At 47.0% G+C, this 471,407-nt stretch overlaps 1 protein-coding gene across 6 annotated transcripts; it reads right to left on the bottom strand.

Annotated features, from left to right (window-relative positions):
- Positions 1-376: 376 nt before the first annotated feature.
- NUMB (NUMB endocytic adaptor protein) lies at positions 377-255,802 on the bottom strand. 6 transcript variants are annotated; one of them, XM_063947663.1, is made up of 11 exons: positions 255,720-255,802; positions 89,969-90,110; positions 78,140-78,214; positions 66,919-66,951; positions 51,799-51,873; positions 37,788-37,928; positions 29,655-29,859; positions 21,098-21,412; positions 19,612-19,752; positions 13,016-13,183; positions 377-2,496 (listed from the first exon to the last, which is right to left on the bottom strand). In XM_063947663.1, the coding sequence occupies exons 2-11, from the start codon at positions 90,092-90,094 to the stop codon at positions 1,781-1,783; spliced, it is 1,995 nt and encodes a 664-aa protein (XP_063803733.1). In that variant the 5' UTR covers positions 90,095-90,110; positions 255,720-255,802; the 3' UTR covers positions 377-1,780. The 6 variants fall into 6 exon arrangements, with proteins under 6 accessions (XP_063803733.1, XP_063803732.1, XP_063803734.1 ...); XM_063947662.1 differs by lacking the exon at positions 255,720-255,802 and adding an exon at positions 255,545-255,690; XM_063947664.1 differs by lacking the exon at positions 255,720-255,802 and adding an exon at positions 255,279-255,370.
- Positions 255,803-471,407: the final 215,605 nt, after the last annotated feature.

The following is a 471,407-nucleotide window of genomic DNA, read 5'->3' as shown; positions in this document are numbered from 1 at the left end:
GTGTTGGAGCAGCTGTGAGGGTGTCCTATAGGATGCCTGAGCTGAACACTCGGTTTAAACATAAAAACTACGCTAAATATAACTAAAAAGAACAGGGGAACCACCTAACACAACCCCCCCCTAATAAAATGGTGCCCATTCCTGTTCCTACCAAACAAAAAACTGGTCTGCCGGTGGCTGAGTAAGGAGAGGGGGCCTGAGCATGTTGGGAATAGGTTTTTAACAGTTTGGTGCACAGACTCGGACTCCAGGCATTACCCAGTGTCCCTGTGCCCCCTAGTGGACGAAGAAAGAAACTGTTTTTGTTTCCAGATTCTCACAAGGTTTCCCATAAAAGCAATTTTGCAACCACAGAGGGAAATTTCTGGTAGACAAATTCACAGGTACACACAGTGCATTTTATTTCACAGGTTAAAAGCAAATGACAAAAAGACTACAGACAATTTAACCAACAGCTTAGAAAGGTACAAATAAGTGATACAAAAACTCAGGAAGCAGAAAGGAGGAAGTAAATTATTTTCCACCACCAATGTTTATTCTGTTAAAGTAAACCAGTACAAATATACATATATATGACCAAGACTGAAACTTACAGATAAAAGATGATTCTCTGTGAATTGAGGTATACAAGAAGCAATGAAAGAGGAGAACATCGAAATAGTAGAAACAAAAATAAAAAAACTGAAAAAAAGGCTTTATAGGTAAATAGATATACTGTGCATATTTAGATCATAGTGGTATTAAAAATCTAAACTGCATATATTAATATATATGACAAAATATATATTAATATACAAAATATAAAACATACGTATAAAACAAAAGACCAGCAGTTTGTCAAAAGAAACAACACTTATAAAGATTATATATATATATATATATATATATATATATATATTTATATTTTATATGCAAAATTTAACTGTGGAAGGACAAAAGAAGACAGACGGTCTGCAATGGCTCTTACACCACGCAAATACTGATCTGTAATTTGCTGTTGTTTTCAGTACAATATAGATATTCCACTGCTCATGATTGTTTAAACAATGTGCTACTTATAGCTGAAGGAGACACAGCAAATTAAGATAAAACCACAGGCAGTCCAGTTATGTTTTATATAAGAATTAGCAGCTAATCATATTATATACAATTACTAGCAACTGAACCCTCTTTTTATTTTAAACTTTGGCAAAATTACTTACAAACTTATACAACCATTAATTAAACCAAAACTATTTAAAATATCTGTAATGCATAAAAATAAAGATTTTGGCTTTATTCCCTTGTCTGCCAGTAGGGGGCGCTGCAATCCAATGCTTTGAAGTGCACTGACACCCTTATTTGTCCAGCAGCTCAGAGTTTAACATGTCCCCCCATAGAACCCTCAATCTTTATATGTACATATATATTCTCTAATATTGATGTGGAAGCTCAGGCACTACTACACTGCTTTGCAGAGTCATATCTCTGGTATGTAGCCATGTTTCTTTGTTGCGTTTTTGTACAGAAAATACATCCATATATTTATTTTTTTATTAATTTTCATGACCACAGCAGAAATTCTTCTGATGCACTTTGCTAGGGAAGCCTACGAAGGATCTGGAGAAAGAAAGCCCACGTCTTTTCCCCACATGTCCACTGAATGTAATCTTTTGAGGAGTATTGCAGCTTTCAGTCCCATCATTGGTCCATTTCATATATATCCTATATAAAGATTTTAGGAGAAAAGAACTTGTGTCCTTAGACAAGTTCCCACTACAGACCCACGCATACCACTTCTTTAAAGTTCTATCTCAAAGGTCTTCTGGAGATCACCGGAGAAAGGATTTGTTGGGGAAGGGTTTCCACAAGCTTTTGATTTACTTTCTAAAGCGGCCCACTGGGCTTCAAAAGGATCTATAGTTGAAGATGGAGGCCCTTGCTGGTGCCTGGCACCCAAATCCCAACCACTGCTCTCTACACCATTAAATGCCATTGAACCATTTTGTTGCTTTGGAGCTGGTTTGAAGAAGGGACTGCTGGTTGTACTATTTGTTTCATAGTTTGGGAATGTCTGCTGCTTCCCCAGACCTGGAGATGGTTTCTGCTGATAGACTTGTGGGTGACCCGCAGCTCCAAAAACATTAGCTACCATCTGTGAAGGTGTGATGCCAACAACTGGAACACTGGAAGCTGGGTAGCTCATTCCGTTTGCGATGGTGTAGGGTTGCTGCACAGGCATGAAGGTAGGTTGCAAACCAGGGACTACAGCGACGGTCACAGGTGGTGGTGCTATGTAAGTATTTGCTGGGTAAGGTTGGGTGCGATTTGGTACACCAACAACAGACTGTAGTAGAGGTGGAGGGGCTTGTAACACGGGGACAGGGGCAGGAACAGGTGATTGCCTTTGCTGAGCTTTAACGGTCTTGGAAACCTCTTCGAGCCAGCGGTCTGCCTCTGAAGGAGTTCTCTTGTGGTTTGACTGGACTACAGTAGATGTAGATGCAAAGTGGCTCCCTGCAAAAAATAAGACAAAATGCTGAACAAAGGGAAACCTAATAATGGCGGAAGTCTCAGAACATTAGATTAGCTTTTTAACCGGAAGTTTACATGCCACTTTTCACATGACCCATCCATTTATCTTTGTCTCACTCTCTCAATATAGCACATTGAGTGTTGAAAAAAAAATATTTATATATATATATATATATATATATATATATATATATATATTGCAGAGAGCAATTGCTACTCACTTACAAATTACACATTAAGCACTGTACAAAAATCATAAAAAATAAAATAAAAAAAGAGGCAGCAGTATAAATACTGAAAAGCTTTATATTTATCAAGCTAATTACTCGCTAATTTTATACATTTCTTAGCATTTCATTAACTACTCCTAATAGTGGAGAAAGGCAGTCATGCATTGCAATGTGAACAGTAGGCTATATGAAACAAATCACGGGTAAGCAAAATAGTTTAGTATCATTTAAAAAATCTCCAATCCATACCTGAAAAGCAAACTCCTCTACCCACAGTAAGAGCCTAAGAGCTTCTATCAAGAGAATGTTTTTGTTATATCACAGATAACTGCACAAATCCCAAAAACTCACAATGAATTCTGAATGCAATTAGCAGCTTTTAACCCTTTTTGACCCCATGTCCATTTAAATGGACATTATTAAAAAATGTATTGCGTAGACTGTATTGTGAGGATGGTTTCCATTCAAATCCTAATGTCCATTTAAATTTACAAAAATACTGTGAAAATTTCCCAGCAGATGGCAGCACTGGCTGCTGCAAGTTTGAAAAATGGCTTCGCCCAGAAAGATCTGAGTATCCCATGGCAAAACAACGTACTTTATCAATGGAATTTCGACAAAATCATTATGTGAACAGTAACTGGAGTTGCTAGAGAATCAAAACATGAAATTGAACAAATATCGCAATGTTTTGATGTATGAGCTACAATGCTAGCAAATCGTTATCCATTGGCCCTTGGGTCTAAATGACCAAACCGTTTTTTGGGGGAGATACATAGGGTCTCATTTGTCTACTTTACCAGTGTCATTACTGGGATACACCGGAAGCATGCAATGGATCATTAGTGCAAGACAGGATAAAATGAGTGATACTATTTAGAGATTTACATAGTAACAACTGGGAGCATAAAACGGACACATAATAAACCGAACTAGTAAAAACACAACCACCTAGCTGCAAATGTGGGAATAATACAGACACCTAACAAATGTGGGAATAAAGCGGACATAATAAATAATAGTGACAAAAAGCAGCTGGATGATACAGTGGACAAGGGGGTAGGGTAGAAACGTTGGGAGGCCAGGACCTGCTCGCAAGAGCTAACATTCTAAAAGGGAAAGGGAGGTAGGGAAATGTAATGCTCACATCTGCATGAACTCCATCCAAATTTTCAGTTTGGGGTGAAAATTTTATGAGGTGTGTACAATCAGTTTCCGTATGTGCAGTGCATAGGTATAGTAGACACAGTTTGATTGGTTGTGAACTGTAATCTATGACTAAAGTTCTTGTGAAATGCCAAAGGCACATAACCGCATATAGGGGGTAATTCCAAGTTGATCGCAGCAGGAATTTTTTTTAGCAGTTGGGCAAAGCCATGTGCACTGCAGGGGGGGGGGGGGGGGGGGCAGATATAACATTTGCAGAGAGAATTAGATTTGGGTGGGTTATTTTGTTTCTGTGCAGGGTAAATACTGGCTGCTTTACTTTTACACTGCAATTTAGATTGCAGATTGAACTCACCACACCCAAATCTATCTCTCTCTGCACATGTTATATCTGCCTCCCCTGCAGTGCACATGGTTTTGCCCAACTGCTAAAAAATTTCCTGCTGCGATCAACTTGGAATTAACCCCATAAGCAGCACTGCACACCGAAGAAGTCAGCATGTTCACTTCTTTCACCAACTAATTTTGGAGCTCAAGAGGCCACTGGAGAGCCATGAACTTCTATGTGGTCTGCAACAGCAAGATAGTTTTGACCGGCTGCGGGCTGCTATTGGAGAGAAAGCACTGCTGTGAACCACTGTTTTTTGAGTGGTTTGCAGAATTTTGGAGCAGGAGACGGTCCCTGGAAGATGAGGAGAACTGCAGCCAACTTATGTCTGAAATCACCAAGGACAACGTTGCTGCTGTGCAGGCCATAGTTGAAGTGGATGTCAGGATGACAGTGGCCCAGTTAGAGAAGGAGATTGGCATCTAATCAGGATCCATCGGCTTGATAATCCACAAAAAGCTTGGCCTAAGCAAAATTTCTGCATGCTGGGTGTCTTATCAGCTGACTCGAGAGCAGGAGGCTCAAGTGACTTGGTGCCGCAACATGCTGGCCAGGTTTGATGGCGGTCGCTCAAACTCGGTCTGGGAGATCAGTGGTGATGAATCCTGAATCTACAGCTTTGACCCTGAGACCAAACAACAGTCAGTGGACCTATGGTTGGAGGTGCGCTGCCACAGAATTTTCAACATGAGTGCAACGTGGCCAAGCAGATGGTGGCGTTTTTTTTGTGGGCAAAACTGGTCATATAGCTACTGTACCACTCGTGCAGCAGCGCACCGTCACTGGGGACTGGTACATAAACCAATGCCTGCTGCAAGTGCTAGAATCCATTTCCAGGCGCCCTCAGAGAACTTGTGGTGCGGTTCTCCGTCACGACAATGCACCTGCCCACAAGTCCAGGAAAGTGGTGGATATCTGGCCCATGAGTGCATCCAGGAGCTTGGTCATCTGCCGTACAGTTCAAAAATTGGCCCGTGCGACTTCTCTGTGTGGCGATAAAACAAGCACAAGATGTGTGGTATCTGATGCGAGTCCCCGGAAGCTGCAATGGAGACCTTCATCCAGCATGTAGAAGGCCTGTTTCAGACTGGTGCAGCTGCTTCACCAAGTGGTTTGAGCGCATGTAGCTTTGCATAGACTCCACTGGTGAAATACTTTTAAAAAAATGTAATGTTCACTTTGTCTGCAAATATAATACTTTTTGTGCACCTGGAAACTTACTGCACAACCCTAGTATTTATATCTTTAATCAAATACTGTACAAAAAGTAAATGAATAATAAGAATTTACTCACCGGTAATTCTATTTCTCGTAGTCCGTAGTGGATGCTGGGAACTCCGTAAGGACATTGGGGAATAGACGGGCTCCGCAGGAGACTGGGCACTCTAAAAGAAAGATTAGGTACTATCTGGTGTGCACTGGCTCCTCCCTCTATGCCCCTCCTCCAGACCTCAGTTAGGGAAACTGTGCCCGGAAGAGCTGACACAACAAGGAAAGGATTTGGAATCCAGGGTAAGACGCATACCAGCCACACCAATCACACTGTACAACTTGTGATAACCATACCCAGTTAACAGTATGAACAACAACTGAGCCTCCTTGTACGGATGGCTCATAACAATAACCCTTTAGTGAAGCAATAACTATATACATGTATTGCAGAGAGTCCGCACTTGGGACGGGCGCCCAGCATCCACTACGGACTACGAGAAATAGAATTACCAGTGAGTAAATTCTTATTTTCTCTGATGTCCTAGTGGATGCTGGGAACTCCGTAAGGACCATGGGGATTATACCAAAGCTCCCAAACGGGCGGGAGAGTGCGGACGACTCTGCAGCACCGAATGAGCAAACTCAAGGTCCTCCTCAGCCAGGGTATCAAACTTGTAGAATTTAGCAAATGTGTTTGAACCCGACCAAGTAGCAGCTCGGCAAAGCTGTAAAGCCGAGACCCCTTGGGCAGCCGCCCAAGAAGAGCCCACCTTCCTTGTGGAATGGGCTTTTACGGATTTAGGATGCGGCAGTCCAGCCGCAGAATGTGCCAGCTGAATCGTGCAACAGATCCAGCGAGCAATAGTTTGCTTTGAAGCAGGAGCACCCAGCTTGTTGGGTGCATGCAGGATAAAGAGCGAGTCAGTTTTCCTGACTCCAGCCGTCCTGGAAACATAAATTTTCAAAGCCCGGACTACGTCCAGCAACTTGGAAGCCTCCAAGTCCCGAGTAGCCGCAGGCACCACAATAGGTTGGTTCAAATGAAACGCTGATACCACCTTTGGGAGAAATTGGGGACGAGTCCTCAATTCTGCCCTGTCCATATGGAAGATCAGATTCGGGCTTTTACATGACAAAGCCGCCAATTCTGACACACGCCTAGCTGAAGCCAAGGCCAACAGCATGACCACCTTCCACGTGAGATACTTTAGCTCCACGGTCTTAAGTGGCTCAAACCAGTGTGATTTCAGGAAATCCAACACAACGTTAAGATCCCAAGGTGCCACTGGAGGCACAAAAGGGGGCTGAATATGCAGCACTCCCTTAACAAACGTCTGAACTTCAGGCAGTGAAGCCAGTTCTTTTTGAAAGAAAATAGATAGGGCCGAAATCTGGACCTTTATGGATCCTAATTTTAGGCCCATAGTCACTCCTGACTGTAGGAAGTGTAGGAATCGACCCAGCTGGAATTCCTCTGTAGGGGCCTTCCTGGCCTCACACCAAGCAACATATTTTCGCCATATACGGTGATAATGTTTTGCTGTCACGTCTTTCCTAGCCTTTATCAGCGTAGGAATAACTTCATCCGGAATGCCCTTTTCTGCTAGGATCCGGCGTTCAACCGCCATGCCGTCAAACGCAGCCGCGGTAAGTCTTGGAACAGACAGGGCCCCTGCTGTAACAGGTCCTGTCTGAGAGGCAGAGGCCATGGGTCCTCTGAGATCATTTCTTGTAGTTCTGGGTACCAAGTTCTTCTTGGCCAATCCGGAACGATGAGTATAGTTCTTACTCCTCTCTTTCTTACTATCCTCAGTACCTTGGGTATGAGAGGAAGAGGAGGGAACACATAAACCGACTGGTACACCCACGGTGTCATTAGTGCGTCCACAGCTATCGCCTGAGGGTCCCCTTGACCTGGCGCAATATTTTTTTAGCTTTTTGTTGAGGCGGGACACCATCATGTCCACCTGTGGCAGTTCCCAGCGATTTACAATCTGTGTGAAGACTTCTTGATGAAGTCCCCACTCTCCCGGGTGGAGGTCGTGCCTGCTGAGGAAGTCTGCTTCCCAGTTGTCCACTCCCGGAATGAACACTGCTGACAGTGCTAGCACGTGATTCTCCGCCCATCGAAGAATCCTTGTGGCTTCCGCCATTGCCATCCTGCTTCTTGTGCCGCCCTGGCGGTTTACATGGGCGACCGCCGTGATGTTGTCTGACTGAATCAGTACTGGTTGGTTTTGAAGCAGGGGCTCTGCTTGCCTCAGGGCGTTGTAAATGGCCCTTAGTTCCAGTATATTTATGTGTAGTGAAGTCTCCAGACTTGACCACTGGCCTTGGAAGTTTCTTCCCTGAGTGACTGCCCCCCATCCTCGGAGGCTTGCATCCGTGGTCACCAGGACGCAGTCCTGTATGCCGAACCTGCGGCCCTCGAGAAGATGAGCACTCTGCAGCCACCACAGCAGAGACACTCTGGCCCTTGGGGACAGGGTGATCAACCGATGCATCTGAAGATGCGATCCGGACCATTTGTCCAACAGATCCCATTGAAAGATCCTTGCATGGAACCTGCCGAAGGGAATTGCTTCGTAAGAAGCCACCATCTTTCCCAGGACTCGCGTGCAGTGATGCACCGACACCTGTTTTGGTTTCAGGAGGTCCCTGACCAGAGATGACAATTCCTGGGCCTTCTCCACCGGGAGAAACACCTTCTGCTGTTCTGTGTCCAGAATCATGCCCAGGAAAAGCAGACGCGTCGCAGGAATCAGCTGCGACTTTGGGATATTCAGAATCCAGCCGTGCTGTTGCAACACTTCCTGAGAGAGTGCTACGCTGACCAACAACTGCTCTCTGGACCTCGCCTTTATGAGGAGATCGTCCAAGTACGGGATAATAATAACTCCCTTCTTCCGAAGGAGTATCATCATTTCGGCCATTACCTTGGTAAATATTCTTGGTGCCGTGGACAGGCCAAACGGCAACGTCTGTTCCTGTACCACAAATCTGAGGTACTCCTGGTGAGGTGGGTAAATGGGGACATGCAAGTAAGCATCTTTGATGTCCAGCGACACCATAAAATCCCCCTCTTCCAGGCTTGCAATGACCGCTCTGAGCGATTCCATTTTGAACTTGAATTTCTTTATATAAGTGTTCAAGGACTTTAAATTCAGAATGGGTCTCACCGAACCGTCCGGTTTCGGTACCACAAACATTGTGGAATAGTAACCCCTTCCCTGTTGAAGGAGGGGGACCTTGATTATCACCTGCTGGAGGTACAGCTTGTGAATTGCCGCCAGTACTACCTCCCTTTCCCTGGGAGCAGCTGGCAAGGCAGATTTGAGGTAACGGCGAGGGGGAGTCGCCTCGAACTCCAGCTTGTATCCCTGAGATACAATTTGTACAGCCCATAGATCCACTTGTGAGCAAACCCACTGGTTGCTGAAGTTTCGGAGACGCGCACCTGGCTCCGCCTGTGGAGCCCCAACGTCATGCGGTGGACTTAGTGGAAGCAGGGGAGGATTTTTGTTCCTGGGAACTGGCTGCCTGGTGCAGCTTCTTTCCTCTACCCTTGCCTCTGGCCAGAAAGGATGCTCCTCTGACCCGCTTGCCTTTCTGAGGCCGAAAGGACTGCACTTGATAATACGGTGCTTTCTTAGGCTGTGAGGCAACCTGAGGCAAAAAAAGTAGACTTCCCAGCTGTTGCTGTGGATACGAGGTCCGAGAGACCGTCCCCAAACAATTCCTCACCCTTATAAGGCAAAACCTCCATGTGTTTTTTAGAATCAGCATCACCTGTCCACTGCCGAGTCCATAAGACTCTCCTGGCAGAAATGGACATTGCATTAATTCTAGATGCCAGCAGGCAAATGTCCCTCTGGGCATCCCGCATATATAAGACAACGTCTTTTATATGTTCGAGGGTTAGCAAAGCAGTATCCCTGTCGAGGGAATCAATGTTGTCTGACAGGGTATCAGTCCATGCTGCTGCAGCACTACACATCCAGGCTGAAGCAATAGCAGGTCTCAGTAGAGTACCAGAGTGTGTATACACAGACTTCAGGATAGCTTCCTGCTTTCTATCCGCAGGCTCCTTTAGGGCGGCCGTATCCTGAGACGGCAGTGCCACCCTTTTAGATAAGCGTGTGAGCGCCTTGTCCACCCTAGGGGATGTTTCCCAACGTAACCTATCCGTTGGCGGGAAAGGGTACGCCATCAGTAACCTCTTAGAAATCACTAGTTTCTTATCAGGGGAACTCCACGCTTCTTCACACAATTCATTTAATTCATCAGATGGGGGAAAAGTCACTGGCTGCTTTTTCTCCCTAAACATAATACCCCTCTTGGTGGTAACCGGGTTAATGTCAGAAATGTGCAATACATCTTTCATTGCAGTAATCATGCATCGGATGGCCTTTGTAGACTGTACATTTGTCTCATCCTCATCTACACTGGAGTCAGACTCCGTGTCGACATCTGTGTCTACCATCTGAGCTAGCGGGCGTTTATGAGCCCCCGACGGCTTCTGAGTCGCCTGGGCAGGCGCGGGCTGAGACCCCGGCTGTCCCAAGGCTGCTGCGTCATCGAACCTTTTATGTAAGGAGTTGACACTGTCGGTTAAGACCTTCCACATATCCATCCAATCAGGTGTCGGCCCCGTCTGGGGCGACACCACATTTATCTGCCCCTGCTCCGCCTCCACCTAACCCTCCTCATCAAACATGTCGACACAGCCGTACCGACACACCGCACACACACAGGGAATGCTCAGACTGAGGACAGGACCCCACAAAGTCCTTTGGGGAGACAGAGAGAGAGTATGCCAGCACACACCACAGCGCTATATAACACAGGGATTCACACTATAAAAAGTGATTTACCCAATAGCTGCTTAAATATCTTATTTGCGCCTAAATTTATGTGCCCCCCCTCTCTTTTTTACCCTTCTTGTATCAGGATACTGCAGGGGAGAGCCTGGGGAGCTGCTTCCAGCGGAGCTGTAAAGGGAAAATGGCGCTGGTGTGCTGAGGAAGAAGGCCCCGCCCCCTCAGCGGCGGGCTTCTGTCCCGCGTTTTCTGTAACTTAATGGCGGGGTTTTTTACACATATACAGTTAACTGACTGTATTATGTGTATTTTATGCCAAAAGGTATTATAATTGCTGCCCAGGCCCCCCCCCCCCGCACCCTACAGTGACCGGAGTGTGTAGTGTGCTGTGGGAGCAATGGCGCACAGCTGCAGTGCTGTGCACTACCTTAATGAAGACAGGAGTCTTCTGCCGCCGATTTCATCGCTTCTCTTCTGTCTTCTGGCTCTGCAAGGGGGGCGGCGGCGCGGCTCCGGGAACGGACGATCGAGGTCAGGCCCTGTGTTCGAACCCTCTGGAGCTAACGGTGTCCAGTAGCCTAAGAAGCACAAGCTAGCTGCAAGCAGGTAGGTTTGCTTCTCTCCCCTCAGTCCCACGTAGCAGTGAGTCTGTTGCCAGCAGATCTCACTGAAAATAAAAAACCTAACAAATACTTTCTTTTCTAGCAAGCTCAGGAGAGCCCACTAGGAGCACCCAGCTCTGGCCGGGCACAGATTCTAACTGAGGTCTGGAGGAGGGGCATAGAGGGAGGAGCCAGTGCACACCAGATAGTACCTAATCTTTCTTTTAGAGTGCCCAGTCTCCTGCGGAGCCCGTCTATTCCCCATGGTCCTTACGGAGTTCCCAGCATCCACTAGGACGTCAGAGAAACAGAGGTTTACACATCAAAAATTGTTTGGAGAACCCTGCCTCTTGGTGACCATTATAATATAAGTATCCAACCTTTGTGATGTTGTCACACACCTACCAATATGACCTTTCTGTGACTTTTCTGTGGGAAAAATGTAATTATGAAAATGCATGAGTCAATCAGCCTATTCAAATTACAAAAATAGGAGCAGATTTAACAACTGCTTATATTCTAGTCATCACCAGTTACTAATCTTAGATAGTGCTCCAACTAATCAGCTCCAGTCATGTGTTTGAAAAAATTGGATTTTGGTACTTACCAGATAAATCCTTTTCTTTGAATCCACAGGGGGCACTGGAGTACACTGAGGTACCTTTGGGAGTATGGAGGGGGTGGAGAGTTACTAATTTAAATATTTAAATGTGCCTGTCCCTGCTAACGCCCCGTCCATATCCCCAAGAGTACTCCAGTGACCCCTAGTGGATGAAAAAGAAATGACAGGAGCTGAATGGTTGGAGCACCATATTTGATTAGTAACAAATGATAACAAGACTATTACTTGTTGATAAATCTGCCCCATAGGTCATATCATGTTCTAAAACTTTTCTCAAGGGAAAAACTCTTAAATACTTTTGACCTATCCAGATATTCACACTCTACTATTATGGTTTAAAAAAAGTATATGTAAACCCTTATCATGGCAATAACTGGACAGCTTTGTAGAAATAAATTCATAATGGGGGTCATTCAGAGTTGATCGCACGTAGCAACTTTTTGCTGCTCGTGCGATCAACCTGACGCCGCCTATGGGGGGAGTGTATTTTAGCATAGCAGGGCTGCGAATGCTTGTGCAGCCCTGCTATGCTAAAAATGTTTCAAGTAAAACAAGACCAGGGCTGCACTTACTCACCCAGTGCGACTGATCCAGTGATGAAGGTCCCGGTCCTGATGTCAGACATCCGCCCTCCAAACGCCTGTGTTGACTCACCGCGCCTGGAACATGGTGAGTATACACCCCGGAATGCCTCCCGCCTGCCCGTCTTCTTGCAATCGCCGCTGCGATCACATTTCTCGCTGGTGGCGTTGTTGCCCGGCGACGATCATCGCCAGAAAATGACGCGCATCCGCACCGCATGCGCATTTTCGACCTGTTTGCACCGCAGCGAAGAACCGCTGCGGGCGAACCGGGCGGAATGACCCCCAATATTCTTTGAAAGCACAGCAGTTGCAAGGAAATACATGTAAAATGTCTCACAGGAGTAGAACACAAAGGCTATTTATGATCCCCCGTGATAAATCACAGGGAACATCTAGCATGACTGATCTCTGGAGAAACATGCTTGAATACAAGACAACAAATCACAACACTCCCTGCAACTAGTGTGTCCAAGAAAAATGCAGAAACTATAGTGTAATCTCAGAATATGAGGTTTTGTACAGAAGCGCTTTGTGGGAGAAAAGGAGGCCAATGAGCTTATGCTTCTAAACCTGCGAATTCCAATCCTTAAGACTGCAATTCTCCTCTCCCTCAGCTATATTTATGTTGGTAGCTGGACACGGTCAGGGATTCAGGATAAAATATGTTTGTCAAGTTATTGTTATTAACATCTGAATTAGTCTGATGTCCATGAAGTAGCAGATTTCTTGAGACCACTGTATCACTGGTCAATAAGTGGATTTCAGTCCTGTGCGCACTGCAGTGCACTGCATCTGACCAATATGAAAAACTCTTCAGCACTATCCAAGCATACCTGCAGTAGTGAAACGCTAATCTACCAACTGATGTTCTCTTACCGACTACAGTGGCCACAGGCGGCGCTCCGGTGCTAGCAACCTGTGGAGCAGATGCTGTAGGAGCACTTGCCCATGGATTGGTCTCACGAACAGGAGCTGCAGTGGGTGCCACAGACACTTGAGCAGATTTAGGAGCAGGCAACGTGAATGCAGAGGCAGTACCATTTACTGAAACATGACAATGAAGAGGTTAGTTCATGCAAACGACAGAAGAGACTAATGCCCAGATTTATCAAGCCTTGGAGAGTGATAAATAGCTCGGTGATAAAAAACCAACCAATCAGCTACTAACTGCCATGTTACAGGCTGTGCTTGAAAAATGGCAGTTAGAAGCTGATTGGCTGGTACTTTAATCCCATGCAATTTATCACTCTCCAAGGCTTGATAAATCTGGGCATTTAAGATATCTAGAGAAAGCAAGTTATAGATGTTGGTACTGAAAGTCTTCAAAGATGTGAAGTAGTTCAGGTTAGATAGCAAGGTATTACACGTGATACATGCGTAAAAGGACGTGAGCGCAGAAATGTCAAATAGCTAGCCACAAAAACATTAGTAAACACATGGTTACAGAAAGTATAATTTTTTTATCTATATACACTATGTACATACACACAAACACACATATATATATATATATATATATATATATATACACATATATATATATATATATATATATATATATATATATATACATACACACACATATACACATATGCACACTGTCTGTATCGGTATACATAGATACAGCTAGAGATATAAAAATATCTATATAAAATTATTTTTATTTCACCATCTTCAAGCTGTTTTTGTCAATATCTCTGTAACAACGGGAGGGAGCAATTGGGATGGCCATATCAAGAATATGAGAAAAACAAAACACATAACCAAGAACATCAATAGACTGTATACTTAGAATGCAGTGTTTCAATTTGGACAAATATTACTTTATGAACATGGACACACTGGAAACGACATACCGTGTGTAACATTTTGAAGCTATATATTAAATCAAACACAATAATCCTGTGCTGAATGTTCATACACTCATTGTTGATATGAGGAACACAGAGAAAAAAGCAAACAAAAAGGATTTTAATTACCTACCGCTAAATCCTTTTCTCGTAGTCCGTAAAGGATACTGGGGTTCCATTTAGTACCATGGGGTATAGACGGGTCCACTAGGAGCCCTGGGCAATTTAAGACTTTAATAGTGTGGGCTGGCTCCTCCCTCTAAGCCCCCTCCTACCAGTCTAGGAAACTGTGCCCAAGGAGACGGACATACTTTGAGAGAAGGATAGTGGTGAGATTCCGAACCAGCACACACAAACAGAGGAAAGCCAAGCTAACCAAACTTGGAACAGGAACAGCAACAGCTGAACCAAACAACAATACTTAACTAAGTAACAGTGCAGGAATAACGAAGCACCGGGCGGGCGCCCAGTATTCCTTAAGGACTACGAGAAAAGGATTTACCGGTAGGTAATAAAAATCCTATTTTCTCTTACGTCCTAGAGAATACTGGGGTTCCATTTAGTACCATGGGGAAGTACCAAAGCTCCCAAACCAGGTGGGAGAGTGCGGAGGTTCCTGCAGTACTGATTGACCAAACGGATGGTCCTCAGAGGCCAAGGTATCGAACTTGTAAAACTTAGCAAACGTGTTCGAACCTGACCAAGTAGCTGCTCGGCAGAGCTGTAAAGCCGACACCCCCCCTGGGCAGCCGCCCGAAGAAGAACCCACCGACCTAGTCGAGTGGGCCTGAACAGATTTCGGAAACGGCAAGCCTGCCGTGGAATAAGTATGCTGGATAGGGAGTATGATCCAGCGTGCAATGGACTGCTTAGAAGCAGGACACCCAATCTTATTGGGATCATACAGAACGAACAGCGAGTCAGATTTCCTGTGATGAGCTGTTCTCTTTACGTACACCTTCAAAGCCCTCACAACATCCAAAGACTTTGAAGTAGCAGAGGTGTCCGTAACAGCCGGAAGCACAACAGGTTGGTTGATGTGAAACGCGGATACCACCTTCGGAATGAATTGCTGACGAGTTCTGAGTTCAGATCAGTCCTCATGGATGATTAGGTAGGGGCTCTTGTGAGAAAATGCCCCTATCTCCGACACATATCTCGCTGAGGCAAAGGCCAACAGTGTGTCTTCCACATAAGATATTTATCATCTACCTCCTGTAACGGTTCAAACTAATCCGATTGGAGGAACTGCAGCACCAAATTGAGATCCCAAGGTGCTGTAGGAGGCACAAAGGGAGGTTGGATGTGCAGAACACCTTTCAAGATCGTCTGTACCTCAGGAAGAGAAGTCAATTGTTTCTGAAAGAAAATGGACAAGGCCGAAATCTGGACTTTTATGGAGCCAAGACGTAGGCCCACATCCAAACCAGACTGCAGAAAGAGCAGGAAACGTCCCAGATGAAATTCCACAGCAGAATATTTTCTGTTCTCACACCAAAAGACGTATTTCTTCCAAATCCTGTAGTAATGTTTAGACGTTACCCCCTTCCTGGCTTGGATCATAGTCGGGGATGACTTTATCAGGGATGCCTCTCCTGGCAAAAATCATCCGTTCAACTTCCATGCCGTCAAACGTAGCCGTGGTAAGTCTTGATAGACCAACGAAGAGGTAGAGGCCACGGATCTTACAGGAGCATCTGCAGGAGGTCCGCGGACCAGGCCCTTCTTGGCCAGTCTGGCGCAATGAGAATTGCCTGAACCTTTTCCCTTTTTATTCTTTTGAGAATTCTTGGGATTAGAGAAAGTAGAGGAAACACGTACACCGTCTGATAGACCCATGGAGTCATCAGAGCGTCCACCGTCACTGCCTGTGGGTCTCCCGACCTGGAACAATACCGCTTGAGCTTCATGTTGAGACGAGAGGCCATCATGTCGATCTGTGTACATCCCCATAGAATTGTCAAGCACCTGAACACCTCCGGGTGAAGGCCCCACTCCCCCCGGGGCAGGTCGTGTCTGCTGAAGAAGTCTGCTTCCCAGTTGTCTACTCCCGGAATGAAGACCGCCAAAAATGCCACAACGTGTTTTTCTGCCCAGAGGAGAATTCTTGACACCTCTGACATTGCTGCTCTGCTTTTCATTCTGCCCTGTCGGTTTATGTAAGTCACTGCCGACACATTGTCCGACTGCACCTGAATGGCCCGATCGTGAAGAAGGGAGTTGTATATGGCCCTAAGTTCCAGGATGTTGATTGGAAGGACGACTTCCTGACTGGACCATATTTCTTGAAACTGCACAGGGGGTGCCTGCTCCCAAACCTCTGAGGCTTGCGTCCGTGGTTAGCAGAATCCAATTTTGAATCCCGAACAGGTGAAAAGTCTGTAGCCACCACAGAAGGGAGATCCTGGCCTTTGGCGACTGACAGATCTTCTGGTGCATGTGAAGATGCGATCCGGACCATTTGTCCAACAGATCGAGTTGGAAGGGTCGTGCATGAAACCTTCCGTACTGAAGAGCCTCGTAAGAGGACACCATTTTCCTCAGAAGGCAAATGCATAGGTGCACCAATATCCAGGTTGGCTTCAGGACATCCCGGACCATCGACTGGATTACCACTGCTTTTTCCATCGGTAGAAAAACCTTCTGCGACTGTGTGTCCAGTATCATTCCCAGAAATGGAGCCTCCGAGTTGGCTCCAAGTGAGATTCCAGAAGATTTAGAATCCAGCCGTGATCCCGGAGAAGTCTGGTTGTGAGGCCAATGCTGTTCAACAACCTCTCCCTGGACGGAGCCTTTATCAGAAGATCGTCCAGGTACGGAATTATGTTCACTCCCTGCCTGCGAAGGAGACACATCATTTCTGCCATCACCTTGGTAAACACCCTCGGTGCTGTGTAAAGACCAAAAGGTAGGGCCTGTAACTGGTAGTGACAGTCCTGTAGTGCAAACCGTAGATCAGCCTGATAAAGCGGCCAGATTGGAATGTGAAGGTACGCATCCTTGATGTCCAGAGAGACTGGGAATTCCCCTTCCTCCAAACCTGAGATCACTGCTCTCAGAGACTCCATCTTGAATTTGAAACACCCTTAAGTACGGGTTAAATGATTTTAGATTCAGAATCAGCCTTACCGAACCGTCCGGTTTCGGTATCACAAACAAGTTGGAATAATATCCCTTGTTTTGGAGATGAGGTGGAACTGGAAAAATGACCTGCGTTTGTATCAGTTTTTGAATGGCATCCTGTAAGGTTATACTTGCCTCCTGTGAAACTGGTAAGCCTGATTTAAAGAATCAGTGAAGTGGGAATTCCTGAAACTCCAGTCTGTAACCCTAATGACCCAGGGATCCTGGCAGGATGTCATCCAGATGTGACTGAAATTTTTTAGGCGGGCTCCCACTTGCCTGTCTTCCAGGCATCGCGGTCCACCGTCATGCTGAAGGCTTTGAGGAAGCAGAGCTGGAGCTCTGTCCCTGAGAATCAGCAGTTGCTGGTTTGCATGGTTTACCTCTAGCGCATCTGTTGGCTGTAAAAGATCCTCTGGTTTTGCCCTTAAAATTGGCGGTCCGAAAGGACTGTAGAGTAAGTCCTGAGTAGGTCTTCCTGGTTGGTGGAGCTGCAGAAGGAAGATATGTGGACGTACCAGCAGTAGCTTTGGAGATCCATTTATCTAGTTAGTCTCCAAATAAGGCCTCTCCTGTGAAGGGTAGGCCTTCCACGCCTTTCCTGGAGTCCGCGTCCTCAGTCCACTAACGTAACCATAAGCCCCTGTGTGCCGACACTGCCATAGCCGTGGCGCGTGCATTAAGCAAACCCACTTCTTTTATGGCTTCCGCCATAAAGTTCACAGAGTCCTGTATATGTTGCAGGAGTAAAACCATCTCACCCCTAGTGAAAGAATCCAACCCCTCAATTAGGTTACCTGACCATCTAGCAAAGGCTTTAGTAATCCACACACAGGCTATAGTGGATCTCTGGGCCACCCCAGCAGCTGTGTACAAGGATATGAGTGTAGTCTCAATTTTACAATCAGCCATGTCTTTTTAGGGAGGCTGCACCAGGGACAGGTAATACTATTTTCCGTGACAACCTGGACACTGATGCATCCATTATCGGTAGATTTTCACATTTTTTCCTATCCTCTAGAGGAAAAGGAAAAGGTTAGAGCAACCTTTTAGGGATTTGAAATTTCTTATCAGGATTAACCCACGGTTCTTCAATTCCTTTGACATAGGAAAAGTGACTGAGGTTTTCTGCTTAACATTAAAATAAGATTAATCACACTCCTCTGCCACTTTGTCAGGAATGTGCAGAACATCTCTGATAGCTTCTATAAGAGCCTCTATTCCCTGTGACAGAGCAGCGTTCCCCCCTTCTGAATCCACCTCTTCCTCATCCATGTCTTACCCCTCAGAGTCAGACTGCAGGATATGTGCTAGAGTTCATTTTTGTGGACAAATGGCAAGGGACTGAAAGGGGTTAAAAGCACAATTAGCCCACAGAGAGCCCTTCCAGGGAGAGACAGAGTATTTTGGAGCCACACCACAGCGCCTTTATCGCCAATGCCAAGCTTAGCCGGGTCGCAGACTAAGTACCCAAGATTGGGGTCTTAGTACACTAATATCGCTCCCCCCCACCCCCCGCTATGTCCCCCTGGTATTGCTGAGGTAATCTGGAGTCGCACCGGAGGAGCTGCGCGTCCCTTTCAGTCAGCGTCTGTGTCCACTGCAGAGGGAAAACGGCGCTGGTGAGCTGCTGTATTCGCTCATAGTGAAGCCCCGGCCCTTTAATGGCACGCGGTCATTCCACTTTTTTTTATAATGCCGGAGGTAAATTTGTGCTTAAAATAGAGCCAAATCCGTTTTAAGGCTGTGTTTGTCAGTGTGGGTACTGTGTACAGTGTACGGAGACACAGTTGTGTACTGAGTCTGGAGACGTAATACGCCCCAGGTTAGAATCCGTGCGTCTCCATACCCTCATGCCGCTATAATGGCTGGCGACACACTAACCGGGACGCCGGCTTAGTACTCACCACTCTTCTTTCTTCTGGCTCTGTTAAGGGGGCGGTGTGCTGCGGGAATGTACGCTCACCACGGTGGGGCTTGTGAATAGTTCTCTCAGAAGTTAGTGTCCTGTCAGCGGGGAACAGGACCATTAACCTTTCAAGAGGTTGGGCCGTTCCCCCCACTAAGTCCCACTAAGCAGGCAGACTGGTGCCAACCAGCCCTGCCTGAAAATAACAAACATATAAAATAAATGCAGAAAACTTCCATAAGTGTGACTGGCTCCTCCGGGCACATTTTCTAAACGGAGCCTGGTAGGTTAAAGATGGGTTAGCATAGTTTTCCTCTGTGTGTGCTGGTTCGGAATCTCACCACTAACTATCTATCCTTCTCTCAAAGTATGTCCGTCTCCTCGGGCACAGTTTCCTAGACTGAGTCTGGTAGGAGGGGCATAGAGGGAGGAGCCAGCCCACACTATTAAATTCTTAAAGTGCCCATGGCTCCTAGTGGACACGTCTATACCCCATGGTACTAAATGGATCCCCAGTATCCTCTAGGACGCAAGAGAAAGAAAAAAATTAAACAAAGCCACAACATGTACAAAGCTTCTACAGTACAGACCTTCAAATGGTGGAGACTGTGGCGTGGTGGGTTTGGGCATGGGCGCTGAAGTGAAGGGGTCTTCAGGTGGACCACTGAAAGTGTTGGTGATTTGGGAGCACAAGGCACTAATGCTGTCAGTCTCCCCTTCCATCTCTGCTACTGCAACACATGTAACAAAGAGAGCTTGGATAAGACAATGAACAACAAAGGTGACACAAACACAGTCATTAAATAAAACAAAGTGAAATAAATTATACCAAACTTATTTTGACTTTCTTTTTTATAGATGTTCAGAGTAGAGAGGCTTGGTCGGGATCGGTATGTGATCCCGCTGCATGGGATGCTGAATGTCAGTATATCAATACCAGAATCCTGTGTGGCAGAATGTCATCAGGGGGGCGAAAGCAATGATCCCATTGCGGGCTCGGTGGCTCGCCACAGGTTCTAGTCTCCCTCTATGGGTGTCGTGGACACTTATAGATGGGGAATCACCTACTTCGCTGATATTCTGGTGGCAGTATGGCGACCCTGCCGGGATCCCGGCATCGGTATTAAGACAGCCAGGATCGCAACGAGCGGTATGCTAACTGCATACCACTTGGTGACCTAATATCTAGTAAAAGTTACTAGGTCATTTCTGTATTTGTAGAATTCAATTCTTTGTAGACATACAGTATAGAGAGAGTAGCCGTCACATGACAGTGCGTAGACTGTGCTGCACAAGCCTCACCAATGTTACATATTCATATGGAGGGCAGTGATTTATTTGTGGATATTAAGGGGCAGATTTAACCACGAGTGATATTCTAGTTATCACTCGTTACGAATGATAAATGGTGCTCCAGTTAATCTGCTACTAGCTGTCATTTGTTTGAAAAATGACATGAGCCGACTGGCTCGGAGCACCATTTAATATTTGAAACGAGTGATAACAATATCACTTGTTGTTAAATCTCCCCTACGGGTCCTCATCAGTTTACAGAGCCTCCAATATGTTCAAAAGGAATGCGTGTGTAGTCTGGTCTCAAAGAAATGTAGAAATACTTAAGAGTATGTGCCAGTAACGGAGATACACTAAGGCCTGCATCACAGAACACTGCCTGCAAACAGTTTATAAACCTAGCAATCTGTTCTTAAATAATAAGACTGGTAAGCAATATCAAAAGGTAACTATGTAATAATCAGCATCAGCAAATCACTGTTTGTTAAGTCAAACACTTTCTATTTTATCAGTTAAAAATGTTCAGGACCCCCAGTAAACTAAACAAAAAGCTGGGGTTATGTACACACAGCTGTCAAGCATCTTCCACATATTCATTTTGTTGGCAGGTAAAAGGGAGATCTTATTTGTACTGGTGTCAAACAAAATAAGAACTTGGTGAACACTAAAACTAAATGACTTTTGTGGATGCCAACGGAGCCTCTCCCAAGCCATAAGCTTCATGAAGTGACATTGCCCAAAGATGAGAGTTCCTGGGATCTGGATAACGTGAGCCGCTCTTACCTGGGTTAACAATTTGAAAGTCCGTTTTCCGCTGCACAGTTGATGGTAACTCATTGATTCGTAAGGAAAGCTGCCGCTTGAAGGGAGACATTTTTTGACTGAGAGCAGGGAACCCCCTGAAGGAGCCTTGCCTGGCCAGTTGTTCTACAGGCGCGTGCCGCCGTGGAATCATGTGCGGGTTGTTGAGATCTTTGCTTTCTTGCAGCATATGGACTTCAGACGTTGGTGAGGATGGCAGTGTCGGAGTAGGGGGCAAAGTCACAGTGACAGATGTAGTAGCAACCGATACAACCACCTTTGGTTCAGGCTCTACAGCTAAATACAGACAAATACAGATTTGGAATCAATGCTCTGCCCCGCTGCAGTGTAAGCCTGTGTTACAATATTTATTTTTATAGAGAAGGGCAATCAACAATTTGTAGAATTACACAGCAATGTATAGATTACTACTAATGCAAGCTAAATATATTTCAACTACTGTATAATAACACACATAAGAAGTTTAGCACAAGTACATCATTTAAAAAAATATATTATTCATGGTTATATTTCTTAAAAAAAAAAAAAAATGCCCCATACTTGACGATACCCATTTCTAAAAGAAAATGCATCAATTTATAATCTAATAAATAGCGGGCTCCTCTCCCAGACTCAATCTATGTAAGTACAGGAGAAGGTTAAAAGCCTCAAGTGGAAATGCTGAAGATCAAAATGACAAAAAATAGGATTTAAATTACCTACCGGTAGTCCGTAGAGGATACTGGGGTTCCATTTAGTATCATGGGGTATAGACGGGTCCACTAGGAGCCATGGGCACTTTAAGAGTTTGATAGTGTGAGCTGGCTCCTCCCTCTATGCCCTTCCTACCAGACTCAGTCTAGGAAACTGTGCCCGAGGAGACGGACATACTTTGAGAGAAGGATAGATAAAGATAGTGGTGAGATTCCGAACCAGCACACACAGAGGAAAGCTATGCTAACCCAACTTTAAACAGAAACAACAACAGCTGAACCAACAATACTTACCAAATAACAGTGCAGGAAGAACGAAGCACCGGGCGCGCGCCCAGTATCCTCTACGAACTACGGGAAAAGGATTTACCGGTAGGTGATTAAAATCCTATTTTCTCTTATATCCTAGAGTATACTGGGGTTCCATTTAGTACCATGGGGAGGTACCAAAGCTCCCAAACCAGGTGGGAGAGTGCTGAGGTTCCTGCAGAACTGATTGACCAAACTGAAGGTCCTCAGAGGCCAAAGTACCGAACTTGTAGAACTTAGCAAATGTGTTCGAACCTGACCGAGTCGCTGCTCGGCAGAGCTGAAAAGCCGAGACACCTCGGGCAGCCGCCCAGGAAGAACCCACCGACCTAGTAGAGTGGGCCTGAACAGATTTCGGAACCAGCAAACCTGCCGTGGAATAAGCATGCTGGATAGTGAACCTGATCCAGCGTGTAATGGTCTGTTTTGAAGCAGGACACCCAATTTTATTGGGCTCATATAGAACGAACAGCGAGTCGGATTTCCTGTGACGAGCTGTTCTCTTTACATACACCTTCAAAGTCCTCACAACGGGGGTAATTCCGAGTTGATCGCAGCATCAAATTTGTTAGCAGTTGGGTAAAACCATGTGCACTGCAGGGGGGGCAGATATAACATTTGCAGAGAGCGTTAGATTTGGGTGGGTTATTTTGTTTCTGTGCAGGGTAAATACTGGCTGCTTTATTTTTACACTGCAATTTATGTAGATTTCAGTTTGAACACACCCCATCTAAATCTAACTCTCTCTGCAAATGTTATATCTGCCACACCTGCAGTGCAAATGGTTTTGCCCAACTGCTAAAAAAATTTGCTTCTGCGATCAACTCGGAATTACCCCCAACATCCAAAGACTTTGAAGTAGCAGAGGTGTCCGTAACAGCTGGAACCACAATAGGTTGGTTGATGTGAAACGCCGACACCACCTTAGGAAGAAATTGCTGACGAGTTCTGAGTTCAGCTCTGTCCTCATGAAAAATTAAGCAGGGACTCTTGTGAGACAACGCCCCTAGATCCGACACACGTCTTGCTGAAGCCAAGGCCAACAGTGTGACGGTCTTCCACGTAAGGTACTTTACGTCAACCTCCTGTAATGGTTAAACCCAGTCCGATTGGAGAAACTCCAGCACCAAATTAAGTTCCCAAGGTGCCGTGGTAGGCACAAAGGGGGTCATTCCGAGTTGATCGCTCGTTGCAGATTTTCGCAACGGAGCGATTAAGGCAAAAATGTGCATGCGCTAAGTATTTTAGCACAAAACTTAGATTTACTCACGTCCGAACTAAGAATTTTCATCATTGAAGTGATCGGAGTGTGATTGACAGGAAGTGGGTGTTTCTGGGCGGAAACTGACCGTTTTCTGGGAGTGTGCGGAAAAACGCAGGCGTGCCAGCATAAAACGCGGGAGTGTCTGGAGAAACGGGGGGAGTGGCTGGCCGAACGCAGGGCATGTTTGTGACGTCAAACCAGGAACGAAACGGGCTGCGCTGATCGCAGTGTAGGAGTAAGTCTCGAGCTACTCAGAAACTGCTATTCGCAATTCTGCTAATCTTTCGTTCGCAATTCTGCTAAGCGAAGATACACTCCCAGAGGGCGGCGGCCTAGCGTGTGCAATGCTGCTAAAATCTGCTAGCGAGCGAACAACTCGGAATGACCCCCAAAGGGAGGTTGGATGCGCAGAACACCTTTCAAAATGGTCTGGACCTCAGGGTGAGAAGCCAATTGTTTTTGAAAGAAAATGGACAAGGCCAAAATCTGGACTTTTATGGAGCCCAGACGTAGGCCCACATCCACACCTGCCTGCAGAAAAAGCAGGAAACGTCCTACGTGAAATTTCACAGCAGAATATTTTCTGCCCTCACACCAAGAGACGTATTTTTTCCAAATACGGTGGTAATGTTTAGACGTTACCCCCTTCCTGGCTTGGATCATAGTCGGGATAACTTTGTTAGGGATGCCTCTTCTTGCTACAATCAGCCGTTTAACTTCCATGCCGTCAAATGTAGCCGTGGTAAGTCTTGATAGACAAACGGGTCCTGTTGCAGAAGATCCTCGAGAAGAGGTAGAGGCCACGTATCTTCGAGGAGCATCTCCAGGAGGTCCACGTACCAGGCCCTTCTTGGCCAGTCCGGTGCAATGAGAATTGCTTCAACCTTTTCCCTTTTTATTCTTTTGAGAATTCTTGGGATTAGAGTAAGTGGAGGAAACACGTACACCATCTGATAGTCCCACGGAGTCGTCAGAGCGTCCACCGCCACTGCCTGTGGGTCTCTTGACCTGGAACAATACCGCCTGAGCTTCTTGTTGAGACTAGAGGCCATCATGTCGAAGTGTGGATATCCCCACCGACGTGTCAAGCACCGGAACACCTCTGGGTAAAGGCCCCACTCCCCCCGAGTGCAGGTCGTGTCTGCTAAGGAAGTCTGCTTCCCAGTTGTCTACTCCCAGAATGAAGACCGCCGACAACGCCACAGCGTGTTTTTCTGCCCAGAGGAGAATTCTTTACACATCTGACATTGTTGCTCTGCTTTTCGTTCCACCCTGTCGGTTTATGTCCGTCAATGCCGACACATTGTCCGACTGGACCTGAATGGCCCGATCCTGAAGAAGATAAGAGAACAGCAGAAGGGTGTTGTATATGGCCCTGAGTTCCAGAATGTTAATTGGAAGGGTGACTTCCTCACTTGACCATCTTCCTTGAAACTGCACCCCCTGGGTGACTGCTCCCCAACCTCTGGGGCTTACGTTCATGGTTAACAGGATCCAGTCCTGAATTCGGAACCTCCGACCCTCGATGAGGTGAGAAATCTGTAGCCACCACAGAAGGGAGATCCTGGCTTTTGGCGACAGATGGATCCTCTGGTGCATGTGAAGATGAGATTTGTCCAACAGATCGAGCTGGAAGGGTCTTGCGTGAAACTTTCCGTATTGAAGCGCCTCGTAAGACGCCACCATTTTACCCAGAAGTCGAATGCATAGATGCACCGATATCCGGGTTGGCTTCAGGATATCCCACACCATCAACTGGATTACCAATGCCTTTTCCAACGGAAGGAACACTTTCTGCGACTCTGTGTCCAGTATCACTCCCAAGAATGGGAGCATCTGTGTTGGCTCTAGGTGAGATTTTGGAAGGTTCAGAATCCACCCGTGATCCTGGAGAAGTTTGGTTGAGAGGCCAATGCTGTCCAGCAACCTTTCCCTACACAGCGCCTTTATTAGAAGATTGTCCAGGTACGGAATTATGTTCACTCCCTGCTTGCGAAGCAGAAACATAATTTCTGCCATCACTTTGGTGAATACCCTCGGTGCCGTGGAGAGACCAAATGGCAGGGCCTGGAACTGGTAGTGACAGTCCTGTAGTGAAAACCATATATAAGCCTGATGAGGCGGCCAGATAGGAATGTGAAGGTACGCATCCTTGATATCCAGAGATACAAGGAATTCCCCTTCCTCCAGACTTGAGATGACCGCTCTGAGAGACTCCATCTTGAACTTGAACACTTTCAAGAACGGATTCAAGGACTTGAGGTCAGAATTGGTCGTACCGAGCCGTCCGGTTTCAGTACTACAAACAAGTTGGAATAGTATCCCTTGTTGTACAGATGAGGTGGAACTGGAACAATGACTTGAGTCTGTACCAGTTTTTGAATGGCATCCTGTAAGGTTATACTTGCCTCTTGTGAAGCCGGTAAGCCTGATTTGAAGAATCTGTGAGGTGGGAGGTCTTGGAACTCCAGTCTGTATCCCTGGGAAATAAGATCTATGACCCCGGGATCCCAGCACAAACTTGACCAGATGTGACCAGTGATCGCAAAAACGCGCCATGGCGCGTTTTTTACCCGATTTTGAAGACCTGGGACTCCAGTTTCTAAAGTGGGTGGGTCCCCGGGGACGCGCTCTTCATCAGCCAATCCCTAAGGGGGATTTGCATGATTGATCGATGCTGGCCCCGACTGAAAGATAGAAAGAGGAGGTGGAGCCTTTCCCCTTCTCTATGGCGCCTCTCCTGTGCATGCTGCTGCTCACGGCAGGTGAGTGAAGCAGGTGCCGGTGGTGGCTGGGCTAAGCTGCTGAACAGGAGGGTTGCCACAGCATCTGGGGGGTGCTGGCGATGTGGCAGAGTGCAGGGATCTGCGTCCGTGATTGAGCAGGTAAAACAGGGCTTAGTGAGAGTGGCTTCCCGCGGTGCCATCTGAGGCGGTGTCTGCGCTGCCACACTTGCTAGGACCCTTCAAAGCAAGTGAGGCAGCGCGGCCACCGCCTCAGACGGAACCGCGGGAAGCCCCTTTCACTAAGCCCAGCTTTACCTGCACGATCACGGACGCCGGTCTGGCGTCTCTGGCAGGAGGGAGGCTGGCTATGCGGTGGCTGCCTGCCTGTGTCTGCTGCGGGTGATTAGATGGGCTTGCTTGGGACTAGAGCTTATAGCCTTCGAACGCTGCTGTGGGGTCATAGGAAGGGGGGGGGGGGGGGGGCTGGTGACTGGAGTTGTATCTGCAAAGGGAGACACTTTGTCTTAGTGGGTTATACTATACGGTCTCTGATTTGGCATCATAGCAGCATACCTCTCAATAGGACGTGTATAAGTGCTGTACCTGGCGCATTGTGTATAACGTGCTCTACCTGGCGCATTGTGTATAACATGCTCTACCTGGCGCATTGTGTATAACGTGCTCTACCTGGCGCAATGTGTATAATGTGCTCTACCTGGCGCAATGTGTATAACGTGCTCTACCTGGCGCAATGTGTATAACGTGCTCTAACTGGCGCAATGTGTATAACGTGCTCTACCTGGCGCATTGTGTATAACGTGCTCTACCTGGTGCAATGTGTATAACGTGCTCTACCTGGCGCAATGTGTATAACGTGCTCTACCTGGCGCAATGTGTATAACGTGCTCTACCTGGCGCAATGTGTATAACGTGCTCTACCTGGTGCACTGTGTATAACGTGCTCTACCTGGCGCAATGTGTATAAAGTGCTCTACCTGGTGCATTGTGTATACCGTGCTCTACCTGGTGCATTGTGTATAACGTGCTCTACCTGGTGCAATGTGTATAAGCGGCACTACTATGTGGTGTAATGTGAACTGGCACTATTCCCCATGAAGCCACGCCCCCCAAAATTTTGCGGATCGCCTTGTCTATACTTTAATATCTGGGAGGTGGAGCACCAATTCACTTTCTGCCAAAGGGCACCAAAATGTCTAGTTACAGCTCTGGTGCAGGGTGTCCTGCATGCTACACAGCCCAGCAGCACTGTCACCCCAACCCCCCACCTTGCAACACTTTTGTAGTGTCCAAATAAGATAAAGATTAATAAGAACCTTCAGTCCGATGGGACCCAAAAAAGGACCGGTAGGACCCCAATTTTTAAAAGTGAGGGGTCCCTGGGACCCACTTTTTTCGGGCTCAGCGCGATCACTGGTGAATTTTAGTCGGGCTCCCACTTAACAGCCCTCCAGGCCTCGTGGTCCACTGTCATGCTGAAGGCTTAGGAAGCAGAGCCTGAGCTCTGTTCCTGAGCACCTGCAATTTGCTTGTTTGCATGGTTTACCTCTTGCACCTCTGGAAGACATAGAAGCACCTCTGGATTTTTCCCTTAAACTTGGCTGTCCATAAGGACTATAAATTTGAAGCTGAATAAGCTTTCCTTGCTGGGGGAAGTGTGAAAGGAAGATACTTAGACTTACCCGCAGTAGCTTTGGAGATCCATTTGTCTAGTTCGTCTCCAAACAAGGCCTCTCCTGTGAATGGTAGGCCTTCCACGCCTTTCCTGGAGTTCGAATCAGCAGTCCACTGGCGTAACCACAAGCCCCTGCGTGCTGACACTGCCATAGCGGTGGTGCGTGCATTAAGCAAACCAATCTCTTTTATGGCCTCCAACATAAAGTTCGCAGAGTCCTGTATATGCTGCAGGAGTAAAACAACATCCCCCCAAAACAAGGAATCTAACTCCTCAATTAGGTTACCTGACCGTTTAGCAATGGCTTTTGTGATCCACGCAAATGCAATAGTGGATCTTTGGGCCACCCCAGCAGCTGTGTACAATGATATGCGTGTAGTCTCAATTTTACGATCAGCTGTATCTTTTAGGAAGGCTGCACCAGGGACAGGTAACACAATTTTACGTGACAGCCTAGAGACTGATGCGTCCACTATCGGTGGACTTTCCCATTTTTTTCCTATCCTGTATGGGAAAAGGAAAAGATGAGAGCAACCTTTTAGTATTTTGAAATTTCTTATCAGGATTAACCCACGGTTCTTCAAACAGGGTATTCAATTCCTTTGACACAGGAAAAGTGAGGACTTCTTTTTAACATTAAAATAAGATTCCTCACACTCCTCTGACACCTTATCAGGAATTTGCAGAACATCTTTGATAGCCTCTATTCCCTGTGACAGAGTACCATCCCTCCCCTCCAAATCCACCTCATCCTCCTCCATGTCTGACCTATCCGAGTCAGACTGCGGGATATGGGCCAGAGATCATTTTTGCGGACAAATGGGAGACGCTGGTTTGGGGACTGAGTCTCTATTCATAAACTCATCCCCAGTCTGTCTTAAGTATTGCGTCTCTTGCGGGACAGCTTTGTAGAAATATTTGAGATCATTCCCTTAATGGAAGTAACCCAATCCGGTTCAGCCGCACTATTCTAGGAAGGTGCATTGCCCTGAGTACCCAGTAGTGAGCCCCCTGGTGAAGAGGAACACTCCGCTGTACAAGAAATACTTTTTGCCGGACATAATGTAAATGTGACAACACACACACACAGGAAAAGGTTAAGCACAATTAACCCACAAAGAGCACTTCAAGGAGACACAGAGTTATTTGGAGCCAGCCCCCACCGCGCCCTTATCACTAATGCCAAGCTTAGCCGGTACCCTGATAGGGGACTTATAACACTAAGAATTGCTCCCCCCCGTTATGACCCCCTGGTACCGCTGAAGTAATCTGGAGTCTCTCTGGAGGAGCTGCGCGCCCCTGTCAGTCAGCGTCTGTGTCCACTGCAGAGGGAAAAAGGCGCTGGTAACGCTCATAGTGAAGGCCCTGCCCCTTCAATGGCGCGCGGTCTTCCCGCTTTTTTTATACTGGCTGAGGTAATCTGGTGCTTAAAATGGAGAGAAAACCGTTTTAAGGCTATTTTTGCCAGTGTGGGTACTGTGTACAGTGTACTGAGACGCAGCTGTGTACTGTGTCTGGAGACGCATTCCACCCCGGTTAGAAGCCGTGCGTCTCCGTACCTTCACGCCACCATAATGGGCGGCGACCCGCTAGTCGGGACGTCGGCTTAGTACTCACCACTCTTCTTTCTTCTGGCTCTTTTAGGGGTGGCGGCGTGCTGCGGGAATGTATGCTCGCCGTGGTGGGGCTTGCGAATAGTTCCCTCAGGAGCTCAGTTTGCCGTCAGCGGGGAACAGGACCATTAACCCTTCAAGAGGTTGGTCCCCCCCCCCCCCCCCCCCTCCAGTATCCTCTAGGACATAGGAGAAACAAATGAAAAGGAAAAGTCACTGACCTTTCTTAGAATCCTGTATCTGCTTCATAACCTCCTCCCGCTCAGCCTGTTCGGTGGCTGTGGTCACTCTAAATGAGCCCTCTCGTGTAAAAGTGGTCCTGCTGGCATCAAAGGTGGCAGTCACCCCACATTCCTTTTCTCGCTTCTGCTTTCTCTCCAGACAGGCAGCAAAAGCACATCCAACAGCATGGCTTAACCTCTCCCCCTGTAAGCAAAAGATAGGCATCAGCTGGACAACCCCCCATAAATGTAAGTCCTATAATGCATTGTCCTAGAATCAGCATTACATTGACAAGAAAGGTTAAATTAACGATTTCCTTACGTTAATTGGCTTTTTACAAAACGGACACATACATTACCAATGCAAATTGTTTCAAGCTACCTGTGCATTAATTGTTTTCTGAATATGGTTAATAAACATAGCCTACTGTCACAGCATGGTAATAAGCAGAATGACAAGCTTCCAGACCTGTTTCTTTAGACATATGTAGAGTCAAACTGGACAGATCCAGCTGCTTAGCAGTCTAGGAGAATGCCCAGGTTCCCCAATTCACTAATGTGGATTCCGTAACACCTGAATATACCAAAATCTACCCTCTCCTCCTCCCATGACCTCTGGCCATCTTACCCTCTTTAGAAGGTTTGATAAATTTCCCCGCCTGTTTGATTCCCAGTGCTGTCACCTCCACCTTTGAAGTACTGCTAGAATCTATTTGTTACCCAAGATGCTACCAAAACTCTTATCTCCCACCTTGACTTCTGTAACCTCCTGCTGTCAAGAGGCATTCCTCTTACAGATCTATTCCAGAATAATCTCTTATTATTGCTAGAGCAAGACTGGTCAAAAGAATTGGTAATTAGAACCCTCAAAATACATTGTATTATATTTAAGTAATTTAACATAAATGGAAATAATTCACTTAAACATACATATGTGCAATCATAACTCACGTTTAGTTATCAAACTTAAAAACTAGTGCATCACAACAAAAATATGGTATCTGTCGTCAGGAATGTCAAACAAGGGTGGAAATCGCCCCTCTAGTGCAGTGTTTCTCACCTCCAACTCGCAAGTACCACCTACAGGTCATGTTTGGAGGATTTCTCTGGAAGCAGGTGGGATAATTACTAATCCAGCAATATAGATAACTTAAGAAATCCACAAAACATGACCTGCTGGGGTTACCCGAGGCAGTGGCGTATCTATAACGGGTGCAGGGGTGTCCACACTGCACATCCATGTTCTTAATACTTACCTCTCCAGAGTCATGCACCGACAGTGCTCTACAAATAACCGGAAAAATGTCACGGTGGACATTTTCCTGCTGATTTGCTTATGCACAGTACAAAAATCGCATACTGCCCTGCGCCACCAGCTAGAGAGAAGGGTCCAGACAGAGACAGCGCATGGGTCCCCTGCTCTCTTGATACGCCCCTGACTTGAGTAATGGAGTTGACAGTTAAAAGGACAAAAAAAATAAAATGAACCTCTTTATGACTATGTATGTAAACCTGGAGGTAGAGACACCTTCTGCTTGGACTAGCACCTCACCCACCTGCCCTTAGGTGTTTTAATCAGAAAGAGACCTTGAATTTGCTGTCTACATATTAGAATGATCACTATGATAGGTAAGACCTGGAAACATTTATATAATACAGTGGTTCCCAAACTTTTTTGAATCACAGCGCTCTAGAGTATCAGAATTTTTTTTTTCCCGGCACCTCTAGGTCAAAAGTTTCTTCCTGATAAATTTAGAAAGAAATATTAAAATAAGTAAATTCCGTTTATATGTCATCCTTGGGGTCAACTGTGTAGTGATGGACAAGACTTGCTTCTGTTTGTCCACATATGTTATGATTGCCAGCCACCAGCTGTGGTTTTGCCAATTGCATTGACCAGAAATAATTTAATTGGTCCTGGGCACTCAGGGCACCCCTGCAAGTGTTCCGAGGCACCCCATGGTGCCACTGCACAGAGTTTGAAAACTACTGATACAATATAACAGTATTAGGGATGTTAGGGACCCACCTGATGAGGTCACCGTGATGTGGTAGCTGGGCCCACATTTCTTTGCAAAAACTGTGCTAACAACCTCAATTTCTCTTACGTCCTAGAGGATGCTGGGGTCCTAATTAGTACCATGGGGTATAGACGGGTCCACCAGGAGCCACTGGCACTTTAAGAGTTTGAGAGTGTGGGCTGGCTCCTCCCTCTATACCCCTCCTACCAGACTCAGTTTAGAAAATGTGCCCGGAGGAGCCGGTCACAGCTAGGGGAGCTCCATAGGAGTTTCTTTCGTTTTTATTGTATTTAATAGAGTTTAGGCCCAGGGAGGCTGCTGGCAACAGCATCCCTGATTCGTGGGACTAAGGGGGGAGTAGTGTCCGCCCTGAGGGGTGCGAGCCACTATCTCCGCTGACAGGACACTGAGCTCCTGAGGGGACAGATCGATCACCGGGGGGATGGCTCACCCCAGCAGCATGCCGCCACCCCTTCACAGAGCCAGAAGACTTTGGTGGCGAGTGAGTCACTGTCCCCCTGGCAAGCAGGGAGCCGGTGTGTAGATGGCGACAACAGGGTGGGAGCCGGGGCTCAGCGGTACATGGTGCGGCGCTGTGAGGGGCGCCATGAGCCAGCGCCTATACCCTAAACTGGTCACACAGCGTGTCGGGGACACCGGATCACCGCCAGCAATTCACCTCAGGCTAGTATAAAAATTCAAATATGAGCGTGAGCCAGCGCCATGGAAGGGGGCGGAGCTTCTCCTCAGAGCGGACCCAGGAGCATTCAGCGCTATCTTTCCTGCATGCAGACGCTGACAGGGGAAAGCTGTCCCTCCACATCGACTCCAGCTGCCTTGTAACGGTACCAGGGGGTTGTAAAAGGGAGGGGGCCTGTGATTAGACTGTGTAACCTATTAAGGTACACAGTTAGCGCTGGTAAGGGGTGTCCTTATCTCTCAAGGCGCTGTGTGGGGGTTGGTTCCAAACTCTGTGTATCTCTTGGCATTCTTAGTGGGTGAAATCTGTCTGCCATTTCCCTGTGTGTGTGGGGGGGTGCTTGCTGTCTCACATAAGCCATGTCTAGGGATTCTGTGTCATATGCTGCGGAGGGTATGTTATCTCAGGATGATCCCAATTCCATGTAATCAGGAGTGCTCTAATTTAGCACAGATTCCATCAAGAGATCCGGAGTGGTTAACCTCTATCAAGAGTATGATTTCTCAGATTTCTACTAGAGTAGCTCAAAATGAAAATGCAACTCAGGTTTTACAGACCTCTATGGCTGTTTGGTCCGGGTCGGCACCTTCAGGGCCCCCTGGCACTCACTCTCAAAAACGTGCTCTTGCCCAGATTATGCAAGATGACACAGACACAGACTCTGACACGGTAGACGGTGATAGGGACGTGCTGAGGGAGGAAGCATCTCTTGCAAAAGGGGTGCAGTTAATGATTGAAGCCATTAGAGATGTGTTAAATATTGTTGACACAATACCTGAGCAGGTTGAGGAGGCTTACTTCACCGATACTAAGAAAGCCTCATTAACCTTTCCTTCGTCTAAAGAATTAAATGCTATATTCGAAAAATCCTGGGAAAACCCAGAGAAAAAATTCCAGATCCCTAGAAAGGTTCTGGTTGCATTCCCCTTCCCTGAGGAGGATAGAAAGAAACGGGAAACCCCACCCATAGTTGATGCATTGGTATCCAGACTGTCAAAAAAGGTGGTTTTACCTGTCTCGGGATCTCCCGTGTTGAAAGAACCGGCTGATCGCAAAATTGACACTACGCTCAAATCCATATACATGGCTTCAGGGAGCGATATTACGGCCTACTATTGCCTGTGCATGGATTTCTAATGCTATAGTAAAGTGGTTTGGCACGTTACTTGAGGAATTGGATACAATGGATAAATGTGACGCTGAATTGTTCTTACGTAACATACAGGATTCTGTAGGATTTACGATGGAATCCATGAAGGACCTGGGTTCGATGGCTGCTGGGATATCTTCCATGTCGGTCTCAGCTCGTAGAGGGCTCTGGCTGTGCCAATGGTCTGCTGACTCGGAATCCAGGAAAGGCGTGGAGAACCTACCCTACACAGGTCAGGCCCTATTTGGGGAAGAGCTAGATGCGTGGATCTCCAAAGCAACGGCGGGTAAGTCACCCTTTCTTCCTTCAGCTGCGCCTGCCACGCAGAAACCTTTTTCTTCAGCTATGTCACAGTCCTTTCGGACTCCTAAAACGAGAACAAAAAAGCCGCATAACCCCTTCTTTAGAGGAGGGCGGGCAAAATCCTAAAAAACCTGCTGCTGGTACCGAAACCGGATGGTTCGGTCAGACCAATTTTGAATTTGAAATTGTTAAACCCCTATCTGAGGGAGTTCAAATTCAAAATGGAATCTCTGAGAGTGGTGATCTCAGGGCTGGAGGAGGGGGAGTTTCTGGTATCCCTGAATATCAAGGATGCGTACCTCCACATTTCGATTTGGCCGCCGCACCAGGCTTATCTCAGATTTGCACTGTTAGACAGTCACTATCAGTTTCAGGCTCTGCCATTCGGCCTCTCCACAGCACCGAGGGTGTTCACCAGGGTGATGGCGGAGATGATGGTTCTCCTCCACAGGCAGGGAGTAAACATAATTCCATACCTGGACGATCTGCTGATAAAGGCAGTATCCAGGGTGAGGTTGTTACAGTCGATTACTCGTACGACTCAACCGCTCAGGAATCACGGATGGATCCGGAACCTTCCGAAATCACATTTGGAGCAGACAAGGAGATTGTCTTTCCTGGGGATGGTCCTCGACACGGAAGTGCAGAGGGTGTTTCTTCCAAGGGAGAAAGCGTTGGTGATACAGTCTATAGTCCAGGATGTCTTGAAGCCTGCCCAGGTATCGATTCATCAGTGCATTCGCCTTCTGTGGAAGATGGTGGCCTCAAACGAGGCTCTACAGTACGGATGAGTCCATGCTCGACCCTTCCAACTGGATCTCCTGGACAAATGGTCGGGTCTCATCTGCACATGCACCAGAGGATACATCTGTCGCCGAAGGCAAGGATTTTGCTCCTCTGGTGGCTGCAAATGCCTCACCTTTTAAAGGGCCGCAGGTTTGGAATTCAGAACTGGATCCTTCTGACCACGGATGCAAGTCTCAGAGGTTGGGGAGCGGTCACCCAGGGGGAACCTTCCAAAGAAGATGGTCAAATCAGGAAGCCATTCTTCCAATAAATATTCTGGAATGAAGAGCCGTGTACAACGGTCTTCTCCAAGCGGCTCATCTTCTACAAGATCGGCCCAGTCGGACAATGTGACGGTGGTGGCCTACATAAACCGATAGGGAGGAACTAAGAGCAGGGCTGCAATGTCAGAGGTGACAAGAAACCTACTCTGGGCAGAAAGGCACGCGATGGCACTGTCAGAGATCTTCCTTCTGGGCGTGGACAACTGGGAAGCAGACTACCTTAGCAGACACTATCTCCATCCAGGGGAATGGGGCCTCCATGAGGTGTTCACAGACGTGACTAGTCGTTGGGAGCGTGCCTCAAATAAACATGATAGCCTCCCGTCTCAACAAGAAAATTCGGAGGTACTGTTCCAGGTCCAGAGACCCACAAGCAGTGGCGGTGGATGCCCTGGTAACTCCGTGGGTGTTCCAGTCAGTATATGTGTTCTCTCCACTTCCACTCATTCTAAGAATCCTAAAGCTCATAAAGAGAACAGGGGATCGGGCAATTCTCATTGCTCCGGACTGACCAAGGCGAGCTTGGTAGGCGGATCTTCTGGATCTACTGTTGGAAGAACCGTGGCCTCTTCCTCTTCGAGAGGACCTTCTGCAACAGGGGCCGTTCGCTTATCAGGACTTACCGTGGCTACGTTTGACGGCATGGCGGTTGAATGCCAGATCTTAGCCCGTAAGTGTATTCCGAGCAAGGTTTTTACTACCCTGATGCAGGCTAGGAAAGGGGTAACGACTAAACATTACCATCGCATTTGGAAAAAATGTGTGTCTTGGTATGAATCCAAGAAATTTCAACATGGACGGTTTCTCCTCTTCCTGCAAGCAGGTGTGGACATGGGTCTGCGCTTGGGATCCATAAAGGTCCAGATTTTGGCCTTATCTATTTTTTTCCAGAAACAATTGGCTGCCCTTCCGAAGTTCAGATCTTTTTGAAAGGGGTTCTGCACATCCAGCCTCCCTTTGTGGCGCCGACGTCACCCTGGGATCTTAACGTGGTGCTGCAGTTCCTGCAATCGGATTGGTTTGAGCCTCTACAGGAGGTTGAGGTCAAGTTTCTCACGTGGAAGGCTGTCACATTGTTGGCCTTAGCTTCTGCTCGACGTGTGTCGGAGTTGGGGGCTTTATCCTGTAAAAACCCCTATTTAATCTTCCATGAAGACAGAGCTGAGCTCAGGACGCGTCAGCAGTTTCTTTCCAAAGGTGGTGTCGGCTTTTCATATCAACCAACCTATTGTGGTGCCACTGGCTACTGACTCCTCAATTACATCAAAGTCCTTGGACGTGGTGAGGGCTTTGAAGATCTATGTGAAGAGGACTGCTCGTCACAGAAAGTCGGACTCTCTGTTTGTCCTGTATGATCCCAAGAAAATTCTAAGTAGACGATTTCTCGCTGGATTAGGTTCACTGTCCAGCATGCGTATTCTACGGTAGGATTGCTGTGTCCTACATCTGTTAAGGCCCACTCTACTCGTAAGGTGGGTTCTTCCTGGGCGGCTGCCCGGGGTGTCTCGGCTTTGCAGAGCGGCTACTTGGTCAGGGTCGAACATGTTTGCTAATTTCTACAAGTTCGATACTTTGGCCTCTGAGGACCTAAAGTTTGGTCAATCAGTTCTGTAGGAGCCTTTGCGCTCTCCCTCCCGTTCTGGGAGCTTTGGTTCATCCCCATGGTACTAATGTGGACCCCAGCATCCTCTAGGATGTAAGAGAAAATAGGATTTTAATTACCTACCGGTAAATCCTTTTCTCGTAGTCCGTAGAGGATGCTGGGCGCCCCCGTCCAGCGCTTCGTGATCCTGCAGTGGTTACTTAGTTCAGTACTGCTTGGTTCTTGGTTACGTACTGTTTGTTACTTGGTTAAGTAATCTTGTTCAGCCGTTGCTGAGTTTTCTAGCTGGTTAGCTTGGTTTGCCTTGTATGTGTGAGCTGATGTGAATCTCGCCACTGTGTAAAATCCTTCTCTCGAAGTTGTCCGTCTCCTCTGGCACAGTTCCTATACTGAGTCTGGTAGGAGGGGCATAGAGCGAGGAGCCAGCCCACACTCTCAAACTTTTAAAGTGCCAGTGGCTCCTATTGGACCCGTCTATACCACATGGTACTAATGTGGACCCCAGCATCCTCTACGGACTACAAGAAAAGGATTTACCGGTAGGTAATTAAACTCCTATTTTTAGTGAGCTGATATAGGCCCTACTGTATCCAGTGGATCTCCTTACTACTGTACATGGTAAACAATGATCAGTTCTAACAAGTAGGGATCCAACCAGGCTGGAATGGTTTCTAAAGTTTGGCACAGCATGTTGTGTATCTGTATTTATGTGTGAGGTTTAAATTGAAGCTCGGCATACACTATACCAACTTTAATCCAATTATCCAACTAGTTGGTTGGATGGAATGAAAATCCGGTAATGTTTGGGAACAAATGACTATCAGTAATTGGTTTTCACATGCCGGAAAACGGTCGTTCTGTCAGTTAATTGCATAATGCATAATTTAAATGCATAATAAAATAATAAAAGCATAATTTAAACAACTTGTCTCAACATCAGTTTTTGTCTGTTTTTTGGGGTTTGGGACCAAATATCTGATTTGCTCCCATACATTACCAGATACCCCCTGGCATAAAGCGATCAATCCATCTCTGTGTTGGTGATTTACACTAAGTAGTGTATTAGCACTATTTGGCACAATGTGTCTATAGCAGACTCTGCATGAGACCTCTATGTTGTGCAACGCTTTTGTAGACACACAGTGGTCTTGCACAAGCAATAAACTAAATAATTAAAAACAGAGGGGAAAAACAACTAACCTGTCATTTCAAACACCGATTAGAGGACGCACTATTATATAGCTTTAAAGAAATCACAGCATTAAGTAAATTTTGATCAAACTAACCGTGTCCTTAACGGCCATGAAGCAGTGGCAGATCCATCTCCTTGTTGTTCCGTCACGACAGATGTATGAGAACGCCCGGTCAAAATTTCTATCTGGAGCGCAGAAGGACACTTTCTCTATAGTTTGATCTACCAGAAGATCCTTTATTCGGAAGATAAAGAGCACATTAGAAAATAAAAGCCCCAATATTTTGTCATGGTTGTAGAACGTGCATTTGAAAAGGGAAAGCATGTCCTATTTATGTGTATAATTCCTTTTCCACTTGTAAAACAATTACACATTTCTATTGGCTTGTAAGGCACAGAAGTGCTCTGCGTCACTGGACAGCAGGGGAAACAGAGCATGCATAAACCAGGGATATACATGGTAGAAAAAAATAAATGCAGATGTCAAAATGGTAGGAAGGGCAATTCTTGTGAGTGGATTAAAATCTAGTGGGGTAGAGTGTAGGTATAGAGGGGCACAGTGTAGCTCAGAGTGGAGATTGGGAAAGCTGAGCAGGTGCACCAGCGTGAGCTGTAAAAGTGGGAGCAGGGTCAGATATCAAAGAGGTGGGCGCTCAGAGCACCTATTGGTCTGAAGGCTGGTGGAAATTCTTATTGAGCATATAAAGAAATCACTTAAGTTAATTGGCGGCAAACGAAGTCTTGTGGATTGTAGTGAGAAGTGGTTATTAGAGAGAAGGAAAGACCCATTGGGTGGAAGTGTGTGTGAGGAAGAATATTGGAGCTATGTACTAGAACTAGGTGGTACTGGTGCTCAGGGTGAATTTGAATGGACTTCTATAAGCTATGGGGAGTCAGTGTATGTTATTTCACAATAGTGCGGCGGACGGAGCAGGGAAGTAATCAGTCTTCCTTCAGCATATGACAGTGAAGTGGGGACTTATGTGAGGGAGATGAGAAATACAGAGAAGAGCATTGGTTAGGTAAGAAAAGGAAGAATGCTCGCAGTATGCTGAAAGAAGAGGCCACAGATGTGAGGAGTAATGCTGAGGCACCGGTGCTTGTCCTACAGGTGCTAACCATACAGCCCACTGGTGGCAAGCACTTATCCCGAGAGACAAAACAAGTGCTGGCAGCTGGTCCAATGCAGCACCGGCCAGACTTTATTCACACCTGCTTTATAGGACACATTTGTATAATATTACAGCTTTTAAGAATTTCTGAAATATATCTTCTTTTGGTTTTGCCACGAAGCATAAAAAATACACACTCTTTTTCAGTCAAGCCGCAACTCAATTCAAGCGTAACAAGGTTTCCTACATCAAATATCTGTACTCTCCAGATCTATTTATAAATAGAGATGAAGTTGAAGTGCATGAAATAGCAAGCTAGGTACTTACTGTAATCTGCCTGATGAACCCTAACACAGGTGGCATCAGGTCACTATGACACCATGCAGATGTCTTTGTCAAACGCACATGTGAAGGGGAGAACTGTAACTTCCATCCAGCCCCATCTACTCTTCTTGAAATTACAGTTGGTCATTGCTTGTTGGGGGAGACTGCACATACACAGTGGTGGTAGACAACACACAGCGCATCCATGTGTAAAACAGGCAAATATGATATATTGTACCAGCTATACTGAGCAGTTTTAGGTTATGTACAAGATTTTTACTGAAGATGTTAATGAGAATCTAACATCGCAAAGCCAAACATAACATATGTGTAAGCTTTCCTGAGGTATGGAACATAATGTGTTATGCGGATCTAGGCAGAATGGATTATCTATTCGCACTTTATAAATGTAAAGCAGACTTTATGGTGACAACATCTAGGATTCCTGCTATGGCTTGTCTGAATGATAAGTGTAACACAGAGTTCATTTACAGCAGAAAAAATATTGGGGAAATCCTATTAGCAGCGGTACTTTACCGCTGCTAGTAGGTGCGCCGGGGTTATCCAATTAGCCCGATGCCGGTGTCCTTATCCCCCCCAATACCCGCATTTACTGGGGATTATGCTTTGTGTGCCCCATAATCCCAGATAAACAGCTGCGAAAACACACGGGATCGGGAATTTATGCCCGATCCCATGTGTTTTTGTGTGATTACAGGTCCAATTTTGCCATTAAAAACAGCCTCTAATTGAAAACTGCGATAATGACCATTGATCATTAATCACAATATCCGGCCGTTTTTAGTGGCAGAAAATGCATTGGGGATAACTGGATACCCTCCCTCCTATGTTTATCGGATAAACTGGGAATTATCTTTGTGAGTAGCGAATTAATTAATGAGATTTATATAGTGAATGGTCATTAGTATATTTGCCTAGCTCATGGGTCTTCAACCTGTGGCCCTCCAGGTGCTGTGGAACTACACATCCCAGCACGCCCTGCCAGAGTTGTGCTACAGCATGCTGGGATGTGTAGTTCCACAGCACCTGGAGAGCCGCAGGTGTAAGACCCATGGCCTAGCTGCTAGTCGCTTGGTGCTGTCAGCATGTCCTTTTACAACATGCATAAAAAATGAGCTAGCATCAAACAGGAAACAAACATTGGGCTATAAAAGTAACATTGTGTAAAAGAAAACAAAGTAAACACAAGTTGGGTTTTACAACTATCAGTAACAACATCATAGCAGGTAATGACAGTCTCACTTTTGCTAGTAAACATCTGACTTCACCATGAACACTGGTATTGTACTGCATACTTTTCTGGGTATACATACCATTTGACTCACGGGGGTACATATCAGATCTATGCGATGTGCCATCAGAAAGGCGAGTGAATGCCAACAGCAGCAGCACAACCTGCTCCAACATCACGTATTTTCCATCGCACCTCCATGGAAGTATGCAGGCTGTATGGGTGATGTGTGCACCGCATATCAACCGTACTTCAAATGAGGTCATTTGGTAGAAATTACTCTGACCCATGAAGTCTTATCTACAAGCTGGCATAATTAGCACACAAATGAGACTTGGATCGCATCACACCACAGCTTAATATGAATACAGTGATTCATCTTATCAGTTTATGTGAAAGGTGCATTTAGCTTGTGCTCTACCTCCTGACTGAACAGTGTTTAGCAGAACAGAGCACAGCAGAAAACGCACTGTAATGGGAGGGTGAAATTCTTGATGGCACATAGACAGACATACTTCAAACTGTGCCTGTGTTCTAGTAACCCACCTGCACTGCTCTGAGGGGTCATGTGAACTGTCATGCCTCCTATCAATTACACCTTTTTAGAGCTCTGTACAATGGTCTGTAGGTGAAGCTGTACCCCCTTTACAATGTCTCTCACCACAGAGACAAGCAGACGTTGCACAAACTATTGATTACTACAGTCAGGGGAAAGATCGATAATAATGTCACTGTGTAACAGAGTCTTGTAGCTGTCTAGTTCCCGGTGATGAAACGCACAAGCTGTGGCTCTCTGACCGGAAGTGAAGACAGATGGCTGAGATATGCAATAAGTACACATCTATAAGCAGGTGAATTTCTTGCTCCAAACAAATATTGTTACTTCTAGTGTGGCTGTGAGATATATATATATATATATATATATATATATATATATATATATATATATATACACAATAATAAGAATTTACTTACCGATAATTCTATTTCTCGGAGTCCGTAGTGGATGCTGGGGTTCCTGAAAGGACCATGGGGAATAGCGGCTCCGCAGGAGACAGGGCACAAAAAGTAAAGCTTTAGGATCAGGTGGTGTGCACTGGCTCCTCCCCCTATGACCCTCCTCCAAGCCTCAGTTAGGTACTGTGCCCGGACGAGCGTACACAATAAGGAAGGATTTATGAATCCCGGGTAAGACTCATACCAGCCACACCAATCACACTGTACAACCTGTGATCTGAACCCAGTTAACAGTATGATAACAGCGGAGCCTCTGAAAAGATGGCTCACAACAATAATAACCCGATTTTTGTAACTATGTACAAGTAATGCAGATAATCCGCACTTGGGATGGGCGCCCAGCATCCACTACGGACTCCGAGAAATAGAATTATCGGTAAGTAAATTCTTATTTTCTCTATCGTCCTAGTGGATGCTGGGGTTCCTGAAAGGACCATGGGGATTATACCAAAGCTCCCAAACGGGCGGGAGAGTGCGGATGACTCTGCAGCACCGAATGAGAGAACTCCAGGTCCTCCTTAGCCAGAGTATCAAATTTGTAGGATTTTACAAACGTGTTTGCCCCTGACTAAATAGCCGCTCGGCAAAGTTGTAAAGCCGAGACCCCTCGGGCAGCCGCCCAAGATGAGCCCACCTTCCTTGTGGAATGGGCATTTACATATTTTGGCTGTGGCAGGCCTGCCACAGAATGTGCAAGCTGAATTGTATTACACATCCAACTAGCAAAAGTCTGCTTAAAAGCAAGAGCACCCAGTTTGTTGGGTGCATACAGGATAACAGCAAGTCAGTTTTCCTGACTCCAGCCGTCCTGGAACCTATATTTTCAGGGCCCTGACCACATCTAGCAACTTGGAGTCCTCCAAGTCCCTAGTAGGCGCAAGACACCACAATAAGCTGGTTCAGGTGAAACACTGACACCACCTTAGGGAGAGAACTGGGGACGAGTCCGCAGCTCTGCCCTGTCCGAATGGACAACAGATATGGGCTTTTTTGAGAAAAAAACCACCAATTTGACACTCGCCTGGTCCAGGCCAGGTCCAAGAGCATGTTCACTTTTCATGTGAGATGCTTCAAATCCACAGATTTGACTGGTTTTAAACCAATGTGTTTTGAGGAATCCCAGAACTACGTTGAGATCCCACAGTGCCACTGGAGGCACAAAAGGGGGTTGTATATGCAATACTCCCTTGACAAACTTCTGGACTTCAGGAACTGAAGCCAATTCTTTCTGGAAGAAAAATCGACAGGGCCGAAATTTGAACCTTAATGGACCCCAATTTGAGGCCCATAGACACTCCTGTTTGCAAGAAATGCAGGAATCGACCGAGTTGAAATTTCTTCGTGGGGCCTTCCTGGCCTCACACCACGCAACATATTTTCGCCACATGTGGTGATAATGTTGTGCGGTCACCTCCTTTCTGGCTTTGACCAGGGTAGGAATGACCTCTTCTTCTTGAATGCCTTTTCCCTTAGGATCCGGCGTTCCACCGCCATGCCGTCAAACGCAGCTGCGGTAAGTCTTGGAACAGACATGGTACTTGCTGAAACAAGTCCCTTCTTAGCGGCAGAGGCCATAAGTCCTCTGTGAGCATCTCTTGAAGTTCCGGGTACCAAGTCCTTCTTGGCCAATCCGGAGCCATGAGTATAGTTCTTACTCCTCTACGTCTTATAATTCTCAGTACCTTAGGTATGAAAAGCAGAGGATGGAACACATACACCGACTGGTACACCCACGGTGTTACCAGAACGTCCACAGCTATTGCCTGAGGGTCTCTTAACCTGGCGCAATACCTGTCCCGTTTTTTGTTCAGACGGGACGCCATCATGTCCACCTTTGGTAATTCCCAACGGTTTACAATTATGTGGAAAACTTCCCCATGAAGTTCCCACTCTGCCGGGTGGAGGTCGTGCCTACTGAGGAAGTCTGCTTCCCAGTTTCCATTCCCGGAATGAAACACTGCTGACAGTGCTATCACATGATTTTCCGCCCAGCGAAAAGTCCTTGCAGTTTTTGCCACTGCCCTCCTGCTTCTTGTGCCGCCCTGTCTATTTACGTGGGCGACTGCCGTGATGTTTTATCCCACTGGATCAATACCGGCTGACCTTGAAGCAGAGGTCTTGCTAAGCTTAGAGCATTATAAATTTACCCTTAGCTATATTTATGTGGAGAAAAATCTCCAGACTTGATCACACTCCCTGGAAATTTTTTCCTTGTGTGACTGCTCCCCAGCCTCTCGGGCTGGCCTCCGTGGTCACCAACATCCAAAACTGAATGCCGAATCTGCGGCCCTCTAGAAGATGAGCACTCTGTAACCACCACAGGAGAGACACCCTTGTCCTTGGATATAGGGTTATCCGCTGATGCATCTGAAGATGCGATCCGGACCATTTGTCCAGCAGATCCCACTGAAAAGTTCTTGCATGAAATCTGCCGACTGGAATTGCTTCGAAGGAAGTCACCATTTTTTTTACCATGGCCCTTGTGCAATGATGCACTGATTTTAGGAGGTTCCTGACTAGCTCGGATAACTCCCTGGCTTTCTCTTCCGGGAGAAACACCTTTTTCTGGACTGTGTCCAGAATCATCCCTAAGCACAGGAGACTTGTTGTCGGGATCAGCTGCGATTTTGGAATCTTTAGAATCCACCCCTGCTGTTGTAACAGTATCCGAGATAGTGCTACTCCGACCTCCAACTGTTCCCTGGACTTTGCCCTTATCAGGAGATCGTCCAAGTAAGGGATAATTAAGACGCCTTTTCTTCGAAGAAGAACCATCATTTCGGCCATTACCTTGGTAAAGACCCGGGGTGCCGTAGACAATCCAAACGGCAGCGTCTGAAACTGATAGTGACAGTTCTGTACCACGAACCTGAGGTACCCTTAGTGATAAGGGCAAATTTGGGACATGGAGGTAAGCATCCCTGATGTCTCGGGACACCAGATAGTCCCCTTCTTCCCGGTTCGTTATCACTGCTCTGAGTGACTCCATCTTGATTTGAACCTTTGTAAGTGTTCAAATTTTTTTAGATTTAGAATAGGTCTCACCTAGCCTTCTGGCTTCAGTACCACAATATAGTGTGGAATAATACCCCTTTTCTTGTTGTAGGAGGGGTAATTTAATTATCACCTGCTGGGAATACAGCTCGTGAATTTTTTCCCATACTGCCTCCTTGTCGGAGGGAGACCTTGGTAAAGCAGCCTTCAGGAGCCTGCGCAGGGGAAACGTCTCGACATTCCAAACTGTACCCCTGGGATACTACTTGTAGGATCCAGGGGTCCTGTACGGTCTCAGCGTCATGCTGAGAGCTTGTCAGAAGCGGTGGAACGCTTCTGTTCCTGGGAATGGGCTGCCTGCTGCAGTCTTCTTCCCTTTCCTCTATCCCTGGGCAGATATGACTCTTATAGGGACGAAAGGACTGAAGCTGAAAAGACGGTGTCTTTTTCTGCAGAGATGTGACTTAGGGTAAAAACGGTGGATTTTCCAGCAGTTGCCGTGGCCACCAGGTCCGATGGACCGACCCCAAATAACTCCTCTTCCTTTATACGGCAATACACCTTTGTGCCGTTTGGAATCTGCATCACCTGACCACTGTCGTGTCCATAAACATCTTCTGGCAGATATGGACATCGCACTTACTCTTGATGCCAGAGTGCAAATATCCCTCTGTGCATCTCGCATATATAGAAATACATCCTTTAAATGCTCTATAGTCAATAAAATACTGTCCCTGTCAAGGGTATCAATATTTTTAGTCAGGGAATCCGACCAAGCCACCCCAGCTCTGCACATCCAGGCTGAGGCGATCGCTGGTCGCAGTATAACACCAGTATGTGTGTATATACTTTTTATGATATTTTTCCAGCCTCCTGTCAGCTGGCTCCTTGAGGACGGCCCTATCTATAGACGGTACCGCCACTTGTTCTGATAAGCGTGTGAGCGCCTTATCCACCCTAAGGGGTGTTTCCCAACGCGCCCTAACTTCTGGCGGGAAAGGGTATACCGCCCATATTTTCTATCGGGGGGAACCCACGCATCATCACACACTTCATTTAATTTATCTGATTCAGGAAAAACTACGGTAGTTTTTTCACATCCCACATAATACCCTCTTTTGTGGTACTTGTAGTATCAGAAATATGTAACACCTCCTTCATTGCCCTTAACGTGTGGCCCTAATAAGGAATACGTTTGTTTATTCACCGTCGACACTGGATTCAGTGTCCCTGTCTGTGTCTGTGTCGACCGACTAAAGTAAACGGGCGTTTTAAAAACCCCTGACGGTGTTTTTGAGACGTCTGGACCGGTACTAATCGTTTGTCGGCCGTCTCATGTCGTCAACCGACCTTGGCGCGTGTTGACATTATCACGTAATTCCCTAAATAAGCCATCCATTCCGGTGTCGACTCCCTAGAGAGTGACATCACCATTACAGGCAATTGCTCCGCCTCCTCACCAACATCGTCCTCATACATGTCGACACACACGTACCGACACACAGCACACACACAGGGAATGCTCTGATAGAGGACAGGACCTACTAGCCCTTTGGAGAGACAGAGGGAGAGTTTGCCAGCACACACCAAAAACGCTATAATTATATAGGGACAACCTTATATAAGTGTTTTCCCTTATAGCATCTTTTTTATATATTTCTAACGCCAAATTAGTGCCCCCCCTCTCTGTTTTAACCCTGTTTCTGTAGTGCAGTGCAGGGGAGAGCCTGGGAGCCTTCCCTCCAGCCTTTCTGTGAGGGAAAATGGCGCTGTGTGCTGAGGAGATAGGCCCCGCCCCTTTTTCGGCGGCCTCGTCTCCCGCTCTTAACGGATTCTGGCAGGGGTTAAATATCTCCATATAGCCCCCGGAGGCTATATGTGAGGTATTTTTAGCCAAAAAAGGTTTTCATTTGCCTCCCAGGGCGCCCCCCTCCCAGCGCCCTGCACCCTCAGTGACTGCCGTGTGAAGTGTGCTGAGAGGAAAATGGCGCACAGCTGCAGTGCTGTGCGCTACCTTAAGAAGACTGAGGAGTCTTCTGCCGCCGATTCTGGACCTCTTCTCGTTTCAGCATCTGCAAGGGGGCCGGCGGCGAGGCTCCGGTGACCATCCAGGCTGTACCTGTGATCGTCCCTCTGGAGCTAATGTCCAGTAGCCAAGAAGCCAATCCATCCTGCACGCAGGTGAGTTCACTTCTTCTCCCCTAAGTCCCTCGTTGCAGTGATCCTGTTGCCAGCAGGACTCACTGTAAAATAAAAAACCTAAGCTAAACTTTTCTAAGCAGCTCTTTAGGAGAGCCACCTAGATTGCACCCTTCTCGGCCGGGCACAAAAATCTAACTGAGGCTTGGAGGAGGGTCATAGGGGGAGGAGCCAGTGCACACCACCTGATCCTAAAGCTTTACTTTTTGTGCCCTGTCTCCTGCGGAGCCGCTATTCCCCATGGTCCTTTCAGGAACCCCAGCATCCACTAGGACGATAGAGAAATATATATATATATATATATATACACACAATATATATATATATATATATATATATATATATATATACACAATATATATATATATATATATAACAGATATAGACAGGGGTAAGCGCTGGTTATACTTTGAGATAGCAATGAACAATAAAAAATCACAAATGTGTTTGTAAAATCAAGTGCATAAAATGAAATGCTTGGAAAGTCACTAGATCCTCCTTCAAATTTCCACGGACCGCTGCTCCCCTTTAATCAATCCGATTCCCACGGATGTAATGTATCTGTTAAAAAAGCATATATAGGGGGCGCTCCATAGTGCATAAAAGTATTTAATAAAAATAGACAGACGTACAGAATAAGATTAAACTCGTACCGCAAGGTAACCAGTGTGGGCTGGTTACCACATGATTTTACAATAATCTCCCGACAAAGGCTGGAACCAGAAGTCACTTAGTCCGTATTGGAATCCTCACCCCGCCGTTAGCTGCTGCCTTTTGAGGGCCGCGAGTAGGAACACATCAGCCGTGGACTTCAGGATTCAACAGCCCCAGCGAGTGCATGCGTCAGTAAGCTCCGCCTTAACGCGTTTCGTCATCGACTTCGTCAGAAGGCTGGAGTATCTGACGCTGTGATCAACTTTTATAGATCAAGCCCGTGAAGTTATACATAGTTGTGCATAATTACAATTCATTTGTACCTAATAAACGGCATTGGACGCCTTAATCAGATCCAATCCATATTAGTTTATTAAATATTGATCAATAGAAGATTTTTATCAATAGAAGATTTTTGTAGAGTGTCACTTACACTCCGATGGTATCTCCAAGGTGGTATATAAATATATATATAGTTATAATTAATTGAGGATAAATAGCATGCGGCCACTAAGATTGATGTAATTAGTGCCTCCAAGCCGTATTTTAGAATAACATTCATTAATACCATAAAATGCATATTATCTACAGATATTCCATTATTATCCTATAAGCTAGATGCAAAACCTCTTAGCTAGTCAATATATATTTTTATTTTTAATAAGTGTTTTTAATGATTATTTTTAATGATTATTATTTTAAATAATGTCTTTCAATTTTTATATTTTATTTATTATTTTATTTTTTCTACAAGTATATTCCTAGTCGACTAGTTGAGAAAAGGTGTTATTTCAAACCCTTCATTTAGACCCTTTGGTTTAATGGTATTAAGGGTTAATATCCAAAAGGTTTCCCTTTTTTCCAAATCTTTCTCTCTATTACCTCCCATTTTATTTAACCTTATATGTTCTATACCTTTAAAGGATAACTTTGTGGGGTCACTGGCGTGACAATCCTGAAAATGTCGCGGAATGCTATGATTGTTAATTTTATTTTTGATGTTTCTAGTATGTTCTAAAATACGTATCTTCAGCATCCTTTTAGTCTTACCTATGTATTTATAACCACAGGGACAGGTCAACATATAAACCACAAAGGTGGTGTTACAATTAATGAAGCTCTTTACATGGAAAGATTTACAATTATTACTATCCGAAAAAGTGGTCTTGTTTTTATCCATTAGTTTACAAACTTTACATCCTCCACAGCTTACTGACGCATGCACTCGCTGGGGCTGTTGAATCCTGAAGTCCACGGCTGATGTGTTCCTACTCGCGGCCCTCAAAAGGCAGCAGCTAACGGCGGGGTGAGGATTCCAATACGGACTAAGTGACTTCTGGTTCCAGCCTTTGTCGGGAGATTATTGTAAAATCATGTGGTAACCAGCCCACACTGGTTACCTTGCGGTACGAGTTTAATCTTATTCTGTACGTCTGTCTATTTTTATTAAATACTTTTATGCACTATGGAGTGCCCCCTATATATGCTTTTTTAACAGATATATATATATATATATATATAATTTGCAAATGGTCCCGGCACTCCCCTTGAAGTGTAATAGCTGCTGCGGTGCCCTCCTGGTGGAAACTAACTTCCACTAAGTAGTGTATCGATGTGGCGGCGGCACTCAACCAGACTTCACAACTGCAGTTCAAAGATTTATTGCGCCGCAATAAATCTTTGAACTGCAGTTGTGAAGTCTGGTTGAGTGCCGCCGCCACATCGATACAATATATATATATATATATCCTCAAAATAAGAGCACGGTCTCCGCCTCTTTCGGGGTCCGGCACCCAATCAATCATGCGGCATATAGACAACATGGCTTAGCCTGCAGTGAAGCTTATATCGGATGTTGATCAGTTTGCCAGTGTGGGGGTGATCAACATCGGATATAAGCTTCACTGTAGGCTAAGCCATGTTGTCTATATGCTTCTATGCCCATGTGGCCTGGCATACGTTGGGATGACGACCTGCACATTTAGAGAACGCATGGCAAATCACAGGAGTTCGATTCATCAAGCAATTACATCTGGTACGTCTGATAAACCGGTTGCACAGCATTTCCTTAAAGCGGGACATCAGGATTCAGCACTTAGATGTCGCATGATTGATTGGGTGCCGGACCCCGAAAGAGGCGGAGACCGTGCTCTTATTTTGAGGAAATTGGAGGCAAGATGGATCTTCAAATTGGGAACTCTAGCCCCCAATGGGCTAAATGAGAATAATCATCTAGGGATTTTTCTTAGATAATGGACATGGTTTTTGTCCTCCGAGACCAATGCACTGTGTAGGGATTATGAAGTATATTTTTTATATATATACATTTTTTATTATGTATTCATATATGTATATTTTTTATATATATACACATATATGTATGTTTGTTTATATATATATATGTGTGTGTTTTGTTGTTGTTCTTTGTCATGATTGATTGTCGTCCGTACCTTACCGGCTCCTACTACCCGCAGGCTCTAAATTGAACAACTATAATGGGTCCCCTATAAATCACAATGATTATGTGATTAGTCTTTAGCTTAGAATTAACTCTTATGCTATGATCTCTAGTTTTGATCTCCGAATGCGTGACTGATTGGCTGCTTAGTATCTGTCCCATAATGCTATGGCTAGGTTGTCGTATACTGTGGGTCTCGGGCGCGGTTGCTTGGCAACCACCGCGAGACGATATATATTTCTTTTTGCATTTGGGATTGCTTTAGGGAGGCGTCCGGCAGGTTGCTTGGCAACCGCATGAATGTGTCACCTCCTCCTATCACGGAATGAGTGCGGGGTGACGCTCGGATGGTTGCTTGGCAACCAGTCCGACACGTCACTTCCGCCCAGGTATTCATTGGCAGCCGGCGGATATGGGACGGCCTCGTGGCGGTTGCTAGGCAACCGCTATGGAACGTGATGTTCGTCTGTCTATGCCCGTCTAGCGTGGGGGTGGATTACGACAGGCTCTACTTCTCACGGTAATATGTATAATACTGGTGATATTGGTTGACAAGGGAGATATTTGCACTAGGACATATGCACATTGATATAATGGTTGTTCCTGTATATAGTGATCTGAACATAATGGGCTAACTCCGCCCACATGATGACGCAATTTTGGCGCGTTTTTTTTGAATGGTGGGTAGATAAGGAGCCGGTGAGGCAGGGTCAGTTAGGCTGCTGGTATTCTAACTGTGATGTGACAGCTTTCTGATGTTCTTTGTGTCCCCTGATGACGGTCTGGATATGACCGAAAACGTTTGGGCTTTATACAATCATATTGGACTGCAGTAAACAGTCATGTTGTGCTGTCTGGAGAATAAAATTTCGTTTTGATATTTAAATCAAGAAAAGACTGGCGAGTGCTCCATTGCCTTTTTCTATATTTGGATTCCCTGGAGGGGATCTGTGGATGACACCCCAGCTGCTGCATTGAGCATTTAAACGTGAGTGCGACCTTCCTCTTTTATATATATATATATATATATATATATATATATATATATATATATATATATATATATATATATATATAGCAGAAAACTATTTGTAAAGTATACAAGTCTTATATGCACACTAGACTTTTTATGTGGGCTGTCCTAATAATAACAGGAACTTTCCTGAAGTCATGTCACAAGCATATAAACAATTGGCTGGCTGTATTATGAATATCAGTCCAGAACATACAATGGGGCAGATATATTAAGCCTGTAGAAATGATAAAGAAATGATATGTGGAAAGTGATAATGCACCAGCCAATCATTACACTTTTGAAAAATTAGTTAGGAGCTGATTGGCTGGTGCGTTATCAGCTTCCACATATCACTTCTTTATCACTTTTCCAGGCTTAATACATCTGCCCTTTGAAAAAGCTGCAGGACCTGCAGCGAAACGCGTCAGTGCCATCCTGGTCACCGACCATTATGTTACAAAACAAGTGCCCGGACCATACTGGACGTTCAGATTCAACACATGGTGGATATAACAGGCCTACCAGGGACTCATTCCGCAAGCAAAGCTCCGCACATTGGTGAGGATTGAGACTATGATATCAAGCTCATAATTGAAGAAATTTCCTTTGGGACTTTCTCCCTCCAGCGGTATAAGAAGAATAACTTCCCATTGGGACTGTGCAATCAGCTCCTAAGCCTTTTAAGTCTGCATATACTGTTGTCCAGTTATCACTAAAAAGGAACGGACACTTCTATTTTACGTTCATTAATTTTGTTGGTGATCATACTGATTTTTAATGGTTATTTTATCAGAGTTATAATAAATGTTTTAATCTGTTTTCATACAATCCATCTCATCTTGGTATCAATTGTATTTAGCGCTGCTATTTTCTTTATATTGTTTTGTTGGTTTTAGGTAATAGGATTGACTAATCCTATCTTTTAGCAGCAGCATTAGAACATCAACCCTTTTTGCGCCTGAGCATTAACCTTGGTTAATTTCTCTTTGTTACATCTGCCCCAATGACTGCATGCAGTGTGTAGTTGACAGCTACACTTTAATTCCCAAGAGCAAAGAGAGAAAAAAAAAAAGTTGGTACCTTTGTTTTCTCATCCACAACTCGGAGTCCATCAGCTGACACCCATAGGACGGCCTTGATTGCCTTCTTGCCTGTCTTTAAAGGAGGGGGAAAAGAAAACACTTTTTTACAATGTGGTATTCAAGAGAAAACCTCTCTCTCTCTCTGTGGACCCAGAATATAAACAACCTATCAAAACAAGTCCAGTATAATGCAAGAACGTCTTTGTACTCCAGATCCATGCTAATTAATTCACCAAAGCAGGAGAAAGGGTCAGAGAAGCACGGCAGGTAGAAAGAACAAAAACCTAAGGGTCAATTTTGGAACAGGGAGATACTTGAAACAAAGACTACAAAATACACTTATGTGAGGATGGAAAGAATTCTGCATGAAAATTCTTTACCTGGACTGGAGAACCTACCAAAAAAATTAGGAGGAGACTGGCACACATGAAAGAATAAGGAGTTACACCACTAGTACCCTTTATCTGAAGAACCTTTGGGTAACACACTGTAAAATGGCATCTAGGTAACACATTCCGGTAGTGGTTTATTGGGTTTACTAACGTTACCGTATATTTTTACACCAATTGTCAGACAGAGGCTGGGGTGCATCACAGTACACATTTCTTCTGACTCCAATATACAGATCTTTATATCTTACCATAGCATTTGCTTGTCACCTTGTAAGGTTATTTTGGTTACTATAACGAATTGGCATTAAATAAAGAAATTCCTAAGATTTAAAAACTAATTTTTATTTGAATTATCTGAATACAATTCCCCCCCCATCTTCCCCAATCATGTACAACAGAAGTACTAGCTCTTTCACTCTCTCATATGCTGGTTAGTGGCTAATTTCCCATTAGGCATGTGAGGCATGTGCCTAGGGACGCCACTTGTTTGGGGGAGGCACTTGGATGCTTATGTTGGTACTGTCAGCCCAAAAAGTACCAGCACCTGCATGATATTTCCACTGTACTGTACCAAATGCCATCTTGAATGGAGTGTAAACGGCTAGGACATGCACGTACTGCCTCTGTAAGCTGTTCTACTTCGTAAATATGTATACATAATAAAAAAAATAAAAAATGAAAAAATCATAGTGTCTTTTTTAAATTATTCTATTAAATTTGCTTTCCTTAAATGAGGGCTTATAGTCAAATCAATAAAAATAATAAAATGATGGAGGTGGGGGGCGGCAATCACTTTTGTGCCTATGGGCGCCCTCACCCCTAAATCGGCCCCTGATGCTGGTAAGTATATATCACGCAGTAAATGAACAGGTAAATACATCAAGAGTTGTTTATTTTCACCTACTTCGCCAAAGTTCAGAAAAAAACAAAACCCATTGCCATACATCACTCTGCTAACTAACGTATGTGTCTATATACATGTATTTATAATAAGGACTGGAAGCCAACATATCGCTTCCTTCTGAAATATTAGCCATAGGCTTCAAGGCAACAGTATCAGTCCTGGACAAATTGTCATGTAAAAGGGTAATTTGTTCGGCCTCTAACTTCTATATCCAGCCTCCCACGTCTCTATGGTGGACTGCTGGGGATGAGCACATTCCCCATGGTCAGTTAGACAGCAATGGAAGGGATGGAGGTACGTGCTTTCAGCAGTATTTGAGCTGATCCCCTTCCCAAAGGCACAATAGGGAGGAACCCAGGGATGCTGTTAAAGATTCACCAGGGTCAGTAGTAATATGCCAAAGTAAATTGGCGTTTTCTCTGACAGTTTAAAATTTGATTGACTTAGAAAATAAGAATTTACTTACCGATAATTCTATTTCTCGGAGTCCGTAGTGGATGCTGGGGTTCCTGAAAGGACCATGGGGAATAGCGGCTCCGCAGGAGACAGGGCACAAAAAAGTAAAGCTTTACTAGGTCAGGTGGTGTGCACTGGCTCCTCCCCCTATGACCCTCCTCCAGACTCCAGTTAGGTACTGTGCCCGGACGAGCATACACAATAAGGGAGGCATTTTGAATCCCGGGTAAGACTCATACCAGCCACACCAATCACACCGTACAACTTGTGATCTAAACCCAGTTAACAGTATGACAACAGAAAGGGCCTCTTAAAGATGGCTCCTTAACAATAACCCGAATTAGTTAACAATAACTATGTACAAGTATTGCAGATAATCCGCACTTGGGATGGGCGCCCAGCATCCACTACGGACTCCGAGAAATAGAATTATCGGTAAGTAAATTCTTATTTTCTCTATCGTCCTAAGTGGATGCTGGGGTTCCTGAAAGGACCATGGGGATTATACCAAAGCTCCCAAACGGGCGGGAGAGTGCGGATGACTCTGCAGCACCGAATGAGAGAACTCCAGGTCCTCCTTTGCCAGGGTATCAAATTTGTAAAATTTTACAAACGTGTTCTCCCCCGACCACGTAGCTGCTCGGCAGAGTTGTAATGCCGAGACCCCTCGGGCAGCCGCCCAAGATGAGCCCACCTTCCTTGTGGAGTGGGCTTTTACAGTTTTAGGCTGTGGCAGGCCTGCCACAGAATGTGCAAGTTGAATTGTGTTACAAATCCAACGAGCAATCGACTGCTTAGAAGCAGGTGCGCCCAACTTGTTGGGTGCATACAATATAAACAGCGAGTCAGATTTTCTGACTCCAGCCGTCCTTGCAATGTATATTTTTAAGGCTCTGACAACGTCCAACAACTTGGAGTCCTCCAAGTCGCTAGTGGCCGCAGGCACCACAATAGGTTGGTTCAGATGAAATGCTGATACCACTTTAGGGAGAAAATGCGGACGAGTCCGCAGTTCTGCCCTATCCGAATGGAAGATTAGATAAGGACTTTTATAAGATAAAGCCGCCAATTCAGATACTCTCCTGGCAGAGGCCAGGGCTAGTAACATAGTCACTTTCAATGTGAGATATTTCAAATCCACCTTTTTCAATGGTTCAAACCAATGGGATTTGAGGAAATCTAAAACTACATTTAGATCCCACGGTGCCACCGGAGGCACCACAGGAGGCTGTATATGCAGTACTCCCTTGACAAAAGTCTGGACCTCAGGGACAGAGGCCAATTCTTTTTGGAAGAATATTGACAGGGCCGAAATTTGAACCTTAATGGATCCCAATTTGAGACCCATAGATAATCCTGATTGCAGGAAATGTAGGAAACGACCCAGTTGGAATTCCTCCGTCGGAACCCTCCGATCCTCGCACCACGCTACATATTTTCGCCAAATGCGGTGATAATGTTTCACGGTGACTTCCTTCCGTGCCTTAATCAAGGTAGGAATGACTTCTTCTGGAATGCCTTTCCCTTTTAGGATCTGGCGTTCAACCGCCATGCCGTCAAACGCAGCCGCGGTAAGTCTTGAAAAAGACAGGGACCCTGCTGTAGCAGGTCCCTTCTCAGAGGTAGAGGCCACGGTTCGTCCGTGAGCATCTCTTGAAGTTCCGGATACCAAGTCCTTCTCGGCCAATCCGGAACCACTAGTATTGTTCTTACTCTTCTTTGCCGTATGATCTTCAATACCTTTGGTATGAGCGGCAGAGGAGGAAACACATACACTGACTGGTACACCCAAGGAGTTACCAGTGCGTCCACAGCTATTGCCTGTGGATCTCTTGACCTGGCGCAATATTTGTCCAGTTTCTTGTTGAGGTGAGACGCCATCATGTCTACAATTGGTCTTTCCCAACGGTCTATTAACATGTTGAAGACTTCTGGATGTAGACCCCACTCTCCCGGATGAAGATCGTGTCTGCTGAGGAAGTCTGCTTCCCAGTTGTCCACGCCCGGGATGAACACTGCTGACAGTGCTATCACGTGATTCTCCGCCCAGCGAAGAATCTTGGCAGCTTCTGCCATTGCACTCCTGCTTCTTGTGCCGCCCTGCCTGTTTACATGGGCGACCGCCGTGATGTTGTCCGACTGAATCAACACCGGCTTTCCTTGCAGGAGAAGTTCCGCCTGGCTTAGAGCATTGTAGATTGCTCTTAGTTCCAGAATGTTTATGTGAAGAGACTTTTCCAGACTCGTCCATACTCCCTGGAAGTTTCTTCCTTGTGTGACTGCTCCCCAGCCTCTCAGGCTGGCGTCCGTGGTCACCAGGATCCAATCCTGAATGCCGAATCTGCGGCCTTCTAATAGGTGAGCCTTCTGCAACCACCACAGAAGTGACACCCTTGTCTTTGGTGACAGGGTTATTCGCAGGTGCATCTGCAGATGCGACCCTGACCATTTGTCCAACAGATCCCTTTGGAATATTCTTGCATGGAATCTGCCGAATGGAATTGCTTCGTAAGAAGCCACCATTTTTCCCAGGACTCTTGTGCATTGATGTACTGACACTTTTCCTGGTTTTAGGAGGTTCCTGACCAGATCGGATAACTCCTTGGCTTTTTCCTCTGGAAGGAAAACCTTTTTCTGAACCGTGTCCAGAATCATTCCTAGGAACAGCAGACGAGTTGTCGGGATTAAATGGGATTTTGGAATATTCAGAATCCACCCGTGTTGTCTTAGCACCTCTTGAGATAGTGCTAAAGCTGTCTCCAGCTGTTCTCTGGACCTTGCCCTTATTAGGAGATCGTCCAAGTATGGGATAACTAATACGCCTTTTCTTCGAAGAAAAATCATCATCTCGGCCATTACCTTGGTAAAGACCCGAGGCGCCGTGGACAATCCGAACGGCAGCGTCTGAAACTGATAGTGACAGTTTTGAACAATGAACCTGAGGTACCCCTGGTGTGCGGGGTAAATCGGAACGTGTAGATACGCATCCTTGATGTCCAAGGATACCATAAAGTCCCCTTCTTCCAGGTTCGCTATCACTGCTCTGAGTGACTCCATCTTGAACTTGAACTTTTTTATGTAGAGGTTCAAGGACTTCAGATTTAGAATAGGCCTTACCGAGCCATCCGGCTTCGGTACCACAAATAGAGTGGAATAATACCCCTTTCCTTGTTGTAATAGGGGTACTTTGACTATCACCTGCTGAGCGTACAGCTTGTGAATGGCTTCCAACACCCTCTCCCTTTCGGAAGAGACGGTTGGTAAGGCAGACTTCAGGAAACGATGAGGAGGATCCGTCTCTAATTCCAACCTGTACCCCTGAGATATTATCTGCAGGATCCAGGGGTCTACCTGCGAGTGAGCCCACTGCGCGCTGTAATTTTTGAGACGGCCCCCCACTGTCCCCGAGTCCGCTTGAGAGGCCCCAGCGTCATGCTGAGGTTTTTGCAGGAGCCGGGGAGGGCTTCTGTTCCTGGGAAGGAGCTGCCTGTTGGTGTCTCTTCCCTCTTCCTCTGCCTCGTGGCAGGTACGACAAGCCCTTTGCTCTCTTATTTTTGTAGGAGCGAAAAGGCTGCGGTTGAAAGGTCGGTGCCTTTCTCTGTTGGGGAGTGACTTGAGGTAAAAAAGTGGATTTCCCGGCAGTAGCCGTGGCCACCAAGTCTGATAGACCAACTCCAAATAACTCCTCCCCTTTATACGGCAAAACCTCCATGTGACGTTTTGAATCCGCATCGCCTGTCCACTGTCGTGTCCATAAGGCTCTTCTGGCTGAAATGGACATAGCACTCACCCGAGATGCCAGTGTGCAAATATCCCTCTGTGCATCACGCATATAGATAAATGCATCCTTTATTTGTTCTAACGACAGTAAAACATTGTCCCTATCTAGGGTATCAATATTTTCAATCAGGGATTCTGACCAAACTACTCCAGCACTGCACATCCAGGCAGTTGCTATAGCTGGTCGTAGTATAACACCTGCATGTGTGTATATATTCTTTTGAATAACTTCCATCTTTCTATCTGATGGATCCTTAAGTGCGGCCGTCTCAGGAGAGGGTAACGCCACTTGTTTGGGTAAGCGTGTGAGCGCCTTGTCCACCTTAGGGGGTGTTTCCCAGCGCGCCCTAACCTCTGGCGGGAAAGGGTATAATGCCAATAACTTTTTTGAAATTATCAACTTTTTATCAGGAGCAACCCACGCTTCATCACACACGTCATTTAATTCTTCTGATTCAGGAAAAACTGTTTGTAGTTTTTTCACACCATACATAATACCCTGTTTTACGGTATCTGTAGTATCAGCTAAATGTAACGTCTCCTTCATTGCCAAAATCATATAACGTGTGGCCCTACTGGAAAATACGTTTGAATTTCTACCGTCGTCACTGGAATCAGTGCCCGTGTCTGGGTCTGTGTCGACCGACTGAGGCAAAGGGCGTTTTACAGCCCCTGACGGTGTTTGAGGCGCCTGGACAGGCATTAATTGATTGTCCGGCCGCCTCATGTCCTCAACTGACTGTTTAAGGGAAGATAAACCATCACGTAATTCCACAAATAAAGGCATCCATTCTGGTGTCGACCCCCTGGGGGGTGACATCTGCATATTTGGCAATTGCTCCGCCTCCACACCAATATCGTCCTCATACATGTCGACACCACGTACCGACACACACCGCAAACTCACAGGGAATGCTCTAATGAAGACAGGACCCACTAGCCCTTTTGGGGAGACAGAGGGAGAGTCTGCCAGCACACACCACAAAGCGCTATATATACAAGGGATATCCTTATATTAAGTGCTCCCTTATAGCTGCTTTAATATATATATATATAGCCATTAATGTGCCCCCCCTCTCTGTTTTACCCTGTTTCTGTAGTGCAGTGCAGGGGAGAGACCTGGGAGCCGTTCTGACCAGCGGAGCTGTGACAGAAAATGGCGCCGTGTGCTGAGGAGATAGGCCCCGCCCCTTTTTCGGCGGGTTCTTCTCCCGCTATTTTTCCAGTCAGGCAGGGGTTAAATATCTCCATATAGCCCCTATGGGCTATATGTGAGGTATTTTTAGCCTTGTATAAGGTTTATATTTGCCTCTCAGAGCGCCCCCCCCCAGCGCTCTGCACCCTCAGTGACTGCCCAGTGAAGTGTGCTGAGAGGAAAATGGCGCACAGCTGCAGTGCTGTGCGCTACCTTATGAAGACTGAGGAGTCTTCAGCCGCCGGTTTCCGGACCTCTTCACGCTTCAGCATCTGCAAGGGGGTCGGCGGCGCGGCTCCGGGACCGGACTCCACGGCTGGGCCTGTGTTCGATCCCTCTGGAGCTAATGGTGTCCAGTAGCCAAGCAGCAAATCCACTCTGCATGCAGGTGAGTTTACTACTTTCCCCCTAAGTCCCACGTTGCAGTGATCCTGTTGCCAGCAGGACTCACTGTAAAGAAAAAAAAACCTAAACTAAACTTTCTCTAAGCAGCTCTTTAGGAGAGCCACCTAGATTGCACCCTTCTCGTTCGGGCACAAAATCTAACTGGAGTCTGGAGGAGGGTCATAGGGGGAGGAGCCAGTGCACACCACCTGACCTAGTAAAGCTTTACTTTTTTGTGCCCTGTCTCCTGCGGAGCCGCTATTCCCCATGGTCCTTTCAGGAACCCCAGCATCCACTTAGGACGATAGAGAAACAAGAATATACTTAGACGTTTTTACCATCAAAGAAGGGACTACTAAATAGTAGTTTAAACAAGATACTCGTACGTTTCTGTTGGAGTTGCCACTAATTAAGGCAACAAATAGAGAAAAACACACAGCAGTGCTGCTAAGACACAGGATGTGCACACCGTATAATAAATAAACCAATTTAATGGTAAGAGAACAACAGGAGTATTCTCAACAAACAACATGTAATAAATACAAAAAAGTTGGAAAAATGAGTATATTTTATAAACTATACATAAATGTTCCTAAAAGTAGTAATAAGGCAGACAGTCTGTAAGGATAGCAGCACATTGGACTCCACGATGATGTATGATATAATTACCAGCAGTACACGATGATTAGCTCGTTGCTGTGGGAGGTCTCATTTAAGTCCGTCAGTCTCACCACAGTTAAATGCAACTTGCCGGAGTTCACTTGATCCTTAGGCAGGAGAGTGTCTGGATGATACTCACAATGGGGGTAATTCCAAGTTGATCGCAGCAGGAATTTTGTTAGCAGTTGGGCAAAACCATGTGCACTGCAGGGGAGGCAGATATAACATGTGCAGAGAGAGATAGATTTGGGTGGGGTGAGTTCAATCTGCAATCTAAATTGCAGTGTAAAAATAAAGCAGCCAGTATTTACCCTGCACAGAAACAATATAACCCACCCAAATCTAACTCTCTCTGCAAATGTTATATCTGCCCCCCTGCAGTGCACATGGTTTTGCCCAACTGCTAAAAAATGTCCTGCTGCGATCAACTTTGAATTACCCCCAATGATGGATCCTTATAGACGGTCTGCTTTATTAATACTTTTAGCAACATTTATGTATAGTTTATAACATACATCATTGTTTTTACTACTTTTTGGTATTTATTACATGTTGTTTGTTGAGAATCTTGCTGATAGTCCATCTCACAGTACAATATATATTACTTTGTTGGAGGTGTTGGTATGATGTCATTAGGGGTAAGCTATGTCTAGACTCTATATTGCAATGTGGAAGTCATGGTACAGCAAAATTACATTTAGGTTACAGCATCTGTAAAAAGACCTTGACTCTATTATATGATTGTGTCCCTATGCAAACCTTTATGTTCCCAGCTACACTACAAAAGGCAGATCAATGGTAGATGCATAAAAGTATAATACAACAGTAAAACTACAAACACCTGCGCATTAGAGGAAAACTATGAAATATATAACCTTATACCTAGATGCCATTTGTACAGTGAACGCAGAACCGTCACCATAGCTTTGTTTTAACAGCATAATGCTCAACAGTGAAATTCCTGCAGCTATACAGAGATCAGCGACACACGCATACTGCTCTCTAGGCAGAGACCCAGAATTACTCCCATTCTCCATTATGATGAAGAGGCGATAGAAAGATCTACTCTAGATTTCAGGCAACAGCAATTCCCAAATTGATTCAGTGCATTTTTGCTAAGATGAGACAAAGGTGATTAGAAAGAATTTAGACTGATTAATTATGTGTCGATTATAAAAGCAATTAGCAATTAACCACAGACTAATTATGCACAAATGTTTTCCCATTTATACACGCCTTGTGATGCATGTGAACCAGCAGTGATATTTATCCAGACACGATTATTAAAATGAGTAACACCTATTTCTGGGCAGCAGTACACTTGTACAGCTAGATGGGGTGCAGTGCTACACGGTTAGCGGGATGTGTGTCCATGGACAACTGCCTGTAGTGAGGCTGCACATCTGCTCAAAACCCTAAAAACATCTGCACAACTACAACTACTAAAAATCTTTTAGGATCAGTAACATTGCTTTCTATCCAGAACCTCAACAAAAAAAAGAACAAAAATGAAACTGACAAGTTAATAACACACACTCTAAGGCGCCCGATGGAACAGTTCCCTTGCTTCCCCGATTGGGCGCTAATGCCATGGGTGCCCATTATTTCTGCTTGCTCACTCCTGAGGCGGGGAGCAGAAATGAGTGAAAAGTTTGGCTTTTGGACGCATTTCGGCACCGCGATCAATAGTTTAGATGGGTTTAACCTCTTTACGAGTCTAAACCTGGCCCATTTGGACGAGACATCTGCAGAAAGTAACTGGCGCCCAGTTACTCGTGCCTGCCCACACAATCAATTAAATATAGCCCCATCTAATATAACAGGAGATCAGACTCGTGTGTGCACAAAAAAAATTGAATCACCCCGTAAAAAAGGTCAATTACGAAGGAAAGAAGACTAAAGCGAAACTCATTCCAGGACACTGTTCTGGCAGAATGCCGACTTCATTTACATAGATACCCATTACCTCCCTTTGATACCAGACATCATGTGAGACCTGATCCGATGAGGTAGGCCATCCCACTTGGAAAGGATTAACCTCTGCAGAGGGCGGGAATGAAATTGAGCATAGTCTACCATGTCGAAAACTGACACCATCAGGCCTAGTACTTGTATCGCCGAGTGTATCGACAGTCTTGGGCGAGAGAGGAAGTATCTTATCTTGTCCTGAAGCTTCAGTACCTTCTCTGGAGAAAGAAACAGCCGTTGACTGTGTGTGTCCAGCAGTGCCCCCAGGTGCACCAGGTTCTGAGCAGGGACCAGCTAGGACTTCTTCCAGTTGATGAACCATCTGTGGGCTTGTAGGAAGTTTACAGTCAGTTGCAGATGACTGAGGAGGACATCCTGGGAGTTTGTCAGGATCAGTAGGTCGTCCAGATACAGCAGGATCCTTACTCCCTGGCGACTGAGATGAGCTGTCATTACCGCCATAACCTTGGTGAAGATCAGAGTTGCCGTGGCCAGTCCAAACGGCAGAGCCTGGAAATGATAGTGAAGGTTGCCAATAGCAAACCGCAGATATTGCTGATGCGATATGGCAATAGGTATATGCAGGTAAGCATTTTGTATATCCAGGCATACCATATCATCTCCGGGGTCCATGGCCAGTACAATTGACTGCAGTGTTTCCATATGGAACTTGAATACTCTCACAAACTTGTTCAGTGATTTGAGGTTGAGTATAGGCCGGAAAGACCCATTGGGTTTCGGTACTAGAAACAGGGTCGAGTAGTATCCTCTGCCTCTCTAGGATAGAGGTACCGGCACCACCACTCCTGTATCCAGGAGGGAACTCACAACTATTTGAAGAGCTTGCGCCTGTAAGGGATCCAAAGGGATAACCGTTGTGCAGAACTGGCGAGGGGGATGCCTCTTGAAAGAGACTGCGTACCCATGAGAGACAACTTCACTCACCCATGCGTCTGAAGTGGTCTTTAACCAGACCTGGGTGAATCGCAGAAGTCAGCCTCCCACCTGGGATCCCCCAGGGGTAGGCTTGTCCCGTCATGCAGGCTTGTAGTGTTTAGAAGCAGGCTGATGGGATGCCCAGGATTGTTTAGCCTTGGGCTTTGTGGTTTTGGAAACACGAGATTGTCTCAGTTATGCCTGACCTTTTCTCTTGAGGCCGAAAGTGGAGAAAAGTGATACTTTTTGCCTTCTGTGCAGAAGTAGTGGTGTTAGGGAGAAAGGCAGTCTTAGCAGCCGCAAAGTCAGTCACAATTTTATTAAGGTCTTCCCGAAACAGGATGTCTCCCATAAAAGGTAGTACCTCCAAGGTCTTTATGGAGTCCAGGTCCAACTTCCGTGACCTCAACCACAGAATACGGCGAGCCAGGATGGACATAGTCAATGCCTTGGCCACCAACACACCTGCCTCAGAGGACGCCTCCTGAATGTAATAGGCAGCAGTGGTCATGTGAGACAGGTACTGTCTGGCAATGTCAGAGATATCCTGAGGCAGCTCTTCCTCTAATGCCTAAATCCATGCTTCAATTCCTTTTTGCAGCCCAAGAGGCTGCTATAGTGGGTCTATATACAGCACCTGTAAGGGAGTAAATAGACTTCAGACATCCTTCAACACGCTTATCTGTCGGTTCCTTCAGTGAGGTGACAGTGGTGACAAGCAGAGTAGACGACACCAGTAGACGGGTGACATGGGAATCCACCGGTGGTGAATTTTCCCACTTGTTACACAACGCTGTAGGGAGAGGATAGTGAGCTACCATCCTTTTAGACAGGGAGAATTTAATTCCTGGAAAAGACCTGGGTTCTTGTCGTATGTCCACATGATGGTCAGAAGTAATAATGTTTTAGATACCTTCTGACGTTCAAACCTATCAGGTTTCTTAGACACCGTAGTGGAATCCTCGTCATCATCAGTGATTTGTAGGATCTGATTAATAGCAACCACTAAGTTAGGGACATCAACCGGAGTAGTGGAATCCTCATCAGAAGCAGCGGTGTCAGTGTCTGACGGAACCAGTATACTGCCCCTCTTCATCAGAAGAATCTTCTGAGAGATTAGTGGATTGTGAGGAGGAAGTAGCCCGCTTAGATGACCCCGTGATGCGAGAGTGACTTTGGGGCAGTTTTAGGTCTAACCAAGGAGGGACTCCATTGCTGCAACTGGGTAGACAAATTATCCGCCCAAGGCGTATTTACCATAGGGACAATATGTGACACTAATTGCACAGGAGGTCCCAATAGGTGGCGTAAGAAGTGTCACAAGCGTATTGAGCATAGTTGAGAACTCCGCCCAAGGTGGCTCCTATTTGGTTACCGGAGCCGCGGACTGACTGGGACATTACGGCACATAGTACACAGACCATCGTACAAAACTTCCCCCGCAGGCAAATCCTTGGTGCATGCGCCGCAGGAGCGTTCTCGGATTTCCTGCCCTTTGTGTTAGACATTATTAGTGAATGCAACCGCAGAGAGTATTAGTACAATACAGCCAGAGTACAATACCTGCAAATAAATTCCTTAGTATGTGACTGCGTACACAGTACACAAACAGCAGTGAATAAGTCCGGTATTATGCGACTGAGCCCGCAGTACATAACACCAGCGAATAAAAATCCGGTATTAGGTGACTGAGTACACAGTAGAGCACACTTTAAATCTGTAAATACTGTGAAGCACTATATATGGACCCTGACACACCTAGTCCCTTAGGGTACAGAATACAGTGATAGATATAGCTGGGATACACTCAAAGTGAAATCCACACAGCAGATACAGGCGCACACAGTCACAGTGACAATGCAGATAATTATTTTAGTAATACAATAAAACTGCACTGGTCTAGTATATATTATATATAACAATGGTGGTCATTCAGAGTTGTTCGCTCGTTGCCGTTTTTCGCAACGGAGCGATAAGGTGGAAAATGCGCATGCGCACGGTACGCAGCGCGCATGCGTTCAGTAAAGATTTACACAAGCTCCAGCAACGTTTTTTCATCGCTCGAGTGATATTAGTGTGATTGACAGGAAGTGGGTGTTTCTGGGCGGAAACTGTCCGTTTTCAGGGAGTGTGCTAAAAAACGCAGGCGTGCCAGGGAAAAACGCAGGAGTGGCTGGAGAAACGGGGGAGTGGCTGGAGAAACGGGGGAGTGGCTGGAGAAACGGGGGAGTGGCTGGCCGAACGCAGGGCGTGTTAGTGACGTCAAACCAGGAACTAAACAGACTGAGGTGATCGCAATCTAGGAGTAGGTCTGGAGCTACTCAAAAACTGCAAGGAATTATTTAGTAGCAGTTCTGCTAACCTTTTGTTCGCTATTCTGCTAAGCTAAGATACACTCCCAGATGGCGGCGGCCTAGCGTGTGCAATGCTGCTAAAAGCAGCTAGCGAGTGAACAACTCGGAATGACCACCAATGCACGGTCTGAGACCGGATGTATATATCAGAATACTCGTACACTATATTCTGGCACAGGTACATTTGTTCTTAACGAACGCTGTCTTAATATTGACATATGGAATACTTAAGTGCTTTTAAAACCACAGCGCTGATGTACAGGCGGGTTTACAAAGGAGACCATGCCCTGCAGTTCCAGAGACCAGTCGCATCTATTTTAGAAAATGGCGCCCAGCATCTCAGTCAGGGAGTGAGGGAGAGTGTGAGGCAGCTCCAGGGCGGGAACACCAGCATTAGATGGCACTCTGGGCCAGGGGAGAGGCTAACGGTCAAGCCCCAGTTCCCCTATGCTGGACTTCACCACCTGGTACTACGAAGTCTTATTAAAATGGATATTAGTATATCCGCCCTGTACTCCTATGCCCTGGTGGATATAGTGGGGCCCTGCTCGGTGACAGTGTCCACGCCAGCATCGCATCTCCCTAGACTGCGACAGGAACGCAAATTAGTGGTGGGTCCCGCCTGGGGAACCCTCTTACCTCCTCCCCGTAGCAATCATGCGAACCAGGAGAGCGTCTGCGACCAAGTGCATAGAGCCGGAGCATCTTCACTGCAAGTAGCCCGGGACAGGCTGCGGGAATATGCGGCGCCGCTTGGGAGGTGATGGAACTGCAGCGCTGAAGTGTGACCATGACATACAGTGCTGACAGCCCAGTTTTGAAGACATTTTCTGTCACAAAAAAAACCTTTCAGGGCTGCCCAGTGCAGCCCTCTTGTTAGTGACTGCTTCTACAGGCACCAACTCAAAACTGAGCTCACAGTGCCTGGAGGCTGGGTTATAGAGGAGGCCCCACAATGCATCCTGGGACAGCCTAAAGCTTTAGCCTGTTGGTGCCTCTCTGGATCAAGATCCACTCTACACCCAATGTTTCCCTGTGGAAACCAATGTACCCTGCTGCAGAGAGAGTTTTTTTAATTTACAGATGGGAGTTACAAACTTGCACATACTGTACCCGAAAACATACTACTTGCACTTGCTGGCTATTATTTTCCCATCATTTTAAAAAGTTTCAGCACGTCACAGCACGTAACTGCCTCCAACACTTTACTTCTGGCCCCTAACAGCCTCCTACACTGTCCTGCTATCTGCAAAATGATTTCCCCACTCTCACGTACTACGCTGACTGCACAGTTAACATCCGATATCTAGGCTAGGCGCTTCTAACTGCACTGCGCAGATATCTTGAGCGCTGAATCTGCCCCGAGCAACATTGGTCATTAGTGCGGATTCTACGCACACACAGAATGTGGAGTAACTCAGGTAACATAATAGTGCAAGCTGTAGCATCTAGGTTTCTTTCCTTATGTTAACTGCCTAGATATCCTGTAAAACTAAAATGTGCAATCTTCTGGTAGACATTGAACATGCAATTAAAAAATTATATTATATTTTATATATATATATATATATATATTTTTTTTTTATATATATATATATATATATATATATATATATTTTTATATATATATATATATATATATATATATATATATATATATTTTTTTTTTTTTTATATATATATATATATATTTATTCTTTTTTAAACTGGGCAATTTAATCCTCAGCGATGTGCTACCGGACATAGGGCTATATGGCCTTGCACTTTACGTTATGCAAGTCTTCAAATTACTGTGCAGCACTATGGGGTTGCGATGAAAAAGGAGCGAAGATACAATGCCGCAATGGAGGCACACCTTGGCACATCGGAGAGAACTGAATTGCCCCCTCAAGTGTAGGAACTTTTATCCCCACATATCTAGGTCAAATGACAATTTTAAAGAACAGTGGCCTACACCCGATACACAGCTAACCTCAACATTGCAGGAATTACAAAGTGAAGGCATAAAACATCAAATGCTATGTAGAGACCGTTCTATACCAGTGTGTAACTCCTTATACATGTAATCACAAATTGCATTGGAACTTACTTTTGCAAAGAAGCCTTTGAAGAATTTCCTTTCCTGGAGGAACAGGGGAGGGGACAAGTCGAGCACTATTATTGCTGGAAGCTACAAATCTCCCAAAGTTTGAAATCATCATGCATCAAGAACAGCGCAGGAAGTATTAGTAAGCTCTAAGACATGGAGCAAGCAGTTGGCATTGCTCCCTACGCCCAAGCACGGGAAAGAAGGGGTTACATAAGGTTGCGTCTGGGGCAGGCAAAAACTGCCAAAAGAGAAAGAAAATATAAGTGGCACCCTGTTATTTCCCATGCAAGAAATAAACCAATCTCTATACTGTAGCTAAGTATTCAATTCTTTTCAATAAGAAACTTGGCATTTTGTTATAGGAGAATGTTAAGTTTTGTTCTACATCACTTGTTACATTGTGTCAGAGAAGATACATTTTTCCGTGGTTTACCAATATAGGATATTCATGCCAACTTGCTTAGAATTTAAAAAGGAACCATTCAATATATTTAATGGGGTATAGTACGGTATGCTTCTCAAATCCAGTTTCCGGGACACACTAACAGTGCATGTTTTCCATATCTCTTGCTGGAGCACAGGTGTATTCATTACTGCAGGTCTTCCAACTCCAGATCTCAGGGACCCCTGTCAGTGCAGGTTATCCAGGTCTCCTCAATGTCACACCACCTGTGAATCTCATAAAATGTGTCAGCCAGTAATGAATACACCTGTGCACCAGCAAAGAGATCTTTAAAATGTGAACTGTCAGCGGTCCCTGATGACTAAAGTTAGGAAACACTGCATTTACTGGCCGACACATTTTAAAATAGGTTAGTTTTAATCATTCCTATTGAAATTCTGTGATGAGACCTGAAAAACAGGCGCTGTTAGCTTGTCCAGAGGACTGGGTTTGAGAAGCCAATGAACAAAGAATTGGTTCCCTTCAAATGTGCAACCTGGGCAGCCACCTCTAATAAACAAAAAAACAAACAAAACAGATACCTGTGAGGTGATACCCACACTCTGTCACCCAGTTTCTCGTCATTATATGAATTCATAATTTACAATATGCCTCATCGGTCATACTTAAGTAACTTTGATGAGAGATATATGTAACGTAACGTAACATCTGGTCCAGGGACTGAAATGGTATGAGAGACTGGCCTTATCATGAAAAATGATGCAGACACAGTTTGGAAGGCAACATGATGTTAATTAAGAACTTGTTTTTGTTATTTAAGTCATTGCATCTAAGCCCTATTTATGATCTATTACACAAATTTTGGCCGAAGAGAAATGGTTTTATTATTACGGAGCTGTAAAATTGAGCGGGCCGAAAAAAGCAAGTGTGAAACTAACATACTAGCTTCAATTATATACGTTTAAAGGGGGTAATTCAATCACCCACGGCAAACTACCGCGGATGAAAAAGAAAGGTAGCCTTGGCCCTTTACTCCAGTGGCTACTCAATAACTGCACTCCCTTTTAACCCGAGACCCTGTTAAACAACCGTTGTTACCAGATCTGTGCTGAGCGTGCGGGGGGAGACGGGGGGGCGCTCATTTCACCCAGCGGGTGAAGTGAGCGACCCGCTAGATTGGCCTGCATGCAGGCCAATCTAGCAGCAGCGATAGCGATGTGCGGGGCCGCGCATCGCTATCGCTGAGGGGGCTACACACGGAGCGATCAGGCTGATATTCTAAGCAGTCTAGTCAGATTGCTTAGAATATCGCTCCGTGAGTACCCCCCCTTAACAAACACTGGGGCAGATGTATTAAGGCTGGAGAAGTGATAAAGCAGTGATAAGTGCAAGGTGATAATGCACCAGCCAATCAGCTCCTGTCAGTTTACATATTAGAGCTGATTGGCTGGTGCATTATCACCTTGCACTAATCACTTCTCCAGGCTTAATACAGTTGCCCCTCTAACATTCTTGTGTTAACAGGGTCGCAGAACCCGTTAACCCACTGATACTCTGGGATTTTTTTTTATCTCTCGCCTCAGTTCAGAGGTGTAAAAAAAAATCCCAGATAATTCCTATTAAATTATCAATTAGCCAGCAGTAAATTACTAGGGCTAATTTCATTACCCCCTTAAACTGTAAAATTGCATAGTATTAATTTGCTGACACAAAGTAACAAGTGTGCAAAACAGGCACAAACTAGGAACAGAAAGCGCTTGTAACCAAAGGCACAGAATGCGTACACTGTAACTCACAGCATCCACGTCCACAGCTACTGTGTGTTACAGAACATTTCTCCTAGTTGCACTGTTAATATATAAACTACATCACCAAGTTCCTGGTTGAAAGAAAGAAGGCGGCAATAGGTTATTTTATGACATATAGCCGGTTACTAAAAAATCAACAACTTGAGACAAGGCAGCAGAAGGTAACTCCATTTATAACTAATTAGCAAACAAATACAGATGGCAACTGCCGGAGAGCATTCATGATGAATGAATCTCCATTAACCGTCCTACGATAAAGCAATTTTCAGCTTTCTGAAAATAAAATCCAAATATGCATTTCAACTAGACACACCCTGGAAGCATTTATGCACTACATATTAGAAACTGGTCAGGAGGTGTGCAATTATTCATTTATTTATTACCACTGCACACTTTGTAATTACACAATTAACACAGGATAATCTGTCTATGACATAACAGTGCATTTAAAAACCGATTTGAATTTCTGGACAGCAGTGGGAGCGAGGCTGTGTAATTCAAACCCCTCTGCATATCATAACAGAATGGAGAACTGTTCTGCAGAGCACGGACTTTCTTTGTTGTACGAGGTAGTGGAAGTGTCGTTTTCCCCTAAATAAGCCAAGACAAAGTGTATATCTCAGATTTAGAGGAATAATAATTACATGTGGACACCTTGGCTTACAATCCTAGGTATTTATTAAATACAAAGCCATATTCATTAAGTAAAAAGCTGCAACATGTAAAATGTAAGTAAGACAGCACCGTGCCTATTCTCAAAGTCATCCTGTGACGCCATCTGGTTGGGAATCACGCTGTGCTCGCCGAACCCTGCTTTTGAGGAGATTAATTCATTCCTCTTGAATGGCTTTGAGCACAGCAGTATCTTAAGGGCTCAGAAACAAGCGGATACAATATACACCTCAGGCACAGAGAATATAATGTAAGTATGTCATGAATCTGTTAGGACATCTAATGAGTAAGAAGGAGCCTTCTGCTGCCAAGTTCAACGACCCTGCAATTCATCACACTCCTATGCAACGTCAGTCTGCAATGAGCAGACGCTAAGGACATTTCACCACATCTTCCTTATTTCAGGGTGATAGTTAATCGTTAATAATACTCCAAAAGCAGCGCAGGAGCGCGGGTTAAAGTGAGATTCACTTTGGAAACAACTTCAGCAGAGTTAAAAACAAAGAAACAAGTAGTCATGCAAGACTGATTATCTGTAAAAACCTATATGCTGGTTAATTGTTTAATTTGTAAACACAAAGGTAAATTAATAATTATGATTCTTTAGTAAACCTGCTAAAAACAAAGAAATATATTAAACATGTCATACATGTATAAGAAGCACAAGACATACATGAAAAAGGAACAGTGCAGGGTGAGAATTGGAATAATCATACCTGATAAAACACATTACTCTGATCCCATCTGCACTTTGCACCCCCCACCCCCTAATAAATCCCTGTCCTCTTCATCTTTCTTTTAGCACTGAGAAGGTGGGTGACTTGGCAGTTTCAAGGCTAAACATATATATTAGACTTATTTCTTCTCCTTGCCCCCTTCCACCAACTATCAAAATGATGGAAACGCCTATCCTTGACTAAGGCACACAAAACTCACATTCCTCTGGTCTCATACACTTTAACTTATTCCTTTACTAAAACCATTTTACTACAACACTTGACATGATGGGTTCGACATCTTACCCAACAGAGAGCAACAGATGACATTCCCAATTCCATGCTAAAGGAGCCTGTTGATTTAGATAATAAGACTGACTGAACAAAGTTTTAGCAAAATCAATAGATGGGTCTTAGAAAGACTTGAGTCCTAGGGCTTGCCCTTTAATTTCATGCTCTTCAACACATGTCCAGCAAATGCAATTATGGGCCTAATTCAGTAAGGATAGCTAATTCTGCTAATTATCAGAATTTGCTATCTTTTGGATCGCATGCTGAGGGCCGCCCATCGCTGGGCAAGGCCGCCCAGCATGCTGACCGGAGTCTCCCCCATTGGACAAGCAGAAATTGCGAAGCGTTTGCAATTTCTGCTTGTTAGCAGAAACTGTGGAAGCCTCCTGCTGGCGCAGCTTAGCTGCGGCCGAAGGAGACTCACCGCCATCTTCCTGATCGCGGCGGCTGCGTTTGACATCACGCAGATGCCGTGATCACTCCCCTGACACGGCCCCATTTGGCTGCCTCCACAACGCTCCGTCTCCTACCTGGAAACTGCCTGATTGACAGGCAGAGGCGAACGGATTTTCTGTGCCCCCCCCCACTCCTCCCCACACAAAATGCGGGCACATGCGCAGGACAGGCGCTGCGCATGCGCCCGCATCTTTTTCTCAGAAACCGCGGTTGGATTGCTTATTGCGATCCAACCTTAATTAGGCCCTATATGCGGATAGTGGGCGATAAGCAAAATGCTGCAGGTTTGAGAATTACAACTCAAGGCTGCTGTAATTTACTGTTCTATGTTCAGAAGCAAGGTGAATGCATTCACAGCAACAATACAATGGGGTTCTACTTCTTACTTAACACATTAATCCCTGTACATTAAACTGGGATTATTTAAATAAAAAATAAAATAAAAAAGGCCTTTTAAGGTTAAATAGAGAAAATAAGAATTTACTTACCGATAATTCTATTTCTCGGAGTCCGTAGTGGATGCTGGGGTTCCTGAAAGGACCATGGGGAATAGCGGCTCCGCAGGAGACAGGGCACAAAAGTAAAGCTTTCCGATCAGGTGGTGTGCACTGGCTCCTCCCCCTATGACCCCCCTCCAAGCCAGTTAGGTACTGTGCCCGGACGAGCGTACACAATAAGGGAGGAATTTTGAATCCCGGGTAAGACTCATACCAGCCACACCAATCACACCGTACAACTTGTGATCAAAACCAGTTAACAGTATGATAACAGAGGAGCCTCTGAAAGATGGCTTCTTAACAATAACCCGAATTAGTTAACAATAACTATGTACAATTATTGCAGATAATCCGCACTTGGGATGGGCGCCCAGCATCCACTACGGACTCCGAGAAATAGAATTATCGGTAAGTAAATTCTTATTTTCTCTATCGTCCTAGTGGATGCTGGGGTTCCTGAAAGGACCATGGGGATTATACCAAAGCTCCCAAACGGGCGGGAGAGTGCGGATGACTCTGCAGCACCGAATGAGAGAACTCCAGGTCCTCCTTAGCCAGAGTATCAAATTTGTAAAATTTTACAAACGTGTTCTCCCCTGACCACGTAGCTGCTCGGCAAAGTTGTAATGCCGAGACCCCTCGGGCAGCCGCCCAAGATGAGCCCACCTTCCTTGTGGAGTGGGCCTTTACAGATTTAGGCTGTGGCAGGCCTGCCACAGAGTGTGCAAGTTGGATTGTGCTACAGATCCAACGAGCAATCGTCTGCTTAGACGCAGGAGCACCCATCTTGTTGGGTGCATACAATATAAACAACGAGTCAGATTTTCTGACTCCAGCTGTCCTTGCAATATATATTTTTAATGCTCTGACAACGTCCAGTAACTTGGAGTCCTCCAAGTCACTTGTAGCCGCAGGCACTACAATAGGCTGGTTCAGATGAAATGCTGACACCACCTTAGGGAGAAAATGCGGACGAGTCCGCAGTTCTGCCCTGTCCGAATGGAAAATCAGATATGGGCTTTTGTAAGATAAAGCTGCCAGTTCTGACACTCTCCTGGCCGAAGCCAGGGCTAGTAACATGGTCACTTTCCATGTGAGATATTTTAAATCCACCTTTTTTAGTGGTTCAAACCAATGAGATTTTAGAAATTCCAAAACCACATTGAGATCCCACGGTGCCACTGGAGGCACCACAGGAGGCTGTATATGCAGCACTCCCTTAACAAAAGTCTGGACTTCAGGAACTGAAGCCAATTCTTTTTGAAAGAAAATCGACAGGGCCGAAATTTGAACCTTAATAGATCCCAATTTGAGACCCATAGACAATCCTGATTGCAGGAAATGTAGGAATCGACCCAGTTGAAATTCCTCCGTCGGAGCACTCCGATCCTCGCACCACGCAACATATCTTCGCCAAATGCGGTGATAGTGTTGCACGGTTACTTCCTTCCTTGCTTTAATCAAAGTAGGAATGACTTCTTCCGGCATGCCTTTTTCCTTTAGGATCCGGCGTTCAACCGCCATGCCGTCAAACGCAGCCGCGGTAAGTCTTGAAACAGACAGGGACCCTGCTGAAGCAAGTCCCTCCTTAGAGGTAGAGGCCACGGATCTTCCGTGATCATCTCTTGAAGTTCCGGGTACCAAGTCCTTCTTGGCCAATCCGGAACCACTAGTATCGTTCTTACGCCTCTTTGCCGTATAATTCTCAATACTTTTGGTATGAGAGGCAGAGGAGGAAACACATACACCGACTGGTACACCCAAGGCGTTACCAGCGCGTCCACAGCTATTGCCTGCGGATCTCTTGACCTGGCGCAATACCTGTCCAGTTTTTTGTTGAGGCGAGACGCCATCATGTCCCATTGGTCTTTCCCAACGGGTTACCAGCATGTGGAAGACTTCCGGATGAAGTCCCCACTCTCCCGGGTGAAGGTCGTGTCTGCTGAGGAAGTCTGCTTCCCAGTTGTCCACTCCCGGGATGAACACTGCTGACAGTGCTATCACATGATTCTCTGCCCAGCGAAGAATCCTTGCAGCTTCTGCCATTGCACTCCTGCTTCTTGTGCCGCCCTGTCTGTTCACATGGGCGACTGCCGTGATGTTGTCCGACTGGATCAACACCGGTTTTCCTTGAAGCAGAGGTTCTGCCTGGCTTAGAGCATTGTAGATTGCTCTTAGTTCCAGAATGTTTATGTGAAGAGACGTTTCCAGGCTCGTCCACACTCCCTGGAAGTTTCTTCCTTGTGTGACTGCTCCCCAGCCTCTCAGGCTGGCGTCCGTGGTCACCAGGATCCAATCCTGTATGCCGAATCTGCGGCCCTCCAATAGATGAGCACTCTGCAACCACCACAGAAGAGATACCCTTGTCCTTGGAGACAGGGTTATCCGCTGGTGCATCTGAAGATGCGACCCTGACCATTTGTCTAACAGATCCCTCTGGAAAATTCGTGCATGGAATCTGCCGAATGGAATTGCTTCGTAAGAAGCCACCATTTTTCCCAGGACTCTCGTGCATTGATGTACAGACACCTTTCCTGGTTTTAGGAGGTTCCTGACAAGCTCGGACAACTCCTTGGCTTTTTCCTCCGTGAGAAAAACCTTTTTCTGAACCGTGTCCAGAATCATCCCTAGGAACAGCAGACGAGTTGTCGGCATTAACTGGGATTTTGGAATATTCAGAATCCAGCCGTGTTGTTTTAGCACTTCTTGAGACAGTGCTAATCCCCTCTCTAGCTGTTCTCTGGACCTTGCCCTTATTAGGAGATCGTCCAAGTATGGGATAATTAATACGCCTTTTCTTCGAAGAAGAATCATCATCTCGGCCATTACCTTTGTAAAGACCCGAGGTGCCGTGGACAATCCGAACGGCAGCGTCTGAAACTGATAGTGACAGTTTTGTACAACGAACCTGAGGTACCCCTGGTGTGAGGGGTAAATTGGAACGTGGAGGTACGCATCCTTGATGTCCAAGGACACCATAAAGTCCCCTTCTTCCAGGTTCGCTATCACTGCTCTGAGTGACTCAATTTTGAACTTGAACTTCTTTATGTACAGGTTCAAGGACTTCAGATTTAGAATAGGTCTTACCGAGCCGTCCGGCTTCGGTACCACAAATAGAGTGGAATAATACCCCTTTCCCTGTTGTAGAAGAGGTACCTTGACTATCACCTGCTGAGAGTACAGCTTGTGAATGGCTTCCAAAACCGTCTCCCTTTCGGAGGGGGACGTTGGTAAAGCAGACTTCAGGAAACGGCGAGGCGGATCTGTCTCTAGTTCCAACCTGTACCCCTGAGATATTATCTGCAGGATCCAGGGATCTACCTGCGAGTGAGCCCACTGCGCGCTGAAATGCTTGAGACGACCGCCCACCGCCCCCGAGTCCGCTTGAGAAGCCCCAGCGTCATGCTGAGGCTTTTGTAGAAGCGGGGGAGGGCTTCTGTTCCTGGGAAGGAGCTGCCTGTTGGTGTCTCTTCCCCCTTCCTCTGCCTCGTGGCAGATATGAATATCCCTTTGCTCTCTTGTTTTTAAAGGAACGAAAGGACTGCGGTTGAAAAGTCGGTGTCTTTTTCTGTTGGGGAGTAGCTTGAGGTAAAAAGGTGGATTTCCCGGCTGTAGCCGTGGCCACCAAATCTGATAGACCGACTCCAAATAACTCCTCCCCTTTATACGGCAAAACTTCCATATGCCGTTTTGAGTCCGCATCGCCTGACCACTGTCGCGTCCATAACTTCTTCTGGCCGAAATGGACATAGCACTTACCCGTGATGCCAGTGTGCAGATATCCCTCTGTGCATCACGCATATAAAGAAATGCATCCTTTATTTGCTCTAAAGACAGTAAAACATTGTCCCTATCCAGGGTATCAATATTTTCAATCAGGGACTCTGACCAAACTACTCCAGCACTGCACATCCAGGCTGACGCTATAGCTGGTCGTAGTATAACACCTGTATGTGTGTATATACTTTTTTGGATATTTTCCATCCTCCTATCTGTTGGATCTTTAAGTGCGGCCGTCTCAGGAGAGGGTAACGCCACTTGTTTAGATAAGCGTGTGAGCGCCTTATCCACCCTAGGAGGTGTTTCCCAGCGCGCCCTAACCTCTGACGGGAAAGGGTATAAAGCTAATAACTTCTTTGAAATTAGCATCTTTTTATCGGGGGCAACCCACGCTTCATCACATACATCATTTAGTTCTTCTGATTCAGGAAAAACTATAGGTAGTTTTTTCACACCCCACATAATACCCTGTTTAGTGGTACCAGTAGTATCAGCTAAATGTAACGCCTCCTTCATTGCCAAAATCATATAACGTGTGGCCCTACTGGAAAATACGGTTGATTCGTCACCGTCGCCACTGGAATCAGTGCCTGTGTCTGGGTCTGTGTCGACCGACTGAGGCAAAGGGCGTTTTACAGCCCCTGACGGTGTTTGAGGCGCCTGGACAGGCACTAACTGATTGTCGACATGAGACGGCCGGACAAACGACTGCTTTAGCGTGTTGACACTATCCCGTAATTCCATAAATAAAGGCATCCATTCTGGTGTCGACCCCCTAGGAGGTGACATCCCCATATTTGGCAATTGCTCCGCCTCCACACCAATATCGTCCTCATACATGTCGACACACACGTACCGACACACAGCAGACACACAGGGAATGCTCTTAACGAAGACAGGACCCCACTAGCCCTTTGGGGAGACAGAGGGAGAGTTTGCCAGCACACACCAAAAGCGCTATATATGACAGGGATAGCCTTATAATAAGTGCTCCCTGTATAGCTGCTTTTATAATATAATTTTTTGCCACTATTTTGCCCCCCCTCTCTTGTTTTACCCTGTTTCTGTAGTGCAGTGCAGGGGAGAGACCTGGGAGCCGTCCTGACCAGCGGAGCTGTGTAAGGAAAATGGCGCTGTGTGCTGAGGAGATAGGCCCCGCCCCTTTTCCGGCGGGCTCGTCTCCCGCTCTTTAGTGTATTCTGGCAGGGGTTAAATATCTCCATATAGCCCCGGAGGCTATATGTGAGGTATTTTTTAGCCAAATAGGTTTTCATTTGCCTCCCAGGGCGCTCCCCTCCCAGCGCCCTGCACCCTCAGTGACTGCCGTGTGAAGTGTGCTGAGAGGAAAATGGCGCACAGCTGCAGTGCTGTGCGCTACCTTTAGAAGACTGAGGAGTCTTCTGCCGCCGATTCTGGACCTCTTCATGTTTCAGCATCTGCAAGGGGGCCGGCGGCGAGGCTCCGGTGACCATCCAGGCTGTACCTGTGATCGTCCCTCTGGAGCTGATGTCCAGTAGCCAAGAAGCCAATCCATCCTGCACGCAGGTGAGTTCACTTCTTCTCCCCTAAGTCCCTCGTTGCAGTGATCCTGTTGCCAGCAGGACTCACTGTAAAATAAAAAACCTAAGCTAAACTTTCTCTAAGCAGCTCTTTAGGAGAGCCACCTAGATTGCACCCTTCTCGGCCGGGCACAAAAATCTAACTGGCTTGGAGGGGGGTCATAGGGGGAGGAGCCAGTGCACACCACCTGATCGGAAAGCTTTACTTTTGTGCCCTGTCTCCTGCGGAGCCGCTATTCCCCATGGTCCTTTCAGGAACCCCAGCATCCACTAGGACGATAGAGAAACTTAAATGACTCAGTTATCCCATTGTAACACTTAAAATTATATAGATACTCTGTGCATGATCAAAATAGTATATTTAAATGGACACAGTCATGGACTGTATAATATTGTGCATACTGTATGAAGATATTACGCAGATTTAGTTTACTTTTTGTGCAGTTTAAATACATGGGCTTAGAGTTTATATGTATCGCAATCGGCCACGATCTGAATGGTATACTGCATCACTGCACATATGTGGCTGTATTATCACCATGTCATCTAAGGGCAGAGCGTTGGGCACCAACTCAATTGAGTTTAAAGAAAGTGAGCCTTTACTTCACCAGTACTGATGTTGTGTCCTAAGGAGACAGAGGACACACATACAGAACATTCATAGAACAAGCCAGAGAGGTGAAGGATAGGACGGTTCATCCCTTACATTCATTACTATAGGTATTAAAAATAGCATGACTGTGTGGGTAAAGAATTACTCAAAGTGATACAATTTTAATTATTTTTTATTTCTTTTAAATCTATTCTCCTTAAAGGGGCGACTTATAGGTGTATTGCACTGTGAGCTAGCATGTTTCAGCTAACCTTTTTCTATGGCAATTTGTATGCAGACCAAAAAGTCTCATATACCGAAACACCTATCCATGTAGGTCAGATCATTTCAGCTTTCTGGCACACATGGATATAGTGTCTAAAGGATTTGTATTAGTGGGAAAGTGGAAATGTAGGTGTCTGAAGCAATGAAATATAAAATACATACTGATTTCAGTCTTTTCACTGCATCTTCACAGATGTGCATCCCCCGTGATTCATCCACCTCCACATGTCCCAGATACTAAAGAGATAGAGCGGGGAGAACCAAAACAAAACAGTTACGATCATTACAGAAAATCACCAATTCAGATATACATTATAAAGTGGCAACATACTATACAGCGCATAGATGGGACTATACAAATAGATAGCAGTGTATAATGGGAAAGATGTCCTGCCCAAATGAGTTTACAATCTTTAGGAGACAGCTGATGCACATGGTACCAAAATATATTTAGTTGGCGGTGGGTAGCGTGTATGTGGCTAGCATTAATGTGGTCGGATTCAGAGATGGACGCTAATGCCGCAGCAGCTGTGAATGTGTACAAATGCTGCAGCCACCTGGATTTGCATTAAAATGCCCACCCATGCCTTAACGGGCATGTCAATTCAGGTCAAGTAGAGTGTGCGCTCAGGGTGCACGTGTCAGGCAGAGGTAGCAATCGGCTGACAACCACATTGTCTGCAGATCAATGTTGAGCAGCGAATGCCATGACGGTACTCATGTTAGTTAATGCACTGTAACTGGGTTGGCATTATAACTCTAAACATGATACGGTTGGATGCGTTCAGCATACCGGCTGTCGGGATGCCGGCAGTCAGGTGACAGACACCTGAATCCCGATACCACACAGGACACCGGCATCCTTCTCTGAATCAAGCCTTATATATGCGCAGACGTCAATGGCTGCAGTCTGCACATTCACATCAAGGATTAGGTTACCAAAAAAAAAAAAAAAAAAAAAAAATAAAAAGATTAGTTTAGATCTGTTGACTAGCATTTATTACAGTACTGTTAGTCTCATTGCTGCTTTCTTTATGTGTTCAGTCACTGGGGTCGATTCAACTGTTTTGGGTGTCTAAAAATCCAGTCTAAAAGAGGACTTTTTAGAGGCTCAAACAATTGTCACAATTCAATTGTGTTTGGGCGCACATGCATGTCTCACACAAACAGAGCAGGGTTAGCCATCTAAAATGGCAAAACCCGTCTAAACTCACTACTCTGAGCGTCCAAAGTGCCCAGTTGCAACACATTATTTTCTCGCACCTCAGGATGCTGCGATAGAAAACATATGTCCTCTGCGGCCACTGGGCGCCCACACGGCAGAACAATTGAATTACTGCCACTGGGCACCCTCTAGTGGCTGCGGTGGAAAAAAAACATTTGAATCTGTCCCACTGGGTATTTCTGCACCTCTCCTGTGTTCGGTTTGTTAATTCTATTTATTTTAAAAGTAAACATAGTAACAATTACGGTAAAGGTCTCAAAGTACGTTTGTATCTACTTGATAACATCAATCCCTTATATAAGAGAAATCCCATAATCATTCATTCAATGGACGATTCACCCTATTTGATCTCCAATAGAAAGTAAGCAATAACCAAAATGTATTTAAGATCACCGTACACACATAAACACACAGATTACCAAGTCAAAAGAATTTTAAAATAACAAATTCATTTTTGGTTGCCATTTTGTTTGTGGAAGTAAGTTTTACAACATTCAGAACTAAGGGCACCGCCGTGAATTTGCAGAGGTTTGCGATCACAGTCGCCGCCCACAGAGTGAAAATTCGCCCAGTGCAAATCTGCGTATGCCGTGTGAAAAGCTTTGTAAACGCCGGCCAGCTGCAAATCTAATGTTTTTTTTTTTCAGTCTGTGCAGTCTGTGCGTAGCCCAGGACTTACTCCTACAGTGCGAAAGAAACAGGCTAATTGGGCCAGAGCAGACGTCCCGCACCTGCCCTGAAAACGCTTGGGAACGCTTGCGTTTTTCCTGACACTCCCAGAAAACGACCAGTTACCACCCCTAAACGCCATCTTCCTATCAATCAGCCTGCGTTCGCCTAGTGATCACAAAAGACGCAGGATTTTTTTTTAGCAGTTTAGCTTTGCACCTGCACATTACGATCCGTACGAATGTGCAGTCATTCGATTACCGCCAGCTGTGTGATTTCGCACAACAGCGATCAAATCTGAATTAGCCCCTAAATGTTAAAATAATGGGCTAATAGGTTGCAAACTTGAGGGAACTGTGGTTGAGAAAACAAATCTAAAAACCAACCAAGTATAGAAGGCAGGCTCTTGTAAGGTATGAACAACATATACAGTACGTGTCTGCATTATACACTGTGTACTGGACTGGTATTCAGGGGGGTGTGGATCATTGCATCGACAGGTCCTAGGTCTATAGGTCGACAGGTACTAGTTCGACAGGATTCTAGGTTGACATGGTCTAGGTCGACAGTTCAAAAGGTCGACAGGAGTTTTCTTGTTTTTTTGGTGTAGTTTTCTCCGTACAGTGACCGGGAAATCGAATTAGTGCACAGTGTTCCCTCGCCATGCTTCGGGCAAGGTGCCTTGCTCCGCTGCCGCTTTGCTCGGCACAGATTACCGTACCAGTCGTAGTCCACGTGGATCGTTAGGTATGAAAAAGTAATAAATAAAAAAAAGTGAAAAAGTCAGGTCGACCTTTTGACCTGTCGACCTAGAACATGTCAACCTAGGAGCCGTGTCGACCTAGTGACTGTCGACCAATAGTGGTCGACCTAAACATTGTCGGCCTAGACAGTGTCGACCTTCAGACCGGATCCCATTCAGGGAGCGTGTTCATCCTTGTGCGCATGCAGTACCAACTGTGAACAGCAGAGGAATGACTAATGCAGTCTCCATGCACAGACAGGACAGGTACATGGTATGTGCACTGCATTCTCCATACACCAGCAATATGCTTCTGCATAGGCATAAGAAGAATGGGTGAATGTCATGCTTGAAAACCAATTAAATACAATTCAGTGCCCAATTTAAAATACTCGATTGGTGCTGCTCCATAAACAGTCTGCGAAAATAAATATTTCCTAAATGTTTAGATAACTTGTAGCACACAGAAACACTGGGGAAAATGTACTAAGGTGGGAGTATTTTAAAACAGGTGATGTTGCTCATAACAACCAAGCTAGTTGTGAAACGTACGTCATCAATTAACAAGCGGGACGTGGGCGCGCATCTATTACGGAGGTGCCGGAATCACACCCGACCCGGCGTCCGGCTCCCGCAGCGGCTCCCTATCAACAAACGGAGACTTAATTTTGCTATGGACCGAGGCGCACGTAGTATACGGAGGTGCGGGAATCCTACCCGACCCGGCGTCTGTCTCCCGGAGCCTTTTCTGCGTAACCATTGGAGAATTTCCCTGATCTTCTTACAGGCACACTATACGTGGCACCAATCAGGTACTCAGGGCTGCTCTCTCATCCACTGTGTAACATCCTTGGGCCCCCCTGCAATGCTCCTATGCAACAGGGGAGGGGGGATGCGAAACGTGGACAGCAGAAGCAGCCCGCACTGTTCTTTCCTTTCAGCCCTAGGTGGACGGCTCTTCCCCGCTCTCATTGTTCCCATTCACTGCCCATTGTGGCACATGGGACAACAGTAGAAAGGGAACCTGTTTCCACACACCTGGGGCTCTTTCCCATCTTTGAGTTTATGTATTTTACAAATAGCATCACATGGATGTACTATATGTAATTCATAATAATTTCACAGAGACCTGCATGGGAATGCCAACTTAATAATGCCAATTTAAAGCCACTTTTTAATTCTTTGGTTGGGATAGAGTGCAATACGCAAAGCCCATTCATTTTAGTCAATCGTGCCTGTATAAAATGGGCTGGAGTTATCAATCAGAGGAAAAATCAATTCTGGTGTGCCGATATATAATCTGAGTTACGAACTAGAGAGGAATCTCAATTATGAACTAATTGTTATAAGCACCTCTTGTTCCAGGGAGAGAAATCTCTAGTTTTATATGAGAACAATTGCACGTAATTTAGTTTTCACAATTTGAAGGATAGGAATCACAGCGGTGTTACGGAGCGAATTAACGGTCATTTCCTCTGTGTTATCCCAATTTGTACCGTCTTTTCTTTTCGTTTCCTTGAAGAGGATAAAGAGCTGCCAATTGTGCTCACACATATGCTTTGATACTAGATACACATGGGTTGCAGTGATAAGAGCTGGTAAAATACTTACCATATATATATATTTTCTATTTTTTTTGACAGCCCTTTCTGTGACACAAATATTTGAGATATCAGCATATATATGTTTTGATACTACATGCACATGAGCTGCAGTGATAAGAGCTCTTAGCTACTTACTATACATCCTTCACTGACAGGCTTTTTTTGACACGAGTACTCGAGACAGTGTATCCATTATCTGGTCTCTAGTACGTACTGTCTTGTCAGCCACTGTTGCAGAATGGTGGACGCAAATCTGTATCAAATTACATTAGCACTGTTACTGCAGTCTTGAACAGTAGACTGGTGTAAAGGGTGACTGTATGTTACAAAACTCTAACACTACCCATTGTGTTCCTCTCCCTTTCCTTTTCACTCCTTGGAATAATACAGGAATTAGTATCCTGGAAAGGCACTAATAGGTGGTTTATGCAGAAATATGAATCCCTCTATCGAGGGCTATTAGGGTTATAATATTATAGAGATTATTACCACATTTTAGTCTCCAAAGGGAGCATAATAGTAGCGAACCAGCACTGACAAATCTCAGCAATATTTCACTCAGCTTATTAAATTGTATAAACCCTTCTTGCCTTTAAATTTTTGGACTTTGCCTATGGGACTAGAGCATCTGAATGATGTCAATCTCTTCATTTTTGCACTTTCAGGCTATCAGATGAAATATTATGCCTGATTATGGTGACTCATTTTAAGTATGGAAATAAAAGTTACATTTTAATACAGTACAATCATTTCAAAAGAGTGCGCCACACACTACGCCCTTCTTTTAGTGATAGGCCCACTAGTGGCTTACACTAATAACCTCTAGAAAAAAAACACTGTAACCCAGTTTAGTGGCGCACCTCCAACCCTAATTCATTTTACTAAGGGCCTTCCCCGGTCCTGATTATTTCTTTCCTGAATGGTTGGTTTTACATCAATACCCTTAAATTAATTCCCCTATACCTGTGCAGTGTCCTTTGGACTTTGTGTCCTCTCCCCAAAATGCTCATAACAACCAATCAGATTCTACTTAACATTTATCTGATGGTTGCTATGGGCAACATCATCAGTTCAAAAAAAAAAAAAACCTCCGACCACACTAAATTTACCCCATTGTTTTTACCAATTACATGTATTTAGATCATCGACTTCGTGTATAGTACAAAGTACATGTTTGCATCGACTGTTCGATATACTGCTGTTCACAACCTGTTCTAGGTGAGGGGTAACCGCTGTATAGTTTGAAAGATTGGAGAAAAATAAATGCACAGGTCCATTCATGATAATCCTATAATCTATAGAGAACTTCTAGAAGTTAAGCTACATAAGCTGTGTGCGTATAGGAATATAAATCAGACAGCAAACAGACAGGGTTGCAGAACGGTAGCCAGAGAATGTGGCAAACACTGCATATAGCAATAAAAGGTCATTAGTTTTGGATTGAGAAAGCCTTTCAAATGTATTTTGGGGTTTATTTATCATCATTTACAAGCCCTTCTTATCGGATATCTCTGTAAAATGAAGGTATATATCCACAAGCTCGCAATAGAATTGGGTCTGGATTGCAGAAGATCAAAATCCATGTCATTGACTTTCTCATACTAGAAAATGTCTGATGCCCGTGGGACAACAAACTAGAGAATCTGCATAATGAGTGCCCCCCCCTTCTCAGCCTCTGAAAATTCTATTGACAAACATCAGAGCCACTTTATATTATGTAAACGCTGCTTAATATGTCATTTTCTAACTATTCTCAGTCAACCTTTTTTTCTTCTTCTATAACTGCAGTATAACATTTCCATATAGTATTATTCTAGTCATCAAAACACTGTTACCAGTCCAACACCCTGTCCTCGCCCCTCTCCAGGTGTTAGACTTCTTATGGGCCCTACACACTGGTCGATCTGACTGAAAGATATGAACGATCTCCTTCATGATTGCAAATTTGTTAGCAGATGGGCAAATCCATGTGCACTGCAGAGGGGGCAGATATAACATGTGCAGAGAGAGTTAGATTTGGGTGGGGTGTGTTCAAACTGAAATCTAAATTGCAGTGTAAAAATAAAGCAGCCAGAGAGGTGAGAGGAGTAGAGAGGTGAAAGGAGTAGAGAGGTGAAAGGAGTAGAGAGGTGAAAGGAGTAGAGAGGTGAGAGGAGTAGAGAGGTGAGAGGAGTAGAGAGGTGAGAGGAGTAGAGGTAGAGGAGTAGAGAGGTGAAAGGAGTAGAGAGGTGAAAGGAGTAGAGAGGTGAAAGGAGTAGAGAGGTGAGAGGAGTAGAGAGGTGAGAGGAGTAGAGAGGTGAGAGGAGTAGAGAGGTGAGAGGAGTAGAGAGGTGAGAGGAGTAGAGAGGTGCTTCTTTAACAGCATTGTGGCGAGGACCATTCAAATTGTTGGAATGGGGTCCACAAAGTTTAGTTATGCCATTGGCAGCAAGTACCAATAAGGTCCAAATTTCAGCTGGTGGAGCACACTGCTTCATAGAAAGCTACATGCTGTACATGATAAGACTGTCAGGCAGCAAAGGAAATGAGACATTATGGACAGAATAGCTGTTTCTTACAAATTTGACTGAAAAGAAAAACTAACAACGTGAACTTTTAGAAACAAATAGTAAGGCAAGTAAATAACACACAGTCCTGATAACAGTGACCATTTATGGCCGGAATAAGAGGTGAATGCAGAAGCGTCTAATGGCAGTCAGCAGTCTGATCATTTATGCAACTGCCTATACAAACTCCTTCCCTTGTGTACATCTGTGCGGCCAAACATGCAAGGACTGAGATGTCCATTATCAGCGTCCATACCCACTAATACCGATTGGCGTGTCCTTAGATGCCACCATCAGTCACAACATCAAACCTTTTACCCGCTCTATGGCAGGTGCAGATACTCTGCCAGTGTATGGCTTCCAATGTGTGTGTCTGCGTACACAACCACTTTCACCGACACGCAGTGGTGCAAGTAGAAATATTTTCTTAGTGGTACGGAGTGCCTAAAATGGGCATGGCCATGTATTGTGAGGGGCGTGGCCACATGCCACTAGTGGGAGTGGCTATATGACACTAGCGGCATGGCCATAAGATACAGCCCCTTTTGTTTGCACTCTGGAGGCAAGGCTAGAATTGTATAGTACTGCCTCCAGTATAATAGAAATATATAGTGATTCCCCCAGTATAATAGAAATATATTGTAATGCCCCAAGTTGAATATATATAGTAATGCCCCCAATAAACCACTTAACTGGCATGGTCAGATTTCATGCAACTGCGCTGTCCCACCCTGTCCCCCCGTTTTTGACAAGGAGATTCGTTCTGCAGATGTGCATAATATAATGTTTAAATATTTTAAAAAATACTTTTTCTACTTTATTAAATAAAATACATTTTAAAAAACAATGTTGCTAACGCTTTTGAAGGGAAAAATTGTCAGTTAAGTGGCTACAATATATGGTAATGCCTCTATTATAACAGGAAAATATACTGTAGTAGTGGCCCTGGTATAATAGAAATATATAGTTCTGCCCTCATAATAATTGAAATATATAGCAGTGTCCACATTATACAACAGAAATATATAGTAATACCCTTATAATAATAGAAATATATAGTAGTGTCCACATTTTATTAAAAAGAAATTACACTGCACAGTGAAGCCAGAGACATGGCCAGCAGCCCAGCCTGTGAAGAACAAAAGCCGATCAATAACGATGCATCACTCAAGCCGAGTGAATGGAAACAGCTGCACTGTTGCACCCAGTAAGGGACCCTGCGGGAAAGTGCAGTCAGGCTCCTCTCTTCACGCCAGCCACAGCTGCCAGAGGAGGAAGTGTAATGTGATGTCATGATGTCACCGTTGGGCTCCCAGTAACCCTGACAAAGTGGGAGGCGCCGTCATGCTGCCAAGCACCATCCTTTTTGCTTTGTGGCGCATTATAAATGTGGTAATGGCGGTCATGGGTGCAAAGTGTGTGGCAGGTGGTACTGCGTACCCGCTGCCAAATTCTTACGGGTACTCTGTACCCTAGCGTACCCGCATGCTTTCACCACTGCCAACACGCCGCAAAACCCCCATTGAGCAGTCCATTTTTGCATGCATTTCTAGCCACCTCCCAGTCACAATACACTTCTCCCTGCGTGAGCCCGAAATAACTGCAACTCTGGACAGGGACAATTGGATTGCACATACAGGGCGGAACTCAATTGTTTTCTTGTGCCCCACCTCCTGTCTAAAGTGATAGGAGATAGCGGGGTGATATTCAATCGATCTCCCTTATCGCGCTGATCGTGTCCATATCAGTCGAGTTTAGCCGCGTAACACGGCACTCCCCAACTAAAGTCATGGATGCATTCGCGAAAAGGCACCCAAACGGGTCACTTCATGCGTTTCAGCTCATCACCCCCGGGGGTAGCAAGCTGAAATTATAATATTGCGCCCGTCGGCAGAAACAATTGAATAACTGCTGGCAATTGCGATCAGAGGAGGGGAACAACTGAATTCCGCCCACAGTATCTAAAAGCAAACAAACCAAAATAAATTGCTGCCGACATCAGCAATATATACACCTCTGAATTAAGCCACTAGTATCAGATTTAATACACAGTGGAGAAATCTCTTATTTACAAACTGGATGACCAAAAAAGCCTGAAAACCACAAAAAGGGATTGGGGATGAACCTTTGCTGTTACTTGGGCATAAAGTCAGTCACAAAGACAGGATTCTCACGTCACCTCCCCAGGAATACCAAGAGACCAGGGCCAGTTCTAACCATAAAGTTCAAACTTTCCTCCTATCTAATTTCAATATTTGGAAGAGATACATTTAGCCCTCCTCCTATCGCATTGCACTGACTGGGAAAATACGTTTCTTTTCCTGTTATTCACTAATGGATTTAAAGGGAAGTGGAAACACCCATCAAGACATGATACTAAGCTGTGGCCTCCCATATTTTTGTTGGGTTATGTAATATATTAAGCAAAGGTTAGGGTGCACGTCACATGTCGTTTGCTATTGTGAAACCTCTGTAATAAAAGATGAGGCACGGGAGGAAGTGGAATGATGTACAGTGTAACTACCGCATGCTCCCACTTGCTCCAGCGTAAAAATAGCTGTATTTCCTCAGAGAAAAGTTAAGTATTTGAAAAAGGATCAGAAAAAAGAAGTTTATCCTGGTGGAGTGCGCTTCCCGTGTAACTGTTGTTGCACAGATCGAAGTGAAAATAAATGCAACAGATCAAATTAAAAACACATTATTACAAGGCAGTGTAACTTCAGCATGTTGTTGTGGCTGTTACGGCTACATATAGGCATATATCTATATATATTATCTTTATATCCATGCATATGTGTCCTCTTGTAGCGTTACTGCTTTTGTTACCACAATGCATACACATTGCATATATCTATATATATTATCTTTATATCCATGCAGATGTGTCCTCTTGCAGCCTTGCTGCTTTTGTTACCACAATGCATACACACTGCGGGAACATTAGGACGCAGGAGGCTGCGTTCATTCTCACCAATGGGTCTCCCATTCACGTGAATGGATCGCGGTTGCGAACGTTTGAACACACCCACGAATCTTGGGAGACGCATGCAACAGCTTAAAAAGGACACATCTGTATGTCTCTTATGTGCGACTAAAACAGGACAAAGAGCAGTTAAACTGAAAAGTTATCTTACGGTTTCTTCCCCCATTTACTTATAACAGGGTTAGTATATAGAATATGCAAAATACATTGTTCTACAAACTGGTTGTTCCACACCCAGCGGCTTCTGTAAAAAGGAAAAAAGGAAACCAGAATCTGATTACTTCTTTATTGGACACTGGCTCGTCCTGCGCCTGCATTTTCCTGGGGGGCCGCAGAACATGAGATCGCCTCTGCCTGTCACTCAGGCAGTGGCGGTCACAGGGTGGGGGGGTGGGGGTGGGGGGCAATGCTCTGTTTCCAGGGAGGAGACTGTGCATTGCGGGGGCGGTGCGGCACAAACGGGGGGCAGAGGCGGCAATACAGGGGCGCGTCAGAGGCGAGATCACGGCGACTGCGTGACGTCACACGCACCCGCCACGATCAATAACATGGCAGCAGGTCTCCTACTGCGCAGGCAGGGGCTATCCTTAGTTTCTCCTAATATGCAGAGATTGCGATGCGTCGCAATTTCTGCATGTGAAACTGGGGGAGGCGTCAGTCATAATGCTGGGCTTCCCCCAGCATGTGATCCAAAGGATTGCAAATTCTGCTAATTAGCAGAACTTGCAATCCTTACTGAATTAGGCCCATTGTTGTGTCCTTTTTCTCCTGCTGTGGATTCCTAGGGCTTGTCGTCAAAACAAATGAATGTGTCAAATCACACAGGCAACCACTGCCAGCTGGTAATGTAATGGGAAAACACTCAATCGTGCCAAGCTATCCTTAAACAGAATTTGGATCACTGAAATGAAAGTGAAATCCATGTTTAGCAATCTTCATAACTCACTCCATTCTTTCTCCAAGACTTAGGAACCATAGACATATTTGTACTTTCCAGCGGTGACAAACCTCAGCCTGAACCTGTTTGGATCCTCCTCTACCGCTTTTTGGCTTCTACTTTCCTTTTGTTTTTTTCCGCTCAATGCTCTTATTACATCCTGCCGCTCAAAACAGGATCAACAAATGTCATGGTGCTTTTTCCCTAAGTGGTTTGTAAACTTTTCACATAGTGCCAACTGTTTCTTTTGTATGATTGATTATCAGTCATTAAAGTTTGTAACTCTTTTCTTATATACTGTGGTAATATGAGATCCACTCACACAGGGAAGTTGTGACTACTTCTACGGGCTGCCCTGTATATACAGCCCAAGTGGGGTTGATGCAATCAAGTCAGGCTGCCCTGAGGAGTCCGTCCAAGTGGGACTGTGTCAGCCAAGTTGCCCAGTGAGCCAGGAGGCCAGCGACCCAGGACGCAAGTGAGCCAGAAGCCCGACGTCCATACCACCAGGGGGCAAGGAGGACCTTGCGATGGGGCGATATGCAATTGTTTGCTCCGGCACTGGGCGCTCTCTGTTTTTCACACTAAATCGCAACGAAAAATACCAGGTTTGGCTGCGCAATATGGCTAAACCAGACTAAAGTATTGGGCGTGAAAGGAGGGGGCAGCAGAAACTACGGGAACCTGCGACACGCATGCCTGAACTTAGCACGGCGCCATTAAAACAACAGTATTCCTCTCAATGTATTATAATGTTGCTAAGACCGGAAACTAGATGGCTGCCATGGTGTCTTACCACCACTACACTGGGGTGAATTCAATTTGCTGACCGTTGATTAACGCTGGGTGCTATTCAATACAGCGTCAAGTGACACTCAATTGTCGGGATTTCCTCGGAAATCCGACACAAGTGCTGGCGCGCGGCTGATTCTGTCGGGAATCAGCATTGCGGCGAGGAGTTAAGTCGGAGAATGCCCGTTCTCCCGATAAATCAACCTGGTAGAACGGGCATTCGCCAACTTAACATGAGCAGAATGAAATAGCGATGGTAGCAGATTCCCGGCGCTATTCAACTGTCGGCAAATTGAATGGACCCCTAACTGGTTATTAGCACATGACTACCCATAATGGAAACCAAACAACATTAAAGGGTAACATTCAAATCTAAAGAAAGTAACTCTGAACACCTCTGGGGCCTATTGTAAGCACAACAATGAAATCTAAGATGCAATAAAGATGAAAAATAAACATCTCTCTCACATAAAGGAGTAGTAGTCATAAATACCTTAACTTGGAAGCTACATTTCCCAGTCCTGACAGATTCTTCATCCGTTTGCCACTGGTGGGGTCGGCTGGCCTCCGGGACATACACATCTTTCTTACGTCGGAAACTCTGACGAAGCTTGTTCATTTTCAGTCCTCACAAGCTGCAGAGCAAACATGAAACACTACATGACATTGCAAATTAGGAAACTCTATTAGCTGCAGTACATTTATCTCTCTGCTCTCTAACACAAAGTATATTTTCATGAATGACTATTAGGAAAAGGGCCTAATTGTGCAGACTATGGACCAAAATAATGTTTAGATTGCTTCATACGCACAGTTATAAAAGTATTTGGGGGGGATAAAAACTATTTGCTCGGGAGACCAGTTATTTTCCCAACATACAGACCGGTCCATGTTATGGCAAAAGAGATCTGGTTGCTCAGCAACTGCACTGAATGATTGGACCTTGTGCAATTTGGTCACCTACGTGCCCAGTGACAAATGGACTTGCTGCTGAAACAGGGGGTGGTTCAAAAAGTCAACAGTAAAAAGCCTGACAGTGTCTAGGTCGCACCCAAATGGTCGACATGTGGAAAAGGTCAACATGAGGTTTTTAAGGTTTTTTTGGTGTCAAATTATAGGTTTCACCACATGAAACCCCAAGTAGTGTACTGCTTTGCTCGCCATGCTTTGGGCACGGTACCTCATTCCGCTACTGCTACGCTCGGCCCAGGTTACAGTTCTCAATCGTAACCCATGTTGATGGTAAAGTATGAACAAAAGAAAACCTTGTTATGTCGACCATATAGTGTTGACCTTTTGATTGTCGACCTAATCATACGTATATTGCAGAAACAAAATCAATGATGGGACAGCGTGTTTTAAGTAGTGAGTAAAGAAAAAGTTTTATACACCTATGCACACTCACACATCCCTAGTACAGCACAGTTTTCTTTTTTACTCCAAAAAGTGCTCCAAAGTTATTTGCGGAATATTTCAATTTTAAAGGAGAAGTGTAAAGATCCCTTCCTCAGTGCTGCAGGCAGAAATGCTGCGTCACCAGTCAGCAGCAGACAGCAGGACCTGCCCACCTGCTTCTCTGTCCCGGCTGCTATCTGCTTGGACTGTGCACAAGCTCGTGGGCTTAGCTAAAGGAAAAAGAATGCTTGACAAATGTGGAAGTGTTATTCAGGACCTCTGTTTACTGCAAGGGGTGTAGCTCACGGTCTATAGTGACTTCATGTTCTGGACAACAGAAAACGGGTTATACTTGTGCAAGGACCTATTAGGATGGGGAGGATGGGGATAGGGGAGCATTTAGCAATTACCAAAGACCTTGCTTAGTAAATAGTTTCACCTTTCACGAATAAATGTAGCAAACCTTTTTTTCTTAAGAACAGAGAAGAAAAGTTACCCATAGCAAACCAGCTTCTATTAATTTATAGCTAGGTAGACATTGTATGGTTGCTATGGGAAACGCCTCCACACTTGATACATCTCCTCTAGGCTAGCTGACTACACTGTCAGATCAAACACACCATTAGACACACCAATTATTTGAAATGGGGTCAGATGTAGTAAGCCTGGACAAGTAATAAAGCAGTGATAAGTGCAAGGTGATAACGCACCAGCCAGTCAGCTCCTGTCATTTTTCAAACATGTAATGATTGGCTGGTGCATTTATCACCTTATACTTATCACTGCTTTATCACTTCTCCAGGCTTAATACATCTGCCCCATTGTCACAGACTGTCAGATGGTGTCAAATTACCACCTGTTAGGCATGCTGAAAGACTGTCATGCCCGACAGATCGATAGTTGGTGCTCAGCTGCAGCCATGCAATGACTGACCCGATACCCATACTTGGCCGATGGGTCTGATATTTGCACACAGTGTATGGCCACTGCAACTATGAACAGTTTTAGGTCTTCTTTAGGCCCGTTTTGAATTTGTAAATGCAAAAAAAAAAATGCAAAAAAAAAAAGGGGCAATCAAAAATAAAACGATTAATACACTCTTTTGCTAGATGCGATTGAGATAAATCTGCACCAGATATGTGCTTGATGATAACACTTTTATCTGTGTATTTTTAGCAGTTTATGTATTGTCTCTGATTTGGAATGTGTGAGGAAATTGCACCAAACTGTAGCAGAATGCAATAAGCAACCGAAAATGATTATGAAATCTACAGAAAGAAATACTGAAATAACACGAATGACATTACTAAAGGGAGTACCGGGAATGTTCTTTGGTGTGAAATTAATGTCTCATTTGAAAACCGTTTATATAGAGAACTTGCCAAACACTCAGCATTTAATTAACAGGAGAATGCAAGACAAAGCTTAAAGAAAAAGAAAGCAGAGAAACGTGTGGCAAATCCGTCTCATAGGGCGACAGTCCCTAAAAAGGACTTGAAGCGCCTCTTTCACAGCAGATGTCTACTGCCAAACTGCTGCTACGCTTTGTGGTGAATATCAGCCTGAATGCGATGAGCTGCATCTCTGTAATGTTGCCTCCGCCAGACTGAAGAGTCGTGACGATGCAAGAGGGATCCATGCTTTTATGCTGTTATCTCTACATCCTCACCCCACCATCTGCATGGGGCCATTGAAAATATGATTCTTCAGACCACATGACCCCTTCCCAGATACGGTCCAATTCCTGAGCAAATTGGGGGCGTTTCACCCTGATCGTAGTAGATAGCTATGGCGTATGGACAGGCCTTCTGCTTCGGTATCCCATACGATGTAGTGTAGTGTGTGGGACTGAGCAAGACGGCCCACTCTCCATTCTGCCTGAGCATCCAGTAGCCATTTACAACTAGCGCTCAGACCCAGTTTTCCGTCTGCTGGTCCACTGTGTAGACTTTAAAAACAGCAGCAATCTTAAGTCATTAGTGCAGCCATTCTGCTAAGGTACAGGTGCTGCTAGTGCCAGCAATCAATCCAGTCATTTATATTGCGTTGTCTACCCATTATTTCCCGATTAATTCACTTCACAGTCACACACACAGTCATGGAGTCACACAGTCTTATTTAGCGTTGGAGCTGAAACCAGAGTTGAAGGGATAAGCTGCATACACACTAGACAACGTCGCTCTGTTAGAGACGTCGTCTAGTGATTCCCTTCCTGGGCCGGGCGGTCGCCTGTACACATATGACCGTTCCTATCGCTCAGGGACGTCACGCAGCCACGGATGCAGCTCCTGCACGACAGTCCAAATAGAGCATGCATACACTACCGACAGCGATGATCGTTGGCGACCCGCGGGGCCGCGCATTGTTCGTCACTGGTGGCATACACACTTGCCGAGAAAATTAGCAATGTCGCTCAGGAAAGGGAAAAATGACAGATGTCGCTAATTTTCTCGGCAAGTGTGTATGCACCTTTACATTTAAAATAAAAAAAGTAAATAACTAAAAAACAAACCTATGACTTCCTGTACCCACCAGCCTGCGATCACTCTGGATCCGAGTGAAACATGCTGTAAATCCCCTACAGTCAATGACTTTTCTGATCCGGTCTGTTCCTAAACAGCAAGGCACATATTTCACAGCTGCTCACACATGCTACAATACTCCAGATTGCAGGAAGACGCTCATTTTTACAGGAAATTTCCAGCATTCTATAATTAGAATGTCAACACTTCTATTTTTAAAACTGCATTGTTTGGGAATTGATTAGTTAGTACCGATAAGAACAGTCGTGCTCTATTTTTCGTCACGCTGACCTTGGGCACAATTAGTGGCACACGCCGTTCTGCCTATACTGTACATTTTCTATTTTGTGATCATTAACTGGGTCAGTTATTTGCTCCAGTGCGTCTTTCATCCAATTACCATATCTAAACACAACCTCCTCTCTGTTAATATGTACGCACTTCATACGCCCTAGGCAGAATAAAAAAAAAGGCTGAGCTGCAAAATGTGTCCGTTCTGCAGGACCATAATAAAGGATCGGAATCTGCCCAATATCATGTTTTAGCTAACTATGCTAAGCCAAGCCACATAGAAGAAGATATTCAAAACTGGCTACTTGGTTATCTAAATTATGGATGAACAGATTCACTTTCTCTGTCTTCTTTTCTAAAAGCCTCTGTCCAGTGAAAGCATACAGTGCATACCTTATGGAAAAAGAGATATGACTAAGGTACACTAAACGGAGACAAAATAAAGATTATAAAAAGAAACTCCTCAGATGAAAAAAATAATATATATATATATATATATATATATATATATATATATATAAAACGAAATAGAGGAGATGGCGCCAAGGGAGTTATATCAACGCCCTACCTAAAAACGGACCCTTACAGTACTCTCCGGATAAATTACGTCAGATAACAAATACTAACATAAAAATTTATTAAAACAACATATAAACCCGACACAAATGTTCATAAGTATACAGAGTTGATACATTTACATTTGTCGCACAATTTGAACAATCAGTTTGTAGTGATGAGGAAAAAGCGTAGATATATCACTACGATTTCCTCCTTCTCCTTATTGTAGATTCGGAGGTAACATCAGATAATAGATAAATAGCCCAATGCGTTTCGTTTTGTTCCAAGACTTCATCAGGGGTAAAATCTCTTCATTTCAGAACATATTGTCAGCACATAAAAGGTCATTCAAAGATGTATGAACAACGTTTCAATATTTCAATGGGACTTGATTGATACAGCGAGGACCATACCTCATATATCATCAGCTTGAGTCTGACATTCAGATATTCGAATATGGGGAAGATTCATATGTGTATAGAATCTAACTGGTTCACAAGCATAAGGAACCTCATCGGTCATCACTGCCCTACTGGAGGGTCTACCACGTGTTCTAAATTGGTTAGACATTATACCCATTTGAATTGCCTTCACTCCTGAGTCTCTGAGTGTCAGGTTCAAGCTGATGACCGATGAGGTTCCTTATGCTTGTGAACCAGTTAGATTTTATACACATATGAATCTTCCCCATATTCGAATATCTGAATGTCAGACTCAAGCTGATGATATATGAGGTATGGTCCTCGCTGTATCAATCAAGTCCCATTGAAATATTGAAACGTTGTTCATACATCTTTGAATGACCTTTTATGTGCTGACAATATGTTCTGAAATGAAGAGATTTTTACCCCTGATGAAGTCTTGGAACAAGACGAAACGCGTTGGTTATTTATATTTATAAGGAGAAGGAGGAAATCGTAGTGATATATCTACGCTTTTTCCTCATCACTACAAACTGATTGTTCAAATTGTGCGACAAATGTAAATGTATCAACTCTGTATACTTATGAACATTTGTGTCGGGTTTATATGTTGTTTTAATAAATTTTTATGTTAGTATTTGTTATCTGACGTAATTTATCAGGACAGTACAGTAAGGGTCCATTTTTAGGTAGGGCGTTGATATAACTCCCTTGGCGCCATCTCCTCTATTTCGTTTCATATTTTCCCACATTTAGTTCCTCCTAACAGGGAACTTAGAGGATACAGGCAGCCATATAATTAATTAATTTTAGTGTTTTATTTGAAATAGCGCAGTGTGTATATATACACACTGCTCAAAAAAATAAACGGAACACTAAAATAACACATCCCAGGTCTGAATGAATGAAATATTCTTATCAAATACTTTGTTCTTTACATAGCTGAATGTGCAGACAACAAAATCACACAAAAATTATCAATGGAAATCAAATTTATTAACCCATGGAGGTCTGGATTTGGAGTCACACTCAAAATTAAAGTGGAAAAACACACTACAGGCTGATCCAACTTTGATGTAATGTCCTTAAAACAAGTCAAAATGAGGCTCAGTAGTGTGTGTAGCCTCCACGTGCCTGTATGACCTCCCTACAACGCCTGGGCATGTTCCTGATGAGGTGGCGGATGGTCTCCTGAGGGATCTCCTCCCAGACCTGGACTAAAGCATCCGCCAACTCCTGGACAGTCTGTGGTGCAACAGACTGGTGGATGGAGCGAGACATGATGTCCCAGATGTGCTCAATTGGATTCAGGTCTGAGGAACAGGCGGGCCAGTCCATAGCATCAATGCCTTCGTCTTGCAGGAACTGCTGACACACTCCAGCCACATGAGGTCTAGCATTGTCTTGCATTAGGAGGAACCCAGGGCCAACCGCACCAGCATATGGTCTCACAAGGGGTCTGAGGATCTCATCTCGGTACCTAATGGCAGTCAGGCTACCTCTGGCGAGCACATGGAGGGCTGTGCGGCCCCCCAAAGAAATGCCACCCCACACCATTACTGACCCACTGCCAAACCGGTCATGCTGGAGGATGTTGCAGGCTGCAGAACGTTCTCCTTGGCGTCTCCAGACTCTGTCACGTCTGTCACATGTGCTCAGTGATAACCTGCTTTCATCTGTGAAGAGCACAGGGCGCCAGTGGCGAATTTGCCAATCTTGGTGTTCTCTGGCAAATGCCAAACGTACTGCACGGTGTTGGGCTGTAAGCACAACCCCCACCTGTGGACATCAGGCCCTCATACCACCCTCATGGAGTCTGTTTCTGATTGTTTGAGTAGACACATGCACATTTGTGGCATGTTGGAGGTCATTTTTCAGGGCTCTGGCAGTGCTCCTCCTGTTCCTCCTTGCACAAAGGCGGAGGTAGCGGTCCTGCTGCTGGGTTGTTGTTGGGTCCTCCACATCTCCTGATGTAGTGGCCTGTCTGCTGGTAACGCCTCCGTGCTCTGGACACTACGCTGACAGACACAGCAAACCTTCTTGCCACAGCTCGCATTGATGTGCCATCCTGGATGAGCTGCACTACCTGAGCCACTTGTGTGTGTTGTAGACTCCGTCTCATGCTACCACTAGAGTGAAAGCACCGCCAGCTTTCAAAAGTGACCAAAACATCAGCCAGAAAGCATGGGAGCTGAGAAGTGGTCTGTGGTCACCACCTGCAGAACAACTCCTTTATTGGGGGTGTCTTGCTAATTGCCTATATTTTCCACCTGTTGTCTATGCCATTTGCACAACAGCATGTGAAATTGATTGTCAATCAGTGTTGCTTCCTAAGTGGACAGTTTGATTTCACAGAAGTGTGATTGACTTGGAGTTACATTGTGTTGTTTAAGTGTTCCCTCGGAAGTGCCACTGCAGGACGGCGTCCGTGAGTGCCTAGGGACACACTGGAGCGAGGAGGGTAAGATGATTATCACTTTGTCTATTTATTGCACCGTTTTCTTTGTTCTGGTTGTCTGAGGAAGGGGATTGTACCCCGAACCGTCACATTAAAGTTTGCCCTGCGTGGCTTGTTCACTTACTCGGCTTATCAAAGTCTCTGAGTGCCGCCCATACCAAGGAATATAAATATAAATATATATATATATATATATATATATATTAACCAAAGGATGAAAATGTCATATATGAACCATATCGTTTGCTGCAATTTTAGATTCAGCATAAGCATGTAATAGTTTAGATAGAGCAATGTTTCCTCAAGGCACACTAACGGTCCAGGTTTTAAGAATAGCCATACTTGAGCACAGGTACCTTAATTACTAACTATCTGTGCTCAAGGCTAGATTTAAAAACTGGACTGTTACGGGTATACTTACTAAAGTGCAGGTTTTTAGGATTGGAGCTGTTGCCCATAGCAACCAATCAGATTCTAGCTATTCTCTTTGGAACCTTTGGCCCTCCAGCTCTTGAACTACACATACCAGCATGCCCTGCTACAGTTTTGCTATATGGCCATGCTAAAACTGTTGCGAGGCATGGTGGGACAGTAATTCAACAACAGCTGGAGGGCCGAAGGTTCCCCACCCATTTTCTAGAAAGTACTAGATTACTGATAAAATACAATGTAATTGGTTGCTATGGACAACAGCTCCACTTCTAAAAAAAAAAAAAAAAACACAGACTTTAGTAACTATGGGGGACATGTACTAAGCAGTGATAAAAGTGGAGAAGTGAGCCAGTGGAGAAGTTTCCCAAGGCAACCAATCAGCTGCTCTATATACTTTTATAATATGCAAATTATAAATGTTACGTCAATGCCGATTGGTTGCCATGGGCAACTTCTCCACTGGCTCACTTCTCCACTTTTATCACTGCTTAGTACATGTCCCCCTAAACCAGGGCCGTAACTACATGTGTGCCAAGTGGGCTTGGCACACAGCGCAGTTGCCCTGAGGGCGCACGGCCAGCGGCATGTAATGAGTCAAATTGACTCATTAATGCCGCCTCTGAAGTCTGCGCCGTGCGCCGCAGCCGCGCTGTGAAGGAGAGATCAGCGCCGGGCAGGTGAGAAGGAGGAGGAGGGAGGGGGACTGGAGCCGCAGCAGCGCTATGTCATTGGTAGTAAGCGCCGCTGCAGCATCCCCCTCTCCTTCCGTATAGGCTGCCCGGCGCTGCTGTGGATGCTGGGATGCGGTTCCTCCATCCCAGCATCCACAGCAGTGCCGGGCAGCCTATACGGAAGGAGAGGGGGATGCTGCAGCGGCGCTTACTACCAATGACATAGCGCTGCTGCGGCTCCAGTCCCCCTCCCTCCTCCTCCTTGTCCGATGCCTGCACAGAGGGAGATGCCAGCACGAGGAGCCTGTCAGCAGGGAGAAGGTAAGTATATCCCTCTCTCTCTTTCTCTCTCTCTCTCTCTCTCTGGGGGACACCGTCTGCCATAATGTGTAAAAAGGGGGCCTGGCTGCCGCAATGTGTAAAAAGGGTTCCTGGCTGCTGCAATGTGTAAAAAGGGTTCCTGGCTGCTGCAATGTGTAAAAAGGGGGTCTGGCTGCTGCAATGTGTAAAAAGGGGGCATGGCTGCCGCAATGTGTAAAAAGGGGGACTGGCTGCCGCAATGTGTAAAAAGGGGGACTGGCTGCCGCAATGTGTAAAAAGGGGGACTGGCTTCCGCAATGTGTAAAAAGGGGGACTGTCTGCTGTAATGTGTAAAAAGGGGGACGCTGTCTGCTGTAATGTATAAAAGGGGCTCTACCTGGTGTAGTGGCGCTACTGTGCAGCGTAATTTGAATAATGGAGACTACTGTGTACCGTAGTATGAATTGCTATTATTTTGTGGCCACGCCCCTTCCCCATGAAGCCACGCCCCTATATATTTTTCGAACGCCTACGGCGCGCACTGCCCCTATCTTGCATGGGGGAGGGGGGGGGGGGGGCGCCAATGTTGTTTCTTGCACACAGCGCTAAAATGCCTAGTTACGGCACTGCCCTAAACCCCTTAGTGTGCCTTGAGTAGCGAGGTTGGGAAACACTGGCATAGAGGGAAAGTGGTCTCTCTGTTTTGTTGGTGTAGAAATCTACTAATATGAATTACTTTAAAAAAAGTAGAAGAGTTAAAATAGTCAACAGAGGGAGCCCATAGCCAAACGCAAAATGTCCTTCATCTATATGGCCTGCTTTAGAAAACGTATAGAAGAGGCAGGAAACACCCAGGGTCCCCAAATGTGCCATCTCTTGTGGCGTCAGCATGAAACCGAAGTCACCTTTACCAGTCGCGTCCACATTCAGTAAGATGTGTGTAGAAGAAAGGTATGCTATATGCAGTGCAGTGCAGTAACACACTTTAAATACCCCTGCGTGCCTTGCACCAATAAGCAGTCAGCCTGTATCAAAACAAAACTTTTTTATTTTACTTTATTTTTGTTTGCCTACCAATTTTCTACTACCGTTTACATGGCATACCTAGCTGTTGGTTATAATGTACAGTATGTATACATTTCATACTCATCTAAAATGTAGAATGTAATTATGCATTTATTATGAAAATGCTCACCATTCACAGAGCCTGATTCAATTAAGCTTGATATTTACCGCACAAGGAAAAGGGCTTGTAACCTTTGACTTTTACACCCAGAGCTATTATTATTATTACTACCAGTTATTTATATAGCGCACACATATTCCGCAGCGCTTTACAGAGAACATTTGGTCAGTCACATCAGTCCCTGCCCCAGTGGGGCTTACAATCTATATTCCCTGCCACATGTACATGCGCACACATTAACGTTAGGGTTAATTTTGTTTAGAGCCAATTAACCTACCAGTATATTTTTGGATTGTGGGAGGAAACTTAACTAACCGGAAGAAACGAGGGCAAGTACGGGGAAAATATACAAACTCCACACAGTTAGGACCATGGTGGGACTCAAACCCATGACCTCAGTGCTGTGTGGCAATAATGCTAACCACTACAGCATCCGTGCTGCTATTCAATTATTTTCTCTTATACCTGCATGGCTAAAGCGCATTAACCCATAGATTCTATGATAAGTGCCTGGAGCTATGGACGGTGACTGCAGTAAGGGTAGAAAACCCTGCTTGCTACAGATTTCACGAACTAGCCACTGCTACAAGTCAGCGGAAATTGGTGAGGATAATGGAATCCTGTCCACCAACAATGTTTCTAGGATGCTTTACTATCTAGGCTACACAGATTATATGAATAGGTCTCCGTTCTTTGCTGAATCTATTTCCCCAAATGCCTTTATTTTTATTTTCCAATTATTGTTCCTGGCCTCACAAACAGGAGCAAATTTGCCAAGAACAGTTCCTAAAAAATGTCCATCTGCACCGTCAGCCAAAGACACTTTCTGGCTGTGATCTATAGAACATGTATTTGGTTCACAGACAACCTGTGTTACCATTACATTTAAAAACGGTTTTATACTGATTCAAAGTAGAATGATTTTGTTTTTATTGATATCAATTCCAATTATAAAGCTCAATACATCAGCAATCAATGGGGTCAATTCAATTTGCAGACAGTTGAATAGTGCCGGGAATTAGCTCCCATCGCTATTCAATTCTGCTCATGTTAATTATACGAATGCCCGTTCTCCCGGACTTAATAGGTTGATTTGTTGGGAGAACAGGCATTCTCCGACTCAACTACATAGAATCAGCCTCGCGCCGGCGACGCACCAGCACTCGTCGGATTTCTGCTCGCACCCCCCACGGGAGAATTCCAGACAATTAAGTGTCACATGGCGCTGTATTGAATAGTGCCGGGAGCTAATTTCCGGCGCTATTCAACTGTTGGCAAATTGAATTGACCCCTTTTTGAGTAATTTCTTACACCGCTGCAAATAACCACCTAAATATCACCAATATTTGGTCAGCAGACAATGGACTACACTACACACTATGCTACAGAGTGCATATGGAAAATACTTAAAAATACAGGAGAACATAAAGCATGCTGTACTTTGCCCCAATAGAAGAATCCACTAACAAAACAAACTAAACGCAATAAGGTGTCGGTTATTTTCTTCACTTTTGACCTGTCGACATTTGAAATGTCTGTATTTTGTCCATGTCAGTATTTTGACCTTAGGTCAATTGTTGTCTGTATTTTTATTTTTGTAGTTATATCATACGAAACACTTATTTTGCTATGATAAAAACTTTACCTTTTTTAGTCATTAATATTACACTTGGTAATAAAAACATGACACTATACTCTCTACCCAGCGAACACCGCACTCTGGCATTAACATGCTAGCAACAAATTTATTCCCGACTGTGGTAGGTGAAGTAATTAAAACTAAAAAAAAAAATTGTTTTATCAGTCTCCTTTTATTTTAGTATGTTACATTTCTTTAAGTTTCTTCTATAAAATAAGTTCAGTCTACAAACAGAAAAAAAGCTAGAATACAGATCACTAACCTTAGCACAAGATATACCAACTAAAGTATATTTGTAATGTGCCTTTAAAGCCTGTTGGCAAACGCACCAAAGTGAAACTGGAACTGCGACATCTCCCGTGTGATGACACTATGTTCAATAACAGCTTACAGAAGTGGAATTCCTCCCATATCAGCACTGCTCATCAGACCCAGGACCTGCTCAGTGGTGCACAATACGCCCAGCACCATTAGCACACAGAAAACATTATTGAACTGCAGGCGAAAGCAGAACATTATCTTTAATACATTTGTTGCTTGGTGTGGACAATATAATGAGTAGAACTCTTCAGAGATTTTACACCTTCAGATACTGGCTCCTCCCTATTTATACATTTCAGGATTTCCAAGAGAGTATATGGGGTATATTCAATTAAAGTCGGATCCATTCAGACATGTATTTGTCGGAATGGATCCGACAACCCCTATTCAAATCTCATCTTAATTCGACTTTTTCAAGTCGAATTAAGATGAAGGATGCAGAAGAGGAGGGGGGGGCAGCCGCGGGGAGACCAGCGGGGACAGCCGCCGGCAGCCAGAGGAGATCAGTGCTACAATAGCGCTACAGATGGATGTCACACAGCTGCCCGACCTCACGGCAGTGTCCACCCGGCTCCCTGCAGCTCTCCCCCCTCTCCTCCTCTGGGTCCGCATCTCAGTCCGACATCTTTTGATGTCGAACTGAGATGGTCGACACAAGCACGTGGATCAGCAGCTATTCCGCCGATCCACGTGCTTTTCGACAAGTCGAATTTTTAAATTTGTCAAAAATACTGAATAGGTTGGAACCCCTTCCGACCTAAAAAAAGTCGAAAACTGCCGTCTTTTCGAATATACCTCTGTGTCTACGGATGGTGGTTACATATTATCAAACATACAAGATTTGACCTAATGCACGTTGACAGTTTGGTTTCAACCTAAATACAATAGATCTTCTATACAGTACCACACCCCACTGCATGCAGCATAGAACATAAGAGGGGGAATTCAATTGTGTGTGCTGCATCTCAAACTGTGGATGAACTAGACCAGCAGAATAAAGCAGATAGAGGCCTTGTACACACAAAATCAAGAACCATGGCACATTTAAAGCACATTTAACCAGTCTACAAAGCCTAGTAAAGTGGGGCTCCAAATATACTGTAATTAAATGGACCTGTACGCAATGTGTTAAAGCTCTGAACAGACGTTTGATGGGGCTGTACATAGGTGGTTATTCAGCATCAGTAGAAGTTTTGATAAAATCGCAAAACTGATACTGTTTAAAAACACATGCTCGGAGTTGCCCAGCACAGAGTAAGGCCGCGCAGCATGTGTAGCGCCGCCCTGCACTGCGACCACATATCAAACGTGATAGGCATTGCAGAAATCTGGAAATACCGGTAGCACCCCTGCATACGCAGCCAGGCTGCGTATGCAGGTGCCCCAGTGCCATGTTTCCCGACGCAGGAATCACAGGTGATGCCACCCCAAAAATGGCCATGACACGCCTGCGTTTCCCACACCACTCCCCACCAATACCACATCGCAGTCCCCGAATGCCTGTCAATCACTATGCGATCACATCATGCCGTGATGCGATCTGCAAATGTGCACAATAGTGATTGAAGCCGAATACCTCCCCAGAGTACATTATCCTGCAGGGAAGCTTAGTGCATACCTCCCCAGAGTACATTATCCTGCAGGGAAGCTTAGTGCATACCTCCCCAGAGTACATTATCCTGCAGGGAAGCTTAGTGCATACCTCCCCAGAGTACATTATCCTGCAGGGAAGCTTAGTGCACTGCTAGAAGAGAGGACAGCATATAGGATGTCAGCTATGTCTTTCAACGTCTGTAAATACAAGCCCTTACGAGCTGACTCAATTAGCAGTGGGTTCAATTGACGTGAGTTACCGCGGTTTAAAAAAAAAAAAAAAAACCCTGCAGCCGTGACTTTTGTTATTCAATTAGAAAATCTGTGTTAAGTTAATATGGGCCTCAATGTGCATGATTCAATTCTGAGAGAGTTGAACAGCGCCGGGAATTAGCTTCCGGTGCTATTCAATGTAGCGCCCTGAGACACCCAACAACAGGATATCTTCTCTCACCTCCAAAGGTGTGCGAGTAGAAATCCTCCAAAAGTGCAGGCGTGATGCCGATTTCTGCCCTTGCTTTATTAAGCCCAGAGTCAACGCAGCAGTCTACCAGGACATATTAGAGCACTTCATGCTTCCTTCAGCAGACAAGCTTTATGGAGATGCGGACTTCCTTTTCCAGCAGGACTTGGCACCTGCCCACACTGCCAAAAGTACCAAAACCTGGTTCAATGACCGTGGGATTATTCTGCTGCATTGGCCAGCAAACTCTCCTGACCTGAACCCCATAGAGAATCTATGGGGCACTGCCAAGAGAAAGATGAGAGACATGAGACCGAACAATGAAGAAGAGCTGAAAGCCGCTATTGAAGGATCTTGGTCTTCAATAACACCTCAGCAGTGCCACAGACTGATAGAATCCATGTCATGCTGCATTGAGGCAGTAATTCATGCAAAAGAAGCCCAAACCAAGTACTGAGTACATATGCATGATTATACTTTTCAGAGGGCCAACATTTCTTTATTTAAAATCTTTTTTTTATTGATTTTATGTTAGATTAAAATTTTCTGAGATTTTGGATTTAGGGTTTTCTTAAACTGTAGGCCACAATCATCAAAATTATAACAAATAAAAGGCTTGAAATATCTCACTTTGCATGTAATGAGTCTATATAATATATTAGTTTGCCTTTTAAATTGAATTACTGAAATAAAATAAGAATTTACTCACCGGTAATTCTATTTCTCGTAGTCCGTAGTGGATGCTGGGAACTCCGTAAGGACCATGGGGAATAGACGGGCTCTGCAGGAGACTGGGCACTCTAAGAAAGAATTAGGACTACTGGTGTGCACTGGCTCCTCCCTCTATGCCCCTCCTCCAGACCTCAGTTAGGGAAACTGTGCCCGGAAGAGCTGACACAATAAGGAAAGGATTTGGAATCCCGGGTAAGACTCATACCAGCCACACCAATCACACCGTACAACTCGTGATACTATACCCAGTTAACAGTATGAATAACAACTGAGCCTCACGAACAGATGGCTCATAACAATAACCCTTTAGTTAGGCAATAACTATATACAAGTATTGCAGACAATCCGCACTTGGGATGGGCGCCCAGCATCCACTACGGACTACGAGAAATAGAATTACCGGTGAGTAAATTCTTATTTTCTCCGACGTCCTAGTGGATGCTGGGAACTCCGTAAGGACCATGGGGATTATACCAAAGCTCCCAAACGGGCGGGAGAGTGCGGATGACTCTGCAGCACCGAATGAGCAAACTCAAGGTCCTCCTCAGCCAGGGTATCAAACTTGTAGAATTTTGCAAACGTGTTTGATCCCGACCAGGTAGCAGCTCGGCAAAGTTGTAAAGCCGAGACCCCTCGGGCAGCCGCCCAAGAAGAGCCCACCTTCCTCGTGGAATGGGCTTTTACTGATTTAGGATGCGGCAGTCCAGCCGCAGAATGTGCAAGTTGAATCGTGGAGCTGATCCAGCGAGCAATAGTCTGCTTAGAAGCAGGATCACCCAACTTGTTGGGTGCATGCAGGATAAACAGCGAGTCAGTCTTTCTGACTCCAGATATCCTGGAAACATAGATTTTCAGGGCCCGGACCACGTCCAGCAACTTGGAAGCCTCCAAGTCCCGAGTAGCCGCAGGCACCACAATAGGTTGGTTCAAATGAAACGCTGATACCACCTTAGGGAGGAATTGGGGACGCGTCCTCAATTCTGCTCTGTCCATATGGAAGATCAGATAGGGGCTTTTACAGGACAAAGCCGCCAATTCTGACACCCGCCTAGCCGAAGCCAAGGCCAAAAGCATGACCACTTTCCACGTGAGATATTTTAATTCCACGGTCTGAAGTGGCTCAAACCAATGTGATTTTAGGAAATCCAACACAACGTTGAGATCCCAAGGTGCCACTGGGGGCACAAAAGGGGGCTGAATATGCAGCACTCCCTTAACAAACGTCTGAACTTCAGGCAGTGAAGCCAGTTCTTTTTGAAAGAAAATAGACAGGGCCGAAATCTGGACTTTAATGGATCCCAATTTTAGGCCCATAGTCACTCCTGACTGTAGGAAGTGCAGAAATCGACCCAGCTGAAATTCTTCTGTGGGGGCCTTCATAGCCTCACACCAAGCAACATATTTTCGCCATATGCGGTGATAATGCTTTGCTGTCACATCTTTCCTAGCTTTTATTAGTGTAGGAATGACCTCATCCGGAATGCCCTTTTCCATCAGGATCCGGCGTTCAACCGCCATGCCGTCAAACGCAGCCGCGGTAAGTCTTGGAACAGACAGGGCCCCTGCTGTAGCAGGTCCAGTCTGAGAGGCAGAGGCCAAGGGTCCTCTGAGATCATTTCTTGTAGTTCCGGGTACCAAGTCCTTCTTGGCCAATCCGGAACGATGAGTATAGTTCTTACTCCTCTTTTTCTTATTATCCTCAGCACCTTTGGTATGAGAGGAAGAGGAGGGAACACATAAACCGACTGGTACACCCACGGTGTCACTAGAGCGTCCACAGCTATCGCCTGAGGGTCCCTTGACCTGGCGCAATATCTTTTTAGCTTTTTGTTTAGGCGGGACGCCATCATGTCCACCTGTGGCCTTTCCCAACGGTTTACACTCAGTTGGAAGACTTCTGGATGAAGTCCCCACTCTCCCGGGTGGAGGTCGTGCCTGCTGAGGAAGTCTGCTTCCCAGTTGTCCACTCCCGGAATGAACACTGCTGACAGTGCTAACACGTGATTTTCCGCCCATCGGAGAATCCTTGTGGCTTCTGCCATCGCCATCCTGCTTCTTGTGCCGCCCTGTCGGTTTACATGGGCGACCGCCGTGATGTTGTCTGACTGAATCAGCACCGGCTGGTTTTGAAGCAGGGGTCTTGCCTGACTTAGGGCATTGTAAATGGCCCTCAGTTCCAGAATATTTATGTGTAGGGAAGTCTCCTGACTCGACCATTGTCCTTGAAAGTTTCTTCCCTGCGTGACTGCCCCCCAACCCCGGAGGCTTGCATCCGTGGTCACCAGGACCCAGTCCTGTATGCCGAATCTGCGGCCCTCTAGAAGATGAGCACTCTGCAGCCACCACAGCAGAGACACCCTGGCCCTCGGGGACAGGGTGGTCAGCCGATGCATCTGAAGATGCGATCCGGACCACTTGTCTAACAGATCCCACTGAAAGATCCTTGCATGGAACCTGCCGAATGGAATTGCTTCGTAAGAAGCTACCATCTTTCCCAGGACTCGCGTGCAGTGATGCACCGACACCTGTTTTGGTTTCAGGAGGTCTCTGACCAGAGATGACAACTCCTTGGCCTTCTACTCCGGGAGAAATACCTTCTTCTGTTCTGTGTCCAGAATCATACCCAGGAACAGCAGACGCGTCGTAGGAACCAACTGCGACTTTGGAATATTCAGAATCCAGCCGTGCAGTTGTAGCACTTCCTGAGATAGTGCTACTCCTACCAACAACTGCTCCCTGGACCTCGCCTTTATAAGGAGATCGTCCAAGTACGGGATAATTATAACTCCCTTCTTTCAAAGGAGTATCATCATTTCGGCCATTACCTTGGTAAATACCCTCGGTGCCGTGGACAGACCAAACGGCAACGTCTGGAATTGGTAATGGCAGTCTTGTACCACAAAACGGAGGTACACCTGGTGAGGTGGGTAAATGGGGACATGCAGGTAAGCATCCTTGATGTCCAGTGATACCATGTAATCCCCTTCTTCCAGGCTTGCAATAACCGCCCTGAGCGATTCCATTTTGAACTTGAACCTTCTTATATAAGTATTCAAGGATTTCAAATTTAAAATGGGTCTCACCGAACCGTCTGGTTTCGGTACCACAAACATTGTGGAATAGTAACCCCGTCCCTGTTGAAGGAGGGGAACTTTTATTATCACCTGCTGGAGGTACAGCTTGTGAATTGCCGCCAGCACTACCTCCCTGTCCGGGGGAGTAGCTGGCAAGGCTGATTTGAGGAAACGGCGAGGGGAAGACGTCTCGAATTCCAGCTTGTATCCCTGAGATACCACTTGTAGAACCCAGGGATCCACCTGTGAGCGAACCCACCGGTCGCTGAAGTTCCGGAGACGGGCCCCCACCGCACCTGGCTCCACCAGTGGAGCCCCAGCGTCATGCGGTGGATTTAGTGGAAGCAGCGGAGGATTTCTTTTCTTGGGAACTGGCTGCCTGGTGCAGCTTTTTCCCTCTACCCCTGCCTCTGGGCAGAAAGGACGCGCCTTTAACCCGCTTGCCTTTCTGGGGCCGAAAGGACTGTACCTGATAATACGGTGCTTTCTTTGGCTGTGAGGGAACCTGGGGTCAAAATGTCGACTTCCCAGCTGTCGCTGTGGAAACGAGGTCCGAGAGACCATCCCCAAACAATTCCTCACCCTTGTAAGGCAAAACCTCCATGTGCCTTTTAGAATCCGCATCACCTGTCCACTGCCGAGTCCATAATACTCTCCTGGCAGAAATGGACATTGCATTAATTCTAGATGCCAGCCGGCAAATATCCCTCTGTGCATCTCTCATATATAAGACGACGTCTTTAATATGCTCTATGGTTAGCAAAATCGTATCCCTGTCGAGGGTATCAATATTATCTGACAGGGTATCGGACCAAGCTGCTGCAGCACTGCACATCCAAGCTGAAGCAATTGCAGGTCTCAGTATAGTACCTGAGTGTGTATATACAGACTTCAGGATAGCCGCCTGCTTTCTATCCGCAGGCTCCTTTAGGGCGGCCGTATCCTGAGACGGCAGTGCCACCTTTTTTGACAAGCGTGTGAACGCCTTATCCACCGTAGGGGATGTCTCCCAACGTAACCTGTCCTCTGGCGGAAAAGGGTACGCCATCAGTAACTGTTTAGAAATCACTAATTTCTTATAGGGGGAAGCCCACGCTTCACACACTTCATTCAACTCATCTGATGGGGGAAAAACCACTGGTTGCTTTTTCTCCCCAAACATAATACCCTTTTTAGTGGTACCTGGCTTAATGTCAGAAATGTGCAACACATTTTTCATTGCCGTAATCATGCAACGGATGGCCCTAGTGGAATGTACATTAGTCTCGTCGTCGTCGACACTGGAGTCAGACTCCGTGTCGACATCTGTGTCTGCCATCTGAGGTAGCGGGCGTTTTTGAGCCCCTGATGGCCTTTGAGACGCCTGGGCAGGCACTGGCTGAGAAGCCGGCTGTCCCACAGCTGTTATGTCATCGAACCTTTTATGTAAGGAGTTGACACTGTCGGTTAATACCTTCCACATATCCATCCACTCAGGTGTCGACCCCGCAGGGGGTGACATCACATTTATCGGCACCTGCTCCGCCTCCACATAAGCCTCCTCATCAAACATGTCGACACAGCCGTACCGACACACAGCACACACAGGGAATGCTCTGACTGAGGACAGGACCCCACAAAGTCCTTTGGGGAGACAGAGAGAGTATGCCAGCACACACCACAGCGCTATATAAACAGGGATTTACACTACACAAAGTGATTTTCCCTATAGCAGCTATAATACACAGTTTTGCGCCTAAATTTAGTGCCCCCCCTCTCTTTTTTACCCTATTGAGCCTGGAAACTGCAGGGGAGAGCCTGGGGAGCGTCCTTCCAGCGGAGCTGTGAAGAGAAAATGGCGCCAGTGTAGAAGTAACTTACTTCTAGAAAAAAATAACTAAAATCAAAACCTTTCAGCAAGATTTAGTGGATTTTGTTACTAATGAAAAAAAGAGTGGAGAAACAGACCAGTGGAGAAGTTGCCCAAGGCAACCAATCACCATCTCCCTTACATTTTATAGAACGTACTTGATAAAGGCTTCCTTCAAAGCCGATTGGTTGCTATGGACAACTTTTACACTGGTCTGTTTCTCCACTCTTTTCACCGCTTCATGAATAGACCCCTAAATTACATCAGTTATATTTTCTTTCTACAGAAAGACTCCCAGAATTTTAAAGCTTAACAAAAAAAGGCACGGTAAATGTTATTCAAGATTTTAGTACATGATCTAAAACTGCATGTAATGGAGTTTATTTTCGCGTGGTTTTGAATATGATATCGTCCAGATGGTGGCCTTCAATCGGGATGCACATTTGTAGTCGTTTTCGGAAGTTTCGCACCACTTGGTGGATCATTTCCGGGGTTTTCGCTGCAATCTCTTGATGAAGGTCACTTTCATCTGGCTACGTTAACAGCAGAATTTTTATTACTGGGCAGAAAACAATCCTCATCAGCTTCATGAAAGGCCTCTACACTGCCCATGGGGCCATCTGAAAGCTGAGGTCTACAAACATCGAACAAGAACCATTAATGAAGTGAGGGCTGCTACACGCTAAGAAATTACAACATCCTATGCAATGGGTTGGGTATGGGATACCAGCAGTCAGTATACAGGCACCGACATCCCAAATGCTTGGACTCCTAACAGGTGCAATGCAGTAAACTAACCCAATCTTAGGTAATAAGCAAAAATGAGATTTATGGTAAGAACTTAACGTTGTTAAATCTCTTTCTGCGAGGTACACTGGGATCCACAGGGAATGACATTGGGGTGTAGAGTAGGATCTTGATCCGAGGCACCAACAGGCTAAAAGCTGTTGGTGCCAATGCCGTCTGGGCCACGCAGGAGCGATCAGAAGTAGGATTCCTCCTTCTTGCTTGAACTTCCTTATTACTCTGGGCAGGTGTGACACCGGAGGGAACACGTATGGCAGCCGAAAGATCCATGGAATTGCCAGTGCATCCAAGAACGCTGCTTGAGGATCCCTTGTCCTTGCTCCGAAGACCGGAACCTTGTGATCGTGTTGAGACGCCATCAGGCCTACATCTGGAAGGCCCCACTTGTCCACGAGGAGTTGAAACACTTCTGGACGGAGGCTTCACGCTCCAGGGTGTACGTCCTGACGACTGAGAAAGTCCGCTTCCCAGTTTAGGAACCCCGGAATGAATACTGCCGATATGGCTAGCAGATGGCGTTCCGCCCACTAAAGAATCCTTGATACTTCCCTCATTGCCATGCGGCTTCGAGTGCCACCTTGATGATTGATGTATGCCACCGTGGTGGCGTTATCCGACTGTACTTGAACAGGTCTGTTCTGTATTAAATGCTGGGCCAAGTTCAGAGAGTTGAACACCACCCACAGTTCCAGAATGTTTATTGGGAGGAGCGACTCCTCCCTGGTCCACCGACCCTGAAGGTAGTGTTGCACCAACACCGCGCCCCAACCTCTCAGACTGGCATCCATCGTCAGAAGGACCCAGCTGGAGATCCAGAAGGGACGACCCCTGCTCAATCGATGGTCCTGCAGCCACCATCTTAGTGACAGACGGACCTACGGAGACAAGGAGATCATTTGCGACCTGATGCGGTGAGGCAGGCTTTCCCACCTGGCAAGAATCAGTTTCTGCAGAGGGCGGGAATGGAATTGAGCATACTCCACCATGTCGAAAGCCGACACCATGAGTTCTAGCACTTGCATTGTCCAATGTATCGACACTTGCGGACGAGATGGGAAGCATCGAATCCTGTCCTGAAGCTTCAGGACATTCTCCTGAGACAAGAACAACCGCTGGCTGTGAGTGTCCAACAACGCCCACAGGTGCACCATGCTCTGAGCAGGGACCAGGGAAGATTTCTTCCAGTTGATGAGCCACCAGTGGGCTTGCAGAAACCGGATAGTCAGATCCAGATGGCGTAGGAGAATTTCTGGGGAATTTGCCAGGATCAACAAGTCGTCCAGATACGGATACCGGATCCTGACCCCTTGATGGCGGAGTACATCTGTCATTACCAACATGACCTTGGTGAAGACACGCGGAGCCTTGGTCAAACCAAAAGGTAACGGCCGAAATTGGTAATGGAGGTTGCCAACTGTAAACCTCAGGTACTGCTGATGCGACATTGCAATGGGAATATGCAGGTAAGCATCCTGTATATCAAGGGAGACCATATAATCCCCAGGTTCCAAGGCTAGAACAATAGAGCGAAAAGTTTCCATACGAAACTTGGAGACCATCACAAATTTGTTCAAGGACTTGAGGTTGAGAATGGGCAGAGAGGATCCTTTCGGTTTCGGGACTAGGAACAGCGGTGAATAGTACCCCTTGCCTCTCTGAGCCAGAGGCACCTGTACTACTACTCCTGTGTCTAGGAGAGACTGTACCACAGAATGAAGAGTTTTTGTCTACCCCTTTTCCGAAGGGACGTCTGTCAGGCAAAATCGACGAGCGGGACGATTCTTGAAGGATACGGTGTAACCTTGAGTGACTACTTCCTGTACCCAGGCATCTGAAGTGGTCTTCAACCATTCCTGAGTAAACCCTAGAAGTCAGGGCCCCCACCCTGGGATCCCCCTGAGGGAGGCCCGCCCCATCATGCAGCAGACTTGTCAGTTTTGGAAGCAGGCTGGCCCGTTTAGGTTTGGGCTTATTGGGTATGGAAATGCGAGCCTGTTTCGGGTACGCCTGACCCTTTGCTTTCCCTGAAGGACGAAAGGAGCGAAAGGAAGTTCTCTTAGTCTTCGCTGTTTTAGCAGAAGCTAAGTCAGCCACTATCTTGTTGATGTCTTCTCCGAAAAGAATGTCTCCCTTAAAAGGGAGCACCTCAAGGGTTTTCTTAAAGTCCAGATCCACAGACCAGGACTGCAACCAGAGAATCCGGCGAGCCAAAGTGGACGTAGTAGAAGCCTTGGCCGCCATAATACCGGCATCAGAAGCCGCCTCCTTAATGTAATGAGAAGCTGTGACAATATATGACAGACATTGTCTAGCATGATCAGAAACATTGGAAGGCAGCTCAGCTTCCAACTCCTGAGCACACACACTTCAATAGCCTCTGCAGCCTCGCTGCAATGTTGAGCCGCTGAGCATACCAGCTAGGGTGTAAATCGCCTTTAAACAACCCTCCACACGCTTATCTGGCAGTTCTTTCAGAGACGTGACGGTAGTTACAGGCAGAGCTGAGGATACAACCAGCCCTGCCACCTGCGAATCCACTGGCGGGGGTTTCTCCCAATTCTTACTTAGCTCCGCTGCTAGGGGATAGCGAGGCAGCATCTTCTTGCGAGGCGTGAATTTCTTTCCTGGATTTTCCCAGGATTCCTGACATATGTCAACTAAATGGTCAGAGTGAGGTAAAACTTGTTTAACCACTTTCTGACGTTTAAATCTGTCCCGTTTCTTAGGGGCAGCATCAGGATCTGGGTCATCAGTAACAAAAGCACAACACCTGACAAGAACCCCCTGAGTAGTGTATTAGCACAGAGTTCCAGAGGTATATGGTAACTAAAAATCACAGAGAAAAATACATAATAAGTACATCTTGTGAAACACCTATATTAAATAATAACCCTGACGCACTTAGCCCCCTCAGGTTACTAGTGTTCACTCTAGCCTTCTTTCACGGGGCGCTGCGCCCTGCCCCATTTCTGAGTGCCCTGCCCGTTTGTGCCCGCCCTGCCGATTACTAAAGGACTGCCTACTCACCGCCGCGCCGGGTGCGCTGTCACTGCCCCCTGCTCCTCCCCGCCGCTCTGTCACATCGCGCTGTCACTGCCCCCTGCTCCTCCCCGCCGCGCTGTCACTGCCCCCTGCAGCTGCCTTAGGCTTGTCGCGCTGATGCGCTGGCTGAAGGGGATCTGGTAAGCTAAGGAGGGCTGGGTTTGCTTCTCCCGCCGAGGCAAACCCAGCCCTACCTCCTCTGTGTGCATGGATCAGTGTGGTGGCCATTTTCAACCAGCTCCGCGGTGTGTGAGGGGGGACCAGCGCGATCAACTCCCGCAGCATCAGCCCCCAGTAAGTAAAATTGGCACAAAAAAAAGCAGAGATCAAAAATGTGCCCTACCTGGTGCAGTGTGTCTCAGTGCTCTCTACCTGGTGCAAAGTTTCTCAGTGCTCTCTACCTGGTGCAGTGTGTCTCAGTGCTCTCTACCTGGTGCAAAGTTTCTCAGTGCGCTCTACCTGGTGCAATGTGTCTCAGTGCGCTCTACCTGGTGCAAAGTTTCTCAGTGCTCTCTACCTGGTGCAATGTGTCTCAGTGCTCTCTACCTGGTGCAAAGTTTCTCAGTGCTCTCTACCTGGTGCAGTGTGTCTCAGTGCTCTCTACCTGGTGCAGGGTTTCTCAGTGCGCTTTACCTGGTGCAATGTGTCTCAGTGCTCTCTACCTGGTGCAAAGTTTCTCAGTGCTCTCTACCTGGTGCAGTGTGTCTCAGTGCTCTCTACCTGGTGCAGTGTGTCTCAGTGCTCTCTACCTGGTGCATTGTGTCTCAGTGCTCTCTACCTGGTGCAGTGTGTCTCAGTGCTCTCTACCTGGTGCAGTGTGTCTCAGTGCTCTCTACCTGGTGCAGTGTGTCTCAGTGCTCTCTACCTGGTGCAGTGTGTCTCAGTGCTCTCTACCTGGTGCAGTGTGTCTCAGTGCTCTCTACCTGGTGCAGTGTGTCTCAGTGCTCTCTACCTGGTGCAGTGTGTCTCAGTGCTCTCTACCTGGTGCAATGTTTCTCAGTGCTCTCTACCTGGTGCAATGTGTATAACGTGCTCTCTACCTGGTGCAATGTGTATAACGTGCTCTCTACCTGGTGCAATGTTTCTCAGTGCTCTCTACCTGGTGCAATGTGTATAACGTGCTCTGCCTGGCGCAAAGTGTAGAATGTGCTCTATCTGGCGCAATATGTATAACGTGCTCTACCTGTCGCAGTGTGTATAGGAGGTTCTACCTGGTGCAGTGTGTATTAGCTGCACTACTCTGTGGTGTAATGTGAATTGCCACTATTATGTGGCCGTGCCCCTTCCCCACGAAAAACAACGCCCCTACATTTTTGCAGCGCGCCTTCGGCGCACACTGTTCATTCTTTGGCATTTCTGAATGGGAGGACCAAGCATTATAGTATGTACCTAATTTTGCCCTTCTAACTCTCCACTGTAGGACAGACAGAGGCTCTAAAGGTCCGTACACACTGGCCGATATATCGGCTGTTCTCTTGAACGGCCAATATATCGCGGGTCCGTCGGCCAGTGTGTACGGCCGATACGTCTGTGAACTCAGTCGTTCACAGACGTATCGCGTCGACCCCGCAGCACAGCTGACGGCCAATATATCTACTGATACATTGGCGCGTCGCTGTTTATGTATGGGGCGGTGGGCCGACCGCCCGTACACATGCTGCGACGGCCGGCGGTAATTGACAGCTGAACTGGACGGGCGTGTGTACACGCCCGCCCAGTTCATGACGTCAGTCCCCGACGGATCGGGCAGTGTGTATGCTCAACACACTGCCCGATCCGTCCATAGATATATCTGCCGATCAATTGAACGGCAGATATATCTTCCAGTGTGTACCCACCTTTAGGCTCCATCAGGAGCTTGCATTGCAAAAGTAACTGACATTTATGGTAGCCAATTTTGCTTGCAACTTAATAGGTTGTAAGCAGAATTCTACTTCTGTAACGCTGTTCCGGAGGCTTCCGCATGCCACTACTCACATGAGTAAGTGCACAGAACGGCAGCATACGCTGCTGGCATAATGCACCACGTATATATAACTAGGATTGAATGCACTAAAGAAAACACTAACAAATAACAGGCAACAGAGGGGTCTACACTCATCAAGCATGTTCTCTTATAATGAAAGCAACTATGAACCAAGCCATGCTAAGCCATAGAGTAAACAGACATCAATATGTATTCTACCGTATTCAATATAAAAATAAGAATTTACTTACCGATAATTCTATTTCTCATAGTCCGTAGTGGATGCTGGGAACTCCGTAAGGACCATGGGGAATAGCGGCTCCGCAGGAGACTGGGCACAAAAAGTAAAAGCTTTAGACTAGCTGGTGTGCACTGGCTCCTCCCCCTATGACCCTCCTCCAAGCCTCAGTTAAGATACTGTGCCCGGACGAGCGTACATAATAAGGAAGGATCTTGAATCCCGGGTAAGACTCATACCAGCCACACCAATCACACCGTACAACTCGTGATCTAAACCCAGTTAACAGTATGATAACCGTAGGAGCCTCTGAAAAGATGGCTTCCAACAGTAAACAACCCGATTTGTTTGTAACAATAACTATATACAAGTATTGCAGACAATCCGCACTTGGGATGGGCGCCCAGCATCCACTACGGACTATGAGAAATAGAATTATCGGTAAGTAAATTCTTATTTTCTCTGACGTCCTAGTGGATGCTGGGAACTCCGTAAGGACCATGGGGATTATACCAAAGCTCCCAAACGGGCGGGAGAGTGCGGATGACTCTGCAGCACCGAATGAGAGAACTCCAGGTCCTCCTCAGCCAGGGTATCAAATTTGTAGAATTTAGCAAACGTGTTTGCCCCTGACCAAGTAGCTGCTCGGCAAAGTTGTAAAGCCGAGACCCCTCGGGCAGCCGCCCAAGATGAGCCCACCTTCCTTGTGGAATGGGCTTTTACAGATTTTGGCTGTGGCAGGCCTGCCACAGAATGTGCAAGCTGAATTGTACTACAAATCCAACGAGCAATCGTCTGCTTAGAAGCAGGAGCACCCAGCTTGTTGGGTGCATACAGTATAAACAGCGAGTCAGATTTTCTGACTCCAGCCGTCCTGGAAACATATATTTTCAGGGCCCTGACTACATCCAGCAACTTGGAGTCCTCCAAGTCCCTAGTAGCCACAGGTACCACAATAGGTTGATTCATGTGAAACGCTGAAACCACCTTAGGGAGAAATTGAGGACGAGTCCTCAATTCCGCCCTATCCGAATGAAATATCAGGTAAGGGCTTTTATAGGATAAAGCCGCCAATTCTGATACGCGCCTGGCTGAAGCCAGGGCCAACAGCATTACCACTTTCCATGTGAGATATTTCAAATCCACTGTGGCAAGTGGTTCAAACCAATGTGATTTTAGGAACCCTAAAACTACATTGAGATCCCAAGGTGCCACTGGAGGCACAAAAGGAGGCTGTATATGCAGTACCCCTTTGACAAACGTCTGAACTTCAGGCACTGAAGCCAGTTCTTTCTGGAAGAAGATCGACAGGGCCGAAATTTGAACCTTAATGGATCCTAATTTTAGGCCCATAGACAATCCTGCTTGCAGGAAATGTAGGAAACGACCCAGTTGAAATTCCTCCGTAGGGGCCTTCTTGGCCTCACACCACGCAACATATTTTCGCCAAATGCGATGATAATGTTTTGCAGTTACATCCTTCCTGGCCTTGATCAGGGTAGGGATGACTTCATCTGGAATGCCTTTTTCCTTCAGGATCCGGCGTTCAACCGCCATGCCGTCAAACGCAGCCGCGGTAAGTCTTGGAACAGACAAGGTCCCTGCTGGAGCAGGTCCTTCCTTAGAGGTAGAGGCCACGGGTCCTCCGTGAGCATCTCTTGCAGCTCCGGGTACCAAGTTCTTCTTGGCCAATCCGGAGCCACGAGTATCGTTCTTACTCCTCTCCTTCTTATGATTCTCAGTACTTTTGGTATGAGAGGAAGAGGAGGGAACACATATACCGACTGGAACACCCACGGAGTTACCAGAGCGTCCACCGCTATTGCCTGAGGGTCCCTTGACCTGGCGCAATATCTGTCCAGTTTCTTGTTGAGACGGGACGCCATCATGTCCACCTTTGGTTTTTCCCAACGGTTTACAATCACTTGGAAGACTTCTGGATGAAGTCCCCACTCCCCCGGGTGGAGGTCGTGTCTGCTGAGGAAGTCTGCTTCCCAGTTGTCCACTCCCGGAATGAACACTGCTGACAGTGCTATCACATGATTTTCCGCCCAGCGGAGAATCCTTGCAGCTTCTGCCATTGCCCTCCTGCTTCTTGTGCCGCCCTGTCTGTTTACGTGGGCGACAGCCGTGATGTTGTCCGACTGGATCAATACCGGTTGACCCTGAAGCAGAGGCCTTGCTTGACTTAGGGCATTGTAAATGGCCCTTAGCTCTAGGATATTTTTGTGAAGAGACGTTTCCATGCTTGACCACAAGCCCTGGAAATTTCTTCCCTGTGTGACTGCTCCCCAGCCTTTCAGGCTGGCATCCGTGGTCACCAGCATCCAATCCTGAATGCCGAATCTGCGGCCCTCTAGAAGATGAGCCTTCTGTAACCACCACAGGAGAGATACCCTTGTCCTTGGAGATAGGGTTATCCGCTGATGCATCTGAAGATGCGATCCGGACCATTTGTCCAGCAGATCCCACTGAAAAGTTCTTGCATGGAATCTTCCGAATGGAATCGCTTCGTAAGAAGCCACCATTTTTCCCAGGACTCTCGTGCACTGATGCACTGACACTTGTCCTGGTTTTAGGAGGTTCCTGACTAGTTCGGATAACTCCCTGGCCTTCTCCTCCGGGAGAAACACCTTTTTCTGGACTGTGTCCAGAATCATCCCTAGGAACAGTAGACGTGTTGTCGGAATCAGCTGTGATTTTGGGATATTTAGAATCCACCCGTGCTGACGTAGCACTACCTGAGATAGTGCTACTCCGACCTCTAACTGTTCCCTGGACCTTGCCCTTATCAGGAGATCGTCCAAGTAAGGGATAATTAATACGCCTTTTCTTCGAAGAAGAATCATCATTTCGGCCATTACCTTGGTAAAGACCCGTGGTGCCGTGGACAATCCAAACGGCAGCGTCTGAAACTGATAATGACAGTTTTGTATCACAAACCTGAGGTACCCTTGGTGAGAAGGGTAGATTGGGACATGGAGATAAGCATCCTTGATGTCTAGAGATACCATATAGTCCCCTTCTTCCAGGTTCGCTATCACTGCTCTGAGTGACTCCATCTTGAATTTGAACCTTTTTAAGTAAGTGTTCAAAGATTTTAGATTTAAAATTGGTCTCACCGAGCCGTCCGGCTTCGGTACCACAAACAGCGTGGAATAATACCCCTTTCCCTGTTGTAGGAGGGGTACCTTGATTATCACCTGCTGGGAATACAGCTTGTGAATAGCTTCCAATACTGCCTCCCTGTCGGAGGGAGACGTTGGTAGAGCAGACTTCAGGAACCGGCGAGGGGGAGACGTCTCGAATTCCAATTTGTACCCCTGTGATACTACCTGCAGGATCCAGGGGTCCACTTGCGAGTGAGCCCACTGCGCGCTGAAATTCTTGAGACGGCCCCCCACCGTGCCCGAGTCTGCTTGCAGAGCCCCAGCGTCATGCTGAGGACTTGGCAGAAGCGGGGGCCTTTTTCCCTCTTGCCCTTATAGGGACGAAAGGACTGGGTTTGAAAAGACGGTGTCTTTTTCTGCTGAGAGGTGACCTGGGGTAAAAAGGTGGATTTTCCAGCCGTTGCTGTGGCCACCAGGTCCGATAGACCGACCCCAAATAACTCCTCCCCTTTATACGGCAATACTTCCATATGTCGTTTGGAATCCGCATCACCTGACCACTGTCGCGTCCATAACGTTCTTCTGGCAGAAATGGACATCGCACTTACTCTAGATGCCAGGGTGCAAATATCCCTCTGTGCATCTCGCATATATAGTAATGCATCCTTTAAATGCTCTATAGTTAATAATATACTGTCCCTATCCAGGGTATCAATATTTTCAGTCAGGGAATCCGACCAAGCCACTCCAGCGCTGCACATCCAGGCTGAGGCGATCGCTGGTCGCAGTATAACACCGGTATGTGTGTATATACCTTTTAAGATATTTTCCAGCCTTCTATCAGCTGGTTCCTTGAGAGCGGCCGTATCAGGAGACGGTAACGCCACTTGTTTTGATAAGCGTGTGAGCGCCTTATCTACCCTAGGGGGTGTTTCCCAACGTGCCCTAACCTCTGGCGGGAAAGGGTATAGTGCCAATAATTTATTAGAAATCAGCAGTTTTTTATCGGGGGAAACCCACGCTTTATCACACACCTCATTTAATTCATCTGACTCAGGAAAAACCACTGGTAGTTTTTTCACACCCCACATAATACCCTTTTTTGTGGTACTTGTAGTGTCAGAAATGTTCAATGCCTCCTTCATTGCCGTGATCATGTAACGTGTGGCCCTACTGGACATTACGTTTGTCTCGTCACCGTCGACACTGGATTCAGTATCCGTGTCAGGGTCTGTGTCGACCATCTGAGGTAACAGGCGTTTTAGCGCCCCTGACGGTGTCTGAGACGCCTGAACAGGCACTAATTGATTTGTCGGCTGTCTCATGTCGTCAACAGTTTTTTGCAAAGTGCTGACATTGTCACGTAATTCTTTAATTACTACCATCCAGTCAGGTGTCGACTCCCTAGGGGGTGACATCACTAACACAGGCAATTGCTCTGCTTCCACATCATTTTCCTCCTCATACATGTCGACACAATCGTACCGACACCCAGCACACACACAGGGAATGCTCTGATAGAGGACAGGACCCCACTAGCCCTTTAGGGAGACAGAGGGAGAGTTTGCCAGCACACACCAGAGCGCTATATATATACAGGGATAACCTTATATAAGTGTTACTCCCTGTTATAGCTGCTGTATTTATATATTAGCTGCCAATAGTGCCCCCCTCTCTGTTTTACCCTGTTTCTGTAGTGCAGGACTGCAGGGGAGAGTCAGGGAGCCGTCCTTCCAGCGGAGCTGTGAAAGAAAATGGCGCTTGTGTGCTGAGGAGAAAGGCTCCGCCCCCTTCACGGCGGCCTTTTCTCCCGCTTTTTTCAGGAAACTGGCAGGGGATAAATGCATCCATATAGCCCAGGAGCTATATGTGATGCATTTTTTTTAGCCATATAAGGTTTTTATATCGTTTTTATTGCGTCTCAGGGCGCTCCCCCCCAGCGCCCTGCACCCTCAGTGACCGGAGTGTGAAGTGTGCTGAGAGCAATGGCGCACAGCTGCAGTGCTGTGCGCTACCTTATTTGAAGACAGGAACGTCTTCTGCCGCCGCTTTCTCCGGACCTCTTCGCTCTTCTGGCTCTGTAAGGGGGCCGGCGGCGCGGCTCCGGGACCCATCCAGGCTGAACCTGTGATCGTCCCTCTGGAGCTAATGTCCAGTAGCCAAGAAGCCCAATCCACTCTGCAGTCAGGTGAGTTCGCTTCTTCTCCCCTTAGTCCCACAATGCAGTGAGCCTGTTGCCAGCAGGACTCACTGAAAATAAAAAACCTATTTAAACTTTTACTTCTAAGCAGCTCAGGAGAGCCACCTAGCTTGCACCAATCTCGTTCGGGCACAAAAATCTAACTGAGGCTTGGAGGAGGGTCATAGGGGGAGGAGCCAGTGCACACCAGCTAGTCTAAAGCTTTTACTTTTTGTGCCCAGTCTCCTGCGGAGCCGCTATTCCCCATGGTCCTTACGGAGTTCCCAGCATCCATTAGGACGTCAGAGAAATACTGTTACTTACACACAAGGCTATTAACCATACTACACCAATATACATCTCTTCACTTATCTCAAAATATCTCCCAACCCGGCCCCTTCGCTCTTCACAAGATCTACGTCTCTCATCCACACTCATTACTTGCTCCAATGCACGATTACAGGACTTGCTTCGGGCTGCACCCACTCTGAGGCATGCCCTACCACATACAATAAGACTCTCCTCTAGTCTTCAAACCTTCAAGCGTTCCCTGAAAACTCACCTATTCAGACAAGCTTATCAAATTCCAGAACCACTCACATTACCTTCATAGCTCTCCTATCCAATTATATCCTCACAGTATAGTCCACACATCCCCCACATATTTTCTTTCTTCACTCTCCTTTCCCCTGAACTTGGTTCATCACTGCTGTGATGTGATATCATGCAGCCCACCAAGAACCTTTACAATCTGGTGAACAACTATGCAATAGATAGCACCTATCCTTGTGTATCAATGCCTATTTCCCCATAGATTGTAAGCTTGCGAGCAGGGCCCTCCTCCCTCTATGACTGTTTGTTTTTACCCAGTTTTGTCTTCTAATGCTGCATTCACACCGCAAATGCCGGGTCCTACCCGGTAAGACAAACGTGTACTTACCGGGTGGGATCCGGCATTTGCGCTCCGTTGCAGGCTTCCCGACCCGGCAATATACCGGGTCGGTTGCCATGACAACGGAGGCAGCAGCAGGGGCGGGGGTGGAGGCGGCGTCGGGAGATGAGCTCATCTCCAGCGCCGCCTCTCCCTATCTTGTGAATGGGAACCGTGTCGCATCGACACGGCTCCCATTCACACCGCACCTGACCCGGTAATCAACCCGGGTAAAACCCTTCTTTTTTACCGGGTTGATTTACCGGGTCAGGCGACCCGCTAAATCACCCAGTGTGCTTTCACATCGCACACTGACCCGGTTCGACACGGCAATATGCCGTGTCGGTACCGGGTTATTTGTGCGATGTGAAAGGGGTCTAATTGTGTCCAGTTGTAAAGCGCAACAGAATTTGCTGCGCTATATAAGAAACTGTTAATAAATAAATAAAAAATATAATAATGTCTAGCAACCACATCCGCCTCTGTTCTTAGAAGTGCGCTTCTTCCACATTGCTGCAAAGCGTCAGGTAAGTGTCATGATTCAGCATACACCACAAGCAGACACACGAACACAAACGCGTTACTTCCTGTGTTTAGGCAGAAGCAAGCTGGTGTGCCTGGAAGTATGATTTACTGGGTTCTAAGTGTGAGACTATTAACCAGACACTGAATCAGCCTGCACCATGCCTCAGAGGGCTAAAGAGCAAGGTCCTCCTGCAAGTTCATGTTTCAAGGACAACCAACCAATGTCAAATCACTAATTTAGTTTAAGAGACACTAAATGAAAATAAATAAAAGACAACAAAAATGTAATATAGCTAAACAAAAAGACAACACCAGGTGGCCGTTAGGGAAATGCTGAGCCAATCAGCAGTGCAGTAGTCCAACAGTTACCTGTACAAACGCACTTCTATTCCGCGTCTGCAAACAAACACAATATACAGAAAATCCCTCATTCCAGGATGCCTTGTCAGTCACTCAGTCTAGTGCTGGGCCAAAGTCTGCCAGCAAGATGTGTGAGCTTGTAGTGCAGCAGCAGCATGGTAATAAACATGTGACTTTACTATTGTTCCAGCAAGCCACAGCTGATTAGGGGCACAAGTCATTTCTATTTCGTAATAACCACTCATGTAGTTTATTAAAGCGACACTACCACTCATGAAACATTTACCCTATGATCCTTCATCACCTTAGCAGGAGTGCTACCATATATGCAGACAGTATTCCTGATTGGAAATTCATGTTTGATAAGCCTCTTCAAATGGCTGCAGCGGGGGTAAATGAGAAATGACACTAATAACCTGCCATAATGTCTCTGCTTAGCCCCCAGTTTTCATATGGAGCAGGGAGAAGAAGAAAAAAATAAGAATTTACTCACCGGTAATTCTATTTCTCGTAGTCCGTAGTGGATGCTGGTAACTCCGTAAGGACCATGGGGAATAGCGGGCTCCGAAGGAGGCTGGGCACTCTAGAAAGATCTTAGACTACCTGGTGTGCACTGGCTCCTCCCACTATGACCCTCCTCCAAGCCTCAGTTAGGATACTGTGCCCGGACGAGCGTACACAATAAGGAAGGATTTTGAATCCCGGGTAAGACTCATACCAGCCACACCAATCACACCGTACAACTCGTGATATGAAACCCAGTTAACAGTATGAAACAACAGAGCCTCTCAACAGATGGCTCAACAATAACCCGATTTAGTTAACAGTAACTATGTACAAGTATTGCAGATAAACCGCACTTGGGATGGGCGCTCAGCATCCACTACGGACTACGAGAAATAGAATTACCGGTGAGTAAATTCTTATTTTCTCTGACGTCCTAGTGGATGCTGGGAACTCCGTAAGGACCATGGGGATTATACCAAAGCTCCCAAACGGGCGGGAGAGTGCGGATGACTCTGCAACACCGAATGAGAGAACTCCAGGTCCTCCTCAGCCAGGGTATCAAATTTATAGAATTTTGCAAATGTGTTTGCCCCTGACCAAGTAGCAGCTCGGCAAAGTTGTAAAGCCGAGACCCCTCGGGCAGCCGCCCAAGATGAGCCCACCTTCCTTGTGGAATGGGCATTGACAGATTTTGGCTGTGGCAGGCCTGCCACAGAATGTGCAAGCTGAATTGTATTACAAATCCAACGAGCAATAGTCTGCTTAGAAGCAGGAGCACCCAGCTTGTTGGGTGCATATAGGATAAACAGCGAGTCAGATTTTCTGACTCTAGCCGTTCTGGAAACATATATTTTCAGTGCCCTGACAACGTCTAGCAACTTGGAGTCCTCCAAGTCCCTAGTAGCCGCAGGCACCACAATAGGCTGGTTCAGGTGAAACGCTGACACCACCTTTGGGAGAAACTGGGGACGAGTCCTCAATTCTGCCCTATCCATATGGAAAATCAGATAAGGGCTTTTACAGGACAAAGCCGCCAATTCTGATACTCGCCTGGCAGAAGCCAAGGCCAATAACATAACCACCTTCCACGTGAGATATTTCAGATCCACGGTTTTTAGTGGTTCAAACCAATGTGATTTTAAGAAACTCAACACCACGTTGAGATCCCAAGGTGCCACAGGGGGCACAAACGGAGGCTGAATATGCAGCACTCCTTTAACAAATGTCTGAACTTCAGGTACTGAAGCTAGTTCTTTTTGAAAGAAAATCGACAGAGCCGAGATCTGTACCTTAATGGAGCCCAGTTTTAGGCCCATATTTACTCCTGCTTGCAGGAAATGCAGAAATCGACCTAGTTGAAATTCCTCCGTTGGGGCCTTTTCGGCCTCACACCATGCAACATACTTCCGCCATATGCGGTGATAATGAGTTGCTGTGACCTCTTTCCTGGCTTTAATAAGCGTAGGAATGACTTCCTCCGGAATGCCCTTTTCCTTCAGGATCCGGCGTTCAACCGCCATGCCGTCAAACGCAGCCGCGGTAAGTCTTGGAACAGACAGGGCCTCTGCTGTAGCAGGTCTTGTCTGAGCGGCAGAGACCACGGGTCCTCTGAGATCATCTCTTGAAGTTCCGGGTACCACGCTCTTCTTGGCCAATCCGGAACCACGAGAATTGTGTTTACTCCTCGCTTTCTTATTATTCTCAATACCTTTGGTATGAGAGGTAGAGGAAGGAACACATAAACTGACCGGTACACCCACGGTGTCACTAGAGCGTCCACAGCTATCGCCTGAGGGTCTCTTGACCTGGCGCAATACCTCTCTAGTTTTTTGTTTAGGCGGGACGCCATCATGTCCACCTGTGGACGACCCCATTGATTTACAATCATTTGGAAGACTTCTGGATGAAGTCCCCACTCTCCCGGGTGGAGGTCGTGCCTGCTGAGAAAGTCTGCTTCCCAGTTGTCCACTCCCGGGATGAACACTGCTGACAGTGCTAGTACATGATTCTCCGCCCATCGGAGAATTCTTGTGGCTTCTGCCATTGCCATCCTGCTTCTTGTGCCGCCCTGTCTATTCACATGGGCGACTGCCGTGATGTTGTCTGACTGGATCAGCACCGGCTGGTGTAGGAGCAGGGATTTTGCTTGACTTAGGGCATTGTAAATGGCCCTTAGTTCCAGAATATTTATGTGAAGGGCAGTCTCCTGACTTGACCATAGTCCTTGGAAGTTTCTTCCCTTTGTGACTGCCCCCCAGCCTCGTAGGCTGGCATCCGTGGTCACCAGGACCCAGTCCTGTATGCCGAATCTGCGGCCCTCCAGAAGATGAGCACTCTGCAGCCACCACAGAAGAGACACCCTGGTTCTTGGGGACAGGGTTATCAAGCGATGCATCTGAAGATGCGATCCGGACCACTTGTCCAACAGGTCCCACTGAAAAATTCTGGCATGGAACCTGCCGAATGGAATTGCTTCGTAAGAAGCTACCATCTTTCCCAGGACCCGCGTGCAGTGATGCACCGATACCTGTTTTAGTTTTAGGAGGTCTCTGACTAGAGAAGACAACTCCCTGGCTTTCTCCTCCGGGAGAAACACTTTTTTCTGGACTGTGTCCAGAATCATTCCCAGGAACATTAGACGTGTCGTGGGGACCAGCTGTGACTTTGGGATATTCAGAATCCAGCCGTGCTGGCGCAGCACTTCCTGAGATAGTGCTACTCCCACTAACAACTGTTCCTTGGATCGTGCCTTTATTAGGAGATCGTCCAAGTATGGGATAATAAAACTCCCTTTTTTCGAAGGAGTATCATCATTTCCGCCATAACCTTGGTAAATACCCTCGGTGCCGTGGAGAGTCCAAACGGCAGCGTCTGGAATTGGTAATGGCAATCCTGTACCACAAATCTGAGGTACTCCTGGTGAGGATGGTAAATGGGGACATGCAGGTAAGCATCCTTGATGTCCAGGGATACCATGTAATCCCCCTCGTCCAGGCTTGCAATAACCGCCCTGAGCGATTCCATCTTGAACTTGAATTTTTTTATTTATGTGTTCAAGGATTTCAAATTTAAAATGGGTCTCACCGAACCGTCCGATTTCGGCACCACAAATAGTGTGGAATAGTAACCCCGGCCTTGTTGAAGTAGGGGTACCCTGATTATCACCTGCTGGGAATACAGCTTGTGAATCGCTGCTAGCACCGCCTCCCTGTCTGAGGGAGCAATCGGCAAGGCAGATTTTAGGAACCGGTGGGGTGGAGCCGCCTCGAATTCCAGTTTGTATCCCTGAGATACTATTTGAAGGATCCAGGGTTCCACCTGTGAGCGAGCCCACTGATCGCTGAAATTCATGAGGCGGGCCCCCACCGTACCTGGCTCCGCCTGTGGAGCCCCACCGTCATGCGGCGGACTTGGAAGAGGAAGCGGGGGAGGACTTTTGTTCCTGGGAACCTGCTGTTTGCTGCAGCCTTTTCCCCCTACCTCTGCCTCTAGACAGAAAAGACCCTCCTTTTCCCCGCTTGTTTTTCTGGGTCCGAAAGGACTGAACCTGATAAAATGGCGCCTTCTTAGGCTGTGAGGGGACATGGGGTAAAAATGCTGACTTCCCAGACGTTGCTGTGGAAACTAGGTCGGAGAGACCATCCCCAAATAATTCCTTCCCTTTATAAGGCAAAACTTCCATGTGCCTTTTGGAATCTGCATCTCCAGTCCACTGGCGAGTCCATAAGCATCTCCTAGCAGAGATGGACAATGCACTTACTTTAGATGCCAGCCGGCAGATTTCCCTCTGTGCATCTCTCATGTATAAGACTGAGTCTTTGATATGGTCAATTGTTAGCAGAATCGTGTCTCTGTCTAATGTGTCAATATTTTCTGACAGTTTATCTGACCACGCAGCGGCAGCACTGCACATCCATGCTGACGCAATAGCTGGTCTAAGTATAATGCCTGAGTGTGTATATACAGACTTCAGGATCGCCTCCTGCTTTCTATCAGCAGGTTCCTTAAGGGCGGCCGTATCCTGGGACGGTAGTGCCACCTTTTTAGACAAACGTGTGAGCGCTTTATCCACCCTAGGGGGTGTTTCCCAACGTAACCTATCCTCTGGCGGGAAAGGGAACGCCATTAGTATCTTCTTAGGAATTACCAATTTCTTATCAGGGGAAGCCCACGCTTCTTCACACACTTCATTTAATTCATCTGACGGGGGGAAAACTACAGGTAGTTTTTTCTCCCCAAACATAATACCCTTTTTTGTGGTACCTGGATGTAAATCAGAAATATTTAACACCTCTTTCATTGCCTCAATCATGCAGTGAATGGCCTTAACGGGCATTAAATTTGACTCATTGTCGTCGACACTGGTGTCAGTATCAGTGTCGACATCTACTTGTGCCATCTGAGATAGCGGGCGTTTCAGAGCCCCTGATGACTTTTGAGACACCTGGACAGGCACGAGCTGAAGACTCGGCTGTCCCACAGTCGGCATGTCGTCAAATTTTTTATGTAAGGAGTCTATACGTGCACTCATTTCCTGCCATAAACTCATCCACTCAGGTGTCTGCCCCCCAGGGGGTGACATCCCTGCTAAAGGCATCTGCTCCCCCTCCACATCATTATCCTCCTCAAACATGTCGACACAGCCGTACCGACACACTCCACACACACAGGGAATGCTCAAACAGAGGACAAGACCCACAAAAAGCCCTTTGGGGGGACAGAGTAAGAGTATGCCAGCACACACCAGAGCGCTATATATATACAGGGACTAACTGAGTTATGTCCCTAATAGCTGCTTTTAAATAAAATATATATATACTGCCAAAGTTAATGCCCCCCCTCTCTTTTCCCTCTTACTGGTACTGTAGATTGCAGGGAAGAGCCAGGGAGCTTCCTTCCAGCGGAGCTGTGAGGGAAAAATGGCGCCAGTGTGCTGAGGAGATAGGCTCCGCCCCTTTTTCGCGGCCTATTCTCCCGCTTTTTATGGAATTCTGGCAGGGGTATTTACCTCATATATAGCCCCTGGGGCTATATATTGAGGTATTTTAGCCAGCCAAGGTGTTTTTATTGCTGCCTCAGGGCGCCCCCCCCCAGCGCCCTGCACCCTCAGTGACCGGAGTGTGAAGTGTGTGAGAGGAGCAATGGCGCACAGCTGCAGTGCTGTGCGCTACCTTGGTGAAGACAGAGTCTTCATGCCGCCGATTTTCCGGACCATCTTCTTGCTTCTGGCTCTGTAAGGGGGACGGCGGCGCGGCTCCGGGACCGAACATCAAGGCTGGGCCTGCGGTCGATCCCTCTGGAGCTAATGGTGTCCAGTAGCCTAAGAAGCCCAATCCGGCTGCAAGCAGGCGAGTTCGCTTCTTCTCCCCTTAGTCCCTCGCTGCAGTGAGCCTGTTGCCAGCAGGTCTCACTGAAAATAAAAAAATCTAAGACTATTACTTTCTAAGAGCTCAGGAGAGCCCCTAGTGTGCATCCAACCTCGGCCGGGCACGAAATATAACTGAGGCTTGGAGGACGGTCATAGTGGGAGGAGCCAGTGCACACCAGGTAGTCTAAGATCTTTCTAGAGTGCCCAGCCTCCTTCGGAGCCCGCTATTCCCCATGGTCCTTACGGAGTTCCCAGCATCCACTAGGACGTCAGAGAAATAGTGGATCACTGGGGAAAACTACTGCAGGGAGCAGAGCTGCCACATTACAAAAATATATATATTTATTTATATATACACTTATACATACATATATATATATATGTATATATATATATATATATATGTATGTGTATATATATATATATATATATATATATATATATATATATATATATATATATATATATATATATACACACTGCTCAAAAAAATAAAGGGAACACTAAAATAACACATCCTAGATCTGAATGAATGAAATATTCTTATTAAATACTTTGTTCTTTACATAGTTGAATGTGCTGACAACAAAAACACAAAAATTATCAATGGAAATCAAATTTATTAACCCATGGAGGTCTGGATTTGGAGTCACCCTCAAAATTAAAATGGAAAAACACACTACAGGCTGATCCAATTTTGATGTAATGTCCTTAAAACAAGTCAAAATGAGGCTCCGTAGTGTGTGTGGCCTCCACGTGCCTGTATGACCTCCCTACAATGCCTGGGCATGCTCCTGATGAGGTGGTGGATGGTCTCCTGAGGGATCTCCTCCCAGACCTGGACTAAAGCATCCGCCAACTCCTGGACAGTCTGTGGTGCAACGTGGCATTGGTGGATGGAGCGAGACATGATGTCCCAGATGTGCTCAATTGGATTCAGGTCTGGGGAACGGGCCGGCCAGTCCATAGCATCAATGCCTTCGTCTTGCAGAAACTGCTGACACTCCAGCCGCATGAGGTCTAGCATTGTCTTGCATTAGGAGGAACCCAGGGCCAACCGCACCAGCATATGGTCTCACAAGGGGTCTGAGGATCTCATCTCAGTACCTAATGGCAGTCAGGCTACCTCTGGCGAGCACATGGAGGGCTGTGTGACCCCCCAAAGAAATGCCACCCCACACCATTACTGACCCACTGCCAAACCGGTCATGCTAGAGGATGTTGCAGGCAGCAGAACGTTCTCCATGGCATCTCCAGACTCTGTCACGTCTGTTACATGTGCTCAGTGAGAACCTGCTTTCATCTGTGAAGAGCACAGGGCGCCAGTGGCGAATTTGCCAATCTTGGTGTTCCCTGGCAAATGCCAAACGTCCTGCACGGTGTTGGGCTGTAAGCACAACCCCCACCTGTGGGCGTCGGGCCCTCATACCACCCTCATGGAGTCTGTTTCTGATCGTTTGAGTAGACACATGCACATTTGTGGCTTGCTGGAGGTCATTTTGCAGGGCTCTGTCAGTGCTCCTCCTGTTCCTCCTTGCACAAAGGCGGAGGTAGCGGTCCTGCTGCTGGGTTGTTGCCCTCCTACGGCCTCCTTCACGTCTCCTGATGTACTGGCCTGTCTCCTGGTAGCGCCTCCATGCTCTGGACACTACGCTGACAGACACAGCAAACCTTCTTGCAACAGCTCGCATTGATGTGCCATCCTGGATGAGCTGCACTACCTGAACCACTTGTGTGGGTTGTAGGGAGGTCATACAGGCACGTGGAGGCCACACACACTACTGAGCCTCATTTTGACTTGTTTTAAGGACATTACATCAAAGTTGAATCAGCCTGTAGTGTGTTTTTCCACTTTAATTTTGAGGGTGACTCCAAATCCAGAACACCATGGGTTAATAAATTTGATTTCCATTGATAATTTTTGTGTGATTTTGTTGTCAGCACATTCAACTATGTAAAGAACAAAGTATTTAATAAGAATATTTCATTCATTCAGATCTAGGATGTGTTATTTTAGTGTTCCCTTTATTTTTTTTGAGCAGTGTATATACATATATATATATATATATATATATATATATATATAATAAGATTTTAAACCTACCGGTAAATCTTTTTCTCGTAGTCCGTAGAGGATGCTGGGGACTCCGTAAGGACCATGGGGATAGACAGGCTCCGCAGGAGACATGGGCACTTTAAGAAAGACTTTAGGTCTGGGTGTGCACTGGCTCCTCCCTCTATGCCCCTCCTCTAGACCTCAGTTAGAGAAACTGTGCCCAGAGGAGATGGACAGTACGAGGAAAGGATTTTTGTTAATCCAAGGGCAAGATTCATACCAGCCACACCAATCACACCGTATAACTTGTGTATCAAGCAAACAGTTAACAGTATGAAAAAATAACGTAGCATCAGTCCAACCTGATGGAACTATAACATAACCCTTATGTAAGCAAAACTATATACAAGTCTCGCAGAAGTAGTCCGCACATGGGACGGGCGCCCAGCATCCTCTACGGACTACGAGAAAAAGATTTACCGGTAGGTTTAAAATCTTATTTTCTCTAACGTCCTAGAGGATGCTGGGGACTCCGTAAGGACCATGGGGATTATACCAAAACTCCCAAACGGGCGGGAGAGTGCGGATGACTCTGCAGCACCGAATGGGCAAACACAAGGTCCTCCTCAGCCAGGGTATCAAACTTATAGAATTTTGCAAAGGTGTTTGTACCCGACCAAGTAGCAGCTCGGCACAGTTGTAGTGCAGAGACCCCTCGGGCAGCTGCCCAAGACGAGCCCACCTTCCTAGTGGAATGGGCCTTGACTGATTTTGGTAACGGCAAACCAGCCGTAGAATGCGCCTGCTGGATGGTATTACAGATCCAGCGAGCAATAGTCTGCTTCGAAGTAGGGGCGCCAACCTTGTTGGCTGCATATAGGACAAACAGTGCTTCCGTTTTCCTGACTCTAGCCGTTCTGGACACATAAATTTTCAAAGCCCTGACTACATCAAAGGACTCAGAATCCTCCAAATCTCGTGTAGCCACAGGCACCACAATAGGTTGGTTCATATGAAAAGATGACACCACCTTAGGCAAGAATTGAGGACGGGTCCGCAATTCCACCCTATCCATATGGAAAACCAGATAGGGGCTTTTATGAGACAAAGCCGCCAATTCCGACACTCGCCTAGCCGAAGCCAAGGCTAATAACATGACCACCTTCTAAGTGAGATATTTTAACTCCACCGTTTGAAGTGGTTCAAACCAGTGCGACTTAAGGAAACTCAACACCACGTTAAGGTCCCAAGGCGCCACCGGAGGTATAAAAGGAGGCTGAATATGCAGCACTCCCTTTACAAAAGTCTGTACTTCTGGGAGAGAAACCAATTCTTTTTGAAAGAAAATGGATAAGGCCGAAATCTGAACCTTAATGGTTCCTAACTTTAGGCCCAAATTCACTCCAGTTTGTAGGAAGTGCAGGAAACGGCCCAGATGGAATTCTTCCGTAGGAGCATTCCTGGCCTCACACCAAGAAACATATTTTCGCCATATACGGTGATAATGTTTAGCTGTCATGTCCTTCCTAGCCTTTATCAGCGTAGGAATGACCTCATCCGGAATTCCTTTTTCCGCTAGGATCCGGCGTTTAACCGCCATACTGTCAAACGCAGCCGCGGTAAGTCTTGGAACAGACATGGCCCCTGTTGTAACAGGTCCTGTCTGAGAGGAAGAGGCCACGGATCTTCTGTGAGCATTTCCAGCAGATCCGGATACTAGGTCCTTCTTGGCCAATCTGTTCTCACTCCTCTTTTTCTTATTATTCTCAATACCTTGGGTATGAGAGGAAGAGGAGGAAACACATAAACCGACTGGAACACCCATGGTGTCACTAGGGCGTCTACTGCTACCGCCTGAGGATCTTTTGATCTGGCACAATACCTCTGTAGCTTTTTGTTGAGACGGGATGCCATCATGTCTATCTGGGGCAGTCCCCACTGACTTGCAATCTGTGCGAAGACTTCCCGATGAAGTCCCCACTCCCCTGGATGCAGGTCGTGTCTGCTGAGGAAGTCTGCTTCCCAGTTGTCCACTCCCGGAATGAACACAGCTGACAGTGCGCTTACATGATTTTCCGTCCAGCGAAGAATCTTGGTGGCTTCCGCCATTGCCACCCTGCTCCTTGTGCCGCCTTGGCGGTTTACATGAGCCACTGCGGTGATGTTGTCTGACTGGATCAGAACTGGTTGGTCGCGAAGTAAGTTCTCCGCCTGACGTAGGGCGTTGTATATGGCCCTCAGTTCCAGGATGTTGATGTGAAGACAAGTCTCTTGACTTGTCCAGAGTCCTTGGAAGTTTCTTGCCCTTGTGACTGCTCCCCACCCTCTGAGGCTCGCGTCCGTGGTCACCAGGATCCAATCCTGAATGCCGAACCTGCATCCTTCCAATAGGTGAGCACTCTGCAGCCACCACTGGAGAGATACCCTGGCCCTGGGGGACAGGGTGATCCGCTGATGAATTTGTAGATGTGATCCGGACCACTTGTCCAATAGGTCCCATTGGAAAGTCCTTGCATGGAACCTGCCGAAGGGAATGGCCTCGTATGTTGCCACTATTTTCCCCAGGACTTGAGTGCAATGATGCACAGACACTTGTTTTGGCTTCAATAGGTTCTTGACTAGAATCATGAGTTACTGAGCCTTTTCTATCGGGAGAAAAACCTTTTTCTGGTCTGTGTCCAGAACCATGCCCAAGAAGCTCAGACGAGTCGTAGGAACCAGCTGCGACTTCGGGACATTGAGAATCCAGCCGTGTTGCTGTAACACCTTCACTGAAAGTGACACACTGTTCAGTAACTTCTCTCGTGATCTCGCTTTTATGAGGAGATCGTCCAAGTACGGGATAATTGTGACACCCTGCTTGCGCAGGAGCGCCATCATTTCCGCCATTACATTTGTGAAAATGCTCGGGGCCGTGGAAAGCCCAAACGGCAACGTCTGAAATTGGTAATGACAATCCTGTACCGCAAATCTCAGGTACGCCTGATGAGGTGGATATATGGGAACATGAAGGTATGCATCCTTTATGTCCAGGGATACCATAAAATCCTCCCCTTCTAGGCTGGCGATGACCGCTCTGAGCGATTCCATTTTGAACTTGAACCGTTTTAAGTATAGGTTCAGGGATTTTAAATTCAGGGTTCACTACGGCTGGCCGGCGGTCGGGCTCCCGGCGACCAGCATCCCGGCGCCGGGAGCCTGACCGCCGGCTTACCGACAGCGTGGCGAGCGCAAATGAGCCCCTTGCGGGCGCGCCACACTATTTTATTCTCCCTCTATGGGGGTCGTGGACCCCCACGAGGGAAAATAAGTGTCGGTATGCCGGCTGTCGGGCTCCCGGCGCCGGTATACTGAGCGCCGGGAGCCCGACCGCCGGCATACAGAAGACCACCCTTAAATTCAATATGGCTCTGACCGAACCGTCCGGTTTCGAAACTACAAACAAGGTGGAGTAGTATCCCTTCCTTCTCTGAAGTAGGGGAACTTCGACCACAACTTGTTGAAGACACAATTTGTGAATAGCATTTAACACTATCTCCCTTTCCAGGGGAGAAGTCGGTAGAGCCGATTTGAAAAACCGGCGAGGAGGCACCTCTTCGAATTCCAGCTTGTATCCCTGAGAAACAATTTCTACTGCCCAGGGATCCACCTGTGAGTGAACCCAGATGTGGCTGAAAAGTCGAAGACGTGCCCCCACTGGGGCGGACTCCCCCAGCGGAGCCCCAGCGTCATGCGGTGGATTTTGCAGAGGCCAGGGAGGATTTCTGTTCCTGGGAACTAGCTGTGCAGCTTTTTACCTCTGCCCTCACCTCTGGCAAGAAAGGACGATCCACGCACTCTTTTGCTTTTATTTGAACGAAAGGACTGCATTTGATAATGTGGCGCTTTCTTAGGTTGTGAGGGAACATAAGGCAAAAAATTAGCTTTACCTGCCGTAGCTGTGGAGACCAGGTCCGAGAGATCTTGCCCAAACAATTCCTCCCCCTTGTAAGGTAAAACCTCCGTATGTCTTTTTGAGTCGGCATCACCTGTCCACTGCTGGGTCCAGAGGACTCGTCTAGCAGAGATTGACATAGCGTTTATTCTGGAACCCAGTAAACTAATGTCTCTTTGAGCATCCCTCATATATAAGACAGCATCCTTTATATGGCCTAGGGTCAATAAAATGGTATCCTTATCTAGGGTCTCAATCTCCGCCGATAAGGAATCTGTCCATGCTGCTACCGCTCTACAAACCCAGGCCGACGCAATTGCCGGTCTGAGTTATGTACCAGAATGTGTGTAAATGGATTTCAAGGTAATCTCCTGCTTGCGGTCTGCAGGATCCTTGAGGGTAGCCGTATCTTGTGATGGCAGCACTATCTTTTTTGACAAGCGTGTCAACGCTTTGTCCACCTTAGGGGATGATTCCCATCGTACCCTGTCCGTTGGCGGGAAAGGATACGGCATAAGAATCCTTTTGGGAATCTGCAGTTTTTTGTCTGGAGATTCCCAAGCCTTTTCACATAATTCGTTCAACTCATGTGAGGAGGGAAGTGTTACCTCGGGCTTTTTTCCCTTATACATGTGTACCCTCGTGTCAGGGACAGGGGGTTCCTCTGTGATATGCAACACTTCTTTTATTGCAATAATCATATATCGAATACATTTAGCCACTTTCGGCTGTAACTTTACATCATCGTAGTCGACACTGGAGTCCGAATCCGTGTCGGTATCAGTGTCTGCTATTTGGGATAGTGGGCGCTTCTGAGACCCTGAAGGTCCCGGCGACATAGGGACAGACACGGGTTCACTACCTGACTGTTCCTTAGCCTCAGCTTTGTCTAATCTCTTGTGCAATAAGTTAACACTAGCACTTAAAACATTCCACATGTCCACGCAGTCAGGTGTCGGCACCGCCGACAGAGACCTCACATTCATACGCTCGCCCTCCTCTCTAGGTGAGCCTTCTACCTCAGACATGTCGACACACGCGTACCGACACACCACACACACACAGGGAACCTCTTTATCTGAAGACAGTTTCCCCACCAGGCCCTTTGGAGAGACAGAGAGAGAGTATGCCAGCACACACCCCAGCGCTGTATGACCCAGGACAAAAACACAATAATATTATGTTTACCCAGATAGCGCTGTTTACATATACAATATGCGCCAATTTTGTGGCCCCCCCCCTCCTCTTTAAAACCCTCTGTCTACCATGGTATAAGCAGGGGAGAGTCCGGGGAGCTTCCTCTCAGCGATGCTGTGGAGAAAAAATGGCGCTTTGAGTGCTGAGGGAGAAGCCCCGCCCCCTCGGCGGCGGGCTTCTATCCCGCTGAAAATCTCAAAATTTGGCGGGGGCTCAAATATATGTACAGTGCCCAGCTGTACATATACTTATTTTTGCCAAAAGAGGTCTATATGCTGCCCAGGGCGCCCCCCCTGCGCCCTTACAGTGACTGCCGTGTGTGAGGTGTATGGGAGCAATGGCGCACAGCTGCAGTGCTGTGCGTTACCTCAGTGAAGATCATGAAGTCTTCTGCCGCCTCTGAAGTCTTCTTTTCTTCTCATACTCACCCGGCTTCTATCTTCCGGCTCTGCGAGGGGAACGGCGGCGCGGCTCTGGGACGGACGGCGAGGGTGAGACCTGCGTACCAATACCTCTGGAGCTAATGGTGTCCAGTAGCCTAAGAAGCAGAGCCTTGAAACTCACAGAAGTAGGTCTGCTTCTCTCCCCTCAGTCCCTCGATGCAGGGAGTCTGTTGCCAGCAGGCTCCCTAAAAATAAAAAACCTAACAAATATACTTTCTGTCAGGAAGCTCAGGAGAGCTCCCTGAAGTGCACCCATCTCCTCTGGGCACAGTATCAAACTGAGGTCTAGAGGAGGGGCATAGAGGGAGGAGCCAGTGCACACCCAGACCTAAAGTCTCTCTTAAAGTGCCCATGTCTCCTGCGGAGCCCGTCTATCCCCATTGTCCTTACGGAGTCCCCAGCATCCTCTAGGACGTTAGAGAGAGAGAAAAAAAAATACATATATATGCTGCAAAGGGTCCGGCACTCCAATTACATGTGCAAAAGTCCCCTGGTGCCTTCACTTTCCAAATGCTACATGTAGTCGAAGCAATGTGCGGCACTCAGGTTTGAAGGAACAAAAAGTCACCACTATCCGTCTATTTCAACGTTTCAATTTACTTGGAAAATTGTCATCAGGATGCTGACAATTTTCCAAGTAAATTGAAACGTTGAAATAGACGGATAGTGGTGACTTTTTGTTCCTGAGTGCCACACATTGCTTCATATATATATACATACACACATATATGTTCCAAAAAGGCTAAAAGAAACCAGTATTCCAGGTCACTCAATTACACTAATGATTTGCAAAGTGGCGACATTACCTGTTATGTCAAATTAGTCTTTGTATAAAGATGGATGCATTTTACTATACTAAGGTAAAATCCATAGTATCACCTGCCACAACCCACCAGGCACCAAGCAGTCAATGTCCCTACCCCAGCGCCCCCATAAAGAATGAGGTGATGTCCCAGACTGGGCACTGGATGGTGCAGAGGAAAGGAACAAGAGTCCAGCTTGCATGATGCATGTATCCCTAAGGTTAAGCATCATTTAGATTAGGCAGAGTTACTTTACAGGAGTTCAGGAAAGAGAGATTGTTGGAGACAGGACACGGTCATTAGGTCGACAAGGAAAAGGGTCGACATGGGTTTTTCACATTTTTTTTTACACATTTTTCATACTTTACGATCCACGTGGACTACAATTGGGAACGGTAACCTGTGCCGAACGCAGCTGTAGCGGAGCGAGGCACCTTGCCCTTCTTAGCGATGTGTGATGGAGGGAAACAGTTTCCTGTGAAATTAGGTGCTGCTAAATGACTGGTGCCAGAAGCCAGAAACTTACAGAGTATGAATGGAAACAATCAGGTAACTGCAGTCACAGCAGAACTAGTCCGCAGAATGATGTGGCGTTACACTTTCCCTTGCTGTAAGGCTAGAAAACAACAACAAAACAGCCCATAGGGAAATTTCCAGGGATAAACTGAAAGGAAACTGTGCAGCTAAGCACTTTGTAATTAGCATTTATAGCTGAAGACACAAGACAGCCTGCCAGGTAATGTCCTGCCTGCTGCCTGTACAACAAGCTCAAGTAGATACTGTAGTTTCAAGGTTTGCCTCCCCAAGGCTAGGACTGCAACAACAAAACCATAATGAATGACAGAGGTGTTAAAGTGCATCACCTGTAGGGAAACCTACCTGTGAGACATAATCAGACTAGGAATTGTAAAGCAAACGGGTGGTGCTATCATTGTGTATCAAACTGGGAAACTAAACAATTGTCACTAGTACAGAGTCTGTGCATTATCCTGTACCCAACTGGAATAGGAGGGCTACACCATGCTGCTGTACGGTGTTTCCACTAATACAGGACATTCATCATCCGCCTCCTATACGGCCCCAAAAACATTACAGATCAAGCAAGACTGGCCTGGCATCCATCTCTACAAATACACCTGCTGATACCTCACATCCTGCGCACAGAAATCTACATTTATTGTTGCACTACACTAGCCTTTCATATCTTTGGTGGAAGGCAACAGACAAAGGGGCCCATTTATCAAACTATTACCACTTTCAGACAGAAAAGTCTGAGTCCCGGCAATTACCCAGCATTTCAATGCCGGGACCTGCCTGACCCTCCTTTCACACAGACATGCAAATACCGGGGCAAGAATTTCGACCCAGTAATTTGCAGATCAACACCAGTATTTTCTGTGTGTGAAAGAGTCAACCCGTGCCGAAATTCCCGTGTCTCCAACCCTGGTAGATTCCAGGGTCGAAGTCCTGGGAATTTCTACCCGGGTCGACCCTTTCACACAGAAAAAGGACCCGTGTTTTTCATGAAATTAGCGGGTGGTACTGCTTCACCCGGCAATTTCATTTTCTGTCTGAAAGGGGTATATGGGAGTATTTCAGATCTGATCATATATGTGCTAAATTTAGCACATCTACTATCATTTACTCAGACATGTAGTCCGCCCCGCATGTCTGTATCTGCACCCCCCCCCCCCCCCCCGCAAGGGTGCAAAAGCTTTGCACGGCGACAATGCTTTTGCATCAGGCAAGTAGATCCCTGCCTGCACAGCTGCTGCGTGCTGGCGGGGGGCTAAATGCTGCATCCCGGGTCGCAGCGGCTGCGTGTGACATCACACGCCATGGTCCGGACACGCCTGTGTTGTCTGGACTGCGCCCCGCCAATAGAGTTCCAATGCCGTTGGCACGCCCCCTCCCGCCCCGCCTCTGCCTGTCAATCAGGCAGAGGCGATCGCAGGCCAGAGATGCTGTTAGCCCAGAGATGCTCCCAGGGCGCGCACGCGCAGTGCGTCCACAGACTGCGATCACTTAAATTACCCCCTATATTTGTGGCTATTTCCCCCAAAACATTCCTTTTCCAGGATTAGCCACAATTATTAAGTAACCATTGATTTGCGAGGTCAGCGATGCGATCGATACTGAATTGTGAAGTCATTGCTGGCGGCCTTACCCTGTGCTGGGCAGCCCCCAACATGCAATTCTAGCCAGGTGCAGTTTTGCTAATTTAACAAAACTGCAACTGAAGCTGAAGAGGGTCTTATATTCTAGACTTATAACCATGATTCAGTAGGGTTTCTGTAGAAAAACTAAATGGATGGTATGCTTAATAAAATATGCATGGATATCATTATTTATTGTAAGCTTGTGGGCAGGGCCCTTTTACCTCAATGTCTATCTATTACCCAGACTTGTTTTATTACCGTTTGTTCTCAATTTTCACACGCAATTGAATATGCCGTGGTATATACGTAACGCAATAAATAAGTTAAGTGAAACAAGCTTTATTTTTTTAGTTTAGTAACTCTTTACCATGGTTTTCTTTGATTTTCTTTCTAGATTAAATAAAATGACAACTGCTCTTACTGTATATAATCATCCAAAAATGAAACGCACCCAATAAGATATATACGAAGTGTAATTTTTATGTAGCTAGATTATAATTACTAAAAACCCTATTTAATTGTTGCTTAAACACCACGTACTGTAAACACAAATGAAACTAATAGAAGAAAATCAGGAGAGAACATAACCAATGCTGGTCTGATTAGATCTTGAAAAGTTGTTTGACGGCAAACATAATTATTATGCAAGGTGTCGCCTACAACAAGATGTGTTCCAAATGTAAATATTCATAAGACGGGGGGGAGGGGACTGCACACATAAAAAGGAAGTGTACCTTTATACGAAACAAAATATTTCTAAATCTGTACATACTCACCTTCTGACCAGCAAAAATCACAATCACACCTTTAACACGTAATGCATAATATATTATATATATTTTTTTTTATTTTTTATTTTTTATATTACTGTTTTGCCGTCTCTTGTAAGGGTATGCGGTCAGCATACCGCACGTTGGGATCCCGGCAATCTTAATACCGACGCCGGAATCCTGAAAGGGTCACAATACTGCACCCGGAATACTGGCGAGGTAGGCGATTCCCCCTCTATGGGTGTACACAACACCCATAGAGGGAGAAAAGAAATGCTCGCCATGGAGCCCGCAAGGGGCTCCATTGCACATGCCCCCCTGCCGGGATTCTGCGGCACGGGATGCCGGTGTCGGTATACTGACAGCTGACATCCTGTGCGCCGGGATCACATACCGATCCCCTTGTAAGATACTAAGACCCAACAGAAGGCCTGGAAGTACATGCACAAACTTGACAATCACCTTTCTTTCTTTTGCAACTATATTTGAAACTATATGAACAGAAGCAGTAGAAAAATAAGAATTTACTCACCGGTAATTCTATTTCTCGTAGTCCGTAGTGGATGCTGGGGACTCCGTCAGGACCATGGGTAATAGCGGCTCCGCAGGAGACAAGGCACAAAATTTAAAAGTTTGACCACTAGGTGGTGTGTACTGGCTCCTCCCCCTATGACCCTCCTCCAAGCCTCAGTTAGGATACTGTGCCCGGACGAGCGTACACAATAAGGAAGGATTTTGAATCCCGGGTAAGACTCATACCAGCCACACCAATCACACCGTACAACTTGTGATCTGAACCCAGTTAACAGTATGATAACGTAGGAGCCTCTGAAAAGATGGCTCACAACAATAAACAACCCGATTTTTTTGTAACAATAACTATGTACAAGTATTGCAGACAATCCGCACTTGGGATGGGCGCCCAGCATCCACTACGGACTACGAGAAATAGAATTACCGGTGAGTAAATTCTTATTTTCTCTGACGTCCTAGTGGATGCTGGGGACTCCGTCAGGACCATGGGGATTATACCAAAGCTCCCAAACGGGCGGGAGAGTGCGGATGACTCTGCAGCACCGAATGAGAGAACTCCAGGTCCTCCTTAGCCAGGGTATCAAATTTGTAGAATTTTACAAACGTGTTCTCCCCTGACCACGTAGCTGCTCGGCAGAGTTGTAATGCCGAGACCCCTCGGGCAGCCGCCCAAGATGAGCCCACCTTCCTTGTGGAGTGGGCATTGACAGATTTAGGCTGTGGCAGGCCTGCCACAGAATGTGCCAGTTGAATTGTGCTACAAATCCAACGAGCAATCGTCTGCTTAGAAGCAGGAGCACCCAGCTTGTTGGGTGCATACAGTATAAACAGCGAGTCAGATTTTCTGACTCCAGCCGTCCTTGAAATATATATTTTCAATGCTCTGACAACGTCCAGCAACTTGGAATCCTCCAAATCGCTAGTAGCCGCAGGCACCACAATAGGCTGGTTCAGGTGAAACGCTGATACCACCTTAGGCAGAAAATGAGGACGCGTCCTCAATTCTGCCCTGTCCGAATGGAAAATCAGATATGGGCTTTTATACGATAAAGCCGCCAATTCCGACACTCTCCTGGCTGAAGCCAGGGCCAGTAGCATGGTTACTTTCCATGTAAGATATTTCAAATCTACCGATTTGAGTGGCTCAAACCAATGGGATTTGAGAAAATCCAAAACTACATTGAGATCCCACGGTGCCACTGGGGGCACAACCGGGGGCTGTATATGTAGTACTCCTTTTACAAAAGTCTGGACTTCAGGAACTGAAGCCAATTCTTTCTGGAAGAAAATCGACAGGGCCGAAATTTGAACCTTAATGGACCCTAATTTGAGGCCCATAGATAATCCTGTTTGCAGGAAATGTTTTCTTGGCCAGTCCGGAGCCACTAGTATCGTTCTTACTCCCCTTTGCCGTATAATTCTCAGTACCTTGGGTATGAGAGGCAGAGGAGGGAACACATACACTGACTGGTACACCCATGGTGTTACCAGAGCGTCCACAGCTATTGCCTGAGGGTCTCTTGACCTGGCGCAATACCTGTCCAGTTTTTTGTTGAGGCGGGACGCCATCATGTCCACCATTGGTCTTTCCCAATGGACTACAATCATGTGGTGAACACTGCTGACAGTGCTATCACATGATTTTCCGCCCAGCGAAGAATCCTTGCAGCTTCTGCCATTGCCCTCCTGCTTCTTGTGCCGCCCTGTCTGTTTACGTGGGCGACTGCCGTGATGTTGTCCGACTGGATCAACACCGGCTGACCCTGAAGCAGAGGTTTTGCCAGGCTTAGAGCATTGTAGATTGCTCTTAGTTCCAGTATATTTATGTGAAGAGACGTTTCCAGGCTTGACCACACGCCCTGGAAGTTTCTTCCTTGTGTGACCGCTCCCCAGCCTCTCAGGCTGGCATCCGTGGTCACTAGGACCCAGTTCTGTATGCCGAATCTGCGGCCCTCTAACAGATGAGCACTCTGCAACCACCATAGCAGAGAGACCCTTGTCCTTGTCGACAATTTTATCCGCTGATGCATCTGCAGATGCGATCCGGACCATTTGTCTAGCAGATCCCACTGAAAAATTTGTGCATGGAATCTGCCGAATGGAATCGTTTTGTAAGAAGCCACCATTTTTCCCAGGACTCTTGTGCATTGATGCACAGACACTGTCCCTGGTTTTAGGAGGTTCCTGACGAGTTCGGATAACTCCCTGGCTTTCTCCTCCGGAAGAAATACCTTTTTCTGAACAGTGTCCAGAATCATCCCTAGGAACAGCAGACGTGTCGTCGGGATCAGTTGGGATTTTGGAAAATTCAGAATCCACCCGTGCTGTTGGAGCACTACTTGAGTTAGTGCTACTCCGACCTCCAGCTGTTCTTTGGATCTTGCCCTTATCAGGAGATCGTCCAAGTAAGGGATAATTAATACGCCTTCTCTTCGAAGAAGGATCATCATTTCGGCCATTACCTTGGTAAAGACCCTGGGTGCCGTGGACAATCCAAACGGCAGCGTCTGAAACTGATAATGACAGTTTTGTACCACGAACCTGAGGTACCCTTGGTGTGAAGGGCAAATTGGGACATGAAGGTAAGCATCCTTGATGTCCAAGGACACCATAAAATCCCCTTCTTCCAGATTCGCTATCACTGCTCTGAGTGACTCCATCTTGAACTTGAATTTTTGTATGTACAGGTTCAGAGATTTCAGATTTAGAATAGGTCTTACCGAGCCGTCCGGCTTCGGTACCACAAATAGCGTGGAGTAATACCCCTTTCCCTGTTGTAGAAGGGGTACCTTGATTATCACCTGCTGAGAATACAGCTTGTGAATGGCTTCCAATACCGTCGCCCTGTCTGAGGGAGACGCTGGCAAAGCAGATTTTAGGAACCGGCGAGGGGGAGACTTCTCGAATTCCAACCTGTAACCCTGAGATACTACCTTCAGGATCCAGGGGTCCACCTGCGAGTGAGCCCACTGTGCGCTGAAATTCTTGAGGCGACCCCCCACCGCCCCTGAGTCCGCTTGTAAGGTCCCAGCGTCATGCTGAGGCCTTTGCAGAAGCCGGGGAGGACTTCTGCTCCTGGGAAGGGGCTGCTTGCTGCAGTCTCTTACCCTTTCCTTTGCCTCGGGGCAAATATGAATGTCCTTTTGCTCGCTTGTTCTTATAGGAACGAAAGGACTGCGGCTGAAAAGACTGCGTCTTTTTCTGCTGGGAGGGGACTTGAGGTAAAAAGGTGGACTTCCCGGCTGTTGCCGTGGCTACCAAATCCGATAGACCGACCCCAAATAATTCCTCCCCTTTATACGGCAATACTTCCATATGCCGTTTGGAATCCGCATCGCCTGACCACTGTCGTGTCCATAGACTTCTTCTGGCAGATATGGACATCGCACTTACTCTTGATGCCAGAGTGCAGATATCCCTCTGTGCATCTCGCATATAAAGGAATGCATCCTTTAATTGCTCTATAGTCAATAAAAAACTGTCCCTATCCAGGGTATCAATATTTTCAGTCAGGGAATCCGACCAAGCCACCCCAGCACTGCACATCCAGGCTGAAGCGATTGCTGGTCGCAGTATAACACCAGTATGTGTGTATATACTTTTTAGAGTATTTTCCAGCCTCCTATCAGCTGGATCCTTGAGGGCGGCCGTATCAGGAGACGGTAACGCCACTTGTTTGGATAAACGTGTGAGCGCCTTGTCCACCCTAGGGGGTGTTTCCCAGCGCGCCCTAACCTCTGGCGGGAAAGGTTATAACGCCAATAACTTCTTTGAAATTAGCAGTTTTTTATCAGGGGTAACCCACGCTTCATCACACACGTCATTCAATTCCTCTGATTCAGGAAAAACTACAGGTAGTTTTTTCAGACCCCACATAATACCCCTTTTTGTGGTACTTGCAGTATCAGAGATATGCAAAGCCTCCTTCATTGCCGTGATCATATAACGTGTGGCCCTACTGGAAAATACGTTCGTTTCTTCACCGTCGACACTAGATTCGGTGTCCGTGTCTGGGTCTGTGTCGACCGACTGAGGCAAAGGGCGTTTTACAGCCCCTGACGGTGTTTGAGACGCCTATACAGGTACTAACTGGTTTGCCGGTCGTCTCATGTCGTCAACCGACTTTTGCAGCGTGCTGACATTATCACGTAATTCCATAAACAAAGCCATCCATTCCGGTGTCGACTCCCTAGGGGGTGACATCACCATTACCGGCAATTGCTCCGCCTCCACACCAACATCGTCCTCATACATGTCGACACACACGTACCGACACACAGCAGACACACAGGGAATGCTCTGATAGAAGACAGGACCCCACTAGCCCTTTGGGGAGACAGAGGGAGAGTTTGCCAGCACACACCAAAGCGCTATAATTATATAGGAACAACCTTATATGTGTTGTTTCCTTATAGCTGCTTAAATATATATAATATCGCCAAAAAATGCCCCCCTCTCTGTTTTTTACCCTGTTTCTGTAGTGCATTGCAGGGGAGAGCCTGGGAGCCTTCCTAGCAGCGGAGCTGTGTAGGAAAATGGCGCTGTGTGCTGAGGAGATAGGCCCCGCCCCCTATTCCGGCGGGCTCTTCTCCCGGTTTTTCTGAGACCTGGCAGGGCTGAAATACATCCATATAGCCTCATGGACTATATGTGATGTATTCTTTTTAGCCAGAAAGGTATTAACATTGCTGCCCAGGGCGCCCCCCCAGCGCCCTGCACCCTCAGTGACCGCCGGTGTGAAGTGTGCCTGAGCGCAATGGCGCACAGCTGCAGTGCTGTGCGCTACCTCATGAAGACTGAAAAGCCTTCAGCCGCCGGTTTCTGGACCTCTTCTTACTTCGGCATCTGCAAGGGGGTCGGCGGCGCGGCTCCGGTGACCCATCCAGGCTGTACCTGTGATCGTCCCTCTGGAGCTAGTGTCCAGTAGCCTAAGAAGCAAATCCATCCTGCACGCAGGTGAGTTCACTTCTTCTCCCTTAGGTCCCTCGTTGCAGTGAGCCTGTTGCCAGCAGGACTCACTGAAAATAATAAAACTATCAAAACTTTTACTCTAAGCAGCTCTTTATGAGAGCCACCTAGATTGCACCCTGCTCGGACGGGCACAAAAACCTAACTGAGGCTTGGAGGAGGGTCATAGGGGGAGGAGCCAGTACACACCACCTAGTGGTCAAACTTTTAAATTTTGTGCCCTGTCTCCTGCGGAGCCGCTATTCCCCATGGTCCTGACGGAGTCCCCAGCATCCACTAGGACGTCAGAGAAACTCTTTTTTGGGGGCACTCTTATTGTAGGTTAATAAAAATCACCTTTTATACAGTATGTCCCACCTTTTCCTCGTGCTCAGTGAATAACAAGGGGAAAAAATAAGATTTTAAACCTACCGGTAAATCGTTTCCTCCTAGTCCGTAGAGGATGCTGGGGACTCCGTAAGGACCATAGGGGTATAGACGGGCTCCGCAGGAGACATGGGCACTCTAAAGACTTTAGATGGGTGTGCACTGGTTCCTCCCTCTATGCCCCTCCTCCAGACCTCAGTTAAAGAACTGTGCCCAGAGGAGACGGACAGTACGAGGAAAGGATTTTTGTTAATCTAAGGGCAAGATACATACCAGCCACACCAATCACACCGTACAATTCGGAACATACGAACCAGTTAACAGTATGAAACAAAAACAGCATCAGCCAGAGACTGATCAAAACTGTAACATAACCTTTATGTAAGCAATAACTATATACAAGTCTTGCAGATTTTGTCCGCACTGGGACGAGCGCCCAGCATCCTCTACGGACTAGGAGAAAAAGATTTACCGGTAGGTTTAAAATCTTATTTTCTCTTACATCCTAGAGGATGCTGGGGACTCCGTAAGGACCATGGGGATTATACCAAAGCTCCAGACCGGGCGGGAGAGTGTGGATGACTCTGCAGCACCGATTGAGCAAACATGAGGTCCTCCTCAGCCAAGGTATCAAACTTGTAGAATTTAGCAGAAGTGTTTGAACCCGACCAAGTAGCCGCTCAGCAAAGTTGCAATGCCGAGACACCTCGGGCAGCCGCCCAAGAAGAGCCCACCTTTCTAGTGGAATGGGCCTTTACCGAATTAGGTACCGGCAATCCAGCCGTAGAATGAGCCTGCTGAATCGTGTTACAGATCCAGCGGGCAATAGTCTGCTTAGAAGCAGGGGCGCCAACCTTGTTGGCTGCATACAGGACAAACAGTGCCTCTGTTTTCCTAACCCGAGCCATCCTGGCTACATAAACCTTTAAGGCCCTGACTACATCAAGAGACCTGGAATCCTCCAAGTCCCCCGTAGCCACAGGCACCACAATAGGCTGGTTCATATGAAACGATGAAACCACCTTAGGCAGAAATTGAGGATGAGTCCTCAACTCCGCTCTATCCACATGGAAAATCAGATAGGGGCTTTTGTGAGACAAAGCCGTCAATTCAGACACCCGCCTCGCAGATGCCAAGGCTAACAACATGACCACTTTCCAAGTGAGAAATTTCAACTCAACTGTTTGAAGAGGTTCAAACCAGTGTGACTTAAGGAACAGTAACGCCATGTTAAGGTCCCATGGTGCCACTGGGGGCACAAAAGGAGGTTGGATGTGCAGCACTCCCTTTACAAAAGTCTGGACTTCTGGGAGAGAAGCCAATTCCTTCTGAAAGAATATTGACAGGGCCGAAATCTGTACCTTAATAGAGCCTAACTTTAGGCCCATATCCACTCCTGTCTGCAGAAAGTGGAGAAAACGGCCCAGGTGAAAATCTTCCGTAGGAGCATTCTTGGCTTCACACCAAGATACATATTTCCTCCAGATACGGTGATAATGTTTCGCTGTCACCTCCTTCCGAGCTTTTATCAGAGTAGGGATGACCTCCCCCGGAATACCTTTCCTAGTTAGGATTTGGCGTTCAACCGCCATGCCGTCAAACGTAACCCCGGTAAGTCTTGGAACACGCAGGGACCCTGCTGCAACAGGTCCTCCCTGGAAGGAAGAGGCCACGGATCTTCTGTGAGCATTTCCTGAAGATCTGAATACCAGGCCCTCCGAGGCCAATCCGGAACAATGAGTATTGTCTGGACTCTTTTTCGCCTTATGATTCTCAGTATTTTTGAGATGAGTGGAAGAGGAGGGAAGACATAGACAGACGGAAACATCCATGGTGATACCAGGGCGTCTACCTCTACCGCCTGAGGGTACCTTGACCTGGAACAATACCTCCGAAGTTTCTTGTTGAGGCGTGACGCCATCATGTCTATTTGAGGAAGCCCCCAACGACTTGTTATCTCTGCAAAAACTTCTTGATGAAGACCCCACTCTACTGGATGGAGGTCGTGTCTGCTGAGGAAGTCTGCTTCCCAGTTGTCCACTCCCGGAATGAAGACTGCTGACAGCGCGCTTACGTGATTTTCCGCCCAGCGCAGAATCCTGGTGGCTTCCGCCATTGCCACTCAGCTCCTTGTCCCGCCTTGGCGGTTTACATGAGCCACTGTTGTGACGTTGTCTGATTGAATCAGAACAAGTAGGTCGCGAAGAAGAATCTCCGCTTGTCGTAGGCCGTTGTATATGGCCCTTAATTCCAGCACGTTGATGTGTAGACAAGCCTCCTGGCTCGACCACAGTCCCTGAAAATTTCTTCCTCGTGTGACTGCTCCCCATCCTCGGAGGCTCGCGTCCGTGGTCACCAGAACCCAGTCTTGAATGCCGAACCTGCGACCCTCTAGAAGGTGAGCACTCTGCAGCCACCACAGGAGAGACACCCTGGCCCTGGGGGACAGGCTTATTTTCTGATGTATTTGTAGATAGGACCCCGACCATTTGTCCAGAAGGTCCCACTGAAATGTCCTCGCATGGAACCTGCCGAAGGGTATGGCCTCGTAGGCATCCACCAGTTTTCCCAGTACTTGAGTGCATTGATGAACTGACACTCTTTTTGGCTTTAACAGGTCTCTGACCATGGTCTGGAGTTCCTGTGCTTTTTCCGTTGGGAGACAAACCCTCTTCTTTTCCGTGTCCAGAATCATGCCTAAAAATGATAGCCGAGTCGTTGGAATCAACTGCGATTTTGGCAGATTTAGGATCCAGCCGTGTTGCTGCAGCACTCTCAGGGAGAGTGACACGCTTTTCAGCAACTGATATCTCAATCTCGCTTTTATCAGGAGATCGTCCAAGTATGGGATAATTGTGACTCCTTGCCTGCGTAGGAGCACCATCATTTCCGCCATTACCTTGGTGAAAATCCTCGGGGCCGTGGACAGCCCAAACGGCAACGTCTGAAACTGGTAATGACAGTCCTGTACAGCGAATCTCAGGTACGCCTGATGAGGAGGATAAATGGGGACATGAAGGTATGCATCCTTTATGTCTAGTGACACCATAAAATCCCCCCCTTTCAGGCTGGAGATCACTGCCCGGGGAGATTCCATCTTGAATTTCAACCTTTTTAGATACAGGTTTAGGGATTTTAGATTCAGAATGGGTCTGACCGAGGCATCCGGTTTCGGGACCACAAATAGGGTTGAATAGTACCCTTTTCCCTGTTGTATTAGGGGAACCTCGATAATCACCTGCTGTCGACACAGCTTTTGTATTGCAGCTAAAACTATTTCCCTCTCTGGGGGAGAAGCTGGCAAAGCAGACTTGAAAAATCGGCGAGGAGGCACTTCTTCGAATTCCAGTTTGTAGCCTTGGGATACAATTTCTATCGCCCAAGGATCCAAATCTGACAGAACCCAGATCTGGCTGAAGAGTCAAAGACGTGCCCCCACCGGCGCGGACTCCCGCAGTGGAGCCCCAGCGTCATGCGGTGGATTTTGTAGAAGCCGGGGAGGACTTCTGTTCCTGGGAACTAGCCGTAGCAGGCATTCTTTTCCCTCTACCCTTACCTCTGGCGAGGAAGGAAGAGCCCCGGCCCCTTCTGGACTTATGCGACCGAAAGGACTGCATCTGATATTGAGGTGTTTTCTTTTGCTGTGGGGGAACATAAGGCAAAAAAAAAAGAAGAATTTACTTACCGATAATTCTATTTCTCATAGTCCGTAGTGGATGCTGGGGACTCCATAAGGACCATGGGGAATAGCGGCTCCGCAGGAGACTGGGCACATCTAAAGAAAGCTTTAGGACTATCTGGTGTGCACTGGCTCCTCCCCCTATGACCCTCCTCCAAGCCTCAGTTAGGATACTGTGCCCGGACGAGCGTACACAATAAGGAAGGATTTTGAATCCCGGGTAAGACTCATACCAGCCACACCAATCACACCGTATAACCTGTGATCTGAACCCAGTTAACAGCATGATAACAGAGGAGCCTCTGAAAGATGGCTCACAACAATAATAACCCGATTTTTGTAACAATAACTATGTACAAGTATTGCAGACAATCCGCACTTGGGATGGGCGCCCAGCATCCACTACGGACTATGAGAAATAGAATTATCGGTAAGTAAATTCTTATTTTCTCTAACGTCCTAAATGGATGCTGGGGACTCCGTAAGGACCATGGGGATTATACCAAAGCTCCCAAACGGGCGGGAGAGTGCGGATGACTCTGCAGCACCAAATGAGAGAACTCCAGGTCCTCCTCAGCCAGGATATCAATTTTGTAGAATTTTACAAACGTATTTGCTCCTGACCAAGTAGCTGCTCGGCAAAGTTGTAAAGCAGAGACCCCTCGGGCAGCCGCCCAAGATGAGCCCACCTTCCTTGTGGAGTGGGCATTTACAGATTTTTGGCTGTGGCAGGCCTGCCACAGAATGTGCAAGCTGAATTGTACTACAAATCCAACGAGCAATAGTCTGCTTAGAAGCAGGAGCACCCAGCTTGTTGGGTGCATACAGGATAAACAGCGAGTCAGATTTCCTGACTCCAGCCGTCCTGGAAACATATATTTTCAGGGCACTGACAACGTCTAGCAACTTGGAGGCCTCCAAGTCCCTAGTAGCCGCAGGCACCACCAATAGGTTGGTTCAGGTGAAACGCTGAAACCACCTTGGGGAGAAACTGAGGACGAGTCCTCAATTCCGCCCTGTCCGAATGGAAAATCAGATAAGGGCTTTTTCAGGATAAAGCCGCCAATTCTGACACGCGCCTGGCCCAGGCCAGGGCCAACAGCATGACCACTTTTCATGTGAGATATTTTAACTCCACAGACTTAAGTGGTTCAAACCAATGTGACTTTTGGAACCCAAAACTACATTGAGATCCCAAAGTGCCACTGGAGGCACAAAAGGAGGCTGTATATGCAGTACCCCTTTTACAAACGTCTGAACTTCAGGGACTGAAGCTAGTTCTTTTTGGAAGAAAATTGACAGGGCCGAAATTTGAACCTTAATGGACCCCAATTTCAGGCCCATAGACACTCCTGTTTGCAGGAAATGTAGGAATCGACCCAGTTGAATTTCCTCCGTCGGGCCTTACTGGCCTCGCACCACGCAACATATTTTCGCCAATTGCGGTGATAATGTTTTTGCGGTTACATCCTTCCTGGCTTTGATCAGGATAGGGATGACTTCATCCGGAATGCCTTTTTTCCTTCAGGATCCGGCGTTCAACCGCCATGCCGTCAAACGCAGCCGCGGTAAGTCTTGGAACAGACAGGGTCCTTGCTGGAGCAGGTCCCTTCTTAGAGGTAGAGGCCACGGATCCTCCGTGAGCATCTCTTGAAGTTCCGGTTACCAAGTCCTTCTTGGCCAATCCGGAACCACGAATATAGAGCTTACTCCTCTCCATCTTATCAATCTCAGTACCTTGGGTATGAGAGGCAGAGGAGGGAACACATACCCTGACTGGTACACCCACGGTGTTACCAGAGCGTCTACAGCTTATTGCCTGAGGGTCCCTGGACCTGGCGCAATACCTGTCGAGTTTTTAATCATGTGGAAGACTTCTGGGTGAAGTCCCCACTCTCCCGGGTGGAGGTCGTGCTGAGGAAGTCTGCTTCCCAGTTGTCCACTCCCGGAATGAATACTGCTGACAGTGCTATCACATGATTTTCCGCCCAGCGAAGAATCCTTGCAGCTTTTGCCATTGCCCTCCTGCTTCTTGTGCCACCCTGTCTGTTTACGTGGGTGACTGCCATGATGTTGTCCAACTGGATCAACACCGGCTGACCTTGAAGCAGAGGTCTTGCTAAGCTTAGAGCATTGTAAATGTCCCTTAGCTTCAGGATATTTATGTGAAGTGATGTCTCCAGGCTTGACCATAAGCCCTGGATATTCCTTCCCTGTGTGACTGCTCCCCAGCCTCGCAGGCTGGCATCCGTGGTCACCAGGACCCAGTCCTGAATGCCTAATCTGCGGCCCTCTAGAAGATGAGCACTCTGCAACCACCACAGGAGGGACACCCTTGTCCTTGGTGACAGGGTTATCCGCTGATGCATCTGAAGATGCGACCCGGACCATTTGTCCAGCAGGTCCCACTGGAAAGTTCTTGCGTGGAATCTGTCGAATGGGATTGCTTCGTAGGAAGCCACCATTTTACCCAGAACCCTTGTGCATTGATGCACTGAGACTTGGCTCGGTTTTAGGAGGTTCCTGACCAGCTCGGATAACTCCCTGGCTTTCTCCTCCGGGAGAAACACCTTTTTCTGGACTGTGTCCAGGATCATCCCTAGGAACAGAAGACACGTCGTCGGAACCAGGTGCAATTTTGGAATATTGAGAATCCAATCGTGCTGCCGCAACACTACCTGAGATAGTGCTACACCGACCTCCAACTGTTCCCTGGATCTTACCCTTATCAGGGAATTGTCCAAGTAAGGGATAACTAAAATTCACTTCCTTCGAAGGAATATCATCATTTCGGCCATTACCTTGGTAAAGACCCGGGGTGCCGTGGACCATCCATACGGCAGCGTCTGAACTGATAGTGACAGTTCTGTACCATAAACCTGAGGTACCCTTGGTGAGAAGGGTAAATTTTGACATGAAGGTAAGCATCCTTGATGTCCCGAGACATCATGTAGTCCCCTTCTTCCAGGTTCGCAATCACTGCTCTGAGTGACTCAATCTTGAATTTGAACCTCTGTATGTAAGTGTTCAAAGATTTTAGATTTAGAATCGGTCTCACCGAGCCGTCCGGCTTCGGTACCACAACAGTGTGGAATAATACCCCGTTCCCTGTTGCAGGAGGGGTATCTTGATTATCACCTGCTGGGAATACAGCTTGTGAATGGCTTCCAAAACTGTCTCCCTGTCAGAAGGAGACATCGGTAAAGCAGACTTTAGGAAACGGCGAGGGGGAGACGTCTCGAATTCTAATTTGTACCCCTGAGATATCACCTGAAGGATCCAGGGGTCTACTTGCGAGTGAGCCCACTGCGCGCTGAAATTCATTGAGACGGGCCCCCCACCGTGCCTGATTCTGCTTGTAAAGCCCCAGCGTATACTGAGGGCTTGGCAGAGGCAGGAGAGGGTTTCTGTTCCTGGGAACTGGCTGATTTCTGCAGCCTTTTTCCTCTCCCTCTGTCACGGGGCGGAAATGAGGAACCTTTTGCCCGTTTGTCCACGAAAAGACTGCGCCTGATAATACGGCGTCTTCTCATGTTGAGAGGCGACCTGGGGTACAAACGTGGAATTCCCAGCTGTTGCCGTGGCCACCAGGTCTGAAAGACCGACCCCAACTAACTCTCCCCTTAATAAAGCAATACCTCCAAATGCCGTTTGGAATACGCATCACCTGACCACTGACGTGTCCATAACCCTCTACTGGTAGAAATGGACAACGCGCTTAGACTTGATGCCAGTCGGCAAATATTCCGCTGTGCATCACGCATATATAGAAATGCATCTTTTAAATGCTCTATAGGCAAAAATATACTGTCCCTATCTAGGGTATCAATATTTTCAGTCAGGGAATCCGACCACGCCAACCCAGCACTGCACATCCAGGCTGAGGCGATTGCTGGTCGCAGTATAACACCAGTATGTGTGTAAATACCTTTTAGGATACCCTCCTGCTTTCTATCAGCAGGATCCTTAAGGGCGGCCATCTCAGGCGAAGATAGAGCCCTTACAAGCGTGTGAGCGCTTTATCCACCCTAGGGGGTGTTTCCCAACGCACCCTAACCTCTGGCGGGAAAGGTTATAATGCCAATAACATTTTTTCTTGTTATCGGGGGAAACCCACGCCTCATCACACACCTCATTTAATTTCTCAGATTCAGGAAAACTACAGGTAGTTTTTCCTCACCGAACATAATACCCCTTTTTTTGGTGGTACTCGTATTATCAGAAATGTGTAAAACATTTTTCATTGCCTCAATCATGTAACGTGTGGCCCTACTGGAAGTCACATTCGTCTCTTCACCGTCGACACTGGAGTCAGTATCCGTGTCGGCGTCTATATCTGCCATCTGAGGTAACGGGCGCTTTAGAGCCCCTGACGGCCTATGAGACGTCTGGACAGGCACAAGCTGAGTAGCCGGCTGTCTCATGTCAACCACTGTCTTTTATACAGAGCTGACACTGTCACGTAATTCCTTCCAACAGTTCATCCACTCAGGTGTCGACCCCCTAGGGGGTGACATCACTATTACAGGCAATCTGCTCCGTCTCCACATCATTTTTCTCCTCATACATGTCGACACAAAAGTACCGACATACAGCACACACACAGGGAATGCTCTGATAGAGGACAGGACCCCACTAGCCCTTTGGGGAGACAGAGGGAGAGTTTGCCAGCACACACCAGAGCGCTATATATATATAGGGATAACCTTATATAAGTGTTTTTCCCCTTATAGCTGCTGTATAGTTAATACTGCGCCTAATTTGTGCCCCCCTCTCTTTTTTAACCCTTTCTGTAGTGTAGTGACTGCAGGGGAGAGCCAAGGAGCTTCCCTCCAACGGAGCTGTGAGGGAAAATGGCGCCAGTGTGCTGAGGAGATAAGGCCGCCGATAAGGGGGCGGAGCCTATCACCCGGTTTTCTATGTATTCTGGCAGGGGTTAAATGCATCCATATAGCCCAGGAGCTATATGTGATGCATTTTTTGCCATCCAAGGTGTTTTTATTGCGTCTCAGGGCGCCCCCCCCAGCGCCCTGCACCCTCAGTGACCGAAGTGTGAAGTGTGCTGAGAGCAATGGCGCACAGCTGCAGTGCTGTGCGCTACCTTGTTGAAGACAGGACGTCTTCTGCCGCCGATTTTCCGGACCTCTTCTGCCTTCTGGCTCTGTAAGGGGGCCGGCGGCGCGGCTCTGGGACCCATCCAAGCTGGGCCTGTGATCGTCCCTCTGGAGCTAATGTCCAGTAGCCTAAGAAGCCCAATCCACTCTGCACGCAGGTGAGTTCGCTTCTTCTCCCCTTAGTCCCTCGATGCAGTGAGCCTGTTGCCAGCAGGTCTCACTGAAAATAAAAAACCTAAACTAAAACTTTCACTAAGAAGCTCAGGAGAGCCACCTAGTGTGCACCCTTCTCGTTCGGGCACAGAGATCTAACTGAGGCTTGGAGGAGGGTCATAGGGGGAGGAGCCAGTGCACACCAGATAGTCCTAAAGCTTTCTTTAGATGTGCCCAGTCTCCTGCGGAGCCGCTATTCCCCATGGTCCTTACGGAGTCCCCAGCATCCACTTAGGACGTTAGAGAAAAAAGATTTACCCGCGGTAGCTGTGGAAACCAGGTCCGCGAGGCCCTCCCCAAATAAAACCTCACCCTTGTAAGGCAAAGTTTCCATATGTCTCTTTGAGTCTGCATCACCTGTCCACTGGCGGATCCACAGAGCTCGCCTAGCAGAAATTGCCATGGCATTAGCTCTTGAACCCAACAGCCCAACGTCTCTCGCAGCGTCTCTCATATATAACGCTGCGTCTTTTATATGACCCAAGGTCAATAAAATGCTATCCTTATCTAGGGTGTCAATGTCAGATGACAAGTTATCTGCCCATGCTGCTATTGCGCTACATACCCATGCCGACGCTACTGCCGGTCTGAGCAAGGCCCCCGAATGTGTATAAATTGATTTTAAGGTAGTCTCCTGTCTGCGATCAGCAGGATCCTTGAGGGCTGCCGTGTCTAGGGACGGTAGCGCCACCTTATTGGACAAGCGCGTCAAAGCCTTGTCCACTCTGGGCGAGGATTCCCACCGTAACCTGTCCTGTGCGGGGAAAGGATACGCCATAAGAATTCTCTTGGGAATCTGCAGTTTCTTGTCTGGAGTTTCCCAAGCTTTTTCAAATAAAGCGTTCAGCTCATGAGATGGGGGAAAGGTTACCTCAGGTTTCTTCACCTTAAACATGCATACCCTCGTGTCAGGCACCGAGGGGTCCTCTGTGATATGCAAAACATCTTTTATTGCAATAATCATATAATGAATACTTTTGGCCACCCTTGGGTGTAACCTCGCATCATCGTAGTCGACACTGGAGTCAGAATCCGTGTCGGTATCAGTGTCTGCTACCTGGGACAAGGGACGTTTATGAGACCCAGGAGGGCCTTGTGACACGGTCAAAGCCATGGATTAACTCCCTGCTTTTTCTCTGGACTCTGCTTTGTCCAATCTTTTAGGTAATAAAGACACATTTGCATTTAAAACATTCCACATATCCATCCAATCAGGTGTCGACTGTGCCGATGGAGACACCACAATCATCTGCTCTACCTCCTCCTTAGACGAGCCTTCCGCTTCAGACATGCCGACACACACGTACCGACACCCCCACATATATATATATATATATATATATATATATATATAGTGTAACGATATGGCGGCGGCACTCAACCAGACTTCACAACTGCAGTTCAAAGATTTATTGCGCCAATAAATCTTTGAACTGCAGTTGTGAAGTCTGGTTGAGTGCCGCCGCCATATCGTTACACTACTTAGTGGAAGATAGCATCCACCAGGAGGGCACCGCAGCAGCTATTACATTTCAAGGGGAGTGCCGGGACCATTTGCAACTTATATATATATATATATATATATATATATATAGTGAGACAGTCCCCCAAAAAGGCCCTTTGGAGAGACAGAAAGTATGCCAGCACACACCCAGCGCCACTGGACACTGAGACAAAATCCCAGTCTGTACAGCGCTTTTATATATCAATAATACACTCACTGCGCCAAATAAATGTGCCCCCCCCCCCCTCCTTTTTGCCCTCTGTACTTGTCTTCAGCAGGGGAGAGTCCGTGGAGCAGCTTCTCTGCAGCGTGCTGTGGAGAAAATGGCGCTGGTTAGTGCTGGAGGATCAAGCTCCGCCCCCTCAACGGCGGGCTTCGGTCCCGCTCAAATTCTTTATACTGGCGGGGGTTTATTTAATATACTGCCTCCGCAGTATATATATATGTCAGCCAGTGTCCCTTGAGGTTTATTATTGCTGCCCAGGGCGCCCCCCCTGCGCCCTGCACCCATACAGTGCCGTCAGTGTGTGTGAATGTGGGAGCAATGGCGCGCAGCGGTACCTCAGTGAAGATCTGAAGTCTTCTGCCACCTTTGAAGTCTTCTTTCTTCTTATACTCACCCGGCTTCTATCTTAAGGCTCTGTGAGGAGGACGGCGGCGCGGCTCCAAGACGAACAACGAGGATGAGACCTGCGTTCCAACCCTCTGGAGCTAATGGTGTCCAGTAGCCTAAGAAGCAGAGCCTATCATTTAAGTAGGTCTGCTTCCCTCCCCTCGGTCCCACGATGCAGGGAGCCTGTTGCCAGCAGTGCTCCCTGAAAATAAAAAACCTAACAAAAGTCTTTTTCAGAGAAACTCATTAGAGCTCCCCTGCAGTGCATCCAGTCTCCTCTGGGCACAGGATCTAACTGAGGTCTGGAGGAGGGGCATAGAGGGAGGAGCTAGTGCACACCCATCCAAAGTCTTTAGAGTGCCCATGTCTCCTGCGGAGCCCGTCTATACCCCCATGGTCCTTACGGAGTCCCCAGCATCCTCTAGGACGTAAGAGAAATGTGGTTTTACTTTGAAACTTGTCCCTGAGTTTGGAAATTAATTGCAAGATGGTGCAGATATGATTTTTACCCACAAAAATCATATCACCGACCTAAATACCCAGCACATCGTTCTGGACTTAACCACCCACACACAGACAGCCTGGGCGAGATACAATTGTTTCCTCCCCTACCGGCTCCCGTTTGTCCCAGTCGACCGCTATTCAAGTATTTCTGCCGACGGGGAGAATAACCTCATATCAGCTCGCTACCCCTGAAATGGGCGAAAAAGTGACCAGTTTGGGCGCCCAAACAGGACTTCTCGCAATGGCGCTCATTAGTTTAGTCAGGTTTTGCCGCTTTAAGTGGTTAAACCGGACTGCTATTGGCGCAATAGGAGTGATAAAACAGATCAATTGAATATCGCCCCACGATCTCCCGTCACAATTGAATCTCGCCATCTGAATCCATAAAAATATCTAGAAAACAGCCAACTAGTAAAAACAATCTACAACTACCTGTTGCTTGCTCTCTGTAATGCAAATAAAATCTAGAAAATTAATTATTTAACTATGCACAGGGAAATCATTGACACATCAAGAATAAATAAAGCATTTTATAGTACCTAATGTCATAACAGCAGCTAGTCAGCTCATCGAAAGACATAACATCCGACAAGCATCAATTGCTTTATATATGCAAGGAACGAACAGGATGCGTGTTTGTATTACAAATTAGCCAAACCTGCAAATTATCCAGGAGAAAACAGGCAGCAAAATACAACCATCTCCACAAGTTCTTGCTTTATACAAACATCAAAAACATTTAACATTGTCACAGTTAAAGTCCATGGAAAATAAGAATGGAAGCCAATTAAGATTTCACATAATAGGCGAAGCCGGTGAGCTGGGACTCTCCACACTTTCTTCCCTCTTATGGCTTCCGAGACACGCCCGTCCTCGTGCCATCTCATTTCACCCAGTGGTGGCCCGCTCTCTGTGTATTTGGGATCTTGTGTTTAGGAAACTACAATTGGCCCCTAACCCATCCCCCCTTATACCTCTGTTCCACAACTCGGCCTTCCCTCCGGGAATGGTTAAATCTGCTTTCTCACTCTGGAAGCAGGGGAACGTTTACTTTCTCAATGACATCACCTCTAGCACACCTTTTCCTTTGTTTACCCAGATTCAGACACAATACTCTCTCCCTCATAGTGAATTTTTTCGATACCTCCAACTTAGACACTTTCACTCCAGGGTTCATTCCACTCTCTCTTCTAGGCCTCTCACCACTCTTGAAAATATATGTCTGAGACGCTCTTCTACGAAAGGTCTTATCTCTGACCTCTATGCTTTGCTATTGCAGGGCTCTACCGCTCCCAGAGACAACAGAGAATTGGCCTGGGAGAGAGACCTGGGTGTCACTTTGGAGGAGGAAGAATGGGGAGAAATATGGAGTAATGCATCCTCCAGTTCTATCTGTGTTCGCATAAAGGAAAATGTGTATAAACTGTTATACCGTTAGTATTATGTACCTTCTCGTTTAAAGGCGATGTACCCCGCTGTTACAGACCGATGTTGGAGGGGTTGCGCTGCTGAAGGGACATCCATGCATATATGGTGGACTTGTCCGAAATTAGTATCTTTATGGACTGACGTTGTTCGACTTCTTTCGCCTATTCGCTGTCCCAATCCCCCCGGACCCTAAATACTTTCTACTGCCTCTAGACCTCCCAACCTTAACTAAACATCAGAACAAGCTATTGCGTCATGTGGCTACCGCTACGACATGCCAAATAGCAAAAGCCTGGAAATAACGTCGTCACTTACATTTGGTACGTTTACAAGATGGAATATATGACCAGTATTATTAGGCAATCAACTGGGGCATTTGATAAACTCTGGACACCTTGGCTAGCTTCTCAAAATGCCCCCTCCCCATTCTGTAACTAATTAAGTTACCTTCCCTTCTTTTTGTGTTGACTGCCCGGAGCCCACTCACTTGTTTGGTATATTACTCACTTATTAGGTTTATAAGTGTACCGTAATTTTTACTGTTCTTATACAATATTCTGATTGTGTATTACTGTAAATAGACTAATAAAACGTTAGAATTTTTTTTTCAGATAATAGGATCGGGTCTGGGACTCCGGGTCGACAACAAAAAGGTCGACACACCTTAAATCGCCGCCAATTGGTCGACACACCTTAGATCGACATGGTCAAAAGGCAGACATGAGTTTTTTATGTAGAGTGACCGGGAACCCCATTTAGTGCACCGCTTCGCTCGCTATGCTTCGGGCATGGTGCCATCGCTTCGCTCGGCACAGATTACCGTTCCAATCGTAGTCCACGTGGATCGTTAAGTATGAAAAGGTTCCAAAAAAGAAAAAAAATCGTGAAAAACTCATGTCGACCTTGTTCCTGTCAACCTTTTGTCCTTGTCGACCTAAGGTGTGTCGGCCAATTGGTGTCGACATAAGGTGTGTCGACCTTTTTGTTGTCGACCTGGAGTCCGGATACCATAGGATCAATCCCAATTTGTTTTACAGTCCTTACATTTAGTAGCACGACTTTCTGCTGAGTTCTTTATCAGGGGTCAAAATGCCAGCAGTTGGGATCCTGACTGTCAGAAGACCAACAGCGGGATTCCAACGGTGTCAATCCCAAAGGTAAGTACAGGGGTTGGGGAATAGGGGGAGGGTTAGGGTAAAAATACCACAATCTGTTGGGATACTAACCACCATAATCCTGCTGTCTGTCTTCCATTTGTCGAGATTTCATCATAACCAACCCTTCAACAGGCTTAAGCCGGATACACACTGGAACGAGGTTGCGCAGATATACAGTTTTCTAAGTACATATCGCCTACATCGCTCATGATTGTGTGCTCCCACTGGCTTCTAGCTATTGTCGCTGGACACCGTGCTGTGCATAAAACCTAGCGATATCACTAGCAATATTGTGCCTATTGTGCAATATGTACGGCGGACAGGACGACAAACAATAGGTCGGACCGATTTGACATCACCTTCATGCCACTCCCTAGAACGGAGTGGCATGAAGGTTGTTCTAGTGTGCACAGGCACAAAGATAAATCGCTGGCGACCAAACAATGCAATATATCGCTTGGTTGTTAGCAAGATTGCAGTGTGTGTATGCTCAAAGGGCCTAATTCAGACCTGATCGTAGCAGCAAATTTGTTAGCAGATGGGCAAAACCATATGTAATGCAGGGGGGGCAGATATAACATGTGCAGAGACAGTTAGATTTGGGTGGGTTATTTTGTTTCTGTGCAGGGTAAAAACTGTCTGTTTTATTTTTACACTGCAATTTAGATTTCGGTTTTAACACACCCCACCCAAATCTACCTCTCTCTGCACATGTTATATCTGTCCACCCCCTTCAGTGCACATGGTCTTGCCCAACTGTTAATAAATTTGCTGCTGCGATCAGGTCTGAATTAGGCCCAATATCGCTTGTTCTGGGCTCAAGGGAAATAGTCAGTCGGAACAATTAGAGGTCACTCCAGTGTGTGCCAACATTACAGAGGGAAAGGTATTGAAAAATATTGAAAAATATATTTTAACCTTAATTATGATTTTCTGAAATAAATGCACATTAGCGGTGGGATGCAATGCGTCCAAGTTTGCCGGAGGTGCAGGATGCTGGCCGTACTCAGATATTTGTTTTTTTTAAAGCGGCAGTCATTTACAAGGTAAAACCATGACTTGTACATGACTGCAGCTTTAAAAAAAAAAAAAAAAAAAAAAGGAGTCCGAGTTTGACCGGGATCCAGCACCTCTGGCAAACTCGGACGCATTGAATCCCGCCGATTGTTCGGTTTATAGATTAAAAAGAAATTATTAAATGTTATTTAATATAAAAAAAAATATATACTGCACCAATAAATACATTCTAGAAAGATGGTGCATTAATGGTCCCTTAGAATGTAAGCTCTCACGAGCAGGGCCCTCTCCCCTCATGTGCTTATACTTTTCTTACTTTAATAATCCTCAACTGCCCAGATCCTGCAGTTTTTTGGCCACCTGGAACTTATCTCTATGTTGTTTACTGGTGTAGTTATGCTTAGTTACCCTGTACTTGCCCTATATTGTCTTCAACTGTAAGTCACTGTTTTCCTGTTTTGACTATGTGCATATGTACTCTGTAATTGGGCGCTGCGGAACCCTTGTGGCGCCATATAAATAAAGGATAATAATAATAAATAATACATTAAACATTTTCTCAAGCTGTAAGAAAAATCCACCTTTGAAGAAGTTAAGATGCGGTTTTCATAGGCTATTATTATATAATGGAAAATCAGCAGTTAGAATTTCCACTACTTGTTACAATCAAATCTCGACGCTGCTCCCCCACAACACCTGTCAAATCTCTAGCTGTTCAGTGATCTAAGCGCCAGCTGAAATGTTGGGGAGGACATTTTACTCTGCCGAAGATTAAGAAACCTTTCAACCAACAGTATAAATATAACAAAAAAAAGTTTTGTTATATAAAAAGAACCTCTGATAAAATTCCTAAAACTAAAAGCCCCGTACACATGGGGAGAGATGTGTGCTAAGCGATCCATCACAGACCGCTCAGCACAGCGCGATGTGTGCTGAGCGAGGGGGCGGTCATTTCACCCAGCGGTGAAATGAGCGATGCGCTAGATTGGCCTGCATGCAGGCTAATCTAGCACCGGCAATAGCGCCGCGCATTGCTATCACTGTAGGGGATACACACTGAGAGATACGTGCTTAACTTCTAAGCAATCTAGTCAGATTGCTTAAGGGGGTACACACATACTATCTAGTCAGATTGCTTAGAATTTAAGCACGGATCTCTCCGTGTGTAAAAGTTTTTATTAACCATGATAGAACTGAAATTGTATTGTATTTACAGTGACTGTGCAGATAAACTAGTGTTATCACTAATAGATCAAGATGGTGTCAAACACATCAAACATGCCATTATGTGGCAGGCAACAGGATCACTTACCAAGAAACGGATGGGGGGGCTCTAGTTATGCAAATCACATACCATTCATTATATGTAGGTTCTGGGTCGTACAGATTCCTGGAATACTAGCCAAGAAAACCAAGTAAGCTCTGGCAATGTAGACTGCCCACAGCACTTCCCCAAGGACACCAGTTAATGGCTCCTGTCTGCAATTTGGCCGATTTATACATTTGATCTGGATGATAAATACATATGCTATTACTAGATAACTGCTTGGTGCTAAGGAATATGACCATAGGTCTAGCCTGCAGTGCAACACTTATTAGGGTTAGTCATACTAGAACAGAATGTTAATCAATAAATCCAACACACCCGAACGCTTATTTCAAGCTATCCAATGAGTAATGATTTTATTAGAGTCATATCATTGGTGGGAGATTCAATTCTCATGCTGGAATTTAGCTCACAGGCTCAGTGTGTGGGAGCAATTCAAGTGCTTCTAGCGACTAGCTCCTAGACTGCACTTATAGCGGATGTATGCTCACACCCTTCTACGGCATTAAGTAAAGTTTTAGGACAAGTCGCAACCTGACGGCTGCCTCACGCACAGCATTTAGCTTGGGAGCTGCAGCTTAACACAGCAAACTCCGGGCATTGTAGCAGAAACCAGTGGCTGTCATAGGAAGTAACTGAATTGCTCCTGGGCACTTACCAAAGGAGCTAAATCCCTGCGCAAGAAGTGAATCACCCCCATAGTCTCTAACTGCAGGAAAACTGGTATATATCAATCAGTTATTTGTTAGCCAGTTAGCTGCTATTGCATAACAGATATGGAAACAAAGGCTTATTCCCTTACAAGGCAGATACTACATTCCTCCCAGAAGAAGTCGGAAGACATCCAGATGAAACACAAACACGTTAATTTAATACCATACAACAGAAACCCAACTATAAGATCAGTGCCGGTAAGCAAATCTATCGCTTTACTATAAAATCAAAGGAAAACTGCACTCACAAAATGAGCCTGCACGAGGAGCTGGCACTTATCATGAACTTAGCCATGTAGCAGATGTGTTACAGGAGAACTGTCAGGTAACCCCCTGAAATGCACCACAGCCAGCCGAATAGAAAACAGGATTTTGGTACTTACCGATAAATTCCTTTCTCTGAGTCTATAGGGGACGCTGGAGTTCTGTACCATGGGGGTATAGATGGGGTGCAGTCAGAGACCTACTGTGCACCGCAGGCAACAAATGTCCGATAAGATAACAATGTATGCGGCCATAGATACGGCTGAGCCTGTCGCGTAAAATGAGGGAGCTAACATACTGAGCCACCAGAGTTCCCCGCATTCCATCACCACAACTTGAACAGCCAATCTGTCAAACGTAGGTGTCAGAACAAGCCCAAACGCAGAGGCAACATATCAGGGTCACCCGTTAGAAGGACCAGCAGATCTGGGGATCGAGACCTGCGAGGCTAGTCGTATATTCTCTTCACTGCATGAGGAAACAGAGAATAAGCAAAAAAATAAGAATTTACTCACCGGTAATTCTATTTCTCGTAGTCCGTAGTGGATGCTGGGGACTCCGTAAGGACCATGGGGAATAGCGGGTTCCGCAGGAGACTGGGCACTCTAAAGAAAGATTTAGTACTATCTGGTGTGCACTGGCTCCTCCCTCTATGCCCCTCCTCCAGACCTCAGTTAAGGAAACTGTGCCCGGAAGAGCTGACATTACAAGGAAAGGATTTTGGAATCCAGGGTAAGACTCATACCAGTCACACCAATCACACCAATCACACCGTATAACTTGTGATAACATACCCAGTTAACAGTATGAACAAACAACAGAGCATCAACCAATGGATGCCAACATAACATAACCCTTTATTAAGCAATAACTATATACACGTATTGCAGAAAGTCCGCACTTGGGACGGGCGCCCAGCATCCACTACGGATTACGAGAAATAGAATTACCGGTGAGTAAACTCTTATTTTCTCTAACGTCCTAGTGGATGCTGGGGATTCCGTAAGGACCATGGGGATTATACCAAAGCTCCCAAACGGGTGGGAGAGTGCGGATGACTCTGCAGCACCGAATGGGCAAACACCAGGTCCTCAGCCAGGGTATCAAACTTGTAGAACTTTGCAAATGTGTTTGAACCCGACCAAGTAGCAGCTCGGCAAAGCTGTAATGCCGAGACCCCTCGGGCAGCCGCCCAAGAAGAGCCCACCTTCCTTGTGGAATGGGCTTTTACTGATTTTGGATGCGGCAATCCAGCCGCAGAATGATCTTGCTGAATCGTGTTACAGATCCAGCGAGCAATGGTTTGCTTTGAAGCAGGAGCACCCAGCTTGTTGGATGCATACAGAATAAACAGCGAGTCAGTCTTCCTGACTCCAGCTGTCCTGGCAACATAGATCTTCAAAGCCCTGACTACATCAAGCAACTTGGAATCCTCCAAGTCACGAGTAGCCGCAGGCACCACAATAGGTTGGTTCAGATGAAAAGATGACACCACCTTTGGCAGAAACTGCGGACGAGTTCGCAATTCTGCCCTGTCCATATGGAAAATCAGATAGGGGCTTTTACATGACAAAGCCGCCAATTCTGACACACGCCTAGCTGAGGCTAGGGCCAACAGCATGACCGCTTTCCACGTGAGATACTTTAGTTCCACCGTCTTAAGTGGCTCAAACCAGTGGGATTTCAGGAAAGCCAATACCACGTTAAGATCCCAAGGTGCCACTGGTGGCACAAAAGGAGGCTGAATATGCAGCACTCCCTTAACAAACGTCTGAACCTCAGGCAGTGAAGCCAGTTCTTTTTGAAAGAAAATGGTTAGGGCCGAAATCTGGACCTTTATGGACCCTAATTTCAGTCCCAAAGTCACACCCGACTGTAGGAAGTGCAGGAATCGACCCAGTTGGAATTCCTCTGTAGGGGCCTTCCTGGCCTCACACCAAGCAACATATTTTCGCCATATACGGTGATAATGTTTTGCTGTCACGTCCTTCCTAGCCTTTATCAGCGTAGGAATAACTGCTTCCGGAATGCCCTTTTCTGCTAGGATCCGGTGTTCAACCGCCATGCCGTCAAACGCAGCCGCGGTAAGTCTTGGAACAGACAGGGCCCTTGTTGTAACAGGTGAGAGGCAGAGGCCACGGGTCCTCTGTGAGCATTTCTTGCAATTCCAGGTACCAAGTCCTTCTTGGCCAATCCAGAACAATGAGTATTGTTCTCACTCCTCTTTTTCTTACAATTCTCAGCACCTTTGGTATGAGAGGAAGAGGAGGAAACACATAGACCGACTGGAACACCCACGGTGTTATTACTAGTGCGTCCACAGCTATCGCCTGAGGGTCCCTTGACCTGGCGCAATATCTTTTTAGCTTTTTGTTGAGATGGGACGCCATCATGTCCACCTGTGGCAGTTCCCATCGATTTGCAATCTGCGTGAAGACTTCCTGATGAAGTCCCCACTCTCCCGGGTGGAGGTCGTGTCTGCTGAGGAAGTCTGCTTCCCAGTTGTCCACTCCCGGAATGAACACTGCTGACAGTGCTAGTACGTGATTCTCCGCCCACCGAAGAATCCTGGTGGCTTCTGCCATTGCCACCCTGCTTCTTGTGCCGCCCTGGCGGTTTACATGGGCCACTGCCGTGATGTTGTCTGACTGAATCAGCACTGGTTGGTTTCGAAGCAGAGGCTCCGCTTGACTCAGGGCGTTGTATATGGCCCTTAGTTCCAGGATATTGATGTGCAGACAAGTCTCCTGACTTGACCACAACCCTTGGAAGTTTCTTCCTTGAGTGACTGCCCCCCACCCTCGGAGGCTTGCATCCGTGGTCACCAGGACCCAGTCCTGTATGCCGAATCTGCGGCCCTCGAGGAGGTGAGCACCTTGTACCACCACAGAAGAGACACCCTGGCCCTGGGGGACAGGGTGATCATCGGATGCATCTGAAGATGCGATCCGGACCACTTGTCCAGCAGATCCCACTGAAAGATCCTCGCATGGAACCTGCTGAAGGGAATGGCTTCGTATGACGCCACCATCTTTCCCAGGACTTGCGTGCAGCGATGCACCGACACCTGTTTTGGCTTTAGGAGGTCTCTGACCAGAGTCACGAGCTCCTGAGCCTTCTCCTCCGGGAGAAACACCTTCTTCTGGTCTGTGTCCAGAATCATGCCCAGGAAGGGCAGACGCGTCGCAGGAATCAGCTGCGACTTTGGAATGTTCAGAATCCAGCCGTGCCGACGCAACACTTCCTGAGAGTGTGCTACACTGATCAGCAACTGCTCCCTGGACCTCGCCTTTATGAGGAGATCGTCCAAGTATGGGATAATTGTAACCCCCTGCTTCCGAAGGAGCACCATCATCTCCGCCATACCTTGGTAAACACTCTCGGTGCCGTGGCCAGGCCAAACGGCAACGTCTGGAATTGGTAATGACAGTCCTGTACCACAAACCTGAGGTACTCCTGATGAGGTGGATAAATGGGGACATGCAAGTAAGCATCCTTGATGTCCAGAGACACCATAAAATCCCCTTCCTCCAGGCTTGCAATGACCGCTCTGAGCGATTCCATTTTGAACTTGAATTTCTTCAGATAAATGTTCAGGGATTTTAAATTTAAAATGGGTCTGACCGAACCGTCCGGTTTCGGTACCACAAACATAGTGGAATAGTAGCCCCTTCCCCGTTGAAGGGGGGGGACCTCTACCACCACTTTCTGGAGAAAAAGTTTGTGAATCGCCTCCACCACTATCTCCCTTTCCATGGGGGAAGTTGGTAAGGCCGATTTTAGGTAACGGTGAGGGGGCATCACCTCGAATTCCAGCTTGTATCCCGGAGACACAATTTGTATAGCCCAAGGATCCACCTGTGAGCGAACCCACTGGTGGCTGAAATGTCGGAGACGCGCCCCCACAGCTCCTGGCCCCGCCTGTGGAGCCCCAGCGTCATGCGGTGGATTTAGTGGAAGCCGGGGAAGACTTTTGTTCCTGGGAACTAGCTGCGTGGTGCAGCTTTTTTCCTCTACCCCTGCCAAGAAAGGACGCACCTCTGACCTTCTTGCTCCTCTGAGAACGAAAGGACTGCATATGGTAATACGGTGCTTTCTTTGGTTGTGGAGGGACATAAGGTAAGAAATCTGACTTCCCAGCCGTAGCTGTGGAAACTAGGTCCGAGAGACTGTCCCCAAACAATTCCTCACCCTTATAAGGTAAAACCTCCATGTGTTTTTTAGAGTCGGTATCCCCTGTCCATTGCAGAGTCCACAGGACCCTTCTGGCAGAAATGGACATAGCGTTAACTCTAGAGCCCAGCAGGCAAATGTCCCTCTGGGCATCCCGCATATATAGGACCGCGTCCTTGATATGTGCCAGGGTCAGTAGAACAGTGTCCCTGTCCAGGGTTTATCTAACTCATCAGACAGAGAATCCGTCCATGCCGCTACCGCACTACACATCCAGGCCGAAGCAATTGCTGGCCTCAGCAGTGTGCCAGAATGTGTATAAACTGACTTCAGGATAGCTTCCTGCTTTCTATCTGCAGGATCCTTTAGGGCGGCCGTATCCGGAGACGGCAGGGCCACCTTCTTAGACAAGCGTGTCAACGCCTTGTCTACCCTAGGGGAGGATTCCCAGCGTAACCTGTCCGTTGGCGGGAAAGGATACGCCATGAGTAATCTCTTGGAAACTATCACCTTCCTGTCAGGGGAATCCCACGCTTTTTCACATAACTCATTTAATTCATGGGAAGGGGAAAAAGTCACTTCATGCTTTTTCTCCCCATACATATAAATCCTCGTCAGGGACAGGATTTTCCTCAGAAATGTGTAATACATCCTTCATAGCTACAATCATGTAGCGGATGGCTTTAGTCATTTTAGGCTGCAACTTTGCCTCATCGTTATCGACACTGGAGTCAGATTCCGTGTCGACATCTGTGTCAACTATCTGGGATAGTGTGCGCTTTTGGGACCCTGACGGCCTCTGCGCTGTAGGAGCAAGCATGGGTTGAGACCCTGCCTGTCCCCCGGTTACAGTTTTATCCAATCTGTTATAAATTTATGTGCCCCCCCTCTCTTTTTTACCCTCTATGTATACTGCAGGGGAGAGCCTGGGGAGCGTCCTTCCAGCGGAGCTGTGAAGAGAAAATGGCGCTGGTGTGCTGAGGAAGATGGCCCCACCCCCTTAGCGGCGGGCTTCTGTCCCGCTTTAATGTGTAAAAAATGGCGGGGGCTCTGGCATATATACAGTCCCAGACTGTATATATGTCGCTTTTTGCCAAAAAAGGTACTTAATTGCTGCCCAGGGCGCCCCCTCCTGCGCCCTGCACCCTACAGTGACAGGAGTGTGCGGTGTGCTGTGGGAGCAATGGCGCACAGCTGCAGTGCTGTGCGCTACCTTAAGTGAAGACAGGAGTCTTCAGCGGCCGATTTCGATGTCTTCATGCTTCTGCTGCTTCTGTTCTTCTGGCTCTGCGAGGGGTACGGCGGCGCGGCTCCGGGAACGGACGATCAAGGTTAGGTACCTGTGTTCGATCCCTCTGGAGCTAATGGTGTCCAGTAGCCTAAGAAGCGCTACCTAGCTGCCGTGAGTAGGTTTGCTTCTCTCCCCTCAGTTTCTCGTAACAGAGTCTGTTGCCAGCAGAAGCTCTCTGAAAACAAAAAACCTAACAAAATACTTTCTTTTCTAGCAAGCTCAGGAGAGCCCACTAGGAGCACCCAGCTCGGCCAGGCACAGATTCTAACTGAGGTCTGGGGGAGGGGCATAGAGGGAGGAGCCAGTGCACACCAGACAGTACTAAATCTTTCTTTAGAGTGCCCAGTCTCCTGCGGAGCCAGCTATTCCCCATGGTCCTTACGGAGACCACAGCATCCACTAGGACGTTAGAGAAAAGTCAGTTAACACACAACAAGATATCCCTTGTAGTCTCCCCCACTAAAAAAAAGAAAAAGAGGAAGACCTTAGAAAGTTTTGTAAAGAAAACCCCCTCCCACGTAAGGTAAGAGTTATCTGTAGCAAGGACTATGGTCGATGTCCTGTGGGTAAAAATCTGAAAGTGGTATAACACAATCTGGTGACTCCTTACTGTTTTAAGAATGCTACAGTAGTAGTCAGGACGAAAATGTGGTAAACACTGAAACGTTGATCAGGAGACCTGCCTTTTGTCATTTATTTGAGTGCCGCAGAACAGTGATATGGGAGTGGGGGGGAGCCCACTGCGGGACGTCCGCCTGCCCACCATCAGCCGCCCTGCGTTACTTAGCAGCGGCTTGTGTTGCAAGCGTCTGGCATAGAACCTCCGCTTTAGGCGCTACCAACAGGGCTCAGGTTTCAATATGCTTACGCAGACTCCTTCCCTAATACACAGGCTCCGCTGCAGAGGGAAATTTTATTAATTAAACCTCCACTGGACTCAAACCTGGGTCTCTATATCTAGATATCCCAAGCATTAGTGCAGTGAGCCACTGCAGTCGAAAGTATAGCCGCCATTTTCACCGGGGAACACAGCTAATGGGGACCCGGGTTATACTTACCGATCGTTGTTCTCCAGCCATGCTGCCGGTGGCGGCGTGCTTTTGGGGCTCCATGTCAGCAGTGAACTGCTGGATGCGAGCACCCTGGGACATATGTCCCTGCCAGCTCCCCCGTAGCAGCCTGGCAGGGGCAAACTGCCAGACTGTTGAAGAAGCTAAAAAAGTAAAAAAAAAATAAAAAAAATAAAAAAAGAGGTGGTGACCGGCTCTCCCGGGCACATTTCTAAAACTGGGCTGGGGAGGGGTATAGAGGGGGAGAAGTCAGTCACACACATTAAAGATTTAAAGTGCCGGCTCGCCTGATCACCCCTTTTATACCTCCATGGTACAGAACTCCAGCGTCCCCTATGGATGATAGAGAAAACAGAAGCAGATAGAGCATTGCACAGGGACAGACTGTTAAGGGGGGTACACATGGAGAGATCAGTGTTTAAAATCTAAGCAATCTGACTAGATAGCTTAGATTAAGCATGGATCTGTCATGTGTATGGCCCCCAGCGATAGCCGCGCATCACTATCGCCGGTGCTATATTGAGCCTGCATGCAGGCTCAATCTAGCGGGTCGCTCACTTCAGCGCTGTGTGAAGTGTGCGGCCCCCCCACCTCGCTCAGCACACACTGACTTGTGGTGAGCCGGGGGAGAGATGTGTGCTGAGCGGCCTGTGTTAAGATCGCTCAGCACATATCTTTCCCGTTAGTACTGGCCTGTACAAAGCAAGACAGAAGAAACATGAGAAGAAGCCGTAAAAACCCATTTATCAGGATACAGGATCCCCTGGGAACTTGCAAACAAATGCAATGAAGGACTCAACTATCATTACTACATGAAGCCCAATAAGGACACAAGGAATGGAACATACCCATAAAGAAAGCAGTATCTTCATCCCACTGTAGATACAAGATTGTTATCACAGTGAACTAATGTTCAAAGGTTTTTGTATGTTTGTCTTGGGAGAATCCTGCCAAATGGAAGTGGACAGATATCAATCATAAAATATTTAATTACACTAGATAGCAACAAGATAGATTTTATATATATATATATATATATATATATATATATATATATATACACATACACACATATATACACACACACACACACACACACACACACATGCAGAAGATCCCGGCACTCTTCTTATATAGGTTTAAAATGCTGCGGTGCCTTCCCAGAGGTATATCTCCTCAGCAAATAGAATGAAGAATAAGGGCGGCACTCACGCAGGCTGGTGCGGGTGTAGAAAAGGTCAGTTTATTGTTCCCGACATGTTTCGGGGACTAGCCCGGCTGAGTACACTGGGGACGTACCAAAGCTGTCCCTGTGGGTGGGAGAGCACTGTCTTTGGGAATCTGCAACACAAGCCGACCAAACCGCGAGGCGGAGGCGGGGCAAACTTATCAAGTTTGTAAAACCGAACAAACGTATGAGCCGTGGACCAGGTAGCCGCACGACAAAGTTGGGACAGAGAGGCCCCACGGCTTGCAGTCCACGTTGGACCCACCAACCAAGTGGAGTGCGCCAAAATAACCGCAGAAATCAGTCTAGAATTAAACATGTAAGTCTGCCGAATGGCCAATTTAATTCATCTCGCTAAGGTCTTTTTGAAGCAGGCCAACCACGCTTGATTCATACAGCACAAACAAGGCATCCGATTTTCGGAAGGGTGCAGTACATTCCACATAGATGCGAAGCGTCCTAACAACTTTCAAAGGAGACAAATGCCCTGAATCCTCCTTGAACGCAGGAACCACGATGGGCTGGTTGATATGAAAAGCGGAAACGACTTTTGGGAGAAATCCGGAGTGTGTCCTAAGTTCTGCACGATAAGGCACTTAAATCAGAAACCCTATGAGCCGAAGCCAAGGCTAAAAAGGTGAACAGTCTTCCAGGTAAGGAACTTAAGATCCACCTCTTCCAACGGTTCAAAGACCAAGGAATGTAAGAAGAGAAGGACGAAATTAAGGTCCCATGGAGCAGTAGGTGGGACAAATGGCGGCTGCAGCCGCAGCACGCCCTGCAAAAAAGTCTGCACCTCCGGCATGAGGGCCAGTTTATGCTGGAAAAATACAGACAAGGCGGAAATCTGAACCTTGAGGGATCCCAGGCGTAGACCCCCGTCCAAGCCAGATTGTAAAAATCGCCATATACGATGGTAATGGGCAGCTGTGACAGGTTTACGTGCCCTTAGCATGGTGGGAATCACCGAAGGTGTAATACCCTTATGTTTTAGGATAGAGGCCTCAAGAGCCACTCCGTTAAATGCAGCCGCGTTAAATCAGGGTGAAGCAACGGTCCTTGCTGCAACACGTCCGGACGAAGAGGCAGTGGCCATGGGTTGTCTGCAAGAAATAGGAGGATGTCCGAGTACCAAGCTCTCCGAGGATAATCCAGGGCTGCCAGGATTAGCCAGGTCCACTCTCTCTTGATCCATTTGAGCACCTAAGGTAGAAGAGGAAATGGCAGAAAGAGGTAAACTAGATCGTGCGGTCAAGGAGCCGTGAGAGCATCCACGGCTTCTGCACTAGGATCCCGAGCTCTGGACATTTAACGTGGCAGTTGATGATTCAACCGGGAAGCCATGAGGTCCACCTGTGGACGACCCCAGCGCTGAATCAGTTGTTGAAACACCTGAGGATGAAGGGCCCACTCGCCCGGGTGAAGGTCCTGACGACTGAAATAAATCAGCTTCCCAGTTGTCTACTTCTGGAATGTAGACAGCCGATAGAATGACGTCGTGAAGTTCGGCCCACATTAGAATTCGAACCCCTTCTCGCATTGCCATGCGACTCAGTGTGCCTCCCTGGCGATTGATATAAGCGACTGCGGTCACGGTGTCCAATTGCACCCAAACCGCCTTTGATTGGAGTAGGTGAACCGCTGTTTGAAGATCGTTCTCAGTTCCAATACATTTATTGGCAGTGACTGTTCCTGATTCTACCATTGGCCTTGGAAATGATTCTCCAGGATCACTCCTCCCCAGGCCCTGAGGCTGGCATCGGTCGTAACCAGGATCCAATCCCATATGCCGAATCTTCTCCCGGATGTAGGGTTGTGGAGATGAAGCCACCAGAGAAGAGACACTCGAATGTTTGGAGACAGTTTCACGGTCCCGTGAAGCTGAAGATGTGACCCCGACCATTGTGTTAAAAGGTCTAGTTGGAAGGGCCGAGAATGAAAATAGATCGAATTGTAACGTCTTGTAGGCTGCTACCATTTTCCCCAAGAGATGGAGACACAGGTGCAACGACATTGTCTTTGGTTTGAGGACCTTCTGAATCAACAGCCGGATACTCTGAGCTTTGTCTACCGGCAGGAATACATTTTGCAAGGTCGTATCCATAACCAGACCCAGAAATTGGATGCGCTAAGACGGCAGAAGATTGGACTCCCTGAAATTGAATATCCACTCATGCGCTAGAAGAACCTCGTGGATGATCAAGGCATGGTTCCAGAGAATGTCCATCGACAGCACCTTGAGAAGGTCGTCTAGGTACGGCACCACTGTTACACCCCGTGTTCGAAGGTGTGCTACCATGACTGCTATGACCTTGGTAAACACTCTTGGAGCCGAAGACAGGCCAAACGGAAGAACCCTGAATTGATAATGGTCTTGTAGTATTGCGAATCTGAAGAACTCCTGATGTGGCTCCCAAATGGGGATGTGTAGATACGCATCCTTTATGTCCAGGGATAACATGAACACTTCTGGCTCCAGACCCGCAATTACTGAACTGATGGATTCCGTCTTGAATCGGTAATATGTTAGATATTGATAAAACAATTTCAAATTCAGAATGGGTCTCACCGAAACGTCCGGCTTCGGAAATACAAACAGGTTTGAATAAAACCGTTTAGTCCGCTGTGGGCCTGGGACTGGAATTAATACTGCAGAGTCCAAGAGGGACTGAATTGCCCCCTGAAGGGCCATTCGTCTTTCTTCCGATACCGGAAGGCCGGTGGTAATGAACCTTATTGGAGGTGAAACTTTGAAATCGATTTTGTAACCTCTGGACACTAGTGAACGAACCCACCCATCCGTGGACGTATGGACCCACGCCTCCTGGAAATTCCGGAGATGCGCTCCCACCATGGGAGACCCCAGGTGGGAAGGGAGCCCGTCATGCCACTGTTTTCTCAGCGGGCTTAGGCTCTTGGCGATGGGTGGTAGTCTGTGTAGTCAACTGCGGCTGCTTCCGTCTCTGGTTTGTACTGCCGAAGTCCTGGATCTAGGTCAAAAGGAATTGGAAGCCCGAAAGGAGCGAAAAGAACAACCCGAATAGGTAGTGGGGCAATAGACGGTAGGAAGGTGAACTTCCCTCCTGTTGCTGGAGATATTAATTGGTCCAGCTCTTTTCCGAAGAGAACCTGACCCGTAAACGGTAAGGCTTCACCCGTTCGCTTTGATTCCACATCTGCCTGCCAGGAATGCAACCAAAGTGCTCAGCGAGCTGCAACCGCAGATGCCGAGATCCAAGCCCCCACCTGACCAATATCACGTGAGGCCTCCCCCAAATAGGCTGCAGATTCTTTAATATGTTCCGCTAAGACTATTAAGTCATCAATCAGAACCCATGCCTCCAAGTCCGTGACCAACTGGGTAGCCCAATATTCTACAGCCTTGTTTACCCACGATCCAACTAAGCCTGGTCAAAGCAAGGCGCCAGCCGCCGTATATATCGATTTCAGGGTCGATTTCATTTCATGGTCTGAACCCCAGAACCGGCAAGGCAGTCTTCTTGGACAGTCTGGAGAGAGACGAGTCCACCGGGGGAGGCTGTTCCCATTTTTCAGTCATACAGGCCGGAAAAGGGGCATGATGAGAGGATCCGTTTCGGAATCTGGAAACGTTTATCTGGGTGCTTCCACGCTTCAGATAAAAATTCATCCAGCTTTGCTGAGAAGGGAAAAGTCACTACGGACTTGCGCTTTCCCAAATAGGGAAAAATCAGGCGAATTCCGGAGTTACCGTGTCCGTAATATTTAATACCTGACCAACCACCATTATAAGGGCTTCTATTCCAGGTGTGTCGTCTCGTGAGGTACACTCCTCACCGTCCGACACATTCTCAATCTCTCCTTCTTCCTCATTCCCTTCATCTGACTGCAGAATTGCCGGAAGAGTCTTTTTCTTCTTCGCACACTCAGGCGCTGCTCGTCTAGTGGAGGAATCCATTAGTCTGACCAAGCCTTCCATAGACTTGGCCAAGTCCGTTCTATAGGGAGAGAAGGGGGTAAAGAAGAATCGCGATCTCTGCGAGAGGCCGCCAATTCGGATCTAAGATCAGACATAACCTGAGCCAGAGTCAATACCCAAGGTGGGTTTGAACCCTCTACAGATGTAGTGGCTTGTACCCCGTCGTCCAGCACGCACGCTGAACATATGGTGGAGCCATCAGATGCCTGAGGCAACTTATTGTTACATTTGATGCATACAAAAAAAATTGCAACGTTTTTTGCGCTGTACCCATACCCGACATTGTGTTCCAGATACAGGGGTGAACTGGTCCCACTCGCACTCAGTCACACAACAAGGGTTAAAGAAGGGCAATAGAGGAAGAGGCGAAAGCGCACTCTGAGCAACTAATGCTCTTCCATTAGTTAATGCAGAATTTTGATCCCCACTATGCCAACAATCTTCCCAGTGAACTTTAACCTCCAAGTTAGTTGAAGATATCTGGGGTAGAGCAGGGAATCTTCTGTAGAAGGGTCTCCTAACTGAAATATAAGCAGAGAGAGAAACAGTGCGTTGTATGCTGGAGCTGTTACACACCAAGCTCCGCCCCCTTCTCTCTGCTGCCATATACCCGCTCAGCGCCATTAGAAGCGTGGCCAGGTACCTGAGGGTAAGTAAAAGTCTGCAGGATGCTCTATAGCCGCAGCTATCAGCTCCTCAGCGCGAACCGCTGTGTAGTTCTCCCCTCTCCCTATCAGCACGCTCCTCTGTGGCTGCCCCAAGCGTAGGAGAGTAAAGGCTAATGCCGCTACCGCAGCCTGTGCGCGGGACCAGGGAGAGGGGAAGGACAGCGTTGCCGCGCTTACCGTACTGAGGACCTCAGGTGCGCAGCGTGCAGACTGGTGTCTGGCAGAAGCTTTTTTCAGTAAGTTCTGACAGATCACTCTTGACTTCTCTTGTCAGGCTGCAAAAGGACCCGGACCCCACCTTTGAAGAGGTGACGAAGGGCATCTCCTGAGGTAATTCTTCTGAAAGTGCTGGAGCAGCAGCAGTATGTGAGCGGCTCCCTCGGCACATTAAAGAAACTGGGGCTTCTGGGGGATAGAGGGGGAGGAGACTGCATACTCTTCAATTAATTTAAAGTGCCAGCTCCTGATAGCCTCCAGTGTCCCCTAGTGGATGCTAGAGAAAACAGACTGTGCATGCAGGTCAATTTTGACTAGAAAGTGTAAAGTCTAGTTTCTAGTATAGCCAAAATTGTACATAGCCAAAATTGCACTGTGTGTACAGTCAATATTGGTGGTTCTGGGGAGTTCAAGGAAAATCATATAGTCAAAATCGGCCTTTAGGCAGAATCGCACCATGTGTATGCACCTTAAAGTATATGTTAAATGCTAAACGGTCTGTCTAATATGGAAATACTAAGGGATTAAACAAAGACTCGTGAGGAAAGCAGGATACCATACTCTGTATGTAGTAAACGCATTTTCACTCCCATTTTCCACAACAAAATCCCAACCCATTTCCTGCAGCTTCACCATATAAAGAAGGGGTGTGGATCATTAGATCGACAGTGTTTAGGTCGACAATGTCTAGGTCGACAGTCACTAGGTCGACAGGGTTTCTAGGTTGACATGTTCTAGATCGACAGGTCAAAAGGTCGACATGAGTTTTTCATGGTTTTTGGGTGTCGTTTTCTCCGTACAGTGACCGGGAATACCAATTAGTGCAACGTGTCCCCTCGCATGGCTCGCCATGCTTCGGGCAGGTTACTATTTCCAATCGCAGTCCGCGTGGATCGTTAAGTATGAAAAAGTTCAAAAAAATAAAATAAAAAAATTGAAAAACTCATGGCGACCTTTTGACCTGTCGACCTAGAACATGTCGACCTAGAACCCTTGTCGACCTAGTGACTGTCGATCTTCAGACCGGATCCCATAAAGAAGACCACATGTTTAATGGCTATTAGAGATAGTTGCATGGATAATAATTATGCTACATTGGCAGGTTTCTTATCCTGATTTGGGTGCTTAACAATCCTATTCATACAATCACAACATACACACGCCAAATGACAGACAAGCACTATTGCTTTGAAGAAAGTTCAAGGAAATACAATTAAGCAAGGGAATGTAATAATATGTTTAGAAAATAAGAATTTACTCACCGGTAATTCTATTTCTCGTAGTCCGTAGTGGATGCTGGGAACTCCGTAAGGACCATGGGGAATAGCGGGCTCCGAAGGAGGCTGGGCACTCTAGAAAGATTTATGACTACCTGGTGTGCACTGGCTCCTCCCACTATGACCCTCCTCCAAGCCTCAGTTAGGACACCGTGCCCGGACGAGCAGACATAAATTAGGAAGGATTTAGAATCCCGGGTAAGACTCTTACCAGCCACACCAATCACACCGTACAACTCGTGATACTATATCCAGTTTGACAGTATGAAAACAACTGAGCCTCTCAACAGATGGCTCAACAATAACCCTTTAGTTAACAATAACTATTTACAAGTATTGCAGACAATCCGCACTTGGGATGGGCGCCCAGCATCCACTACGGACTACGAGAAATAGAATTACCGGTGAGTAAATTCTTATTTTCTCTAACGTCCTAGTGGATGCTGGGAACTCCGTAAGGACCATGGGGATTATACCAAAGCTCCCAAACGGGCGGGAGAGTGCGGATGACTCTGTAGCACCGAATGAGAGAACTCCAGGTCCTCCTCAGCCAGGGTATCAAATTTGTAGAATTTTGCAAACGTATTTGCCCCTGACCAAGTAGCTGCTCGGCAAAGTTGTAAAGCCGAGACCCCTCGGGCAGCCGCCCAAGATGAGCCCACCTTCCGTGTGGAATGGGCCTTTACAGATTTTGGCTGTGGTATGCCTGCCACAGAATGTGCAAGCTGAATTGTACTACAAATCCAGCGAGCAATAGACTGCTTAGAAGCAGGAGCACCCAGTTTGTTGTGTGCATACAGGATAAACAGCGAGTCAGATTTTCTGACTCCAGCCGTCCTGGAAACATATATTTTCAGGGCCCTGACAACGTCTAGCAACTTGGAGTCCTCCAATTCACTAGTAGACGCCGGCACCACAATAGGCTGGTTCAGGTGAAACGCTGACACCACCTTAGGGAGAAATTGGGGACGAGTCCTCAACTCTGCCCTATCCATATGGAAAATCAGATAAGGGCTTTTACATGATAAAGCCGCCAATTCTGACACTCGCCTGGCTGAAGCCAAGGTTAATAACATGACCACTTTCCACGTGAGATATTTCAGATCCACGGTTTTAAGTGGCTCAAACCAATGTGATTTTAAGAAACTCAACATCACGTTGAGATCCCAAGGTGCCACTGGAGGCACAAACGGGGGCTGAATATGCAGCACTCCTTTTACAAAAGTCTGAACTTCAGGTACTGAAGCTAGTTCTTTTTGAAAGAAAATCGACAGAGCCGAGATCTGTACTTTAATGGAGCCTAGTTTTAGGCCCATATCCACTCCTGCTTGCAGGAAATGCAGAAATCGACCTAGTTGAAATTCCTCTGTTGGGGCCTTATTGGCCTCGCACCATGCAACATATTTTCGCCATATGCGGTGATAATGCGTTGCCGTAACATCTTTCCTGGCCTTAATAAGCATAGGAATGACTTCTTCCGGAATACCCTTTTCCTTTAGGATCCGGTGTTCAACCGCCATGCCGTCAAACGCAGCCGCGGTAAGTCTTGGAACAGACAGGGCCCCTGTTGTATCAGGTCCTGTCTGAGCGGTAGAGGCCACGGGTCCTCTGAGAGCATCTCTTGAAGTTCCGGGTACCACGCTCGTCTTGGCCAATCCGGAACCACGAGAATTGCGTTTACTCCTCGCTTTCTTATTATTCTCAATACCTTTGGAATGAGAGGCAGAGGAGGAAACACATAAACCGACTGGTACACCCACGGTGTTACTAGAGCGTCCACGGCTATCGCCTGAGGGTCCCTTGACCTGGCGCAATATCTTTTTAACTTTTTGTTGAGACGGGACGCCATCATGTCCACCTGTGGTTTTTCCCAACGGTTTACCAGCATCTGGAAGACTTCTGGGTGAAGTCCCCACTCTCCCGGGTGGAGGTCGTGTCTGCTGAGGAAGTCTGCTTCCCAGTTGTCCACTCCCGGAATAAACACTGCTGACAGTGCTAGTACATGATTCTCCGCCCATCGGAGAATTCTTGTGGCTTCTGCCATCGCCATCCTGCTTCTTGTGCCGCCCTGTCGATTTACATGGGCGACTGCCGTGATGTTGTCTGACTGGATCAGCACCGGCTGGTGTAGGAGCAGGGATTTTGCTTGACTTAGGGCATTGTACATGGCCCTTAGTTCCAGAATATTTATGTGAAGGGAAGTCTCCTGACTCGACCATAGTCCTTGGAAGTTTCTTCCCTGTGTGACTGCCCCCCAGCCTCGAAGGCTGGCATCCGTGGTCACCAGGACCCAGTCCTGTATGCCGAACCTGCGGCCCTCTAGAAGATGGGCACTCTGCAGCCACCACAGTAGAGACACCCTGGTTCTTGGAGACAGGGTTATTAAGCGATGCATCTGAAGATGCGATCCGGACCACTGGTCCAACAGGTCCCACTGAAAGATTCTGGCATGGAACCTGCCGAAGGGAATTGCTTCGTAAGAAGCCACCATCTTTCCCAGGACCCGCGTGCAGTGATGCACTGATACCTGTTTTGGTTTCAGGAGGTCTCTGACTAGAGATGACAACTCCCTGGCTTTCTCCTCCGGGAGAAACACTTTTCTCTGGACTGTATCCAGAATCATACCCAGGAACAGTAGCCGTGTCGTCGGAACCAGCTGTGACTTTGGGATATTCAGAATCCAGCCGTGCTGGTGCAGCACTTCCTGAGATAGTGCTACTCCCACCAACAACTGTTCCTTGGACCTCGCTTTTATTAGGAGATCGTCCAAGTACGGGATAATTAAAACTCCCTTTCTTCGAAGGAGTATCATCATTTCCGCCATAACCTTGGTAAATACCCTCGGTGCCGTGGACAGTCCAAACGGCAGCGTCTGAAATTGGTAATGGCAATCCTGTACCACAAATCTGAGGTACTCCTGGTGAGGATGGTAAATGGGGACATGCAAGTAAGCATCTTTGATGTCCAGGGATACCATGTAATCCCCCTCGTCCAGGCTTGCAATAACCGCCCTGAGCGATTCCATCTTGAACTTGAATTTCTTTATGTATGTGTTCAAGGATTTCAAATTTAGAATGGGTCTCACCGAACCGTCCGGTTTCGGTACCACAAATAGTGTGGAATAATAACCCCGGCCTTGTTGAAGTAGGGGTACCTTGATTATCACCTGCTGGGAATACAGCTTGTGAATTGCCGCTAGCACCGCCTCCCTGTCTGAGGGAGCAATCGGCAAGGCAGATTTTAGGAACCGGTGGGGTGGGGGCGCCTCGAATTCCAGCTTGTACCCCTGAGATACTATTTGCAGGATCCAGGGATCCACCTGTAAGCGAACCCACTGATCGCTGAAATTTTTGAGGCGACCCCCCACCGTACCTGGCTCCGCCTGTGGAGCCCCACCGTCATGCGGCGGACTTGGAAGAAGAAGCGGGGGAGGACTTTTGCTCCTGGGAACCTGCAGTTTGTTGCAGTTTCTGGGTCCGAAAGGACTGAACCTGATAAAACGGCGCCTTCTTAGGCTGTGAGGGGACATGGGGTAAAAATGCTGACTTCCCAGACGTTGCTGTGGAAACTAGGTCCGAGAGACCATCCCCAAATAATTCCTCACCCTTATATGGTAACACTTCCATGTGCTTTTTTGAATCCGCATCTCCTGTCCACTGGCGAGTCCATAAGCCTCTCCTAGCAGAAATGGACAATGCACTTACTTTAGATGCCAGTCGGCAGATTTCCCTCTGTGCATCTCTCATATATAAGACTGAGTCTTTTATATGGTCTATGGTTAACAGGATCGTGTCTCTGTCTAATGTGTCAATATTTTCTGACAGTTTATCAGACCACGCAGCGGCAGCACTGCACATCCAAGCTGACGCAATAGCTGGCCTAAGTATAATGCCTGTGTGTGTATATACAGACTTCAGGATCGCCTCCTGCTTTCTATCAGCAGGTTCCTTGAGGGCGGCCGTATCCGGAGACGGTAGTGCCACCTTTTTAGACAAACGTGTGAGCGCTTTATCCACTCTAGGGGGTGTTTCCCAACGTGACCTATCCTCTGGCGGGAAAGGGAACGCCATTAGTACCTTCTTAGGAATTACCAATTTTTTATCAGGGAAAGCCCACGCTTCTTCACACACTTCATTTAATTCATCTGATGGGGGAAAAACTACGGGTATTTTTTTCTCTCCAAACATAATACCCTTTTTAGTGGTACCTGTAGTTATATCAGAAATGTTTAACACCTCTTTCATTGCCTCAATCATGCAGTGAATGGCCTTAGTGGGCATCAGGTTTGACTCATCATCGTCGACACTGGTGTCAGTATCAGTGTCGACATCATCTGGGTCTGCTTGAGGTAGCGGGCGTTTTAGAGCCCCTGACGACCCATGCGACTCCTGGGCAGGCACGAGCTGAGAAGTCGGCTGTCCCACATTTGGCATGTCGTCGATTTTTTTATATAAGGAGTCTATACGTGCACTCATTACTTTCCATAAGCCCATCCACTCAGGTGTCTGCCCCGCAGGGGGTGACATCCCTTCTAAAGGCATCTGCTCCGCCTCCACAGCATTATCCTCATCAAACATGTCGACACAGCCGTACCGACACACCGCACACACACAAGGAATGCTCCGAATGAGGACAGGACCCACAAAAGCCCTTTGGGGGGACAGAGTGAGAGTATGCCAGCACACACCAGAGCGCTATATAATGCAGGGACTAACTGAGTTATGTCCCCTATAGCTGCTTTTTATATTATATATATATATATTGCGCCCAAATTTAGTGCCCCCCCTCTCTGTTTTTACCCTGTTCTGTAGTGTAGACTGCAGGGGAGAGCCAGGGAGCTTCCTTCCAGCGGATCTGTGAAGGAGAAATGGCGCCAGTGTGTCTGAGGGAGATAGCTCCGCCCCTTTTCCGCGGCCTATTCTCCCGCTTTTTTCTGGATTCTGGCAGGGGTATTTTCCACATATATAGCCTCTGGGGCTATATATTGTGGTATTTTTGCCAGCCAAGGTGTTTTTATTGCAGCTCAGGGCGCCCCCCCCCCAGCGCCCTGCACCCTCAGTGACCAGTGTGAAGTGTGCATGAGGAGCAATGGCGCACAGCTGCAGTGCTGTGCGCTACCTTGGTGAAGACTGATGTCTTCTGCCGCCGTTTTTCCGGACCTCTTCTTGCTTCTGGCTCTGTAAGGGGGACGGCGGCGCGGCTCCGGGACCGAACACCAAGGACTGGGCCTGCGGTCGATCCCTCTGGAGCTAATGGTGTCCAGTAGCCTAAGAAGCCCAATCCGGCTGCAAGCAGGCGAGTTCGCTTCTTCTCCCCTTAGTCCCTCGCTGCAGTGAGCCTGTTGCCAGCAGGTCTCACTGAAAATAAAAAACCTAAAACTATACTTTCTTTCTAAGGGCTCAGGAGAGCCCCTAGTGTGCATCCAACCTCGGCCGGGCACGAAATCTAACTGAGGCTTGGAGGAGGGTCATAGTGGGAGGAGCCAGTGCACACCAGGTAGTCATAAATCTTTCTAGAGTGCACAGCCTCCTTCGGAGCCCGCTATTCCCCATGGTCCTTACGGAGTTCCCAGCATCCACTAGGACGTTAGAGAAATTAACAAAGTCTAGAGAGGACTCCTGTTTGATTACAATTGCATGATGCATGGAAACATTTGTATCCAGGGTTAAAGGAATTCTCACCCACCAGATACGCTCTGAAAGATAATACGTGTACCAAATAGTCTATGACCAGATGTTATTGGCGCACACAGGTCTGCGAAGCTCACACTGTAATTCACAAGAGGCATTTCATATATAAATATTAGATGCAAGGAGATTAGAAGGATACAACTGCTACTTTGAACCTTACAATCTATCACACGATCCACAATTCATTGATGCCGGGACAGACTGATCATATGTGCAGCACATATGATCATTTGATGCGGAACCACGGGGACGCGCATCGCAATCGCGCCCAAAACATGCATAATGCGATGAGTCGATATTGTGTATTCGTACATGATATCGACCTAGTGTACGGCCAGCATCAGGCTGGGTACACACTTGGCGATGTGCAACCGATATATCGTCCGATCCACAAATCATTCACATCGTCCAGTGTGTATTCAGTACATCGTTAATGAGAAACAATGGGATGCGGCCAAGATCCCGCCGGACGGAATCCCGGCGGTCGGAATACCGACACCGGAATCCCGACCGGCACAATCCCAACATATTCTCCCTCTGTGGGTGTCCACGACACCCACAGAGGGAGAATAAATTGGTGTGCCGAGCGTAGCGAGGCACTGTGCCTGCAAGGGGCTGCGTTGCGCTCGCCCCCTGACGGGATTGTGCCGGTCGGGATTCCGACCGCCGGGATCCCGTCCGGCGGGATTTCTTACTGATCCCGTAACAATAGCTTTAGTTTTCAACTTGAAATCTAAAAGATACTGTACAAGACGGCATGCACCTGGATATGGGTGCATGCTGTCACTGACAAGAAGCAAACAATATCGTTCATACACGATACCGTTTGCAGGGGGAGGGGGGGGATCTTGCAAGATGTCACATCTGATGTGACATCTGCAAGTGTGTACCCAGCCTTAAAGTTGAATATATATATATGAGCTACAGAGTAAGGACCTGACAATTTTGCCAGATAGGAAAAAATAAGATTTTACTTACCGGTAAATCTGTTTCTCGTAGTCCGTAGAGGATGCTGGGACTCCGTAAGGACCATGGGGAATAGACGGGCTCCGCAGGAGATAGGGCACTTTAAGAAAGCTTTGGACTCTGGGTGTGCACTGGCTCCTCCCTCTATGCCCCTCCTCCAGACCTCAGTTAGGGAAACTGTGCCCAGAGGAGATGGACAGTACGAGGAAGGTTTTTGGTAAATCTAAGGGCGAGATCCATACCAGCCACACCAATCACACCGTATAACTTGTGATAAACTTACCCAGTTAACAGTATGAACAACAACATAACCACAGTTCCACCGAAAAACTATAACATAACCCTTATGTAAGCAATAACTATATACAAGTCTTGCAGAAGAAGTCCGCACATGGGACGGCCGCCCAGCATCCTCTACGGACTACGAGAAATAGATTTACCGGTAAGTAAAATCTTATTTTCTCTAACGTCCTTGAGGATGCTGGGACTCCGTAAGGACCATGGGGATTATACCAAAGCTCCCAAAAAAGGGAGATTGATGATGACTCTGCAGCACCGATTGAGCAAACAGGAGGTCCTCCTCAGCCAGGGTATCAAACTTATAGAACTTTGCAAAGGTGTTTGTCCCCGACCAAGTAGCTGCTCGGCACAACTGTAATGCCGAGACCCCTCGGGCAGCCGCCCAAGAAGAGCCCACTTTCCTAGTGGAGTGGGCCTTAACCGATTTCGGTAACGGCAATCCTGCCGTAGAATGCGCCTGCTGAATCGTGTTACAGATCCAGCGAGCAATAGTCTGCTTTGAAGCAGGAGCGCCAACCTTGTTGGCCGCATACAGAACAAACAAAGCTTCAGTCTTCCTGATTCTAGCCGTTCTGGTCACATAAATCTTCAAAGCCCTGACTACATCCAGGGACTCTGAATCCTCCAAGTCCCGTGTAGCCACATGCACGACAATAGGTTGGTTCACATGAAAAGATGAGACCACTTTTGGCAGAAAGTGAGGGCGAGTCCTCAACTCTGCCCTATCCACGTTAAAAACCAAGTATGGGCTTTTATGTGATAAAGCCGCCAATTCGGAAACACGTCTTGCCGAAGCTAACGCAAACAACATGACCACTTTCCACGTGAGGTATTTCAACTCCACAGTTTTGAGTGGTTCAAACCAAGGTGACTTGAGGAAACGTAACACCACGTTAAGATCCCAAGGCGCCACCGGAGGCACAAAGGGAGGCTGAATATGCAGCACTCCCTTCACAAAGGTCTGTACTTCAGGAATAGAGGCCAATTCTCTTTGAAAGAAAATGGATAAGGCCGAAATCTGGACATTTATGGACCCTAATTTTAGGCCCAAAGTCACTCCTGTTTGAAGGAAGTGAAGTAGACGGCCCAAATGGAACTCCTCCGTAGGAGCAGCTCTGGCCTCACACCAAGAAACATATTTCCGCCATATACGGTGATAATGTTTTAACGTCACGTCTTTCCTAGCCCTGATCAGGGTAGGAATGACTTCCTCCGGAATCCCTTTTTCCGCTAGGATCCGGCGTTCAACCGCCATGCCGTCAAAAGCAGCCGCGGTAAGTCTTGGAACAGACAGGGCCCCTGCCGCAGCAGGTCCTGCCTTAGAGGAAGAGGCCACGGATCCCCTGCGAGCAACTCTTGCAGCTCCGGATACCAAGTCCTCCGTGGCCAATCCGGAACAATGAGTATTGTTCTGACCCTGCTTCTTCGTATTATTCTCAACACCTTGGGTATGAGAGGAAGAGGAGGAAACACATAGACAGATCTGTACACCCAAGGTGTCACCAGAGCGTCTACCGCTACCGCCTGAGGGTCCCTTGACCTGGCGCAATACCGCTTTAGCTTTTTCTTGAGACTGGATGCCATCATGTCGATTTGAGGCAGTCCCCAATGATCCGTGATCTGTGCGAAGACTTCTTTATGAAGTCCCCACTCTCCCGGATGCAGGTCGTGCCTGCTGAGGAAGTCCGCCTCCCAGTTGTCCACCCCCGGGATGAACACCGCTGACAGCGCGCTTACATGGCTTCCGCCCAGCGTAGAATCCTGGTCGCTTCTGCCATGGCCATTCTGCTCCTTGTTCCGCCTTGGCGGTTTATATGAGCCACTGCCGTGACATTGTCTGACTGAATCAGAACCGGTTTTCTCAAAAGCAATTCCTCCGCTTGACGCAGGGCGTTGTATATGGCCCTCAACTCCAGGACACTGATGTGGAGACAAGACTCTAGGCTTGACCAGAGACCTTGGAAATTTCTTCCCAGTGTCACTGCTCCCCAGCCTCGGAGGCTTGCGTCCGTGGTCACCATGACCCAGTCCTGAATGCCGAACCTGCGACCTTCTAGTAGGTGAGCACTGTTCAGCCACCACAGGAAAGATACCCTGGTCCTGGGAGACAGGGTGATCCTTTGATGCATTTGTAAATGGGACCCGGACCACTTGTCCAAGAGGTCCCATTGAAAAGTCCTCGCATGGAACCTGCCAAAAGGGATGGCCTCGTAGGAAGCCACCATCTTCCCCAGGACCCGCGTGCAATGATGCACTGAAACCTTTTTTGGTTTTAATAGGTTCCTGACCATGGCTATGAGTTCCTGAACCTTTTCGATCGGAAGAAAAACCTTTTTCTGGTCTGTGTCTAGAATCAGCCCCAAAAAGGTCAGACGCGTTGTAGGGACTAGCTGGGACTTCGGTATATTGAGAATCCAGCCGTGTATCTGCAACGCCTTCATGGACAGAGACACGCTGTCCAGCAACCTCTCCCGAGATCTCGCCTTTATGAGGAGATCGTCCAAGTATGGGATAATTGTGACCCCCTGCCTGCGCAGGAGCACCATCATTTCCGCCATTACCTTGGTGAAAATTCTCGGGGCCGTGGAAAGCCCAAACGGCAACGTCTGAAATTGGTAGTGACAGTCCTGCACTGCAAATCTCAGGAACGCCTGATGCGGGGGGAATATCGGAACATGAAGGTAAGCATTCTTTATGTCCAGGGACACCATCCAATCCCCCCTCTCCAGGCTGGCGATGACCGCCTTGAGTGATTCCATTTTGAACTTAAACCTCTTCAAGTACAGGTTCAGAGATTTCAGGTTTAAAATGGGTCTGACCGAACCGTCCGGTTTCGGGACCACAAACAGGGTTGAGTAATATCCCTCTCCTTGCTGGAGATGAGGAACTGTGACAATCACCTGTTGAATATACAATTTTTGGATTGCTGCCAACACTAGCTCCCTCTCTGACGGGGAAGCCGGCCGAGCCGATTTGAAAAATCGGCGAGGAGGCAAGTCTTCGAATTCCAGCCTGTATCCCTGAGAAACAATCTCTAATGCCCAGGGATCCACCTGCGACTGAACCCAGACGTGGCTGAAAAACCGAAGACGAGCCCCCACCAGATCAGCCTCCCCTCGGAAAGCCCCAGCGTCATGCGGTGGACTTTGCAGACGCAGGGGAGGACTTCTGCTCTTGGGAACTAGCTGTGTGCAGCTTTTTACCCCTGCCTTTCCCTCTGGCAACAAAGGATGATCCACGTACCTTCTTGTTTTTATTGGAACGAAAGGACTGCATTTGATAATGAGGTGACTTTTTTGTATGCTGCGGGGGGACATAAGGTAAGAAATTTGACTTACCAGCCGTAGCCGTAGAGACAGGATCCGAGAGGCCGTCTCCAAACAACTCCACCCCTTTGTAAGGCAAGGACTCCATATGCCGCTTTGAATCGGCATCTCCCGTCCACTGTCGGGTCCACAAGAGCCGCCTAGCAGAAATAGACATAGCATTTATTCTGGAGCTTAATAAACAAATGTCTCTCTGAGCATCCCTCATATACAAGGCAGCATCTCTGATATGCTCTATGGTCATTTGAATGGCGTCCCACTCCCTATCTAAGGTGTCAATTTCCGTAGATAAGGAATCTGCCCATGCCACAACCGCACTACAAACCCAGGCCGACGCCATAGCCGGTCGAGCAATAGTACCGGAATGATTGTAAATGTGCTTTAAGGTAATTTCCTGCCTGCGATCAGCAGGTTCCTTGAGGGAAGCCGTATCCTGAGAAGGCAGTGCCACCTTTTTGGACAAACGTGTCAGCGCCTTGTCAACTTTTGGCGAAGATTCCCAGCGTATCCTATCAGTTTGTGGAAAAGGATACGCCATGAGAATCCTTTTGGGAACTTGTGGTCTCCTATCTGGAGATTCCCAAGCCTTTTCGCACAAGTCACTTAATTCAAATGAGGATGGAAAAGTGACTTCAGGCTTTTTCCCTTTATACATGTGTACCCTCGTGTCAGGGACAGGGGGTTCCTCAGTAATATGCAAAACCTCTTTAATGGCAATAATCATGTACCGTATACCCTTAGCCACCTTCGGCTGTAATTTTGCATCTTCATAGTCGACACTAGAGTCAGTATCTGTGTCATCGATCTGGGATATGGTGCGCTTCTGAGACCCTGAAGTACCTGGCGCCTCAGGGACAGGCATGGACTGGCTACCTGACTGATCCCTAGCTTCTGCCTTGTCTAATCTTTTATGCAATAGATTGACATTTGCATTCAAGACATTCAGCATATCCACCCATTCCGGTGTCGGCGTTGCCGACGACGACCTGACATTCAAGCACTCCCCCCTCCACATTAAGCGAGCCTTCCTCGTCAAACATGTCAACACACGCGTACCGACACACTTCACACACACACACACACACACACACACACACACACACACAGGGAACCCCTTTCCTGAAGACAGTATCCCTGTCAAGACCCTTTGGAGAGAGAGAGAGAGTATGCCAGCACACACCCCAGCGCAATAACCCTGGAGACCAACACAAAATGTTTTTCCCCAGCAGTGCTGTATAATATGTAAACCGCCAATTATGTGCCCCCCCCCCCCCCCCCCCTCTCTTTTAAGCACCCTTTCACCGTGTGTAAGCAGGCGAGAGTCCGGGGAGCTTCCTCTCAGCAGTGCTGTGGAGAGAAAATGGCGCTGGTGAGTGCTGAGGGAGAAGCCCCGCCCCCTCCGTGGCGGGCTTCTGTCCCGCTCAAACTTAGTAAAATATAGCGGGGGCTCTTTTATATACATGTACAGAGCCCACCTGTACATGTATATAGTCTTTTTGCCATGCAGAGGTTTATATTGCTGCCCAGGGCGCCCCCCCCTGCGCCCTGCACCCTTACAGTGACCGGAGTATGTGAGGTGTATGGGAGCAATGACACACAGTTACCTCAGTGAAGCTGAAGGCTTCTGCCACCTGACGACTTCTGTCTTCTGTACTTCTAGCTCTGTGAGGAGAACGGCGGCGCGGCTCCGGGGGTGGACACCCAGTAAGAACCTGCGTTCACCCCCTCTGGAGCTAATGGTGTCCAGTAGCCAAGGAAGCAGAGCCTATCTTTGACAAGAAGGTCTGCTCCTCTCTCCTCAGTCCCTCGATGCAGGGAGCCTGTTGCCAGCAGTGCTCCCTGTGAAAAAGTAGTAAAAGGTAGAAGAAAAAAAAAATCCAAACAAAAATGCTTCTAGGCAGAGAACTCTGGAGAGCTCTCTGCAGTGCACCCATCTTGCTCTGGGCACAGTGTAAAACTGAGGTCTGGAGGAGGGGCATAGAGGGAGGAGCCAGTGCACACCCAGAGTCCAAAGCTTTCTTAAAGTGCCCTATCTCCTGCGGAGCCCATCTATTCCCCATGGTCCTTACGGAGTCCCAGCATCCTCAAGGACGTTAGAGAAAATGTTTTGACCAAAGGACATGGAGGAATACTACAGCACCCTACAATCTGGTCTCATCTCCAGGAAATGCCGCTACCTACAGTTTCAGCTGATAAACTTGTACAACAATAAACAAAGCCCAATACATTCCTGAACCTGATGGGTTCATAATGAAGTGTGGTAAGAAATTCAGGTTAGTTCTATCCTACAGCTAATGAACAAACATTTACCCCTTTAACACCGCCAATGCTGGATCCCACCCGGGAATTGGGAACGGGTCCGACCCGGGTGGGATCTGACATTGGACGCTGACGCTGGCTTCCCTGAGCTGGCAATATGCCGGGCAGGTTGTCATAGCGGCGGGGGTGGGGCCAGCCCACTCCTACCTCCAAGATTTTTCACGTGCTGCACCACTTCTTTGGAATTCCCTACCTCTCCCCCTCAGACTCTCCACCTCTCTACAAAACTTCAAACGGGCTCTCAAGACCCACTTCTTCACCAAACCCAGCCAAATCTCATCCTAACCCTCTGTTCTACTCTCTCTATGTACCCCATCTGCGTCACCCCTGTCTGTCTACCCCTACCCTTTAGAATGTAAGCTCTCACGAGCAGGGCCCTCTTCCCTCATGTGCTTATCCTTTCTTACTTTAATAATCTTCAACTGCACCAAATCCAGCAGTCTTCTGCCACCTGATACTTATTCCAGTGTCATCTGCTGATGTAACTATGTTCATTTACCCTGTACTTGTCCTATACGGTCATCAACTTTAAGTTGCTGTTTTCCTGTTTGATTATTTGTTTATGTACTCTGTAATTGGGCGCTGCGGAACCCTTGTGGCGCCATATAAATAAAGGATAATAATAATAATAATAATAATAATATCTGCACTTCACCCGGCAATTGTGCCGTAGCCGCCTTCGCATGGTTCTGCTCACATCTTGTAAGGCTGCTGTCACCACAACTATACTATTTGAACAGTGGTCTAGAACTGATGTTAGTAAATCGCATTGCCCCCTAAAAATAAGAATTTACTTACCGATAATTCTATTTCTCGGAGTCCGTAGTGGATGCTGGGGTTCCTGAAAGGACCATGGGGAATAGCGGCTCCGCAGGAGACAGGGCACAAAAAGTAAAGCTTTTCCAGATCAGGTGGTGTGCACTGGCACCTCCCCCTATGACCCTCCTCCAGACTCCAGTTAGGTACTGTGCCCGGACGAGCGTACACAATAAGGGAGGATTTTGAATCCCGGGTAAGACTCATACCAGCCACACCAATCACACCGTACAACTTGTGATCTAAACCCAGTTAACAGTATGATAACAGAGGAGCCTCTGAAAGATGGCTCCCTAAACAATAACCCGAATTAGTTAACAATAACTATGTACAAGTATTGCAGATAATCCGCACTTGGGATGGGCGCCCAGCATCCACTACGGACTCCGAGAAATAGAATTATCGGTAAGTAAATTCTTATTTTCTCTATCGTCCTAGTGGATGCTGGGGTTCCTGAAAGGACCATGGGGATTATACCAAAGCTCCCAAACGGGCGGGAGAGTGCGGATGACTCTGCAGCACCGAATGAGAGAACTCCAGGTCCTCCTTTGCCAGGGTATCAAATTTGTAGAATTTTACAAACGTGTTCTCCCCTGACCACGTAGCTGCTCGGCAGAGTTGTAATGCCGAGACCCCTCGGGCAGCCGCCCAAGATGAGCCCACCTTCCTTGTGGAATGGGCCTTAACAGATTTAGGCTGTGGCAGGCCTGCCACAGAATGTGCAAGTTGAATTGTGTTACAAATCCAACGAGCAATCGACTGCTTAGAAGCAGGCGCACCCAACTTGTTGGGTGCATACAGTATAAACAGCGAGTCAGATTTTCTGACTCCAGCCGTCCTTGAAATGTATATTTTTAAAGCTCTGACAACGTCCAACAACTTGGAGTCCTCCAAGTCGCTTGTAGCCGCAGGCACTACAATAGGCTGGTTCAGGTGAAACGCTGATACCACCTTAGGGAGAAAATGCGGACGCGTCCGCAGCTCTGCCCTATCCGAATGGAAAATTAAATAAGGGCTTTTATAAGATAAAGCCGCCAGTTCAGATACTCTCCTGGCGGACGCCAGGGCCAGTAACATAGTCACTTTCCATGTGAGATATTTCAAATCCACATTTTTTAGTGGTTCAAACCAATGGGATTTGAGGAAATCTAAAACTACATTTAGATCCCACGGTGCCACCGGAGGCACCACAGGAGGCTGTATATGCAGTACTCCTTTGACAAAAGTCTGGACCTCAGGAACTGAGGCCAATTCTTTTTGGAAGAATATTGACAGGGCCGAAATTTGAACCTTAATAGATCCCAATTTGAGACCCATAGACAATCCTGATTGCAGGAAATGTAGGAAACGACCCAGTTGAAATTCCTCCGTCGGAGCACTCCGATCCTCGCACCACGCAACATATTTCCGCCAAATGCGGTGATAATGCTTCGCGGTGACTTCCTTTCTTGCCTTAATCAAGGTAGGAATGACTTCTTCTGGAATGCCTTTTCCTTTTAGGATCTGGCGTTCAACCGCCATGCCGTCAAACGCAGCCGCGGTAAGTCTTGGAATAGACACGGTCCCTGCTGAAGCAGGTCCTGTCTTAGAGGTAGAGGCCACGGATCGTCCGTGACCATCTCTTGAAGTTCCGGGTACCAAGACCTTCTTGGCCAATCCGGAGCCACTAGTATCGTTCTTACTCCGCTTTGCCGTATGATTCTCAATACCTTTGGTATGAGAGGCAGAGGAGGAAACACATACACCGACTGGTACACCCAAGGTGTTACCAGCGCGTCCACAGCTATTGCCTGCGGATCTCTTGACCTGGCGCAATACCTGTCCAGTTTTTTGTTGAGGCGAGACGCCATCATGTCCACCATTGGTCTTTCCCAACGGTTTATTAGCATATGGAAAACTTCTGGATGAAGTCCCCACTCTGCCGGGTGAAGATCGTGTCTGCTGAGGAAGTCTGCTTCCCAGTTGTCCACTCCCGGGATGAACACTGCTGACAGTGCTATCACGTGATTCTCCGCCCAGCGAAGGATCCTGGCAGCTTCTGCCATTGCACTCCTGCTTCTTGTGCCGCCCTGTCTGTTTACATGGGCGACTGCCGTGATGTTGTCCGACTGGATCAACACCGGTCTTCCTTGAAGCAGAGGTTCCGCCTGGCTTAGAGCATTGTAGATTGCTCTTAGTTCCAGAATGTTTATGTGAAGAGACTTTTCCAGGCTCGACCACACTCCCTGGAAGTTTCTTCCTTGTGTGACTGCTCCCCAGCCTCTCAGGCTGGCGTCCGTGGTCACCAGGATCCAATCCTGTATGCCGAATCTGCGGCCCTCCAATAGATGAGCCCTCTGCAACCACCACAGAAGAGATACCCTTGTCCTTGGAGACAGGGTTATCCGCAGGTGCATCTGAAGATGCGTGCATTGATGTACAGACACCTTTCCTGGTTTTAGGAGATTCCTGACCAGGTCGGATAACTCCTTGGCTTTTTCCTCGGGAAGAAAAACCTTTTTCTGAACCGTGTCCAGAATCATCCCTAGGAACAGCAGACGAGTTGTCGGCATTAATTGGGATTTTGGAATATTCAGAATCCATCCGTGCTGCTTTAGCACCTCTTGAGATATTGCTAATCCCATCTCTAGCTGTTCTCTGGACCTTGCCCTTATTAGGAGATCGTCCAAGTATGGGATAATTAATACGCCTTTTCTTCGAAGAAGAATCATCATCTCGGCCATTACCTTTGTAAAGACCCGAGGTGCCGTGGACAAACCAAACGGCAGCGTCTGAAACTGATAGTGACAGTTTTGTACAACGAACCTGAGGTACCCCTGGTGTGAGGGGTAAATTGGAACGTGAAGATACGCATCCTTGATGTCCAAGGATACCATAAAGTCCCCTTCTTCCAGGTTCGCTATCACTGCTCTGAGTGACTCCATCTTGAACTTGAACTTCTTTATGTACAGGTTCAAGGACTTCAGATTTAGAATAGGCCTTACCGAGCCATCCGGCTTCGGTACCACAAATAGAGTGGAATAATACCCCTTCCCTTGTTGTAGAAGAGGTACCTTGACTATCACCTGCTGAGAGTACAGCTTGTGAATGGCTTCCAAAACCGTCTCCCTTTCGGAAGGGGACGTTGGTAAAGCAGACTTCAGGAAACGGCGAGGTGGATCTGTCTCTAATTCCAACCTGTACCCCTGAGATATTATCTGCAGGATCCAGGGATCTACCTGCGAGTGAGCCCACTGCGCGCTGTAATTTTTGAGATGACCTCCCACCGTCCCCGAGTCCGCTTGAGAAGCCCCAGCGTCATGCTGAGGCTTTTGTAGAAGCCGGGGAGGGCTTCTGTTCCTGGGAAGGAGCTGCCTGTTGCTGTTTCTTCCCTCGACCTCTGCCTCGTGGCAGATATGAATAGCCCTTTGCTCTCTTATTTTTAAAGGAACGAAAGGGCTGCGGTTGAAAAGTCGGTGCCTTTTTTTGTTGGGGAGTGACTTGAGGTAGAAAGGTGGATTTCCCGGCTGTAGCCGTGGCCACCAAATCTGATAGACCGACTCCAAATAACTCCTCCCCTTTATACGGCAAAACTTCCATATGCCGTTTTGAATCCGCATCGCCTGTCCACTGTCGCGTCCATAAAGCTCTTCTGGCCGAAATGGACATAGCACTTACCCGTGATGCCAGTGTGCAGATATCCCTCTGTGCATCACGCATATAAAGAAATGCATCCTTTATTTGTTCTAACGACAGTAAAATATTGTCCCTGTCCAGGGTATCAATATTTTCAATCAGGGACTCTGACCAAACTACCCCAGCACTGCACATCCAGGCAGTCGCTATAGCTGGTCGTAGTATAACACCTGCATGTGTGTATATACTTTTTTGGATATTTTCCATCCTCCTATCTGATGGATCTTTAAGTGCGGCCGTCTCAGGAGAAGGTAACGCCACTTGTTTTGATAAGCGTGTTAGCGCCTTGTCCACCCTAGGAGGTGTTTCCCAGCGCTCCCTAACCTCTGGCGGGAAAGGGTATAATGCCAATAATTTCTTTGAAATTATCAGCTTTTTATCAGGGGCAACCCACGCTTCATCACACACGTCATTTAATTCTTCTGATTCAGGAAAAACTATAGGTAGTTTTTTCACACCCCACATAATACCCTGTTTAGTGGTACCTGTAGTATCAGCTAAATGTAACGCCTCCTTCATTGCCAAAATCATATAACGTGTGGCCCTACTGGAAAATACGGTTGATTCGTCACCGTCACCACTGGAATCAGTGCCTGTGTCTGGGTCTGTGTCGACCGACTGAGGCAAAGGGCGTTTTACAGCCCCTGACGGTGTTTGAGGCGCCTGGACAGGCACTAATTGATTGTCCGGCCGCCTCATGTCGTCAAACGACTGCTTTAGCGTGTTGACACTATCCCGTAATTCCATAAATAAAGGCATCCATTCTGGTGTCGACCCCCTAGGAGGTGACATCCCCATATTTGGCAATTGCTCCGCCTCCACACCAATATCGTCCTCATACATGTCGACACACACGTACCGACACACAGCAGACACACAGGGAATGCTCTAAACGAAGACAGGACCCACTAGCCCTTTGGGGAGACAGAGGGAGAGTCTGCCAGCACACACCAAAAAGCGCTATATATGACAGGGATAGCCTTATAATAAGTGCTCCCTTATAGCTGCTTTATATATATCAAGATATTGCCATTAAATTTGCCCCCCCTCTCTGTTTTACCCTGTTTCTGTAGTGCAGTGCAGGGGAGAGACCTGGGAGCCGTCCTGACCAGCGGAGCTGTGAGAGGAAATGGCGCCGTGTGCTGAGGAGATAGGCCCCGCCCCTTTTTCGGCGGGCTCGTCTCCCGCTATTTTGTGAATACAGGCAGGGGTTAAATATCTCCATATAGCCTCTGGGGGCTATATGTGAGGTATTTTTAGCCTTTATATAGGTTTACATTTGCCTCCCAGGGCGCCCCCCCCCAGCGCCCTGCACCCTCAGTGACTGCGTGTGAAGTGTGCCGAGAGGAAAATGGCGCACAGCTGCAGTGCTGTGCGCTACCTTTAGAAGACTGCAGGAGTCTTCAGCCGCCGATTCTGGACCTCTTCTTACTTCAGCATCTGCAAGGGGGCCGGCGGCGCGGCTCCGGTGACCATCCAGGCTGTACCTGTGATCGTCCCTCTGGAGCTGATGTCCAGTAGCCAAGAAGCCAATCCATCCTGCACGCAGGTGAGTTCACTTCTTCTCCCCTCTGTCCCTCGTTGCAGTGATCCTGTTGCCAGCAGGAATCACTGTAAAATAAAAAACCTAAGCTAAACTTTCTCTAAGCAGCTCTTTATGAGAGCCACCTAGAATTGCACCCTTCTCGGCCGGGCACAAAAATCTAACTGGAGTCTGGAGGAGGGTCATAGGGGGAGGAGCCAGTGCACACCACCTGATCTGGAAAAGCTTTACTTTTTGTGCCCTGTCTCCTGCGGAGCCGCTATTCCCCATGGTCCTTTCAGGAACCCCAGCATCCACTAGGACGATAGAGAAATTAGGTTATATATCTCTGTTTACATAGTTCCTGGATCTTTTCTTTGACAATTATGGTCATATATCTGACTATAAAACAAGTAGTCATGTTAATTAAACGGGTTGGGTATGGGTGACCGCCGGTCCCCATACCGACGCCAGCATCTCAGGGAGTAGAATGCCTGGAAAGGGGGCGCCAGAGCAACAAAGTCCCTCGCGGGCTCAGTGGCGAGTCCCGCTTTAAGTGTGTCGTGGAATAGTCCCTTTTGGTCGGTATGCCGACTGTCAAGATTTAGACGTCGGTATTGCCTAGAACTTTATCTATCTCCAGTTTTTTCACTCTCCAAGATAAGTACAGTTCCCCCTATGTGACATAAGCAATAGGTCTATGTATTGATTTCTGCCCTTACTTCTATTAGTTTTATCTTAAGTGTGGATTACCCCCAAACCTGACAGCTGTATAGATCTTCAGGTCCCTGGCTTGCCACTGGAAGTCTACTATGACATCTAGGTCATGAAAGAGCTGTTAACCACTTTAACCAACCCCTATATCTGCCTAACTTCCGGAGGTCAGCCAAAAACAACCTTGTGGGACGTGCATCTATTGTATGTATGGGCAGTGTGGTAGTACAGTGGTTAGCACTACTGCCTCAAAGCGACCAAGATCACAGGTTCAATCAAAAAACAGAGAATTGTAAGTTCACCCCATGATAGGGCATGCTTCCTCTGGCCCTCAAGTATGATCCCGTATTCCAAATGTATACTGGCTATGAAATAAAAAACAAACGAAATAACCAGCCCCATTCGCATTATTGCGCCCAAATGCCACAGGATTAAACGCATACAATGGCTTGTCCTGTGATAGGTGCCGGGTAAACTGCAGTAAAGATTCACTCACACACAGTCCCAGAGGGTCACAATACTGATGCTGGGTTTCCGACCCCTGAATATACCGCTGGTTGGCATGCCGACCAACAGGGTCTCCACAACACCCATAGAGTGGGAATAGAACCTGCAGCAAGCCCGCAAGGGGCTTCATTGCGCTCCCCCCACCGCCCCCCATCTAACAGCAGGGAACCCGGCATCCGTATTGTAACCGGTGATCGCCTGACCGCCGGTCACACATACTCAACCCCTCTTAAGTCCTACTTTACGTGGCTAAGTGCAGCCTCAGGGCTGGGGGCCCAAAACAAATGAATAGCTCTGGGTCACTTTAGACAAGAGCTACGGGCACCCATAACAATTGAATTGCCCTCCCCTTAGTCTGTAAGCTCCAATGTGTTCTGTAATAGGATGGTTCCATACATAAAAATAATAAAGAACACACATGTAAATTATAATTGACCTTAGAACTATACTAGGAAGGCTTACTATTTGCTAATATGCATAATGCTGTCATAGCAGGCTGAGAATGGCAAATATGTGATGTGAAATAGCACAGGTTATTAGGAGACGCGATATAGGGAATTGTACAACACAGGTTTTTAATACTCAACCTGCTCTGACCCTATTTAGCGTATTGGCAAATCTGTGACATTTCCAATATGGGGAGAAATCTGATAGCCTTCGAGTTGGAGGCTGTGCAGGACTTTGTGAGCCTCTACCCGTATTTTTAAGCTGCAATCATTTAGACAGCAAAACCAGGTTGGGTTATGCTACAAATATGGACAGTGGAGGCTGGTGGCTCTTGACATTATTTGTCCTATTTGGATTTATTCGTTTAATACATCTGTGAGCTGCCAGTGACATTTTATCTGCACCATAGGTCTCGTTTCCCCATCTTTCTATACTGGACATCAGGATATACTGAGCAACTTACATGCATATACTGGTAAGTCCATTAAGGTAGCAGTTGCCATTTGATTTATGGGATTTAATATAGGTGTTTTTAGCTATATTACGATCAACACACAATTTTCTTTTACTCCGTAATAAATATAAGGTTTTATCTTTTCCTGTAGGAATACTAATCCAGGAATTCTGGTCAGTGTTGCATTTCTTTTTTCTGTGATCTTTTTTTACAGAGGTCGGTCTACTGTTTATTACAGCAGCTTAGGAGACACTTCTGGCTCATTTTTGAATTCATCTCTTTTATATTGTCTCATTGCTGAGCGCGCCAGGGCTTTATTTGTGTTTATCTGCTGGGGTATTTGCATTTGGAATCACTGTGACATTGTCATACAGCTCTGTGCAACCTGTATAAGAGCTGATGTGTCACAAGCAAATGCAAGAGTTTTTAAGGGGAAATTTACATTCCTTGCGCTGATCAGAAATACAGCGCAGAACCCTTATGCTCCCACACCACTACAGATATTGGTTCACCCACGCTCAAACTCCCTAGTGCATTTTTCCCTGTCATTGGTGCACTGTGTTTAACGATAGTTTCCCAATTCCAAACCACGAGAACCCACTCAGCTCATGTTTTCAGGAATTGTGTTTGTGAACTTTACTAACCTAGGTAGAGAGATGCAGGTTACCAGTGTAAACATAAGCTACAGGGGGTACTTGAGGACTGGGTTCGGGAATCACAGTAGCACAGAGCTGTAAAGGCTGATAAAAACTATTTACAACGTTAATAATAATTATATGAAGGTCAGACACATGGCAATAAATTTATGATGAAATATGGCTACAGTCCTTTCCCTATTTATACCAAAATATTACACATCAGAAAAATACGTGGATGTGGTCATGTGACTACTCCCACCCTCTTAACCTGTCCCATCCTGGTGAGAAATGTATGATCAACTACATGGAAGACTGCTCCGGGCCTGATGTCATCACATCACTGCTCTGAGTGCATTCACCCTCTACAGAGCTGGCAAAACACATTGTTAACCAATTTACATAAACTGCATTATGAAGCAACAACTTCACTGCTAAACTATTTTCCAAATGTAAATTACTCACTAGATAAATCTTGCGAGCAGGGCCTTCCTACCTCTATGTCTGTCTGTTTTTACCCAGTTTTGTTCTATTACTGTTGTTCTAATTGTAAAGCGCAACGGAATATGCTGCGCTATATAAGAAACTGTTAATAAATAAATAAATAAATGAATGAATGAACGTTGAACAGTGCCTGTGCCTCCTTGTGGGAAGACCTTTCTCTGTGCCACCAGGAGGAGGGGAGGGTGGTAGCAATTGCCATTTAAACCCCCCACCCCACCACACTCGCTATAAAAGCGGACAGAGGCAGGCCCCTGCAGAGTGTAATGTCGGGCCTGCCAATAAGAAGTTTCCGCACCAACTTTTACAGCACAGGGCCTCTGACAGAGTACTGCACAAATAGGATTTTAATTACCTACCGGTAAATCCTTTTTTTCTCGTAGTCCGTAGAGGATACTGGGGTCCACATTAGTACCATGGGTATAGACGGGGTCCACTAGGAGCCTTGGGCACTTTAAGAAATCAATAGTGTGCACTGGTTCCTCCCTCTAAGCCCCTCCTACCAGACTCTGTCTAAAAACTGTGCCCGAGGAGACGACATCTCGAGAGAAGGATTCAGAAAGGATAGTTGTGAGAATCAAACCAGCACACACACAAACAAGAAGAAAATCATGTTAACCCAACATGAACAGGAACAGCAACAGCTGAAACAACAATACTTAACCAAGTAACCATGCAGGAAACACAAAGCACTGGGCGGGAGCCCAGTATCCTCTACGGCAGGGGTGGGCAATTATTTCAGCTGAGGGGCCACTTGACATTTCCTGTCAGTATCCAAGGGCCACACACAAAATAGCAGCTCCCCCCACTTGCCAAAAATATAGGGACGTGGCTTCATGTGGAAAGAGTGTGGGCAACAAAATAATACAGATTCGTATTAGGCTGCACAATAGTCTCCATTATTCAAACTGCGCCACTTACACACATTACAGCAGGTAAAGCCCCCTTTTACACAGTACGGAAGGTAGAGCCCCCTTTTACACATTACAGCAGGTAGAGCTCCCTTTTACACAGTACGGCAGGTAGAGCCCCCTTTTACACATTACAGCAGGTAGAGCCCCCTTTTACACAGTACGGAAGGTAGAGCCCCCTTTTACACAGTACGGAAGGTAGAGCCCCCTTTTACACAGTACGGAAGGTAGAGCCCCCTTTTACACAGTACGGAAGGTAGAGCCCCCTTTTACACAGTACGGAAGGTAGAGCCCCCTTTTACACAGTACGGAAGGTAGAGCCCCCTTTTACACAGTGCGGAAGGTAGAGCCCCCTTTTACACATTAACATTTTATTTAGGATAATTATTGCGCAGCAAGCAAATTATCCGGTGTCTTATGGCCCCTGGGGAAAGGTGTGACACAGTGATAGGACACGGGGAGTGTGACACAGTGACAGAACACGAGGGGTCACAGATAAGAGCCGGCACACACAGTCCAGTCTCCGGGGGCAGCCAGCATCTTTGGGGAGGCTGGACATGCCCCCGGAGCGAAAGAGAAAATACCCGCCAGGCCACACCCCTTTTAAATTAGGCCACACACCCTTTTTGGGCACCACACGGCTTGAGCGGGGGGGGGGGGGGGGGGGTGTAATAGTACAGAGTGCGCTCCGGGTGTCACCACACCCGGTGACGCCTCTGGGGTGACACGGTGACAGAACACGGTGGGGTTGACAGTGACAGAACACCATGGGGGTGACACGGTGACAGAACACGGGGGGTGTGACACGGTGACAGAACATGGGGGGGGTGACACGGTGACAGAACACGGGGGGTGTGACACGGTGACAGAACACGGTGGGGGTGACACGGTGACAGAACACGGTGGGGGTGACACGGTGACAGAACACGGTGGGGGTGACACGGTGACAGCACACGGGGGGTGACACGGTGACAGCACACGGGGGGTGACACGGTGACAGCACACGGGGGGTGACACGGTGACAGCACACGGGGGGTGACACGGTGACAGCACACGGGGGGTGACACGGTGACAGCACACGGGGGGTGACACGGTGACAGCACACGGGGGGTGACACAGTGACAGCACACGGGGGGTGACACAGTGACAGCACACGGGGGGTGACAGTGACAGCACACGGGGGGTGACAGTGACAGCACACGGGGGGTGACAGTGACAGCACACGGGGGGGGTGACAGTGACAGCACACGGGGGGTGTGACACAGTGACAGAACACGGGGGGTGTGACACAGTGACAGAACACGGGGGGTGTGACACAGTGACAGAACACGGGGGGTGTGACACAGTGACAGAACACGGGGGGTGTGACACAGTGACAGAACACGGGGGGTGTGACACAGTGACAGAACACGGGGGGTGTGACACAGTGACAGAACACGGGGGGGTGACAGTGACAGAACACGGGGGGGTGACAGTGACAGAACACGGGGGGGGTGACAGTGACAGAACACGGGGGGGGTGACAGTGACAGAACACGGGGGGGTGACAGTGACAGAACACGGGGGGGGGGGGGTAATGCAGTGACAGAACACGAGGGGGGTGTGTCAGTGACAGAACATGGGGGGGTGACAGTGACAGAACACGGTGGGGGTGACACGGTGACAGCACACGGGGGGTGACACGGTGACAGCACACGGGGGGTGACACGGTGACAGCACACGGGGGGTGACACGGTGACAGCACACGGGGGGGGTGACAGTGACAGAACACGGGGGGGGGGGGGGTGAAACAGTGACCGAACATGGGGGGGTGACACAGTGACAGAACGCGGTGGGGGTGACAGTGACAGAACACGGGGGGTGTGACACAGTGACAGAACACGGGGGGTGTGACACAGTGACAGAACACGGGGGGGGTGACAGTGACAGAACACGGGGGGGGGGTGATGCAGTGACAGAACACGGGGGGGTGTGACAGTGACAGAACACGGGGGGGGTGACAGTGACAGAACACGGGGGGGGTGACAGTGACAGAACACGGGGGGGTGACAGTGACAGAACACGGGGGGGTGACAGTGACAGAACACGGGGGGGTGACAGTGACAGAACACGGGGGGGTGACAGTGACAGAACACGGGGGGGTGACAGTGACAGAACACGTGGGGTGTGACACGGTGACAGAACACGGGTGGGGGTGACACGGTGACAGCACACGGGGGGTGACAGTGACAGAACACGGGGTGTGACAGTGACAGAACACGGTGACAGCACACGGGGGGGGGCGACAGTGACACAACACGGGGGGTGACAGTGACAGAACACGGTGACAGCACACGGGGGGGGCGACAGTGACAGAACATGGGGGGTGACAGTGACAGAACATGGGGGGTGACAGTGACAGAACACGGTGACAGCACACGGGGGGGTGACAGTGTGACAGTGTAGCTCCGCCCCTGAGGACCCGTGTAGCACCGCCCCTTCATCGGCACGTAGCCCCGCCCCCTTTTCGTTTGTCACTGGGGAGTCTGGAGGCGGGAGGGGGAGGCTGCTACAACGCAGCAGCAGGTGAGAGGCGCCGCTGGCAGCTTGGAGGTACTGCAGTGCAGAGAAATGACAAGCAGCTCAGCTGGACGGGCCGCTTGTCATTGCTTGCTGGTGGGAGGCAGTGGGCCGGGCAGGATCGGCCTGCGGGCCACATCCGGCCCGCGGGCCGTATTTTGCCCACCCCTACTCTACGGACTACAAGAAAAGGATTTACCAGTAGGTAATTAAAATCCTATTTTCTCTTACGTCCTAGAGGATACTGGAGTCCACATTAGTGCCATGGGGCTGTACCAAAGCTCCCAAACCGGGTGGGAGAGTGCTGAGGTTCCAACAAAACTGATTGACCAAACTGAAGGTCCTCAGAGGCCAAAGTATCGAACTTGTAGAACTTAGCAAACGTGTACGAACCAGACCAAGTGGCTGCTCGGCATCTGTAAAGCCGAGACACCAAGGGCAGCCGCCCAGGAAGAACCCACCGACCGAGTAGAGTGGGCATGAACAGATTTAGGCACCGGCAAAACTGCCGTAGAGTAAGCATGCTGGGTAGTAAGCGTGATCCAGCGAGCAATAGACTGCTTCAAAGCAGGACACCCAATTTTCTTGGGATCATAAAGCACAAACAGCGAGTCGGATTTTCTGTGACGAGCTGTGCGTTTGACATAGATCTTCAAAGCCCGCACAACATCCAGTGACTTTGAAGTAGAAGAGGTGCCAGTAAGCACCGGAACCACAATAGGCTGGTTGATATGAAACGTAGACACCACCTTTGGAAGAAACTGCTGACGAGTTCTGCGTTCCGCTCTATCTTCATGGAAAATCAAGTAGGGGCTCTTGCAGGACAATGCCCCCAATACGGACACGTCTAGCAGATGCCAATGCCAACAGCGTGACCGTCTTCCAAGTAAGAAATATCAACATCAACCTCCTGTAAAGGATCAAATCAATCCGACTGTAGGAACTGCAGCACCACATTAAGATCCCAAGGTGCCGAAGGAGGCACAAAGGGAGGCTGGATGTGCAGAACCCCTTTCAAGAATGTCTGAACCTCAGGGAGGGCAGCCAATTGTTGCTGGAAGAAAATGGACAAGGCCGAAATCTGGACTTTTATGGAGCCCAAGCGTAGGCCCACATCCACACCTGCTTGCAGAAAGAGGAGAAAACGTCCCAGTTGAAACGCCATCGTAGGAAACTTACACATACTTTTTCCCAAATCAGATGGTAACGTTTAGACATTACTCCCTTCCTAGCCTGTATCAGGGTAGGAATGACCTTGTCGGAATGTCCTTCCTAGCTAAAAACTGGCGTTCAACCTCCATGCCGTCAAACGTAGCCGCGGTAAATCTTGATAGGCGAACAGCCCCTGCTGAAGAAGGTCCTCGCGATGAGGAAGAGGCCTCGGATCCTCCAGCAGTAATTCCAGAAGATCCGCGTACCAAGCCCTTCGTGGCCAGTCCGGAGCAATGAGGATTGCCTGAACTCTTGTTCTGTTTATTAGCTTGAAAATCCTTGGGATGAGTGGAAGTGGAGGGAACACATACACTGACTGGAACACCCACGGAGTTACCAGGGCGTCCACCGCCACTGCTTGTGGGTCTCGTGACCTGGAACAGTACCTCCGAAGCTTCTTGTTGAGGCGAGAGGCCATCATGTCTACCTGAGGGACACCCCATTGGCTTGTCCCTTCTGCGAACACCTCCGGGTGGACGCCCCATTTTTCCGGGTGGAGATCGTGTCTGCTGAGGAAGTCCGCTTCCCAGTTGTCCACTCCCGGAATGAAGATCGCAGACAACGCCACCGCGTGATTTTCTGCCCAGAGGTTGATTCTTGTTACCTCTGCCATTGCCGCTCTGCTCTTCGTTCCGCCCTGTCGGTTTATGTAGGACACTACCATTACATTTTCCGACTGAAACTGAATGGCCTGATCCTGAAGATGTGCCGCTTGTAGAAGACCGTTGTATATGGCCCTTAGTTCCAGAATGTTTATCGGAATACCAGACTTGACCACTTTCCTTGGAAGTTTTCCCCTTGGGTGACTGCTCCCCAACCTCTGAGACTAGCATCCATGGTTAGAAGGATCCAATTCTGAATCCCGAACTTGCGGCCCTCGAGTAGGTGAGAAGTTGGTAGCAACCAGAGAAGTTAAATTCTAGCTTTCGGCGACAGGCGTATCCGCTGGTGCATGTGAACATGAGAACCCAACCATTTGTCTAGGAGATCCAGTTGGAAGGACCTCGCATGGAATCTTCCGTACTGTAGAGCCTCGTAGGAGGCTACCATCTTCCCTATAAGGCGAATGCACTGATGAACCGATACCTGGGCTGTCTTCAGGACGTCCAGTACCATCGATTGGCTCACCAACGCTTTCTCCACTGGTAGAAACATCCTCTGCACCTCCGTGTTGAGTATCATCCCCAGTAAGGGCAGTCTCCTTGTTGGCTCCAAACGTGACTTTGGGAGGTTGAGGATCCACCCATGATCCTGGAGTAGTCGAGTTGAAAGAGCAATACTCTGCAACAACCTCTCCCTGGAAGATGCTTTTATCAGCAGATCGTCCAGATATGGAATTATGTTCACTCCCTGCCTGTGGAGGAGTAGCATCATCTCTGCCATGACCTTGGTGAACACCCTCGGCGCCGTGGAGAGGCCAAACGTCAGTGCCTGGAACGGATAGTGACAGTCCAGCAGCACAAATCTGAGGTAAGCCTGGTGAGGCGGCCAGATCGGAACGTGAAGGTATGCATCCTTGATATTCAGGGACACCAGGAATTCCCCCTCCTTCAGACCTGAGATCACCGCTCTCAGAGACTCCATCTTGAATTTGAATTCCCTCACATAGGGGTTCAATGACTTTAGGTTTAATATTGTCCTTACCAAACCATCTGGTTTCAGTACCACAAACAGGTTTGAGTAATAACCCTTGTGTTGTAGGTGAGGTGGAACTGGAACAATGACATTTGTTTGAACCAATTTTTGAATGGCATCCTGTAGGATAGCACTGTCAGCGAAGCTGGTAAACCTGATTTGAAGAATCTGTGAGGTGGGAATTCTTGAAACTCCAGTCTGTACCCCTGGACAACAATATCTGTTACCCAGAGATCTAGGCATGATGACGCCCAGATGTGACTGAAATCTTTTTTTGGTCTCGTTCCCACCTGCCTGATCTCCAGGCTGGGAGGTCCACTGTCATGCAGAAGATTTTGAGGAAGCAGAACTTGGTTTCTGTTCCGGAGATCCTGTTGGTGCAGGTTTTCTGGATTTTCCTCGACCTCCCCTAAAGAAGGTGGAAGGGGGGGGGGTTGGATTTTTTTAAATTTTGCGGTCCAAAAGGATTTCAGTGTAGACATAGGATAAGATTTCCTAACGGGTGGTGCTGCTGAGGGAAGAAAGGTTGACTTACCCGCAGTTGCCGTGGAAATCCACGCATCCAATGCATCCCCTAAACAGAGCCTGACTTGTGAAGGGTAGGTTCTCCACACTTTTCTTGGATTCTGTATCTGCAGTCCATTGGCGTAGCCAGAGTCCTCTGCGTGCCGAGACAGCCATGGACATAGCCCTCACATTCAGCATGCCAATGTAGTGTTCACTCTAGAATTTTTTTAGGGCAGGGTGCTGATCACGGGTAGGGCACATTTTTCATTTGGGAGGGCACATTTTTCAGTTAGAAGGGCAAAATTAGGTACATACTATAATGCTTGGTACTCCCATTCCCACATGCTAAAGAATGGACAGTACGCGCCGAAGGCGCGCAGCAAAAATTTAGGGGCGCTGTTTTTCGTGGGGAAGGGGCATGGCCACATAATAGTGGCAATTCACATTACACCACACAGTAGTGCAGCTAATACACACTGCACCAGGTAGAACCTCCTATACACACTGCTGCGACAGGTAGAGCACGTTATACATATTGCGCCAGATAGAGCACATTCTACACTTTGCGCCAGGCAGAGCACGTTATACACATTGCACCAGGTAGAGAGCACTGAGAAACATTGCACCAGGTAGAGAGCACTGAGAAACATTGCACCAGGTAGAGAGCACTGAGAAACATTGCACCAGGTAGAGAGCATGTTATACACACTGCACCAGGTAGAGAGCACTGAGAAACATTGCACCAGGTAGAGAGCACGTTATACACACTGCACCAGGTAGAGAGCACTGAGAAACACTGCTCCAAGTAGAGAGCACTGAGAAACATTGCACCAGGTAGAGAGCACGTTATACACATTGCACCAGGTAGAGAGCACTGAGAAACACTGCACCAGGTAGAGAGCACATTATACACATTGCACCAGGTAGAGAGCACTGAGACACACTGCACCAGGTAGAGAGCACTGAGACACAATGCACCAGGTAGAGAGCACTGAGACACAGTGCACCAGGTAGAGAGCACTGAGACACAGTGCACCAGGTAGAGAGCACTGAGACACAGTGCACCAGGTAGAGAGCACTGAGAAACTTTGCACCAGGTAGAGAGCACTGAGAAACTTTGCACCAGGTAGAGAGCACTGAGACACACTGCACCAGGTAGGGCACATTTTTGATCTCTGCTTTTTTTGTGCCAATTTTACTTACTGGGGGCTGATGCTGCGGGAGTTGATCGCGCTGGTCCCCCCTCACACACCGCGGAGCTGGTTGAATATGGCCACCACGCTGATCCATGTACACAGAGGAGGGAAGGCTGGGTTTGCCTCGGCGGGAGAAGCAAATCCAGCCCTCCTTATCTTACCAGATCCCCTTCAGCCAGCGCATGAGTGCGACAAGCCTAAGGCAGCTGCAGGGGGGAGTGACAGCTCAGCGGAGAGGCGTGACAGCGCGGTGGGGCAGAGCGGCGAGGAGGAGCAGGGGGCAGTGACAGCGCGATGGGACAGAGCGGCGGGGAGGAGTAGGGGGCAGTGACAGTGCGGAGGAGAAGCTCCGCCCCCTGTAATAGTGCACGGCTTTCCGCACAAATTGTGTTATACTGGCCTGAGGATTTTATTGCTAACAGTGGGAGATTAGCCCCTGTTAGCAGATTGACCAGTGTAGGGTATCAGCGTTGGCTCAGGACGCCCCTCAACTGCTCACAACCCTTGTGCAGTCATTCCTCACCACTCTTCTTGCTTCTGGCTCTATTAGGGGGTGCCGGCCGTGCTGCGGGAGTGAGCGTTCGCCTCATGTGCCTACGATCAACACCCTCAGGAGCTCAGTGTCCTGCCAGCGGAGATAGAGAACCATTAACTTCCAAGACTTTGTTCCTACTCCCTCCCCCAACACCCCCCCCCCCCAAGTTCCACGTAGAAGGGAGGCTGTTGACAGCAGCCTCGTTGTAACCTAGAAACTATTTAAAAAAAAAAAATAACACTTAAAACTCCTAGGAGCTCCCCTAGCTGTGACCGGTTCCTCCTGGCACATTTTCTAAACTGAGTCTGGTAGGAGGGCATAGAGTGAGGAGCCAGCTCACACTATTAAACTCTTAAAGTGCCCATGACTCCTAGTGGACACGTCTATACCCCATGGTACTAAATGGAACCGTAGCATCCTCTAGGATGTAAGAAAATAAGAATTTACTTACCGATAATTCTATTTCTCATAGTCCGTAGTGGATGCTGGGGACTCCGTCAGGACCATGGGGAATAGCGGCTCCGCAGGAGACAGGGCACATCTAAAGAAAGCTTTTAGGATCACATGGTGTGTACTGGCTCCTCCCCCCATGACCCTCCTCCAAGCCTCAGTTAGGTACTGTGCCCGGACGAGCGTACACAATAAGGAAGGATCTTGAATCCCGGGTAAGACTCATACCAGCCACACCAATCACACTGTACAACTTGTGATCTGAACCCAGTTAACAGTATGATAACAAACGAAGTAGCCTCTGAAAAGATGGCTCACAACAATAATAATAACCCGATTTTTGTAACAATAACTATGTACAAGTATTGCAGATAATCCGCACTTGGGATGGGCGCCCAGCATCCACTACGGACTATGAGAAATAGAATTATCGGTAAGTAAATTCTTATTTTCTCTAATGTCCTAGTGGATGCTGGGGACTCCGTCAGGACCATGGGGATTATACCAAAGCTCCCAAACGGGCGGGAGAGTGCGGATGACTCTGCAGCACCGAATGAGAGAACTCCAGGTCCTCCTTAGCCAGAGTATCAAATTTGTAAAATTTTACAAACGTGTTCTCCCCTGACCACGTAGCTGCTCGGCAAAGTTGTAATGCCGAGACCCCTCGGGCAGCCGCCCAAGATGAGCCCACCTTCCTTGTGGAGTGGGCCTTTACAGATTTAGGCTGTGGCAGGCCTGCCACAGAATGTGCAAGTTGGATTGTGCTACAGATCCAACGCGCAATCGTCTCCTTAGACGCAGGAGCACCCATCTTGTTGGGTGCATACAATATAAACAACGAGTCAGATTTTCTGACTCCAGCTGTCCTTGAAATATATATTTTTAATGCTCTGACAACGTCCAGTAACTTGGAGTCCTCCAAGTCGCTAGTAGCCGCAGGCACCACAATAGGCTGGTTCAAGTGAAAAGCCGAAACCACCTTAGGGAGAAAATGAGGACGTGTCCGCAGTTCTGCCCTGTCCGAATGGAAAATCATATATGGGCTTTTGTACGATAAAGCCGCCAACTCTGAAACTCTCCTGGCTGAAGCCAGGGCCAGTAGCATGGTTACTTTCCATGTAAGATACTTCAAATCTACAGATTTGAGAGGCTCAAACCAATGAGATTTGAGAAAATCCAAAACTACGTTTAGATCCCACGGTGCCACTGGGGGCACAATCGGGGGCTGTATATGTAGTACACCCTTGACAAAAGTTTGTACTTCAGGCACTGAAGCCAATTCCTTCTGGAAGAAGATTGATAAGGCCGAAATTTGAACTTTAATAGACCCCAATTTGAGGCCCATAGACAATCCTGCCTGCAGGAAATGTAAGAATCGACCCAATTGAAATTCTTCCGTTGGGGCCTTCTTGGCTTCACACCACGCAACATATTTTCTCCAAATGCGGTGATAATGTTGTGCGGTCACTTCCTTCCTAGCCTTAATCAAGGTAGGAATAAACTTCCTCTGGAATGCCCTTTTCTTTTAGAATCCGGCGTTCAACCGCCATGCCGTCAAACGCAGTCGCGGTAAGTCTTGGAACATACAAGGTCCCTGCTGAAGCAGATCCCTTCTTAGAGGTAGAGACCACGGATCCTCCGTGAGCATCTCTTGAAGTTCCGGATACCAAGTTCTTCTTGGCCAATCCGGAGCCACTAGTATTGTTCTTACTCCCCTTTTCCGAATAATTCTCAGTACCTTTGGTATGAGAGGCAGAGGAGGAAACACATACACTGACTGGTACACCCATGGTGTTACCAGAGCGTCCACAGCTATTGCCTGAGGGTCTCTTGACCTGGCGCAATATCTGTCCAGTTTTTTGTTGAGGCGAGACGCCATCATATCCACCTTTGGTTTTTCCCAACGGTTCACAATCATGTGGAAAACTTCCGGATGAAGTCCCCACTCTCCCGGGTGAAGGTCGTGTCTGCTGAGGAAGTCTGCTTCCCAGTTGTCCACTCCCGGGATGAACACTGCTGACAGTGCTATGACATGATTTTCCGCCCAGCGAAGAATCCTTGCAGCTTCTGTCATTGCTCTTCTGCTTCTCGTGCCGCCTTGTCTGTTTACGTGGGCGACTGCCGTGATGTTGTCCGACTGGATCAACACCGGCTGACCCTGAAGCAGCGGTTTTGCCAAGCTTAGAGCATTGTATATCGCTCTTAACTCCAGTATATTTATGTGAAGAGACGTCTCCAGGTCTGACCATACACCCTGGAAGTTTCTTCCCTGTGTGACTGCTCCCCAGCCCCGTAGGCTGGCATCCGTAGTCACCAGGACCCAGTCCTGTATGCCGAACCTGCGGCCCTCTAACAGATGGGCACTCTGCAACCACCACAGGAGAGACAACCTTGTTCTTGGTGACAGTGTTATCCGCTGATGCATGTGCAGATGCGATCCGGACCATTTGTCCAGCAGATCCCACTGAAATGTTCGTGCATGGAATCTGCCGAATGGAATTGCTTCGTAAGAAGCCACCATCTTTCCCAGGACTCTTGTGCATTGATGTACTGACACAGTTCCTGGTTTTAGGAGGTTCCTGACCAGTTCGGATAACTCCCTTGCTTTCTCCTCCGGGAGAAACACCTTTTTCTGAACCGTGTCCAGAATCATTCCCAGGAACAGCAGACGTGTTGTCGGGGTCAATTGAGATTTTGGAAGATTCAGAATCCACCCGTGTTGCTGAAGCACTACTTGGGTTAGTGCTACACCGACTTCCAGCTGTTCTCTGGACTTTGCCCTTATCAGGAGATCGTCCAAGTAAGGGATAATTAATACGCCTTTTCTTCGTAGAAGAACCATCATTTCGGTCATTACCTTGGTAAAGACCCGAGGGGCCGTGGACAAACCAAACGGCAGCGTTTGAAACTGATAATGACAGTCTTGTATCACGAACCTGAGATACCCTTGGTGTGAGGGGTAAATTGGGACATGCAGATAAGCATCTTTTATGTCCAGGGACACCATGAAGTCCCCTTCTTCCAGATTCGCTATCACTGCTCTGAGTGACTCCATCTTGAACTTGAATTTCTGTATGTACAGGTTCAAGGATTTCAGATTTAGAATAGGTCTTACCGAACCGTCCGGCTTCGGTACCACAAATAGTGTGGAATAATACCCCTTTCCCTGTTGTAGGAGGGGTACCTTGACTATCACCTGCTGAGAATACAGCTTGTGAATGGCTTCCAATACCGTCGTCCTTTCTGAGGGAGACGTTGGTAAAGCAGACTTTAGGAACCGGCGAGGGGGAGACCTTTCGAACTCCAACATGTAACCCTGAGATACTATCTGCAGGATCCACGGGTCCACCTGTGAGCGAGCCCACTGATTGCTGAAAATCTTTAGTCGACCCCCCACCGCTCCTGAGTCCGCTTGTAAAGCCCCAGCGTCATGCTGATGGCTTTGTAGAACCCGGGGCGGGCTTCTGGTCCTGGGCAGGGGCTGCTTGCTGCCCTCTCTTACCCTTTCCTCTGCCTCGCGGCAGATAAGACTGTCCTTTTGCTCGCTTGTTTTTATAGGAGCGAAAGGACTGCGGCTGAAAAGACGGTGTCTTTTTCTGTTGGGAGGGGGTCTGAGGTAAAAAAGTGGATTTGCCGGCAGTTGCCGTGGCCACCAGATCCGATAGACCGACCCCAAATAATTCCTCTCCTTTATATGGCAACACTTCCATATGCCTTTTGGAATCCGCATCACCTGACCACTGTCGCGTCCATAAACTTCTTCTGGCAGATATGGACATCGCACTTACTCTTGATGCTAGAGTACAAATATCCCTCTGAGCATCTCGCATATAAAGAAACGCATCCTTTAATTGCTCTAGAGTCAATAAAATACTGTCCCTATCCAGGGTATCAATATTTTCAGTCAGGGAATCCAACCACACTACCCCAGCATTGCACATCCAGGCTGAGGCTATTGCCGGTCGCAGTATAACACCAGTATGAGTGTATATACTTTTCAGGTTAGTTTCCAGCCTCCTATCCGCTGGATCCTTGAGGGCGGCCGTATCAGGAGACGGCAACGCCACTTGCTTTGATAAACGTGTGAGCGCCTTATCCACCCTAGGGGGTGTTTCCCAGCGCGTCCTAACCTCTGGTGGGAAAGGGTATAATGCCAATAACTTCTTAGAAATTAGCAGTTTTCTATCTGGGTTAACCCACGCTTCATCACACACGTCATTCAATTCCTCTGATTCTGGAAAAGCTACAGGTAGTTTTTTCACCCCCCACATAATACCCCTTTTTGAGGTACCAGCAGTATCAGAGATCTGCAAAGCCTCCTTCATTGCCGTGATCATATAACGTGTGGCCCTGTTGGAAAATACGTTTGTTTCTTCACCGTCGACACTAGATTCATCTGTGTCGGTACCCGTGTCGACTGACTGAGGTAAGGGACGTTTTACAGCCCCTGACGGTGTCTGAGACGCCTGAGCCGGTACTGACTGGTTTTCCGGCCGTCTCATTTCGTCTACTGACTTTTGTAATGTACTAACATTATCACGTAATTCCATAACTAAAGCCATCCATTCCGGTGTCGACTCCCTAGGGGGTGACATCACCATTACCGGCAATTGCTCTGCCTCCACACCAACATCGTCCTCATACATGTCGACACACACGTACCGACACACAGCAGCCACACAGGGAATGCTCTAATCGAAGACAGGACCCCCTTAGCCCTTTGGGGAGACAGAGGGAGAGTTTGCCAGCACACACCAAAAGCGCTATAAATGTATATAAACAACCCTAAAAGGTGTTGTTTTTGTTATAAGCGCTTTTAATATATAAATATCGACAATTTATGCCCCCCTTCTCTTTGTTACCCTGTTTCTGTAGTGCAGTGCAGGGGAGAGTCCTGGGAGCCTTCCTCACAGCGGAGCTGAGCAGGAAAATGGCGCTGAGTGCTGAGGAGAATAAGCTCCGCCCCTTTTCCGGCGGGCTTTTCTCCCGGGTTTTGAGAAATCTGGCCTGGGTTAAATACATACATATAGCCTTAATGGCTATATGTGATGTATTCTTTGCCACTAAAAGGTATTTAATATTGCTGCCCAGGGCGCCCCCAGCAGCGCCCTGCACCCTCCGTGACTGGTCAGTGAGAAGTGTGTAGCAACAATGGCGCACAGCTGCCGTGCTGTGCGCTACCTTCATGAAGACTGAAGAGTCTTCTGCCGCCTGTTTCCGGACCTCCGATCTTCAGCATCTGTAAGGGGGGTCGGCGGCGCGGCTCCGGGACGAACCCCAGGATGACCTGTGTTCCGACTCCCTCTGAAGCTATGTCCAGTAGCCTAAGACTCCAATCCATCCTGCACGCAGGTGAGTTGAAAATCTCTCCCCTAAGTCCCTCGATGCAGTGAGCCTGTTGCCAGCAGGACTCACTGAGATTTAAAACCTAAAAAAACTTTTTCTAAGCAGCTCTTTAGGAGAGCCACCTAGATTGCACCCTGCTCGGACGGGCACAAAAACCTAACTGAGGCTTGGAGGAGGGTCATGGGGGGAGGAGCCAGTACACACCATGTGATCCTAAAAGCTTTCTTTAGATGTGCCCTGTCTCCTGCGGAGCCGCTATTCCCCATGGTCCTGACGGAGTCCCCAGCATCCACTAGGACGTTAGAGAAATGAAGGTTGGATGTGCAGTACTCCTTTCACGAAAGCCTGAACTTCCAGAGAGGTGGCCAATGCTCTTATAAAGAAAATCTGTAAGGCCAAACTGCCCTGAAAAGGAGCCTAACCCTAGGGCTGTATCCACCCCTGCTTGCAAAGAGTGGAGCAGAACGACCCAGCTGAAAAACTTCCGTAGGAGTCTTCTAGGATGCGTACCAAGACATATATATAAACCAACTGCAATGGTAAAGCTTTGCCTTTACTTCTTTTCTAGCCCGAAGAAGCGCGGAAATGACCTCACTGGGAATACCCTGTCGGCTAGGATATGGCAATACACCGCCACACCATCAAACGTAGCCGCAGTTAAGTCTTGATACACGTCCGGAATTTGCTGTAACAGTTCATCAGGTAGAGGAGGAGGCCACAGAACTACTATGAGCAAACCCTGAAAAACTGGAAACCAAGCCCTCCTTGGCTAGACCGAAGCAAAGAGGATCGCCTGAACTTTTGTTCTTCTTACGTTTATCACCTTCCGAAAGAGTGAAAACGGAGAGGACCCAAAGACCGACTGGAAACACCCAAGGTGTCACGAGGGCATCCCCTACCATAGCTTGCGTGTCCCTTGACCTGGAACAATATCCCCGAGTCCTCTCGTCGATGTGAGGCGCCAACATGTCCAATTGAGGCACTCCTCCAAGACTTGTCACTTCCGTGAAAACTTCTCGATGACGGGTGTATTTCTCCCGGACGGAGATTGTGCCTGCAGAGGAAATCTATTTCTCCGTCGTTTAACTCCGGAACGAAGCCCACTAATAAAGCGTTTACTTAAATCAAAAAAGTATATCGCAGACAAACTTCCCAGCTTGACCGTTTCCTCTGGAAATACGTCCCTTGTCAAGACAGCTCCCCAACCTCGGATATCTGCCTGCATGGACACCAGGTCCTACTCCTGGATCCCGAACATCCGTCCCTCTAGAAGGTGAGAACCGAGCAGACACCACAGGAGCGAAGTCCCGGTCAGCAGGACTAAATTCCGGTGCATGTGTAGGTGAAACCCGGACCCCATCTCCAACTGGTCCCTCGAAAACCACTCTGGCATTCGACCTGTTCAACAAACAAGGCCCCACCCACCTGCTTCATTAACAGAATCTATTGATGGATTGTCACAATCAATCTGATCCGACTCCGGATCCTCAGACGTCTTTCCACAGGAAAAACCACAGAACCTCAACCGGTCAGTATCTACTCTGACACCCACTTGAGAACTCTGCGTCGCTGTGAACAACAGTCATTCCCTGTGTTGAAGAACAGTCAGAGAGAAACAACGATTTGCACCCCCTTGTTACTTGACCTCGCCTCAACCAGGCGAGCGTCTCAGAGCAGAATGACAATGGCTCTTACTATTGAAGGAAACCATCATACTGCCAACACTCCGGTGAAATGGCAAAGACAATCCTGGATATCAACCCAGGTAGGCTCAACGTTGAGAGAAACGGATTTAACCCCTTTTTCTACCTTTACATGTTGGAGCTCCCTGGCCCGAGAGATTCCATCCTATAGTTCCACTTCGTAAGCAGAAATGATTGTTTTTTTTTTTGTTTTTTTTTAAACAGGGATGGCAGGATAAAGTCCTGAACCAGACGCAACTCTGGTATGGCGTCGCTCACTACCTCCACGACCAGAGGGGAATCCCAACTTCTACTTCTCTTCAGTCAGAGAGTTTTTTGTTCTTACATATAAAAAACACCCCTGAGGAAGTCTGTTTAGACGAAACGCGTTGGGAAATAAACATTGTGGGCAGACTGGCTGTCATATGAGCTCCTCCCCGGCTGGGGTGGACAGCAAGTCCATTTAAGATCATACCCCACGATTGTTAAGATCGATGTAAGAGGTTTTCTACTTTAGAAAAAAATGTTAATACATTTTTATTGGAAGCTATGGATTAACGAGTGTTATCGCTGTCTGGGTGAATCTGGTGAGAGGGTCTTTTTCAGAATCACCACTCCGTTTAGGAGTATCCTTGAAGGAACCACAAAGACTTTTTACACAATAGAGCGCTCTCCGTACAACCATCTCTTTACCAACAAATGTAAAACCACAGCACTCGCCACCCCAGAAGCGGGGTGCAGTGTCTGCACTCACCACTCATAGGGTGGGGTGCATGTAGCCCATGGCCACCTACTTAAAAATATACAGACACTGCACCCCGCTTCTGGGGTGGTGAGTGCTGTGGTTTTACATTTGTTGGTATATTGTAGGGTTAATCTTTGGTTAACTCAAATTAACTGTGGCCACAAGCTTTGTTCATGCACCCCTATGCAAGCCCAATTATCTTAAACCTGAGTCAGCTGTTCTTTAGTAATTTATCAGCCAGTGTCAGGTGACTAGTGTACCTTTAAAAGCCATGGAGTATTTGGCAGATACACCGTAAACCAGGTGGGCATATTTGCAGTTATATTATCAGTGACACAGTTGCTAGGTTTTAATTTTAAGACTCTTTGATAGTGTAGGACCTGCATGAAGATGGGGTACCTTGGCGAGCGGTTTGCAGGCTTCCGTGCATTGGCCAATTCACTAACTAAACACCCATTATTTATTGTATGTATGTATGTATGTATGTATGTATGTATGTATGTATGTATGTATGTATGTATGTATGTATGTATGTATGTATGTATATTTTATATATATATCTCCGGCCATAACAGCCGTTAATCTTTTTACCCAGTAATACCGTTGATGCCGACAGGGCACCCACCAACAACTGTGTCTCCCATGGCGTGTCTACTTTTATAAGCACACAAACACCAACCTGCTAATACTTAATTTTCCAAATCAAGTACCGACATGCAGTAAAAGTAGAAGTCTCATCAGACGAAACGCGTTGGAATACCTGTACCTACCTCACTTCAAAGATAAGGAAAATTTGTTTTCAAATACTTTTACTGTAGTTCTTAATTCATTTAGTGCTTTTAGTCCAGCTGTGTATTTATTGTTGTCCCATTTTTTATGTATGTTTTTATGCATCTTTGTGTTCACTGTGGGCGCCTGAAAATATTTATTGATACAGCGGTCGCTATATATCCCTCTCCCCCCATATCTCATTTTTTATATATATATATATATATATATATATATATATATATATATATATATATATATATATATATATATATATATATATATATATATATATTTATTTATTTATTTATATTATATTGATCTGGGGGGGGGGATGTATATATCGTCTATAATAAACAATATAGCAATCGCTGCCCAGGGCCCTCACCCCCCCTTTCCAGCGCCCTGCACCCTTGGAAGCCGTTGGTTTTTGGGAGCAATGGCGCGCAGCGCGCGCTGCGTTACACTGACGGGGTGAACATACTTGGCGTCCGAGCCTCTATGTATGTCCCCCCGCCAGCAAAGCACTTAGTAATATGCCGCCCAGGGCGCTTCCCCCCCCCCCCCCAGCGCCCTGCAAGAGGCGATGGTGATTGGGAGCAGGGAGCGCAGCGCTACCGCTGCTGCTCCCTCCGTTTTGCGGCACACTGGTGGGGTGAACATACCCGGTGTCCGTGCACCTAAATATGTCCTCCCGCCAGCGCTATAAACTTCAGCAACATGCCGCCCAGGGTGCTCCCCCCCAGCGCCCTACACCCTGTGAGAGCGTTGGTGTGTGGGAGCATGGAGCGCAGCGCGACCGCTGCATGTTACCTCCGTTACTGAAGTCTTCTGCCGTCACTGAAGTCTTCTGTTCTTCTAATACTCACCCGGCTTCTTTCTTCTGGCTTCTGTGAGGGGGGTGACGGCGCGGCTCCGGGAACAAGCAGCTAGGCGCACCAAGTGATCGAACCCTCTGGAGCTAATAGTGTCCAGTAGCCTAAGAAGCAGAGCCCTTAACTAAGAAGAAGTAGGTCTGACTTCTCTCCCCTCAGTCTCCCGATGCAGGGAGCCTGTAGCCAGCAGGTCTCCCTGAAAATAAAAAACCTAACAAAGTCTTTCCAGAGAATCTCTGTAGAGCTCCCCTAGTGTGCATCCAGTCACTCCTGGGCACAAAGTCTAACTGAGGTCTGGCGGAGGGGCATAGAGGGAGGAGCCAGTTCACACCCAGTTTAAGTCTTTATAGTGTGCCCAAGCTCCTGCGGATCCGTCTATACCCCATGGTCCTTTTGGAGTCCCCAGCATCCTCTAGGACGTAAGAGAAATAAAGGTTTCTCATGGCCACTTACAGTATATGGAGCCTCTAATAAAACACAATACACAAATCCTGACAAATATCAGTGTCTTTTCAACAAGTAGTTCTTATGAACTTTGGGCTCATTTACATTTGGATGTAAGTAATTTTCATTGCACGCCTCTCAGGTGTTACTTTCACAATCTCCCTGAAGCTTTTTCAAACGTAGGCAAGTAAGATCAATGCCTACTAAACATCTAACATCTAAATATTGTAGATAAGGAGGGCACATCTTGTTAAAACAAAAACGTATGCAGTAACTTACAATAAACCAAAATACACTAAAATTATATATATATATATATATATATATATATATATATATATATATATATATACATACATACATACATACATTATATATATATATATATATATATATATATATATATACATACATATACACACACACACATATACAGGTTGAGTATCCCTTATCCAAAACGCTTGGGACCAGGGGTATTTTGGATATCGGATTTTTCCATATTTTGGAATAAATGCATACCATAATGAGATATCATGGCGATATGACCTAAATCTAAGCATAGAAGGCATTTATGTTACATATACACCTTATACACACAGCCTGAAAGTCATTTTAGACAATATTTTTTATAATTTTGTGCATTAAACAAAGTGTGTGTACATTCACACAATTCATTTATGTTTCATATACACCTTATACACAAAGCCTAGAGGTCATTTAATACAATATTTTTAATAATTCTGTGTATTAAACAAAGTTTGTGTACATTGAGCCATCAAAAAACAAAGGTTTCACTATCTTACTCAGAAAAGTCCGGATTTCGGAATATTCCGTATTTCGGAATATTTGGATATGGGATACTCAACATTATATATATATATATATATATATATACATATATATACATACATATACACACACACATATACATACGAATGTTAGGTTATTATGTATAAGACAATTATTTATAGGCTATCCATAGTCATGTGCATGAGACCTGCTAATCCCTCCCTCTACTGAAACAGCCCAAGCACTGTGCTATGGCAGAGATTGCAAAAGCGGATCAGGAAACTCCCAAGTTTTAATGCATACCAAGTGAATTAATGAGAACGATCCCTCAGGGACTAATTACATACAGAGATACATAAAGGTACAAAAGAAATCAGGCCTCCGTTTACATAATCAATCCCAAGAATGTAACAAACAAATATAAGTACAATTACACAGGTGTGTGTGTGTGTGTGTGTGTGTGTGTGTGCGTGCGTGTGTTGCTGTACCATCAAAGGGTAGTATTGATGGGGAATTCAATTGTTTAATTGCGCCCGATCTGCCCTCTAAAGTGACATGAGATCGTGGGGCGATATTCCATTGTCCCCTATTTTCACGCTGATCGCGCCCTTGTCAGTAGGGTTTAGCCGGGTAAAGCTGCATAACCAAAGTAAACAATGACCGCGGCGCAAAAAGTCCCTCTCGGGGGGTAGTGAGATGAAATTAAGGTCTTGCACTCATCGGCAGAAACATTTGAATAGCTGCCGGCGGATAGACGCAGGCGCAGGAACCTGCGAAAACATTAGATTTCCATCTTTCGTGTCATGTGCTTGATGTGGACTGCATATGTAATGACATAGAATGTACACAATACAGGAATTCTCAGCAATGGGACTAGAGCAACAATGCTCTGAAAAGAATTGAAAAATGTTGGGAAATGTTTTAATGACATATAGCAGGTTACATTTAATGTGTGGTGTGCAGCTGTATAATTATCAAAATAGTTGCACACCACACGGGTCTCTTTATGCGCATATTAGTGCGCTACCCCCGGGAGTAGCAAGCTGAAATTAAACTTTTCACGCCCGTCTGCAGCAACATTAAAACACTAACGGAGGGCGCGATAAGGGACGGGAGGGGGTGGGGCAGAGATTTGAACTTCGTCCTATGGGTGTTGTGGACACCCACGAGTGCGAATAGCCCTGTTACACTGGGATTCCGGCCGGCGGCATTGCCGGCAGTCGGGATCCCGGCATTGGCACAGAGATCCCGACAGCCGGTTAATTAAACGCATCCCATTTGAATGTATGGATTGTGCACTTATAGAAGCATAATATAGTATGTTTAATGGGCCCTACACAATTACCGATCCGTCACCGGGCTGCCCGACTGCGGATACGCCCGACCCGGCGGCAGGGGGAGTGAAGAACAATAAAAATTAAGACACAACAGACCTCAAACTTTCGGTCCATACAAACCCAAAAAAACATTACCAAGCTAAGGACTGTGTCACATGTGAGAGAGAGGGGGCCATCCATCCTCTGGAGTGTCCTTGCGCACACCAACACACAGGACAAACCAAAAGAAAACCGAAAGAGCAAATAGCGGAACATATCCCAAACACAAACAAAGGACTGCAGACACAAAGCGTGTCAAAACACCCCCTGGACCACCGTCACAGAGACCCCACAGGACTGACACTCATGGGAACACAAAGGGCCATAGCACCTTGACATTAAACTTAATGTTCTTTTTATATAAAATTTGTGTACTCTTTGAATTACACCCCACTATATACCACAAAACAAATTTCACACCCACTGACACAGCCAGCCACGTGGCTACCGCCACTCCCACAATACCTCCCAGACAAGACTTCCTGCTCCCTCTAGAAAATGTAGCAAAGTTGTCAGGGTTTAAAAGGAAGGAACCAGGACCACAGCGCCAACCCTGAAAATGTGCACTTGCATGAAACGCATCGGAGAGTGTGCATCAGTAGCCATGCGACCAGGTGCCGACGGGCGGACATGCGTTCTGAACAGAGGGAACCAGCAGAGTAGAGAAACTGGAGGAAGAGGACAGACAGTGGCAAAGCCAGTCAGATCAGCAACCAACCCAAACACCGGGCACCTTTAACCTGTGGCAAGAATCGTAACCCAGCTGGACACTGCAAACACACTCCACAAAAAAAACAAAAAAAAAACCTCCAAACAACCCTTGCACGCCACAATTTCAGCAAAAATATTTTTAAATCTACATTTAAACAGTGCAATCTTCACAAATAAAGCATACCATACAAACGTATGGGGTTATGCAAATGTAAAAGCCATGAGGGACTGGCTATGGAGTCATCAATGATGCACTGGTAGCAAATGCAGCAGGCTGATAAACAGGAAGGAATCTCACGTTATGGTGCGCACACACTGGCCGATATATTGGCCGCTCTATTGAAAGGCCGATATATCGCGGGTCCGTTGGCCAGTGTGTACGAGCGATATGTCTGTTAATGCCGCCGTTCACAAACAAATTGTATCGGCCCTGCGCACAGCCAAAGGCCAATATATCGAACAATATACTGTCACATCGCACTGTGTGTACGGGTGGTCAGGCGACCGTCCGTACACTTGCTGCAGACGCCGGCGGTGACCGACGGCTGAACTGGGCGGGCGCATGTAAACACCCACCCAGTACGCGACGTCAGTCCCGATGGACTGGGCAGTGAGTATGCACAACACACTGCCCGGTCCGTCCATAGATATACAGGTTGAGTATCCCTTATCCAAAATGCTTGGGACCAGAGGAATTTTGGATATCGGATTTTTCTGTATTTTGGAATAATTGCATACCATAACGAGATATTATGGTGATAGGACCTAAATCTAAGCACAGAATGCATTTATGTTTCATATATACCATATACACACAGCCTGAAGGTCATTTTAGCCAATATTTTTTATAACTTTGTGCATTAAACAAAGTGTGTGTACATTCACAGAATTCATTTATGTGTCATATACACCTTATACACACAGTCTGAAGTTAATTTAATCCAATATTTTTAATAACTTTGAGTATTAAACAAAGTTTGTGTACACTGAGCCATCAAAAAACAAAGGTTTCACTATCTCAGTCTCACTCAAAAAAGTCCGTATTTCGGAATATTCCGTATTTCGGAATATTTGGATATGGGATACTCAACCTGTATCTGCAGATCAAATGATTTGCAGATGTATCTATAGGTGTGCACCCTGCATTAGATTTCTTATATCCGTCTCATTTAAACAAAAAAAACAAAAAAATTAGTGCTGACCAGGTTTCTAATATAATAATTACCAATCCCCAAACATTGGAGACCATATCACAGGGCCCACATAGGAGAAAAGGAAGACCTATCAATTGTAAAAGGTAAAGGACAAAGATGACCAAAATGTGGGAGATACGTTGTTGGAAGCGCTGTGTTTTTTTTTTCAGGTTTAACATACATTTACTGATCCATTCAATCACCGTGAAGTTCCCCTGCAACAGTATGGAAACTCCAGCAACGGCACGTCAACTCGCCCCCATTATGCACTGATATTACAGACGTACAAAAAGCACCTATGGGTCAGCAAACAAAAATCTGTGTGTTCAGAGCTACCGTACGTGCAGCATATACTGTATATATACTTATGGGGTGAGCTAGCCTGTGGCTAATTGAAACAACCCAAATATTTTTTAGTAATATTTATAACTTAATAAGGCGTTTGCCTGCAGCTTTGCGTGCATGTATGTCTGTTATTGCTCAGCGGAACTCATTTTACAATGACAACAGTGACATCTAATATTGCGATATATATTTTTGATTGTACCACTGATCACCAAATTTCTTTGTAAACAATATTTGCAGTTTTTCCTTCAGGGATTAAACGCAAAAAAAATGCTTATGGCTACTAACTCGTGAGCAAGCCACGTAAAGCTGCCCATGGGAGAAGCAGCTGGTCCTGAGATCTACTCCTGCAGCCCTCAGTGTTTGCCCCCGCAACTTGTTGATCGTCATAGTGAAGTAGACGCTCACAGGAAACTGTACGTGCTTGAATTGCAATGTGAAATTGTTGGGGATGGGATGCGGTCAACATCCCGCTGGACGGGATCCCGGCGGTTGAAATACCGACGCCGGAATCCCAACCGCCACAATCCCCGACATATTCTCCCTCCGTGGGTGTCCACGAGACCCATAGAGGGAGAATCTAATAGTGTGCCGAACGTAGCGAGGCACCGTGCCCGCAAGGGGCTGTGTTCCGCTCGCCACCCCTGTCGGGATTGTGTGGTCGGGATTCCGGCGCCGGTATTTCGACCGCCGGGATCCCGTTCAGCGGGATTACGTACTGATCCCTTGGGGATAACGGGTATAAAAGTGGTATAAACATGTAGATTCTCCAAAAATTAGACTGTTTTACATGCTTCTATGGTCTGATATGACAGCAATACAGTCTAATACCTCCTCGCAAATATCATATTTCACGAAGAAACTGGGACAGAATTGCAGCATTTCTAAAAAATAAGATCATAAAATAAGAATTTACTTACCGATAATTCTATTTCTCGGAGTCCGTAGTGGATGCTGGGGTTCCTGAAAGGACCATGGGGAATAGCGGCTCCGCAGGAGACAGGGCACAAAAAGTAAAGCTTTAGGATCAGGTGGTGTGCACTGGCTCCTCCCCCTATGACCCTCCTCCAAGCCTCAGTTAGGATACTGTGCCAGGACGAGCGTACACAATAAGGAAGGATTTTGAATCCCGGGTAAGACTCATACCAGCCACACCAATCACACTGTACAACCTGTGATCTGAACCCAGTTAACAGTATGATAACAGCGGAGCCTCTGAAAAGATGGCTCACAACAATAATAACCCGATTTTTGTAACTATGTACAAGTATTGCAGATAATCCGCACTTGGGAAGGGCGCCCAGCATCCACTACGGACTCCGAGAAATAGAATTATCGGTAAGTAAATTCTTATTTTCTCTATCGTCCTAGTGGATGCTGGGGTTCCTGAAAGGACCATGGGGATTATACCAAAGCTCCCAAACGGGCGGGAGAGTGCGGATGACTCTGCAGCACCGAATGAGAGAACTCCAGGTCCTCCTTAGCCAGGGTATCAAATTTGTAGGATTTTACAAACGTGTTTGCCCCTGACTAAGTAGCCGCTCAGCAAAGTTGTAAAGCCGAGACCCCTCGGGCAGCCGCCCAAGATGAGCCCACCTTCCTTGTGGAATGGGCATTTACATATTTTGGCTGTGGCAGGCCTGCCACAGAATGTGCAAGCTGAATTGTATTACACATCCAACTAGCAATAGTCTGCTTAGAAGCAAGAGCACCCAGTTTGTTGGGTGCATACAGGATAACAGCAAGTCAGTTTTCCTGACTCCAGCCGTCCTGGAACCTATATTTTCAGGGCCCTGACAACATCTAGCAACTTGGAGTCCTCCAAGTCCCTAGTAGGCGCAAGGCACCACAATAAGCTGGTTCAGGTGAAACACTGACACCACCTTAGGGAGAGAACTGGGGACGAGTCCGCAGCTCTGCCCTGTCCGAATGGACAAACAGATATGGGCTTTTTTGAGAAAAAAACCACCAATTTGACACTCGCCTGGCCCAGGCCAGGGCCCAGAGCATGGTCACTTTTCATGTGAGATGCTTCAAATCCACAGATTTGACTGGTTTTAAACCAATGTGATTTGAGGAATCCCAGAACTACGTTGAGATCCCACAGTGCCACTGGAGGCACAAAAGGGGGTTGTATATGCAATACTCCCTTGACAAACTTCTGGACTTCAGGAACTGAAGCCAATTCTTTCTGGAAGAAAATCGACAGGGCCGAAATTTGAACCTTAATGGACCCCAATTTGAGGCCCATAGACACTCCTGTTTGCAGGAAATGCAGGAATCGACCGAGTTGAAATTTCTTCGTGGGGCCTTCCTGGCCTCACACCACGCAACATATTTTCGCCACATGTGGTGATAATGTTGTGCGGTCACCTCCTTCCTGGCTTTGACCAGGGTAGGAATGACCTCTTCCGGAATGCCTTTTTCCCTTAGGATCCGGCGTTCCACCGCCATGCCGTCAAACGCAGCTGCGGTAAGTCTTGGAACAGACATGGTACTTGCTGAAGCAAGTCCCTTCTTAGCGGCAGAGGCCATAAGTCCTCTGTGAGCATCTCTTGAAGTTCCGGGTACCAAGTCCTTCTTGGCCAATCCGGAGCCATGAGTATAGTTCTTACTCCTCTACGTCTTATAATTCTCAGTACCTTAGGTATGAGAAGCAGAGGAGGGAACACATACACCGACTGGTACACCCACGGTGTTACCAGAACGTCCACAGCTATTGCCTGAGGGTCTCTTGACCTGGCGCAATACCCGTCCCGTTTTTTGTTCAGACGGGACGCCATCATGTCCACCTTTGGTATTTCCCAACGGTTCACAATCATGTGGAAAAACTTCCCGATGAAGTTTCCACTCTCCCGGGTGGAGGTCGTGCCTGCTGAGGAAGTCTGCTTCCCAGTTTCCATTCCCGGAATGAAACACTGCTGACAGTGCTATCACATGATTTTCCGCCCAGCGAAAAGTCCTTGCAGTTTTTGCCATTGCCCTCCTGCTTCTTGAGCCGCCCTGTCTGTTTACGTGGGCGACTGCCGTGATGTTTTTCCCACTGGATCAATACCGGCTGACCTTGAAGCAGAGGTCTTGCTAAGCTTAGAGCATTATAAAATTACCCTTAGCTCCAGTATATTTATGTGGAGAAAAGTCTCCAGACTTGATCACACTCCCTGGAAATTTTTTCCTTGTGTGACTGCTCCCCAGCCTCTCGGGCTGGCCTCCGTGGTCACCAGCATCCAATCCTGAATGCCGAATCTGCGGCCCTCTAGAAGATGAGCACTCTGTAACCACCACAGGAGAGACACCCTTGTCCTTGGATATAGGGTTATCCGCTGATGCATCTGAAGATGCGATCCGGACCATTTGTCCAGCAGATCCCACTGAAAAGTTCTTGCGTGAAATCTGCCGAATGGAATTGCTTCGTAGGAAGCCACCATTTTTACCAGGACCCTTGTGCAATGATGCACTGTTTTTAGGAGGTTCCTGACTAGCTCGGATAACTCCCTGGCTTTCTCTTCCGGGAGAAACACCTTTTTCTGGACTGTGTCCAGAATCATCCCTAGGCACAGCAGACGTGTCGTCGGGATCAGCTGCGATTTTGGAATATTTAGAATCCACCCGTGCTGTTGTAGCAGTATCCGAGATAGTGCTACTCCGACCTCCAACTGTTCCCTGGACTTTGCCCTTATCAGGAGATCGTCCAAGTAAGGGATAATTAAGACGCCTTTTCTTCGAAGAAGAATCATCATTTCGGCCATTACCTTGGTAAAGACCCGGGGTGCCGTGGACAATCCAAACGGCAGCGTCTGAAACTGATAGTGACAGTTCTGTACCACGAACCTGAAGTACCCTTAGTGAGAAGGGCAAATTTGGGACATGGAGGTAAGCATCCCTGATGTCCCGGGACACTATATAGTCCCCTTCTTCCTGGTTCGTTATCACTGCTCTGAGTGACTCCATCTTGATTTGAACCTTTGTAAGTGTTCAAATTTTTTTAGATTTAGAATAGGTCTCACCTAGCCTTCTGGCTTCAGTACCACAATATAGTGTGGAATAATACCCCTTTCCTTGTTGTAGGAGGGGTAATTTGATTATCACCTGCTGGGAATACAGCTTGTGAATTGTTTCCCATACTGCCTCCTTGTCGGAGGGAGACCTTGGTAAAGCAGACTTCAGGAGCCTGCGAGGGGGAAACGTCTCGACATTCCAATCTGTACCCCTGGGATACTACTTGTAGGATCCAGGGGTCCTGTACGGTCCCAGCGTCATGCTGAGAGCTTGGCAGAAGCGGTGGAAGGCTTCTGTTCCTGGGAATGGGCTGCCTGCTGCAGTCTTCTTCCCTTTCCTCTATCCCTGGGCAGATATGACTCTTATAGGGACGAAAGGACTGAGGCTGAAAAGACGGTGTCTTTTTCTGCAGAGATGTGACTTAGGGTAAAAACGGTGGATTTTCCAGCAGTTGCCGTGGCCACCAGGTCCGATGGACCGACCCCAAATAACTCCTCTTCCTTTATACGGCAATACACCTTTGTGCCGTTTGGAATCTGCATCACCTGACCACTGTCGTGTCCATAAACATCTTCTGGCAGATATGGACATCGCACTTACTCTTGATGCCAGAGTGCAAATATCCCTCTGTGCATCTCGTATATATAGAAATGCATCCTTTAAATGCTCTATAGTCAATAAAATACTGTCCCTGTCCAGGGTATCAATATTTTTAGTCAGGGAATCCGACCAAGCCACCCCAGCTCTGCACATCCAGGCTGAGGCGATCGCTGGTCGCAGTATAACACCAGTATGTGTGTATATACTTTTTATGATATTTTCCAGCCTCCTGTCAGCTGGCTCCTTGAGGACGGCCCTATCTATAGACGGTACCGCCACTTGTTTTGATAAGCGTGTGAGCGCCTTATCCACCCTAAGGGGTGTTTCCCACCGCGCCCTAACTTCTGGCGGGAAAGGGTATACCGCCAATAATTTTCTATCGGGGGGAACCCACGCATCATCACACACTTCATTTAATTTATCTGATTCAGGAAAAACTACAGGTAGTTTTTTCACATCCCACATAATACCCTCTTTTGTGGTACTTGTAGTATCAGAAATATGTAACACCTCCTTCATTGCCCTTAACAAGTAACGTGTGGCCCTAAAGGGAAATACGTTTGTTTCTTCACCGTCGACACTGAAATCAGTGTCCGTGTCTGTGTCTGTCGACCGACTGAGGTAAAAGGACGTTTTAACGCCCCTGACGGTGTTTGAGACGCCTGGACAGGTACTAATTTGTTTTCCAGCCGTCTCATGTCGCCAACCGACCTTGCAGCGTGTTGACATTATCACGTAATTCCATAAATAAGCCATCCATTCCGGTGTCGACTCCCTAGAGAGTGACATCACCATTACAGGCAATTTGCTCCGCCTCCTCACCAACATCGTCCTCATACATGTCGACACACACGTACCGACATATAGCACACACACACAGGGAATGCTCTGATAGAGGACAGGACCCCACTAGCCCCTTGGGGAGACAGAGGGAGAGTTTGCCAGCACACACCAAAACGCTATATTTTACAGGGATAGCCTTATAATAAGTGCTCCCTTATAGCTGCTTTTATAAAATCACAATTTCGCCAAAATTTTGCCCCCCTCTCTTGATTTAACCCTGTTTCTGTAGTGCAGTGCAGGGGAGAGCCTGGGAGACTTCCTGACCAGCGGAACTGTGTGAGGAAATGGCGCTGTGTGCTGAGGAGATAGGCCCCGCCCCCTTTTCGGCGGGCTCGTCTCCCGCTTAAAAATGGATTCTGGCAGGGGTTAAATATCTCCATATAGCCCCGGAGGCTATATGTGAGGTATTTTTTGCCAAAAAAAGGATTTTCATTGCTGCCCAGGGCGCCCCCCCCCAGCGCCCTGCACCCTCAGTGACTGCCGTGTGAAGTGTGCTGAGAGCAATGGCGCACAGCTGCAGTGCTGTGCGCTACCTTAAGAAGACTGAGGAGTCTTCTGCCGCCGATTCTGGACCTTCTTCTCTTTTCAGCATCTGCAAGGGGGCCGGCGGCGAGGCTCCGGTGACCATCCAGGCTGTACCTGTGATCGTCCCTCTGGAGCTAATGTCCAGTAGCCAAAGAAGCCAATCCATCCTGCACGCAGGTGAGTTCACTTCTTCTCCCCTAAGTCCCTCGATGCAGTGATCCTGTTGCCAGCAGGACTCACTGTAAAATAAAAAACCTAAGCTAAACTTTTCTAAGCAGCTCTTTAGGAGAGCCACCTAGATTGCACCCTTCTCGGCCGGGCACAAAAACCTAACTGAGGCTTGGAGGAGGGTCATAGGGGGAGGAGCCAGTGCACACCACCTGATCCTAAAGCTTTACTTTTTGTGCCCTGTCTCCTGCGGAGCCGCTATTCCCCATGGTCCTTTCAGGAACCCCAGCATCCACTAGGACGATAGAGAAAAGCATTTAGAAGAGGCCGACCAGGCGTTGCGCCCACCAACCACCAAAGCACTGACACTGCTCCCTTAACAGTGGACAAATTCACTTTCCACTCAATACTTGGAGAGGGAGGCTTCGGAAAAGTGCTGCTGGTAACAGACGCTCTTCGCAGGGAAAGAGTGGCAATTAAGATCTTAAAGAAGTCAGCCCTAACAGAGAACGAGGGCAGCTTGGTCGAATGTCGGGTCCTTCAGCTGGCACATCAGAGCAATTTCCTTTCTCATGGATATGCAGCCTTCCAAACACATCGTTATCTATACTGTGTAATGGAACTGGCTAGTGGGGGAGATCTGTTCGATTATTTTGAGACATCAGAGCTAGACCTTCCCACAATAACATTTATAGTGGCAGGACTGGTTTGTGGATTACAGTTCATGCATTCTAAAGGAATAATTCACAGAGACATCAAAATGGAAAATGTTCTGCTGACCGCAGACGGCCATGTGAAGATCACAGACTTTGGTCTGGCCCTAATGAATGTGTATGGAGTAACTGATAGTGCAGGCTGTTGTGGGACACCTAGCTATACTGCTCCAGAAATGATAACCTGCAGCCATACAGTGCAGGTGTGGACTGGTTCGCATTTGGGGTTATATTATATATGCTCGCTACAGGATTGGAGCCTTTCCCTGGAGAGTCCGTGTCAGAGGTAGCAGCAATGATCATTGCAATGGAACCCTCATACGAAGGCCTTACTGATGGAGTAACAAAGGACTTTTTATCCAAGCTCCTGTGCAAGGACCAGTTCCTCCGGCTTGGGATAAATGGCGACGTGCGAGAACACCGGCCCTCATTCCGAGTTGTTCGCTCGGTATTTTTCATCGCATCGCAGTGAAAATCCGCTTAGTACGCATGCGCAATGTTCGCACTGCGACTGCGCCAAGTAACTTTACTATGAAGAAAGTATTTTTACTCACGGCTTTTTCTTCGCTCCGGCGATCGTAATGTGATTGACAGGAAATGGGTGTTACTGGGCGGAAACACGGCGTTTCAGGGGCGTGTGGCTGAAAACGCTACCGTTTCCGGAAAAAACGCAGGAGTGGCCGGAGAAATGGTGGGAGTGCCTGGGCGAACGCTGGGTGTGTTTGTGACGTCAACCAGGAACGACAAGCACTGAAATGATCGCACAGGCAGAGTAAGTCTGGAGCTACTCTGAAACTGCTAAGTAGTTAGTAATCGCATTATTGCGAATACATCGGTCGCAATTTTAAGAAGCTAAGATTCACTCCCAGTAGGCGGCGGCTTAGCGTGTGTAACTCTGCTAAATTCGCCTTGCGACCGATCAACTCGGAATGAGGGCCACCCCTTCTTCTCTTCCATTAACTGGGCAGAGATAGAGAGTGGAAAAACAGCATCCCCACTCACAGTGCTCAAGAACGCCATGGATTTAGACAAACAGAATATTCCTGTGCCCCACAGTGAAATTTTCACACAACCAATTCCTGACACGGACCAGAGGCTATTTGACAACATTCAATTTGTATGCCCTGTATGGAGAGAAACGTACCATAATGTGCCAATGCAATCAGATATTATACCCTAGACATGCACTAGCGTGAAATAGAAACATCTGCAATCCTTAAATCATCTTGTTCCTGCTGCATCAGCTGCCTGTTCCAACCTCCAGTGCATCCCTCACTATACACTGTCTGCCACCTGCCCTGACCTCGGCTACGTCTCTGGAAATGTATGGTTTACCACCTGACCCACCCAAGCTAAGTCCCAGGAGATCTGCCTACTGCAATGTAATGGTAGGCTGGACATATTAGCTAGGGTAGGGCTTTGCAGAAAATTGGGGTCCCTTGACGATGGGCTGCAAGCTTAAATGTTTTGATCAAAATATGACAAAATACCCTCTATTTTATTTGCTACATGCACACTGATGTGCAGTATATTATTGTTAGCACCGACAGCAAAACTTTTTGTTTTGTACACAGATATCTCCTGCTATCCCTGGGACAGCGCAGCATAGCAGGGCACATGTGATCACATGCTTCCACTATGCTACAGACTTAGGGCCTAATTCTGAGTTGATCGTAGCAGCAAATTTGTTAGCACCATGAGCACTGCAGGTGGGACACATATAACGTGTAGAGAGAGTTAGATTTGGGTGGGGTGTATTCAAACTGAAATCTAAATTGCAGTGTAAAATTAAAGCAGCCAGTATTTACCCTGCACAGAAACAAAATAAACCACCCAAATCTAACTCTCTCTGCACATGTTACATCTGCCCCCCCCCCCCCTGCAGTGCACATGGTTTTGCCCAATTGCTAACAAACTTAGTGCTGCGATCAACTCAGAATTACCCCCTTATATAGGAGCCAGCGTGCACATGCGTCCGACTCCCATTTATTACAAGAAGTCCCGGCTGCGATGCGAACACTTGCGGCATACGGCAATGCGTTCGCACCACGATCCCGCTACAGCGCATTGCTATAGGCAGCAGTGCCTTAAAGGGACACATCTGTACATATATGGCATTAATACTGCTATGCAGCTGGTACCACGCACACAATTGGTATAACCAAGCGCAGCCTAGTGCTATCATGGCAGCTTTCAGTCATGGCTATAAAAGGCCAGCCCGGTATAGATGCTCCCCTCTGTATCTGGGAGGGGAATATATGTAACTGCAATGTAATGGTGTGCTGGGCATATACTGTATGCTAGTGTAGAACAGAAACTTGCAGGAAATTGGGGTCCCTCGATGATGGGCTGCAAGCTTAAATATTTTGTTCAAAATAGGACCAAATCCCCAATATTTTATTTACTACATACACACAGATGTGCAGTATATTATTGTTAGTGCAGATAGCAAAAGTCTTAGGGGCCTATTTATTAACATTATTTTTACTAAAATAATGTGAAAAAGGGTGTTTTCACACCCGTTTCACATTATTTTAGTATCACCTGAATGTATTAAAGGGAATTTGGAGCAGTTTTCATGAACAACTGCTCCAAATCCTTTAATTCCCTTTTTTATATTAACCCACATTGCATTCCCCATACTTACAATGGGAAATGTGATGTGGCCAAATTTACTAAAAAAAGAAAAAAATACCGCAGTGTGCCCTGTGATAATCTCGCCAGCTCAGGCTGGCGAGTTCACAGGGCCGCAGCACTGCGATAAGCACCCTTTTGCCCAGCTTTCTTTGCCCCTGGCAGAGAAAGCTGAGCAGGGACCCAGCAGAGTGATCAGCTATGTGTGCCCGATGGACACACAAGCTGATCACAGTAAAAAAAAAAAAAATTTAAAAAGCGGAACCGATGCCTTACCTTCTCCCCGCGCTCCGGCCACAGCCTGGTAACGTCTGCTGGACCTGCTAGTAACATCCGACACAGACACCCATCGAGACAGCACTTGTACCGTGGGTAAGCGTTGTTGCGACCTGGCGGAGAGTTGTTGGAGCAACTCTTTCAAATATGCGTGTAAGACGCTGTTAGGAAAGTTCACTCAAAAAAAGGTAAGACTATAAAAATAAATCAAAGTTTAAGGCTGCCAAACACAGCAGCCCTGTGACCATGGTCCGGCTCCTGCCTCACCAAACAAAAAAATTATTTGACTGAGTCGGTGGGCGGGATATATAGACGGGCCCGGTGCATCCTGGGATGCCACAAAGCTCGTGATCGATTTGGTGCCAATCTGCTGATGCTCAAGCATATCCCAATGTTATCCTGTGGATAACTTGTGGACCCAGCCGGGGAAAAAGTGACGCTGCAAAACGGCAGCGTACTTTACAGCACCGGGGAAGGACCTGGCGCCAGGCAACCTCCTGAAGCAGCACAGACCGGCTCTCTGGACAGGCGAGTATATTATCCTGCTGGTGGGGGGGGTGTCCGCGGCACACGGGGGTAGTCGCAATGGGGTGGGTCGACTGGGCGCCGGCGGTAGCGGCGATGTCTGCAGGGGCGGCGCATGCGCAGAAGGACATCGGGGTATTTTTTTTTTTTTAAGAAAAGTACCCCAATGATGCTGCGAAGACGCATCGCAGGGACAGAGCTTGACCGCAAGCTCTGTCCCTGCATGCAATAATTGATACATCCCTGCGATGTAATCAATTATCGCAGTGCGAGTTTGGGCGATTTTATCACCTGTCATCCGCATCCTGGATGCAGATGGTGATAAACAGGCCCCTTAGTTTTGTACACACATTAATACTACCACACAGTTGGTACCATGTACAAGATGTAGAACAGCTCTGGCACAATACCTCAGGTAAGTCACCTGTATAAATATGTATCATGTGACAAAATAATGGCAATAATATATAAATGTAAAGAGCAGCTGAATGAACATCCTTTGGAGTAAGCTGCCATCCTACTCCAGACGTCCACTTACACATCTAGACCCACTGATTTCCCCAGTTATATCATGCCCCCCTAGCACCCTGTACATACTTGTGCTGCTGACAGCAGTGGTACGGGCATCTATCAGGGTGGAAGGTTCTCTTCATAGAAAGCAAATAAAGCCAATCTTAAGAGACTACGCGGCCCCAGAAACCCCTCAAAAAGACTATACTCATGTGGTCTTCTTACTTTAGAACATGGATAGGTAGAATAAATTCTGTAAAGATGAATATACTCCCTAGACTCCTGTAACTCTTTCAAGGGGTGTAGTATGTTATGCCGGCGGACGGGCTCCCGGCGGCCAGCATACCGGCGCCGGAATCCCGACCGCCGGCATACCGACAGCTGGGCGAGCGCAAATGAGCTATGCACACCACGCTATCTATTCTCCCTCCGTGGGGGTCGTGGACCCCCAAGAGGGAGAAAAGCTGTCGGTATGCCAGCAATCGGGATTACGGCGCCTATATGCTGGTCGTTGGGAGCCCGGCCGCCAACAAACTGAAGACCACACCTTTAAAACCCTCCCAATATTTATCCCCTCCTATGTGTTTACATTTTTTAGATTTCAGTCCTCTCGCTTTATTTGGGCTAACAAACATCCCAGAATTTGTTTACAATTGCTACAGCATTCTACCTATTAGGTATCTCAGACTGTAGACCAGGCATGTCCAAACTGCGGCCCTCCAGCTGTTGTGAAACTACATATCCCAGCATGCCCTGAGTTTTGCAGTCAGAGAATGTTAAAGCTGTGTCAGGGCATGCTGGGATGTGTAGTTTCTCAACAGCTGGAGGGCCGCAGTTTGGACATGCCTGCTTTGGACGATACTATTTTGCAGAACAATAAGCCCACTGCGTACAATGGTGTAGTCCTGAGGCACGGAAGGTCTGGACTGAGATTGAGGCTGCCGAACTGGGACTTTCCTCGGTTTCCTCCCTTCTATGGATTCCAAGATCCAACCAACCTAAAGATGTAGCCTCTCACCCGATAATCTCTCACTTTGTCTGTTTGGAACTCTGCAAACAAAAATTACTGCCTAGCCCCAAGCCCATCCCCTATTGTGCCAATCTTGCATAATCCTGCTTTTCCTCCGGGTATACACAATACATCATATTGTTCCTCAACGATATCTCAAAAAATGAAAATTTTCCCCAGTTCTCTTAACTCCAAGGGGTCGATTCAATTCGGCAATTTATGAATAGCGCCGGGAATTAGCTCCCGACGCTATTCAATTCAGCTGCTAGTTACCCGCAATTGTCGAGAATTCTTCTCTCATCCCCGGGGGATGAGAGAAGAAACACGATAAAAGTGCTGCCTCGCGGCCGGCGCGAGGCTGATTCTGTCGGGAATCAGCCTCGCGCCGGGGAGTTAAGTCGGAGGATGCTCGTTCTCCAGACAATTCAACCTGTTTAGTCGGCGAGAACGGGCCATCGCTGACTTAACTGGAGCTGAATTGAATAGCGTCGGGAGCTAATTCCCGGCGCTATTCATAAGTTGCCGAATTGAATCGACCCCCAAGTGGAAAAATCTATCCCCACCAAGTATTTTTTTTTATACGTTCAAATTAGGCATTTCCGTTCTACAGTACATAATATTGTCACCAATCGGCCCCTAACTACCTTTGAGGCACTGTGACTTAGATGGTCATCCACCAGGGGTCTGATCTCTCTCATCTACACATTGCTCTCCAATGAACCTACCCCCCAGCTTACCTCTTATGAGAAGGCAGGGGAAACTGATCTTAACACTACTTTAGCTGAGGAGGAATGGGCAGAGATCTAGGACAATGCTGCCTGTAATGCTGCGTCAAAATTAAAGATAACACATACAAATTGCTCTATAGATGGTACTATGGGGGTAATTCCAAGTTGATCGCAGCAGGATTTTTGTTAGCAATTGGGCAAAACCATGTGCACTGCAGGGGAGGCAGATATAACATGTGCAGAGAGAGTTAGATTTGGGTGGGGTGTGTTCAATCTGCAATCTAATTTGCAGTGTAAAAATAAAGCAGCCAGTATTTACCCTGCACAGAAACAAAATAACTCACCCAAATCTAACTCTCTCTGCACATGTTATATCTGCCCCACCTGCAGTGCACATGGTTTTGCCCAACTGCTAACAAAATTCCTGCTGCGATCAACTCAGAATTAGGCCCATAGTTTTTAACGTCACATCAGCATTAGGCAAAATTACACACTTCAAGAACAGCCCACTTTACAAAGAATGCACCTACCCTCACATTTACGGACAGAGACGCCCATCTCTAATAACATATCAGCTGGCATATTAAAGAAGCATTACAGACTATAGAAAACATATCGGAGAGTGAAGTAAGAAGGAACTTGGTCTCACAATTTGGAGGCCGCCTGAAGCCCATCACAGAAATAGTTTTAGGAAGTTTAAGTAGATCGTATTGTGTCTGGAGGCAGTCAAAAGACCGCCTGTCGGGATCCCAGCGGTCAGGATACCAAAGCCAGAATCCCAACTGAAATACCGGCAGTCAGAGTCCCGACCACCAGCTGGTTACCCCTCTTGGGTGGTGGTCAATGCCACCACCTGAGGGGAAATAGAACCCACGAAAGGACACCCTAGCTTGCTGCTGCAGTGGGGGCATTGTCTGGTGGTCTAGCTCCTACACTTTCATCCTAGATTTCAGAAAGCAGCACAGATACGGAGATTGAGAGCGATAAAACAGTTGAATATCGGCAACGCTGGATGACTCAAGGAGGATAGAACCCAAAAGCCATGCTCACTCTAGATGCATGCAGTGCTAGTAAGATGTATTCAGCAAGCAGTACATGCAGCGAAGAGACCTACAACATGTGCACGAAAGGCGCATGCATGTATACAAGACCACTGAGGGTTCCTTCTATGCAATCAATTGTTTTAGCATGTTTCAGACCCATTATGAAAACGTGTATTCCTCCATTAAATTGTGTAAACACAATCTGTCTTCGACCTGCTGATTTTTAATGTGCTGGAAACAGTCCGTCATTTATCACTGTCTTTTTTGGAGATCGAATTAAACCCTTAAGCAAAATACACTCATATTTTACCAGCCTTTGGCTAATCTGCTTCCTAGAGTTTTATCACCGTCTACTGTAAGATGCATTTCAAATGTTATGCAGTTACCATGTCAACAATCATAATGTAGAGAGATAATCCGCAGAATGTTGAGACGTTCACAATCATAACATGTGAAATGTCAACATTCTGCCGCATGGCAACTTGAGGGTTAGGGTCAGGTTGCGGGTAAAGAAGGTTAGGGTTCACATCAGGAGTCGCATACTCTCTGCATTTGGACAAGATGACCACCGAGCCGGGAAGACACTGCTGCATTGCCGAGCCACTGAACCCCCAGGATACAAGTTTTGTTGACATTATAATCATATAGGTCTAAATTCAATCCTAAGAGTTAAATAGCACTGGGAATTATCTCCCGTGGCTATTCAATATAACGTAATGGTAAGTCGGAGAATGCCCGTTCTCTTGGACTAAATAGGGAGTTTTGTCGGGAGAACTGGCATTCTCAGTCTTAAGTGCCCAACACGATGCTGTTTCCACCGCGCTAAAGGCAGAAATCAGCATTGCTCCAGCACTTTTGTTGAATTTCTCCTCGCACCCCTCCGGGGGTAAGAAAAAATCCCGTCATCGGGTGTCACAGCACGCTGTAATGAATAGCACCGGTAGCGGATTTTTAGAATTGAATCCAGCCCAGTGACATTTAATCTGTATTGACATGATGAATGTCGACATAATGACCATGCTGACATTCTCATGTAAAAAACAAAAAAAACATACTTAACTATTTACAAACCGATTTGAGTCAGATCTGCCAAGATACGCCAGTGTGCACATATTAAGAACACAAGCGTGTCTGTACGCAGATCTTACATCTCCCAATAAAACACAGACCACCCTTATTGGAGCGTTAGTGGGTAGGCAGGTTACATTTACTCATCAATGTTCAAACACTCAAAAAAAAACACTCATCGGGAAGCAAGAATAGTAAGCAATTGCTTGCATGCCTTAAGATTCTATACAAGGACAAAACAAAAATCAAGAAATAAACTGAAAATACTGTATGTGCTAAGAGCCTATAAAGCTCAATTGGGAAAACACATTAAAGCAAGACTTTTAATCTGCCTATAACAGAATATAAAAGTGATCAATCTCTGTGGAAAACAGAACACACAGCGACTAAAAACGGTAGACGGACAACAATTACCAGAAGAGCAGAGTGAAAGGTGAGGAATCTTATTACAAACCATTTTCTATAACTGGTTCTTCTTGTACACAATGCTAGCACTCAATTCATAATGCAGTGTGATACAAAACACCTATACGTACGTATGCATGTATATGTATTACTTAAGAAGCCATCTAAATGATCCCAGAAGAGGGGTGGAGATGGTGAATGATCATTTATTCACCAATTGAAGTCATTAAGAATGGGTTAGATAAATTCCTAATGGATAAGGATATCCAGGGGTATGGTGCATAGTCATGCATTATAGTTACTATAAACAGGGATAAAATGCAACGGCTGACAGCAGCATCAGTCAGAAATTTTAGTCAAATCATCATGCATAGGAGACCACAAATAGGTTGAACTTGATGGACAATTGTCTTTTTTCAACCTCAGATACTATGTTACTATTGTGAAACAAATGCGTTAATTCTAACTGGCAGCCATTTAGATCTCATCAGTGCACAATACGAGTTTAGCTGATGCCGAGTAAGTAAATGTGCAAGTAAGAAATTTTCTGTAGAAAGAGCTGAATAGTGGAACACACAGAATTGCAAAAGAAAAACAAAGCATAACTGTACAAGGGAAACTGGTCTACTAAGGCATGCCGGCGCTCGGGATCGCGACCGCTGGCAGTGGGGCAAGCGCAAAAGAGCCCTTTGCGGGCACGGTGGCGTACTACGCTATTAATTCTCCCTCTAGGGGTGTCGTGAACACCCCAAGAGGGAAAATAGTTGTCGGTATGCTGAGCGTCGGGATCCCGACAGCCGGCATATCAAATGCCTCCCAGGGAAACATATATGGTAAATGAAGATAGAGATGCTATAACCTTACATTGATTTTATCTACTAAATTGTAAAAGAAGGAAACAATGACTTGAGAAGAACGGAGTATGCCCCCTTTCCAGAACCGTTGTCTGAGGCAGTTAGCATAAATGTCCCCAATTTGTGTTGCTAAACATCAATAAAGGAACAATCATAAGGAGGAGCAATGCAAATCTATCCGGGCCAGCAGAAAGAACAGAGTGCTGGAGAGTGTTGGGTACAGAAGACAACAACCTGATAATGGCAGCTGAATCCAAACTGAACAAGGTACAGAGAGCAGCTTCTATTTACACTAGGGACAAAGTGTATCTACTTGTGCAGTAAGGAGCTGTAATGTGCAACATACAGGACAGGAGAGTAATGACATACAACGCTCTTGTTGGCAGAGATGCCATTATAGGCATTGTCACACTGGTATGCACACTGCAAGCAGTGTTATCAGGAAACTGCAGGCCGCCTGACTGGAAGGACAACTAGGTGAAATACAGTCACTGCAAAGCACGTGCTATACAAATCCAGTTATTTTCTGGTACTAGGAAGAACACACTCAGATAACGCTAAAAGAAGAGGAAAAAATAAGATTTTACTTACCGATAAATCTATTTCTCGTAGTCCGTAGTGGATGCTGGGACTCCGTAAGGACCATGGGGGAATAGCGGCTCCGCAGGAGACAGGGCACAAAATAAAAGCTTAAGGATCAGGTGGTGTGCACTGGCTCCTCCCCCTATGACCCTCCTCCAAGCCTCAGTTAGGATACTGTGCCCGGACGAGCGTACATAATAAGGAAGGATCTTGAATCCCGGGTAAGACTCATACCAGCCACACCAATCACACCGTACAACTCGTGATCTGAACCCAGTTAACAGTATGATAAATGCAAAGGAGCCTCTGAAAAGATGGCTCAAACAATAATAACCCGAATTTTTCTAACAATAACTATATACAAGTATTGCAGACAATCCGCACTAGGGATGGGCGCCCAGCATCCACTACGGACTACGAGAAATAGATTTATCGGTAAGTAAAATCTTATTTTCTCTGACGTCCTAGTGGATGCTGGGACTCCGTAAGGACCATGGGGATTATACCAAAGCTCCCAAACGGGCGGGAGAGTGCGGATGACTCTGCAGCACCGAATGAGAGAACTCCAGGTCCTCCTCAGCCAGGGTATCAAATTTGTAGAATTTAGCAAACGTGTTTGCCCCTGACCAAGTAGCTGCTCGGCAAAGTTGTAAAGCCGAGACCCCTCGGGCAGCCGCCCAAGATGAGCCCACTTTCCTTGTGGAATGGACTTTTACTGATTTTGGCTGTGGCAATCCTGCCACGGAATGTGCAAGCTGAATTGTACTACAAATCCAACGAGCAATCGTCTGCTTTGAAGCAGGAGCACCCAGCTTGTTGGGTGCATACAGGATAAACAGCGAGTCAGTTTTCCTGACTCCAGCCGTCCTGGAAACATATATTTTCAGGGCCCTGACAACGTCTAGCAACTTGGAGTCCTCCAAGTCCCTAGTAGCCGCAGGCACCACAATAGGTTGGTTCATGTGAAATGCAGAAACCACCTTAGGTAGAAATTGAGGACGAGTCCTCAATTCCGCCCTGTCAGAATGAAAAATTAAGTAAGGGCTTTTATATGATAAAGCCGCCAATTCTGACACACGCCTGGCTGAAGCCAAGGCTAACAGCATCGACACCTTCCACGTGAGATATTTTAAGTCCACAGTGGAAAGTGGTTCAAACCAATGTGATTTTAGAAAACTCAATACAACATTGAGATCCCAAGGTGCCACTGGAGGCACAAAAGGAGGCTGTATGTGCAGCACCCCTTTCACAAATGTCTGAACTTCAGGTACTGAAGCCAGTTCTTTCTGGAAGAAAATCGACAAGGCCGAAATTTGAACCTTAATGGACCCTAATTTTAGGCCCATAGACAGTCCTGTTTGCAGGAAATGCAGGAAACGACCCAGTTGAAATTCCTCTGTAGGGGCCTTCTTGGCCTCACACCACGCAACATATTTACGCCAAATGCGGTGATAATGTTTTGCGGTTACTTCCTTCCTGGCTTTGACCAGAGTAGGGATGACTTCTTCTGGAATGCCCTTTTCCTTTAGGATCCGGCGTTCAACCGCCATGCCGTCAAACGCAGCCGCGGTAAGTCTTGGAACAGACAAGGCCCCTGCAGTAGCAGGTCCTTTCTTAGAGGTAGAGGCCACGGTTCGTCCGTGAGCATCTCTTGAAGTTCCGGGTACCAAGTCCTTCTTGGCCAATCCGGAACCACGAGTATAGTTCTTACTCCTCTCCTTCTTAAGATTCTCAATACTTTTGGTATGAGAGGCAGAGGAGGGAACACATACACTGACTGGTACACCCACGGCGTTACCAGAGCGTCCACTGCTATTGCCTGAGGGTCCCTTGACCTGGCGCAATATCTGTCCAGTTTTTTGTTTAGACGTGACGCCATCATGTCCACCTTTGGTTTTTCCCAACGGTTTACAATCAGGTGGAAGACTTCCGGGTGAAGTCCCCACTCTCCCGGGTGAAGGTCGTGTCTGCTGAGGAAGTCTGCTTCCCAGTTGTCCACTCCCGGAATGAACACTGCTGACAGTGCTATCACATGATTTTCCGCCCAGCGAAGAATCCTTGCAGCTTCTGTCATTGCCCTCCTGCTTCTCGTGCCGCCCTGTCTGTTTACGTGGGCGACTGACGTGATGTTGTCCGATTGGATCAACACCGCCTGACCCTGAAGCAGAGGTTTTGCTTGACTTAAGGCATTGTAAATGGCCTTTAGTTCCAGAATGTTTATATGAAGAGATGTTTCCATGCTTGACCACAAGCCCTGGAAATTTCTTCCCTGTGTGACTGCTCCCCAGCCTCTCAGGCTGGCATCCGTGGTTACCAGGATCCAATCCTGAATGCCAAATCTGCGGCCCTCTAGAAGATGAGCACTCTGCAGCCACCACAGGAGAGACACCCTTGTCCTTGGCGACAGGGTTATCCGCTGATGCATCTGAAGATGCGATCCGGACCATTTGTCCAGTAGATCCCACTGAAACGTTCTTGCATGGAATCTTCCGAATGGAATCGCTTCGTAAGAAGCCACCATTTTTCCCAGGACCCTCGTGCACTGATGTACTGAGACCTGTCCTGGTTTTAGGAGGTTCCTGACTAGCTCGGATAACTCCCTGGCCTTCTCCTCCGGGAGAAACACCTTCTTCTGGACTGTGTCCAGAATCATTCCTAGGAACAGTAGACGTGTCGTTGGAATCAGCTGCGATTTTGGAATATTTAGAATCCACCCGTGCTGACGTAACACTACCTGAGATAGTGCCACTCCGACTTCTAACTGTTCCCTGGTTCTTGCCCTTATCAGGAGATCGTCCAAGTAAGGGATAATTAAGATGCCTTTTCTTCGTAGAAGAATCATCATTTCGGCCATTACCTTGGTAAAGACCCGAGGTGCCGTGGACAATCCAAACGGCAGCGTCTGAAACTGATAATGACAGTTTTGTACTACAAACCTGAGGTACCCTTGGTGAGAAGGGTATATTGGGACGTGGAGATAAGCATCTTTGATGTCCAGAGACACCATATAGTCCCCTTTTTCCAGGTTCGCTATCACTGCTCTGAGTGACTCCATCTTGAATTTGAACCTTTTTATGTAAGTGTTCAAAGATTTCAGATTTAAGATTGGTCTCACCGAGCCGTCCGGCTTCAATACCACAAACAGCGTGGAATAATACCCCTTTCCCTGTTGTAAGAGGGGTACCTTGATTATCACCTGCTGGGAATACAGCTTGTGAATGGCTTCCAAAACTGCCTCCCTGTCGGAGGGAGACTTTGGTAAAGCAGACTTCAGGAACCGATGAGGGGGAAACGCCTCGAATTCCAGTTTGTACCCCTGTGATACTACCTGTAGAATCCAGGGATCCACTTGCGAGTGAGCCCACTGCGCGTTGAAATTCTTGAGACGGGCCCCCACCATATCTGAGTCTGCTTGTAAAGCCCCAGCGTCATGCTGAAGACTTGGCAGAAGCAGAGGAGGGCTTCTGCTCCTGGGAAGCGGCTGCATGGTGCAGTCTTTTTCCCCTTCCTCTGCCCCGGGGCAGAAAAGAGTGGCCTTTTGCTCGCTTGTATTTATGGGAACGAAAGGACTGAGTTTGAAAAGACGGTGTCTTTTTCTGTTGATGTGAAGTGACCTGGGGTAAAAAGGTGGATTTTCCAGCCGTTGCCACCAGGTCCGATAGACCAGCCCCAAATAACTCCTCCCCTTTATACGGCAATACTTCCATGTGCCGTTTGGAATCTGCATCCCCTGACCACTGTCGCGTCCATAACGCTCTTCTGGCAGAGATGGACATAGCACTGACTCTTGATGCCAGGGTGCAAATATCCCTCTGTGCATCACGCATATATAGCAATGCATCCTTTAAATGCTCTATAGTTAACAAAATACTGTCCCTATCCAGGGTATCAATATTCTCAGTCAGGGAATCCGACCATGCGACTCCAGCACTACACATCCAGGCTGAGGCGATTGCTGGTCGCAGTATAACACCAGTATGTGTGTATATACTCTTTAGGATATTTTCCAGTCTTCTATCAGCCGGTTCTTTGAGGGTGGCCGTATCAGGGGACGGTAACGCTACTTGTTTAGATAAACGTGTGAGCGCCTTATCTACCCTAGGGGGTGTTTCCCAGCGCGTCCTAACCTCTGGCGGGAAAGGATATAGTGCTAATAATTTATTAGAAATTAGCTGTTTTTTATCGGGGAAAACCCACGCTTTATCACACACCTCATTTATTTCATCTGACTCAGGAAAAACTATTGGTAGTTTTTTCACCCCCCACATAATACCCTTCTTTGTGGTACTTGTAGTGTCAGAAAGGTTCAATGCCTCTTTCATTGCTGTGATCATGTAACGTGTGGCCCTGCTGGACATCACGTTTGTCTCGTCACCGTCGACACTAGACTCAGTATCTGTGTCTGGGTCTGTGTCGACCCACTGAGGTAACGGGCGTTTTAGGGCCCCTGACGGTGTCTGAGACGCCTGGACAGGCACTAATTGATTTGCCGGCTGTCTCATGTCGTCAACAGTTTTTTGCAAATTGCTGACATTATCACTTAATTGTTTAAATACAATCATCCAGTCAGGTGTCGACTCCCTAGGGGGTGACATCACTAACACAGGCAACTGCTCCGCTTCCACCTCATTTTCCTCCTCATACATGTCGACACACGCGTACCGACACACAGCACACACACCGGGAATGCTCTGATAGAGGACAGGACCCCACTTAGCCCTTTGGAGAGACAGAGGGAGAGTCTGCCAGCACACACCCAGCGCTATATATATATATATATACAGGGATAACCTTATATAAGTGTTACTCCCTTATAGCTGCTGTTAATATATTTATTTGCTGCCAAACGTGCCCCCCCTTCTCTTTTTTACCCTGATTCTGAAGCAGGACTGCAGGGGAGAGTCAGGGAGCCGTCCTTCCAGCGGAGCTGTGAGGGAAAATGGCGCTTGTGTGCTGAGGAGATAGGCTCCGCCCCTTCACGACGTCCTTATCTCCCGCTTTTTCTGTGTAAAATGGCAGGGGTAAAATACATCCATATAGCCCAGGAGCTATATGTGATGTATTCTTTTTAGCCACCTAAGGTATATACTGTAATATTGCGTCTCAGGGCGCTCCCCCCCCAGCGCCCTGCACCCTCAGTGACCGGAGTGTGAAGTGTGCTGAGAGCAATGGCGCACAGCTGCGGTGCTGTGCGCTACCTTAGTCTGAAGACAGGATCGTCTTCTGCCGCCGATTTCACCGGACCTCTTCGTCTCTTCTGGCTCTGTAAGGGGGACGGCGGCGCGGCTCCGGTGACCCATCCAGGCTGAACCTGTGATCGTCCCTCTGGAGCTAATGTCCAGTAGCCTAAGAAACCCGATCCACTCTGCACTCAGGTGAGTCCGTTTCTTCTCCCCTTAGTCCCACGATGCAGTGAGCCTGTTGCCAGCAGGACTCACTGAAAATAAAAAATCCTAACTAAACTTTTATTCTAAGCAGCTCAGGAGAGCCACCTAGATTGCACCCTTCTCGGCCGGGCACAAAAATCTAACTGAGGCTTGGAGGAGGGTCATAGGGGGAGGAGCCAGTGCACACCACCTGATCCTTAAGCTTTTATTTTGTGCCCTGTCTCCTGCGGAGCCGCTATTCCCCCATGGTCCTTACGGAGTCCCAGCATCCACTAGGACGTCAGAGAAATATCAAATACAAGCTAGTGGGTTAGATCGGGTGACTGGCGGTCGTGATCCCGGCGGTCAGCATACCGACGCTGGGATCCCGGCCGCCAGGATGCCGGCAGGGGGGCGAGCGCAACATGCGGGCTCAGTGACTCGGTGTGCTCGCCACAGGTTCTATTCCCATTCTATGGGTGTTGTGGCCACCACGAGTGGGACTATCCCTAATCCCCCTTTCGGCCGGGATCCCAGCGTCGGTATGTTGACTGCTGGGATCCCGACTGCCAACCACCTGACTACATCCCAAGCTTAAAAACAAAATTTATAGATCCCACACCAGACAATGTTAATTATCAGATAAATAGTAGCTCATTAATGTATACCAACAATTCTTGTGTATATGGGAATAATACTCACCGTATGTTATTGTGTGGTGGTGCTCCCCAGGGTTCAAAATTACTACTGAGTCATTTGAACGGGTTCACTACGGCTGGCCGGTGGTCGGGCTCCCGGCGACCAGCATACCGGCGCCGGGAGGCCGACTGCCGGCTTACCGACAGTGTGGCGAGCGCAAATGATCCCCTTGTGGGCTCGCTGCGCTCGCCACGCTACGGGCACGGTGGCGCGCCACACTATTTTATTCTCCCTCTATGGGGGTCGTGGACCCCCACGAGGGAAAATAAGTGTCGGTATGCCGGCGGTCGGGCTCCCGGCGCCGGTATACTGAGCGCCGGGAGCCCGACCGCCGGCATACAGAAGACCACCCATTTGAACGTCGTCTAGTGTGTACCCAGCTTGACCAGCAGAGTATGAAGACAAGAATATCTCAATTTGGGTTCTTGTTCCATGAAGGAGCTTGGCTTGGGTCAGAGTATAAATAGTGAGTCCCTACAGTGGAGCAGCGCACAAAGCACCCATGTGACACAGGTCTCAAAGTACTATTTTACATTTTGGAAATGAAACTGAAAGACAAAAAGGGATGTTAACTGAATCCAATTGGGTAGCATCTAGTTTCTCTTCGTGACATAGACACAACCAATCTAATTGGCACACATAATTTACGGACTACTAGGGTACATGTACATCCCATACCCAGCCAGATATAAGTTCAGTGACCATGCCTGTCTCAACAACTCTGTGTTCTTGCTTTAAAAGGATTTAACAATTACTTACACAGATACAAATCTCATTACAGATTACCAACTGCTCTGCTATAAAGAGTAATAAGGGGGTACACACGGAGAGATCCGTACTTAAATTCTAAGCAATCTGACTAGATAGAATGCGTGTACCCCCCTTAAGCAATCTGACTAGATTGCTTAGAAGTTAAGCACGTATCTCTCCGAGTGTATGCCCACAGCGATAGCGATGTGCTGCCATTGCCGGTGCTAGATTGGCCTGCATGCACAATCTAGCACATCACTCATTTCACTACTGGGTGAAATGAGCGGCCTCCCCGTTCTTCCCCTCACTCTCTGTGTGCTGAGCGGGGGGGAGAGATGTGTGCTGAGCGGTCTGCGATAGATCGCTCAGCACACATCTCTCTCCGTGTGTTAGGGGCTAGAAATTTGGGGGGTAAACAACCCAACATATACACAAGTATGTGCATTAGATTTTATTATGTTAAATCCTAATTTCCGCCAATTACCACCCACCAGGTAAACTCTAAACTGCTTAACGTTATTTTCTATGTCAATTGATACTTTCATAAATGAAAAAAAATAAACACCACACACACACTACCTTTTAGGTGAAAATTTGGAGAAATCAATGTTAATCTGCTGTAGACAAACGTTTAACAAAGCAAGCCACCCAGTAGGCGACCCGACATCTCTGTTTAAAAGATATTACAATTTATCGACATAAAAACACAGACGACTTCAAAAAGGACTCGACCCTTCTTTATTATTATTTTAATCACCCTGCAGTATTGTATAGTAAGTCACAAGTGACATATACTGTACATGATAGAATGATCACTTTAAAAAAAAAAAAAAAAAGTTTCCAAATAACAAATGCTGGTTCCTGACAGTGGAGCTGACACACACACGCACAATGAAGGGCTTTCACTGTGTGTACAGTAAGTTACAGCTCCACTGTCAGGAACGAGCATTTGATATTTGAAAACTTAAAAAATAATCAATCATTCTACAACCGGAGGCATACCATTTGCGGCTGAGGCAGTATGCAGCCTTTTCATTTGCTAGAAACACTTGATAAATGTTAGTTGCGCAAAAAAAAAAAAAAAACCACATACAAAATGTCAGTGATGGGTCCAATTCAATTGTGTTTAGTAAGAGGGGAAAGCACAAAAGCTAAACTTAGTTTTAGGTCATACCAAGTCAAGTGACTAAAGTGTAGTATGAAAAGCCAATATTCAGAATGTCAACTGTCAACCTTAACAAATGTCGACACTTACCGTGTGAACAGCAGAATGCCGACATGGAGGGTTTTGATTTTTGTATATTTTAGTCTTATCCCTACAATAACAAAGACGTTCTGTCGACATGTTAAATGTTAATATTATGAACATGTCACTCTGACCAGACACCAGACCAGAGGGAGTGGTTGTGCTTAACAACCATCTAACTAGAATTGTGAGGATTAACAAACAAGATTAAGACTGCAAGAAGGGCTTTGGAAACAGATAAGGGAATAAAACAAAGACAAAACAATCTCATTAAGGCATCTTTAAAGGAACTGCTTGCAGTATGAAACAGTATACTGCAGATATAATACAGTCTAGTAGAAAACTAGAACCCTTTAACAGGAATGCCGTTATAAATTCATTGGGGTAATCAATAATTTTTGGACGTCCATTTTTCCCATCTAAACGGGAATGTTTGGACGCCCAAATAATTGTCAGGATTCACCTGCTTTTGGGCACCCATGCACATCGCACATATCGCAACCAAACTGACATGGTTTAGCCATGTAAACCCGCTAAATCCATCTCAAGTCTTCCCTTGGGCGTCCACACACGTTTTTTCTGGTACCTCATGAGGCTGCAAAAAGAAATTACAACCTTGCGGCTACTGGCCGTCTATATAGAGAAACAAATGAATTGCTCCGTTTTGCGCCCCCTAGTGGTAGCCATGGGGGAATACAATTTAATCTGTCCCCCCACCCCACTACCCCCAAGACTCCTACACACTGGTGTAAATTAAATGGGGTTGTTGTTTTTTTTTAAACAAACACACATAAAATCCTATCCAAGCAAATTCAAAAGCAAAATATGTAGTGCACACATTTTGTGATGCTGCTAACATACATGAAGCAGAAGTCTTAGGCCAGACAGTGTACTTCAGCATGGCCAGAAACGCACATTGACCATGAATATCTGGAAGACCCAGGGTTGGGAGATTCTCCAGAAAGTGAACATAAAGTCCCGGGCATCACACGCATTTCTTTTTTTTTTTTTTTCTTTTAAACTGGTCTGTTAAGAAATTGTGGTTATATGAAAACTTAATTGCTTGGTAGCAATGCATTACCCTATAAAGGAGGACCCACTAAGACCTTGGTATTTTGGAGAAGTATGTTTGAAATTTGTGTAGCTGTCCCGTGCATCACGGAAAATCGCCCATTGGCAGGTGGATAACTAGTGTTAAAAGGACATGCTCAGAACACGAGCTGCATTCATACAGATATCTGAACACATGCAGTACGGATAGTATAATGGTTAGCATTACTGCCTCACAGCACTGAGGTCATGGGTTCAATTCCCACCATGGCCCTAACTGTGTGGAATTTGTATATTCTCCCTGTACTTGCGTGGATTTCCTCCGGGTTCTCCGGTTTCCTCCCACAATCCAAAAATATACTGGTAGGTTAATTGGATCCCAACAAAAAAAAGATAACCCTAGCATGAATGTGTGTGCGTGTACATGGGGTAGGGAATATAGATTGTAAGCTCCATTGGGACAGGGACTGATGTGAATGGCCAAATGTTCTCTGTAAAGCGCTGCAGAATATGTGTGCGCTATATAAATAACTGGTAATAAACAATAAAATATACAGATGTTCCATTTACTGTAGGGATGTATGGTGTTTTCCAAACTGACATTTCCTTATACCTACATGGTAACTGAGCAGGTATGAAATATTCATGGTTGTTCACTAAACTACAAGATTAACTTTCTACACACTGGCTCAAAAAGCTGGATGTACACTGCATGATAATCGTGCAAACCATCTGACCACAACGACTGGTTATCATCCAGTGTATGGACCCAAATGACAATAGTTCAGAGCCCAAAAAGTTACTGTCCGAATCAACCACCCACCATTCAGCCAACTTTAGTTCATGAAGATTGCCTTCTATATCGTACACTGTATGGAGGCGCTCTGTTTACCGTGCAGTCACTCCTCCCCGCTTTTATGTCTGCTAGTCTGCTGCACTTTCAGGCCGGCTACAACCAGCTTTAGGTATTGAAGCACAATGGTTCGATTGAGGGTCACAGTACAAAAGCACATTTTTACAATACACTGCAATCCATATAGAGATAGATAGAGATATATATCTATCTCCACATCAGCATTTAAGTACAGGATATTTATTTAAAAAAAAAAAAAAGTTGTGAATTTAAGATCACTTACATTTGGCAATTCACAAGACACACACATATACATACACACACACACATACAGGGTGATTCAAAAGTCGCAGTACACCCTTTTATTTCAAAAACTGTGCAGGAAATGGTAAAACTGAATACTCCAGTAAGTTATGGGTGAGGTGGGCTATCTTTAAGGGAATGTACCGAACATGGGCACCATCTTTAAATCGGCCATCTTGAATCTAAGTCAGTTTTTTCAAATGTCATGTCAAACAACATCTGCATTTGCTACAAATTTTATTGCTGCAAACAGATTTGAAATAGCAGTTATCGTTCAAAAGTTACAACCCTTTTTTTGTTGCAGGTAACTGAACTTTGACAAAAGAGGAGAGAATTGAGGTCATTTTGATGTCTGGAGAATTAAGTTTCCATGTCATAGCTGCAGATTTTAACAACTGAACCCCTTTCCATTTGATAAAAACGACTTAGATTCAAGATAGTACCCATGTTCGGTACATACCCTAAATGATAGCCCACCTCACCCATACCTTACTGGAGTATTCAATTTTCCCATTTCCTGCTCAGCTTTTTTAAACAAAAGGGTGTACTGCGACTTTTGAATCACCCCGTATTTATTAAATAAGCAACCTTTACTTAGATGCTGATGTGCATAAAGACAATACCACATATTATGATATTCTCACAGCAAGGTACACCCAATAAGATTCATATATCACTTATTTTTTACAATGGATACATTTTTTTTAATATTCTAGACACACTTATAAATGTACTTTACCACACACATGCATCATGGCCATTTTGAGGGAGATATTGCTTAAACTGGCTGTCACCCTTAGGCAGGGCGAGCTCGATGTCAGCTTGTTCAGCCCACTTCTGATCATGATATCATATCACCAAACGTGTTTCATCATAAAAAGAACGTCCTCAGGGGTGTTTCATTTTTATATGAACTTCCAATGGGTACTTTGTTCTTCTGCTAAAAACGTCAATATCACATCCTTTTACAGTACTTAATAAGAACTTGCTGACCGCTGCTATCCCTGAATGAGGGATTTCTGGATTTTCTGAATACCCTCAGCTGAATAATGAAGAGCAGCTTCCCTGCACCAGGGCACAACTCACAGGTCACCATTTACTTACTTTAATTAAAGAAAAATGTGAAGTAGAGAACACTTCAATTTGGCGCTTCCCAAAAACACCTTTCTGTACAATTTTCTGGGACACATGTACACACACGCTTAATATACAATAGTGTTACCACTGCAGAATATGTATGAAAAAGGATAAAAAGTGCCCATCCCCCCAAAACCTTAAAATTCAACGTTTAGAAAACTGTTCTGGCACGGATATAGAGGAAGACTATTCATGGCATTCATGACTAAAAATATTAAAGTGATGTCAACTTCCGGGTCCAGCAGCTGGAACGTAGAAGTGCTTTGTCAGTTACTAACATTAGAGTTGCGCAGTCAGCACCTCTGATACAGTGTCACATGACCCTACCGCAGCAACACCACAGGGAAGTCCCATCACACTGCTATGGGGCGGGTTTTCCTGAACTAAAAAGCCCCTGACATGAGACCCACACTGCACTACCAAGTGTGGCACAGAACAGCTGGGTATAAAAAGGTTTTAGGTGAAAGTTCTCCTTTTAACACTGTGTTTCAGGGTACCATACTGTACCACAGCACAGTTGAGGCAGACTAAAGGGTCAATCCAACTAGGTGCAAGATGAGCACTGCGAGCAGCTTTAACGGCAAACTCACACTGTGGGGGCGAGTATGTTGTTTTGGGCGTCTACTTTTTCCCGCCTTAAATGAGGGAGAGGGGTTTTTGAACTTGCAGATGATTCAGACACCAGACCAGGGAAATTGCAGAGTCAAGCACGCCAGCAAATTCCCTGATGGACCCAGGACTTAGTCCTGGATCATTTGCATCAAATCCCATGTTGATGCGTGTTCACAAGCAAAACCTGGGATTTTGAAAGTAGTGTGAAAGGGGTATAAACGTTTGTTTTCCAGCTTTTAAAAAAACTTGAATAAAAACATTGAAAAATCACTATACAGACGTTTTTCTGTACCCCAAAATGCTGAAAAGGGTTTAAATGAAATACGCTTGCTTTCCTCTTTCAACCAGTAACATAACAGTACAAAAATCAGTAATTTGACACCTATGAAAAACCTCCAATACTCCCTTATGGCACTAACAGCCATCTATTTGGTCCTGCTATGTCAGCTGTGACTTTTATGAGATCCAGGTTGGGTTTGATTTGCTGGCGTATGGAATGCCGGCGGTCAGAATACTGACCGTGGCATCCCGATGGTCGGAATCCCAATCCCAGTCCCCTAACCAACCCTCCCCGTAGCCTAACCCTAACCCTCCTCTCCCTGCAGCATAACCCTAATCCTCCCCGGTCGTGCCTAACCCCCCCCCCCACCCACCTCCTCGCAGACTAACCCTAATCCTCTCTGGGGAATGCCCAACCCTAACCATACCCCCCGGGGGCCGCAGCCAATCCCTCCCCCACACCACCGCAGTTTACCTCTTGCGTGGCCTCAATTCGTTCTGCATCCTCGCTGTCGGGTTCCGACGTGAAGATGGTGAACCAATTTCAGGTGGCGGTGGCAGCATTCCAAATAGTGTCAGGATTCTGACTCCCGTGATCCCAACAGCAAGGATCTGCCCGGATCTCGTCCAGGGTGGTTCCTCTACAATTCCATGGACTTCTATCAAGTCACATTTTAGAGAAAAGTTGCTCAACCTTGACGAAAGTAACAAAAAATTGTATTTTGCATTTCCCAAGTGCGCACATTCGTGCGACATATGCAAGTTTCATGAAACAAACTTACTTTTGCAAACTCGCAGCTAAATGGATTGACCTAATATTGTGGGCCGACGAATAAAACATATCATTGTGACAGTATTTATATGCAACAGTAAAAAAGAAGTTCTGCAAAAGACATTACGGAAGTCAAGTTTAAATATTACCTTTGCCAAATGCAGTATGCTACGTCCTGTATCACTATGGACAAATAATCTAATATTTCACCAAATTATTTTGGACAGTAGCCAGTACGGATTATTTCACAGGCATCATGACATCTCTATTGTAGCAGATTCCAATCTGTAAATGATGATGAAGGTAATATACACAGTATCACCAATGCGTTGATCACTGTCAATAACTCTGGAACTTAATAGCATTTATTCTATTCCACTTACTGCAAATAAAAGTTCAAGACAACAGAGAGAGAAAAAAAAAATCTAATGACCATATGTCCAGGAGAGGCTGAAGTCCAAAGGCCATAAAACCTAATCCCGTACAGCAACAGTCAGCACGTTCTAAAGACTAAACTCCAATGAACGAGTGAACAAACCAGTTCTAGCCCTAGGAACCAAAATCTAGAGTAAGGCTTTAGACCATAGAGCACGAAGAACAAAGATCAATTAACAACGCTAAATAATGGCAAAGAGTTGCAGCGACCAACTTTACAGGCTGGCCAAGCATCACAAGTACGCATTTACCAGTCATTAAATATACAGATTACCAATATATGCGATAGTTCACAAAGCAAGTACTGCTAACGCTTGTAAGAGACCTCGTTAACGTATACGAGTACAAAAGCTGCTTGGAGTTATGATTGTCTGCATGGCTTGTTGCCCTAATAAATTAAAGGGGGGGTACTCTTGGAGCGATATTCTAAGCAATCTGACTAGATTGCTTAGAATTTCAGCATTATCGCTTCGTGTGTAGCCCCTACAGCGATAGCGATGCGCAGCCCCGCGCATCGCTATCGCTGATGCTAGATTGGCATGCAGGCCAATCTAGCGGGTCGCTCACTTCACCCGCTGGGTGAAGTGAGCGCACCCCCCCCCCGTCTCCCCCTGCACGCTCAGCACACATCGCGCTGTGCTGAGCGGTTCGCTCAGCACACATCTCTCCTGCATCGGCCCATCTATATGGGCCTTTACACTCTGGGCTACAATACTGAAAAAAATAGATACCCTTGAGTGTGATGTGTCATACCCCCCTACTCACCTGAATGTTACCACTAAAGGCTAGAAAGGTCTATAGAGTACCTTGACAAACATAAATGTATATCGTGACAGCAAACAATCTAGACTTCGTAATGGACCAGTAAATCTAATGAGATAGATTGGAATACCTTGTGAATATGAAATACCATCACAAAGTAACTTTATTCAACAAAAATCATAGAAGCAGATTTTATTCAGATGGAACCTTGGAGGATGCCCAGAATTCAGTCTATTACAGCATCTCACTTGTTTCTACTCCCATCTCTATGGGGCGCAATGAAAATCAAATAAGTTACCCATCCTGCATATCCTGTGAACTATTAGATGCGTTTCAGGGCTTAAGTCTTAAAAGCTATTCAATTAGTCCAGTCGTAGTCAAAGACCCCACTTTAAACAGGCATTCTGCATGGTGATAACGCCAAATTCTGCTTACAACCCTTGTAGGTGCAAGCAGAAATGAGATAAGGCAGCTATACAGCATTTGCTGGTTAAAATACAGCCCTATGGGACCTTGCGAACAAACTGAATTCCTTAGGGGTATATTCAATTACCAATTGAATACCCCCTTTAGTGTTTGCTTTAAACTGACCGCAGCCAAAGAAGACACACAACATGCAAGTGGTTTAACACAGGCAATATCAGCTGACATGATAGAATTAGAGATACGGGATGTAGTTATGATCCCAGCGGTCAGCATGCCGACACCAGGATCCTAGCTGCCAGAATGCCGGCAGGGGGCCCAGGACTATTCCCACTCGTGGGTGTCCACGACACCCATAGATAGGGAATAGAACCTGTGGTGAGTGCAGCGAGCCACCGAGCCCGCAGTGTGGCGAGCGCAGCAAGCCCGCAAGGGGCTTCGTTGCTCTCGCCCCACTGCCGGCATTCTGCCCGCAGGGATCCCAACCACCGGTGACCCGATCCCAACCCACAGATACAATTAACATTTATTACATAATATACTATTTAGAGTTACTTTTGACAAATTCATATTTCAATAAACAGATGTCCGCTACAAATAACATAAAAAGGACACAACTTAATGGCTAATTCTGTATTTAAAAAACAATTACAGTAAATTTACCCTAAAACCCATGACTGTATTTTTGTTTTTAATATTGGGACCTCAGACATATCTTTCCTGGAAACTTCTGTGAATTCCAACAGAAGTGTTCTGGCTTTGTATCCATCCTGAATGCAGTTCTAAAAGGAAAGAAGCAGCTGCTGTGTATTATCAAAGCAAGATGTGCAATGACTATGGCAGTGTCTCAACTGGGACATCACCAAGCAGCCTGCAAGATGGTTAAATTAACCAGTGTACGATATAGAAACTGACACCTGCACAGAAGGTAACGCAAAATGTTTGAAGTGGTAAACCAGACAGTACCCAGGTTGCGGAGAATGGTTACCCATAGCAACCAAGCCAAACAATGTTATTCCATAGGAAGCTAGGCATCACTAAATCTGACTATCACAGGTGCCATAAGTTTAAGAAAATGTGTATGTTTTGGCCTAAAGCATTTAAATAGTTTGAAATTATACTTTAAGTAACTTGCTGGGTTAAATCCTTAGCAGTGTACTACTACATTTCAATTTAAGCTTTCAATATGTGAAATTACTAAAAGTTACAATAACAGCAATAAACACACGTTGGCATGCTTATCCAAAATAATACTCATTGAATATTTACATTTATAGATCAACTCTGGACTGGGGAGGGGGGTGACTGGCACACTAATCACCAGATGGGCCAATAGTTGTGAGTGGGTGGGGAAGTGGGACTGCCCAGGAATCAACAGGTGGGCCAATGTGTGTGTGTGTGTGTTAACCATCAGGTGAGTCAATGATGTGTGTGTTGGAGTGGTGGTGCTGCACAGTAGTCACCAGGTGAGGCGAAGGGGTATGTATGCAGGTAGTGGGGGGAACTGCGCAGTAATCACCAGGTGGGCTGGCGGTGTGGAGACTGTGCAGTAATCACCAGGTGAGGCAATGGGATTGGGGGATGGGGTTGTGTGTGTGTGTGTTTGGTGGGGGACTGCGCAGTAGTCACGAGAGAGAGTGTGTGTGTGTGTGTGTGTGTGTGTGTGTGTGTGTGTTATGTTGGCCAGTGGCATTGCAAAAGTGTGGCCTGTTTTCAAACAAGGTTAAGAAGTCCACTAGCCCAGCAGGTCATACTCCTAATGATTTGAGAATAAAATAAAATAATAATAAATAATAAGGCTCATAGCAATAATACTAACAATAGTAATAACAATACTAATAGTAGTAATACAAATACTACTAGCAACAGTAATAAATACATTACTATTACACAAATATTACAGAGCAAAACTGTGAGGTCCCTTTGCTGGCAGGACATGCTCCATGTGTAGGTAGTGCCCGCCTGGCTTGCCCCCAGCCCGGGTACAGGGCACAGGCAGCGCTCCTCTCAGTGCTACTGAGTGCTCAGGTCACATCACGTGACATGCCTGGGTGAAACTCTCCCACATAGGTGCTGCTGCTACCCCAGGGAAGAGGGGATCCCCCCGCCCGCTCTCCCGGGGTATAGGAGCCCATCGCTGAGGAACACACGGGCGGCCTGAGTTTACCTGACGGGGCGGTGGCCGATCCGTCCTCCCAATCCCACTCTGCGGCTCCAGTTACCAGGTCTCTCACCTGCCCGGTCACAACCTAACCCGACACCTATCGCTACTCAAAGGCAGCCTAGACACCACCCAATGAGAGCGCCACCTTCGCCGCAGAAGACGACTGCTATTTGCTTACCGTCCTGTCCGTCTCCCTTTTCCACGCCTCCTATCCCGCCTCTTTTTCTGTCTCCCACCTTCCTGCATAACCCTTCCAGTAGTGCCTTACACCCGCCCTCCCGCTACCCTATTGGTCACTCTCGCCGTACTGACTTCTGATTTGTTTATTACGGAGCTGTGGAAAGTAGCTGATTGGGTAGAGGAAAAGACAGTCTAACTTGCAATAGCGAGGGCATTTCCGGTGTGCGGCTGCTACTGCCCTGGGTTTGGTTGCCCAACTTGCTCTGTACCATGGTAGTGCCAGTGGTAGACCCGCATGAGGGAGAGCAACTGGCGTACCTATTTGGGGATTGGAAGCTCCCACAGCGGGTGCGATATCCTCACTTTCCCAATAGTTGGGTGTAGTAAGGGTGACTATGTTACATAGCTGCGTCACTCTTTACTGAATTCGATTTCTGTACAAACAACAAGAAAAGCATCTCAGATGCATCTGTTACGTGCTGTCGGAGCCAGAGATATGTGCAGGGACATGTTATACATTGCAAAATAAAGGTGACTGTATATAAATATGGTGTTACGTAAATCCCAGAGGAAAGCATGATGACTGATCGCCTGCACTTACTCTGTCTGTCACAAGATGGCGCTACTCTGTCTGTCACTAGATGGCGCTCTGACCCTGAGCTTCACACTGGGGGAGTTTTCTCAAATCGTGAAGAGAGATAGAATAACCAGTCTGTTTCTACAGCTGGGTACCCATTAGCCTATTACCCCTTTGACACCGCAAATATATCCCGGGATATTGCGACCCGGGTTGAGGTGCAGTCTAAAAGCACCACTTTTGAATATCCCGGGTCGAGTAATCCTGCATTTCAACCCGCTATAAAAGCAGTGTTATACATGGGTTGGATCCGGGTCAATGTGTACTCTAATACCACTTTTACACTCGCACTCCCGGGATGCTTCCCGGGATGCCTTCCCGGGACTGACCCCTTTCACACTGCACTAAGACCTGGGATCGACCCGGGACAGCCCCATTTACACTGATCCCGGGATATCCCTGCAAATGCACATGTATGTCATTAGAAATGGCCTTTTCTGGCTCACATTGATGAGGTCACACTAGTCAACAAAGGGAGGGGTGGTGCCTGCTCACACCATTGCTGCAGTCATGGCCGACAGAGTACCAGTGTGTATGCCTGAGCTCATGATTCTTTCTGCTTTGCAGATGTTTCATACAGCCACTGACAGCATGATGCAGCTTATCACACTGTGCAGTATACTGCACATATATTTTATGAGGAGGAGGAGGGCGCAATTTATGCTGGATAGGGCTGCTAGTCGCCGCCAATATTTGCGCAGGAGGAGAGCCTTCATATCATCCAGGATGAGTATCATACTGAGCGTGAGTATGGGCCCTAACCGCTCATTTTGGTCCAGAGATCGCCGGCACGGAGAAGCCTTTATGAGGACCGTGGAAGCTTACCAGGATGAGGAGTGGATGGCTAACTTCCGTGTGTCTCGTGCAACCTTTAACTACATCCTGGAATTACTTACCCCAGCACTTGACATGCAGACCACCAGGCTTAGGAGACCCATCGAGGCACGCAGGAGATTAGCTATTGCATTGTGGTGGTATGCTACCCCAGGAGAGTACCGCTCAGTCTCATGCTTGTTCGGTGTTGCAATCTCCACCTGCTGTGTCATAGTCCACCAGGTGACTAAAGCAATTGTATCTACCTTATACAAGCGCTTCATATCTCTACCACAAGGACAGCGCTTACAGGATACCATCATTGGATTTGTGAAGCGAGGCTATCCGCAGTGTGGAGGAGCGATTGATGGGACACACATCCCCATTATTGCCCCACGTGACAACCATGCTGACTATTTTAATAGGAAGGGCTGGCACTCCATCATATTACAGGCTGTTGTGGACCACAAATATTGGTAAGTGTTTATTTTTGGGGTGGTGGGATGAGTTGCATGTGTGAGTTTTACATTCTAATTGTTTTCAATTTTACTGTTCTTTAGTTTCCTAGATGTGTTTATTGGCTGGCCAGGCCGATCTCATGACTCCCGAGTTCTTGCCAATTCTGACCTGTACAACATCGTAGAGGAGAAGCAGGGAGGCTGGCTGTACCCCAAAGAGTGTGCAAAGATTGTGAATGGGGTGGAGATCCCTGTCCACATCATCGGGGATGCTGCATACCCTTTACGCCCCTGGATTATGAAAGGCTACACCCAACAGGTCCAGTTAACCCCAGAGCAATAAACCTATACTCACACCCTGAGTTCAGCAAGGATGGTGGTTGAGAACGCCTTTGGCAGGTTAAAAGGAAGATGGCGTTGTTTGATGAAGCGCAATGATGTGGACCTTATGAATATGCCTAATGTAGTAGCTGCGTGCTGTATACTGCACAACATCTGTGAACTGCAAAATGAGCTATTCCTTCCTGAGTGGACTGTGCAGGACCCTGAGGTTATAAACCCACATGTGGAAGGTGCTTTGTTTGGGACTGCCTCAAACTCCGCTGCAGAACAAATACGCCACACTATTACGTCCAACCTTGCAGCACTGGTACAATAGTGTTTAAGAATCAGCACAACATGTTTGGTGAATGAAAATGTTTTTATTTTGTATTCCACCTTTGATCTTTGGGTTCATTATTTATGTTTTTCCAAAAAAAACACATTGCCAGCAACTGTGTATATATGCATAAACAATGTAGAAAACACTGTAAACATGGTCTACTTTACGCACAAATGGGAATGTTATGCCTAGATTTGCAAACAAGTTTTTATTGGCATAAAAAAAAAAAAAAACACTGGTAGGTTTGTAGATACAACACCATAAACCACAGTGTCCCTGCAGTATATTATCACTGTGTAAAAAATAAATAAAAAGTGCTTTAATGTAGACACTATACAAAACAGAACATAGAAAAAAATGAAAGAAGGCACAAACAGTTGTGCATAAACAATGACCACACTGTGGTTATTTAACAACAAATAACAACCAAAAAAAGCAATTCACTGTGTTTCACGGCAAATTGCGCAATACAGTAAACTCTGGGCTTGGCGCACTAGATGGTGCAGTATTTGGGGCATAGTATGGACCAGGATTAAATGATGAAAAACCCTGCTCAGGGGGGTATTGTGAGTTGTGGTGTTGGTTTGGTGCTCTTGAGGTATTGGTCATACGCTCATAGAACGCCATGTTCATTTGGTGCAATTCCCTGTGGCGGTCATACTGCTCTCTACTCATGCGTTCCTGCATTGTCATGACTTGGGAAAGGAATGCATCATGCATTTGGCGTTCTGCCTCTAGAAACCTGTCGAGCCTTGCATCCTCCTGTGCGGACATTGTAGCGTCCATCTCTCGGAGTTGGTCGACAAGGACATTTGACATGGCTTTAGCCACTTGCTCCGCTCTGTTCAATTTCTTCCTTCTAGGCGGTACGGTGTAAACTGTGAAGAGAAGAAATACAAAATGAGCGTATATAAAAATAGCAGCGTTAGCAAACATGTGTTTGTGTCATTAATCCACCTATACACTAGCTACTCTGCAACATTGAACTTTTTTTAAAAATGCAAAGCCCCCCTGCGTGGGGGCAGAAAATGCAAAGTGTGCCACCGTGCCAGCAGCGTGTTGAGCGCAGTGATCCTGCAAGGGGCTCATTAGCGCTCGCCACGCTGCCGCCACACTGGCCACTCATACTACGCACATAACCGGATGATTAACAATTGTGGATTTGTGCTATGAGTGTTAATTTCTAAACATGTACTTACTGTTTTTCTGTAAAGTTGGGGTGACGGCACTTTGTACAGTCCCACTGTCACTGGTCTGAGCATCCACGACGTCTTCAATGGTTGCAGTTATGCTGTCGTCGTTTCTGGATGTGTTTATGGACGGCTGGGATGATGTGTCGCTGTCCTCAGGTGTGTCGTCAATTAACAACGGTGATGATGGACAGACGTCACTGCTTGTCTGTGTCTCTTCTGGAGTGCCTTCTGTAGCAGTGTACTGTGAACTGGAAGACAGACTCACCGGACTGCATATAGCTGTGTTTCCAAAGATATTGGCGCACATGTCATAGTACTGCCAGTCGATACGGCCAACACCGCTCTTTTTCCTGTTGTTGTCATGCACCTTAAGGAAATGCTTTTTAAGAGTTTTCATTTTGTTTAACACTTGCTGCTGTGTGCGGATGATTCCCCTGGCTTGCAGCATCTTGGAGATGTTTTTATAAATGACTGCATCTTTGACTGTGCCTGTGATCTGCCTCATAATTTCCTCCTCTCCCCTAATGCTCAGCAACTCTCTCACCTCCTGGTCTGTCCAGGTCGCCATGCTGCCTTCCTCACACGCATCAAGGACGCTCCCCAGGGCTCTGAATGATGACATCATCTTTTCTGAGCCCATGAAAGCTCCAATCGGAGGCCTTTTAACAGTCCCGGGTAGTGAATCCCGGGACGGGCCCTTTCACACTACCCAGCTTCCCGGGACGGTCCCGGGTTCAACCCTGCTTTTGACCTGGGATGAAATCCCGGGATGCTCGTCCCGGGAAATTGTCCCTGTACCCATTTACACTGAGAAGAATCCCGGGATGATGCGCGTTCACGTGCAATATCCCGGGATTTTTCTGCGAGTGTAAAAGGGGTATAAAGTGTCCAACCCGGGATATTCAACCCTGAAAAAAGTAACCCTGTAAACCCTGTAAAAGTGCTGAATGGCTGTCCTTTGTGTGCCGTGATGCATACTTGCCTACATTTTATTTCTCCTCTCCGGGAGAAGCCCGGAGAGGAGACGCTGCAGTGTCTTCGGGGGGCGGGGCCGGACTGTGACATCACTAAGCCCCGCGGGAAGGGGCGGAGCTAAAACTACGCGATTTGCGTCATTTTAACCCCTTCTCCACCCGACGGACCCACGAATGTGAGGTTATCTCTCCATCCTGTTCGCATCACTAGGGTGCGAGCAGGATGCTGGAGACCTGCCCACTCTTCCGGGGGTGCGGGGGGCTACCCCAAAAAACGGGAGCCTCCCGCAGCTTCCGGGAGAGTAGGTAAGTATGCCGTGATGATGTCAGCAGCCTGACCCCTGCTACACAGGAGAGCATTAAGACAGCAACAGAGGGCATTAACAATTAGAGCTATTAAGAATTAGGGGTGAGGCAGAGATTACTAGGCAGCTTTCTGCAAACCTCCCAACTTTTTCAAAGTACAAAGAGGGCCCTTTGCGGCGTGGTCTATATGACAGGGGCATAGCATTGCGGCAGAGCCATGATCGCGAGTCATACCCCCTTGTACCGTCACTGAGGGAGCATGCCGCCTTCCCTCTCACCTGTGAATAGATGTATGCACACAGCGTCTATTCACCACAGCAGTGAGAGGAGCCTCCCAATAGCCCCTCCACCGGGAGACACTGCGGCCCGCGGTGGGACAGGCCCAAAAGATGGGACTGTCCTGCGAAAATCGGGACAGTTGGGAGGTATGTTAAAGATTCAATTGCGTATAAAAACATAGCTCTGTCAGCCACGATTCATGCAACGCTGTGAGCTGTCTCCACCCTCTCCTTTTGTCCACTTCTGACACCTCCTCTTTCTGAACCAAAAAAAAGTACATTTAAAACGACATCCATGGTGTTGGAATTGCTGACCAGGGTTGAGTTAAAAGGAGCCAACACTGCAATAACCCGGGTTGAAAGTCTAGTGTGAAAGGGTCTGACCCGGGTTTGCAGCGTGAAAGAGGTATAAGTGTGTACCCGGTGATATTGGCTGCATTGGGGGTCTGGTGGGGTGCCAGCATTGGAAAGAGCATACACACTTGCCAATGCTGGCGTGAAGGGAGCGGGGGCGCATGGACCTCGTTAACGAGGTCCTCCCTCGCCTGGACTGTTCAGACGAGGGAGAGGGTCAATAATGATGCGTGGGAGCGTACATCGTTAACGATGTTGAGTTTACACACTAGAGATAGTAAAATATATCACTCAGAGTGACTCTTCTGAGCGATATCTTTATACTTTCTCGTCTAGTGTGTATGGGGCTTAACTCATTTACCGGGCTGTAGGGTAGATATATTTTCTCTAGCATCCATAAGGGATATTGGGGGAATCAAGTACGATGGGGTATAGACGGGGTCCAAAGGAGCCAGTGCACTTTAAATTTCTTCAGCTGGGTGTGCTGGCTCCTCCCATCTATGCCCCCTCCCACAGGCAGTTTAGAAAAAAGTGCCCTCAGGAGATGATGCACATTTCTGCAGCTCCAGAGAGTTTTCTTCGATTTCTTTTAAACTTTTATTATTTTCGGTATGCTGTCTGGGCAACAGCATACTTCCACCGTGGGAGTTGGGGCAGTCACCGGCCTTACGAGGTGCAGAGCTGCTTCCCCGCTGCAAGACCACCGTCCTGAGGGGTTGTTATTCAGCGGGGCACTATTATTATTATTATTATCCTTTATTTATATGGCGCCACAAGGGTTCCGCAGCGCCCAATTACAGAGTACATAAATAATCAAACAGGAAACCAGCAACTTACAGTTGATGACAGTATAGGACAAGTACAGGGTAAATAAACATAGTTACATCAGCAGATGACACTGGAATAAGTATCAGGTGCAGAAGACTGCTGGATGTGGTACAGTTGAAGATTATTAAAGTAAGACAAAGGCTAAGCACATGAGGGAAGAGGGCCCTGCTCGTGAGAGCTTACAATCTAAAGGGGAGGGATAGACAGACATGGGTGACACAGATGGGGTACATAGAGAACGTGGAACAGAGGGTTAGGATGAGATTTGGCTGGGTTTGGTGAAGAAGTGGACCCCCAGAAGGCACAAGTCAATACTTAACATTGCAACATTTTACTGGGCTATGCAGGAGAAAATTAAAAATAGGGGAAAATAAAAATTAAAAAAAAGAATCGATAACTTCTACCGCTTTCAAAAAGGTCAATGGAAGCTGAAATAATGGACAACTACCTCATGGAAGCCAGATACAGTATACCAAACAGTACTTAGCAGAGTTAGGAATGAGTGCTTATGAAATACAGTAACATTTTGTCATAATATTTCAGAAACTGCATGGCTGGTCTCTTGCACTCTTTTGCTCTAATACACCACCTGCTTTAGGATTTATATTCAAAAACATTATGTCTCCATAATCCCAAAAACGTCAGTCTTCTTGGAAAGTGGTTTGTTCCTTTGTAAGGGAAAGAGAACAAACATTCTCAAACAACGGTTTCTCAATTTCTTTTTCCTCTGGGAAGGGATTGTGGATTCGCACGAATATCTGAGCATTTCTGTAATCAGAAAGCAGCGACTTTCTACGAATAATTCCAGTGAGTTTGTCATTTTCTTCCAGTGATTTGGACCAATAATACCATTGATTAGAACGAATAATTCCTGTGATTTTGTCATTTTCTTCCAGTGATTTGGACCAATAATACCATTTATTAGAACAAATAATTCCTGTGATTTTGTCATTTTCTTCCAGTGATTTGGACCAATAATACCATTGATTAGAACGAATAATTCCTGTGATATTGAGGTGTTTGTGTCGCTTAGCTTAGCCGTCCAGCGACCACAGTGCACCTCTTTTTCTCTTTTCTTTGCATCATGTGCAGTTTGGGGCCAATTGTTTTAAGTGCCATCCTGTCTGACACTGCAGTGCCACTCCTAGATGGGCCATGTGTTTGTGCCGGCCACTTGGGTCGCTTAGCTTAGCCATCCAGCGACTTTGGTGCACCTCTTTTTTTCTTTGCATCATGTGCTGTTTGGGGACTATTTTTTTAAGTGCCATCCTGTCTGACACTGCAGTGCCACTCCTAGATGGGCCTGTCACAGCCGCAGCACGCTGCACACCCCTAACGCTGCCTGAAGGTAACATCGGTGGTGAGTACAAACTGGGGGCCCCGCTAGGGGGTCCCCCGGTTCAAAGTGCGGCTGACCACGGGTGCGGCGTACGGGACCCCTTCAGGGGAGTACCCCTAAGATCCGCCTGTGTAGAACTGGCACAAAGGAGCTTGACTAGCACTTGTGTGATGTTTTAAGCTTAAAAGGAGACTTTTGCCAGTATAATATACATATGTAACTCTGGCGCCTTTGGAGGGGGCGGAGCTACCTCAGAGCGGGACCTGAGGCGTTTTTGCGCCTTCCTCTGCTTACTGCAGCACATACAGCGCTTCCTGATCCTCAGACATGATGGATATCTGGTACAGAGTGTAGCAAAGGGGGAGAGCTGCTTGTGTACACTATTCTGATCCTATTTAGGACAATAATTGTTAGTGTTTACAGTATTATAGGGAGCTGACAGCCTCACTGGGGCTATGCAGCTCAGGGTGTGATGGTGTCCTCTCTCTCTCTCTGTGTCTCCTCTCACATACAGTAGGGCAGGCTTACATTATAACTGTGTGTATGTTATTGTGCTTACTGTGAAATATGGATAAACACAAGCTGTGCAGTGTAGGTCATGCTAGATTCACTCCATTATCTAATGACTCTGTTTCCTGTGAACAATGCAGTCAATCTTCACAAATCAGTGAAGAGGCTGGGGGAGAGCGTCCAGAGCCCTACTGGTTAGGGTCTCTTAAGACTATTGTCAGCGTCCGGAGTCTTACCGGTACGCTGGGGCCGCGGGGCTGGCTTCCCTGGCGGTGTGCGGGCAGCGGCGGAGGTGGACTGCTGCGCCAGGTCCATGGGCAGCAGTGGCGGCGGTGAGGGGACCGCTCGTGGCGGCGGGTCGCCACTACAGCAGGTCGCTCTTGCTGAGCCGTTGCTAGGAGACCAGAGGCAGTGAGCAATGTGGCTTTGCAGAAAGGTATGCATTACTGGGCGCCGCCATGTTGGAGACCAAGTTTTAAGCATAGTTTCTGTTTCCTGTTTCTTCCAGCCAATCCAGGGGAAGCTCTCCCTATTAAAGGGGGCTGGTTTAGGACAGGGACGCCAGTGCTTCAAGCTACAACCCTGTTGTAGGTGCTTTAGCCTGTGCTCCCAGGATCCTTGTCGTATTCTGGTTACTCCTGCTCCTGCTTGGTCGGTTCACTATTGCTGCTGCAGTCCTGCCGTTCCTAACCTGCTACTGCCTGTGGAAGTGCTCCTGGAAAACCCGGTCCAGTAAGACTCTTTGGACACAGTCGGCCGCGGGTCTTCTGCCTCGTCTTTCAAGCCACACTCCACAGTTCTACTTCACCAGCCGCGTCTTTGTACCACAGACCACAACCTGCAGATTGTTATCTTCAGCCTCATCCTCCAAACCACAGTCCACAGTCCTTGCCTCCAGCCACGTCTTCAACTACCATCCACAGTTCATCATCTACAGTCTCGTCTTTCATATCACAGTCCACAGTTCTTTACCTCCAGCCACATCTTTTAACCACCATCAACAGTTCCGCAGTTCATTATTCACAACCTCGTCTTTCAAGCCACAACCTGCAGTTCTTTATCCGCAACTACGTTCTTTAACCATCGTGCTCCAGCCACAGTTTTCTACCTCAGCCCTGTACATAATAAATACTATTTATTGACTTTCAACCCCGCCTACGTTCTTCATTGCTCCGTGTCCCATGCGAAGGAACTATAACCAACCCCCTCACCTTGTTCACCCACAGCCATCTACCTCCTCGGGCAAGTCTCAGCTGCCAGATCCTCAAACTTTGCTAGACCTGACAACTATGATGTCTAATATGTCAGCCCAACTCAATGCTAATGTGCAGAAAACTCAGCTACTACAACAAGCTGTTGCAGATTTAGCTGCTAGGGCAGATGCACAGCCCTCCCTCTCATGCAGGTCCTCAGAAGCATGGTTTACCTGCTATACTATCTGATACACATGACATACAGGATGATGGGGATTACCTAGATCCCGTTAGTGGGGATCCCGATGCTGCTCAGGGTATTGAATCCCTCATTTTGGCTATAAGGGACATGTTAAAGCTCCCTCTAGAGTACGCTGCGTCACAGCAGTCGTTTTTCTTTGTATAAAACAAGCCTAATGTCACTTACCCTGATTCTACAGAGTTATATGACTTATTCAAACAGGCCTGGAAAAATCCAGACAAAAAATTCCAAGTGTCCAAAAAGTTTTTACACACTTTCCTATTTGCTCCTGAAGGTAGAAAATTTTGGGAGGAACCCCCTGGGGTGGATGTCTCAGTTTCTCGCCTGTCTAAAAAGGTGGTGCTGCCCGCCTCGGGCTACTTTACCATGAAAGATCCTGGGGATAGGAAGCTAGAGACCACTTTAAAATCTATATACACAGCAGCCGGTATATCACAAAGATCGGTCATTGCGGGTTGCTGGATGACCCATGCTATTCATTCTTGGGCCACTCAAATTCAGGGGGGTCTCTCGGGGGATATGCCCTTAGTTACTATGGTAACCCTCCTGAAGCACTTTCAGGACACTACCCGTCTCATCTGTGATTCGCTCAAGGAGATGGGGAACATTAATGCTCGGACTTCTGCCATGGCAGTGTCGGCACGCAGGACCTTGTGGTTGCGTCAGTGGATTGCGGACGCAGAATCCAAATGTAGTGTGGTATCCCTCCCCTTTTCTGGGGAATGGCTTTTTAGGGTCGAATTGGATACCTGGATTTCCAAAGTTACGGCTGGGAAATCCACGTTTCTCCCCTCTGGGGCCCCGCCGGCGAGACGCTCCTATCCAGGGCCATCTGTCCAGTCCTTTCGGTCTCACAGGTTCGATCTAAAGCCGGAGGTACCTCCAATGGGGCTAGAGGCACTAGAGGTAAGTTCAGAAAGCCTTCAAGCACCAGTTCTCAGGAACAGTCCACCGCTTCTGCTTCCACTAAGGCCTCAGCATGACGGTGCCCACCCACCTTGAGGTGGAAGCTCGACTGCGTCACTTCAGCCGCGTCTGGGAGACATCCTGCCAGGATGCCTGGGTCAGAGATCTCGTTTCTCAGGGCTACAGGCTGCTGGAGTTCACAGCACTCCCCCTCAACGACTTTTAAAATCAAGCTTACCAGCTTTGGAGGATATGCAAGTTACGTTGCAACGGGCAATCCGAAAGTTGGTTCAGTCCCGCATAATTTTTCCAGTACCACTACCGCAACGCGGCAAAGGGGTTTTACTCAAACCTGTTTGTGGTGCCGAAACCGGACGGTTCGGTCAGACCCTTTTTGAATGGGTAACATGCCCATTTTCCTCAATTAAAATATATTTTTTGTTTTTTTTTATTTATATTTATTTCTATATTTTTTTTTTTTATATATGTCTCTCTGAATGAAATCTTTGGAGAGAAAGGATGGTAGTATTAAAGACATAATGTATTTCTTATATTTGCATAAAAGTTTTTTGGTTGTTATATTGCAACATTTTTAAAGAGATGAATTCTGGTCTGATGTGTGCGAATAGGAGAAAGAAAATATTTATTAAATATAAAGATAATGTTATATTATATGAAACTGGTGGACTAATGCAGGCTTCATTGTGTCTATTCTGAATGAATATATATATATGGGGAATAAAGGATATAAAAAATAAGGAATGAAAACATAAAATATATAATATAAAATGAATAAATAATAAAAAATATAATAAGAAATGTATTTGTATTTGTATTTTTAATGGTGATTATGTGACTTGGTGACACTTAGAGAAACAACGGACAACTGTTTATATAAATGTATATTTATTTTATTATATATATATATATATATATTTTATTTTTATTTTCTCTAACGTCCTAGTGGATGCTGGGACTCCGTCAGGACCATGGGGAATAGCGGGCTCCGCAGGAGACAGGGCACATCTAAAAAAGCTTTTAGGTCACATGGTGCGTACTGGCTCCTCCCCCTATGACCCTCCTCCAAGCCTCAGTTAGGTTTTTGTGCCCGTCCGAGAGGGTGCAATCTAGGTGGCTCTCCTAAAGAGCTGTTTAGAAAAGTTTTTTTTTAGGTTTCAATCTCAGTGATTCCTGCTGGCAACAGGATCACTGCATCGAGGGACTTAGGGGAGAGATTTCCAACTCACCTGCGTGCAGGATGGATTGGAGTCTTAGGCTACTGGACACTTAGCTCCAGAGGGAGTCGGAACACAGGTCAGCCTGGGGTTCGTCCCGGAGCCGCGCCGCCGATCCCCCTTACAGACGCTGAAGAGACGGCAGAACGGAGGTCCGGAAAGCAGGCGGCAGAAGACTCCTCAGTCTTCTTGAAGGTAGCGCACAGCACGGCAGCTGTGCGCCATTGTTGTCACACGGCTCACTGACTCAGTCACGGAGGGTGCAGGGCGCTGCTGGGGGCGCCCTGGGCAGCAATATAATTACCTTTAGTGGCAAAATAAATACATCACATATAGCCATTAAGGCTATATGTATGTATTTTAACCCAGGCCAGTTTCTTAAAAACCGGGGAAAAGCCCGCCGAAAAAGGGGCGGAGCTTATTCTCCTCAGCACTCAGCGCCATTTTCCTGCTCAGCTCCGCTGGTGAGGAAGGCTCCCAGGTCTCTCCCCTGCACTGCACTACAGAAACAGGGTAACAAAGAGAAGGGGGGCATAAATTGGCGATATTTATATATTAAGAGCGCATATATAGTAAACAACACCTTCTAGGGTTGTTTATATACATTTATAGCGCTTTTGGTGTGTGCTGGCAAACTCTCCCTCTGTCTCCCCAAAGGGCTAGGGGGTCCTGTCTTCGATTAGAGCATTCCCTGTGTGGCTGCTGTGTGTCGGTACGTGTGTGTCGACATGTATGAGGACGATGTTGGTGTGGAGGCAGAGCAATTGCCGATGATGGTAATGTCACCCCCTAGGGAGTCGACACCGGAATGGATGGCTTTAGTTATGGAATTACGTGATAATGTCAGCACATTACAAAAGTCAGTTGACGAAATAAGACGTCCGGCAAACCAGTTAGTACCGGTTCAGGCGTCTCAGACACCGTCAGGGGCTGTAAAACGTCCTTTACCTCAGTCAGTCGACACGGGTACCGACACAGATGAATCTAGTGTCGACGGTGAAGAAACAAACGTATTTTCCAATAGGGCCACACGTTATATAATCACGGCAATGAAGGAGGCTTTGCAGATCTCTGATACTGCTGGTACCTCAAAAAGGGGTATTATGTGGGGGGTGAAAAAACTACCTGTATTTTTTCCAGAATCAGAGGAATTGAATGACGTGTGTGATGAAGCGTGGGTTAACCCCGATAGAAAACTGCTAATTTCCAAGAAGTTATTGGCATTATACCCTTTCCCACCAGAGGTTAGGGCGCGCTGGGAAACACCCCCTAGGGTGGATAAGGCGCTCACACGTTTATCAAAGCAAGTGGCGTTGCCGTCTCCTGATACGGCCGCCCTCAAGGATCCAGCAGATAGGAGGCTGGAAACTACACTGAAGAGTATATACACACATACTGGTGTTATACTGCGACCGGCAATAGCCTCAGCCTGGATGTGCAGTGCTGGGGTAGTGTGGTTGGATTCTCTGACTGAAAATATTGATACCCTGGATAGGGACAGTATTTTATTGACTCTAGAGCAATTAAAGGATGCTTTCCTTTATATGCGAGATGCTCAGAGGGATGTTTGTACTCTAGCATCAAGAGTAAGCGCGATGTCCATATCTGCCAGAAGAAGTTTATGGACGCGACAGTGGTCAGGTGATGCGGATTCCAAGAGGCATATGGAAGTATTGCCATATAAAGGAGAGGAATTGTTTGGGGTCGGTCTTTCGGACCTGGTGGCCACGGCAACTGCCGGCAAATCCACTTTTTTACCTCAGACCCCCTCCCAACAGAAAAAGACACCGTCTTTTCAGCCGCAGTCCTTTCGCTCCTATAAAAAGCGACCAAAAGGACAGTCTTATCTGCCGCGAGGCAGAGGAAAGGGTAAGAAAGGGCAGCAAGCAGCCCCTGCCCAGGAACAGAAGCCCGCCCCGGCTTCTACAAAGCCATCAGCATGACGCTGGGGCTTTACAAGCGGACTCAGGAACGGTGGGGGGTCGACTCAAGATTTTCAGCAATCAATGGGTTCACTCACAAGTGGACCCGTGGGTCCTGCAGATAGTATCTCAGGGTTACATGCTGGAGTTCGAAAGGTCTCCCCCTCGCCGGTTCCTAAAGTCTGCTTTACCAACGTCTCCCTCAGAAAGGACGTCGGTTTTGGAAGCCATTCACAAGCTGTATTCTCAGCAGGTGATAGTCAAGGTACCCCTCCTACAACAGGGAAAGGGGTATTATTCCACACTATTTGTGGTACCGAAACCGGACGGTTCGGTAAGGCCTATTCTAAATCTGAAATCCTTGAACCTGTACATAAAGAAATTCAAGTTCAAGATGGAGTCACTCAGAGCAGTGATAGCGAATCTGGAAGAAGGAGACTTCATGGTGTCCTTGGACATAAAAGATGCTTATCTACATGTCCCGATTTACCCCTCACACCAAGGGTATCTCAGGTTCGTGATACAAGACTGTCATTATCAGTTTCAAACGCTGCCGTTTGGGTTGTCCACGGCCCCTCGGGTCTTTACCAAGGTAATGACCGAAATGATGGTTCTTCTACGAAGAAAAGGCGTATTAATTATCCCTTACTTGGACGATCTCCTGATAAGGGCAAAGTCCAGAGAACAGCTGGAAGTCGGTGTAGCGCTAACACAAGTAGTGCTTCAGCAACACGGGTGGATTCTAAATCTTCCAAAATCTCAATTGACCCCGACAACACATCTGCTGTTCCTGGGCATGATTCTGGACACGGTTCAGAAAAAGGTATTTCTCCCGGAAGAGAAAGCAAGGGAGTTATCCGAACTTGTCAAGAACCTCCTAAAACCAGGAACTGTGTCAGTACATCAATGCACAAGAGTCCTGGGAAAGATGGTGGCTTCGTACGAAGCGATTCCATTCGGCAGATTCCATGCACGAACATTTCAGTGGGATCTGCTGGACAAATGGTCCGGATCGCATCTGCACATGCATCAGCGGATAACACTGTCACCGAGAACAAGGTTGTCTCTCCTGTGGTGGTTGCAGACTGCCCATCTGTTAGTGGGCCGCAGATTCGGCATACAGGACTGGGTCCTGGTGACTACGGATGCCAGCCTACGAGGTTGAGGAGCAGTCACAAAGGGAAGAAACTTCCAGGGCGTGTGGTCAAACCTGGAGACGTCTCTTCACATAAATATACTGGAGCTAAGAGCGATCTACAATGCTCTAAGCCTGGCAAAATCGCTGCTTCAGGGTCAGCCGGTGTTGATCCAGTCCGACAACATCACGGCAGTCGCCCACGTAAACCGACAAGGCGGCACGAGAAGCAGGAGTGCAATGGCAGAAGCTGCAAGGATTCTGCGCTGGGCGGAGAATCATGTCGTAGCACTGTCAGCAGTGTTCATCCCGGGAGTGGACAACTGGGAAGCAGATTTCCTCAGCAGACACGACCTTCACCCGGGAGAGTGGGGACTTCATCCAGAAGTTTTCCACATGATTGTGAACCGTTGGGAAAAACCAAAGGTGGACATGATGGCGTCTCGCCTCAACAAAAAATTGGACAGGTATTGCGCCAGGTCAAGAGACCCTCAGGCAATAGCTGTGGACGCTCTGGTAACACCGTGGGTGTACCAGTCAGTGTATGTGTTCCCTCCTCTGCCTCTCATACCAAAGGTACTGAGAATTATACGGAAAAGAGGAGTAAGAACAATACTGGTAGCTCCGGACTGGCCAAGAAGAACTTGGTATCCGGAACTTCAAGAGATGCTCACGGAGGATCCGTGGCCTCTACCTCTAAGAAGGGATCTGCTTCAGCAGGGACCTTGTATGTTCCAAGACTTACCGCGGCTGCATTTGACGGCATGGCGGTTGAACGCCGGATTCTAAAAGAGAAGGGCATTCCTGAGGAAGTTATTCCTACTTTAATTAAAGCCAGGAAAGAAGTGACCGCACAACATTATCACCGCATTTGGAGAAAATATGTTGCGTGGTGTGAGGCCAAGAAGGCTCCAACGGAAGAATTTCAATTGGGTCGATTCTTACATTTCCTGCAAGCAGGATTGTCTATGGGCCTCAAATTGGGGTCCATTAAAGTTCAAATTTCGGCCTTATCAATTTTCTTCCAGAAGGAATTGGCGTCAGTGCCTGAAGTACAAACTTTTGTCAAAGGTGTACTACATATACAACCCCCAATAGTGCCTCCAGTGGCACCGTGGGATTTGAACGTGGTTCTAAATTTTCTCAAATCTCATTGGTTTGAGCCTTTAAAATCGGTAGATTTAAAATACCTTACATGGAAGGTAACCATGCTGTTGGCCCTGGCTTCAGCCAGGAGAGTTTCGGAGTTGGCAGCTTTGTCATACAAAAGCCCATATCTGATATTCCATTCGGACAGGGCAGAATTGAGGACACGTCCTCAATTTCTCCCTAAGGTGGTTTCGGCATTTCACTTGAACCAGCCTATTGTGGTGCCTGCGGCTACTAGCGACTTGGAGGACTCCAAGTTACTGGACGTTGTCAGAGCATTAAAAATATATATTTCAAGGACAGCTGGAGTCAGAAAATCTGACTCGTTGTTTACATTGTATGCACCCAACAAGTTGGGTGCTCCTGCGTCTAAACAGACGATTGCACGTTGGATATGTAGTACAATCCAACTTGCACATTCTGTGGCAGGCCTGCCACAGCCTAAATCTGTAAAGGCCCATTCCACAAGGAAAGTGGGCTCATCCTGGGCGGCTGCCCGAGGAGTCTCGGCATTACAACTTTGCCGAGCAGCTACGTGGTCAGGGGAGAACACGTTTGTAAAATTTTACAAATTTGATACTCTGGCTAAAGAGGACCTGGAGTTCTCTCATTCGGTGCTGCAGAGTCATCCGCACTCTCCCGCCCGTTTGGGAGCTTTGGTATAATCCCCATGGTCCTGACGGAGTCCCAGCATCCACTAGGACGTTAGAGAAAATAAGAATTTACTTACCGATAATTCTATTTCTCATAGTCCGTAGTGGATGCTGGGCGCCCATCCCAAGTGCGGATTGTCTGCAATGCTTGTACATAGTTATTGTTACAAAAATCGGGTTATTACTGTTGTTGTGAGCCATCTGTTCAGAGGCTACTTCGTTTGTGTTATCATACTGTTAACTGGGTTCAGATCACAAGTTGTACGGTGTGATTGGTGTGGCTGGTATGAGTCTTACCCGGGATTCAAGATCCTTCCTTATTGTGTACGCTCGTCCGGGCACAGTACCTAACTGAGGCTTGGAGGAGGGTCATAGGGGGAGGAGCCAGTACGCACCATGTGACCTAAAAGCTTTTTTAGATGTGCCCTGTCTCCTGCGGAGCCCGCTATTCCCCATGGTCCTGACGGAGTCCCAGCATCCACTACGGACTATGAGAAATAGAATTATCGGTAAGTAAATTCTTATTTTTTTTCCTACTATATTTGGTTCGTATAATGTGTTTATAATGAGGAGGTTGATCTTGAATTACTACAAGGCTGTCTTGGATTGGGATAATTAGCCAAATCGGGTATAAATAGACAGATCAACCGAAGGACGGCACTTCTGATGAAATGGCCTCGGGAACAAGGCTGAGAGACCCGTCAAAAGCAGTGCCCTTATTCCACGGATCCTGCACCTGAGGTTCACTACAAGCTTCCTACGCTGCAGACTGACAAGCCGGCGTCAGTCACTGTAGCTGTAGCGGACACGAGCGGTCAGCAGCTTCAAGCGACATAGCCGTGGGTCTAATCATCGCAGCTCCCTACAAGTGCCCGACAGCACGGGTCTACAGTAAGGCGAAATCCATTTCCTGCAACGGAGGTCATAACCCCCACACGGCTATTCACCTGGGGGCAGATGTATTAACCTGGAGAAGGCATAAGGAAGTGATAAACCAGTGATATGTGCAAGGTGATAAAGGCACCAGCCAATCAGTTCCAATATGTAAATTAACAGTTAGGATCTGATTGGCTGGTGCCTTTATCACCTTGCACATATCACTGGTTTATCACTTCCTTATGCCTTCTCCAGGTTAATACATCTGCCCCATTGTTCTTGGTCTAAACGACAGGTGAGGGGACTATACTGTATGGAACTGCAATAATCTGAAAGCCGATAAATAGAACTATCTGGAAGTGCTTGCTGCACTTTAATCAATATCAAAGGAGTCCACTATATGAAACATTAGTGTGATCAATGATTATGGGTGCAGTGTCTTTATGATTGGAAAGACTATCCATTCTTTTATCAAAAAGCGCTTTTTTTTATCAACAGCTGTTGTAGACTATTGTTCTCATACATTCAAAGGAACCACTAATTCATCTATTTATATTTTTATTTTTTATTTTTTTTATTTGTATGTATTTATGTTCTCAGCTGGGGGTGGTATTGTGTTTTGTGTCATGCTGATATTATGTTGCATGATTTATTAAATAAATATAACAATTACACTTTTGCTCTACGGATGGCGCTTCTTTAGATTTTCTCCTTTTTTTTCTATATATTACTGAGACTCAGCAACTCATTATAAGCAGCTGCAGTCTGGGGAGCAGGTGTAATTAATTAGTAACCGTCCACTTATATTTGTATGGTTTTCTAGTGTCTCCAAGTCATTTCACTAGCGCCCACTCATTTTCTATTCTTTGTATTGTTTTTGCTGTTTGTGTGGGCAGCTGTGTGGTCACCATGTCTAGTTTAAAGTGTATAACTGAACGTCTAGAAAGACAAAATAAATATATTAATTCAGAAGATTGTGATACCAGACCTTTGAATGATGATATGTCTTAACTATTTAGTAAGATGGAATCATTGTGTCTGGCAGAGACTCGCCATTGGTGGGATCAGATTACACTCCAAAAATATCTTGATAAAGATATTGGGGCAGATGTATTAACCTGGAGAAGGCATAAGGAAGTGATAAACCAGTGATATGTGCAAGGTGATAAAGGCACCAGCCAATCAGATCCTAACTGTTAATTTACATATTAGAGCTGATTGGCTGGTGCCTTTATCACCTTGCACATATCACTGGTTTATCACTTCCTTATGCCGTCTCCAGGTTAATACATCTGCCCCATTATTCCAAGGGGTTTAAAGGGGGGTACTCATGGAGAGATCCATGCTTAAAATCTAAGCAATCTGACTAGATTGCTTAGATTTTAAGCACAGATCACTTTTGTGTAGCCCCCTCAGCGATAGCGCTGCTAGATTGAGCCTGCATGCAGGCCAATCTAGCAGCTCGCTCATTTCACCCGCTGGGGGAAATGAGCGGCCCCCGTCCTCCCCCCGCATCGCTCAGCACACCTCGCGCTGTGCTGAGCGGCGGGAGAGATGTGTGCTGAGCGGTTCACTCAGCACACATCTCTCCCGTGTATACCCCCCCTTAAGGATTATTTCTCTGACGTCCTAGTGGATGCTGGGAACTCCGTAAGGACCATGGGGAATAGCGGCTCCGCAGGAGACTGGGCACAAAAGTAAAAGCTTTAGGACTACCTGGTGTGCACTGGCTCCTCCCCCTATGACCCTCCTCCAAGCCTCAGTTAGATTTTTGTGCCCGGCCGAGAAGGGTGCACACTAGGGGCTCTCCTGAGCTTCTTAGTGAAAGTTTAGTTTTTAGGTTTTTTTATTTTCAGTGAGACCTGCTGGCAACAGGCTCACTGCATCGAGGGACTAAGGGGAGAAGAAGCGAACTCACCTGCGTGCAGAGTGGATTGGGCTTCTTAGGCTACTGGACACCATTAGCTCCAGAGGGACCGAACACAGGCCCAGCCTCGGAGCTCGGTCCCAGAGCCGCGCCGCCGGCCCCCTTACAGAGCCAGAAGCAAGAAGAGGTCCGGAAAAATCGGTGGCAGAAGACATCAGTCTTCAACAAGGTAGCGCACAGCACTGCAGCTGTGCGCCATTGTTACTCAGGCACACTTCACACTTCGGTCACTGAGGGTGCAGGGCGCTAGGGGGGGGCGCCCTGAGCAGCAATGTAAACACCTTGGCTGGCATAAATACACCACATATAACCCCCAGGGCTATATGGATGTATTTTAACCCCTGCCAGAACTCACCAAAAAAGCGGGAGAAAAGGCCGCCGAGAAGGGGGCGGAGCCTATCTCCTCAGCACACGGGCGCCATTTTCCATCACAGCTCCGCTGGAAGGACGTCTCCCTGACTCTCCCCTGCAGTCCTGCACTACAGAAAAGGGTAAAAAATAGAGGGGGGCACTAATTTGGCGCAGTTTTGATACTAACAGCAGCTATAAAGGAAAAGCACATTTTATAGTGGTATTCCTGTCTATATATAGCGCTCTGGTGTGTGCTGGCATACTCTCCCTCTGTCTCCCCAAAGGGCTAGTGGGGTCCTGTCCTCTATCAGAGCATTCCCTGTGTGTGTGCGGTGTGTCGGTACGATTGTGTCGACATGTTTGAGGAGGAAAATGAGATGGAGGCGGAGCAATTGCCTATTATACAGTTGTCACCCCCTAGGGAGTCGACACCTGAGTGGATGAGCTTATGGAAGGAATTGCGTGACAGTGTCAGTTCTTTACGACAGACAGTTGACGACATGAGACAGCCGGCTACTCAGCTTGTGCCTGTCCAGGGGTCTCAAACGCCATCAGGGGCTTTAAAACGCCCGTTACCTCAAATGGCAGACACAGACACGGATACTGACTCCAGTGTCGATGATGAGGAGACAAACGTGACTTCCACTAGGGCCACACGTTACATGATTGAAGCAATGAAAAATGTATTGCATATCTCTGATAATACAAGTACCACTAAAAAGGGTATTATGTTTGGTGAGAAAAAACTGCCTGTAGTTTTTCCTGTATCCGAGGAATTAAATGAAGTGTGTGATGAGGCGTGGGTTTCCCCCGATAAAAAACTGATAATTCCTAAAAGGTTATTAGCATCGTACCCTTTCCCGCCAGAGGATAGGGCACGTTGGGAAACACCCCCTAGGGTGGATAAAGCGCTCACACGTTTGTCTAAACAGGTAGCACTACCCTCTCCGCCCTTAAGGAACCTGCCGATAGAAAGCTGGAGAATATCCTAAAAGGTATATACGCTCACACGGGTGTTATACTGCGACCAGCAATCGCCTCAGCCTGGATGTGCAGTGCGGGCCTGGCGTGGTCGGATTCCCTGACTGAAAATATTGATACCCTAGATAGGGACAGTATATTACTGACTATAGAGCATTTGAAGGATGCATTTCTATATATGCGTGATGCACAGAGGGATTTTGCCGACTGGCATCAAGAGTTAGCGCGCTGTCCATTTCTGCAGGAAGAGGTTTATGGACGCGGCAGTGGTCAGGTGATGCGGATTCTAAAAGGCACATGGAAGTATTGCCTTATAAGGGGGAGGAGTTATTTGGGGTAGGTCTATCAGACCTGGTAGCCACGGCAACTGCTGGAAAATCCACATTTTTACCCCAGGTAGCTTCTCAACCTAAGAAGACACCGTATTATCAGGCGCAGTCCTTTCGGCCCCATAAGGGCAAGCGGGCAAAAGGCGCCTCATTTCTGCCCCGTGGCAGAGGGAGAGGAAAAAGGCTGCAACAAACAGCCAGTTCCCAGGAACAAAAGCCCCCTCCCGCCTCCGCAAAGTCCTCAGCATGACGCTGGGGCTTTACAAGCGGACTCAGGCACGGTGGAGGCCCGTCTCAAGAAGTTCAGTGCGCAGTGGGCCCACTCGCAAGTGGATCCCTGGATCCTTCAGGTGGTATCTCAGGGGTACAAATTGGAATTCGAGACGTCTCCCCCTCGCCGTTTTCTAAAGTCTGCTTTACCGACGTCTCCCTCAGACAGGGAGGCAGTATTGGAAGCCATTCACAAGCTGTATTCCCAGCAGGTGATAATCAAGGTACCCCTCCTACAACAGGGAAAGGGGTACTATTCCACACTATTTGTGGTACCGAAGCCGGACGGCTCGGTGAGACCAATTTTAAACCTAAAATCCTTGAACACTTACATACAAAGGTTCAAATTCAAGATGGAGTCACTCAGAGCAGTGATTGCAAACCTGGAAGAAGGGGACTATATGGTGTCTCTGGACATCAAAGATGCTTACCTACATGTCCCAATTTACCCAATTTACCCTTCTCACCAAGGGTACCTCAGGTTTGTGGTACAGAACTGTCACTATCAGTTTCAAACGCTGCCGTTTGGATTGTCCACGGCACCCCGGGTCTTTACCAAGGTAATGGCCGAAATGATGATACTCCTTCGAAAGAAGGGAGTTTTAGTTATCCCTTACTTGGACGATCTCCTGATAAGGGCAAGATCCAGGGAACAGTTGGAAGTCGGAGTAGCACTATCTCAGATAGTGCTGCGCCAGCACGGTTGGATTCTCAATATTCCAAAATCGCAGCTGATCCCGACGACACGACTTCTATTTCTAGGGATGATCCTGGACACAGTCCAGAAAAAGGTGTTTCTCTCGGAGGAGAAAGCCAGGGAGTTATCCGAACTAGTCAGAAATCTCCTAAAACCAGGCCAAGTCTCAGTGCATCAATGCACAAGGGTCCTGGGAAAGATGGTGGCTTCTTACGAAGCAATCCCATTCGGCAGATTCCACGCAAGAACCTTCCAGTGGGATCTGCTAGACAAATGGTCCGGGTCGCATCTTCAGATGCATCAGCGGATAATCTTGTCACCAAGGACAAGGGTGTCTCTCCTGTGGTGGTTGCAGAGTGCTCATCTTCTAGAGGGCCGCAGATTCGTAATTCAGGACTGGGTCCTGGTGACCACGGATGCCAGCCTGAGAGGCTGGGGAGCAGTCACACAGGGAAGAAATTTCCAGGGCTTGTGGTCAAGCCTGGAGACATCACTTCACATAAATATCCTGGAGCTAAGGGCCATCTACAATGCTCTAAGCCTAGCAAGACCTCTGCTTCAAGGTCAGCCGGTGTTGATCCAGTCAGACAACATCACGGCAGTTGCCCACGTAAACAGACAGGGCGGCACAAGAAGCAGGAGGGCAATGACAGAAGTTGCAAGGATTCTTCGCTGGGCGGAAAATCATGTGATAGCACTGTCAGCAGTGTTCATTCCGGGAGTGGACAACTGGGAAGCAGACTTCCTCAGCAGACACGACCTCCACCCGGGGGAGTGGGGACTTCACCCAGAAGTCTTCCACATGATTGTGAACCGTTGGGGAAAAACCAAAGGTGGACATGATGGCGTCCCGCCTCAACAAAAAACTAGACAGGTATTGCGCCAGGTCAAGGGACCCTCAGGCAATAGCTGTGGACGCTCTGGTAACACCGTGGGTGTACCAGTCAGTGTATGTGTTCCCTCCTCTGCCTCTCATACCCAAGGTACTGAGAATCATAAGAAGGAGAGGAGTAAGGACTATACTCGTGGCTCCGGATTGGCCAAGATGGACTTGGTACCCGGAACTTCAAGAGATGCTCACAGAGGACCCGTGGCCTCTACCTCTAAGAAAGGACCTGCTCCAGCAGGGACCCTGTCTGTTCCAAGACTTACCGCGGCTGCGTTTGACGGCATGGCGGTTGAACGCCGGATCCTGAAGGAAAAAGGCATTCCGGATGAAGTCATCCCTACCCTGATCAAAGCCAGGAAGGATGTAACCGTACAGCATTATTGTCACAACTGAGGGCCTGAGCTGACGGAAGGCAGCCTCAGTTGTAGGGGCTGAGATGTACCGGAACCTGGGAGGTTGTATCAGACCCCTGGACATGTAAGTAACATAAAGAGAAACCGCCCGAAGGCGTGACCACGACAACTTGAGTAAAAGTCAATGATATTTATTTATGACAAACTCCATGCATCACAGTAGCAGTAAAAAGTAACATAAAAATCAGCAGAGAAATAATAATACAGTTCCTGGGTACTACAGGGTGGCAGGGGCCACAGAGCTCTGGTGGTATGAGACAGTTCTTATTATCTGCAAGTTGGAAAGTCCTTACCAGGCTCAACTGTAGCAATGAGGAAAGCCCAGGGTCGTACCAGCTGGTGTTCCAGGGAAAGCTGGACTGCTGTAGATAAAATGCTGCTGTGGGTACTGGTTAGAACCAGACAGGTGTTGGCACGGAGTGGATACTGGCTGGAACCAGTTAAATAATAAATAAAGCTTGAGAGCGATGCAATGTAGATGAAATGTAGAATTTGAGAGCGGAGAAATAATAATACCGGTGGAGAGTGGTAAACTGCAGAAAGGACACCGGCCCTTTAAGAGAAGCTGTACACTGCTGGAAGCTGAGCTGGAAGCAGGTGATGTTGTAGCTGGAAACAGGTGAGTCCAGTATGGATCGGAGAGTCAGGCTACACCGCAGATGGAATGCTGGTGCGGGTCTCTATAGCAGAAGTCTGGAAACAGGAGCTGGAACCTGGAAGACATTCACAGAAGAGAGACAAACTGGAACTAGGTTTGACAACCAAAGCACTGACGCCTTCCTTGCTCAGGCACAACCTATTTATACCTGCAGCAAGGAAGGCATTGGCTAGGCAATTATGCAAATTAATAATACTGACAACGGATTGGTGGGAAAGATCAGCTGACAGAATCCAAGATGGCTGCGCCCATGCAGACACTTGGAGGGAAGTTTGGATTGTAATCCATGTGGTCTGGAAAACAGTAATGGCGGCGCCGGCCACCGGAGACAGGAGACGCCAGGCTGACAGATGCACATCCAACCACGCGGACACAGCGGAGGCCGCGGCTGACGTAATCGCCACTCTGAATGCAGAAGCTCAGGGACGGCGGCGGAGGCCGCGGGAGACGCCATGCCAGATGTATAAGGCGTTACTGTGACCGCGTCCAGAGAGACAGGCGAGGATGCGGGAATGTGCACATCAGGATGACAGATGGGATCCGGTCCTGGAGCGCTGAGCCAGCCTTAGGAGGCATCTGATAGGTAAGAAATGGCGTCCAGATACCCGGATCGTGACAGCACCCCCCCCTTTAGGAGTGGCCCCAGGACACTTCTTTGGCTTTTGAGGAAACTTGGAATGGAATCTCCGGACCAAGGCTGGAGCATGGACATCAGAAGCATTGGTCCATGAACGTTCCTCAGGGCCATAACCCTTCCAGTCAATAAGATACTGAAGTTGACCGTAACGGTGACGTGAGTCCAGGATCTTGGCCACTTCATACTCAACGCCCCGTTGAGTTTGGACTTTCGGAGTTGGAGGAAGTGAGGAATGAAACCGATTCAAGATTAGCGGTTTCAACAGGGAAACATGGAATGTCCTGGGTATTTTTAAGAAAGGAGGTAACTGGAGTCTGTAAGCAACAGGATTGATGACTTGATCAATTTTAAAAGGACCGATGAAGCGAGGTGCAAACTTCATACTGGGAACTCTCAACCTCAAATTCTTCGTGGATAACCATACCCGATCACCCACCTTGAGAGCAGGAACTGCTCGACGCTTCTTATCCGCAAACTTCTTGTACCTGAACGATGCCTTGAGCAGAGCTGATCGTACGCTCTTCCAGATATTGGCAAACTGATGCAAGGTGATATCCACTGCGGGAACAGAAGTTGCTGGAAGCGGTTGGAACTCAGGGACTTTAGGGTGGAATCCAAAGTTGGTGAAGAATGGTGTTGAAGAAGATGAAGAATGATACTGGTTGTTATGACAGAACTCGGCCCAGGGAAGTAATTGAACCCAGTCATCTTGAGAGGAGGACACATAGATGCGGAGGAAGGACTCCAAGTCCTGATTCACCCTCTCAGTTTGACCATTGGTCTGAGGATGGTAAGCCGTGGAAAACTTTAGCTTGACTTGGAGGACTTGACATAAACTTCGCCAGAATTTGGCTGTGAATTGAACTCCTCGATCTGAGATAATTTCTTCTGGAAGACCGTGGAGTCGGAAGATCTCTTGTATAAATACTTGAGCCAACTTGGAAGCTGACGGAAGACCGGTGAGAGGAATGAAGTGTGCCATCTTGGTGAACCGGTCAACTACCACCCAGATGGTATTGAACTTGTTGCACATGGGCAAATCTGTAATAAAATCCATCGACAAATGGGTCCATGGTCGACGGGGAACAGATAGTGGAACCAGTTGCCCCGCAGGCGACTGGCGGGATACTTTATGTTGGGCACACTTTGGGCAAGATGCAATAAACTCCAAAACGTCCTTTTTCAGAGTTGGCCACCAATAGGACCTAGAGATAAACTCCAGGGTTTTTTGGATACCTGTATGTCCGGCAAAGCGGGAAGCATGGGCCCAATGCATGAGCTTCTTCCTTAGTGTCGACTTCACAAAACTTTTCCCTGATGGGGGCGTAGAGTCCATCCCTACCGTGGAGAATGCCAACGGATTTATAATAGGATGCTTGTCTGAAGACTCTGACTCATTTTCTTGCTCCCATGAGCGGGAAAGGGCATCGGCCTTGCGATTCTGAGAGCCCGGACAGAACTGGAGTTTAAAGTCGAACCTGGAAAAGAAAAGTGCCCATCTGGCCTGACGAGGGTTGAGACATTGTGCGCCTTTCAGATATAGAAGGTTCTTGTGGTCTGTAAGGATGGTGATTGAATGAGAAGCTCCCTCCAACAGATATCTCCACTCCTCTAGAGCGAGCTTGATGGCTAGCAACTCCTGGTCGCCAATGGCATAGTTGCGCTCCGCTGGGGAGAACTTCCGTGAGAAGAAACTGCAAGGATGTAAATGGCCATCTTTAGCCCTCTGAGATAACACCGCTCCTACTCCAACGGAGGAGGCATCCACCTCTAAGATGAAAGGAGAGTCGATGTCAGGCTGTTTCAGGACAGGCGCAGAGATGAACCTCTGTTTTAAAAGATGAAAAGCTTGCATGGCTTCTTCAGACCACTTGGACGGGTTAGCACCCTTCTTGGTGAAAGCAGTAATATGCGCCACAATGGTGGAAAAGTCTCGTATAAACTTTCGGTAATAATTGGCGAACCCTAAGAACCTCTGGACCCCTTTGAGGGTTAAGGGTACCGGCCAATTCTGGATTGCTTGTAGTTTCTCAGGATCCATCTCTAGTCCGGAACCGGACACAATGTACCCTAGAAACGGAATGGACTTGACTTCAAAGACGCATTTCTCTAATTTGCAATAGAGATGATTGACACGGAGACGGGACAGAACCTCCTTTACCCAAAAACGATGTTCCTCTAAATTGTTGGCAAAAATGAGGATATCATCTAGATAGACCACGACATGACGGTATAGAATGTCTCTGAAAATCTCATTGACGAAATGCTGGAAGACAGCTGGAGCATTGCTCAATCCGAAGGGCATGACGAGGTACTCATAATGTCCGTCACGGGTGTTAAATGCGGTCTTCCACTCGTCACCCTCACGGATCCGGATGAGATTGTATGCACCTCTCAGGTCCAGCTTTGTAAAGATGGTAGCTCCTCTAACTCTGTCAAAGAGCTCAGTAATCAAGGGTAAAGGATAGCGGTTCTTGATGGTAATGTCGTTCAAACCTCTGTAGTCGATGCACGGCCGCAGACCACCATCTTTCTTTTTTACAAAAAAGAAGCCTGCGCCGGCTGGAGAAGAAGAAGGTCGAATGAACCCCTTTGCTAGGTTCTCTTTAATGTATTCCTCCATAGAATGCGTCTCAGGCAGAGACAACGGATAAGTTCGGCCTCGAGGTGGAACCTTCCCTGGAACGAGATCAATCGGACAGTCCCATTCTCTATGAGGAGGAAGGATATCAGCAGAAGCTTTACTGAACACATCCGTGAAATCTTGATATGGAGGAGGTGGAACATCAGACGACCTGGGGGAGGAAGAACAGACAGGCAACACTTTAAACAAACATGTCTCAGCACAGGAGGGACCCCATGCCAGAATTTGCGTAGTCGTCCAATCAATTGTAGGATTGTGAAGACGGAGCCATGGAAGGCCCAGGACCACAGGATGTGTGGCTCTTGGAATCACTAAAAGTTAAATAAGTTCGGAATGAAGAACTCCCACTCTCAGACGAACTGGTAGAGTCCTTAGAGCAATAACTGTATCAAAAATTTTACTGCCATCCACGGCAGTTAAGGAAAAGGAGGAAGGAAGTCTCTCGGTGGGTAGGGACCACCGTTTAACATAGGCTTCGGTAATAAAGTTCCCAGCTGCTCCGGAATCAAGGAGGGCAATGACGTTCCGATAACGTTGAGCAACTTGAAGCGAGACTGGGAGATTACAATCTTGAGGAGATGGAGAGGAGATCATTACTCCTAGCCGGCCCTCTCCTTGGCGAGCTAGGGTCTGGAGTCCTGGACGTTTGGGACAGGCATTAATAGTGTGAGACGGGGCTGCACAATACAGACAGAGAGACTCAGAGAGACGTCTTCGGCGCTCAGCAGGAGTTAAACGGGAACGGACAATTTGCATGGGTTCATCTTTAGTTGGTGACAGTTGGCGAGGAGGAGGAGCAGAAGATTTTGGAGCAGATGATCTTCCACGCTCAGTTGCTCTCTCTCTGAAACGTAAGTCAACTTTTGTACAAAGTGAGATTAGCTCATCTAACTTGGAGGGTAAGTCTCTGGTAGCTAACTCATCTTTAATACGCTCGGATAAACCATGCCAGAATGCAGCATACAGGGCCTCGTCGTTCCATGCCAGTTCAGATGCCAGGATCTGGAACTGTATAAGATATTGTCCTACAGTATGTGATCCCTGGCATAAACGGAGAATCTCAGACGAAGCTGAAGTTACCCGGCCTGGCTCGTCGAAGATGCGCCTGAATGTTGACACGAATGCAGTGTAAGAAGATAGCAGGGTGTCGGACCTCTCCCATAACGGTGATGCCCAGTCAAGGGCTGAGCCACTGAGAAGTGAGATGATGTAGGCAATTTTTGTACGGTCACTGGGAAAATTGCCAGGTTGTAGCTCAAACTGAATCTCACACTGGTTGAGAAATCCCCTGCAGAGTCTTGGAGATCCGTCAAATTTTGCTGGCGTTGGAAGATGAAGACGTGGAGCAGAAACGGGTAAGGTGGGTGGGGTTATAGTTGGAGTCACTGTGGTTGACGCCCCAGATGCGCCTGATCCACGGAGAGTTGTCTGAATCCCATCCAGCCGAGTAGAGAGATCCTGGAGACAGCGGATGATGTGGCCCTGTGCAGCCTCCTGATGTTCAAGTCGGGCTGCCAGTTCTTGCATCGGCCTGGCCGCTTGATCCTGGTCTCCGGCTGGATTCATTAGGTCAGTGCTTACTGTCACAACTGAGGGCCTGACCTGACGGAAGGCAGCCTCAGTTGTAGGGGCTGAGATGTACCGGAACCTGGGAGGTTGTATCAGACCCCTGGACATGTAAGTAACATAAAGAGAAACCGCCCGAAGGCGTGACCACGACAACTTGAGTAAAAGTCAATGATATTTATTTATGACAAACTCCATGCATCACAGTAGCAGTAAAAAGTAACATAAAAATCAGCAGAGAAATAATAATACAGTTCCTGGGTACTACAGGGTGGCAGGGGCCACAGAGCTCTGGTGGTATGAGACAGTTCTTATTATCTGCAAGTTGGAAAGTTCTTACCAGGCTCAACTGTAGCAATGAGGAAAGCCCAGGGTCGTACCAGCTGGTGTTCCAGGGAAAGCTGGACTGCTGTAGATAAAATGCTGCTGTGGGTACTGGTTGGAACCAGACAGGTGTTGGCACGGAGTGGATACTGGCTGGAACCAGTTAAATAATAAATAAAGCTTGAGAGCGATGCAATGTAGATGAAATGTAGAATTTGAGAGCGGAGAAATAATAATACCGGTGGAGAGTGGTAAACTGCAGAAAGGACACCGGCCCTTCAAGAGAAGCTGTACACTGCTGGAAGCTGAGCTGGAAGCAGGTGATGTTGTAGCTGGAAACAGGTGAGTCCAGTATGGATCGGAGAGTCAGGCTACACCGCAGATGGAATGCTGGTGCGGGTCTCTATAGCAGAAGTCTGGAAACAGGAGCTGGAACCTGGAAGACATTCACAGAAGAGAGACAAACTGGAACTAGGTTTGACAACCAAAGCACTGACGCCTTCCTTGCTCAGGCACAACCTATTTATACCTGCAGCAAGGAAGGCATTGGCTAGGCAATTATGCAAATTAATAATACTGACAACGGATTGGTGGGAAAGATCAGCTGACAGAATCCAAGATGGCTGCGCCCATGCAGACACTTGGAGGGAAGTTTGGATTGTAATCCATGTGGTCTGGAAAACAGTAATGGCGGCGCCGGCCACCGGAGACAGGAGACGCCAGGCTGACAGATGCACATCCAACCACGCGGACACAGCGGAGGCCGCGGCTGACGTAATCGCCACTCTGAATGCAGAAGCTCAGGGACGGCGGCGGAGGCCGCGGGAGACGCCATGCCAGATGTATAAGGCGTTACTGTGACCGCGTCCAGAGAGACAGGCGAGGATGCGGGAATGTGCACATCAGGATGACAGATGGGATCCGGTCCTGGAGCGCTGAGCCAGCCTTAGGAGGCATCTGATAGGTAAGAAATGGCGTCCAGATACCCGGATCGTGACAATTATCACCGTATTTGGCGTAAATATGTTGCGTGGTGCGAGGCCAGGAAGGCCCCTACAGAGGAATTTCAACTGGGTCGTTTCCTGCATTTCCTGCAAACAGGACTGTCTATGGGCCTAAAATTAGGGTCCATTAAGGTTCAAATTTCGGCCCTGTCGATTTTCTTCCAGAAAGAACTGGCTTCAGTTCCTGAAGTTCAGACGTTTGTCAAGGGGGTGCTGCATATACAGCCTCCTTTTGTGCCTCCAGTGGCACCTTGGGATCTCAATGTAGTTTTGGGGTTCCTAAAATCACATTGGTTTGAACCACTCTCCACTGTGGACTTAAAATATCTCACATGGAAAGTGGTAATGCTGTTAGCCCTGGCTTCAGCCAGGCGTGTCTCAGAATTGGCGGCTTTATCCTACAAAAGCCCTTACCTGATTTTTCATACGGACAGGGCAGAATTGAGGACTCGTCCTCAATTTCTCCCTAAGGTGGTTTCAGCGTTTCACTTGAACCAGCCTATTGTGGTACCTGCGGCTACTAGGGACTTGGAGGACTCCAAGTTGCTGGACGTAGTCAGGGCCCTGAAAATATATGTTTCCAGGACGGCTGGAGTCAGAAAATCTGACTCGCTGTTTATCCTGTATGCACCCAACAAGCTGGGTGCTCCTGCTTCTAAGCAGACTATTGCTCGTTGGATTTGTTGCACAATTCAGCTTGCACATTCTGTGGCAGGCCTGCCACAGCCAAAATCTGTAAAAGCCCATTCCACAAGGAAGGTGGGCTCATCTTGGGCGGCTGCCCGAGGGGTCTCGGCTTTACAACTTTGCCGAGCAGCTACTTGGTCAGGGGCAAACACGTTTGCTAAATTCTACAAATTTGATACCCTGGCTGAGGAGGACCTGAAGTTCTCTCATTCGGTGCTGCAGAGTCATCCGCACTCTCCCGCCCGTTTGGGAGCTTTGGTATAATCCCCATGGTCCTTACGGAGTTCCCAGCATCCACTAGGACGTCAGAGAAAATAAGAATTTACTTACCGATAATTCTATTTCTCGTAGTCCGAGATGCTGGGCGCCCATCCCAAGTGCGGATTGTCTGCAATACTTGTACATAGTTATTGTTACAAAAATCGGGTTATTATTGTTGTGAGCCATCTTTTCAGAGGCTCCTCTGTTATCATGCTGTTAACTGGGTTCAGATCACAGGTTGTACGGTGTGATTGGTGTGGTTGGTATGAGTCTTACCCGGGATTCAAAATCCTTCCTTATTGTGTACGCTCGTCCGGGCACAGTATCCTAACTGAGGCTTGGAGGAGGGTCATAGGGGGAGGAGCCAGTGCACACCAGGTAGTCCTAAAGCTTTTACTTTTGTGCCCAGTCTCCTGCAGAGCCGCTATTCCCCATGGTCCTTACGGAGTTCCCAGCATCCACTACGGACTACGAGAAATAGAATTATCGGTAAGTAAATTCTTATTTATTTTTTTAATTCAATACTTTTTTTTATTGATTTTCAGATTTCACCAAAACACAAATACAAGAAAAACAAAAAGCAAACATAAACAAAACAAACCAAAACAAAACCCCGACCCAGGGAATACACAGATTCCCAGTTCAATTAGGGTTCAGTTAACACAGTAAAACAAGTGCAGGCTGAAATTCCGAGACATAGATTATAAATTAGAATTAATATCGCACGATAGCATGGATCTTACAGAGCAATGTATATTATACATAGTAGTCTATGGCAACACAACATAATCAATAAGCAGATCACACAGCAGCAACACTGGCAAAAGGAATGGCCGACCGCAGGCGCCAGGGGACTACATAGACAAAGAGAGGCAGCTTACCCGATGTAGATCTAGAACCACACACCCAGTCTAACCCCCCGTTGCATGTCTCATTTCCCACTCAGCCAGACATGGAGCCTTCAGTAGCGGGTGCTCAGACACTCTGGATCCCAGAGCGCGGAGACTCAAGCCATCTACCCCACAAATCCTGATATTTTTTCCCCGCTTTTCTAGCTAAGTATACATATTTCTCATGAGAGGCCGTATCATTTACAAGTGAGACCCAGGATCGCATTGTGGGCACATCTTTGGCTAGCCAAAGCCTGGCAATACACACCTTGGCCAGGCCGCACAGATTGATTACATATCTTTTGGCAGGGGGGTCCAGGGCATCCTCCTCCACAGCAGATAACACACATGTCGTCGGGGAGCATATCGACGAGGGAATACCAGTTGACACCAGGGCGTCAATAACATCCGACCAGAAAACGGCTACCTTGGGGCATAGCCAGATAATGTGCCAAAAGTCTGCATCCAGGCTATCGCACTTAGGACATCTGGAGGAGTGGGTACCCCCCATATGTCGCAAGCACACTGGTGTCATGTAAACTCTGTGTATGATAAACAGTTGGATTTGTTGATATCTAGTGGTGGTAGTGGATAATCGTGGAGAACATAAAGCACCCTCCCAGATCTCATCAGAGATGGCACCCAAGTCAGATTCCCACTTGTTCCTGAGAAGGGACAACGGGTCAAAATAGTGAGATCGAAGCATGCTTGTATAAATGTTGGACACCAGATGTCCACTTCCCAGGGACTGCAGGAGAGACTTGACCGGGGAGTCAGCAATCATTGGAGGAGTTTCGGGAAATTGTGCATTAAGTGCATGTCTCAGCTGCAGGTATCGGTAAAAATGAGAAGAGGGTACACTATAATCCTGTTGCAGCAGCAAGAAGGATTTCAGTATACCATCGTTATACAGGTGGCCCAGGGATGTCACCCCCCACCTCCCCCACACCGCCCCAACCTGCAGCAAAGCCAATTCTGGGAAGCCAGAGGCATTGTCCAGAGGAGTATCCGGGTCAATACCTTGGCCTAATAGGATAACATGTACCTGTTTCCATATGAGGACGGCCTGTTTTATTATAGGGATCTTGGACAAGTTAGGGTTCCCACAGAGAAGCATGTATTGTATTGCTCAGTCCTGCTCGGTAACTCGACGAGCGATTAGTACAAGATGCAAGAGCCGTGATTGCACTCAGAGCGGTTTAGATTGGTCAATTTAAATTTTTAACGGACACACATACCTCTATATAAACCCAGCTGACCCAATAGTCGGGTCAGCTCCATGATTAAGCTACGGGCGAAATGCGCATTGGAGTGAGGCGCTGACGGCCCTAGATATGTTCCTAATGTTATTGTGTAAATAATACGTGTTAATGTAATTAAAGTGATTCGATCGACGGTGCGACTGTTAATGAAATATAACACTGCCCCCTGAACACGAGACATATGATATTCTGAGTCTCTTTCATTGTGAGAGATTTATAGCTGTCCGAGACACCGGGCAGACCTGGACTGCTTAATGCCGTTCTATTTAGTACGACTAGTGTGAACCCAGCAGACTGCTGTTTATGTAATACACAAAGAAACACTGTTGAATTGCGGGTACAATTGCTTATGTAACTTAATATTGTTTCCCATATGAAATATATGTCATTCTCAATCCTGCTGGCTGTGAAATAATAACGACTTACAATACTGTGCAGACGAGCGCCTTTCACCGAGTATAATCAATGTGAATCTAATAGATTACTGTTAGTATAACATACAAGGAGATATTAGTGACTGATCATTGCTCATAGAGTTTATTGACTGACGGGCGCAAGACTTACAACACGCCAGATATATAATCATGTTAAAATGGTGACCAAACCACATGGTTTATTATACACCGTGAAGAGTAATCATATCTGATCAATTAAGAGCATTCATAAATTAATATAACCTCACGGGTAGTATATGAATGAGATGTCAATCCCTTGCATCCATCTGGAAGAATACCACTATCACTTCAGTGAGACTTGTGGAGCTTTCACTCTGTAATCTTATTATAAATTCAAACAGCACAGAGAGAATAGCATAAATAGCCAAGTCACTATTATCCCAATCAATTATTTTGGTCACTACTATATTCCAAGGATATAATCTCCGGAATCTAACATTAGTTTATATTGTAAGACGTGTAATAGGTAAATTTATCCAGACATCGTGAACAATTACATTGCAGATTATGTTCTGCACCACAGCAGCTTATGGATACAAGAATGTACAGTTTGTTTGTTACATTATTGTTACAATGACCTGGTCTGCTACTCCCTGATAGTGGAGAATCCAGCAGAATACATTTTTTGCAACAAAATTTTTTCGCAACAGTGTCTGGGGGAGACACAGTATCTTATTTTATCATATAGTGATAAATACACATTCTGAAACCTATCCCCATTTATAAACCACTCTCCTACCATATAATAATATGAATTAAATTTATGAAGAGTGTTTCTCGTTTCAGTCTGTGGTGGTGTCGATCAGTGGATCACTACATAATACATATAGTGGTGATAATCTATATACCATTACACAATACTAATATTGATATTTGGATCGATTATTAAGTACTTATAGGAGCCATATCAAGTGCCACAGCGCCAGATTTTAATATTTCATTTCTTACTATCTTCTATATTTTTTAATATTTCGCTTTTTAGTAAGGTGGGGAGTTTATTTGAACTATTATAATAAAAGTTACGTTTTAATTTACTAACATATAGCTACTTTTTGACTGGGTGCACCATAATGCTACCTCTTTTTCTTCTTTTTTGATTAAATGTAATGGAGTGCCGTCAGGGTAGACCTGTAAAAGCATTTGGGAGTGTATAGTGAGACCATCTGGGGCATTCACCCACTCCCATATATGTGCCAACTGCGCGGCATAATAGTAAAATCGAAATATAGGGAGAGCTAAGCCTCCCAGCACTTTCGGCCTGGACAGAACGTCAAGTCTCAACCGCGCTCTCCTGCTGGCCCATATTAAAGAAGAGAGCAAACCGTCAATCTGTCTAAATGTCTTCAAGTTAATATAGATAGGGGATTGCTGGAGGACATATAGGAGTTTAGGTAAGTATACCATTTTGACCAAATTGACCCTACCAGTAACAGTCAGGGGCAGAGTCCCCCAAATCTTGACCTTCGAACGAAGATACACCATCTGCGGCAAGACATTAAGGGAAACATAGGTACAAGGGTCATTTGATACCCATATACCCAGGTACTTAAAAGAATCTACCCATTTAAGGGGGGTGTGAATCACTGGGGCCACCGAGGCTGGGCCTCTAAGGGGAGTAATGGTGGATTTATCCCAGTTAATTTGGAGCCCGGAGAAGCGACCGTAGTCGGTTATTAAGTCAAGGAGTTTAGGTAGGGAGGAAACGTAATCATCCACAAAGAGCAATAGGTCATCAGCGTATAGCGCTATCCTGTCCTCTCTTGCGCCCACCCTAATACCCACAATATCTTGAGTTGCTCTAATCAAACATGCCAGTGGCTCAATAGCAATGGCAAACAAAGTCGGGGACAGAGGGCAGCCCTGCCTCGTTCCCCTGGATAGGGGGAAGGAGTCCGAAACAAACCCATTCACTGAGACCCTGGCCATGGGCAGAAAATACAATAATTTAACATAACTGATAAAGTTGGGGCCCACGCCAAACCTACCCATAGCCTCCCAGAGGAAGGCCCACTCCACCGAATCAAAGGCCTTTGCGGCATCTAAGGAGGCTATAATGGCAGAGCAGTCCTCCCCCCGAGAAACCTGGAAATGAGTAAACAGGCGCCTCAAATTCACAGCAGTGGATTTGCCAGGCATGAAGCCCGTTTGGTCAGGGTGAATAATTTGGGAAATAAACCGGCTAAGTCTGGAAGACAGAACCTTGGCTAAAATTTTTATATCCGTGGGCAACAGGGAAATAGGACGGTAGGATTCAACCCTCCTGGGGTCTTTATCTGGCTTGGGAATCACTATAATCAAAGCCTCCGCCATAGACGGGGGAAGCGCGCCCTGGGCAAAAATTTCATTGAATAACTTAAGCAATTGAGGGGCAAAACTTATACAGTTCTGGTGGGATGTGTCAGGTCCGGGTGTTTTTGTGAATCCGTTAACCCGGGACCAACCACAGGTGTAGGTGCTGGGCTATGAAGAAAGCAGGGAGGACGAAGAAAGTTCCGATTCATATATTTATTCAAAATAACAATTCAGTAAAGAGTTAACTGACAAGTTGTTAATCATCATATTATACTGAAGTATTGCAGGAATAATATGCAAAAGAAAACTCAAAAATACATAAAAGAAATGTTCATGGAAACATATGCAAAACAAGCTGATGAATAAATGTTGGATTGTCCAAATATAAACGAGCTTTGATGCTGAACTGCAGAATATGATTAACTGGATAATGCAGACATGAAGAGATAACTATAAGGATTTGCAATGGAGTTTTGAGAGTTAACTGAGAGACTGTGAAGAATTATCCTTGTTATGACAACATAGCAAATATAAACAAGCTTTGATGCTGAACTGCAGAATGTTATTAACTGGATAATGCAGACATGAAGAGATAACTGTAAGGATTTGCAATGGAGTTTTGAGAGTTAACTGAGAGACTGAAGAATTATCCTTGTTATGACAACATAGCAAATATAAACAAGCTTTGATGCTGAACTGCAGATTGTGTTTAACTGGTTAATGCAGACATGGAGAATTAACTGTAAGAATTGGCAATGGAGCTTTGAGAGTTAACTGAGAGACTGTGATGAATTATCCTTGTAATGACAACATAGCAAATAAAAGTACTGAATTGGGTTACTTGCGGGTTCCGGAGATCACTGTGAAACTGTAGTAGAAGACAAGGTGATGAATGGGTTAAATGCAGAGTTGAACAAACGAACAGCTGAGAGAAACAGAATCCTCCAGACTTTGAATGATAGGCAGACTGACAAGGTAACCTCATGCAGGACACTGGGAATCCAACTATTTCCAATAGGAGTGCAATTAACTGACAGCACAGCAGAGAGCCGGTGGATCTTTCAGCAGTGAAGGCTGCAGACGGACCTCTGGGAACGGAGGCGATATCTGGACCACGGGAATCACACAGGAATGCACGGAGAGAGCTCAGAGCTAGAGCACAGCTTTGATACAACAAAGCACTGGCCCAGAGTAACATAATCCCAGCCTACTTAAAGGCAGCACAAGCACGGGATTGGCTTACACCTGCCCACAGGTGTTTTCACAAGTGCTCTGTATTAGCTATTTGGTCTCCAACATGGCCACCTCCTATACAGCAGACACACCGCAGTGCCTTAGGCCATTTGGTCCCCGCACTCACAGTTCCCAGACTCTGCATTACCTGTGCCATTGATCACGCCGTGTCCCCACACGGGCGCACAGCACCGCGAGCAACCGCACTGGCAACGGATGAACCCCAGAACCCGCAGAGATAAGAGACCGGTTCGTGACAGTACCCCCTCCTCTAAGGGTGGTCTCCGAACACCTTTGAACCTTATCAGGATTTTTGGAGAAGTATTTCTGTACCAGTCTTGGAGCATGAACATCTTCAGAGAAAACCCAGGATCTTTCCTCTGGACCGTAACCCTTCCAGTCGACCAGAAACTGTAAACGTCCATATCGGGAACGTGAGTCCACAATCTCTTTAACTTCAAATTCCTCATTCTGCAAAGAGTGAACTTTAGGAGCTTTGGACTGGGTAGTACGGAACTTATTGAGAATCAAAGGCTTCAGTAAAGATGTATGAAAGGCGTTAGGAATTCTCAAAGACGGTGGCAACTTGACTTTGTATGACACAGGGTTGAGTACCTTAACAATGGGAAATGGACCAATAAACTTGGGAGCAAATTTCTTAGAAGGAACTTTGAACTTGAGATTGCGCGTAGAAATCCAAACTTGGTCTCCCACTTTGTAACTCGGTACAGCTTTACGTTTTCTATCTGCAAAAGATTTATAACGAGCGGAAGTTTTGACCAAGGACTTACGTACACAACTCCAGATGCTAGATAGACGTTGAAGCTCTTGATCTGCTGCTGGAACCTCTAGGGCTGGCAGTGGATGAAACTCTGGTGAAGAACTTCTTGGACTCTTATGTTGGGCACATTTAGGACATGCTGCTATAAACTCTTGGACATCGGCTTTGAGACGTGGCCACCAATAAGACTGTTGAATAAATTTGAGAGTCTTTAGAACCCCAGGATGACCCATGAAGGAAGAGGAGTGAGCCCAGGTAAGCAGCCGTTTTCGAAGACTTGTGGCGACAAAGGTCTTGCCAGGCGGAGGAACTGGAGAGGTTCGAGTCATTAAGAAGGACGTAGGATTCACAATGGCTTGATTCGTGGTAGCATCATTTAATTCAGAAGAAGCAAAGGACCGGGAAAGGGCATCTGCCTTTTTGTTCTGAGACCCTGGACGATAGGTGAGTTTGAAATCAAATCGTGAAAAGAAAAGCGCCCATCGAGCTTGTCGTGGATTCAAACACTGAGCTGACTGCAGATACAGAAGTTTCTTATGATCAGTATAAACTGTAATGCGATGTTGAGCTCCTTCTAGAAGGTATCTCCACTCCTCAAATGCCAACTTGATGGCAAGTAACTCTTGCTCACCGATTGCATAATTACGCTCTGCCGGGAGGAACTTACGGGAGAAATATCCGCAGGGATGGACCTTTTTATCTTCAAAGACTTGTGACAACACAGCTCCTGGTGCTTCTGTAGATGCATGCACCTCTAGTAGAAAGGGACGATTCAAATCAGGCTGTCGAAGAATGGGGGCTGACACAAAGGCTTGCTTTAAATCAGAGAAGGCTTTGATTGCTTCAGAAGACCAGTTCGTAGGATTTGCTCCCTTGCGAGTTAGGGCTGTGATGGGAGCAGCTAACGTAGAATAATTCTTAATGAATCTCCTATAGAAATTAGCAAAGCCAAGAAATCGCTGAATCCCCTTGAGAGTTGTAGGAGTGGACCAATCCCGGATAGCTCGCGTCTCTGGGATGGATAGCGGATGAATTTGTCCCCTAGGAGGGGTCTTGCCCGGAACCAGGACGACTGGGCAGTCCCATTCACGATGAGGAGGTAGAGAGTCTGCTGCTTGCTTACTGGAAACATCCGCAAGGGATTGATACACCGGAGGTAGATCGGAAAGGCTAATTGACCGAAGAGGTACAATTGTAGCTACACAGTCCTTGGTACAAGATTTACCCAATGAAAGGACTTCCATGGTTTGCCAATTAAGTTGAGGATTATGTTTCTGCAGCCAAGGTAAACCAAGTATCACATCTTGAGAGGCTTTGGGAATCACGTAGAAGGAGAGGTATTCGGAATGGAGCTCACCAACTTTCATCTTGAGACATACGGTTCGATGAGTAATTATACCATCTGGAATTCGACTTCCATCCACTGCTGTAACAGCAACTGCTGCTTCCAGGGGCATGGTTTGAACTTTAGACCGTATGACAAAGGCTGAGGAGATGAAGTTCTTGGCTGCCCCGGAATCTAGGAGGGCTGAAACTTTCACTGTAGAACTTGGAACTTCTAATTGAATAGACAAGGTTGGCTCTTTCCCAGAACGTGATTCTAAAGTAACTCCTAGCTTAACCTCTCTTGAATAAGCTAGGAGGCGAGAGTTTCCCGGTCGGAGTTTGCAGAATTTAACTAAATGTTCGGAGGACCCACAGTACATGCAGAGGTTACCCTGTCGACGACGAAGTCGTTCCTCCTCTGTGAGGCGAGAGTGCCCAATCTGCATAGGTTCTTCAGTCATTACTGGAGACTGTGATGAAGAATCTTGTCGAGGGCTAGGATGATCACGTGGACTGGATCGCTCTGCCCTGGATTTCTCTAAACATCGCTCCCTGTAACGTAGATCAAGTTTGTTACAGAGAGAAATCAATTCATCCAGTTTAATTGGCACATCCCGGATAGTTAAATCATCCTTGATTCTTTCTGAAAGTCCATTCCAAAACGCGGCGATCAGGGCCTCCTCATTCCAGTTTAACTCTGAAGACAACGTGCGAAACTGAATAATATATTGACTGACAGGACGTAAACCTTGACGTAGACGGAGAATCTCCAAGGATGCTGAGGTGGTCCTGCCTGGTTCGTCAAAGATTCTCCGGAAGGAAGATACGAACTCTTTGTAATTAGAGAGGATAGGATCACCTCTCTCCCATAATGGTGATGCCCACTCCAGAGCCTGACCGGAGAGGAGGGCAATAATATATGCAACCTTAGAATGAGCTGATGGGAAACTGGCAGACATCAGTTCAAACTGGATCTCGCATTGATTCAAGAATCCTCTGCAAAGTTTTGGAGTTCCGTCAAACTTACTCGGAGAGGGTAACTGCAAGCGGGACGTAGGCAGCGTCACAGGAGAAGCTGTAGTGGTAACTGGGACATCTGGGGCTGGAATCTGGACTTGGAACGTTTTAATAGCCGTATGAAGAGTCTCTAAACGGTCTGCCATAGTTTGCATAAACTGCACTATTTGTGTCTGTATAGACTCCTGGTTTTCCAGACGGGAAAGGATATCTGACGTAGCACCGCCTCCTGCGAATTGGTCTCTTGACGGATCCATGTGGCCAGTGCTTACTGTCAGGTCCGGGTGTTTTTGTGAATCCGTTAACCCGGGACCAACCACAGGTGTAGGTGCTGGGCTATGAAGAAAGCAGGGAGGACGAAGAAAGTTCCGATTCATATATTTATTCAAAATAACAATTCAGTAAAGAGTTAACTGACAAGTTGTTAATCATCATATTATACTGAAGTATTGCAGGAATAATATGCAAAAGAAAACTCAAAAATACATAAAAGAAATGTTCATGGAAACATATGCAAAACAAGCTGATGAATAAATGTTGGATTGTCCAAATATAAACGAGCTTTGATGCTGAACTGCAGAATATGATTAACTGGATAATGCAGACATGAAGAGATAACTGTAAGGATTTGCAATGGAGTTTTGAGAGTTAACTGAGAGACTGTGAAGAATTATCCTTGTTATGACAACATAGCAAATATAAACAAGCTTTGATGCTGAACTGCAGAATGTTATTAACTGGATAATGCAGACATGAAGAGATAACTGTAAGGATTTGCAATGGAGTTTTGAGAGTTAACTGAGAGACTGAAGAATTATCCTTGTTATGACAACATAGCAAATATAAACAAGCTTTGATGCTGAACTGCAGATTGTGTTTAACTGGTTAATGCAGACATGGAGAATTAACTGTAAGAATTGGCAATGGAGCTTTGAGAGTTAACTGAGAGACTGTGATGAATTATCCTTGTAATGACAACATAGCAAATAAAAGTACTGAATTGGGTTACTTGCGGGTTCCGGAGATCACTGTGAAACTGTAGTAGAAGACAAGGTGATGAATGGGTTAAATGCAGAGTTGAACAAACGAACAGCTGAGAGAAACAGAATCCTCCAGACTTTGAATGATAGGCAGACTGACAAGGTAACCTCATGCAGGACACTGGGAATCCAACTATTTCCAATAGGAGTGCAATTAACTGACAGCACAGCAGAGAGCCGGTGGATCTTTCAGCAGTGAAGGCTGCAGACGGACCTCTGGGAACGGAGGCGATATCTGGACCACGGGAATCACACAGGAATGCACGGAGAGAGCTCAGAGCTAGAGCACAGCTTTGATACAACAAAGCACTGGCCCAGAGTAACATAATCCCAGCCTACTTAAAGGCAGCACAAGCACGGGATTGGCTTACACCTGCCCACAGGTGTTTTCACAAGTGCTCTGTATTAGCTATTTGGTCTCCAACATGGCCACCTCCTATACAACAGACACACCGCAGTGCCTTAGGCCATTTGGTCCCCGCACTCACAGTTCCCAGACTCTGCATTACCTGTGCCATTGATCACGCCGTGTCCCCACACGGGCGCACAGCACCGCGAGCAACCGCACTGGCAACGGATGAACCCCAGAACCCGCAGAGATAAGAGACCGGTTCGTGACAGGATGCCATCAAGGCCAGGGGCCTTACCATCGGGGGAGGCAGAGATCGCAATCTCAATCTCCTCCAACGACAAAGGAGCATCGAGGAGAGCCCTGGCATCACTGGAGATACGGGGCAAGTCGACTCCATCCAAGTAGTCACACAGTTCTAGTGAGGAACAGGTCAATTTGGAACTATAGAGTGCCTGATTGAATGAGACAAATTCCGCCACGATCTGAGGGGTACAGTCCAATACAGACCCAGCCGAGTCCAAAATCACCACAGTATGAGAGGAGCGGTCACCCCTTGCAAGAGTGGCCAAATAAGAACCTGGTCTATCCCCAGTAGCATATTGGACATGCGAGGAGAAGAGAAGTCTGTGCTGGGTTTCCCCCCACAGGTATTCCCTCCATTCACCCTGTGCATGGAGCCACACCAACCGAGAGGCGTCCAAGCCATCGCGCACATACGTCGTCTCTGAAGCAGCCACCCGGGCCTCCAATTCAGATTCACGTTTTCTAAAGGAGGATTTAAGACTCCCTACCCGTTTAATCAATGTTCCTCTCAGAAAAGCCTTGAAAGTGTCCCACAGCAGAGACACATCCGAGGCTTCGTCATGCATAACAAAGAATTCTTTTTTTTTTTCAAAAATGTTTTTATTTTCAATTTTCCTTTTAAACATTTTCATTACAATGTCAACAAAGCAGTAATTGGAATAATAAGTAAGAAAGCAATACAGTAGAAAATGACTGTAATATAAAATGTTGTATCCAGAATATAGAGTCCGTACAGTATCAAAACGTTATGTAATCGATCAGGAGAGAAAAAGAAAAAAAAAAAAGAAATAATCTTCCAAGGAGAGAGAGTAAAGAAAGAGAAGAAAAGAAGATGAGAAAAAGGGATATAAGAGTGGGAAAAGGAAAATGAACAGATGTATGATGTAAAGGAAGGAGGATAGGGAAGGGATCGCCTGTAGCCCCGCAACACCAAAAAGGGGGGGGGGGGGAAGGAAGAGGATGTTAACTCAATCGAATGGGGGGTTCAGATAGAAATACTGCAGTTTCATACCATAGAGTTGTACGAAAACAATTATGAATCTGAGTTTTTGTTGAAATGTTTAAAGTATCAATAAAGGATTCCCAAACCTCGAAAAATTTCTCTATGCGTTGTTCTTTGTGTAGTGAAGTTTCCATCCAATCCATTTTGAACACGTGAAAAAGTTTATTTTTAAACATTTGTAAGGAAGGGGGGGATGGATGTATCCATTGTTGTAAGATAAATTTTTTCGCCACAGCTGATAGGATCAACAATAGCTTGCGACAACCCGGAGATATTCTAGAAGTGGTTGTCAATATGCCAAAAATGGCCCATTCAGGGGACAATGGTAGAAAATTAACCAAATCTGAAATGGCAAATTGTTTTATTTGAAGCCAGAATTTTTTAATATAAGTACAATCCCACAAGCAGTGAAAAAGAGTAGCCTCAGGTCGAGTACATTTTGAACATGTCGAAGTGGAAGACATCCCCACCAACTGACAACGAGACGGTGATAAGTATCCCCTATAAAAATTTTTGAAGAACATTTCCTGGTACATACTGGCTGGAAGGGTACGATTGGAATATAAAAGCGCTTTTAGAATGATTGCTTCACTAAGATCAGGAAAGTGTCTCTGCCATCTAGTAATGCCAGTGTCGTAGTGGCCTTCATAATACGGTGTCCTTAATATTTTATAGAACCTTGAAATAGTTCCTCTAGCGTTAGATAAAGATTGAAAGGCGATATCCAACTGGTTCGTCCAGTCCATGGGAGAAAGATAAGAAGTAAATTTAGAAACATAATGTTGTGCTTGCAAAAAGGCTAAATTGTGAATTTTTAAGAAAGAAAATTTAGATTGAGCCTGAGAAAAGGTAAGAGTACGTTGTATGGTTGTATCAGTAAGCTGACGAATTGTGGTAAGGCCCTGTTGGGCCCACAAAGTAAAGGGGGCAAAAGCCAAACCGTGTTGAAAGTTTACATTGCCAAGCCAAGGAAGAAACAAACAGTATGAGGCGCTAAGTCTCCATTTATTACGGATCGTATGCCAGACTGACCATGCTGACATTAAGAGAGGGTTGTCTAATATTTCTGTTGGGATGTCAGATTTATGTAAATGTAAAAAACAAACCAAGTCTATATTGGTAAGGAAGGACTGTTCCACTAAATAATTGGAATATAATTCAGAATGTGAAATCCAATCCTTAATATGTCTGCATACAGCAGCATAATTATAGATCTCCATATTTGGAAAATTAATACCTCCTTCAGATTTAGTTCTTTGTAACAACCGGAGACTAAGGCGAGGTTTTGGTTTTTTTCAAATAAATTGTCGGAAAGCCGCATCAATTCGTTTAAGATCCGTCTTGGTAAACACAAGTGGCAGAACCTGAATAGGATACAGCAGCTTTGGGAAGGTAATCATCTTTATGAGGTTAGCTCTTCCCAGAAAAGATAATCGTAAATGCTGCCAACCGTCCAATTCCCTAAGGACTGTATCAATAGTACTTTTTATATTAATGGTATATAAATCATAAATATTTCTAGGAAGGCAAATCCCTAAGTAAGAGATGTAAGTATCTGCCCATTTCAGATTACCAACCTGTAGTGTATTTCTACGAAAGGAAGCGCTCAGGGCCATAATGGTAGACTTGGAGTGATTTATGGTAAAACCTGATATCTTACCAAAGTCCTCTAATTTAGAGAGAAGGGGCATTAAACATTCGTGTGGATTAGAGATAAAAAGGAGAAGATCATCAGCAAAGGCAGCTATCTTGATTTCTGTATTGCCATAGGACATACCTCGGAAAAGGGGCCAGGATTGAAGAACTCTTAACAAAGGATCTAACGCAAGATTGAAAAGTAAGGGGGATAAAGGGCATCCCTGTCGAGTTCCCCTGAACATTTGAATAGGATCACCTAAAAGACCATTGATTAACAATTTTGTCCTGGGGGAGCTATATAGATATTTAATTAAATTAATAAAGGAAGAATCAAACCCTCGTTGTTGTAATATAGCATATAAATGTGGCCATAGAACTTTATCAAATGCCTTTTCGGCATCTAAACTTAACAATACATTAGTGGAATGACCTTGATTTGTTGAAGAATATAAAGCCGCTATTGCCAAGCGAACATTGCGAACCATGTTCCTGCCGTGGGTAAAACCAGATTGGTGGGATGACAGGAGAGTAGGAAGGATTGTTTGCAAGCGAGTAGCCAGAATTTTAGAAAGAATTTTGTAGTCCTGATTCAGGAGAGTGATGGGTCTATATGAGACTACCAAATCAGGATTTTTATTGGGTTTCAATAATAATATAGTATAGGAATCATTAAATGTAGGATATTTAAGTTTTCCTTCCTGAATCCGTTTGAAAACATGAGTCAGGGAAGGAATAATATCATCCTTTAGTATCTTATAATAGTTCCCATTAAATCCGTCAGAGCCCGGTGACTTGTAAAGATGCAGGCTATCAATGGCAAACCCAATATCTTCCTTTGTTATATCACTAGAAAGGAATTCTTTCTGTTGAGCTGTTAGACATGGTAAATTGGCTTCTTTAAGAAAGGAATCTGATAAAAGGGGATCAACTGAAGAATCCTCATAAAGAGAAGTAAAATATGAATGAAATATATTGTTAATGTCAGCAGGTTTAGCAGCCATTACATTGGAGTTTGGATCTGAGATTTTCATGATAAATTGTTTCTTCCGTTGTCGACTTTCCCCGACTTACCTCCCCAGCGGTAATAAGTATTTTTAGAATAGTCTAATTTGATTTGAGCCTCTTTTATAAGGAAAGATTCCAAAATTTGTTTATGTTGTAAATAATTAGATTTATTATCTGCTGTTGAAAATCGCAAATAATGACGGTAAGCTTCCTTCAGTCTGTTTTTTAAAGAAAGTAATGTTTCCCTGTGGGTCCAGTTACGTTTGGCTATGTAAGAGATCACATGCCCTCTCATCACTGCCTTTGAGGCCTCCCAAAATAAAACAGGGTCATTCCAATGTTCTAAATTATCGTCTACATATTCCCTCCACTTGGCTTTCAAATATGATTGAAAATCGTCATTCTGGGAAAGGAAGGAGGGGAAGCGCCAAAGGCGTGAGGAATGCCAAGGAGTATGCCTAGTTAAGTCGAAAAGTATGGGGGCATGGTCTGATATAATGATAGGATCTATTATAGTATTACAGACTCGCTGGAATAGAGTATCCGCTACCAGAATATAATCTATTCTGGTAAATACATCATGAACCTTAGAATGAAATGTGAAGTCCTTACAAGAAGGATCGTGCAGTCTCCATTGATCAACCACATCATGGTTGGAACAGAGAAAATCAACCCCGTTCACACGGTTTGGAGGGATGGGGGAGGCATGGGCGGAATGATCCAATAGGGGATTATGTAAGCAATTAAAATCGCCACCAATTATCAGATTAGGGGTATCGTATTTCATAAGAAGATTCGATAGTTTTTTATAAAAGGTTAAACTAGATGTGTTAGGAGCATAGATATTTAAAATAGTAAATTTCTCACCATGAACTGAAAGATGTACCAGCAAAAATCGCCCCTCCCTATCAGCTACTACATTATCAATAGTATATTGAAGATGTTTACTAAGTAAAATCGCCACACCACGTTTCTTTTTATCAAAAGAGGCTGAGACACATTCCTGAATCCATGTCGCTTTAAGGGTTGCATGGAAACCACGCAGCCAGTGCGTCTCCTGCAATAAAATAATATCAGGGGCTAATCGTTTGAGATGAGATAACACCCGTCGTCGCTTGCATACGGAATTCAATCCGGCTACGTTCCATGACAAAAACCGGATAGACGTTGACGACAGTTGGGGGGCTAAATTAGAAAAGTCAGCATGGGCTGTCATCCAATTCCACACTTACCAAAGGAAATTGTAGATAATATATCTTTGATTGGAGTGCCCGTCACATCCCAGCGAGTGAGACCGGCGTTCTGAGTATAGGTTGAAGATGGTAACTGCTGTCACGAACCGGTCTCTCACCTCTGCGGGTTCTGGGGTTCATCCGTTGCCAGTGCGGTTGCTCGCGGTGCTGTGCGCCCGTGTGGGGACGCGGCGTGATCAGTGGCACAGGTAATGCAGAGTCTGGGAACTGGGAGTGCGGGGACCAAATGGCCTAAGGCACTGCGGTGTGTCTGCTGTATAGGAGGTGGCCATTTTGGAGACCAAATAGGTAATACAGAGCACTTGTGAAAACACCTGTGGGCAGGTGTAAGCCAATCCCGTGCGTGTGCTGCCTTTAAGTAGGCTGGGATTATGTTACTCTGGGCCAGTGCTTTGTTGTATCAACGCTGTGCTCTAGCTCTGAGCTCTCTCCGTGCATTCCTGTGTGATTCCCATGGTCCAGATATCGCCTCCGTTCCCAGAGGTCCGTCTGCAGCCTTCACTGCTAAAGATTCACCGGCTCTCCGCTGTGCTGTCAGTTAATTGCACACCTACTGGAAATAGTTGGATTCCCAGAGTCCTGCATGAGGTTACCTTGTCTGTCTGCTTTCAACCATACAAAGTTTGGAGGATTCTATTACCCTCAGCTGTTCGTTTGTTCTACTCTGCATTTAACTCGTTCATCACCTTGTCATCTGCTACAGTTTTCACAGTGATCTCCGGAACCCGCAAGTAACCCAATTCAGTACTTTTATTTTCTATGTTACCATAACAAGGATAATTCTTCACAGCTTCTCAGTTAACTCTCAAAACTTCATTGCAAATCCTTACAGTTATTTCTTCATGTCTGCATTAACCAGTTAAACACATTCTGCAGTTCAGCATCAAAGCTTGTTTATATTTGGACAATTCAACATTTATTCATCAGCTTGTTTTATATACAGTACCATGAACATTTCTTTTATTTGTCTTTGAGATTTATCCTGCATATTATTTCTGCCATTCCTGCAATACTTCAGTATAATATGATGATTAACAACTTGTCATTTAACTCTTTACTGGAATTGTTAATTTCAATAAATATATGAAACGGAACTTTCTTCGTCCTCCCTGCTTTCTTCATACCCCAGCACCTACACCTGTGGTTGGTCCCGGGTTAACGGATTCACAAAAACACCCGGACCTGACAGTAAGCACTGGCCACATGGATCCGTCAAGTGACCAATTCGCAGGAGGCGGTGCTACGTCAGATATCCTTTCCCGTCTGGAAAACCAGGAGTCTATACAGACACAAATAGTGCAGTTTATGCAAACTATGGCAGACCGTTTAGAGACTCTTCATACGGCTATTAAAACGTCTCAAGTCCAGATTCCAACTCCGGTTGTCCCAGTTACCACTACAGTTTCTCCTGTGACGCTGCCTACGTCCCGCTTGCAGTTACCCTCTCCGAGTAAGTTTGACGGAACTCCAAAACTTTGCAGAAGATTCCTGAATCAATGCGAGATCCAGTTCGAACTGTTGTCTGCCAGTTTCCCATCAGCTCGTTCTAAGGTTGCATATATTATTGCCCTCCTCTCCGGTCAGGCTCTGGAGTGGGCATCACCATTATGGGAAAGGGGTGATCCTATCCTCTCTAATTACAAGGAGTTCGTATCATCCTTCCGGAGAATCTTTGACGAACCAGGCAGAACCACCTCAGCATCTTTGGAGATTCTCCGTCTACGTCAAGGTTTACGTCCTGTCAGTCAATATATTATTCAGTTTCGCACGTTGTCTTCAGAGTTAAATTGGAATGAGGAGGCCTTGATCGCCGCGTTTAGGAATGGACTTTCAGAGAAAATCAGGGATGATTTAACCATCCGGGATGTGCCTACTAAACTGGATGAATTGATTTCTCTCTGTAACAAACTTGACCTACGCTACAGAGAGCGATGTTTAGAGAAATCCAGGACAGAGCGATCCAGTCCACGTTATCATCCTAGGCCTCAACAAGATTCTTCATCACAGTCGCCGGTAACAACAGAAGAACCTATGCAGATTGGGCGCTCTCGCCTCACAGAGGAAGAACGACTTCGTCGTCGACAGGGTAACCTCTGCATGTACTGTGGGTCCTCCGAACATTTGGTTAAATCCTGCAAACTCCGGCCTGGGAGACTTTCGCTACTAGCTTATTCAAGGGAGGTTTAGCTAGGAGTTACTTTAGAATCACGTTCTGGGAAAGAGCCGACCTTGTCTATTCAATTAAAAGTTCCAAGTTCTACAGTGAAAGTTTCAGCCCTCCTAGATTCCGGGGCAGCCGAGAACTTCATCTCCTCAGCCTTTGTCATACGGTCTAAAGTTCAAACCATGCCTCTGGAAGCAGCAGTTGCCGTTACAGTAGTGGATGGAAGTCGAATTCCAGATGGTATAATTACTCATCGAACCGTATGTCTCAAGATGAAAGTTGGTGTGCTCCATTCCGAATACCTCTCCTTCTACGTGATTCCCAAAGCCTCTCAAGATGTGATACTTGGTTTACCTTGGCTGCAGAAACATAATCCTCAACTTAATTGGCAAACCATGGAAGTCCTTTCATGGGGTAAATCTTGTACCAAGGACTGTTTAGCCTCAATTGTACCTCTCCGGTCAATTAGCCTTCCCGACCTACCTCCGGTGTATCAATCCTTTGCGGATGTTTTCAGTAAACAAGCAGCAGACTCTCTACCTCCTCATCGCGAATGGGACTGCCCAATTGTCCTGGTTCCGGGTAAAACACCTCCTAGGGGACGAATTTATCCGCTATCCATCCCAGAGACGCAAGCTATGTCTGATTATATACAGGAAAATCTAACCAGAGGATTTATCAGACCATCTTCTTCACCTGCAGGAGCCGGATTCTTTTTCGTTTTTTCGTTAAGAAGAAGGACGGTGGGTTACGACCATGCATAGATTACCGTGGACTCAATGAGATCACTGTGAAAAACAAGTATCCATTACCCTTAATTCCAGAATTATTTGACCGGGTAAAAGGAGCTACTGTGTTTACAAAACTGGATCTCCGAGGGGCCTACAATTTAATCCGCATCCGGGCAGGGGACGAGTGGAAGACTGCTTTTAATACCCGGGATGGGCATTACGAATACCTTGTAATGCCTTTTGGTCTTTGTAATGCACCTGCAGTTTTTCAAAGCTATGTGAATTAACTTTTTCGTGATCTTCTCTACAAGTGTCTAGTGGTGTACCTGGATGATATCCTAATATTCTCTAAGGATCTAAAGTCTCACCGTCACCAAGTTAAAGAGGTACTGACACGTCTGAGGAAAAATCAACTTTATTGTAAGTTAGAGAAGTGCACTTTTGAAGTATCTTCCATACCGTTCCTTGGTTACATCATTTCTGGATCAGAGCTATGTATGGATCCCGGTAAGGTACAAGCTATCCGAGATTGGTCCACTCCTACAACTCTCAAGGGGATTCAGCGATTTCTTAGCTTTGCTAATTTCTATAGGAGATTCATTAAGAATTATTCTACGTTAGCTGCTCCCATCACAGCCCTAACTCGCAAGGGAGCAAATCCTACGAACTGGTCTTCTGAAGCAATCAAAGCCTTCTCTGATTTAAAGCAAGCCTTTGTGTCTGCCCCCATTCTTCGACAGCCTGATTTGAATCGTCCATTTCTACTAGAGGTGGATGCATCTACAGAAGCAGTAGGAGCTGTGTTGTCACAAGTCTTTGAAGATAAAAAGGTCCATCCCTGCGGATATTTCTCCCGTAAGTTCCTCCCGGCCGAACGTAATTATGTAATCGGTGAGCAAGAATCACTTGCCATCAAGTTGGCATTTGAGGAGTGGAGATACCTTCTAGAAGGAGCACAACATCGCATTACAGTTTATACTGATCATAAGAATCTTCTATATCTGCAGTCAGCTCAGTGCTTGAATCCACGACAAGCTCGATGGGCGCTTTTCTTCACACGATTTAATTTCAAGCTCACCTATCGTCCAGGGTCTCAGAACAAAAAGGCAGATGCCCTTTCTCGGTCCTTTGCTTCTTCTGAATCAAATGATGCTACCACGAATCAAGCCATTGTGAATCCTACGTCCTTTTTAATGACTCGAACCTCTCCAGTTCCTCCGCCTGGCAAGACCTTTGTCGCCACAAATCTTCGAAAACGGCTGCTTACCTGGGCTCACTCCTCCTCCTTCATGGGTCATCATGGGGTTCTAAATACTCTCAAATTTATTCAACAGTCTTATTGGTGGCCACGTCTCAAAGCCGATGTCCAAGAGTTTATAGCAGCATGTCCTAAATGTGCCCAACATAAGAGTCCAAGAAGTTCTCCACCAGGTTTATTACATCCATTATCTATACCCAAACAACCATGGACTCATATCTCAATGGATTTCGTGACCGATCTACCTCCATCAAAAGGGCGAAATACCATTTGGGTGATAGTGGATCGATTTTCGAAAATGGCACATTTCATTCCATTAACTGGATTACCATCAGCCCCTTTACTAGCCAAATTGTTCATCTCTGAAATCTTCAAGTTGCATGGCCTTCCTCGAGAGATCATCTCTGATCGGGGAACACAGTTTGTGGCCAAGTTTTGGAGGTCGCTTTGTTCATCTTTAAATGTCAAGTTGAATTTTTCTTCTGCATATCATCCTCAGACAGATGGACAAACTGAGAGAGTAAACCAAGACCTTGAAACATTTATCCGGCTATATATATCGTCCTCACAGGATGACTGGGTTGACTACCTTCCATTGGCAGAATTTGCTCATAATAATCTCTTCCATTCGTCTTCAGAATCTACGCCCTTTTATATTAATTTCTGCTTTCATCCTCATGTGCCAGAGTTCCATCCATTGCCAGCCCTAGAGGTTCCAGCAGCAGATCAAGAGCTTCAACGTCTATCTAGAATCTGGAGTTGTGTGCGTAAGTCGTTGGTCAAAACTTCCGCTCGTTATAAATCTTTTGCAGATAGAAAACGTAAAGCTGTACCGAATTACAAGGTGGGAGACCAAGTTTGGATTTCTACGCGCAATCTCAGGTTCAAAGTTCCTTCTAAGAAATTTGCTCCCAAGTTTATTGGTCCATTTCCCATTGTAAAAGTACTCAACCCTGTGTCATACAAAGTCAAGTTGCCACCATCTTTGAGAATTCCTAACGCCTTTCATACATCTTTACTGAAGCCTTTGATTCTCAATAAGTTCCGTACTACCCAGTCCAAATCTCCTAAAGTTCACTCTTTGCAGAATGAGGAATTTGAAGTTAAGGAGATTGTGGACTCACGTTCCCGATATGGACGTTTACAGTTTCTGGTCGTCTGGAAGGGTTACGGTCCGGAGGAGAGATCCTGGGTTTTCTCTGAAGATGTTCATGCTCCAAGACTGGTACAGAAATACTTCTCCAAAAATCCTGATAAGGTTCAAAGGTGTTCGGAGACCACCCATAGAAGAGGGGGTACTGTCACGAACCGGTCTCTCACCTCTGCGGGTTCTGGGGTTCATCCGTTGCCAGTGCGGTTGCTCGCGGTGCTGTGCGCCCGTGTGGGGACGCGGCGTGATCAGTGGCACAGGTAATGCAGAGTCTGGGAACTGGGAGTGCGGGGACCAAATGGCCTAAGGCACTGCGGTGTGTCTGCTGTATAGGAGGTGGCCATGTTGGAGACCAAATAGGTAATACAGAGCACTTGTGAAAACACCTGTGGGCAGGTGTAAGCCAATCCCGTGCGTGTGCTGCCTTTAAGTAGGCTGGGATTATGTTACTCTGGGCCAGTGCTTTGTTGTATCAACGCTGTGCTCTAGCTCTGAGCTCTCTCCGTGCATTCCTGTGTGATTCCCGTGGTCCAGATATCGCCTCCGTTCCCAGAGGTCCGTCTGCAGCCTTCACTGCTAAAGATTCACCGGCTCTCCGCTGTGCTGTCAGTTAATTGCACACCTACTGGAAATAGTTGGATTCCCAGAGTCCTGCATGAGGTTACCTTGTCTGTCTGCTTTCAACCATACAAAGTTTGGAGGATTCCATTACCCTCAGCTGTTCGTTTGTTCTACTCTGCATTTAACTCGTTCATCACCTTGTCATCTGCTACAGTTTTCACAGTGATCTCCGGAACCCGCAAGTAACCCAATTCAGTACTTTTATTTTCTATGTTACCATAACAAGGATAATTCTTCACAGCTTCTCAGTTAACTCTCAAAACTTCATTGCAAATCCTTACAGTTATTTCTTCATGTCTGCATTAACCAGTTAAACACATTCTGCAGTTCAGCATCAAAGCTTGTTTATATTTGGACAATTCAACATTTATTCATCAGCTTGTTTTATATACAGTACCATGAACATTTCTTTTATTTGTCTTTGAGATTTATCCTGCATATTATTTCTGCCATTCCTGCAATACTTCAGTATAATATGATGATTAACAACTTGTCATTTAACTCTTTACTGGAATTGTTAATTTCAATAAATATAGGAAACTGAACTTTCTTCGTCCTCCCTGCTTTCTTCATACCCCAGCACCTACACCTGTGGTTGGTCCCGGGTTAACGGATTCACAAAAACACCCGGACCTGACAACTGCAAGGGGGGAGTGGAGAAGGGCCACAGGCGATCCAGGAGAAGAGGAGAAAGGAAAAAAAAAGGAAAGAGTAAAGAGCACCAAAAATAACACATAAACAAACTGTAATACATCATAAAAATAGTAAGCATGTAATTATTGTGATAATTCCAATAGCGTATCAATAGGAGGCCAACCCCTCCTTCATAATGGGGGTAGGAAACTATTATTTTTCCGTGAAACCAGAGTAAAGTGTAAATAGCCAAGATGGTGAACCATCAATTCATCCATTTGGAGGTGGATTTTTAGAGGAACCTTGCAACAGAATCTTTAGATGATCTCTAGCTTGGTCAGGAGTATCAAAAGTAAGGTTCTTCCCATCAGTGAAGACCCGCAGTTTAGCTGGGTATAGAAGGGCGAATTTAACAATTTCAGTGAACAGATGTTTGCATATTGGGGTGAATTCTTTCCTCCTCTGAGCCACAGAGGCCGAAAAGTACTGAAATATCAGCACTTTAAAGTTTCGCACTTCAAGAGTGCGCTTTTTCCTGTATGCCATGAGTATGTTCTCTTTATCCCTAAAATTAAGAAATTTGGCAATGACAGGACGAGGGCGTATTTGGGATGAGGGGGGACCTCTGTCAGGGCCAATACGATGCGCCCTTTCAATAATCACTGTTCCCGAGGTACTAGGAACATTAAGGATTTGAATTATATCAACACTTAATAAATCCAAAAGATCTGAACCCGATATTGATTCTGGGATGCCTATAAATCTAAGATTACTCCGCCTATCTCTGTTTTCAAGTTCATCAACCTTTGAGGTCAAGAAAGCTATTTGTTGATAGTGGGAGTCATCAGAATTTTGCAGAGATACAATAGCATCTTCTGCCGTACTAACACGTTGTTCCACTTCCACTAATCGTTTGGTATGTGATTCTAAATGGGACAAGACCGTGTTTAAAGTTGTTTGGATTGCATCCAACTTTTTCTCCAGAGTTGGGTTTAAAGGTGCGGAGCCTTCCACAGAAAGAGAAGGTATAATGGGTGAGGAGGAAAGATCTTGAGAAGCTGAGGGAGGTGAGCGGTTGGGCTGGGGTGTATTTACCTTTTCCCTAGCAGAAGGGTTTTGGATTGAGATTTCCCGTTCCTGACCATAGTATCAGTTGGATATTTGTCTACAAATTTGTCCATACTAGCTGAAAGTAAATGTAGTATATAGAGGGTTATGATCCTGGAATCAGCGTAGTTTGCAATGAAGTAACAGTAATGTGGAGTATACTATTTATCCACAAATCACGTTACACTTGCCGAGATCCTACCAGTATAGTTGAGCGACACAAGACGGTAACGTCTGTCCCCTGTGATCAGTACTATTTATCGTAGTAAGAGGATAGCACACAGCACAGTTGGTAATCCCTGTAAAATCGTTATTCGTAAGCTATTACAAAGTAATGGGGGAGAAGTATATATGACTAGAGACTACAGTAATGACTGCTTCGCAAATTAACAGTAGCTAAGGCAATCACAAATATAAAACAGTATAATATGTGAATATGTAGTAAAGCGGCCTTATAATAATAAAGAAAAAAAAAATTAAAAGCCACCAATATATATATTAGCTTCCAGAAGGAAACAAATGATCCCGACGTGAACAATAGGTATACATATATATGTATGCACTAGGTACAGAGCTGTGGTCAAGGAAGTTTGTCACCACTTTAACATCTGTTATGGTAAAATATTTAGAAACCTCCACAGTCACTGTTAGTAGGTTTTCTGACGTATGTCAGACTAGAAGGAAAATACTGGCCCTTATAGCTGGACACCACAAGATGGCAGTGTTTGCTTTCTATAACAAGGTTGAGTGAAGTAGCATCAATTTATGAGACAGTGAGCTGTAGTGGATCCTGGAAATATTTGCAGTAATAGGAATGTCATATCCAGCGTTTTTACAGTCACACTAAATAATTAGTTCCTTGGTATAGTTAGGCTGTGTTCTGGTCTGAAGTATAGAGTGGAGACGAGAATATAGAGCAGAAGTACAGGAGGGTAGAAGGGAAGAGAATTAGAAATAGATAAAAAGAAAAGAAGAGAGGGGTAATTAGTAGTGATGAGCGGATTCGGTTTTACTCGGTTTTACTCGGTTCTCAAAACCGAATCTTATTGGCTCACTGATGTCACGTGTTTTGGATAGCCAATAAGATTCGGTTTTGAGAACCGAGTAAAACCGAGTAAAACCGAATCCGCTCATCACTAGTAATTAGTACCAGAGTAATCAATACGTGGTTAGTAGAGGCAGTGTCACTCCGTCCGTCACCGATTCTGGTACCGAGGGTTCTAATGGACGAGTGATGAGCAGAAAAGGTCAAGAAGAGGCTCCGTAGTGAAGGCAGGATCTGTCTTCTCAGGGTTGAATCCTCGACCACCAGGGTAGGAGATCCTCACATATGAGCCTGGATCCACCGCAACTAGGGCTCGATGTCTGGTACAGGTTGCAGGCGCACAATCCACCCACCAGCCACCCTCTGGGTCTTCAGCAGCAGAAATATACCTGAGGCCCGGACATCAGCAGGGGTAAGCAGCAAGCCGAACGGTTCCAGTTAATGTAATCAGCCCCTTAGGTTGTCGCAACAATTCAGCGGGCAGCTCTAGTAGTATTCAATATGTTAGCAGGGTAAATTCAGTAAATTAGCCGGGCAAGGCTGTGTCCCCGGGGGTATGCCTGTTCTTACCGGAGCGTTGCCGCGTTGTCATCATATGGGGGAGCATAGGGAGTTCATCAGAGGGCGCCTCTAGAGTCTTAGGCAAAAGTAAGAGATCCTCCGTCCCCTCTCTCTGCCCGACAGTGAGTAACCGTATAGCAGCCGCTATAAATACAGGGAGTGGGGCTCCGGGAGCAGTCGTCTTCAGCAGCGTTTGCCAAAACGCACAGATCAGCAAGGTCCCGGTCACTGCTCACCCTACGTCGGCTCTGTTATCGAACGGGAGACCAGTTAAGGGATTCCGCTGCTTTCCCCAAGGTATGACCAAGGTGTCCTGTAAGGCAGCGCTGAGTCAAAGCAGATAATGGCTGCTTTCCTCGCCACGAGGCATATGGAGGCCCAGACTTTGCGGGCTGGATTCCGGTGGATATATTTTTCCGTCGTCCCCGATATGTAGCTTGTTGCGTACGGCTAGCCTTCCCACAGATCGCAGTATGGGCTGCCTTTGTTAATCAGCCGTTTTAAGGAAGGATGGTGGAGGATTCTGTATAGGGGAGACGGAGGGAATACTAAAACGCGGCCATCTCGATGCTCCGCCCACCGGAAGTCTCATAACAAAGAATTCTAACCAGCTTGCCTCCAAGTCGGATCCCTCACCCATATGCGTCAGCCAAAAGGGATTCAATTTCCACACTGCTTGTCCTCGCTGACAGTTCAAATCAATATGTAACGATATAGGGGAGTGATCCGAAATATCTCTAGTCTCATATCTGACATTTTGAACCTTGGGCAAAAGCTCCCGGGACAAAAGAGCCAAATCTATCCTAGAGAAGGAAGAGTGAGCTTGAAAAACAGGAGTTCTGCCTCAAATCGGGATACTTCAATCTCCAGGGGTCAACCAGACCCAACTCCGAAACAGTGTCTGCAAATGGGGAACGCTTGGGCTGTGGGTTGGAGGATGCCGGGGACAACCTATCCAACTCGTGGTTCAAAACGTTGTTGAAGTCCCCCATACAGATAGCTACCCCAGGGGATACAGCCATAAAGGCAGATGCCTTTTTAAGGACTTCATGCGAGTATGGAGGAGGCACATACATAGCCAACAATAGTAGGGGGACAGAGTTAATTTTGCACTTGAGAAATACATATCTACCCCATTTATCCGTCTGCACAGAATCAAGCGCAAGGGGAACAGACTTCCTAATGAGGATCGACACTCCCCGGGACGCTGCAGTATGCATAGAATGGTAAGCCCAGCCCACCCATGGTTTTTTGAGGGACATAATCTTAGTACCCAGTAAGTGGGTTTCCATCAGGCAAATTATATCCGAGGCATAAAGCTTGATCTGTCGAAGCACTAAGGAGCGCTTAATTTTGTCATTGATCCCTCGCACATTCCATGACAGAAACTTAACCAAAGCCATGGCAAAGCATTACTGTAATATTGCAGAGTACCCACGGCCAGCCACCCCCAGTGAATACCAAAAAAGATACGCCCGCAGTTAGTTGCGACATAGACATAGCGGAAATAAGCACATTGCACAGCAAAAAGTAAAGACTCAGCAATAGTAACAGTCTAAAACAACCCCCACCCCGTATACCACCTAAAACTAGCAGCATACCCGGTTCCCTAACAACAAAATACCCTAAATACTAACAGTAACAGCTAAGGCAGAGAACACCTTAACATACCCCGCCAGTACCAAATAAGGCCAAATTCCTATATCCAATAGGGGGGCCAAGAATATAATGACCTTGAGACAGGAGAATCTCCCAGCTAAACTCAAATCAAATCCCCCCCTAAACCACTACACCCACCCCAATTAAATAACCGTTTACCCCTTAAAGACTTTATGGCAAAACAAACACTGAGAGTATAAGGCCTAAGAACAGTGTATAATTAGTGTCTAACAGTCTCCCGTCTCCACAGAGCTACCCATTCCCAGTGAAGGCCTATAAGAGCCACAGAGAGCCCCTACGTGAGCACATAGCAAATAACTATACAACCCTTCCGAGCCAGTACAACAATAACATAACAGGCATAAAAGAAACCGTATACTTGCAAGTACAGAAATCAAATGTATAAGTTCAATCAGCGGCTAACGCCCGCCGTGCCGGAAAGCGTCTGTCCAACCACACTGATGCTTCACGAGGGGTCATAAAGAATTTCGTTTCTCCATCTGAAACTACTCGCAGTTTAGACGGAAAGAGCATGGCATAGGGGATATTCAGTTCACGCAGCCTGCGTTTCACAGGGACAAACTGAGCTCTTTCCTTTTGGACGTCGACGGCAAAATCCGGAAAAACTGAAACTGGGGAACCGTTCCACTTAAGAGGACCCTTAGTGCGGGCCAGTTTTAGAATCACATCTCTATCCCGATAATGAAGGAGTTTGGCAATAAACGTACGGGGAGGTGCCCCTGGAGGTAATGGATGCATCAGGACCCTATGGGCGCGCTCCACTGCAAAGTATGAGGTGAACTCCTCCGCTCCGAATGCATCCAACAGCCAACGTTCAAGAAATTTTTCAGGGGAAGCACCCTCCTCTTTCTCCGGAAGTCCAACGAAACGGACATTATTTAGTCGCAATCTCCCCTCCATATCCGTCATCTTTTTATGTACCTCCGTCATCTGAGACTCCAGAGCAGAAGTGCGTCTATCGAGAGGCGTAACCGTATCTTCCAGCGTGGAGATGCGCGTCTCCACTTCACCGACCCTCTCCCGCACCCGCTGGAGGTCGTGGTGTATAATGGATAAGTCCGCCTGGACCTGACCGATCCTGTCGGCCAAGCGGGCTTCACTGGCCGTGACCGCATCCAGCACCTTTTGCAAAGCAGTATTGGTGGCCTCCACAGATGAGGAGCTTGCCGACGGAGAAGGCGGTGCCGAGGTCAACCGTACCTCACCCCCCTGTTGGGACCGTGTCGGAGGATTTCTGGCAAACTTCTCTAACTTCGCCGCAGCCGCGGCAGACTGATGCGGTTTGACCATTATAGCCGAGCGGACGGCAGATGGCAAGAAAGTAAAAAGTATATCACAAACTGTCCAGGGGCGGCCAAAGAATAATGTAGTGCAGTATATCAGAATTGCCCAGTCGCTGCCTGTGGGTAAGTGTAGTATAAAAAAACTGTCCAGTGAGCTTATAGTGTATCAGAATAATCAGCCTCTGCTAGCCCAGAATGATAAATCACAACAGGATATTCCTCAGCATGAGGGACACATGCAGCGTGGATCTTGGCCAGATATGCCTTGTGGGATGCTGAGACAAAGCAACAAGTAGGCCTTCCAGGGGTTAACACTGCACCTCTCCCAATCCCTATGCGGAGCAGAGCAGGGCAGGGCAGCACTTATATTGTCCCCTGTCCCTATATAAAACAGAACAGGGCAGGGCAGGGCAGCTACTATATTGTGGGGAGGGCACAGGCACTTATATCAACAGCTGTGCCGTATACCTCTTCCCCCAGCAGCAGAGTTCAGGAGGCAGTGCGGGAGAGCTCAGGTTGGCTGGGGCCGCCGGAGCGAGCGGGGAGTGCGGCAGCGGGTCACGTGGCAGCGCCGCGGCCGGAGACCGCTCGGAGACGCTCCCAGTACAGGCAAGAGCAAGGGAGGAGAAGCGATCTCCCCGGCAACGGCAGAGGGGAAGCCGCGGACCTCGGCGCAGGCAGCGCTCAGATGGGAGCCGGGTGCAGGAGCTCAGCGCGGGGAAGGCGGTGCTTCACGTGGTCCAGCAGACCCCGGACCCCCGCACACTGGAGTCGCTCTGCCACAGCGGATGGAGTACAGACGGGTCCCAGAGCAGCACAGGGGCACCTCCACACTGTCCTGCAGGTATTGGGGCTGTTTGCAGGCCCAGGGGGGGACACAGGATGGGATACCAGGATATTGTAGCTGGAGAGACACACAGCCTGTGTGCTACTCCATGTCCACCAAAGCCACGCCCCCCCCCCCCCCCCCCTTAAGAAGGATTTTTAAAAGTTCTTCATTTAGAGATGACAACATTTTTGTTAATAAATGGAATAATGTTTTAGATGAATGTTCCAGGAATCTTTTGAGACTTTTTTTTTTTAACATTAATAATTTTTATTGGGTTTTATATCGAATGCAAAAAGAAAGGTTTTTTCTACTCCGTCTCTAGCATCAGGGGGAAAGTAGTTGATGGCATTATAAGTGTAATACCTAGTATAAACCTAAGGGGAAAGCATGAGAGATGGAGCACTCAAGAAGTAGAAGATTCCTCATTCAGGCTAAATTGTAAAGGGGATGTCTTCCCCGGGTGCAATATGAGGGCAGAACCTTCTCCCTCCGTAACGTATTCATGCCAATGGAACCATTTCATAATGGGAGAGGAAGCGGAGGAGGAATAAGGCACACATTCAGTTTCCATGGTATAATGGAAGTGAACTTTATGAAACACCCTTAGAGCAGGAGGGACTACCGCTTGTTTCCAGGCTTGGGCCAAGGTTGCCCTTGCTGTTATACAGATGTGTCCCAATAAGTATCTTTGGGAGGTTGAGACCTCTAGGGGAAACATATGTAGGAGAGCTAAAGCTGGGGATGGGCTTAAAGATAGACATAAAACTTTATTTATCAGCGTAAATAATTCTGCCCAGAAAGTTTGGAGAAGGGGACATGACCAGAAAATGTGGTACAAATGTCCTATTTCTCCGCAATTTCTCCAACAGAGTGGTGAGCAGGAAGGCCAAAATGTGTGCAGTCTGTCCGGGGTCAGGTATAATCTATTCAGTAATTTAACATGCATTTCTGAATGGTTTAAACAGCGTGACATGCGGAATGTTAAACGATATAATTTCTCCCATTGTGTCTCTGCTATGGGAATACCTAAGTCCCCCTCCCAGCGCTTCTGAGCATTAGACTTTTGGTATGGAACCAATGAGATGAGTGTATTGTACCAATAAGTGATATCTTTAGTTGATGTAGGCAATACCACGCGGGATCGGATAGACTGAACTAGAGAGCCGGGGGGAGTTTGTACAATGGGCAGACTCCTAAACCAGTGTCTGATTTGAAAGTAGTGAAATAGTTCAGTACTCGGGAGGGAGAATTTATCGTGCAATTGGGCGAATGAAAGGAAGGCAGTTCCATCTAATAAGTCTCCTAGGGTATGAATATTGCAAGCAGTCCACGTAGATATATGTAAGTTAGGAATTAACTTACTCACTGCTTTAAGTGAAAGGGCCGTGTAAGGGGTAGTAATGCCAGGGAGCCTACCCATCAAACTATCCCATATTCGTAAAGAAGAAGCCGTAGAGGGAAGAATGTCCAAGTCATTGGGACGAAGGGCTTTAGGAGTCCACAGCAAATCTGCTAAGGGGTATCCTATGCAACCGACTTCTTCAATGTGAGCCCACAAGGATACGGGGTTGGAGGGGTTCCAGGATTTCAGTTGGGCAAGCACACATGCTTCCTGATACATACTCAGGTCGGGTAATGCGAGACCTCCTCTGTGTCGAGGAAGTATCATTCTAGCGTATGCCAATTTTGGGGGGTGAAATTTCCACAGGTACCTTGTTAAGACAACTCTGCATTTATCGAGATATGGTTTGGGGAAAGTATAAGGTATAGTGCGAAATAAATACATAAGTTTGGGTAATAGGCAGATAAACGTCCCAGCCAGGATATCTCATACAACAGCCACGAGGATGTCAGGTTCTGGAGAGTGAGTATCAGGGGGGGGGGGATTTAAATCGAACACAGTAGAGGAGGTAGGAGGAATATGTATTCCGAGGTATGTAAGTGAGTTGTGTTTCCAGTTGTATGGGTATTGAGATCGTAAAGCAGCCGTGAGTGTATCGGGTAAGTGGATAGGTAAAGCGTCGGTTTTAGTTGTGTTCAGTTTGTAGTATGAGGCCTCACTGAAGCCGTGTAGTGTTGAATGTAGATGCGGGAGAGAAGAGGAGGGTCGAGAAACAAAGAGAAGAACGTCGTCGGCAAAGAGACACAGCTTATGGGAGAGTCCCCCATGTGTCAGGCCAGGAAATGCAGCATCCGCTCTGATTTTAGCCGCCAGGGGTTCAATGCCAAGAGCATATATCAAAGGTGAGAGAGGGCAGCCTTGGCGGGTACCATTAGTTATTGGGAAGGCGTCCGACAAGAATCCATTGCTAAAAACCCTCGCTGACGGTTAGTGATGAGCGGGTTTGGTTTCCGAGAAACCGAACCCCCCCGAACTTCACCCTTTTTACACGGGTCCGAGCCATACTCGGATTCTCCCGTATGGCTCGGTTAACCCGAGCGCGCCCGAACGTCATCATCCCGCTGTCGGATTCTCGCGAGATTCGGATTCTATATAAGCAGCCGCGCGTCGCCGCCATTTTCACACGTGCATTGAAATTGATAGGGAGAGGACGTGGCTGGCGTCCTCTCCGTTTATAATTGTAGAAGAGACAGTTGATTGCTTGTTTTATTACTAATTGTGGGGAGGATTGGGGAGCAGCTGTTAGGACTCGGAGTAGAGTGCAGAGTTTTGCTGATAGTGACCACCAGTTTTTTTTTATCCGTTCTCTGCCTGAAAAAAACGCTCCATACCATATCTGTGCTCAGTGTGCTGCATGATATATCTGTGCTGAGTGCTCACACTGCTTAATTGTGGGGACTGGGGAGCAGCTATAGCAGGAGTACAGTGCATAGTTTTGCTGACAGTGACCACCAGTATACGTTTGTCTGCCTGAAAAACACTCCTGTGGTGGCTTTTTTTTATACTAGTTTAGCAGTCTGCTGACAGTGTCCACCAGGTCCATTATACTGTATATAGCAGTACGGTAGGCCACTGCTGTACCTACCTCTGTGTCGTCAGTCACTCGTCATCCATTAATAATAATAAGTATACTATTCATCCATCTACATTGTATACCTGTGGTGGCTTTTTTTCTTTATACTAGTTTAGCAGTTTGCTGACAGTGTCCACCAGGTCCATTTATTATACTGTATATAGCAGTACGGTAGGCCACTGCTGTACCTACCTCTGTGTCGTCACTCATCGTCCATAAGTATACTATCCATCCATCTACATTGTATACCCGTGGTGGCTTTTTTTCTTTATACTAGTAGTACTAGTTTAGCAGTCTGCTGACAGTGTCCACCAGGTCCATTATACTGTATATAGCAGTACGGTAGGCCACTGCTGTACCTACCTCTGTGTCATCACTCATCGTCCATAAGTATACTATCCATCCATCTACATTGTATACCTGTGGTGGCTTTTTTTTTTATACTAGTAGTACTAGTTTAGCAGTCTGCTGACAGTGTCCACCAGGTCCATTATACTGTATATAGCAGTACGGTAGGCCACTGCTGTACCTACCTCTGTGTCGTCAGTCACTCGTCATCCATTAATAATAATAAGTATACTATCCATCCATCTACATTGTATACCTGTGGTGGCTTTTTTTCTTTATACTAGTTTAGCAGTTTGCTGACAGTGTCCACCAGGTCCATTTATTATACTGTATATAGCAGTACGGTAGGCCACTGCTGTACCTACCTCTGTGTCGTCACTTGTCGTCCATAAGTATACTATCCATCCATCTACATTGTATACCTGTGGTGCCTATTTTTCTTTATACTAGTAGTACTAGTTTAGCAGTCTGCTGACAGTGTCCACCAGGTCCATTATACTGTATATAGCAGTACGGTAGGCCACTGCTGTACCTACCTCTGTGTCGTCACTCGTCGTCCATAAGTATACTATCCATCCATCTACATTGTATACCTGTGGTGGCTTTTTTTTTTTATACTAGTAGTACTAGTTTAGCAGTCTGCTGACAGTGTCCACCAGGTCCATTATACTGTATATAGCAGTACGGTAGGCCACTGCTGTACCTACCTCTGTGTCGTCAGTCACTCGTCATCCATTAATAATAATAAGTATACTATTCATCCATCTACATTGTATACCTGTGGTGGCTTTTTTTCTTTATACTAGTTTAGCAGTTTGCTGACAGTGTCCATCAGGTCCATTTATTATACTGTATATAGCAGTACGGTAGGCCACTGCTGTACCTACCTCTGTGTCGTCACTCGTCGTCCATAAGTATACTATCCATCCATCTACATTGTATACCTGTGGTGCCTTTTTTTCTTCATACTAGTTTAGCAGTTTGCTGACAGTGTCCACCAGGTCCATTTATTATACTGTATATAGCAGTACGGTAGGCCACTGCTGTACCTACCTCTGTGTCGTCACTCGTCGTCCATAAGTATACTATCCATCCATCTACATTGTATACCTGTGGTGCCTTTTTTTCTTTATACTAGTAGTACTAGTTTAGCAGTCTGCTGACAGTATCCACCAGGTCCATTATACTGTATATAGCAGTACGGTAGGCCACTGCTGTACCTACCTCTGTGTCGTCAGTCACTCGTCATCCATTAATAATAATAAGTATACTATCCATCCATCTACATTGTATACCTGTGGTGGCTTTTTTTCTATATACTAGTTTAGCAGTTTGCTGACAGTGTCCACCAGGTCCATTTATTATACTGTATATAGCAGTACGGTAGGCCACTGCTGTACCTACCTCTGTGTCGTCACTCGTCGTCCATAAGTATACTATCCATCCATCTACATTGTATACCTGTGGTGGCTTTTTTTCTTTATACTAGTTTAGCAGTTTGCTGACAGTGTCCACCAGGTCCATTTATTATACTGTATATAGCAGTACGGTAGGCCACTGCTGTACCTACCTCTGTGTCGTCACTCGTCGTCCATAAGTATACTATCCATCCATCTACATTGTATACCTGTGGTGCCTTTTTTTCTTTATACTAGTAGTACTAGTTTAGCAGTCTGCTGACAGTATCCACCAGGTCCATTATACTGTATATAGCAGTACGGTAGGCCACTGCTGTACCTACCTCTGTGTCGTCACTCGTCGTCCATAAGTATACTATCCATCCATCTACATTGTATACCTGTGGTGCCTTTTAGTTGTGCGCATTAAAATATGGAGAACAAAAATGTGGAGGTTAAAAAAAATAGGGAAAGATCAAGATCCACTTCCACCTCGTGCTGAAGCTGCTGCCACTAGTCATGGCCGAGACGATGAAATGCCATCAGCGTCGTCTGCCAAGGCCGATGCCCAATGTCATAGTACAGAGCATGTAAAATCCAAAACACAAAAGATCAGTAAAATGACCCAAAAATCAAAATTAAAAGCGTCTTAGGAGAAGCGTAAACTTGCCAATATGCCATTTACGACACGGAGTGGCAAGGAACGGCTGAGGCCCTGGCCTATGTTCATGGCTAGTGGTTCAGCTTCACATGAGGATGGAAGCACTCATCCTCTCGCTAAAAAAAAGAAAAGACTTAAGCTGGCAAAAGCACAGCAAAGAACTGTGCGTTCTTCGAAATCACAAATCCCCAAGGAGAGTCCAATTGTGTCGGTTGCGATGCCTGACCTTCCCAACACTGGACGGGAAGAGCTTGCGCCTTCCACCATTTGCACGCCCCCTGCAAGTGCTGGAAGGAGCACCCGCAGTCCAGTTCCTGATAGTCAAATTGAAGATGTCAGTGTTGAAGTACACCAGGATGAGGATATGGGTGTTGCTGGCGCTGGGGAGGAAATTGACAAGGAGGATTCTGATGATGAGGTGGTTTGTTTAAGTCAGGCACCCGGGGAGACGCCTGTTGTCCATGGGAGGAATATGGCCATTGACATGCCTGGTAAAAATACAAAAAAAATCAGCTCTTCGGTGTGGAATTATTTCAACACAAATGCGGACAACAGGTGTCAAGCCGTGTGTTGCCTTTGTCAAGCTGTAATAAGTAGGGGTAAGGACGTTAACAACCTCGGAACATCCTCCCTTATACGTCACCTGCAGCGCATTCATCATAAGTCAGTGACAAGTTCAAAAACTTTGGGCGACAGCGGAAGCAGTCCACTGACCAGTAAATCCCTTCCTCTTGTAACCAAGCTCCTGCAAACCACACCACCAACTCCCTCAGTGTCAATTTCCTCCTTACCCAGGAAAGCCAATAGTCCTGCAGGCCATGTCACTGGCAAGTCTGACGAGTCCTCTCCTGCCTGGGATTCCTCCGATGCATTCTTGAGTGTAACGCCTACTGCTGCTGGCGCTGCTGTTGTCGCTGCTGGAAGTCGATCGTCATCCCAGAGGGGAAGTCGGAAGACCACTTGTACTACTTCCAATAAGCAATTGACTGTACAACAGTCCTTTGCGAGGAAGATGAAATATCACAGCAGTCATCCTGCTGCAAAGCGGATAACTGAGGCCTTGGCACCCTGGGCGGTGAGAAACGTGGTTCCGGTATCCATCGTTAATTCAGAGCCAACTATAGACTTGATTGAGGTACTGTGTCCCCGGTACCAAATACCATCTAGGTTCCATTTCTCTAGGCAGGCGATACCGAAAATGTACACAGACCTCAGAAAAAGACTCACCAGTGTCCTAAAAAATGCAGTTGTACCCAATGTCCACTTAACCACGGACATGTGGACAAGTGGAGCAGGGCAGACTCAGGACTATATGACTGTGACAGCCCACTGGGTAGATGTATTGCCTCCCGCTGCAAGAACAGCAGCGGCGGCACCAGTAGCAGCATCTCGCAAACGCCAACTCGTTCCTAGGCAGGCTACGCTTTGTATCACCGCTTTCCAGAATACGCACACAGCTGAAAACCTCTTACGGCAACTGAGGAAGATCATCGCAGAATGGCTTACCCCAATTGGACTCTCCTGGGGATTTGTGACATCGGACAATGCCAGCAATATTGTGCGTGCATTACATCTGGGCAAATTCCAGCACGTCCCATGTTTTGCACATACCTTGAATTTGGTTGTGCAGAATTATTTAAAAAACGACAGGGGCGTGCAAGAGATGCTGTCGGTGGCCCGAAGAATTGCGGGCCACTTTCGGCGTTCAGGCACCGCGTACAGAAGACTGGAGCACCACCAAAAATACCTGAACCTGCCCTGCCATCATCTGAAGCAAGAGGTGGTAACGAGGTGGAATTCAACCCTCTATATGCTTCAGAGGATGGAGGAGCAGCAAAAGGCCATTCAAGCCTATACATCTGGCCACGATATAGGCAAAGGAGGTGGAATGCACCTGTCTCAAGCGCAGTGGAGAATGATTTCAACGTTGTGCAAGGTTCTGCAACCCTTTGAACTTGCCACACGTGAAGTCAGTTCAGACACTGCCAGCCTGAGTCTGAGTCAGGTCATTCCCCTCATCAGGCTTTTGCAGAAGAAGCTGGAGACATTGAAGGAGGAGCTAAAACAGAGCGATTCCGCTAGGCATGTGGGACTTGTGGATGGAGCCCTTCATTCGCTTAACCAGGATTCACGGGTGGTCAATCTGTTGAAATCAGAGCACTACATTTTGGCCACCGTGCTCGATCCTAGATTTAAAACCTACGTTGTATCTCTCTTTCCGGCAGACACAAGTCTGCAGGGGTTCAAAGACCTGCTGGTGAGAAAATTGTCAAGTCAAGCGGAACGTGACCCGTCAACAGCTCCTCCTTCACATTCTCCCGCAACTGGGGGTGCGAGGAAAAGGCTAAGAATTCCGAGCCCACCCGCTGGCGGTGATGCAGGGCAGTCTGGAGCGAGTGCTGACATCTGGTCCGGACTGAAGGACCTGGCAACGATTACTGACATGTCGTCTACTATCACTGCATATGATTCTCTCACCATTGAAAGAATGGTGGAGGATTATATGAGTGACCGCATCCAAGTAGGCACGTCAGACAGTCCGTACGTATACTGGCAGGAAAAAGAGGCAATTTGGAGGCCCTTGCAGAAACTGGCTTTATTCTACCTAAGTTGCCCTCCCTCCAGTGTGTACTCCGAAAGAGTGTTTAGTGCAGCCGCTCACCTTGTCAGCAATCGGCGTACGAGGTTACTTCCAGAAAATGTGGAGAAGATGATGTTCATTAAAATGAATTATAATCAATTCTTCCGTGGAGACATTCACCAGCAGCAATTGCCTCCAGAAAGTACACGGGGACCTGAGATGGTGGATTCCAGTGGGGACGAATTAATAATCTGTGAGGAGGGGGATGTACACAGTGAAAGGGGTGATGAATCGGAGGATGAGGAGGAGGTGGACATCTTGCCTCTGTAGAGCCAGTTTGTGCAAGGAGAGATTGATTGCTTCTTTTTTGGTGGGGGCCCAAACCAACCAGTCATTTCAGTCACAGTCGTGTGGCAGACCCTGTCACTGAAATGATGGGTTCGTTAAAGTGTGCATGTCCTGTTTATACAACATAAGGGTGGGTGGGAGGGCCCAAGGACAATTCCATCTTGCACCTCTTTTTTCTTTCATTTTTCTTTGCATCATGTGCTGTTTTGTGGAGTATTTTTTTGAAGGGCCATCCTGCGTGACACTGCAGTGCCACTCCTAGATGGGCCAGATGTTTGTGTCGGCCACTTGGGTTGCTTATCTTAGTCACACAGCTACCTCATTGCGCCTCTTTTTTTCTTTGCATCATGTGCTGTTTGGGGAGTATTTTTTTGAAGGGCCATCCTGCGTGACACTGCAGTGCCACTCCTAGATGGGCCAGGTGTTTGTGTCGGCCACTTGTGTCGCTTAGCTTAGTCACACAGCGACCTTGGTGCGCCTCTTTTTTTCTTTGCATCATGTGCTGTTTGGGGAGTATTTTTTTGAAGTGCCATCCTGCGTGACACTGCAGTGCCACTCCTAGATGGGCCAGGTGTTTGTGTCGGCCACTTGTGTCGCTTAGCTTAGTCACACAGCGACCTTGGTGCGCCTCTTTTTTTCTTTGCATCATGTGCTGTTTGGGGACAATTTTTTTGAAGGGCCATCCTGTCTGACACTGCAGTGCCACTCCTAGATGGGCCAGGTGTTTGTGTCGGCCACTTGGGTCGCTTAGCTTAGCCATCCAGCGACCTCGGTGCAAATTTTAGGACTAAAAATAATATTGTGAGATGTGAGGTGTTCAGAATAGACTGAAAATGAGTGGAAATTATGGTTATTGAGGTTAATAATACTTTGGGATCAAAATGACCCCCAAATTCTATGATTTAAGCTGTTTTTGAGGGTTTTTTGAAAAAAAACTCCCGAATCCAAAACACACCCGAATCCGACAAAAAATTTTCGGTGAGGTTTTGCCAAAACGCGTCCGAATCCAAAACACGGCCGCGGAACCGAACCCAAAACCAAAACACAAAACCCGAAAAATTTCCGGTGCACATCACTACTGACGGTAGGGTATATAATGCTAAGATTGACGCCAGAATCTGGGCCAAGAAGCCAAATTTAACCAAAACAGTACGCATATATAGCCAATTTAATCTGTCGAACGCCTTCTCAGCATCCAATGAGAGTAATAAAAATCCCTCGGTGTCAGGGGCCCTATCTATCAATTTGAAGACCCTGCGGGTGTTGTCAGAGGCCTGTCTGCCAGATACAAACCCAACCTGATCGGGGTGAATCAACAGTGGTAAATAAGCACTAAGTCGGGATGCTATCATTTTAGCATAGAGCTTAACATCACTATTAAGCAATGCAATTGGTCTGTAATTGTGGCAGTGGGCAGGGTCTTTCCCAGGTTTGGGGATAGCTACCACCTGAGCCTCCAGCATTTCCTTAGGGAAGGTACCAGTACTGGTTATATCATTAAACAGAGCGGTCAAAGTGGGGGAGAGGCGGTCCGCAAAGGAAGCATAAAAATCGTTAATAAACCCATCGGGCCAGGGGCTTTATCCTTAGGGAGGGATTTAATCGTAGATTCGACCTCTAGTGCGGTCCAAGGAGCATTTAAGGCATCTAGCTGATCAGGGGTCAAGGTGGGGAGGTTGACAGAAGAAAGAAACGCTTGTATAGAGTCAGGAGTAGGCTGGAATGTGAGGGGGTCAGAATGCAAATTGTACAATTTAGTATAGTAGTCTGCGAATTGGTTAGCAATATCTAGAGGGTTGGCGAGCTTAGAGCCTGTAGAGGAAAGGATAAATTTAATTCTGTTGCGAGCTCGTTGGGCACGAAGTCTGCGAGCAAGCATTTTACCAGGTCTGTTACCCACTAAATAGAATTTCTGTCGTAACCTATTGAGGGCTGCTTGGGTTCTAAAAACCAAGAGTTTTTGTAGTTGGCTGCGGATGTCAGATAGTTCCTTACGTAAAAGCCGGGTGGGGTGCTTCTTATTCTTATCTTCAGCTATTTTAAGTCTCTGTTCCAGGTCTAGTTGGAGTTGTTTAGCTTGCTTTTTAAGCGTAGCTCCAGCCTGAATAGCGGAGCCGCGGACAACCGCTTTTAACGCACACCAGTAATTTGGTAAAGAAGTGTCCGAAGGGGAATTAGTGTCTGTATACAAGGACAAGCAATCTGAGATAATTTTTTTGGCCAGCGGGTCGTGTAATAGATGGGGAGATAGTCGCCATGGTCTGGGGGGCACGGAAGCAGACCCAATGTGCCACTTCCAATATAGCGGTGCATGGTCGGACCAGGTGATAGGCAGGATATCCACCGCACCAGACTCCTGTAAGGTCCATTTATCACATAACACGAGGTCAATTCGAGAATATGAATTGTGAACTGGTGAAAAGAACGTGTAGTCTCTACCTGAGGGGTTGCGAATGCGCCAGATGTCATATAAATCAATCTCCGCTAGCACATTACGTAGTGCTAATGAGGGGCCAGGGCGAGTTTTAGATGTAGTTGAAGGGGGCTGGGATGATTTATCTAGTTTGGGATCTAATACTAAGTTAAAGTCTCCTAGGAGGATTAGGGAGCCGACCCGGACCTTTTAGATAAGCAAGCATAGCTTCCGAATAAAGGCCACCTGGTTCGAGTTAGGTGCGTATAGAGAAACTATAGTAACAGATTTACCTTCCAAAATACCCGTGAGAATCAAGTACCGGCCTGCTTTATCTGCAATTTAGGAGTGAAGAGTAAAAGGAACACTATTTCTAAACAGCAGAGCTACTCCATTTCTTTTAAAAGGCCCGTTAGCGAAATATCCTGTAGGGAACCTGTGGTCCTTCAATACAGGGGGATTGTGGGAGGAAAAGTGAGTTTCTTGTAAGGCGACTATATCGGCTTTATACTTATGGAAGGAGGATAGAGCTAATCTACGTTTGTTGGGGGAGTTTAAGCCCTTAACATTCAATGAGAGAATACCAACCATACTTATTCAATTAAAATACCATGCAAGTGGCGGCATCCCATCCGGATGGGGGGGTGGAGGGGGGGGACACAAAAAACACGGAAAAGGGGCGATATACTCAAAAAATAGTAAAACAAAGGGAAAGGAAAAGTAAACCGACCCAGTACATCGGGTCTACATAGCTACTGCAGGGGAAAAATGAATGCAGTAGATAAACGGGGGGCAGGCGGACTCTTCGATTCACCCAGAGTCAATGAAAAAACAAATAGCTAATGTGTAGGGGGAATAAATGCACAACTCCATCTAAACATAAGTGGCACGTGGGTAATGAACATATGTTAAAGAAACACAAATGCAGCACAAAATGGTATGGCTTATCTTAGTAGCGGAAATACATCAGTCTGCTGTAATCAGCGTGTACTATAAAGATAGGCCATTAAAAAGATAAACAGGTAAACTGGGGCAAAAACTGAACGACCACGCTTAAGTGGGAGAGTATGCGCTATGAAAACCAGCAGGGAGAAAGTGTAACTCACCTAGAGGGATTCAATAACTATATGAGCAGCAATAAACAGAAATATAATAAAGTCGATATCTCTAACGAAATATAGAAAGGCATGTTAGAACATTCATTAATTACGTAGTGCGTTCACTCAGTGGACCATTCCGAACAAGGTGGAGGACGTCTCTCATGAGAGGATGGTAGTTTCACCGAGATGTCCCAGTCCTCGAGCAGTTTCACTCCGGCTTCCAGCTCTGATATAATAAACGAAGAGCCGTCATAAAATACAATCAGCTTCACTGGAAAGCCCCACCTATATCGGATATCTTGGGCTCGGAGGGCGGAGGTGATCGGGGCTAAACTGCGTCTTTTAGAAAGGGTGAGTGCGGAAAGGTCCGGGAACAGTTGCAATCCTCCTAGGGTATCAGAGTTCTCTGCATCTCGAGTAGCTTGGAGAATACGTTCTTTAACGGTGAAAAAGTGTACCCGGAGTAACGTATCTCTAGGTAAGGAGTTAGAGAGAAAACGAGGTTTAGGAAGGCGATGAATTCTGTCAATTAGCAGTTCCGCATCGGGTACTCCAGGTAGCAGTTTACGGAACAAGGCCATGGCATATTCCGTCAGATCCGAGCTATCGACCGAATCGGGTATTCCACGTATTTTAATATTGTTCCGTCTGGAACGGTCCTCCAAATCTGCCATTTTGTTTTTAAACGTGTCCAACTCATTTTGTTGTTGGTCATGGGCTGTAATGAGATCATTATGTGACGTCACCAATTCTTCCAATTTGCGCTCTAGAGTGTCGGTTCTATCACCGATGGCTGTCAGCTCAACCTTAACTTCACGTATAGCAGCTGTGAGGTCGTGAGTTAAGTCCGATTTGAAGGCTGTCAAGACCTGGCAAAGGGTCTTCACAGTAAGGGGAGCGTCAGAGTTCGGATCCAGCCCGACACTGAGAGCGAGCTGGTCAGGTCAGATGGATATGGGCTTTTCGTGGAAGGGACCGACACTCCTCGAGGTGGCGGGGACGCCTGATGTTGTTTCCGGATCGGGAGAGATACCTGAGGAGGTAGTGTGCCTTTTGCTGTTTTTGGCGCCATATTGAGATAGAAGAAAAAATGGAGGAAAAATAAATGATCTGAGGGTAATGCCGCGAACGGGTCCCGGAGCTCGGCGCCGGGATGCCTCCAAACTCGAGGCCCCGGCTTCTGGAAGTCACGTAGGCCGCGGGCTCGTAGCGGCGGAAATCGTCCCTCAGCGGTGCGGGAGTCCTCTCCAGAGAGCCGACAGCAGCTCACTGGGGGAAATCAGGAGCCAGTAGAGGCTATTTTGAGCGGAATATGGGTATTTTAGAGCCCTTATTAGCAGGAGCTCCAGCTCAAGGTGACTATGCAGGACAGCGTCCAAGCCACGCCCCCCATCTTTTGAGACTTTTGATTAAATGTAGAGCAGAAAAGGTAACGGACATACAAAAAAAAATAGAACAGGTCCAGGGAGAACTTCAGAAATTTTAACTACATCCAGGTTTTGAAGCCAGAGATTTGAAAATTAATCACAGCATTGAAGATTTTGAAAAAGACCTCATCAACGACAAAGATGAAAAACTATTCAGGGACAAAGAGGACTATAAGAATAACCAGATCAGGACCTATAATAAAAAAAACATAGAGACAGATCTGGTTTTAGAAACAACAGGAACCACTCAATTTCTAGTCCTTATAGGCAAAATAGAATTGTTTCCTATAATTATCAAAAACCAGGACAAGGAAGTTTCAATACACCAAGAATCAGGTACCCAGATAAGCCACATAAGAACTATGGTTCTCAATACAATAGATCCAGAAGGGATTCAAACAATGAAATATCTCTTTACAATAGATATGAACCTCTTAGAGATAGGAGTAATCAATTGGCTGAAGATTCTTCCCGGAAAGGGATGAATAGTTCTTCACCTTCAGAACAACAGCATTTTTTAGGGAGAGACAGATACACGAATCACCCCAAGTCCCCCCAAATGCAAAAAAAAGATGGACATGCGGTCAGTTGGAATGGAAAAAGAGGGAGAGGCGAAGAAAGAGAAGAACTAGAGGGGGTAAATCCAGCAAGAAATCCAAACAAAAATCTCAGAAGGTAAATAGTTTGACAGGTATCTATAATCTTTCAGATACCACCCTTACACCTGATGAGATGTCACTCCTTAGGGTTTAAAATTTGCGCCCTCGGCCAAACCCAGCTTATTTGAACTTTTCGTAGATCTGAATAAATTTGTGAGAACTTTGAGCCGTAAAAGTTATTTTGCCATTAAAGATTTAAAAAAGAGGGAGGTGGATAGAACACCGATCATTTTGGATTCCAACGACCAAATCCCACTTGAGATCTTGGAATCTCTGATATTAGAAAATTAAGGTTCTCATGAAACATCACAGAAATACGAAAAGATCTTAATTATTGATAAAAAATCACAGAAACTCTTTAAAAATCCATCAGAATTCTATCCATTGCAGTATCAAGGTCCCTTTATAGAAAGCTTCTACTCTACCATGATGGAGGATTTCAGGAAACTTTGTAAATAATCTGAATGTAAAGGTAAAACTAGATTTCTGCTGCGGGGTACATTGGGCTCCACAAGGATAGACATAGGGGTGTATAGTTGGATGTGGATCCGAAGCACCAACAGGCTCAAAAGCTTTGACCTTCTTCCCAAGATGCATAGCGCCACCTCCTATATCACCCCGCCTCCGTGCACAGGAGCTCAGTTTGTAGTTAGTGATTGCAGTGCAAGCATGTGACAGGAAGAGCTGCTAACAGCAGCTCTAGAAAAAGCTTTTTCTGAGGAAAAAAAGACTACAAGGGCTGCAGCAGAGGCACTGATTGTGCTGGATGTCAGTAGACATTGCCTGCTGCAGCTCCATCTCTACCCCAGCGGCGCTGTACACTCCCGTGCCCTGGTTGCCGGGTACCTACAGCAGGAGGCTCCGGTTTTCTTCCAAGTTAGTCACACACGGCTGGGGCTCTCCGGGATCGCATGGCCGCTCTTCGGGAGGAGGTAAGTGGGTCCCGCTAGCGGGACCCGCACTTTATCGCGATCTGGCGCGGCCGGTGGGAGGCGGGCCACGCACACTGGCGGTGGACACTGTGGCAGTACAGGCGATCCCACTAGATCACCAGGGCATGGGTGCAGGTCAGGTTTTCGCTCTAAACCTTTTTTACAAGTAGCCCACAGTACCCGGTGGTTTTGCCAGCAGAGGGGATAAGGCTTAGACCTGGAGCCCCTCCCCCAGCCCCAGGGCGCTATTTCCCGCAAATGTTCCCACCCTGGAGCTGCATATCTGTCTCTCCCTCACTCCCTGGCAGTGTCTGCGGCAACATTATCCCTCAGCTCACTGTTCCTGGGAATGCTTGGGCAAATCCTCCTATGTAAAGCCGCCTGGTTGTCAGTGCTGTGACTTTACAAGACACTTAAGTATTCTACCTGCCTTTTTTAGTCAGTGTTAGTTAAGAAAGAGTGCACTTGGTCAGGGTTTCCTAGTACAATTACCCTGTGTACTGTTATATCTATTGTTATATAGCTGTTTAAGCTAGTCCAGTGCAGTATTATTGTTAGTAATAACCTCTGCATTGTACAGACTGTGACTATTTGTGTGTGCATTTGATAGCTGAGTGGTGTCCATTTCGTGTCTTTCACTCAACCTGCTATCCCTATATTCTATAACCTGAGGGGACTTGGTGCGTCAGGTTTTATTTAATATAGGATTTTCACAAAGATATACTGTATTACATATTTTTCTCTGTGATTTAGTCACCATATCTCTCCTTTATCTCTGCTGGTGCTGACAACACTGTGCAGGGGTTTGGGCTAGAGGTATTGTGCTGCTGACAAATTGTACTGTGTTACCTGATACTGCAAGTTATATCATGTCTGCTTCTGAGGGTAACGGTTCTGGGGCTGAACACACTGCCGGTGTTGCTGAAGCCGCAGATACCTATGAGGAGAATATAGCAGCTTTGGGCTCTGGTTCTGGGGGCTCCTTGCCCCCCAGTGGGACGGTGGCAACGGGGGCAAATAATGACCCGCCGTGGGCCACTTTTTCCACGCTTCTACATACGCTAGTTCATAAACTAACAACCCCTATGGGATCCCCAATGCCGGTGCAACCGTTTGTGTTCCCTGCAGCTAACCCGCCGTGGGCAGACGATTTATCTGCTCAAATAAAGAAGTTGAACCAGTCCCTGTCTACTAAAAAGTCTGACCGTCGCTCGCCTACATCCAAGTGGTCCTCTAAGCGAGCTCTTGTCTCCTCACAATCCACTGCTGTCACTGACACCTCGTCGGATGAAGACGGCACTTACACTGACCCCACAGGTTCTGACTCAGATACGGCTGATGGGGAGGGTGGTTCACATGTGGATGTTCCTGATCTTTTGGAGGCTATTAAGTTGATTTTACAGATTACGGATGATCCCGAGCCATCCGTTCCTCCTAAGAAACCAGATAGGTTCAAGCGTCAGAAGGTGATTAAACAAGTTTTACCTCACTCTGACCACCTAATTGATATACGTCAGGAACCCTGGGAAAACCCAGGTACGAAGTTTGTGCCTCAAAAGAAGATGCTGGCTCGCTATCTACTCGCGCCGGAGCTGTCTGAGAATTGGGAAACGCCTCCTCCAGTGGACTCACATGTGGCTAGGATGGTGGTTTCCTCAGCTCTACCGGTCACCATCGTCACGTCTCTAAAAGAGCCTACGGATAAACGTGTGGAGGGTTGTCTGAAAGCGATTTACACCCTCACGGGTGCTGCACAAAGGCCCACTATTGCAGCTACTTGGGCTGCAGAGGCCATTGAAGCATGGGCCTTAGAGTTAGATGCTGAAATCTCCTCTGACCGTGCTAGACAATGCTTGTCTTATATTGTCACAGCTTCTCGTTATATTAAAGAGGCGGCTTCTGATGCCAGTATCCTGGCAGCCAAGGCCTCTACTACGTCAGTCCTGGCTCGCCGGATATTGTGGCTGAGATCCTGGTCTGTGGATCTGGACTCTAGAAAAACCCTGGAGGTACTCCCTTTTAAGGGAGATATTCTGTTTGGGGAGGATTTAAATAAGATTGTGGCTGACTTGGCTACTGCCAAAACTGCCTGTCTGCCAAGTACTGCTCCTTCTGTGTCGAAAGCTAAAGGTACTTCCTTTCGCCCCTTTCATCCTTCAGGTAAAGCAAAAGGTCAGGCGTGCAACAAGCTGGCCCGCACTTCCAAATCTGGTGAGCCTAAGCCCAAAAGAGCCTGGGCGGCCCGTCAGCCACCTTCCAAGACAGATAAGCCTGCCGCATGACAGGGCGGGCCTCCCTCTGGGGGATCCCAGGATGGGGGGCCGGCTTCTAGGGTATACCCAGGAATGGTTGAAGACCACTTCGGATGCCTGGGTACGGGAAGTCGTCACTCGAGGTTACGCCATAGCCTTCAAAAACCGACCCCCCTCATCGATTTTGCCAGACAGATGTCCCTTTGGACCAGACAAAGGCAAACACTCTGCATTCGGTGGTACAGACCCTCCTGGATACAGGAGTCGTAGTACAGGTGCCTCTTGCGCAGAGGGGCCGGGGGTACTATTCTCCGCTGTTTCTAGTCCCGAAACCGAATGGGTCCTCCCGGCCCATTCTCAACCTCAAGGCATTGAACAGGTTTGTGAAGGTTTCCAAGTTCCGGATGGAAACCCTTCGCTCTATAGTTCTGGCCTTGGAACCTGGGGACTTCATGGTCTCCCTGGATATACAGGATGCTTACCTGCATATTCCTATAGCAGTGTCTCATCAGCAATACCTGAGATTTGCGATTGGCAACTGCCATTACCAGTTTCGGGCGTTACCTTTTGGTTTAACAACGGCTCCGCGAGTCTTTACAAAAGTGATGGCGGTGATGACGGTGGTACTCCGCCGTCAAGGGGTCAGGATACTGCCGTATTTGGACGACTTGTTAATCCTGGCAAATTTCCCAGAACTTCTCCTGCGTCATCTAGATGTGACGGTCCGGTTTCTGCAAGCCCACGGGTGGCTCATCAACTGGAAGAAGTCATCCCTGATCCCTGCTCAGAGCATGGTGCATCTGGGAGCACTATTGGACACTCACAACCAGTGGTTGTTCCTGTCTTGGTGTCACGATCCGGGTATCTGGACGCCATTTCTTACCCATCAGATGCCTCCTAAGGCTGGCTCAGCGCTCCAGGACCGGATCCCATCTGTTATCCTGATGTGTACATTCCTGTATCCTCTCCTGTCACTCTGGGACGCTGTCACAGTAAACGCCATATTACACCTGGCATGGCGTCTCCCGCGGCCTCCGCCGCCGTCCCTGAACTTCTGCATGCAGAGTGTCTGAGTGGCGATTACGTCAGCCGCGGCCTCCGCTGTGTCCGCGTGGTTGGATGTGCATCTGTCAGCCTGGCGCCTCCTGTCTCCGGTGGCCGGCGCCGCCATTACTGTTTTCATTACCACATGGATTACAAACCAAACTTCCCTCCAAGTGTCTGCATGGGCGCAGCCATCTTGGATTCTGTCAGCTGATCATTTCCACCAATCTGTTCTCAGTATTGATAATCTGCATAATTGCCTAGCCAATCCCTTCCTTGCTGCAGGTATAAATACACTGTGCCTGAGCAAGGAAGGCGTCAGTGCTTTGGTTGTCAAACCTAGTTCCTGTTTGTCTCTCTCCTGTGATTGTCTTCCAGGTTCCAGCTCCTGTCTCAAGACTTCCACCATAGAGACCCGCACCAGCATTCCACCTGCGGTGTAGCCTGACTCTCCAATCCATTGTGGATTCATCTGTTTCCAGCTACAACATTACCTGCTTCCAGCTCAGCTTCCAGCAGAGTACAGCTTCCCTTAAAGGGCCGGTGTCCTTTCTACACTTTACCACTCTCCACCGGTATTATTATTTCTCCGCTCTCAAGTTCTACATTTCAGTTCATATTTCATCGCTCCCAAGTTCATTTATTATTTAACTGGTTCCAGCCAGTATCCACTCCGTGCTAACAACAGTCTGGTTCCAGACAGTATCCACAGCAGCTGTTTTATCTTCAGCAACCCAGCTTTTCCTGGAACACCAGCTGGCACAATCCTGGGTTATCTCCATTGCTACAGTCGGGCCTGGTAAGGACTTTCCATCTAGAAGATCATAAGAACTATCTCACACTACCAGTGCCCTGTGGCTCCTGCCATCCTGTAGTAGCCAGGAACTGTATTTATTCTTTGCTGACTTTTACGTTTTCTTTTACTGCTGCTGTGTTGCGGAGTTGTCATAATAAACATCATTGACTTTTATCCAAGTTGTCGTGGTCACGCCTTCGGGCAGTTATTATTCATGTTACTTACATGTCCAGGGGTCTGATACAACCTCCCAGGTTCCGGTACATCTCAGCCCCTACAACTGAGGCTGCCTCCCGTCAGCTCAGGCCCTCAGTTGTGACACTTGGGAGAAAGTCCTGAAACTTCAGGACAGGATTCGTTGCTTCCTATCTCGTCCGCAAGTGTCGATACATTCACCGATGCAGGTGCTGGGCCTCATGGTGTCAGCATTCGACATGGTTGAGTACGCTCAATTTCGCTCTCGCCCTCTCCAGAGGCTGATTCTAGCTAAATGGGACGGCCTGCCTCACCGGATCAGGTCTCAAATGATCTCATTGACTCCGTCGGTCCGTCTGTCGCTGCTCTGGTGGCTCCGGGACCAGCAACTGTGCAGGGGCCGTCCGTTCTGGATATCCGACTGGGTCCTGTTGACGACAGATGCCAGTCTAAGAGGTTGGGGCGCGGTGCTGGAGCAACACTCCCTTGAGGGGCGGTGGACCAAAGAGGAGTCCCTCCTCTCGATCAATATTCTGGAGTTGCAGGCGGTCTTCAATGCCTTGAACCTAGCCCAGCATTTAATTCAGAACCGTCTAGTTCAAGTACAGTCGGACAACGCCACCACAGTGGCTTACATAAATCATCAAGGCGGCACTCGAAGCCGCCTAGCAATGAAGGAAGTCTCACGGATTCTACAGTGGGCAGAACGCCATCTACCGGTCATATCGGCAATATTCATTCCGGGAGTCCTGAATTGGGAAGCGGACTTTCTCAGTCGTCAGGACGTCCATGCCGGTAAGTGCGGCCTCCATCCAGAAGTGTTTCAACTCCTAGTGGAAAGGTGGGGCCTTCCAGACGTAGATCTGATGGCGTCTCGACACAATCACAAGGTTCCGGTCTTCGGAGCAAGGACAAGGGATCCTCAAGCAGCATTCATGGATGCGCTGGCGGTACCGTGGAGGTTTCGGCTGCCGTACGTGTTCCCTCCAGTATCACTCCTGCCCAGGGTAATTCGGAAGTTCAAGCAAGAAAAGGGAATTCTGCTTCTCATAGCTCCAGCGTGGCCCAGACGGCACTGGTTCTCAGACCTGCAAGGCCTATCGTCAGAGCGTCCAATTGTACTTCCACAACGCCCAGATTTCCTCGTTCAGGGCCCCTGTGTCTACCAGGACCTAGCCCGGCTGTCTTTGACGGCGTGGCTCTTGAAGCTTCCGTCTTAAGGGCTAAAGGGTTTTCTGAGGCGGTCATTCAAACTATGTTGCGGGCCCGGAAACCGGCTTCTGCTCGGATTTACTATAGGGTCTGGCATTCTTACTTTGTTTGGTGTGCATCTAACGATTATGACGCTTCCAAGTTTAGTATAGCCAAGTTGTTGGCTTTTCTTCAGCAGGGCCTGGACTTAGGCCTGCGTCTGGCCTCCCTCAAGGTTCAAATATCTGCCTTGTTGGTGTGGTTTCAGAGAAAAATTGCAACCTTACCTGATGTGCATACCTTTACTCAGGGCGTGTTGCGTATCCAACCTCCCTATGTCTTGCCTGTGGCTCCTTGGGACTTGTCAGTGGTTTTTGAGGCGTTACAAGAGTCTCCGTTTGAACCTCTTGGTTCAGCTGACCTTAAGTGGCTTTCCCTTAAGGTGGTGTTTCTGCTGGCTATTGCTTCATCTAGAAGAGTGTCGGATTTGGGTGCCTTGTCCTGTAGTTCCCCATATCTGATATTTCACCGTGACCGGGCGGTTCTTAGGACTTGTCCCGGCTATCTACCTAAGGTGGTTTCTTCGTACCACCTTAATTAGGAGATTGTAGTTCCGGCACTTGTTTCTCCTGATCTGTCTCCCAAAGAGCGGTCTTTGGATGTGGTACGGGCTCTCCGTATCTATGTGAAGAGAACTGCTCCTATTAGGAAATCTGATTCTCTTTTTGTTGTGTTTGGGTTTCTCAAACGGGGCTGGCCTGCTCACAAGCAAACTCTGGCCAGCTGGATTAGAATGGTGATTGCACATGCTTATGTGAAGGCTGGTCTCTCTGCTCCTGATCACATTAAGGCCCATTCTACTCGGTCTGTTGGACCTTCTTGGGCGGCCCAACGTGGTGCGACCCTTGAACAATTGTGCAAGGCGGCTATGTGGTCCTCTGTGAACACGTTCATAAGGTTCTATGCCTTCGATACTGCCGCTTCCCAGGATGCTTCCTTGGGACGCAGGGTTCTTGTGCCCGCTGCAGTGCGTCCCCTCCTATAAGGAGCTGCTTTAGGACATCCCCTATGTCTATCCTTGTGGAGCCCAGTGTACCCCGCAGCAGAAAACGAGTTTTATGGGAAGAACTTACCTTTGTTAAAACTCTTTCTGCGAGGTACACTGGGCTCCACAGGGCGCCCACCCTGATGCACTTAGCTTCATTGGGTTGGTATGGCATTAGCCGCTGACACTTCTCCTGTCGGGAGAGTGTGGTGTTTTTGGCAACTGGCAATTGTCGTCTCTTTTACTTGCTACTGCGTTGGGCTGGTTAACAAAACTGAGCTCCTGTGCACGGAGGCGGGGTGATATAGGAGGCGGCGCTATGCATCTTGGGAAGAAGGTCAAAGCTTTTGAGCCTGTTGGTGCTTCGGATCAAGATCCTACTCTACACCCCTATGTCTATCCTTGTGGAGCCCAGTGTACCTCGCAGAAAGAGTTTTAACAAAGGTAAGTTCTTACCATAAAACTCGTTATTTTGAAGATAACCTAACCAAAAAAGAGATATCTGCTTTGAAGAAATGAATGGCAAACATGGACCTAATTTTTAGACAAGCAGACAAAGGGGGTGCTTTAGTGATTCAGAACCAACAGGATTACCTTTTAGAGGCACATAGACAACTAGATAATGAGAACTTTTATAAGAAGTTATCATCAGATCCCACTATTGTTTTTCAACAAAAGTTAAAAGGAATTCTGGCTTCAGCTCTTGTAGATGGCATAGTATCTAAAGACACTTGCCAATTTTTATTTCCAGCTCACCCGGTCACGCCAATATATTATCATTTACCCAAAATCCACACGCATATCACTTCACATCCTGGGAGACCTATAATTTCGGGTGTGGGTTCCCTTACTACTAATTTTTCTTTTTTTGTAGATTCACATTTACAGGGTCACGTGATGGCTCTCAAGTCACATATAAAAGATACTTCTGATTTCTTATGCAAAATTAAGGATATCATGTGGAAAGATTCTTATAAACTTATCACTTGTGACGTAGAATCATTATACACGAATATTACACATGATAAAGGTATACAAGCAGTTGAACATTTTTTGTTACAGGATCTTTTGATGGAAGAGACATTACATGACTTTATAATATCATCCATTCAATTTATATTATCTCACAATTATTTTTTATTTGAATCACAGTTTTATTTACAGTCACTTTGGCACCGCCATGGGAACCAGGTTTGCCCCGAGTTTCGCCAACCTCTATATAGGGCACTTTAAGGAGCGCTTTATTTGGGGTGGCGATTTCGGGGCATACCTGGTTTTCTATGGGCGATTTATAGATGATTTATTTTTCTCTTACGTCCTAGAGGATGCTGGGGACTCGAAAAGGACCATGGGGGTATAGACGGGATCCGCAGGAGACATGGGCACACTAAAAAGACTTTGACTGGGTGTGAACTGGCTCCTCCCTCTATGCCCCTCCTCCAAACCTCAGTTAGATTCTGTGCCCAGGAGTGACTGGACACACACTAGGGGAGCTCCACTGAGTTTCTCTGGAAAGACTTTTGTTAGGTTTTTTATTTTCAGGAAGACCTGCTGGCTACAGGCTCCCTGCATCGTGGGACTGAGGGGAGAGAAGTCAGACCTACTTCTTCTTAGTTCAAGGGCTCTGCTTCTTAGGCTACTGGACACCATTAGCTCCACAGGGTTCGATCACTTGGTGCACCTAGCTGCTTGTTCCCGGAGCCGCGCCATCACCCCCCTCACAGAAGCCAGAAGAAAGAAGCCGGGTGAGTATTAGAAGAACAGAAGACTTAAGTGACGGCAGAAGACTTCAGTAACGGAGGTAGAGCGCAGCGGTCGCGCTGCGCTCCATGCTCCCACACACACCAACGGCACTCACAGGGTGCAGGGCGCTGGGGGGGAGCGCCCTGGGCAGCAGTTACTGAGGGTCTTTTTAACTGGCAAGAGGCATATTTGGTGCCCAGGCACCGTATACGATACCCCCGCCAGTATAAATAATTTCAAATTTGAGCGGGACTACAGCGCGCCGGGAAGGGGCGGGGCTTAGCCGCACAGCTCACCAGCGCCATTTTCTCTCTCCACAGCCGCTGCAGAGACGCTGGCCCGGACCTCCACGCTCCTTACAAGTAACAAGGGAGCAAAACGGGGGGGGGGGGGGCACAGGCAATTTGGTGCTTTATATGGTTTACTTTACAGCGCCAGCAACATATATTATTGGTATTGTAGTATATGGGCGCTGGGGTGTGAGCTGGCATACTCCCTCTGTGTTCTCTCTACAGGCTTCCCTGTGGGTCTGTCCCCCTTTTCTTTGGCCGGTGTGGGTGTGTCGGTACTGTGTGTCGACATGTCTGAGGCTGAGTGTTCCTCCCCGGAGTAAGTTACAGGGGGCGCAGAAAAAGATTTGGGAATCACTGTGTCGGCACAGCCGACTGCTGATTGGGTGAATATGTTGAGTACACTGAATACAAATGTGGCATTATTGTCTAGGAGGTTGGATAAATCTGATTCTCAGACACAGACATGGAGGAAATCCATAGAGGACGCTTTGTCTCAGGTACAGACCACCTCTGGGTCACAAAAATGTTCATTTACCCAGATGGCAGATACAGATACCGACACAGACTCTGATTCCAGTGTCGATTTCAATGAGGCTACTTTACATCCAAGGGTAGTTAAGAGTATTCAGTACATGATTGTGGCTATTAAAGATGTTTTGCATATTTCTGAAGAGCCCCATGTTCCAGAGACACGGGTTTGTTTATTTAAAGGGAAAAAACCTGAGGTAAAGTTTCCCCCCTCTCATGAACTGAACGCTCTTTGTGAAAAGGCTTGGGAGTCGCCGGACAAAAGGTGGCAGATTCCCAAGAGAATTTTTATGGCATAAACTTTCCCCTCTGACGACAGGGAGAAATGGGAGTCGTCTCCCAATGTGGATAAGGCTCTATACCGATTGTCCAAGAAGGTGGCGCTTCCGTCTCCTGACACGGCGGCCCCCAAAGATCCGGCAGATCACAAGCAGGAGACGACATTGAAGGCCATTTTCGTTACTACTGGTGCATTACTCAGGCCTGCTGTGGCGTCGGTGTGGGTGAGTAGTGCTATTGCTAAGTGGGCTGATAATTTAGCTTCTGATATGGATACCCTTGATAAGGATAACATTCTTTTGACTCTTGGTTGTATCAAGGACGCTGCAGATTACCTAAAGGATGCGGCGAGGGATATTGGCCTCTTGGGATCAAAAGCCAATGCCATGGCGGTCTCGGCCAGGAGGGCACTGTGGATTCATCAATGAAATGCTGATGCCGACTCCAAGAAAGCTATGGAAGCTCTTCCTTTTAAAGGTAGTGTCTTGTTTGGTGATGGCCTTGCTGACCTGGTGTCTACCGCTACTGCGGGTAAGTCGTCTATTCTTCCTTATGTTCCCACTAAACAGAAAAAGGCGCCCCATTATCAGACGCAGTCCTTTCGGCCTAATAAATACAAGAAAGGAAAGGGCTCGTCCTTCCTCGCTTCAAAGGGTAGAGGAAGCGGAAAGAGGTCACCTGCTGTGTCTGGCACCCAGGACCAAAAGTCCTCCCCCGCCTCTACCAAGTCCACCGCATGATGCTGGGGTCCCCTGCGGGAGTCCGTGCCGGTGGGGGGCAATCTCCGATTCTTCAGTCAGGTCTGGTTTCAATTGGCCCTGGATCCTTGGGTCTTAGACATAGTGTCCCAAGGGTACAAACTGGAGTTCCAGGAGATGCCCCCCCGCTGCTTTTTCAAGTCGGCCTTGCCATTTTTTCTTCCAGAAAGGGTAGTAGTAGAGGCTGCGATACAAAAGCTGTGTCAACAGAGGGTCATTGTGCCGGTTCCCCCGTCCCAACGGGGGGAAGGGTTCTATTCGAGCCTCTTTGTCGTGCCGAAGCCGGACGGCTCGGTCAGACCGATTCTGAACCTAAAATCCCTCAATCCATACTTGAAAAATTTCAAGTTCAAGATGGAATCTCTTCGAGCTGTGATCTCCAGCCTAGAAAGGGGGGGATTTTATGGCGTCGGTCGACATAAAGGATGCCTACTTACACGTATCCTCCTCATCAGGCCTTCCTAAGGTTTGCGGTGCAGGATTGTCATTACCAATTTCAGACGTTGCCGTTTGGGCTTTCCACGGCCCCAAGGGTTTTCACCAAGGTAATGGCGGAAATGATGGTACTCCTTCGCAAGCAAGGGGTCACAATTATCCCGTACTTGGACGATCTCCTGATAAAGGCGAGATCAAAGGAACAGTTGATAAGAAATGTGGGACTCTCCCTGTCGGTTCTGCAACATCACGGTTGGATTCTAAATTTGCCAAAGTCTCAGTTGATCCCGACAACTCGGCTGCCCTTCCTGGGCATGATCCTAGACACGGAGCTACAGAGAGTGTTTCTTCTGGCGGACAAAGCTCTGGAAATACAGACCATGGTCAAGGAGCTTCTGAGACCGACAAGAGTGTTGATTCATCAATGCACTCGAGTGCTAGGGAAGATGGTTGCGGCTTACGAAGCCATTCCGTTTGGCAGGTTTCATGCCCGGGTGTTTCAGTGGGATCTGCTGAACAAATGGTCCGGGTCTCACCTGGACATGCACCGGAAAATAAGTCTATCTTCAAGGACCAGGATTTCTCTCCTGTGGTGGTTGCAAGGTTCTCACCTTCTAGAGGGACGCCGATTCGGAATCCAGGACTGGGTCCTGCTGACCACAGATGCAAGTCTCCGAGGCTGGGGTGCAGTCACACAAGGAAAAAGTTTCCAGGGAAAATGGTCAAGCCAGGAATCTTGTCTCCACATAAATGTTCTCGAGTTAGGAGCCATTTACAACAGGCTCCTGCAAGCGAAGAACCTTCTTCAGGGTCTCCCTGTCCTGATCCAGTCGGACAACATAACAGCGGTGGCGTACGTAAACCGCCAAGGCGGAACAAGGAGCAGTACGGCAATGGCGGAGGCCACAAGAATAATCCGCTGGGCGGAACAGCACGTGAGCGCTCTGTCAGCAGTCTTCCTCCTGGGCGTGGACAACTGGGAAGCAGACTTCCTCAGCAGACACGATCTCCATCCAGGAGAGTGGGCTCTTCATCAAGAGGTATTTGCAGAAGTGACAAGGCATTGGGGAATTCCTCAGATAGACATGATGGCGTCTCGCCTCAACAAGAAGCTTCCGAAGTATTGTTCCAGGTCGAGGGACCTCCAAACCAGTGCAGTGGATGCCCTGGTAACTCCGTGGGTGGTTCAGTCGGTGTATGTGTTCCCTCCGCTTCCTCTCATTCCAAAGGTGTTGAGGATCATAAGACGAACATGGGTTCAGGCAATACTCGTCGTTCCAGATTGGCCACGGAGGGCCTGGTATCCGGATCTTCAGGAATTTCTAGTAGAAGATCCTTGCCCGCTTCCTCTAAGAGAGGACCTGTTACTGCAGGGGCCCTGCGTCTTTCCGGACTTACCGCGGCTGCGTTTGACGGCGTGGAGGTTGAACGCCAAATCCTAGCTCGGAAAGGGATTCCCGGGGAGGTCATCCCCACTCTCCTTAAGGCTAGGAAGGAGGTCACGGCAAAACATTATCACCGTATTTGGAGAAAGTATGTGTCGTGGTGTGAAACCAAAGCAGCTCCTGCGGAGGAGTTTCACTTGGGTAGTTTCCTCCACTTTTTGCAGGCAGGCGTGGATGCAGGCCTGAAATTGAGTTCCATCAAAGTGCAGATTTCAGCTTTATCTATTTTCTTTCAAAAAGAATTGGCCGTCCTTCCTGAGGTTCAGACTTTCGTGAAGGGAGTGCTGCATATCCATCCTCCATTTGTGCCACCCGTGGCACCGTGGGATCTTGAAGTGGTGTTACAGTTTCTTATGTCTCACTGGTTTGAACCTTTGCGTAAGGTTGAGTTAAAGTTTCTCACTTGGAAAGTGGTCATGCTTTTGGCTTTGGCGTTTGCCAGACGAGTGTCCGAATTGGCGGCTTTGTCTCACAAGAGCCCATATTTGATTTTTCATGTGGATAGAGTGGAATTGAGGACTCGTCAACAATTTCTGCCGAAGGTGGTTTCTTCGTTTCACATAAATCAACCTATTGTGGTACCTGTGGCTATGGATGCTGTGGCAGTCCCAAAATCTCTTGATGTAGTAAGAGCTTTGAAAATTTATGTCGCCAGAACGGCTCTGGTTAGGAAAACGGTGGCTCTGTTTGTCCTGTACGCTTCCAACAAGATTGGAAATCCTGCTTCCTAGCAGACTATTGCACGCTGGATTTGTAATACGATTCAGCACGCTCATTCTTCGGCTGGGCTGCCGTTGCCGAAGTCAGTAAAGGCCCGTTCCACCAGGAAGGTGGGCTCTTCTTGGGCGGCTGCCCGAGGGGTCTCGGCACTTCAACTTTGCCGAGCAGCTACGTGGTCGGGTTCAAACACTTTTGCTAAGTTCTATAAGTTTGATACCCTGGCTGAGGAGGACCTCATGTTTGCTCAATCGGTGCTGCAGAGTCGTCCACACTCTCCCGCCCAGTCTGGAGCTTTAGTATAGACACCATGGTCCTTTTGGAGTCCCCAGCATCCTCTAGGACGTAAGAGAAAATAGGATTTTAATACCTACCGGTAAATCCTTTTCTCTTAGTCCGTAGAGGATGCTGGGGTTCCAAAAGGACCATGGGTATAGACGGGATCCGCAAGAGACATGGGCACACTATAAGACTTTGAATGGGTGTGAACTGGCTCCTCCCTCTATGCCCCTCCTCCAGACTTCAGTTAGAAAACTGTGCCCAGGGAGACGGACATTTCGAGGAAAGAATTTATTGTTGAAACACGGTGAGTGTCATACCAGCTCACACCTCAAACATGCCGCAGAACGTGGCATTCAATAGAACACCAGCTGATGGCACAGAAAAACCATACAGCAAAATGCTGACCGAAACCGTAACACAACTTGTGTGCATCATGACCGATAAACAGATATCGCATGTCATGGCACGAATAACTGCAGCAACAGACATGACTGCAAGAAACACCACCTGAGTGCAACAACAACAAATAGCTGCAGATACAGTACGCACTGGGACGGGCGCCCAGCATCCTCTACGGACTAAGAGAAAAGGATTTACCGGTAGGTATTAAAATCCTATTTTCTCCTACGTCCTAGAGGATGCTGGGGTTCCAAAAGGACCATGGGGTCTATACCAAAGCTCCAGACCGGGCGGGAGAGTGCGGACAACTCTGCAGCACCGATTGAGCAACCTGAGGTCCTCAGCAGCCAGGGTATCAAACTTGTAGAACTTAGGAAAAATGTTTGAACCTGACCAAGTAGCCGCTCGGCAAAGTTGAACCGCCGAGATTCCACGGGCATCCGCCCAAGAAGACCCCACCTTCCTGGTAGAATGGGCCTTCACCGACTTCGGTAACAGCAATCCAGCCATAGAATGAGCTTGCCGAATCGTATCACAGATCCAGCGTGCAATAGCCTGCTCAGAAGCAGGAGCCCCAATTTTGTAGGGAGCGTACAGGAGAAACAGAACCTCTGTTTCCCCAATCTGAGATGTCCTGGCGACTCAAAAATTCAAGCTCTGACTACCACAAGAAACTTCAAACCAGCCAAGGGTTAAGCAGTCCCAGGCACCACAATAGGTCGGTTCCTGTGAAAACGCAGAAAGCACTTTAGGCAGAAACTTTTGCCAAGTTCACAATTCCTCTCTACCCACAAGGAAGATCAGAGGGCTCTTGTGAGGCGCAGCCGCCAATTCCGACACCCGCCTTGCGGACGCCAATGCCAATAGCATGACCACTTTTCAAGAGAGAAATTTTTGTACCATACGTAAAGGTTCCAACCAGTTTGACATAAGAAACTGTAACACCACATTAAGGTCCCATGGTGCCACCGGGCACAAATGGAGGTTGTAAGTGCAGCACTTCTTTCACGAAAGTCCGAACTTTTGGAAAGGTGGCCCACTCTTCCTTTTTTTTTTTTTTTAAATAGATAAGGCCTAAACATGCACTTTAATGGAGCCTAGCCGTAGGCCTGCATCCACACCTGCATGCAAAAAAATGGAGAAGACGACCCAGCCGAAATTCCTCCATAGGAGCCTTCTTGGATTCACACCAAGACACATATCCACTAGCCTGAAGTAATGTGGAAATTACTTTACCGACAATACCCTTTCGGGCCAGGATATGGCGTACAACCGCCAAGCCGTCAAACGCAGCCCCGGTAAATCTTGGTACACGCCCTGTCCTGCTGTAACAGGACCACTCTTAGAGGAAGAGGCCCGGGATCTTCTATAAGTAAGTCTTGAAGATCTGGGTACCAAGCCCTCCTTGGCTAGACCGGAACAATGAGGATCACCGGAATCTTTGTTTTTCTTATGGTTATCACCTTCCCGAAAGAGTGAAAATGTAGAGAACATATAGAGCGACTGAAACACCCAAGGTGTCACAAGGGGGTCCACTGCTATAGCTTGAGTGTCCCTTGACCTTGACCAACATCCCCGAAGTATCCTGTTGAGGCGAAAACGCCCTCACATCTAATCGAGGAATTCCCCCAAAGACTTGTCATTTCTGTGAACTTCTTGATGAAGATCCCAGTCTCCTGGATGAAGATCGTGCTGAGGAAGTCTATTTCTCCGTTGTCTTCACCCGGAACGACGACCTCTAATAGAATGTTTACCTGCCTTTCCGCTCATCAGAAACTTTTGTGGTTTCCACTATTTCCGCTCTGCTCCTCATTCCGCCCTAGTGGCTTACTTACGCCACTGCTGTTTAGTCGTCCGACAAAATTAAGACGGGCAGAACACGAAGAAGACATTCCGTTGTAAATAGTTCTTAATCCAAGAATGCTTATTGCAGGCAAGCTTTTCGGCTTGACCTTTCCCCTTGGGAATTCTTCCCTTGGAAAAACTGCTCTCCCGCCTTGGAGACTTGTATCCATGGACACCGGGATCTAATCCTGGATCCCGAACCATCGTCCCTGCAGGAGGTGAGAACTGTGAAGCCACCACAGGAGAGATATCCTGGTTCTGTACAATAGGAATATTCACCGGTGCAAGTGCAGGTAAGACCCGGACCATATGTTCAACTGGTCCCGCAAAACCACTCTGACATTTGACCTGCTCACCGAATGGCCTTGTAGGCCGTAACCATCTAACGCATAAACGAAAGGTATCGATGGGTTTACACTGTTGCAAACCTGATCCAACTCCGGATCATCAGATCTCTTTCCACAGGAAAAAAACAACTCTTAACCGATCAGTATCCAAACTAATTCCCAACTCCGACCTCAGCGTCGTTGGGATCAACAGTGATTCTTTGTGACGAAGAACCGTCAGATAGAAACAACTAATTTTACCATTTGTTTTTTGTCCTCGCCGTAGTCAGGAGAGCGTCCCCGTACAGAAAAATAATGGCTCTTACTAAAGAAGGAAACCATCCTACCACCATCAGTCTGGTGAACTGGCAATGACAACCCTGAATAGCAAAAATAGGTAAGATTAACGCGGATGACACCGCACTTAAAACTTCTTTCTCCTTTTACAGCCTGAGAGATTCGAACTTGTAGTTCCAACTTCTTAAGAATAAATCTTCTTGGGATTGTTCTGACCGAGCTGTCTGGTCTCAGAAGCACGAAAAAGCCAGTTTGCTCCCCCTTTTTTTTTTAGGGACAGCAGGACAATGTCCTGATCGTGAACCAAACCTTGTATGGTGTCGCCTACTACCTCCCCGTCCATAGGAGAATCGGTAAGAACTATTTTAAAATCAGCGAGGCGAATCATCTGGAAACTCGAGTATGTCCCCCTATGGACTGTATTCTTACCCACTGTGTCAAGTCCATTCCAGGACTGACTGAGGAGCATTAGACGAGTTTCCACCGGTGAGGGCTCCAGCAAGATAGACCAGCGATCTGCGGTGGACGTGGTGGAAACAGAGGACGATATCTTTTTCTGTGAACTTGAAAAGGTTGCAGACCTCTTACCTTTTCACCTTCCTCTACCTGCAAAGAAGGGGAAAACAAAACGGTATCTAACCGGTCAAAATGACTGCATCCCACAAAAAATGCGTCACCAACCGTTGTGAGGGAACATAGCTCAGGACGGTAGACATACCAGTGGTATCTGCCGAGATCCATTTAACCAAGCCCTCCCCAAACCAGATTATCCCTTCATCGGGAAGATGCTCCACTGTTTCTCGGAGTTAGTGCATACCTCTTGTAGTCGCACAGCAGCATGCTGCAATGTTCTAGATAAGACCCAAGGAATATCCAATTTCTCCCCAGGGTAATTATATCGGATAACAAGGTAACCGACCATCTTTGAATACAAGTACACCCCCATGCGCATGTAACGCCAATATCATCAAAGCATATAATTAAAAATATAACTTAGCTTCCTGTATACGATCCTTGTTGTTAGGGCCCCGTGCAGACATTCACTTTATTCTATCCACGGCAGGAAAAGAATAAACACTTGGACTCCTCGTGAGGATTCGAGACCATCTTGTCACGGCTGACCTAGAGCTTCATCAACAGAGCTACCAGCACATGAGAAAGGATAACTTTACTTCAGCATTCATAATAAATTGTAACATAACTGTACACATTTTAAATACACATATATTCACATATACCTATATATACACCATATATATATATATATATATATATATATATATATATAATCTGTCAGGAGCATCAGGGTCCCTAGTGACATTAATGTGTACTGAATGTGTATGAACATGTACTGAATGCCAATGTTGCGGATCTAATCAGGAAACATTATGGCCGACATAGACCATAGAATTCGTGTCGACGACAGGGAGTAGTGACTGGGCAAAATAACATTTTTGTGACCCCAGGGATCTGAGTGAAACACATACCGAATTTCACTAGGATGCCCCCACAAATTACTATCACGTCTGTGCTCGAGCTACAGCCCACTGCAACGTACCATACCTATATACACCTACAGGTATAGGTTTCACATATATTTTTACACCCAGCCATCATAGTTGGTGCCGACAGGGTCACCCACATATTACTGTGTTTCCCATACAGTGTGTACCTATGACAAGCATCCCTTTACCGACCTGTTGACTCCGTCAAATACCAACAGGCGTCGGCGATGTCGACAGTAACCCCACATCGGCTTGTGACCGATTACTCCCTCATGTAGACACATGTGGACTATAGTGGGTATAACTGACAGGGAACTACACAGAAAAATGCACAACAATGAATATATATATGGCCATTTCTAAACAACTAGTGTTATATATAGATCAATATACCACTAAAAACTCTGTGCCCCCCCTCGTTTGTACTGCAGCACCTTTTTGGCGGGGACAGAGCGAAAAATGGCGCTGAACATTGCTGTGAAGGCTAAGCCCCGCCCCCTATTAGGCGTGCTTCAGCCTCATTAAAATAAAGTATAACATACACGCAGGGGACCGTATATAGGCCCTCATTCCGAGTTGATCGGTCGCAAGGCGAATTTAGCAGAGTTACACACGCTAAGCCGCCGCCTACTGGGAGTGAATCTTAGCTTCTTAAAATTGCGACCGATGTATTCGCAATATTGCGATTACTAACTACTTAGCAGTTTCAGAGTAGCTCCAGACTTACTCTGCCTGTGCGATCATTTCAGTGCTTGTCGTTCCTGGTTGACGTCACAAACACACCCAGCGTTCGCCCAGGCACTCCCACCGTTTCCCCGGCCACTCCTGCGTTTTTTCCGGAAACGGTAGCGTTTTCAGCCACACGCCCCTGAAACGCTGTGTTTCCGCCCAGTAACACCCATTTCCTGTCAATCACATTACGATCGCCGGAGCGAAGAAAAAGCCGTGAGTAAAAATACTTTCTTCATAGTAAAGTTACTTGGCGCAGTCGCAGTGCGAACATTGCGCATGCGTACTAAGCGGATTTTCACTGCGATGCGATGAAAAATACCGAGCGAACAACTCGGAATGAGGGCCATAGTGTCTAGGCACCATGTACCTTCCCAAAACACTTATATATTGCTGTCCAGGGCGCCCCCCCCGGCGCCCTGCACCCAAGTGACCGCTGGCGTGTGCGGGATTTGGCGCGCAGTGCTACCGCTCCTGTTCGGCGGGGGTATCGTACCGGGTGTCCGGGCCCCGAGAATGCCTGCGTAAAATACAGAACCTCAGTAACATGCTGCCCAGGGCGCTCCCCCCCCCAGCACCCTGCACCCTGCAAGTGCCGTTGGTGATGTGTGTGGGAGCATGGAGCGCAGCGCTACCGCTGCTGTTACCTCCGTTACTGAAGTCTTCTGCTGTCACTGAAGTCTTCTTTTCTTCCAATACTCACCCGGCTTCTTTCTTCTGGCTTCTGTGAGGGGGTTGACGGCGCGGTTCCTGGAACAAGCAGCTAGGCGAACCAAGTGATCGAACCCTCTGGAGCTAATGGTGTCCAGTAGCCTAAGAAGCAGAGCCCTTGAACTAAGAAGAAGTAGGTCTGACTTCTCTCCCCTCAGTCCCACGATGCAGGGAGCCTGTAGCCAGCAGGTCTGCCTGAAAATAAAAAACCTAACATAAAGGGGTATATTTACTAAGGTCCCGATTTTGACCGAGATGCCGTTTTTTCTTCAAAGTGTCATTTTGGTAATTTACTAAGCAAAAATCTCGGCAGTGATGAGGGCATTCGTAATATTTTGGAAGTCCTAGGAAAAAAATAACGAATCAATACACCATCGGTCAAATACGCCTGCAATTTGGTAGAAATCGGTAATTTACTAAAAAGTGCAAATCACAAACACTGCCGACAATGGGGGTCATTCTGAGTTGATCGCAGCAGGAACTTTTATAGCAACTGGGCAAAACCATGTGCAGTGCAGGGGAGGCAGATATAACATGTGCAGAGAGAGTTAGATTTGGGTGGGTTATATTGTTTCTGTGTAGGGTAAATACTGGCTGCTTTATTTTTACACTGCTATTTAGATTGCAGATTGAACACACCACACCCAAATCTAACTCTCTCTGCACATGTTATATCTGCCTCCCCTGCAGTGCACATGGTTTTGCCCAGTTGCTATCAAAAATCCTGCTGCGATCAACTTGGAATTACCCCCAATAGCCAAACACTGCCGTGCAGAAATACAATTCGTGAAAAAGTGCTAAAAAAAAACAGACCTGCTTTTTTATCCCGTGTTTGGATAGGCATGCAGGGATCCATGAGATCCGTGCATGTTTATCAGTGGGAAGGGGATGGGAAAGTGTTTTTTTGTTTTTTTTAAATTGCGTGGGGTCCCCCCTCCTAAGCCAAACCAGCCTCGGGCTCTTTGAGCCGGTCCTGGTTGCAAAAATATGGGGGGGAAAATGATAGAGGTTCCCCCATATTTAAACAACCAGCACCGGGCTCTGCGCCTGGTCCTGGTTCCAAAAATATGGGGGACAAAAAGCGTAGGGGTCCCCCGTATTTCTGAAACCAGCACCGGGCTCCACTAGCCAGATACATAATGCCACAGCCGGGGGACACTTTTATATAGCTCCCGGCGGCCCTGGCATTACATAACCAACTAGTCACCCCTGGCCGGGGTACCCTGGAGGAGTGGGGACCCCTTCAATCAAGGGGTGTCCCCCCTCTAGCCACCCAAGGACCAGGGGTGAAGCCCGAAGCTGTCCCCCCCATCCAAGGGCTGCGGATGGGAGGCTGATAGCCGTTGTGAAAAAAAATGAATATTGTTTTTAGTAGCAGTACTACAAGTCCCAGCAAGCCTCCCCCGCAAGCTGGTACTTGGAGAACCACAAGTACCAGCATGCGGAGGAAAACCGGGCCCGCTGGTACCTGTAGTACTACTACTAAAAAAATACCCCAATAAAAACAGAAGACACACACCTTGAAAGTATAACTTTAATGCATACATACACACCTCCATATACACATACTTACCTTATGTTCACACGAGGGTCGGTCCTCTTCTCCATGTAGAATCCATGGTGTACCTGTTGAAAAAATTATACTCACAAAATCCAGGGTAGAAGGCTCCTCTTGTAATCCATTTGTAATCCAGGTACTTGTCAAAATAAAAAAACGGACACCTGACCTCGCACTGAAAGGGGCCCCATGTTTTCACATGGGACCCCTTTCCCCGAATGCCAGAAACCCCCTCTGACTTATGTCTAAGAGGGTTCCTTCAGCCAATCAGGGAGCGCCACGTTGTGGCACCCTCCTGATTGGCTGTGTGCTCCTGTACTGTATGACAGGCGGCACACGGCAGTGATACAATGTAGCGCCTATGCGCTCCATTGTAACCAATGGTGGGAACTTTGTGGTCAGCGGTGAGGTTACTTTCGGTCAACCGCTGACCACAAAGTTCCCACCATTGGTTACAATGGAGCGCATAGGCGCTACATTGTAACACTGCCGTGTGCCGCCTGTCATACAGTACAGGAGCACACAGCCAATCAGGAGGGTGCCACAACGTGGCGCTCCCTGATTGGCTGAAGGAACCCTCTTAGACATAAGTCAGAGGGGGTTTCTGGCATTCGGGGAAAGGGGTCCCATGTGAAAACATGGGGCCCCTTTCAGTGCGAGGTCGGGTGTCCGTTTTTTTATTTTGACAAGTACCTGGATTACAAATGGATTACAAGAGGAGCCTTCTACCCTGGATTTTGTGAGTATAATTTTTTCAACAGGTACACCATGGATTCTACATGGAGAAGAGGACCGACCCTCGTGTGAACATAAGGTAAGTATGTGTATATGGAGGTGTGTATGTATGCATTAAAGTTATACTTTCAAGGTGTGTGTCTTCTGTTTTTATTGGGGTATTTTTTTAGTAGTAGTACTACAGGTACCAGCGGGCCCGGTTTTCCTCAGCATGCTGGTACTTGTGGTTCTCCAAGTACCAGCTTGCGGGGGAGGCTTGCTGGGACTTGTAGTACTGCTACTAAAAACAATATTCATTTTTTTTCACAACGGCTATCAGCCTCCCATCCGCAGCCCTTGGATGGGGGGGACAGCCTCGGGCTTCACCCCTGGTCCTTGGGTGGCTGGAGGGGGGGACCCCTTGATTGAAGGGGTCCCCACTCCTCCAGGGTACCCCGGCCAGGGGTGACTAGTTGGTTATGTAATGCCAGTGCCGCCGGGAGCTATATAAAAGTGTCCCCCGGCTGTGGCATTATGTATCTGGCTAGTGGAGCCCGGTGCTGGTTTCAGAAATACGGGGGACCCCTACGCTTTTTGTCCCCCGTATTTTTGGAACCAGGACCAGGCGCAGAGCCTGGTGCTGGTTGTTTAAATATGGGGGAACCTCTATCATTTCCCCCCCCATATTTTTGCAACCAGGATCGGCTCAATGAGCCCGAGGCTGGTTTGGCTTAGGAGGGGGGACCCCACGCAATTTTTTTTTTTAATTTAACACTGTTTTTTTTTTTTTAATAAAGGTGCACAATGAAGCCCAGCAAGGATCTCTCAGATCCGGCCGAGATTCATTGTATTAAAGTCGGCAGTGTTTTACAAGTCACTCACGTAAAACACAGCCTAAAAAAACGAATGACATCGACATCGGTAAAACCGAAAATGCAGAATACGGCAGCTTAGTAAATTAGTCGTACTAAATTCAAAAAGTTGCATATTTACACTTTCGATGTCATTCGTGATTGAACTTTGACCTCAAATGGAAAATTACGAATCTTAGTAAATTTACCCCAAAGTCTTTTAGAGAAACTCTGTAGAGCTCCCCTAGTGTGTGTCCAGTCACCTCTGGGCACAAAGTCTAACTGGAGTCTGGAGGAGGGGAATAGAGGGAGGAGCCAGTTCACACCCATTCAAAGTCTTATGTCTCCTGCGGATCCCGTCTATACCCCATGGTCCTTTTGGAACCCCAGCATCCTCTAGGACGTAAGAGAAAATAGGATTTTAATACCTACTGGTAAATCCTTTTCTCCTAGTCCATAGAGGATGCTGGGCGCCCATCCCAGTGCGGACTGTTCCTTGCAGTTGTATTGATACTGGTTATTTTCGGTTACACAAGGTTTGTGTATCAGTTATGTTCAGCTTGTTGCTGTTGTTAGTTCATACTGTTATCTGGTATTCCTGCTGATCCAGTTGTACGGTGTGTTTGTGGTGTGAGCTGGTATGTCTCTCGCCCTTAGTTTAACAAAAATCCTTTCCTCGAAATGTCCGTCTCCCCTGCGAACAGTTCCTATAACTGAGGTCTGGAGGGGGGGCATAGAGGGAGGAGCCAGTACACACCCAGTCAAAGTCTTTTTAGTGTGCCCATGTCTATTGCGGATCCCGTCTATACCCCCCATGGTCCTTTTGGAGTCCCCAGCATCCTCTACGGACTAGGAGAAAAGGATTTACCGGTAGGTATTAAAATCCTATTTTCATTTGGGATGGGGACTTTATATCAATCACTAACTTTGTTGAGCAGATTCTATACAAGAAGTTTTCCTCAGAGATGCGCTTTCAAACCAACAGTAGCAGCCCGTGTGGTCACACGAGGAGCCTTCACCAAACCCCTAAGTGTAGCAAAACTATAGAAAAAGTGACCACCAGTGGCGCTATCGTTAAAAAGAAAAATGCTTGGGGGGCGTGGCTTGACACAGCATGGTGTAGGCATCTTCCTGCCAGAGCTCCTGCTAATATCCTGATCTATCTCCTGTTTCTCTGGTGTGCTGTGGCTGAAAATTTCTGCAGGAGTGCAGTACCCCGCTCTGCTCCTGCAGTGTGAAGTTTGGGATCCTCGGTGCCAAGAGTCCTAACTTACTGGCTGGTGAAGTCTGTGACTGGATCCTGAGACAGACTCTGCTCTCAGTGTGGCTGGTGCTCCTGCTGCAGCTCTGCCCTCACTCAGCTGCTAGGGACAGTGTGCTCTGCAGAGGTTTTGGTGGCAGCATCCTGTGGATTTCTGTGCCCTGTCTCCAGCTTTGTCATAATGTGTGAATTCTACCACAACTCTGTAGCTGGTGAGCAGGATGGCTTTGCTTCTATGTCCTTTTATCCTGAATCGGTGCAGCAGCTCTCAGGGACCCTTAGTGAGACTTTATCTGCACCACTTACTATTACACTACAGAAGGTGCTTACCGCTGTGGGTTCGTCCGAGCAACGAATTACTAACAGACTGGAGGAGCTGAGGGATAACCTTACGCATATTCACAGTAAACTACGGCTGGTGATGGCGCGTGTGGATCCTCCAGCGGTCTCTGTTTCTTTAGTGGTGATTCCATGGTCCCGCGTGAAGATTCAATCTGCAGTCACACAGAGTCACTTATCCGATGAAGAGGGAGAATGGCGACGTAACATCCTCCAGTTTGCTGGCAGTCCGCGAGAGGGAATGGCTTTCCACTCTAATATTTATTTGGAACAGTGGTTCGGTGTAACCCGCGGATGGAGGTTTTTGTCCCTAATCCGGTTTTCTTCAGCTGCCACTTGTCCCTATACGTTTATTATGACACAGATGTGTGTGACGGCTGATGGCACAGTTTATCCTTCTGCCCACTCTCGAGGGACTGTCATTTGGCTGGATTACTTTGTTCCAGGGTGGACTCATCCTCCGGACTGATTTTGCTCACCTTGGGACTGGGAACCATATCACTGGCTGCTGAGACCCTTACTGTGCTCTGTTCTGTATACTGATTCTCGTTAGCTACTGCGTAATTTCATATTGTTTGTATGTCCTTTCATAGTTCCAGTTGTGTTATACTGCTATTTCTGCGCTCAGTCTAGATATTTGCATACAACTAATTATTTTCCAGGAGAATTCTGCTCTAATGTTTAAGGCCATTTATTTAGTGTTATTGTCACTTATATAATTATTTGTCTGTTTTCTGGCTCAGTGCATCTAAACCTACTGTATGTGCATTTTCACTATTTTGCAGGAGCAACTTCCCATATATAGGTTGTGGTCATTTATTTTAATGCCGCAGCCACTTCTCTTTATATTATGTCTGTTCTTTAGACTCAGTTATCTTGGTATTTGCATTATACTTTACTATTCTATGGGTATAACCTGCTCTATTTAGTTTATGGTCTTTTATTTAATTGCCCCTTTCATTTACAGTATATTGTGTGCTTATCCTGTAGCTACAGTTTTGTTGTTCTGCTATCCTCGTGCTCATTATAGCTAAATATTTGCGTGTAACACTTACTTTCCGAGAGAATCCTGTTCTAACTGGTGTATGGCCCTTAATATAGTGTTACATCAGTATTATGTCTGTTTTCCAGCTCCTTGTATCTAAGAACGTGTGCACTTTTTACCATTTTGTCAGAGAAGCTTGACATACTTAGTCTGTGGTCGCTTGTTTTAGTTCCACAGCCATTTATATTTATATTCTGTCTTTAAGCTCAGCTAACTCAGTATTTGCATACTACTTTACTATTCTGCGGGTGTAACCTGCTCCACTTAGTTTATGACCATTTATTTGAGCTGCCCCTGTCAATTATACGGTATACTTATCCTGTGTTATGGGGTTGGGGGGTGGGGGGATGTTAGGCATTTAGGTGTAGTGTAGTTAGGGATGGGGTTCTTATGGGGATCCAGGTATGCCTAGGTTGGGGTAAGGTTATATAGGGTGGGGAGTTCTTGGGAGGTTTGCTTTGGGTGTCTTTATTTTATTTTGTGTATTTGTTTTGTTTGTAGGTTAGGGTATATGGGGTGTGGGGGGATGTGAGGCTTTTTGTTTTGATATTCTGATGGATGTGAGTTATTTATATTTTCATTTATGGTATGTCACCTATGCCCCATTATAAATCTGGTTCTCTCATGTGTACACCCGAATGGCGCCTTTGGGTGGCGATTAATTTATCCGTGTTTGATTTGGGGTATTCTGTATGTCATTGTTTTTACTATATCCTGCTATTGTTCCATTCTCATGTCCGATGGCTTGGTGGCTAATCCAGGTGAGCAAGCCCAGGTGGTGAAACGTACGTCAACTAACGGCCTCACGCACGGACTCCTCACTGCAGGAGGAGCCGTGACCAACAGCAGTTATTCAGAACGGCTGAGCGGCATTGATCCATCGAGTTCGGGGAGATCGCGAGTGGTAATGTACAATAACCTACGGGTCAGACTCACTCACCCGACACTCCCCACATCCTCTCTCTTCCTGTCAACTCTCACCTTCACGGACGGACACCTGGTCTCCGGTGGCGCATCCGGACCCTGCAAGGCAAGTGGCAACAGGGTTCGCCTAACACCACATACGGCTTCTCAGGCTGCCGTCCGCTGTCTTTCTTTCCACAGCACAACCCACGATCCCACTCTCATCTGTCCTCCGCTCCAATGATGAGGTCAGACAGCAGATGTGATCAGTGAACTGGAGTGCCGACTATCTTTCGCCTTTCAGAGTTATAGTTTCACATTTGACCAGCTACTTGTATGCAATCTTGATAAAATAATAAGTACCAACGTATATAAAACATGGCAACAAACAAGGCGCAATTATTGTGGAAATAAATACCTGTGATTTTGTTTTAATTTGTGCCTATTAAGATAATATCAATTGTTATCCAGCAACTGCCATGTTTTTCATTAGGAGCAGGTCTGTTCTGTGCAATCTCACTGCACAATTTAAATGTGTTTAAGTGATGCAGTTTTATTAACACAATTGTGATCTAGCCTATTACTGTGGGCCTTTTCATTTCATTTTCGGACTCTGGCTCGGACCCAAGTGGCGCATTTAGGACCCTGCAAGGCTCATAAGCATCAGGGCCCATCTAACACCACGTTGGGGTCTCTAGCCAGTGTGCCAGTTCTACCTTTTTTCCGTGACGCAGTCGACGGTCCTACTCTCATCTTTCCTCCGCTCATGGATGAGGTTAGACAGCAGATGGGACTAGCAGACTAGAGTGTCACTATCTAATTTTCTACTATCCATGCCAGCACAATTCCGTTTTTTCTTTTTTTGCATTTGTTAGATTATACCTAACAACAACATTAGTGTGTTAGCCTTTCATTCAAGATACAAATGAATCATTTTGGAGACAGAGTGTTGCAGTAAAACTTAATTGTAACTATGCATTTTCTAACAGACATGGAGAGTACTTTCTTTTTGACATGGAAGAGATGTCAAAACACAGATTAACATTGTGAAATATGGGGAGAAGCTGATCTCACATGTATAGCAGCATTTATTTGCCAGGTGTAATCTAAACAGCTATTATCAGATGTGATCTTATATGAGATATATTGAATTAGAATTTATCTATAAACTTTCTGATTGCATAGACTTTATATCACCAATATCATCTCTGCTGCTCACAGGATATTTTTGATAGATTACTATCATTTTTTGTCATTCATTTCTGTGATTACTGCTGCTTATTGGATAAGTTTGATAGATTACTATCATTTCTCTTATCACCCATTTTTGAGCAAAATATATAAATAATTTCAAGATGATAACATTTGCTCTTCTTGATTTATTCATATTTTTACCACTGTTTAAAAGGGGAATAATCAATTGATACGTCTAGTATACCCCTGTTATTTCATTTTAGTTAAGTATTGGATAAATAAAAGCTAAGTTTTAATTATAGACAGTTTTCATCTTTTTCACATATCTAATCATCAAAAGAGTGCTCCAAATATAGGAATTTCTTCTGTTTGGTAAGATGTGGGCTCTTCCACACCCACCAAATCATTTTGTATGCCTAGGTTGGGGTAAGGTTATATAGGGTGGGGAGTTCTTGGGAGGTTTGCTTTGGGTGTCTTTATTTTATTTTGTGTATTTGTTTTGTTTGTAGGTTAGGGTATATGGGGTGTGGGGGAATGTGAGGCTTTTTGTTTTGATATTCTGATGGATGTGAGTTATTTATATTTTCATTTATGGTATGTCACCTATGCCCCATTATAAATCTGGTTCTCTCATGTGTACACCCGAATGGCGCCTTTGGGTGGCGATTAATTTATCCGTGTTTGATTTGGGGTATTCTGTATGTCATTGTTTTTACTATATCCTGCTATTGTTCCATTCTCATGTCCGATGGCTTGGTGGCTAATCTTTATTTTGTCATTTATACACTGTTTATGCCCTCCTGTATTATTCCTCATGTTTGCCTTACAATTCATATGCCTCTTTAATGTCTGGGTGTAACTTTTGAAATTTCCAATAAAAATTACACAATTAAAAAAAAGAAAAAAAAAAGAAAAATGCTTACACATATATATAGAAACGTGGGGTATTTTCATACACAATTCTTTTTGACCATATGAGATTTCAATTTCCTAAAATTTGAAGAAGACACAATAGTGCAAATAGGAGATGGCACCATAAGATAAAAACAATTTTTATTGGTCCCACTCACAAAGGTACAGATGAATCAGTGCATATCACCCACACGGGGTCAGAGAAGGTAGTTTCTTCATATACCGTAACTAGGGCTTACAAGAGACAAATATAGTGCAATCCCATTTATAAAAACAAGAATTTTTAATGCATCAACACACTCACATAGGGTAAAAAGCTTATAAGCATATATCACCAATCCTCTGGTGGACCCTCCCAGGCAGTCTCATGTGGTTAGATGGAAATTCCTTGGGTAACCAGATGATGTAAAATCGTCCCCAATGTAGAACACACAGATGCAAGGTCCGTTCCTGTCCAGAGTCCCTCTGTGGTTACCCAAGGAATTTCCATCTAACCACATGAGACTGCCTGGGAGGGTCCACCACTGACCATTTCCAGCCTGTCGGGGTCCGCGGATCTCAGCCAGCACAAATTTCCTCAGTCCAGTATAATCTTCAAGAGCAGGAAGAGCTTCTCCTCAGAGCGGACCCAGCAGCGTTCAGCGCCGTTTTTCTGAAACTGAGCTCCAGTGCCTTGAGGCAGGGCTATAGAGGAGGCAGTGCAGTGCATCCTGGAAACTGTCAAAGCTTTAGCCTGTTGGTGCCTTGGATCAAGATCCAACTCTACAACCCCGATGTTATTTCCTGTGGAAACCAGTGTACCTCGCAGAAAGAGATTTAACAATGGTAAGTCTTACCATAAATCTCCTTTTTATTTATATAGCGCTCTTTCTCCAACAGGACTCAAGGCGCAAGTTGATAACTTTATCTCTCTCCAAGCTTTGATAAATCTACCCCTTAAGTTGGCTACATGTTTCTGGGTTTTGCAAATTCACAGTATTATCAAGTGAATTATCGATGCCAGTATTTATTTATTTTTTTCAAAGTGTTATGTACAAATGATTTACATACATTCATTTCTGCTAGAAAGATTTGTATGGAATGGTGGACTTATGAATCTGCCTAACCACATCTATAATATGCCCCCCACCCCAACTCTGTGTTATGAGCCGCTGCGGTGGCTCATTCCTGTTTGCATTCCGTTTATGTATTTTATGTTATACTTCTGTTGTTTCAGTTACCCTTGGCTTTTATGGGGTGTCCGGCATCCACCCTCAAGGGAGGGGAGGGGGAGGGGGAGTACTGCTATGAGCCACAGCAGTGGTTCATTCCTGTTTGCATTCTGTTCATGTATTTTATGTTATATTTCTGTTTGCATGCCAGGATTTCTCATGTACTTGTTTAGAGTACTGTTGTTGGCCGCCTTTGAGTCTGTGTAACTGCAGCCTGTTTCCTATGTGTGCAGTCTCACCTGTCAGATTATTAGGTCATTATGTGGTGAGTCTGTAACTGCAGTCTGCCTGTTGTATGGGCCTGTGCTGTCTCACCTGTCAGTTAATTAGGCCATTATCTTTTGCCTGGCTTCCAGCCATCTTGATTGGGGCGTTTCATCCTTTATTTCCCAGCTTGCTCTGCATCTGAAGCCGGTGATAGGTTTCTGCTCCTGTCTGGTCCCTGTCCTGTGGAGTGTTGTCTTTGATTTCTGCAGTTGGTGTCACTGCATGGTTTGGAGTTCCCGGTCTGGTCTGAATCCTGTGTGTTCTGTCCTGCCAGAGTGTGAAGCACATTTCCATTATAGCCTGAGTTCCTGATTGTTCATGTGAGACCTGAAAGAAGTAGCAGACAGCTTCGGTTGTTCCTGCCTTGTCATGCTCTGCCTAGCCTAGCCTGGAAACCAGGAGTCTCTTGCAGCCAAGTGTTCTTTTTTATGCTTCGCTTAGCTCTGTCTAGATATTTAGGAACTCATTGCTTTATCATTTATTATTACATCCTGTGCATTGTATGCAAATATACTGTTCGGTTGCTTAAAACATCTCAGGGCATTGCTGCCCCCACAGTTTGTATTCTTTCCCATTGGTAGTCTTGCAGGGTTTAGTTAGCTTTCCCCTTACTCACTCACAGTCTTGATTGGTGCCTTGTAACCTAATAAGACCTGGGGGCATCGGAGTCTGAGTGGACCTCATTTGGTCATTCAAACGCGGCTGCTAAAGGCAGAAGTCTAGCTCTGCAGTCACCATTGGACCACTGGGAGGAGTAACTGAGTCAGGGGTAGAGTAGATGTAGCTGCGGTTACTCATTCCTAGCCGCAGCTCCACACGTGAGTTCTGAACTCTCAGTTGCCATCCAGTCTCCAGAGTTCCAGATACTCGTTTCCTAACACTCTGCAGGAGCCCATGTATTTCTCTCACCTGTGCTGAGTCTATTTTGGCTCTTTTTGGAATGAATACATTCCAACATGTATATCTGCAGTACCCCCAAAAACAATATCTTGGTTTTTTTTTTGCAGAATGCTTTAAATTTGCAAAAATACAATTAGTCTGTATACATCTAGCACAGCAATTACATTCTAGCCAAAATGGGGAAAAATGAAATTGCAGAAAATGTGATGCCTTTTTGTAGTCCGTCACCCTGCTTCTATGGGGCACATCATTTGAAATGCACACCATTGAAACTTGCATCAGCCACGGCAGATGCCGTTTCTCCATCTCCTATGTGAACAGCTGAGCATCTGTGTATGCAACCACTTTCCCTAATACACCCTCAATATGCCCATAAAATGGGCCATCCCTATGCTTGCGCTACTCCACCGCCCAGGAATGCACATTCCTTTTCCAAGACCTTTCTGATACCGTGCATCTCAAATGTTACGGCACCTTTATACATGCGCTACAGGAGTTTTTAGGAATGTTTGCACATGTTCAACTACGTGAATATTGGCATTGCATGCAGCTCTGAATCAGGCCCATAGTATGATCTCATATAGCAGTAGGGGCGGATTTAGATTTTATTTTAGGGGGCGGGGTGGTTTAAAAATGAATCCACTCCTCCTCTCCGCTCATTACTCCACCCACTTCCAGTCCTGCCCCTCCCATTTTTGAGATTGTGACATCATCCCCCCGGCCCCAAAAGCAGGACCGCTTCAGTTGTAGAGACCAGTCACCCAGAAGGAGGCAGAAAGAAGGACCTTGGAAGGAGCAGGGAATGCTGAAATGTATAGTTTCACCACACTTGAAAAACTATAAGGTACGTAGGCTTGCGTTAGATACCTTACATAGCAATAAAAATAGTGTATTCCTAAGACTTCCTGTACACAATACCTGCCCACCTGAGATAATGCAGTGTCATATCAGCTCCTGCTTCACCCTTTTTCCTAATCTGTAATCTGGCTGCCCATTAATGTATTGCCCTGATACTGCCAATATGCCAAAAGCTTCCATAGAATTTTCTGCAGCGGGGTACACTGGTATACCACAGGGAATAACATCGGGGTGTAGAGCTGGATCTTGATCCAAGGCACCAACAGGCTAAAAGCTTTGACTGTTCCCAGAATGTATAGCGCTGTCTCCTCTATATCCCCGCCTCCAGCCACTGGAGCTCAGTTTGTAAGTCGGTGCCTGCAGTGCAAGCAGCTAACGGGGGGGCTGCGCTAGGAAGCCCTGAAAAGAGCTGTTTTGAAAAAAAGAAGACTTCAAGAGCCGCAACGGCACTGTATACTCCCGCGCCCTAGTTGCTGGGTACTTACAGCATAAGGGCTCCGGTTACTTTAGGCACACTCACCGCCGCTGCTCTCCTGGATCGTTTGGCTGCATCTTCGGGAGGAGGTAAGAGGGTCCCCCAGGCGGGACCTGCTGAAATCGCAATCCAGCGCGGTCTCCGGAGACAGACCGCACTGTAGCGTGGACACTGTGGTCCGTACAGGGACCCCACTAGACCACCAGGGCAAGGGGCACAGGTCGGATTTCTTAAAATCTGTTTGCAATATGCACCGCAGTACCCGGTGGTGAAGTCCAGCAGAGGAGATAAGGCTCTGACCTGTAGCCCCTCTCCCAGCCCCAGGCGCCATTTACTGCAAATGTTCCCACCCTGGAGCTGCATCTCTCTTCTCCCTCACTCCCTGTCGGCGTTTGGGCGCCATTACAACACAGCTGCGCTGATTCTGGGACTGCTGGGCAATGGGGGTCATTCCGTGCTAAATTTAGCACAGCTATGATCATTCACACTGACATGCGGGGGGACGCCCAACACAGGGCCATCCCACCCCGCATGTCGGTGCCCCCCCCCCCCCTGCAGAAGTGCAAAGGCATTGCACAGCGGCGATGCCTTTGCACTTCAAGAGTAACTCCCGACCAGCGCAGCTTTAGCGTGCTGGCCGGGAGCTACTCATTGCTGCCTGGCCCGCAGCGACTGTGTGTGATGTCACGCAGCCGCTGCGGCCCGCCCCCCATTCGGTCCGGCCACGCCTGGGTTGGCCGGACAGCGGCCAAGAAATGGCGGCCAAATGCCGCCGTTCCGCCCCCCCCTTTCACCCAGCGACCCTTTCTGCCTGTCAGTCAGGCAGAGGCGATCGTAGCGGGCCAATGGCTTTTGTCCTTCTGTCATGAGCCGGCGCACTGTGGCGCCGGCGCATGCGCAGTTCTGACCCGATCGCACCACTGCGATAAGTTGCAGCATGCGATCGGGTCAGAATGACCCCCCGTGTCTCCTCTGTAAAGCCACCTGTCTCGTCAGCGCTGTGCATTTACAGGACACTTAAGTATTCTACATGTCGTTTAGACAGTGTTAATTAAGAACAAGTGCATAACTGAAGGGATATTTAGTACAGGTATCCTGTGATATACAGCCAGTATTTACTGTGCATTGTTATATCTGTATACATACATAGCTTTACTTAGTATTGCTAGTCCAGTGCAGTTTTATTGTTGTTTGTAATAATTTCTGCATTGTACATGTGACTGTGTGTGCCAATAGCTGCTGTGTGATTTCTATTCCTTGTATCTCACACATATTGCTATCCCTATATTCTGTACCCTGAGGGGGGCTAAGTGCATCAGGGTTCTTTTATATATATATATATATATATATATATATATATATATATATATAATATATAGGCAGGGACAGCATGTTTCCATGTGAAAGTAATGTGGAGAATTCAGACCGGGTTTTGGAAGCAGTAGCAGAGTCCCAGGTAGGTGACCAGAGGCACCTGGGATTTCCTGATTTAAAGGGTTTCCAGGGCAGAGTCACCTTGCTCTTGACGGTGGAATAGCTGCCCAAGTGATAGGCTGGGGTGTGTGGGTTAGACTAGGGACCACTGGACCTATCAAGAGTCTGCTATGCTGAAAATTCCTGTATGCTACTGCCTGTAATACCGACTGCATATGTATGTAACTTGCTAAGTGTTGACCTGCTGTTCCAAATAAACACCGAAAAAGTGTTCATCTGAGTCCCTGTGTTTGTGCACCTTGTCACAAGTGGTGGAGAATCCAAGCAAGGACACAGTGTACAGCAGAAACTGTTGGTAAGCATACCAGTGTTTAAACTGCAAGTTTTACCTTTTTCTTTTCTTCCTATCTGGTTATGCAGTGCAAGTGGCAGCCTTAAAGGGCCATAGCATTATAGGCAGACTGTTTGCTGTTATGTGTTAAATATAAATAGCCAGCAAAACAGGCGGGTGTCGGCTTGGACTGTTTGATAAGCCTGGCACATTATATTAAACCTCCTAGATTTGTCCTTAAAGGGGTCGCACAGGGCAAAATGGAGGAGTTACTAAAACACTTTGCTGAACTTGTATCTGGGCAACAAACCCAGATTCAGATATTACATGAAAAACAGCAAACTCAAATTCAAATGTTGTGCGATGAGTTAAAAGCGCTTAAAAAAAATCTGACCAGAGCGGGAGAGGCTACTAAAGCTCACCCCAGCGGATGATATAAAGGCATTCCTTTGCACATTTGAGCATACGGCTACGCGGTCGGGAAGGCCTGTGGAGGAATGGTCTGACAGGCTGGCTATCTGTTTAAGAGGGGTGGCACAGCGGGCGTATGTGGGCATGACTGTGGCTGAGGCACGCTCCTATCCTGGCCTGAAAAAGGCTATACTGGATAGGATTGGAGTGATGGGGCCCAGCAAAGCTCAAGAATCCCAAGACTGGCGGCTTGAGGGCTCTGAGCCTCCCAGGATTCCGCTGGCCAGACTAGCCCGACTGGCAAGGGCCTGGTTGCAGCCGGATAAAAACTGTGCAGTACAGATTGTGGAAGTAGTCACACTGGACCAGGCTATGCGGGTGTTAGACCGCTCGGTGCAGCAGTGGGCCCTTCAGGCTGAGCCCCAGACATTTAAGGAGTTGGCAGTAGTGATTGAGTGGCACCTGTCACTGGGAAAGCTGAATAAAGCCAGGTCAGGATATGGACTAACACCTAAACCTAGAACTCAGGTCCCAGGAGTTAAACCAAAGGCTCCGCCTCCCTTGGTGTGCTTTGAGTGCGGTGAGCCTGGTCATGTGCGGTGGGACTGCCCGAAACAGGGTGAGCCGATGGATTGCAGTGCGGGGAAAATGGCTCGGCCATTAGTCAGCATGGCGGCAGCGGGGGTATCCCAAGCAGAGTCCTCCCTGTTCCAGGTGCAGGAACAGGTGGAAAACCGGGAGATTTGGGCCCTGGTAGATACCGGCAGTGAGCTCACCATTGTCGCGGCCAACATGGTTCCTCCGGGAGCAGACAAGGTCCAGCCTCCAATCAGGGTGTTGTGCGTCCATGGCGATGTGGAGGAGTGCCCACGGGTCTACTTACCCCTGACTGTTGAAGGTCGGTCGTTAAAGGTAGTAGCGGCGGTGACCTTCAGACCCCCGTATCCGCTGATCCTGGGGCGGGACTTTCCATTGCTACAGGTGCTGATTACCTGGCATGCTACCAACAAACCCTCACCCACCGAAACAACTCAAAAGCCAGAGACCAGAGACTACCAAAGTTTGGCGTCCGGGAGAGAGGCTGCCGGTCCCAAACCACTGTCGAAGTCGTAAATATTATTGTCATACGCATCAAGTACAAACACCACACAGATGGCCTCTGTGCATGTACTTGTTCTGCCGTGCATGCGCATGCCCGCAAGTTGCGTATAATCGCTCACGCGGTAGTGCGTATTAGCGTGTGGTATGAGTAATTACGGTAGCATTTGTATTTGCATGGAAAAGCCACAAAGACATATTTCATATTTTATTCACATAGCACATAATTTACACACAGCCCACATGCACCACACCAGCGAGTTAAATTTGTTTAAAAGGTACAACAACGGGATTCACCTTTACAGGATATGAGGGGACAGAATTCGGTTAGGAGGTGGCGTTTGGTATCCAGCTGTACAGTATTTTAAGAGCAATATTCCGGTAGCAGTTTGCAGACGATAGCACGCGCCTGCACATAGAATATTAATATTACACTGTATTTACTGTACTCTGATATTTGGCGGGAACCCAGTGGATAACATCTGCAAGTGCACCTGGACCAGGCATCGCCCACCTATTCAAACCGACCTATGACCCCTCCTGTACTGTAAATGACCAGCCTTTTGACCTATGGGTGAAGAGATTACAGTTTCCATTGTATCATGATTTGGACAAATGTATAAAAGCCAAGCTGCCTTGCCGGTCACACACATTCTCTGAAGGTCATCTATCTTGATTGACTAAGGACCGGGTGGCGCAGGCGAAACAAATGTATGTATCCATTGATTGTAGCCTCTACTCTTATTGTGTTTGTATTATTGTTGTAACCCCCTTTTAGTGAATAACTGTTGGTGGGTCGGATCCCAACATTTTTAAATACAGTTGGTGTCGTGTTCCTTTCCTGCTAAAGGTATAAAGTGTATTTCAGCCACACGTGTAGCTGCATTGTGCTTACAGCGTGTCAGCGTGTATACGCAAAGTGTGTACTTATTACGTCCGTTGCGGCGTGAGTACGCAAAGTGCGTACATGGTACGGGCATGTGTGCACTAAGTGGGTAAAAAGTATATAGGTTAAGGATTATATTCAGCGGCCGCAGCGGCTCAAAATTTTAGTGTAAAAGGTATTGCTTTATCATCCTGTAAGTTAATCAGCTTTAACAATTGGAGGCTCAGTCCGGTTTTTCACACACTTATAAACCTGCAGGCCATAGCAGACTTTGATCTATCAGCAAAGGGTGGACTTAAATAACCTTGCATTGTGGTGAAACCAGTTTGTGCTGTTAGATCACGTCTGTTCTGTCCAGTTTACAGAGGTGCTGATGTAACCCGGAGGACACAGGAAAAAAAGCTATTTAAAAATCCGTGTGTAAAATGTTTTGGTACGATGAGCGTACCGATACTTTGCATACTCTCTCACATATTGTTGCCATAGGTTATTACAGTCATTATAGATCTGTGTGAAATCGGATACATTTGTTTGCTATATAGATATTTGAAATAGTATGTTAAGGGTGTAATTGTAAAACACAAAACGCAGTTCCGGCCTGGCCGTTTAGGTTAATACGGAAAAAAATTGTGTTGTGTTTATGAGCGATGGTAGTTTTATTGCTCACATTTATTGAGATTGTGTGGTTATTGAGTTGCGAACGCACGTTTGTACACGTGGTACGGACAAAGTACAGAAGCGTGCACGTGGCGCAGGGTCGCACACGCGGCGGAGAGGCATGCACGGTCACGTGTTTACACAAGGTTGCGTAGGATTGCAGGCGCAAAATATAACCACACGATAGTTGTTCAATTAAAGGTGGGATAGTATACATTTAATACAATAGCACATAACTATCCGATTACAAAAGCAGATTACTGTGATATTTTGTTTAAACTGTACTACCTCTGGGGTAAAGTAGCCGGTCAAAGGGAGTGATATTTTCTGTACAGAAAAGAAAAACACTGTGTATTTGAGTGAGTGGATGTATTGAACCCCGGAAATTCGGGATCCCGTGGTGACACTGAGTAAGCAGAGGCTTGGTGGCGTAGGGCTAGCTGACCTACGTTAATACATAGAGAGATACGCAAGTCGTGAGGAGATTTGCAGAGGAGCGTGATATAGCATTGTGCATTGTGAAGTTTAGAATTGCGAATTGAAGTTAAGGTTTTGTGTTACGCTCCGGCTGAGGAGCGCAGCTTGTGAATTCAACTCCACTGATCACAGGACGGATATATAACAAGTATCTATACGCTGTGCGATTGGACCGCGCATTTGTGCATGCAATACGTGGCGCAACGTGATAACAGTTTGCGTAAATTTCGTTATCATACGCATCGTGTAGAGCATATGCAAACGTAATTTGTGTATAGTAGTAGGAAGTTTTTTCGCTGTCTCTCTCTCAGGAAGAAATTGTCCAAGGTGAGACGTTCATTGGAAAGGGGGATCGATAGTCTTTTTCTCTCCCTACACAAATTCCAGTAAATAGAAACCAGTTGCTTGTAGGGTCCTCACTGGGTACGCGGTGGTCACTATTGGAGTGAGTCGTGGTACGTTAGCGGAGAAGGAGCAAGTGAAAGCGCTAGGTTTCTTTCACCGTCTATTTGTGTTGTGCATTTGGGGATTGTGTACCAGGCAAAAAGTACGCGATGGGATCCAATTGCACAAGTGGTGGGCGTGTGGTCGCCAGGGTTCAGGCTGGAGAGTTGCAGCCCAGGGGGTCAGCAAGGTTTATTATGTGTGAGAAGTATGGTCCACACACTGAGGCTTTTTGCAATGAATGGGTACGTACGACTGCTGATGATAGGGCATCATTCCCTAGGGTGGGTAGCTTTGAATCAGGTATTACAGAACATAAGGATTAGAATATGTCTGATCAAATCTAGAAAACAGAGGATCAGACATACCGACTGTTTAAACCTGTGGCAACAAGAGGGGGAGGTGCAAAGGGAACTGGCTCACACAGCAAGTACCAAACCTAGCGGAAAAAGGGATTGCGAGCGCACCACCACCGCCATATGTCGATGGGGAGAAATTGGCTACAACCAATGGTGCATTGGTAAAGAGTAGTAAAATGATTAATCCATGTGTTAACCCTAACCCTTGCCAGGTGTATCCCGTTTTGAACTTTCCCCAGGGTTGTGAGGAGGATGATGAGCCCAGCACGAAATCGGCACTCTCTTTAGCAGCTACCATACAGGAAACCAAGGTGGGCACGGCCCAAACACCAAGAGTAGTAGCGGTGGAGGGGTGAGTGAGGTTGTGTCCACCGGTAAGTACGGTACCATTCATTATGCAGAGACAATAGCTCCCCGTATTATAGAATCCAACCAAAATGATGTACTTGAGTTAAATCCAGTCAGGGTGATTGCAGTTCCCAATGGGAGAACTGATAGTCAGGGAGCAACTCCCATCAGGAACATTGCAATGCATTGTCCTTGGTCCCGATCAGAATTGTGGTCAATGATGTCAGAATTCCCTGATCCCAGAAAAGATCTAGTCGGATGCCAGAAATTCATTAAAGAATTGGGTAATGCCCATGAGCCCACAAACAAGGATTGGCGAACAGTGCTCAGAGCGAGTCTACGCTCAAATATTGACATCCCAAAATTCATTACTGATTGTGAATTAGATGCAGAAGTGCCTCTCACTGATGTGTACAATCAGGAGAATGTAAGGCAAATTAACATACAACTAGGACTGTACTTCCCTACTGTTGTTAAATGGAATAAAATATTTTCCATAAGACAGAAGGACAGTGAATTGGCATCTGAATATTTCCATAGAGCACGGCAGGAAATGGCTAGATACACTGGGATAGAGGATATTAAGGAAAATGCCAACCACCGGGAGGTAGCGGTTTCTGTATTAATGGATGGATTAAAGGAGGCATTGAGAACGAGGGTGCAAACCTCTCTGCCAAATTGGAGAGGTATCTCGGTGGCTGCGCTAAGAGAGTCCACTATTCAACATGATCGTAATATCACTAAACACAGGGAGTCGCAAGGGGATAAGCTGATGATGGTAAGTATACAGGCTCTTACAGGAAAGCCCCATCAGCCCAAACCCCAGATCCCTGATGGTAAGTCACGGTCATTAATAGGTTTCCTTTGAAGGAAGGAAGGACACTTTGCTAGAGATTGCAGAAGTAGTGGGACACATAGCGTATATAGACCCCCTAGACCTGAATACGAACCACGCTACAATACACATAGTTGGGACCAGGGACCACATAAAAGGGATTATGAGCCGCATAGAGGGGAAACAAGGAGGTACCCACCAAGGAGGGACTGGCAGGCCCCCGAAAACTCTGTTATCCCCCTCACATATTGTAGCTGCCAATGCGCTGCGGGAGGGTCCCACTACACAATAGAGGTTGGGCCACACCTGTAGTCTACAGCGAGTGTAATTGATTGCTAGCCTTGGTAGTGTACCTGAGGTCATGGTTGATGTAGCTGGTGTACCATTACCTTTTCTTGTAGATACAGGGGCGGCCAGATCAGTGTTACATTCCACCAAAGGTGTAACGACCATGGGAAAAATGATTTCAGCAATGGGAGTAACAGGAAAGGTGCAACAATACCCTTTGAGTAGACCTGCAGGGATTACGATAGGGCCCTTGCAAACCAAACATTCCTTTTTGCTTGCTGCATCGGCTCTGACTAATCTACTTGGCAGAGATCTCTTGTGTAAAATGCGGTGTGTCATATACTGTACCCCTGAGGGTGTATTCTTAGGTATACCTGAGAACCATGCACAGGAGGTGCAAGATATATTAGACACCCCTCAAAGACTAATGTTGCACTCTACTGTTATAGAGACGTGTCCATCAAAGCTAGAGGAAATGATCTTGCAAATACCGGGTTCCCTTTGGACCAAAGATGGACAGGACACTGGATTGATGGCGAATGTAGCCCCAGTAGCAGTACAAGATGGCAGGATTGCTCCAAAAATTCCCCAGTATCCTCTGAAGTCAGAGGTAGAATTAGGAGTGTACCCGATCATAGAGCGGCTGTTACAGCAGGGCATCCTAGTCAGGACGTCCAGCACAGCCAATAGTCCCATCTTCCCTGTGAAAAAGAGTGGGGGGAGGGGTTACAGGCTAGTGCAGGATCTAAGGAGGATTAACAAGATAGTTGAGAGCCAATTCCCCTTAGTGCCCAATCCAGCTGTCATCCTTATGCAAATCCCCTCTACCTCCAAATTCTTCACTGTCATTGATCTCTGCTCTGCTTTCTCTTCCATCCCTCTCCATCCTAACAGCCAATACCTCTTTGCCTTCACTTACAGGGAAGTACAGTACACCTGGACTCGTCTCCCCCAAGGTTTCATTGACCGCCCAAGTATTTTCTCCCAGGCCTTACATGACTGTTTGCAATCTTTTCAACCTGAGAGTGGGTCAGTGCTAATACAATATGTTGATGACTTGTTGTTGTGCTCTGACTCATTCGAGTCGTCCCTGGCAGACACTAAACAGCTTCTGTTTCATCTCTCCCAGACAGGACACAAGGTATCAAAGGATAAGTTGCAGTTGTGCCAGACTTGGGTTAAATACTTGGGACACTGCTTGACGCAAGGAGTTAGGCACCTGACCGCTGATAGAATACAGGCCATTCGCGACATGACTTTGCCACAAACTCAGCAACAGGTCCGCACTTTCCTCGGAATGTGTGGGTACTGTCAGAACTAGATTCCAGGGTTCTCTATACTGGCACTACCGCTGCAGGAAATGGTCTCTTCAAATAAACCAGAACGGGTCTCTCACACAGATGAGTCCAAACTGGCGTTTGAGAGACTAAAACAGTGCTTGTCACAGGCACCAGCATTAGGTATGCCAGATTATGGGAAGCCCTTTGAACTATACGGTACTGAAAGTGCTGGGTGCGCAGCAGGAGTCTTCACACAGAAACATGGTGATGCCAGCAAACCAGTAGCCTACTACAGTGCACAGTTGGACACGGTAGCACGGTCTATCCCCACTTGCTTGCGAAGTGTTGCAGCCATAGCTTTGCTGGTAAGTAAAAGCGAGGACGTAGTGTTAGGACACGACTTGACCATCCATACACCTCATGCAGTATCAGCCTTGCTAAGCTCCGCCTAAATCAGACATGTCTCATCCGCTCGGTTTACAAAGTGGGAATTATCACTGATGGGCCCCTGTAAACATCACCATTAAGAGATGCAGCTCACTAAATCCTGCAACCTACTTGCCAAGTGTGCCTGGTCATGCACAAAGGGTGGAGGATGAGAACGATGGTGAAGGGGGATTTAGTGCAGATACTGATGCGCATGATTGTATAGAATACCAGAACCAAACTTTCACTGCGAGACCTGACATCAGTGACAACCCATTGGAAGGAGCAGACTTTACCTTCTACACGGACGGTAGTTGCCACAGACAGACGGAATCGGGAGACCTGTGCACCGGATATGCAGTTGTAGATGACGAAGGTATCATAGAAGCTGAACCCCTTGGCCCACCGCACTCAGCACAAGTTGCTGAGCTGGTAGAACTGACCAGAGCATGTGAGTTGGCAAATGGTAAGTCAGCTAATATATACACGGACTCTAGGTACGCCTTTGGAGTGGTGCATGATTTCGAGGCCCTGTGGCACCTCAGAAATTTAATGACAGCAGCTGGCACACCTGTAGCGCATGCGTCCCACATCAAGAGGCTTCTGACAGCAATACAGGAACCAGACAGAGTGGCTGTTATCAAGTGTAAAGCACACACTCACAACCAAGACCCAATTTCACTTGGTAACAGCCGGGCAGATGAAGCTGCAAAAATCAGCAGCAAGCACCACCATACAAACGAACATCACACCACTGATGACATTTAACATGGTTAACACACAACAGTTAATTGAAATGCAAAATTTGTGTTCCCTACAGGAAAAGGCGGTCTGGAAGGCGAAGGGATATGGTCAGGAGTCCTCAGGACTTTGGACAGATGGACGCGGTAAGCCAGTGGCTCCCAGAGCATATCTCCCAAGCCTAGCAGAGGCGGCACACGGTCTGACTCATCTAGGTAAAGAAGGTATGTGCAAACTGGTAAGAGCCTACTGGAGTGCATCAGGGTTCTCTTCTCATGCAGGTAAGAAAGCAATGACATGTCTTATTTGCTTGAGGAAGAATATTGGTAAGACAATACCAACAGAGCCATCCCATATCCCTCCTACAGACGGATCTTTTCAGGTAATACAAATTGACTTCATACAGTTACCACCCTGTAGGAATTTAAAATATGTGTTAGTATGTACTGATGTGTTTTCAAACTGGGTAGAAGCATTCCCCGCTGCCACAAATACTGCTGTGTTCACTGCAAAGAAAATCATGCAGGAATTTGTGTGCAGATATGGTATCCCTAGAATGATTGAAAGTGATAGGGGTACCCATTTTACAGGTGAAGTCTTTCAGGTCATGTGCAAACTGATGGGTATTATTAGCAAGCTGCACATCTGTACCGGCCACAGGCAAGTGCGAAGGTGGAGAGAATGAACAGCACTATTAAGAATAAGCTGAGCAAGAGGCGTGGCTACGATGGGCATGGAGTAGCACGTACTGTGCTGAGCTCTCCTGCCCAAATATCCTAAAATGTATCCTGCATGCTCCCCCCTGGGGTTAAAAGGTGACCCGTACTTGCCTTGCTGCTGGGTGCACCCTCCAGAGTGTTTGCTGCCCGTTCTGCTCTCCTGTGGGTGTGACTGGCCGATGGGACGATCCCGGCCTGGGTGCTGTCATGCCACGTGGGTCGCTGTGTGCTACAACTGCTTCCTCTGTCGGGGTTGCCGGGGAGAGGTCTGTGGCTGTGAGCACTCCCTGCCTTCCCCCTCCTGCTGCTGCCCAGACGGCTCCGGACTCCCCAGGTGCGGCCGCGGCTGGCCGCGCTACTTCCGGTCGGTGGCTGGGAGACACGGCCGGAGCGGTCGTGCTGTGTGCGCTCCTTGCCTCCCGCCTCCTGCTGCCACCCAGACCCACTGCTGTAAGGAGGGCTCCAGACTCTCCTGCTGCGGACGCGGCTGGCCGCGCTACTTCCGGGCGGCGGCTGGAGCGGTCGCACTCGAAGTCTACCTTACTCCACTGGGCTTAGTGTGCCCCCTGCTCCCCCTTGTGTCTGCTCACTTCTGCTGCATCTGTCATCCTGTTCCACATAATAGAGTGGTGGGGGGGAGACTACACCAATAAGCTCCCCTGGTACTCCCAGCTGCAGCCTTTGGTACCCCTGCTGGAGCTACTGAATTGGGGCTACCCTTCCAAAGCCTACTGATCTGTTTCAGAATCTGGGGTGATCCTCTGTAGGGTGACCCCTGTGTGCCTGTGTGGGTCCAATTAATGCAGGGGTCCAAGAATCAAAGTTTCTGACATGTTTCGCTCCTCCCACAGGGAGGATAAAGCCCCTGTGGGAAGAGCGAAACACGTCAGATGCTTTGATTCTTGGACCCCTGCATTAATTGGACCCGTACTTTGCATAAGCTACTGATACCACCATTTGCTGGAACTATTGCTGGGAGGAGAGAAACCGCTCACCAGTGCCTGCATACGGCACTAAGAGGTGTGGACTCACAGAGCCTTGAAGTCGGGCAGGATGGTATACAGCAGGTGCCGTTTCGCGCAGCCAGAGACCACCTCGATAGACACTGGGACTCCTCCTTGCTGACATCATTGGCTTAAGCCTCACATAAGGCTCCAGTTTGGAGCGGTTCTCACACAGCTCATTGCTTTGTGCTGGATGGTTACTTTTAAAGGAACTGTGATACAAAATAACAATCTACGGATTTTTAATCAGTGTACGGGTTCTAACTAGCAGCTGATATTGGTTACATATTAACTAGTATTCACGGACTGAGTTATTTTTTTACATAATAGTATATACACTTCTGTGCACAGATTATGCTTAAGTCCACCTCCGTATAGTATAATATATACTTGTTATTCTTATTCAAAGATTTTTATGATATTAATGAGACCGGTCTTGCTTTAAAATTTGTGATTTATTATGTATGAATACATTTTATTATGCTTATAAAATATAAGATTTGATGTATTGAATTTTTCAGCCATATCATATTATCTAGTATAGCGCAAGAGGGTATTAGTTAGAGTTTTGTGATATATGGCACTTGGGAATTCCAGTGCATATAAATTGACTTGCTAACCCCAAGTCAAAAACTCTCCTGCAGCTAATCTATATTAATCAATACAAGAAAGGAGTATTCGTCCTGCACTGCCGAAAAAAGTGTATAATAAAGTTTCAAAATATATATAAGAACCAACTATAAGGAATTAACTAAATAGGAAAAATCCTTTTTTAAGAAGTAACACTGTTGGCGGTGCTCCCCAGAGGAAAATTATGACAGATTAATCACAGAAAAAATATATCCCAAGCAGGGCCAGTGCAAGGTTTTTTGGCACCCTAGGCAAAACTTAAGGCATAACCCCCCCCCCCCCAGTCGCCCTTTTTATAATCCGGCCCTGCTCCCGGATAGATAGATAGATATATATATATATATATAATATAATATAATATATATACACACATACACACAGCAGTCGAAGTAGAAATTTTGAAGTGGGTGTATGGAAAAGTAAAGGTTGCAATTTAGCGCGCGTGCGCTCCAGGGGGGCATGGCCACTCAAAAGGGGACGTGACCTTCAGTATAGTTTAACACACCATATACCCCTTATACACATTATGCACCACAATAGTAGGACCCCTTATACTATCTAGTACTGGTGCCGAAATTCACATTATAGCACACGGAATGAGCCGAAATTCACATTATAGCACACTGAATGAGCCGAAATTCACATTTAGTACACTGAATGAGCCGAAATTCACATTATAGCACACTGAATGAGCCGAAATTCACATTATAGCACACGGAATGAGCCGACATTCACATTGTAACAAACTGGATGAGCCGAAATTCACATTATAGCACACGGAATGAGCCGCAGTTCACATTATAGCACACGGAATGAGCCGCAGTTCACATTATAGCACACAGAATAAGCCGAAATTCACATTATTACAGTGACACACACAATATAAAATATGACACAGTAAGACGCACCGTAAATGACACACACTACATAAAATCAGAAGCCCCCCGCCAGGAGCCCTCATGCTACTCTCACCCAGGCAGGGGCAGCAGGGCAGAGGTACTGTAGTTGGGCAGCGTCTGGCGTATTACAGGCACAGCTTCACCCTGCACCCAGCTCTGGCACGGTCAGATCGCCCCCGCCACCCCGAGTACACGGGACGTACATTGTGCCGCAGCTGGGTAACTGGATCGTTCCCCCGTCCTGGGCGTGGCATGGGGAGTTACTGCCAGATACAGCCCTTAGCAGCAGCAATAATAGAATAACATTGAGGTCACCGGACCCCGCAGCGCCGCCCTTACCAGGACTGAATCGGACAATCAGTGGGGAAACTCAGCCCCGAACTCCCACTGCGGCCGTTCCGCGGCAGATTTGTAATAGTAGCATCGCTAAGTACATCCCGCCCTCACAGAGAGAGGGTTACAAGATGCATGCAGGAGCCCAGTGTGTGCGATTAACAAGCTTCGGGAGCAGAGTCGCAGGGAGGGGGGGCGTGGAGAGAGAGCAGGTTACAAGATGAAGGAGCCCAGTGGGTGCGGGTAACAGGCAGCGGGAGCAGGGTCGGGAGAAGGCGTGGGGGGGGGGGGGCGGAGGGGAGAGAGCAGGATACAAGATGCGTGTGACAAGAAGCGGCATGTGGGAGCCCAATTACGGAGGGGGCAGCGGGTGACATACGGGAGTCCGGGGTCCGGGAGCTCAATCGTGGGGGGGGGGGGGGGCGGGCGACATAATGACGTGGAGTGCGGGAGCCCAATAACGGAGGGAGGGAGTGGGTAATATATGGGAGGCCACTGGGGGAGCTGGTAATAAGAGGAGGTGGCAGCAGCAGAGGGAGGGGGGGGGGGTAAAAAATGAAACTAGGTACAAGATGCAGGAGGGGGGAGGGGGGAGCAGCGGGAGCCTAATAGTTGCGGGGGAGAGCTGGTAATAAGAAGAGGCAGCAGCAGAGGGGGGGGGGGGGGGGAGAGACATGAACCTAGCTAGGAACAAGATGCAGGAAGGGGGGGGGGGGCAGCGGGAGCCTAATAGCTGCAGGGGGGAGAGCTGGTAAAAAGAAGAGGCAGCAGCAAGGGGGGGGGGGAGAGACATGAACCTAACTAGAAACAAGATGCAGGAAGGGGGGGGGAGAGAGTGCAGCGGAGCCCAATAGCTGTGGAGGTAACAAAAAGAGCCAGATGCGGGAGCCAGTCGCGGGATTGCGGGGGGAGCGCGGATAACAATTGACTCGATTGTAGGGAGAGGCGGCGCCCGATGCGGCAGCGGAGCGGACCAGGCCAGCGGCCGGGTGACTCCTTCATGTGCCCTGTCAGTCACTGTGCAGGGGTGATGGGGGGGGGGGGACGCCCGCGGGAGACCATCGCGTGGTGGAGCGGCGGGTAGTCAGCTCATAATGTGGGACTGTCACCCGGGACCCCGCACATTATAACACATTCGTTCCACTATGGCTGTGGCTTGTGGGCTATGATCGCAGAGGTGGGGGGGCGGCGGCACGGCAGGGTTGAAGAACTGATGTAGGCACACAGTCAACTCACGTTTGAAGGCAAGGCAGACAGTCAGACGTGGTGGGCCAGGCGCCAACGAGCTGCTCCTCTTAAAGAATAGGAGTGTGTGTTCGCTTTCACTTTCGTTCACTAAGCGGTGCCGCCCTCCAGTGGTCGCCGCCCATAGGCAGCTGCCTAAAGCTGCCTAGTGGTAGCGCCGGCCCTGATCCCAAGGAAAGAGGCTTGGGATAAAGAAGTTTACCTCTTTGTGGGGGCACTCATTTGTTAAATTTAATTTTTATTGGTTAAAATTGAACTTTTAATAATTCATTAAAAATGTATGTGAATAATTTATGATCACCCTAAAGAAAAACTATATAGTAAGCATATAGTGAAAAAAGGAAGTATTTCTCAATGGTTTAGAGGAGTATGTACAATGCTTATTCCTCTAATATCATGCTTCCTAGGGTGAAAATATCAGAAAATCAAAACATACCCGGTATATTAAATTGATCATTGATCATACGTGGTAGTGTTCCGTGAACTCCTATGAGGAAAAATATCAACCTAGAAGGAGAAAAAGGTAACACATCCCGGGAAAGGCTCAACTTGCAGCTCTCCTGGGTATAACAGTTCCTATTGCAATTATAGAATAATTATGCATTTGTTCATAGCAGCTGTTATTTTTCATATCACCACATACATCAATTGCTGCAGAAGGGAAATCAAAATGATATTTTATGAATAATATTTATAGTATAAAGCATCAAATAGTCACCTTCAGAATCAGCCTATAATACCTACAAATCAGTGGACGCTCTATAGCCTCATAGCATCAATCCTACTTCCAAACAATTAGTGCCGCATAATTAATCAAATATTCACATTGAAACAAGGTGTAGCAGTAGTATCTCATCCTTCTTAAAAATAATTCTCATCACTTTTGAGACCAAGTCTGTATATGACAGTATTCTTAAATTCAGAAAAACATATGGTCAATAGTATAACAGCTAAAATGTATTCTCAATCAGCCGTAATCTAACGGAGTTAATTCATGCTGTAATGTTATAGGATCTAAATCATCTCTCAGTGCTAATTGTAAGAATACAAAAGGTGAACTCTCAAAAAGCAAATATGACCTTATTTGTAAATGTATCTCAGTAAAAATTGACAGTCAAATAGACTAACACAGAGTAAAGGCCCCGTTCCGTTGCCCCTGGTAACATCTGCTGCCTTCCCATGTGCGCATAAAAGCACAGTGAATGAGAGGTGAGAGTATACGGCAGGAGCCCTGGGATTACACCTGATAGAGCAGTGTCTATGCTGGGGCTGCAGTGATCAGCATCTCCCCATGTGCAATTGCATCTAGTAGAACAGAATGTATGCTGGGGCTGCAGGTTGCGGGTAAATTTGCACTGTTGGTGGAGGGTATGGGTTTGGTGGACGTCTGGAGGGCACGGCATCCAGCTGCTTTTTCCTGCTTTTCTAGGATCGATATGGCCCTGGTCTCCCCCTGTTTACTTCCTAAGATTGTCAATGTCCAGTATGCAACTAGAGGTATCTCTGACCACTTACCAATACTATTGAATTTGGATACTGGGGGTACCCGGGGGCAAGTATTTTGGAAATGTAACTCATTCTGGCTTTCACAAATGGGTACTGGTGCGGAGCTTGAGCACGCATGGCGGGAGTTCCTGGAGCTGAATGGGGGTACTGTTAGCCCAACAATCCTCTGGGATGCGTTTAAAGCCTTTATACGCAGGTTCCTTAATTAGACTGGTTGCTACTTTAAAAACTGGCTACAAACGCCAAGAGATGGAACTTGAAGCATTATGTAGGTCCTTAGAAATCCAATATTTATATGATGGATTGGTATCCTTCAAGGACGCATGGTTGCTTGCACAGTCCAAATGAAGGAACTGTCTGTCTGATAAAGCCAAATACCGTTTGCTGTATGCCCAACACTCATATTATGCCACAGGCGACAGACCTGGTACTTATTTAACATATTTAGCGGCGACAGATAAATCTTCTAATACTGTCCTTGCGATATGCGGGGATGACGGTGTAACTTATGTGAAAACCCCTGAAATAGCGGACCAATTTGTTGCTTATTATAAAAGTCTGTATAGTACGAGATTATTGGCTGATTTAACGGAAATAAATAATTATCTTGCCAGTATACCATTGTCCTCACTCTCTAATGTGGTGGTTGAATTCCTGGATTCCCGTTTGTCATTGACGGAGATTGAAACAGCCATTAAATCGTTTCCTGGAGGCAAGGCACCAGGGCTAGATGGAATTCCTATGGAGCTCTATAAGAAGCATATTGACTTTTATGGACCCAAATTGCTTGCTCTGTTCAATGACTTGTTGGAATTCGGTTCACTGCAGATTCTATGACAGAGGCTTTGATAATAGTACTTTTAATACCAGATAAGGATCCAGAGAGGGTTGATTTGTATAGACCTATCTAATTACTTTCTACTGATGTCAAGGTCTTAGCAAAGATCCTGGCACTTAGACTGAACTCAGTTATTACCCAAATTATTCACACAGATCAGACTGGTTTCGTGCCGGGGCGGTCCACTCTAACTAACCTTAGGCGTTTGTTCACACACTTGCAGGGCCCTCGCGGGGACGCCAACACTTCTGTTATAGTCTCTCTTGACGCTGCTAAAGCTTTTGATTCAGTGGAGTGGGCATTCTTGTGGGGGTCTATGGCCCGCTTCGGCATTGGACCACGCTTTATATACGGTGGGTCAAGCTATTATACTCCACCCCATTAGCCAGGGTCTCGATAAATGGATTAATTTCATCTGCATTTCCTCTAGCCAGGGAAACAAGGCAGGGCTGCCCACTATCTCCTATTCTTTTTGCTTTGGCGGTGGAGCCCTTAGCGTGTCTGGTGCATTCGCGGGTGGGGGGGTTCCGGGTGGGCCCCGTCACGGACAAAATTGCTCTATACGCAGATGATATTCTGCTGTTTATATCAGACTACTGCAATACCATGCCACACGTACTGCGTATTATTGACACCTATGGCGGGTACTCTGGTTTCTCCATTAACTGGGATAAGTCCTGCATACTGCCCTTCCGTGGTGCTTGTCCTGGTGTCCCGCCCGTGGCCCTCCCTCTTCGCTGGGTGTACTCATTTAAGTACTTGGGAATCTGGGTCACAAATAATCCTTTTCAATACTTTTCCTTAAATATAAAACCTCATATGGATTATTTGCATTCCCGTATTGCGGTGTGGGGGACTTTACCTCTAACTATAACCGGTAGAATTAATTTAGTGAAAATGGTGGCCCTGCCTAAGTTGCTGTATGCGTTACAGCACTCCCCTGTTTATCTCCCATTAAAAACCTTTTGGAAAATAGATAGTCTTCTGTCCTCTATTGTATGGTCTAACCACAGGGTCAGAATAAAATTAGACACCCTCACACGCCCACGCGATTCTGGGGGCCTGGCCCTCCCTAAATTCAGTTTATATTCTCTAGCGGCTCAAATGGTACATATCAGTAAGTAGTTACATGATCCTGCTAGAGATGAATTGATCTCCCGAATTCTCTATGTAACTGATTAGAATTGCACCCCACTACAACTACTATTGAGTGACAATGTATCGCTACTTAACCTCCCCATTGTCAAACAAGCAATTATGGTATGGAGACAGACGCATAGATTGCTCCAGGGAGAGGGTTGGGACCTGGAAACGCATTTGGCTTACACACATACTCTTAACGAGCTTGCATCATTACAGATACGGGAAGTCTGGAACCGCCGGGGAGTGCAGTCTCTTGGGCAATTATATCATATCGGTATACTTAAGTCTTTCCAACAATTGCAGGAGGATTATAATATTCCTACCTTCTAGTTTTATCGATATCTACAACTCCGCCATGCGTGTCAAACTCAATTTGCAGACACTCCACTGGTGCTCCGGGACACGCCAGTTCGGGAACTATTTGTTAATCTCCAAAATTGCACTATTTCCTTATTTTACTCGGCTCTACTACGTGCTTATCATGGTGAGGCCCTTCTCTCTCTTAAATCTAGATGGGAATGTGATCTAGGGCCCATCTCTAATGATACCTGGGAGGATGCACTGGGTGCCTCTAGACTGGTGACCACAGTGGTCCGTTACCAACAGGTGCATCTTTTTGTTTTACACAGAGTCTATATTACTCCTGAGAGGTTAATGAGATTCGGAGGAAGAATGGATTCTAGATGTCCCATATGTACTCTGGATGTGGGCACTTTTTGGCATATGATTTGGTCCTGTAGGATAGTTCAGGCCTTCTGGCAGGATGTACTTAAGATTATGGTTTCCACTGATATACCTGCTGATGCGCTGACCCCTCCTGTGTGTATACTGGCGGTGTTGGATGAGGAGTTGCTGGATGTCCCCTCCAGACGTTATGTTATCAACCTGTGTGCTCTTGCACAGGTTTCTATAGCCCGGTCGTGGATGGCACCTACTGGCCCAGATATTGATTCCTGGATTACCCTAGTGAATACTACGGTGGCACATGAAAAATTTGTCTACATGTCCAGGAAAGTCATTACTAAATACTATGCGATATGGGATAGGTGGCTGTCATCGCCATATGTTAGGGGTGCTCACATTGCTACATCTGCAGATGCGACATTAGCTTCAGCATAATATTTTCCGATGCTACCTGTAGAGGAGGATGCGGTCAAGATGCTGCCGGCCGGAATCCCGGCGGTCGAAATACCGACGCCGGAATCCCGACCGCCACAAGCCCGTCATATTCTCCCTCCGTGGGTGTCCACGACACCCATAGAGGGAGAATATAAGTGTGTCGAGCGTAGCGAGGCACCGTGTCCGCAGCGTGGCGAGCCCGCAAGGGGCTGCGTTCCGCTCGCCACCCCTGTCGGGATTGTGTGGTCGGGATTCCGGCTTCGGTATTTCGACCGCCGGGATTCCGGCCGGCGGCATTTAGTACTGATCCCTGTAGAGGCTAGGAAATTGTACTGTTTGCACGATATTGTTATTTACTATGTTTCTCACCCAAGTTACTACTTTCTATATCTGATATGAATGTATACAACAGTTTTTGAATGACGACAGGACCACATAATGCCATTGGAATTCGTTGTATATTTTTTTATTTTATTCTTATCTATAGCATTAGTGGTATGTCTTATAGGTCCATTCACAGATAACGCCCGATTATGCGTATTTACTATTGTACGGCTGTATGTTGCTTGATACTGTTGTCGTCAGCAATGCTTTTAGTTTTAGTTTGTGTTTTTTATTTTTTGTAACCTAAACAAAACTCTACAATAAAAATTGTTGAATTTAAAAAAAAAAAGAATTAGCTGAGCAAAGTGATGGCTGAAACTGGATTGTTGTAGCCAGAGGCCTTACCATTAGTGTTGTACAGCATCAGAACCACTCCCAGGTCACCGCTTAACTTATCACCTGTCGAAATTCTTTTTGGTCGACAACCCAATGTAATGATAGACCCCCAGGATGATTTGAAGTGCAATAACGAAATAACTGTGCAATATTTGGTTAGGATGAACCAGCAGCTGAGAAATCAACAAAGGAATCTAATCTATGGTGTTGTTACATTTTGTCCCTTCCTGACCTACCGAACAGTAATTGTTATGATATTGAGTCTGGGGATTATGTGATGATTCGAATTTTTTACGCTCAGGTTGCCTCATAGACAAGTGGGAAGGACCGTATCAGGTTTTGTTGACCAGCATGACAGCACTAAAGGTCGCTGAGAGAGAGACTTGGGTCCACTCGTCCCACTGCAAGAAGGTTGATGACCCGGAGAAAACTCGTGACAAAAAGCAAGGTGAAGAGAACCTCGTATCACTAGAGTGTTTGTTCCGGGAAAGCTGAGAGGCAGGACTGTTGAACGGCACCTGAGCACGGAGAACAACAAAATCAAAGACGGTTGTCGTACCATTTTTCTTTTTTCACCTCACCCCCACTGCATTTTTTTCTTTTATTTTTCCCTTCTTATTTTTCTTTTTGCTCCTTAACGAAATGGATCTACCTCAAGAGACTGTGTTTCAGGTTTTTCTGGTGACTGTTTTTGATCAGGACAATCTGTTTTTGTGAGGGTCCCAGAGATGTCGAGCAAGGATCTGGAATGGGTTCTGATGGCGAGTACGGATTTGTAGGATCTCAGGAGCAGCACATCACTCTAGTAAAGGCTGGGATCAGTAAGCGATCTGGTAGTCACGGAGCTTGGAGGCGGTTATTGTCTGATGAATATTGTATATGTAGGCATTGCGAGAACATAGGCGAAGATGGGTGCATCCAGGGATGTCAGTCAAACAGTAATATCGACATTGGCCGACATCTGTTGAGTAATTACCACTCATTAGTGGGTAAGGTCTTAAACCAAACAGAATGTTGGGTGTGCTCACAGGTACCTCAAGGACAGAGTAAGTCAGGATTAGTGCCATACCCTTTAACGATAGATGAGGTACTCGAATTACGGGGTGGGAGACCGGTGGACAAATTTAATATATCTAGGCCCCCTAGCTTGAAGCTTCACAAGTACCACGTAGATAGGTCACTGTTGTGTTTTAATATTTCCAATTTCCGAAAATCAGGAAATTGGGAAGTGATGTGGAATAACCAGACAATGACCTTTTCACACAGAGCTGATAAGATATCTATTGACTCAGAACTTGTACACAAGATAGCTACCAGTGGGAAGTATTTTCGGTATAGGTATACACGTGGGATCAAAACCATGTGGGTTGGAAAAGTATCGTAGGGGTATTGTGCCCACATCATCCAGCCCGATACTTGTACTGAACAAATGAGAGAACTAGGCATTGGTTTCTTTCTAAGGAAGATTTGTGATATGGTGTTGTTACATTTTGTCCCTTATGTTCTCCCAGATGATGCCTATTTCATATGTGGGAGGAAAGCGTACAAGTGGCTTACTCCGTGCTCTGAGGGGTTGTGTTATATTGGGAGAATACTACCAAAGGTCATGACCATAGCGCACGATAAAATGAAAGACATTCACCACAACGCTCAGACTCCTTATACTCATACCCATTATGAACACATCATCAAGAGACACCTCATAGATAGGACAGAGCACGCAGCTTCTGATTTGATCCATGAATCCACCGGGATTCAGTTCCTTCTCACATTAGATATCACCCGTACTGCCAGAGGAACTATAAATTATAGGTACATCCATGCGCTGGCGAACTTGATAGATAATATCACCGAGATGTATGATGACACCTTCAGGTATACGGGTAGGGAGTTACAAGCCTACAAGAAGGAACTGATTCAGCACAGGATGGTTCTTAATTATGTTACAGCTATGACAGGTGGGTACTGTTACCCTGGCAACTCGATATGGTGTGAAGTATTGTACGAAAATTACGAATAGCACTGACGACCCACGGAGATCATCGATCAAAAGATGGACGAGATCTTGCAGTTGAAGTGGGAGTTCAGGAGGAAACACAACCTTACCCTTACTGCTGTGAGTAATGAACTGACCGGCTGGGTCTCATAGTTGAACCCACGCAAAGTGGTTCTCAGAGTTAGGAGAGTGGGCACAGAATGTTATTGTAAATGTGGGAAAGTTTCTCCTTTGTATCCTGGGAGTCATCATAATTATTGGTCTGATATTCAGGTGTGTTCAAATCTTGACACGGCTCAAACACGGCACAAATTTGATGAGTCTAAGGAGCGAGGGCGTTGTTACAGCAGCAGATTAGATTTATGATCCATCAGTAGAGACAGTGTTATGATAAGGATTGCAAATTAATTTCATGGCCTGTTTCTTTCACCATTTCTCTCTGTTTCTCCCTCTACCCAGTAACATCCAACCGGAAAAGACGTCAACCATACCCAATTGTATGTGAATGTATTTTTTTTATATATGTCTTACCCTCATTTCTGCAACCCTCAGTTAATTGTACACATAGTCGACAGGTGTTATCCACATATAGTAGCACTCACATATGTTCCCCCTCCATGTATCATCAGATAAATGTGCTCCCCATATGTTGGAATAAGAAGCCAAAAAGGGTGAGGGGTAAAAGCTCTTGCCCGAAAAGAGCTCGGTAGTGTTTGTTTGCCCATGTACAGACCCTTAATACGAGATAAGAAGGATTAAAGTAAACTTTGCAATACCTCGAAGCATACTTAGAACATATACGGCACAATGATACATGCCCCTCAAACATTGATTCATACATACATGCTTTTTACTATCCCACTAGGCTATACATTTCCCACCTACAACTCTCCTCCGATCATCCAAACTTGTGTATATTGTATAGATAATATTTTAAGTTTATTAGTTAAGAGTGGCAGTTATTGATGACTGCCAAAGGGTGGACTGTCGAAGTTGAAAATATTATTGTCACACGCATCAAGTACAAACACCATACAGATGGCCTCCGTGCGTGTACTTGCTCTGCCGTGCATGCGCATGCCCGCAAGTTGCGTATAATCGCTCATGCGGTAGTGCGTATTAGCGCGTGGTATGAGTAATTACGGTAGCATTTGTATTCGCATGGAAAAGCCACAAAGACATATTTCATATTTAATTCACATAGCACATAATTTACACATAGCCCACATGCACCACACCAGCGAGTTACATTTGTTTAAAAGGTACAACAACAAAGGGATTCACCTTTACAGGATTTGAGGGGACAAAATTCGGTTAGGAGGTGGTGTTTGGTATCCAGCTGTACAGTATTTTAAGAGTAATATTCTGGTAGCAGTTTGCAGACGATAGCAAACAGAATATTAATATTATACTATATTTACTGTACTCTGATATTCGGCGGGAACCCAGTGGATAACATCTGCAAGTGCCTACCTATTCAAACCGACCTATGACCCCCTCCTGTACTGTAAATGACCAGCCCTTTGACCTATGGGTGAAGAGATTACAGTTTCTAATGTGTCATGATTTGGACAAATGTATAAAAGCCTAGCTGCCTGGCCGGTCACACACATTCTCTGAAGGTCATCTATCTTGATTGACTGAGGACCGGGACTGGGTGGCGCAGGTGAAACAAACATATGTATCCATTGATTGTAGCCTCTTCTCTTATTGTGTTTGTATTATTGTTGTAACCCCTTTTAGTAAAGAACTGTTGTGGGGTCGGATCCCAACATTTTTAAATACAATTGGTGTCGTGTTCCTTTCCTGCTAAAGGTATAAAGTGTATTTCAGCCACACGTGTAGCTGCATTGTGCTTACAGCATGTCGGTGTGTATACGTAAAGTGTGTACTTATTACGTCCGCTGCGGTGCGAGTACGCAAAGCGCGTACACGGTACGGGCCTGTGTGCGCTTTGTGGGTAAAAAGTACATAGGTTAAGGATTACATTCAGCGGCCGCAGCGGCTCGAAATTTTAGTGTAAAAGGTATTGCTTTATCATCCTGTAAATTAATCAGCTTTAACACCACCCCATGAGACTGAGCCCGAGGCCCATTGGAACCCAGTAGGTGAGAAGATATCACTGCAGGACTTTGGGAGAGATCAACGCGATGACAGCAATTTGGCACACGCCTTTGAGACTGTTAAAGTAGTTAACGGCAGGGTAGTTGATGCTTTACCATCAGAGGGTGTACCATATTTTGTTTTGAAAAATGATTTGCTATATCGTGTCGCTACTTTACAAGGTAAAAGGGTAGATCAGCTCTTGGTTCCCCGAAAACTGGAGCAGTTGGTGTTAGAAGCTGCCCATACACATTTGTGGGGTGGCCATCTAGGGGAGGAGAAAACACTCCAACGCATTCAGTTAAGGTTCTTTTGGCCCGGCATCTATGCTTCCGTTAAGAGGTATTGTCAGGAATGCCCAGTCTGCCAGAGGACAGCCCCACGGCCAGAGTTTATAGATCTACTGGTACCCCTCCCTATCATTTCCGTACCTTTTGAGCAGATTGGTATGGATCTGATAGGGCCAGTGGAAAAATCTGCTCGAGGGCACCAATACATATTGGTGGTAGATGATTATGCCACCAGGTACCCAGAGACTATACCCCTGCGCAATATGAAATCTGGCACTATTGCCAGAGAACTACTAACCATGGAATAAACAATCCTTGTATACACACAGACGTATCGGCAGGTCAACTAAATGTCACTCCCCGGACGTCTGTGGGCAGACAATATCTCAGGCGCACCAGTATACTGGTTATAATAAATATTGTCCTAATCCCAATTAAGGAAGAGGAACCAAAATTTTATACCGATTGCCACTTATTAAAAAACAAGCTGCTCCCACTTATAGCTAGAAGTAAACTATACAACAGTCACAAATATATTATAAAGAGAGCGCTAAACACCTGCAGTGTCTATAAATTAATTGTGTAATTAATTTATAGACACTGCAGGTGTTTAGCGCTCTCTTTATAATATATTTTTAACTACTAACCATGTATACCCGTTTGGGAATACCGAAATAGGTCTTAACGGATCAAGGTACAACTTTCATGTCAAAACTCAAGAAAGATTTATGTCGGTTGCTAAACATAGACAGGATTACCACCTTGGTGTACCACCCGCAGACAGATGGCCTGGTAGTAGGAATTAATAAAACCCTCAAGCAAATGATAAAGAGGGCAGTGTCATAAGAAAAACGAGATTGGGATCTGCTCCTACCTTACTTGAAGTTTGCGGTCAGAGAGGTACCCCAATCCTCTACAGGCTTTAGTCCCTTTGAGCTCCTCTATGCAAGACAGCCCAGAGGAATTCTGGATCTCTTAAAAGAAGGGTAGGAAGAACAACCATGTCAGGACCCTAACATCGTTCAGTTTGTGGCCCAGTTATACGGCCGTTTAAGGAAGATTGCGCCACTTCTAAACGAACACATGGAAAGGGCCCAACAATGTCAGAAACGGATATATGACATCACCTCAGTTAACCGGTTCTTTAATCCGGGAGATAGTGTTAGTGCTGGTGCCCACCACAGAAAGCACAATCGCGGGGCCCCTATGAGATCATTGAGGCAGCGGGACCGGTCAATTACAGGGTTCAACAGGAGGGTAGAAGGAGGGAGGTACAAGTCTACCAGGTAAACCTGTTAAAACCCTGGAAGGAAACTGCCAATCAGCCCACTTTGATAGCTAAAAAGATTTCAGAATGCCAGGTACCCATGGAAGTCATGCTTACTCCTGAACAGAAATGGGAAGTGGTGAACTTGACGAAATGCTACCAAGATGTGTTTTCTGCCATTCCCGGAAAGACACAGATCATCCAAAATGATGTTGTGACTCCACCCGGGGTGGTCATTAAACAGACGCCATATCGCATAGCCGAAGCAAAGTGGGCGGCGGTAAAGCAGGAGGTGGAAGAGATGTTACGCCTAGGGGTTATAGAGGAATCCACCAATGAGTGGAATAATCCAATTGTCCTGGTACCGTAGCCTTCAGGTGCCTTACGGTTCTGCAATGACTTCCGTAAATTAAATCAAGTGTCCCGTTTTGATTCTTACCCTATGACCCGGGTTGATGAGTTGGTAGAAAATTTAGCCAATAGTCAATATCTCACTACACTTGATTTGACAAAAGGTTATTGGCAGATTCCGTTAACAGAAGCTGCTAAGGCGAAAACAGCCTTCTCTGCCCCAGAAGGCTTATTCCAATATAAAATGCTTCCATTTGGTTTACATGGTGCCACAGCAACCTTCCAGAGAGCTATGAATAAGTTGCTGCGGCCCCACAGGGAATATGCGACTGCATATTTAGATGACATTGTTATTTTCAGCTCTGACTGGGAGTCACTCCTACCAAAGGTAGAAGCCGTGTTACAATCTCTACGGGCACACGGGTTTACCACTAACCCTGATAAATGTGCCATTGGTATGATTGAGGCCAAGTATTTGGGGTACATTGTGGGCAGAGGACAGGTTAAACCTCAGCCTAGTAAGGTATGTTAAGTCTGATTAACTTTCAGGAAAAGAGCAATACCTTAAATACACACATGTTCAGGCTAGAACACCGTCATGCTGTAAGCACAAAATAGCTATATGTGTGGTCTATACACTTTAACCCCTAACAGGAAAGGAAATGCGACACTAATTGTATATGCAATGTTGCATATACCAACCCAGCAACAATGATTTACTTAAAAGGGGATTACAACAGAAATACAATCACATAAGAGAATAGGCTACAATCAATGGATACATACGTTTGTTCGCCTGCGCAACCCGGTTACGGTCCTCAGTCAATCTGAGTAGATGACCTTCAGAGAAAGAGGCTGAGGCCAGCCAGGAGGCTTGGTTTTATACAATGGTCCAAAGCATGAAACAAAGGAAACTGTAATCTCTTCATCCATAGATTAAAGGGCTGGTCATTTACAGTACATGAGGGGTCATAGGTCGGTTTGAATAGGTGGGCGATGCCTGGTCCAGGTGCACTTGCAGATGTCCTCCACTGGATTCTCTCCGAATATCAAGAGTACAGTACATACAGTGTGATATTAATAATATATTCCTTCGCATATCTATGCGCAGGAGCGTGCTACTTTCTGCAAACTGCCATCGGAATATTGCCCTTGAAATACTGTACAGCTGGATACAAAACACCACCTCCTAACCTAATTCTGTCCCCTCATATCCTGTAAAGTTGGATATCTCTATTGTTCCCTTTACAAAGTAAATGTAACTCGCTGGTGTGGTGCATGTAGGCTATGTGTACATTATGTACTATGTGGATTAAATATGGAATATGGCCCTCATTCCGAGTTGTTCGCTCGTTGCCGATTTTCACTATATTGCGATTAGTCGCTTACTGCGCATGCACAAGGTTCGCAGAGCGCATGCGCTTAGTTATTTTACACAAAAGTTAGGTATTTTACTCACGGCATTACGAGGATTTTTCATCGTTCTGGTGATCGTAGTGTGATTGACAGGAAGTGGGTGCTTCTGGGCGGAAACTGGCCGTTTTATGGGAGTGTGCGAAAAAACGCTGGCGTTTCTGGGAAAAACGCGGGAGTGGCTGGAGAAACGGGGGAGTGTCTGGGCGAATGCTGGATGTGTTTGTGACATCAAACCAGGAACGAAACTGACTGAACTGATCGCAATGGCTGAGTAAGTCTGGAGCTACTCAGAAACTGCTAAGAAATTTCTAATCGCAATTCTGCTAATCTTTCGTTCACAATTCTGCTATGCTAAGATACACTCCCAGAGGGCGGCGGCTTAGCGTGTGCAATGCTGCTAAAAGCAGCTAGCGAGCGAAGAACTCGGAATGAGGGCCTATGTCTTTATGGCTTTTCCATGCGAATGCCTATGCTACCTTATTTACTCATACCACGTGCTAACACACAAGACCGCGTGAGCAATTATATGTAACTTGCGAGGATGTGCACGCACGGCAGAACAAGCACGCGCATGGAGGCCATCTGTATGGTGTTTGTACGTGATGCGTGTGGCTATAATATTTTCAACTTTGACAGGTAGAAGCAGACTCCTCACCTGGTCTAGACCTAAATGTAAATCACAAATTAGGACATTTCTCGGTTTGGTCGGATATTATCACAGATTCATTTGAGATTTCGCTGCTAGAGTGGCTCCACTAACCGAATGTCCTAAAAAACAGTTCCCAGACAAGATAACGTGGTCTAGACCAGTGGAAACTGCTTGGCAGGATTTAAGACGAGCTTTGTGTACTGAGCCTGTCTTGCAAGCTCCTGCCTTTAAAAAGCAATCTGTATTACAAACGGATGCCACTTCTGATGGAAGATGAAATTCTCAATGATGTTCTAGACACAAAACCCAAGGTCATATTTAGAAGAGCACCCAATCTTAAACAAAAGTTGGTTCACAATCACATAAAACCAAAGAGACTGACACAATCGCACATTGGTCAATCCAAACCCAAATCAGGATTCTATTATTGTGGAAAATGTGTAGGATGCAAGAATGGGGGAATGCACAGTACAAAACCAACAGTACAATTTAATTCCACCAACACAGGCAAAACATACAACATAAAAGAGAGAATGACATGTGACAGCGAAGGGGTCATTTATTTATTAGAATGTGGTTGCACTAAGCAATATGTAGGCCGCACCACACGTCCATTGAAAGTAAGGATAGGTGAACATATACGCAACATCAAAAGGGGACTAGAGGAACATAACCTATCTAAGCATTTTAAAGGGATGAGCGGGTTCGGTTCCTCGGAATCCGAACCCGCCCGAACTTCAGTTTTTTTTACACCGGGCCGAGCGACTCGGATCTTCCCGCCTTGCTTGGTTAACCCGAGCGCGCCCGAACGTCATCATCCCGCTGTCGGATTCTCGTGAGGCTCGGATTCTATCGCGAGACTCGGATTCTATATAAGGAGCCGCGCGTCGCCGCCATTTTCACACGTGCATTGAGATTCATAGGGAGAGGACGTGGCTGGCGTCCTCTCCGTTTATAGAGAAGAGAGTGAGACCGTAGAGAGAGACACAGTAGTAATTTTGGGGAGCATTAGGAGGAGTACTAGTAGTTACTTGCTGAAGTGATAGATAGTGTGACTGTATTATCTGACTTGTGGGGGAGACACCGACAGTGGGGAGCAGTTAGAGTCTGAGAGCAGGACTCAGGAGTACATATAACGTACAGTGCACACTTTTGCTGCCAGAGTGCCACACTGCCATTGTGACCACACTGACCACCAGTATAATATATATTGTGATTGTCTGCTTAGGAGTACTACTTGCAAGTTGCTGATAGTGTGACCAGTGACCTGACCACCAGTTTAATAATCACCACCAGTGAGTTTAATATATATATATATATATATATATAATTGTATATAATATATATATAATATTGTATACCACCTACCCGTGGTTTTTTTTTTCTTTCTTTATACATACTACTATAGTAGCTTACTGTAGCAGTCTGCGGTGCTGCTGAGCTGACAGTGTCCAGCAGGTCCGTCATCAGTCATTACATAATAAATATATATACCTGTCCGGCTGCAGTACTAGTGATATTATATATATATATATATATTGATTTCATCTCATTATCATCCAGTCTATATTAGCAGCAGACACAGTACGGTAGTCCACGGCTGTAGCTACCTCTGTGTCGGCAGTCGCTCGTCCATCCATAATTGTATACCACCTACCCGTGGTTTTTTTTTCTTTCTTCTTTATACATACTACTATAGTAGCTTACTGTAGCAGTCTGCGGTGCTGCTGAGCTGACAGTGTCCAGCAGGTCCGTCATCAGTCATTACATAATAAATATATATACCTGTCCGGCTGCAGTACTAGTGATATTATATATATATATATATATTGATTTCATCTCATTATCATCCAGTCTATATTAGCAGCAGACATAGTACGGTATTCCACGGCTGTAGCTACCTCTGTGTCGGCAGTCGCTCGTCCATCCATAATTGTATACCACCTACCCGTGGTTTTTTGTTTTCTTTCTTCTTTATACATACTACTATAGTAGCTTACTGTAGCAGTCTGCGGTGCTGCTGAGCTGACAGTGTCCAGCAGGTCCGTCATCAGTCATTACATAATAAATATATATACCTGTCCGGCTGCAGTACTAGTGATATTATATATATATATATATTGATTTCATCTCATTATCATCCAGTCTATATTAGCAGCAGACACAGTACGGTAGTCCACGGCTGTAGCTACCTCTGTGTCGGCAGTCGCTCGTCCATCCATAATTGTATACCACCTACCCGTGGTTTTTTTTTTTCTTTCTTCTTTATACATACTACTATAGTAGCTTACTGTAGCAGTCTGCGGTGCTGCTGAGCTGACAGTGTCCAGCAGGTCCGTCATCAGTCATTACATAATAAATATATCTACCTGTCCGGCTGCAGTACTAGTGATATTATATATATATATATATATATATATATTGATTTCATCTCATTATCATCCAGTCTATATTAGCAGCAGACACAGTACGGTAGTCCACGGCTGTAGCTACCTCTGTGTCGGCAGTCGCTCGTCCATCCATAATTGTATACCACCTACCCGTGGTTTTTTTTTTCTTTCTTCTTTATACATACTACTATAGTAGCTTACTGTAGCAGTCTGCGGTGCTGCTGAGCTGACAGTGTCCAGCAGGTCCGTCATCAGTCATTACATAATAAATATATCTACCTGTCCGGCTGCAGTACTAGTGTGATATAATATATATTGATTTCATCTCATTATCATCCAGTCTATATTAGCAGCAGACACAGTACGGTAGTCCACGGCTGTAGCTACCTCTGTGTCGGCAGTCGCTCGTCCATCCATAATTGTATACCACCTACCCGTGTTTTTTTTTTTTCTTTCTTCTTTATACATACTACTATAGTAGCTTACTGTAGCAGTCTGCGGTGCTGCTGAGCTGACAGTGTCCAGCAGGTCCGTCATCAGTCATTACATAATAAATATATCTACCTGTCCGGCTGCAGTACTAGTGTGATATAATATATATTGATTTCATCTCATTATCATCCAGTCTATATTAGCAGCAGACACAGTACGGTAGTCCACGGCTGTAGCTACCTCTGTGTCTTTTAGTTGTGCCTATTAAAATATGGAGAACAAAAATGTTGAGGTTCCAAAATTAGGGAAAGATCAAGATCCACTTCCACCTCGTGCTGAAGCTGCTGCCACTAGTCATGGCCGAGACGATGAAATGCCAGCAACGTCGTCTGCCAAGGCCGATGCCCAATGTCATAGTACAGAGCATGTAAAATCCAAAACACCAAATATCCGTAAAAAAAGGACTCCAAAATCTAAAATAAAATTGTCGGAGGAGAAGCGTAAACTTGCCAATATGCCATTTACCACACGGAGTGGCAAGGAACGGCTGAGGCCCTGGCCTATGTTCATGGCTAGTGGTTCAGCTTCACATGAGGATGGAAGCACTCAGCCTCTCGCTAGAAAACTGAAAAGACTCAAGCTGGCAAAAGCACCGCAAAGAACTGTGCGTTCTTCGAAATCCCAAATCCACAAGGAGAGTCCAATTGTGTCGGTTGCGATGCCTGACCTTCCCAACACTGGACGTGAAGAGCATGCGCCTTCCACCATTTGCACGCCCCCTGCAAGTGCTGGAAGGAGCACCCGCAGTCCAGTTCCTGATAGTCAGATTGAAGATGTCAGTGTTGAAGTACACCAGGATGAGGAGGATATGGGTGTTGCTGGCGCTGGGGAGGAAATTGACAAGGAGGATTCTGATGGTGAGGTGGTTTGTTTAAGTCAGGCACCCGGGGAGACACCTGTTATCCGTGGGAGGAATAGGGCCGTTGACATGCCTGGTGAAAATACCAAAAAAATCAGCTCTTCGGTGTGGAAGTATTTCACCAGAAATGCGGACAACATTTGTCAAGCCGTGTGTTGCCTTTGTCAAGCTGTAATAAGTAGGGGTAAAGACGTTAACCACCTCGGAACATCCTCCCTTATACGTCACCTGCAGCGCATTCATAATAAGTCAGTGACAAGTTCAAAAACTTTGGGCGACAGCGGAAGCAGTCCACTGACCAGTAAATCCCTTCCTCTTGTAACTAAGCTCACGCAAACCACCCCACCAACTCCCTCAGTGTCAATTTCCTCCTTCCCCAGGAATGCCAATAGTCCTGCAGGCCATGTCACTGGCAATTCTGACGAGTCCTCTCCTGCCTGGGATTCCTCCGATGCATCCTTGCGTGTAACGCCTACTGCTGCTGGCGCTGCTGTTGTTGCTGCTGGGAGTCGATGGTCATCCCAGAGGGGAAGTCGTAAGCCCACTTTTACTACTTTCACCAAGCAATTGACTGTCCAACAGTCCTTTGCGAGGAAGATGAAATATCACAGCAGTCATCCTGTTGCAAAGCGGATAACTGAGGCCTTGACAACTATGTTGGTGTTAGACGTGCATCCGGTATCCGCCGTTAGTTCACAGGGAACTAGACAATTTCTTGAGGTAGTGTGCCCCCGTTACCAAATACCATCTAGGTTCCACTTCTCTAGGCAGGCGATACCGAGAATGTACACGGACGTCAGAAAAAGACTCACCAGTGTCCTAAAAAATGCAGTTGTACCCAATGTCCACTTAACCACGGACATGTGGACAAGTGGAGCAGGGCAGGGTCAGGACTATATGACTGTGACAGCCCACTGGGTAGATGTATGGACTCCCGCCGCAAGAACAGCAGCGGCGGCACCAGTAGCAGCATCTCGCAAATGCCAACTCTTTCCTAGGCAGGCTACGCTTTGTATCACCGGTTTCCAGAATACGCACACAGCTGAAAACCTCTTACGGCAACTGAGGAAGATCATCGCGGAATGGCTTACCCCAATTGGACTCTCCTGTGGATTTGTGGCATCGGACAACGCCAGCAATATTGTGTGTGCATTAAATATGGGCAAATTCCAGCACGTCCCATGTTTTGCACATACCTTGAATTTGGTGGTGCAGAATTTTTTTAAAAACGACAGGGGCATGCAAGAGATGCTGTCGGTGGCCAGAAGAATTGCGGGACACTTTCGGCGTACAGGCACCACGTACAGAAGACTGGAGCACCACCAAAAACGCCTGAACCTGCCCTGCCATCATCTGAAGCAAGAAGTGGTAACGAGGTGGAATTCAACCCTCTATATGCTTCAGAGGTTGGAGGAGCAGCAAAAGGCCATTCAAGCCTATACAATTGAGCACGATATAGGAGGTGGAATGTACCTGTCTCAAGCGCAGTGGAGAATGATTTCAACGTTGTGCAAGGTTCTGCAACCTTTTGAACTTGCCACACGTGAAGTCAGTTCAGACACTGCCAGCCTGAGTCAGGTCATTCCCCTCATCAGGCTTTTGCAGAAGAAGCTGGAGGCATTGAAGGAGGAGCTAAAAGGGAGCGATTCCGCTAGGCATGTGGGACTTGTGGATGGAGCCCTTAATTCGCTTAACAAGGATTCACGGGTGGTCAATCTGTTGAAATCAGAGCACTACATTTTGGCCACCGTGCTCGATCCTAGATTTAAAACCTACCTTGGATCTCTCTTTCCGGCAGACACAAGTCTGCTGGGGTTCAAAGACCTGCTGGTGACAAAATTGTCAAGTCAAGCGGAACGCGACCTGTCAACATCTCCTCCTTCACATTCTCCCGCAACTGGGGGTGCGAGGAAAAGGCTCAGAATTCCGAGCCCACCCGCTGGCGGTGATGCAGGGCAGTCTGGAGCGACTGCTGATGCTGACATCTGGTCCGGACTGAAGGACCTGTCAACGATTACGGACATGTCGTCTACTGTCACTGCATATGATTCTCTCACCATTGAAAGAATGGTGGAGGATTATATGAGTGACCGCATCCAAGTAGGCACGTCAGACAGTCCGTACTTATACTGGCAGGAAAAAGAGGCAATTTGGAGGCCCTTGCACAAACTGGCTTTATTCTACCTAAGTTGCCCTCCCACAAGTGTGTACTCCGAAAGAGTGTTTAGTGCCGCCGCTCACCTTGTCAGCAATCTGCGTACGAGGTTACTTCCAGAAAATGTGGAGAAGATGATGTTCATTAAAATGAATTATAATCAATTCCTCCGTGGAGACATTGACCAGCAGCAATTGCCTCCACAAAGTACACAGGGAGCTGAGATGGTGGATTCCAGTGGGGACGAATTGATAATCTGTGAGGAGCGGGATGTACACGGTGATATATCGGAGGATGATGATGAGGTGGACATCTTGCCTCTGTAGAGCCAGTTTGTGCAAGGAGAGATTAATTGCTTCTTTTTCGGTGGGGGTCCAAACCAACCCGTCATTTCAGTCACAGTCGTGTGGCAGACCCTGTCACTGAAATGATGGGTTGGTTAAAGTGTGCATGTCCTGTTTATACAACATAAGGGTGGGTGGGAGGGCCCAAGGACAATTCCATCTTGCACCTCTTTTTTCTTTCATTTTTCTTTGCGTCATGTGCTGTTTGGGGAGTGTTTTTTGGAAGGGCCATCCTGCGTGCCACTGCAGTGCCACTCCTAGATGGGCCAGGTGTTTGTGTCGGCCACTAGGGTCGCTTATCTTACTCACACAGCTACCTCATTGCGCCTCTTTTTTTCTTCTTTGCGTCATGTGCTGTTTGGGGAGTGTTTTTTGGAAGGGCCATCCTGCGTGACAGTGCAGTGCCACTCCTAGATGGGCCAGGTGTTTGTGTCGGCCACTAGGGTCGCTTATCTTACTCACACAGCTACCTCATTACGCCTCTTTTTTTCTTCTTTGCGTCATGTGCTGTTTGGGGAGTGTTTTTTGGAAGGGCCATCCTGCGTGACACTGCAGTGCCACTCCTAGATGGGCCAGGTGTTTGTGTCGGCCACTAGGGTCGCTTATCTTACTCACACAGCTACCTCATTGCGCCTCTTTTTTTCTTCTTTGCGTCATGTGCTGTTTGGGGAGTGTTTTTTGGAAGGGCCATCCTGCGTGACACTGCAGTGCCACTCCTAGATGGGCCAGGTGTTTGTGTCGGCCACTAGGGTCGCTTAGCTTACTCACACAGCTACCTCATTGCGCCTCTTTTTTTCTTCTTTGCGTCATGTGCTGTTTGGGGAGTGTTTTTTGGAAGGGCCATCCTGCGTGACACTGCAGTGACACTCCTAGATGGGCCAGGTGTTTGTGTCGGCCACTAGGGTCGCTTAGCTTAGTCATCCTGCGACCTCGGTGCAAATTTTAGGACTAAAAATAATATTGTGAGGTGTGAGGTATTCAGAATAGACTGAAAATGAGTGAAAATTATGGTTTTTTGAGGTTAATAATACTTTGGGATCAAAATGACCCCCAAATTCTATGATTTAAGCTGTTTTTTAGGGTTTTTTGAAAAAAACACCCGAATCCAAAACACACCCGAATCCGACAAAAAAAATTCGGTGAGGTTTTGCCAAAACGCGGTCGAACCCAAAACACGGCCGCGGAACCGAACCCAAAACCAAAACACAAAACCCGAAAAATTTCAAGTGCACATCCCTAGCATTTTAAAGATCACCATAACAGTAACCCCGTATCACTAAAATACATAGGGATTCAGGAAGTACAGCCAAATTGGAGGGGAGGAGACTATATTGCCAAACTCAACATGATAGAATTAAGATGGAAGTATGAATTAAAGACATTAGCCACACAGGGTTTAAACCGTGACAATGAGGTAAAATCACTGATATGCAAACAATGACTTCAGTGCTGCAGCCAAGACTGTAACAGTATGTTGAGGAAAACACTTGCTGCACCTAGTAATGGCTGTCCACATGGGCAACATTCAAGCATTAATAAATAAATATCTATGCAAACAATAAGAAACGTCTACTATACCACAACTAAGACTTTAGCAGTCCTATAGTAAAGCCATCTGCTATAAAGAGCAATGGGTACCCACATAGGTAACAATCAAGTATGCAAACAACAATAATAAATTATATATAGGCAGCCAATAAGATATATATATATGATTATATTTAATTTAATCTACATCCATTCACAAATCATTGATCAAATTCTGTTAGAACCACAGTAATTATCAATGTTCAACATCTACAAGTCAGTACATAATATGATTGTACTTCATTCATTTATCACAGTATTATTTATCAATAGCAATTAATCATTACAAATAGAGTAATCAAGTTAAGAATCATGTTACTGGAACAGGCACATCCATTTAGACCAATAGAAATCTTCTATCCATGTCAGGTGACCTAATGAGGTCACAGAATGATCCCATATAAACCACTGGGATATGATCCCTAAGCATCCACTTCTCCCAGAGGAAGGCCTTGGAAAGGCTGAAACGCGTTGGAGTAAAGACATACAGACTTTCAAGTTCTGCAGAACTACTTTTGCATACCAGATACATCGAGCTTCACATCTAACAAGACCCGGTCACGTGATCGGGAGAAACCCGGAAGCGGACCAGGTTGCTGAGCAACAGAAGACGGACAAGCCGGTGACAGGACTGGGCAAACACAGGAGAAGGTAGGAAGCGAGCCTCTGTTGCGGCGAGGGTCACTCACTAGGCGGCTCCGGAGAGCGCTCTCTGAGTTTTCTCTCGCCCCAGACGAGATTACCGGTGCGGCGCCTCGGCTCTCAGGGGGTGTCTGTTCCAAGGCGCACCACGGGAAGCTGAGGCCGGCCTGTAAGATTAGTCCAGAGCCTCCCTATCATACCTTCCATGTGTAATTGCCCCATACCCACACCGTGAAGATTCCAAGTGTGGCACATACAGAATAAACGCTATTTGTGAGACTGAAAAACTAGAGTGCACTCTAACAGAGACAGTAATAAATGCATGCGAGACGCCGCTAGTTTGAAACTATTTGCTGACCAAGAGTGACATTACGTATCAGTGCCATCCAGCACTCCTCTTCACATTATTTAGTTATTTAGTTAAATACAATAAATTGTTACATTGTTACCTAATTTTTATGATCATCATTGATTTCAATACATTTCAATCTGAAACATAGGACCACCAAGCACCCAATTGATACATCATTTATTTGATTTTTATTTTATATTCGTTTCTCATTCAAATCTATATGCATTGATCATTTTATCACATACGCACCAGTATTTGCTGAATTTAAGGGTTTATATTCAATTAACCATTAATCAATCCAATTACTCATTTATTATTTATTTATCCTTATCCATACTTGAAGAAATCAAGGGCTCATATCTTATCAACCAACTAATTGGATAAACAGACCAATCACCCGGATTGAGCGCAACACCATTCCCAATTATCCAAAATTAGGAGCAGTCCTATCCCAAGAGGTAGATGGAGAGGAGAAGTCCATCCTCTACCTTAGCCGTAAATTATTGCCCAGGGAGCGCAGGTACTCCACTGTAGAGCAGAAGTGCTTGGCCATTATATGGGCAGTTGAGTCATTAAGGTATTATTTATTGGGACGAGAGTTTTTGTTGGTCATAGACTATGCACCCTTACAGTGGATTCATACAAACAAAGAGGTGAATGCTCGTGTGACCCGTTGGTTTTTGGCTTTGCTACCATTTAAGTTTGAGGTGAGGCATCGTCCGGGAAAACAGCACCTCAATGCTGATGCCCTTTCCAGGAGGTTTGTAAGTCCTTTTCCTCCAAGCAACCCTATGGTGAAGCTAGGGGAGGAGGAAGAAGGCGAGATGGGTGACCTCTGGAAGGTAGTGGAAGGCTGTGTACCTGGGCGGATGACACAAGTGGGGGTGGGCGAGGCAGAGAGCTCCACTGAAAATAGTGTAGCTTCACCAGGGAGGTTGAAGCTAAGGGGGGAAGAGTGTGGCAGAGACAGCATGTTTCCATGTGAAAGTAATGTGGAGGATCCAGACCAGGTTTTGGAAGCAGTAGCACAGTCCCAGGTGTGATCAGCAGCAGCACCTGGGATTTCCTGATATAAGGGTTCCAGGGCAGAATCACCTTGCTCTTGACGGTGGAATAGCTGCCCAAGTGATAGGCCAGGGTGTGTGGGTTAGACTAGGGACCACTGGAGCCTATCAAGAGTCTGCTATGCTGAAAGTGCATGTATGCTACTGCCTGTAATACCGACTGCATATGTATGTTACTTGCTAAGTGCTGACCTGCTGTTCCAAAATATATATTTCTCTGACGTCCTAATGGATGCTGGGGACTCCGTAAGGACCATGGGGAATAGCGGGCTCCGCAGGAGACTGGGCACTCTAAAGAAAGATTTAGTACTATCTGGTGTGCACTGGCTCCTCCCTCTATGCCCCTCCTCCAGACCTCAGTAAGAATCTGTGCCCGGACAGAGCTGGGTGCATTTAGTGAGCTCTCCTGAGCTTGCTAATAAGAAAGTGTTTTAGTTAGATTTTTTATTTTCAGAGAGCTTCTGCTGGCAACAGACTCTCTGCTACGAGGGACTGAGGGGAGAGAAGCAAACCTACTAACTGCGGCTAGGTTGCGCTTCTTAGGCTACTGGACACCATTAGCTCCAGAGGGATCGAACACAGGACCTGACCTTGTCGTCCGTTCCCGGAGCCGCACCGCCGTCCCCCTCGCAGAGCCAGAAGACAGAAGCTGGCAGAAGCGGAGAAGACATCGAAATCGGCGGCAGAAGACTCCTGTCTTCACATGAGGTAGCGCACAGCACTGCAGCTGTGCGCCATTGCGCCCACACTAACCCACACACTCCGGTCACTGTAGGGTGCAGGGTGCAGGAGGGGGGTGCCCTGGGCAGCAATTGTTACCTCCTGGCGAATGCTGCATATAAACAGTGGCACACTGTTATATGTATGAGCCCCCGCCATTTATTTTACAAGAAATCGCGGGACAGAAGCCCACCGCTGAGGGGGCGGGGCCTTCTTCCTCAGCACTCACCAGCGCCATTTTCCTTCCACAGCTCCGCTGAGAGGAAGCTCCCCAGGCTCTCCCCTGCAGAATCACGGTAGAAGGGTAAGAAAGAGAGGGGGGGCACATAAATTTAGGCGCATAAATCATAATACAGCAGCTACTGGGTAAACACTAAGTTACTGTGTAGTCCCTGGGTTATATAGCGCTGGGGTGTGTGCTGGCATACTCTCTCTCTGTCTCTCCAAAAGGTCTTGTGGGGGTCCTGTCCTCATTTAGAGCTTCCCCTGTGTGTGTGGTGTGTCGGTACGCGTGTGTCGACATGTTTGACGAGGAGGGCTATGTGGAGGCAGAGCAAGTGCAGTTGACTGACGTGTCGCCGCCGACGGTGCCGACACCTGATTGGATGGATATGTGGAAGGTGTTAAATTATAATGTAAACTCCTTACATAAAAGGTTGGATAAAGCTGATACCTCGGGCCAGTCAGGGTCTCAACCCATGCCTGATCCTACAGCGCAGAGGCCCTCAGGGTCTCAAAAGCGCCCACTATCCAAAATGGTTGACACAGATGTCGACACGGATTCTGACTCCAGTGTCGACGACGATGATGCAAAATTGCAACCAAAAATGACAAAAGCTATACGTTACATGATTATAGCGATGAAGGATATTTTACACATATCAGAGGTAAACCCTGTCCCTGACAAGAGGGTTTATATGTATGGGGAGAAAAAGCAAGAGGTGACTTTTCCCCCTTCACATGAGTTAAATGAGTTATGTGAATGAGCGTGGGATTCCCCAGATAAGAAAGTCCTGATTTCCAAAAGGTTACTTATGGCGTACCCTTTCCCGCCAGAGGACAGGGTGCGCTGGGAATCCTCCCCTAGGGTAGATAAAGCTCTGACACGCTTATCTAAGAAGGTGGCCCTGCCGTCGCAGGATACGGCCACCCTAAAGGATCCTGCAGATAGAAAGCAGGAAAGTATCCTGAAATCTGTTTATACACATTCAGGGACTCTACTGAGGCCGGCAATTGCGTCTGCGTGGATGTGTAGTGCTGTAGCAGCGTGGACACAAATAATCTGTCTGAGGAAATGGATACCTTAGACAGGGATACCATTATGCTGACCCTGGGGCATATAAAAGACACTGTCCTATATATGAGGGATGCCCAGAGGGACATTTGCCTACTGGGCTCTAGAATTAATGCAATGTCAATTTCTGCCAGGAGGGTCCTGTGGACTCGGCAGTGGACAGGTGATGCCGACTCCAAAAAACACATGGAGGTGTTACCTTACAAGGGTGAGGAATTGTTTGGGGACGGTCTCTCGGACCTGGTTTCCACAGCTACTGCTGGGAAGTCAAACTTTTTGCCATATATTCCCTCACAACCGAAGAAAGCAGTCCTTTCGCGCACAAAGAAGCAAGAAGGTCAGAGGTGCTTCCTTTCTTGCTAGAGGCAGGGGCAAAGGAAAAAAGCTGCACCTTACAGCTAGTTCCTAGGAACAGAAATCCTCCCCGGCTTCCACTAAATCCACCGCATGACGCTGGGGCTCCACGGGTGGGGCCAGGAGCGGTGGGGGCGCGTCTCCGACATTTCAGCCACCAGTGGGTTCGCTCACAGGTGGATCCCTGGGCTATACAGATTGTGTCTCAGGGATACAAGCTGGAATTCGAGGTGATGCCCCCTCAACGTTACCTAAAATCGGCCCTGCCAGCTTCCCCCATAGAAAGGGAAGTAGTGGTAGCGGCAATTCACAAGCTATTTCTCCAGCAGGTGGTGGTAAAGGTTCCCCTTCCTCAACAGGGGAAGGGATACTATTCCACAATGTTTGTGGTACCGAAACCGGACGGTTCGGTCAGACCTATATTAAATTTAAAGTCCCTGAATATTTATCTGAAAAGATTCAAGTTCAAAATGGAATCGCTCAGAGCGGTCATTGCAAGCCTGGAAGAGGGGGATTTTATGGTGTCTCTGGACATCAAGGATGCTTACTTGCATGTCCCCATTTATCCGCCTCATCAGGAGTACCTCAGATTTGTGGTACAGGACTGTCATTACCAATTCCAGACATTGCCGTTTGGTCTGTCCACGGCACCGAGAATATTTACCAAGGTAATGGCAGAAATGATGGTGATCCTGAGAAAGCAAGGAGTCACAGTTATCCCATACTTGGACGATCTCCTCATAAAGGCGAGGTCGAGGGAGCAGTTGCAAATCAGCGTAGCGCACTCACAGGAAGTGTTGCAACAGCATGGCTGGATTCTGAATATCCCAAAGTCGCAGCTGATTCCTACGACGCGTCTGCCCTTTCTGGGCATGATTCTGGACACAGACCAGAAGAAGGTGTTTCTCCCGACGGAGAAGGCTCAAGAGCTTGTGACTCTAGTCAGAGACCTCTTAAAACCGAAACAGGTGTCGGTGCATCACTGCACGCGAGTCCTGGGAAAGATGGTGGCATCGTACAAAGCCATTCCCTTCGGCAGGTTCCATGCGAGGATCTTTCAATGGGATCTGTTGGACAAATGGTCCGGATCGCATCTTCAGATGCATCGGCTGATCACCCTGTCCCCCAGGGCCAGGGTGTCTCTTCTGTGGTGGCTACAGAGTGCTCACCTTCTCGAGGACCACAGATTCGGCATACAGGACTGGGTCCTGGTGACCACGGATGCGAGCCCCCGAGGGTGGGGGGCAGTCACTCAGGGAAGAAACTTCCAAGGGTTGTGGTCAAGTCAGGAAACTTGTCTGCACATAAATATCCTGGAACTAAGGGCCATATTCAACGCCCTGAGTCAAGCGGAGCCCCTGCTTCGCAACCAACCGGTACTGATTCAGTCAGACAACATCACCGCGGTGGCTCACGTAAACCGCCAGGGCGGCACAAGAAGCAGAGTCGCGATGGCGGAAGCCACCAGGATTCTTCGGTGGGTGGAGAATCACGTACAAGCACTGTCAGCAGTGTTCATTCCGGGAGTGGACAACTGGGAAGCAGACTTCCTCAGCAGGCACGACCTCCACCCGGGAGAGTGGGGACTTCATCAAGAAGTCTTCATTCAGATTACAAATGGGAACTACCACAGATAGACATGATGGCGTCCCGTCTCAACAAAAAGCTGCAACGGTATTGCGCCAGGTCAAGAGACCCTCAGGCGATAGCTGTGGACGCCCTGGTAACACCGTGGGTGTTCCAGTCGGTCTATGTGTTCCCTCCTCTTCCTCTCATACCCAAGGTACTGCAAGAAATGCTCACAGAGGACCCATGGCCTCTGCCTCTCAGACAGGACCTGTTGCAACAGGGGCCCTGCCTGTTCCAATACTTACCGCGGCTGCGTTTGACGGCATGGCGGTTGAACGCCGGATCCTAGCGGAAAAAGGCATTCCGGAGGAAGTTATTCCTACGCTGATAAGGGCTAGGAAGGACGTGACAGCAAAGCATTATCACCGCATATGGCGAAAATATGTTGCTTGGTGTGAGGCCAGGAAGGCCCCTACAGAGGAATTCCAACTGGGCAGATTTCTGCACTTTCTACAGTCTGGAGTGACTATGGGCTTGAAGTTGGGATCCATAAAGGTCCAGATTTCGGCCCTATCCATTTTCTTTCAAAAGGAACTGGCGTCTCTTCCTGAAGTTCAGACGTTTGTTAAGGGAGTGCTGCATATTCAGCCCCCTTTTGTGCCACCAGTGGCACCTTGGGATCTCAACGTGGTGTTGGGTTTCCTGAAATCCCACTGGTTTGAACCACTTAAGACCGTGGAGCTAAAGTATCTCACGTGGAAGGTGGTCATGCTATTGGCATTAGCTTCGGCTAGGCGTGTGTCAGAATTGGCGGCTTTGTCATGTAAAAGCCCCTATCTGGTTTTTCATATGGACAGGGCAGAATTGCGGACTCGTCCCCAATTTCTGCCAAAGGTGGTGTCATCTTTTCATTTGAACCAACCTATTGTAGTTCCTGCGGCTACTCGTGACTTGGAGGATTCCAGGTTACTAGATGTAGTCAGGGCTTTGAAGATTTATGTAGCCCGAACGGCTGGAGTCAGCAAAACTGACTCGCTGTTTATCCTATATGCCCCCAACAAGTTGGGTGCTCCTGCTTCAAAGCAAACCGTTGCCCGCTGGATCTGTAACACGATTCAGCAGGCTCATTCTGCGGCTGGATTGCCGCATCCAAAATCAGTGAAAACCCATTCCACAAGGAAGGTGGGCTCTTCTTGGGCGGCTGCCCGAGGGGTCTCGGCATTACAGCTTTGCCGAGCTGCTACTTGGTCGGGTTCAAACACATTTGCAAAATTCTACAAGTTTGATACCCTGGCTGAGGAGGACCTTGAGTTTGCCCATTCGGTGCTGCAGAGTCATCCGCACTCTCCCGCCCGTTTGGGAGCTTTGGTATAATCCCCATAGTCCTTACGGAGTCCTCAGCATCCACTTGGACGTCAGAGAAAATAAGATTTTACTTACCGGTAAATCTATTTCTCGTAGTCCGTAGTGGATGCTGGGCGCCCGTCCCAAGTGCGGACTTTCTGCAATACGTGTACATAGTTATTGCTTAATAATGGGTTATGTTGTGTTGGCATCCATTGTTGATGCCCTGTTGTTGTTCATACTGTTGACTTAATAAGTGTATCACAAGTTATACGGTGTGATTGGTGTGGCTGGTATGAGTCTTACCCGAGATTCCAAAATCCTTTCCTTATAATGTCTGCTCTTCCAGGCACAGTTTCCTTAACTGAGGTCTGGAAGAGGGGCATAGAGGGAGGCGCCAGTGCACACCAGATAGTACTAAATCTTTCTTTAGAGTGCCCAGTCTCCTGCGGAGCCCGCTATTCCCCATGGTCCTTACGGAGTCCCCAGCATCCACTACGGACTACGAGAAATAGATTTACCGGTAAGTAAAATCTTATTATTGTGTTTCACAGGTTATACTACTTTGGTATTTTTCTCTGTGTGTTTCAGTCACCATATACCTCTTAGATCCTCTGTTTGTGCTCTGCATTTGCAGTCACACTATACAGGGTTTTTTTGTAAGGTACTTTGTCTGGCTATATTGTACTATTACGTCCTAAGGCTACGCTTTCACATAATGTCTGCTAAACAGGGCGGTAGATCCATGGCTGATCCTGCGTCATGCAATGCTGACGCCACGGATTTATCTGAGGAAAACGTTGCAGCTGAGGGTCCAGGTACCGGGGGTTCTATACCCCTCAGTCAATCTGCAGCACTGGTGGCGCACCAAGACCCACCTTGGGCTGCTTTTTCTAATTTACTGACTACGCTAGTAACAAGACTTGCGCCCCCTGTAGAACCTTCTGTGCCATTGCAGCCACATATTGTCCCTGCAGTTAATCCTCCATGGGCAGATAATCTGTCCACTCAGATACTGAAATTAAATCAGTCTTTGGTTAAGCAAAAACCTAACCCTCGCCCTCCTAGGACCAAGGGGTCATCTAAGCGGGCCTTTACTTCCTCACAATCCACGCATGTTTCAGATACTTCATCTGATGAAGATGGTGTATTAACTGACCCCTCAGACAATGATGCGGATGCTTCTGACAGGGAATCTATTGTACAGGTGGATGTTCCTGACCTCTTGGAGGCTATCAGGCTGATTCTTCAAATAGATGATGATGCTGAACCTCCAGATACGTCTAAGAAACCTGATAAGTTCAAGCGTCAGAAGGTTACTAAATTAGTTTTGCCCCATTCTGACTATATAGTTAACATTCGTCAGGAATCCTGGGAGCATGCTCACAGGAAAGAAATTCTCCCTGTCTAAGAAGATGCTAGCCCATTATCCCCTCGCTGCAGAGTTAAGTCAAAATTGGGAAACACCACCGCCGGTGGACTCACAGGTCGCGCTTCTGGTGGTGTCTGCTCTGCCCGTCACTACCGTCACCTCTCTGAAGGAGGCAACGGATACGCGCATGGAAGGTTGCTTGAAGTCTATTTACACTCTTACAGATGCTGTGCATAGGCCCATTATAGCGGCTTCTTGGGCTGCAAAAGCTATTGAAGCCTGGATTCAGGAAGTTGAAGTGGAGCTACCTTCTGATTTTCCTGATAATGCTAGACAGTGTCTATCATATATTGTTATTGCCTCTTATTATATTCAGGAGGCAGCGTCTGATGCCGGTGTCTTGGCGGCCTAAGCGTCTACTATGTCCTTTCTGGCTCTTCGGATTCTCTGGTTGTGGTCCTGGTCTGTAGATCTGGACTCTAAAAAGACCTTGGAGGAGATCCCTTTAAGGGAAACATCCTTTTTGGGGAAGAGCTCAACAAGATTGTTGCTAACTTAGCATCCGCTAAGACTGCATGTCTTCCTAGTACTTCTCCTTCGGCTCCAAAGGCTAAAAGTACCTCCTTTCATTCCTTTCGACCTCCAAGTAAAGCAAAGGGTCAGGTGTACCCAAAACAGGCTCGCACTTCCAAATCCACTAAGCCCAAACCTAAACGTTCCTGGGCTGCCCATCAGCCGGCTTCTAAAACAGACAAGCCTGCTACATGATGAGGTGGGCCTCCCCCTGGGGGACCCCAGGGTGGAAGGCCGACTTCTACAGTTTGCCCAGGTTTGGTTACAGACCACTTCAGACGCCTGGGTAAAGGAAGTCGTCACTCGCTGATACACCATCTCTTTCAGGAAACGTCCCCCTCACCAGTTTTGGTCAACAAACATCCCTTCAGATCTGGTAAAAGCAAAAACTCTCCATTTGGTGGTACAATCCCTCCTGGACACAGGGGTGATAGTACCAGTGCCTCTGGCTCAGAGAGGCAGGGGGTACTATTCAACGTTGTACCTAGTTCCGAAACCAAATGGGTCCTCTAGGCACATTCTCAACCTCAAGTCTTTGAACAAATTTGTGAAGGTTTCCAAATTTCGTATGGAAACTCTTCGCTCTATTGTTCTGGCCTTGGAGCCCATGGACTATATGGTATCCCTGGACATACAGGATGCTTACCTGCAAAATGGCATCGGGTATATGCATCAGAAATACCGGTGGTTTGCTATTGGCAACCTACATTTTCAATTCCAGGCCTTACCTTTTGGTATGACCATGGCTCAGAGAATCTTCACCAAGGTCATGACGTCTCTGCTCCGCCGTCAGGGTATCGGGATCCTGCCATATCTGGACGACTTATTGATCCTGGCGAACCCTTCAGAGGTTCTCCTCCATCATCTGGATCTGACGGTCCAATTCCTGCAAGCCCACAGGTGGCTCATCAACTGGAAGAAATCCTCTCTGGTCCCTGCTCAGAGCATGGTGCACCTGGCGACATTATTGGACACCCACAACCAATGGTTGTTCTTGTCTCTGGAGAAAGTCCTGAAACTTCAGGACAAAATAAGATGCTTCCTGTCTCGCCCACGTGTGTCGATACGCTCGGCGATACAAGTACTAGGCCTAATGTTGTCGACTTCGACATGGTGGAGTACGCTCAATTTTATTCCCGCCCTCTGCAGAGGTTAATTAATCCTTTCCATATGGGACGGCCTGCCTCACCGGACCAGGACTCACATGATCTCCTTGACTCCGGAGGTTCACCTGTCACTGACCTGGTGGCTACATGACCAATGATTGAGCAGGGGTCGTCACTTCTGGATCTCCAACTGGGTCCTTCTAACGACGGATGCCAGTCTGCAGAGTTGGGGCGCAGTGTTGGAGCAAGGTGGACCAAGGAGGAATCTCTCCTCCCGATAAATATTCTGGAGTTGTGGGCGGTGTTCAGTGCTTTGAAACTGGCACTGCCTTTGGTGCAGAACAGGCCTGTTCAAGTACATTCGGACAACACCACCATGGTGGCGTACATAAATCATCAAGGCGGCACTCGAAGCCGCATGGCAATGACAGAAGTGTCAAAGATTCTTCTATGGGCGGAATGCCATCTGCCAGCCATATCATCAGTGTTCATTCTGGGGGTCCTCAACTGGGAAGTGTATTTCCTCAGTCGTCAGGACGTATACGCCGGAGAGTGGAGCCTTCATCCGGAAGTCTTTCAACTCCTAGTGGACAAGTGGGGCCTACCAGATGTAGACCTGATGGCGTCTCGACACAATCACAAGGTTCTGGTCTTCGGAGCAAGGACAAGGGATCCTCAAGCAGCGTTCGTGGACGCACTGGCAATTCCATGGAACTTTCGGCTGCCGTACGTGTTCCCTCCGGTGTAACTTCTGCCCAGGGTAGTACGGAAGTTCAAGAAAGGAGGAATGCTACTTCTAATCGCTCCAGCGTGGCCCAGATGGCATTTGTTCTCAGACCTACAGGGTCTCTCGATAGAGCGTCCTCTTCTACTTCCGCAGCGCCCAGACCTCCTCGTTCAGGGTCCTTGTGTCTATCAGGATCTGGCCTGACTGGCTTTGACGGCGTGGCTCTTGAAGCTTCAGTTCTGAGGGCCAAAGGATTTTCTGAGGCGGTCATCCAAACTATGCTGAAAGCCCATAAACCGGCTTCGGCTCGGATTTATTATAGGGTCTGGAATTCTTACTTCACCTGGTGTGCGGCTAAGAATTATGATGCGTACAAGTTCAGTACTGCCAAACTTTTGGCTTTTCTGTAACAGGGCCTGGACTTCGGCCTCCGTCTGGCCTCCCTCAAGGTTCATATCTCAGCCTTGTCGGTGTAGTTTCAGAGAAAGATTGCAGCTCTGCCTGATGTTCATACCTTCACTCGGGGTGTTTTACGGATTCAACCTCCCTATGTTCCTCCGGTGGCTCCTTGGGATTTGTCGGTTGTTCTGGATGCCCTACAAGAGTCTCCGTTTGAACCTCTTGAGTCTGTGGACCTTAAGTGGCTTACTCTTAAGGTCTTATTTATACTGGCTATTGCTTCTGCTAGACGGGTTTCAGACTTGGGTGCCTTGTCGGTCACCCTTTCTGATTTTTCGCTGTGACCGGACGCATAGGCAAACGCAGAGGGGGTTTCCGGTTGCCCAGAAACCCCCCTCCTCTTTGCCAGCAATTATGACAACAATAGCAATAGCATATACAGGTTGAGTATCCCTTATCCAAAATGTTTGGGACCAGAAGTATTTTGGATATCGGATTATTCCGTACTTTGGAATAATTGCATACCATAATGAGATATCATGGCGATGGGACCCAAGTCTAAGCACAGAAGGCATTTATGTTTCATTTACACCATGGGGGTCATTCCGAGTTGTTCGCTCGGTAAATTTCTTCGCATCGCAGCGATTTTCCGCTTAGTGCGCATGCGCAATGTCCGCATTGCGACTGCGCCAAGTAAATTTGCTATGCAGTTAGGAATTCTACTCACGTTTTTTTCTTCGTTCTGGTGATCGTAATGTGATTGACAGGAAGTGGGTGTTTCTGGGCGGAAACTGGCCGTTTTATGGGAGTGTGTGAAAAAACGCTACCGTTTCTGGGAAAAACGCGGGAGTGGCTGGAGAAACTGAGGAGTGTCTGGGCGAACGCTGGGTGTGTTTGTGACGTCAAACCAGGAACGACAAGCACTGAACTGATCGCAGATGCCGAGTAAGTCTCGAGTTACTCAGAAACTGCACAGAGATGTCTTATCGCAATATTGCGAATCTTTCGTTCGCAATTTTAAGAAGCTAAGATTCACTCCCAGTAGGTGGCGGCTTAGCGTGTGCAAAGCTGCTAAAAGCAGCTTGCGAGCGAACAACTCGGAATGACCCCCCATATACCGTATAGCCTGAAGGTGATTTTAGCCAAAAAATTTTTAATAACTTTGTGCATTAAACAAAGTGTGTGTACATTCACACAATTCATTTATGTTTCATATACACCTTATACACACAGCCTGAAGGTCATTTAATACAATATTTTGAATAACTTTGTGTATTAAACAAAGTTTGTGTACATTGAGCCATCAGAAAACAAAGGTTTCACTATCTCACTCTCACTCAGATAATTCCATATTTCGGAATATTCCATATCTCGGAATAATTGGATCTGGGATACTCAACCTGAAATACGATTACTGGAGCTGCTGCCACAACATACAGTTTAAGGGACGTGTCGGAGCGGAGAGTGTGTGGATCTGAGCATTCCATCACTGCACTGAACCAGAGAGTAGCTGCCAGGAAGAAGAGAAAGGAGCCTTACCATGAGGTGGGAGTGTGTGCTTAGAAAGTGCAGTTCTGTCTCCTACTGGTTCTCTAATATTTATTTATTTATTTATTTATTTATTTATTTATTATGGGATGTTTTATCTTTTCCTGGCCACTTATTTTATTTATATTAGTTACATATTTTTGATACAGTCCAATATGATAGACCATCTATAGTGTTAAAGTAATACTGTATTCAATACAGTATCCAGTGTATAAAAAGACTAATATGTACATTAACCACTTAACTGACAATTCCCCCCCCCCCCCCCAAAAAAAAACGCTCAGAAATTGTCGGGGTTTTTTTTATGAGTGAATTAGGTGAAGAACATGAATTTAACCCTATCCAAAATGATTTTAGTAAAAAAAAAACCAGAAAAACATTTTGTAATCCCTCCCCAACGTCGAATCGGGAACACCGTGACCATCGGAACATCAGTAACATCGCGACCATAGCGACTTTAACTTTTAGAGCCCGGACAGCTGCCAGGTACACAGGGGGGTGGCTTGGGGGTGATGATTTACACTTACTAGTGGCTGCTATTGCCTGCAGCCGCGGAGGGAAGTTTTCCTTCCCTGCCGCTGCTAACACAGTTTATCTGACTGGTCGCATCCTGTGCGATGAGGTCAGATAAAGCATTTGCAGGCATGGTCACATCTGATGCGACCATGTCAGGCAAGTGGTTAATGTCCAGGGTCAGTACTAGGTTCTTCTACCGCTTCTCTGAACTCCCGCACTTGCTCCAGTGTTCCGCACTGCGGGAGATTGTGGATTGCATTTGGAAACCCTCCTCCAGAAATCCTGCGTTTGCCACTGACCGGGCGGTTCTTAGAACTTGACCTGGTTATCTGCCTATGGTGGTATCGTCTTTCCACCTTAACCAAGAGATTGTGGTTCCGGCCTTTACCTCTCCAGGTTTATCTTCCAAAGAACGGTCTTTGGATGTGGTACGGCTCTCCGTATTTATGTGAAACGAACTGCTTCCATTAGGAGATCTGATTCTCTATTTGTTGTTTTTGGTTTTCACAAACGTGGCTGGCCTGCTAATAATTAGATCTTGGCTAGATGGATTAGAATGGTGATTGCACAAGCTTATGTACAGGCTGGACTTCCAGCTCCTGCTACTATCAATGCCCATTCTACTCGGTCTGTCGGACCTTCTTGGGCGGCCCGCCGTGTCGCATCCATAGAACAATTGTGCAAGGCGGAGACGTGTTCCTCAGTGAACACGTTCATCAGGTTCTATGCCTTTGATACTTCTGCCTCCCAGGATGCTTCCTTTGGACACAGGGTTCTTGTGCCCGCTACAGTGCGTCCCCTCCCACAAGGAACTGCTTTAGGACATTCCCGATGTTATTCCCTGTGGAATACCAGTGTACCCCGCTGCAGAAAAGGAGACTTATGGTAAGAACTTATCTTTGTTCAACCTCTTTCTGCGAGGTACACTGGATTCCACCATGATGCACTTAGCTTTTTGGGGTTTTTATGGCATTAGCCGCTGGTACCTTCTCCTGTCGAGAGAATGTGATGGTATGTGGCTACTAACTGTTGTCATCTCTTTTGCCTGCTACTGCATTGGACTGGTTAACAAAACTGAGCTCCAGTGGCTGGAGGCCGGGATATAGAGGAGACGGCGCTATGTATTCTGGGAACAGTCAAAGCTTTTAGCCTGTTGATGCCTCGGATCAAGATCCAACTCTACACCCTGATGTTATTCCTTGTGGAATCCAGTGTACCTCGTAGAAAGAGATTTAACAAAGGTACTGTAAGTTCCTATCATAAATCTCCTTTTTTTCTGATTATGTACTAGATACATAGAATCACATACCTGATACACAAAATAACTAAACAGCAGAAAGTAATTGCAACTGCAGCCTCTTCTAATGCAGTTCACTGTGCACCCCTGCCCTCTCTTTGCCTACGACACAAACTGCAGTAACATTGACAGCTAGGGCATTGCCACAACACTGTAATTCAGAATAGAGCTGTTTCACGGTGCAAGCCTCCTTTTCTTCCACTTCCGGCTGGACCGCATTCTCTTAATCACGGGCATGGAGCAGCTGCGTATTAATGAGTCAGAATGACTCCTTATAAAGGGTCCCTTCATAGCGGACGCAATGACATTTTCTGGCTAGCAGGTTGCAGCTCACTCCCATGCCCACAGCTGCCGCAATAGCCAACGTGGGCATGGCAGTAACTGTAAGTTAAGGGGGGCAATTTGCGTGTTGGCCACCCCCCCCCCCTCCAATCCGCCACCACCTAGCTGTCAGTGCTAGGTGATTGTTTTGGGACGCTGGTTTAGCAAACATTTAATTTAGGTATTGGTTTCTAACCTCCCAGCTTTCATCACATGTACTTTTCTGTCTGCGTCCATAGTGGATTACTACATACTGACCTGACCTGTTTGACCATACTTTGTAATTTTTTTTGTCTTTTTTTAATAACCGTTATGTTTTAAATATTGGACTTGTCTTTGGATTATGCTTCTGCATGACCACTCCTTGTTGCTATTGCCTACCGTGCATCTAACCCACTTCCTATTTGGACTTTGCTTGCAATATTGCCTGGACTGTGTATCATATCTGAAATTTGTGACTGAGTTACAGATGTGTCCTTATACATATAGCCTCAGTACTACACGCAGCGTGAGATGCCACCAGGTCCCATGCAACTCAGTAAGCGTCTGACCCTTTTTTTTTTATTATTATTATTTGCCAAACATGTGTCTTGGTCGTAACGCAATGTGACTAGGAAGCACCAGGAGAAAGTGCTGATTACATATGCAAAACTTGTATATTGTGGGCGGCCAGGGCTGCCATCAGAAATTATTGGGCCCGGGACTGGCAAAATAGGCAAACCCCCCCCCCCCCCCCCCCCCGCAAAAAAAATAAAAATTAATATTAATTACATAGACACCCCCCACCCCCTTCCTACATCCCCCCCCCCCCCCCTGCAGCCGCTGCCAGAGCCGCTGGAGCCGCAGCAGACTGTTTGGCAGCCTGCTCGAGTAAAACTATTGAAAATGTCCCTTCCAAAATGTCCACCGCCTCGAAGGAGACAGTTATTAAAGGTACTACAGCCTCCTCTAGTATCTTTAATAACTGTCTCCTCAAAGGCAGCGTCCATCTTGCGAGAGACATTTTCAGTAGCCTGCAGGAGCCGGGCAAACAACAGGCGGCAGGAGGACGGACAGCGGACAGAGAACCGATGGCGGTGGGCGGCAGCGGCATGAGCAGCCCGGGCCCTCCCCTCTCTGTTAGATAGGCTGGGACAGCTGTGCCCGCAGCACCCCCCTGATGGCGGGCCTGTGGGCAGCTATGGGGTAGATGTAAGAAGCAGTGAACAGAGTGGAGAAATGTGCCAGTGGAGATGTTGCCCATGGCAACCAATCAGCTTTGAAGTAACGTTTATCAAGTGCATTCTGTAAAATGATATGTAGCGCCTCATTGGTTACCACAGGCAGAAGTGTAGCTAGGTGCCATAGTGCCCGGAGCAAGGATAATGTTTTGGCGCCCCCCTACCCTGTACTGAATTGGGGGCCTGGCCAACATGTTGTGGCATGTTACATTTGAAAAGAAAAAAATATTTAAAAATCCTAAATTGGTGACCGGGCCAGTCCTAGACCTTGTGGAGCTCAGTAATGTGAAAGTTTCCTTTGGGTGCCTCCATGTTTAAAATACGGACAGTGCGTGCCAAAAGTGCGCAACTAAAATTTAGGGGCGTGGCTACATGGGAAGGGGCGTGGCCACATAATAGTATCAATTCACTGTTCTGTTCACTGTTGAGAACTCAACTCCATACTCCATAAGCTCGCTGCTTAGGTGTCATACTTGACTCTGAACTGTCCTTTGCTCCCCACATTCAATCTGTCTCAAAATCATGTTACATGCATCTTAAAAACATATCCAAACTACGACCATACCTTACACAAGACACTGCAAAAACTCTAATCCATGCTCTCATTATCTCCTGCATTGATTATTGCAATAGTCTTCTTACTCGTTTTACAAAACAGAGACTCTCACCACTACAATCCATTCTGAATGCAGCTGGGAGGCTAATCTTCCTTGCTAGACGTTCATCATCTGCAGATCCACTCTCCGTCCTTCCATTGGTTACCAGTATTCTACCGTTTTCAATATGAAATACTTTTACTCACACATAAGGCCATTAACCATACTACACCAATGTACATCTCTACGCTCATTTCAACATATCTCTTAACCCAACCTCTCCACTCTTCACAAGATCTACATCTCTCATCCATACTCATTACATGCTCCCATGCACGATTGCTGGACTTTCTTTGGGCTGCACCCACTCTGTGGAATGCCCTACCATGCACAATAAGACTCTCCCCTAGTCTCCAAACCTTAAAGCGTTCCCTGAAAACTCGCCTCTTCAGGCTAACTTATCACATTCCAGAACCGCTCACTCAACCTTCATAAGCTTTCCTATCTGATTATATCCCCACTGTACAGTCCGCACATATCCTCCACATATTTTCTCTTTCTCATACGTCCTAGAGGATGCTGGGGTCCACTTCAGTACCATGGGGTATAGCCGGTTCCGCAGGAGCCATGGGCACTTTAAGACTTTTTCAGAGTGTAAACTGGCTCCTCCCTCTATGCCCCGCCTCCAGACCTCAGTTTAGAAAATGTGCCCAGGCAGACTGGTCGCACTCTAGTGGAGCTCTACTGAGTTTCACTAAAAGACTTTATGTTAGGTTTTTTATTTTCAGGGAGACTGCTGGCAACAGTCTCCCTGCTTCGTGGGGCTTAAGGGGAAGAAGTAGGAACCAACTTCCTTAATAATTTCATGGCTCTGCTTCTTGCTGACAGGACACCATTAGCTCCTGAAGGGAACTGAACACTAGCTGCGGCTATGCGCTCACTCCCACAGCACGCCGTCACCCCCCTAACAGAGCCAGAAGTCATGTGAGTGTATTACCGGAGGTCTGCAGAAGAGAGGATCTCCGGTCATCGTGACGGCAACAGGTACCACGCAGCGGGCGGGAATGCTGCGCGAGCATGCTATCCATAACACAGGCACAGCAGGGTGCAGGGCACGGGGGCACCCTGGACAGCATGAAATCTACTCTAAACTGGCTAAAGGTAGCATATGATGCTGAGGCACAGTCCTACACACCCGCCAGTATAAAAAATATATTGACATTTTCTGAGGAGAAACGTGCCATTACAGGGGGCGGGGTTTCCTCCTCAGCCAGCACACTGCTCAGCACCATTTTCTCCAGTCAGGCTGCAGGGGAAGAAACGCTGGTCCTACTTCACTTCTGAAACAAGTATCAGGGTGAAAATAAGGAAGGCACAGTGTATATTGGTGTTCAATGTATACAATTTGGCAGTGTAAAAGCGCTAAAGGTCTCTGTAGATATTTTACATGCACAGGGATTTTAGTCACTGGCGCTGAGTTGTGAACTGGCAAGTACTTCTGACAGATTTTACTGTGGGTCTGTCCCCTATAAGCCTCGGAGTGTCTGTGGTGTGTTTGTCCCCTGAGGGAGCCATTTTAGGGACACAGAGTTGTAATGTGGTGGCGCTGCTGGCCCACCATGAGCCTGAATGGGTGAAAGAATTATGTGATAGTGTGAATCATATCAGTAAGAGATTGGATAAGTCTGAGTCTCATGCAGAAACCTGGAGAAAATCTGTGGAAGATGTGATCTTTAATAGTTCTGCTCTTTCATCCACAGGGGACCCCTCTGGGTCACATAAAAGGTCATTTGCACATATAGTACAAACTGATACCGACACGGACTCTGATTCTTATGTCGACACTAGTGATTCCAGGGGAATAGATCCTAAATTAGCGAAAAACATTCAATACATGATTGTGGTTATAAAGGAGGTCTTAGAAGTTACGGAGCCCCCTCCTTTACCACAGGAGAAGGCTTACTTTTATAAAGAAAGAAAATTAATGTAAATTTCCCTCCTTCTCACGAGCTAAATATTCTCTTTGAGGGAATCTGGGCAAACCCAGAAAAGAAATTTCGGATTCCTAATAGAATTCAGGTAGCTTATCCTTTCCCGGCAGAGGACAGGAAAAGGTGGGAGTCACCCCCCGTTTTAGACAGTGCCCTGTCACGATTAACAAAAAAGGTGATTCTCCCTGCGCCTGGGATGGATTCACTAAAGGAGCCGGCAGACCGCAAGTTAGAGACTACGTTGAAATCTATTTATGTGGCAAATGGGACACTTCTCAGGCCTACCATTGCCAGTGCGTGGGTGAGTAGTGGTATTGAAAAGTGGTCAGAAAACTTGTCATCAGACATTGACACAATAGATAGAGACGAGATACTCCTAACATTAGGTCATATACGCTGCTGCGTATATGCTAGAAGCCATGAAAGATATTGGTCTCTTGGGATCAAGAGCCGCTACCATGGCAATCTCAGCACGAAGGGCGTTGTGGATTCGCCAATGGAATGCTGATGCAGATTCCAAAAGAAATATGGAGGCTCCCCCGTACAAAGGTGAGGCCTTGTTGGGAGAGGGGCTGGATGCTTTAGTTTCTGCGGCTACCGCAGGTAAGTCGACATTCTTGCCTTATGCTCCTGCACCGGCGAAAAAGACACATCACTCTCAGATGCGGTCCTTACGGCCCAATAAATAAAAAAAGGGTAAAGGTTCCCCTTTCTTTGCGGGTAGAGGAAGGGGAAAAGGAAAAAAGTCCACTGAGTCTCCAGGATCACAGGAGCAGAAATCAACCTCTGTTCCTACCAAATCTTCAGCATGACGCTGGGGCTCCCTTGCGGGAGTCCACTCAAGTGGAGGCACGTCTGAAACTCTTCAGTCACTTTTGGGTTCAATCTGGCTTGGACCCGTGGGTCGTACAAATAGTATCCCAAGGGTACAAACTGGAGTTTCAAGACATTCCCTCATGCCGATTTTTCAAATCGGCCTTACCAGCTTCTGTCCCGGACAGGGAAGTGGTAGCAGCAGCAATACAAAAATTGTGTCAGGATCAAGTCATTGTCCTGGTTCCCTTGTTACAACAGGGAGAAGGGTTTTATTCAAGCCTATTTGTAGTTCTGAAGCCGGACGGCTCGTTAAGACCGATTCTAAACCTGAAAAATCTGAATCTCTACCTGCAAAGGTTCAAGTTCAAGATGGAATCTCTGAGGGCAGTGATTTCCAGTCTGGAGGAGGGGGAATTCATGGTGTCAGTGGAAATAAAAGATGCCTACTTACATGTTCCCATTTATCCTCCGCATCAAGCTTATCTGAGATTCGCAGTGCAGGATTGTCATTACCAATTTCAGACGTTGCCGTTTGGACTCTCCGCGGCACCAAGGGTGTTCACCAAGGTGATGGCAGAGATGATGATCCTCCTTCAATAGCAAGGAGTCAATATAATCCCTTACCTGGACGATCTCCTGATAAAGGCGAGGTCCAGGGAAAGGTTGGTGCAGAACATTGCACTATCCCTGACAGTACTTCAACATCACGGTTGGATCATATATTTTTTCCAAAGTCACAATTGGAACCAACGAAAAGATTGTCCTTTCTGGGGATGATACTGGACACAGAAGTACAAAGGGTATTTCTTCCAGTAGAAAAGGCTCTGGAAATCCAGAGAAAGGTCAAACAAATTCTGAAGCCAACAAGAGTGTCGATTCATCAATGCATTCGGTTGTTGGGAAAGATGGTAGCGGCCTATGAGGCTATACAGTTTGGCCGATTCCATGCCAGAGTATTCAAGTGGGACCTGTTGGACAAGTGGTCCGGATCCCATCTACACATGCATCAGAGGATAATCCTGTCATCCAAAACCAGAATTTCGCTCCTGTGGTGGCTACACAGTTCTCACCTCCTAGAGGGACGCAGGTTCGGGATTCAAGACTGGATCCTGGTGACCACGGATGCAAGTCTCCGAGGATGGGGAGCAGTCACACAGGGGGAAAGATTCCAAGGAAGATGGTCAAGTCAAGAAACTTGTCTCCACATAAACGTTCTGGAATTGAGAGCCATTTACAACGGCCTTCTACAAGCGGTGCATCTTCTTCAAGATCAACCCGTACAGATCCAGTCGGACAATGTAACAGCAGTCGCGTACATAAACCGTCAGGGCGGAACGAAAAGCAGAGCAGCAATGGCAGAGGTGTCAAAGATCCTCTTCTGGGCAGAAAGACATGCAAGAGCTCTGTCTGCAATTTTCATTCCGGGAGTGGACAACTGGGAAGCAGACTTCCTCAGCAGACACGATCTCCATCCAGGAGAATGGGGCCTCCACCAAGAAGTCTTCGCAGAGGTGACAGGTCTTTGGGGAGTTCCTCAAGTAGACATGATGGCATCTCGTCTCAACAAGAAGCTTCAGAGATATTGTTCCAGGTCGAGAGACCCTCAAGCAATAGCAGTGGATGCACTAGTGACCCAGTGGGTCCACTCATTCCGAAAGTTCTCAAACTCATAAGAAGAACAGGCGTTCGAGCGATCCTCATTGTCCCAGACTGGCCAAGGAGGACTTGGTATCCAGATCTTCAGGAGTTGCTCATAGAAGATCCTCGGCCTCTTCCTCTTTGCGAGGACCTGCTGCAGCAGGGGCCGTGCGTGTATCAAGACTTACCGTGGCTATGTTTGACGGCATGGCTGTTGAGCGCCGGATCCTAGCCCGAAAGGGTATTCCCAAAGAAGTCATCCCCACTCTTATTCAGGCCAGGAAGGGAGTAACGTCTAAACATTACCACCGTATTTGGAGAAAATATGTGTCTTGGTGTGAAACCAAGAAAGCTCCAATGGAAGAGTTTCAGTTAGGACGTTTTCTCCAGGCGGGTGTGTATGCGGGCCTACGATTGGGTTCGATCAAGGTCCAGATTTCGGCCCTGTCCATTTTCTTTCAGAAACAATTGGCCTCCCTTCCAGAAGTTCAGACATTCGTTAAAGGGTTCTGCACATCCAACCTCCATTTGTGCCTCCTGTGGCACCATGGGACCTTAGCGTGGTTCAATTCCTTCAATCGGATTGGTTTGAACCCTTACAGGAGATAGAGTTGAAGTTTCTCACTTGGAAAGTGGTCATGCTGTTGGCCTTGGCATCCGCAAGAAGGGTGTCTGAGTTAGGGGCCTTGTCTCACAAGAGTCCGTACTTGGTTTTCCATGAAAATAGGGCTGAGTTAAGAACTCGTCAGCAATTTCTTCCAAAGGTGGTTTCTTCTTTCCATATAAACCAACCTATTGTGGTGCCAGTGGCTACTGACACCTTCGCTGCTTCAAAGTCTCTGGATGTGGTCAGGGCTTTGAGAATCTATGTCACAAGAACAGCATGGATACGGAAAACAGAGGCTCTGTTTGTCCTGTTTGCTCCCAACAAGATTGGGTGTCCTGCTTCTAAGCAGACTATTGCGCGCTGGATCAGAGGTACGATTCAGCACGCTCATTCCACAGCAGGATTGTCGGTACCGAATTCGGTGACTGCCCATTCTACTAGGAAGGTGGCCTCATCCTGGGCGGCTGCCCGGGGGGTCTCGGCATTGCAACTTTTCCGAGCTGCTACTTGGTCAGGGGCAAACACGTTTGTTAAGTTTTACAAGTTTGACACCTTGGCCGATGAGGACCTAAAGTTTGGTCAATCGGTGCTGCAGGGACATCCGCACTCTCCCGCCCGTACTGGAGCTTTGGTATAACCCCATGGTACTGAAGTGGACCCCAGCATCCTCTAGGACGTATGAGAAAACAGGATTTTAATATCTACCGGTAAATCCTTTTCTCCTAGTCCGTAAAGGATGCTGGGCACCCAGCCCAGTGCGTACTTTACCTGCAGTTGTTATTTTGTTAAAAATGTTTTCAGCACGGTTGCTGTAATGTTCATGCCCGTTGGCATGTGTTTTGTTGAATGCCATGTGTGCGGCATGGTTGAAGTGTGAGCTGGTATGAATCTCACCATTAACTTAAAAGTAAATCTTTTTCTCGAAATGTCCGGCTCCTGCTCAGTTCCTATACTGAGGTCTGGAAGAGGGGCATAGAGGGAAGAGCCAGTTCACACTCTGAAAAAGTCTATAAGTGCCCATGGCTCCTGTAGAACCGTCTATACCCCATGGTACTGAAGTGGACCCCAGCATCCTCTACGGACTAAGAGAAAAGGATTTACCGGTAGGTATTAAAATCCTGTTTTCTTCACTTTCCCTTCCTTCTAAACCTGGTTCATCATTGCTGTGAAGTGATATCATGCAGCCCACCTAGAACCTTTGCAATCCGGTCGACAACTATGCAGTAGATAGCACCTATCCTTGTGTATCGATGCCTATTTTCCTATAGATTGTAAGCTTGCGAGCAGGGCCTTCCTACCTCTATGACTGTTTATTACCCAGTTTTGTTTTATCATTGTGTCCAATTGTAAAGCGCAACGCAATTTGCTGTGCTATATAAGAAACTGTAAATAAATAAATAATACACATTACACGGCACAGTAGTGTCTGTTATTCACATTACACCACACAGTTGTACCCCTTATACATGTTAAACCGCACAGTAGAGTCGTTTATACACATTACACCATAGTAGAGCTGCTTATACACGTTACGCCACAATAGAGCAGCTTAAACATGTTACGCCACAGTAGAGCCACTTATACAAGTTACACCACACAGTAGAGCCACTTATACACATTATGCCACACAATAGAGCTGCTTATACACGTTACATGACAAAAGAGCCACTCTACCATGGTAGAGCCCCTTATAAACATTACACCACAATAGAGGAAGCAGCTGTATTTAACCATTTACTTGTTTAATTTAATAATTTTATTTATATAGCGCTCTAGTAGTATGGAAGCAGCTGTATTTAACTATTTACTTATTTAATTTAAATTAATCCATAATAATTTTATTTATATAGCGCTCTTTCTCCAATAAGACTCAAGGCTCTTAAAAAGTATATATGCCCTGACTGACCTGACCTCACGACCCCCCAGTACGTTAATGAAAATAATGCCCCAAATGTGACCACCCCCACAGGCCTGATAATTCCCCCCAATCTCTCAATGAAAATAATGCACCAAAACTGCCCCCCCGACTTGATAATTCCCCAATGTTTCAATTAATATGATACCCTAGAACTTCTATCCCAGACTTGATAATCCCGGGATGCGGTCAAGATGCCGCCGGACGGAATCCCGGCGGTCGAAATACCGACGCCGGAATCCCGACCGCCACAATCCCGACATTCTCCCTCCGTGGGTGTCCACGACACCCATAGAGGGAGAATATAATAGTGTGCCGAGCGTAGCGAGGCACCGTGCCCGCAGCGTGGCGAGCGAAGCGAGCCCGCAAGGGGCTGCGTTCCGCTCACCACCCCTGTCGGGATTGTGTGGTCGGGATTCCGGCGTCGGTATTTCGACCGCCGGGATTCCGACCGGCGGCATTTAGTACTGATCCCATAATCCCACTATGCTTTAATGAAAATAATGTCCCAGAATTGCCTGAGGGGCAGAGATAGCAGATTGCGGGGCAGGGAGAGGTGCTGCAGCTGTCTGAGAGGCAGAGTGAGGTTCTACAGCAGCAGCAGGGGCAGAGAGAGGTGCTGCAGCAGCCAGGGCGCCCTCTAACTTTTCCAAGCACCTGGAGCTTGCTTGCCACCAGAGCCACCCTCGCTACACCCCTGGTCACGGCCAACTTCTTTACTGCCTCAGTTCTCCAGCCTTTTCACTGATTCACACATCTATCCCTGAGTCTGTATGTGGAGCACAATGGAACTTGTATTGGGAGAAAGCTGCAGCTGCTATATGTAGAACAGACTCAGGCGCACACAGATAAACAAGTGTTGCATATCAAATTAATCACGCAGTCACCTGGTGTGTTCTAGCTGCACCGCGTTGCAACTAAGACTACATTTTTGGCAAAAAAACACTCCCAACGCTAGCAGTCTCACGGGATATGACGTGCCTAGAGGGGTTGTTTGGCGTGACTGCAGCAATGATGTATGAAGACTCATCTGTAGAAGCAATGCAACATATTTTAAACTTTGTATATTAGAGGATCTATTATTTTTTCTCCTTAATTGCGCTCTTGATCTTGGTCTGCAGCGACCTGGGGACCCAGCATGGACGCATAACCACTCCCCCTTTAGTGGCATGCTTATGTTATGCTGAAAGCGAAATATTCACAATGGGGCTTGACTAATCTCTTTGTTTCCTTCCTCTTCTATTATAAATATTCATCTGTATGTTGTCACTGTATCTAAGGGAACTTGATTGATTTGGCAGATGGGAGCCTTGCATATGTGCGTGGCACTGGGTCTACTTCTATGTGTGTTTTGCCAGTGTTACTTCTATGACTTTATGCACATATCATGACAAGCCCTTCCATGGTGTACAATCGTGCGTCTGCTTGTGCAAGGCCTCAGACGTCCACTTTGCATGTCTTTGGACGCTCGAATACTGCTTGGTGCAGTTTTAGATGCACATATCAGTCGCACCATCAAAATTTGCACCAATCCCATGCATTGTGCACATTGGGGGTAATTCAGACCTGATTGTAGCAGCAAAACCATTGGGGTAATTCTGACCTGATTGCTCGATGCAGTTCTTCGCAGCGTAGTGATAAGGTCAGAACTGCGCATGCGCCAATGCCAGTGCGCGGCGCATGGCTGACAGCCGACGGCTGGGCGGGTGGGGGTGGCACTGCATCATTTGGCCAACGTTTTGTGGGCACGGTCCGGCCAATGCTGGCGTGGCCAGACTGTGTGGGGGGCGGCCTGCAACGACAAGTAGCTCCTGACCAGCACGCAAAAGTTGCGCTGGCCGGGAGCTACACCTGAAGAACAAAAGCATCGCCGCTGTGCGATGCTTTTGTACTTCAGCGATGTGGCAGGGACTGACATGCATGGCGGGCTAGCCCTGTGCTGGGCGTCCCCCCGCATGCCTGTGTTCCTGATAATAGCTGTGCTAAATTGAGCACAGCTACGATCAAGTCGGAATCACTCCCCATGTGCACTGCAGGGTTTGCAGATATAACATGTGCAGAGAGAGTTAGATTTGGGTGGGGGGTGTTCAAACTGAAATCTAAATTGCAGTGTAAAAAATAAAGCAGGCAGTATTTACTCTGCACAGAAACAAAATAACCCACCCAAATCTCACTCTCTGCACATGTTACATCTGCCACACCTGCAGTGAACATGGGGGCTAATTCAGACCTGTTTGCTCGCAAGATTTATTTTGTAGCCCTGCGATCAGATAGTCGCCGCCCAGAGGGGAGTGTATTTTCGCTTTGCAAGTGTGCCAACGCATGTGCAGCAGAGCTGTACAAACAGATTTTGTGCAGTCTCTGAGCAGCCCAGGACTTACTCAGCACCTGCGATCACTTCAGCTTGTCCAGGACCAGAATTGATGTCAGACACCCGCCCTGCAAACACTTGGACACGCCTGCGTTTTTCCAAACACTCCCAGAACCGGTCAGTTGACACCCACAAACACCTTCTTCCTGTCAATTTCCTTGCGAATACCTGTGCGATCAGCTTTGTACCCGTGCGATGCGCCTGCGGGGTGTCGGTTCATCAGTGTATTAGCCCTCTGGGAAAAATGGTGGCCTCTTACGAGGCCCTGCAGTTCGGGAGGTTTCACGCTCTGTCCTTCCAACTGGATCTCCTGGACAAGTGGTCGGGATCCCATCTACACATGCACCAGAGAATACGTCTGTCACCAAAGGCCAGGATTTTACTCCTCTGGTGGCTGCAATAACCTCACCTTCTGGAGGGCCGCAGGTTTGGGATTCAGGACTGGATCCTTCTAACCACAGATGCAAGTCTCCGGGGATGGGGTGCAGTCACTCAAGAGGAAACCTTCCAAGGAAGGTGGTCAAGTCTGGAAGCCGGCCTGCCGATAAACATTCTGGAACTAAGAGCCGTCTACAACGGTCTTCTCCAAGCGGCCCATCTTCTGAGAAATCGGGCCAATCAACTGCATTCGGATAATGTGACAACAGTGGCTTACATAAACCGACAGGGCAGATCGAAGAGCAGAGCTGCAATGTCAGAGGTAACAAGAATCATCCTCTGGGCAGAAAAACACGCGTTGGCGCTGTCAGCAATCTTTATTCCGGGAGTAGACAACTGGGAAACGGACTTCCTCAGCAGACACGATCTCCATCCAGGGGAGTGGGGTCTCCATCTGGAGGTGTTCAAGGAGGTAACAGATCTTTGGGGCATACCCCAGATCGACGTGATGGCCTCTCGTCTCAACAAGAAGCTCCAGAGGTATTGTTCCAGGTCGAGGGACCTGCAAGCAGTGGCGGTGGACGCCCTAGTGACTCCGTGGGTGTTCCAGTCAGTATATGTGTTTCCTCCACTCCCACTCATTCCAAGAGTTCTCAAACTCATAAGGAGAACAAGAGTTCAGGCAATCCTCATTGCTCCGGACTGGCCAAGAAGGACTTGGTACGCGGATCTTCTGGATCTACTGCTAGAAGAGCCGAGGCCTCTGCCTCTTCGGGAGGACTTGCTGCAGCAGGGGCCGTTCGCCTATCAAGACTTACCTAGACTACGTTTGATGGCATGGAGGTTGAACGCCAGATACTAGCTCGGAAGGGCATTCCGAACAAGGTGTAACATCCAAACATTACCATCGTATTTTGAAAAAATATGTCTCTTGGTGGGAGTCCAAGAAGTTTCCTGAAGCAGAGTTTCAACTGGGACGTTTTCTCCTCTTCCTACAAGCAGGTGTGGATATGGGCCTGAGGTTAGGATCCATAAAGGTCCAAATTTCGGCCCTATCAATTTTCTTCCAGAAACAGTTGACTGCCCTCCCTGAGATTCAGACCTTTTTTAAGGGGAGTTCTGCACATCCAACCTCCCTACGACACCTTGGGACCTTAACGTGGTGTTGCAGTTCCTCCAATCAGACTGGTTCGAGCCTCTACAGGAGGTTGAGGTCAAATTTCTTACATGGAAGGCTGTCACGTTGTTGGCCTTAGCTTCTGCTAGACGTGTGTCGGAGTTGGGGGCTTTGTCCTGTAAAAGCCCACACTTAATCTTCCACGAAGATAGAGCTAAGCTCTGGACACGTCAGCAGTTTCTTCCGAAGGTTGTGTCGGCATTTGATATCAACCAACCTATTGTTGTGCCAGTGGCTACTGACTCCTCAATTTCACCAAAGTCCTTGGATGTTGTAAGGGCTCTAAAAATCTATGTGAAGAAGACTGCTCGTCACAGAAAATCGGACGCTCTGTTTGTCCTGTATGATCCCAAGAAAATTGTGTGTCCTGCTTCTAAGCAGACAATCTCTCGCTGGATCAGGTTCACTATCCAGCATGCGTATTCTACGACTGTCAAGGCCCACTCTACTCGTAAGGTGGGGTCTTCCTGGGCGGCTGCCCGGGGTGTCTCGGCATTACAACTTTGCCGAGCTGAAACTTAGTCTGGGTCAAACATGTTTGCAAAGTTCTACAAGTTCGATATTTTGGACTCTGATGATCTGAAGTTCAGTCAATCAGTTCTGCAGGAGCCTCCGCGCTCTCCCTCCCGTCCTGGGAGCTTTGGTACATCCTCATGGTACTAAAGTGGACCCCAGCATCCTCTAGGACGTAATAGAAAATAGGATTTTGGTTACCTACCGGTAAATCCTTTTCTCGTAGTCCGTAGAGGATGCTGGGCGCCCGCCCAGCGCTTCGTTTTCCTGCTATCATTATTTGATTCAGTACAACTTCGTTTTAGTTGAGTACTGCATTGTTACTTGGTAAGTAATGTTTCAGCGGTTGCTTGATGTGCCTTGTATGTGTGAGCTGGTATGAATCTCGCCACTATCTGTGTTAAATCCTCCTCTCAAAGATGTCCGTCTCATCGGGCACAGTTTCTAGACTGAGTCTGGTAGGAGGGGCATAGAGGGAGGAGCAAGCCCACACACTCAAACTCTTAAAGTGCCAATGGCTCCTGGTGGACCCGTTTATACCCCATGGTACTAAAGTGGACCCCAGCACCCTCTACGGACTACGAGAAAAGGATTTACCGCTAGGTAACCAAAATCCTATTTTCCGCTCATACTGTGTGGTGTAACATGAATATCGGCTCATACTGTGTGGTGTAACGTGAATTTCGGCTCATACTGTATGGTGTAAAGTGAATTTCGGCTCATACTGTGTGGCGTAATGTGAATTTCGGCTCATACTGTGTGGCATAATGTGAATTTTGGCTCATACTGTGAGGCATAATGTGAATTTTGGCTCATACTGTGTGGTGTAACGTGAATATCGGCTCATACTGTGTGGTGTAATGTGAATTTCAGCTTGTACTGTGTGGGGTAATGTGAATTTCTGCTCATACTGTGTGGTGTAACGTGAATTTCGGCTCATACTGTGTGGGGTAATGTGCATTTCGGTTCACACTGTGTCTGGTCATTTGAAGTTTGGCTCATACTGTGTGGCATAATGTGAATTTTGGCTCATACGGTGTGATGTAACATGAATTTCAGCTCATACTGTGTGGCGTAATGTGAATTTGGCCCTTACTGTGTTGGGGTAATGTAATTTTGGATCATACAGTTTGAGGTAATGTTATTTTGGATCATACAGTTTGAGGTTATGTGAATTTGGCTCATACTATGTGGCGTAATGTAAATTTTGGCTCATACAGTGTGGGGTAATGTGAATTTCGGCTCTTACAGTGGGGGTAATGTGACTTTCGGCTCTTACAGTGTGGGGTCACTTGAATTTTGGCTCATACTGTATGGGGTCACTTGACTTTCGGCTCATACTGTGTGGGGTAATGTAAATTTTGGCTCATACTGTGTGGGGTAATGTGAATTTCGGCTCATACTGTGTGGCATAACGTGCATTTCGGCTCATACTGTGTGGGGTAACGTGAAGTTTGGGTCATATTGTGTCGCGTAATGTGAATTTGGCTCATACTGTGTGGGGTAATTTGAATTTTGCCTAATACTCAATACCGGCTGGTGGTCTCACCATTATGTTTCATTTTATTTCTCTGGAGTGTACAATATCTACTTTATTATTAGGAAATAGGGAGAAATTAGATTAAGCCATGTGATTTTATTGAGAGAATGTAAACGAGTGGTAGACATGTACCTGGGCGGTACTAGACACACCTGAAAGGCGGTGCTAGACATGCCCAAAAGGCAGTGGTAGACACGCCCCTCCAGCAGTGCACCCCCTAATAAAATTAGCTGCACACGCCTATGTGTATGTCATTGGGATTACTTGGTACATGGGTATTCACAAACTATGCAGTGTATGCCACACCAGATTATTTCCCTTATTATCTGATTCTGTTTCATGTGAACAATGCAGCCAATCTTCACTAGAGATGAGCAGGTTCGGTTCGTCGAGATCCGAAACCCCCCCCCACCCCCGAACTTCACGTGGTTTACATGGGTCCGAGGCAGCCTCGATTCTTCCCGCCTTGCTCAGTTAACCCGAACGAGGCCGAACGTCATCATCCCGCTGTTGGATTCTCGCGAGATTCGTATTCCATATACAGAACCGCGCGTTGCCGCCATTTTCACTTGTGCATTGTAGATTGAGCGGAGGGGACGTGGCTACGTTCTCTGCCTGAAAAGCTCAATATCTGTGCTCAGTGTGCTGCATTGTGGTGACCACCAGTATATAGTAGTACAGTACAGTAGGCCATTGCTGTATCTTGCAGCTCCGTGTCAGACTCAGTTCTAGTATCCTGATCAGTGCTCAATATCTGTGCTGCTTTGTGGTGACCAGTATATAGTAGTACAGTGCTGCATTGTGGTGACCACCAGTATATAGTAGTACAGTACAGTAGGCCATTGCTGTATCTTGCTGCTCTGTGTCACTTCTAGTATCCTGATCAGTGCTCAATATCTGTGCTGCATTGTGGTGACCAGTATATAGTAGTACAGTGCTGCATTGTGGTGACCACCAGTATACAGTAGTACAGTACAGAAGGCCATAGCTGTATCTTACTGCACCGTGTCACTTCTAGTATCCTGAACAGTGCTTAATATCTGTGCTCAGTGTCAGTGCTGCATTGTGGTGACTAAAAGTCCAGTGTCTAGTGCTGCATCTTGCTGCTGTAGGGTGCTGTGGTAGTGTCCTGTCAATGTGCATAGGTCATCATCATTCCAGTCACAGTGGTATCTGGTATCTATATAGTTATATCTAATTCCAGACATTACTGCCGTCTAATTCCAGATATATTACTGGCATATAATTCCACACATTAAAAAATGGAGAACAAAAATGTGGAGGGTAAAATAGGGAAAGATCAAGATCCACTTCCACCTAGTGCTGAAGCTGCTGCCACTAGTCGTGGCAAAGACAATGAAATGCCATCAACGTTGTCTGCTAAGGCCGATGCCCAATGTCATAGTAGAGAGCGTGTAAAATCCAAAAAGCAAAAGTTCAGTAAAATGATGACCCAAATATCTAAATTAAAATCGTCTGAGGAGAAGCGTAAACTTGCCAATATGCCATTTACGACATGGAGTGGCAAGCAACGGCTGGGGCCCTGGCCTATGTTCATGGCTAGTGGTTTAGCTTTCCATGAGGATGGAAGCACTCATCCTCCCGCTAGACAAATGAAAAGAGTTAAGCTGGCAAAAGCACAGCAAAGAACTGTGCGTTCTTCTAAATCACAAATCCCCAAGGAGAGTCCAATTGTGTCGGTTGCGATGCCTGACCTTCCCAACACTGGACGGGAAGAGGTGGCTCCTTCCACCATTTGCACACCCCTGCAAGTGCTGGAAGGAGCACCCACAGTCCAGTTCCTGATCTTCATATTGAAGATGTCACTGTTGAAGTACACCTGGATGAGGATATGGGTGTTGCTGGCGCTGAGGAAATTGACAAGGAGGATTCTGATGGTGAGGTGGTTTGTTTAAGTCAGGCACCCGGGGAGACACCTGTTGTCCGTGGGATGAATATGGCCATTGACATGCCTGGTCAAAATACAAAAAAAAATCACCTCTTCGGTGTGGAAATATTTTAACAGAAATGCGGACAACAGGTGTCAAGCCGTGTGTTGCCTTTGTCAAGCTGTAATAAGTAGGGGTAAGGACGTTAACCACCTAGGAACATCCTCCCTTATACGTCACCTGGAGCGCATTCATCAGAAGTCATTGACAAGTTCAAAAACTTTGGGTGACAGTGGAAGCAGTCCACTGACAACTAAATCCCTTCTTCCTCTTGTACCCAAGCTCCTGCAAACCACACCATCAACTCCCTCAATGTCAATTTCCTCCTTAGACAGGAATGGCAATAGTCCTGCAGGCCATGTCACTGGCAAGTCTGACGAGTCCTCTCCTAACTGGGATTCCTCCGATGGATCCTTGGCCTACTGCTGCTGGCGCTGCTGTTGTTGCTGCTGCTGGGAGTCGATCGTCATCCCAGAGTTGAAGACCACTTGTACTACTCCCAGTAAGCAACTGACTGTCCAACAGTCCTTTACGAGGAAGATGAAATATCACAGCAGTCATCCTGTTGCAAAGCGAATAACTCAGGCCGTGACAACTATGTTGGTGTTAGACGTGCGTCCGGTATCCGCCATTAGTTCAGAGGGACTTAGAGAATTTCTTGAGATAGTGTGTCCCCGGTACCAAATACCATCTAGGTTCCACTTCTCTAGGCAGGTGATACCGAGAATGTACACAGTCATCAGAAAAAGAGTCATCAGTGTCCTAAAAAATGCAGTTGTACCCAGTGTCCACTTAACCACGGACATGTGGACAAGTGGAGCAGGGCAGACTAAGGACTATATGACTGTGACAGCCCACTGGGTAGAAGTATTGCCTCCCGCAGCAACAACAGCAGCAGTGGCACCAGTAGCAGCATCTCGCAAACGCCAACTCGTTCCTAGGCAGGCCACGCTTTGTATCACTGCTTTCCATAAGAGGCACACAGCTGACAACCTCTTACGGAAACTGAGGAACATCATCGCAGAATGGCATACCCCAATTGGACTCTCCTGGGGATTTGTGACACCGATATTGTGCGTGCATTACATGTGGGAAAATTCCAGCACGTCCCATGTTTTGCACATACAATGACAGGGGCGTAATAGAGATGCTGTCGGTGGCCCGAAAAATTGCAGCCCACTTTCGTCATTCAGCCACTGCGTGCCGAAGACTGGAGCACCAGCAAACGCTCTTGAACATGCCCTGCCATCAGCTGAAGCAAGAGGTGGTAACGAGGTGGAATTCAACCCTCTATATGCTTCAGAGGATGGAGGAGCAGCAAAAGGCCATTCAAGCCTATACATCTGCCTACGATATAGGCAAAGGAGGGGGAATGCACCTGACTCAAGTGCAGTGGAGAATAATTTCAACGTTGTGCAAGGTTCTCCAACCCTTTCAAATTGCCACAAGTGAAGTCAGTTCAGACACTGCCAGCCTAAGTCAGGTCATTCCCCTCATCAGGCTTTTGCAGAAGCAGCTGGAGAGATTGAAGGAGGAGCTAAAACGGAATGATTCCGCTAGGCATGTGGGACTTGTGGATGGAGCCCTTCATTCGCTTAACCAGGATTCACGAGTGGTCAATCTGTTGAAATCAGAGCACTACATTTTGGCCACCGTGCTCAATCCTAGGTTTAAAGCCTACATTGTATCTCTTTCCGGCAGACACAAGTCTGCAGATGTTCAAAGACCTGCTGGTGAGACACTTGTCAAGTCAAGGGGAACGTGACCCGCCAACAGCTCCTCCTTAATTTTCTCCCGCCACTGGAGCGGCCAGGAAAAGGATCAAATTTCCAAAACCACCCGCTGGCGGTGATGCAAGGCAGTCAGGAGCAAGTGCTGATATCTGGTCCGGACTGAAGGACCTGCCAACGATTACTGATATGTCATCTACTGTCACTGCATATGATTCTGTCACCATTGAAAGAATGGTGGAGGATTATATGAGTGACAGCATCACTGTAGACATGTCAGACAGTCCGTACGTATACTGGCAGGAAAAAGAGGCAATTTGGAGGCCCTTGCACAAACTGGCTTTATTTTACCTAAGTTGCCCCCCCTCCAGTGTGTACTCCGAAAGAGTGTTTAGTGCAGCCGGTAACCTTGTCAGCGATCGGCGTAGGAGGTTACTTCCAGAAAATGTGGAGAAGATGATGTTCATCAAAATGAATTATAATACATTCCTCCGTGAAGACATTTACCAGGAATTGCCTCCAGAAATTACACAGGGACCTGTGATGGTGGATTCCAGTGGTGACTAATTAATACTCTGTGAGGAGGGGGATGTACACAGTGAAAGGGGTGAGGAATTGGACGATGAGGAGGAGGTGGACATCTTGTCTCTGTAGATCCAGTTTGTGCAAGGAGAGATTGATTGGTTGGTTTGGGCCCCCACCAAAAAAGAAGCAATCATTTCAGCCACAGTCGTGTGGCAGACCCTGTCGCTGAAATGATGGGTTTGTTAAAGTGTGCATGTCCTGTTTATACAACAACATAAGGGTGGGTGGGAGGGCCCAAGGACAATTCAATCTTGCACCTCTTTTTTTAATGTATTATTTGCATCATGTGCTGTTTGGGGACTATTTTTTTAAGTGGCATCCTGTCTGACACTGCAGAGCCACTCCTAGATGGGCCAGGTGTTTGTGCCGGCCACTTGGGTTGCTTAGCTTAATCATCCAGCGACCTTGGTGCAAATTTTAGGACTAAAAATAATATTGTGAGGTGTGAGGTGTTCAGAATAGACTGGAAATGAGTGGAAATTATGGTTATTGAGGTTAATAATGCTATAGGCTCAAAATGTCCCCCAAATTCTATGATTTAAGCTGTTTTTGAGGGTTTAAAAAAAAACACCGAATCCAAAACACACCCGAATCCGACAAAAATTCTTAAGGGAGGTTTTGCCAAAATGCATCCGAATCCAAAACACGACCGCGGAACCGAATCCAAAACCAAAACACAAAACCCGAAAAGTGGCCGGTGCACATCTCTAATCTTCACAGCTCAGTGAAGGGGCTGGGGGAAAGGGAGCAGAGCCATCCTGGTTAGTGGCTCTTAAGACTATGATGTCTGATATGTCATCACAACTGTCTGCTAATGTACAGAAAACTCAGCTACTACAACAGGCTGTTGCAGACTTAGCTGCTAAGGCAGATGTTACACAGCCCCTCCTCTCTAACTCATGCAGGTCCACAAAAGCGTGGTTTACCTGCTCTGCTCTCTGATTTAGATTAGGAAATACAGGAGGATGGGGATGATTTGGATCCCATTAGTGGGGATTCCGCTTCTGCTCAGAGTATTGAACCCCTCATTCTGGCTATACGGGACGTGTTAAAGCTCCCTCTAGAGGACGCTGCATCACAGCAGTCTCTTTTCTATACACAAAACAAGCCTAATGTCACTTTCTCTGATTCTGCAGTTAGATGACCTATTTAAATTGGCCTGGAAAAATCCAGACAAAAAATAGCAAGGGGTATATTTAATAAGGTCGCGATTTATTTGAGTTTGTATTTTTTTTCTAAGTGTGATCACGGGAATTTACTAAACACACATCTCGGCAGTGTTGGGGCTATTCATATTGTTTTTCCCGGCAGAGTTCACAAATATGAATGAATAGACCATCGGTCAAACACGGCTGTTATTTGATACAACTCTGTAATTTACTAAGAATTTGTATTCTCAATCACTGTCGACAATAGCCAAACACTGCTGGGAAAGCATAGAATTCGTAAAAATAAGATTTTAAACCTACCGGTAAATCTTTTTCTCCTGGTCCGTAGAGGATGCTGGGGATTCCGTAAGGACCATGGGGTATAGACTGGCTCCGCAGGAGACATGGGCACTATAAAGAACTTTGGAATGGGTGTGCACTGGCTCCTCCCTCTATGCCCCTCCTCCAGACCTCAGTTAGAGAAACTGTGCCCAGAGGAGACGGACAGTACGAGGAAAGGATTTTGGTAACCTAAGGGCAAGATTCATACCAGCCCACACCATCCACACCGTATAACCTGGAATATACGCAACCAGTCAACAGTATGAACAAACAGTATCAGTCAGCGACTGATCTTAACTGTAACATAACCCTTATGTAAGCAAGAACTATATACAAGTCATGCAGAAATATGTCCGCACTGGGACGGGCGCCCAGCATCCTCTACGGACTAGGAGAAAAAGATTTACCAGTAGGTTTAAAATCTTATTTTCTCTTACGTCCTAAAGGATGCTGGGGACTTCGTAAGGACCATGGGGATTATACCAAAGCTCCAAACCGGGTGGGAGAGTGCGGATGACTCTGCAGCACCGATTGAGCAAACATGAGGTCCTCACTACCAAGTAGCTGCTCGGCAAAGCTGTAAAGACGAGATGCCTCGGGCAGCCGCCCAAGAAGAGCCCACCTTCCTAGTGGAATGGGCCTTTACCGAATTTGGTACCGGCAATCCAACCGTAGAATGAGCCTGCTGAATCATGTTGCAGATCCAGCGAGCAATAGTCTGCTTAGAAGCAGGAGCGCCAACCTTGTTGGCTGCATACAGGACAAACAGAGCTTCTGTTTTCCTAATTCAAGCCGTCCTGGCTACGTAAATCTTTAAGGCCCTGACTACATCAAGGGATTTGGAATCCTCCAAATCTCCCGTAGCCACAGGCACTGCAATAGGTTGGTTCATATGAAATGATGACACCACCTTAGGCAAAAATTGAGGACGAGTCCTCAACTCTGCTCTATCCACATGGGAAATGAGATAGGGGCTCTTTTGAGACAAGGCCGCCAATTCGGACAGATGCCAAGGCCAACAACATGACCACCTTCCAAGTGAGAAATTTCAACTCAACAGTTTGAAGAGGCTCAAACTAGTGAGATTTTAGGAACTGTAACACCACGTTAAGGTCCCTTGGTGCCACTGGGGGCACAAAAGGAGACGAATGCGCAGCACTCCCTTTACAAAAGTCTGGACTTCTGGGAGAGAAGCCAATTCTTTCTGGAAGAATATAGAAAGGGCCGAAATCTGTACCTTAATGGAGCCCAACTTTAGGCCCATATCCACTCCAGTCTGTAGAGAGTGGAGAAACCGGCCCAAGTGGAAGTCTTCCGTAGGAGCATTCTTGGCTTCACACCAAGAAACATACTTCCTCCAGATACGGTGATAATGTTTCGCCGTCACCTCCTTCCTAGCTTTTATCAGAGTAGGGATGAATTCCTCCGGAATAACCTTCCCAGCTAGGATTTGGCGTTCAACCGCGGTAAGTCTTGGAACACGCAGGGCCCCTGCTGTAACAGATCTTCTGTGAGCAGCTTCTGAAGATCTGAATACCAGGCCCTTCGAGGCCGATCTGGAACAATGAGTGTTGTCTGCACTCTTTTTCGCCTTATGATTCTCAGTATCTTTGAGATGAGAGGAAGAGGAGGAAACACATAGACCGTCTGAAACACCCATGGTGTCACAAGAGCATCCACCGCTACTGCCTGAGGGTCCCTTGACCTTGCACAATACCTCTGAAGTTTCTTGTTGAGGCGTGATGCCATCATGTCTATTTGAGGAAGTCCCCAAAGACTTGTTATCTCTGCAAAAACTTCTTGATGAAGTCCCCACTCTCCTGGATGGAGATCGTGTCTGCTGAGGAAGTCTGCTTGCCAGTTGTCCACTCCCGGAATGAATACCGCTGACGGAGCGCTTACGTGATTTTCTGCCCAGCGCAGAATCCTGGTGGTTCCGCCATTGCCACTCTGCTCCTTGTCCTGCCTTGGCGGTTTACATGAGCCACGGCTGTGACGTTGTCTGATTGAATCAGAACCGGTAGGTCGCGAAGAATATTCTCCGCTTGTCGTAGGCCGTTGTATATGGCCCTCAATTCCAGTATGTTGATGTGCAGACAAGCCTCCTGGCTTGACCACAGTTCCTGAAAATTCCTTCCTTGTGTGACTGCTCCCCAACCTCGGAGGCTCGCGTCCGTGGTCATCAGAACCCAGTCCTGAATGCCGAACCTGCGACCCTCTAGAAGGTGAGCACTCTGGAGCCACCACAGGAGAGACACCCTGGCCCTTGGGGACAGAGTTATTTTCTGATGTATTTGAAGGTGTGACCCGGACCACTTGTCCAGAAGGTCCCACTGAAAAGTCCTCGCATGAAACCTGCCGAAGGGGATGGCCTCGTAGGTCGCCGCCATTTTCCCCAGTACTCGAGTGCACTGATGGACTGACACTCTTTTCGGTTTCAACAAGTCTCTTACCATGTTCTGGAGTTCCTGGGCTTTTTCCCTCGGGAGAAAAATCCTCTTTTGTTCTGTGTCCAGAATCATGCCTAAAGAAAGACAGCCGAGTCGTTGGGACCAACTGCGACTTTGGAAGATTTAGAATCCAGCCATGTTGCTGTAGCACTTCCAGGGAGAGCGACACGCTTATCTGCAACTGTTCCTTTGATCTCGCTTTTATCAGGAGATCGTCCAAGTACGGGATAATTGTGACTTGTTGCCTGCGTAGGAGCACCATCATTTCCGCCATTACCTTGGTGAACACCCTCGGGGCCGTGGAAAGCCCAAACGGCAACGTCTGAAACTGGTAATGACAGTCCTGTACAGCGAATCTCAGGTATGCCTGATGAGGAGGATATATGGGAACGTGAAGGTATGCATTCTTTATGTCCAATAACACCATAAAATCCCCTCCTTCCAGGCTGGAGATGACTGCCCTGAGCGATTCCATCTTGAACTTGATCCTTTTTAAGAACAGGTTCAGGGATTTTAGATTTAGAATGGGTCTGACCGAGCCATCCGGTTTCGGGACCACAAATAGGGTTGAATAGTACCCTTTCCCCTGTTGTGTTAGGGGAACCTTGATAATCACTTGCTGTTGACACAGCTTTTGAATTGCAGCTAAAATGATCTCCCTCTCTGGGGGAGAAGCTAGTAAAGCCGATTTGAAGAATCGACGAGGAGGCACGTCTTCGAATTCCAGCTTGTAGCCCTGGGATACAATTTCCATCGCCCAAGGATCCACGTCCGACTGAACCCAGACGTGGCTGAAGAGTCGAAGACGTGCCCCCACCGGTGTGGCCTCCCTCAGTGGAGCCCCAGCGTCATGCGGTCGATTTAGTAGAACCCGGGGAGGACTTCTGTTCCTGGGAACTGACCGTAGCAGGCACTCTTTTCCCTCTACCCTTACCTCTGGCGAGGAAGGAAGAGCCCCGACCTCTTCTGGACTTGTGCGACCGAAAGGACTGCATCTGATACTGAGGAGTCTTCTTTTGCTGTGGGGGAACATAAGGCAAAAAGGTAGATTTACCCGCGGTAGCTGTGGAAACTAGGTCCGCGAGACCTTCCCCAAATAAAACCTCACCCTTGTAAGGTAAAACTTCCATATGCCTCTTTGAGTCGGCATCACCCGTCCATTGGCGGGTCCACAGTGCTCACCTAGCCGAGACCGCCATCGCATTGGCCCTTGACCCTAGTAGTTCGACGTCTCTCTTGAGCGTCTCTCATATATAAGACTGCGTCCTTGATATGACCTAAGGTCAACAAAATGGTATCCCTATCTAGGGTATCAAGATCAGCTGACAAGGTATCTGTCCAAGCTGCTACCGCGCTACAGACCCAAGCCGATGCTATAGCCGGTCTGAGTAACGCACCAGTATGTGTATAAATTGATTTTAAAGTCGTTTCCTGTCTGCGATCAGCAGGATCTTTAAGAGCTGCCGTGTCTGGGGACGGTAGAGCCACCTTTTTGGATAAGCGCGTCAAAGCTTTGTCCACCCTGGGCGAGGATTCCCACCGTACCTTGTCCTGTGCCGGGAAAGGATACGCCATAAGAACTCTTTTGGGAATCTGCAGTTTTTTGTCTGGAGTTTCCCAAGCTTTTTCAAATAACGCATTCAGCTCATGAGATGGCGGAAATGTTACCTCAGGTTTCTTTTCCTTAAACATGTGTACCCTCGTGTCAGGGACAGAGGGGTCATCTGTGATATGCAAAACATCTTTTATTGCAATAATCATATAATGAATACTTTTGGCCACCCTTGGGTGTAGCCTTGCATCATCGTAGTCGACACTGGAGTCAGAATCCGTGTCGGTATCAGTGTCTGCTAATTGGGATAGGGGACATTTTTGAGACCCAGAAGGGCCCTGTGACACAGTCAACGCCATTGATTGACTCCCCGTATTATCCCTGGACTCTGCTTTGTCCAATCTCTTATGTAACAAGGTCACATTTGCATTTAAAACATTCCACATGTCCAACCAATCAGGTGTCGGCGTTGACGACGGAGACACCACAATCATCTGCTCCACCTCCTCTCTAGAAGAGCCTTCCGCCTCAGACATGCCGACACAGGCGTACCGACACACCCACACACACACACACACACACACACACACACACACACACACACACACACACACACACACACACACACACACACACACCCAGGGATTGCATGTATGTATATATATATATATATATATATATATAATATGGAGACAGTTCCCCCAATAAAGCCCTTTGGAGAGACAGAGAGAGAGTATGCCAGCACACACCCAGCGCCAATACCACTGGAAACAAAATTCCCAGATAAACAGCGCTTTTATATAATCATATAGATAAATCTATACACTCACTGCGCCTTTCAAGTGCCCCCCCCCCCTCTTTTTTGCCCTCTGTCACCGTGTTCAACAGGGGAGAGTCCGGGGGGCCAGCTTCTGCAGTGTGCTGTGGAAGAAAATGGCGCTGGTTAGTGCTGTGAGATCAAGCTCCGCCCCCTCAGCGGCGGGCTTCGGTTCCGCTCAAATTTATTTATACTGGCGGGGGATTATAAAATATATTGCCTCCGCAGCCTATATATTCCTATGAGCCAGTCCTAGAGGTTTATTGCTGCCCAGGGCGCCCCCCCCCTGCGCCCTGCACCCATCAGTGCCTGCAGTGTGTGTAGTGTGTGGGAGCAATGGCGCGCAGCGTTACCTCATAGAAGATCTGAAGTCTTCAGCCGCCTTTGAAGTCTTCTTTCTTCGTATACTCACCCGGCTTCTATCTTCCGGCTCTGCGAGGAGGACGGCGGCGCGGCTCTGGGACGAACGGCGAGGGTGAGACCTGCGTTCCGACTCCCTCTGGAGCTAATGGTGTCCAGTAGCCTAAGAAGCAGAGCCTATCATTTAAGTAGGTCTGCTTCTCTCTCCTCAGTCCCACGACGCAGGGAGCCTTTTGCCAGCAGTGCTACCTGAAAATAAAAAACCTAACAAAATTATTTTGCAGAGAAACTCAGGAGAGCTCCCCTGTAATGCACCCAGTCTCCTCTGGGCACAGGATCTAACTGAGGTCTGGAGGAGGGGCATAGAGGGAGGAGCCAGTGCACACCCATTCTAAAATTCTTTATAGTGCCCATGTCTTCTGCGGAGCCCGTCTATACCCCATGGTCCTTACGGAGTCCCCAGCATCCTCTAGGATGTAAGAGAAAAAAAGGAGCTTTTAAAAAGACCGACTTTTTGCTGGTGTGTATAGATAGTCATGCACGGATCAGTGAGATCCGTGCATGCTTACCTGTGTAAAAGGGTGTGAAATGGTTAAAAAGGTCCCCCCTCCTAAGCATAACCAGCCTCGGGCTCTTTGAGCTGGTCCTGCTTGTTTAAATACCAGGGAAAAATGCACTGGGGTCCCCAGTATTTAGACAACCAGCACCGGGCTCTTGGTCCGGCCCTGGTTCAAAAAATACGGGGGACAAAAGATGTAGGTCCCCCGTATTTTTAAAACCAGCACTGGGCTCCACTAGCCGAGAAGATAATGCCACAGCTGGGGGACACTTTTATACTAGTCATCCCTTTATTAGACCGGCCGGAGAGCCAGGAGGGACACGGGAGAGGCGCGTGTCCCTCCAACACAAAGGAGCGGGGGGGGGGGGGGAGCAGGCTCTGTGGGGGAATATCTGGCACTGGGGGCATATACCTGGCACTGTGGGGGAATATCTGGCACTGGGGGCATACTGGCACTGGGGTCATATACCTGGCACTGTGGGGGAATATCTGGCACTGGGGGCATATACCTGGCACTGTGGGGGGATATCTGGCACTGGGGGCATATACCTGGCACTGTGGGGGAATATCTGGCACTGGGGGCATATACCTGGCACTGTGGGGGAATATCTGGCACTGTGGGGGAATATCTGGCACTGGGGGGAGCAGGCACTGAGGGGGCATATGTGGCACTGTGGGGGAATATTTGGCACTGGGGGGAGCAGGCACTGAGGGGGCATATGTGGCACTGGGGGGGGAGTATATTTGGCACTGGGCATGTAACTGGCACTGTGGGGGAATATCTGGCACTGGGGGCATATATCTGGCACTGTGGGGGAATATCTGGCACTGGGGGCATATGTGGCACTGGGAGCACGGCCCTAGCAACAAGCACTACCCCCTAGCAACGAGCATGACACCCAGTGCATGAAACCCCTGGCAACGAGCATGACACCCAGTGCATGAAACCTCTGGCAACGAGCATGACACCCTGAGCATGAAAACCCCTGGCACCGTGCATGGAACCAAGAGCATGAAACCGCTGGCAACGAGCATGACACCCAGTGCATGAAACCCCTGGCAACGAGCATGACACCCTGAGCATGAAAACCCCTGGCACTGTGCATGGAACCAAGAGCATGAAACCCCTGACAATGAGCAGGTAATTTAAAAGTATTTAGAAGCCTTACTGTAGAACTTAATGTGTAATGGGCATTACGGTGTGTGGCATAATGTATCACGGACATTGCGGTGTGTGTCATAATGTGTCAGGCATTACGGTGTGTTGTATACTATATCACGGGCATTGTGGTATGTGGTATAATGTCTCAGGATCATTGTGGTGTGTGTCATACTGTGTCACAGACATTGTATGTGCTATAATGTATCAGGGGCATTGCAGTGTGTAGCATAATGTATAACGGGCATTGCGATTCCTGTCATAATGTGTCACAGGCATTACGGTGTGTGGCATAATGTGTCGGGGGCATTACAGTGTGTGCATATTGTGTCATGTGCATTATTGTGTGTGGCATAATGGCTAAGGCCATTGCAGTATGTGGAATAATGTATACTGGGCATTACTATAAGGAGGAAAAATGACAAATAATGTAAGGGGCATGAATCAGGATTATTTTTCTTTCCTGTGGTGGCTAACGTCTGGGCTTGCAGGTTGCAAAACTGGGGTATAAGGTAGTCTTTTCCTGCAATGCCACGCACCTTTATGTGAAGCCACGCCCATTTCAATTAAGCCACACACCCTTTTTGGCGTGCGTGCGCATATTTGTCCCTTTACTAGTGCCAATTATGGGGGGTATGGGGGGGGGGGGGGGGGGACGCCTGAAGAATTTTTTGGCTTGGGGGAGAAAAATTTCTAGTTACGCCACTGCCTGTACATCCAAAATTCCAATATCCTCACTTATTATCCAGTGTTCATCGGTCCTCTTCTGTCCTGAAGTAATCCACGGTCTTGTAAAAAAAACAAAAACACGAAAGCCTGATCTACGCCACTAAAGGGGTTCCATGTTTACACATGGAACCCCTTTCCCCGAATGCCAGGACCCCACATGACTCCTGTCACTGGAGATCCCAGCAACCAATCAGGGAGCGCCACTCCATGGCACTCTCCTGATTGGCTGTGTGCTACTAGCCTGTCAATCAGGAGAGAGTCATGACCTAGTATTTCTTTCCAGGGTGTATAATCAACCCGCCAATAATAAATAGTACACCATAGGCGCTTGTTCCTCTCTCTTGTTTACAGATTTTTTTGCTATATTCCTTGTAGCACTTTGAGGAACTGAGCAGCCGCCCAAAGAAGTGGAGTGTGTGAAAGTGGGACTACAAAGCCCATCTTGGATTTCGCTTTATGGACCCCATATTGGAATATTGGACTAGGAGGAGCGCACTGATCTATTCTTTTGGAACTACAATGCTCAAAAAAATAAAGGGAACACTAAAATAACACATCCTAGATCTGAATGAATGAAATATTCTTATTAAATACTTTGTTCTTTACATAGTTGAATGTGCTGACAACAAAATCACACAAAAATTATCAATGGAAATCAAATTTATTAACCCATGGAGGTCTGGATTTGGAGTCGCACTCAAAATTACAGTGGGAAAACACACTACAGGCTGATCCAGCTTTGATGTAATGTCCCTAAAACAAGTCAAAATGAGGCTCAGTAGTGTATGTGGCCTCCACATGCCTGTATGAACCTCCCTACAACGCCTGGGCATGCTCCTGATGATGTGGCGGATGGTCTCCTGAGGGATCTCCTCCCAGACCTGGACTAAAGCATCCGCCAACTCCTGGACAGTCTGTGGTGCAACGTGGCATTGGTGGATGGAGCGAGACATGATGTCCCAGATGTGCTCAATTGGATTCAGGTCTGGGGAATGGGCGGGCCAGTCCATAGCATCAATGCCTTCGTCTTGCAGGAACTGCTGACACACTCCAGCCACATGAGGTCTAGCATTGTCTTGCATTAGGAGGAACCCAGGGCCAACCGCACCAGCATATGGTCTCACAAGGGGTCTGAGGATCTCATCTCGGTACCTAATGGCAGTCAGGCTACCTCTGGCGAGCACATGGAGGGCTGTGCGGCCCCCCAAAGAAATGCCACCCCAGACCATTACTGACCCACTGCCAAACCGGTCATGCTGGAGGATGTTGCAGGCAGCAGAACGTTCTCCTTGGTGTCTCCAGACTCTGTCACATGTGCTCAGTGCGAACCTGCTTTCATCTGTGAAAAGCACAGGGCACCAGTGGCGAATTTGCCAATCTTGGTGTTCTCTGGCAAATGCCAAACGTCCTGCACGGTGTTGGGCTGTAAGCACAACCCCCACCTGTTGACGTCGGGCCCTCATACCACCCTCATGGAGTCTTTTTCTGATCGTTTGAGTAGACACATGCACATTTGTGGCTTGCTGGAGGTCATTTTGCAGGGCTCTGGCAGCGCTCCTCCTGTTCCTCCTTGCACAAAGGCAGAAGTAGCGGTCCTGCTGCCGGGTTGTTGCCCTCCTACAGCCTCCTCCATGTCTCCTGACGTACTGGCTTGTCTCCTGGTAGCGCCTCCATGGTCTGGACACTACGCTGACAGACACAGCAAACCTTCTTGCCACAGCTCGCATTGATGTGCCATCCTGGATTAGCTGCACTACCTGAGCCACTTGTGTGGGTTGTAGACTCCGTCTCATGCTACCACTAGAGTGAAAGCACCGCCAGCTTTCAAAAGTGACCAAAACATCATCCAGAAATCATAGGAGCTGATAAGTGGTCTGTGGTCACCACCTGCAGAACAACTCCTTTATTGGGGGTGTCTTGCTAATTGCCTATAATATCCACCTGTTGTCTATTCCATTTGCACAACAGCATGTGAAATTGATTGTCAATCAGTGTTGCTTCCTAAGTGGACAGTTTGATTTCACAGAAGTGTGATTGACTTGGAGTTACATTGTGTTGTTATATATATAGTGTTACACAGAATATGCGATTGGGTATTTTTACTGTGTGTTTTAGTCACCTCATACCGCTTAAATCCTCTGTTTTGTGTTCTGTGTTTACTGTCACATAACATTGGGGGTTATTTGCAGGTATTGTGTTTGTCTGTCTATATTGTACGTTTATGCCCTAAGGCTACATTCCTTATAATGTCTGCTACACAGGGCGGGAAATCCGCAGACTCTTCTGCATCCTGCAGTACTGGCACCACGGATTTACCTGAGGGGGAAGTTTTAGCTGCTGGTTCAAGCGCTGAGTGTCATATACCCAGTCATCCTGCACCACCTGTGGCCAATCAGGACCCACCCTGGGCAGCATTCTCAAGTCTGCTGACTACACTTGTGACACATCTTATGCTCCCTGTAGGACCTCCTGTGCCACTGCAGCCACATATTGTCTCTGTAGTTAATCTGCCCTGGGTGGATACTCTGTCTACCCAATTACAACAATTAAATCAATCTTTGGTTAGACAAAAGTCTACCCCATGCTCCTCTGGGACCAAGGGGTCATCTAAACGGATCATTTCTTCCTCACAATCCACTAATATTTTGGATAATTCTTCCGCTGAGGATGGGGAATATACTGATCCGTCAGACACTGATACAGTTGCTTCTGATGAGGAATCTACAACCCAGGTTGATGTTCCTGACCTAGTGGAGGCTATTAAGCTAATTCTTCAAATAGATGATGACATTGAGCCTACTACTGCGTCTAAGAAACCTGATGAGTTCAAACGTCAGAAGGTTGCTAAAGTAGTCGTACCACATTCTTACCATTTAATTGACATACGTCAGGTATCCTGGTCGTCTCCAGGAAAGAAGTTTTCCCTGTCTAAAAAGATGCTTGCTCGTTATCCTATCCCTGCGAAGTTGAGTAACAAGTGGGAAACTCGACCGCCGGTGGACGTCTAGTGGTGTCATCTACTCTGCCTGTCACCACTGTCACCTCACTGAAGGAATAGACGGATAAGCGTGTGGTGGGATGCCTGAAGTCTATTTACTCCCTTATTGGCTCTGTACATAGACCCACTATAGCAGCCTCCTGGGTTGCGAAAGGTATTGAAGCATGGGTTCAGGCAATTGAGGATGAGCTGCCTCAGGATATTTCTGACACTGCCAGACAATATTTGTCTCATATTACTACAGCCCCCCACTATATTCAGGAGGCGGCCTCTGATGCAAGTGTAATGGCGGCCAAGGCATCTACTACGTCTATCCTGGCTCGTCAAATTATGTGGTTGAGGTCCAGGAAGGTGGACCTGGACTCCAAAAAGACCTTGGAGGTGCTCCCTTTTAAGGGAGACATCCTATTTGGGGAGGATTTGAACAAGATTGTAACTAACTTGGCCTACTGCTAAGACTGCATTTCTCCCAAATACTAATCCTTCTGTTCCGAAGGCTAAGAGTACCACCTTTCGTTCCTTTCGACCTCCAGGAATGGCAAAGGGTCAGGCGTATCTGCAACAGGCTCGTGCTTCCAAAACCACTAAGCCTAAAGCTAAACAATCCTGGTCTGCCCATCATCCTGCTTCCAAACAAGACAAGCCTGCTGCATGACGGGGCGGGCCTCCCTCTGGGGGACCCCAGGATTGGAAGCCGACTTCTGCAGTTCGCCCAGGCCTGGTTAAAGACCACTTCGGATGCCTGGGTACGGGAAGTTGTCTCTCACGGTTACGCAATCTCTTTTAAGAGACTTCCCCCTCGCCAGTTTTGCACAATGGTTATCCCTGCGGATCCATTAAAGGTGCAAGCTCTACACTTGGTTGTACAATCCCTCCTGGATACAGGAGTGATAGTGCCAGTACCTCTGTCTCAGAGAGGCAGGGGTTACTATTCGACCCTGTTTCTGGTTCCGATAGCCAAATGGGTCCTTCCGGCCTATATTCAACCTCAAATCATTGAACAAGTTTGTGAGAGTATCCAAATTCCATATGGAAACTCTGTGCTCTCTAGTGCTGGCCATGGAACCCAAAGACTATATGGTATCCCTGGATATACAGGATGCTTACCTGCACATACCTCTTGCCATGTCGCATCAGCAATATCTGCGGTTTGCTATTGGCAACCTACATTATCAATTCCAGGCACTGCCTTTTGAATTGGCCACGGCCCCTCGGATCTTCACCAAGGTCATGGGCGTGATGACGGCTCTTCTCCGCCGTCAGGGAATCAGGATTCTCCCGTATTTGGATGACTTGCTGATCCTGGTGAACTCCCAAGAGGTTCTCCTCAGTCATCTGGAACCGACGGTCCAATTCCTACAAGCCCACGGGTGGCTCATCAACTGGAAAAAGTCCTCGCTGGTCCCTGCTCGGGGCATGGTGCACCCGGGGGCACTACTGGACACACACAACCAATGATTGTTTGGTTTTTTTTTTTCTCCAGAGAAGTCCTGAAACTTCAGGACAGGATCAGATATTTCCTCTCTTACCCAAGAGTGTCGATACACATGGTGTTGGCTTTCGACATGGTAGAGTACGCTCAATTTCATTCCCGCCCTCTACAGAAATTAATCCTTTCCAAGTGGGATGGCCTGCCTCATCGGATCAGGTCTCAAATGATCTCCTTGACTCCGGAGGTTCGTCTGTCACTGAGCTGGTGGCTACAGGACCAACAGTTGAGCAGGGGCCGTCCCTTCTGGATCTCCAACTGGGTCCTCCTGACAACGGATGCCAGTCTGCGGGGTTGGGGCGCGGTGTTGGAGCAACATTCTCTTCAGGGTCGGTGGACCAGGGAGGAATCTCTCCTCCCGATAAACATTCTGGAATTGAGAGCAGTGTTCAATGCATTGACACTGGCCCTGCCTCTAGTACAGAACAGGCCTGTTCAAGTACAATCAGACAACGCCACCATGGTGGTGTACATAAATCATCAAGGCGGCACTCGTAGCCGCATGGCAATGCTGGAAGTATCAAAGACCCTCAGTTGGGCGGAACACCATCTGCCAGCAATATCGGCGGTGTTCATTCCTGGAGTACTCAACTGGGAAGCAGATTTCCTCAGTCGTCAGGACATTCACGCCGGAAAGTGGAGTCTTCATCCAGAAGTCTTTCAACTCCTTGTGGACAAGTGGGGCTTACCAGATGTAGACCTGATGGCGTCTCAACACAATCAGAAGGTTCCAGTCTTCAGCTTAAGGACAAGGGATCCTCGAGCAGCGTTCGTGGACGCACTGGCAATTCCATGGAACTTTCGGCTGCCATACGTGTTCCCTCCAGTGTCACTCCTGCCCAGGGTACTACGGAAGTTCAAGCAAGAAAGAGGAATACTACTAGTCGCTCCAGCATGGCCCAGATGGCATTGGTTCTCAGACCTGCAGAGTCTCTCGATAGAGTGTCCTCTTCTAATTCCTCAACACCCAGAACTCCTTGTTCAGGGCCCTTGTGTCTACCCGGACCTGGCCAGACTGGCTTTGACGGCGTGGCTCTCGAAGCTTCACTTCTGAGGGCCAAGGGATTCTCTGAGGCAGTTATTCAAACTATGTTGAAAGCCCGTAAACCGGCTTCTGCACGGATTTATCAAAGGGTCTGGAATTCTTACTTCACCTGGTGTGCTGGTAAGAATTATGTACTTTCAAAACTTCCAGACTTTTGGCTTTTCTGCAACAGGGCCTGGACTTAGGCCTTCGTCTGGCCTCCCTCAAGGTTCATATATCTGCCTTGTCTGTGTGGTTTCAGAGGAAAATTGCGTCTCTCCCTGACGTTCATACTTTCACTCAGGGTGTTTTACGGATTCAGCCACCCTATGTCCCTCCTGTGGCTCCATGGGATCTGTCTGTTGTTTTGACAAGAGTCTCCATTTGAACCTCTTGAGTCAGTGGACCTTAAATGCCTTACGTTTAAGGTCATTTTTCTGTTGGCTATTGCCTCTGTTAGGAGGGTGTCGGACTTAGGCGCTTTGTCCTGTCGTCCGCCCTTTCTGATTTTTCATTGTGACCGGGTAGTTCTTAGACCTCATCCCGGTTATCTCCCTAAAGTGGTGTCATCTTTCCATCTCAACCAAGAGATTGTGGTTCCAGCTTTTATCTCTTCTGGTTTGTCCTCCAAAGAGCGGTCTTTGGATGTGGTACGGGCTCTCCATATTTACGTCAAGAGGACTGCCTCTCTCAATAGGTCAGAATCCCTTTTCAGACTTTTTGGTTTTCACAAACGTGGCTGGCCTGCGAATAAGCAAACTTTGGCCAGATGGATTAGAATGGTGATTGCACAGGCTAGGATTCCAGCTCCTGCTGCTATCAAAGCCCATTCTACTCAGTCTGTTGGACCTTCTTGGGTGGCTCGCCAATGCGCGTCCGCTGAACAATTGTGCAAGGCGGTTACGTGGTCCTCTGTGAACACGTTCGTCAGGTTCTATGCCTTTGATACATCCGCCTCCCAGGATGCTTCCTTTGGACGCCAGGTTCTTGTACCCGCTACAGTGCATCCCCTCCCATGAGGAACTACTTTAGGACATCCCCTATGTTATTCCCTGTGGAATACCAGTGTACCCCGCTGCAGAAAAGGAGATTTATGGTAGACTTACCATAGTTAAATCTCTTACTGCGAGGTACACTGGATTCCACAGGGCACCCACCCTGACACACTTAGCTTCTTTGGGTTTGTATGGCATTTTCCGCTAAGCTTTTCTCCTGTCGAGAGAATGTGGTTCTATGTGACTAACATCTACCGTCTCTTACCTGCTACTGCATTGGACTGGTTAACGAAACTGAGCTCCAGTGCCTGGAGGCGGGGCTATAGAGGAGGCGGTGCAATGCATCCTGGGAACAGTCAAAGCTTTAGCCTGTTGGTGCCTCGGATCAAGATCCAACTCTACACCCCGATGTTATTGCCTGTGGAATCCAGTGTACCTCGCAGAAAAAGATTTAACTATGGTAAGTCTACCATAAATCTCCTTTTTTCGTGTGATTCAGTAAAGCTATTTGCAGAGGATAAATGTTTTATTTTCTTTCGGATCCAGACAAAATCCCTGCAGTTGGGATCCCCAATGGTGTCTATTTACCACTGCTCTCCAGTGAGTGACAGGGTCCTCCCAACTGCCGCCCCCCCCCAACCACCACCAACCGTGAGACACTATGGCCATCGGATCGGATGGGACTACAGGACAGTCCCTGGAAAATGTGACTGAAAATTGGGATGGTTGTGGGGTATGGTGATAGGCAAGTGAGCCTGCAGCCAGTAGCGGATCTTGCCACGGGCAAGCAGGACTTTTGCCCGGGGCGCCGCCTTCCGGAGGGCGCCGCACCGTGGCAAGATCCGCCACTGCTGCCCGCTGTGTCCCCCGTCCACCTCCCCTGCCCGCTGCCGTCCCCGTCCGCCTCCTGTGAAGGGAACTAGACGCTATGCGTCTAGTTTCCCTTCGTGGAGAGTAACTTTGCTGAGCAGTGCGCGATGACGTCATCGCGCACCGCACAGCAAAGGTCCTCTCCACGAAGGGAACTAGACGCATAGCGTCTAGTTTCCCTTCGTGGAGAGGACCTTTTGCTGTGCGGTGCGCGATGACGTCATCGCGCACCGCTCAGCATTCAAGCGGCGCTAGCAATGTACAGGGGGCATAACTGACCACGCCCCCTGTATTAGGACACGCCCCTTTTCCTGCCCGGGGCGCAGAGCGCCCTTGAACCTGCCCTGCCTGCAGCATACTGTCATAGTGACTTTATTACTGGCAGACCTTGCTTACTTTCCCATAGTGAGGGCCTGATTCAGAAATGGATGCGTCTTTGGATGCAGCTGCTATAAAAAAAATATGAAAAATGGTCCGCTGCTGCCTCAGAAGCAGATCACTGCCCAGCTCCGCCCCCAAACGCCCACATCATGTCAATTAGGCTGTGGCTCAGGGAAAACTGCGTGCAACCACATGGTACCCGTTTTACACATGCGTAGATGCCTCACCATTGGAGATGTATGTAAACCATCAGGTATACATACACCCCAAATAAAGTTATTGTAGCTCCCATGCCGCAAATTACTGGCTGTGGCAGACAGCTTAGGTTCTGGGCTCTAATGGGGTGAGGACTGATGTAAATAAATGCAATTTCTCTGATGGTGCCAATATAAAATAAGGATTGATCCATCAGCTTCTGGGAATCCAGGTATACCAGCCCTTGAAGAAGAAATGGAAAAAGAATATACCAGCACTATGGTGATTAGCCTTGATCTTATGTTCACCAGGCTCTGCTCAGTTTCCGATTTCATTAACACTCCTTTCCCTCTCTCTGATCACAACCTGATCACCTTCACAATCTCTTCTATTACTCTACATTCTATGACACTAAAACCAAGCAAGCCTCCTCTAACCCACATAAATACTAACAATATACATTTTCAACGACTTTCCACTTCTCTGCAACAACTCCTCTCACCAATCTCAACATTTACCACACCTGACACTGCTGTATCCCACCTGCACCAAACCCTAGAGAGTGCCCTTGATGAAGTGGCTCCAGCTACCCATCACACTTCACGTAGGCTTAGATGCCAACCATGGCACTCTAAATCAACAAGACACCTACAAAAACCTGTCACGTAAAGTAGAACGTCATTGGCGTAAATCTCAGAATCCAAGTGACTTTCTCACATGTAAGACCACCTACCACTCCTATCGTCAGGCCCTGGAAACTGCCAAACAAACCTATTTCCAATCTCTCATCTCTTATCATGCCACCAACTCCAAGCGACTTTTTAATACATTTAAATCACTACTTTACCCTCCCTCACTTCCCCCACTAGCTACTATCAGTGCGCAAGAACTTGCTTCCTACTCCAAGGATAAGATTGATAAAATCCGAGATGAAATGGTATGCTCTAACTCAGCCAGTGACCTGCTCAATTCCCTACCTGAACCCTCTAGCACTTTCTCATCATTTGATCCCACAAGTGAAGATGAAGTATCAACACTCCTTTTATCCTCCTACTCCACTACCTCTCCTCTTGATCCTATACCCTCACAAGTCAGTAAAACTTTGTCTCCTACGCTTATTCCAACCTTAACTAAAATCTGTTTCTCTCTCTCTCGGTTTCTTTCCTTCTCTGTTTAAACATGCAGGGATTACTCCCATTCTAAAAAAAACACAGCTCTGACCCAAACACACTCTCTAACTACCGTCCCATCTCTCAGCTACCATGTCCCTCCAAGCTACTTGAAAGACTTGCCTACACTCTCCTTACACACTTTCTTAACTCTCACAACTTATTGGACCCACTTCAGTCAGGCTTTCATGCCCAACACTCCACAGAGACGGCACTGACCAAAGTAGTGAATGATCTAGTCACTGCTAGATCGAAAGGCCATTACACAGTACTTATTCTTCTAGATCTCTCTGCTGCTTTTGACACTGTTGATCACTGTCTTCTCATACAAACACTACAATCCCTAGGTCTTCAGGACACAACCCTTACTTGGTTCTCATCCTACCTATCTAATTGCTCTTTCAGTGTTCTCTTCTCTGATTCTACCTCTTCTTCTCTACCTCTATCAGTTGGAGTACCGCAAGGCTCAGCCTTGGGTCCTCTGCTGTTCTCAATCTATACCTCATCTCTTGGTAAACTAATCAGCTCCTTCAAATTTCAGTATCATTTGTTCGCTGATGATACTCAAATCTACCTATCCTCCCCAGATTTATTACCATCTGTATTGGCTCGTGTCACTGGATGCCTGTCGGCCATTTTATCTTGGATGTCATCTCGCCACCTCAAACTCAACATTTCCAAAACAGAATTATTTTCCCACCAGCCAAGAGTAGTTACCAACCTGATATCTCCATAACTGTTGACAATGCGACTATCCACCCTACCCCACAAGCTCGCTGCCTAGGTGTCACCCTTGACTCTGAACTGTCCTTTGTTCCATACATTCAATCTGTCTCTACATCATGTTACATGCACCTAAAAAACATACGCCCTTATCTTACACAAGACACTGCAAAAACTCTAATCCATGCACTCATCATCTCCCGCATTGATTATTGTAATAGTCTCCTTACTTGTCTTCCCAAACATAGGCTCTCACCACTACAATCCATTTTAAATGCAGCTGCGAGGCTAATCTTCCAGAAGTTCTTCGTCTGCTGATCCGCTCTGTCAGTCCCTCCATTGGTTACCGGTATTCATACATGACTTTACCTGGGCTTCACCCACTCTGTGGAATGCCCTCCCACACAATAAGTCTCTCCTCTAGTCTCCAAACCTTTAAACGTTCCCTGAAAACTCATCTCTTCAGACAAGCCTACCAAATTCCAGACCCACCCACATAACCTTCAATGTTTCCCTATCCAGTTACATACTCTCTGTACAGTCCACATAACTTCACATATTTTGTCTTCCAACACTGCAGGGTGATCATATCATACAACCCATTAAGAACCTAGCGATCTGGTGGACCATTATGCAACAGGTAGCATCTATACTTGTGTATCAATGCCTATTTCCCTATAGATTGTAAGCTTGCTAGCAGGGACTTCCTACCTCTGTGTCTGTCTGTCTTTGCCCAGTTTTGTTCTATAACTGTTGTTCTAATTGTAAAGCGCAACAGAATATGCTGCGCTATATAAGAAACCGCTAATAAATAAATAAATACATTAGCCCCCTTTGTTCTGTGTATAAAGAGCAATGAGAAAAATGAAAGGTCTACCATGTAACATCATTAGATGAAGATACAGAGATTGTACAAAGGGTCTGATTCCGAGATGTACGTTAGCTCGAATGTTAGAGTATATGCGTACAAGCCACAGTGTGCATGTGCAGATTTCATTCTGCGACACCCTGGACACCACAGTCTGAGTGACAGTCTGCTGCAATATGGGGCAGGGTGGGGGTGGTGGCCCCATTTTGTAGGTGTGTCAAGGCCACTGGCTGCGCCCTTGAACTGGCCCCAGCTGTGTGATTTAACAGGACATCCTGAGTAACCTGAGGGTTACTCATTTTTAAGTATTGGCTGTTATCCTTATCCCGATCATCTGTGAATTTTATATTCTCTATTGGTCCTGTGATTTATCACATAAGATTCACAGGACCCTATTCAACATGCATCACTAGTGCGATGCGATCACATCTAGCCGATTCTCGGTCCAGTGTGCATGCGCAGGGACCGTTCTGCGCGGGGAGGCCAATGCAATCGCATTGCAATGATGCGAGCGTCTCTGCCTGATAATCAGGCAGAGGCGTTTGCGGTGGTGGAGACACGGCATTGCATGGGCAGGAAGGCTAAAACGGGTTCAGCCGTTGCTGACAGTTGCAGTTTGTAGTGTCCTTATTGTTATAACACACAGTAGTACCCCTTACACACAATTCCCACAGTAGTAGTGCGGCTTATACAGAAATAGGGAGTTGTTCAGGGTGCATCGCTAATCGAAACAATCGCTAATCAAAACAAAACTCTGACCCTAACTCTCTCTCAAACTACCGTCCCATCTCTCAGCTCCCATGGCCCTCCAAGCTACTTGAGAGACTTGCCTACACTCGCCTCACACACTTTCTTAACTCACACACCCTACTGGACCCACTTCAGTCAGGATTTTGTGTCCAACACTCCACAGAGACGGCACTGGCTAAGGTAGTGAATGATCTGGTCACTGCTAACTCTAAAGGCCATTACTCATTACTTATTCTCCTTGATTTCTCTGCTGCTTTTGACACTGTTGACCACTCTCGTATCATACAAACACTACAATCCCTAGGTATTCAGGACACAGCCCTTTCTTGCTTCTCATCCTACCTATCTAATCGCTCCTTCAGTGTTCGTTTCTCTGATTCCATCTCCTGTTCGCTACCTCTCTCAGTTGGAGTACCACAAGGCTCAGTCTTAGGTCCTCTGCTTTTCTCTATTTCTATACCACATCTCTTTGCAAACTAATCAGCTCTTTCGGATTTCAGTACCATCTGTATGCGGATGATACTCAAATCTACCTATCCTCCCCTGATTTGTCACCATCTGTATTGGGCCATGTCACTGAATGCCTCTCTGCCATTTCATCTTGGATGACATCTCACCACCTCAAACGTAATATTTCCAAAACAGAATTCAGTATATTTCCACTGGCCAATAGTAGTTTCCAACCTGATATCTCTATCACTGTTGAGAACTCTGCAATCATCCCTACCCCACAAGCTCGCTACCTAGGTGTCATTCTTGACTCTGAACTGTCCTTTGTGCCCCACATTCAATCTGTCTCAAGATCATGTTACATACAGCTAAGAAACATATCCAAAATACGACCATATCTTACACACGACACAGCAAAAATAAGAATTTACTTACCGATAATTCTATTTCTCGGAGTCCGTAGTGGATGCTGGGGTTCCTGAAAGGACCATGGGGAATAGCGGCTCCGCAGGAGACAGGGCACAAAAAGTAAAGCTTTAGGATCAGGTGGTGTGCACTGGCTCCTCCCCCTATGACCCTCCTCCAAGCCTAAGTTAGGTACTGTGCCTGGACGAGCGTACACAATAAGGAAGGATTTATGAATCCCGGGTAAGACTCATACCAGCCACACCAATCACACTGTACAACCTGTGATCTGAACCCAGTTAACAGTATGATAACAGCGGAGCCTCTGAAAGGATGGCTCACAACAATAATAACCCGATTTTTGTAACTATGTACAAGTAATGCAGATAATCCGCACTTGGGATGGGCGCCCAGCATCCACTACGGACTCCGAGAAATAGAATTATCGGTAAGTAAATTCTTATTTTCTCTATCGTCCTAGTGGATGCTGGGGTTCCTGAAAGGACCATGGGGATTATACCAAAGCTCCCAAACGGGCGGGAGAGTGCGGATGACTCTGCAGCACCGAATGAGAGAACTCCAGGTCCTCCTTAGCCAGGGTATCAAATTTGTAGGATTTTACAAACGTGTTTGCCCCTGACTAAATAGCCGCTCGGCAAAGTTGTAAAGCCGAGACCCCTCGGGCAGCCGCCCAAGATGAGCCCACCTTCCTTGTGGAATGGGCATTTACATATTTTGGCTGTGGCAGGCCTGCCACAGAATGTGCAAGCTGAATTGTATTACACATCCAACTAGCAAAAGTCTGCTTAAAAGCAAGAGCACCCAGTTTGTTGGGTGCATACAGGATAACAGCAAGTCAGTTTTCCTGACTCCAGCCGTCCTGGAACCTATATTTTCAGGGCCCTGACCACATCTAGCAACTTGGAGTCCTCCAAGTCCCTAGTAGGCGCAAGACACCACAATAAGCTGGTTCAGGTGAAACACTGACACCACCTTAGGGAGAGAACTGGGGACGAGTCCGCAGCTCTGCCCTGTCCGAATGGACAAACAGATATGGGCTTTTTTGAGAAAAAAACCACCAATTTGACACTCGCCTGGTCCAGGCCAGGTCCAAGAGCATGTTCACTTTTCATGTGAGATGCTTCAAATCCACAGATTTGACTGGTTTTAAACCAATGTGTTTTGAGGAATCCCAGAACTACGTTGAGATCCCACAGTGCCACTGGAGGCACAAAAGGGGGTTGTATATGCAATACTCCCTTGACAAACTTCTGGACTTCAGGAACTGAAGCCAATTCTTTCTGGAAGAAAAATCGACAGGGCCGAAATTTGAACCTTAATGGACCCCAATTTGAGGCCCATAGACACTCCTGTTTGCAAGAAATGCAGGAATCGACCGAGTTGAAATTTCTTCGTGGGGCCTTCCTGGCCTCACACCACGCAACATATTTTCGCCACATGTGGTGATAATGTTGTGCGGTCACCTCCTTTCTGGCTTTGACCAGGGTAGGAATGACCTCTTCCTGAATGCCTTTTCCCTTAGGATCCGGCGTTCCACCGCCATGCCGTCAAACGCAGCTGCGGTAAGTCTTGGAACAGACACGGTACTTGCTGAAACAAGTCCCTTCTTAGCGGCAGAGGCCATAAGTCCTCTGTGAGCATCTCTTGAAGTTCCGGGTACCAAGTCCTACTTGGCCAATCCGGAGCCATGAGTATAGTTCTTACTCCTCTACGTCTTATAATTCTCAGTACCTTAGGTATGAAAAGCAGAGGATGGAACACATACACCGACTGGTACACCCACGGTGTTACCAGAACGTCCACAGCTATTGCCTGAGGGTCTCTTAACCTGGCGCAATACCTGTCCCGTTTTTTGTTCAGACGGGACGCCATCATGTCCACCTTTGGTAATTCCCAACGGTTTACAATTATGTGGAAAACTTCCCCATGAAGTTCCCACTCTGCCGGGTGGAGGTCGTGCCTACTGAGGAAGTCTGCTTCCCAGTTTCCATTTCCGGAATGAAACACTGCTGACAGTGCTATCACATGATTTTCCGCCCAGCGAAAAGTCCTTGCAGTTTTTGCCACTGCCCTCCTGCTTCTTGTGCCGCCCTGTCTATTTACGTGGGCGACTGCCGTGATGTTTTATCCCACTGGATCAATACCGGCTGACCTTGAAGCAGAGGTCTTGCTAAGCTTAGAGCATTATAAATTTACCCTTAGCTATATTTATGTGGAGAAAAATCTCCAGACTTGATCACACTCCCTGGAAATTTTTTCCTTGTGTGACTGTTCCCCAGCCTCTCGGGCTGGCCTCCGTGGTCACCAACATCCAAAACTGAATGCCGAATCTGCGGCCCTCTAGAAGATGAGCACTCTGTAACCACCACAGGAGAGACACCCTTGTCCTTGGATATAGGGTTATCCGCTGATGCATCTGAAGATGCGATCCGGACCATTTGTCCAGCAGATCCCACTGAAAAGTTCTTGCATGAAATCTGCCGACTGGAATTGCTTCGAAGGAAGTCACCATTTTTTTACCATGGCCCTTGTGCAATGATGCACTGATTTTAGGAGGTTCCTGACTAGCTCGGATAACTCCCTGGCTTTCTCTTCCGGGAGAAACACCTTTTTTTTGGACTGTGTCCAGAATCATCCCTAAGCACAGGAGACTTGTTGTCGGGATCAGCTGCGATTTTGGAATATTTAGAATCCACCCCTGCTGTTGTAACAGTATCCGAGATAGTGCTACTCCGACCTCCAACTGTTCCCTGGACTTTGCCCTTATCAGGAGATCGTCCAAGTAAGGGATAATTAAGACGCCTTTTCTTCGAAGAAGAACCATCATTTCGGCCATTACCTTGGTAAAGACCCGGGGTGCCGTAGACAATCCAAACGGCAGCGTCTGAAACTGATAGTGACAGTTCTGTACCACGAACCCGAGGTACCCTTAGTGATAAGGGCAAATTTGGGACATGGAGGTAAGCATCCCTGATGTCTCGGGACACCAGATAGTCCCCTTCTTCCCGGTTCGTTATCACTGCTCTGAGTGACTCCATCTTGATTTGAACCTTTGTAAGTGTTCAAATTTTTTTAGATTTAGAATAGGTCTCACCTAGCCTTCTGGCTTCAGTACCACAATATAGTGTGAAATAATACCCCTTTTCTTGTTGTAGGAGGGGTAATTTAATTATCACCTGCTGGGAATACAGCTCGTGAATTTTTTCCCATACTGCCTCCTTGTCGGAAGGAGACCTTGGTAAAGCAGACTTCAGGAGCCTGCGCAGGGGAAACGTCTCGACATTCCAAACTGTACCCCTGGGATACTACTTGTAGGATCCAGGGGTCCTGTACGGTCTCAGCGTCATGCTGAGAGCTTGTCAGAAGCGGTGGAACGCTTCTGTTCCTGGGAATGGGCTGCCTGCTGCAGTCTTCTTCCCTTTCCTCTATCCCTGGGCAGATATGACTCTTATAGGGACGAAAGGACTGAAGCTGAAAAGACGGTGTCTTTTTCTGCAGAGATGTGACTTAGGGTAAAAACGGTGGATTTTCCAGCAGTTGCCGTGGCCACCAGGTCCGATGGACCGACCCCAAATAACTCCTCTTCCTTTATACGGCAATACACCTTTGTGCCGTTTGGAATCTGCATCACCTGACCACTGTCGTGTCCATAAACATCTTCTGGCAGATATGGACATCGCACTTACTCTTGATGCCAGAGTGCAAATATCCCTCTGTGCATCTCGCATATATAGAAATACATCCTTTAAATGCTCTATATTTTTAGTCAGGGAATCCGACCAAGCCACCCCAGCTCTGCACATCCAGGCTGAGGCGATCGCTGGTCGCAGTATAACACCAGTATGTGTGTATATACTTTTTATGATATTTTTCCAGCCTCCTGTCAGCTGGCTCCTTGAGGACGGCCCTATCTATAGACGGTACCGCCACTTGTTCTGATAAGCGTGTGAGCGCCTTATCCACCCTAAGGGGTGTTTCCCAACGCGCCCTAACTTCTGGCGGGAAAGGGTATACCGCCCATATTTTCTATCGGGGGGAACCCACGCATCATCACACACTTCATTTAATTTATCTGATTCAGGAAAAACTACGGTAGTTTTTTCACATCCCACATAATACCCTCTTTTGTGGTACTTGTAGTATCAGAAATATGTAACACCTCCTTCATTGCCCTTAACGTGTGGCCCTAATAAGGAATACGTTTGTTTATTCACCGTCGACACTGGATTCAGTGTCCCTGTCTGTGTCTGTGTCGACCGACTAAAGTAAACGGGCGTTTTAAAACCCCTGACGGTGTTTTTGAGACGTCTGGACCGGTACTAATTGTTTGTCGGCCGTCTCATGTCGTCAACCGACCTTGGCGCGTGTTGACATTATCACGTAATTCCCTAAATAAGCCATCCATTCCGGTGTCGACTCCCTAGAGAGTGACATCACCATTACAGGCAATTGCTCCGCCTCCTCACCAACATCGTCCTCATACATGTCGACACACACGTACCGACACACAGCACACACACAGGGAATGCTCTGATAGAGGACAGGACCCACTAGCCCTTTGGAGAGACAGAGGGAGAGTTTGCCAGCACACACCAAAAACGCTATAATTATATAGGGACAACCTTATATAAGTGTTTTCCCTTATAGCATCTTTTTTATATATTTCTAACGCCAAATTAGTGCCCCCCCTCTCTGTTTTAACCCTGTTTCTGTAGTGCAGTGCAGGGGAGAGCCTGGGAGCCTTCCCTCCAGCCTTTCTGTGAGGGAAAATGGCGCTGTGTGCTGAGGATATAGGCCCCGCCCCTTTTTCGGCGGCCTCGTCTCCCGCTCTTAACGGATTCTGGCAGGGGTTAAATATCTCCATATAGCCCCCGGAGGCTATATGTGAGGTATTTTTAGCCAAAAAAGGTTTTCATTTGCCTCCCAGGGCGCCCCCCTCCCAGCGCCCTGCACCCTCAGTGACTGCCGTGTGAAGTGTGCTGAGAGGAAAATGGCGCACAGCTGCAGTGCTGTGCGCTACCTTAAGAAGACTGAGGAGTCTTCTGCCGCCGATTCTGGACCTCTTCTCGTTTCAGCATCTGCAAGGGGGCCGGCGGCGAGGCTCCGGTGACCATCCAGGCTGTACCTGTGATCGTCCCTCTGGAGCTAATGTCCAGTAGCCAAGAAGCCAATCCATGCTGCACGCAGGTGAGTTCACTTCTTCTCCCCTAAGTCCCTCGTTGCAGTGATCCTGTTGCCAGCAGGACTCACTGTAAAGTAAAAAACCTAAGCTAAACTTTTCTAAGCAGCTCTTTAGGAGAGCCACCTAGATTGCACCCTTCTCGGCCGGGCACAAAAATCTAACTGAGGCTTGGAGGAGGGTCATAGGGGGAGGAGCCAGTGCACACCACCTGATCCTAAAGCTTTACTTTTTGTGCCCTGTCTCCTGCGGAGCCGCTATTCCCCATGGTCCTTTCAGGAACCCCAGCATCCACTAGGACGATAGAGAAAACTCTAATCCATGCTCTCATTATCTCCCGCATTGATTATTTTAATAGTCTCCTGACCAGTCTTCCCAAACATAGGCTCTCACCACTACAATCCATTTTGAATGCAGCTGCAAGACTAATCTTCCTTGCTAGATGTTCATCATCTGCAGATCCGCTCTGTCAGTCCCTCCATTGGTTACCAGTATTCTACCGTATTAAATATAAAATACTTTTACTGACATACAAAGCTATTAACCAAACTGCACCAACATACATCTCCTCACTCATCTCAAAATATCTCCCTACCCAACCTCTCCGCTCTGCACAAGATCTACGTCTCTCATCCACACGCATTACTTGTTCACACTCAAAATTACAGGACGTTATCCGGGCTTCACCCACTCTGTGGAATGCCCTCTCATGCACATAAGACCCGCCTCTAGTCTCCAAACCTTTAAATGTTCCCTGAAAACTCATCTCTTCAGACAAGCCTATCAAATTCCAGACCCACCCACATAACCTTTAGTGCTTCCCTATCTAATTACATCCTCTCTGTACAGTATACATAACATCACATATCTTGTCTCTTTACTCTCATACCCTCCTGACACTTGGCCAAATTACGGGGTGATCATGTCATACAACCCATTAAGAACCTAGCAATCTGGTGGACCATTATGCAATAGGTAGCATCTATCCTTGTGTATCAATGCCTATTTCCCTATAGATTTTAAGCTTGCGAGCAGGGCTTTCCTACCTCTACGTCTGTCTGTTTTTACCCAGTTTTGTTCTATTCTGTTGTTCTAATTGTAAAGCGCAACGGAATATACTGCGCTATATAAGAAACTGTTAATAAATAATAAATAAATAACCCCGTTGCCCACTGAGCAGGCCATTCAGAATGCTGGGCAGCCCCCTGCAATTGTTAGAAAAGATTGCAGATTCTGCTTTTTAGCAGAATCTGCAATCCTTACTGAATAAGCCCCTCAATGCCCTCTGTAATAGTGCCGCTTACACACATAAAGCACACAGTAGTGCCCCTACACATAATGCCCACAGTAGTAGCGCTGTTTACACACATAATGCCCACCGTAGTAATGCCCCTTACACATAATGCCCACAGTAGAAGCGCCGCTTACACATAATATCCACAGTAGTAATGCTGCTTACACACATCATGCCCGCAGTAGAACCACCACTTACACATAATGCCCACAGTAGTAGTGCCCCTTAAACATTAATGCCCACAGCAGTAGTGCCGCTTACACACATAATGCCTACAGTAGTAGCAACGCTTACACACATAATGCCCACAGCAGTAGTGCCGCTTACACACATAATGCCTACAGTAGTAGCAACGCTTATATCACTGACCTGGTTTGGGAGTGTTGTGGACTCGGGGCTTCTTCCGATGACCGGGAAGAGGAACCGCCACTGGGTCGTAGTAGAGATGGCCGGATGTAGGTCTTCCTCATGCAGAACTAAGACGGCAGGCGGGAGGCCCAGAGGAATTCTTGTAGGTCTCCTGTAAGACAAGACTTGTAGAAATAATGAAGGCTGGGGTACTGAGATATTGGAGACACTGTGGTATTGAAGGCACTGAGGTACTGGGAGTACAGGGAGTGCTGGGAGACCCTTGGAGGCACGGAGGTGTTTGGAGGCACGGAGGTGCTTGGAGGCACGGAGGTGTTTGGAGACACCGAGGTGTTTGGAGGGACGAGGTGCTTGGAGGCACGAGGTGCTTGGAGACACGGAGGTAACTGGAGGCACGGAGGTGCTTTGAGGCGCGGAGGTGCTTGGAGGCACGGGGTGCTTGGAGGCACGAGGTGCTTGGAGGCACGGAGGTGCTTGGAGGCACGGAGGTAACTGGAGGCACGGAGGTAACTGGAGGCACGGAGGTGCTTGGAGGCACGAGGTGTTTGGAGGCACGGAGGTGCTTGGAGGCACGGAGGTGTTTGGAGACACCGAGGTGTTTGGAGGGACGAGGTGCTTGGAGGCACGAGGTGCTTGGAGACACGGAGGTAACTGGAGGCACGGAGGTGCTTTGAGGCGCGGAGGTGCTTGGAGGCACGGGGTGCTTGGAGGCACGAGGTGCTTGGAGGCACGGAGGTGCTTGGAGGCACGGAGGTAACTGGAGGCACGGAGGTAACTGGAGGCACGGAGGTGCTTGGAGGGACAGGATGCTTGCAGGGACAGGATGCTTGGAAGCACAGGATGCTTGCAGGGACAGGATGCTTGGAAGCACAGGATGCTTGCAGGGACAGGATGCTTGGAAGCACAGGATGCTTGCAGGGACAGGATGCTTGGAAGCACAGGATGCTTGCAGGGACGAGGGAGCTCTGGATCATAGCTTCCACAGGAGAAACGAAGATACTCAGGCATCGGATCTCTGCCTGGTATCTGATTTTAAATTCCCCGCCCTAGCCTGATTGGCGGAGCAGGCAGGTGACGTCAGACCTGCTCCGCCTCCTTGCCCTTGCTTGTGATGGCGGCGCCCTTGCTTCCGGGAAGCCGCCGGAGAGCAGCGCCGACCCGCCGCTGAAGCCGGAGACTGACAGGGGAAGAGAGGCGCCGGGCAGACCAGGCCACCCGCAGGGACAAGCGCGGTCGCCGCTGCCCGAGGTTCGTGACAGTACCCCCTCCTCCAGGAGTGGCCCCTGGACACTTCCCGGGCTTAGTCGGATGTCTGGAGTGGAAGATCCGAATCAGACGAGGAGCCGTTACTTCAGTAGCCCCAATCCAACTTCTCTCCTCAGGTCCATAACCCTTCCAGTCCACCAAGTACTGTAATTTTTTATGAAGATAACGAGAGTCCAGAATAGCTTTGATTTCAAACTCCGCTCCAGCTTCTGCCACTACGGACGTTGGCCTTGGGAGTGCTGAGTGGAATCGATTCAGTATGAGGGGACGGAGTAGAGAAACATGGAAGGCGTTAGGTATGCGAAGATGGGCAGGCAAACCCAATTTACAGACCACAGGATTTAAGACTTGTAGCACAGGGTAAGGACCGATGAACCTTGGAGCGAATTTCATGGTGGGCACCTTCAACCGGAGATTCCGTGTGGACAGCCATACCCTGTCCCCAACTTTATATTGAGGTGCGGCTTGCCGTTTCTTATCTGCAAAGAACTTGTACCGAACAGAAACCTGCTTAAGATTAGCATGAACCTTTCTCCAAATTTGTCCAAAGTGTCGTAGAGTGGACGCTACAGCAGGAACCTCTATTATCGGAAGGCTTGGAAATTCCGGAACACGGGGATGGAACCCGTAGTTGACGAAAAATGGTGATTCCCCAGTGGAAGAATGAAACAAATGGTTATGGGCAAACTCCGCCCAAGGCAACAACTCCACCCAGTTGTCCTGTGAAGGAGAGAGATACAACCGAAGAAAAGTCTCTAGATCTTGATTGACTCGTTCCGTTTGTCCATTTGTTTGGGGATGATAAGCCGACGAAAACTTAAGTTTAATGTGTAGAGTTGAACAAAGGGCTTTCCAAAACCTGGCGGTGAACTGTACTCCACGGTCAGAAACAATCTCTTGTGGCAACCCATGCAAACGAAAATGTTCTCGGATAAACAATAGAGCCAGTTTCGGTGCTGTCGGAAGACCAGTCAAGGGCACAAAGTGTGCCATCTTCGAAAAACGGTCAACGATAACCCAAACGGTGTTGCAACCCTTGGAACAGGGCAAGTCAGTGATGAAGTCCATGGAAATGTGAGTCCAGGGTCTCACAGGGATAGGCAGAGGACGAAGTAACCCTGCAGGAGGCAGACGAGGAGATTTATGTTGTGTACATTGGGGACATGAATTAACGCAATCTTGTACATCCTTCCTCATGGTGTTCCACCAGTAAGACCTTTGCAGAAACTTGTACATCTTCTGAGCGCCGGGATGACCGGAAAACTTGGAGTTATGGACCCACCGTAGTATTCCTGGGCGGAATCTAGCTGGTACGGACATTCTTCCAGGAGGAGGAGCTGGAGTAGTTAAAGCAGCAGAGACAGAAACTGGATTCAGAATTAAACCCCGCTCCGGAGGTTCATCCTCGTCTGTGGGAACCTGTGAACGGGAAAGCGCATCTGCTTTAATATTGAGAGTCCCGGCACGGTACTTGATAATGAACGAGAATCGGGAAAAGAAAAGTGCCCATCTCGCCTGGCGAGGATTCAAACATTGTGCGGATTTGATGTACAGTAAATTCTTGTGATCCGTGTAGATGGTAAACACATGTTTAGCCCCTTCTAGAAGATATCTCCATTCTTCCAAGGCAGATTTGATTGCCAAGAGTTCCTGGTCTCCAATAGAGTAATTTCGTTCGGCTGGAGAGAATTTACGAGAGTGGAAGCCACACGGATGTAATTTCTTATCAGAGGAATGCTGGGAGAGGACAGCCCCCACCCCGACTGAAGATGCATCAACTTCTAAGAAGAAGGGTTCCTCGAAATTTGGTTGTTGGAGAACTGGAGCCGTCGTGAAAGCTAACTTTAAGCGAGAAAAAGCTACAATGGCTTCCGGAGGCCACAAACTAGGATTAGAACCCTTTCTCGTCAGGGCAGTAATGGGTGCAACAATGGTGGAGAAACCTTTAATGAATTTCCTGTAGTAGTTCGCAAAGCCCAGGAACCTTTGTATTGCTTTCAGGGAAAGAGGCTGAGTCCAATCACGAATGGCCGACAACTTTTCCGGATCCATGCGAAGCTCCGTCCCCGAGATGACATAACCGAGGAACGGAATAGATGTTACTTCAAAGGTACATTTGGAAAGCTTGGCGTAGAGATGATTCTCTTGTAAACGGTGTAGCACCTCTTTGACTTGAGTCCTGTGTTCGACAAGATTCTTGGAAAAAATCAGTATGTCGTCCAGATATACCACAACGCTCTGATACAGCATATCACGAAAGATTTCGTTGACGAATCCCTGGAAAACCGCGGGAGCATTACTAAGACCAAACGGCATCACCAAGTATTCGTAATGCCCATCTCGGGTATTAAAGGCAGTCTTCCATTCATCCCCCTCTCGGATGCGTATAAGATTATAAGCTCCTCTCAAGTCGAGTTTTGAAAAAATGCGGGCACCACGAACCCTATCAAATAACTCTGTGATTAGTGGCAAGGGGTATTTATTCTTAATAGTAATGTCGTTTAGGCCGCGGTAGTCGATGCATGGTCTCAACCCCCCGTCCTTTTTCTTCACGAAAAAGAAGCCTGCACCAGCAGGGGAGGAAGAGGGGCGAATGAATCCCTTGAGCATATTGGACTTAATATACTCCGACATGGCTTGAGTCTCGGGAAGAGACAGAGGATATGTGCGACCACGAGGTGGCGTCTTCCCTGGGACAAGGTCAATAGGGCAGTCCCAAGGCCTGTGAGGTGGTAACAGGTCAGCAGCTTGTTCCGAAAATACGTCCTTGTACCCTTGATATGCCTCCGGAATGTGCTCTTCATCCGTTTTGGAGGTAACACGGAGCGGACAAACAGGAGTAAGACAATTAGTGTGACAAAAGGAACTCCAGGACAGAATTTGTGACGACTTCCAATCGATGTGGGGGTTATGACTTTTCAGCCAAGGCATTCCAAGAACCAGATCATGGGGCATTTCTGGGATTACCAAGAGTTCCAAATCTTCCTGATGTAGAGCCCCGACCCGCAGCTTAACTGGCCCCGTGCGCCACATTATGAGACCTTTGGAAATTCTAGTCCCGTTGATAGCCGTCAGTGAAATTGGCCGCTCGATAGGCCGTAACTTTAAACCCAAACTTTGGGCACAGAAGGAAGAAACGAAGTTCCCTGCAGCTCCGGAATCCAATAGGGCTTCACAAGACCTGGAGACTGAATTGGAGACTAGAGTTACTGGAAGCAAGCAGTCCGAAGTTGGAGAAGCTTTTGTCGTAACTCCCAGCTTGACTCCTCCGGAACAAGCTAGGTCTGCCCGTTTCCCGGACGGACTTTACAAGATTTAAGAAAATGATCTGCGGCTCCACAGTAAAGGCAGAGTTTACCCTCACGACGACGCTGTCGTTCTTCCGGAGACAGTCGGGAGCGGTTAATTTGCATGGGCTCATCTGAGCTAGGTGAGGCCACCGGCCTAGGAGTAGGATTCCGGAACCTGGAACGATCCGAACGGTTACGTTCTCTTCCACGCTCCTGCATCCGAAGATCCACCTTGACGCAAAGGGAAATCAAATCTTCTAATGGATCCGGCAGATCTCTAGTAACCAGCTCGTCTTTCAGCCGGTCGGAAAGACCGTTCCAGAAGGCAGCTCTCAGGGCATCATTATTCCAGCGTAGTTCGGAAGCAATGGTCTGGAAATGAACCACGTACTGGCCCACGGAACGGGCGCCCTGCCGAACACGGAGCAAATCGGAAGAAGCAGTGGTCATTCTGCCGGGCTCGTCGAAAATCCTTCGAAAGGACGAGATGAAGTTGGTGTAGTTGGAAACCATGGGATCAGATCGTTCCCATAATGGAGACACCCAATCCAAAGCAGAACCTTCCAACAGAGAAATAATATATGCTACCTTGGACCGGTCTGTAGGAAAGTTGTGTGCAAGTAGCTCGAAATGTACCTCGCACTGGTTCAAGAAACCACGACAATTTTTGGGATTCCCATTATAGCGGGACGGAGTAGGCAACTGAAGGCGTGGAGTGACACCGGCCGATGGTTGAACATTGCTGGCAACGGCAACTGGTGCGACTGCTGGAACAGGAGCCGGAATTACTGAGGCCAGAGACGCCTGAATCTGATCCAGACGCCCGGACAACTGCTGGAGGTACTGCATCACCTGACCTTGTGCTGCTTCCTGACTTTGCACTCGAGAAGCCAGGTTCTGGATGGCACTAGAGTCCGTGTTCCGATCCCCCGAGTCCATGAGGCCTGAGTATACTATCACTGACCTGGTTTGGGAGTGTTGTGGACTCGGGGCTTCTTCCGATGACCGGGAAGAGGAACCGCCACTGGGTCGTAGTAGAGATGGCCGGATGTAGGTCTTCCTCATGCAGAACTAAGACGGCAGGCGGGAGGCCCAGAGGAATTCTTGTAGGTCTCCTGTAAGACAAGACTTGTAGAAATAATGAAGGCTGGGGTACTGAGATATTGGAGACACTGTGGTATTGAAGGCACTGAGGTACTGGGAGTACAGGGAGTGCTGGGAGACCCTTGGAGGCACGGAGGTGTTTGGAGGCACGGAGGTGCTTGGAGGCACGGAGGTGTTTGGAGACACCGAGGTGTTTGGAGGGACGAGGTGCTTGGAGGCACGAGGTGCTTGGAGACACGGAGGTAACTGGAGGCACGGAGGTGCTTTGAGGCGCGGAGGTGCTTGGAGGCACGGGGTGCTTGGAGGCACGAGGTGCTTGGAGGCACGGAGGTGCTTGGAGGCACGGAGGTAACTGGAGGCACGGAGGTAACTGGAGGCACGGAGGTGCTTGGAGGCACGAGGTGTTTGGAGGCACGGAGGTGCTTGGAGGCACGGAGGTGTTTGGAGACACCGAGGTGTTTGGAGGGACGAGGTGCTTGGAGGCACGAGGTGCTTGGAGACACGGAGGTAACTGGAGGCACGGAGGTGCTTTGAGGCGCGGAGGTGCTTGGAGGCACGGGGTGCTTGGAGGCACGAGGTGCTTGGAGGCACGGAGGTGCTTGGAGGCACGGAGGTAACTGGAGGCACGGAGGTAACTGGAGGCACGGAGGTGCTTGGAGGGACAGGATGCTTGCAGGGACAGGATGCTTGGAAGCACAGGATGCTTGCAGGGACAGGATGCTTGGAAGCACAGGATGCTTGCAGGGACAGGATGCTTGGAAGCACAGGATGCTTGCAGGGACAGGATGCTTGGAAGCACAGGATGCTTGCAGGGACGAGGGAGCTCTGGATCATAGCTTCCACAGGAGAAACGAAGATACTCAGGCATCGGATCTCTGCCTGGTATCTGATTTTAAATTCCCCGCCCTAGCCTGATTGGCGGAGCAGGCAGGTGACGTCAGACCTGCTCCGCCTCCTTGCCCTTGCTTGTGATGGCGGCGCCCTTGCTTCCGGGAAGCCGCCGGAGAGCAGCGCCGACCCGCCGCTGAAGCCGGAGACTGACAGGGGAAGAGAGGCGCCGGGCAGACCAGGCCACCCGCAGGGACAAGCGCGGTCGCCGCTGCCCGAGGTTCGTGACAGCTTACACACATAATGGCCACAGTAGTAGCACCCTTTCCACATAATGCCCACAGTAGTAGTGCTGCTAACACACATAGGGGGTCATTCAGAACCATTCGCACGCTGCAAATTTTCACAGCCGTGCGAACGGGTCAGAACTGTGCATGCGCGTGGGCGACAATGCACAGGCGCGTCGCTGCCTGGCAACAGCTGTTGCTGTGTAGCGGCGAAATGGACGAAGAAAGCGTTCGCAGCGGCGAACACTAGAAGAGTGACAGGTAGAGGCCGGCAGGGGGTGTCTACTCACCATTTTGAAGGTGTGTCCGGGCCAACGCAGGCGTGTCCAGCCATCTCCAGGGAGGGATCCTGGTGTCAGCTCCAGACAAGATCATCGCAGTGGGTAAGTCCTGAGCTGTGCAGAAACTGCACAAACCTTTGTTTGTGCAGCTCTCTGTACAACGGTTTGCAGCCCTGCACAGCGAATCCTCCCTCCCCTGTAGGCGGTGACTACCTGATCGCAGCAGTGCTAAAAGTAGCCTGCTAGCTATCAGGTCAGAATCACCCCCATAATGCTCACAGCAGTAGCGCCCCTTACACATAATGCCCACAGTAGTAGTGCTGCTTACACACATAATGCCCACAACAGAAGCACTGCTTACACACATAATGCCCACAACAGAAGCACTGCTTACACACATAATGCCCATAGTAGTAGTGCCCTTACACATAATGTCCACAGTAGTAGTGCCGCTTACACACATAACGCCCGTAGCAGTAGCGCCGCTTACACACATAGGGCCTAATTCAAAGTTGAACGCAAATGTATTAACAAAAGCAAATTTGCAAACATTTGCAAAGTAAACGTAAATCTGCACAAGCAAAAACACGCCCACAGTGCAAACTAACAAATAATAAAACAAATACACAAAAGAGGAGAAACCCTGAATGATGCACTTACCAACATAAGCTAAATGAAGAAATAAACCTAAAATTCAGAATGAATGTACCTGGGTCCTGGGCGTGCATACACATATCTGCAGAAAGCAAAGCAAAAAGTACAGAAAAAGTCAATGCCGTTTCTGCGTGGCTCATTACCTGCCCAGAATCTGCATTGATTTTTTCTGTAGTTGTAGTAGTTGTGCCGTTTACACATAATGCAAGCATGACATGAGTTTTCTCCTCGGTATGCTGCTCATGTGACCTGATTACATCATAAACAGCCTTTGTGGTGTCTTTGTAGGAAGGTCACTCCTTTGCAGAGACCTGTCCAATATCAACTGTATCTGCTGATATGATATATTATAGTGTAAGGCATGCTTGTTTAAACCTAAATGCAGATACTGTAGGATATGATTTATAACCACAATAGCCTTACAGTACTTTTTTGAATTTGGTTAAATAAAGTTATAAAGAAAAACAAATGAATGACTTTTACATACAGATTAAATAAGATATTTTACTTTGTATGCATCTTGTATACCTGCCTTTGAGTAACAGCAGGCTCCTTTCTAATGCATGCCTGAGGCAAGCAAAGATGTATTTATTTTTCCTGCAGTCCAAGACGCGCTGACATAGAGATATGTACTGTACTAAACCCACCTGCTCTTTAACAACCGTTCTGCATATTCTCACTAATAGCCCTTAGCTTTGCTAAAGGAATGCTCTGTATAACTGGCAGTCATCTTGTAGTTACACATTTGTTTCATACTTGCCTACTTTTGAAAAAGCATTTCAGGGAGATTGTGAAAGTAACACCAGTATCAGAGTGGACATGTACTGCTAAATCTAAGAGGCGTGTCATGAAAATTGCTTACATCCAAACGTAAACGAGCCCCAAAGTTAGTATACTGTATACACATATGGCCATGAAAAATCTTATTTAAAATGTACGTAGCTATATAGATCATTTAGCCTTATAACCAATACCGGTAAATGCACTGATGATCCCATTTAAATGGATATATCTCTTATTTATTGTCCCCCCCAAGAATGTAACAGCTACATAATGGGGGTAAGATACAATGAAGGAGATTGCTGGACTATTGAGGGAGACAGGGGGATTGCTGCTATTTCAGGGAGTCTCCTGCAGAATAAGGGAGGGTAGGTGTAATGTTAGTGTATTAGAATTAGAGATGAGCGGGTTCGGTTCCTCGGAAACCGAACCCGCCCGAACTTCATGTTTTTTTACACGGGTCCGAGCGCCTCGGATCTTCCCGCCTTGCTCGGTTAACCCGAGCGCGCCCGAACGTCATCATCCCGCTGTCGGATTCTCGCGAGGCTCGGATTCTATCGCGAGACTCGGATTCTATATAAGGAGCCGCGCGTCGCCGCCATTTTCACACGTGCATTGAGATTCATAGGGAGAGGACGTGGCTGGCGTCCTCTCCGTTTATAGAGAAGAGAAGAAGAGAGTGAGACTAGAGTAGAGAGAGACACAGTAGTAATTTTGGGGAGCATTAGGAGGAGTACTACTACTTGCTGAAGTGATAGATAGATAGTGTGACTGTATAATGTATATCTGACTTGTGGGGGAGACACTGACAGTGGGGAGCAGTTAGAGTCTGAGAGCAGGACTCAGGAGTACTACATATAACGTACAGTGCACACTTTTGCTGCCAGAGTGCCACACTGCCATTGTGACCACACTGACCACCAGTATAATATATATTGTGATTGTCTGCTTAGGAGTACTACTTGCAAGTTGCTGATAGTGTGACCAGTGACCTGACCACCAGTTTAATAATCACCACCAGTTTAATATATATATATATATATATAATTGTATATAATATATATATAATATTGGCCCTCATTCCGAGTTGTTCGCTCGGTATTTTTCATCGCATCGCAGTGAAAATCCGCTTAGTACGCATGCGCAATGTTCGCACTGCGACTGCGCCAAGTAACTTTACTATGAAGAAAGTATTTTTACTCACGGCTTTTTCTTCGCTCCGGCGATCGTAATGTGATTGACAGGAAATGGGTGTTACTGGGCGGAAACACGGCGTTTCAGGGGCGTGTGGCTGAAAACGCTACCGTTTCCGGAAAAAACGCAGGAGTGGCCGGGGAAACGGTGGGAGTGCCTGGCCGAACGCTGGGTGTGTTTGTGACGTCAACCAGGAACGACAAGCACTGAACTGATCGCACAGGCAGAGTAAGTCTGGAGCTACTCTGAAACTGCTAAGTAGTTAGTAATCGCAATATTGCGAATACATCGGTCGCAATTTTAAGAAGCTAAGATTCACTCCCAGTAGGCGGCGGCTTAGCGTGTGTAACTCTGCTAAATTCGCCTTGCGACCGATCAACTCGGAATGAGGGCCCTTGTATACCACCTACCCGTGTTTTTTTTTTTTTTCTTTCTTCTTCTTTATACATACTACTATAGTAGCTTACTGTAGCAGTCTGCGGTGCTGCTGAGCTGACAGTGTCCAGCAGGTCCGTCATCAGTCATTACATAATAAATATATATACCTGTCCGGCTGCAGTACTAGTGATATTATATATATATATATATATATATATATTAATTTCATCTCATTATCATCCAGTCTATATTAGCAGCAGACACAGTACGGTAGTCCACGGCTGTAGCTACCTCTGTGTCGGCAGTCGCTGGTCCATCCATAATTGTATACCACCTACCCGTGTTTTTTTTTTTTTTTTTCTTCTTCTTTAAACATACTACTATAGTAGCTTACTGTAGCAGTCTGCGGTGCTGCTGAGCTGACAGTGTCCAGCAGGTCCGTCATCAGTCATTACATAATAAATATATATACCTGTCCGGCTGCAGTACTAGTGATATTATATATATATATATATATTAATTTCATCTCATTATCATCCAGTCTATATTAGCAGCAGACACAGTACGGTAGTCCACGGCTGTAGCTACCTCTGTGTCGGCAGTCGCTGGTCCATCCATAATTGTATACCACCTACCCGTGTTTTTTTTTTTTTTTCTT

Source organism: Pseudophryne corroboree, chromosome 12, assembly GCF_028390025.1.
Source record: "Pseudophryne corroboree isolate aPseCor3 chromosome 12, aPseCor3.hap2, whole genome shotgun sequence".
Taxonomy (NCBI): domain Eukaryota; kingdom Metazoa; phylum Chordata; class Amphibia; order Anura; family Myobatrachidae; genus Pseudophryne; species Pseudophryne corroboree.
This window is presented reverse-complemented; position numbering and strand designations above follow the sequence as displayed.

Excerpts from the sequence above, each read along its gene's own strand:
- NUMB (XM_063947663.1), bottom strand. The coding sequence starts at position 90,094 with ATGAACAAGCTTCGTCAGAGTTTCCGACGTAAGAAAGATGTGTATGTC. Across the intron at positions 19,753-21,097 it reads CTTTCAAATTGTTAACCCAG|TAGCAGAGATGGAAGGGGAG; the intron begins GTAAGAGCGGCT and ends CATGTGTTGCAG. Across the intron at positions 13,184-19,611 it reads ACAGTCTCCACCATTTGAAG|TAAATGGTACTGCCTCTGCA; the intron begins GTCTGTACTGTA and ends GTCATGTTTCAG.